Source organism: Neodiprion virginianus, chromosome 4 (assembly GCF_021901495.1).
Source record: "Neodiprion virginianus isolate iyNeoVirg1 chromosome 4, iyNeoVirg1.1, whole genome shotgun sequence".
Classification (NCBI taxonomy): Eukaryota; Metazoa; Arthropoda; class Insecta; order Hymenoptera; family Diprionidae; genus Neodiprion; species Neodiprion virginianus.
The window spans coordinates 396,813-877,766 of NC_060880.1; the positions used below are offsets into that span (position 1 = coordinate 396,813).

General features: G+C 43.6%; 14 protein-coding genes and 1 long non-coding RNA gene across 40 annotated transcripts; 4 read left to right on the forward strand and 11 right to left on the reverse strand.

Moving 5' to 3' along the window:
- Nucleotides 1-12,439: 12,439 nt before the first annotated feature.
- Nucleotides 12,440-14,647, reverse strand: LOC124301975 (glycerate kinase-like). Its single transcript, XM_046757646.1, has 3 exons — nucleotides 14,378-14,647; nucleotides 12,874-14,292; nucleotides 12,440-12,802 (listed from the first exon to the last, which is right to left on the reverse strand). The coding sequence occupies exons 1-3, from the start codon at nucleotides 14,645-14,647 to the stop codon at nucleotides 12,440-12,442; spliced, it is 2,052 nt and encodes a 683-aa protein (XP_046613602.1).
- Nucleotides 14,648-31,400: 16,753 nt separating this feature from the next.
- LOC124303811 (uncharacterized) lies at nucleotides 31,401-208,051 on the reverse strand. 6 transcript variants are annotated; one of them, XM_046761508.1, is made up of 20 exons: nucleotides 207,454-208,050; nucleotides 175,976-176,043; nucleotides 168,405-168,502; nucleotides 121,383-121,445; nucleotides 92,260-92,521; nucleotides 82,627-82,764; nucleotides 69,427-69,536; nucleotides 67,387-67,505; nucleotides 64,844-65,153; nucleotides 55,303-55,635; nucleotides 40,449-40,670; nucleotides 39,131-39,245; nucleotides 37,562-37,845; nucleotides 37,177-37,455; nucleotides 35,554-37,078; nucleotides 35,343-35,446; nucleotides 34,834-35,223; nucleotides 34,645-34,728; nucleotides 33,648-33,805; nucleotides 31,401-32,674 (listed from the first exon to the last, which is right to left on the reverse strand). In XM_046761508.1, the coding sequence occupies exons 3-20, from the start codon at nucleotides 168,414-168,416 to the stop codon at nucleotides 32,416-32,418; spliced, it is 4,767 nt and encodes a 1,588-aa protein (XP_046617464.1). In that variant the 5' UTR covers nucleotides 168,417-168,502; nucleotides 175,976-176,043; nucleotides 207,454-208,050; the 3' UTR covers nucleotides 31,401-32,415. The 6 variants fall into 6 exon arrangements, with proteins under 6 accessions (XP_046617464.1, XP_046617463.1, XP_046617467.1 ...); XM_046761507.1 differs by having other exon boundaries at nucleotides 37,562-37,860; XM_046761511.1 differs by lacking the exon at nucleotides 121,383-121,445 and having other exon boundaries at nucleotides 37,562-37,860.
- Nucleotides 208,052-208,062: 11 nt separating this feature from the next.
- Nucleotides 208,063-216,911, forward strand: LOC124303812 (atlastin). Of its 4 annotated transcripts, none has more exons than XR_006907997.1 (9): nucleotides 208,063-208,218; nucleotides 212,514-212,588; nucleotides 213,084-213,346; nucleotides 214,145-214,924; nucleotides 215,041-215,262; nucleotides 215,341-215,555; nucleotides 215,643-215,709; nucleotides 216,042-216,439; nucleotides 216,582-216,911. XR_006907997.1 is itself a non-coding variant. In XM_046761513.1 (8 exons), exons 1-8 carry the CDS (start codon nucleotides 210,944-210,946, stop codon nucleotides 216,699-216,701), a joined length of 1,914 nt encoding a protein of 637 aa, XP_046617469.1. In that variant the 5' UTR covers nucleotides 210,855-210,943; the 3' UTR covers nucleotides 216,702-216,911. The 4 variants fall into 4 exon arrangements, 1 of the variants encoding a protein (XP_046617469.1); XR_006907996.1 differs by lacking the exon at nucleotides 208,063-208,218 and adding an exon at nucleotides 210,855-211,115; XR_006907998.1 differs by lacking the exon at nucleotides 212,514-212,588 and having other exon boundaries at nucleotides 208,076-208,218.
- A 710-nt stretch (nucleotides 216,912-217,621) lies between these two features.
- LOC124303817 (tetratricopeptide repeat protein 9C-like) lies at nucleotides 217,622-220,169 on the reverse strand. Its single transcript, XM_046761528.1, has one exon. The coding sequence runs from the start codon at nucleotides 219,852-219,854 to the stop codon at nucleotides 218,997-218,999; it is 858 nt and encodes a 285-aa protein (XP_046617484.1). The 5' UTR covers nucleotides 219,855-220,169; the 3' UTR covers nucleotides 217,622-218,996.
- Nucleotides 220,170-220,242: 73 nt separating this feature from the next.
- On the forward strand, nucleotides 220,243-222,451 carry LOC124303814 (retinol dehydrogenase 13-like). Of its 4 annotated transcripts, none has more exons than XM_046761514.1 (6): nucleotides 220,243-220,359; nucleotides 220,472-220,720; nucleotides 220,807-221,087; nucleotides 221,151-221,561; nucleotides 221,647-221,857; nucleotides 221,953-222,451. In XM_046761514.1, exons 2-6 carry the CDS (start codon nucleotides 220,611-220,613, stop codon nucleotides 222,080-222,082), a joined length of 1,143 nt encoding a protein of 380 aa, XP_046617470.1. In that variant the 5' UTR covers nucleotides 220,243-220,359; nucleotides 220,472-220,610; the 3' UTR covers nucleotides 222,083-222,451. The 4 variants fall into 4 exon arrangements, with proteins under 4 accessions (XP_046617470.1, XP_046617471.1, XP_046617473.1 ...); XM_046761517.1 differs by having other exon boundaries at nucleotides 220,283-220,720; nucleotides 221,151-221,255; nucleotides 221,352-221,561; XM_046761515.1 differs by having other exon boundaries at nucleotides 220,274-220,720; nucleotides 220,816-221,087.
- On the reverse strand, nucleotides 222,358-224,095 carry LOC124303816 (retinol dehydrogenase 13-like). 4 transcript variants are annotated; one of them, XM_046761526.1, is made up of 6 exons: nucleotides 223,904-224,095; nucleotides 223,545-223,710; nucleotides 223,320-223,428; nucleotides 222,908-223,222; nucleotides 222,641-222,835; nucleotides 222,358-222,544 (listed from the first exon to the last, which is right to left on the reverse strand). In XM_046761526.1, the coding sequence occupies exons 1-6, from the start codon at nucleotides 223,978-223,980 to the stop codon at nucleotides 222,477-222,479; spliced, it is 930 nt and encodes a 309-aa protein (XP_046617482.1). In that variant the 5' UTR covers nucleotides 223,981-224,095; the 3' UTR covers nucleotides 222,358-222,476. The 4 variants fall into 4 exon arrangements, with proteins under 4 accessions (XP_046617482.1, XP_046617480.1, XP_046617481.1 ...); XM_046761524.1 differs by having other exon boundaries at nucleotides 222,358-222,560; XM_046761525.1 differs by having other exon boundaries at nucleotides 222,628-222,835; nucleotides 223,904-224,093.
- Nucleotides 224,096-225,057: 962 nt separating this feature from the next.
- Nucleotides 225,058-242,845, reverse strand: LOC124303815 (acyl-CoA Delta-9 desaturase-like). Of its 5 annotated transcripts, XM_046761521.1 has the most exons (6): nucleotides 242,509-242,845; nucleotides 241,925-242,055; nucleotides 241,650-241,855; nucleotides 226,276-226,461; nucleotides 225,941-226,178; nucleotides 225,058-225,264 (listed from the first exon to the last, which is right to left on the reverse strand). In XM_046761521.1, exons 1-6 carry the CDS (start codon nucleotides 242,726-242,728, stop codon nucleotides 225,259-225,261), a joined length of 987 nt encoding a protein of 328 aa, XP_046617477.1. In that variant the 5' UTR covers nucleotides 242,729-242,845; the 3' UTR covers nucleotides 225,058-225,258. The 5 variants fall into 5 exon arrangements, with proteins under 5 accessions (XP_046617477.1, XP_046617479.1, XP_046617476.1 ...); XM_046761523.1 differs by lacking the exons at nucleotides 225,058-225,264; nucleotides 241,650-241,855; nucleotides 241,925-242,055; nucleotides 242,509-242,845 and adding exons at nucleotides 226,639-226,844; nucleotides 226,917-227,023; nucleotides 227,489-227,820 and having other exon boundaries at nucleotides 225,766-226,178; XM_046761520.1 differs by lacking the exons at nucleotides 225,058-225,264; nucleotides 241,650-241,855; nucleotides 241,925-242,055; nucleotides 242,509-242,845 and adding exons at nucleotides 226,639-226,844; nucleotides 226,917-227,047; nucleotides 227,489-227,819 and having other exon boundaries at nucleotides 225,769-226,178.
- A 9,014-nt stretch (nucleotides 242,846-251,859) lies between these two features.
- LOC124302376 (uncharacterized) lies at nucleotides 251,860-374,642 on the reverse strand. Of its 3 annotated transcripts, XM_046758501.1 has the most exons (15): nucleotides 374,104-374,642; nucleotides 282,009-282,197; nucleotides 280,844-280,995; nucleotides 279,540-279,586; nucleotides 270,944-271,083; nucleotides 264,052-264,213; nucleotides 262,376-262,432; nucleotides 260,205-260,271; nucleotides 259,384-259,579; nucleotides 258,553-258,784; nucleotides 257,535-257,633; nucleotides 256,337-256,675; nucleotides 255,741-255,953; nucleotides 255,501-255,651; nucleotides 251,860-255,134 (listed from the first exon to the last, which is right to left on the reverse strand). In XM_046758501.1, the coding sequence occupies exons 1-15, from the start codon at nucleotides 374,608-374,610 to the stop codon at nucleotides 254,368-254,370; spliced, it is 3,318 nt and encodes a 1,105-aa protein (XP_046614457.1). In that variant the 5' UTR covers nucleotides 374,611-374,642; the 3' UTR covers nucleotides 251,860-254,367. The 3 variants fall into 3 exon arrangements, with proteins under 3 accessions (XP_046614457.1, XP_046614459.1, XP_046614458.1); XM_046758503.1 differs by lacking the exon at nucleotides 282,009-282,197; XM_046758502.1 differs by lacking the exon at nucleotides 257,535-257,633.
- A 6,830-nt stretch (nucleotides 374,643-381,472) lies between these two features.
- Nucleotides 381,473-382,799, reverse strand: LOC124303434 (uncharacterized). Its single transcript, XM_046760623.1, has 2 exons — nucleotides 382,652-382,799; nucleotides 381,473-382,554 (listed from the first exon to the last, which is right to left on the reverse strand). Exons 1-2 carry the CDS (start codon nucleotides 382,664-382,666, stop codon nucleotides 381,607-381,609), a joined length of 963 nt encoding a protein of 320 aa, XP_046616579.1. The 5' UTR covers nucleotides 382,667-382,799; the 3' UTR covers nucleotides 381,473-381,606.
- Nucleotides 382,800-423,529: 40,730 nt separating this feature from the next.
- LOC124303432 (insulin-like growth factor-binding protein complex acid labile subunit) lies at nucleotides 423,530-425,296 on the forward strand. The gene has a single exon (XM_046760619.1). The coding sequence runs from the start codon at nucleotides 423,531-423,533 to the stop codon at nucleotides 424,776-424,778; it is 1,248 nt and encodes a 415-aa protein (XP_046616575.1). The 5' UTR covers nucleotide 423,530; the 3' UTR covers nucleotides 424,779-425,296.
- Nucleotides 425,297-433,312: 8,016 nt separating this feature from the next.
- On the reverse strand, nucleotides 433,313-436,456 carry LOC124303429 (UDP-glucosyltransferase 2-like). 2 transcript variants are annotated; one of them, XM_046760617.1, is made up of 6 exons: nucleotides 436,024-436,456; nucleotides 435,388-435,878; nucleotides 434,767-435,186; nucleotides 434,458-434,689; nucleotides 434,152-434,377; nucleotides 433,313-434,079 (listed from the first exon to the last, which is right to left on the reverse strand). In XM_046760617.1, the coding sequence occupies exons 2-6, from the start codon at nucleotides 435,838-435,840 to the stop codon at nucleotides 433,797-433,799; spliced, it is 1,614 nt and encodes a 537-aa protein (XP_046616573.1). In that variant the 5' UTR covers nucleotides 435,841-435,878; nucleotides 436,024-436,456; the 3' UTR covers nucleotides 433,313-433,796. The 2 variants fall into 2 exon arrangements, with proteins under 2 accessions (XP_046616573.1, XP_046616572.1); XM_046760616.1 differs by having other exon boundaries at nucleotides 435,388-436,456.
- A 7,473-nt stretch (nucleotides 436,457-443,929) lies between these two features.
- Nucleotides 443,930-446,120, reverse strand: LOC124303436 (lipid storage droplets surface-binding protein 2-like). Of its 3 annotated transcripts, none has more exons than XM_046760628.1 (5): nucleotides 445,993-446,120; nucleotides 445,619-445,819; nucleotides 445,021-445,421; nucleotides 444,607-444,892; nucleotides 443,930-444,511 (listed from the first exon to the last, which is right to left on the reverse strand). In XM_046760628.1, the coding sequence occupies exons 3-5, from the start codon at nucleotides 445,363-445,365 to the stop codon at nucleotides 444,282-444,284; spliced, it is 861 nt and encodes a 286-aa protein (XP_046616584.1). In that variant the 5' UTR covers nucleotides 445,366-445,421; nucleotides 445,619-445,819; nucleotides 445,993-446,120; the 3' UTR covers nucleotides 443,930-444,281. The 3 variants fall into 3 exon arrangements, with proteins under 3 accessions (XP_046616584.1, XP_046616583.1, XP_046616585.1); XM_046760627.1 differs by having other exon boundaries at nucleotides 445,959-446,069; XM_046760629.1 differs by lacking the exons at nucleotides 445,619-445,819; nucleotides 445,993-446,120 and having other exon boundaries at nucleotides 445,021-445,612.
- A 1,398-nt stretch (nucleotides 446,121-447,518) lies between these two features.
- On the reverse strand, nucleotides 447,519-450,644 carry LOC124303435 (lipid storage droplets surface-binding protein 2-like). Of its 3 annotated transcripts, XM_046760624.1 has the most exons (5): nucleotides 450,426-450,644; nucleotides 450,150-450,320; nucleotides 449,251-449,608; nucleotides 448,387-448,642; nucleotides 447,519-448,237 (listed from the first exon to the last, which is right to left on the reverse strand). In XM_046760624.1, the coding sequence occupies exons 2-5, from the start codon at nucleotides 450,194-450,196 to the stop codon at nucleotides 447,975-447,977; spliced, it is 924 nt and encodes a 307-aa protein (XP_046616580.1). In that variant the 5' UTR covers nucleotides 450,197-450,320; nucleotides 450,426-450,644; the 3' UTR covers nucleotides 447,519-447,974. The 3 variants fall into 3 exon arrangements, with proteins under 3 accessions (XP_046616580.1, XP_046616581.1, XP_046616582.1); XM_046760625.1 differs by lacking the exon at nucleotides 450,150-450,320 and having other exon boundaries at nucleotides 450,426-450,640; XM_046760626.1 differs by lacking the exons at nucleotides 450,150-450,320; nucleotides 450,426-450,644 and adding an exon at nucleotides 449,957-450,101.
- Nucleotides 450,645-453,629: 2,985 nt separating this feature from the next.
- Nucleotides 453,630-455,497, forward strand: LOC124303440 (uncharacterized). The gene is made up of 2 exons (XR_006907917.1): nucleotides 453,630-453,891; nucleotides 455,141-455,497. It is a non-coding gene; the product is annotated as an uncharacterized LOC124303440 (long non-coding RNA).
- A 2,153-nt stretch (nucleotides 455,498-457,650) lies between these two features.
- On the reverse strand, nucleotides 457,651-476,394 carry LOC124303439 (uncharacterized). Its single transcript, XM_046760630.1, has 3 exons — nucleotides 475,296-476,394; nucleotides 459,529-459,705; nucleotides 457,651-458,571 (listed from the first exon to the last, which is right to left on the reverse strand). Exons 1-3 carry the CDS (start codon nucleotides 475,443-475,445, stop codon nucleotides 458,485-458,487), a joined length of 414 nt encoding a protein of 137 aa, XP_046616586.1. The 5' UTR covers nucleotides 475,446-476,394; the 3' UTR covers nucleotides 457,651-458,484.
- Between the last annotated feature and the right edge of the window lie 4,560 nt (nucleotides 476,395-480,954).

The window sequence follows — 480,954 nt, forward strand, 5'->3', positions numbered from 1 at the left end:
AAAAAAGGAAGGTTAACCCCTTTGTATTTTCGGCGAAAATTTTCGCGATTTTCAAAAGTGCTGGAATAAATTAATTGTGGCACTATTCCGACGAAATTTTGCGAGGCAAATCGATTGGGCGCAGTCCCAATACGCTGCGATCAACGCATCGAAAGTTACAGTCAAAAAACGAAAACCTGAATTTTCGACATTTTTCAGCAGGTGCTTTTTTCCTCGTATCTTCTCTCCCGTTGATCCCACGCTCCTTTTGCTGCGTTTTCTGAGTTTCTTGGGGTCCAGTCGGTCGGGAAAGAGTCATTTGAATCAATTCTGAGACGAAAAGTTTTTTGGTCATAAAAAAAGGAAGGTTAACCCCTTTGTATTTTTGGCGAAAATTTTCGCGATTTTCAAAAGTGCTGGAATAAATTAATTGTGGCACTATTCCGACGAAATTTTGCAAGAGAAATCGATTGGGCGCAGTCCCAATACGCTGCGATCAGCGCATCGAAAGTTACAGCCAAAAAACGAAAACCTGAATTTTCGACATTTTTCAGCAGGTGCATTTTTCCTCGTATCTTCTCTCCCGTTGATCCCACGATCCTTTTGCTGCGTTTTCTGAGTTTCTGGGGGTCCAATTGGTCGGGAAAGAGTCATACGAATCAATTCTGAGACGAAAAATTTTTTGGTCAAAAAAAAAGGAAGGTTAACCCCTTTGTATTTTTGGCGAAAATTTTCGCGATTTTCAAAAGTGCTGGAATCAATTCTTTCTGGCGCTATTTCGACGTAATTTTGCGAGAGAAATCGATTGGGCGCAGTCCCAATACGCTGCGATCAACGCATCGAAAGTTACAGTCAAAAAACGAAAACCTGAATTTTCGACATTTTTCAGCAGGTGCTTTTTTCCTCGTATCTTCTCTCCCGTTGATCCCACGCTCCTTTTGCTGCGTTTTCTGAGTTCCTGGGGGTCCAATTGGTCGGGAAAGAGTCATACGAATCAATTCTGAGACGAAAAATTTTTTGGTCAAAAAAAAAGGAAGGTTAACCCCTTTGTATTTTTGGCGAAAATTTTCGCGATTTTCAAAAGTGCTGGAATAGATTAATTGTGGCACTATTCCGACGAAATTTTGCGAGAGAAATCGATTGGGCGCAGTCCCAATACGCTGCGATCAACGCATCGAAAGTTGATCCCTTTGTATTTTTGGCGAAAATTTTCGCGATTTTCAAAAGTGCTGGAATCAATTCTTCCAGGTACTATTCCGACGAAATTTAGCGAGAGAAATCGATTGGGCGCAGTCCCAATACGCTGCGATCAGCGCATCGAAAGTTACAGCCAAAAAACGAAAACCTGAATTTTCGACATTTTTCAGCAGGTGCTTTTTTCCTCGTATCTTCTCTCCCGTTGATCCCACGATCCTTTTGCTGCGTTTTCTGAGTTCCTTGGGGTCCAATTGGTCGGGAGAGAGTCATACGAATCAATTCTGAGACGAAAAATTTTTTGGTCAAAAAAAAAGGAAGGTTAACCCCTTTGTATTTTTGGCGAAAATTTTCGCGATTTTCAAAAGTGCCGGAATAAATCAATTGTGGCACCATTCCGACGTAATTTTGCGAGAGAAATCGATTGGGCGCAGTCCCAATACGCTGCGATCAACGCATCGAAAGTTACAGCCAAAAAACGAAAACCTGAATTTTCGACATTTTTCAGCAGGTGCTTTTTTCCTCGTATCTTCTCTCCCGTTGATCCCACGCTCCTTTTGCTGCGTTTTCTGAGTTTCTTGGGGTCCAGTCGGTCGGGAAAGAGTCATTTGAATCAATTCTGAGACGAAAAGTTTTTTGGTCATAAAAAAAGGAAGGTTAACCCCTTTGTATTTTTGGCGAAAATTTTCGCGATTTTCAAAAGTGCTGGAATAAATTAATTGTGGCACTATTCCGACGAAATTTTGCAAGAGAAATCGATTGGGCGCAGTCCCAATACGCTGCGATCAGCGCATCGAAAGTTACAGCCAAAAAACGAAAACCTGAATTTTCGACATTTTTCAGCAGGTGCTTTTTTCCTCGTATCTTCTCTCCCGTTGATCCCACGATCCTTTTGCTGCGTTTTCTGAGTTCCTTGGGGTCCGATTGGTCGGGAGAGAGTCATACGAATCAATTCTGAGACGAAAAATTTTTTGGTCAAAAAAAAAGGAAGGTTAACCCCTTTGTATTTTTGGCGAAAATTTTCGCGATTTTCAAAAGTGCTGGAATCAATTCTTTCAGGTACTATTTCGACGTAATTTTGCGAGAGAAATCGATTGGGCACAGTCCCAATACGCTGCGATCAGCGCATCGAAAGTTACAGCCAACAAACGAAAACCTGAATTTTCGACATTTCCAGCAGGTGCATTTTTCCTCGTATCTTCTCTCCCGTTGATCCCACGATCCTTTTGCTGCGTTTTCTGAGTTTCTGGGGGTCCAATTGGTCGGGAAAGAGTCATACGAATCAATTCTGAGACGAAAAATTTTTTGGTCAAAAAAAAAGGAAGGTTAACCCCTTTGTATTTTTGGCGAAAATTTTCGCGATTTTCAAAAGTGCTGGAATCAATTCTTTCTGGCGCTATTTCGACGTAATTTTGCGAGAGAAATCGATTGGGCGCAGTCCCAATACGCTGTGATCAAAGCATCGAAAGTTACAGCCAAAAAACGAAAACCTGAATTTTCGACATTTTTCAGCAGGTGCTTTTTTCCTCGTATCTTCTCTTCCGTTGATCCCACGCTCCTTTTGCTGCGTTTTCTGAGTTTCAGGGGGTCCAATTGGTCGGGAAAGAGTCATACGAATCAATTCTGAGACGAAAAATTTTTTGGTCAAAAAAAAAGGAAGGTTTACCCCTTTGTATTTTTGGCGAAAATTTTCGCGATTTTCAAAAGTGTTGGAATAAATTAATTGTGGCACTATTCCGACGTAATTTTGCGAGAGAAATCGATTGGGCGCAGTCCCAATACGCTGCGATCAACGCATCGAAAGTTACAGCCAAAAAACGAAAACCTGAATTTTCGACATTTTTCAGCAGGTGCTTTTTTCCTCGTATCTTCTCTTCCGTTGATCCCACGCTCCTTTTGCTGCGTTTTCTGAGTTTCAGGGGGTCCAATTGGTCGGGAAAGAGTCATACGAATCAATTCTGAGACGAAAAATTTTTTGGTCAAAAAAAAAGGAAGGTTTACCCCTTTGTATTTTTGGCGAAAATTTTCGCGATTTTCAAAAGTGTTGGAATAAATTAATTGTGGCACTATTCCGACGTAATTTTGCGAGAGAAATCGATTGGGCGCAGTCCCAATACGCTGCGATCAACGCATCGAAAGTTACAGCCAAAAAACGAAAACCTGAATTTTCGACATTTTTCAGCAGGTGCTTTTTTCCTCGTATCTTCTCTCCCGTTGATCCCACGCTCCTTTTGCTGCGTTTTCTGAGTTCCCGGGGGTCCAATTGGTCGGGAAAGAGTCATACGAATCAATTCTGAGACGAAAAATTTTTTGGTCAAAAAAAGAGGAAGGTTAACCCCTTTGTATTTTTGGCGAAAATTTTCGCGATTTTCAAAAGTGCTGGAATAAATTGATTGTGGCACTATTCCGACGAAATTTTGCGAGAGAAATCGATTGGGCGCAGTCCCAATACGCTGCGATCAGCGCATCGAAAGTTACAGCCAAAAAACGAAAACCTGAATTTTCGACATTTTTCAGCAGGTGCTTTTTTCCTCGTATCTTCTCTCCCGTTGATCCCACGCTCCTTTTGCTGCGTTTTCTGAGTTCCTGGGGGTCCAATTGGTCGGGAAAGAGTCATACGAATCAATTCTGAGACGAAAAATTTTTTGGTCAAAAAAAAAGGAAGGTTAACCCCTTTGTATTTTTGGCGAAAATTTTCGCGATTTTCAAAAGTGCCGGAATAAATCAATTGTGGCACCATTCCGACGTAATTTTGCGAGAGAAATCGATTGGGCGCAGTCCCAATACGCTGCGATCAACGCATCGAAAGTTACAGCCAAAAAACGAAAACCTGAATTTTCGACATTTTTCAGCAGGTGCTTTTTTCCTCGTATCTTCTCTCCCGTTGATCCCACGCTCCTTTTGCTGCGTTTTCTGAGTTTCTTGGGGTCCAGTCGGTCGGGAAAGAGTCATTTGAATCAATTCTGAGACGAAAAGTTTTTTGGTCATAAAAAAAGGAAGGTTAACCCCTTTGTATTTTTGGCGAAAATTTTCGCGATTTTCAAAAGTGCTGGAATAAATTAATTGTGGCACTATTCCGACGAAATTTTGCAAGAGAAATCGATTGGGCGCAGTCCCAATACGCTGCGATCAGCGCATCGAAAGTTACAGCCAAAAAACGAAAACCTGAATTTTCGACATTTTTCAGCAGGTGCTTTTTTCCTCGTATCTTCTCTCCCGTTGATCCCACGATCCTTTTGCTGCGTTTTCTGAGTTCCTTGGGGTCCGATTGGTCGGGAGAGAGTCATACGAATCAATTCTGAGACGAAAAATTTTATGGTCAAAAAAAAAGGAAGGTTAACCCCTTTGTATTTTTGGCGAAAATTTTCGCGATTTTCAAAAGTGCTGGAATCAATTCTTTCAGGTACTATTTCGACGTAATTTTGCGAGAGAAATCGATTGGGCACAGTCCCAATACGCTGCGATCAGCGCATCGAAAGTTACAGCCAACAAACGAAAACCTGAATTTTCGACATTTTCAGCAGGTGCATTTTTCCTCGTATCTTCTCTCCCGTTGATCCCACGATCCTTTTGCTGCGTTTTCTGAGTTTCTGGGGGTCTAATTGGTCGGGAAAGAGTCATACGAATCAATTCTGAGACGAAAAATTTTTTGGTCAAAAAAAAAGGAAGGTTAACCCCTTTGTATTTTTGGCGAAAATTTTCGCGATTTTCAAAAGTGCTGGAATCAATTCTTTCTGGCGCTATTTCGACGTAATTTTGCGAGAGAAATCGATTGGGCGCAGTCCCAATACGCTGTGATCAAAGCATCGAAAGTTACAGCCAAAAAACGAAAACCTGAATTTTCGACATTTTTCAGCAGGTGCTTTTTTCCTCGTATCTTCTCTTCCGTTGATCCCACGCTCCTTTTGCTGCGTTTTCTGAGTTTCAGGGGGTCCAATTGGTCGGGAAAGAGTCATACGAATCAATTCTGAGACGAAAAATTTTTTGGTCAAAAAAAAAGGAAGGTTTACCCCTTTGTATTTTTGGCGAAAATTTTCGCGATTTTCAAAAGTGTTGGAATAAATTAATTGTGGCACTATTCCGACGTAATTTTGCGAGAGAAATCGATTGGGCGCAGTCCCAATACGCTGCGATCAACGCATCGAAAGTTACAGCCAAAAAACGAAAACCTGAATTTTCGACATTTTTCAGCAGGTGCTTTTTTCCTCGTATCTTCTCTTCCGTTGATCCCACGCTCCTTTTGCTGCGTTTTCTGAGTTTCAGGGGGTCCAATTGGTCGGGAAAGAGTCATACGAATCAATTCTGAGACGAAAAATTTTTTGGTCAAAAAAAAAGGAAGGTTTACCCCTTTGTATTTTTGGCGAAAATTTTCGCGATTTTCAAAAGTGTTGGAATAAATTAATTGTGGCACTATTCCGACGTAATTTTGCGAGAGAAATCGATTGGGCGCAGTCCCAATACGCTGCGATCAACGCATCGAAAGTTACAGCCAAAAAACGAAAACCTGAATTTTCGACATTTTTCAGCAGGTGCTTTTTTCCTCGTATCTTCTCTTCCGTTGATCCCACGCTCCTTTTGCTGCGTTTTCTGAGTTTCAGGGGGTCCAATTGGTCGGGAAAGAGTCATACGAATCAATTCTGAGACGAAAAGTTTTTTGGTCAAAAAAAAAGAAAGGTTTACCCCTTTGTATTTTTGGCGAAAATTTTCGCGATTTTGAAAAGTGTTGGAATAAATTAATTGTGGCACTATTCCGACGTAATTTTGCGAGAGAAATCGATTGGGCGCAGTCCCAATACGCTGCGATCAACGCATCGAAAGTTACAGCCAAAAAACGAAAACCTGAATTTTCGACATTTTTCAGCAGGTGCTTTTTTCCTCGTATCTTCTCTCCCGTTGATCCCACGCTCCTTTTGCTGCGTTTTCTGAGTTCCCGGGGGTCCAATTGGTCGGGAAAGAGTCATACGAATCAATTCTGAGACGAAAAATTTTTTGGTCAAAAAAAGAGGAAGGTTAACCCCTTTGTATTTTTGGCGAAAATTTTCGCGATTTTCAAAAGTGCTGGAATAAATTGATTGTGGCACTATTCCGACGAAATTTTGCGAGAGAAATCGATTGGGCGCAGTCCCAATACGCTGCGATCAGCGCATCGAAAGTTACAGCCAAAAAACGAAAACCTGAATTTTCGACATTTTTCAGCAGGTGCTTTTTTCCTCGTATCTTCTCTCCCGTTGATCCCACGCTCCTTTTGCTGCGTTTTCTGAGTTCCCGGGGGTCCAATTGGTCGGGAAAGAGTCATACGAATCAATTCTGAGACGAAAAATTTTTTGGTCAAAAAAAGAGGAAGGTTAACCCCTTTGTATTTTTGGCGAAAATTTTCGCGATTTTCAAAAGTGCTGGAATAAATTGATTGTGGCACTATTCCGACGAAATTATGCGAGAGAAATCGATTGGGCGCAGTCCCAATACGCTGCGATCAGCGCATCGAAAGTTACAGCCAAAAAACGAAAACCTGAATTTTCGACATTTTTCAGCAGGTGCTTTTTTCCTCGTATCTTCTCTCCCGTTGATCCCACGCTCCTTTTGCTGCGTTTTCTGAGTTCCTGGGGGTCCAATTGGTCGGGAAAGAGTCATACGAATCAATTCTGAGACGAAAAATTTTTTGGTCAAAAAAAAAGGAAGGTTAACCCCTTTGTATTTTTGGCGAAAATTTTCGCGATTTTCAAAAGTGCTGGAATAAATTAATTGTGGCACTATTCCGACGAAATTTTGCAAGAGAAATCGATTGGGCGCAGTCCCAATACGCTGCGATCAGCGCATCGAAAGTTACAGCCAAAAAACGAAAACCTGAATTTTCGACATTTTTCAGCAGGTGCTTTTTTCCTCGTATCCTCTCTCCCGTTGATCCCACGATCCTTTTGCTGCGTTTTCTGAGTTCCTTGGGGTCCAATTGGTCGGGAGAGAGTCATACGAATCAATTCTGAGACGAAAAATTTTTTGGTCAAAAAAAAAGGAAGGTTAACCCCTTTGTATTTTTGGCGAAAATTTTCGCGATTTTCAAAAGTGCTGGAATCAATTCTTTCAGGTACTATTTCGACGTAATTTTGCGAGAGAAATCGATTGGGCACAGTCCCAATACGCTGCGATCAGCGCATCGAAAGTTACAGCCAACAAACGAAAACCTGAATTTTCGACATTTTTCAGCAGGTGCATTTTTCCTCGTATCTTCTCTCCCGTTGATCCCACGATCCTTTTGCTGCGTTTTCTGAGTTTCTGGGGGTCCAATTGGTCGGGAAAGAGTCATACGAATCAATTCTGAGACGAAAAATTTTTTGGTCAAAAAAAAAGGAAGGTTAACCCCTTTGTATTTTTGGCGAAAATTTTCGCGATTTTCAAAAGTGCTGGAATCAATTCTTTCTGGCGCTATTCCGACGTAATTTTGCGAGAGAAATCGATTGGGCGCAGTCCCAATACGCTGTGATCAAAGCATCGAAAGTTACAGCCAAAAAACGAAAACCTGAATTTTCGACATTTTTCAGCAGGTGCTTTTTTCCTCGTATCTTCTCTCCCGTTGATCCCACGCTCCTTTTGCTGCGTTTTCTGAGTTTCTGGGGGTCCAATTGGTCGGGAAAGAGTCATACGAATCAATTCTGAGACGAAAAATTTTTTGGTCAAAAAAAAAGGAAGGTTAACCCCTTTGTATTTTTGGCGAAAATTTTCGCGATTTTCAGAAGTGCTGGAATCAATTCTTTCTGGCGCTATTTCGACGTAATTTTGCGAGAGAAATCGATTGGGCGCAGTCCCAATACGCTGCGATCAACGCATCGAAAGTTACAGCCAAAAAACGAAAACCTGAATTTTCGACATTTTTCAGCAGGTGCTTTTTTCCTCGTATCTTCTCTTCCGTTGATCCCACGCTCCTTTTGCTGCGTTTTCTGAGTTTCAGGGGGTCCAATCGGTCGGGAAAGAGTCATACGAATCAATTCTGAGACGAAAAATTTTTTGGTCAGAAAAAAAGGAAGGTTAACCCCTTTGTATTTTTGGCGAAAATTTTCGCGATTTTCAAAAGTGCTGGAATCAATTCTTTCTGGCGCTATTTCGACGTAATTTCGCGAGAGAAATCGATTGGGCGCAGTCCCAATACGCTGCGATCAACGCATCGAAAGTTACAGCCAAAAAACGAAAACCTGAATTTTCGACATTTTTCAGCAGGTGCTTTTTTCCTCGTATCTTCTCTTCCGTTGATCCCACGCTCCTTCTGCTGCGTTTTCTGAGTTTCAGGGGGTCCAATTGGTCGGGAAAGAGTCATACGAATCAATTCTGAGACGAAAAATTTTTTGGTCAAAAAAAAAGGAAGGTTTACCCCTTTGTATTTTTGGCGAAAATTTTCGCGATTTTCAAAAGTGTTGGAATAAATTAATTGTGGCACTATTCCGACGTAATTTTGCGAGAGAAATCGATTGGGCGCAGTCCCAATACGCTGCGATCAACGCATCGAAAGTTACAGCCAAAAAACGAAAACCTGAATTTTCGACATTTTTCAGCAGGTGCTTTTTTCCTCGTATCTTCTCTTCCGTTGATCCCACGCTCCTTCTGCTGCGTTTTCTGAGTTTCAGGGGGTCCAATTGGTCGGGAAAGAGTCATACGAATCAATTCTGAGACGAAAAATTTTTTGGTCAAAAAAAAAGGAAGGTTTACCCCTTTGTATTTTTGGCGAAAATTTTCGCGATTTTCAAAAGTGTTGGAATAAATTAATTGTGGCACTATTCCGACGTAATTTTGCGAGAGAAATCGATTGGGCGCAGTCCCAATACGCTGCGATCAACGCATCGAAAGTTACAGCCAAAAAACGAAAACCTGAATTTTCGACATTTTTCAGCAGGTGCTTTTTTCCTCGTATCTTCTCTCCCGTTGATCCCACGCTCCTTTTGCTGCGTTTTCTGATTTCCCGGGGGTCCAATTGGTCGGGAAAGAGTCATACGAATCAATTCTGAGACGAAAAATTTTTAGGTCAAAAAAAGAGGAAGGTTAACCCCTTTGTATTTTTGGCGAAAATTTTCGCGATTTTCGAAAGTGCCGGAATAAATTCTTTCTGGCGCTATTCCGACGTAATTTTGCCAGAGAAATCGATTGGGCGCAGTCCCGATACGCTGCGAGCAACGTATGAAGAGTTGGAGCCGAAAAACGAGAACCTGAGTTTTCGACATTTTTCAGTTGGTGCTTTTTCCATCGTAACTTCTTAGCTGTTGATCCCAGGCTAATTTCGCTTCGTTTTCTGACTTCCTGGGGCTTCGGTTTGTCTAGAAAGCGTCATACAAATCGAATCTAAGACTAAAAATTTTCGGTCTAAAGTTTGGTAAAAAGCAAGCCAGTCTCCCTTCGCAATATTCCCGAAAATATTTGCGATTTTGAAAGTGCCCGAATAAATTGTTTGTTGCACCATGCTGATGTTATTTTGCGAGAGGATCTGTTCCGGCGTAGTCTCAATGCGTCACGAGCAGCGGATCGCGAGATACAACCAAGAAACGAAATATTTTCTGTTCAAATTTTTCGACATTTCTGTACGGCACTATGTCACAAAAAAAAAGAAAACCACGCACACCGATCGGAACAACGGAACAAAAGTTCTGACCAAAATGCGTGGAATTTGGTGAGGGGACTGCAATAAGGGCATGAAAAAAAATCACAATCACCTAACTACCAAGTTTTATATTTTATCAATCTGCCATACTTCTAATACAACTGTTTATGTGTCAGTGTGCAGTTATCAAATAAGTCGAAGAATAAAATTAAAGCGACCGCCCAAAAGATGTCAAAAAATATTATAAAGTATAACACAAAACATCTCAGTATAATATGAAGAGATAGGTGTTTCTTATGCATTTTCTGTACCATAATTTGAAGAATTCCTATCCAGGTAGTGATTCTTGTAGTTTCCAAACGTAGCTCAAGTTTTTGTCCTCGCACAGCCGCAACGCACTCTTGTAGTAATACGATTTCCCATTCATGGATATCATAATGTCACAATTTCGTGTAAGCTGGATCAAAATGAATAAAATATCAATATAACGCAATTAAAATAATCCGTAAAACTCATTAACATTCAGGAAATTATAAGCCCTTTCATAGTTGATACGGAATCACGTATCGAGATTGTAATAGTCTGACTTCTTTTCCCCAGAAAAGTTTTCCTTTTGTAGGATAGCATGGCCTTAACTTTTGGTGACCATCAAACAAGATACAAAACGTTGAATACTGCTCCTCTGATTTACTGTGAATAGTGTGCAAAAATCTTTCAGAGTGAGCTCGTGGCAAATTAAAATCCTCTCTACCCAAGAATGAGGAACGCAAAGGCTTTATCCATGTGCTTGCAAATACGCATCAACCCGTGCATTTGTAATGTATTCGTAATTATGTATCTACATAATGAAATTGAGCTAGTTTTCATAATTTTTTTCAATTTATTGTAGCTGCTATACTCTTAATTTTACACCGCAAGTGTATCACTTTTATTACCATTCATCTACTGCTGGAGCATTTTATGCTAAATTGTTGTAATCTAATGTGTATGTATACAATTGATTGTTAAACTGTAACACCGAAACAATAATTATATAACTTATTATATTTACCGCATAAAAAGTATTATTAAAAAATAATCCGATTAACATTGTTAACTTCCAGGTACAGGTACATAGATTAAAACTGGTAACAGAAATCAATCGTGTCTCCATCATGAGTAAGTGAAATGTTGGACTTGAAGCTACTTTTGGTTCACTTTTTGTGTAAACGAGGTTAATATGTTTCGAAAGTGCGAAGGTATAACGTTAATAAAAATATCACGTAACTGTGATAGAGGAAATGAACGACCTCCTTCCGTCCCCACTTCTATAAAGAACTCCATACCTGAAAGAATTATAAGCCGCTGGTCCTGGTCCAGGGTGTTCATCATTGCCTTTAGGTTGAGCCAGTTTACTTCACCGATAACCACAAGGTACAGAAGTGTTGCTTGTTTTATGAAAAAACTCCAACGACCAAAGGATCCGACTGGAAGGACCAAAAAATGTTAAAGAATGAAAGAGACAAAATACTGGATATCTGAGACGGCAGATTTTCTTCGCATAAAATTATAAACACTAAAGTATTTATTTTTATGGATAAATGTTAACTTGCGTATATTATCTACGTTTGATTGAGCAGAATAGTTATATTCATTATTAGGAGTGAGTGATATTTCCGAGATTCGTATACATCGAAACAAGTTAGTCAAAGGTACGGTAGCGTATCAGAATCAACTCGCAACTTCCTCTTAGAACGTAACACTGGGTAGGAGGCAGAGGGTGCCGCTTGACGATGAATTTATCTTACCCATTATGATCACCGCGTCGAGTTATTTATTTCTGACTTTCAAATCACACACAATTCCAATTGGATTGAGCCATATTTTGTCACGTGGGATGAGATCTGTGACTGTGTTTCGTAAATTGTCTACGTCTAAGGGAGCACCTAATTAAATTTGGAAGATACAGAACTAGACTTGGCACAAGGCACGTCAAGAAAACTTTTTCCCTTTGCTGAAGTTCGTTAGGTTTCGGAACGCGACGGAATGGATTTATCCAGAACCGGCTTCGACGTGATGCTGCTAGTCAAAGTAATTGCGACGAATCTAAACTTCTTGCGAGCAGCGAATCAATAGTCACAGCTAAAAAATGAAGGAGTTTCTTCGTGTGCTTGAACAAAGAGGGCTTTTTTAACCTTTGTGGAATGTTTCAGCTCATCTTTGTCAGATTTCAACACCGAGAATGAGAGGAGGAGGGCGCCGATCGAAACTACACCCTTTACGTTGGAACTTGTGTTCAAAGAAATGATTGCATTTTCAAAGATTGTTTCATTCTTTAATAATATTTTATACGTCGCACTTATGTAAATATGAGGTCCATTTTGGGACCAATATGTTTGATCGTGTATTGAAACTGCGATATTCGCTGCAACCATTTCTTATGTCTATGGGCGCCGGAAGATCAGTGATTTGAAAGTTTTCAGCCGAAAAGTGGGAAAATAGCAGCAAAAGTATAATTATTATTCAGAAGTATCTAGATCCGTACCTTCGAATTGTGTCGCTCCCTGTTGAAAAGCACAAGTTGAACGACTCGTCCGACGTTGAATCGCTGAACACAGAGCGGTTGGTTGATTTCCTTTTTTTTTTTATTTTATTTTAAATTCAGCATTGATCGACAACATGAGCAGTACATGACACCATCGTAAGTCGTTAGTAAATTTTTAACTTTGGCCCAGTCGATCTCGCGCAGCACTGATTTCTTGGCGGCACTACAATTTTCGGTACCGTTCGGTTCGCGGCGCACTTTTCATCCCGGCAAAGTTCTTTCGGGGAAGGTAGCTCCTCTCTGGGTGCTAGACACTGTCCGTTGCAGCTGCATTGGTACCGAGCGATACGTATTATGTGGAGATCACAAACGTTCGTGTACGTATAACCGAGATTCAGGAGCTCGTCACCGTCGTTGATGTTCGTGAACATGAAGTTCGCATTCCGTTCCCTCAGAACTCTGTCTGGAAGAATTGCGGAAACCCTGGAAAGCTCATCGCGGAGGCTCTCGTACCTCCTGACAGCATTCTGAAACATTCGTGCCCGTCGTCGAAGAATCGTTTTTTATTTGAAAAATTAATTGACGCGTTTATGTTTACCCGCGTTTCCTGGCTCTCTGGATCCGCCCGAAGCATTCCACGTACTTTTATATCCAACGCCGATTCTTCCAGGGTCAGCTCCTTGTAGCGTTTGAATACCGCCGGTCCAAGACTGCCGTATCCGTAGGCGCCAGCCGCTTTGGTGTTTCCGTCGATTCCGTCGGTACTTCCGCCCAGGAACCAGACGACGTAGTCGTTCAGGATCGGATTTTCCTTGACTTTGAGGTACCAGTCAAGGGAAAAGTACAACGCCAGATCCTGGTTGGGCCCAGTCCTGCTCTCCTCACTCAAATCAGCGTTCGGAGCCCCGCCACTTAGGAGGCACAGCCCAAGTCCCCACCTCTCCTTGCTAGGAAATATTTCCCTGATCTTTTCCTCGCTCAGAGGCAGGACCCGGTCGAACTTCATAGCGTCGTACATCTCAAGTTTACTGATTTTCCCCTCGGCAGCGAGGATCATCAAGGCCGTGACCTGGGCGTAGGCCCGGCTCACTTCGCGGACGGGCCCAACGACCGTGGAACTGAGACTGACGGGGACCAAGCCGAGCCTGAACGCGGCGTCCGTCATCCCCCGAATCGCGTCCCCGGTGTCAGCCAGAACGTGATAATCGACGAATTTGAACTTGTAATTCTCGTCGACGAGGGGGTCCTTAACCGGGGGCCTTTCGTGCAAGACCTCCCTGACGGCGGGCGGCAGGCTTTCCTCCAGTTTGTACTTCCTGACTACCGCCAGGGCCGCGTCTTTGCCGGGATCGTTAACGGTCGGCGATCCCGCAACGAGGTGAGGCAGATTCCCCGGAACGTCCGACATCACCAGGGTGACGACTTTAGCTGGATAGGCCAGCCGGGCGAGTTCGCCACCGAAAACGGCGGACAGCTTGCGCCGAACAGCGTCAATCTCCATGGGAGTCGCCTTGGCGGTTTTCAGGATCGAAAGGACCTCCTCGACTTCCTCGAGTCTAATCGCCCCCTTGGGACAGTTGAGGAGGGCTTCGGTTCCACCTGAGAGAACGACGACGAGTATGTCGGCCTTTCTTAGCTTTTTGCAGTAGTCGGCGATCCCGCGCGTCGCCTCGACCGACTTCTCGTTCGGCATACCCATCGAGCCACCTTCGAGGAAGGTGATCCTGCTGTTCAGAGCTGGGAACCAGAGCGGATTGTCCCACATACCGGATACCGACCCCCTCGGCACTACCAGGAAACCTTTCCTGAGGTGTTTGCCGATCAGCTTTTCCAACGACGCGCCCAGCATCAACGTCTCCCGACCCCAGCCCACCATGTGCACGTTGCTCTTCAGCTTGTACTTCGAGCCGTTTATCGTCATCGTCGAGCCCTCCAGTTTCACCTTATCGCCGACCACCTTTAGCGCGTTTACTTTATCCAGGCCCGCAACGAGGATGGACTTCATGTCCTCGCGGATCTAAAATTAATTTTTATCTTACTCCGACGTTAGGATTTGAAACGAAATACAACGACGGAATCACTTTTAGTCAGGTATCACCTGCCTGTATCATTCTCTTTTCCTGAATAGTTTTGCTCCGATTCTTGACTTCATTTTCGTACAATTTTATTTCCGCATCCCTCGACGCGTTTTTTTTCTCAGTTCGTTCCGCTTTACGTTTAGTTAATATTTCGTTAATTTCTTCCACCTTCGTTGTTCGCTTCTTCAAGCTCTCTTGCCTCTTGTGATTTCTTGCCAACGCTTCCGCTGGATCCAATTGGGCTCTCTTTTTTTTTGGTTTCTTACGTTTCGACTGTAACTTTTTGGGTAACATGTTGGCACAGGTTCCGGTTTACTCATTCGAAGATCCGGTTATGAGAAATTTGAAAAATGCACGTACATTTTTATACTTGTGTTTATTTCAAGATGTTCAAAATTACTAGGTTACAATTTGACAGTTATCGGAATGGGGATGAGTTTGTAAAGTATCGTCAGTATCGTTTTCTCGATGCTCAATCTTTTCCACTCGGGTTTCATTACATACTGTTAAACCTGTTTAATTTCAAACCTGCAGATGCTGCGCCTACCGAATTGCCTACAGTTAGGCAAGAAACGGAATATTGCATGCCGTAGTGTTGTGAAACGGGTTGCGTACAAGCAGGCACCCAAAGTCCGAGCAAATTAAAGGACACCGCCAACGATAAGCGAGTCCACGCGTTGTACCTGTGAGGATCGCCAATTGCTGAAAACTACACACAGGCGATCGGTTGTGTCAAATTTATAATCCGGCAGTAATTTCGATATGTTGTCAGGTGAAGTATTCGTAAAATAAATAGCTTTTAAATTCTAAACCTGCAGGCCTAAACGTTTATAGGAAACAAGTTGGCTCATTTTTGCAACAGATTTGTAGCGTTTACTGTCTTGTATTTTTCTTGGCACATGAAATGCTGTGGATCATACCTTTTTCCACGTCAGTACGCGATCAGAATCTGAAGGCACAAATTTGATGGTGAAAAGTGAATCATCATATTTCTCGTCAGCGATTTTACTGTCATCAATTATTAAGTGTTTTTGCCTACCTTTGGCAAAAACATCTTTCAAAAAAATACGACAAGTTCCGTGTTATCATCAAATAGATTACAGAAGTTGTACAATTAAGGTAATTCTGGAAAAGATCATGACACGAAGGGCAATTTGAATATACAATGAATCATGACTTTATTTGTTATGTATATATATATATATATATATATACATACATACATACATACACACACACACATATATGTGTATATACGTATATACGTATGTATATAATAATATCTACAATAAAAATACCACATCGTTTGGAAAAACAATTTTCGTTACAATTATACAGTAATCTTATGTAATAATATTATATCCAAGTTTCGTAGCAAGTAAGATGTAGCGTGAACGTTCACCTTGCGGCGAGAGTGAGAAAATACATTTTTTTTGTTTTGTTTTGTTTTCTTTTTTTTTTTTTTACCTTTTTTTTGCAAATTTCGCATTGTTTTTTTCACTCAAAATTTTCTAGTGGTTTACGTGAATTACTTGAAATGACACTTTCTCATATTCATCATGCCCTCCCTCCCCCCCCCCCCCCCCCCCATGGTAGCACCATGATAATCAAGAGTGCCACTCCAAACAAGCATCGGTTAGCCCGCTCTTCATACAATATTCGATACTTTGATAAAAAAATTGAACGAATTCAATTTCATATCAGCAAACTCTTGAAATTCCATTTTATCTAAAATACTAGGCTTACATTAGTCAATAGGTCTGTAATAATATCATCTCAATATACATATAATATATTAATCATTAGTTATACCATAATATATAGAAAATCCGTGTAACAATTATTTAAATGACTCACAATCATTCTCCACTGCAACATAGGTCCTCGCAGTATTCCCTACGTATTATAGTTACAGGATGTCATTCTCCTCGCACGTCATATTATATAGGAGGCAAATTTTTTATAAACTAACATTGTTCGTTCCACACTACTTACGAGATGAGTTCGACACAAGGCTCGTGAATAATCCATCCACGAACTCTGGGGTGCGTGCGTGTGTTTGTGTGTGTGTGTGTGAGTGTGTGTGTGCGTGTGTGTTTTATAGTAATGCTTCATATTTCTATAATGTTAGTAATGAAAGAATAACGTTATATAGTCCGTATACAAAACATAATTATGGCAATCATATTACAGGGTAACAGAGTCATTGTATACGCAATGACCTTATTATCTTTCTTTTGTTTTTGTCGTTTTTTTTTTTTTTATTTACGCCCTGCAATCGTACAGGTATAACAAGGTATTACTCGTATCGACAATCAAAGTCTTTCATCTCCGTTGTCGGAAGCAAACTCGATCGCTTCGTTTCCATCCGGATTTCATTTATCGGATGTTGTTACCTAATTGCAACGATGGCGCATATATTATGCGTGTATCTTTCACATCTAGCCTAGCTCAAAGATATACTCTTCACAGTCAATGAAGTGCTACACGGTAAAGGCATACAGATTATACATTTAATAATACGGTAAGTAGTAGTCCATTACACTTAACGATAGAAAATCCGAACGAATATTGCGTGAGGGTTATTTTCTATAAAGTATAAGGAGTAATTTTAAGTACTTAGTACAGAGAGTGAGGTGGAAAGAAAACGGGAAGGACCGACATTCGTACGAACTGATGCTTAACAGGATCAGGAATTCACATTGGCAATAATTTCGCAATCCGTATACCAAGTACTCAAAACAGCTCCGGACTTGCGTTTTCAAGTTCCGCGTGTTTTAACTCTACTCTATAGCTTCTACAATATCTAGGGCCCTTCTTCACTTGCGAAAAGGTTCTTTTTTTTGTTTTTATTTCTTTCGTTTTACGTTAATTCTATACTTTTATTATCCATATTGAGCGGAAAGAGTATTGCTGTAGTTTCCTGTCAGAAGCATCATGTGTTTGATATGTCAGACGTTTATTGATTCGTTACTTTATGTTTTTTGTTTTTCATTCTTTACTCGAAAAAACCATCATCTCCATTAAAGATTCCACGTGATTCCGCGTGTATTATAACACTATCGAATACTTTACAGGCATCGAGAGAGTAGATTGTAAAAGTGACAGTATACTCAGAGAATGGTTTTCAACAACTTCGCACTGCAAGGCTGGACAGAAATAAGATTGTTTTTATTTTTTATGCAATTACTGTTAATACTATTATTAATGTTATAATTGTTGTTGTTATTATTATTATCATTATTATTATTATTATTAATATTATAATTTAAAAGTAATTGAAACTTTGAATTTCATTGCATTCGCCCCTTTCACTCAACATTGAACAGTTAACATCGATTTCCTACCGTGTATCGCATGAAGAATTTCAATTCGTAAACCTTAAGGAACGTTACCGACGAATGTTGAAAACTTTAATATTATACTTTTGAGTTATTTTTCCTCACTCGGGCAAGAAAAGTATTCCAACGCAACGTATCTCCTACACCGAATATTCACATTTAATAGAAAGTACGGAGTTACATACGTATGAGAAACCATAGGGGTATGTATTATCAGAAAATAATGTCCAGCCCTTGGTTACAATATGTATGTATGTACGTATATTATGTGAGTGTATAATATTACTCTGAGAATTTATTGTTTATTAAAATGGGATTCTCTTAATTTATCTCCCGTGCATTCGCGTACGTGCTCTTTTACATACCACTTATGCATGTCAATATACACCGGTATATTACTTAATACTGTTTAATTCCTTACATTATACACACGAGACTCGCGTTCTTTTTCTTTTGCCACTACGCTATAGGTATTATTATAAATACTGTTGTTGTTGTTGTCGTTGGTAATATCATCATCATCATCATCATCATTATTATTATTATTACTATTACAATTACCATTATTGTTATTATTGTTATTATTATTATCTTTATTATTATTGTTAATGTTGTTGTTGTTGTTGATGATGTTATTAATACTATTAATATTAATTTTCATTAATTTCTTTTGTCAAATCTTCATCTCTATACCACCATTTTGATTCAAGCTTCGGCCAGTGTATTTATTTTCGTATGTATAGTACAATGAATAGAGTGTGTTTTCCTCTGCTATAACATAGATTATTGACTTCTAACATTACCATAGGTACCTATAATTTGTTAACCACGAAGCGAACCCGAAATCGTTACTACAGCAAAGGGTATGATGTATGTAGTTATATGACACACAATTTAGTAAGTTAATCGTGTTATTTATACATGTATTATTGCATGCTACACGTTCGCCGCGGTTCGGCAGCGAGTCGTCAATTTATACCGTCGTACATCGTTCAAGTAACATTATGTAATCGCGATAACATAGAGCAGCCTTTCCCAACCTGGGGGTAGATACGGGGACTCGTCTCAGTGTCGAAGCCCCGACCCAAATACATTCACTACCTTACGGATGCGGGGATGGATGAAATATCAAACAATCGGCCAAAGTCCTGCGTTTCTGTTGTGTAAAATCTTTCAAGTACGCGGATCTTTACGCGCAGACTCTCGCCCATCCGGGTTGCAACGCCGTTGTATAATAATATATTATTTATGTATACATATATATATATATATACATATATATATATATATATATATATATATATATATATATATATATATATATGTGTGTGTGTGTGTGTGTGTGTGTGTGTGTGTGTGTGTGTGTGTGTGTGTGTGTGTGTGTGTGTGTGTGTGTGTATAGGTATACATAATGTAGGATCGCAAACGGTTTGATTGAAGGATTTGATTAGTCTCAATTTATTGGCACTATACTTATTGTTGAACGGTCTTGTGCATTATAATCATTTGAATAGAGATTTATAATACGATCTCTGCTAACGAGAGTTACGTGTAATATAGGTATAATATTTATCAAGAATACCCGAATATAGGTACAACACACTCCAGGTAGGTATATAATATAATTATTATCGACGACGAAACGTCGAAATTTTTTAGTCTTCGTTTATACGCTCGTATAAGGAAATGATCAATTGCTTTTCCAACCTGAACATGATCAATGATTAATAAGTTTTAAGTAACGAGTATTTTCAAGTCTATAATACGACGTTACACGTTCACCGAGGATTCGTGAAGATCATTTTCCGTTTATCTCATTCGGTTTCTAGCTTCATTCAATTTCTTTTCGCTCACAGTGATTGTGCTCAATTCTTTAAACTGTAATTATTAAGTTTTATGTATTTTATATATATGTATATATGTACGTATATATACAAAATACATATGTATATAATACAACAATGAATGTAATAATACGTATTCCTAAAATCATACTTAGGATACGGTGAAACTAGATTTGTTGTACGCGGATTGATTATTCTGCAATTTTTTTCTCATATTAATCAACTTTGCGCGCCAATACAAGTTGTCAGAATTTCTTATTCGCGTATTTTCACCTTTGCAATATACGACATATCAGCGCGGCCGTTATAAGAATTTTTCTCTCTCGTTTATATTTCCGGTTGATTACGGTTTATAAATACACGGAGTAAAATATAGCTATAGAAATTCACGTCAAGTAGGAAGGATATTACTTTTTTTTACAGTGTATATTACAGTAAATGGTAGGTATACATACGTATATGCATACATACATGCATGTGCCAGATATACCCCCCACCCACACACGCGCACACACACACACACACACACATATATATATATATAATTATACATCAGCATTCGAGTAGAGAAAGATATAAACAAAGATTTAGTAGTCACATAGTATTTGCATATATATTTATAGTTATTCATTTCATACAAATACACAAATTTGATTATGTCCGCTTATAATGATTGTTTATATTTTGCACTACGCACAATTAACAATAACATGTTCAATTATACATACATACATATATGTATATATATATATGTATGTATATAATATTATATTATATTATATTATATTATATTAGAATGACAAGAAAATATCTTATACGAGGAACTACAATATTATTTAATACGCGGATATACCGGGTGTAATTATTCCGTAGGTATAAGTAGCTTACGACTTAATACTTTCGCAGTATGCATTCATACAACTGACACACTGATAGATAGATATTATATTCATCTAATTCCTAACTACAGGATTGTCAATGTAGGGGCCTTTTTCATCCATATTCTTATGCGCAACTGCACGTAATTCATTACACGCAGTTTTTCTCAGGTATAACAGTTTCGTCTTATTATTTTTCTTTGTCTTTATTTCCTCGATTTTATCTACATACATACATGTAATTATGTTACAGTTTTGATGCTTTCAAAATCTTTATTGGCACGAATCAGGCGATCCAATTTTTAGGGATAAAAATAAATAAAAAAAAAAGAAAGAAAACCGACGTGCAAAGATTTTTCAAATCATAAAAATTACGGTACAGAATTAATATTTTCGGTTCTCCAGTTAAATTTCAATTGCCACGTAAGTACCTACGTACCTAGATTCGCGAGAATTGAAGGATATTGTGGTGCTCAAGATTTTAAGCACATTGCCAGTAATGATAGCAATCGGTAGCAGTGTGGACACTGGTGAAAATTATACTAAGGATAACAACAACAGCAACAACAACAACAACAACAACAGCAACAACAACAACAACGTCAATAAAACCGAGAATAATAATAATAATAATAAAATTAACGATAATGATTATGAATTCATTCTGTAATTTAATGCAAGTTTAAAATAAAGTAACGGTAACAAAAATACACGCACGGGTGTATTCCAGGTTCTGTCATCTCGGAAAAGCTCTCAGCATTCTTAGTGACTATAGAATCGTAATTATGTACATCAATTCCTTGTAAAGATAGCTAAGGTTTATATATATATATATGGTAATAGTATAATTTTCATTCATTTATTTTCTTCAATTTTTATATTATCAATTTTTTATTATTATTTTTATTTTTTTATTTACTTATTCTTTTTCAAACATAGAATAAAGATTAGAAAAGACATTAAATATATTTTATCACAACGCGGAAACAATTCCTGCATTGAATGAAAAAGACCCCTTTGTTCAGGGGTACCTATGCTAAATGTTTTTCCTCGTGTTTTCCTTAGAGAAATGAAGGGAAGTGATAGGAAGAAAGTGAAGGTAAGGGAAGTAGGAAAGAAAATAATGAAAATAGCAAGCATTCATTCTTCTAGACGGAACTAAACTAGCACGCTAGCACTCACTTGTCACTCTACCGAGTTGGTACGCGATATATTTATGTAATATGTATATTACAGTAATTCAAGTGTCGATGATTCAGAACTTATCCAACATCTTACGTGTTCTATAGCTTACATATAAGTAGGTGTACCTTTATCATCCGTGAATATGTAATGTGGTAAATTTATCCGATCGCAACGCATAGTTGGGCAGATAATAGAAGTACCCACGATCAATTTTACAAGGGCGGGGATGGATGTAGGTGCAACGATTTTTGTGCCCCCGATGCCAGGTTTTCACTCGTTATGCGGTCACGTGGATTTTGACGTGTCGCGTCCGAAAACGCGTTGGAAGCAAAATCTTACGTATTTAGACGTGTGTTTGCGACAAACGATTTGAACGAAATGTAGGATTCACCGGATTCAATTTTGGGTAGGAGTGAAAAAAGACAACAGAATTCCCGGTTGATAAAAGGAACAGAGTACGGGATTTTCATGGACGCGAAAATCTAATTCGCAAAATTGAAAAATGTGGAAAGTTCACGCACAGAAAATCGAAAATACAGAAAGACAAAATATAGAAAGGTCAGAACATGGAACAGCAGAATCGAGAATCTTTATACGATTCCATATTATCGAGAGATATTCTGACGATTCTACAGTTTGTCGTTCCATGTTCTGACCTTTCCAACGTTTTACTTCTTCATACTTCGACTTTCAACATTTTCAAATACTACAGATTGAATTATCGCTTCTTTAAAAATTTGACATTGTGACCCTCCGATGTTCCAATCTTTCTCTATTTTTACCCTCACCTTGAATTTCTTTTTACATGGGTATATATGAGTTCAGGCATTAGCAAAGAATATTACGTGATCTCCCCACTCAGAACACACATGTATACGTCTTGCACTGATTTCGGCAAGTACTTACATATATTAAAGTGATTTTAATATTTTATTTTTAATTTATCAACTTTTTAATCGTTCAGTATTATTATTAATGTAATTATTGTTGTTGTTGTTGTTGTTGTTGTTGTTGTTTTCGTCGCCGTCGTCGTCTTCGTCGTCATTACCGTTAGTATCATGTCTTTTTTTCAATATCGTAGATAGAAGTCGACGACTAGTTTTACCAGAACACAAGGCACTTGGCTTACACATCATACATTTGTTTCATACGCTTTTTTTTAATTTAAAGTCTTCTTTTTTTCTTTTTTTTTTTGTTTTGTTTCATTTTAAATCATTTCACCGTTATTTTTAGTATTTTAGTTGAGTTTATTTATTTATTTATTTTTTTCTAGCGTAACTCGCCTGTTGAGACAGCTATCGTTAAGGCACACTGCTATCGCGGTACCGTTCTTTACGAATTATTTGTGAAATTAAATTATGCGTTGCCATGCAGCTGATGTAAGATAAAAGCAATCTTTTTTGCAGCTATACACGTGAACAGGAAAACGAACAAAACCGAACGATTCTGTTGTGATTAATTTTCAGCCTATCTTTAATCTTACTACGCGAACACGGTTGTTTCAATTTACCACTTTATTTTCATAATAGTCTTGCTTTCTTCAATTTTTCTTCGCATCGATTGCAATGTGCCTTGAACGTAGACGACGTAACACGCACATCAATCATTCACAATATCCATAGAAGAAAATAGTCATATATTATCATGTACATATATATAATATTTCACGTTTTCAATATCAGTTATGTGTGTTTGTTCCTGTCTGCGTGTGTGTGTGTGTGTGTGTGTGTGTGTGTGTGTATGCATATGCATGTAAACTATTTATATTTACACGCATACATACATCGATTATATATGCACATACAGGTGTATATTTTTCATAAATGACGATTGGATTATTTATATATCGGAGTGTTACAACTGGATTCTTTTTTTTTTCTTTTTTTTTCTTTTTTCGTCTTCTTCTTCTTCTTACCCCTATTACGTTTATCGTAGTAGTTCAATGGCATTTATTTCTTATATCCGAGGTGCAGAGAGTTCTCGTATTTTGTATTCTCTCGACTCCCGTACCATTCGCACAAACTAAATTATCGCACACCCCTGACTATTTTCATCCGCCTAGCACCCAAGTGACGTGTAAAAATCTCACCCGATCTATGTATTTATCAGAAATAATATTCCCGTTGTTTCATAATGCCGAGTAATCACGCAACTTGTCAGTGAGTTTATTGCAGAACAATTAAATCTTCCTTGCCCGCGAGCTCTATAACGGATATACTCGGGCGAAACGGCCGTTTGCATTAATGCAGAAACACGTTGGGAAAAATTTAATAAAATACGAAAACCTCTTATGCCCCGAATAAAAACATTGCTTAACAACAGACAACATCGACGTTATAATTTAGCACGTGTGAGTGAAGTGATCGATTCATTCGCTTTACGTTGCGTTACGTGTATATTATACAATATATAGAATAGCGAGTGTGTCTTATGTATACAATATACATGTAACATGCGATATATGTATAGTATACGTACCAATTCAGTGTATGTATAATGTGTATGTGTATATATATATATATATATATATGTTTAAGTATTGTTTTTAAATATAATACTGATGTACAGATTCTCGTTGCCCTAGCTAAGCCGAATGACTTTAGACCGATCCGTATAGTTTATTATATATTTAGTTAATAATTAATTTATTAATTCTATTTAGATTCTCAATGTAATTGGTTTATTAATTTTTGTTTTAGGCCTCGCTAGACTTTTTATTTTTTTACTTCCTCTTATTCCTCGTAATTATAAATATTTTTTCTAGTTTCTTCCTTCCAAGATAACTCGGACGCAGGGAAGTTGCAACAAATATACCTTAGGCCACCGAGTAGTAGAGTTATCAAAATTTTACTTCCACGCGACGTGTATAATTTGATTAAATCTTAACCCAAGCCCGCATAAATTATGATCTCCGTGCAACTCCCGTCACCACATCCCGTTTCAAATTGACTGAATGGTTTACTCGTTTATAATGCTTTACACTTGTTTGTCACGCTAATCTCATTCATTCGGCCATGAATGCAATGATCTTTGGAATCGTCAAAATTTTCACACGTATTATAAATAACGTTGTCAGCTGCATCGCGTCGCATAAATCACGTTGTATATGTTTATAAAAAGAAAAAACGCGTTTATAATCAATCAAACTAGATGCAGAAGATGACACAGAAAGCACGAACAATGCTGACGTTGTTATCCGCATAGCAAAGTTCGGAGAGGCGAATCGAATGCGGAAGTTGGTGATTGAAGTTGTTTCGAATTGATTTATTTTTTTTTTCTTTCTTTTTTTTTTTTAGAAAAATTACCTAGCAATGAATACAAATATGAATAAGAAACTGTGTAAGAAAATTCAGCCGACAATCGAGTAAAACGCAGGTGGAATAATGATCGTGGTAAGAATGTTGTTTTTTTTTTTTTTTTTTTAATTTTACTCTTATCACCGCGTTCGAACTACGATGCATGGAAGCAAGTTGACCGCAGATGCAAATTGTGATGCAGTTCTTGAGACAAACAACTGTAACGCATAAGGAAAAATTATCGAGATAATAAGATTGTACATTACTAGCCAGCTGTAGGCAACATCGACTGTGGGGAATATCAAAGCAATAATATATTAAACATGGCACCGAGTTTTGAGCGATTTACATAACGTTAGATTTATCATTTTTATTGTATTTTATTAGTATTGTTTGCCAATGGCGATCAGTGGCCGATATCTTGAGCAAGACAATTCAATGAATAAAATTAGACAACACAGTGTCGGATCAACGATTATGCGCGTGTTTAGTTTTACCTTATTTTTTTCGTTCCCTTCCTCGTAGTTTTTATAATATAAATATAAGTAGTATATGCGAAGAGAGAGAGAGAGAGAGAGAGAGAGAGAGAGGGAGATAATATCGTGGTAATATCGTATTAATAATAGAAACTAGTTGAGCAGAAAAGTTACAACTCATAACGGAGCAATCACGAATATTGCTGACGGTTGTGTTAATATCGATCCTACTTATTACGAAACCGAGAATAAATTCAATTCTTTCACCTGCAACCGCTGCAGCGACGTTCAAAGTTGTCCTATAACCGTAAATACGGTATCTCGGGTATTGAGTTATAGCCCCTTGAAAATGCCAATATCTGCGCATACCAATATGCCAATGCAGGTGGAAGACGTCGATTTTTCAACAAATGCGGTTGTAAAGTCACGAGCGTCGCGAATTCCCCGCGAATGTATAACGGCGGGGTTAAAATATAAATTATAAAAACATGATTGCCATAGATTTTTGAGCGACCTTATACTATACAAGTCAGAGTGACAAAAACGAAATCTTGAAATTTGTGCGTACGGTTGGTACGATCGTCGTCGTCCAGGGAATCTGATCATCGCTTGTCTAATTATTTACGAATTTCAACGCGAGTCGATGATATTGTTATTTGTACGTGTGAATTGTGACGAAAAAGTAAAGAAAAAGAAATTTTGCCCAAATTTTCCATCGGGGAGTAGAAATTTATACACGCGGCGATACAACAGCTGGCTAGGTTTTCCTACGGTATTAGAAAATTCTATTAAGAATAGGGGTTTAATGTAGTAAAAGTTAATAGAGAATAGATTAACATCGAATAGAGGATTATAAAGATCCATGTTAGTGTGTAGATAGACATTAAAGTAGATAATAGATAATATAGGACAATATAGTTTACAATATCAATAAGTTATAATAAATCTCCAATCTTTAAGAGTAGAGCATTATTTTTTTCTTTTTTTTGTTTTTTCTTCTTTTTGCATAAACGATGACGAGTTATTTTTTTATTTTTTTTTTTTTTCCTTAGTAGACTTTTTTTTCTCTTTAATACAGTATTTTGAGCACATTCCTCAGGTGTATAACCACGCTACACTTTCTTCATCGAGTTGTACCAATATATATAATACATATATGTATATATATTTCTTGCATCGTTGCAAAAAAATACGCGTACATATGAACAGTTACAGTGGTAATTTAGAATATTTTATCGAAAATTGTTTACAGTTTATGAACAAAAGTGAACGAAGTATCTCTCTCTGTACGTGTGAGCGTGTGCGTGCATGTGTGTGTGTGTGTGTGTGTGTGTTTCGTTTAAAATCCTAATTTGTTCTTAGAGGCATAGGATCGAGGTTTCAATTGAACGATTAAAACGCTACGTAGTTATTAGATAATTTCGAGTACCCGGTATCTATCGGAGGAAAGCAGACTTTTTAACAACAATTTAGAAATATCATTTCGGATCGCATTAGTTTTACTTTTATTCGTAAGAATTTGCGAATGTGTTTTGCGCTATGCCTCACAGATATGTATCGCGATAATTTACTAGACAAATTCTATGCCTGATATATCTTGTGTCGCTGATGTAATTTAATTTTTGAATTATAAGAGACGAGCCGATCAATTAACCATACGATAAATTTGTAGTCACGGTTATTGGATGTAGAGAAAATACATGATGCGGTGTTTCTCGTATTCACTTCTTTCTTTTTTGATTTTTTCCTCACCGATACATCTTACAGACATTGTTCAATATTTGGCACTGGTTTGCCTTTTCTTGTATTACCACCGTATTTAACGACCGTCTTTGTTCGTCGTTCCAATATTATAAAGCTTAAATTAACTTACGGCAAACGGTTTCCGTAAAATTATGCAACGATAATCAAGATCGGCTCGATTTCAAGCCACTGTCTAACGGTAAATCAATGAAACAATATACCCGTATATTTTTAGTTACAGGGAAGGTGGATGAGCGTAGAATATTACGACGAATCGCGAAATAGACGAAGAATAATTTACCGTAACGGAGAATGGGGTAATTGTCAAAATCGAGATTGCAGCGCATGTAAACGGGGCTCTGAATCCATTAACTTTGTAACTACACTGCGAACATACCGCCTGTGTGAATCTGCGAAAGTTTCGATAATATCGGTACAACCCACTAGTTGATGGCACGGGTCCGCCTATATACAAATATATGTATTACCATATATACCACATACCATTTAAATACATCACATATTTATCAGTTTATAATAAGTACAGGATAATATATATAAATATGTATATGTATCAGCCCTATATATTGTGCATATAGGTATACATACATATGATTTTTTTTTTTTCATTTTTTTGTTTCATTTTTCTTTTCTCTTGTGACGTGGATGGACTCAATTGTACAATTCATGCAATACATCTTCGTCACACTGTTTCGTAAGTATGGCTTTCTCGTTAACTACAATTACTCGCTCTTATCTCTTCTGAGTCAACAGCCTCCAGCAATTATATCTTCTATTACTTCGCAGCGTGAGCTTTGCACAATTTTCTAAGTCCAGAGTAAAGGGGTTAAAATAATTTCGTTCAGTTAAAATTTATACCACGCGTAAAGTTTCTTTTCTTTTTACCTGATGTTGTAAAATTCATGGAAAGTACGTCGGCATAGGTAATTGATCCATAACGCTATGGCATGAGTTTATTCTGGAAATAGATAAGTGTTAAACGTATGCCGTAATATTTACGGCTAGTTATTTAAATCTTACCGAACCCTCGAGTCTGATTATAACAGTTACTTTTACGTACAATAGTAATTACAATAGTAAGGTAGAAACTTAGTTTCTGTAACAAGTGTATTGTCTTAAATGATATGTTTGCTAATTTTTTTCTTCTTCATTTTTATTATTCAACCTATTTTCAAACCCATATACTCAGAGTCGATAACAATTTTTTATTTTCTTAAATAAACTAGTTTTAAAGTGTAAGGTTCTACAATCTATCATTTCGTAGCACATTTACAGATCTAAATTTTTACATTATTTACTTGCTGCTGGAAGCTGTTACAAAGATCACATTCCTAATTTTCATTTGAACCGAGAAACGAAAGTAGCAAATAAAAATCGTCCATTTGATATTGTAAAGAAGTATTGAGACTGGGGAGAGTCGAAGTTAAACTTAAAAGCGTAGGGATAAAATAGAGTGTAAAAATAATAGCGTGAAATAAATAAAACAGTAGAACGTAATATATTGTGTAACACATCAACGTTAACCAAGTAATTAATTTGGAAGAAACTGCGGTATGTATTATGTTTTCTAAACTAACGTGAAAGATCTCGATTTAAATAAACATCTTATTCTATTTATAAGCCGCATTTTACGCAAACTTTTATTGACGCATGTTTATCCGAGCTTTCCGTCTATTACGTATCAATATATCTGAAACTGATTCGAAAAATGAACGATTCACAGTGACTGGACCATTTCTCTTTAAACTGTTATAGATTTTCAAATTTCAGGAGAACGGTATTTGCTAATGAATCCTCTTACTCTACGTGCCTGACTAGTTCGATAAATTTAGTCAGAAGTAAATACATTATTGTGAAATTATGTGAATAAATGTACTATGCGATCGACATGGTTTTATAAAAGTAGTCGTAGCAGTGCGATTATAATCTTTGTACTATTCCACGTGTTAATATATTCCAATAACAATTTCTAATAATGAGGATGCGACCAATTAAATTTCCGCATATCTGGCCCGATTATTCCAATTAAAATTCTAATAAGTTTTTTTTTTTTTGTCGACCCCGCGAAATGTAAAAGAATATTCACGGTGTGAAGCTTATTCCAAGTTATACAAGTATGAGATTATCCGCACTGCCACGTGAAATATATGCATCTGCATCAGGAACCATTGGACGATTCGTAATGCATTATACATAAATAGTGGAAATTTCGATCATCGCGTTATTACCTATTAAAAAGTAGATGTAAATAGCCTAAATTAATATTTAGGATCACTCTTTGATTCACAGATTATTTTTAAGCATACTCACAACTCACTCACAGCTAAATTGAGAAGATTTCTTTTTAAACGTACAACGTTATTAATTTAAGTCGTAAAAGTAGATAAGTATATGTATATAACGAAAGTAGTAGAATAGAAGAAGAAGAAGAGAAGAAGATGAAGGAGAAAAGGAAAAAGAAGAAGAAGAAGAAGAAGAAGAAGAGAAGAAGATGAAGGAGGAGAAGAAAAAGAAGAAGAAAAAGAAGAAGAAGAAGAAGAAGAAGAAGAATAAGAAGAAGAAGAATAAGAAGACGAAGAATAAAAGGAAGAAGAAGCAGAAGGAGAAGAAGATGCGGAAGGAGAAGAGCGTTAACAATGAATGAATAACAATGTCCATAAGATAAAAATATATAACGGCACCTACGACGGGTCAACTTCTTAATCAACAATCAAGTTCTTGAAGTACAATTTTTTCAACTAATCTCTCTCATTTGTCTATTAATATGTACATTATCGTTTTACGTAACATCACTTACATTTGAGCTAATTTCTTTTGTATAAGGTTTCAAATGCAAATGTCATTTAGCTAGACAGTGGTTTCTTCCCTTTCTCTCTCTCTTTCTCTCTCTCTCTCTCTTTGCTAACGTGACTATGCAGTTATTGAATATCTATCATCACACGATGTACCTGACAAGAAAAATATGACGCGTTTAGTTAGGTTTCAAATTGTTTCAGGAATACGTGAGCAATGAGTGCAGATTTTGTATGCATATAAACAATGTAGAAAATCTCTCAAGATGAGAATATTACAGGCAGAAAAGTAATTGTCGTTAAGTACTCCGAGAAAACGATGATGAAAATTTGGAATTTAAATTACCAATCTTTTTCTCTCATTGTTCACGAAAGAGTCTCACCACGTAGGCCTCAGTAATGTAGAAAACGAAGTCAACTGTGCGATAATTACAGCAGATCCCTCCTAGAAACGATCCTAAATTATTTTACTTAAATTCAAGTAATGTCATCCACATTGTACATACATACAGAGACATTTATGAATATGTACAGGTGTGTATACATCTTATGTACACATATAGTAATATCATCATCGTCGCAGTCACTCGCCCTAGTCATCATTTAGTCAAGTAACAATATTTCTCAAGAATTTTCCAAATCGTGTGCATAATAACAACAACAACAACAACAATAATCGTTATTATCTATCCATTTATATAATAATAATCACAATAATAATAATAATCATTACAACAATTATTATTATTATGTATAGTGTATTTTATGCCAGCAAATTATTGTTGTTGTTGTTGTTGTTGTTGTTTTTGTTGCTGTTGTTTTTGTTGCTGTTGTTGTTGCTGTTGTTGTTGTTGTTGTTGTTGTTGTTGTTGTTGTTGTTGTTGTTGTTGTTATTGTTGTTGTTGTTATTATTATACACCCAATGTCGTCGGCATTGCCGAAACCCGGAGAGTGAAACTTGAACAATGTTCTCAGAGAACTAATATCATCCTACAAGCTATAGAAATTGTATATATATATATTAAAATTACATCAATTGTTGATTAAATTTTACTTTTTCTTTTTCTTCTATATTATAATCTATTTAATCATAATTTTAGTGTGTTATAATAAGAGATAAAGTTAACAGAATCGAGCGTTTCAACAAATCGATACTTGGTAAATTACCGGATTAATATTATATTATGCAGTTCACCGTTACCGTGAATAAAGTATGAACAGTTTCAACTAATAGTATTACTACGACGCACGTATAACAAATTTTTCCAACCGAATGGCGGCTCCCTTATTTATGTAATACGAAAATGATTGTGATATGCTTGCCGTATTGCTTGAACGAGCGCGTCATACGGCAACCTATGCAAATCAATATCTAACATGTAACTGCCGACGTTGAATCCGATAAGTAGGAGAAGAGAAGTAAAATATTACAAACCATGACTCGATCACGGATACCATAAATGTTACTGAATTCTGTAAAACTTTTTTTTATTTTTTATTCCTTCCACAACAACTATGCACGGCTGATAGGCGATTGATAGTGTACAACAATTAACACGGTCGATTTTACATTATATTACGTAGAAGATGATTGAGCACACGAGTCAGTTATCTCACAAGGAAAAACAAACGCAAAAGTTCTTTACAGTAAAAAATAAGTGTCTCTATCGTGGCACAGCTTTCATAGTACGTTCAGTGTGCACGTTCACTCGGTAGTATTTCATGATCATTGAAGTTTTCTCACCGCGTATAACACGCTTATTTAAATCATCAATAGATGTTTTTTACAACATTTTGACATCCTTCGTTCAAAAATTTGTTATTATTTCCTTTCAACAACAACCTGTATTTACTTATCTCCATTTCTCTACCGCCGGATTTATTCCCGAAGCATGTTTACACTTCCTAGATGTTGTTTCTCCGTTAAATGCCCCGATATTATTTTTCTTGTAGTAATATTATGTACAGGTATTATTCGATTACACTTAACAAGTCCGTAAATTGTCTAATTCATGACTTATAAATCATCGTTTCCATGCAAACATGTCGTATGGCCAATAGATGTATACTTAAACGGTATCTGTGCAATATAAATAATCTTAAATTTTGGTAGAATGGGGGGACGACGGGCAAGTAGAAGAACTAAACTATTGTTTAGGCCTAGAGTGTTCGTATGTGTTGCGAGTTTAAATTTTTTTTTCATTCCTATCCTTTGACAAAAACTGTGTTTCAATAATTTTTTATATCAATAAATAATTAAAGAAAGAAAGAAAAGAGAGTTAAGAAAAGTAAGAATCGCACCCTGCACTAATCAAATTTTATTCCAATGTATTGGAATACAGTTTTGAAATCGTACCGTTAGATTTCTGCTTACTGTAAGCTGTGACATTCATCTCTGCAAACATTACAGCCTTCGTTGGGTAACTTAACTTTATGTTGTCAACTTGTTCGTTTTCTTGTTCACATCTTTCCTCGTTTTACTATTCTTAAGGTGGCCTAAGTCTCGTAGGATTGTGCCATAAATGGGTTGCACTATTCAGCGCATTGGAGTCACTATTTGTCGTCGCTGTCAGCGTAGTCGTGTACTGATAATCCTGCGATTGTTTTGATTGTTGTTGTTGCTGATTATTTTGTTGTTGAACAGCTGCAGCGCTACGTTTAGATTCTTGAGCCATTGAATCTGGGGAGGGTATTGGACGATGAGATTTCATATGTGCACTTCTGCTTTTCACTTTGTTGAAAACTCTGAAAAAAAACAAAAAAACAAGGAACGTGATAGAAATATCATCGACACATTTGCGTAATCTCTGGCACTGGATTACATCACAAACCGCTTGCTCAATGATAAAAATCAAATGACTCCGTTAAACAAGCAGATATATAAAGTATTTGGCATACTCATATAATTTTAATACATGCGGATCAATGTATAATAATATTATACAATCGACAAATAATTTCTTGCTGAGCGTTACATGTGAACGCTGCTCTATGCTTCATGTTTCATTTGATGTAATGTAAAATTAAGAACAGGTAGGTACATATAATATAAATTTTAATGAACATTCAGCTGGATTGTGCAAGAACCTCATGAAACGAAAATTTATATAATATTATGTGAAGGAGACGTGTGAGTATGTATATATATATATTTATATATATATACATGTACGTATAACTGATAATCATAAACAAGGCATATTAATGGAAATAGCATGCTATTTAATAGCATACTCGTTAGGGTAATTGTAAAAAGAATACGAGCCAGTCTTCGACATTAAGCGCACAGTGGAGATAATCGTAGATTTCCACTGTAAAATTGTAGGGTATAATTATCAAGAATTGTCAGATTCAAAGACAGCATTTTTGGCCAAGCTACCAGTTTGACACCGCCAATGGAATTCAATCGGGATGTCTTGGTATGGGCAGCTATATTTCTTTCCTTGGCAAGACTCCAACTCAATGGAATTACAAAAGATTTACAAAAGTTATACACGTTTCGTTCCCAATGCGTTGCTAATTGTGCATATAATAAGATTGAATCGGATGTACGACTCATGACTAATTCTGGGTGCCAAGTCTAACGCCGCAGTGCCTGCAGCAAGGTACATCCAAGTTTTCATATACGTCGAGGAATAGATTAGCCAATAATATTTCTGGATCAGAATGTAATATATGTTACGGAAATGGTTTGATTTAGATTAGATTAGAGACTTACTTCCCGCAAATCTTGCAGGGGTAGTGAAGTAGGGTGGGCACGGGTGGTAGATGCTCAGAACTAGTGTGAGTTTGTGAGTTGGTGTTGGCTGTGACGTGACCGGTTTGGCCAGTTTGGGTGCTTCCAGCCATCGTTACTGTTACACTTCCGCTAAAGCTCTGATAACACAAAGAAAACACAAAGCCAAAATAAACAACACAACCAAACGACAACAACGACAAACAATGACAACGCCAACAATCGATTTCATTACTTTGCCCGCGACTGTCAGGTTTTTATTTTTTTTTTTTTAATTTCTTTCGTCAAATAATAAGCATATTAAGAAAGCATTCACAATAATCGAACTACATGCGACAATTCAACTTTCACATGAAAAAGAAGATATGCATGTGTGTATGTACAGGTTTTCATACCCACCAAGTGTACAAACGTGAGTCTTCTGTCGATACATTTTACAGGTATAAAGATGCAAGGTATTTAGCTGAGGTTCGGGAGCAGATATATGTGTAGCAACTAGTTACAATTCGCAGCGCACTTGGCTTATAACGAATGGAAAACGTTTTACGCAGCTACAAACGTGTAATGCGTAATTCCTTTGTAATGCGTTGGAAATGACGCGATAGTGTCGGAATTCGGAGACTCGACCGACGAAAGCTCAACGTATAAACTAGTTCTTCGAATGTTCGAAACATAATTATGACGGTGTTCCAAATGTCCATGTTACAATAGACAAAACAACTGGTTTGTCGATAACACTATGTTATGTGATGACAGTGCTTGATTTTGCCAATAGAATCGACACGAAAGCCAGCGCGAATGTACACAATGATATACGTTTTCAGAAAGGATGAACAATACAAAAGATGTTAGACAAAGTAGTAAACAGTTGGGCGGATATATAATAAAATATGATAAATAATTAGATTGCGAGTAGCAGCAAGGAATATTAAGAAATGCAGATAAACCGTTAATATTAGTACGTATAACGATAACTCACATCAGGGCATTCGTAGGCGAATAATCTCAGCTCCCCTTCGCTGGTTGTCAGCGTGGCCGAACTTTCCCTTTCGTTAGTCTGCAACTGAGAGAATAATAATTTTGATATGAGAAACGAGCGGCGAATCGATACACTTTCAACTATCACTTAAATTCCCAACAACAACACTGTATATAATCAGCGACTAACCAGGGTGCGATGGAGAATTGATTTTTCTTCACTAAAGTCGAGATCCGTAACAGACGCGATTGCGTCTCTGAGTTCCTTGGTATCCTTACAATCTTTAATATCTTTATTTTCAATTTTGATCTTTGGTTTTCCGTGTCGTGATCTCATTTTTTTGTACTCATCAGGGCAAAGTTTTTTCCAGAGGTAGTAAAATTGCACGCATTGCTTAACAGATTTGCTTCCAACGTCACGAGCTATCCCCCTGAAATCTTTATTCCGTTTCGATAAACTCTGATAGAATAAGTCCATTTCGTGGGCTGTCCACCGATCAGACTCGTGGTACTCGTAGCTGAGCAATGGATGTCCCATTGGCAGAGAAGGAGTCGGTCTCATCAGCTTCAACATTGCTTCCTGAGTAAAGAAAAAAAAGAAAAAAAAAAACAAAAAAACATTCCAAAATTGAGCATTCGAAGAACAATAAATCAATATATCAGTACAGAGTAGGAAAGAATGAAACAATATATGCTTACGTGAATGTTTCCTTTGCACATATGCAGCAGGTGAAGAGCATACTCCTTATTTCTTCCCCCGCCAGGCACAGCTGCGCAACAGGCAAACTGTAGGTACATTTCAACTGAAAAAAAAACGAAAAAAAAAACGATCCCCGGGTAAATTTTACACCCTGTGATAAAAAGCTAGCATGCGAACAAGCCGTACATCGCCGACGCGATTGACACTTACTTTCCGTATCTGTCAAGCTGTTGTTTATGCCAGGATCCCACAGCAAATGGTCAACCTCGGGTCCTCCTCTGCCTCTCTCGCCGTCGCACCTGACCGGAGGTATCGTCGCTTGATATCTGGTGCCGATGTTTATTCTAGGGGGGGGTCCGTCGTTCCCTTGGGAATCGTCCGAACTGAATTCCGAATCCCTTTCGTGCTGGTGTAGCCTTGCGTATAGTCCCGGGCCTGATCTGGACGGGTCTAATATAGGCGGAGGTGTGTAACTACTGTCCCAATGTCTGTCACAGGCCCTTCTCAGTCTTGAAGGATACGAATTAGAGTTTGCGTAGTGGCCATCGATTCTCGGCCTTTTCCTAGACTGCCTTATCGGGCTAGCCGGAATACTTGTAGGACTAAGAAACACGTCCTCGTCGAGAAGCTCTTCCTTGATCTGTTCGATGGGAACCGGCAGATTGTTGGGCGTTTTACTTTTTACCGTCGTATTTTTCGCCGAGTTGTTTGTTTGTATGAGAAACTTGGCTGGATTAAAGGCCGGCTGATGTATCTGATTATGGTGAAACTGCGGCTGAGCATTTAACGCGCCTGACAAAACGTTGTTGGCGCCCGTAATTTCGGCTTTGGGAGTGGCGAGTCTTATTTCTTTTCTGAAAGTGAGCGGGCTCAGTGATCCAGCCTGGACAAGAACATTGGCTTTCTGAAGTCCGGCGGTCTGTATGAGTTTGAACTCGCCGTTGTTATCGACGACAATGCCAGCGAGACTCCCGTTCCCGAGTCCGATATCGACCAGATTCTGGTTGGTTATCAATTTGTACGATTGAAAGCCGGAGAACTCGAATTTCCTCCGACCAGCGGTGAAGTCCTTCGGACTAGACGAGAGCAGCGGATCCTCCGAGTTTGGCATCATCTGATTCTGTAGCCCGTGATGGGGAGATACAGGGAAACTCGTACCGGAAAAGGTCGCCGGACCGGGAGACGAAACCGAGGATGGCGGAAGCGAGGAGAGAGGCGAGGGTGCCGGGGTAGTCGACAGTGGACTCGGCAGCGGCGAATGAGGGTTCGGCGATCCGCCGTACAGGTCCGTGTCGGCCTCGGTCTCGCCGGGAAGAACCTCGCTCAAGGCTTCCTCGACCGCGGCCGCGGAGGACATCGTCGTCGTGTAAAACGCCGCGGAAAGAGGGGACGAGACGGGCCTAACGGAGTCCGGGTCTTCCTGGGGGCTCAGGAGCGGGAGGCTTCCGGTCAAAAGACCTTCCTGGCTAGCGGGTGGAGTCGGATATGTAAAGCTCGGACTGTCGTGGCGGGTGAGCGGCGACGGAAGCGGCGATTGGGTTGGCAAAGTGTGCGGACTCTCCGTGCTGTACTGGGCTCCGTAGGTGCTGAATTCCGCCAGGGAATCGGGCAGGGGTGAATTGACCAGAGCCTGGAGGTCCGGGTTGACCGTGTGCTGCGTCGAGAACCTATCCTCGAGCGATATATCCTGCAGTTGTTCGGAAGACTGTTCGTGCAGGAGGCCCGTCGTCTGAAACTTGAAACGCGGGACACGCGGAGTTAGGGTGTGTCAACAACGCGATCACCCCTCGCAAATAAAGTCGAAAATCCCCTAGTCGCGGGGTCGATATTCACCTGAATCGAGTCGAGCTGGGTCGCGTGCAGCAGGACGCTGTCGGGCACGGCCGTTACTTGCTGAAACACCTCGTCCTGCAAACTCGGACTGAAGTATCCTCCGTCTTCCGAGTATCCCGTCATCGGGAAGCTGTCCGTTACGGAGGCCTGGAGCTGGGTCTGCGATTGCTGTTGTTGATTGGCGTTCGGCTGGGCCGCGGCGGTAGTTGCCTGATAGTTTAGCTGAACCCTCTGGCCTGGATCAGAGGCCGTCCTCTTCACCGCCATTTTCGTGGTTCCCTGTACGAGCAGAGACGAGGCGGGGGAATTAGTGAGGAAAGAGCGCGCGATAAGAACGACAAAAACCATCCCAAGCCCAGAGCGAGGGGCGGTAGGTTTTACGTACCTTCAGTATCATGTCTGCCAAGGCTTGAGCTTGGGCCTGGGTCTGGGCTTCCTGGAGCTGCTTCTGTACCGCGGCATGATTAGCGACGGTGACATTGGGCTGCCTGAAGTGTTCGCTGTCCGAATGCCTCCTCACCTTCTCTCCGATGGTTAGAGGCGGAGGTGCGGGTATCGCGAAGCCGGTCTTCCCCGAGGTCTGATTTGGCCGGTCGGCCGAGGTCTGAGTGGTGAAGGTGGTGGGAGTCGAGCGAGACTGGACAGCCGCAGGGTTGTTGCCATCGTTGGCTGAAAGAGCGAGAGCTGCTTGAATTACTCGCTGGGATCTGACCGAGATTATCGCGTGCGATGTTCCACCATCGACTCTGCAAGCGTACTCAACGGATTGTTCATTTCCTAGGCGTCATTCGCGGCCCGGAACGAACGGGACAATGCGCGAGGTTCATTTTTCAATTAGCACGTCAACGCGCCCCGTCAAATCACCCGCGAAATGTAAACAATCGCGTGGAAGCTTCCCAGTGCCAAGAAAGACGAACCCGATGGCCGATGCTGAACAAAACCTGCCATTTCCACTTCTCGACGCTTATACATATACAGTGCGTGTATATCCATCTCTTTATTACTCGCGAGTTTATTGTCCGCATGAAACCGGGAAGAGCCTCTGATTCAAACGGACCCTCGTCAATCCTCGAAGTCTCACCCCCTTTCGTGCAGGGTCCTTGAACGACAATTCGCTTCACATTTTTGTTTCGCACAGGTTCATTTTTTTTTTTTTTTTTCGCCATTTTTACCCAATCCAGTGATACTCGAATTTCAACTTCCTGTCGTTACTTTCGCATCGTTAGTGCAACGTAGCTACAAAAATTGTACCGGTACAAGTCAAGAGGTCTAAGTGGTGATTCATGTATTTGAATTCTGCCCTACTGGTCTCTAAGGAAAAAAATTCAACTCGTTTCGACTGCCGCTGAAATTTTTTTTCTCCCTGCCCGATATTGGGCTAGAAAAAAAATTTTCTTCCATATACCGGTGCGCTTCATTAATTCGGGGCAATTAAAACGAACGCTGAGCGAGCCGCCTTATAATAGTCTGTATAGATAAAATATCAATTATACTCGTTACGAGCTTTTTGCCTGCTTTTTCGATCCTGCCGCATTGGGCAAAAAGGTTTTGCGGTCGACTAATTGATTGGGTATCCCATTGACTTTATTGAACAAGCAATGCGCATCGATAATAAATACATTTATTCGCAGCGTGTGCGAGTTCCGCGTGCATTCAGAATCAGTAGCAGCATCACCACCACCGTCATCCCATCGATTTGGTTTATTAGGAAGCCAGATTGCCAGGTCAGGGCAAATTATAACATTTCGGCCACCGAGCTGCGGTTGCCGGTTGTCGACTGAGCTCTTCTCATTGTAAAAAGGCAAAACATGCAACGCTGAGGAATGATTACGACGACGACGACGACGATGATGGCCTTGCGCTGCTAAATGGCTCTTGGAGAAATGTGACTAAACGATATTTGCCGAATTATTATTCTTTCATACACGCTATTAATAAATTGAATTAGTATTACCAGTCGTTCTCTTTTGGATGATTTTCTCCTCGATTAAAGCTCTCACACTTGACGATGCAGTCTGCAGAGGAGGACCGACGACCTCCTTCTTTTCGCACTTCTTATTCTCCGCGTCCTGAAAAAGTCGGAGTAAAACGTTACCATTGGCAAATAAGATGGAAGTAAAATCGATCGATTCAAGTATGTAGATACAGATTGCAGCCGGGGCCGGCTCCTAATTACTAAGCGAACCTAATCGAGGGTCTGTATTCGATTATCCGGCGATGAAATCAACGGCGTGTGACATCGCGAAATCGCGCCTTCTCGTCTCGACGACGGCTCGATACGGACAGGTATTCGTAGGCTAGCCGATCCGTCAGTCATCCGACGTTATAGCGGTTGCCGGTCAACGGTGCCGGACGATAATCGCTCGAGATGATTCGGGGCAATTTCCCGCGGCGGAGGATCTCTGACCAGGATCTCCGACGCGAGGAATAGCCAAAACGTAACCGAGGATCACCTTTGACACGCGTGCAACGATACACACGCGTACGTGGCGATGTGTCGTGAATATTGATCCTGTTGCTAATGTTGGAAATTGATTGCGAGCGGCAACCGCGAGGAAACTCATCAATTCGACTATACCGTCGCGTCGATCGGTCGTTGCCGATGTTACATGTACGCAGACTACGACCATTCGCCAGGAACGTAAGTGCAGATACAGACGCGTGTGTTGGAGGTTTGGTAAAAAAACGGTGTTTTTTTTTTTGTCCCTACAACGATTCGCGCGCACGGTTTCACCTCGATATGGAAAGACTATCGGTGAAATTACATGCGGGAGGGCGATGAGTACATTTGCTCCGTCATGGATCGACTCGCGAACCTGGATAGAGAACGCGGTGCAGGGCAAGCGAAGAGCAAAACCAACCACCTTGCAGGCGAATCGAAGTCAATCTGCATAATGGAGACAGCTCGAGACAATGTTTGCTCTAGCGGTGAAGGAGAGGCGGCGAGGGGTCGGAACTCCGGCTTTATTTGGATTTACCGGTAAGTGCTGAGAGCTGGGGAGGAAAGAAGAACCTGTTAATGGGCTCGTTTCAATTCGATCCCCGTTCTCCGCATCCCGGCTCGCGCAGTCATCGATGAGAAGTACGAGACTCGGTACGAGGTTCGCGGGTACCGAGCACGGAATCCTTGAATACTCGATTAAAAGCCCATTTGCCCATATATACTCGTACACGTACGTGCAACGTGTTAATTCCCCCTGGATATTCGACGGGGAATTATAACATCACGAGGGCCGGCTGACGTCAAGGATTGTAAAACGTGTATCTCTCACCTTTTTGAAGTAACCCCCGTGGAGTCTCATGTGCCCGTTGAGGGCCGGGATGTTCTTGAACTTTCGATGACACAAATTGCACTCGACTGGTTTCGGCTCCGCCTGAATTTTCGCTGTCGGACTTTGACCAGGCGACGACGTGTTGCCCGGCGAAGGGCTGTTCTTACCCGCGTTTCCGTTGCCTGGTGAATTTGCTTGCTGCTGGGCCTGCTGCTGCTGTTGCTGCAACGATAACAATGTGGGATTTTCAAATTTTCGTTCGTGCGACCTTGTAAAAATATACATAGAGAAAATACTCGTGCAGTCAGGTTCGCCGAGTACGTTAGAGAAGAAATCCGATCACCTGATTTCACGAAAAAAGTAATCTCAACAAATCGATTTATACAAATTGCTCGAGCGAAAACCCATTCTGGATGACAGGTTTTGCTACCGAAAGAGGAGCAAATATTTTCCTACTTCCTCCAGGTTTTACGACAATTTTTTTGCTCAGTAATTGTTGCTAATTTTTCGAGAGACCTGAAAAAAAAAAAGTTAAAAATTGAACCACCCCAAGGTACACGGTAGGTTCAACGACCTCTTTTTCAACCCGTGCAAGGATTATTGATATAGCCGAGCCGTCGGCAAGGAAGAGCGCAACGACGAAGGGCTGAGAATTAGGCACGGCGTTCGTCTGAATTCCCGTATCTTGGTTAGCTGTAGAGAGAAAAGGACTCGTTCGCTCTCTTATCCCTTTCCGTCCTCCGTCCTCCGTCCTACGTATAACATCCCGTCAAATTACCCTCCTAACGAGGACGAAGGTTCGTCTAATGACACGGCGATGCATAGCCGGGACTTTGTGAAATACCCGACTGAAAGGGGCACGGTGGTGATGGTAGTGGAGGAGGAGGAGGAGGAGGAGGAGCAGCGAAGTACCGTACAGATCCCAACTTCTTCTGAACTTTGTAAATTGCAGATAGGTAGGCATATAAAATTACATCTTCGTCAACACTTTCCTCCCCCCTCCCTTCTGCGCAACAAATTTACAACTCAGCCGGCAGGGTGTGTAGAATTAACGGTTCAATATCGGGAATGTCGCGGGTTGTATCGGGTAGCGAAGCAAAATAGAAAAATAACTGAATTATTTTGCACTACGGTAAATGTAAGGTGTACGAATGAACGAAGGTGCCAGCGGGGGTATGAGTATTGTCCTACGACCGCCGACGACAGATATCTACAGAGACAGGGATAAAGCGTGCGAGAGGAGGAGGAGGAGGATAAGGAGGGGTCGGTATAATGGAACCAGGATGGGATAATTTCGTCGGCCGCGGACGGACGCGGGAATTGCAAATAATTGCATTGCGTTCGAGTGATTCGCGGACGGGTGTTCCTCGCGTACAGAGCAGCCCCCCTACCCTCATCGCCATGGCGAACAAACCGCGGGTGTCGAACGAATTGCATTGTCGCGAGCTGGAGCCTTCGATCGATCCGAATCTCCGTCGGGTTAACGTTGCGGATTTCATCCGCGTGCCGTATCGTTCTACACCTACATCTATCTACGTGCGTGCGTGCATACGTATACAACGGATGCAAACATGCACGTATAGGTATACGGCTCTATACAGCGCTGGAGGGGTTGTGAAAGGGTGTGAAAGGGTGCGAGGGTGGAGGTGTTATTAGGCTGTGTCACGCGTTGTAATCCTGGAGGAGATGGAGTGCCTACGTACGGTGTGTAATAGCGGTTCTTCGCGAACTCGTGTGTCGGGAGTGGTTCTTTTTTTTCCTCAAAGAAATCCGTTCCTCGTTTCGCTCCTATTCCTGCGGTACCTGTGACACAACCTATACCTATACATACCTATATCTGTACCTACGTCGTTTCTTTTTCACCGATATTTTCATTCGAGCGCGAAACAGAGACGCGGAGCAGAGAAACTGGCGATATCGGAACACGCTCCGCGATCAAAAGCCTTCCTCCCGGCCAATTGATTTCGCTGCCCCTCACGCGCTTCGAATATTTACGATTCAGGTTATACCCTCGTGCGTCCCGCCATCTCCCAAAGCCCGTAAAATTCGGATTAGTTTCAATTTATATTCAGTTTCCCGCTTGCGTGTAGGTATACCGTAGATCTCTACGTGTTCCTGATACGACTGACCCGAGACGAATCCATTTTTTTCCGCGAAGATTTGCCAATTTTAACGCGAGAGGGTAACGTTGTCCGGGTTTTCATTTTCCCATTAAACCATCAGGGCCAGACCAGAGTCACAGGCGGGGTGGAGTGACAGGGATTTCTCCCCAGAGCCGAGGTGAACGTTGGCGAGAACGACGAAGAAGGGAACGCGGACCTCGGGGGCTGAGATAAGACGGAGTCTTCTTGCGAGGAGACGAATTGTCTCTAGACACTGATAATTCGGCTAATTGTACGGCTTCGTTCTCGCTTGCGCGTCTTCCGTAGTAGGTAGGTACGTACGTACCTACAAGCTACGTTTGTGAGGTTACACGTACACCTGACTTACAAAGAGATCGCGGAGCGAAGGGGATGATTTTGACAAGGGAGCCTGCCGACAATTAGCCAACGGCACACTGCGCGAAATGGGAATTAGAGAAAACGATTTCCCTACCTTTTATTAAACTAATTAGCTTTACTCGGAGGAATTCGTTTGTAGGCACGACGATTTCTTCTCGTCAATTTCAAGCCAGCATTACACGCTATGTTATACGGATATATTACATACACTCAGGGTATGTCAAAATCGCGGACAGCGTCTAGCCAGGGTTCGTGGAAAATAATATTCCCGTTATTGGTCGTCATGGGAAAAATCTCGTTTCGTTTTATACGAAAGATGTTTGACGTACGAGGAGAGTATCAGGCTTCCGAATTACGGATTTTTTAAAACATCTAGGATCGTTTTTATGGCTTATAACGCCGATCCTATAATATGTAGTTTCATCTAACAGACTTCTCTTCACTCCGGTTACAATCTATCATTTTAATAGCTGCAACCGTAGCAAACGCAATCCTTGCTGTATTTTCGCTTAGGTTATTAATATTCATTTTCCTCTGTTGAACTTTCATCGATAGGATCTCGTAGTTTAAAATATTATCTCTGAGCATTCGTGAGATAACGAATAGATAAAGGCCGATTAGATGGTACTACAATTAGGAGCTAAAAATTTTGTTTCAAAGAAATACTCCTCGAAGCTACAAAATCCACGACGCGGAGGGCTGATACTTTCGTTGTCAGTTTATTTCGGTGATACGAATTTCTTCCTCGGTGTATTCAAGTGTACAGGTATACATTACTCACGTCCTACTCGGGAATAATGCTCGGATCGCATTGGAAGGCGAAAGTTCGCGCACCGAGAAACTTGCGAAAGTCGGTTGAAATTGTTCGTTCCAAGGGTGCTGGTTGTGGTTGAGTAGGGTGGAAGGCGGAGGCCGGAGTTGAAAACAAGGAAAGTCGCGAGCTTCGCCGCAGTTACTCCCAACCCAATTATATGGAACTGGGCTAAGCGTCGAGACGTAACTTGGGAAAATGCTACCCGTTCACATATCAACCCGTAAGGATGTATTGCCTGTACATTCTCAGACAAAAGGGATTCTCGTCGACGATATTGAATACTTTGTGACGAGATAAAAATCGGAAGAAAATCGGCGACAACAAAGGCGGTAAGAAAATTAAATTTCATTAATAATAACAGTGCCCAAAAGTTATCAACAAATCGTTTAACAAATTCACATGGAATGTTTTCTTTGTAACGTACAACGTTTTTACGAAAAGGTATTCAATATTCGGAATTTTTCCTCCATTTTTCAAAATTAAAAACTTTCGAATACGAAAATCACCAAATAATGAGAAAATTCTTTATATATTCAGGCGTATTGGGAAAAATCAACAAATTCATTTTAAATGACATAGAAAGAAAAGCACATTCCCTAAAAATTTCTTAAACAATGCTTTGTTTGAACAATTTATTGATAACTTTTGGGCTTCGTTATTGTATAAATTTATTCTTCTCCACAAAGTATACAATATCGTCGACGTGACTCACTTTTGGTCAACAGAACGTACAGCCGGTACGTCCTTAAACCCTCGGTTCAAACAGCCGTATACCAGCCCGGGAATTATTCGCGACAGATCCGCGCTGCAGCGTCGGGTGTGTTTATGGCTGTACCCGTTTGTATCTCTTCCCGTGAACCAACGTCGATGTTCGTATGAGAAGCGCGGACGAATTGTTCTCGAGAGAATGAGAGATGGAGAGATGGAGAGAGAGAGAGAGAGATGGGGAGAGAGGGACAGGAAGAGTAATCAAACGTATTATAGCAGGCTGGATATGTATATCCGAGACGTAATTTAACCGTAATTACTCTGGTTCGCACACGTGGCAATCGTACTCACTCGTCAAAAGCCGTCGTTGTCGGCGGTTGTATACGTGTATGTATGTACATACGTTAAGTTATACCCGAACACAGGGAGACTGCAGGATACGCTCGCGCGTGTAAGAGAGTCGAAATTTATTAATATCACGGAGGCGACAAGGCACAGGTTCCTTTCTCCCTCCCTCGCCCGCTTCTACACCCATACGTGCAGCACCCTTCGAGTTTCGCCTAGCACATAAATTTCTGGAACACATGGCGCGCTTGCAGGCTTATGAACAATAACACCGTGCCGTAGAAGCTCCGCAGCCCCGCAGCCCCGGGCCCTTCGCCTACCTTTCTGGTAATTACGGCGTACCGTGATCGTGTCTATACACACATCCCGCACCCCCCGGCGCTCGCTTAGAGGGGAGATGATGCCCCCGATTTTACGGAAAGACGCGCCCCGTATGCGGTACATGCACGCCGATTACGCCCGGGAATAACGCGGGGTCTCGAGGATGGGCGCGGTAATAAGGTACACCGGGTGAGGATGAAAGGAAGAAGGTTTTTCGGGTCCGAGCTCACTCCGACGTACCTACCTAGATCGGCGGAGGATAAGGGATGCGCGGAGGCGGAAGTAGGGGCCGCGATTACGGGAAACGAAAAAACAAATAAACGAGACGACATTATAGAGGGGGAGAAAAAGAGAGACCGGACAAATGAGCCTGGAAACGCGGTCGTCGAACAAATACAATGATCAACAAAACTACGTAAACAACACGGAACAACACGGAACAACACGGACGCCTGCGCGTCTCGCTTCGTTTTTCCAAAGGTCCGGCGGCGCTAGCGATGTTGAAAAAGAACGAGAAAAAAAGGTCTTCGTTTGGTTTTATCGCCGCGTAGGATGTTTTCGGCCCTTTTAACGTATCAAACCCTCCTCCCGATCAAGATTCTCTTACTTTTGGATTCGATTATCGAAGAAAAAAGGTCCGAGATTTCCTTTTCCTCTCGAACGATTATCGTATTGATAATTTTTATCTCTTTCGAGCTAATTATCGCGCAAGACAAATTTAAGCTTGGAAGAATATTCTGCAACCATACGTTATCCGAGGAATATTACGCAGGGTACGTAGGTACGATAATGTAAATTTTCACCGAGTTTTCTCTGCTGCATGATACATATCAGCCCTCCTTAGGTAGGTACATTTACTTTGCCCTTCCTTAAAATTCGACTTCTACACAACCGTCGTAAAATATTATACAACGTCTAATTACACCCTGTATCTTCGGACAAAAGCTCCACGTTATACACGACGTTTACGACAACGACCGTTATTCCCACCCTCGGCGAAATCCACGTCGGTGTGATTCGCTTCTTGTTCGAGTGTATTTTTGCAGAAATTTCCCTCTGCTCCTCGCGGCGGGGAAGAGAGGACGAGGGTATTTCGCGATACACCGAGCGTCAACCTCGGCCCTATCACTCATATGTTCTCTCTACGCTTTCTCTCTGTTCCGCGCATCCGCCACGCCAGAACCAATTTTTACCCCGTGTCCTTTTAACCGCCACCAGACGTATGCGAACGTACGCGTTGTGCCGAGCACTGCTCGTGTATCAAGGTGTACGTGACAAGTGGTGCCAGGGAAAACGGGAGGAAACGAAGGGAAAACAAAAGAGAAACGGATGAAAATTGCATTGTATTTTGCAGATTCGTCGGCGATGGGAAGAGGCGAGAGGATCGTAAACATCGTTTGGCGGGCGTACGTTTACTAGGAAGGTTCATTTTTTCAATTTTTTTTTTCTATTTTCAAGGTACCATTCGAAAAATTTGTGACAAAAAAAAAAAAAAAAAAAAAAGAAAGGAAAATTGTCGCAAGACCCGGACGAAGCAGGACAATATTTAGAGCTCGCTACCAATTATTGAAATTTGTCACAAATTTTTCGAGTGGCGCCTTGAAGACGGAAAAAATAAATGAACCACCCTAATATTTACGCGTTTGACTCGTTACGTACTCGAAGATGTAGCGCGAAAGAAAGGAGAAGTTTAAAAAATGTTTCGTTTCCGCACGATATACCCCGATATATTTCAGCACCGCGTACATACAACAGTGGATTTTCTCTCGTTGAGATTTAGGAGAGCGCCTGCAGCTGGGGGGTGAAAATAGTCGCTCGCCCTTCCGCCACCGGTGGTAATCATTCCCAGGAGGTTATAGATGTGCCGGTATACCTGCCGTTAGCTGCGGAGGATAACGGAGCATATATCCGTGCCCCCCGGGAGTATAATTTCAAACTGATCATAACTCGTAGGCGTATATCCATTTTGGCGTGAGATAAGGCACGAGATTCTCGCGCGTTCCCTCAACTGCAGGAGTGCTAGCGGGAGATTGATTGCAGGGTTCCGATTGATCCGCGTCGGGATATCAATTCTTCCCGCGGTAGCGAGAAATGGTACAAAAGCGGCAAGTTTTACTCTCAGGAAGGCGGCTCATACCTGAAGGGAAAGCCGATAGAGATAGTCGGGGGGATGATGCTGATGCTGATGCTGATGCTGTTGCTGTTGCTGTTGGTGGTGTTGATGCCGCAGGTTGGAATTCGGGTGCAGGGGGTGATGTGCGTAGTGGTGATGGTACCAGCCATGGTTGTATCCATCCATGTCACTCTCACGTCACTCTTTTATCACTTTCAATGTATCACCGTGCCTTGGGTTTGCTGCACGACACTGCGAAACAACACTGCACCACGACACCCTCGCACCTGCGGCGGCAGGTATAACCGAGTGTGTTACCGGCGTTATGGCGAACGCATCAATCACCCGTCAGCAACGCACCCTCGCATCCTCCTTCTCCGCGGATCGAACGAACGAACGAAGAGCTGCCGGAATTGGATATTCCAACGTGCATTCCCTCCCTCTGTAGTCTTTTCTGTTCAAGTTTCCGTTGCCCTGGTGTTCGTTGATTCAGCCAGCAACGAACGAATTACCTGCGTACGTCTGCATGGCACTTCCAACTTTGAAACAAAAGCCTCGTATCGTATTGCACAAGGTGAGGATCGTGGTGCGACTGAAGGCGACTAAAGGCGTATTAGATCGTCGAAGATCGGCTTGAGCAGCGTTAGTCGCTCCCCCTCCCCCGGCTAACCCCCCATGCCGAGATCGAAGCACCCTGCATCCCTCGGGAGATTGAGACCGGTTAGTTTCTCCGATCTTGTTCCCGGGGGGTCGCGGGAATGCGACAGGAACCAACTCACTCGGCGACGCTGGGGGGGGGGGGGGAGAGAAACCGAAAAAGTTGGCTTGGTCGCGGCTCCTGACGGTCGAAGAAATTTCGTCGCAACGTGCAGCAGGGTTGGAGCCCGACGACGCGCGGGACGATGGGAACGTATCGATATTCGTAAACTCGTATCGGAAGCGTAATGCGTACTCCATCAATTCTTCCTTAAGGTACATTACGAGCGATGCTCTCATCGATCGAGGCTGGCCCTCACTAACGCTACTTGACAAAATTCTCCCGCCCGTCAAGATTTGTCTTCCTCGTTCGCGCGGAACTAATCGATCACGAGAAACGTATGCGTCTTATCGAATGAATGAAGTTGGCGAGTTGACCTTAATTCGACTTGAGCGAGATCCTTTGACGGACCCCACCGCAAATTTGAAACAGGTCGGGTTTGGCCGGTCGAATAAGAAGACCGTGACAGGCAGTCACTTGGTCCACTGATTCTGAAGGGTATTATCTAGATCCGATAATAATGCCGCTTCATCACGGTTTTCAAATCCTACTTTCAGCAAGTGCTCTGCAGCTCAGGCATCGACGGTTTTAAATCCGTAGGGTCAAGATTCGAGGTGATATGACGAAACGATTGTTTTTCTAAGTGGAGAACACCCTCGAAAGCCTGAGGGTATTATTCTTCATTAGAAATTTCGTCGCTCCGTTCGTTACTACACGTTTAAATTCAGTCATCCAACTCAGGTGAGATACCCGAGGTAAAACAAAATGAATAAACAATTCAATAATAGTGACAGCGGATAGAATTTGAGGAAGAAGAAGAAGAAGAAGAAGAAGAAGAAGAAGAAGAAGAAAAAGAAGAAAACAAAACTAAATGGGTAGAATACAATATCTCTCCGGGGAGGGAATTAATTACGTCTCTGCAGGTATAAAGAAAGCGATGTTTATCATTTAGCGGTTTGGCAGAAGCCTGCCTACCTACCACCTCGCCTCAGGGCTGTCATTACTTATTAACTTCTCGGCTCCGTTGCTTGTTGCACACTGCTCACGGAACAAACAAAACGAGAGAAAGGTGAGTGTGGGAAAAAAGAGGGTAGAAAAACGGTCACGGAGCAAAAGAGCAGTTTCGTTTTATCGAGGTTTCTTCTCTTTATTTTCCCTCTGTGCGCCTCCCCATCGCGCTGCAGATAATTGACGGCAACGTGTCGTGACGCTCAAAGGGCCCGATCTCAGAGGCGATTTTACCTGCTCACACGACAATCTCGTATTCCACGCTTCCGGGTACAGAACCGCGGTTGCCACCCTCAGCGCTGACACTTTGCCGAATACTAAAATAGGCGGAGGATATTTCAAACGGCAAAGGTCCTTCGCGAGTTATTAATTTCCTTCGCCAACGTCGAGGAAAATTCATGCTTATCGCGTCACCGGGTCGCCGAGTGTTCGACGGACAAAAGCGAGCCTCGATCCCTGGGCAGCTTGAACCCTTTGAGTTATAATGGTTGGAGCATTCTTAGCACCTATTTCATATCCATTTTTTGTACATTTAGAGAACTTTCCAACATATTTCTTTACCGTTTTTTGCTACTTCCAACAGTATACTAATAGTTCTTCAATGCTCGAGGGTAAAAACAAATGGATTGAAAAAAAGCGTGAAAATGGAAAGAATAATTCATTTCCCAGAAAGTTAACCCTCTGCGCACGTACGTGTTTTACATAATTTAAAAGTTTTTCGGCTCGCTGATTACGAATCTGAAGTTGGATTTTGAAAATTCAAGATGGCCGACGAAAATTCCAAATTCGAACGAATCCGGAGCAAAACAATGTCCAGGGGTTTTCGGGGTCGTTGATTAACGAATCTGAAATCAGATTTCGAATATTCGGTAGGGCGAATCCAATCAGCGACCCGAAAAACCCCGATCACGGCGTTCTTTGACCGTATTCGATCAAATTTTAAATTTTTGTCCACCATATTGGATCCAGCACTTCGAATTTTCAAAATCTGATTTCAAGATTCGTAATCAGTGACCCCAAAAACCATAGAACCATACCATCTTGTTAGAAAATTTGACAAAGTGAAACAACGCGTGACTCAAAGGGTTGACCCGAACCCTCAACACTTGTCTCCTTTTCATTTTATTATTTCATTCGAAGCTCGCCATCTGGACTTGAAGCCAAACTTTGTTTCCAGCTCCGTCTAAGTGAGAGGATGTGATCCGCGGGGGGAAAGTAAAGAGAATGATCGAACGGAAAAGTGGCGATACCAGACGGCGAGGCTGAGACGCTCGGATGAAAAGATGGCGATAGATCCAAGAAGCGTCGGAGCTCAGGTAGGCGGATGTACCTCGGCGTACGTCGTCCGAATCCCCGAGGGATGCAGGATTCTCAAGTATTTTCCAATTACGTCTTCCGGCACAACAGCGCCAACTCCTCCTGTATTTCTTCGCCCGAACAACGTCCCCAACAGCCTCACACCTGTTTCCGCGAATTCGCCGAATTCCCACCCTGCAACGACGTTCCGCCTTATCCTCTACGAGCTTTACGCGCGAGGGCTCCGGAGTAATTGCCTTCCCGCCTCCCCGCCGCCCTCTTTCTCATTCTCACCAGACGGAGAAGCGACTTCTGCGGCTGGCAAGAGATGATTGAAATCCCCGCGTCAAATAACCTTACGGCCTCTTTTCATCTCTGGATATACGACGTCCTTCTCGGTCTACGCGATATTACGTTATACAGGCAGGTTATTCGAAGGGAGGACAGGATGGATAATCAATCCTTTCTCTTCGTTCGTCGTTTTCGCCTACGGGCGTAAGGTACAAGTGTACCGGTTATCGGATCCTCTCCTGATTACTGACCTTTTGGAAAATAAATCGGTCTAAACGTGTCGATAACCGGTACGCTGACAACCTTACGCGTTTGCGCGACTTGGATGGAATACACCGGGATCGCGAGACATCCCAGTGAGAATGAAAAAAAAAATATATATATACGTATAATCCGGGGGATGGAGAATAGTTTATCGGTCAGCAACGGTTTCCATGACCTAGAGAGCGGACGAATTAGCATTCGGTACACACCGCATCTCGTCTCGGTCCTTTAAATCCCCGGCGAGCAAGGAGGAAGAACGAGGCGAGGGATGCCCTTTAAAAGGTTGAATGAAAGAGAGAAGGAAGAAATAAACGACGGAGGAAGTAAAAAAGCAGCTATCTCTCGGACAACTCGACGCACACCCCGAATAAGAACACGGCGGCAGCTGCGGATCGCGAGAGAAGAAACTCGAGCGCGATTTTTCCTCCTTTCGTCCAACGTATAACGCAACGGTGGAATTTCAAGGACTCTGATTGGCCCAGCAAATTCCCGCCGAGTTTCTTACGGGGGGGTCTTCCCTGTCTACGTGGGGTCCGTCCATTCCCCCCCATCCACGCGACAGTTGCACGGCGAGTTTAACTCCAGTGTGAGAAGATACGTTGTGGTCGCAAGGGCTTCTCTCCGTTCCTCGATTCCTCGTCCCGTGCACCTCCCCGTCAACTCGTTTTCACTCGCCCCCCAGCAAAGGTGCCCCCCAGCAGGCCCCGAGAACCGGAGAACGAGTCCTTGCCCTCCTTTTGTGCGCGCGTTTCGGTTTCCTTCGGTCGTTCCTGCCTGCAGGATTCAATATCCGTACACCCCCCTTGGATTTTGAATTTTTTTTGTATCCAATATCGTAGTCGATTCCGTGATGATTTTTATACACGACGGACGATCGAATGTCCCAATTTTTTATTTATTTTTTATTTTTGGTTTTTACCTCGCTTCGTACAGTCGTTGATATTAATAGAACGAGCTTTGGAGAGGGATGCGTGCGCGACGACGCAGCTGCAGCACCGAGTATCGTTTGGCAATAACAAATTATTATTGACAATTTTCCGTTGATGACTGGGGCGTATCCTGTGTCGTCGTACAATCCGGTATATATGCGTACATCAAATATACGTGCACATGTATACGCAGGTGAAACGGTACGTATGAACGTAGGTACGGAGAGATAGGTGGATATTGCTTTCAATATTACTCGTTGGGGGATACGTATAACAAATATTATAACGGAACTTCGGGGTATCTGAAAACACGGCGCCCCTGAGTGACAATAATAAAATTTCTGAAATTTTCCCGCGACCCGTCCGATTATTATTGCCACACTTTCCCGTAGCGTGTGTAATACAACATCCGTACACGACCCTGCAATTCGCACAGTGTATTAATATACGGAACGGTAGAAGAACGGTTTTTAATTAAGGAAGGTAGAGTTTACACCGGGTGTGTTTCTCGAATTATGCGGGGGAACGAAGGATAAAGAATTCATTCGTCGTTACTCCGAAAGAAAAGAAAACGAGACAAGTCAGTCGCTGGTGGTATCGAGTTGCCATGGGGTTGAAGTTCGAAACGTCAATGCAACGATACATTCTTGGGAAAATTTATCATTTCCAAGTTTATCATTGTCCATCTTTCAATAATAATCGTAAAGAAAAACATACGCGGCATAATTTGGAAACTCAAATCATTCGAAGTCATTTTGAACTAACGACATAGTAATTTTTGTTACGCTATTTCGTTGCCTCATCGTTACTAATTTCAACCCCGTGAGTTGCCGCCGATATTCGAGAGCAAAGGTTCTAGGCCAGAACTGCCCCCGAGCTACCGATTTGAAATTAAATTTATTTCATTTGAAATTTATCGTTAGTCTAATCTCTGTTCAGGTCCGATTGTGTTTCGGTGCATAAACTCACTCTCTCCCGGCCCGCAATGGATATTATGCCATTAACCTAATGAAGTTGGGTATAGATTACCTACGGTGTGTATACGCCTACCGTGTAGGGGGGGGGGGGAAGGTCGAGGACTGATTAAGCTTGGCGAGTATATTACACCCGTTCCTCTATTCGCAAATCCTTAATTAATACAACATCGGATAGCCACCCAGACGCGTGGTACAACGCGTGCAGAGGCCGCCGTTTCTTCGACAGAGTTACAAAATTTCCAAGGAATTTTCCACATTAATACACGAACAAATCCGACGGTATTGTAATGATATAATTACAGTAACGATGACGATGACGACGACGACGACGACGGCATGTCCGGTGTTAACGTGAAAAGGCAACAACTCTGGCATAATAAGACCGGAGGATCACGGCACGGTGTTGCAGAGGAACGAGAACAGTAGACGCAATTAGAAGTGTCGTAAATACAAGTCAAGATAGGAAGGCGCGGATCTAATTGTAGTTCGTATTATAGTTGAGCGTGCCTTGTTACAGTCCCGTCGTCATTATTGTTCCATGAACTACGGCCAGAGGGAGAGCGAAGAAGTAAATAACCCGCACATGTCTCGGTGTGTCTCTGTCTGTGCCAAGAGTAGTAAGACTATTTGTATAATACGTATAATATGTATAGGTATGCATACGTATAAGTTTTGAAAGGAACGATTTTGTGACGAATTCGCATGCAAGTATATCTCTGAAGTATACGTCGTTAAAATACTTTGATAACCTATCGACAATATTCGGGCGGAATAAAAATCGTAAGCCAAAGTTGTAGTTGTAGTTAATCGTTGAGCGTGACGCTTATCGATGGGTGAAAAGGTGCGTTTAGCAAGTCGAGATATTGCAAGGTAGTCTCTTGGCTTCCGATGCTCCCGAGCAGGATGCGATTCGCTCATAGCGGACCTCGATACCTTTGCTTTTATCCGCAGAGACACCGTACGAATATATTTTCGTATTACACACGTGCTTCTATCCACTCTTCAAATTGGTATGCCTTCAATGGTAGCTTCAAATTGACCTGGCTTAAATCCTCCCCCCACCTTATTATTTTGTCGAAAGATTGTTATCAAGAGAGTATCTTTGCGGCACCGGTATCAAACCGGTTATTCAAACTTTACATTCAATTTTTTAATTATCTCTGTCTTTCTTTTTTTTTTGCGCACACTTGGACTTCTAAGATTTCAATGTTGATGTTTTGAGAGTGATTACGACGAGTCCGCGAATATAGGGAGCGCTACGAATAAACAAAGTGTTGAAAATGCCTGTTTTTACAGAACGAATGTAATTGTGGGAAGGTTACGGGGACTAGGAAAGTGGAACTCGGTGATCTTCGGTTTTTGAATCGCGATACGGTGGACTGAAAGTATAAAAGTTGATCCTATTCGCTTGAAATTTGTTAACTAGAAAAGCAAGGCGTGTAAATGCATGCGATAGGTATTCTTCGAAATCGTGATTGACATCGTACGTACCCACATAATTGAAGAGAGAAAGAGAGAGAGAGGGAGAGAGAGAGAGTGACGAGGGAAGGAAATGCGAGTCTAGTGACGGAGAAAAAGTCTAGTAAAAAATTTGCGGGGCTTGTTTTCGTTGGGGGATGGAGGAGAGCGGGGAAAACGAGAGACGCGACCCGATAAAGTCTCGAGGAAATAACCGATCGTACGGAAGGGGGAAATTAATCAAGCTTGATGAAAGCGTGAAAGGAAGGCGCGAGGGGATTCCGAGGGCGGTATACATATATCTCGGTGGCTGCCTTTGGTCTTCCCGAGTTATCGGTGGGGCGAATCTTTTTCTCGGTAGTACGATAAAAGGAGGCGGGGATGTTTTTTTTTTTTTTCTTTCATCACGCATATATATATATATATATATATATATATATATATATATATATATATATATATATATATATATGCCCGCCTCCTTTTATATATATGCGTAATACCAGGAGACAGACAGAGAAAATGAATTGCATAACGTGTCGGATCATTATTACAATCGTGTAAGATTGGTTTTCGTAGAGATAGGGTGGCATACCTTCATCCAAAATGTGTATCTACTCGAGCTAACGCAAAATCGTTGCTTGTGTTATATTATTTATAGTGTATACAGTTATGTACGGTACAACGTAGAAAGTTGGCGAATTCTGGGTAAAACCCTCCGCTCGATTGACGAGGATTATATATTATACACATTTTCGTTTCGCCCCGGTCCTCGTTGCGAAGGGTTTAACCTTGCCCCGACCCCGTCTGGCTTTCCCCAAAGACTCTAAGGACAGGGAGAACCGTCTCCTTCGGCAATTAACAATCCTCGGTACTCGGGTCGTTGTATTATATGTGTGTATATATATATATGTATAGAGAGAGAGAGCTTCGACATTCGAGCGTGATGTAATAAACTTTTGATCCTTTGGGAAAAAAAAGTCTCTCGTCCGCCGTCCGCGATGTCGGGATGAAGCATCGTCCAGCTTCCACTCCCTGGAAATTACATTGGCAATAACGAGTTGAACATTACCTGCGAGTGGGTCCAGGTTCTCGGCTTCGGGCTCGACCTCGCCGACGATCCGTTGCTCGCCGAGCTTGCGACGTTCGAGCTCGGAGTCGTCGGAGCTTTGCTCGACGACTTCGGAGGCTTCGTCTGTCCCGCAGCCGCGGCCGCGGCGGCCGCAGCGGCAGCCGCAGCTGCGACGTTGGCCGCGGTCGTCGGTGGCGTCGAGCTCGTCTGCGACAACTGCTGCTGCGAGGATTGCTGGGACGCCTGTTGCTGGGTCTGCTGCATTATTTGCTGTATCAGTTCGAGCTGCTGCTTCGTAAGACCGTCGTTGTTCCCCCCGGGAGACGTGGCCGACTGAAACGAGACGAGAAATCCCATGTTTTAGACGATCAGTCGGAAGAGGACCGCCTTTCCGGTTGCCAGCCCGACCGACGAGTGGCGACACTTTCGGCCGCCCGTCGTAATTGGATGTATCGTTAGAGCGAGCGCTGATCAGGGTTCGAGTTTCAGGGGAGATGGATCGACCGATAACGAGATCGTCACTATAATAATATTGGTTCAATTGTAATTCGATACGGTGTACGAGGCTCGTCGTCACCTGGCAAACTGATTTAGTACCGCAGCCGAACAAACTTTCGCGTATTCATCCCCGCGGTCGGTGTCGGCGAATGGAAACTGAAACTAGAACAAATTTCTGTACAACCGTGCCGAAACGTCACTTCCGGTTAGCGCAATCGCTGCTCGAAATCCGATTTAATCGTTACATTATTATTGCCGAGGTATGCCTAGTTTTTCTTCTTCAATTGAACGGCGTTCGGCTGCGGGGAATCATGATTTAGCGGAATATAAATCTGGCGAACAAAACAGCAAAAAGGAAGAAAAACAACGCTACCAACGGCAGATAAATTCGAGGTGTATGTATGAGATGTGAAAAATTGGGGAAAATACGTGTAAAGTCGTTGGACTTCGCCTGCAGGGACGGCAATTAAAATCAGATTCGTTAATTATTAGGGGATGCGTGACGGTGGTGGTGGTGGTGGTGCAGCGGCGACGCGAAGCCGGGAAACGAAGAGCGTTGCTCCTGTTTTATTAAATTAATCTTCGTTTAGTCAGCCGAATCCCTGCAGCACCATAGGCCGACCCTCTCATTTGTCACGGTTGTAGGAATTCGGGAATTAAAGGGATTCATCGTCGTTAAACACGGTATACGAAATCTTCATTCCGAATATTTAGAGAGAGAGAAAGAGAGAGAGAGAGAGAGATCATAATTTGCCGTAAAAATTTTCGCAATTAGCTGCTTCATTCGAGATGGATTTTTTAGGAATTCTTTTCACTTGAGAATAGATTAACATAGAAAACATTAGGCTGAACTTCACGGTATAGCATCATCTATACTCTCGCATCTGTTCTTATATTCTTCTTCGGAATCCGCGTCTGTTCCAACTTTTTTCCAACCCCTCCGTATTTTACTCGCAAGCTTTTTATTTCCAACTCTGTTTCCGCCGCCGTGGCAAAGAAGAGGTAGATACCAATTTTTTGTTCCATCTTCTTTTCGTTTTCATTCTTTCGCACCCCCCTCGCACGTCTATGTAATATACACATTCCTAGATGCGTACACCGGCGAGGATGTTTATTGTTTGAATGCATCCGTACTTTCTTTTACGAATTCGCCTCTCTCTCTTTATACCTGCGAGCTACGCTCGATTCTTTCTCCCTCGATGAATAAAAATATCGACGAAGCCGCTACGCGAACTTCGCTAGGCGTTTGGAACGAGGGGGTAAAGGAGAAAAATCTCACGTTAAATGAAAAGAAAATCGAATGAGATTCGATAGGTTTGAAGTTGAAAATAAACATCAATGATTATATAACGAATTGAAAAATGAAATTTACGCTTTACGCGTCAGCTCCGTTTCACCTTGAAGATTGAATTTTATTTGCAAATCCCAAAGAGGGAAGTAAAAAAGAAACCGAGGCCAAAAAGAGAGATGTCGTCCAACGTTTTCATTTCTTCATATTTTATTTCGCCTTATTTTTGTCTCTTCGTATTTCACACAGTCGAAATAAACGCCGGAGGGAATCGGGCGACGAGGGGGACGAGGAAGGGCGAAAGGGAGGGTGAAAAGTTGACGGGAATCAAATGAAGCGAAAAGGTTTCGCCCGTGGAAAAAGATACTGCCAGAACAACGGGGCGGCGGCGTTCGTTTTATTTTACAGGCGGGATAGCTGCGGACTGTAAAAATATCTGCAGTCTTATTTTTTCGCCTAAGACGATTAAAGGTAGAACACACAATCTCAAAGAATTCTCTATTCCCTTCAATCTCTTTTTCCTCCCTCTCTATTTTTTCTTCAACATTTTCCTTCTCCCGCTAAATTTCTCCCATGTGTGAATTTTGGTGCGGTTAAATTAACACGGTAAGAGAATCTCTTCTACTCCTCGATCACGCCCGCCGTGCACATGCGTATTCACCAGAGGTGTCAATTTTCATTTGAAGACTTTCGCGCGAACTTCCCCTTTCGATAAGTTTCGCCACACCGATATACCCAAACCCCCGGCATAAGAAGAGAAGCTTCAGTTCCCGTGGAGCTGATTACGCGGTTCAAACAAAATTTTCTTTGACTCCGTTCTATACTTATATGTATAATATAGTTGTTAAACCTTTGCGGCATATATTTTTCCTTGCAGTTAAATTCCTTGAAACTGGGTTTATAAGGCTTTTCGAGGTCGCTGATTTAAAAAATGAGGGCAGATTTGAGAAATTTTCAAAATTCAAAATGGCGGATCGTTTCGTCGGATTCGTTTTTAGCGACCCCAAAAACCCGGGATCACCGAGTTCCACTTTTCTAGTTCCCATACCTTTCCCGCAAATACATTTATTCTGTAAGAACAGGCATTTTAAGCACTTTGTTTATTTATAGCGCTCACCGTATTCGCGGTATCATCATAATCCTTCTTGAAACATCAACATTGATATCTTCGGAATCAAATTAGGCACGAAAAAAAAAAAATGACAGCGATATCTAAAAAATTGAATATAAATCTTGAATAACCGATTCGAAAAAGGTGTCCTCATGTACGAGACGATGCGTCGCAGAGGATTAAAGCAAATACAAGGGTACACCAGACACCCGCATTCGCACAGAGGAGGCAAAAAAAGGAGCAGAAAACCTTGCCCAGTTGTATATTAAAAATTTTTTCGGGTTACCGTTCGGGCGATTGCAGGTCTAGTCAACTGTAAAAACGTCTTTCACCTTTAAAGTTCATCGCGTTATGGCCGAAAATAAAAGAGAGAAGAACGCAGTAGAACGGAATAAAATTGAGTTGAAAAAAGAATAGAAATACAGAACTTCGTTAAATGAAATTCGACAATTCAGGAGACTTGAAGCTATACGTTGTACATACGAAGTGAAATGATCGTCGGATCGGCGTATCGCAGCGTACTCTCCCTCTGTACTGCATAATAAGGATAAGAAGCGCTATTTGTCGTGGGAAAACTGCGAGGAAAGGGGGGTGCACGCGGTAGTGTAGTAGTGAGGTGTGAATGCAGGCAAGGCTTCGTTTTACGCTTGCTCGGCCCTCGCATTTCTGTGTCTCTGTTTCCCTCCCCCTCCGTCGCACCCTTTTCTCCACCCCGGTTGTAATATCCTTCTTCCCCCCTCCCCTCCTCATCTTCGTCTTCGCTCCAGCGCCGTTAACGCTTCACGACGTCGTCGGGAGTAGAAGACGTGGAAAATGACAACCGTCCTCCAGAGATGCTCCATTCTGCTTTAAACTGGCTAAATTGCCTAAATTAGGCCGCGGGGGTGTATCTCTCTCTCTCTCTCTCTCCCTCTCTCTCTGGATGTTGCACGTTCCTATGTCTGCTCCAAGGGCGTATCCGGAACGCTCAAAAGATGGCCGTTCTCCTCGGGGCTTAATTGAAATATCATTCAGCGTATTTGCGAGTGTGTACGTATGTATAGGTGTGTATATATATATATACGCACGTTCGTGTATTATTTTCTAAATATTTTGCCTTCGTTTCGCCTCGCGTCGATATTTTCCACATTCAATATCACGATGCATGATGAAATATTATCGTATAATTCCTGCCTTCATTTTGTATTTAGGAAAGACATTAAATTCCGAGGGTATTATAAGCTACAAGAATCCGTCTTACTGTGCAAATCGGTAAATTTCGCGATCCTAAACTATCGTTTCGAAAAGATGTAAAAACCTGTGTATATGAAAAATGTGTCCCGCTATTTTCCTCCATAAAAAAATAAACAACAAACGAACCGCGAAATAATCGTCAATTCATTGCGCGGGTTTGGTAGTGAAATTCAACAATTCCCGGTGCAGAGAAACAAAGGGAACTGCGTAGAAATTGAGGAGTACGCAATGCAGGAAGGGATAACGTGAATGTTCATTCGTCGCGAGGATGGAAGGGCGGGGGGAGGGGGGGGGGGGGGGGGGGAGTGGGCTGATCGGTATAGAACTGATTTCGAGCGGGGCGAGGGAACGAGTCACAAATCAAAGTCACCCCGGGTTGCCAGGCTGCAAGCAAGGCTAGATTCAGCGGAACGCGTTCATTTGATATACAGCTAATTAGAGATCGAAATCTCTCGACTCGCGTTCGCTGGACCGGACCACCCTCCTCCCCTATCTCACACCCCCTCGCCGTCCCTCGTCGAGCTTCTCCGACGTTTTTACAACGAGCAGGCGAAAATAACCGTGGCGTTGCGCTATAAACGGGTAGACAACCGAAGGGCAAAAAAATTAAGTAAATAAATGAAAAAAAAATTAAATAAAAAATATACAGTTACGTGAGTCGTAAATTACGTATACGCTGAGAGAAGCGATCGGAAAAGTAAGACATGAAACGTTGACCGGTCCATTTCGTCGTTTTCGTTCCCTTTTCCTTTTTTGCCTGTGAGAAAACGCGTCACATTCAACGACAACAACGACGATGACGACGAAAAAATTGAAATAAAAAGAAAAAATTACACATTTGTAAATTAATTATTTTCAACGTCTGTAAAACTCGCAAAACTCGCAAAATAATTGGCAAAAATTTATCAACGCTTCCGTACTACGTTGCGTATTTGTTTTTTACGTTTAAATGCCCGTGCAGCAGAAATATGGTCGAATCGTATTTTCGGTAGTATATCGAAATTAATAGCCAGGGCATATAATGTATATTTATACTACACGGATGTGGAATCGTGCGAGGTAGCTTAGGGCAGGTATTAATTTTAATTCTCAAGAATGATTGATCGGGAACGGGTCCTGACATGGGTTACGATTAATTACGTACCTCATGCCTACGCCTACAACCACTCGCAGGGTTGCTCGTATCACGTGTGTTCGATGCGGTTCCATTGCGGCCTCGAGAATAAACTACTAAGAATGACCAAAAATAATAAATCGAGTCGCGTTCGATTATAATTTTTGACTCGATTAATCGATGCATCGATTACTTTCAGCTCTGCGGCCACCGTCGCTATAAACTACCTCGCGTAGTTTCGAAATCCCTCTCAACGATATTAAAACGCCCCGCCTACCTATGTTCTATGCAAATTGTAACCGTGCGAAAGCCGTTAATTTATAAAGCACACATCCACGAGTTCGCCAAGATCGCGACATAAAATTCCGCAGGTCGCCACTGTGGAACACGGGGCCAAATTCACTCTCAATTTAGCGAGAATTTGGTTTGAAACATTGCCCAGATACCACGCGTGCCAAATGGTTCTTGTCGTTTGAATACCGCGCCAAATTTTTCTCTGAATAAGAGATTTCCAATAAGACAAAGAGAATGCCAGTCAATTTCATTATTTTACCTTCATATTTCAATCATCTTATCGGTTGCTCGAAGATTACTAGACGTAACAACTACCTGTCAACGTGTATTCCGAATTACTAATAAATAGCCGATTACGCGCAAGGACAGAGTGATATTAATTAATTGTTCGATTAATCATTCAAGCGATTATCGTTATCGAGGCAATTGTAATACGTATACATACATGTACATGCAAAACGGATTGAGGCGATTAATCGTTTTCTGCAGGAACGGACTTCTACCGTCGAATCGACGTGCTCACCTTTATTTTTTTTTTTTTTTTTTATTGGTTTTCCCACATTTATCCGTACAGTCATAAATCGTGATCCGTTCGATACTAGCTACACTATTATCACTTTTATTTTGTTGATTCGAAGATAGAAAAAAAAGAGGGTAAGAATGAGACAGAATAAGAAAAATCAATATCAATATATAGCATAGGGTGTGTAAAACTGGAGCGAGGTGGAAGTCGTCACGATTTCGTCGACATATCGTAGCGAAAACGCGAGTTGGTTACGTGTCCAATATATGATACGAAACTCGGGTAGTTTCGCCGGAATGCAGGGTCGGGAGTCGAACGAGCCGAGGGCTGAGCAAGGGATGGATGGAGGACGCTTCCAATACCGAGAATACTTCCGTTATCTATCAGAGAATACAAGCAGCTTACCGATTCCCTCGGGACGTACAAGCGGGATGGCGGTAAGGCTGGATCCCCGATAGTCAATGTACCTGAACGACGTATAGGTAGACGCGCCTGCGTACATGTGTGGATGCAATGGCTCGTGGGCACGTGTGGTATAATAGTAACACGGGGGTTAGCAGCTGCTGAAGGTAACGTCGTCGGGGATCCGGAATGAAACGTGCGAAAAGCGGTGAGAGGGAGTGGAAAAATTTTATTATACGTATATGTATTGCAACACATGAGCCGGGTTCGTCGAGCGATGAAGAAGCGATCGAGACAGGCGAAATTAAAAGACGAGAAACAACGAGTTTAACAGCGATACGTGTTTTCGGTTTAGGGCTGGTACAACTGGACCGTTGTTACGATAATGTCAGTGGACTCGGCAACCTTATTCATTTTACAACATATGAGAGCTCTTGCGTGTCTTTTATCTGCAATGACCGCTAGATCATTAGAATGAGGAGCGAAACGGGACATTTCAATTTTTGCGTAACAGTATTATAGGAAGGAGAGAAATTTACTATGAAATTAGACGAAGACTTTCTCTCCCCAAGCGGACGATCTGTGGAAAAATTTTTCAACTTTGTCTCGATGCGAAAAGTTTCCACGTAATTTTTCAAATTTCCATTCCGAGTGATCAATTATTACAAAAGGGGTCGTGACGCGGGGTTTTGATTATACCCACGTGTGCAATAGATAAGAACTGGGTGAAACTTTTTTCACACAATCAACAGCCGCGGCATAGTTGTACATTATGCGGTACAAATACGTACCCGTCGACTCGGGGAAGAAACAAGAAGGTATGTATACCCAAGTAAGCAAGCAAGCAAGTGAGTAAGTAAGTAAGTGAGCGAGTAAGCAAACAAGGACGAAAGAAAAGGAAGGAAGGAAAGCGGAGCGGTAGTGGGTAGTCTCATCTTAATGCGAATCTGCGGGATCCTGGGAGTTGTTGATCGTAATTCAAGAAGTTTTACGAGTTTTTGAATTAAAAGTCTCTGCGTCACCCCCCCCCCCCCCCCCCCCCCAGACCATCATTCTTCCATGCCTTTTTCGTATGATTTCACCTTTTCCCCGTGGAATCCACCGCGTGTCAGACGGGGTACAGGTACATCAATCGGTACTAATATATGTATATCCTCAGACTGTTGTTACGAAGAAACGAAAAGAAAAAATTTGACGCATCTGTATCAATAACCTGAGATAATGATAATAATAATTTAGTTAAAGGACGGATGACGATGCTTCTTTGAATATTATCTCAGTTTCAGGGGACGAAGGCGAACGCATCCCTCGAGATGTATTATACCCCCCCCCCCCCCGCATGTCCGTCTGTCTATCTCTATCTGTCTGGCTAACGAGCAAAAGCCGGCAAAGTGGCGAGGGGATGGAGAAAAAGTGCGGAGAACTGACCGTTTTTCTACGAAGACCTTAACTACACGTATACCCGGCGAGAATGCTAGACGCTACACAAACACCACCAAGGACCTAACAGCAGCAGCTGCGAAGATAACCGTTCGAAATTAGAACGAATTGGATCCCGATTACCGGACGAAATCTTAGGAAGCGACCGACCGCGTCGTTTGAAATTAATGACCGAAGGCTCGAAGTCGCCCACAGATTTCAACTACGGTTTTTCCTCGTTCCGCAGATTGAGGTGATTATAACCGCATTCGGAATTAACGCCGTTTTCACGACCAAGAAGGTCAAAGGCGGGGACGGTGGGGGGGGGGGGATCGAAGAACTCGAGATTTATAAGGATTCGAGGATTTTCCGAAATGAGAAACTCTCCGGGGTTCCGGGCCCCTCGTGTTCGTTCAATGTCTGCGGATAAATGCCGCGTTTGATGTTTCGCGACCGCGCCTTTTCCAGAGAGCCAATCACTCAACGCCCGCATACTTTATTCCGTTTTCACGTCGTCTCTCGCGATTTCAGATTCGTTGGCAAATTTTTCTTACATACCTTTCCTTCCAATGTTTCTTTTACCCTTATTTCTTGCAGTAGTCGTTTATCGAGCGACCGCGTTTCAAGAGAATGACGACGACGACGATGCAAGAGATACCGCTTATAACAGGCGTTCACTAATAGCGATGGATGTCTACTTACAAAAAAATTTGCTTTATCGCGGCAAAATCGATTTACACCATACTGGCACGTATATAAAATCATATTCTGATTACGACTCTGAATGTGACGCGATTTTGGGCAAGAACGTTATATGAGAATATTATGAAAGCAAAAAAATAAAAGCCTCAAGTTTTGTGAAAAATAGAGCGAACGAGAATCGAGGTGATATAATAATTCACGGTGAAAGGTTTATGTACTCGAGGTTCGTTTTCCACGTGCGTGTAGGTGATGAATCAAAATTGGACAAGCTGAAGTTATTAAAACTGTGTATGTCATGTGTGACAAAAAGTCAAAATAAAACGTTTTCACGACTGTTTTTTCACCATTTTCTTTTTTATTCATTCTACATATCTGGGTTTTTTTTTCTTCCTCTCCTATTACATTTATATTTTTGTCGAGCTTGCAACAGAGAGCGCCGTGAGAGAGAAGGAAAGAGAAGGGGAGAGAGAGAGAGAGAGAGAGAGAGAGAAAGAGAGAGAAAGAGAGAGAGAGAGAGAGAGAGAGACAGGGAAATCGCGTGTGTTAGCGATACAAACGTTACACCTGTTATATGCACACCAACATGAATAACATCAAAGCAGCAGTCTCGTTTGGAATATATATATATATATATATATATATATATGATCGATGGGACGCGCGCTGCGCTTCAATTCGCGACATCAAAGCTCGATGACTTTATATCTAGGATTATACCTAGACTTGGTATGTGTTTTGCATACCCAGCTCCGCAAAGCGACTCTGGTCGGCACGCGAATGCGTTCTCCATTCGCTATTCCAGAAACATACACGAGTACCTGGAGTGCGGATCGCTAAATGGGAGCAGGTATACCCGCGTCTACGCACCGTTGCGATAATATCGTTCGAAAATCAAAGGGATGAGGGAAATTTCTCCTGCGCAAGGCAATGGAAATTTATCACAAGTAAAAAGCTCACCTTGTGCTGGTGGGCGGGGGGCGCCGGTTCGGTCGAGAGAAGCTGCTTCAGCGCCGTGTTGTTGTGGCCGTTTTGGGTGGCCGGTGGGGCCCCCGGGGTGCTCGGGGTGCTCGGATTGCTGCTCGGTGTGTTGGGGGTGTGAGGGCCGGTAGTCGGGCTGCTGGGGCTGACGCTCTCGTTCACTTTACTTCCGGCGTGATGGTTCTCCGTGTGCCTTCTGAGGCTCCTCGCGTCGCAGTAAGACTTTCCGCATCCGTCGGCCTTGCACTCGTACGGCTTTTTGTTACGATGGGTGAGCATGTGACCGTTCCTGGAGGAAAACACCGGCGACGTGAAAGAAGAAGGGTTGAAAAAGAACAAGTGAAACGAAAGGATAGGAGTATTCGAACCCCCCCGTCCCCCCGCCCGCCTTGATCATTCATTTCGATCGGAAATCCTGCTGCAGGACGAAGTGCAAACGGGTTCTGCCCGTGCACGTTTACGGGGAAACGACGGTATATCTGAACGGGCATCTAAACTACCTACAGCGAGAGGCGGCTTCGGTGTTTGTTCGGCGCTGTCGCCTCGCTTTGTTTGTGTTCGGCACCACCGGGTTTTCAGATATCTCTCCGCAGTGACCCGAACCCGAGCCGTTGTCGTTGTCGTTGTCGTTAGGCTGACATAAATTAGCGGGTTAGTCTCGGCGCGATATATCGTAACGGAAATATGTTCGAGGTTCGGAAAGTTAGGCCCGGAGAAGAGATGGGGGGAACGCGTGGAAGCCGAGCTGTAGCGAGAAGAAAATTTTCTTTTAGCGATATATCCAGAGCTGTTGAACCGAATATAATTGACCGTGTTTCTCCCCCTGTGCGAAAGTTGGCGGTTTCCACCCTGCCTGGATGCCAGCAAAGCGGGTCGGGCCGACCTAATTTCATGTTAAATTGAAATTCGGTTCGAATCGGTATATCCACGATCTGTGGCTGTTGGTATTGCTGCCGTTCTACGAAACGCGGGGGAGAAACTTGTGACTTTGAGCCAAGTGCCGGGCAGAGCGGGATGGCCTTTCTCTCTCTCTCTCTCTCTCTCTCTCTCTCTCTCTCTCTCTTTCTCTCTCTCTCTCTCTCTCTCTGTTGGCCGCAGGGTCGGCGTATTTTCTAGAACTACGCGACGGCGAGGGGAATTAATTTAGCATTTGACTGATTGCTTTGAGAAAACGCTGATCGGACGGGTTCGGAGGGTTTTTAGAATTACGCGAAGTTGGGAGGCTTTGCGGACGAGACGAGACGAGACGAAATATTTCTACAAATCGAGCAGACGGTCGAGTCGGGTGAGATCGAACCGGGGAAAAAGAAGAAGGAGACGAAGAAAAAGTCCGATGGAAAGAATTTTATGTGCAATCAATACCGAAACGTGGGTTTCCCTTTGCTTGAAAGTCCGGCCTCGGAAAGGAGAGACCCGTAAAGTCGGCAGAGTTTTCCTCTTTCTCTTTCTCTCTCGTACGCTTACCGTGTCTCTTCTCCCGCTCGGTCGGAATGGGTTTAATTTGTAAAAGCTAATTTGCTGAACTTTTAACGCAGGTACCCGCCCTGCCTCACTTTGCCTTCCCTGCGAATTATGTTTCCGATTGCCTCCGAGGCAAAGAGCGGAGAAAAGAGAGGAGAGAAGAGCGCAGAGCGAAGAGCCAACAGCCAAGAGCCAAGCGGTACGGTAAAAGTAAATGCGAAGCTCGTCGAAGCTCGGCGAACGCGAAGTAGGTACGAGGGCATGGTTAAGGGAAAAGGATGAGTTATATTCCGCGACTAGAGGGAGAAGAGCAGCAGCTCTTACAATTAGTAATTACCAACTCTTGAATCATCGCGCGGAGTCGCGACTTTGTGCTTCCTGCCGTTCGTTTTTCTAGTTTCGCTTCGTTTCACCGTCATTCGCCGTCATTCCTCGCATATAGCTGTACCGATCCTTCGTTAAAATGTTTTTACAACAAGAATAACACCGGCCGGATTAAAGACCGGCGGACCCCGAGCGTATTCCGGCATCCGTAACCATCAAAGGCGACCTCGCGCGTGATACAATCTGATTCTGGTGTCGGATATCAGAAAGGTTCGAGTTGTTTCTGCCAATCATAGAACCGGCGTGTCCCGGTTGAATCAAACGTGGCCGCGCGCGTTCTCATCAACCGTTCGTTGCGGAAATGGAAACGACAATTGTATTAATCACGAGTGATCCCTCGACGGTACGGGGAGGGATTTTTATTTAAATCACGACCGATCGTGTTTACACGAAAGTGAGAAGAAAGAGAGAGAAAAAAAAAAAAAAAAAAAAAAGGAAAAACACGCAAGAAAATGTAAAGAAGAAACGGAAACACTGTCCCCCGGAAACGGTCCTTGTCCCTCTTTGTCCGTCGTTTGTTTTCCCCTGTAGGTATACGCCTAACGGGGAGAGGATTGAATTCTTGAAACGGCCAGCCAGACTCCGAACGACTCAGGTATAAGGTAAAACGATTATGGGGGGAGGAAAAATAGAGCGAGGTATGAGGTGTACGAGTGATAAATTGATGATTAGCTTACAAGTGGTCCTGCCGCTTGAACGCCTTTCCGCACATCGTGCAGACGTACTTCCTTTCGTCGCTGTGCGTCAGCTTGTGTTTCGTCAAGGCGGACGCGTTGTTGAACACCTTACCGCAGACCTTGAACAGAAAACAGTAAACACGTGAGCATTGACCGCACGCCCGGACGACGTCCGCGTCAGCGTCTACGTCTACTAGCTGATCACGGTGTTAATCCCCGGGGATGATGGGAGAATATATATTATAATATCAGGGAAAGGATGATGCAGGGGGATGCCATTTCAGGCGGATGCGCGATGATGGGCTGCGGGAGAGAATCGTTCTATTCGTACTACATCGGCAGGGAAGATCAGAGAGAGAAAGCGAGAGATGGGGGGTGAAGGTGGAGAGGATCTGAATTCGCAGAATGTGGAAACTCTCGAATCCAAGTGGGAATGGGGGAGTTCACAGGAGACTAGCGAACAGCAGAGAGTAGAATCGTGTGACTTGACTAGCTAATTCAATAGACCTCCCGACCTCCCGTGGCAAACCCAACTCAACTCCACCCAACTCCACCCATCCCAACCCAACCCAACCCGACCCGACCAGTGTCGAATCCTTTCGCCCACCTCGCCCGGCATGCAGTCCGCCGTTGCAGAGAGCGTAGCGCCGTCGTTTCTGCTCCACCTACTTCGCAACGCGCTCAACTATGTCTGCATCGGGCGGCATGGGTATTATGTAATTGCACAATCCTGTCTTTCGCGATCTCGTCTCCATCTCCGGTCCCGGATTCTGAAAATTTTCCTCCCTCTCTATCTCCATCTATCCTTCTCACTCTCTTTTCTTACAGTCACGGAATAATTTTATCGAAATGCTTTGTGGCTGCGTTGTCAAGGATCGTTACAAACGTAAATACACTACGTATATCTATCCGGCTATCGGATCTCTATCCCTCTCCGACTCCGTCGCCAATCGGATTGACGCAAGACGATTTTCAGTCGCCCAAACACGGCATAAAATCTCCAAGGTATCTGATCTCATTTGTAGAGCAGCTTAATTCCAAACCTCGCCTCGGCGGTGCAGAAACGGGATACGGGGCGACGGTAGCGTCGCGTCGTCGTCTCCGTCAGCGGCATTTCAATTTAGGGTGAACGCGCGTCGGGCGCTTTACCAAACCGCCATCCTGCTGAACTCCAAAGATCCGCGCGCCACCCCCGACCCACCCAAGAACTAAGCAAACATCATTACTTCACCACGCGCCGCCAACCCCTCACTTGCCAAACCCCCTCCGAAGGCGCGTTCATCTTCTTGAATACACGGGTAATCCGTTAGCAGTTGCATCAAGTTTTCACGCAGCCAGGAAATACACTTTCGCGAGGTGTATTTCGTTCGGATGAAGAGAAAATTTGTTTGAAATAAAATAAAGAAAATAACAAATAAAGTAAAAACATCCGAAATCTCAAGGATCGAAACGAAAGGGCGGGGTGAGGGTCATGGATCTACCAAAGCCGGGCTACGGTACCGCGGGTACAACATTGACGGTGCTTGTCAATAACGCGGTGCGGCCGTGCCGCGGACCATCGTTATTCAATTACGCAACAAGGCCAGAGGCGGTGGGTTCTTCCTCGCAGTCGGGATTGGGAACGAGTGTGGGAGAGGCGGAGATGACTGCAGGGCAAAGCGCGGAACCGAGGGTAAAGGGTGGTAGGTGAGAGGATAGGTTTAACCACTGTCTCGCTTACGAATTCAGAGCGATCACTGCGGAGCGCTGCTTCTCTGACGGGCAGTTTTGATCGATCGCGATCGATTCCCCTCCCGCCGCCGAATCTGAATACCGAGCACAACGCGGATAGCTCTGACGAAAACTGAATATTCAACGCGACTGTTGTTTCGCTGCTGGTAATTCACGATCAGCGCCGTTTCCGCGCTTTCTTTCGTCGTACGTTGTAGGTGTTTGGCGCGGTCTCCGTTGTACCCGAAGGGCGATGACGATAGTGAGGATTGATCCGACGGTGTCGGACTGCGATGATCTTATTCTACAATATTCTGCAGGTGAGAGTACCTGGCACTGCTGGGGTCCTTGTCTGTTCGGCGAGGAGGCCTTCGGCCGCTGCTTCTTCACTCCTAGTTTACCCGGCTCTCCCGTCCCGGACCTCGACTCCTCGCCACTGCCTGAAATGAATAACCATATGGTAGAGAAGCGATAAACGTTGCACGATGCGCACAGGCCAACAACTAACTCGGGTTTTTCCACTCCGAGTTTACGGTGAGGTGTAAAAAGACGGTTAAAAAGTAGGGGAACGTCTCGATTTGACAAACGGTCTCGGTAGGAGTTTCTTGCCGGGAGAGGGGATTTCGACGTAGCTTCCTTCTTCCCGGGCTTATACAAGATTGATCGCCAAGGACGAGACGGATCCAACCGCCGGACGTACGAACCTACGACTTGCAAAGCTCCAACGGAACACGGAGGCTTGCCTCGACCCTCGATTACCGAGCGAAGCTCCGAATAGTTGTGTCCGATGTCTGCTGAGCAGGTGGGTATTATAGGTACGACGAAACGCAGCTTATTGAACGACAGTGCAACGCCTGACGGGAAGATCGACGGTGACACAGATGATAGTTGGTAAGGACACGGTTGGAGGTTAAGTTTGGACCAAGTGGCTCGTCGACGGTGACACGGAACGGAGAGCGGGAAACTTAATCTCGGGCACGTCGGGCACGTCAAGCACCTGAGCAGACGGAGAGAGAGAGAGAGAGGAATGCAGCGTCTTGGCTCCGGCAGAAGCCATGGCATTAAAACAAAGCGTCCGTCCCCGCCGCTCCGCTCCGCTGCAAAGCTGCTCCCCTGTTACGGGGATAATTAATTAGCCAGTCTGGTTGAGAAGACGGAGTGAGACGGATCCAGCCGCCGTTCGACCTCCCTGCTGCCGTCGCGAATTCGACCAACGAAGACCGATGCACTTTACTATTCTCGGTTAACCGATAACCCCACGGACGAGCACCAGAAACTTGCTGTAACCTCGTTGAGGAGGAGAAATGGGTTTAGGACTACGTGTTTTTTAGTAATTTTAAGGAAAATTTTTATTTATTTTTCTTTCGGCAAGAAAGGAAAAGGAAATTGCACAAGAGCCAGATGCTGTTGCGTTACCGCTGAAATACTTACTATTTATCGAAACAAACTACGCGATCTGGAATTCAATATTATTCTTATATCAGGGACAATTCACAAAGTATCAATGAAACCGGAAATATCAATTTCTGAACCTTGATCGATGATTTGCGAAATGTCTCGTTAACGTGAAATGGCGGCCAAAATTCGGCAAAACAGATATTACGCGAAATCAGATTCTGCATTGACTCTTTTGGAAAACTGTTGTCTTTTGCCCCTCGACAAAAGGTATTCTCTATACGGTGAAGTGGAAAACTGGGAACAAAACAATGAAACTTGCGAGTTTGGTCCTTGGAAGAATAAACTACCGGTACAAAGAGAAAATCCGTATTGTTTTCCAAAGCAAGATAAAGTTGATAGTATACAATCTGTACAAGGCTGTATAGTCATGGACTAGCTTTCGTTCTATCGAATCTTTGTAATTCTCTCGCTTCTTGAAACTTTTCCCAATCGTTAGCAGATAACACAGCCTACCGTTTTCAGCGCCTCGAATGAAAGAAAAAAAGTTAAACGCAGACAAAAGTAAAAGAGAGAAAACTGTTAACTTTTCGCTGCCAGCATTTTTCTTCGAGATTCCTATCGTCAACTGTGTACAACGCGTTTTATCGCCTCGTTGAAATTGGACCAGCGAACAATCTGAGCTAACTAAGCGCGAGCTGTGAAAAAAAAGAAAAAAAAGAAAAAAGAATTGAGGTATAGGCATTAGGTACTCAGAGTATAACACTACCTTCATTACGAAACTCTAGAGCTATTTCTTTTTTATTTCATTTAATTATTAATTTATGCAATTACTCCGAAGCCCTGCGCATACCTACAATAACGTGTACGATTTGATCGGTTATATCATTTTTCTATTTTCTTTTACGACGTTTCCCTCGACCGACCGATGGACGCGTGCTCGTGTCAAAATTCACATACGTTCGCACGAAACACGTCCACAGTCAGTCAATACGACGGAGCTGTTCTGAAGCGGAGAAAGAAAAACATCATTTCCATAATAGCTTTCGACGCTTAGGCCGCGATCGACGCAATTCTGGCTCCACGTACTTTTTCCTACTTTCGCTATAGCGTGCGAGCGAAGGCGAGTATTTGTACTCGCACACATGTGAGGAAAATAATAGCTTTGGTGCCAAAATAATAGTCCGAATATATCAGGATGGCTTCGTTTCTATCTATTTCATCTCACTCTCTTCCACCTTCGTTCGTACACGTAGGTATTTATTTACCTACATGCGTAGTTCTATATGCCTGCAGGTGTATACCGAGGCGAGTAACATCGATTTTTACCTTTGCACCGAAGAATTTTCACCGCGTAGGTAATATTTTCACTCCCTTATACCTTATGTATATGTATAGTATTATCGAACGCAGGTTTTAAAGCCGCGCAGCCACAAAGAAGTTTCTGTCGTACCGAGACCTACTACTGTACGAATAATAATATTACCTCACCTATCAGAAAATTTTCAAAGAAAGTTGCAAACCCTCATTACGTTTGTCTCTTCGAAATGAATTTTTTAGCACATCGTTTACCCCGCGAGCAATCTCAAGCATTTAGCATTTTGCGGTCAACGTTTAGTAGAGAATAAAGGAAAAGAAGATCCGCAGGCCGGAGAAGGGAAAACCGTCGGCGGTCGGTAGTGTATAAAAGTCTGTGCCTTGCGTCCTAGGATCCTAGAACGGTTCGAGGTATTGCCCTAGATTTATCGCGGGCACGTATATAAAAATGATGATATAGAGTGGATATTCGGTGGGAAGACGAGGCTGCCGAAGGGGAAAAGAGGGGGCGGGAGGGGGAGGGCCGAGTCCCAATTTATAATATTTATCGCCCGAAGCCGATAGGTAATGGAATTTGGCCGGTAGCACGTATGGCCGCCGCAGCCCTAAATCCCGAATGGCAGAGCGGAACGAGGCGGGCGGACTGCTTGCCGCTACTGCTGCTGCTGCTGGTGCAAAGACCCTGCTAGACGTAGGTTCTAGTAATATTTCTCGTAAATACGACGAGCAGGTAGGCGGGTATAAATATTCCCGCCCCTCCTAAATTCACACCTACATCTCTTTTATCACAGCTTCTACGATTGTCTAAAAGCTGAACGAGAAATATTATCCTGGGTTCCTGTGTATGCGTACTTATACATGTATATGATTTTTTGCATCTCACTCTCACGCAGCTATGTAAGTGAAATTCTTGGCAAGCAATTAATTTCTCTCTCAATATTTTTTTTAATTTTTTTATTTATTTTTTCTTTTTGCCTCATTTTTGATCCTCATAATATCGAATACGCGCGTGTGAAATTGAATAGAAAATATTGATTTTTTTCTTGAATTTATTTATTTATTTTCAAACGCAAAGCTGAACTAGCCTCACCCTATTTTAATGGCTGCGCGTTTATCAATTACTCCGTGCCTGAAACGAATTAGCGAAGGATGAGAATGTGTACAGCAAAGAGTTACGGCATGCATAACCCCGTACGTGTACACACGAGATGAGTGCGGTTTGATTCGAAAAACGTCAGGGCACAGAAACTCGAGTATGTATATAAATTTACGACTGCAGGTTTGGCTCAACGCGCAACGTGGCGTAAATCACGATCGGGGGCCAGTTTTTACGCGTCGGGGTCGATCCTGGCTGTCTATGCCCCGTGAATTTCAATCGTGGATATGGTGAATATAACGAGCGGTTTCGATGTGAAGTGAAATATCGAAAAATACGAAACAGAAAACAAACACTGCACCGAACATTGGACTGTTATGTAATATCGAGTTGCTTGCAAATGTAGAAGCAGGCTGGCCGTAGATTGATGTCGTTGCGCTGTAAGGACGGCGGCGAAATCCTTAAAAAGATGGGCGGCGGGGAGGTGGTACAAAGGCGGGCGAGTATAGGCGAACGGTAAATTTCCCGATAACCCAAGTTATTAACTTGTAAAGGCGGCGCAAGTTTAAGTTAAGTTGAGGGAGAACCTACGGGAGTTGAAACATCCCTCCTATTATCGCGAATTTACATGCCCGTAGAGTGGGAGGGAGCGAGAGGATAGATCAGCTCCGCTATCTCGCTCAGCTTCGGCAATAAAAGCCCCCCCGGTATAAGCCATAATGGTTTAATCAAGAACTTGTACCCCGTATTATACTCGACGGTGGTGCACGGAGCAAAGGATCACAGAGCAGCCTCGGTTACTCTGGCGATATTTAAAAAATATCGAACCAACATCGGGAGTGGTCTACCGGTTCCATCAAATTTCTTTACAAATGGCTGGCGGTGAGGTTGAATCGACGAAAATTCTCGGGTGTAGGTACTTAAATCTCCGGTCCGAAGTCTTGTTAATTTGCAGTCGAGTTTATTGTTGCGCAGCGTTACCAAAAATTTCATACGCTGTTAGAAAATTCACGGTTTGAACAAAAGTTCACACCGATTGGTGTAAAATTAAACATCATCGGTGTAAATCGTTCCGACTCTTGACACAAAGTGGTCTTGAAATGTTGACTTCTGTCAAATATTTTCAGTGTCACATTCAACACCGCATTTCTAACAGCGTACAGCTGCGGATAGTACTTTGTCGGTTTCAACGTCCTCCCAAGGTTTTATTCGGCGGTCATTTAATTGCGTGGAATCTCGGGATTTGCACAGAGAGGCGGAAACATCGAAAGGAAGAGGAAGAGGGACGTGATACCGCGCTAATTGAAACGACTAGACTAGCAGAAGCTCGGGAAAGCTGGAAGGGCAGAGGGAGTGATTTGTTTGAGTTGTGTGACGGTCTGGCGGCGTTTAACGAGCGTACCAAAGTCAGGGGGTTTACATTTTGTAGTGATTGCAAGACGTACGTCGCGTCGCGATGCTCCGGCCCCGTGATATATAAGGTGGCCCAACTCCGCATCGGTACCTACCAGCAGCGGTGCGTTACTACCCTGTTTGCCGAGTTCCTGGTAACTGGCTGTTTACACTTCATCCTGCCCCGCGCAAGGAGAAGAAGCTACGGCAGAACCAGCACCGGAACCAGAAGCGGAGAAGTAAGGTTGCTCTGCGGCACCCACGTTGAACAAACACGCGATCCAACGCGCAATAAATGCCGAACGTATCAGCCTCTCTCTATCCCCCTCCTCACCCTTCGCCAGTTCTAAAAACCGTCTCACCGGTCACTTCGTCCGAACCCCGATCATCGTTCTTGTCGATTACACACCCCTTTGCCCTTCGGTGTTGTGCACTATTTATCACCCGGATATTATACGTAGACACCGAAATCCTCTTCCACCTCCGATTACAACACAACCGCATAACCGTGTTCTATACATAACACCCTCGGACCTTTGTTTGGCCAAAGAGAATAGCCCACTCGATAGTCGATGGCCCTTTGTCAAGAGATTATCCTACGTTTGTGCCAACAGAGTAACGCACAGAGACACGAGGAGCTTGGAGCTGTGAGGAGGGTCGTGTGGGTGACTGACGCGCCTGCAACTTTGTATTTCTTCGGTACGATCTCCAGTCATTTTCGTACATAGCTAAGTCTATAACGGTAACGGGGGGAGGTGAAAAAAAATACCCCACGCCAACTTACGTTTCCGACTCGAGACACGTGAAATTTTAATATTTTTTTTTCTTTTGGGATTCATGCAAATAGTTTTTAGGCCCACGTGATACTCTGTTAAAAAACGAAGAAAATGAGGACTCTGTAGAACTCTTAACGATATGACGTAGCCGAGAGATGTAATTTACAAGGTTGGGACGTTTTTGCAACCTTCGTTACTGAAGTAGGTGAAAAAAAAAAAAAAAAAAAAAAAAAAAATAAAATTGCGTTACCGTTCTAGGGTTAAAAGAAAGCAACGTTTTCGCGTAATCACGACGTTATATGGATTACAGATGACAACTATAGGTTTGAAACTAGGTTCAGAATCCGTCTCTAGTGTACAATAGATATCGGGTGCGTACTCGGGACTGGTGAGCTTACCAGAGACAGGCTTAGGACGGAGCGGGAGGAAGGATCGGAAGGATGGGAAGGCAGAGCACGCCGAGCACGAAGCGCGCCAACTTGCCACTATAGTTACTAATTAATCATTTCAGAGTCGAGGATTCAAGTGGTTTTCAAGTTTCGAGTGCCGGATTAACAAGTTTCCCAACGGGACCAAAGCGAGCGGGCGGATGGAGGGAAGGGGGGAAGGATGGTAGGCGGGGGCGGTTTGGCACCGGTGTACAGAGATATCGCTGTGCCGAAGACAAAGTGGGCTTTAACGCGAGGAGATTATCAAAAGCGAATGGGAGAAATCCCGCGGCCCAAACCGCTGCCTTCGACGGATAGAGAAATACCTACGGACAGAAGGACGAACGGACGGACGGACGGATCGGCCTCGAATGGAGGGAAGAGAAGGGATGAAAGCTCTTCGCAACCTGCGGGAACTCATTGGTGCCGGCTAGCGGTCGAGGAAACAGAGACTTGGCGATAAATGCGAGTGAGACAACAACGGCATCCAGCCTCCCCCCCCCCCCCCCTCCCTGCCCCATCTCGTTCCGTTCCGTTTTCTTTTCTCGTAACAGAGTTAAAAGAGTACGCACCGCCTACGGTTATTACAAGGGTCAGGGTGGATGTGTTTGCACGCCTCATGGTTACGTGGATGGGCTAAGGGGGGAGGTTTACATATTTGAGTTACGCGACACCGCGAATTCTGCAAGAGGTTACGAGGAGGGGAAAATGACGGGGTGATTTATCGCGAGCCGCGTCGTGCTACGAGCGTGCATACCGAGCCTCTGACACCCCGAAAGATTGTCAACCCGACTGGATGAAATTTCACTCCTAAATGGACGAGGGGACGGCCCGCGAGTGTCCTTTGGGCCTCCTCGAGGACATCCACTGCGATTTTCGAACCTGTATCTTCTCCCGAGTTTGGGCCGATTGTTTTGGGACACATGGGACGAGTCAATTCTATCGTTTCATTTTTAGAAGCCGAAACGCCGTTTCCTTAAATCACGTCTACGTGGACACCCGAATACATGGACTCGACTACGAGACTAGGATACCCGAAAATGGATTCAGTGGTTACAATGAAAAGTTTCAACGGCGGCTGAAACCGCCCTGAGGAAAATAATAGTCCTTCTTCAGAGCGGACAAAGGACGGGGTTTCGAGTGAGGCGATAAGAGCTTTCGGCCGGGTTGACGGGTGTCACGATAAACTGTTGTACAAGAGGCGGGTTAGGCACTCGCTGTTCTCTCCTTGCTCGAAACGCGAGGTGAAAAATAGCGGCAGCAATGGCGGTTTCACGTTTATTTCGGGCGCATTGTAGAATTTTCCGTTAAAAAGTGCGATTCTCGCGGAAGGACATCACCTTACATAGAGTTATATTTACTTGGGAAGAATTTAAATTCGGAGTAGGTAACAAATTTTTCAGATGGAGGTAAAAGAATTTAAAAAAATTAAAACTGTATCGAAATAACGTTATCTCCGAATGGAACACCCTCGTGCGGAATAGAGAGGTCGCCCATCTGGCTGGCCCGGTCATAAATTCCAGGCTTCAGGATATTCAAGAAGAATCAAGCTTAACGAAGGTACAACAGAAGTTGAAATAGGGCAAGGATGGGATGTGAAAGCAGCTTATTATTAGAAAGAAGACGCACAGCAGTTTCAGGAATTCTTATCGTTGGAATGTCGTCTTCGCCGTGGAACGGATAGTCGGATAACTAGTTCCTGAGAGCATAATTAGCTTTCACGCAGCGTATCCAGAATTTATCGTTTATAGATGCAAAACGTCGCGAAGGCAGCTTGCTGCCCGTTTCGCTTCGCATCACATTTCACAAGTTTGGACAAGGAAACAGATTGTCGGATAAGGTATAAAGTGAAATAACAAGAAACGAAAGGAAATAAGGAAACGTAAAAAGATAACAGTGGGGGTCCTAGTCCTCTGTTTATAGGTGAACGCGATAACCGTGAGGGCGAATCGCGATGGCCTCTGTATCTCTTCGCATGTTTCGCGGAAGGCTTTTTCAAATATGAATTCGTTTAAAATTCCGCTCGCGTCTCGCATCGCCGATTGATTTTTGCCTACGGGTACTTGATTCTTCCCCAGCTTATATCTTACTTTCTACTTTTCGAATCTCTCCGCTGCTTCCTGCAGGTATTACTTCACGTTATTGTACTTACAAGTTTTTTGTTAGTCGACTGTAAGATGTAACCGCAATACTCGCGTATAATAATTTCGTATCAAACTACAATCCAACACGAATCACTGATCTACGAATCATCAGTTTATTTGAATTATTACTTTGGTCCGGGACGCGGCGATTACAGTTAGTTCTCAGTTTTTCCCTGGTGACGATTAGTAACGATCGAGCGACGACGAGCTGCAGACTCGGGAAGCCGATCGCGTAGCTAGCGGATCGAATTGTCGGGCGAAACCCGGCGATTTGACGCCTGGAATCGTATAATTTATAGCGGCAGACTCGTCGCGTTCTTCGTACCCTGGAGAACGTAATTTTGCGTCAACAAACTAGTTGCGCCAGCTCTGGCCTAGATTTTTTGCCTGACTGGGCTTTTGGAAAAATCTGCAACCGTTAACGCGAGTTCGATAATGATGTAGGAAATAATTTACTTTCTCGACGGTTGGGCAAATAAAACACTTGCGGCTGAACGCGTATGCATATATTTTGAAAAATAGTTCTCAACGTAGGAAAAAGTTGGAAGTAGGAAAAAATTTGGCTTCATTTCTATAGAATTCTGTCGATCTATGAAACGTGCACCAAGCTTACCTCCATGTTTCTCGCAAAATATCCTCATCTCTGAAACTCATTTTCGCTCGTTTCTTTCGTCGGATGCTCGCGTGCTTCTGGTAACGGTCAATAATTACCCAGAGCCATCTCCTCGGGGTTGCGTAATTCCGCATAAGGGCGCGATTGACGATACTCGGATCTCTTATTTTCAGGTTTTCAATTCACCGAAACGGTTCGCAAAGAAATAAAAACATTACCGAGAATCAAGTGGAACAAATTAAATGTTTTTGATTGAACTGAAACGAAGCGATTTATCCGCTTTCGAGCGCTTTTCAGTGCCATTAACCCCTGCGTGAGATTTCGTAAAGACCCTCGAGCTGTTTTTCATTATTTTTACAGCTGTCGTTATCATTCAGAGCGGATATTTTCTCTGCTCGTTTCATTATGTTGTGAAAGAAATTTTCGTCAAAGCTCGCCCCGCTCGCGATAAAAGCTTTTCATTCGTTGAAAAGTGGATAACGTTGTTTTTCAGCTGGTCGTTGTGTAAACCATGTTGGATTACCAATTACATAGCTTATTCAGAAAACGGGTTAAATCCAAGGTGCGCTTTAGATTATAAACTGTGGAGGGTAAGTGTGTCAACTAAAGCGAGAAAAGAATAGACAAGTTTGAATGAAAGTACCGAAAAAATATTCGTAAAAAATTACATGATATTGTCTGCTTATACGAATACCCGCGAAATAAAATTTTAGTATTTAGAAACGCAGACGTAGTGATCGCCCTGGTTAATTCCTGCGAATGAAAAGTCGACACCGTGAATTCAAGCTTTCTCACACTTAGGTACTTCGTATATAGAAGCCGCACGGCGGGAAAAAAAAAAGAAAGATGATAATTTTTTTTCGTTATTCCCCCCATTTCTTTTCGGCACGTCTGTACTTTTTCTTCTACACCTGCCACCCCCCACCCGTGCTTATTCTTCGTTTCTTCTTCTTCTTCTTCTTCCTCTTCTTCTTTTTCCTCTTCTCTAAAGTAATCCGGCAGAGGGTGTAATATATCACCGGTCTGCGAATCGTGGTGTACGTACATTGCAGGCAGGGTCGCGTCACATCGCGGCGTCGCGGTTCACCCACCGTATCATTTCGGAGAGAATTTCACGCATGGGTAAAGCATTAATACTCGTGGCGAGAAAGAGAGCTGCCGTTGCGGCTGGATAATGCCGATGAAATTCGCGAGTAAATTCATAAAATGAATTAACTTGAACAACACCATTCTTCAAACCCTTCCCCCGCTAATACGGTATAATCTTTATACTTGCTGCACATTCACAGTGTTGGCAAATGAAAACGACAGGTAAATCTAGTAGGTATACTCATGCAGCGTGATTAAGCGAGATGGCTGTCCTTTGATTTTTGCGATTCTTTGTTTATTTTTTTTTCTCTTTTCTCCTTCTCATCCGCGTCTTGTTCTCGTTCTAAACGGCAGCAGCGGCAGAATGGAAGGCAACAGCCTCGAGTTTCATTGAGAGGTGGAAGCTATAGGAACGACACGGGGAGAAAGAGAGAGCTGCTGCGAATAGTTATAGTTACAGAGAATGAGATGGGCCAGACGAAACGGCGCCCGGCGAAGCCTTCTTCGAACTGCGAACCCCATGGGAGCTTTGGGGGTTGGGGAGAGGGATTATAGGTGAAGGGGGTTGGTGTAGGGTCGGTAGGGTAGGTAGACTGCGAAGTGAGGTCAGGTGCGTGTGGTGTGCTCGCGGCAGTGTTTGTCCCGTGCCTTGTCAGTGTGAGGGGTGTGCAGGGAAGAGGGATGAAATCGTATTACTAGTGCATTGTGGGAGCTGAATAGCCCGCATTAGAGCCAACGAGGTTGTACCATCGCCCTCCCTCTCGCCCCTGACCCCCTGCGACTCCCGTCACCAGAGCGCTCCTCTTTCCTCTTTCTCCCTCTCCCTCTCGGTTCTCGACTCTCTCGCCTCCGCCTCCTCAGCCCTCGCCGAACGAGCATTCCGCACTGTTTACGTACAATGAAAACGAAGCTTTATGGATTTCGCGCGAAATTAGGGAAGTTAATAACCTTAACCCCGCACGGAATGAACGGTGAGCTGAAAATACTTGACTCCACATACCAAAACTCCCGTTTCGGTAACGATACAACCCCGCATGCCTGGGACGACGGCAGTTGTACAGAGAACAAAGAATACATATAATATATGTATACAATATATACCAGCTACCGCCGGTAACGTCTGTACAAGGGCGTGAATATACCTAACCCGTGTTACTCCCAACTATTTCAAACACGGTGTAGGCACGCCGAAATTGCGCGGGAGCGGCGAGAAAGTTGGCATAGAAAAATGAATACGATGCAGGAAGTGAAACCAAGGGATAATCAAGATTTGCGGCGAGAGGCGTATAAGAAGCTCGATGAAAGAGGTCGGTCGGTAGCAGTGTGCAATGAAGTGAAAAGTAGCACAAAGTGGCGGAGCGGTAACGCGAGTGAGGAGCGGCCGGCGTATTACGTCTGGCTGGCTCAAGGCTGTTGCAGGGCGGGGGTGTAAGAGTCTCGGGCCATCGGAGGTTCAGAGGTTGAGGAGGTTGAGGTGGAGCTTCGGCTCGACGCGACGGTGTTCTTGAGCATCGGGCTCTTCTCCCTTCTCTCTCCCAGCGCGGCGCTAGTGTACTACAACTAGATCTCCCTTCCCTCTTCCGAGTGTGTAAATGTAACGGTGTTGGCGGCGGTGGGTGCCCTGCCTAGGAAGAAGAGCTTCGTATAAGCGCAGAGGGCGAACGATACCGCCTCTCGCGCTGCCGGTAATTGCTTCGACTCAAGAATGCAATATCCCTTTTCCAAGAGTCTTACCCCTCCTCTACCCCCCCCCCCCCCCCACCCCCACACCCCTCTCTCCCTTAGCGCTCTATTTTTTCCACCCCCGTCCCGGCCGCACCGTTACTTCATTTCTTTTACCAGGTGAACGAAGGTTCAACCGGGCAGCAGCTCCGATATTTCATCCCCGTTCTTTGTACACGCGCGTTGCATCCCCCGTCGCATCTTTTGTTCTCAAAGGGAAACTGCGCAGTCTAGTAGTATCGAGAGTATATTGCACCCCCACCGGCATCTCCGTTTCTTTCTCCTTCTCGTCGTCAAACATCTTCTCAAGCATTACGAACGAGACTGCGAGTCGAAATTAAACCCCGACGTACGGACGGATCGCTGCTGTAGTAGGTATACTACATTCGCGCAACGCTAACCTCCACAACCTCCGAGTCGAGAAGAGACAAGAGCACAACCGTCGTATATCTCCTTCCAAAGACGACGGTTGTACTGTTCGAGCGATGGTACGTATAAAGTAGGTAAGTACCTACGGAGACACGGAGACGGATGTGAGGAGCACTATCTCATACAGCCGTGTGACTCGAGAAGTGTCCATCGAATATTGTTAAATAACGTTTGAAGGAGTGACCGGAACGGCGTTCGTGTAGTGGAGGACGTGATCCTGATTGGTGCTTTGTCCTCTCAATTTCCCTATACTTTACGAAAACTTTCTATACACGGATACAGTCCTCCATCTTGTCACCACCCTCCATAAAACTAGGCAAGGCTGTTCGTTGTTTGATCGTTTGACGGTCACTTCGGACGGGTCGCAGCCTCGCTCACTGAGTGATTGTGAGAGGGGAACGGCGAGAAGTAGATACACGACGACGTCAGAGACAGAGCAGGGGTGCGATGAAGAACTTGAAGTAAAGTTTCACCCGACTTCTGTGAGAGAGATCGTTTCGGGTTTTCGGTGGTCCGTTAAGAGTTTACCAGACCGAATTGGGTATGGTACGGCGGGGGGGGGGGGAGGGGTAGAATATTACCACAATGAAAAATACCTCGGGCTCCGTTGTGGGAATAAATTTTCTCGAGCTAGCCAGCCGGCGTCATGTGTACAGACCGGAAGAAGAGGAAAAAAAATAAAAAATGAAAACATTCGAGAAACTCGAGCTGAAAGACGTTTGCGCGGCAGCGTGTGTGTGTCTATGATACCACAACACAATATACGCGCGACAATTCGCGAATCCTCGGAAGTTACCGAAGGGTGAAAACAGGGTCGGAGGGGGTGGGTTGTGTGTTTTCTGCATATGTACAATCTACCTACGCCAATTCCCCAGGTATTTGCGGTCGCCGGTTGTCGTACAGTGCAGAGTTCGTTAGCGTTAATGAAACGCGAGTTGTTGGCATACCTATTTCTCGGTTTTTTCGTCATTTCATTATCTCTTAGCAAGAATATGCCGCCCTGCCGCCGCTATTTGTTCTCAACCGATGGTGAATTTTCATTAGGAAGAAACAAAAAAAATTACACAAACATAACGGCGGTGGCACGGTTCGTCATTTGGACGATGTTATATGAGAAGGATTAACTTACCAGCATCGTTGTCTCCCGGAACACCTAGGCTGTCGCTGTTGTCGTTGATAAATGCCTCCGTCGTTGAGGTGAAGGTCTGAGGCGACAGGGTAAGATCCGGTCCGCTCTCGCTGTCAAACAGCTCCAAGCTTCCGTTTCCTGAAAGAGAAGAGAAGAAGGCGCGTCGTGAGTACGTTTCTCTCTCGGGCCTTTGCGTCTTTTGACTTATCGTATTAGCCCGAACAGCCGCCGCCGCCACTCTCAGAGCTAACTCTCCGCTCTCTCGACTCGAGACTCGAGTGGATTTTATACATCCACCTGAGCGAACGAGCGCTAGTAGGAGAAGGAGGGTAATTAAGCTGTACTTAGGCCGGAGTAATTACTGCAGAGACTGCTGCTTTGTTGTCACTCACCGTCGTCACGGGGAATTTGGCATCGAAATTGATACGAAGGCTGTCAAAAACTTTCAGGTCAACGACCATCCCTCTCGTGACACTGACGCGGTCAAAGGAGCAGGATCAAGGCAAATCGTGGCTTTTCATCGACGGCTCCTAAGCGCTCGGAATTTGATCATTACCAGGATATCCTGCTCTTCGGGGCAGGGCAACCCAAGACATCCGACCGGTTTTATAACCACGACGAGAGAGGTATCGAAAGCCGCGCAGAATGAACTAAATCTTTTCTTCTTCGCTGCATGATTATTATTGTTGTTATTATTGTTGTTATCATTATCGAGTAAACGAAGAGAGAAGACGCAAAGGATTTTGGAGTACAGCGGAGGACAAAGCCTGTTGAAACGGGGCGGTAACAAGGGTCGGACACGTATAAGAGACATGCCAGAACCGACGTCGCGAACCGGTATATACGGTGAATGGACCGATCGATACGATTTCTAATTCTAAACTGACCGCGTGTTCGAGCTCCGACGACTGGCTTCCCCTCAAGTACCGAAAAGTATCACCACCACCCTCTGCGTAACACGGCAACTCGGCGAGAAACGGTAAGAGCCAAAAATCGCAACATCAAAGAGATCTAGTTTTCCATCAATCGTGTTTCACAGTACAAACGAACCCGCAGGTTGTCCAAAGCGTGGCTGGCGCACCGACACGATGAATCATCAACTGTGCAGTGCCGGGCTAGTGAAATATGTAAATAATACTGCGGGAGCGTCAAAGCCGATGCCTGATTATTATCGGTGGCGGACGGAATGCTGAGGGGCTTCAGGGTCCGCTGGTCCCAGTCCGACGGTTCATGCATTTATGCCGCACGTTTGCACGCTGCATTGTACCGCGATGCGGTAGCAGGTGACTCGAGTCCGCATCAGGTTCGCGCGTATCTCTTCGGCACAGAACAGGGACTCACTTCGTAGTGAAGACCGAAGCGAAGCCCCGAGACCGGTCCGTGGCCTTAATACATCCGTTATACCGGAGGGACGTTTCGGCCCCTTTGGACCTGTTCTTCTTCGGTGAACGCATCGGTGGTGATCAATGGCAAATGGTGAATTGGGAACACTGAGCGGCGGCGGCGGCGGCGGCGACCGGGGCAGATAATCGATAGAGATCGATGGCGGGGGGCGAAGCGGTTGTTGGCAAGTCTAATAAATTGCAGGGTATTGTTGGGGTTGAGCTACACTGGTTCGCTCATCGGTCCGCAGACATTGACGACACGGATGAAATGAGTCCTGCCGGGTAGGTATACGGATAACGGGCAACAATGGGGCCCCAAAGTCACGTAACGGCACGAGTCGTCGTCCTTCCGCATTTATACGGGATGATCCGTACCTGCTCTCGGTAAATAGAGAATGACGGTACTCGATTCATCAACCCGGGATTGCGAAGGAGAGACCGGACCAACCAACCAACCAACCAACCAATCCATCCATCGGTTCTCTTTACTTTTTTTCAGCCTGCCGTGTGCCTACGTTGAAGGCTTTCCCTTTGACGGAAAAAGACTACATTAAAATCCGGAGTAGGTATGTAGCGGGTAGGTGCGCGTGCGGTGTTGCCGTGAATTTCGAATTTACATCCTGGCATTATGATTACAAACAGGTAGCAGCCCGGGGAATTAGAGCACAAGGCATTGAAACCGCAACGCGATCCGCAGAAGCGCAACAAATTGAACCGGGAGCAGATAGGTCGCAACAACCAGCCTGTATAGGTATATCAAAGGCCCAGAGGGGGTGGTTTTGTAATGTCGGCTACAATACCACCTACAAATACGGGGCTGACCAGAGTGGGTGTTAATTTACCTCGGACGAGACCGTGACCGAGCTGAGCCGGAGCAACAAGGAGCCGAAAGGTTCGCGGCTGTACATACCGGTGGTAATTTCGCATCGTTCGAAGAAGTTGTCAAATTCGAAATCATATTCAAGTTAGTAATGTTGCGGTAACGATTTACGCCGAGGGAAAACCGTTGTTTTGCAATTTTCGGAATTGTCTGAAATTCAACGAACCGTAATAAAACAAAACGCATTCATACTTCGAAATCTTAGTTTCTTAAAAATCATTGGAGAGAAAAAAAGACTATCCTTTTAATTTTACGTTACCAACTTCAACCTCGTAATTGGAAAAACGCCGAAAAAGTTACAGAACCAAACTATCGGTGTCAGCTTCTGGTCAGTCCGCCGATACGACTGGCGCGCTGTGGTTCCGGATTGATATGTGTTTTCAGTGAACGTTTCGCCGACTAATTGTCCACCACGCGGAAAGGTACGTCGGTATGGAAAATCAGGGATTGATTATTTTTACGCCGCTCGCTCTGATCAGCGTAAACATTGGCGCGTCGGTTGGATTCGACGGTGAAATATTATGTGAAGGAATCTAGAAACTAAACCACGTTCCGTATTTTCAGGCTTGAATGTATAATTAAAAAACGGCAAAGAATAACGAATTACGAAACGAGCAAGGATTGTGCGCCGGAAACCTAATTAATTGCAATTGTAATTGAAATTGAAATTGAGAAAGGAAGGGAGGGAGAAAAAGCCTATCGAGAATAATAATACCGTAGATGGGTGGGCGCAGCGTCGAAACAAGTTTCGCGAAACTTGAACGGAGAACAGGGGGTGAGAATGATAAGGTAGACCGGTCTCGCACGTATAGCCTGTAGATCCGACGCGGACGAGGGGAAGAAGGAAGAGCAGGATGAAGTATTAAGTTTATTCAGCGCCCGTCCATATCCTTCGGCAAGCGACGAACCCCGGTTATTAATTTTCACGATGTATATGGATGAGTTCTGTTCTGACTAGGCAGTCCGCGACGAGGAAGGTGGGTGGGAAAAGGGCGGAGGGGGATGGGGAAAACGGGGGTCGCAGTTGGCGATGGAATACCAAAGGGTGGCTAAATTGCTATCGATCCTGTCGCAAATATCCTTTGCTTTATTGTCCTGTCCTACCCCGCGTCACGTACTCCCCTCAATCTCCCCCCCCCTCCCGCCCTTCCGGCCGCGAACGATATTGCTCCCCGCTTTCTTTTCGCGCCTTACTTTAGTCGTTGTTGAAAAAATTTCGCGAGGCGATCGCAACACCGGAAGTGCAGTGATTCTTCATTGCCATGTCATACGCGAATTATAAACGTTACGTACTGTGTGTACAGAGAATAAAACGTAACAAAAAAATAGCCGGTTGGGTATTCGAAAGGACGAAACTCAAGCCCGCTGACCATCTCACGAATTAGTCACACGTCGATTCATCGAACATTCTGTATGCGATTCCGTTTAAACGTTCACCTGTTGCACCTGCTTTCCTAGACGGGCGGAGATGGGAAAATTTTGAATCGAAATCATTGATTCGGACTGATGTTGGTCGAATGCGCACGAAAGAGAAATGACGGTGATCGAATTTAAATTTTGGTACTTTCCTTCGGGACAAAGAAGCCGAGCAGCCCACCAGCACAGCTGTCAGCGCGGATAGGGCGCTACGGATTATGCATATTACATTGAGAGTCCTCGTTATCTGGCGGGTCCTCACCCCTCGTGCCGAAATGTTATCGCAAAACTTATCCCATAGCGGAAAAGTAAGTGCGTTGAGCCGGTTTCAGGACGGCCACCGAGGCGAGAAGAGTCTTGAGAGACTCGGCGGGATTCCCCGGTTTACGGGGCCTGTACCTGTAAAAGCCGAAACCCCCGTACGGCATAAGCTCGCGACATTATCCCGGCGTCTTCTTTTCCCCCTCGCCTCGTCGGCCGACTGCTCTGCGTTGCGCCAGAACTGTATCTCTATTCCCAACTCAAAGCCTGCGCGACCGCGCGGACAAAGTTAAGATCTACGATACGTCAAACCCTTCGCCGAAGACTCGGCACTCCTTATACGAGGGAAAAAAAAATAAAAAATATAACTTACTAACGTGTCTTTGATTCTCAGCAATGTCAACCCTACGCCGGCCATATCATGTTTTTATTTTCTGTTTTTATTATCGTTCTTGGCCATTTTTAACCCGCTTAGGAGTACGGTTCGATAGTTTGCGTTACAACATTTCCAGTCGTTTGACGAATAGAAATTTTTACAACATTCGAAAATTCCGTAGATACCGAAAAACCCACAAGTCAGACGTAATGATATCGTAACAGGTCTCTGTCGCAGGGTTAATGTAGTACTATGAAAAACCAAATCAAGGTGGGTAATTATTAACATTTTCACGACGTGGGGTGAGGTATACACACGCCGGATGGGAAGGGCTAGAAGAGGTGAGGGGGGAGGGCTTGGGCGGATCTGCAGCAAGGCGAAATTTGTGTTGAACTTTGCAAATTAATTTGAGACCCATCGAGTTACTCTAGCTACGGCTATTGTGGGTATAAGCTTGGAGGCTGCCGTGTCTATATATACATACGTCTATCTACGTGCTGTATATGTATGTATAACTCTGAGCCGCGTGGAACAAAGATAATCTAATCATTTCGGGACAGACAGTAATTAGTGCCTTGATCAATAATCACGCGATTATAATTAATACGTCGTAATTAAGGATGGTTAGAGCAGCGATGATTGATAATCAGCCAATTGTTTACCGATTGCCGGTGTATAATCATTATACCTGTGTACGGATAATCCACGTCTCATTTCCGGGGAAAAACTCGCGATCTTTCATCGTACACGTACACGTCGGTAATTAAAGGATTACGCTTTTACATTTAAAGATTTAACGCACGGCGAGGAAGAAGAAAAAACACGAACAGACCGTCGCTTTGTGTAACTATAATTCAGGTAACTTTGAGTCAATTTGCAATCAGGCTGCACTCCTCCCGCTATATCGGACCTGCTAGGTAGAGAGAGACGCGGAGGGTGTGTGTGTGAGAGAGAGAGAGAGAGAGAGAGACAGATAACCGTCCCGTATTTACCATAATGCGATAAGAGGCGCGGTGTCTCGTACATTTAAACGAGCACTCACTCCTCCTCTCTCTCGCTCTCTCGGTCTCTCGGTCGCTCATCCGCCATAGGCCAGACTCCATGGTCCGGGGACGCGGACTCCTGCGATTGGTTGCGGTCTGATCTATGTCGAAGTGGGCGGGGGCGAAAATGTTTTGATCCTTCGGGCGTTCCCGGTCCGGCAAGCCCGAGGTATTAGAGTCGGCGGTCGACGGTGGCCTGGACCACGAGCCACCGAAGATATCCATTCGTCCATCCGCTGCGTACGACTTCCGTCGACTGTGAAATGAGCAGATTCCTGAAAGAAAGTGGATAAAGGTTGCGAATTTCGAGCTTTCTCCCATCGGCCCAGCCAGCGGTAGGAAATTAGACGATTATTCGGTACCTAGACGTAGCTACCATAGGCGAAGCTTGCGGCGAGGGACTCCAGAAATTGCTGGGAATTACGTGGGTCGAAGGAGCGACCTTGGTTCACTTGCGAATGTAACGCGGCCGCGGTTACCCGTTACAAAGTAGGCATTTGCCCGCGCCGCGCCGCAGCGACGGTAATTAAATTAGTTGGTTAAACGAACCGGATTCCTCTACAAACTGCATCCATCCGACTATTACATACATACGCAGGCGTACATACTTGCCGGACCGTGGTCGCTTTATCGTGGGCTTAATGTGCTTCTTACCCCTCCGCGTTTACCAACGCGGAAACTTGTCACAGAAATGACTCGGAAACTGTAAAACTACAAAGGAGAGTGAACTGCGGTAGGTATCGCACGAGGAGGGTATATCCGAAGCCACTTCGTAGATCAACGTCGTACGGTACGAATAATTCCCGATGTTCAGCAGCGTGTTCCCAAAGGATTTCGGGGGGCGATAAGCTAGCTCCGGCTCCCTGTTATACTTAAATACATCCATCGAGAATAGGTGCCGAACCTGCACGAGGGAACGAGCGCAGCGACGTGCGGAGGTGTGGGCACTTACCCCGCGGTACATATTTGCCTTGGGCTTACCGCGATATTGGCTTCAGGTTTCCCAGGCTAATGTCCTAACTCCCGGAAGCACGGTTCGCACTCCCGAATGCAGTAAGACCGAGATTGATTCAAGGGATTTGAGGGATCTTCGGGATCCCGGGAATCCGGTCGCGGAGAAAACCACCACCGCATCTCCCTGTCGCGGCGTTGCGTCACTTTCGACAGTCTCCGACTTGATCGGATTTCCGGGTCGAGCAGCGTCGAGATGAAAGGAAAACAAGAATTAAAAAAAAAAAAAAAAATAAAGTATAGAAAAAACTGAAATTTTTCAGTCATCGCGAGGCTGGAAAAATACAGGGACGATAATTCACTGACACTGAGTGACAACGAGCTACCGTCGAGTCGGTTCTTTTCCATGGATGTACACGGAGGGATATTGCCGCTGGAGATATAACGTAAGACGGCAGTTACGTAGCGATACTCCAGGGTGAAGTTGGATAGGGGAAAAGAGGTATGGAAGGGACCTTCTCTCGGAATTAAGAACCCTCGACACTGCTATCCAAGCATTCAGAGTTGATCCCTTCCCACTCTTCTTCCGCCCATCAGTCGCCTCGCATTTCCCGCCCGTTCCTTTCAACTTTTTCTTCCTCATTTTCACAAACAGGATATACAAGAGGCCCCCCGCTTCCTCCGGAGTGCCGGGCTCTGACCGTATTTATCTCCTCTCTCTCTCCCGCCGCTCTCTACAATCTTCTCACCTTCTTCGACGCCTCGGCCTCGCAACAGCCTGGAAAAGAAAAGCCCGTGGCTTTGCAGAGGCACCGTGTTTTTCATTTTCATTCGATATATATAGGTACCTCTGCACACGTAGACTTGGCGCTGGGTGGACGCGGAATTATAGAAGCGAGCACCCACAGCCGGGGGGACGAAATCGGCTTACGACCTCCTCGGTCGAACCGACCGAACTCGGGAAAACAAAGCGGAACAACCACCCGACCGACCAACCCCACAGGGAACTCTGAGGTTTGTTGCTTTAATTGTAATTTAATGTTATTTATCGTCCCCGGACTATAAACTTCCACCTCGTCAACCCATTTATCTTTAAATCACTAGAATTTCCACCCCCGCGTCTTATACATAGGTACATATATACGCATACTCTTGGGCGCGGAATCTTGCCGCAGCAAGAACGCGGCGGGCTTAACTAACCTCAAGAAATTATTACGAAGACCTAACAAACGGGTGTACGAGCTTCCTACGTAGATAACGAACCTCGGATGAAGTTGCAGTTTCCACCCGGGTGCATGCCCGTTTCACGTACGCTGCAGACCTGAATTGCTATATGATTCACACCGAGGGAGAAGATCCCGTTGATTATAGCAATTCAAAAACACGCCCAATTCCCAGGGTACTCGGCGCTCATTCGTACGTCAGCGGCTCTTTCAAAAGAAACAACAACCGAGACATGATAAGTCGGCAAAACGTTTCGTCGGCACCTGCACCGCATGCCCGGGACAGCGAGGGTAAGAAGAGCAGAAGGGAGGAGGAGCGGGTTAGGTAGCTACGAGAGAATTTATGCCCTGCACCCACCGGAGCGCCGGTCAACGGGGGTACAGCTGGCACGAAGTCAAACAGCGTTCATAATTCACGTAGTTTCGTTTTGCGGTGGTTCGTTGCGCTGCTGGTGCTAGCAGCGCCGCGGGTAGTATCGCAATAATTTTACGAGCGTACCCGCTGCAGTGGTTTCATCCCCCGAAACTCGGCTTATTACGAATTGAGGCCCTGTCGGTTTCACCCGTATGATTATTTTATTTTATTGATTTTTTTTTTGTTTTCAACCTGAATCAGGGTGAAAGTGCACGCGGTCTGATCGAGGCTGAATCATCCGAATGGTTCTAACGAATATACGTATGGCAGTCATGCTCCAAGCAATATCCGAAGGTACGATTTTCGCCAAGTTCTTGGCGCGTCGAAACCGCCCTGCCTCGACTGGTACCGGGATCCTCGTACGTGTCCCTTAACCAAGTCTCGAAATACGTGACGGTAGGATAATGGCTCGGGTACGTGGGATAGAAAATCTGCCACCCGCCATCGCCTGCAGGCTGGTGTTCGCCTATGTAACAACTACCGCACTTACATATGTACCTACAACACACCAGCGACTGCATATGTGCGCAAATAATCGGTGTAACGTACCTGCGGTATGCGATCAAGAACTTCCGTCAACGTTTATTATTATCAAACGTTTTCCCCCGACTAGTTGAGACAAATTGAGAATCGTTCGTCTTGTTCGAGACATTCACAAACGACAACTAACCGCAGCATAAACAATAGTGCAAGTGGTGAATTAACGTTTCTTTACGCATGGGCATGCGTAAGCTTGATAAAACACAAGTGCGTGTCAAATTTGCAAAACGCGTGGCATGATACGGGTACGTGAATTTGTAAACGTTGTAGGACGAGGATCAGGCGTGAGGTTGAAAAACATTTCTCACGTGCAACAAACGACCCTCCTAATCAATCGCCAGTCCCCTCCCCCATATACCCGAGAAACTTAAGCTTAAGCCCGTCGTAACAGGCAGCCTCTCCAATAAATCTTTTCCTCTCCCCTTTCCCTTCCCCTCGCCAGCCATCCCTCTCACCATCGCAGCGGTAGCTAGAATCGCTTTGTAGCGGCACGATGGACGGGGCACGATACGAAGATACATAATGTAACCCATCAGTGCTCCGGTTGTGGACTGCTGACGCAAAAGTCTTATTGTGTGCAGGCAACTATCGATTCGTATCCATTGTATACCGTATAAGTCGATATTCGTTAAGGCCGGAGAAAATATTACAGAGGCGGATAAAAAAGACATATATATGCAAACAAATCGACGGATTAATTTGGTTGAAAATATGAACGGGGGAACGAAACTGGGAAAGTCTCGCAGACTTCGAACAGCGACGGCATCGCAACTTCCGGGTGAAATAAATCAGTTCACAATCTGTTATAATCCGTGAGATACAGATACAGAGAAGCTGATTAATTGCTATCCTGCAATAACGTAGAAGGGTCGGTGGATGATGCGATAGGCGTGAAAATTGAAAACGAGGGATATAAAATTCCACGAAGAAAAGTATAATTAATACAAGGCCGGTTCCGGCTACAGATTCCTACTATCGGCACACCTACCGACATCTTACCCAGACTCAAACCCTTCTCCGCGATTACGTCACCGCATTCACAGCGGGTTTTAGTCTGGGAAAGATGTCGGTAGGTGTGTCGGTAGTAGGGATTGTATGAACGCCAAGAAAGGATGTCCGTTTAGGTACGCGGTACCGACTTACCTGTGCCGGCGCCACCCAATCTGAGGACAGTGTCACCCTGAAGCGAGATGGAGAGAGTAGCGGTGTCGTCGAGCCGGGCCAAGACCTCTTCAGGAATGTCCTCAGGTTCGCGAAGCCTCAAGGTGACCTCCCCGGTACTCCCGCCTCCGGCGCCCCCACCGGCTTCCCCGTTGCTCATGGAGGCCGAGTACATGAACACGGAGCCATACCCGTGCAGGGATTGCAACGGCAGTCTCACGCCACCCACCTCCCCGACCGGACCCTGAAATCAGACGAGTCGGGGGTCAAGAAGGCATCCATGGTATCAGATACGTTCGAGATCCAAGAGACACGACGCTCGATTATTCACGAGGGTCCAAGTTCAGGGGACGAATTACGTAAGAGAGAGTGCTCCGGTATTCGCTGATTGAAACTTCCGCAGTCCTTACACCTGCCGATAACGCGTTCTGCACGAGTCGTCGCGTCATACTCGAATTCCTTGCAAAATAACGCAAGGTCCCGCCGCTTCCGGGTCACGAGCATGGTACGGAACGCACGCACCGACTTTGCGTCGTTACGCCATAACCAAATACAGTCAATACCGTTCGCCCTTTTTTGCTGTTGCCAACGCGGCCGTAGGTCCGTGTGTTTACTAGGCCTCTGTCAGATCCGCAGAGTTCGGTAACGTGGGAACAATGTTCAAAAGCCGAATTCATATCCGAGCAATAAAATCCGATATTGGTCGGTGTATGCACGGCGAGTGGATTTTTATCCGAATATTTCCAACTCGCGTATACTCGTTGAATTATGGTACGTATAACGTATTATACGTACGCACGTACGCTAGACAGGCGTATTAAATTTTTTTCCGTTACGTAGGTACGTACCTGTGTGTAGTACGTGCATGGTTGTTATTATTATACCTTTTTGCGAATTACTCGACTCTCATCTCTCCGCCTACTCTCGACTGCAAACCATTTTCCATCTCGCTAATTGGCCTCCTCCGTCGAACGGCCGTATAATATGTAATTTGCTGCATGGTCGAGCACCGTTTCGAGGACCGAGGGACTCGAGGATGGGAAATTAAAAATATTAACGCAAGTGCGTTACGCATTCAGCCGCTTTTCTATCATCGTCCGCCCGACAACACGTGAAATCAATATTATGGGCGAAACCCTGCGCTGGGAAACCCATGCGAGGCTGCGAGATGTAGTCGCGGTATCGCTACGGCACACCGATTGATTTCGATGCGCACTTTCGCGATGTCCGAACGGGCATACAAATATAGTAAAATATGACAAACGGCACATGGAGACAAAGTCGGGGCCCTTGATACGCGACGCGCGTACGTGAGACGATAAAATTGTGTGGCCGGCGCACGTACGTGGAGATGAGGAGAGTTCTTCCTGCACTCCGGTGAAGAGGAAAAGTTTTCTTCTTCCTCCTCCTCGGGAATAAGATAACCACCAAAGACGCAGCGGCGCTCCCGCCAAAGTCAGCAATAAAGATCGATGATGGGGTTACTACCGAGTTCCAACTTAGAACATCCGACTTGTTTACTCGACGTGCTGACGAGGATTCGTATTCGCGTCACTTCCTGCCGGTAATCCGAAATGCCGGAGTAAGGCAAACGCTGACGATCCGTGGTACGGTTCGATCCCTGATTGAGGACAGAGTTTCTTTTTGAGTTATCAAAATATTACGGGAAACCTGTTTTCTGGTGCATTGAATTCCATGGAAAAATATGTATCAGACATTTGTGTACATTGCTTCATTACTGAGCTACAAGATTCACAAAACAACTAAAATTATTCTCGCCTGTTGATTAAATGGAAAATGTAAGATAACGTCCAGGAGCCGCTAAATATGATATTGACATAGACCGGTCAAATTCCTATTCCTACAACTATCAAACGTGTGACTTTGAAATAAAATAACTAGATTTCCTTGGACTACCCTGATATATATATATCGGAGAGAATTAGCAATAACTTTTACCGGCAGGCAGCGGTTGCACCGCCCCTGGAATCCTTTCGCGTCAACTTTCCGCGCTTCTTCCTACGTCGTTTGACTTTACGACCGAGTTGTTGACGAAAATGTTCCGAGGTAATAAAAAGTCGAGGTCGTCCGGAACCATCGACCGAGCGTAGGATAAGAACGAGACGAGGGAGCGAGAAGGAGCGAGAAGGCTGGAGAAAACGATGGGGTTGGAAGACGCTGTAGGTGGAGCGAGAAGCTGCCCGAGAAGCCGATGCTGAGTAAACAACGGCAAATACTCGTCAGCCTCCCAAGAGTTGCGGACCGTAACTCCGCCCTGAAACCGAATCTCAGCCCGCGTCTCTGCTCTCTCAGTGTACCTAAACTCGGCGAGGTGCAAATGGAGAAGCTAGCTGGCACGGAATCGCTCCTTAGAAGCCCGAATTTCGCTATCAAGACGAGAAAAGGAATAAAAAGCGCAAACGAGTCTGCCGAGAAGCGAGGCAATCGACTGCCGCCATATAACGAAGCTCCAATCTACACTGAGAGAAATTTTTAGTTCCGGTTATCGCTCGGTCCTTAATTATTATCATTTTTTACCGGAATCGAAAAATATAGTTCCAGGTAGAAAATGAAAATTAGTTTTCTAGCCGTTACCGGAAAGTCTAGTATCCGTTACTATTCGTTCTCATTACGATCGCTGTTGCTATATTTTCTTGTAACTGTTGCGATAATTTAATGTTCGTGCAACGATAAATCGATGTTAAAGCCTTGTTTAACTAAAAAAGTAGAGTAAATCTCGCAAACTGATTTTGCAAAAACCAAAAAAGGATCGACGATAGCGCAAAATGGTTACGCGTATCTCGTTTTTCATAATTCCAACAATATTAAAACAGTTTTTTTAACGACACCTGTTTTACTGAATTTTTCCAGATAATGTAAAAAAATTTGAAATTTCTCCAGTGTATATTCCAACGAGTCGACCCAGTGACTGCAGATTTTCGCAAACTGAGTATCCGTAAAGATAAATTTCTACAAGGTCTATGGGGCAGATAATCGTAGCGTTATATCCGCCAGGATACGACGGGATCAACGCCAATCAAAAGGCTCCGAAATACGCCTTTAATCCCGGGTTGTTCTCCGGATGAACGCGTCGCCGATTCGCGTAATAATTGGTCAAGCTGGTGCCGATTGCTGGGCGAACCCCTCGGCTCGTTGAAGCTGGATACTCGAATATATTTCGACGAAGGGTTCGCTCGGTGGAAGGAGTGGAGCAGAAAATAGGGAAGAGGGAAGAGGAGAGAGGAAAAATAGAGGTGGATTGTCCATTGTCGTCGGCGTTCGATTCGTTGGGAAATTTACGCTTCGCTTGAACCCTGCAGAGCGCGGTGGTGAAATTTTCTGTACCTACCCAGCAGCACCTATCAGCAGCCGCGAAATATTCAATACCACGGGACGTTACAACGGCGTCGACATACCGTACATACGCGCATACACGCGCATACTCACACACGATATGCGCGCACACACGCGCGCATGGAACATCCGTCCGGTTGTATCGAGATTTTATTTACCACGATGAGACCGCGGCCGCGAGACGCGAGATGTGGGAAAACCCGTCAAAGCCTGAAACGTGACGGAAGCTCAGAGGGCTTAGAAATTCTTGTGAAAAGAAGAAGGAGGAGGAGGAGGAGGAGGAGGAGGAGGAAAAGCTGGGAGTCGGGAATGTCGCGTGCGGCTATAGAAAATCAGCGGCCGGTTCTAATCCGATTCGATTCCGCCTAGCTGTGCTTATTTGACGGGAAGAGAACGGGGATGCGATCGATAATCGTCCCTTTTTATCGGGCATGCGTGTGTGTAAATACGAAAGATGCAATAGCTCCGCGTCCCGAGACGAAACTGTAGGGTAATTCTATAATCGCCGAGTCGAAAGTTGTACCGCCGCGATTGTTCGCCACCGCGAGTCCTGAAACCTGAGCCCCGCATCTTTCTTCGTATACGATTCGAGTCTTGCAGAGCGCAAAACCCATTTATCCATGCGTAGAGGTACGTACGTGACGAGAATATCTCGCGTCACGAGGGACGAAGGAAAAGAAACGAAAACTGCAAAGAAAAAGATAGGCGGGGAGGACGGGGGCGGAAACAAAAATCCCGATGCGATACGATACGATATATTGTACGCAAGAGGTGCAGCAAAGTAATTAATCGTTTCCAAGATTTTTCACACACGTCGTGCGCGCGCTACGCGTGGGTGGAAAAAGCGATCCGTCAAAGCTCGGGGGCCGATCGCGCATCTGCAGATTAGGGCAATATGCAACGTCCGTTACACGCTCGGGTAGATCCGATCGATGCCGGAGCCGGACCGGCCTTTGGATGTGCAAGGTAGCCGAGTACGCGTCTACCTGTGCGAAGCGTCCTGATTGAACACTTGCGAATCGGTTATGTATTCCAGGCCTGAATTTGCGGAAGCAAAGAGGAGGGAGGGTGAGAGCGAGAGGGGATGATAAAGCGAGGCCGAGATCTTTCGGAGAGGAGGAGGAGGGGGAAAGACATTGATCACCGAACAAGGCGATCAATCAAACTGCCCACCGTCCACCGGATACCTACTGCTATACATATACATATACATATATATATATATATATGTACATGTACATGTGTGTGGGTGTGTATATACATACTCGGCAGTTTCATTCCGTGTGACGAAACGCTCGTCGAGTTTCCTCGCTAGGTAACATTTCGTCTACAGGTATCTAGTTTTCCTTCTCTTCGACAACATGATATGAATTTTTCTGACGTATGTTCGCTCGTAACTCCGGTACTATCGAATCGATTTTGATTGTTTTTTTATTCTGCAGATAACTACGACGTCCGGTCAAGTTTTAAATTACATTTCGTTACAACCGGATGAATAGTTTTGGAACTGTATAAATATATTTGTAAATCAGGTTGTAAGGGGATGATCACGCACTTATGGGAATGCTGATTAAACTCTTACAGTAAGAGGAATTAAGTTACGTTCGAGAGGTTTCAACGTCTCGATGATGACGATCTACAAAAATGTTCGCGATTACGTACGGCTATGTCTAATAGTTTTGTAGTATCGTGTAAGTACGAATACTTCAATAGGCACGGCACCAAATTAGCAATCCCGTATTGCAAATAATGTCATTGCAGCGCGATGAAACGAAACGGTTATCTTAAATGGCCAGTGAAGTTCGTTCGACTGCGGTGATAGCAATTTGAAATGATACCGGAGGTTGAACGCCTACAAGCGTTTATGTGAAATAAAATTATCAACTCAAACGCGACAATTTCACCGAAAGAATGAAAGAGAAAAAAAAAAGTAAAACAAATAAATACCGCAATGAAATCAGTTTATCAGGTATAACGTCGATTGTATTACAGAAATTGCAAGGTTCCTGATAATTTCGTGTCCCCGGGATGTCCTTACATCTTTATATCACTGCACTTATTGTTAGCGAGCTGTATTGCCAGGCCTAATTGGCCAGCCCTGCGTGTTTCTAAAAGGGGAAAAGCGAGAGGGGGGATCTATAAGGGCTTGCGTTTCGAGGCACGGCGGAGCGTCAGGTGGCAAGGTGCAATCGGCGATTGAGCCTGAGAGAGTGAGAGTGAGAGAGAGAGGGAGGAAGAGGGATGGAGGGAATGGAGGGGAGCTCGGGGTTCCCCGTTACGTTGATAATTTCGGCCACCGCGACAGCTAATAACAGGGCCGAGGAGGACGATTAGCTTCTCGCCAATGTCCCAGTCACGCGAGAAAGCGAGGGTATGGAGCCCGGGCCTCGTCGTCGCGTACTATGCCGACATCGTTCCCTCGTTGATTCGCCAAATAAACCTATACGACAGTGGAGAACAGTGCGAAGAAGAAAAAAAATCAATAATCGAAACTAAACTCAAAAATCAAAAACACAAGTCTGTCCTCTGGAAGAGAGGCATACAAATGCCGCGTTTTTTTTTCTATTTCGCCCCTGCGACAGAAGTATTAAAATTGCGCTAAGGTCGGTATAATTATTATTACATTATGTTATCCGTATGGTTAAAATTACAACTTTCGATAACGAGGATCAGGCCATATACGACGTATAAACCGTAGTAGCGAAATGCACCTGCGCATGCTCCCGTTTTACGGTTAAAGTTTATACGACTGTGCGAAACCGAATTGCAAAGTTCCGTGTCTGGGTATCCCGCCCTGTTGTAGAGCAAAGCGAAATGGATGGTTTTACGCGATCGATTGTTTATATTATACGTACGGGTAGCCACTTCTTCGATCTTCGTAGATCTCTGACAACAATCTATAGGTAGACATAGGACCGATAATCAATCTTTGCGAGTTTAAATCTTAAAAAATGCGAGCGTTTGCCGATACGGATTTTTCTTGTAAAAATTCTATCGAACAAAATAAGAATGTAATCGTACACGTGGCGTTTTCACTTGTGAAAATAATAAATTACACCGACATTAAATCGAGTGGTGCGTGCGTCAGGTGGAAGCCGGCCGAACCCGGTCCTTAATCGACTAACCTCGCAAAGCCTTTTCAAATATGCAGAGTGTCGGGGGTAAGCTCGACGATACATTCTCTCGGAGAACCGCGGCGAGGGACGAGGGACGAAATTACGTAGGCGTCATTTTAGCCCGCGCGCTTCACGCCTCGTCGATCTTTCACTTTAATAATATACCTACGCGTATTAAAAAATATTATATATATATGTGTGAATCGCATAGCTTGTACACATCTCCGTGGAACGGCGTATAATACAAGCGAGAATATATACTTTAAATACCTATATATATTATTTGAATACCTACACAGTCACGCAGGTAGGCTGTACAATGGAAATAATAATCACAATACGAAGATAAAGTTATACAAAATCCGGAACGAATTCTGGATGTTAAATTTGCCTCTGGGAGAGAGAGATATTACGGTAGGTATGTACCTATATACCTTAAATCATGTTACGCGGATGAGAAAAATCACAAGCTTCGCGAAATTCAATTAAACCGGTAAATATAACGATTATAAAAATGAGGAAACATTTTTTATGATTTGATTTTTATTCTCCGACGAGATATATACATACGTATAGTACATATCTCCAGTTCATGCGACAATTTGGTGGCAAACGTACCGCAACGTCTCAAGTCGAGTCGTTTCGACATGTACGATAGTACCGAAACTTACGGTTATTCAAGCTGACAATGAGGGTTTACATGGGTAAGTAGTAAGTAAGTATACGAGTATTATACACATAAGTAAGGGTTACTTAATCGCGAAGCTTGTAATTAAGAAAACGATCGTTCCGACTCTTGCTTCTCTTTCTCTCATTATTGTGTTTCGTCACCTTTTTACGGATTACCTACAAGTCGTAATTCTCGTCTCGAAAAGAAAGCCAAGCTTTCTCTATCCGCACGGAGTTATGCACCCACCCACGCCATTGAACAACCCCAAAGGTTCTCTCTTTATAGCCCGCCAAACGTCGGTTGGGTCTTTTTATTTACTCACACGGATACGTACGTACGGACCTGTAACCGGCTCTTCCTCACGGGTCTAGATTTCATCAACGGAAGTATAAAAATAATGCGGATATAAAAACCGCATGGAATCGCGTATAGACGCCGCCTAACAAAGAGATATGGAAATAAGAAAAAAGTTGAATAAACAAAGAAACGCGTTCATCCACCCATTGACCGGTAATTGATAACGAGGTAGGCAACTAGGTATACGGTTAAATGCAGACGAGGGGGACGTCATCGTCGTCGTCGTCGTTGCGACATATTTTTGATGCCTCAGGGCTGCGCCTCTGACAATGAGTCCGTATCCTCCCAATACTTGCTGCATACTTAACGAGAAGAGATGCGTGCAGCAACCCCTTCGGCGGTTGAGCTTCGTTTTATACCTGCGTATCATCCCTTTCCGCCCACGTCTTACCCGCAATAAACCTACGCCTGCAAACACGCCCTACTATTCTCAGCTACGCGAATGTGAAAAATTTTCGACCTCGTCGCCTGCTTGATTACAACGCGAGGCAAAAATCTGCGATAATTTTCCTTCTTTCCGAATCGACGGAGAGAGAAACTAGACGAAAGGATGAGCATTTTTCCAATCAGCGAGAAATTCACGGGGTTCCTTGTATATACTCGTATGTACCATGGTAAAATATTCTTCGTGTAATATACGTATACAGTTCTAATTAGTTTTTACTGTCACTTGTATTCTTTTCTCTGCAATATAATGCGAGAACTTGGAGCGTGAAGGGTAATTAAGTTAAATGTAGACGGATGCCGTGCCCTAGTCTTATCACTGCCGGAGCGGTTTCTTTTGTTCCCACCGGTACTCGTATAAATGCACATTATACACACAGAGTTATATGCTATATACGTATAGCCGACGGTGGTTAAGGTCAGAGGCTCGGAAGGCCCGCCCCCCCGGCTAGCGAGGAGAATCTCTCTTTTATACATGGCGCCGTCTTCCTCCTCGTTCAGCGAGGGTGGTGCGCATGTTTATTCAAGAACCTCGCGTAGAAAGATATTCCCCGCAAACCGACGTGACACTCCGCCGCTGCGGAAGCGACGCGGAAATGAAAAAGTTATACTTTTCATGTACGCTCTTGCGGCATACGTACGTACCTACAAGTCATATTCCTCTAGTGGTGTTGTACGTCGTGCGAATGCGTAGGTATACTTGTGGTTCACGTCAACTCCTGTAATACCAATTCAGGGATTACGGGTGTTGGGGTTGGAATAATATCGATAGCGATTAAAAATAGTAACGAATATATTCAACGAGTTGGTATTGTATGGTAGATAGATTGGTGACATGCACGGAGAGAAGAGAAGGGGAAGATTCTACTCAAAACTGTAGGAAAAGAGGGAAACATCGAGGTTTTTTGATAAAACATACCCATGGCAACTATATTTCCTCACTATAAATGTAGTAGATTTTACTCCGCGCACAGTGGTTTTCACCCTTTCTAGAGTAAATTCTGCATTTTCCGAAGTACGTTTTACCAAAAAACGTGATGCGTCCGTCTTTTCCGGCAGTTTTTAGTGAAACCTGCTCTTTTATTCTCTCCGTGTGAAGTTCGAAATGCTATATTGTTACACAAATGAGAATGAGGATAACAAGTCGGGTGGACATTGGACGACTAACTTGTTCGAAATTGTAGGAAAGCTTGAGAGAAGCAAAGTCGTGGGAGTGGTAGAAAATTGTTGAATAACTTTACGAACGGTCTAGTGCTTGCAGGTATGCTTACTAATGCCTGAGATTATATTTACGATTAAAGTAATCTTACGAATCGACCTATCTTAATTAAAACGTGTAGCTAGTGAAAGTTGGCAGGCAACACTTGGGAACCAGATGACGTGTGATTATAAATTATCTTTCAAGAGCTAGCGATCGAGGGTTTTGCGACGCAACAGCTTGTTTTCAGCCAATGCTAGTTGTAGGGAAAATTGATGATCAAAGCCTCGGCAAAGTGATTTAAAGCTCCCTTAGAATCTCTCATCCACTCCGGATTTTCCAGCGCGTGAACGAAACAAATAAATACGTGTCTGGGTAGCTGTGCGTGTGTGTTTGCGTGTGTACGAAGCCGAAAACGGGCGGCCATGATGGCGGTGATACCGCTCGCATCTGCGCTGCCGGTCGAATCGAATGGCAAATATTAGCATTGCTAGGGAAACACAGGCGCCTCTCTTCACCCACGGGGTGAAGTACCGACGTACCTGGACGGCTTATACCTACCGGCCCATCAACCTACCAACCTACCAACCTACCACCTACCGCCCGCCGCCTATCCACCTTCGCCGAGAATCGAGGGAGGAACGAAACCTTCATCCTCTCGCCGCCCTTCGAAAGCCGCTTAAAGCTCGCCCACTCCTTCCGTCCAACCCTACGGGACTCGAGAGAGAAATTGCTTTCCCTCCTCCTCTCTACCCCTCCTTTCTCACGTCGTGTTGGGCCATTTTTGCAACGATTATACGTCTGCGTCAACAATGCCAGAAAATGTTTAGAAAAGAAAAACGCTGGTTAGACGAAGTCAATTGACGAGGCTGAAGTTGGTAACGTTGACGTCACGAAACATGAATAAATTTCACCTTATGGTATGATTTATTGAATTTCAGACATCCCTGCACTGTGAAAAAACTGTTATTCCGAAACGTTGAATCATCACAATATCCTTACCAACTTCACGGACGAAGTCAACGCAAGGTTTTCCGATCAAGAGAAAGCGGGATGATGAATGTTGACCGACCACAGGCTCGGTTGCAAACGGTAACTGGAGGTGACACAATGAGACATCGCGAACTGCTCTTATAGATAACGAACCGCGAACCGGTTACACTTGCAGACAAAGTTGAAAACGTAACTTGTCGGAACTTAGTCCGATGGACACGGTATCGTTACACCGCGATTTCGACGCGGAATGCAACGGTCCTTGTATTACAATAAGGGAGCGAAGTGCTAAATGCTACCGAGGCATTTGAAGTTCGCGTCCGGCGGAATATAGTAGATTTTAAAAGAACAAGGTTATCGCAAGTCTTGCATGCGGCAAGTCGTTCGTTCATACACCTAGGTACTTGAAAAGGTCATTTTCGAATGTTCAGATAATTTAAAGATAATTCTCCAATTATTTCAGATTTTTATCTCAACTCTAGCCCGTGCCCCGAAAAGGGCGGAGTTTCAAATTCAACCCTTTCGGGGGCACATCAAATCTACCGAACGAATTTAGAAGAAATTTGGTACAGGGGGATTTTTTGAGTTGCTGATTTTTGAGGTAATGAAGGTATCGAGTAAGACGACAGGAGGGAGGGAGGGAGGGGCAACCCCGAGATTTAGTGCCACGCTTTTGAGTCAGGGTTTGGAAATGCGGGACGGGATGAGATGGTCGGGAGGCGAACGCCTGCGGGACTGTTGCATAATGCAGGTGCGATTCTCGACCTTTCAACGCCTCCCCTTGTATTATACTATACCTCATACCTCGTACCTCGTACCTCGTACCCACCTACCCATGCACATGCGTAAACCGACTCGCTACACGATATTGTATTCGTAAAAAGAGCTTTTTGCGACTGTCCAAGCCTCGGCGCGAGTGGGAGGGTTACACAAGTGTTATACATATCACGTATGTACGCACCTTTAAACGGGTACCTGATACACAAATAGAAGGATGCATGGATAGTTTTAGCTCGTCGGCCATTTCTTACACGTCGCTCAAATTTACGTTCTTTCTACGTCTCTTCCTTATCTCATCATATAACTAAGACGAACACAAGATTTACATCCGATTCGAGTTGTTTGACAAGCAACGAACGAAAATGATTATCGTTAAATTTCATCAGCTGTAAACCGATAAATATTATCATTATTATTATTGTTGTTGTTATTATTCAAGGTAAAAAAGCTCCGTCCATCGCGCAACTTGTAGGAACTCTCATAATTCACGTACGTTCGAATATTTGAAAGGTAAGAAATGAGGTAATGACGAGCGAATAAATAAATAAAAGAATAATTGAATTTATTTGTAGAAACGAGAATGTATTTAAATATCCGTAACGGTGTACGTTGTATTGCGTGCGTAAAACGACGAGTCATTGATGAAACCTTGGTGTACGAGAAGAAAGAGAATAAAAGAAAAGGGGGCGACGTAGATATGTACATGCTATTGACCGATTGATTCCTGGAAGGTATACTACGGAATTACGACCCCACCGAGCTTCGAGTATCCGCCTCAGCCTTCCTTATTATACCTATACGGACGCCGGCGAAAAAATAAACAATACGTATGCAGAGGTATAACAGGTGGTATTCACCGTGTTCAGCGGAATTGCTCTAAGGCTCACTTATACGAATCACTACCCTGCGTCTAAACCGTTATTCGCTTCAATGGGAAAACTGGCTTGCCGCCATATCGGCAGGTTGCTTTTTTTCCCTCCGTTTATCCATATTTTTCACGCATGCGTTATTAGGGTGGTTCATTTTTCAACTTTTTTTTTTATTTTCTTTTTATTTTAAGGAGCTACCGGAAAAATTTGCGACACGTACCGAACAAACAAATTGTCGTAAAACCCGGAGGAAGTAGGAAAATATTTAGAGGTCGCTAAAAATGATTGTAGCATTTTTTATTTATTTTTACGTGTACACCCGTAGAAATTTATACGCAACATTCAGTTGTACACAGGTCGTATCGATCGTCGGACTAAGTATTTGCAAACAATGTACACGTTTGACAAATCAATCAGCGTTGATGCTGCTATTTTGTTAAAATATACCTATCCAAGTCAAAATTCGAAAAATTTGATAATAAAAACCACCCAAGGTATAACAGCATTGGATATTTTAGTTTTTGCAATTGCAATCAAGCCGGTTCTGTTTGTCAATTTTTCACTGCACTGTGCAACACACGTATTTTTTCGTGTACGTAAAATGAATACGCGTTATATAATATCTACCCCAGTCAGTCAGTTCTGTCTGTACGAATTTCACGATTTTGCCTATGTGTATGGCTATAATAGGGGGGTGATGCTGCTCTGCGCGGTTTGAGTGCGGTGTGAATAGGTATACGTTATATATACCACGAATCGGTATTATTTACGCTAGAGTTGGAAGAAATATTACATTTTCAAACCAGCAGCCCTGCGCCTCGGCTTCGCCGAATGCCGATGGGGGTTGAAAGCGGAGCGAAGAAGAGAGGCGAGGAGAGGAGAGGAGAGGAGAGGAGAGGAGAGGAGAGGAGAGAGGAGAGTAGAGTGCAAGCTCGCAGCTCTCTCCATTACCATTTATAGTGATTCCTGAACCAACTGCTCGCACTTTCTAACGGGTGACTACCCACCCCGATACCGATGATAACGCATCGAGGAACCGGAAAACCTCTGATTTATAACATTCGTCATGCTACGATGCGGACTCGCAAATACATGTAACGATTTCTTCGATAATTCTTCTTCTCCCTGCACATACGCGATAAAGTGTACCGAGATCCAAGGGTGCACAATATATTCGTATCGCGGTATTATCACTGTCCTTGTAATTCTGCAGGATATTTCTTTATAGCCACGAACTTTCGTTCCCTTTTCTTTTCTTTTCTTTTCTTTTTTTTTTATCACACTGGAACCCCTTTGTTCCAAACAATGTACGTAGTAAGTAACAAGAAGCTATGGAGAATAATCAACTCGTTTGAACTGGGAAATTTATTACCCTTCACTCATAATTGTCTACGATTACCCGATTGCTTCAACCTGCGCAGAAAATTGATTATGGCGAAACACAACGTTTCGTACATCGGCTTCGATATCGTTGCAGCTTAAAAATTGCAATTTTTCAACAGAATCGAATAACTATGAATAAAATCTTTACATGTTGTTAAGAAAGTTACCCGTTGTTCTACGAAGTGAACCGTTTGTGGTGAAAGGTTTTCTCACAGCTTCTTAAATCATTTGAAAAGCGTTCGGATTATTAGATTCCAACTTTACAAATCCATGCACGGTCTCGGCTAAAAAAGTACGAATTTCTGAGCTGTGTCGTCATTGACGCCAAGGTGCGATGTTAACGATGCAATTATTCAACTGTCACTTTTTAGAGTCGAGATTGGGATAGGTCGTCTTTCGTCGATATTACACCTGCTCTCGCGTAGCTGCGCAAGCCGAAGTGCCACGTACCTACGACTACGTACGTTCACGTGCGATACGTACCTTCAACCTGACATTGTATACCTATGTACGTACATTGTGAATACGTGCAGCGGCGAAGGGCGAGGCGGTGGGAAAACTTGACGCGTCTTCCGTGCCTATAATTTACGTATCGGAAAATGTGAAAATTGATACGGGTAATTGCAGGATGAGAGCTGCGAACTGGCAGCAGCATAACTATACAATGCACGTTCTCCTTTTCTTCTTCGGTTGCGAAGTTTTTTACCATTCATATTTCCTCGATCATCCCTATCATATATCTATAGATATATTTCATCATACACGTGCATGGAACCGTTATACCCCCCTCCCTCCCTCACCTAGCCGTTCTTTCATTCTTCTTACATGCACAGGTATATGCAATCTATGTGCGTAGGTACATACATCTTTGGGTAGGCAACGTATATAAACGGAGGGGTGGAAAATAAATCGAGCGCGCAAGCTTCTTCTGGAAATGACAGAAAATTCAATAATCCTAAGAAGTAGTGGCTGCTGGCAGAGGTATAAACGCGACAGGTATATATGTGTATATCTATATATATGTATACATATTATATACACATATGTTTGTAATGGACGGCGAGGAAAGGAGCTGATGGGGAGATGCGGGATGCGCTCGAAAAGAGAATGGAATAGAATGGAATAGAACAAATTTTACTATACTAGGGTAGCGGACCCAAATGTATAAATTAACAAAATCAACTGAGCGTGTTCTCCCACACACCGTAGAACGCTCATATTTTTACAGAATTTTGTTTTTTACCTAAACAAACTTTTTAGGAAGTGCCACGGTGGAAAATCGCAAATTATTTTCACCCGAAACACCCTCATACATATGTTAAATTATCTTCCGTAACGATATACGTATAAAATACAAGCACATTTTATCATGCGATAAAAACCTTCCAATTTTATGTGACATTCTTCAATGATATATATTTATGATCTATGCAATTACAATCACCGCGCGTACGTATCGCGCGTTAAGTATGTAATACGTACGTTTTAACCGAAGCGGGAAATACGAACGATATTCTGTCTCGTATGAAGTGCCGTGGGATATATATATATATGTGTGTGTGTATATATATATGTACATACACACATACGTATACAACAAAACGGCTCGAGGGAGGAAATGGAAATCGGAAATATAGGTAGAACTGCAATGGCGGCTACCGCCATGCGGCGACAAGTTGTATAGATATTTGTCGATGCACGCATCTATAACCAGGCGAGGAAGGTTTACTTACTACTATTCGCATGCCGTATAGAATTTGAATTCTAAGGCGACGACGTCGAAGGCGGCCTCGAATCGAAACGTCCCCAACATCCGACAATTTTTACGTAGAGTAAAAATCTCATGAATGGAAAAATATTCAATCGACTCTTGCTCGCTTTGTGCGTACTGTTTCAACGTTTTCACAACTACCCGAGATTGCCTACGCAGGCGTGTATAAGTATATTGTACACACATAATATACGTACAATATTCCTACGTATACGAATGAGATGAAACATAAACAAAACGACCGTAGTCCTGTCTCGAAGGATGGCAGATTGGAAAAAACAAAGTAAATAAAAAAATAGCCCAGCGAAACCTAGGTTCAAGCTTGAAGCGTCTGTGGATTTGCGAGATGTTGGTAACATTTGAGCGAAGTATTAGCACGAATGCGAATGCGGGACGGCCTTGCTTACCACAAGCTATGATACTATAATTGACGTGAGTATAACGTAAGTCTGGTCTGTGCGAGAAAAACAATAACAGGATCCATGGATCAAAGGGAAGCGTCTCGGGCTTTGGGAAAAATGTTCGGCGTGGCTCGCGACAGACAGTGTTGGGTATACCTAGTCTCGAGTTTAACGTTTAGGCCGGATGGCGCATGGCGGCCGTGTGATCCCATCGTCGTCGTCGTCGTCGTCGTCGTCGTCGTCGTTGACGTAACCGCGAGACGAGGCGAGGCGACGTCGTGGCCTTTGGAAATTCTGGTCGTCGCGTCGTGCAAAAGGAGAGCAAGCGACGAGAGAGACAATCGGGTTGCTACATCGAAAAGATCAATAGCCAAGAGGATCTCGAAGGTCTCCTTTGATAAGCGTTCTATTTCGGATTCCTACCTCGATGCTCGATCCGCGTAAATAATTGCTGCAGCCTTTCTATATATATACGTACGGCAACGCATCATGTACCCGTTACATAATATATTGCAACTTTGGGTTACAGGGTAATAAAGCAAGTACAGCGAAGCACGGAAAATGTAGGGCGAAATAGTGTATGTTCAAAGAAAACGCGAGCTTTCGAGTTAACGTCCGGAGAGAGATTGTTTTTACGTTAATGGCAGTTGGCGCAGAAACCAAGTAATTCGTCTATTCGTAACGTGCTTTTGTATTAAGGTGGGGGAGGGGCCTAAAATTATACTTATTTTTACGAGTTTTTTTTTAAAAGAAAATGAAAACTCTTGGAGAAATTTCATTCTTAGGGCATTCGTTTATTATTCATAGTTTGAAGAACATTTTGGAATTTTTTCATTGAAATTAATAAGAAAATAGCGGCATTGCGCGCATAACCTCTTTTCGAGTTTGAGCTCGTAGCCCAAGTGTGGAAAAAAAATAAAAATAAAAAATACATATATTGGGATTTAAATTAAAAAATCTAGCCACGAGCTCGAATCGATAGACACGTTTTAAAGATTGTGTCAACATTTCAAGTGGATCGGATAAAAATTGACCGGTGAATCTGCGCCACCGGATTCAAAACTTGGTCGTTAACTTATATGCCGAATGAAGCCATTTTATTATCAATTACAATGAAGAAATTCGAAAATGTTCTTGAGAGTATACACAATAAATCCCTCAAATTTCAATTGCTCCGATCGTTTTCATTTAAAAAAAAAAGTCATAAAAATAGATATGATTTTAGACCGTCCAAACTATGCCCCTTCCTCTTAAAAGGGGAAAAAACTGATCGTTGGATAATAGTAAGTTTTTATTCTTTATTTTCCCGTTAGTTCAGTAGAGCGTTTGACATCAAAAGCTCTATCGAATATAGGAATAGGATACAAAGATACAAAGTGAAATAATATGAAAGGGAAAACTTGCAAGTCGAGTGAATCATTTTTATTTTCCCTTCTTGTTTTTCTTACTCTATCGACGCTTTGATAAGACGGTAACATAATATTAGGGAAATCCACACATCTATAACAGAGAACGCGGGGTATACTCGAGGTGTATAACTTAACCACAGACGATGCCTGGAGCCGATACGTATGTATTCGGTTCTCGAATCCAATCAATTCATTCTTTCTTTCTTTCTTTCTGTCTTTCTTTCTTTCTTTCTTTCCTCCCTTCTCCAACCTATCTTATATGTATAACCTAGACGTCCTAAGCTTCCCGCGAGTTTCGCCTGCAAAGAGACAAATAACTTTTTCCCTCACCCACGCCGACGACGACGTCGCGAGATCTTCCTCCGACAAATAAAATACACGGACAATATTCGCGAAAAGAAAGAAATTCACTCGAGTCAAGAGTATAACAATAAAAATAATAACAATTTATACACCAACTTATAGTTAAATTAATCCTACATTAAATTTATAGCTCCTTTATTTTTTCATCGCGACAGTTTTAACAAATCGTTGCTTCGGTCAATATCTGCAATGAATCGCGATTATGGAATTAGGAAAAAATACATCTACCTAGAAATAGAAATACGCATGTAGGGGCGAAAAGCGTCGCTCGCTCGAGACTCGTGCCGTTACTATACATGTACATACTATATACGTATATGCACATGTGTGCGTGTGTGTGTATACGTATATATATATATATATATATATATATATATATATACAGAGTAACTTAATAATCCCTGAATAAACATTGCTCCGTCATTAATTGCGTTGGAAATCCGGGCTTAAAGCGAGGGGCGGGGGTGGATATGGAGGTGGAGGAGGCAACCACCACGACTCCCTAGTATGTTATACGAGTGTCGGAGGTGTATGGATGTGTGCGGAGGAGGCGAACGCGAGTTTGCCATGCCCGCCTCTGTACGGCCACCCTTCCACCTTCGCCAGGGGGGCGAGTCGCCACCGATAGAAGGTAGAGCGAGGCGAGTCAATCGATACTTGTACATATATGCCGACGGCAAATATGTACGCCAACCTACCCCGTATTATATCTACGCGTGCGTGCGTGCGTGCGTGTATATATGTATTTATGTAGGTAAATGTAACCAACTCGGAAGAGAGTGCGCGATGCGGAGGATAGAGGTGGAGGCGTATTTATACACACAGATGTATATTAGATGTCATATTAATAAAAAAAAGTTCGCGCATATAATTTACAGCCAGTTCCCCCCATCCGTGTCTGTGAATAAACATATATTAAACATATACTCTACACTGTATAATATATACATACCTATTTATATATTGACTAATTTGAAAAGTTAATGAACCCCGATGTCGCCTTTGCAATTCTCGCCGAGGTATAATACAAGCAATAAATTGCACATCAACATCAAACAAACTTCAAATAAGCTACATAACTATACAGAAAGAGAAACCAGAATAAATATAGATATAACGAAATTAACAAATTTATTTCCAATATTTAAATGTCTATGTTTCGCCCTTACGGAGACGAGAATTTCCGGTATAATCTGACTTGAAGATTTTTTCACAAAAATTTTTACATCCAGAATGACTGTATGCGGGAATAATGAATAGATATTGCATTTTACGGGACCGTTTAATTTTCAACACAACTCGACGAGAAGAATGAATCTATAATATAAATTGTTTTTGTTTTTCACCGCGATTAAACGGACAAGAGGGTTAGAAAGATAAAAGCAATCGTTACTTTCGCGTATAAAATAGACGATAGTACATGTATCGTGTTGTACAGAGAAAATCATGAAGCTTTGTATTTATGAGTTGTTGGGTACCTCAACTTAACTGCGTATGTTAACAACAATAAGAAAGAGTAAGGAATAAAAAAAAAAAGGAAAAAAAGAGAAGAGAAGAAAAAGAATAAAAATAAAAATTCATCTCGTTTCGCGATGATATATTTACGCATGAGGGTCGATCAGCGAGGTTGACGTAAGAAATTTGTTTGTCGCATACATACAACACACGAACACTTATATACGCATACAGAAGGAGTTTGAAAGTTTTTACGTTCGCTCGGAATAGTTTTCTCCCTCGAGTACAAGATTGGATGAAATGTATAAGACATATAATAATATAAAGTATATAACGCGGTTAAACCCCGCGTATACATATATTGTACGTACCAGGTAATACGTGTATATGTGCATCATAATATGCCGAATAACGTTTATCATACAAACGTATCAACCCAACGATAAGCGGGATTCAATGATTGAGGTATTATCTGAAATCCCGTACAGCCAAAGCCGTAGATGATAATATAGGCATATTATACTGTACTTAAGGTCAAAGGTTGACCGTGAGAGATCATTTTTGTAGATCTTTCAATTCCCTAAAAAATTCGTTCCGGTCCTATCAGTACGCTTAACGCGTTGAAGAGTTATAAAATTCCAAATTTAGAAAAAAAAAATTTCCCATGTTAATTAATTGGGAAATAGAAAATCGCGACGAGGCATATCTAAATATTAACATGTATTAAGAGCTGAAACTTGAGCAGCATTTTTTGGTTTTCGTCATTTCCGGCAACATTTTCGACTTGAACTTCGAAGAAAAAATAGTTGGTTTTTTTTTTTAACGCAGTCTGTGGTAAATGTGCTTGTACGCGAGAAATTGGCAAAGATATTACCGCACGTGTGTGTATACCTTATGCTGTACATAAGTGTAATATCAATTTGGTAAAATGGACGAACGGACGAAGGGGAAATGCGGAATAGCTTAGGAGGTGGTGTAAAAGTGAAACGACTGTGCAGGAAGTTGTCAACTTCATCTTGCTCTTCCATTAGAAGTTCGGGTTGAGTCGGGTCGAGTTGTTTCGAGTTGAAGCTAACCGCCAGAAATATTTATTACCACCCCTGAGACACTAAATTTACGGCCTAACCGAACGTAACGGTAGAATCAACTTTTTGCATTTTGTGTTACATAATTCATCAGTATTCAGACACGATAATTCCTAACAAATCGTATACCGAATGAAACCGTATTCATAATTCTTGGACGGGCGGATTAAATAAAGTTTCGACAATAATAATTTGTCTCGAATCGATACAACTCGATTATACCTTATGCATATGCAAATTTCTATACCTGCACGCGCCAATCAGGTTCGCAAACTTGTGTGCTTAGGCTGGTTTTATAACCCGCGAATATTTGCGAAAATCATTTATTCCACGAACTGTTCCTCGTTTCTCTCTAAAATTCGCCAAACTCGTTCGTCGATGCTGTAATCGATGATAACAACAATAACAATGACAACGATAATGGTATTGATTCCCTCAAATTATGCCGGGAAAGTTTGAAATGTACCGAAACCCAACTTCTCTGGATATTCAGTGTTCACTGTTGCAGCCAGCTGTATCGATTGTACAACGTGTACAACAATTAAACGAACAACATTAAAAAATGCTCTTATACCTAATTGCCTGCGGCAAGAATTTTTTATTTTTTTTTCAAGTAGAAAACTGTCTTTTCTTCGTGGCTTGGTTATTCATTGCTTGCTTTCGTCTTTGAAGTAGAAAAAAAGGGTACTTATTACAGCCTTTTTTTTAACTCTCCCTTCGATTGTCGACAATGAAGTCAATTTTATTGGTTCATGCGAATATTCGAAGCTTGTCAACTAGACTTTATTAACCCTTTAACGGCCGAGCCTCTTTCTCAGTGAAAAAAAAAAAAGAATTATTTTTCTCAACCGTTTCAAATTTTTCGTCAAACAAAATGTTTGAAAAATTGCAATTTTAAAAAATAGAGGTTTGTCAATTTTGATGCCCGAGTCAAAATTCTTTCAAATGAAATTATTCCGCGAAAACTTTCTTCAGATTGCCTAACTATTTGTCAAATTATTTCCGAAATTTCAGATTAAAATTGGCGAAGATATTTTAAAAAATCGCCGTTCTGCCCGTGTAGATAATTTGCTAGTACAATGGCAGCTAAAGGGTTAAAAGTGCTCTAATAATGGGATTCGCAAAGCTCGCTGCAGCTTATACTCGTAATTAATGAGAAAGCAATTTCTACATAGATACCCGAATTAAAGTGAAACATATCCATTGCACCCGTCGCGATATTTGCAGGCATGCATAAATACAGTCAGGCCGAATTCGGAACTTACGTAGAGTACGGTTCACAGTTACCAACGAGTACCCGACTTATGCAACAGCCGTCGAGAGTCGAGAGGCCGGTGAGTTTATCTCGGTGATGAGCATTTGGAAAATGTCGAATAAACCAAAACCACAACTGCAAATTATTGCGCGCGCGCGTGTGTGTGTGTTGGATATGTTTGTCGTTCAGTAGCAACGCGGCGTTCTGACGAAGAGGAAAGTAAGGAATGACGGGAACAGCTGCGGCGTGGGCGACATTGTTAAACTCCTACGTGGCGACGGTATCTATAAGTATTGAGAGAGAGAGTCGGGGGAGAGAGAAAAAGATGAGGCGCGCGTGTTCGCCACCTCTTCAAGAGTGAATCAAAAAAAGTATTAAGTTACCCCCCTGCCAGCGCTAAGAAGAAGAAGAAGAAGAAAAAGAAGAAAATGACGACGAGGAAAAAGACGAAGACTCTTAGGACTGATCCGTGTGGCGCGGCACGCAGGGCCTGTACACACGATACAACTTCTGCAAAATTGTTCGTCGATTATCGAACGTAGTTATAACCTTTTGGCAAACTACCAAGCAGCGAGGCAGCGGCAAGAAATCGTCCGTGATCGCCTCGATAGATCAGGAATGACGCTTCTTCCTTAGATCGTAGAATCACGGTAGGTCCTCTCCTCTTTTCGCAGCTTTTTATAATCTTACCACTCATCGCAGCTATTATAAATCCAATGAAAAATTTCCGCGTTAATCCTTTTCGATATTATTAATATGTATATTTTGAGCATACTGCAGAACGAGGGGTTCAACTCTTTTGCTCACACATTATTGTGCCGAGTCAATTTTTATAACAAGAGGGTATTGTGTGATTTTTGGGGTCACTGATTACGAATCTGAACTCGGATTTCAAAAATTCAAAATGACGGACGAAATTTTCGAATTCGACCGAATACGGTGACGAAACTGTACGCAGGGATTTTCGGGGTCGCCGATTGGATCGCTTACTACTGAATTTTCAAAACCCGATTTCAGATTCGTAATCAGCGAGTCCGAAAACTAATAATTCATGTAAAACGTGTCAACGTGTAGAGGGGTAACTTTCTCGTAAATGAATTGCATCTTCAATTTTCACGATTTTTTTCAATCAATTTTTGCTTCCAACAATAATAATTTACACAATATCGCAAAAATTACTCTCGAGGATCAAAAACCTATGAGTATACTATCCAGAAACAGCAAAGAAACGGCAAAGAAATATGTTGAAAAGTTTTCTAAATATACAAAACATGGGCATAAGACAACCAGATGACTCAAAGGGTTAAATCAGGCGAGGCAAAAGATTCCCGAGCAAGCGGTCAGACTTTGTTAGTCCAGCCGGAACTCGAGGCTGCGGCAGATCAATGTCGAAGAACAGCCTCGCGTCTCTACGTGTAGAAGTAATGTTCTAAAATCGAAAATCAATCCGTGCAGCGGCGCGAAATAAAAAAAAAAAAAACAAACATTGTCGAAGCTGATTGATAAATTTCGAAATGACAAACTTTTTCCATTCTCTAATCATCCTTCGTCTTCTCCTTATACTTCCTACTAATTTTCCACTCTCCACCCTCGTCCATGCAGCAGAGATACGTTTTTCCCTCCTCGCTCCGCGAACCCTTCGAGCTCAACGGAGGCTCTTTGAATTCGTTTCTACCCCATTACCGACGACTGCCTAGTCGACTATACACCCTACTCCTACCCTGCTGCGTCGATACGCGGCATCAAGCGTCCTTCACCTTTGACCCAGCCGCGCTTATACACTTCTCGGTCCCTGCCTGCTGTTTTCTATCCTGCAGGACAATCGCAGAATTTCACTTAAAACGCGCCTACGCGCTCGACGTCTCTCCTCGAACCTGATTTTTATTTCACACACATTACCCACACACGGTCGGTCGCACGATCGCGTATAAGAGAAGGATGGATGAGAGGTTTGCGTAAAACGACGATCCATAGAGGGCATAAAACTTGCATGCAGAGTTCCATATCCGTCGCAAATCACACCCAGGGGAACCCCTAGGCTCCGCGTGGTGGAGAATAAGGGTTCGGATACATGCACCGAGCGTAAAATTAAACGCTCAAACGGGGGTAAAAAAAAGTGATTTTTCTCTTTACTTTCGTTCCGCTTTCTTTTTCTTTTTTATACGCGAGACCCCGAGGTACTAGGGAGCTGCCGACGTGCAAAATTTTCTCTTTATTCCATATCGAATGACAAACTTTGTCAGAAAAGAACAACGGTGCGAAGTTTTCCGTAGTTACTTGAACATGTTTTTGATTCTTCTCTTCGTCTTCTTCGCTACTTTTTCATATTCGGTGTACCACGTGTATTTATCGACCTAATACAAAACGTTTTTACCAACTGAAGAGAAAGAAAAAAATTCGTTGTAGTCTTTCTCCATTGAATTCTGCAGAGGATGGGGAAATGGGGAACATATATATATATATATATATATATATGTATATACAGTGTACATTATACTACTACCATATACCCAAGTGATACATGCTACAAAGTACGGTCTAGTAATCTGCTACACCGGAAGAGGAGGAGACGGAGGAGAAGGAGGAGGTTATGGATATAAGAATAATCGGGGGAAGAGCCGGTGCTTCGAGGGGCACGTCTTGGGATTAATGTTCAATAAAAATCCTGCAGCCGGAAAGAAAAAACTCGCAGCGATAGCAGGTGAAGCCTGAAGAGTCGGTTCTATATTATACGAAGTTCTTCGTAATATACAGCTACGTAAGAGCGAAACTGCAGCCGATGGCGCTCTCGTCTACCTACGTTGAATGAAAAATGGAGAAAGAGAGAGAGAAAGAGAAAGAGAAAAACGACGAATTAGCCGGGCGAGTCTGGCGACGATCTGCATATCACGTATTACACACTCTTAGGTAGGTACAGGTACACCTCCTCCCGGAAGTTGCATGATTAAATACGGAATTTCCCTTTGGCAGACGGCGGACGCTGCCGACTGCAACGACGTTACGAACCCCGCTCTTGCGCGTAATTCCTTTTTATAGGTATTATATTCACACCGAGGTACCTGTGTAACCATTGTAATAACAGCAACACGTAGGTATTCAAGGAAAAAACGGAACAACACAACCGGAGGCTTGATATAAAAATCGACAAAATTACTCTATCAGGAATACATTAGGCTGGCAAGTTTGAGTCGTTGACTATTCTCCGCGAACAATCGATCTATCGGCATTACGTTTAGATAGGTATCAGGGTGGTTCGTTTTTTGACTTTCATTTTTTTTTTTTTAAGCTACCACTCGAATAATTTGTGACCAATACTTTCCCAACTCCTCCAAGTTTTACGACGTTTCTTTTTTTCGGTATTTATTACAAATTTTTCTAGTAGCAAAAAAAGAAAGTCAAAAAATGAACCACCATGGTAGATACGTGTGGGCAATGGTAGGTACGCGGTACACCAAATACCTAACGCCGTAGTTCGAGGTGCGTGCAGGAGTGGCAAGTAAAAGTGGATGAATCTAATAACCCTGTCGTATCGAATCGAATTTTAATAAACGTGTCGACCGTTTCGCCCGTGCAGCGATAAAATTTGTCAACGACCGCTGCGCGCAAGGTTATATAATTCAACCGGAACCCTTTCAGGGTGCAAAAAGCCAAGCTTCCGTCGTCCGCGTCCCTCGGCAAGCACACCCCGCGCGATTCGGGAATTGGGCCAACGCGGTCCTTAGGGCGCGAGGGAGGCAAACGGAGTCTGGATGAAAAGAGAAAGCCTGGAAGGAATAAAAAACGGGGTTGTTTTCGCCGGGGTTATTTTCCGGACGGACGAGTTTCGGGGGCCGACCTTCTTCCCTTACCTCGCACTCGACGTTTGTCTACGGTGTGTATGTACATTCGTAACTGTACTCTGTACCCTCCCCCGGATCGTCCAATATCCCCGGGGGACATTTGTTAGACAAATATTAGCGATCCCTGTTCCTTCAATCTCTCTCTGCCTATTTCCGCTATACGCGGCCATTTTCGTTATCTGTTTCTTTAGCCGGAAACTCGGAAAATCTATGCATACAGGGCGTCCCATTCAAATCGATACAACGGAATATCTTGCGAACAAAGCGTTTCAGAGAAAAATGATTGAAACGAAAATTTTATGGTTCGCAGGGGGCGATGCATGCACACACGTGTGCTGTCGTGTTTTTCGTTCGGTGGACGTTTACAAGGTCGTTTGAAGATGAGCATTGCTTTTTTTTCTTTAACGGAAAAGTATACTTTTTTCCACAGATTCGGGTTTTCGAAAAACAAAATTGATGTCGTAGGAACGACAAATTAGAACAAAACTGCTCGATCTGTTGAAACACAGTACGCGTTCTCATATAAAAATGCAATTTTAACCTACCAATGACCTTGTAAACGTCCACCGAACGAAACGTAGGATAGAACAGCGTACAGCCATCTTCGAATCGTGAAACTTACACTTCAAAAAATTTTCTCTGCCAATCAAACGCGTCGTTCGCAAGATATTCCGGCGTGTAAAATTAAATGGAACATCCTGTACACACGTCTATGCATCTTGGACACCGACTCTCCACTCGATTAATCAATAGCGGTAGATTATTTTTTGTCGATTTGATTATCGAATATGCACGTTCAGCTTGAATGTAGGATACGGGTAGAAAGAGGCATGCGGGAACGAAAATCGAAATGGTAGAGAAAATTTTCAATCGAAGGACGTTAAGGGAAAAAGAAGGTGATTTCCCGAAGAGCGAAGGTAATGAAAAGGAATTGAATTCGAGCGACTTGAATATACTCGCGGAGGTCGCAGCGTCGTCGGCGGCTCAGCAGACGTTAAGAAATGCCAAAGCAGCTCTTAGCGTTCGGCACGCACTCGCGATGGTGTAATTTATCAACGGTTAAGAATTGACGCGTCTGTCGTTGGAGAGGAACGTTGTGATAAATCATTAGGGGAGGTTAGGAATGCCGAGTTAATTATAGAAGCAAGTTGCGCCAACGACGCGCCGGCTTTTCTCAGCTTTTCCAACCCCGCGACTACATCGGCAAAATCTAATACCTGTAATCTACGATGCAACGGTGCGATGCAAATAAGAAATTTATATACTCGGGGTAAAAAAATATTTGTTGCAACAGTTGGAGTATTGCTGCGTAATATATTTCCACCGACGGGGTTTGCTTGGAAAATTTTTGCTATTACCGCTAAATTTTGCTGAACCGGTGAATTGTTTTTTTTGTTCCGTGAAAAGTGGACGTTCGAAAAGGATTTGCAACGGTTTGTTCAGCCTTTTTAGTACGGTCTGCACCCACGACCGGATTTATCCGTTATATGGCTGCAGGGTTAACTATTACCATTTCCATCGATTCTGCAAGGGGGGGGGGGGGGAGGGGGAGGAGGAGAAGGAGGAGGAGGAGGATGGAGGGTTGCTCGTTTACGTTCCCGCGCGACCCAATTGAGGCGAAAGCTTTTTATTTTCACGACTAGAGGCGGCTGGAGGAAGATGAAGAAGTTGGAGGAGGTAGAAGTAAAGCAGGGGAGACGTTTCGCTCTCCGCGTATAAATCCCTTAAATCTTTCTCCCGATAATTATTCCATGCGGAATGTTCGAGAGAACCGAGAAATGTATACATAAATAATAATTAGAGAAAAAGAGTCTTTTCCTCTCTTCCCCTATATAATCCTACCCCGACTGCGCTAAGTTACATAAAAATTCACTTCGAAACGAAGCTATGTAGAGAATCTTATTACAGGCATACAATCCATATCGAGGGTGCGGAAATTCACAAAATTTCTTGCGGTTTACACGCGGCACAGTTCTCGTCGTTCTAAAATCGTTACACTCGACGAACGAAGCTGCGGAAGTTGCGACGCAGATGCGAAGATAACCGCGTCAGAGTTCCCGATGCGGATTTTGGATAACGAACGACGTACTCGCAACATCTCGGCAAAAGCTTCCGGTCATTCAAGATTCCCACCAATTGAAAACACGCTGTTCAGTACGGTGATTCATTTTTCAACTTTGTTCCCTTTTTTTAAGATGCCACGCGAAATATTTGTGACAAATACCAAACAAAAAAAATTTAGCAAAACCTGGAGGAGAGGTCGCTACCGATTATAGTAATTTTTGTTATTAATTTTTACGTGCCCACCTTACCGACTGATACACATATTAGTTTATTTTTTTCGAATCGTGGCCCAATTAATTGTTCACCGATCAACAGCAAACTGCGACCAACAATTCCGCAGTTGGCTGTTCTCGTCGTTTAACCGAAAGATTAATCGTCTCGGAGAAATTTGAATAACAGTTTTCGTTACCGAAATAGGAACGTCGCATCGCCTTATCGTCCCCATTTTGTTTTCAGTACTGATTTCGTTGAACGATGATTAATTTGACCACGATTCGAAAAACAAAAGTCCGTAAGATGTAGACATAAAAATAAATAAAAAATATTACAATAATCGATAGCGACCTCTAAATATTTTCCTTCCTCTTCCCGGTTTTGCGACAGTTTTTGTTTTCAGTATTTGTCGCACATTTCTCGAGTGGCACCTGATGAAATTTCTTCTTTTTTTTTATAAGTTAAATCAAGAACCACACTAGTGCGCAGCTTTGTTTAGGTACCGAAAAAAATATCACCCTTTGCACGAACAACTCTTCCCAACGATATCCCGTTATTCCAATTATAAAAATGTTCAAAGTCAATGACGATTATTGAATTTCATCTCGGCGAGCGTGATTTATCAATCATGTTCGGAACGTTACGCGGCAGTCAAGACAAGAGCATAGACGAGACGAGAAGCGAGGTGGGTATAATATAATAGGTAGTATTTAGGTTCCCGTCTTCGCGGGCTTACAATTAGTCAGGCTTCGAGTGACAAAGCCCGATGTGTCCGAAGTACGCCGCCTTACGTAACACACCGCGAATGTCCGACGCTCCTCGTGCTTATTCTACTGCCTTTCGTTCCTCGTTCTCAGTTCTTCTCCTTCTCCGTTTCTCGGTTCTCCGTTCTTGCTGCGACTGACCCACATACCGCTAGGACACCAGATCTTTATTTAAACTCGTTTCTTGACGAGTCTACCGACACACGCACTCTCTCTCTCTCTCTCTCCCTCTCTCTTCCTCCGTCATTCCTTCTCTCTCGTATAACATACATCTCTACGTGTCTCTCCTTGACTGACGATTTTTCCATTTTCTCTCCTCCGCATCTCGTCATCATCTTTTTTCTTTTTTGTCCATTTTCGTTTATTTCTACCCTCGTTTTTCAAATCATTTCTTTCTTTAAATTTATAGGCATAAAAATGACTTCACTATTATTTCCATAACATGTTTATTATTATGCGCATACACGCGGATGATTTTTCATTCTCACGATACATCGGCTGGAGGAAAAAATTCACAACGATAAGAGCGAAAATCCATTTGATATGCGATCAATCTATTTTTGTTTCCCCTCTGTACCCGTTATACACGCCGGTGTTTCACCTCGCTCGAATGTGAAACGAATATCAACGTACAACAAGAGACGCGTGATATTTCTTTTTGTCTTTTCACTTTCCACTTCAACCGTATCTCCTCTCGATCCTCCCTCCATCTCTCGTCGACGGAGGAGTGAGGCATTCGAAGATAATCTATATTGGAAAAAATTTTATCCACATACATACACCTTACGAGAAGGTACGGGATGTACCTATACCCATAAAACGCGATGGCCGGAGAGAGATGAGAAATAGGACCGAGCTTTCGATTTGGACTTTACGCGAGGCGATGATATCGCCCGAGTGATTTCGCACAAGCAGCCGGCTGCACGAGACGGAATAGAAAAGGTCCGGAAGGATATATACGCGACAAGGTGATGCCTGGCTCCGTACCTATGTAGTTAGGTACACACCTAACGCCGTGTGTGCGTTAAGAAAGATTATAAAAAAAAAATCGAGTAGAAATAAATACGAGACTACGGACCATTCGTGATTCTTTTATCTTTCTTCACCTTCAAAAAGGAAACATGGATTAGTCGACGTTGATGATATTGACGACGACGACGACGACGACGATGATGATGATGATGATGATAATGTTGTTCTTCCAGTTTACGTCGAGTGACGTTGGACACGAATAAAGCAACAACAAAGGGAAAGAAAAAGCGAGAGAGAGAGAGAGAGAGAAAGATGGAGAGTGAGAGGGGCGTAGAAAAAGAGGGACTCACCGAGTTGATAGCTGTCATGTTGCCAACTCGACTTGGATCTGTCTCCACTAGCCCGCTGTCGTTCTGTAACAATCGAGAATAAAAAATAAAATTAAAAAAATAAAAGCAAGATTTAGTTATTAGCCACAGCCTTAGTCGGTTCAATCCTAAATATAGAAGGGACGTTAATACACGCATACGTGCAGCGCAGGAAGCAGAGCGCGTGTACCGCGAAAACCAGCGAGCAAACACGATTTCAATTATCGTAATGGTAGGTAGGTAGGTAGGTAGGTAGAGTACCTACTGCTGCTACTGCACTGTATGCGGGTTACGCAACACACGCACACGTGCATTACATATCCAACTATTATAACTGTCTGCCGTAATGTTAATCTATTTTTCCTGGCACTCGCGAAATATCCCACCGCGTACCTCTGCGTTTATACCTACGCGTTATACGTGCATACATGTGTACGTAGACTATGCATTAACCCATCTATAATGATTATAATTATTATACGTAAAACGAGAGATGGGGAGGCTCTTCGCGCTTCGAATCAAGAAAAAAACAACTCAGGTATGTAAGTGTTTTTATATGCGCGCACACACACACACACGTGCATGTGTATACGTATATTATATATATTTTCGTATAACCTATCCGGAGGGAAATAAACGTCGAAGTCGGTCTTTCGGAGTGTAGCGATCAGTGAGAGAGGACCGTAAAACCGGGATTAACCGTCGTCTGATCCAAACTTCCGCCGACCGCATCACGGCGATAAAACTAAGCCGCGTAGACTGTGACGGAAAAAGGAAAATATTTCAATCTGTCAAATTTTACATTCTTCTTCTTCTTCTTCTTCTTCTCTATCTCTATCTCTCTGCATTAGCAAAGTACGACGAAAAATATACCTGCAGTAAAAACGTAAACGAGACACTAACTCTATAGCTTATACACATATGTCATCAACCGACATTCGGTAAGGTCCCCTTCTTTGTTTTTTCTTTTCTTTTTTATTTTTTCTTCTATTTTTATTACAACCCCAATTCGTGCAATCGTAATCTCCGTGGTTGACGTAACCGCAAACATTTAACTCGACATACCCAAACGAGCATGACGGATGCCGGTTAATTGGTATTATTCGGGTAAATGAAAGAGGGCCGAGCTAACCTTCGCTTATAACGCATGTACCGCAAGCGTGTATCAGCTACCGTATCGCTAACGCGTCGGTAGTAACGCACGTTTTTGCCGGTGTCAGCGGCGAGCGTCGCGTTGTATCGTACGAGGGGTGCAAAGGTTTACGGTTACTCGCAAAGCTCGAGTCTTCTCCTCCCTCCGACGTCATCGTTCCGCGTTACACACGTCGATGTTGGCGTCGCGACGCTCGTAAGACGGCTGCTGCTCGCACGCTGGTTAACCTCGAGATGCCAATCTCTTACGTCACTGTTTCGTCGAGACGTGTTACTCGGTACCGTAACGCTGCGCAGCGGCTGAATTTTCTTTAATTAATCAGAGATGTGTGTGATTTTTTTTCCGATTTTTTTTTTACACGTAACACGCGCCATGGATACACGGACTAACGTGTGTGAAGCGAAAAGGACGAGATGGACAAGTGGCGTGAAATAAAAAAGGAACGAACCAAGAACACATGACGTCAGAAAGTAAAGTTCAAAGTTGGGGTAAAGTTGAGAAAAGTGAAGAAAACGTTCGGTGAAAAGAGAGCGGCGGAGGGTAAGGAAGACGGGGAGGATGAGGAGGGTGAAGCGGAAAAAGAGGTAGGTTGCGACCTGCCTTTGACACCGCGTCGTTCTGGGTATAAATTGAACAACTCGCAAGTTTGGTAGACGGAGTTTTGCAAAGGCAATGCCACATCCAGCGTCCTAACGCGGGATTAAAGTTATATTTTGCCGAGTTTTCTACGCACGTTATACGCTGCATATGACAGAAATTTTTTTACCGTATATGTGTATATGTATGTATTGTATATTAGGGTGATCTAAGAAAAAAAAAATCGACCATCTGTTTTGTTTTCAAAGTTACACGTTTGCCAATTGTAGGAATAGAAAGTATAAGACGCCTTTTATAACTTGAGCCTTTAATGTTAATATTTAGTGGTTCCTGAACGCAATATTGCATTTTCCACTATCCATCTTTCATTTAATTAACAGGTGAAAGTAATTTTAGTTATTTCTGAATTTTGTAGTTCAGCAACGAGGCAATGTACATAAATGTCTGATACATGTTGTAGGGAATTGAATGCTCTATAGAAAAGATTTCTTGAAATTTTTTGATGACTAAACTCCTTCACAAGTTACTCAAGGTTAAGGTTGAAGTCATGTAAAAATTGACTTGTCACGAAAGATTGTAATTTTTTTTTTTTGCAAAACATTTCAGCCTCTATAAAATTATGTAATTCAATCAATTTTCAACTCGGGCAAATTTGTTTTGTAGTTATTACAAGTAATAATATGTAATACATGTAATTCCACTTTAAGAGCACCATATTTTTTTTTTTATTATTTATTTAGATTTTCAAAGACTGTTTGTTTTATTTAGGTTTAATATAAATTTGTTGCAAATTCGCTCGCACGAGATCGGAAAAGAAAAAGAAAAATTTGCCACCCTCTCGTCTCCTTGTCCGTCGCATTATCGATGCGAGGCAAGCGTAGCCGCGTTCAAAATTCACAATACACATATGTATCCCGAAGTAGTGTTTTGTTTTTCCGTTTTCTCCTCTCTATTCATCGAGTTTGACAAACGCCAAACGCAAAATACCGTCGCCGGTAAAAATTAAAAATCGTCATATTCGTTGGGGATGCGGGGAGAAATGGCGTCAGGGGATGTCACCTTTTCCCGTACGATGTTCCGCGTCCCATACAGTTCCATTCCATACAATTCCACCTATTATTATTATTCCCGTTAACCGAAATGTTTAAAAAGATTTACGCTTTATTTATGTCAGCCACGCGTACGGGTTATAATTCACGGGGTTTTGCGGAGGCGGTGGGGAGGAAGGGAAGGAAATCCGAGCTTTTCACCCGAGCGGTTGTCCGGGTAGAGATTTTAAAACGAGAAACCGAGCTACGGTAGCGGTCTTTCTCGGGTCTTTCGAATAACTTTGAAAAGAATTCGGCTTCGAAATTACAGTCAAATCTTCAACTGAAACACAGCAGAAGCAACGTTCGAATTTCAATATTCGGTACGGTAAATCATTATCCATTGAATGTGAATAAGCGCAGAGTGTTGCAATAAAGAATCCTCCATTAAGTCGAGCAGCGGTTACGATCTAGGATTATATCTATCGACTGGTCAACTCTCGACGTCGCGGTTGAGAAAATATTATACCCACCATCGTGTAACGTAAACGCTCAAGTTTCTAGTTATAACGTGGTTCAATGTTTGTTTTCGGAGATGAGTCAGGGTCCAGGCACGGTTTTCGGAAGCGGATAGATGGGAAACGTGCAAGTGCCCACGTGTACCTGTGCCTACTACACCCACGTATGTACCCGGACGGTGGCGGTGAGAGTGACGTCGGACAAGACGCGCGACACCGGTTGATAGTTAACACCTCGTTAGCTCGCGCATCCGTCGCGTAACTTCGTTCTGTACAGGTATTGCATACAAGTGTAACGATACGCGCGACGGGTGAGAGACTGCGAAAATTAATCAGAGCCCGTTGCGACGAACAACGATCTTACGACGAGATTTCGTTTTCGAATCACGATCCGATCACAGCGACGACGAAAAATATTGAAAATTAAAAAAACATACGCGTGTCGTTCGTATTGCAAATACGCTTGTCATCTTTTTTCACTTGCTTAAAACCCGGTCAAATCGACAAGTAGGTTGGTATTGTACAACAAAACGTGCGACTTTACCCACATGTAAATATTTTATTTATTTATTTTTTTTTACTCACAGCTGGGTTGAATATTGTTTGAAGGAAAAAACAAGTACGTTGAAAAAATTCAACACAAATGTGCAGACCATCAATTAACGGGTCAATCCAGAAAATCCCCATAAATATAAAACGATCCTAACCGATGTGTGCATCGGTATCATCCTCTGCAGCCTCTCCGAAGCGTTTGTATAGAAACGTGTGTATACGTTTTTGCGGTGTTGTCTCTGCATACGTATGAAATATATGTCCGAGAGTGAGAGCAGAGGATTACATTGCTTGACGGTTCGGCCGTTTGCTCGCGGATTATATTTGTTTGTTTGGCCATACGTGTATGCACACATGCGTATTCGTAATGGTGTATGCACGACGGAATACTGCACGGTCGGAACCGTCGTCGTAAATAATATCTTATAGCGTACAGTTTCAAATGGTCAGAAGCAGCCGGTATTACACGGTTGTAATACCACAGCTGGCATAAAAATCCATACGTGTGCGCGCGTGTGTGAAACACAAACACACCGCACGCGGTGTGGTTGAATATTTGGAAAACACAATATACGGATAGTAAGATGAAGAGAGAGAGAGAGAGAGAAAAAAGTCAAGGTTACGGGGAGTATCTAAAGTGTGGGTAAACGGTAGGTATATAGAAATAACCTGTAATTTGAGAAGTACTTAATTTTCCAAAGATCCCATGGTCTAAAATAAGAGGCAGTATCGGAGAAGAGAGTAGAAGAAGAGAGAAAAAAAGCGCAGAGTTAATGTTATTCCATTCGGTTCAATCATTCAAGTTTGTTCATCCATCTCCATCGCCATCTCCGTACACATCTCCAGGCTTGTTGTTCTTGGCGATATTATATTATATCAGTTATGTACCCACTTGGAAACTGCGGACCGACGCGAAAAGCTACTGTTTTTCTCAGAACTGTTTCATCTTCTCCCGTGACATTTTCCCTCGGTAAGGAAAACAAAACAAAACCCGACAGGGTAAACGGAGAGGAAGTATCTCAAGAATAAAGAGAGAGAGAGAGAGAGAAAGAGAGGGAGAGAGAATGATACCGACGCTTTGCGGATATGGATAAATCTTTTTAACGCGAATGATACATGACGGGCTAGCTTTCGGGAATTGAAGAAGATTGGAAATTCATGGTCACGGTAAAATAGGTGTGCCAATATCACACGTGGGCCGAGATTTGCAAAGGATTGACGAACGCGAAGAGACAACAAAAAGTAACGAAATATAACATCGGTCAACACGAATTTTCAGTCTGGCTTCTAGATGTCAAAATTTTGATTTCTTCCACGTAACTAATAAACGAAAAAATAGTTTCATCGGATAAAGTTTGTTTTTATCGAAACCAGAACGACGTTTCGGATTTTCAGAAAAATTACTCATTTTCTCCAAACATTTATTGCAAATAACAATTGAACGAAGTTCGGTTTTGCATTTAAATCACTTTCATTGGAAAATAATAATTAATAATAAGCTAGAAATATAAAAGAATCGATGAAGAAAGTTTAAAAATGACTATTCTTCGAACTTCTTCTATATACGTACGAACTTTCTCGTATCAAACCCCAAACGTAATTTCCATTATGCTCTCATTATGCTACCCCTGATAACGCTAATAACGATAAAGTTCATCACATTTTGGTGAAAACGTTTTCCTTCGTCTTCCGAATAGGCACCCATATTAGCTATTAATCAAAAACTTCAACGCTTATTTATCAACGTAAAAAGGTATCTCGGTAGAAACGCGAGAGAAATTTTTTTTTCTGTTTTTTTCTTGACCTGCGGTAATTGGAAGATTACGAGAAAGTAGCGAATTTTGGGATTTTATAGGATGTCCAAACCGATGACTGCGTTAGATATTTATACAGGGTTGGAGTGCCGCCAAAATTAGGATATAACTTTGTTATCCTTGGCCTTTCGGTCTGCCCGATTATCGTGAGGGTCGAATAGGAGGAATAGAAGGTGTATGTAGGTACTAAAATCGCGAGAACGAGGATAGTTCACAGTAGGACAAACACGTCGGAGAGTATGAGGACTTTGAGTGACGTTGACGGCCGACTCGCTTGATTTTTCAATGACGAGGAACAGCGTGAATTCATAAACTTTGTTATTAATAATAATATTCCAACAGAGAGAATTCGTTTTAAAATATTACGTATATACATGTAGCGTAGCTATGAATTGGTTCTCTATTCTGTACGCCAAGATCAACGAGCGGTGACGAAAATTTAAAAAGAATTCCCAAGCTTCGATAATAATTTTCATCACCAAGGATCGTCGAGCTTTCCGATTTTGCAGGAGAAGGAGAAGGAGAAGGAAAAACTACGACTTCTTATTCTTATTCTTCACCGAGTGTTGCCTATTGATGCCAAGATGGAGGATGCATGCCGAGTCCGAAAGTCAGAAATATCCAAGATGAAGGGACGTACGGATGAGTAGTGAGCAGCTGCTCGCGCGTGTCCCCAATTTTCCTAACCAACTAACTAACCAACCGTGTACCTTCCTTCCTTTCTTCCTTCCTTCCCGACGCGTCTCGATCCTATCGAGAATCGCACTCGTCGATATTGAAAGCAGACGGAGAATCGGTGTACCATCGTTTCCGACAAGGCAAAGAAAGGTAAGGAGAGCGATAAGCACCCGAGTGGTATTTGGTATTACATACCACTCCGTCAATGATCAACGACAAAAATTTCACGAGGAATTTGATCAAGATACAAGATATCCCGTGCATCGCGTTGACAATTACGCGAAAGTAAATACGCGCGAATTACATCCTCCTCCATCGAAAGCCCGTGTAGTTGTGTTGGAGGGAAAACCAACTCTCCGCCTTCCTCAGCGTCATTTTGTCTCTCTCCTCGTCCATCGTCATGGCAACGTTAACGTGCTTTTGATGGGGTTCGCGAGGAGGCATCCGTTTCTACTCAAGTATTCACGAAAACAGGGGATATTCATGGAAAAGACCGTTTGTTCCAGCCGTTGGGAAGGAAAAGCTCGGGGAAAAGGAAGAGGACGCCGAGGAGTTTTAGTTGAAGGTTGGAGCGTTTCACCCGCGGGAAGATCCGAGTTCGAATCTACCGAACCCCGCCCGACTCCCTCAGCCGTAAGACGCGTCGGTAGGTCCGCGTGTATAGGTATACGTATACCGAGATCAAGTCGATGCGGACGCTTCGATTTAAATCTGTTGCGATGTAGACGAGGAAAACGGCGGTGCCCGCAAACTCTCTGGCAACGAATTAAAATACAAGAATTGCGTTCCGAGGTGCGATGACCTGAGCTAGAGAGAGAGAGAGAGAGAGAGACAGAAGTGGGAAAACTTTGAGGAACAAATAGTTAATTCCGAAAGATATGACAGAGTCCTGCGAGATAAAACCGCGAACAGAAATAATGAGGGACAAAAGTACGAGCGAGGCATTGATACAAAATAAATAATTGTCGCAAAGTTTTAGCATCCCTGGCAATTGATTATTCTACATTATAGTTAATAAGCTTAAAAATAACGAGTGTGTATTTCGTGACAAACCTTGTAAAATTTATAAAATTATCCGTCATTTTTGTCTTGAGGTGAAGATATCGTTTGAAATGAAACGCTAACGACGTGTCAAAGTTCGTTTTTAATTCCATGATCGTCACAACATTCCATACGTAAACGGTACGTATGTCTGTTTGTTTTTTCTTTTCTCGCTTCCTTTTCACTCGAATAACTGCCGCGGTTCACTGTTAACGAAACACACACTACGCGTCCGTCGTCTCGCAGGTTTGAATGAAAACTGAAGGTATAACTAAGAGACGATTACACCTGCGGTAACACCTTGATGAACGTTTCTTTCATTCGAAGAGGTTCGTTCCGTTGCTCCGGTCTCACGAAGGGCAATCCCCCTGTTAATTCAACGTTACCGAATCCTACCGAGCGTCCGGTAACGTTATTATTTATCCTTAACACCGATTCGCACATCTGACGTGAAAAAGCCGCGCGTGACGCGTCTCGCGTCGTCTTACATCGCCACGTGAGCACGACTAGCCGGCCGATTTCCGATCGACGGAATTGAAAGCACGACGAAGACGACACTTGGAAAGGATAGGATTGGATTTGATGGTACGATATAGGATAGGATAGGATAGGATAGGATCGAATGGCGCGACAAGGATGATAACAGGTATTATACGGGTCGCGCGACGCAACGCAACCCAACGCAGCGAGACGCGACGTAACGCAATGCTGCCGAAATGGTGCGACGTTATAGTTGTTTGTCCCGGCGCAGCGGCGCTCGGCGTCGGGACGCCCACCACCTGTGGGGGCTTTCGGGTCTCCCGTCTTCGGACGCGGGGATGGAAAGCTCGTTTCAGATTCCGAAGCTGGCCGGCCGCCGTTGCGTCTTTCAGTATTTCGCCGACGAAGCGCGCAGGCGCTCGTAACTAACTATATATGTATAAACGACGACGACGACGACGACGACGACGACGGGATGTGCAGAGGAGAGAAAAGAAGCGAACGGACTAACGACGACTCGTCGGCGAAACACGTCGGCGAAAATTGTGTTTGTAGAATCTATTTCTGGGCATAATGACGCTCATCCTGACGACGACGACGACGACGACAACTCAGAGGTGGAAAAAATAATAGTGATATAACTAAGAAAAATATACGGTCAACTAATCGGCATCTATGTATATTATAATAGCCGATGTATTTTCGCACCGATGATTATATTATATATCATGTATGTGCGGTTGGGACGACACATTCGTTCGCCGCGGTCCGGAAATCTGGCTATTAGTCTCGGCTAGAATATATATGACACCGAATTTTATTATTACCTTGTGTCACTCCGGGTACACGCCTCCGATCCTGTACGGCTTGACGAAATTATTCGAGACGAGGAAAAATTTCTCGCGGTACGCGACTATTGTTTCATCATCGTAATATCTCATCGCGATTTGTTCGTAAACAGAGTGGAAGAGACGCGTGCATGCCAGCTCATCAGTGCGAGTGAAAAATGACTAAGGTCGAAATAAAAATAAACCAACATTTTACAAGAGATGGAAAGAATTGCAGTGAATTTATCAAAAACACCCTGAAAACTGTTCATGTCAAAGTTGCGTTCTATACTTGAACGTATGCTGTATGTTACATACCTACTTGTAGAAGGTGGAAAATCACATGTTTGTTTTTTCAATCAGCGATTTGACAATGGGTGGGTATAACGGACGAGAAACACCAGTTTCTAAAACCCGAGGGTCCGACCGGCGTCCGAATTCAGGGCAGTGTTCCAAAAGTCAAGGATTTAGGGTCAGCGGAACAGGGACTTTGAAGAGCGGTGCTAAAAAAAAAAAAAAAAAAGAAAACGCGAAAAATCAAATCGATCTTGACTCGAACAGTTCGGCGAACAAATTATGCGTGGTATTGAACAGGAAGAGTCAGTCAGAAGCATGTATAACATTAATCACTGGCGACAATCCTAACTCGAAAACCATCAAGGTGTACACACGTGTCGTTAGCGGAATTATAACATTATCGCTCGCTGTATACAACGTATACAGAAAGAGAGTAGGTAGGTAATAATATTTCGCGACATATTCTTGTCCCAGCAAATGACGCGCATGATTAACGACGTTCCGGCGTAATTGTCATGGAAACGTACCGCCGCAGAGAGACCACCGGATCAGAGCCGACGACGATGAGACCTTGGCTCAGAAGCGGTCACGTGCCAAGAGTAGGCAGGGTTGCGGTGTCCGAAAATTCGGCGTCTCGCGAGTTGATCTCATTGTTGGCAGCCGGATGATTACGCGGCAACGATTAAAGATACGCAGGCTTGGATTCTCTGATTATCCAAGATGGTCTCGGCACGATTCGAGCCGATGTACGGGAGAGGCGCGCGTGCATCCGCGACGTAAGGAAACGAGGTGAAACAATGCGCGTAAGATTCGGTTGAACCGATCGGAAAACATATCCAAGGTAAGCAGCGTCGTACGACAGGCTTGATGTTTTGTCCTTTACAGTTTATACAATGACTTTTCCGACTTTTGACTGTAATAACTGGCATTTTCGGGAAACGGAATGTAGGGAAATAAATAAGTGTAACCTGAAGTGAACCTGTTTACGTGAATACCGTGACGTCATCTCGGACAGCTTGTTTCCTTACATCACGCATGCATCGAGTAGTTTGTTTGCGGGGATAACCGGGCTCCGCGTGATCGCGGATTCGAATCGGTATATAGGTAGGTGATACGGCTTAGAGCGCAAACGTCGGTAGTTACGTGGCGTTTTCCTACTGTGGTGTCACTCTTGGTCGGGCGCCAAAAAACGGTATACATCAGCCGCGAGAGACTCAACTCCTCGTCGAAATATTATTCGTTCGAAAATAAGCAGGAGTCTTCTTTTTCTTCGTCTTATAGTCCCCTCTTTTTATTCGTTTGCTTTTACCACCACCACCAGCAACATCTCCTCCTCCTCGCCATTCATCGACGGCGCAAATTACAAGCGCGCGATGGATCTCGGCCAAGTTCCGTCAAGCCTCCCACCCCTCAACCTATCCGTCGTTTTATAGCATCCACGCGGAAAATCGTATTTTTCGAATATCCGTATAAATCGGGAAAACTACCCCTTGGATCCGACTGCGATGCGTCAGAGTACAGCAAGTGGCAAGTGTTCCCGAAAACCGCACGTCTCTGTATCCATCTCTCTAAGTAGTGTGCGTATGTGGAAATTGCACATACACATACATCCGTGGCACACGCCTCGTTGAGGAGGTTCGAGAGGAGAAGAAAGGTGATTCCGAGAGAGGTTTCCTCCCGAAAGTAGGTATAAGGAGAGAGTTAAGGATTTCGCTAAAAAGAGCGCCCGTGACGTTCGAGCATTGGAAGAAGGAGCGAACGATCAATCTTAATCGGGCGGACGGGCCTCGGGATTTATTACCGGACCGGTATGACCGTACGACCCGGTGGCACGCGTCTCTCCGTCACGGGGCTATAAGGGTACATCGTTTGCCGAATCGCGAGAGTGGATCACCCGGGAATCTCTTACTTCCTCATTTCCAACCTCATTATCCACCCGCGGCACAGAGATTTAGAACAAGGACGATCCAGTTCAAGAGAAGGTTACGCGGGTCTTTCCGACGGAAATTTTCACGCCGCGCCGTACGATTGTTTCGCGTTCTTCTTGACGCGTTCTCCCCCTCCTTCTACAGCGTTTTTGGAAAACGCATCGAGCCGGTAAAAACCTCCAGAGAGGGAAGAAACGGAGCCTCGAATGTCGCAGAGGCGAATATTTTCACCTTTGTTTTTTTCTGTTTCCACGTTTTCGGAGAATGGAACGGAGCGGACAGAGGGTCGAGTATCAAATATTCCAAATACATTTTCCGAGCCAGAAGTTTCTCTTCCTTTTCCTCTCTGGCTCGCTGATCCTTCGCAGTTTCTTTTCTCTCCGTCCCCTCCTCTCCTTCTTCTTCGCGTCCTCGACGGTGGCACAACGACGGCACCCGCGCGCGTTCTTAAAAGGGATCAATGCGTCTGAGGACGGGGACCATCCGTTAACGGGGCAGAATAGCCTCCAGGGAAGAGACCCCGGCCAAATTAATGTTTGTCCCTAGCAGTAACTTATCCGCCATCCAGTATATTACAGCTTACGATCACAGTTCGCTGATAAATGGCCGACGTATGCGGCTCAGCTCACCTTCCCACGGACGGACGAACGAGGACTAAAACTACTCCAAAAGCCAGAGCGATCACGTAGGTATAATAACAACGTTGTTGGTCCTTTACGCAGTCGTCGCAAGGATTGTTCGTTTCTTGCTCTCCGTACGGCGTCTCGACTTGTTTTCACGCCTACTACTACCTATAATATCTATAATGTAAAATTTTTACAATCCATTATGCCGTACGCTTTCAATTTCACTTTTCCGTGTTTCTTTTTTTCTTCTTTCTTTATTTTGCTCACGAATCTGGAACCATTTCGACAACGACCTCACCGAATAGAGTTTATTACGCCCGAGTTAGTTTAGGGTTGTTGTGATAGGTCCTGAGCGCTCTCAACGCCAGAATTCTTTGGCTCGGTGCCCACCGGAGGCCGCATAAGCCCACGAAGAGGAGAGCCTGCTCTTTTTTTTTTTTTTCCCCCTTTCGCCGAATACCTGATCTTCATACATGTGCATCGTCGCACCCGGTCCACGGATATCGGAGAGGCGAACCCAGTGACCTTCTTCCTGTCGTACTCAATCATCGTCAAGATCAACAAAATTCGATGGGTGCAGACGTGAAATCGAAAATCGGAGAAAAAGGCCCCCCCCCCCCCCCGAAAAAAAAAGCAGAAACACTAATTACAGGAGGACCCTAGACGACGGCGGAGGAAAGTTGAATATATGCACAAAAATAAAGAGTACGGTCATATAACGGGAGCCAACTTTCGAGTCCCCTTTCGAGCTTAGCCTCTGTCCTAGTCGTACAATACAGCAATTGCGGAGTGTTCCGCGCTCGTTGGTTGCCTCCTGTAATTAAATGCAATCAGGGAACAGAGTGCTCCGAATTGCCAACATTTAGCTCGCTCCGCCGTCACGACTACCAACGCAACGCAACGTAGGGATGCGTGCGCGCAACCCTGATAATGCGAACGTGTCCGTGTGCGGAGGTTCGATGGTATAACAAGAACAGCGACGTTCGTGCTCTGCTTTCGACGACTGGTTTTGCTCGCCCGATCTCGACGTCTCTCTCTTTCTCTATCGTATACCACGTAGGCATGTGTACGCATATATATACATATATATAAATATATATATACGTATACGTACGTACGTACGCAGAGCCGGCAGTCAGCCATTCGGTGGGATTCCATCTCTCGCCATCTCTCGAATCGCGCGCGCGAATGGGACCCGCTCCGTTGCTTTTCCGACGTTCTCTATCAAACGCTCTTTCAGAAAACTTTGTCGAAGCAATTAACGGAAATTCAGTTCCTCCGCAACAGCCTGCCTTTCCGCGGCGTAGGACGGAGTTCTCTCATAGACGTATACTTCCTACCTACCTCCGCTTCTTTGTTTCGATGCAGGGACGAGAAGAGAAAACGGATAATTATATAATTTGAAAAGTAAAATGGATTGAAATCCTTATAGAGAGAGCAGAGAGAGAGAGAGAAAAAATCCCTCAACTATATTACCAAGTGCTTCGGGCCGAATATAGTATAACATAGACGATAACGAGGTCCAACTTTTATCCAACTATCGTCAATAATCGTATTGTGTATAAGGTACCTTATACCAAAATTTCAATACTCGACGATTCCGAAAAATTATTTTATCCATACGAACGTGAAATGAATAGGTATTCGTACGTAAGATTGACAATATGTGCGCGTGTTATCAACGGGACTCATATAATGTGTGAATTGAAATCGCTGTTAGGTAGACAGCACGTGTTGTACATGTTTATACATACACATATACTGTATAGTACATGCCAATATAGTAGAACCGCGAATTGTATATCGGAGAAAGTTTCGTCGAGCTGCAAGAAACTTTGGAAATTTGTTAAATTGCCAATTTACCGTCAAAACTAAGACTTGCCTCTGATCCTCTCCTCTCTTCTCTTCTCTTTTCGACACGACTTTCGACCCGCCTGCGCAAGTATTTTTTTTACTCCCCGGCAATCCTCGAGTCAGTTGGTAATTTTTTGTCCCGCGGAGCTTCGATTCCCCGATCTTCCGCCCCGAATCAACCCCGAAAATTTTCAATATTCATTTCCGTTGAGTTATACGCGTATAATACGTCGACAACGACGAATACGAATGAACAAATACCGTTCCTATTTGCTTGACGATTCTAAATCCAGTCTCTTCGTATAGCTTGGAAGCTGCGATTCTTATTGCAGAATCGATTTGTCGATAAAAGGATTTAAAAAAAGTATATAAAAACTAAAAAATAAATAACCGCGGCCCTCGGCATTTTTCGCGCTTGCAAAAATCTTCTTGTTATACGATATATAGTTGATATATAATATTGTATAACGTTATTTTAGTTGACCGAAAAATTGAACGTGCTGAAAATAAATGGAAATAAAATTGGTCCAGCAAGGCCCCGGTTTTGAAATGTGTGGAATAGAAAATAAAGTTTCTAACAATTTTTTGAGAATTTCAAAAAAGATCCTATTCAAAATCACTTTATATATTTATAAATAATCGAGCAGTGGGATAAAAAATCTGAAAAAATTCAGGCTACCGTTCCAGGGTCGGAACAATTGCAGATGTTTTTTTTGTATTTTTTTTTTTTTAAAGACAAAATCAGAAATGGTTAGGGTCAGACGTTGGTCGGGTTCGCATGGAATTCTCGGTGTACCCACAGATATTGTACAGCCAGTAGAAGCGTCGCGATGTTAAAGTTGCGAGCAGCAGCATTGTGCTGAAAAGTTTCGTTGCATTGCTCGCCAATTCGACTGAAACGGTGGCGGCGGGCAGCCGGAACCGGAAGCGGGTGCAGGCGCCACCGGAAGTGACCTCGTAATTCTCCCTTTCCCATGCTCTCCGTGTAGCCGGTGAACATGAATTACGGGTGTGCAGTAGCGGTCGCAGCCCCCGAGCCTTTGTCCTTGTACAACCGCCCTCGGAATCCCCTGCAAGCCCGTCCGAAGGCATTAAAGCGCACGGGAGAATTTCGAAGGACGATAACGACGCCGGTTTTTCCTACGTTTTAACGTGTCTTTATTTCCATCCCTCTACCGGAGCATCTTTCACCTTGAACATTTTTACCGCGCGACTTGATCTCGTTTTTCTCGTAGCGTTTAAAATTTATACAAACCCATGTACAATAACACTGTGATACAATGTGATTGTAATATTTGCGCGACAAGACTTGAGCTAAGATTTCACGTATCGAGGTATGAAATACTTAGCGCTAACCGCGACGCAATTCCGTAAATAATTGACCCCGGCATGGCAGAAAAAGTCCATTATTACACAGTCGGGCGAGCGGGTGTGACAAAAGTGAAAGAATAAAGAGATCTCACGACTTCGTTTCCGTCGCGATGAAAAATCGAGACGGCGGAGAAAAATAATATGAGAGAATACCCAAGTTAACGTACGAGGCGAGAAAATACATTTGACATTTTCGCACCGCGACTCGTATAAGGAACCCGCTTGCGTGTATTTAACCCAGCTTTTCTCGTCTGCGTAGTTTCAGCCTGAAATTCGTACGTACCGCAACTCGAGCGTCCATTTAAACTTTAGAAACAACCGTCGGCCAATAAAGTCTTCGCCTAATTTACAGCGTGCAATTTAACCGACGGAATCATTCTCTAATTAGTCAAGTGTTGGCCTACATACGCGGGTGCGGGAACGGAATAGACTCGAATAGTACCAACGTGTATGCCTAACCGAAGGCTTTGGTGTCTACGCCGCAATCGCCCCTGGGGAACCTTTATCCCGCTCCTCTTCTCTACGTGTAGTGTACGTATGCGTTAGGCGGCGGGGAGGGGAGTTTTGAACTTTTTTTCATTTTTCTCCTTGCGTACCCCTCGAAATCTTCGATTTTAGCCTGAAACGAAGCCTCGCGAAAGCGGAACTCGGTAGGAAAATTATAAAAGGTGACTCATTCGGTTATAATTTTTCAATCACTTTAACCGAAATATCTCGAAAACGATACAATCTGGGAAGCGGATCTTGGTTTCATTTTGTAGATGATCGAATTTTCTTAAATAAAATGGTTGTGACTACTGCGTGACATTATTCTTATCAGGTTAGCAGACGGGTGAGATAAAAATTTACAAGGTGATAAGCATCTTCGTTCATTTATTCAGTGCACTGAACTTCAAATGTTCGTATCGAGTACAAGATGAATATCTGGATGGATAGTAGTCTCGGACTTTTTTTTTTTTTTATGGAAAATTTGATCATCCACAAGATGAAAGCAAAAACTCGAGTTTTCGACGTATTTCGGTTAGTGTTTGAAAAATTCCAAACCGGAAGAGTTGTAGAAATTTGCTACCGAGTTCCGGTTTCACGAGGCTTCGTTTCAGGCTAAAAACAAACTTTTCGAAGGGTACATAAGAAGGAAAATAAAAAAGAAGTTTAAAAAGAACCGGCCTAATATGTATATATATATATATACAGCTTTCATACCGTCATTTCTCTTTTACTTATTCGCTTTGTTCTTTTTATAATTTTTTCAACCGATTGTTTGCTGTAAATTCGTATTCTTTATACTTCACAGCCGTCACGAATACCTGATATTAGGATACGAAGTGGGTTTCTATACACACATATATAATTGAATCGTGACAGAATTCGAATACGCATAATTCGCACGGTATACACAAGAATACAACAGAGAACAGCATGAATAATTTGGCACGCGTGTTGAACTCGACCATAGGTAGAATGTCTTATTTAAAATCAAAAATCTCTGTTATACTTCTTCCGCTATATATCGGCGAAATAATAAATTCGGGTAATGGAGAGTGAGAGAACGTAGAATGGGGTGAGGGAGAAGCAATTAAGACATGTATATATATATAGAAAAACGAGGAATTATCGAGATCGAGCGCCGAGGAATTGTTCCTTCGGCCAAGAATCGTGCGGGAAGACGAATAGCAGAGGGGAGATAAAAGGGGATGGAAGCTGAGAGGCAGCGGCAGCAGCAGCAGCCATGCCGTCGAGAAGGTAACCAACGGCTACTGGTTGGCTCGGCATCGTCGGCGGCAGCTGCCTCGCATAATTCTTCTTGGCGGAGAATAACTTTTAGCGAGTTGCGTAATATATAAAGTCTGCGGTCATCGCGGTGATCCTATATAAACGCGTACGTCGCCCATTTAACCCGTCTACTCTACAATAATCCATGGCACAAAAAAAGATGAACATTTTCACATATCTGATATCTTTAATTCAACTTGAACAAATCATTCACTGAACTCGCGAATCGTGCCCAAATGCCGAGCGGGGAGGTTCTTGATTTCAAAAGTTCTCCAAACTTTATTAGTCTACCGAAACTACTAGGATATGATTTTTGAAACAGTCTCAATTCGAGATTACTCAAAATTCTTCGTATTGCAACGGTCGACCAGAATTCGCTTTTTGCGTGTAACGTGAAATCTTTCAATCGATTACGTTAGGAACAACGTTTAACACAATAGAATTGATATTAGAATATTTTAGATACGAATAGTTTTATCGTAATATGATGTTATTTTCAGTTTTACCAAGAATACAGTGTTTGATATATGCCGCGTACCGCGATAAATATACGATTGTTTAAAGTAAATAAACTCTCGAACTGAAACTACAAATGTGATCGTTCATCCATAGTCGTCTCTTCCATTTACTAGATAAAAAAAAAAAAAAAAAACACCCTGTATCAAAACAAGGTAAGTCAAAACGATAAACATTCAATTTTACTGGCAGCAGATGTGACACAAAAATTAGACCCGATTGAATGAAAATAAATATGATATTATAAAAAGGGTTGACAGGTTTTTAAAAACTGGCACCTTCCTCGTTACAAAATTTTATTGACCGGTGTTATCATTCACGAGAAGCACCGTCGTCCACGTGTACTTACACACGTGTGTTTTCGGCGATGATTTTTACCTCAACCTCCATCCCTGTCTACCAAATTTCACACAAGCATTCCGCACTCCGGGGCGATTAATATATAATTACTCTTCCTTGGAAGATTCGTAGGCAGGACTACGAGTATCTAGGACGACGTTGACGATTTCAACTCCATACATATATATACATATATATACATATATATACGTGTATATACGTGTGTATATATATAGGAGCTGGGAATATTGATTCGTGCCTAATTCGGAAGGGTTCGTTCTGACAGGGTTTCCGAATAGGAGGGGGGTTGGGGGGTGGGGGCTCCTGTTATTAATTAATTAATGAATCCCATTAACGGGTCCCGGTTCTAGGGTTGCTGTAACGCCGGTGGCGATACTGAAATCTGGTTCGATCCCTGATTCTTGCATTATGTACGCGTGATCGAATCTCCGCGATATTCTCCAATACACAGATGTACGCTATATGCATGTATGCACGATACGATACAAATACACTGCAGAGCCGTACGAAATACGAAAAGGACAGACTGCGGGGATTTTCGTTCGACGTGAAGAATTCTTCATCGATCCCCGAAGAAAACCGACAGCCGGGCTGTTCGATCCGAGGCTCAAAACTCAATTTCCTTCAGTGTCACCTGTTCTGCTTGAATCTTTATACCCTGATGATCCGTCTGACGCGACGGCGTGTTCACCCGTACGCTGCTGTGTGCAAGTATGTGAATACAACAAGAGACAGAGGAGAACCAAACAACCACCCGTCGTCTCCAAGATCCAGCCGAGGGTGGTGGTGTTGTTGCATAAATTATCAGGAACTCCGGGAGATGCTGCCGCGGGTCTACGAAGTCAGGGTGGTCTCAGCCTCTCGAGCCTTTACACTTAGGCATACATATATGTGTATAATAGACTTCACCGTTGAATAATTAAGAGGATTATCGGCGCCGGTGTTATTCGACCGGTTTCGATAGAAAGTAAGCAGAGAGTTATGAGACACGGGATGCGATGAGGTTGTTGGAAGGTGTCGGTGAACGAGGGACATCAAGGTCTACCAAGGCCTTCCGGCCGCATTGAATATTAATTACGCATGACGGGGAGTGTGCGCGTAGAGTATTAGATAACGCGGAAATAACAACAACAACGAGCACCGCGGCAGCAAGAACAACAAGAACATATAACCGTGACGGTGAAGCTGAAAGAGGCGATAACGATGATCAAAGCAACGCCGACGATGCGATTGGATATCGATCACATGTCTGAGAAACAATTCAGGGATAAACGAAAACTCGAACGATACTGAAGAATTTTTCACGTCGCAGCACAAAAACGAGCTTCAAAATCTGACGTGTATAACCTATGTATATATATATATATATATATATAATATGCGGGGCACACGTGGCAGCTGATAAATTAAAGAAAACGAGGGGGATTAGCGAGTATCGCGACTCAACCAGCTGGAGCCTCAGCGGGTGTTCGAAGGTATCCAAACACTCGAGTTTAATTTCCTCGGGAGCCCCTGGGGTATTTTCCTGGCGCCGAGGGGGTGGCGAAGGGCGAAGGGCGAAGGGCGACTGTCTTTTTGTACCAAGTTTTTAATATAAAGAAGAGAAGGAGGTATATATAATTGGTCGCGCAAAGGGTGAAGAAGGAACCCTTCGAAAAAGCTGTAGCTTATAGCTGCGCCGCCTGCTGCAGGGTGGAGAAAACAACGTCGCGGAGAGAAAGAAAGGGAAACAGAGAGAGGGCGAGAGATATTTAGAGAGACGGACAAGGCTTCGGGTTCCCGGCTGTCGCCTGTCACCCTTTTGCGCGAGGGAAGAAAGAAAAACCCGCGGGATCCAAGATTGAGTCATCATTTTCAGGAGATTGTTCTACAGTTGAAAAGCAATACTTTTTTCCTCATTTATTATACGTATAAAAAGATGGTCGCAAGACGAGTGTCGGTCAAATTGTTTCCTTAGTAACTCACGGTGTTTGCCTTAGAAATGTAACTAAAAAACAAAAGAGAAAGCATAGACATCGATTAGTTATTTCAAGCCGTGTAAACAACGATGATAAATTTAGTAGGAAATTGTCCGATTTCGCAGATATTTTTTTTTTTTTTTTCTCCTAACTGCAGTCCGTATTCCAGTATTTATCGAAATCAATATCAGTGCAACGTTGAAAAATTGAATAATCAATAATACCGATGCGATAAGGAAAAAAAATAAATAAATAAAATTGTCGCGGTGGGATTGCAGTCGAACAATCTTGTCCGAGTAAAATATCGACTAATTGCGGCGTGAAATTGAACGAGTCCGTACCAATTTTTTCTCATAGTTTTAAATCAGTTCAAAATAAATAATCGGTATCGAAACGAATCGAAACTATTGCCCAATGCCATAATGAATTAAGCATTATGCACAGCAAGTATAACTCTGAGACCAGGAACAAGAACTTCAGTATTCCGTACTCCAGATTAAATACTGGATAAAAAATCTTTAAATTTATGGTTATTAGCTGCTTTAATCAGCTCCCCGATGAGTTAAAAAAAAATCACAGATCCCAAACCCGATTTGAAGAAGCTTTTGAAAACCTGGATACAGGACAAAATTATGAAAGAAAAGGAAAAAAAACCGTCAAGAACTTTTGCACACCCCTAACGGTTACAATACTAACTCTTTCTTTTTCACTGCAATTTGATTCGAGGTATTTTGTTCATCGAATATCGTGCTTATATCACAATATTATATATTGTGCAGTCGATGAGTGAATGTTTTCTGCACGATTCTTCGAACCCTCTTGCAGACTCGAATACGCGAAAGAGAATAACTGCTGCAACGACGGAAAGGCGGTCCCTAAGACGAAGGCTCGAGACGATGTCTCTTATTTGCAGCCGCCGTCGATCTCCGACGAAGGATCAAGATCGGCGTTCGCTCTCGAGACGGGGGAGGATCCTGCAGGACGTGCGACGAATCGAGTAAAGTATCGAGTGGAACAGATTTTGAATTTTTCCTGTATACGATACCTATTAATACAGTTCTTTGCAGTAATAGTAATAAAATGATAATCGAGAAAAATCGAATTTCCTTTTTTTTTTTTTTGTTTGAACCGCAATCGGATGAAGTTTGTCGAAATTTATCAATGATCGAGGACGAAGCATGCGTGGATCAGTAGTTTCGTCCTAGGCGTGCGTTCCGCGCCTTTTTTCTCCTCCTCCTTCTATCGCGATAAACGATCCAAAGGGAAGTAATTTTGTGTTGTTCGTTAGAAGGACGTTAATAGAATCATTGCGTCACCTTGATGCTGTAATAAACGCCTCGTTGAGTACCCATGAATTAGCTATTTTATTGAAATAACGAGCAATTAGTCGTAAATTCAGTTTGGTACGGGCCGCCGCCGCCACGAGCTACAGGCTGATTATATCGAAGGAACCAAACGTCGTCGGAGTTTACGACATCGAACACGGTAAACTCGTCAAGATCCTCTCGACGCGACATTTTTTGAAACGAGATTTTTCTAAAAACCGAATAGAGGGAGGGGCGGACGCGCGGTTAAGGTCCAAGATCGATATTACGAATCGTTAGTTTTTTCGTCGAAGGTCGTAAAATCCGTAAAGTGAATTATGGGTTAGAGAGAATCGAGGGGAGCGGAGAGACTCTGCAGGATTTTAACGACATCTCGTAAAGTATTATTGATTAAAACGGTACTAGTAATTCGGCGCCGTTTTTTTTTTTACAGGCACTTCCGGCCAGCATTTCTGCACACTCGACGCGTTTTCAAAAGTTTCATTGAAAGAAAAAAAAAAAAAGGAGAGGAAAGGAAATCTCTTCGACGAAAACGAAAATTGTCGCCGTCGAGTTTCTACTCGTCTTCTTTCTCTCTGATAATAACACAGGTCTGCAAGAACATATTTTATTTCAGTCGCATGGGATGTTTTCGGTAAACGTTATATTTTCGAATCCGGTGAATCCAAAAGTGACTTCTGTATCCCTCCGTCGCGTACGGTATTTTTGCAGAATACAAGGTGTTTGCATTGAAAAAAAAGCATGACAGTAATGAAAAAATCACCATTTCATTACGATGAACTAAACAATATTTCTTATAAAATTAAACGATCAATTTTTTCATCAAATGTTCTTAACATTCCGCGTTCATTCTTTTTCCCTACGAAACCTATTCATCTTCTCTTTGATACGTCTCCGGACACACTTCCGGTTTCCATTTTCCGTTTTCCCGCATGTATTTATTCTCGAGTCTCACTCTGGTACGTATTAAAAAAAAGTAAGAAATCACTTTTGCACTGGATTTTTATAATCAAGAATAGGATATGAGATTTCGAGTTAAACGGGGAGCTTCGCTCTAAATAAAACTACAAGCACGAGTTCAAGAAAAAAATCTGACGCAATGGAATTTTTTGAGTATTTTTCCCGGTTCAACTGAGTAAAAATCTATAAGAAACGGTATTAAAAAAAAAAAAAACAACCAGTGCAATTTTTTGGTAGCAGACCCGTGTAACCGACACGCTGCACTGCAGGCATTAAAACCAGCTCATCGAGGAGCTAAAAATTCCCCAAAGTGAATGTATAATATATACGTATAACGTAGATAATAAATCTGCAGATCTGCCGCCGCCGCTGCCGCTCGTGCACGTAAATTACCCGACGTTTGCTTCCTCATCCCCGGCAACCGATTAGCTTCGTACGCGGACCACGTACCAGGTACCTTCGAGGTTTTATCTCGTCTGAATTTGACGTTTCTCGAGGGGCGGAACCACGAGCACGAGAAACGGCGTGGAATTTGAATCAACGAAACGCGGGACTCTATAACCCTCATACATTATATAACGCGGTCTGCAATTTTACGCATTGCTGGTTAACCCGCAGACTCGCTCTCTGTTCTACGTTTTTTAACCCCCCTCATTCCTCAATTTCAACTTTTTCTTCCTCTCCTTCTTTCCCTTCAAATTTTCCCCTTCCCATTTCTACTTAGCTACTAAAACTCTAGTTTCACAGTTACCTACTTGTCGGGTATTTTTCGCTGGCTGCAAATGATACCTTGTCATCGAATTTGCTTCAGTATGATACAACACCCTCGCAACGTACACGTATGTGTATTAACGTTGGCACGACGGACGAAGAAAAAGTTGTTTTCGAGAAGTAATTTGACTTCCAAAGAGAATAATCGGCGGCTGCGCTCCCCTCTCGTTTATAAAAAAAAATAAAAATTCTCGCAGAGCTGAGTGATATTCTTTCCAGAGTGCTGATACGTAATATGTACATGCACATAGCCTGCCAAGGTATAACTACACCTACAAAGTTGCGCGTAACAGGACTAAGAGAAAAATTAACGAACGGAGATAAGAAGCTGCGCTACAGGACGTTTGAGTAATAACTTACTTACGTATACCTGACTGAAAAAAAAGGGAGAAAGAAAAACGAAGAGCCTTGTATTTAAAGTGTAGGTATGTGTACGTAAGTAATACAGACATACGTGCAGACTGATTTTGTATTACATGTATATATATATATATATATATATATACACGCTGGATCAGGTTATATACATTATATGCATATATACAGCTCCGGGCGAAAAATGGACAATAATAATAGTAATTTCTTTCTCGCGTTGTGCGATTTTCTAACGAGGTTTGTAGTTTCGCTCATTTTTTTTTCTTTTTCTCGTAGCAGCACCGTCAATTTATCTCTCTCACGAACGGGAGATAATAAAGAATAAGAAAAGCTAATAAAGTACGGGGTTTAAGAAGGAGAGGAAAAAAGACCTCCGCGCGTACACAGAACTTGATTCGTATCTTGATACAGTTTTTATTACTCGTTTAATATCGTACAGGTATGTGTTGTACCTACATGCGACTAACGTAAGCGTGGCGGGAAGCAGGAAGAGAATGAAATAACGTGGGATAGAAATTTTAATAAACCCGCGGAGGCGATAGCTTGTAAGAACGCAACGCGTCGTCGTCACGCGACGGTGGAACCGAGACGCAATTCTTCCTTACATTATACGCGATACGTTACACGTGAATATATAGTAAAGGAGCCCGCGGCAGAACCCTTATGGAAATTGCCTGGATTTTTGTTACACTATGGTACATATCCTCCCGATCAAAATTTCTCATCGACACAAATCGCAAAAATCACTAGTTTCCGAGACGAAGGCTTCGGAAGAGGGGTGTCCAGTTTTTTTCATGTCTATCGATTTCGTGATTTTTATGAATTATAAAGCTTCAAGGGGGTTGAAATCAAACCCAATCACTGAAAAGACTGCACGGCTGATTATCAAAGATAGGCAGGAAGCTGCGATTTATTCCATCGATGCATCGATTCTATCCGTCAACTCGCCGGTTTACCGAAAGGAGCTGCAACGGCGAATTTCGCGCGAAGAACGAGACCCTCTGACTCTTTCGATAATCGTATTTTCAAGTTTTTCACGCGTCTGCGGAGTCTCTGCGAATCGGTTGTACGGTTTTTGAGTGATATATTTGATTTCAAGTCTCCCTTGAAGCTTTGTAATCCGTAAAAATCTCGTAATCCACAGGTTTTAAAAAATCCACACACCTCTTTCCGAAGCCTGCGTCTCGGAAGCTAGTGATTTTCGAGACGTGTGTCGTTGAGAACTTTTGATCGGGAAGACATGTACTATAACACTATAACTGAAAATCCAGCCAATTTTAAAAACCATGGCCTCAAAATCATTTTTGTTAAATATCTTTTCTATATCAGGTTGTAAAGATTAATCTCTCTAATGATGCATGTAAATACCTTGATGCGAAGAACGTATGTGACTTCCTCATCTTCCCGTAACTCACTAATGATTCAAGTTCGTCGAATAACACGGCGCACAGCGACGACAAAACAACACTGCGACACGATTCTTTTTTTGATCTGTAATTTATCTTCTTTATCGTAAATGCCATAAATGGCAGACAGTTGACTCTCGGAAGAAGACTTTAAAAACACGCAACACAGAGTAATTAATTGTCCGTCGAACAGTGATATGTCGTATTCGTGAAACGATTCCTGTCCCCCGACCAATTATACCGTCTTTCACCGTCCACTGGGTAGAGATAAAACGGAAGTAAAGATCCGCGTGACCGGGGCGTCGGAAAGTCGACGTTGGACTGGTACGTCAGACGGTGACGGACATCGTCGTCGAAGATATCCGCAAGCATCGGTTAACTACGTTTCGCGGTAGATAAGTGCAGTTTTATTTCACCGTGCGGATAAAAGTCGTTCTTATTCTTTGTTTAGTCGTCGGTGTTGATAATTATTATCTTGTTATCATTCACTGCTCCTGACATTTTCATTAAATCCGCGTTAACGAAGACGCCACAGTTTACGTGCCACTTTATCGTCGCGACCGATGACGACGACGGCAATCGAATGATTTGCACAGTTTTTACCCCCGCAACCGCAAAAGCTGAAATAACAACAACAATAATAATAATAATGATGATAACAACAATAACAACACCAACACCAACAACAACGACAATAACAACACACACCGATCGCTAATTCATTGACCAAAGGACGACGCTGCGAACAGGAATTGCAAAATCCTTGCAGTTCGACTCGCTAAGGGCAAAACTAGCACGACGTCGTCATTTATAGGCACGAAATGACAGAAACTGTACCGAGAATGAAAAACATCGTACATGTCACGAACTTCACCTATGATCCGCACTTTTCTTCGCCGTCGATGTCAACCATAATTTTTTCATCCACCAAATCATTATATTCAAGAGATATATATCTTTCGGGTTTCATTCGTTGTTGTTTTTACGTTTCTTTATTTTTATTTTCATTCCTTTTTTCACACATTCCAACCATCACTGTATAATTATATATTTCAACGATGGAAACCAAACGACGAAATTATACACGCAGGCCACAGGTATTCAATACAAGGAGAGAACAAAAACTTTGAAACGACACCACACTGTTGCAAAAGCTACGCACACGTATCACGATTTATAATCCTGTTTCTCCAGATAACAGGTAGGTACGTACAGACACACACGCAAATTTACGAGTATATTATCCAGTATAGAGATCGGTAGTAACGACAATTTCATACGGAACACACCTTTTGATATTCCCTTCTCATCCCCTTGGGATTGTGACGTGTGCGATAAAGGTAACGTTGTGAATATCGCGCGCGCGAGAGAGAGAGAGAGATGGAGAGAGAGAGAGATAGAGAGATAGAGAGAAAGACACATGAAACGAACAGAGAACAACAAAGGGAATGTTTGATAAATGACGAAACGGCCGACGAACCAAGTAATATCGTCGCGCACAGACCTCCCGAGCGACGGCACAACAAACAACAACCCCGTCACAACAATCACAAACCTCCGCGAAGCAGCTACGTACTTATCGGAAAGCTCACAACTACTGGTACATCCAGCCGGGGGCTATCCTCGATGTTTGAATTGACACTGATGACCGCCGGTGTTGCCGCCTGCGCATCTCGCGCCTACGCCACCCTCCGCCTACTACGAAATCATGGCAGTACTACATCTCGTAGTCGTGGCTCGTGCCGTTCGTTATACACTCGACTCGAAGAATGAGTTACGTATGAATAAGCGCCTTTTGCGAATGACACCCGTTGGTTCCTCTCCTCCGCGAGGATGGTTGGGGTTTCGGGGTTGGGGGGTTGGGGTGGGGGATGAAAAGGGAGGGAGGGAGGGAGAGAGGGAGAGAGGGAGGGAGGGACTTGGGCCTTTCGTTGCAGCGCCAGATAGAGATGGGGTTTGTTGTTGTTGTTGTCGTTGTTGTCTGTGGTGGATATCGGGTGAGACGGCACACTCGATGACGACGACGACAATGGTGCGATGGCGATGGCGATGGTTATGGTGGCGGCGATGGTGTTTTAGTTCGGTGCGGTGGATGCGATGCGGGATGTTTGGATGTCTGGGGGGCTGGGAGGGGGGGGTGGGGGGCGGTTGCGGTTCGTGGTGGTTGGTGCAGGTGGCTGGTGGATGTGCCAGAAGTGCGGGCTTACGGCGGAATGAGAGGAGAGCTTAGCTCGGGGGGGCCGCGGCGTGCCCACGGCCCGACTCTCCTTCCTTCCTTCCTTCCTTCCTTCCTTCCTTCCTTCCTTCCCGCCTGCCTGCCTGCCTGCCTGCCTGCCTGCCTCCGACGTGCGAGAGCTGCGCGTATCGACCCGCACCCCCGCCGTACTGCCGCTACCACCTCGCGCGCTACCCTCACTCGCCTAACCGCCCTCCACCCCTCACCCTTCACCCTGCGTGCGTGCGTGCGCGTCCACGCGGCACCGCCTACGTACCTCATCCTCATCATCCTCCTCCTTTGCTTCTTCTTCTTCTTCTCCTCTTTATACTCATCCCCAACCTGTGCGGGATGCAGAGGGTCACCAATCGCAAGTGGAGAACCGTCAAGGGTAGAGCACGTGCGATGCGCGGTCGAAAACGTCAGGTGCGGCTTAATTCACCTCCCTTTCACGAGTTTCGTGAGTTTCGTGAGTTTCGCGAGAGGGGTGAGAAGAAGGCGACGAAGAAGAAGAAGAAGAAGAAGGACAATGGTTACTAATTATTCTGTCGATCGACGTCCATTCATTCTAGCGTACCACACGCGTATAGTAGGTATGACCTACTTTGTTGAATTTTAGCAAACAGAGAAAGAGTGCACGATCGATTTGATTTACTCGTCCTTGTGCAATGCGTAGCACGAAAAAATTAGTTAGCTTCATCGACTTGTTGAAGATTTGAACGATGAAGGAAAAAAACGTAACACGTAAAAAGTAACGCGCAAAAAGCGTTTGCTTAGCAGAGTATTTATTTTTTTCCCCCCTAATTTCGATTACAGGTTACGTACCGTATGTATTTAACGTCGAAGCCTTTTAACCCAACCTTCCTTTACCTCCCTGCCCTTCCCGCCTACAGCTTTAATTGCAGAGCTCGGAGTTACGCGAAAAATGGAGAAGCGTGGGCGACTGTCGTGAGAAATAGCACACCGTTAGCTGGTACGCCAATGCTGGTACGGAAAGAGAGAAATTGACGGGACGAGAAGAGAAGAGAAGAGAAGAGAAGCTAAGATCAGTAACTGTGTATAAACTGTTCCTTTTTTTCTTTTTCTTTTTTTGTACCGGCTCTCTTTCAATATCATGTCGTTATTCATTAATATTAACAGACCTGTGCAAAGTGAATAAACTTTTTCTCATATCCTATAATTCGTTTCCATTACAATATACTCGAACTTCAGTTTCCTACTCGCTTCTGTATCATTTCAATATAACAGATATTGTATATATATGTATGTATATAAAAGTCAAGAAACCGAGACTGCACAGTGCAAAATTACGTCAAACTGCACTGTTTGAGCGCGCACAGAGTCGGGTTTACGAAGTCTCTCTTTATTCTTTGCAAGTTGGTAGATACGGCCGCTTGTCGCACGGTTTGATGTCACGAACCCGTGCATCGTGTATACACGTATACGCGTGTCGCTTTCAACGGCGGTCTGGTTGCACGGCGAGGTGGGCGAGTGGGAAACGGAAACGGATATTACGAGGCTGTAGGATAGTAATACGCGCAGGAGGTCGTGCATCGCGCGTGATTGTATTGCGCCTTGAATATACATACGTGGGTATACATACACACACGCGCAGAGAGGGTAACTAACAAATACCGGAGGCAAAGACGAGCCTCGTCGTCTCGTTGTAGTTCTAACCTGGAAAATTAGAGATGCGTGCCACCTTATGCGAGACGCGGAGTCCCTCCCTCGTTATAGAACCCGTCGCGCCCTCTCATCCCTCGGCGGGTTTTCTCCAACGCGCGGCGGTCGGAGGGCGGGAAGTGCGAGTAAAACGCGACAAATTGCTACCAGTTTCCAACAACCGCAGGGCTGGGCGTTGCGATAGGAGAGGCGAGGCGAGGGGGTGCGACGCGTACGTGGAGAATATAACGCCTGTGTGCCTATAATACGACACACACCGTAGGTACTGGGGTAGGAACGAAATTAAAATTGGTCAAGCGGATTACCGGGAGGAATTGGGAGGCGCGTTGTTGCCGCTGCCGATGCCACTGCCGCTGGTGGTGCTCCTGCGGTTTTCAAATATTTTCGATATTCAATTATTTCCATACGTATGTACAAATGCATGCGTGTATGCCGGGGTGATTCTTAAAAAAAAGGTTGTTTTTTAATTTTGACCGGTTCGACCCCCAAATTACGGTGTGGATAATTAAATAAAAATTCCCTTGTTATTCCAGATTTTTATCTCAACTCTAACCCCTGCCCTTAGGAGAGTGGAAGTCCTCATTTAACCTTTTCACAATCAGGGGCACGTTGAATCTTATACGTAACAGATTTCGACAGAATTTAGTGCAGGGAGGTTTCTTGGGTCGCTGATTACGAATCTGAACTCGAGATTTCAAAATTCAGAATGGCGGATCCAGCATGGCGGACGAAAGTCCCAAAAATCACTGGATGCTGCCCCCGAGCCCCCGAATGCCAAAGTTTATCGAAAGCGAATTATTTTTTCGGTTTTGGTTCGCCATGTCGGATACGCCATTTTCAATTTTCAAATTTCGAGTCCAGATTTGTAATCAGTAACCCAAGAAACCACTCTGTACAAAATTTTCCCGAATTCCATTTGGCACATTCAATGTGCGCCTGAAAGGGTGAAATGGAGAAATCCACCCTCTTGCGGGCACGGGTTAGAGTTGGGATAAAAAAAGTGATAAAACGATGGAATTATTTTTGAATTGTTTGGAACCCATTTCGGGGGTGACCCGGTAAAAATTCAAAAATTACCTTTTTAAGGAACACCCTAATCTCTACAATGACGTAAAACATACGTAGGTATATTACAAAACTTTACACTCTTCGGCCACGCACCCCGTAAAAAATTTTGCCGTTCCCCATCCCTGTCGGTGCGGTATCGCAGGCATACTGCGATTTCGGTTCGCGGATTTTGATAACAAAATGGAAAAGACGAGTCGAATTATTATATAGGATGGGGAGGGACGTGAAATGGTTGAACGAGCTGGTATGCGTGTGTAATTTGTAGGGTGTAGAGAAAGGTGTGGAATAATCCACGTGAGAAAGAAACGAAACGAAACGAAACAAAACGAAAAGTTAAAAAAATACAAAGGAGAGACTTTTATATTGAAAGTGAAAAACGGCGGGGTGAAAAAATCATTTTTACATTTATACCCGCCTATAGGTATAGTACCGCAGCGGATTTCATTAATTGATTAACGATCAAACTCCGTTTTTTTCATCCTCACTGTGTGCGTGCGTGCATGGATTTAATACGGCGTTTATTATTGAACAATGATTGAAAAAGGACGCAAAAGAAAGGAAAAAAATTTTTTTAAATAATGCGAAGGGACGAAAAATGCGGAAAGTACAAGAGGCCACGGGTAAAAATGAATTGATCATGATTAATCGAGGGAAAACGAGAACTTCAAGTTTTTCCCTGCCTCGTTTTTTACGTAATCCTGACTTCTCTATTTATATAATACCTACACACCCGTATTAAACGAAAGTATATAGCCGTTATGTGCAGACGAATGTACATGGCTGCGTACATAACCATGCACCATACAGGTATACAACAAATGAACGAAAGTCAGGGCAAAGGGGGATGAGAAATGAGTATTAAGAGTACAAAAAAAAAAAAAAAAAAACGAAAGTGCAAACTAAAGCTCGCTGTTGCTTTTCATGCCTGCAGCAGCGATGGAGAGGGAGAGAGAGAGAGAGAGAGAGAGAGAGAGAGAGAGAGAGAGTCGAGCCTGGCGTTACGTAGGTTCCGTATGTTGACACAAGCTACGATTTAATTTCTCCGCAGGCAAACATTCAATTTCCCTGCGTCTATAGATCCTCGACTGTGCGTTTTCCGTACCCTTGTATATATACATACGTACACATATATATATAATATATGCGCGTGTGTATACCGCCCAACTTTATTACACCATAGGTACCTACGCGGCAAAAATTCTGATGATATATATGCAGCCGTAAAGTTTATTTCACAAACAAAAGTTCTACACGGTTTACATACGTATCCTATATCAAATGAACCCGAAATCTGTAGGAAACGTGATTTGTAAACTCTCTTGAAACATTAACTTATATTTGGTTGGATGATGATTTTCAAACCTTTCGAGATAGCTAAGTTGAACCTTGCATCGTTGCCGTTTCGTCGAGGTCGTTCGTCCAACGTGTATAATAATTACTTTACTTGCATCCGTCGGGAGAAGAAGCTAATAAGGTGAGCGGAAAAGGGACCAAGTTTGAAAGAGAGAAAAAAATTAAAGTGGAAAAACTTCGGCGCCTTGCAAAGTCAGTATTTTTCCCAGAGAGAAAACTTGGGTATTATATATATATATAAATATATATATATATATATATGTATATATGCGGTGTAGAAGGAGAGAAAATCGCGAACAAAGGGAGAGAGAAAGGCAGTTGTAAGAAGTGGCACCGCGTCGCGGTTGTTCCGCGGACTGATTCCCTTAAAAACGTATTACTACGACTGCACGCGGATATGAAAAAGCGATTTTATTTCGGCAGGAGGAGCGGCACATCCACTCGTCCCGTCGTTTATAACCAACCCCCCGGCCGATCCGCATATATTATACCTTCTGCGAATTATATATTCAATGATATATATTTATATATAGGGGCCATTCCACGCTAACTCAACCAACGGCCGACCGTCACAATTTTAGATTCTGTTCAAAAAATTTTATGCATTCGTCCGAATTTCAAAATAGTGTCCCGACTTTTATTTAGAGTTTTCCCAAAATTTAAAAGTTTGCAAAAAAAAATCTAAAAATTCTTGAGTAAGATGTCAAAATTTTTTCCCTTCTTATTCGTTTCAAGTTTTTTTTTCCAGAGAAGGATTCAAAAAAAAATTATAAGTAATGGTCATCTTACTATGACCGGTTGGTTAAAAATTTTCATACGTAACATGGGACGGCAGGTTAAAAATTGGAACAATATAACAAAATCACAAACGGTGACGGTCCGACGTTGGTTGCGTTGGCATGGAATGCCCCGTACATAACAAGGGTGCAGCTAGTACTTGCGCCAAGTTCTGTACTACACCTCGTACATCTCGCATAAGACGGCAAAAATTCGGGTGTCGCGAAAGAACGAAAACGACGACTCCGGTTGCCGTTCTAATCAGCGAAATGCGTCCTTTGATTAGCAAAAAGGTCAGAGCAACGACGGGCTAATTCGTATAAGCGACGTAACTTGCACTCAGTTTTACCAATACTCGTACATAAATATCTATTTCTGCGTGTGTGTGTCAGTATGTATCAGGTACACGTGTTATACTGCATACGTGTGCAACATACAAATATACATGCATATATGTACATGCACTAGCAAACAGCGACGGCAGCTTTCGCCGCGCAAAACTTCACTGCAGTCAGGATGAAGTAGTTACACGGACAGGGTGTGTACAAGCTTTCCATGTTACCCCCGCCCTATTTGCGATCTGCAAACAACCCCCGTATATTTTATACTGGACTTTATTTCAGGCTTTTTTTTTTTATATACTCCTTTTTTTTTTTTTTTTATCGCTCGAAATAGGAAACACTTCTTCAGCTCCGCGTAGTACTATAGGTATACATGTATAATATCCGGAGAGTAAATATTTAGTTTTTCGGTGGAAAAAAATGATGTAAAATGTTTAGTAATATCTGCCTACCTCTGTTCGAGTTGTCGCGCTGTGATGTAAAAAGAAAAATATAAAAACAATAGAGAGACAGATTTTCTCGGTTTGCTAATACTCCTCCTCGTCGTCGAAGCTTTTTACCAGCGTTTCCTACTATTTGTCATTTTTTTTTTCTTCTTTCTTAACGTCTTTCCGTCACGTTTTTATCAACCCCGATTTCTGCGTCTCTTTTCCTTTGGCAAATTTTTGCATTGGCTGATTCACGACAACGAGGTTAGCTTAACGAGCGTTGATAAATCGAGAAATCAATAAATGAACGCGGATTTTCACCCTTAATTCCAACCCAAGGGCAGGATTCAAAAGGGAGCAGGACGAAGGGCAGTTTGAAGGAAATGCAAACCAGCCTGTCTTACAATTAGTGTGAAAAAGGGGGGGAGGGGGGGGGGGGGGGTGGAAGAATAAGGGGAAAAATCGGCACGCGCCGAGGGTATCCATCAGCAGGGCGAAATTATTGATGTTACATTAGAGTCCGCCACCAAAGGCGAAGGGCGGCGTCGCCCCGGCAAACCTGGGGGGGCATCTATCTCCACCCTTCGACCCTCCGACCCTTCGGCCGGCGGTTCGCGCCGTTGTGCTTTGGAATTTCATATAATAGGCAATAATAACCCCGTCGATAACCCCGCACAATACAAACAACTCAAGTCCGCTCGCGAAAGCTCGATCTACCGGCTAAAACCATCCAGCGGAGTGACGCGCGGAGGAAAGACCGCCGGGCAAATGAACCCCGACATAACGAAAATACTACCACTGATAAAACAGCGCGACGGGTTTGCAGGTGTACCATGGATGCCTAGAAAAAATTTGCACGTATACACGAGGACGACGATTACGTGCGACTGAAATTCAACTCGACTTCTTTTTCTCCCCCTCATACGTTTTGCATAATTTGTTCTTTTAAAACTTTTGCCACGATGAGTTTGAGATATCATTTCTCGGTTGGAGGTGGCGAAAAAGCAGAATCGTGATATACGATAGAATGGTTCGCGGTATCGAATTTTGTAGGATGCGAAGATCCGATTTGGGGAATTTCAAAATGTTTGAAGTCGAAGTATAGAATCGTCAGAATCCTACGTTGAATCGATTATTTTTTTTCACAATTTGTTTTTGCTTTTCACTTCCACGAAAGACGCAGTAAAATATCAATTTACGCGATTAAGGTATCAATTATCATCGTTGTCTTAATTACTAATTACCTATTTGATTTGATAAGTGAAAGATGAACGAATAGTTTCACCTGAAATTGAAACTATTCTGCGAATTAAATATTCGCGTTTTCTAAAAATTCGATATCGCGACCCTTCCATCCTGTCGCAATTCAACTCAAGTCCACTTCCCCCGTTCCTCGTTATCTGATATTCCATAAGTAACGTATTTATGTGACAAAAGTATACGCCATAGCCGACATAACACGACGCGAAAGAATAGAATTTCTCTGAAAAATCACAGCCTGTCGCCGTCATTGTCGAAGTGAATTTTCCTTCTTCATCGCTGTTTAATTTTCATTGAAACGTACTTTCTCTTCCGGCGAAAAAAATTCAATGCGAACGACGAGAACGCCGAGTAAGTTTCGAAAAAGCAAAATCACACAATAACTTGAGGCCGCCCGATTTCCTCCCCTCCGAAACTTTCCCTCGACGTAGAGGGAGGGCGTGAGGCTGCAAAGACTCGAGGCTTTAGAGCGCCGCGCCCCGATGCTCGAGGCTCACACAACGCGCTACGGTCGTGGAATCCATAATTTGCGGAATGGGAACGTTTCCCGCCACCCCACGTTCCCGGAATTCGGTATCACCGTTTCGTCGATTAATTATGGGGCGCCTTTGCAATTTTGCAAATCACTACACCCGTCAGGTAATACTTGAAATTTTTGCAACAAGCCTAGGTATACTCGCAAAAAATTCTTCATCAACTTCTCTGGCCAACACTGATAATAATTAAAGATCTTTCAGATTTTGTACAGTCCCGGTATACAAAGTGACGAAACGTGCGAAATCAAGAATCAATCACCGAATCGAGTTGATTCAACTTTGATCAGAAAACTGCCACCTGGGTGCGTAGAGAGGGATGAAATCTTGTAAACTATTATTATTATTATTATCGTTATTGCTACTGTTCTTGTTCCTTGATGCATCCGACAGAAAAATCATAAAAAATATATTTAAAAAAAGTTATAAAGTATTGCTTAAAAAAATATTCGAAGCAAAAGTTGAGCTTAAAAGATTTTCACTTCCAGTTTAAGTAATAAAAAAAAACAGAGTGACCTTTCGTTGATACCAAGCTCGTATAGCTCGTCCAATTTCAACGAACAATAAATCATATTGTTTCGTTAATAATTTTCAAGCGAATCACCCGACACGAATTATTCGACGTCACGGTTATAGTATTTTGAAACACACAGCATCACTCCGTTACATACAACCTGTACAATTGATCTCACAAAATTCATTACTCCGATCAATCGACGAGCTCTAAATCAAGTGTTATTTTTGTAAATTTACTTGGTCGTTGGTTTATTTTTTTTTTCTTTTTCCTATTTCAACGACAAACAGTGTTATAGATAACGCAATAAGTTCCCCAGGATTGGGGCTCTTCACCCTTCCTCTCGACGCCGAGAATCCCCCCCCCCCCCCCCCCCCCCTCTCACGGCGATAAACTTACGGGGTTCCGCGATAAAAATGTCCCAGAAAAAGATCGATGACCCGTTCGCGTTCGTTTCTTTCGTAGTGGTAATAGGCGACTACTCGCCGAGGTCCCGCACGACGAACGAAGGAACCTTGCGCCATTATCGTTCCTATTGTTATCGTTATTGTTATTGTTATCACCCCCTCACCGCCGGCCGCGACGCCGATGCCTCCGCAGCGAAGTCAGGGAGGGTACAAGTGCAGGCTGGCCTTTTGTGCATACACACCGTATCACCTACCCTACCTTATTTTACGGATCTGTATACTCGTCGGTGGTTCGTTCGTTCGTAGATATGTATATGTATTATGTATAGACATGTAAGACGCGTTACTTACGTAAGGTATGCATGTATGAGGGAAAATCGAGCTTTTCGTCGAGGGAATGAAAGGGAATGACGGAAGAATAAAGTGAAGTAAAGTGAAAGGCGATGAGAACGCGCTGCTCAGGATTCTATATTGCTCCATCATTTCGCCTCTCTTTCACCCCCGGCAGCAGAAGCTCTTGCGAAAGCTCGCTCGGTACCTACCTACCCGTTGTGTCTACATATTTCCTACCCCGAGTTTAATTGCATCATTTTATTGTCTAGCCCCTGCGGCACGCAGCTTAATTCGCAACAAGAAACATTTTACCCCCCCCCCCCTCTCTCTCTCTCTCTCGCTCTCTCTTTTTTTAATCTGCTTTTTCTTCTGTGTCGGAGAAATCGACTCCGTTGCAACGAACGACTGTATAAAGTCCGCAGAATTTACCGAGCTTTCAAGCACGAGCTGCTATTGGACTTTGTTTCGAATTAATTCGGACTTTTGAAACTCGAATTTACGGTCTTTATTTCACTTCCTCCAGAGTTTCTTCCAGTCTTTGCAGTATCGAGAATCGAGAGAAAGAGAGAGCGAGACAACGAGAAAGAGACAAGTCGAGGGTAACAACTCTCGATATACCTCTGAATTTTTTATCACCGCCAATTCCTTTTTTACATCCCTTTCAAACTCAACTTATTATACAGATACTGAGAGAAATTTGAAATTGGTACAATATCCCAGGACGAGACGATCCTTGGGGATAAAAGAAAAAAAAAATGCGCGATCGGGACTTAAAAAAACTGATTCTCCCATGAACGTTTTATCGAAAATTTAGCCCTCGCGTTATGTTTATTATACCGTCACATTCGACCGTCGATCAACCATAGCGTACCGCAGTTTCAAATTGCAGCTATCGACGGAATTCCGTCGTTTATCGTTATAAGCGTAGACCATGCGACAAACTAGCGATAAAAAAAGAAGACGTATACGGTGCTCAATAGGAAAGAAGAAAAGCATACCCATAAGGATAAAAGTAGCGGATGCTAGCAATTTCGACTAATGCCTAAGAGAGTCGGTATTTTCCCCGAATGGATGGGAAATCCTTTGAGCGCGTATGGTCAGCGAGCGGGGAAATAATTGCTACTACCCCAAAGTAGACGTCTGCTTTTCCATACCTTATACTTCAACACAAAGGTACCTAATCCTTTTACATCATCATCTATACCTGTTGGCATGAAAGAATTCCTTTTATCTTATCGAAAAGTACAAAAACTTGAAAATCCTCAGCAGAGCCGTCGAATCGAATCTCCAATATTATTTTCGTTCAATTTTATTGTCCCCCCTCCATCCGCCCCCGGTTTCCATTGTACGACGAAGAAACGACAATGGCGCGGTGACCAGTCTAATCTAAAACAAAATTTCTCTTCCGTTCTCTGATAAGAGGCGTAGGTACAGCTACTGGGTTGTACCTATACCCATGTATTACAGAGATGTGGTCAAGGGTATACATTGTACATATATATACATATATATATATATATATGAATAAAATATGTATATTCACATATATTCGACGATGCTTTCAATACTTATCCTCCCCACTTTCATCGCATGTAATATTTCTCCGAGGATGTCCATTTTTATTGTTATACCTACCCCTGCACACGTAGTAAGTTATTATTCTCGGTTGTGTGAAGAATCGGTGCTCGATAGAATAATATTCGTTTTTCTCTGTCATTCTTTTTTTTCCCGATCTTTCAATAACAATGATAATAATAATACGCGTGACGCAAACTACGGAACATTTCGAATGACAACGGGACAATCGAAATCGAGTAAAGGAAACGAAAATCGGGAAGAAGAAACACTGCAAGCTAAGTAAGTAGATTCTGCTGCAGTATTACGATATGTAGGTACATACATTATACACATATAGGTGTACCTGCTATGCGTAAGAAGGTGTTGTTTCGACGACGAGAACGGGAACTTTTCTTACCGAGTCAATCTATCAGGACGAGGACGAAGACGAGGAGGAACACAGCGCGAAGTACCATTTAAACAGGATTTTTATTTTTATCTCAACTTTATTTAATTTCAAACATTTTTTTACCTTCAATTTTACTTTGTTTTTCTTTCGTTGCTTCTTTTTTCATACGGTTCTTCTTCCCTCCTCGGTTCACCGTCGTCGTCGTCGTTGTTGCTGGTTATTTATTTATTTATTTATTTTTATTTATTTTGTCTTCTTCCATCCCCTCCTCTCTCTTCCCTCTATCTCGTAAAAGTTTCACCCAGAGTTTGCTAATAAACAGACAATGGGCAGGATGGATGAAGACGACGGAGCGACAGAAGAGGAGGGGGTGTCGGGGTCGGGGTCGGGGGTGGGCGAGGAGAAGCTGTGTCGGTGCGGAGAGGACGGCGAGCCGCGGGTATAAGGGAGGAGCTCCAAGTATTAAAAAGTTTGTTTATTTTATGACAGCCCGTTATTAAACTCGAATCGAAACGGCTTATGTAAATTGCTTATTATACGAGCACCGGCTATTTTAGATATTTTATTATGTACCCAACCAACGAACCAACAAACCCTCTTCTTCTCGCCTCTTCATTCCCGAAACGGCGATAATAATTGTTTGTTAAGATGAAAAAAAAAAAATAACCAAAAAAAAATAAAATAACCCACAAATACTTGTAATTCTTTTATTGTATAAATGTATTTATATATCATCCCCGTACAACTCGTATCCGCGAATTGAGAAATAATAACATTTCGAGGCGGATGAGGAGAGAAGACGTGTAAGCTGCAAGGGATAATATGAAGGAGACCCCGAGAGGAGTTCGTTCCTTTCTTCCTTTCTTCCTTCCTTTCCGTTTTCGTGTCGCGGTTTGGATCCCTGTCGTCGAGTCGATCCGTTGGCAAATCCCCCGCGTTCGCGTTAGCGTTCGGAGAAACTGAAACTTGTTTCGGGGTGGGTGGGCGGAAGGATGGGAGGAAGGGATAATTCTGTGCGCGGATCGGCCGAGCGAATACATCCGGAGATATAATCAAAAGTTGCCATGGTTACCCGCCTCCTCTCTCTCCTCGTCCAACCCCATTTGCCGCCCTTTATAAAGCCAGCTTCCGTCTCTTTCAACACTTTCCCCGTTTCCATCCCTCCTCGTTCTTCCTTTTTCACATTCTTCAGCCCTTCCCCGGTCCGGAGAAGTTGCAAAAACTACACGTATACGTATAATCCAGCACCGCTAGCTGTTGGAGAAACTTTCGAAAGCGTCGCAGGGCGATGTTCACCTCCCGCAGCGTTCGCCACGGCTTTTTAGCCTTTGGATTTTACAATTTTCTAGTATAATAATAACAACGTTGCTACAACGCGGCGAGTAGAAGTTGGGGAAGGAGAGAAAATTTAGGGATAAAAAGTACCGGCTGGAAAACAAGAAAATTCTACTCTATCGTCCCTACTTCGACACTATCCAAACAACACTCGAGTTCAGCACCGACACCCATGATAATAATAATAATAATATGCTGGACACAAACAATCGTCCGCAACTCTGCTTGATACATAGATAAATATTCTATAATTTGTCGTACCGAAAGACTCCAATGAACGATTGGTATGTAGTGTGAAAAACAAGATTCTTGGAACTTGAATTTGGTCGTCGTAGGAACTTGACATGTTGAGATTCTAATTGGCAAGGTATACATGCAAATGCAGAAGGGATCGAAAACTGCGAAGAACGAGCGAGGAACGATTCTCGTCATCCAGTCGTTGCAAAGAATATCCAGGGAGATGGAGTAATGAGAGGGAGAGAGGAGGAGAGAGAGAGGGGAAAGAGAATAGCGAAATGTAGAAAGAAAAGGTAAAAGGAAGAAGAAGAAGATTAAAAAGTGGAAAAGTTGCCGACTGCATAGCTTGCAGCAGTCGCTCGACGACGCAAAGTTTCCTAGTTAGAATTCGAATTGTCCGGTGCAATTCGAACCAAGTTAGAACCCGTATAATATACCCCGTCCATGCAGCCTTGTTGCTGCTGCAGGTACGTCGCGATCCCCGCGAAATTATATCAAGGATATAAATACATGTACATCGGTGAAAGAGTACAAAATATAAGGTGACCCGAGACCATGAATAATTAAAGAGAGTGAAGTTCGTAACGTTAATTTGACGATTTATTTTTAAGAAAAATGATTAGTTCGCAACTGTAGGATCGTCTCAACCTGAACAATATATGTTAAAACGCAAAAAGGATATTCAGATTTTAGAAATTAAGGGCCTTGAAATTCGTTCTAAGATTTTAAAACAACGATTTTATTTTCAATATTTCGTTACGTTAACGTAACTAACTTATATCTGGTAAATGATTTAACGGTTGATAAAAAAACAACTGCTTTCAATCTATAATATCAAACTAAATTTTATAGCGTAAATTTGTAATCGTCGTTCAGACACAACGATTATCTCACACATCTTTGGAAGAAGTGACGACGACCTGAGAGATTGAATCTGTTGATTTTGTCAAATATATCGATCGGAGATAGCGAAAGAAGTGTCATTCATTTGATTCAATAGCATTACAATCACAGAGAAAAAACTTATGTTAACAAATGAAACGACATTCATTTGAACGAACGTTTCTTTTTCCATATTTCATGGCAATATTTAGTGAATTCGTGAAAAAAAAGTTTTTTCGCATTGTATAACGACAATTGTATCAATAAATGGTGAGGATATTTTCCTATGTATAACAAGCAATAAAACGATATTCCAGATACCTATATGCATAGTAGATTACATTCTAAGTGGATGAAAAAAAACAAAACAGCGACAGGTATATATATATATATATATATATATACGATCAAGGTAAAGAAGCAGCGAGGCCGCAATATTTAATAGGGCGCGCGCAGCGCGACACCTCTCGCAATTAGTTCGCAAAATAAAAAAAAAAAAAAAAAGTGTGGGGTAAACGAGGCAGCAGCGGTAGCCTAGCAGAAGTAGCAGCAGCAACGAGGACCGAAAGGACGAGGGCATGGCGTAGAAGAAGAAGAAGAAAAAGAAGGAGGAGGAGGTTGGTTGCTGGGAGTTGTGGTGTCGACGACGGGGCGAAAGCGGGAGAAAAAGGGGGAGGGATGTACGGGGGGGGGGAAGCTCCGAGCTTGAACCCACGACAATACAGGTGGTGGTAGAAGTGGTTGTGCGGCTTGCGTAGTTGAACCTCCTCGAATCTCTCTTTCTCTCTCTCTCTCTCTCTCTTTCCGCCGTCCACGCGTCCCAACACCCTGACGGCCGAAATCGACACCGTCTGCACGTGTGTGCGTACAACACACAGATATCCTGTCCTCCAGCCACGCTCATCCAGAACAGACGGGCGCACAGTTTACCGGCCTTTTATCAAAAGAGACCGTTCCTGACATAACACTCGCTCCCTTTCTTCCCCTTGCCATCCCAGCCTTGCTGTGCGCAACTTTATATCCCGCGAAAACACTCTCTTCACCCACCCACCCACCCACCTCGCTCTCCACTTTCTACACGTTCTTTACTCAAATTTGAATAATTCAGGTTTTTCACTCACGCGGCGGCAGAGGGGGGGGGGGACATCTTTGCGTTTGGAAGAAAGAAGATCGGAAGGAAACAGAATTGCGAATTGACGATTTATCTTCCTCCATTGATCCGTGTAATACTTGAGCAATCAATCATCCTGATCGAATGGTTATAAGTTTAGTTCTTTCACGGTAAACTGTCGTCATTGCTCGAGTTTCGAGGTTCCATCGCTGAAGGGGCAAATCAGTCAAACGGATAGTGAACAAAATGAACGAGCAAAGGATTCCAAGCCTTATCTTATTTTCTCATCGTCAGTCGTTTGATGATTCTTTAATTGTGTTTTTAACGTTTTTGGAGTGGTAATTGGTCGAAAGGGGCTCCTGGAAATCAATTCTAAGGGAAAACAGTTTTTTTTTTTTATCCCCAAATCTGACTTTGACCAAGATCGAAATCAATATCGTTACTACGAAACTATTACTCGCACATTACAAGTATCAGCCTCGCGGAGAATAATCTTGTATATAATATACCGTTAAGAATACACGAGGCTGAAGTTAGTGGCGTTGACGTAACGAAACGGCGGGGGAAAAAACCATTATTGTGCAATTTCTGAATAACTTGATGTTTTGTTTGTCACGGATTATTAAGTTTCAAGCAATCCTAAATGTGCGAATCGACGATTTTTCCTAAACACACATCGTTACTGTAACGTTACTATCTTCATCCTCACGTTAATACGAAGTCAATACGCTGTGTAAATTTACCCTGTAAATTTTCTCTTCCTCAATTATTCGTTCGTTTCTTCCCCCCGTTTTCGCATCATTCCGCCTCTCTCTACTTTCCTACTCTCGTCGTATATGTTTTGCGGAAACGGTAAATGGGGTTGAGAAAACGGATGCATTATACCAACCAGGCGACGTGAAAGCCATAGCTGTAGGTGTATTTCTGTTTTAAGCGGTGGGAGTTTCGCCGTTGCAGTTAGCGAACGAGGAAGAGAACACGGGCAGCAAAAGTAAAAAGACACTTAAAGGATTTACGGTCTAAGAGCTGGAGGACTGGCTGGTGGTGGTGGTGGTGGCGGTGGTAGGGAAAAGCGCAGAGGTAGGCAGGCAAGCAAGCGGTCACGACTAGCGGCCCAAAACGCGGTGGAAATAACAATAAGTCAGATGGAAAGAAGGAAGGCTGCAGGAATAAAGGAGAGAAAGGAATGGGCACAGGAGCGGAAGGAAATAGAAATGGCGAAAACTCGTCGAGGGATGAGAGCCGGAGAGAAGAAGAGGAAGGATGAGGAGGAGAAGAGGAAGAAGAAGCGGGGTGGGAAGAAGGACGTTAACACCGCGAGACCTGAATCTTTGATAGAATCCTTTAAACTAACATCGAAGGGAGCCTCGGGAGAAACCTTTGTGCCGGGACTTTGAATGCGTAACTAAACGACCCGATAGCACACATTTGCCACAAGGCTCTACGCCGCTGCCTGCGTTCCGCTCTCTTTCCTAGCCCGCGTCATCCCCTGGGTCGAGTCCGCCCGTAATGATCGTTCGACCCTTCAACCCCCTGCCGACTCTTCCTTCCCCTCACCTAACCCATAGAAATCGGCTCTTTGTATCATTTCATCGCGTTTGAATATATTTCCAAAATAACGAAAAAAAAATCGCTGAATTTTATACCCAGAGCTGGAATGAAATAAAAATATGATCAAGATTTTCTCCGTTTATATATTTCCATTTCCTGTTTACTAAAACTTTAATTGATTACGGTGTAGGTTATAAACTGGCGCAATAGCCCACAGCCAGAGTCTTTGAAGATGTTCGAAAAAGCGTGAAGACAGAGAGGTAGAGAGAGAGAGAGACAGAGAGAGAGAGAGAGTAGTTGTAGGTACATATAAAGAGAAAAACTTTGATGAAGGGTGGCTGGTTCGCCGGTGGCGCGGAGGGCGGTTTGGAGGGTGGTACTCGGTAGCAGGTAGGTACTAGTTACTTTGGTTGAGCATGCAGGCGAAGGCGAAGGCAAAGGCGGAGGCAGCGTGGCGTTGACTGTGTAATATAGGTCAACGTTTACACAGCTGCTTTAAGCTGGATTTACCGAACAGCTTTCGCCATACGCGATGCCAACCGGAGCAAACTAGGACGGTAAATACATTTTTTACGCCCGTCTATGCCAGGGCAGCCCCTCCGTCTCGACATCCACCCCCGAGGTGAACCCCGTTCGCGCCGAGAGTGGGAGAAAGAGATAGCGAGCGGCGTGGAGAGGAACGGGGGGAACGGAGAGTCGCGCGATGTGAAACCCGTGAAAATCTTATTCCCGCTGCCTCCTCGCGATTCCTGAATCCTTGCACGAACTCAACCCTCGCTTCCTCGCGTTATTTATTCCCTCGCGAGATTCCCACCCCCTTGCACCCGCCGAGGTTCTTCCACAGAATGCCGGGGACGGGGATGGCTAGATTCAGACATTCGCTAGCTTGCCGGTTCACTGATTCGCTTTCGTTTATCCCGCGGCGAGCAAACGACGAGATCCTACGAGTACTCACTCGGCCCGTCTCGAGCTGATCGTGAATCCCAATTAAACTGTACAACGCACACGCGACTCGCGTCGCTCGTCAACTTCTTCGTCATTCGCTAAGCCCCCGTAGACGTACAACCGCCGTATTCTAATGGAAGAAAAAAGAAGCCGACATTTGAAAGATAAACCGGTCGTACAATTTCAATTTCATTGATTATAATCATACCGGTCAACGCGGATTTTCTGTCTGGGTTCTAGACGCCAAATTTTGATTTCTTCTGCGTAACTGATATATAAAAAGATAGTTTTATCAGATAAAGTTTGTTTTTGAAAAAACTAGAACGATATTTCGGATTTTAAGAAAAATTACCCATTTTCTAAAATATTTATTGTGAATAACAGTTAAACAAACTTCAGTTTTGCGTTTGGATCACCATTATTCAAAAATAGTAATTGATAATAAACTAAAAATGCAGAATAATTGATAAGCCCTAAACGTAATCTCCTATCGTGCTTTCATTACACTGCCATGAGTTAAAATGAATCTCGATGCAGAGTACTTTGAATGACACGCTGGCCACCCCGATCGGTATTAGCTCTTTTGCAGGCTAGTCAGGATAATATTTAGATGGACAGCGTGGGTCCAGAGTATCAAGCGAGACTCTCGACTATCGCGCAAGGAGGACCTGCAGGCAGGCCAAGGCCTACGTCGTCCACTTGAGTATTCCGTGTGAGCCCGCGAAGGCGGTATTTAGGGCTTCGCTAATGCATCCCTCGTAGAAGAGCCGGTTTACTTTACCCAAGCCCTAAGTCTATCCGGACCACCACGAGACGGGGATAAGGCAACGCCAGCCCGGCGTGTGTCTATATCTTATACACCATCGAAACACAGCGTAAATATTACACCCGCCACTGTAACAACACCGACTACCGATTTCCTGATTTCCTGATTTCCCATTTGACGGCAAGCGTCATCAGCGCTTGTTTGAGGTCGATGACGATAATCGACCAGTGTTTACCACTTGTTAACCCTGTCCCAATTATTGACCTTTTTTGGTTGTATCTTTTTGATCCTCAGTTCTAAAATTACCGGAAAATAAATTTCCAGTGCCTAATCCTCTGGCAATTGGTTTTAGCCATCGAGAAATTCACAATTTGTGTGGTAAGTTTATAATTTTGGAAAATAAAGGGGTCAATAATTGGATCTAATCGTGTCAATAATAACTATTACACCTGCTTTGCATCGAAACTTTGGTCCTTCCAAGGCTTTTGTTCCAGCTCTCCGTATGCACGCGATGATGCACATATAGGGTTTTGTATAACGTGCGAGGGAAACGGAAAAATCTGAATCAGCTTTCGTAAATTTAGTCGAGGAACTGGCGGAGGCCGCACCACCGAGCGGAATGCCAAGTGCGGTGCAGGCCAGAATGCTGCAAAACGGAGTAACGTTTGGCTTCTTAATGAAAGCCACACTGGACCGCCTCACCACTTTCATCCCCTTTCCTTCCTCCCCCCAACCTTCTCTCACACACAGCACCTGATATGCGTTTGTACAGAGCTGCTCGCTTTTACTTTACCCTGATGCCCTTTTGGCGTCGCAGCTCGACTTCCACTTCTCTCTTTCTCTCTCTCTCTCTCTCTTGCCTTCGCTCTATTTCTTTCATCGGAGTACTAATACATAAGCATGTAGGGGAGATGCGGGAAAAATGGGCCTCCTGTACAATCAAATGGGATTTCAAAAAATGCCGACAACGCTTGAAATGTATTTTTAGTTTAAAGAGAAAGATAATGCGTTGTCGAAATTGGTCCAACGTTATTCCTCCCTTAGCGGGCCCATTTTTCCCGCCTCTCCCCTTTAATCTCTATTCAGTCCTACATAGTCCAGTACAAATTATCTGTATCTAATTAATAGTGATAAAATTTTGCATACCGTTAAACTGACTCGTAGAATTTTCCTATACCACGAGGGGAGGCAATCTCGGGTCAGGTTTCACCCTATGGGTTTATCACGTGTCATAAAGATTGCACATCGATTGTTCTAACGTGAAACATGCCTGGAGATTTAAGGGGGCTAAAAGACACAAGGCCTTGGCCTTACATTTTCGACGAATTCTGAACCTTACAGGAGTTTCTCCGTTTAATGGCGTCCAAGTCGTCGCCGAGCCACGCATGGAGGTACCTGGCGGCACCTCCCACCCTCATGGGTTCAGTCCTAACCGTAACCTAACGCATACATTTTAATTTGACCGTCAAGTTATTCGCAGTCGAGTCGTCGTCGAGTTTTCGTATACCGAGGTGCACTTTCAGCCCCGGTATTAAATACGCGATTCTTTGAGTACACTTTGCGCTGGTGCGACACTTGTAACTAGGTCACGTTGCTTAGTTGAAATTCTTAATTGAAAGTTACGTACATTAACACGTATTCAGATTAATAGATCTAGTTGTATTTACTAATTTCAACTCCAAAAGCACATACTTGGACCAGATATATGTTTTCGGTATTAAATGAATTGCGCGGTTGTTTTTTAATACTGATTACGTTCGCGCGCATCGAGAAAATACAAGCGATTCAAAGTCCTGAATTATTTGGCTGCGGTACGAGCCGACACCGTAGAATAAAACAAACGCACGTGTATTCCATGTACATACACGTATTTGATTCACACGTAAGTTGCACGGCGAGATACGTAGCACGTACGTACGCGCATGCGACGAACGGGGATGTGGGTTTTAGGTACAGGGTGTAGTACACGAAGCTTGTAATTGATACCAGATTCACGCTATCTGTGGCGTATACGTATAACGACGAGCAGGGAGCGAGAGATTCGATACAAATCGTGCAGGGAGAGCGGCGGACAACGAAACCAATAACTATTAATCTAACGCAGCCGCGCGACCGCACATTGAGCAAAGTCCAGCGAACATCCTAAAGCCCCGCGAATTGAGGATCTACGAAATGGTTCATCCCCGTAAAAGACTCTTTTCCCATTTATTATACGTACTCCGTGAGTTCAGAAATGCACGGAAATGAGTGAAATATATCCATTCGAGCAGGTCGCGGTTGTGCCTTGAAGGATATCGCGTATAAGCCGTGGGTCGCGGTTATACAGAGCATCTTTTATCCCGTGGCAGTAACTCTGATCGTTATCAGGTCGCGAGGATCGCTACGCATATCGAGTTCGTCGTTGAGCATAGAGAAGAGAGGACTCGGGATGTTCGGACCCTTTTGTCCCGCCCATTTCGGATACTCCGCGGACCTTCGTTCCCCTCCCCCCCCCCCCCCCTTCATCCTCATCCTCCCTTCATCCCTTAGCGAAAGAAGAGAGTCGTCGGTCGAGTTATCGAGTTACTCAGCGAGGCAGCGGCGAGGCCGGTTAGCACCGGTTAGGGGATGCCTGGCTATACTGTACGAATTTCACCGCGCTCATCGAGCCTCCTCCTCCTCCTCCTGCTCCTGCATCACGCTGCCAGAGAGATAACCCAATTATTCTCTACTCCTCTTCGCCGCCAACTTTCCCCGATCGCTTTTCGAATCAACGCCACACGGAAACTAATTCTGTTATACTACACGTGGCTCTGCGTGTGTATAAGCCCGCCTCCCTCTATCATGCGTGTGTGTGTGTGTGTGCGTGCGTGTATGTCGGCGAATTTACTCGGTATAATAATTTGTGTAAACGTTCTACCTCCCGTGTTATCCTTCCTTTTGCCACGTTCCTCTCTTTTCTCCAAATTTTACAACTACGAAGCTTGTTTTCACGCATAACACACACGTATACGTGCGCATACGTATGTTTCCTTAGTCTCATTGAATTAAACGTTGAACGCAACTATTTGAATATCCGTCAAGGATAGGTGTGAATAAAAATACGACTTACGGTAGCTGCCATGAAGGGGTGAGCGCCGGGGAAGGTGGGGGCGGTTTTTCTACCCGAGCCATCGCCTGCCGCTACTGTCTATTTCGTCTTCGTACATCCTGAAACATGGATAATACATAATAACGATAAGCATTGTCCGATTGCCTTTCATCCCGACGATGGTTTGTTTCTGAGAAGAAAAATTCACTTCTCAAAATTCAATCTATCCGTGCACCGAGGACAGGCGATAATCTCAAAACACAGAATTACATCTCGTTGTAATAAATGCTGAGAGATAAAAAATGGGGCAGGGGAAGTGGGATTTCTTTATACTGTAATATAATTTAGTCAACACGTTGTTGACTGAAGCAATGTTTAAAGGAGAGTAGCACGGGAGGAGGTGATGGGTGATTAATTAAAAATAAATTCAGTCAGTCGTGATTATAAATTTAAATTCGCGACCTCTAGCGCGTATGCATAATCTAGATACATGTTGCATAACGTAGCTACATTATATTGTACATGTATAATTCGTTCCTTTTTTACTCTTCCGCACTGTTAGACAGGAACTGGTTTGAACTCTCATTTTTTCAAATATTTTAGATAAAGAACACGGGCTCAAGATGTTAATATAGTACATATATATACATATACGTGGTCGCTGTTCACGTCCGCGTCGCCTCGTGAAATTAAAAGATTTACCTCTTCGTTGAAGAAGAGAATATATGGGGCATTCCACGTAAAATTTGCGACCCATGTACCTCGCCTCCTTAAATTTTGATATTTTTTTAGTATGATGTTTCAACCGACTCAAAAGGGTCTCGGAATTTTTGTCAGACTTTTTTTAACCACCGGTGAAATTTAAAAATAATCCACAATCCAATTACGAAAACTCTATTTCAAAAAATTTGAATAAATTCACACCGATTCTGCGATTTGAAAAAGTGGTTTTTAAGCATGACACGATAATGGAAAGGTTTTCGGAAGTCGGAATTGGTTTTGCATTTTTATTTTTTATATGCCTCGATCTAAATACTGAACAATTTTCAAAATCGAAGGGGGTCATGTACATGGGTTGCAAATTTGACGTGGAATGCCCCATATACATATAGGTACGTGATGAAGAGAATACACACACAAACACACGCGCACACACACACACACACAACGATGACGGGGACTTACGCCGCGATGCTAAAACGTAATGGTAACATTTTTCTCTCTGGCGAGGCGTATTTGGTAGGTAGTTTAAACGGAAAAGGGTAAGAAAAGCAAATGGGGGAGGAACGGGGGAAGGTGAAGACAATTACAATTTCCCCCGGTCAGAATTTTCTTCAACGAGCACTGAGCTAATAACAGACACTGAGATCGGGCACATTTTCGGTATTAAATTGATTGGATAATAAAAAAAATCGGTACAGGTATATGTATACAATTGATTAAAGACTGATCAAATATCGAGCCAGTAAAATCCTGCGGTAGGTAAACGATCGGATCAAAGACACGAGTGCAAACATATTTGATTAATGCGACGTTCCGGGAGATCGGCGCGTACGTTCAACTTGAATGTATCTAAAATGTCAAACACTGCGATGTTAACATTAAACGAGTTCGGATTCAAGTTATGATTGCTGGAACTTCTCCTCCACGCAACGCGCAGAGAGACGTTATATCCCAGCCAATCAAAGTTTGAGTTTCTCCTAATCATAGCGCTTGATATAATATGTAGTATGGCATGCACCTGGCATAGAGCCCGCCCGAATACCAGAGTGTAAAATTCGCACGCACACCTTGCGCGAAAACAGTGAGCGTTGAAAGTTCTTCGCCACCGCGGTTCGATTAATTAAGTTAACGCGAATACCTCGAGTCGAAGCCTGCGAACTACCGGATGAATCTGCAAACTCGTAAAATACAAACGCGACGTCTTCGCAGTCTCGGCAAGGTTTTGAGATCTTTGAAACGTACGTAAAGCAGGTTGGAAAAATTCAGGGTTAGTGTGATAAAAATGATAAGTCGAAAATAGTGCAGACAGGAGAATTGCGATGGCTAATTGTCGTCCAGATCCAGCATTAGGACCAGAGCTTCATAGCTTACCACCGCAATCTCTATCCCTCGCTATTCCCCCTCGGCTGCCTCGGCATTTGTGTACCCACGTTAAACGTAAATGCTCGCAGTTCGCCCGTGTGCCAGTTATGGGCGGGTGTATATGGGCCATTCCACGTCAAATTAGCAGCCCATGTACCTTGCCCTTTTCGACTTTCATCATTTTTTAGGACGATATTCTTACCAGCCGAAAAGGGTCTCGGGATTTTTTTTCACATTTCTTTAGTCGTCGGTAAAATTTGAAATAAATCGGAGTAAAACAATTCCGAGAACGCCATTTTTAAAAAACTGACAAAATTGAGGCAGATTCTATGATTTGAAATCTGAGTTTCAAACACCACGCGATAATGGGATCTCAATATTTACTATTTTTTTCGCAAGTTTGTAGTTTATATATTGGAGAATAATGTGATTCTGCAATCTATTTAGATCGAGGAATATAAAAAAAAAAAAAAAAAAACACATTCCGCCATGGAAAAACTAAAAATGTGCGAAAAGAATAGTGAATATCGAGATTCGTTATCGTGTGATGGTCGGAAATCACGTCTTAAATCATAGTAACAGTTTGAATTATTTCAGTCTTCTAAAAATGGCGTTTACGTCGAATTCGTTTTGTGATTTTTTATGAATTTGACCAATGGTTAAAGAAAATCTGTCAAAATTTCCAGAGACCTATTCCGACCGGTAAGAAGACCGTATTAAAAAATGATGAAAATCGAGGGGGGTGAGGTATACGAGCTGCTAATTCTACGCGGAACGCCCCATACGTACGTAGGTTGGTACAACTAGCCCGCCAACGTATGTAAATTTATTCGTACCTATACCGAGTTGTACCGTATATACAGGTATAGCGGACGCGTGCGCGATGAGAAGGTCGGCGGGGGTGGCAGGAAGGCGGCGAGTCATAAATTAAATGATGTAAATGCTCTGTCCACCCTCGTCGTTTCTCTCGGCCCGTCCGACTCGTCGTCCCGCTTCGCTCTCCTCGTTTCCCGCAGAGGCACCCTTTCGTCCCGCGTCCATCCGTCATATGGGGAAAATATCATCCTGGACCGTCGGTGACAACCCCCGGTGGGCCTCTTCCGGCAACGCCTTGGTCCCTTCGAATTGATTATATAAGAGGGTGGCGACGGGACGCCGACGGTTCGAGAAGTTCGAATATGCTCTCAGCGTTTATCAGCTGGGCAACGACCACCGCTTCATTTTGAGTCCGCGTCTCGTTGATCGAAATGCGACCTGATCCTCAACCTGAACCCCCGATTCCGTTCGGCGATTTAGCAAGGTGCCGGTTATCGCTCGAGTATAACAACGCACCTGGACACCGTGTGTAACAACAGGCACCAGGTCCTCTGCGGGGCTGCAGGATATGCAGGTTTGCTTTTGGAATGAAGTTTGATGCCGCGAAACTGCGACGTTGAACAACCGAATTACCTACGGGAGAATCGTTCGATATTCCGGCCAATGCTTACGGCGCGATGTTGAGAAGCTCTCAAACTCCGGTTGAAAATCAGGGATCGGATCGGACGCTCAATTCGAAAGCCGGAGCTGACTGCCGCCTCGGATTACCCATTCAATCACGATTCCGGCAAGTACGCACAAGTTTAGGGTGATGAAGGAGATCCAAGGATCGGTTGAGAGAAAACAGGGTCATCTCTGCAACGCTGGGTTAAGAAATGTGGGTGGCGACGGGTCCTTGGGTCAACCGGGGTCAATCCCTTGCTTCAAAATCGATACGCCATTCCTGATTCCGCGGGCCGACCAGGGGTGTAAATTTAACGTTTTTCAGTAACGAGAAGCTCTGGCCCGAGGTAAGGATTCCGCGAAGACGGTCATTCGCACGTTCGAAATGATATCCGTTCGCGTTTTATCTCGCTTCATTGCACCCTCGCTGACCCGATGTGTTACAGAGCAGTTTCCGTACACCGCCAACTGGGAGTGAGGGTTGAAGACGAACTGCGAATACACGCGGAAGTCTGTTCAAGCCTCCGCTGGCCAATAAAACAGGGAATCTAACGCGGGTGCAATTAAATATGCAAACTACTCAAGAGGGAGAGGGGAAGGTGGGTAGTTGGTGCAACACGCGGTACCATACCATCTGCGCGGATCCTTTACCTCCCAGTTATCCCCCTCCGCAGGGTTCTCTCTGCTGTGGAATATGGATGCACTGCAGATATACATGCATAGTTGAATATCCTAGGAAAGCCGTAATACATCAGATAATTTAACGGGCAAGCAGCGCAGTATTTGCGGAACTATGCGGATAACTATGCGAATCCAAGGGTAAGCAATGTTTCTCAAGTTTTTCTTCGAGACTCGGATTGACTCACATGGGTCGCTTTTGTTTTTAGTGTTGGTAACGATAACTGTGAAACGAAGCAAATGAACATTGGCGAATGTTAAAATTGAATTTGTCATCTAGTCGTAACAGCTATCAGTCTATCCGTCCATTCACCTATCTATGTGTCTCGAGGAGGAATGCCAGGATGTCTACAGGTACCTATACAACGGAAATCGCTGAAGCTAGAGATTGAACATCGAATGGGAGGTGCCCTACAATTACTGGCTACACACGCCACTGTGTCCAGTCCGGCAGTTTTGCAGCAGCAGCAGCACGAGGAGTGAATGGACACCGGGAGAGATTGAACCAATCATCAATTTGCGCAACTTCCAGCAAACTCGCTTCTTACGATGGACGTAAGAAATGAAAGGACGGAGTGTAAACCTGCTAAGTCTAAACTCGTATCAGTGGTGTCACGTGGAAGAAGATTAGCGATTTATCTATCAATTTCCTGGTAGTATCGTAAATAAATGTTATAAAAAAGTAAGCGAGTACCTGATGAGTAAGTATTACGTCCAAAATTGATATGTGTACATTTTTAGGTCGAGTTTATATTTGACTCGGAAACGATAATTGCAGCACTACTGCACTGTTTGCAGCTTTCCAAAGGATCTGTTTATAAATCAGAAACTGGCTGATGCTTTACAATTACAAATCGAAAAAATTACAGAGAACAGGTTTATTACAAGTTTTTTTTTTTTCGTTTCAAACTGCATTTGACAAAAGTTTGCCATTGTGAGTTAAACTACGCAGTAATGGGGTTTGATTTGGAAGTGAAATTGTTTATATATTTTTCGCGGACAGCCAAATTAGCTTCACGTTTGAAATAAATAAATATATGAATGAATATATTCGGGAGGGGAGGGAACTAAATCAATTCGAAGAAAAAAGACAGAAAGAAAAAAAGAAAAACGAGGTGATGTATACGTTTAGGCGGAAAATTCGCTTGAGATAATAAAAGCATATATATATATATATATAGGTATGCTTTTATTATTATTATATATATATATACCTATATATATGGTCATATACGTAGAGATGTGTGGGGAAAAAAAGTTAAAAACCAAAAGCTGCGATGTATTATACGTGTGTAACAATAGCAGTCTGGGATTGAACAAAATTTGATATTGTGGCGAAGTCGGCGTTTCAACTTATTAGTCTAATTACCAATTTCCGATATTAGTTTCCCGCGAAGCTGGGGATGGGTTGAAGCGGGACGGAGATTTGTGCGAATGGTGGGAAGAGAGAGGAGGCGAGGGAAGACCAATGATATTTCCCTCGACCAAACATAAGCCAGGCTATACATACATATAATATTGAAAGAGACGATGCCGCGCGCACACACAAAACCCCGGACAATTCCACAATTCCACAATTCCACAATTCTACAATTCTACAATTCCACAATTGTGCGATTCGACAAACGCCACTCTCCTGTCTTTCTATTTCTCCTACCCTCTTTATCTTCCCCCTCGCACACATTCGCGAATGCCTACGTATCCAATGCCGGGAAGTTAGCTGTAGCATGTAAAGCTCTTTGTCGAGTCCGGCAAATTGCAAAATTACGCAGCTATGTGGTGGCAACTATATACACCGCGTGGATCAGACCCTTTCGAAAACTCGGCTACAGGGTGAATCGGATGGAAGGGTCGTTCAAAATACAACGCTTCGTTTCCACCCTTTCCCATTCTCTTTCTCGCAGTTTCATTCGGATACGAATATTTGGGATTCCGTTTCTCTTCTTTTTCTTTTTTTTTTGCCATCATTTTACATTCCAATTCATGCGTTGCGTTCATTTGTCAATTGTACAGATATAGGTATGATAGCCGTTATAATATAATAAATATCTATTACCATCACCTTTCCCGCGTTATTATTTCCTTCGAATTTTCTTTTCCTACCTTTCGTTTTTCTTTCCTTCTTTTTTCACCTTTGCTTCTTTTTTTTTTTTTCTTTTTCCCCTGCTCACCTTGGAAAATTTATTCATAGGCCGCCTAAACGCGTTAAGGCATTCGCGCGAGAAGGGGCAGGAATGAAGAACTGAGGGTGGCGGAGGGAAGGAACGGAAATTCTATTCTTCATCCAAACACTCGGAGAACTTTTGGATAATTTTTTTTTTCGCCTTTTTTCTCTGTCTCTCTTTCTCTCTTTTTTCAAACTCCACTGGCTACTAGCGAGGAAGACTGCGGGTTCGAGGATAAAGAGAGGGAGAGAAGGTGGAAGGGGCGGGAAGAGGGGGACGTTAGCTGGATTCGCGCGCCCCTCGAGAAAATGAGGGAAACGCGATTTAGGGTTGGAGTTTGCAATGGCCACGGCCGCCCCCCGCGTGATTACGAATAAAGGACAACGTTAAAATATCGCCAAGGCGAGGAATCGGGGACAGGGGTGTGGGAGGAAGAAGAAGCGGAAGTTGAAAATGCGATTTTCCAAGTACACGGGGCGAGCATAATTTTCTGATAAAAACGATTAACGACTTCAGCTCTGGTACGTGACTCTTGGGCACGGCGGGTTTAACGGTTAGCCATACGGTACAAGATTACATTATCAAGGTGGCTTGCAGCAGGAATCTTGAGAAGAGAGCGTCGTGATATAGGACAGCGAGTGTCGAGTCGTAAAATTAAATTCCTCCTTGTACACACGTAAGCCGTATACTTGTCCGAGGTATACGGATGTGTACTTTTTGTGGTGAATTCCGCATCGTTAATGGTCGAAATTTCAAGCTATGAAATAAAACCGGACAAGTGCGAGTATTTTTTTTTTTTTTTTTTATGCTATACAACTCAAAATTAACTATTTATGGACCTTGTTCTTTACTTGCGCTGCGAGAACTTGCTTCTCTGCGAGTTTCATGATTCTAGGTCAATGGGAAGTATCCTATGGGTTTTGACAAGTGAGTTTGCGAGTATAAACACATGCGACATAAATGGCCGTATCTCTATTGATTGCGCTGACTTACAATTAGAAGCTTGAATTTTTGTCATTTCCAAGGTATCGTAGACCTTAGTATTCGATATTAATTTCAACTCGATACCGCTACTCGTTCCACGGAAAAAAGGTCTTGTGGACAAATGGACATCGAAGTGATTCTGTAAGGGTTGAGTTTTTTTTTTCATTCTAAGCTACGGAACCCTAAAAACGAGATGCTCACCGTAAAGACAACGCCTCTCCAGCTCAGTGCAGCATTTGAATATACCGACCGCACTTCCGGATCAAGTCCTGAAACACAAACGCGTAAAGAACAAAAATTAGAATTCCGTAAAGCGAGAGAAATAGATAGATAGATAGATAGAGAGGAGATTTCAATAAAGAAGAGGATGACACATTCAATAAATCTTTATCGAGTTTCCGTTGAAGCGCGTCGTCGCGAATGGAGGAAAATGGCCAATAGCTCAAGCGAACGGTGAACGTCGGTGGTCCGAGATATGGGGGGAGAGGGGGAGCTTTCGTATCGGCACGGTGGCTAATGACTGGGAGAGCTGGAATCCCGACGGGACTCGTATAAGCTAGGCGACGCAAGCCCCCGAGTTTCGAGTGGTGCCCATCGAATCGATACGGATCAATCCGCCGACCCGTGAGAGACGAAGTTCGGTCCCTTTGGTCCCTACGGGTGCGTTCCTTTTAACCCCCCTTCTTCGCCCCATTCTCACTCCTCGCCACTTTCTCTCACTCTATCTCACTCCCCTTCTCTCCCTCCTGCTTTACTTTTTCTGAAAATCGAAAGTATTCCGATACGTCCGCTCATGCAGGGAATTGGTGTCTTACCCGCGGTGTAGTATAGAATGCATTGTAGCTGATAATCCGAAGTTTCTTGCACGAGAAAGAGGCAGAGAAAGAGAAAAATTATGGAACAAAGAAGATACAACTGGTTAGTCAAAAATGACTTTTATACAGTTTTGCGGCAGGTAGAATTGTTATACCTGAATGATACACATCGGCAGCTGTTTCGTACGCGAGTGTGTAATAATAATGACAAATTACAGCTTCCGATAATTAATTTCACCACTGCCGTTCGTATTTCAATACAGATACAGGTACGTGTATATATATATAGCCTGTGTATTGTATGCATTTGCGTATAACCGAAGTCTGCAGATACGGGGTCAAGTTATTCGTGACGATGTTTAATTAAAGAAGAAATCGTTTTTACGCTCAGCGGTATTAAATGGAGCGTAACCGAAGCACGTGTCAAGATTATATATTATATAGTCTCGGGCCATACACGATCCGAGCGGGATGCCAAAAAGTAGGGTAGCGGAGAGTGAGAGAGGGGGAGAGAGACAGAGAGAGAAATAAAAAAAAAACAAAAAACACCAAGAGACGAGATGAGATTGAAAATAGAAAGCAAAGGAAAATAAAATCTACACACCTAGTTGCAAGACAGGCATTTGGCAATCGGACAATAAGTCACGCCTCGAGTCTATAGACCTATCCCCTCCCGCCCCTCGCAGTTACCTCAGCTATAATGTGGAGTGTGATGAAGAGGTTTTTCACACCGACGGTTAAAGCGTGCGTAAAGTGACGTGATGACGATGGGTAAAGTAAAAAAAAAAAAGAAAATCCTCGAAATTTTTCTTTCTTTATGTTTTTTTATTTGGAGTAAGCGCAATTTGCCTAGATTGGCTGGTATGATGATGTAAATTTTTTCTCAGATAGTAGCACTAATGCCCGCTAAAACCACGCAGTTACAGAATTTTTTTAACATTATTACTCTTACAATAAAATATATACTGAGAAAAAATGTTTTTCCCATGTCATTTCCATACAAAAGACTTGGATCACAATGCGGACTATCTTACAACATTGAGATAAAAATCGGAAAAAATAGGCACTTGTTTTTAAATTATTTGAAGTTGATTCGGGGGTGGTGGGGCGGAGAAAATTTGTCAACGCCGTAAATAAGGCACCACCCCAGTGTACACAATAGACGGAAAAGAATATAATCCTGATATATTATACACGGTAAGCCATAGGAGAAGAAAGTTAATTTCCCGCGAGGGAGAGGAGAAGAACATGGAAGGCTGCTTCTTGTTTTAGGAGCGAAGGCGTCCCCCAGGGGTTGAGAAGATCGGTGGAAGGTGATGGTGACGGTAATGATTCGAGGGTTTAATTTCAGGCGCTAACGAATCTCCTTTACACAACACGCAATCGTCTTCCGTGTTAACGAGCCGCAGCACCCGTCAGCTGTGCTTTGTTCCGCGGTATATGTACAGTATAACGGGGGTGGCAGTCAATCCTCCTCCCTTACGCATAGCTGCGCGTAGCTACGCCCCGAAGAAGAGAATTGACGAGTTCCGTACGTAACCGCCGCGAAGTTGGATGCGAGGAGTTGTGGGTGGAGGCGGTAGAAAACAGGCATTTACCCTCATCCGCGCTGCTAATTATTTCGCAGCCTGCACCCGCGCGTAAAAACACCGAGACAGGGAGAAACGAAATCGACGCGTAACAAAACCCCGTCACGTATTAGGTATAAACAGAGTCGGGTCTAATACTTTTATCCACGATACTTTTTCCGCTCTGTCGAACAAAGCGATCTTCTTCAAACTCCCCGAAATACGTTACAAATAAATAATGGGGAAAAGATAAAGACGGCTAAAGGTAAAAAAAAAAAAAAAAAAACAAACAAAAAACTACAACAACCAAGACGACGACGTAGGTGTCATCAACTTTTTTCGATATCCCTCATACGTTCCGCGAAATTGTTGTGCCTGGCCTACGGAGATTTGATCTTGATCGTCACGCGATCTTCGATAAAGTGTTCCGTAAGTATATAAAGAAGAGAAGAAATTCCAAGAAGCGTCTACAAACGTAGACAGACTTAAGTTGCGTTTTTATCTCTCTAGGAGGCGGTATACGCGATGAATTTTTTTCAGACCTTCACCCCCGTACAACAACTTCATTTTAACGTCGAGAAAGTGCTAAACACATACCTGTCGCCAACGTTTCGCATATAAAAGTTTGGAAGAAAGGATTTCGTCTCGAAATTAAGAAAAAAAAAAAATTAAAGGTGTCCTCAGAAGGTAAAAGAAAGAGTGAGATAATAGAATCGAATAAAATAGAACGTTTCATTATTATCATACTAGGGTGAAGAACCAAGAGTATAAAGAGAGCAGAGAAGACAAACAGTAGTATCTTAAAACTAATTAAAGCTAGTGTGAAGAGAAGATAGAATAGATAGAGTTAGAGAGAAAGATGATGATAATGATGATGAGGATAATTATTTGGCTCTGGGGTTCAACCCGTGAGTGCACATTACACAAATTGGTTGTACAGAGACAAATATAAAGACCTTAAAACTGACTTACAAGCTAAGACACGGAGAGAAGGAGAGAAAAAATTACAAATGTCCGGTCGACCGAGTGGCGAGTAAAGGTGTGTTTCAGTATAAAACGGGTGAGAGGATCGTGGCAATCTATCGTCAAGGGGGTGGGGAGGGTAGAGGGGGCGGCATTATTATTAATAACAAATAATAACACGTTTCCGTAGGGAGAGGTATGGTACATAAGAGAAATAGAAAGGAAGAGAGGATAAACAATAATTTATCGAGGACGTAGCGGGAGGGGAGAAGGCGAGACAAAGAGGTTGTGAAAGCGTGGCGGCGTGGTCCTATAGCCGAAGGGTTGGCGGGGGGCGGGAGGGTGGAGGGTTGGCCCGGGTCCAAGTTTCTGGCGTTCATCGCAGACGCCGAGGGAGGACGGGCCATGATAAACACCTACAACGTTGAAGGGTCGCGAGGAAGAGTTATACCCAAACGAAAACCACCCCCAAACCCGAGAGCGAGGAGGAACCCGTCTGTCGCCGATGGTCCCGTGAATCGACCGAAAAAAGAAGAAAAGTAAGCGAAAACAAAGGAGAATAAGAATAAGAAGAATAAGAAGAAGAAGAAGAAGGAGGAGGAACGGCTTCAAGACGAACCGTAAAACAAGATGACCGTCATCGGTTAATTCGTGTATCTCCGCTTAAGCGCGACGTGTCTCGCCGATCGGAAGTCGGTATAAACGCGCCTCACTTACCGCGGAGATGAGCCTGATAGAACTAACTTGTTTTCGTGTCTTCATCCCTGATGTATTAATTTCCGTTGCGAAAGTGCGCTTCACGCTGTGACGAGACGCAAGGCTCGAAAAAATCGTCACGTTTAACACGAGTAGGTATGTATGAAGAATTTTCCGAAGGTTGCAGTCTTCACCAATCACATGGCTGAAGATTGTACTAGGTAAGCGGCTTTGTTCTTTTTCTGTTATCATTATCCCAGTGAGATTAGTGAGTAACCAAAACGATTGTTTGTTTTAACGTAGATACTATAAAAATAAACAAATGTCCCGAGAAAGACCCTTACCACGGGTCGAAACGTTGACAAAAGATCTTTTTGATGTGATTTTTTTTTTCTAAGATGACCTACATACATCCAAGAATTTTCTGCAAAAAAAATATGATGTCTAGATCTACTCCGCACTCTTTTGCAAGGTGCGAGGAAACGGTGAGTGAATGATGAAATGGTTTATGGTATATGGATACAATATTTGTCCCATGCAAAAGCGCGATGAACCGGCACGCGAAATTACGGCGACGCGTGTGAATCGAGGAAGTGTCGGAAGATCAGTCCAAGAAAATATCGGAAAAGCGCATGGGCTGGGTCTTGGAAAGCTGGTAGGCGGTAGGGTGGAGGTTACCTCGACTCTTTGCCGTCTCTCGGAGGCAAGCGAGCGAGCAATTGGACCTCAGCCATATCTTTGACCGACGGGACAGATGTGAGAAAATATTCACGATTACTGGTCTTCACCGAAGGCGTTCCGGCGTCCTCCTTCTCTTCCCATTCCCTCCGTCCTCGCCTCTCCGTTCTCTACGCGTCTCGACACGCGAATAATAGATTCGTGTGGCTGCATGGTTGGTCGGTCGGTTGTTCTGGGAAATCTTACGAGGATAGAAATTGGCACAAGGCTCCATTCGCCATCTTGACAAACACCACGTGGTTCCTCTTTTACTTCTTTCGATTACATACTCCAATTTGCATATATCACGGCTGAGTAAAGAAGGGTGAAGTTGGTAACGTTGACCTAACGAGACATCATGGAAAAAACAACAGTTGTCTCGTCGATTCTCTGTAATCGTGTTGTAAGTAAGCTTCGTTTTGACAATCAACTCGTTTTGATCCCTGACCGCGCTTCTTCATCCTCATCATTTTCATCGAATATCAATCACTACCCCTGCACGGTTCCTTTTCCCTCATCAACGCGACTCCAATCATCGCGCGACAAGCAGCGTGGTCTCGGATGTTCAAAGGGCGAAAGGGATAGCACGATGAAACGGATCGGAGAACAGACGGTCGTTCCGCAGACCTGTCTGGTCCGCACTCTTGTCCAAACAACGTGTGTTTCGCAAAGGTGGAAGGAGACGGATGAAAATAAAAAGAGTAAAAAAGAGAAACCAAATATGCGGGAAACTTGAACACGGTTCGGGTTGATCATAGACGATATAACATACCGAGCCGTCGGACCTACATATATGTATAGCCAAGTTACACCTACTAAGCTCGGAGGTTTTCGAATTTTCGGCACGCCAACAGCGAGCCTAGCAAAGTAAATGACATATCAGAAGGAACGAAATTTGAAATATGCAGTTTTGTATTCCCCTCGAATAAACAATACTTGATCCTGGTGCTCCGAGGTACTTACTCTCTCTCCCTCTCCCCCACCCTCTGTTTCTCTCTCTCTCTCCTTGAAAAAAGTCGTAACATTACGTCGTCGTAAAATGTTGCAGAAATGGAAAAATATATGAACCAGAACTGAATAAAGCGTTTTTCCCCGATAAGAAAGTCCCTCGCGGCGTTTTTCGAGTGCAGAAGAATACGGTATACTTGTATACTTATAGGTATCATTTTCCACAGCATTACGTAATCCAAAGAAACAGCATTTCTCAGTCCGTATTATTCTTCTTCACTGTTTTCGAGCATACCTCGCCTAAAGCCAATGAAAAATCTCCCTAAGCCATCGCGATTCGCACCGCATAAAAAAATCCTTCCCCCATTCCTCTCGGGCATATTTTAGATTTTGTATCCAACGATTAAACTCGTTGATATTACATTTTCTTTCTTTTTTTTTTTTGTTTTGGTTACTTTTTACAACCCTGTTATAGCCTAACTACCGTCCGCGCGTTTTTTCATCCCAAAAATAACTTTCGACGCAAGAAGCGAAGGGATGAAAACGGGAAAATGGTTCTTCACGCGAATGGACGTTACGACGTAATTTCCAACTCGGCCGAAACACGTCGGGGTGGTTTTGGAGTGTCGAGATGTCGTCCGTTCGTACATCCGGTTCCGAGCATGGCGGCGCCGGGGATTGTAATGTACGTATTTCTATAGAGAACGCGAAAGCGCCCCCCTGCCCCTCCTTCGCCACCCTTCTTCATCCTTCGTCTATCCGCATCGGCGCCCTCGCTCGCAGCTCGCACACATATCCATACAGCTGTATGGATGTTACAGACTTTCTAGCTGCTGCACCTGTTACCCTCGTTCCGCGGACAAAGCCGACCCCCTCCCCCCTCCTTCTCAACGTTCATCCCCTTTTTCGCAAAAGTCGAAGGGATGCATGGCAGGTGATGCATGCGCCATTCTTCTCCCCCCCCCCCCCCCCCCCCCCCGGCGACTGTGTACCTACACGTGTAGGTATATGCCTGTGTACGTTGCACTCTATCAAAAAAAATTCACATTTTTTTTTTTCAAAATTTAAGACGAAAATATAGTTCCAAATGACGAAGAAGAGACGCTGTTGTTCAAGTTTCAGCTCTTAATGTTAATATTTAGAGGTGCGTCGTCGTGATTTTGTATTTCCCAGTTAAATAACATGGGATATTTTTTTTTTTTTAACACTCAAACTTTATATCTCGTCGAGGCATTAGTTAAGGTCTCTTATAATTTTATGATAAATCCACTCTTTCAAAAGTTATTCAAGGATCTTAAATACCTTTTGACCTCAAATAACTTTTGGATTTATCATAAAATGATATGAGACCTTTTTTGTAGAGCTTTCAACTCCCTACGAAAATACGTTCTGGTCCTATCAGTACACTGACGCGTTGACGCGTTATAAAATTCAAAAGTTAAGTAAAAAAAATTCCCCACGTTATTTACGTGAGAAATAGAAAATCGCGACGATGCACCGCAAAATTTAATAATATTTTCACCGTTAGGAACAATATTTTCGTGTTGAACTTTGAAAAAAGGAAAACAAAATACATTTTTTTATACAGTCTAATGTACACACACACACGCACGCATTCGTTTCTCTCTCTATCTTAGGTTTACTTCATTTATTTACCAGTCTGTTTATTACTATTATCATTGACATTACGATTTTTTGTCGTCCCGCTCTCACGCCTTCCGATATTAAGCGTACACCGCATGATAAACAATGTATTTATTATAATATGCCGCATAGGGGTGTAATTGTTGTAGCTACCGTACAGACCTTAAAAGACCGACGCGTCAGCTGCTGATTGACGGGATTAATTGTTATAGCAGGGTTGTTACCGTCGACGTCGCAATTACGGTAATTGAAAATCCGAATTGCTGCTGCCCGCGGAGCCTGACGAACGAACGTTGGATGAAAATTATATTCAACGAATTAATACTCGGGTGTGCAAACGGGGGCGGTTTAGCCGATTAGCTCTGCTCGATATTTTCCTTTTTTCTCTTTCTCTCCAACTAATTATTGAGTTTTATTACAGGAGTACAGCGTACCCTCGTTATAAAAATGTCGATCAAATCTACATAGCACATATACATATACATATATATATGTATATATATATTAATTATTATACGTGCTAAATGAGAGGGAAATGAAATAACCTCGACTAACATAAACCTTCGGTAAAAAAGTCTATCGAAGTTTCTCTACGCTATGGGAGGTGGAAAATATATTTTAACGAGAGAAGACTTTCATCTGTATAGAAGCATCGCGAAAAATAATGTTACAAAGCGTCTGATCTAAATTCCGCAAATAAATATATATTATAATAATATGCGAACGATAAGCCTGCGGAAAGACGGGAATCCCTGCGGCATATACGTAATACATAATACATAATACATATATACGTATATACATTATATATACATCTATATAATAATAAAGAGGAAAGTGACGCGATAAGAGATAAGATTCGTAAAAGGTACGTTATTACACGCATATATATGTATAATGTGTGTGTGTGTGTGTGTGTGTGTGTGTGTGTGTGTGTACATATATATTTGTATGCATATGTATGTACGAGGTTTGGGGCGTATAATGTATAACCACGTATAACGCAATACATACAACCATGTACGTACGATATAGCTTTCGCTAAAATTTTATCGCGCTACGCGGGTGTTGAAAAAGAATCCCCGTTTAAACCTGGGGCTCTACGTGTTACACCGCAGATACGTGAGTCGAGGTATTCCGCAAGCCGCCGCCACGTGCATGTAGGCACATACGTACCGATACTACACCTACGGTATTATACACATACGTGTAATAAGGCCGTGCAATAATACCGCGACATGTGCCGGTATTTCCGTATCGCCTTATTCCCTTTGCGGCGTACGAGAGGGAACATTAGTGATAAAGGGATCAACTTTTATATCCCCCATTCTACTCTACCCCTCCCCCCGCGCCTAGCCGTAAGACCGGATCAAATTTTACCTATGCCTATTATACGTCTATACATATATAGGAGTTTCTTTATTCCTTTTCCAATTTTTTTCTCTTTCTTATTCCTTTCTTTATTTTTTTAATCATTTCCCCTTCACACGTACACGGTTAGGTCAGGGCAGTTACCAACACGAGATGATTTGGTACTAAATGCGTTATAAAAGTAGACAATTACCTGAAAACTGATTGAATCGTGTTGCACCGTAGCACATTAAATTACACAGGTCAACAAAGCAAAAATTTCTTACTCTTTTTTTTTTTTTGGCTGCCCTAATTTTTTCCTTGAATGTTGATGCCTCGAGAAGGAAGGATTTACGAATAAGTTCACGATTATATCAGATTGGTCCTAGTTTTTAGGTTATTGGAGTATTTAAAGGAGGGGGATTGTTTTTAATATAATCATGATTTTATTCGTAAATTCTTCCTTCCCGAGGCGTCAAAATTCAGGAGAAATATAAGGGCAACCAAAATAGCAAACAAAAATAAGTAAATAAACTACTCCTTTTTTTTTGTCAAGCTGTGTACTATCTTTGTGACAAACTTTCGATATTAAAACAAAAATAGAATTTTTCATACATGTAAGTATTAATTTTTTGAGTAATGTATGAAAATGTCGCTAAAATAAATAACTGGAGCAAATTTCGAAAAACTAACAAATATCAAGGGTAACAAAACACTTGTTAACCAGTGTTACTACAGACTGTTATTTTTTTTTTTTAATCGCAACGCAGCATCACGAGAGCTTTCATACTGCTATACGCTGCGTATTGGAAAAATTAATTGACAATCAACATGCACTACCTGTGTATTCCACATTACATGCACGAATATACAGCAAACAAACGAGCCTCGTAGAATATGCATGCATGTGACATGCACGCATATAATAATCTACATATCTATCTACGGTAGGTATGTACAGGCATTTGCTGTCCGTTTCATACCCAAACACACGGATGATAAACAGATAAATCATGCGTATAAGGTATTAGGCGTGTATAGAATGAGGGGAGGGTGAGCAGGACACCGGGCTCAACCGGCAAGTTGGAATACTATTTTCGTGTTCCGGCCCCTCGCCTCCCCCCCGCAGGAGGAAGGACATTAATGATAAAAGGATCAACTTTTATAGCCCCGTTATCCACGCTCTGCCGAATCGATCCTTGAGTTAACGCAAATGGATTACATATATATATATATGCGAGAGAGAAAGAGAGAGAAAGATTGATATCAGGGTGCAGGATACCCTGCTGGTATAAAAATACATACCGTGGATATATTTTTTTCAACACTTTTCGTGACCTTTCGAGTAGCCAGATTTTCACTGAAAATTATCACGAGGCTAAAGTCGGTAGCGCGAACGTGAACGTGAACGTGTCGAAACGTTGAAACAAAAATTACTGTTTTTCTACCTACGGAGAATAATCGAAGAAGTTGAATTTACAAAATCCGAGTTGTTTGTCGATGCTTTATCAAGGGTTTACTGAATTTCAGGTAATCCTAAAGTAGAAAAATAACCAGTTTCACCAAATCAACACCCACCCGTACATTAGCTGCGATGATTTGATAAAAAGAGAAGAAAAAAAAACCAAAAAAGAAAAAAAAAAACCATCAACACGACAAACAATATTTTGAATATTCATTTTTCATTCGCGCGATGTCAATTTCCCTCTTTCATTTCTTTCGCATTCCCCGGCTTTTGGGGTTCATCCGGTAAAACGGAACGCGATGCGGATACACAACGCGTCGTATCGCATACATCTACCGTATGCAGTATACTATACACAAACAAATACCGTAAAATATCTGCAGGCTTCGGTTGTTCGGTATATCCGCCGTTACGTGATTTTGAGAACAGATACGTATGTACGTGCGATATACGTACGCACGTAAATACATGTATGACATGTATGTATGCATGTGTGATATGTAGAGATACGTGATACGCGGGGTACGTGATACGGACGCGGTATAAAGGGGTGGGGGCAGGGTGTCGGGGGTGGCGGGCGCGAACGAGATACGTGCAGCGTCAAGGGGGAGTATATGTGTGGGGGGTGGGCCGGGGGCGGGGGAGGAAGGGACGCTGGGATTCGGATCACGTTGTGGACTGCCCCCTACTTAACTATCCATTAAATATGACCGGTAGCTCGCTCTCTCCGAATGGCAACCCGGTTGGATCGCCCTCCATCCCTCCACCCCTCCACTCTACTCTCCTCTTCTCTCCTCTCTATCGGCCTGATACGTATAACGCGTGCATCACGTCTCGGTCTAAGTACGAGGGTCTGCCGGCGATTATTCCACGAGGGTAACGGCAGCCTCAATCCTGCAACCACGAGGAGCCAATCCGCGAATCGAAATTTTCATCCAACGACTTAGCCCCGTTTGTGTAACAGAATGTATCGTTACAAAGGGTTGAATCGGCCGTTTTGTCACTTTTTTTGATCTAGTATTCACCGTAGATAAAAAGAAAGACGCGTAAAAGCTTTCATATTATGTCATAAAATGAATAAGCTTGCTGCGAAAACCAACATTATTGTGAATAAAAACAGTCTTGTTTCGGACTTTAAACTGTGTAAAACACGCGTTTATATTAAAGCGATTTGTTCTCATCCTTCAATTTTTGCTCCCTGTTTGTTCGCTTCGTGAGCTTACGAACTTGTTCTACTTACTCTGTAACGCCCGGTTCGTTACAATATAATTATACCCACAATACGAGATAAGAGAATCCGCCGAAGGGAGGAGAGAGTTTAGGTATTATTATTATTATTATTGACATGTAGAAACGACGACGACGATATCGCGTAGGTACGTAATTAACGAATGAGAAAAGTTCTCAACTTTGGGGATCTCGAATGTTGTGGTAGTGATAAAAATTAGCAATCTCCCGTAGACTAATTGTGAGATATCCAGCCTCTGCGCAGTCGTTCTTTCCTATAAACCCCCCCGCCCCTCTCTCCGCCCTCTCATCACGCCTCGTCTCCCTTTCCCTTTGACGTGAATTGCCTCATTAATCTGGCATTAAATCCGGGTAAGTGATTACAGCTTTGCTGGAAAGAGAAATGGATTTTTATTGGAGTCAAAGCTCGAGTACTCCATCCGCCCCATCGCCCCTGCAAGTACTACGTCATCTGTCTCCCTCTCTCTCTCTCTCTCGCTCTCTCTCCCTCTCTAAAACGTATAATACGATACTCCCGATACCTACTACGCAAATATATCTAGTAATGTACCTATTTATAAACATTACATACACGTTGTAGCTGCCGACAGCAGCTTGATTATAGATATGTTTCATCATCTCATCGAGCGCGATGCGTCGGACGTTTCGGATAATCGAACCTTTGATTTTTATTACCCAGGCCAGCAAAGAGAAATTTAGTTGTTTTTGAGTTTCTACGGAGATAAATAAATTTCGATTCTATACATCGAATAATAACCAAAACCTTTATTCGTTACTTATAAAGTTTGTTTTTGTCGTTTTAACGTTAATAAATAGTTCTTCAAATTTTCTGTTCATCGCTGATATGGATGGGTGCCTGTTCGGAAGACAAAGGAAAACGTTTTCAACAAGATGCGATGGACTTTATCGTTAACGTTATCAGGGGCGGTATAACGAGTGCATGATGGGAAATTACGTTCGGAGTTTGATACGAGAAAGTCCGTTCGAAAATAGAAGGAGTAAGAAAAATATTCGTTTTTAAACTTTGTTTACCAATTCTTTTAAATTGAAAGTTTATTGTTAATTATTGTTTTTGAATGATAGTGATTGAAATGCAAAACTGAAGTTTGCTCAATTGTTATCTACAATAAATGTTTGAAAAAATAGGCAATTTGTCTCAAAATCCGAAATATCGTTCTGATTTCTACAAAAACAAACTTTATCAAATAAAACTATATTTCCATTTACTATTTACGCAGAAGAAATTAAAACTAGACATCTAGAACCAAGACTAAAAACTCGCGTTGACCGGTGTTACGGAGTTAGTTTTTTTTTTTTAATCATCTTTTGCATTGGTCGTAATATGAGAGAGAGGAAAAAGTGCCCCCCTTATAACTACTCCTACACGATGTGTTATATTTTTCTATAACACGAAATTCGTCCTGCACGTTATCAAAACCGAAGCTGTACTTCGGAGTGTACGACGACTGTCGAAATTTACGAAGTCATTTCCACTTCTCGGGACCCGGGCGTCAGTTCATCGTTTTACCGTTGCAACACATCCTCTTATGTACCAAACACACACGCATACCGCCTCTAGCCATACAAATATACAACGCCGTATATACCTGTATAAATACACAGAGAAAACTTTCGGCCATTTCTTATTAGGTGTAACATATACTTATTCTTCTCTCATCGCCAGCGTGCCGCTTCGTTCTTCGCTGTACTTTTTAAGCGTTACAGAATCAGGGAGGGAGGAAGAAGTTTTACTGGACCTACGCTCGAAATATTTTAATAACCTCCTGTAATTTAGCGTAATTAGTTCCCCTGCTCCCTGATTTCAAGAGCTTTACATACGGGTCGGGAATTGGAAAAATTGACATGTAGGCCTTTTCGACTGCACGCGGCAGCGTCGAATAAAACGAGCCGTAAACGAATTGGTATGGAGTGAGGCAGGGAGGGAGGGAAGGGTGTGAAAGATTGGAGGGACGACGCAACCTGCGGGATACGGACGTCGCGGGTTGGATATTGGCGGAATCAGCCGAGCAGCACGTACCTAGTCCCAGCCTAGCTCTCGCTCCTCGCAAAAAAGTACATCGTTCCTCCCGATCGTGCAAGCTATAAACTCCATTGCAGTTGCAGCCTGACTCTGAACGCATAAAGCAGACCGCAGGAGCTGCTTTTCGAAACGAATGATCGCGTCGAGTTCGTACGTGAGAGAAAAAAAAAGGAAAAAAAAAGGTAAATTCAGAGACAATGTTATTATGCTTGTTTATACTCATGTTTATTTTAACCGCTTGTAAGACTTGCGGTCTTATATTTTTCACCGAATGAAGCGGGAATTGCGAAAAAGGGACATCTCGAAACGGACGACGGGCGGAGGAAGTAGCCGATGTGTAAGGAATGGTGGTGCAGGGTGTAGAAATCAATAAGAGTCGGTACGCTATAGGATAGCGAAGCACCGTGCGGGATGAAAGAGGAAAAGAGAAAAAGACGGGGGAGGGTAAAAACACGGAAAGAAAGAAAGACGTATGTATATATATGTGTATAGAAGGAGGGAGAGAGAGAGAGGGAGGGAGAGGGAAAGTTCGTTAATCGATATTCTGAATTTGGGTTGAAAACTTTTTCTTTCGCTACGCTCTCGTTAAAAGTTATTCGCGATATCGGGCGAACGAGCCCCAGCGAGCATATACCGTGGGGGTTGAGTCCCAAGTTTCTGCATCGAATATATCGTCAAGTACGATATACTCCGCTCTGCTAAATTGCCTATTAAACCGTGCATCGGATGTAAAGTGTAGTCAAAGGAATGTAAAAATGAAAAAAATGAAGAAAAAATAGAACCAAGAAAAAGAGGCTTTGAACCAGTAATAACTGAATAGAGTTATAACGAGCTTTATCAGAATACTATCCCCATATTGCGGAGAAAAAGAAAATTAAAGAAATCAATTCAATTAAAGAAAAAAAAAAAAACGCAAAGTGGTACTCAAAAAGAAAAAACAGTTGTCAGTAATTAAACTTTGTAGTTTTTTTTTTTCACCCAATTCAACTTCATTTGTCTTTTTTATTATAATAATTTTATGTGCATAGTAATGTTGACCGTATACCGTAGATTCGTGACAAAAACAGTCGGCCGGGGTAAAACATGTTAAACGAATAACGTGTGATGATAAATTAGAACAACAGATAAGGTGCGGAAAGTAATGAAAACTGGCAATGAGAAGAATTCGCCATAACCTTACGTGCGTATGACAATAATGACGTGGCAGGTATTAAATGTAACAACTATGCAGATCATATAAGAAAAATGCAACAGGTAAACGTGGATTCGTTCCCCCGCCACCCTGGGGGAGGGATGAAGAGGAGGGCGACCGCGGGTATCGCGTGTCATCGTTCCAACTCTGAGCACCCCCCGCGGTACGGTTTTCGCGCGATAACCTGACGGCATATAACCACGCTGCATGCACATGCCGGCGGTGGTGTGTATGTAACAGAGGCCATTTAACGGCTCAGAGCCCCCCCCGAGGTTTGCGGAATGCTCAGTTCCACCCCCCCTTGCCCACCTTACGCCCTTCACGCACTCCGCTCGGGCACTAATGCAAGCGGGGAGGGGGGTACGTGCTTGCAGAACCACCCCGCGTTGCACAACGATATGCATAACGACGCGACGACCCTTGATGGAGACAATGGGAAATGAGCAACGGGCCTGCAGACGCCAACAATGCTGCCCCCTTTCTCCCCGACGCGTCACGACGCTCCTGGATTTGCATCCCGGTGCCGATCCTACGCGTGGACGCGAGGTAGACAATGCCCTGGGATACCTCTGCGTACCCGTAACGGTGCAGGGCCCAAAATGGAATGGGATTGATCGATGGACACACGGTGACTGCGCGACGCGACGAGACCGAACTCAAGCGGCAAGAATCGACGAAACTTCTCACAGCAATCGTACAAGCTAGGTTTATTGTTTTTTACCACCAGACGTAGCTAGTCATTGGTTGCGGGGATGCCGAGGATCGACGAAACGATAATCTTACAATGAGAAAGGTGGAGATGCGAACACGCGTCTTGTGTTTGCAGGGATAAAAACAACGAGCCAGGCAATATACCGTACGTAGTACGCGATAAAGGGTAGGTATCTGAAAATGACTTTTCGACAGCTAACGCGGAAAAAGTGCACACACGAGCCGTGTTCTGCGGCGTGTAAAGAAGGGCGAGGATCGCTCTCGAGGGTTGGGAGAGCCACTCGGCTTCACCTGCTAAAAGATATAACGACAAACGGCACGATGTAGATATAGCAACCCCGTGTTTGGTATCTATCATCGTCGCCCGTAGCGGAAGCGGAGCCAGAAGTGGTCGGTGGGGGGATGAATCGCCTCTATTGTCTCTGCCGCACTGCGAGGGGTCGTCCACCCTCGGCTTGCCTCTCGTGATCGTCAAGTGTCAACGACAGGTAAACCAAGAAGCATCCGATGGGAAAGAGAATAGCCCGAGAGTGAGAGAGAATGGGTGGGGGTGGGGGATGGACAAGGAAGAAAAGGGAGTGAAAATTTATTACCGTGGTTATACCCCGAGTGTAAACTTTGCTCCTGTAGTTCGACCACCAACAACTATAGGTACACATACCGAAGCGTCCAGAGATTCTAACGCTAAATCGACAACGATCCTAAGTTTAGCGTGTAACCGTGCAGAATCTACTAATCGCATTGAAATCTCTAATCGGTATGATAAATGCGGTATCTAAGTTAATGGAATATCATTTCTTATAGAGCTAAAAACTGGGTAGTAAATTTGCGAAATATAGCGGAAGCTGTTAGTAGTAAAGGCAGCTGGGCGTCAGACCAGAACGTTTGTGAAACGGAGGAGAGGATAAGGGAGGAAGGAGAAGTCGAGGTTGAGATTCACTTCTTCTTCTTCTACTTCTTCTTGGTAGGTCTAGGCGAAGCTCGACGGCAGTTACTCTCTTCCGACTTTCCGAGTCACTCCTTTACGGATTGCCTCTACGGTAGCATCCGGCCCATCCACCACCCCCAACCCTCGAGATTTCTTCTCCCACTTTATCTTACATCATAGATTTTATACCGCGCTGCATCTCCGTCTCGAATTTCAGAAACTTAAGAAGAAGGCAGAAATTCCAGCCCAAGACTTTATTTTCGCGATTACAGAGATACCCAAGCAAAACGAATAAAGATAGTAAACTGCGTAACAAGGACCGACAAGGATACATTTTAGGACGATATTTTGTGATAAAGAAAAACAAGCGCTGCCCGAACAGATGAGCAGAGCGTACAAGGGATCAGATATGGACCGATGAATACGTGACGTAAAATGGCAAGGAATTGTTCGTCGTATTTATAGGCATGCGTGCGTCCTGTACGGATAAAGAAAAAAAGGGAACAAATAGAGCTCGAATAAAATACCTGGGCAGAGCGAAACGTCGCGCGAAGTTGAGTAGGGAAAGAATATCTGCAGGGAGAGGCGAAGTCCTGAACTTTAAATTAGATTAGGAACTCTCGCACAGACAGACATACGCACAGAAGCACAAACACACGGACGGACAGACAGACAGACAAATATACGTTTACGAGGGTTGAGGGAACGGTGAGCGAGTTTTTGGGTCCAGCCGCAGACTTAAAAGATTCCAGACAGACAGCCTGCCACCACTTAAGATTCAAAACGAAATCTGCAGCCCGTTGAGGAGAAGAAGAAGAAGAAGAAGAAGAAGAAGAAGAAGAAGAAGAAGAAGAAGCAGCAGAGGCGACGGAGTGTTGTCGGAAAAACATGCAACGAATGAAATTTATGGAGAATGATATCCGACCACATGCACTGTCTACCGGCATAAAATTCCGGACATGAACATAGGTAGGTAGGTATGTAGGTAGGTGGGTAGGTGGGTAGGTATAATGATATTGTCGAGCATGTGTATCCGTGAAAGGGTAAGGAAGCGTGAAGAGAACACGATGAAAATAATGACACGAGAAGCTGCAGAGCACAAGGCAGATATCGTCCGTGTAGTTTTGCACAGGTTTTGTAGTAGCCATGTAATTTTCCTCTCTCGTCCTCAAATAAAACTGTCCTTATTCCGGGCGTTCCGTAAACATACCTCAGAATACAGCTGAGATTTGCGAAAGCCGAAGGGATAAATCTGGCAGCAGCAGCAAGAGGGACAAGAAGTCTTTGAAAACCTTCGCAAGAAGATCGACTTCGTTTCCCTTTGAGGTAGTTTGACGTCATGCGTTCCCCGATTGTGAGATCAGGGCGTAGCTGGTGTTGGATAAACATTTTTCCTCGAGCTGGGGTGAAGTTCGCCCATTGTGTTGTGCGCAACTTGTCTCTGATTCCCTACGCAAGAGAACCTCGTCGTGGATCCGAAGCGGATGCTGAAGAATGATCCGACTAGACGAGGATGCGGGGATAGGATTCCCGAAAGGTGGGGGGGGGGAGACGTACACCTTGTTAGGGGATGAATGAGAGTTGTCAAGGCGGTCCAATTAATGTCAACTCTTCAGCGCGAGCTTACCTTGGCTTACGACCAAACCTGCCCCCCTCTCTATACCTTACCTATACGCTAACTCGAGCCTGCGTCTACGACAATCTTTTACCCACCTCCCTGGAGACCGTGGTATGTGTGAACGTACATTATACAACCTCCCGCGCATCATTTCAAGATGCAGCTTAATTTGATAAACACTTCTTCGTCTTATTTTCAACAACCGCGCAGAGCTTATTCGCATCGATATATAGAATCGAGCAGTTTCGTAATATTCGGTTGTTTGTCAAAACGTAACTCCTTGAGAATTCCAAGTTTTCCACATCAAATTTACGATTTTTCCAGGTTGACTTCATGCACACGATAGATGAAAGTGCAATAGAAATATGAACAATAATAGTTCAGTTTCGTAGCCTCGAGGTAGCTATAGGCGCGATAGTCAAAATTTGTTCAGAAATACAGAGTTTCAAAGACAAAAACTTTCGTGATTTCACTAAATTTTTTATGAACCTAGACTCAAGTTTACAAGATTCCAGTCACGACATGAAATTCCATCAGATTTCCGAGTTTTTTCCAGAGGGTATCAAATTCCATAAGTATTCCATGATTCCAAATTATCCATGACGACTGGACACCCTGAGTTTATAAAAATTTGCCAACGATAATAAAAACAAAGAATTTATCACTGCCATATAAAAAATCTTTAAAATACCAAATTATTCCAATGGCGCTTACATCCGATACCTACCGACTGGATAAATCTATTGTACTATAAAAAGGGGGGGAGGGGGGTATGTGCATGGGTTTACGTCAACGCGTATAGAGTAAAACTATTCGATCCAGCTGATACGGTGAATGGAGGTGCGGGGGCGGGGGTGGAATGGTCGTTATAGAGCCGAGAGGAGGGGGAAGAAGAGGAAGAGGAGGAGGAGGAGGAGGAGGGCGCCTCGCTGACTCAGCCGGGGCGCATAAACGAGATGGGCGGTCCGTGGGATCGAAATATACTACCTTCCTTAAATATATATGTATATATATATATATAATATGTATATATATATATATGCGTGTGTGTATATGTGTGTGTATATGTGTATATATAGCGTATATACCAACCACCCGCGGTCGGACTTTCGACGCTGAGAAGAGCGCGGGATTCTAGGATAAAAAGGGAGCACTAAGAGGAAAGAAAGGGGGGGTAGAAATCGGGGGATGGATGCGGGGTGTGGGCCAAGAATCTTCGTGGCTTAGCTAACGCACTCCTCTTCCTCTTCCTATTTCCCATTCCGCCCGACCTCCCGCGAAGAAATCCTTCCCGCATCGGGAAGTAGAGAGGGTGGCGGGGAGGGGGGGGGGGGGGGGAATATATGGAAGTTCGTTCGTTCGTTCGTCGGAACTCATATCTCAGAAATCTCTGCCTCCACTTAGCATTTATCTCCGGAATTAGGTTGCGACTATTTTTTATATTTATTGTCCCTATCCCGCGTATTATACATTGAACAGTATCTATAATACATATATTTGATCGTATTTTTTTTCTCTATCTATCTATCTACCTGTCTGTTCTTGCGTACATACCTACAAATACATATCACCTTGAATGTCTTATATGTTATATACAGTGATGGACAAAAGTATTCGCGCAGCGAATGAATTTAAAATAAAATGAGGAACGATTTTTTTTTCAATAATTTATTTATTCACACGTGTGCTGTTTTGATTCACGCCTGCAGGATAGCAACGTAAAGAAACGTGTAGAATCGGACTTGTGTTACGTAGCTAATATTACATGAAGACGAGTCGCCTTTATGGCAAGGACAAAAGTATTCATACGCTACGTGTACGAATACTTTTGTCCCTCGCCGTACGTTAGCGGTTTACTCTGTCGATTTATATCTCTTTGATCTTTTTGTGCCCGCGCAAAGTTGTTTTTTTTTTTTTTCGTTCATTTATTATATATTTCGACCACCGGATACATGCATTTGTATGTATACATTATGTATATTTATATCTTTGCGGATGATTACCCCGCGATTCAACGCGTTTGCATTCCACCCCCGCATTATACGTATAACGTATAGATACATAAAAGACTAGCAAAATTGAAAATGTCCAGCGTGAAAATAAAGGTGAACGAAGCATCCCCGCGAGCGCGTTCCTGAGAGATTCGGAGTGAAAACGTGGCGCGTCACAGATTTCCCATATAAGAATTTAATCAACCCCGACCGCCGGTGGGTACATGTATAATATGCGTACCCGCCCACCCGTCCACCAGCGCAGAGACGTATACGTACACACATAATACGTTGAGAGGAAAATGGCAATCGCAAGTTCGGTGATGAAAAACTGCCGCCGCAGAGCGGCTCTACCAATCCGCGGGGCGTAAAGTTTTTCAGTTAAGCTCAACGGCGCGGCGGCGACGCGATGCTGCCGCCTGTTAAATCTACGAAACCGCCGCTCCTCCGACCAACCGAGAGAGTCGAGATAAATCGGCTGATACGATGCATACATACCGTATAATATACCGCGGATGACGAACGTGTGTGTGATTGCGATTAAAATGAGCCTATGTTGTACATGCACATGTCTATGTATACATGATAGGTAAACGATACTGAAAGAAAGAAGGAACCAAGGAGAGCGAAGAAAAAAGATAGCCACATTAAGAACCGACGGAGGACAATCGAAGAGGTTGGGAGAAGGGAAAAGCTGATAAAATCCGCAGTATCACACGCACGGGTATTGCAGGGACGTAGGTACGTATCGGTGTACTATAGTGAAACTATCTTCGCAGCACTATACCCTAACTTTACGAGTTCGCGTTACTCTCTTTATCCTCGAAGGCGCGAATTTCTCTTCCACAGAGCCCGGAGCTGCTTCTGCCTACCATCCCAAACCTATTCCCTATTCCCTCCTCCCACCTCCTCTCCCTCTCGCTCGGATATCGCGCGCCTCGGATGAGATGGGAAAGAAAAAAGAATGAGAGTAGGTACTGTACGGTATATACGTACAGACATACCTACCTGTAATATATATGTACAGTACAGGCATCTCGACTATACTTACGTACGTGTGTGTACGTAGGAAGGAGGATAGGGAAAGAAACGAGAGGAGTAGGAGGAGGAAATGATAAGGGCAATCTTTTTTTTTTCTTTTCCACCGTGACGCTTTTGTTCGCTGGGAAAAAAGCAGCTCCAGTTTCGCGAGAGTTGACGGGGGCGAAGGAGGCGGGGAGGGACGACGACGAATCGGCCCCACGCACCGATCGCGTGCTCTTCTCCTTCTTCTCGTCTCCCTACCCACGCCGTTGCTGTTGTCGCTTACGCAACGCGATGATATAAAGTATCCAAACCGGAGAAAGCTTGGAGTATAATGCATACGGGGGAAAGACGAATATCCGGCATGGTTGTTCGTTGTATCCTGCAGTTGGTAGCGTATCTAGGGTTCCTTTATTCCGGCTGCAACACCGACGCGCATCTTATACTACAGGCTACGTATACCCCTGCATCATCCGTACGTATGCAACAACAACAACAACAACGACAACAACGCAAGCGGCAACGTTAATGTGTCGAACCGTTGAAGCAAAAAATTACCTGAATAAGTAGAATTTAAAAAATTTGAGCTTGTTGACACTGCATTAACAGTTTGTTAAATTTCAAACAATCCTAAAGTCGCAAAATGACTTTTCCCAAAGATGCATCACTACAGTAACGTTACAAACGTCAGCCTGACAAAAAAAAAGAAAATACGGACGGCAGCAGCGTGGTGGTTGTGCACGTTTTTACGTTAATCGTCGCTGCGTAAAGAGAAGCCGCTGCCGGTTCTCCGAACGATAGAAGAAAGAACTTGTGCTGTTTCAGGGTGTATAAAAAGTTCCTTTCGCTTCACATTTTTCCCTCCTAGCTCACTCTCACTCTCTCTCCCTTGCAGTATAGCACCAACTGTTTTATCCGAGGGGATTAATTTCCTAGGGCTTAGGTGAGCCGGCCATCCAGAGCCGCTGCGTTATACTTCTGCCTCTGCAGCGAGGGGTGGTGTACAGAGTTCGTTGATGGGCGGATGGGTAGATTGAGCGGGGGTGGAGTAGGATGGCGTAATCCGCGAGCACGAGAAGAGCGAGAACCAGCTCTAAACTCTGAAGAGGGAAATTGAGGAAATTGGAGCGAAGACCGAGAGGCCCAAGGGAAAACCGCGACGCGTTCCTCGAGTTCGGCATCCGCCATCCGGGGTGCGCAGGCCGAACTGTGTGTACGTGTATACGTGTATACGCGATAATACGTCTGTTGCGTACCAACGCGTACCGCACACGTCGTCGTCTTCGTGCAATTTACACACCTAATCGACAAGTCCGCGCGACGCGGTAATACGAAAGAGAGAGGGCGAGAGAAAAATGGAGAGTCGCGCGATTGTCCGGTTGACCAATTACACTTCCTCCACCTATGAGCCGGAGAATTAAACGCGCCCCTGCCGCGTCATTTTCCAACCCCCTTATACGTGTAGGTATACGTAGTCATGGTATTACAGGCAGACCCTGCACCACCCCTTCATGCACCTTTATTATACACCCCTGAGAAAACCCCATCGCGTATTACACCGCCGCAACGAGAATTATATTATTTCTCGCACTTGTGCGTATATACATATATTTACGTATAACCTGTACACCTGTATAACGCCCATTTCCTGCATTCGATATTATTGTACATTCCAGATGTAACATTATCACGGAATGAATTTGAATTTCGTCCAAGAGTTGATATTAATGAATATCTATAATGACAGAACGTATACGTAACTCCGGAGAGATAAACTGGAAATTTGGCAGTCGATTCGAACAGAAGTTATAATAAAGAAGAATTTGTTCGAAAACAACAACAACAACAACAATAATAATAATAACAATAATAATAATGATTTTCTTACATTATTCGCACAGACATTTTCGACATTACGCTCTTGCCACAATGGTTGAAATGTTTCACAGCTACATCGAGCCGGTAATACGGCATTTACATTATACCTACACGAACACCCTAAGGAGTTGCGCATGCAGCGATTAATACTTCTGCATCCGTACCGAGGACTTTACTCAACATCATAACCGGCGAGCTGCCGCAGATCGTCAAAGAGAGAGAAAGTCCTTTTTGCGTAATTTCTACACGCGAATTATTCCAAGATGCACATCACTGTTATTATATCTACTTATTATACAATATACTATATGCACAATGTAGAGGTATGTAATACACTTTCGAACGTTGTGACGTATTATTTTTACTACACGTAGTTCAACCTTTCACCGCTGTAGTTAATATCGATGGTTATATGATTTTAATTACCTTTCTCTCTCTCTCTCTCTCTCTCTCTGTCTTCGCGATTAAATTCTTATCCAAACATTTACCCATTTTCGCGTTCATGATTTTAAGCACGGTACCGTAGCGGAAGCTGCTCACCTGTATGACCGATTATGTATTATTGAACTCTAAATAATACCAGATGTGTACATGGAATTAAAATTCATGTACGAAATGATCTGTTGCGGCGGTGGCATCGATTCGAGGAGGAATTTCTCGGGCGCAAATATTTGCGCGATGTAAATAAAATAGGTTATGTAGACACGGTGACGGTCGCCTGCGGAGTTCCCGCAAGTACGTACGTGAAACCGTGCTCTTCACTTCGCTTCCAAGTTTTCTTGGTTTTTTTTTTTTTTTTTTCTCTCACAGCTGCTGCTTTGTCGTAAAATTACTCGAAACGTAAGAACTCTTTTACGCTGAACCAAATACAGGAATCGTATTGTGTAAATAAATAAGGTGTGTAATGAATGAGCCTGTTGTAAATATGTTGATATTCTTTTTTTCGTACAAACGATTGCGAGAGATTCCATCTTTTAAACGATATGTACGATCATTCTTATTAACATTACACTCGTGCATTAGGTATAATAATAATTATACGCATGCTGCGTTGAAAATATATATATGTATACATCGCCTGGAATTATATTGGCAACGTATATTGATGGCAGTAATGAAATTTCATTAGTGGAACACAGCCGACGCGATATGTTTTTTATTTGATTTTATTTGATTTTTTTTCACATTCCATTCTCCGTACGATATCTGCTATATTTTTCATTCAAATTTTAACAATCACACGATTCCTGCACTGATTGTTATTCTTTCAATTTCATTTATGCAAATTTGATTATAGACGTACCGCGGGTCGTAGGTACAATATCAACGAGATTTCTCCCAATTGTTGAATCATTTACTGATTGATACTGCAGCGCTGAAGGTGAAAATTCGATCATCATCAGAATAGACAGGAAGCAATGCATGTGCAATTATCCATGTAACGTACATACATATAGTCGTGAGAAATATAATTAATACTACAACAATGAGATCAATTATTATTTCACGCGATTATAACTTCCGCGTCGGGCAGGTTCATTATAATGTAGGTATACGATACTTTGATGAATATTTTTCTTTGCGCGTGGATATGTAAAACATTGGGGAAGAGAATGAAAAAAAAGAAAAAAAAAAAGAAAACTCATCACATCGGAATCCGGTGCGTGTCGCTTCGTGCGTATCAAGGTGAAAGAAAGAAATGCCGTACACACGAGTCATTGATGTGTAACTTTGTGTTTTTTCACTTATTTTTTCTTCTTATCATTTCAATCGAAACGAAATACACGAAGTTTCACGATAATGCAGAGAAAGGAGTGAATATTCGTCAGAAATCGAACGTGAAATGAGAAAGTGAAGAGAAAGAGGAAGGAGAAAAAGAAACCGAATACAAAAACGATCGAACAGGAATTCAACAACATGAAAAGGAAACAGAATCTTCCTACAGTGTAGAAAAAATATATAATATCGCTAGCATCAAAGTATTTCATTAAATTATACACGTATGTGTACATTCGTACATGCACGTGTATAAAAAATAATATAAATATAAGAAAAAAAAAACAAAAAAGTACTTGGCGCACACCTGTATCGAGGACACTGATCTAAACAGAAAATTGTATCGTTGAATTATTCAAGAGGCTATTAAGTGTTTCGTAATGCGAGCCAGGGAGCTCGATTCAACCACGCTTGCTTGCCCGGTTGCTTGCTTGCTTCGACGGTAAAGACGACGACGGCCTATTCGATCCTAGAGAAAGAACTTCGCGTTCTGCGATGCGCCTAGCTCCTCTATCTATCTACCTACAATCTGTTCACCTATTTGCACAATATACCTACACCTCGTTATTGAGAATCTGATTTCGCAAAAACAGAAGAGAGGACAGAGAACAGACACGTGTTAGAAAGACTTAATGTCACGGCGTATTATATGAATGTGAAAATTGATTTATAACGAGCTTGAAGTTGGTTACGTTACTGTAACGACGCAGGTTTAGGAAAAATCGTTACTTTGCACCTTTTATTAGGAATGTCTGCAACTTAGCGAACCATGATAAACAATACATACACTCTTATTTTCGAAAGCCAACTATTTCAAACAAAAAGTCATTCTAAAATTCGGTACTTCTTTTTTTTACACTATTACAGTGTACAATCTTGATTTTCGTTTTGTATACGATTTTTTCGAGATATACCGCACGTCATATATTCTCACATTGCCTGAAAAACGCTAATTTTGAAAAGATTAAAAAGTAAACAATTTCTGAAACATGTCGAAAATATCTGAAAATCGTCCGAAAAGTTTTACTTTATTCACATAAAGGCATTTCGAGTCAATATTTTCATTTTAAAGTGAACGAGTTAACGTCACTAACTTCAGCCTCATGATCGATTTACTGAACAGAGAAATGATTGCGATGAAATTGCAGAGAGAAGGTCGAGCGCGATCTATCGTTGAACGAATTCGCGAATATATTGTTGTGATAAAGAAGAAAAGCGAGGCAAGAGGGGAAAAGATAGTGGCCGAATTTCCGCTCCTTTATATATATATATATGTGTGTGTGTGCTTATAACGTCGGCGTCGGCGTCGTCGACGCGACGGGTGGAGGAAATACGACGGCGTCGCTCCTAAATCCAGATTGACCCATTGATCCAGTTTGACAAAGTAAGAAAAATAGATAGCTCTGTATAGTTGCGAGTATTCAGCTGCTGCAGCTGCTCTATTGCGTGAGGAACGAGGAGATGAAAATAATAAAACGTGAAATTACGGACACAAGCAGGGAAGTGCAAAACAAAAACCCGCGTGACGTGATATATATAGTAATAACTAGATAACAATCATTGAATGTGTAGTAAAATCGGTGACCCTGCATTCTTAATCCAAACCACATCCAACCCTTCGATTTCTCGACGACGACTGTAAAATCGGTATTGAAACAAATTAATAATGATATAAAAATATAATTCATCAATTTCGAAGGTTGTCGAGAACGAGAACCGCTTATAAAACAATATGTAATATACTCGATGTACGTTATGCGGAACGCCGATATTGTACAGTTTTTAATGACAGTGACGAGTTGAATCTATTTTTGATGTTACATTTTAAGTGGTGGCTGCTGATTTCCGGTCCGCTTAAACGCCACGTGGCGACTCGGACGGAAACTCACCCCGGTGAGTTTAATATTCCGGTTGTCTCGTGGGCGGATACTTCGAAAGAAAAGATTGCTTTTGAATTTTGAAACTCGATTCAATTGCTTCCGTGCGTCGTGTGATTAAAGTTAGTAACGTGACTTGTAACGGTGAAATTTTTGGAAAAAATCGTCATCACGCGCCATTAGAATTGTTCCGAGATTTAGCAAACCATACCGAATGAAGCATGCCCATATTTTTCAAAAGGCAAATTCGTTAAAAGTCATTCTAAAATTGCAAAATAATCAATTTCTTCCTCATATTTCGTGACGTCAACGCTACTTACTTCAGGGTGGCCACAAATTTTTAGGAAAAAAATTCCATAACATCTCCAGGTTCTCCGGAACTTAACCCTCAAGTCACTAAAACCCGAATCGTTCGGATTATTAACTTTATATTCGTTTCAAGTTGAATTGAAAGAATTGAAGAAAAATATAACGCAGAAGAAAATCATTTTGCGCAATTTTTTTTCTCGACGAAAAAAAGTAAACTTGTTACCTCAAAAAATCATTTCTAATTCACATGATAGAAGAACCGATACTTTCAGTTTTTTTCCATGACCAAATTAAAAATCTTATATTTCGTATAATTCGACATTGCACAAGACGCGAGCAGCAACAGAGTGATAAGTACAAACGACATTGTGTCGCTGCGGAACGCGGCTTAACACGCAGTGCCAACACATACATACACGACAGGTATTTTGCAACGTTTATTACATGCACATAGTCTGACGTATGCCAAAGTACGTAGTACTTTGTATCCCTATCGCAGGATAGAACGGTGTTAAGGAACTCGCGCCCGACCATTTGGCACGCGACGATTTATTGTAAATCTCGTTCGTCGTCGAAATATATACGAGGGGTCCGATTTGCGGGGATAAAAACCGGAAGGGCGGTATATTTTCGGGAGGTCATGTACGATACTACGCCGCCGTTATATATCGAAGTACGAATGTGCGGGGAGAATGAAATTAAACGTCCGCGCGCGGCGCGCGCAGCAGCAGCAGCAGCGGAAAAAGCATTCGCGAGGGAATTTTACTTTTTTTTCCATGTATTTTTTTTTATTTTTCATCGTTTCGTTTTTTACCGCTGCTTCCCAGCGCGCGAGTATTTTATTCGCACGAGATTTTCGCGCTGTACATATTATATATGCAGAGTCGGTGGCTTTGGCAAATGGCCAGACGACACCTCTCTTTCTCTCTTTCTATACGCGCACGCTAGATTAGACGACTAAAAAGGATTATAAATTTATGCCAAACTTTGCGGGCTTATATTTCATCAATATACACATGTATGTATGTAGGTATGCTGTACGCACATCGGGCGTCTCGAAAGAAAACGCCGATACGTACAACGCGCGTGTGCGATTATCTCGGCAATGTTATCACATCTTTCCTTTTGGCGAGGCAATTGTACGTATAGATATATAACACATACGCGTATACTTGAGAGAGAGAGAGAGAGAGAGAGAAAAGAAACCAAGCATAAATGTAAATAAAGTAAGTAAAACTACCCTCGGATGCGCAGTGCATGCTGAAAGCTGCAAGCATTCCGCTGCTGCTGCTGCTGCACGCTGTAATACGTACCGAGTAGTATTTGTGTGCGTACACACATATATATATATATAATTCAGCCAACGGATTTTAATTGCAATTAGGGCACGTATACGCGCAGACAGGCTGCAACTGCCTGTTACTCAGGAGCTTAAGCTGCAGCAGCGGTGGAGGAATAAAAAAAAAAAGTATATAATATAAGGTGCTTATACCTACGTATAACTCTTCGACGCGAATCATTTTAAAAATAACTATAAGTTACAACGTGGCGAAGCTAGAAAATATCATCATTTGCCTCACGGGCGCGAGATCGGGTCAAAATTTTGCATATATAATTTAAAATCTACATAATATTTGCATAAGTGCAACGGTTAAGCTGTACAATTTGTTTAAAACGAGAAAAGAAACAAAATCCGGTTTCTAAATTTTTGCACGAAAACCAACAGCAATGATCGCGATAACAATTTGATTATTTTTATTTTTTACCGTCGCGATGATACAGCGTATACATATATATATATAATATTATATATACAATGCCACGTATGAGGTACATACGAGAGATTTTGACTCGAGATAAAAAACGTACGAGATCTGTTGTTGAGCAGTAAATTGAAACCGCGGGGTACTGCTGCCCGAGTCAAGTCACTCATTGATGCGAGAGAGAATGTGCGATAAATACTATCGTAAATACGTCACGCGTACGTACATATATATTCGTACACACGTATGCGCGTATAATTATACGAGAGGAAACGAGAATACCAGATCAGCGTCGAAGCTTGCGGAAGTCAGGCAGAGAGGGAGAGGGAGAGGGAGAGAGTAGGTAGGTATTATATATGATTCGGAGCAGCTGGTGTGCTGGGATAATTCAAACAGACTTTCAGCGTATTTAATCATCAATGCGGGAGTTGACCGCATCGGAAGGGACGCGTGGACGTCCGGTATTGATTGACGAAATTAGATAATATAATTAATAATTTGGCGAAAGGGGCGTCGCGTCGGAAGAAATTGGATGCGGACTACGCGCCGTGTGACTGAGGGATTTGGAATATAAAACATGGGGGAGTCTGGGGAAGGTAAACAAATACGACAGGACAGGTATGATACAATTCAATGCGTCGCATACCTACATGACGCACTTCGGGCACTACGAGGCGATGTGCGAAATAGAGAAAAAGAAGAGGGAGGAAGAAGACAAATGCCGAGCTTACAGACAATTACGCGGATGACACAGTTTTCGTAAAAATAGCACCGGCTATTTCTGGACCTCCGCATAGAATCTAGATGGAATAGCGCTACCGCCACGGTAGCGTATAGTACGTGTGTCGCGTAGGGAGAGAGTGCTTTGCCTATCTATATATCTATCCATCTATCCGCATAGATAGATCCATGCACGTATCGCAGTTTATAACCGAGCTGCGCGCTGCGGAACAAGACGAAGGCATGCCTGCTTATAACCACCTACCACCAACCCCTCGTCCCGCTGTCTCAAACTCCTCGAGCTACTCTATAACGTAAGTTTCTGTGTATGTATAGGTTGTACGTATTCATAAATATGCTCTCGCGTCTTCATTTAGAACCTCATTTTTCCATCTCCAGTGTTTTTTCTTCCTTACCTTTCTCTTCTCATTTATTATCTTACTTTCTTTCACTTCGCTACTCATAGATAGTTATGTGGTACACTCGTAGCGTGTGTACATTTTCGCAATGTGAGTAGACAAAGATTTTATACAATGTGGACTGTGTGATAAATCACAATTTTTAACGGATAAGTCAAAAGTGATTTATGCCAATGAATCGAAGGATAAATCAAATTACAATCATACGTACCTATATATGTGCGTATGAAAAGATTGCCAAGTAAGCAAAGACATATCGATTTTAAGATGGCGTAACGGTGAACACGAAATCACAGCTTTGAACGTAAAAAACGAAAGAAAAAAAAAAACATTTCATGCTTTTGGAACATCGATTGCGGCGGATAAATGGCTCTTTTTCGGTAACCGTTGATGAAAAAGAAAGAGAACTCTGCTCTACCGCTATGTAACAAGTAATTATCAATTATTATATTAGACCTTGCGCAACGGTGGAATAATAATTAACCAAATCACCTCGAGCAAAATGATGGCTAGGCAGCAAGCAAGCGAGGAGGAGGAAGAGGAGGAGGAAAGCAAGAAGAAGAAGAAGAAGACGGTTGAATTTGACGAGATTGAAGTTAGTAACGTTATCCTAACGAAACATCGTGAAAAAATCACCATCTTCTTATTTTAACAATGATACCGAACGAACCAAGATTGCCAAATATGAGTACGTTTTGTTTCATCACGGTTTACCGAATTTAAAACAGTTTCAAAATGGCGAAATAACCAAGATTTTTCCTCACTACGAACCGTTACGATAACGTTAGCAACTTCAACACGATCGAATTTATTAGCCCTATCCGAATCGTCCGACAACGCGACGAGAGCTCGAGGCTAAAAAGCTGTGCAACCCGAGAGTCGGTCGACAAAACGGTGAAAAAGAAACGGTCAGCGGTAGGTAGTCAATAGGTTGCGTTTCTCCTGCTTCCCCCGTTCTTCTCCTCTCTGTTTTTCAATTCGAGGGAACGGGGCAACGTGGAAGCAAGAAGACACCAACATCCCTGCCCTGCACCTGCCCGTGAGGCAATTCGGTCGGCCCTTTAAATATCCACGACGACGGTTAAATCCCTCTGTCAATGCATCCATCCCCCCCTTCGCTGTGGCGGTGAGACCACGTGAATGAAACAGCAGTAGAGGCCCTTTAAATGCAACAGCTTATACCTGCCCCTGTCTCTCAGGATTTAATCTCATCGGTCGGAGCATCGCGTCAACAAACCGGTGCCGCTGTCAAAACTCGGAAAATTCTCGTTAGATAGATAAATATATAGACACACACACACACGCGCGCGCGCGCGCGCTCATGTTGTTTTTTATTTTTATTTTCTTGAGAAGATATGTTAAAGAGGATGAAAATTAATCGGAATCGTTCGCAGTTTCTAAACGTATGCAGTGTCTCGGGAGAACGGGAAACTCATCACGGGTCAGGTTTCTGTGACCTTTGACGTTTCGTTGCGTACTCGAGCTTGCAGAAATAACAATCGACACGCGTTGTTCCTGTCGAGTTGATGTAATATCCAGTTGAACGTAGAGGCGTAAGGTATTAAAAAAAAAAAAAACAACAGCGACGAGAAAGAAAGATAAAGAAAAGTAGAGATGTAAAGAGAGTGAGAGAGAGAGAGAGAGAGAATGAGAGTCAGAGATAGTAAACGTGAATTCCACTGATTTTGAAAACGTTTTGTCGGGTGAAAAATAGTGCGATTGAAAGGGAAAAAGTTGATATCGTGTTGTTGAAGCAACGACCACAAGGCAGCCGTATTTCGATGATCGTCGCCTGGTCTAAGAGTTTATTTACCGAACGACATCGTCGACGGTAACGCAGCTACCATTTTAGAACAAAACGTTTCTAATATCGCGTTTGCAAAACGCCAAATATCGTCCGGTGGGTGAACGACGGAAAGGTGAGGAGGGTAGCGTAACGACAGGCGAGAGAAAAAGAGAAAGATTGACAGAAAGGTGATACCTAGATAACAAAGCGTTCGTATGTTGTGTACTACTTACGACGGTTGGCCTCCAGGTTTGGTTAGGTCCCCTCCTGCACTTAAACGATCACACCTCGCACACAATAAAAATCAAAATCCCGCACGAAACAAACCACCGCGCACAGCATCCACATTCCACCATGGGAATCTGCGGGCCGCGAAACACATTTGAGATAAAGATAAATCCGCGGATGAAATGTAGTGCGCGTGTCGCGCGCGCTACACTCTCTCCTCCCTTCGGTTCGCTCGTACAATGTAGGTACTAGTTGTACATCTACGGTTTGTAAATATCGAATGGCGAGAGAATGGACGGGGAGGGGGTAGGGTGAAGGAGCCGCGACAACGTAGGGCTGATCGGTGGTCAGAGCTGTAAATAGGCGTAGTACGAACAGCCGGTTTAAATCCGCGCTCGTTGTTATTACCGCGACGTTAATAACGCGGTTCTCGGACGAGAGTGAGAGAGAGAGAGAGAAGAGACGGAGTGGGAGAGAGAGAGAGAGAGGGAGATAGTCGACGATGCGACGCAGCGTTTAATCGACGTAAAATGGGAAAGTAGGTAGGTATCCCCGCTGGTCGCGCGCGACTCGGAGAAGCGAAGCGACGGCGCGCAGTGGCGTAGCATTACATCTGGTACGATACGTACGAGAGCGCGGATAGAAAACCGAACGGCGCCGCACGCAGCCTTCGAGGCGGAGGCAGTTCTGGAAGTGACGTCACACGCAACCCAACATGGCCGACGTTAAACAACGTAAACATAGTCGCGAGTACGAGGGCACGGATGCTGGTGAGTTTGAAACAATTATTAACCTGTGTCGGGAAGGTAACTCGGTCGAGAACATCGTCATTCGACCTCGCGGATACTTGCGTGTCGCCGTAAACGTGTAAAAGCCGAGCGGGACCGCGAGGCGTAAGAAAATACCGAGCATAAAGTGGCTCCAGCTGTATTCTGCAACATCACTCCGCTGTTTTGTTGCCCCTCGTTTTTTTACCTCTCCCCTCCCCGCCCGCCCCCACCGCCTCCCCCCGTCTATCTCCACGCTTCGCGATCTCCGTCCACTTTAAAGATACGATATATTAACCTCGAAATTCGTCGACGAGTCGCTACTGCCGAAGAAGCGCCGAAGGTTATAACGTTCCTCCTGCTGCTCCTGTCAACTCTGCGTTTCCTGGCTTGTGAATACAGGTTAGCAGTCCCGATCTCCCGTCACTGATCGTTCGACGCCTTACTTCGTTGTATCGGCGGGTCTCGCTCGCCTCTCAATCCCGTCATTTCTCCATCCTTTATATCCAGCTAACGAACCTTCTCTGTCATAATGGCATCGCTCCACGCAGATCGGGGTTTTGTAGGCTAAAATTCGCAAAGCACTTACGACGCATGACAGACGGCCCGGCGAGTGCTGCCACCTTCACGAATTAACACGGAACTAGGTTTTCCCGTGCGAGTTGACTGACGTAGGCGGTAATTTAGAATCATCTGTACGATATTATGCATGCAGTGCTTTTTTTCACCCGAGACTTCGACCACCAGCGTCAACCACTTTGCATTTCGTTTAATACACGTTTCGTCGTGACGATTTTGATTAAACGACTAGGCGCGTATCTTGGGTCAACGTCTGCAATGTTTCCCGCTCTGTTGAATGCTAATGTTCAAAAAAAAATCCTACCCCGTTAATATTCTATCTTTTTGTTTCTACACTTGCGAATAGTTCAAAGTCCTTTGCGCAAACGATAGAATTTCATGTATCAGAGTTCGATTAATCACTCAGGCTACTCGGATGTCGATGCAGTATCTCGCGCTTATTAAATTTTATCAACCCTCTTTAAACCAGCACCCCAGGCATTGACATTTTTTCCCTGTCGTTGCACGCTACTATTTCATCCGTTCATTTCTCCGCGGAATTAATTCTTCTCTCACCCTCCTTGCCTCCCTTGTTTCTCTCTCTCTCTCTCTCTCTTTCTTTTCCCCAGAGAAATCGTTCGCCCAATGCGAATTTTCCACTTTCCATTAATTCGTTCCGCAGCAATTAGGATATTTCGTAGCGGGCTTAGGCCGGGTGGAAGTATAAGACTGACTTGAAAGGGACGACGACGAGAAAACGGGTATTCGTTCGGAGGCAGCAGCGGCACCTCGACTCGTTCCAATTCCTCAAATTACTCCGTAAATATTAAAGAGAGAAATTATTATTCCCCCCACTCCGGACCTCAGATATACGTACACACGGTTATACATGTAATCCGCAGCTCATTTTCCCGAAGTATAACAAAAACGAATGTTTCGTCTTTCTCTCGCTACTTTACATTCTTGCCGGTCATTCGTCGAGGCGAGGCTTGACAACCGTACCTGTAAAGATTCTACGATAATTACTCTAATCGGGTGTCAATCGATGAGGGTACACGGCAAAAGGAACCGCGAATGGGTGAAACAGGTCACAGCGACGGAGGAAGGAGAAGCGCAAACTCGTTAGTGACGAAGTGTAACTACCTACACAAATTGTAGGATATATACGCGACGGTTAATTCTATATACGACGTGTGATCGCATACGTGCAAGATGCGGACGATAGATGAATCGCGTGACTAATCACCGGAGCGTCGTCGTAAGATTTCAAGGAAGAATCCTTGGAGAGAGATGAAGGCCATTAGCCGACGAGTTTCGGATAGAGATATTTTTGAACTTTCGTACTATTCAGAGTGTTGACGAATTTTTTCCGCCCCACCCCCCAAGTCAACTTTGAATAATTCGAAAACAATTGACTAATTTTTTAAAATTTTTACCGCATCAACGAATTGCACTTCCTCCGAATAACTGTCTCAGAGTTCAGGTGAAAATCTGAAAAAATTGGGCAATTTTTTTTTAATTATTTGAAGTTGATTTGCGGGGTGGGGCGGAAATGATTCGTCTACATCCAAAACAAGGACCACCCTAGCGTACATGCTCGTAATTGTTAAAAGAAAAAAAATTTGGTTTAAAATTTTAAACCGAATTGTTGTAAACTCTTAGGAAAAGGGAGAAAATAATTTGAGGAAATAGAGGCAGGCACTCTGAATACGACCCGTTACAGTTAACGCTGGATGTATACGCGAATACGAAGGCGTCGGGACGTTTATAAATATAGTTTCGCGGTTGTCAACGTTGATTGACAGATAGATGCGAAATGATGGATTGTAGAGGAGCGAGAAACAGGGGTAAAATCGTTTTGAAATTTTTAGTCAAGTGTAAAAATTTTTGGCCGCCACCAAGATCGTGGCAGCGGGCCGAAATCCCGAACCGTGCCAAACCTATACAGCGAGTATTATTTCCGTCTCATCCGCCGAAATTCTCGAGTGTTCGGAACCTCGTCGGACGATCAGTGCAGAGAGACCGCGGGTTGGCAGTATAAGTTAAGTAGCGATTAATAAAGAGCCAGCAATAATTCTCAGCGTGAATCAAGCGCTCAATTGACACCGTAAAAATCCACTCGGCGAGCGCGAATGGTGGTCGGTCGTGTCGAGGGTTTTTGGTTCGGAAAATGCAGAGTGAAAGACGCGCCAAGCCGCGAGAATATCCGCGGGAGGGTCGGAGGAAGGTGAAGCCAAAGAGGGACGGAAGTTCCGGCCCAAAAACAGGAACGAGGAAAATGGAAGGGGTCGATGAGGGGCGCGGGAGAAAATCCTTTCCCGTTCAGGAACCGGGCATTGCTGGTACATATAATGCATGCGTATATATGTATATTAGGCCGGTTTTTTAAAAAACTATTCTCTTTCCTCTTACGCACCCTTCGAAAAGATAGTTTTTAGCCTGACACGAAGCCTCGCGAAATCGGAACTCGGTAGGCAAATTCTAAAAGGTGACTCGTCCAAAATTTGAATTTTTCAAACACTCTAACCGAAATATCTCGAAAACTCAACAAGTTGGGAAACTGTTTTTGGTTTCATTTTGTAGATAGTCAAATTTTCTATAAAAACAAAAAGGTCGATGTGTATATTACCGCGGTGTATCGCGATTAATGTTTTAATTCATTCAGCTTGTCTCATCGAATGCACGGAAATCGTTTGCGGCGGAAATTGACTAACGCAGCCGCTTGTAAATTTATCTATCAATACCTTCTGTCCGAATGTTAACTCATTGTACAATACGGCTAATCACCGAGTCACTCTCTGCTGCGAATATACATATGCATATCCGCAATATACATATATGTATTATTTGCTGACCATGCCCCCCGTGTTACACATGCAGACACTTGTCACGCTTTTCCCTCGCGACGCTGTTAAATTTCTCTCAGCTACACCGAGGGCGATTCGCATAATGTACAAAGCGAAAGAAACGCACAAATGACGGAGAAGAAAGACGAAAAATTAATACCCGGCAAAAACGAGAGGGAAAGCTAGCTATGCGATATCAATATAAATATAATATTCTCTAGTTACCCCGCAGTTATTTTATACGCTCATTGTCAGCCATAATCTATTACACGTCAGCGCTGCGTAGCGTTTACATTTCTCGCGGCGTTGATTCCAATTTACCCGCGAGGTTGCTTTCGCTTTCCCTGCATTATATAGAGATCGGTTGCCGGGTATTCGATTTAAAATATTCCCGCAATTGAATAACCAAAATTATACTGAAAATCATCCAAAATGTTGAATACCGATAGAGGAATGATCATTTTTTTTTCTTTTAACACAACACTATAAACCGTTATCGCAAGTTGAAGTGCTGTTGTATCCTTCAACGTCCATCCGCTGACTACGTGTCGTTACGTTATACACGAACATCCGACTAACTATTATACGTGCAGGGCACCCACGTACACGTCAGTGTCAAATACACGTGAATTTTTTCGGTATTAAAAAAACGCCGGAAATAACAAACGGAATAGATTTCGTTTCATGTATAACATATCCGTATCCTATGGATATCAAGAAGTATAACAACGGTGATCGAGATGTAAACTCCGGGGCGTGCTGCTGCCGTGATGTGGTATAATAAACGCGAAAACGAGAGACCGCGAGCCAGAATAGATTTTTTCTCGAAGAAAAATAAGAAAAGTCCGAGACGAATGAAATGTACATGTAGTTAGTTATACATACTGCTTTCAGCTGTGAAATCACCGATGACATCGCTCGACGAAAATGTCAACCGTATACTGCGAAGAAGCAGGGAGGCTCAAAAAGGTGGGGATCAATTCTTGTATTCTCGATCTTACTTTCTTCCATTCCATGGTGCTCCGCACCAGGCAGGAGAAATCTGGAAATGTCAGGGAATTGATAAATGGACTGAGAGGACATTCAGGGAAAAGCAAGGGTTTTTTTTTTTTAAATTCTTGGGGACAAATAAGTGCCGGTATAGCGGAACAGTTTTAGGAGAAGGAAAAAGCCATCCGTCGCTTTATTAAATGTGTTGTAAACAAATTTTCCGTTTAACCAGTGCAGTAAATTTAGTCGTGAAAAATTATCATTAACTTATAAAATTCTATTCGAATTTTTTAGTGACTGTCACAGTTCTATTTCAGTCTATTCCATTATACTTCGATTCCTTGGTCACAACTTCTTATAAGAAGGAGAAAAAGAGAGAGAGAGAGAGAAAGAATCTCCCAGCCCTGGAACATGTGTAATAGAAAAGTTTTTCACTTCCGTTCTGGAAAGTCATAATCGGCTCTGTGGGTTTAGGAAATTCGGGAGATCGAGAGAGGATAGAGAGGCTCTCGATGGAGGAACCGGAGGTTCGGGATGGACGGGAAATGGGCAAACCCGTCCAGGTGGTACTTGCCCATCCTGACCATACTTTCGAGCTTGACGAAGACGCCCTGGAGGAGATCCTCGTCCAGGACGATATCAAGGACCGAAGCGTCGTCGTCGTTTCCGTTGCCGGAGCCTTTAGAAAGGGCAAGAGCTTCCTGCTCGACTTCTTCCTTCGCTACATGAACACCAGGGTCAGTAGTTAGGGAGAAACTAAAGAAGCTAAAGTTTGTAACGTTTAACGCGACGGTACACGGGGAAGAAAGTCATCGTTGTGGAATATTAGAACGACTTTCCAGTTAGGATTGGACATGAATACGTTTTGTTTGTCACGGCTGACTAAATTTCAGACATTTTCAACAAATGGTGCGAAGGTAACGACTTTTCCGAAACATGCATTCTCACAGTAACGTTACTAACTTCAACCTCGTAGAAAATCTAGATTTTCCAACACGCCCGTTCCGCATGATTGAACCATCATTTATGCTTTGTATATATGTACCCCCATTTTGTGCAACGAACTGTTGGTACATAAACGCGAGTTACCTGCACCCTGCATTTGATTCGGGTAATTTCGGCCCGCGCAGGGGTAGCAGGTGTTTGTTTAAAGAGTTCGCAATTAACTGCCCCATTATTGCGAGGTGTATTCGAACTCGTTACACACGTCCACGTGTACCTGCACCCTCGCCACCATCGCCAGATGCATACTCTCGTTCAATCTCGCATTTATAACGCGATAGGCGAGGGGACACGGTGAAATATTCCATTACACCGAAGAATCGCCGATCGATCATTCACCAGCATCAGTCGATTTTAGTCAACCGTTCGTCGTTCCAACGTGACTTTCACCTTTTTAGGTACCTTCGGTGCGATACCCAGTAATGCAGTCATCGTTCAATTAATAAGGAAACCCGTTTCCGTTTCATGTTCCATCATTGATGTGGGAAATTTCTACGACGCTGCGATCTGCCTCGCCGCTTGATTACCGACAGTATAATCTAAATATTGAAACGGACTCGTGGCTGGGGGCGGACGAAGATCCCTTGGATGGTTTTTCGTGGAGGGGAGGATCCGAGCGCGATACTACGGGGATTTTAATGTGGTCGAAAGTGTTCAAGGGGACGCTTCCCAGCGGTGAGAAGGTTGCCATTATACTGATGGACACTCAGGGAGCGTTCGACAGTCAATCGACGGTCAGAGATTGCGCAACGGTATTCGCCTTGAGCACCATGCTGTCTTCGGTACAAATATACAATCTATCGCAAAATATCCAGGAGGATGATCTTCAGCATTTACAACTGTTCACCGAGTACGGTAGATTGGCTTTGGAAAAGTCAGGCAGCGTACCATTCCAGAGATTACAGTTCTTGGTGAGGGACTGGAGTTTCCCTTACGAGGCTGACTATGGGGCTGAAGGGGGCAAAAAGATACTCCAGAGAAGACTGGAGATATCGAGCAGGCAACATCCCGAGTTGCAGAGCTTGAGGAGACACATTAAATCCTGTTTCTCAGACATATCATGCTTCCTTATGCCTCATCCCGGACTAAAAGTTGCCACAAATCCAAATTTCGACGGTAGATTGGCGGAAATTGAATCTGAGTTTAAAGTTCAACTGAAGACGTTAGTGCCGATGCTACTTGCTCCGGAAAATTTAGTTACGAAAAAAATTGACGGTCAAGTCGTCAAAGCTAGAGACCTGTTAGAGTACTTCAAGAGTTACATTAAAATTTACAAAGGAGACGAGCTTCCCGAACCGAAGAGTATGCTTGTGGTAAGATTATTTTCCTAGTCTAGTATACCAGTTTAATTGTCTCGACGGTCCGGCGACTAGAAATGGAACTGTACAACGTCCACCGTTTTAGCGATAACTCAATAATTTTCAAACAGGCAACAGCTGAGGCGAACAACTTGTCCGCGGTAGCCGAGGCGAAAGATCTGTACTCGCAGATGATGGAAAATGTCTGCGGGGGTGCCAAACCATTTTTGGCAACAGCTCACCTAGAGTCGGAGCACCAAAGGTGCGTCGACAGAGCGCTCTATCAATTCTCGAATAAACGAAAAATGGGGGGAGACGAGTTCAGCCAAACTTACATGGAAAAATTACAAAAGGTAAACTCGATATCTGCGCATCGACAAAGGAACTCGTCTTTTATGCGGTTCTTCATTTCCCCACTCATTTTTCTGCAGGACATGGATGACTCGTTTCAACAATTCAAGGCGCACAACGAAAGTAAAAATATTTTCAAGGCAGCTCGAACACCGGCAGTGTTTTTCGCCATTGCCGTAACAATGTACATCCTTTCCGGAGTATTCGGCTTGGTTGGTCTCTACACCATTGCGAATATTTGTAATCTTGTTATGGGCATTGGACTCTTGACGCTGGTGCTGTGGGCCTACATCAGGTTCGTAGATCACAATTTGAAAATTTTGTCCTAGCGACTCTTACTGAGAAAGGGTTATCGAACCACGACGTTCGTATCTTGTTACAGATACAGTGGAGAGCTTCGAGAGCTCGGAACACAAATAGATGAATTAGCAAGTGCCATTTGGGAAAATGTAAGTAACAGTCGATCCTCGCTAAGTTTACCGTCTTCTTCAATCAAAACAAATTAATATCAATTGATAAAGTCATCGCTTGTAATCCAATATTAACAAGTGCAGCTGACACGTATGTATATACTTAAAGCACCAGAGGCAACAGTTGACTCGCTTATTCATCGGAACGCTTACAAATCTTTATAACATATTTAACCATGAAATGAAACAATTCGACGGTCAGATCCTTGAATGAGAATTGCTAAAAATACTGCTAGTATCAGTGAAAGCTGATACTTGAATGACACACTCCTGTGTTTCGATTAACATGTGGCATTTTCTTGTTCCAACAGGCCTGGCTATGTCTACATCTTATTCACAGGTTGCGATACATAATCCTTTCCGTATTTTTTGTTTTTATATGCTCCATCCCTTCCGTCGCCCTCATTCGTAGTTATCTTCGCAAGCATCGCAAAGTCTGATCCCACGCTTCCTTTTTCATTCGCTATCTATTCAAAGTTTATGTCGCTCTCGAATGAAACTCTCGCCATTGATTTACAATGCTTTAAACGTAGGTTACGATGCTATTTATAACCCGTTTTTACTTATGTTTCGCAAACTTGTATAAATTATGTTTATCCTAGCCTTTTATGCCTGCATTTTCGTTGATGATTTATTATCGTATTATAATTATTTATCCCCGACACTAACACGCGCGCCATCCTTTGAATGGAATCAACGATTAGGAAAGGTACAGTCTACTTGTTACGATCAAAGTTTAGAACGATGTATCCAAATACATGATGTAAAAAAAATAAGGATTGACGAAAATTAATTTTCAACGAAGAAACGTGAACGGTCATGTACGAATGATGATATTTTTAATATTCTAGTTCATGAAACCGCTTTATCAACAGTTCGTGGAGAAGTCGGTGTCCGTAGCTGTCGCGCAGGCTGCTGAGATGGCTACAAATTCGACGTTAAGTGCCAACGGCAAGCCTAAAATATCGTAACTTTCATTCCCTTAATTATGTTTCGCCCGGTAGGAAATATAAAAAAAGATAAATACACAAGGCATGAGAAGAAAAATATAAAGCTGCTAACGAAGCACACCGCAATAATGCAATCTCGCAAAAGAAGAAGGAAAAAAAAAAACTTATTTTTGGCATGACTAAATTCAGATTCGATACAATTATTATCAAACACGCTGTGAAATTTTTAAAGGCTATATGTCACAGGAATAACATAGTGGCAATGAAGAGGTCAACCTATGATAGTTGTGAATGTATGTACAGTATACTCTGATAGTTAATCAATGTCAGATTGTTAAAATTATGGTTATTATTACAATCTATGATCATTGCTATTATATTGTTATAGAAATAAAATCTTGTACCAATAAGCAGTGCTATTATTGTAGGTTGGTCAAAGATGATTACTTTTCACTACTAAGCTACGTAGGATTAGTTTTCCGTCATAGTACATTGCCGGTAGTAGACATAAAAGCCGAAGCATATTTGACCGTGCTACGAATAATATCGGGTTCATATGTTATTTTTGTTGCCTTTCGTAATACAAGTTTTGTGATATTTTTGCTATATCCGCAACTATAACCCCTTTTAAATTCATCTTTTTTTTTTTTTGCTATTGTCTTTTAACTTTCTTCTAACTCGGTGCGAGAAATTCTTAATCGAATGAGTCGTAATTAATACTTCCACAAATAAAATTGAATTGACCCAAATGTTACAAAGCCTTGTCAAGATTCTGTGACTCTTGTTCAATAACACCCGAGTTCAAAAGTATGTCATAAAAGTTTTTAATTGACAGATAACATCATTAGACTGTCTCTCTATCTCTCTCTCTCTATTTATATATTTATATACACATGTATACTCTGTTCCAAAATAATGTAGCATACTTTTTTGCTGGTGACTGTCTTGCCATGTATTTTACATACAATGCCTTGTGACGCTATTTTAGCATTGATTTTGATTACTTGTTTGTACATTGTTACGGTTTTTTGATTTTTTTTTCAGTTTTAATTATGTACGTACGTACGTACATGCAAATATTTGTATCGATTATTTACTCAACACGTGTAATCAGTATTTTTTAGTTCTCCATTCTTGCATGAGTTTTTAAAGAATTCCTTGGTATTCTTTATTTAAACGAGGAAACACCTTTGTACGACGAATGCTGTTTTTAACAACTTCGGGTACACAACGTTTTTATTAGAAAATAATTCTTAGTCAATAGAACAAAAGCTCAATAACAAGTGCTAACCGAGTAAATTAAACCGTTGGGAGGATGTTTATCAAACAATAGTAAAAATGATAAAGAATAAACTTTTTTAAACGGTGATGGCGCATACATTTTTTTTCTTAAATATACTACTCATGTGATTTTAATAGTTTCTTTGGTACTGCGTTAATTTATTAAAGGGAAGTTATTGTTTTGTAATTCCGTATTTGAAATTTCTAAGCCATTGGCCACAGTAACGATGACTTGCTTGATTACTTAACTGAAGGTGAACTTGTAGCGCGTTACAAAATTTAAGTAGTACCTTAAGGTTTATTTACAAAAATGTAGGGAAGACTCATTTGTCCGAACGTGTAAGTAATCGATAAGCAAGTCCTTAAGCAAGGTGCCATTATTTAAATTGAAAATATATATTGAACATCCACGGCTCGAAGGAAGTATGATTCAATCTTGAGTCATTGCTTTAATTTCCTACAAGAATAAATTAAATAATCTCTACTTAAATCATAGCCATAAAAGTCCGGGCACGAGATATCTCAAGAAAATATTTTCCTCTGTGAAGAGTCGAACTCTTGTCCCTTACTCTTGATTTACATACGACTGCTATAACTTGAATGTCTTATTTTGCGAACGAATGTGTCATGATTTTCCTAACTTTGAAGCACTTGCAATATTTTACTACAGCGATTGAATAAAATTATCTCTCAAAAGGGGGATGATTAGTGATTTTAAAAATATTCGCATGTCAAATCAGGAGTAAAATATTTATGCGAATTAAGTTACGTTCCAATTGTTTGTTATTATAGTAGAAATAAATGCGTATTTTTGTAATTATAACAGATGTGATTTAATAAAGGTGGAGCCTTACGGATTATGTACCGAAGCTTTGTTAACAGAAATCATCAGGGGATAACCGTGGTTGAATAAAATAAATTGTTTATATAAATGAAAAAAGTACTGATTATTATACTATAATTACAAATCAGTTATGTAATAGATTGTTTTTTTCCTTTATACACAAGTAACATACAATCTAGCGACGATGTCGCTCATTCGCGTACGTGAAACATTTTCTTCACCATATTGTCATACTTCTTCTGAGCTTCGTAAACTTTTCTCCTATAAATAATCAGTCTTTCTTTTGCAGCTTGATTTTTTGGCTGTAATCCGATGACTTTTTCCATGTCTGCCAAGGCTCGTTCGTAATCCCCTTGATTTTCCCGGGCTACAGCTAGTCTGTAGAGTGCTTTGACGTTGTTCTCGTCCCTCTGGAGCACCTTGTAGCAGAGGGAAACTGTATGCTCGAAGTTTTTCCGCGTCAAGTGACACTCCGCCATGTTGTTGTACAAGATCCTCCTAAGATGTTCTATGTCATTTCTGAGCGGATCTTCTATATCGCTTTCGGGGATTGGCTCCAAACTGATAAGGATCTTGCAAGCTTTGCTAAATTTCGAAAAAGCATCAACGATTCTCGAGGACTTATAAAGGCGCACCCCTGCTTCTTTGTAATACAACGCCACATCGTACTTCTCTTTTGCCGACCATTCCCAAATCGGTACGTGTACCTCACAGGCTAACAACTTTATCTTAAGCGATAGGCAAATAGTGTCGTCTAATTTCACTCTTACCAAACTCTGCTCCCCAGTGAACATCGTTTGAATCGCCCTCTCGACATATTCGTCTACCCTACAATCGGCATCCCCGACAGTTATTGTCAGTTCTTCTGATGACGATGGCTTAATGTAATTGCTGTGTAGAGTTTCGGGGTTATCGGACAACCCTGATGAGTTTACGTCTTCGATTCTAACACGGCATCTGGAACGTTCCGTAGGCTTCTTTGAAAATTTTCCAGGCACCAAAATATCTTTCTCAACGCTACTGCCCACCGACTCCCAAACTACCGTCATGACTGTATCTCACTTCTTCAACAGACTTTCTCAATATTATTCACGCGATTCTTGAAAAGCGAGAAAATTATCTCACAGTTTTCTTAACCTAAAAGCAACTCTTTGTCGTACAAAAGCTAACGAATTACTCAATTCTTCACTGTTACAATAAGATACTCGTATACAGGGGATTATTATTCACCTACGGATAATGCAAAATTCTTTCAAATCGAGAAGCACGCTCGATAAACGGCCAAAATCCGGCGCCGATGACAGCCGCCTGCGATTATAGATTTCAAATTGTCAACTGATGTGCGTGCATTGTTCATGCGATGCACGTGCAGATCCGGTTTGATGGAATGAATGAACAAGCGATAACTGAGAAATGATCATTTCACGGAATTTTACGGAAAAATTAAAGAATTACGTTTCTCCTTGTTATGCGAATATCTGTCATTGATCGATGTAACAAAACAATGAATAAAATTTGAGAGTTTGGTTGGTCGCAACTGAAAGTGCTTCCTAGGTAACGGCTGCTGCTATGCATTGTTAACTCTCACATCCGGCCCCCTTGAAATTATTATCATCAATCTAGATCAATTCGTTGCATTTCCCCCTGTAAATTTATTTTAATACAGTTCACCAGCTGAGACCGGTCGCTGTTTCTCCCAGACTCAAGCCTGCTACCGATAGTCGATGCCGTTTAGTTTCAAACTTTGAGCTACAGTTTGACAGCTTATCGTGGCATAAATTTTGTCATACCTTTGTAAAATCGCCATGAGTCAGTTTGCGGAATTTCAGCATGTTCTACAAGAGTTTAGTCCTCTACTGGACTCGTACTGGCCGTACGTTGTCGGCATCGTATTGGGAATTTTAACAATGATAAGGTAAATCCTGACGTGTTGCTTGAGGATTATTTGTGACTCGGACCATTGCATGCCTTCGATATAACGCGTGGGATTGGGTACATAAGCGGGTTGAGTTTTAGGGCTTACATGGGAGGACCGGACTGTCCCAGCGAGGAAAGAATTGATGGGAAAACGGTTGTGATAACCGGGGCTTCGAGCGGTATCGGTAGAGAAACAGCTTTGGAACTGGCAAGGAGAGGAGGACACGTAGTTTTGGCTGTCAAAGACGAAGAAGCTGGAAATAACGTAGCCGAAGAAATACGAGCCATGCCTAATGGAAAGGCAGACGTTAGAGTCGTGGACTTGTCTTCGCTGAAGAGTGTTCGTGCCTTTGCCGAAGATCTGGGTATGATGCGAGAAACAAAGACTTAGTAAATCTGGTGTTACATTGATCTACCTCCTGTTTTAGAACTAGACCAACTCGATATATTGATCAATAATGCGGGAATCGCTTTTCATCCGTATGAAAAAACTGAGGAAGGTTTTGAAATGCATTTTGTCACCAACTATCTTGGTAATGTGCCGTATGCTAATAGCTTTTTCCAATCAGTTGACATTGCGACAACACTTGACTCTTGTACTTTACTCGCTTTTAATTCATTCGTCTCAGGACATTTTTTGCTGACGCATTTGCTGCTGCCAAAACTCAAGGCAGCTAAACAAGGCAGAATTATAAATGTCTCAGCTCAAGCCCATATAGCTAGTGAGATTCACTTGGATGATTTAAATTTGGAAAAGAATTTCTCTCCATTGGAAGCCTTCGGACAGAGCAAACTTGCTTTGATACTCATGGCGAGACACATGGGTCATGTTTTGAAAGGTAATTGGATTGGCAAACATTTCTATTGCAATTTACCATAAACAATTTGCCAGTATAGATGTACTCTCCACATTTCATATTCTAGATACAAATGTAACGGTGAATGCGGTAAATCCTGGTCGTGTTAGAGGAACGCGGCACATGAGAAGATCTCCGATCAGTTCTACGTACATAATAAAGTTATCAATGCAGCCGTGGATGTGGTTACTACTTAAAAATCCTGTGCAAGGCGCACAGACGTCGGTTTATGCTGCTGTATCTACTCAGCTTGAGAAAAGCACCGGAAAGTATTTCAGGTAAGTACAGATACACTTCAATCCGATCGAGTTTACACGAATCGATTCGAATGTATTCGATGAACTGCTAGCGGTAATTTGCTTAACTTTACTAGCGATTGCGATGTAAAGACTCCGTCAGCGAATGCCATGGACGATAACCTAGCTGAGATACTGTATTCAAAGTCACTTTTGCTTGTACAACCATTTGTGGAACTTCCTGAGATTGTCACAACGAATGAGTGAACACTTCGCTACCAGGCATACATAGAACAGTTTTGGAAGATTATGGTGTTACACAAAATCCCGCAAGTGAACGACAAGACTCGGCTAATTATTAGATAAGTATCGTCGGGTGATACATTATAAATGTTTTTAATCAGAACCCATCTCCATTGCTATCGGAATTGAGTATAATTTTTCTGTAGAACACGAGTGCAAAGTTCATAAGTTAATTCGGTTAAAAAATCGGCTTACTTCCCCTTCTAACTTTAAACCAAAGTATCGTTATTGTCAGAAAATTGGCAAGGATCGTTACTCGGTTTATTCACTAGATCTCTGACCAGACTTTGTATCTGAATATTTTCTAATAAAATATACCTATATTAAGTGGCATTCAACCTTGTCCATTTCTCGCTAGTTAGCCACAACCATTTCGCCAGTTTCTCATCCTTGGCTTGTGGAGCGGTATCAGCCTCCTCGCAATTGCTGGAAAGAGAAGTACCTACTTATTTTAGTCCATAGGTGAGGATAGTAGCAACATGTAAGCTTGATCGCGAAAAAGGATTTACCTAAAGTATTTACCACTGACGTCTTTGAGACTTGGATCCAGTGCAGCATATATACAAGTTTGGGCCCCCTGTTTTGGAGTCTTTATGAAGGGCCATGCAAAGGGGTAAAGAAAAATTTTACTGAATGTACTATTGTAAAATCCCATATGCCGTATTATATCAGTGTCGACAATCCCAGGATGAACGGCATTCGCAGTTACTCCTGTGCCTGAAAAACCGAATTATTCTCAAGTACGAGCTCAGAAACACGACAATGCGGAGGGATATTGGTGACACCAACCCTGGAGTTTTCTTGCCAGCTCGTTGGTGAAAAGAATATTAGCCAACTTGCTCTGCGCGTAAGCTTTAGCTGGGTCATAATCCTTCTCACTGTTTAAATCCGTAACATCGATGTCACCACGTCTATGCGCTATGCTTGAAACATTGATTATTCGCGACGGAGCTGAGGATTTAAGTCTGTCCAGCAGTAAATTTGTGAGCAAAAAATGCCCCATGTGATTAACCCCCAGTTGAGTTTCTATCCCATCTGCCGTTGTGCTCTTTGGGCAACGCATAACACCTCCATTGTTGACGAGAATGTGAAGCTTCGATTGTTCTAGAACATTGAATTAAATTCTTTAGAATCAATGCAGTTACAAATTATCCAAATACACAGAGCTGTTAAACAAAAGAAAGAGACTTTGCGGATTCACCTTTCTTAAACCTATCAACAAATTGACGAATACTCTCAAACGAGCTCAAGTCACACTTCCTGCAGTAGACGTATTTGTTTTTCGTTTCTAAGACTATATTTTGACGCGACTGAAACAGAAAATACAGGTACATAAATTGGATGCGCGTGCAAGCGAGAGAGAGTAACTAAGCTTTGAAATTTCTAACTATTAGTAACAGGGAATTTTCAACTCGATTTCACCTACCTCTTCGCACTTATACATATCCCGGCATGCCATGATAACCTTGGCGTCCCTCCTGGCCATTTCCAGCGCAGTTTCTTTGCCAATTCCCGTATTAGCACCAGTTATTACAACGACCTTATCTGTCAACTTTTCCTTGCCCTTGTAATAGGTGCCACCGGTGTGTTCCCTTTATAAAATGAATTTTGTAATTGGCTGAAAATATGGTGTCAGGGGCAGAAAATATGAGAGGAGTTTGAAGGAGATTTATGCCAATTCTATATGCCTACAGCACCTTGAAATACATACGTATTCAACCGACTCTGTCACTAATATGTTATATCAAGTCTGCCTAGGTTAGGTTAGCCAAATTGACGAATTACTTTTTCAAGCTTGCCAGAGCGACGACGGTGCATGGAAAGCTGCAGATTAAAATTATTTTCGGCGGCATCCAAACCATCGTTAGTCCGGATAGAGTTATACGGCATTAAAGTATACGACACGCTTTTCCTAATATCTGTCTGCTGTGAAGCCGGCTGTGCGATGCCCGATTCCTGAATCATGGTGCGCAGCGAAGCCGCAAACCAGTCGGTAAATACAAGGCACTGCAATTTCGAAAGTCAGGTAGGCGAGTCTCGCGCTCAATTTGATATTACGTATTTATTTCGTATTGTTAACGTATCATCGCAACAATGTGTTGAAATAAAATGAACAAGAAAATTGGAAGTGCTGGCAATTCAATTTATACATTTCAATTTTGTATTTTCGTTTCTAACCAAATATAAGCTAACGTAGGACAGCATAATTATCTATCCTAACATCGTTTTCGTAATGCTAAAATTCTCATCAGAAAGTTCATAACCTATCGATGATCTGTCAAATATTACAATTGCATTATCAATGCCTGCCAATTCTTTCTTCGTCTGCTTATCGTTCCATCAGTGGTTTGGACGCCTTCTCTAAGGCTTTCAGGCTACTGGACATGATGTTACGTATGTCAGGTTGCCGTTCGATAACGCGTTACGGCTGGAAAAAAAAGAAGCGATTCAAACAAACCTACGGTTCACCAATTCCAAATAGGGCAATAGGGCACAGAAAAAGACAAAAATAAACAAATTTAACTGAGTATTCCAAAGAAAGATTGGAGTATGTATCTATAATATCATGTACCAAAGTTTCGAGATAGCTTCTTTATTTGCTAATATACTATATACATAATACCTAGTCAATAAATGATAATTTTCTGGTAAAAAGTAAGAATTATGTACACTGTTAGAATAAAAAATTACTTACAATTCGGAATAACCATGATTTCACTTATCCGTGGATTCTTCGGCTCCGAGGAGCATGGTTAATCTGGGTTCTACCTTACTATAAAGAGAAAGAATTCACCGTTGCTCGCACGACGCGACGGGATGATCCAAGGATCCAAAATAATGCACATTGCAAGTGGCTAGACCCAAGAGGGGAAGAAGTATACTTTTCGTATACTTGGATGAAATAAAAGGCGACCAATTTTTCTGCTTTGAATTTATTACAGGCTCGGCTTTATTGAAATACCACAACGTTTTCGATGGTTGTATTGTATTCGAGGTAACGGATAAGTTATAACCGTGTTACTGAATCAGGTATGGCACCTATATTCAGATGTCAGTCGGGAGAAACGGCTGAAGATATGCACACTCTACGGGAAGACGCCAAGCCGACACATCATTAATTCCTCGTAGAAATCACCTTCTCATAGCTAAAAACATTTCATCAGATTTTAACACATCGTCATCACCATTAGATCTTCTTATTAAATAATAACGCGTGGTGGAATAATAAAAAACGAAACGAAGTCACGCAGTTGACATAATCACAAGTTTTTAAACATTTCACATCGCTGAGTTAGCATGTAGACAACATCAAAAAACGTAGTTGACCTGGTCTGAAAATTCTCAGTATCACCTGCACGATCATACGACGGAGCTACTGCTAAAGATAAAACGAAGGGATGAGTGATTTTTAATTTATTTATGACTTTTAAACTATTCTCGTTGTTATCAACGACAATTTTATATTCTGACGTGTGTTAATTCCTCGATATACCGAATTTTAATTGTCATTATGTGGTACTCATTAATTAACTTTAACAATACTCCACGTCGTATTTTATTTTATTTATGAATGTGGAATTTTAATTACAACGACAATGGACATGATGTAATGATTTTTTATCGTTATTTATATTTTATTTATATTTCATTTATTTAATTCCATGTCATATTTGTTATGGTTCTTCCTTTTGTAAGCCTGTCCATTTTATTTATTTTTTTGACAATAGACTCAAATTCTCAACCTTCCCCGTGTTTACGTGTGTTTCAATCTCGTTCGCTAATATCTCTATAGATAAAAATAAAAACAAATATTTACAGTACCTTGGAGTTACGACCAATTGCTTGGGTGACTTTTTGCACAAAGGCGGGTGAAGGTTCTCGCAAATCATACGCCCATCCGATTTTTGAAAATCCACGAATGAATAATGTTGTCCAATTGAATCTCAGGTATGGCCATTCAGAAGCCTTGTAGTCCCAGGGGAACGTGTGGTGATAATTGTGAGAGCCTTCACCGCCTGTTACCAAAGAAACCATGGTGTTTTCTGTAGGATTGATCGCCCTGCAACGAATAAATTCCGACATTTCATAAAGATTGTATCGTTGTCTATTCATATCTGTATGATTTACAGATCTTTGATTACTTCAAACCTCCGTACCTGTTGTACAGGCGATCGCCCCACAAATGTGCAACACTGTTGACGCTCCATATAAAATTAAGGACCAGCACGTAGCGTATGAAGCATTGAGTCAAAATCGCATGCAGCAAGGTTTCGCCCCAAAATATAACTGGTACTGCCATCGGAATTACGAAGCAAAACATGACGTACAATTCTTTTTCATATCTGTGAATATTTGGTGATTTATTAGTTTTGTTTTCTTATTTTTATACGCGCTCTTTTGTAGGACCTACGTCTATAGACATACATGGATCGAAATTGTATACGTCAACTTGACTGCACACTTTTTCTTTCCAACTCACGGATAGCAGAAATAATCGTCCAAATTTTGAGACTACTCACTTCTTATTGAACATGACCACTGGATCAGCGATGATATCGCTCAAGTCGATTTCCTTTTGTCGACGAAGGTATTCGGGATGCCTTTTGACGAAAAGCCAACCAACGTGAGAGAAAAAGAAGCCGCGCTTCGCGTTGTGGGGATCGGCATCGGTTTCGGAATACTTGTGGTGGACTCTGTGATCCTTCACCCGGTGAAATATCGAATTCTGTAAAATCGATATTGAACAACTCAGCTTCACTCCATGATCCACGCCAAAAATCTGTGTACCGTAACTTACAAGCCCAGCGATGGAGTACAATATCATCAGTATGATTCGTAAGCCGAGGTTTGCCTTGTAGGCTCGGTGGCTCCAAAAACGGTGTGCTCCCGCGGTTACTCCCAATCCTGATAAGAGAGTGACAATAAAGCCTGTGAAAATTCAAATTTATTAATTTCAATTGACAGTTATACTTCTTAGTTCTCACTTTTGAGACGTTTTCCAGAAGCGAAATGATAACTGAACTGCAATTCCTGCAATTATTTTTTTGGCCCGAAATAATATTACTTGACGATTGTTAGACGTTGTTCATGATTACGTGTGAGTTGCAATGCAGTTGCAGCGCGTTTTAAGGGCAATGCTGTTTATCATTTGACATTATTTCAATCTTCTTCGAGGCTACGATTGGTACTATACAGGGACAAAGACAAGTCGTGTTCAAAAACCTCGCAAATCATTTGCTTGTTATATGCATATACTTTGAGCATGTGCTATATATGTGCAGTATTTGATATTACGCGCCCGAGAAAACATGTTAGAAAATAGCAAGCACCTCAGATCAATGAAAATAATAATCCAATATTTGAACTGACCCCAAAAAACGGTCATCCATTTAATCCGTATATAAGAGATTCCAAAAGCGTAGACGCTAATAGCAAACACTAATCCGACGTGAAGGAACACGATAAAGAGAATATTCTTCCATATTAAATTTTGTCGAACCTCTTCGGATTTAATCGACTTTACGTCGTCCGATTTACTAAATACTTTTTCGCGTGATTGCTCCAAGGTGTAATTCTCGTCGGTAATCATCCTGATATAATTTATCTGAACCACTGTCGAACAGATTAACAAAGTTGGCTAAATGTCAGCTTATTGACCATCCGTCAACACACTGAGTCGGAACATTCGATTAAATAGCTGGTTATGAAAAGTGCATATGAAATACATAGGTCTGAACTTTCCCTATTTTTGATGTTGACAGTCATACATTAACCATTTTCCTTAATTGAGTTCATTTGTAATTCATGAGTGCAGAGTGTTTTCCATCAATTCCTAGTCAGCTAATGGTAATTTATTCGCCAACGTTTGATTACTTTGTCGCCAGGTTACGCTATCCGATTCGGTCACACTAGTCACACGAAGACTCTGCCGCAAATTTCGAAGTCACGCGGACATCAGTTCAAAAGGTTAATTCAGTAGGATGTCTGACCCGTAATAAATTACATCGTACATAGCAACACTTCGGTATTGAAATTCCTGTTTTGACCGAGGTCTACGGAAATTCTCGGTACGATCAACTACAATATGCGCTGATGTTGAATCTATAACTTGGTTACTTCAATATCTGTTATTCCATTTCCGTTCACCCTTGACCACAGCACAGCCGATCGCGAAAATACCTTGAAGAAGTGGCCAGTAATCGCGCACGTATGATATACATACCGACATTACCTACGCACATCGGAGTTTGAAATTAGTGACCAATGTGGTTGTATATTGAGTGACTTCCTCCAGACATGGTGGGACCATGACGCGCCAAGCTCGTGAGATCGTCAATGATTATTGCCTGAAGACGATTGAAGCCGATCAAAACGCCGCAACCTCTTAAACAACCAGTGAGAAGATATTTCACCATGACCAACGTCGACGAATCAATTTTAATATGCATGTATGTGTATATATGTATATATATGTATATATACACGTATAGATTCGAAGCGGATTGACCATATATATATGGTGAATTCATATATATTTATGTATATATGTGTGTCCCGTTGCATTTTTGGAGAAAATTTTTGCGATTTTGAAAAGTGCTGGGATAAATTCTTTGATGCACCATTCCGACGTAATTATGCGAGAGAAAACGATTGGGCGCGATACCAATACGCTGCGAGCAACGTACGAAGAGTTGGAGCCGAAAAACGAGAACCTAAGTCTTCGACATTTTTCAGCGGGAGCATTGTCCATCGTAACTTCTTTGCTGGTGATCCCAGGCCAATTTCGCTGCGTTTTCTGAGTTCCTGGGGGTCCGATTGGTCAGGAAAGGGTGATACAAATCGAATCTGAGACCAAACATTTTTCGCCGAAAAATGAAAAAAAAAAGTAAGGCTGACAGCTTTGCATTTTTGGCGAAATTTTCCGTGATTTTGAAAGGTGCAGGAATGAATTCTTTCTGGCGCTATTCCTACGTGATTTTGCGAGAGAAATCGATTGGGCGCGGTCCCGACACGCTGCGAGGAACGTATGAAGAGTTGGGGCCGAAAAACGAGAACCTGAATCTTCGACATTTTTCTGCAGGTGCTTTTTTCCTCGTATCTTCTCTCCCGTTGATCTCACGCTCCTTTTGCTGCGTTTTCTGAGTTCCCTGGGGTCCGATTGGTCGGATAAGAGTCATACGAATCAATTCTGAAACGAAAAATTTTTTGGTCAAAAAAAAAGGAAGGTTAACCCCTTTGTATTTTTGGCGAAAATTTTCGAGATTTTCAAAAGTGCTAGAATAAATTGATTGTGGCACTATACCGACGTAATTTCGCGAGAGAAATCGAATGGGCGTAGTCCCGATACGCTGCGATCAACGCATCGAAAGTTACAGCCAAAAAACGAAAACCTGAATTTTCGACATTTTTCAGCAGGTGCTTTTTTCCTCGCATCTTCTCTCCCGTTGATCCCACGCTCCTTTTGCTGCGTTTTCTGAGTTCCTTGAGGTCCAGGTAGTCGGGAAAGAGTCATACGAATCAATTCTGAGACGAAAAATTTTTTGGTCCAAAAAAAAGGAAGGTTAACCCCTTTGTATTTTTGGCGAAAATTTTCGCGATTCTCAGAGGTGCTGGAATAAATTAATTGTGGCACTATTCCGACGTAATTTTGCCAGAGAAATCGGTCGGGCGCAGTCCCGATACGCTGCGATCAACGCATCGAAAGTTACAGCTAAAAAACGAAAACCTGAATTTTCGACATTCTCCAGCAGGTGCTTTTTTCCTCGCATCTTCTCTCCCGTTGATCCCACGCTCCTTTTGCTGCGTTTTCTGAGTTCCTTGTAGTCCAATTGGTCGGAAAAGAGTCATACGAATCAATTCTGAGACGAAAAATTTTTTGGTCAAAAAAAAAGGAAGGTTAACCCCTTTGTATTTTTGGCAAAAATTTTCGCGATTCTCAAAAGTGCTGAAATAAATTGATTGTGGCACTATTCCGACGTAATTTTGCCAGAGAAATCGATCGGGCGCAGTCCCGATACGCTGCGATCAACGCATCGAAAGTTACAGCCAAAAAACGAAAACCTGAATTTTCGACATTCTCCAGCAGGTGCTTTTTTCCTCGTATCTTCTCTCCCGTCGATCCCACGCTCCTTTAGCTGCGTTTTCTGAGTTCCTTGGGGTCCAATTGGTCGGGAAAGAGTCATACGAATCAATTCTGAGACGAAAAATTTTTTGGTCAAAAAAAAAGGAAGGTTAACCCCTTTGTATTTTTGGCGAAAATTTTCGCGATTCTCAGAGGTGCTGAAATAAATTAATTGTGGCACTATTCCGACGTAATTTTGCGTGAGAAATCGATTGGGCGCAGTCCCGATACGCTGCGATCAACGCATCAAAAGTAACAGTTAGAAAACGAAAACCTGAAATTTCGACATTTTTCAGCAGGTGCTTTTTTCCTCGTATCTTCTCTCCCGTTGATCCCACGCTCCTTTTGCTGCGTTTTCTGAGTTCCTTGGGGTCCAATTGGTCGGAAAAGAGTCATACGAATCAATTCTGAGACGAAAAATTTTTTGGTCCAAAAAAAAGGAAGGTTAACCCCTTTGTATTTTTGGCGAAAATTTTCGCGATTCTCAGAGGTGCTGGAATAAATTAATTGTGGCACTATTCCGACGTGATTTTGCGGAAGAAATCGATTGGGCGCAGTCCCGATACGCTGCGATCAACGCATCGAAAGTTACAGCCAAAACACGAAAACCTGAATCTTCGACATTTTCCAGCAGGTGCTTTTTTCCTCGCATCTTCTCTCCCGTCGATCCCACGCTCTTTTTGCTGCGTTTTCTGAGTTCCTTGGGGTCCAATTGGTCGGAAAAGAATCATACGAATCAATTCTGAGACGAAAAATTTTTTGGTCAAAAAAAAAGGAAGGTTAACCCCTTTGTATTTTTGGCGAAAATTTTCGCGAATCTCAAAAGTGCTGGAATAAATTATTTGTGGCACTATTCCGACGTAATTTTGCGGGAGAAATCGATTGGGCGCAGTCCTGATACGCTGCGATCAACGCATCGAAAGTTACAGCCAAAAAACGAAAACCTGAATTTTCGACATTTTTCAGCAGGTGCTTTTTTCCTCGCATCTTCTCTCCCGTTGATCCCACGCTCCTTTTGCTGCGTTTTCTGAGTTCCTTGGGGTTCAATTGGTCGGGAAAGAGTCGTACGAATCAATTCTAAGAAGAAAAATTTTTTGGTCAAAAAAAAAGGAAGGTTAACCCCTTTGTATTTTTGGCGACAATTTTCGAGATTTTCAAAAGTGCTGGAATAAATTGATTGTGGAACTATTCCGACGTAATTTTGCGAGAGAAATCGATTGGGCGCGGTCCCGATACGCTGCGATCAACGCATCGAAAGTTACAGCCAAAAAACGAAAACCTGCATTTTCGACATTCTTCAGCAGGTGCTTTTTTCCTCGTATCTTCTCTCCCGTTGATCCCACGCTCCTTTTGCTGCGTTTTCTGAGTTCCTTGGGGTCCAGGTAGTCGGGAAAGAGTCGTACGAATCAATTCTAAGACGAAAAATTTTTTGGTCAAAAAAAAAGGAAGGTTAACCCCTTTGTATTTTAGGCAAAAATTTTCGCGATTCTCAAAAGTGCTGGAATAAATTGATTGTGGCACTATTCCGACGTAATTTTGCCAGAGAAATCGATCGGGCGCAGTCCCGATACGCTGCGATCAACGCATCGAAAGTTACAGCCAAAACACGAAAACCTGAATCTTCGACATTTTCCAGCAGGTGCTTTTTTCCTCGTATCTTCTCTCCCGTTGATCCCACGCTCCTTTTGCTGCGTTTTCTGAGTTCCTTGGGGTCCAATTGGTCGGGAAAGAGTCGTACGAATCAATTCTGAGACGAAAAATTTTTTGGTCAAAAAAAAAGGAAGGTTAACCCCTTTGTATTTTTAGCGAAAATTTTCGCGAATCTCAAAAGTGCTGGGATAAATTATTTGTGGCACTATTCCGACGTAATTTTGCGGGAGAAATCGATTGGGCGCAGTCCCGATACGCTGCGATCAACGCATCGAAAGTTACAGCCAAAAAACGAAAACCTGAATTTTCGACATTCTCCAGCAGGTGCTTTTTTCCTCGTATCTTCTCTCCCGTTGATCCCACGCTCCTTTTGCTGCGTTTTCTGAGTTCCTTGGGGTCCAATTGGTCGGGAAAGAGTCATACGAATCAATTCTGAGACGAAAAATTTTTTGGTCAAAAAAAAAGGAAGGTTAACCCCTTTGTATTTTTGGCGAAAATTTTCGCGATTCTCAGAGGTGCTGGAATAAATTAATTGTGGCACTATTCCGACGTAATTTTGCGAGAGAAATCGATTGGGCGCAGTCCCGATACGCTGCGATCAACGCATCGAAAGTTACAGCCAAAAAACGAAAACCTGAATTTTTGACATTCTCCAGCAGGTGCTTTTTTCCTCGTATCTTCTCTCCCGTTGATCCCACGCTCCTTTTGCTGCGTTTTCTGAGTTCCTTGGGGTCCAATTGGTCGGAAAAGCGTCATACGAATCAATTCTGAGACGAAAAATTTTTTGGTCAAAAAAAAAGGAAGGTTAACCCCTTTGTATTTTTGGCGAAAATTTTCGCGATTCTCAGAGGTGCTGGAATAAATTAATTGTGGCACTATTCCGACGTAATTTTGCCAAAGAAATCGATTGGGCGCAGTCCCGATACGCTGCGATCAACGCATCGAAAGTTACAGCCAAAACACGAAAACCTGAATCTTCGACATTTTCCAGCAGGTGCTTTTTTCCTCGCATCTTCTCTCCCGTCGATCCCACGCTCTTTTTGCGGCGTTTTCTGAGTTCCTTGGGGTCCAATTGGTCGGGAAAGAGTCGTACGAATCAATTCTGAGACGAAAAATTTTTTGGTCAAAAAAAAAGGAAGGTTAACCCCTTTGTATTTTTGGCGACAATTTTCGAGATTTTCAAAAGTGCTGGAATAAATTGATTGTGGCACTATTCCGACGTAATTTTGCGAGAGAAATCGATTGGGCGCGGTCCCGATACGCTGCGATCAACGCATCGAAAGTTACAGCCAAAAAACGAAAACCTGCATTTTCGACATTCTTCAGCAGGTGCTTTTTTCCTCGTATCTTCTCTCCCGTTGATCCCACGCTCCTTTTGCTGCGTTTTCTGAGTTCCTTGGGGTCCAGGTAGTCGGGAAAGAGTCATACGAATCAATTCTGAGACGAAAAATTTTTTGGTCAAAAAAAAAAGAAGGTTAACCCCTTTGTATTTTTGGCGAAAATTTTCGCGAATCTCAAAAGTGCTGGAATAAATTATTTGTGGCACCATTCCGACGTAATTTTGCGGGAGAAATCGATTAGGCGCAGTCCCGATACGCTGCGATCAACGCATCGAAAGTTACAGCCAAAAAACGAAAACCTGAATTTTTGACATTCTCCAGCAGGTGCTTTTTTCCTCGTATCTTCTCTCCCGTTGATCCCACGCTCCTTTTGCTGCGTTTTCTGAGTTCCTTGGGGTCCAATTGGTCGGGAAAGAGTCGTACGAATCAATTCTGAGACGAAAAATTTTTTGGTCAAAAAAAAAAGGAAGGTTAACCCCTTTGTATTTTTAGCGAAAATTTTCGCGAATCTCAAAAGTGATGGAATAAATCATTTGTGGCACTATTCCGACGTAATTTTGCGAGAGAAATCGATTGGGCGCAGTCCCGATACGCTGCGATCAACGCATCGAAAGTTACAGTTAAAAAACGAAAACCTGAAATTTCGACATTTTTTAGCAGGTGCTTTTTTCCTCGTATCTTCTCTCCCGTTGATCCCACGCTCCTTTTGCTGCGTTTTCTGAGTTCCTTGGGGTCCAATTGGTCGGGAAAGAGTCATACGAATCAATTCTGAGACGAAAAATTTTTTGGTCGAAAAAAAAGGAAGGTTAACCCCTTTGTATTTTTGGCAAAAATTTTCGCGATTCTCAAAAGTGCCGGAATAAATTGATTGTGGCACTATTCCGACGTAATTTTGCCAGAGAAATCGATCGGGCGCAGTCCCGATACGCTGCGATCAACGCATCAAAAGTTACAGTTAAAAAACGAAAACCGTAAATTTCGACATTTTTCAGCAGGTGCTTTTTTCCTCGTATCTTCTCTCCCGTTGATCCCACGCTCCTTTTGCTGCGTTTTCTGAGTTCCTTGGGGTCCAATTGGTCGGAAAAGAGTCATACGAATCAATTCTGAGACGAAAAATTTTTTGGTCAAAAAAAAAGGAAGGTTCACCCCTTTGTATTTTTGGCGAAAATTTTCGCGAATCTCAAAAGTGCTAGAATCAATTCTTTCCGGTACTATTCCGACGTAATTTTGCAAGAGACATCGATTGGGCGCAGTCCCAATACGCTGCGATCAACGCATCGAAAGTTACAGCCAAAAAACGAAAACCTGAATCTTCGACATTTTTCAGCAGGTGCTATTTACCTCGCATCTTCTCTCCCGTAGATCCCACGCTCCTCTTGCTGCGTTTTCTGAGTTCCTTGGAGTCCAATTGGTCGGAAAAGAGTCATACGAATCAATTCTGAGACGAAAAATTTTTTGGTCAAAAAAAAAGGAAGGTTAACCCCTTTGTATTTTTGGCGAAAATTTCCGCGATTCCCAAAAGTGCTGGAATCAATTCTTTCAGGTACTATACCGACGTAATTTTGCAAGAGAAATCGATTGGGCGCAGTCCCGATACGCTGCGATCAACGCATCGAAAGTTACAGCCAAAAAACGAAAACCTGAAATTTTGACATTCTCCAGCAGGTGCTTTTTTCCTCGTATCTTCTCTCCCGTTGATCCCACGCTCCTTTTGCTGCGTTTTCTGAGTTCCTTGGGGTCCAATTGGTCGGAAAAGAGTCATACGAATCAATTCTGAGACGAAAAATTTTTTGGTCAAAAAAAAAGGAAGGTTAACCCCTTTGTATTTTTGGCGACAATTTTCGAGATTTTCAAAAGTGCTGGAATAAATTGATTGTGGCACTATTCCGACGTAATTTTGCGAGAGAAATCGATTGGGCGCGGTCCCGATACGCTGCGATCAACGCATCGAAAGTTACAGCCAAAAAACGAAAACCTGCATTTTCGACATTCTTCAGCAGGTGCTTTTTTCCTCGTATCTTCTCTCCCGTTGATCCCACGCTCCTTTTGCTGCGTTTTCTGAGTTCCTTGGGGTCCAGGTAGTCGGGAAAGAGTCATACGAATCAATTCTGAGACGAAAAATTTTTTGGTCAAAAAAAAAAGAAGGTTAACCCCTTTGTATTTTTGGCGAAAATTTTCGCGAATCTCAAAAGTGCTGGAATAAATTATTTGTGGCACCATTCCGACGTAATTTTGCGGGAGAAATCGATTAGGCGCAGTCCCGATACGCTGCGATCAACGCATCGAAAGTTACAGCCAAAAAACGAAAACCTGAATTTTTGACATTCTCCAGCAGGTGCTTTTTTCCTCGTATCTTCTCTCCCGTTGATCCCACGCTCCTTTTGCTGCGTTTTCTGAGTTCCTTGGGGTCCAATTGGTCGGGAAAGAGTCGTACGAATCAATTCTGAGACGAAAAATTTTTTGGTCAAAAAAAAAGGAAGGTTAACCCCTTTGTATTTTTAGCGAAAATTTTCGCGAATCTCAAAAGTGATGGAATAAATCATTTGTGGCACTATTCCGACGTAATTTTGCGAGAGAAATCGATTGGGCGCAGTCCCGATACGCTGCGATCAACGCATCGAAAGTTACAGTTGAAAAACGAAAACCTGAAATTTCGACATTTTTCAGCAGGTGCTTTTTTCCTCGTATCTTCTTTCCCGTTGATCCCACGCTCCTTTTGCTGCGTTTTCTGAGTTCCATGGGGTCCAATTGGTCGGAAAAGAGTCATACGAATCAATTCTGAGACGAAAAATTTTTTGGTCAAAAAAAAAGGAAGGTTAACCCCTTTGTATTTTTGGCGAAAATTTTCGCGAACCTCGAAAGTGCTGGAATAAATTATTCCTGGCACTATTCCGACGTAATTTTGCGGGAGAAATCGATTGGGCGCAGTCCCGATACGCTGCGATCAACGCATCGAAAGTTACAGCGAAAAAACGAAAACCTGAATTTTCGACATTCTCCAGCAGGTGCTTTTTTCCTCGTATCTTCTCTCCCGTTGATCCCACGCTCCTTTTGCTGCGTTTTCTGAGTTCCTTGGGGTCCAATTGGTCGGGAAAGAGTCGTACGAATCAATTCTGAGACGAAAAATTTTTTGGTCAAAAAAAAAAGGAAGGTTAACCCCTTTGTATTTTTAGCGAAAATTTTCGCGAATCTCAAAAGTGATGGAATAAATCATTTGTGGCACTATTCCGACGTAATTTTGCGAGAGAAATCGATTGGGCGCAGTCCCGATACGCTGCGATCAACGCATCGAAAGTTACAGTTAAAAAACGAAAACCTGAAATTTCGACATTTTTTAGCAGGTGCTTTTTTCCTCGTATCTTCTCTCCCGTTGATCCCACGCTCCTTTTGCTGCGTTTTCTGAGTTCCTTGGGGTCCAATTGGTCGGGAAAGAGTCATACGAATCAATTCTGAGACGAAAAATTTTTTGGTCGAAAAAAAAGGAAGGTTAACCCCTTTGTATTTTTGGCAAAAATTTTCGCGATTCTCAAAAGTGCCGGAATAAATTGATTGTGGCACTATTCCGACGTAATTTTGCCAGAGAAATCGATCGGGCGCAGTCCCGATACGCTGCGATCAACGCATCAAAAGTTACAGTTAAAAAACGAAAACCGTAAATTTCGACATTTTTCAGCAGGTGCTTTTTTCCTCGTATCTTCTCTCCCGTTGATCCCACGCTCCTTTTGCTGCGTTTTCTGAGTTCCTTGGGGTCCAATTGGTCGGAAAAGAGTCATACGAATCAATTCTGAGACGAAAAATTTTTTGGTCAAAAAAAAAGGAAGGTTCACCCCTTTGTATTTTTGGCGAAAATTTTCGCGAATCTCAAAAGTGCTAGAATCAATTCTTTCCGGTACTATTCCGACGTAATTTTGCAAGAGACATCGATTGGGCGCAGTCCCAATACGCTGCGATCAACGCATCGAAAGTTACAGCCAAAAAACGAAAACCTGAATCTTCGACATTTTTCAGCAGGTGCTATTTACCTCGCATCTTCTCTCCCGTAGATCCCACGCTCCTCTTGCTGCGTTTTCTGAGTTCCTTGGAGTCCAATTGGTCGGAAAAGAGTCATACGAATCAATTCTGAGACGAAAAATTTTTTGGTCAAAAAAAAAGGAAGGTTAACCCCTTTGTATTTTTGGCGAAAATTTCCGCGATTCCCAAAAGTGCTGGAATCAATTCTTTCAGGTACTATACCGACGTAATTTTGCAAGAGAAATCGATTGGGCGCAGTCCCGATACGCTGCGATCAACGCATCGAAAGTTACAGCCAAAAAACGAAAACCTGAAATTTTGACATTCTCCAGCAGGTGCTTTTTTCCTCGTATCTTCTCTCCCGTTGATCCCACGCTCCTTTTGCTGCGTTTTCTGAGTTCCTTGGGGTCCAATTGGTCGGAAAAGAGTCATACGAATCAATTCTGAGACGAAAAATTTTTTGGTCAAAAAAAAAGGAAGGTTAACCCCTTTGTATTTTTGGCGAAAATTTTCGCGATTCTCAGAGGTGCTGGAATAAATTAATTGTGGCACTATTTCGACGTAATTTTGCGAGAGAAATCGATTGGGCGCAGTCCCGATACGCTGCGATCAACGCATCGAAAGTTACAGCCAAAAAACGAAAACCTGAATTTTTGACATTCTCCAGCAGGTGCTTTTTTCCTCGTATCTTCTCTCCCGTTGATCCCACGCTCCTTTTGCTGCGTTTTCTGAGTTCCTTGGGGTCCAATTGGTCGGAAAAGAGTCATACGAATCAATTCTGAGACGAAAAATTTTTTGGTCAAAAAAAAAGGAAGGTTAACCCCTTTGTATTTTTAGCGAAAATTTTCGCGATTCTCAGAGGTGCTGGAATAAATTAATTGTGGCACTATTCCGACGTAATTTTGCGAGAGAAATCGATTGGGCGCAGTCCCGATACGCTGCGATCAACGCATCGAAAGTTACAGCCAAAACACGAAAACCTGAATCTTCGACATTTCCAGCAGGTGCTTTTTTCCTCGTATCTTCTCTTCCGTCGATCCCACGCTCTTTTTGCTGCGTTTTCTGAGTTCCTTGGGGTCCAATTGGTCGGAAAAGAATCATACGAATCAATTCTGAGACGAAAAATTTTTTGGTAAAAAAAAAAGGAAGGTTAACCCCTTTGTATTTTTGGCGAAAATTTTCGTGATTCTCAGAGGTGCTGGAATAAATTAATTGTGGCACTATTCCGACGTAATTTTGCGAGAGAAATCGATTGGGCGCAGTCCCGATACGCTGCGATCAACGCATCGAAAGTTACAGCCAAAACACGAAAACCTGAATCTTCGACATTTTCCAGCAGGTGCTTTTTTCCTCGTATCTTCTCTCCCGTTGATCCCACGCTCCTTTTGCTGCGTTTTCTGAGTTCCCTGGGGTCCAATTGGTCGGAAAAGAGTCATACGAATCAATTCTGAGACGAAAAATTTTTTGGTCAAAGAAAAAGGAAGGTTAACCCCTTTGTATTTTTGGCGAAAATTTTCGCGAACCTCAAAAGTGCTGGAATAAATTATTTGTGGCACTATTCCGACGTAATTTTGCGGGAGAAATCGATTGGGCGCAGTCCCGATACGCTGCGATCAACGCATCGAAAGTTACAGCGAAAAAACGAAAACCTGAATTTTCGACATTCTCCAGCAGGTGCTTTTTTCCTCGTATCTTCTCTCCCGTTGATCCCACGCTCCTTTTGCTGCGTTTTCTGAGTTCCTTGGGGTTCAATTGGTCGGGAAAGAGTCATACGAATCAATTCTGAGACGAAAAATTTTTTGGTCAAAAAAAAAGGAAGGTTCACCCCTTTGTATTTTTGGCGAAAATTTTCGCGATTCTCAGAGGTGCTGGAATAAATTAATTGTGGCACTATTCCGACGTAATTTTGCGAGAGAAATCGATTGGGCGCAGTCCCGATACGCTGCGATCAACGCATCGAAAGTTACAGCCAAAAAACGAAAACCTGAATTTTTGACATTCTCCAGCAGGTGCTTTTTTCCTCGTATCTTCTCTCCCGTTGATCCCACGCTCCTTTTGCTGCGTTTTCTGAGTTCCTTGGTGTCCAATTGGTCGGGAAAGAGTCATACGAATCAATTCTGAGACGAAAAATTTTTTGGTCAAAAAAAAAGGAAGGTTAACCCCTTTGTATTTTTGGCAAAAATTTTCGCGATTCTCGAAAGTGCCGGAATAAATTGATTGTGGCACTATTCCGACGTAATTTTGCGAGAGAAATCGATAGGGCGCAGTCCCGATACGCTGCGATCAACGCATCAAAAGTTACAGTTAAAAAACGAAAACCTGAATTTTCGACATTCTCCGGCAGGTGCTTTTTTCCTCGTATCTTCTCTCCCGTTGATCCCACGCTCTTTTTGCTGCGTTTTCTGAGTTCCTTGGGGTCCAATTGGTCGGGAAAGAGTCATACGAATCAATTCTGAGACGAAAAATTTTTTGGTCAAAAAAAAAGGAAGGTTAACCCCTTTGTATTTTTGGCGAAAATTTTCGCGATTCTCAGAGGTGCTGAAACAAATTAATTGTGGCACTATTCCGACGGAATTTTGCGAGAGAAATCGATTGGGCGCAGTCCCGATACGCTGCGATCAACGCATCGAAAGTTACAGCCAAAAAACGAAAACCTGAATTTTTGACATTCTCCAGCAGGTGCTTTTTTCCTCGTATCTTCTCTCCCGTTGATCCCACGCTCCTTTTGCTGCGTTTTCTGAGTTCCTTGGGGTACAATTGGTCGGAAAAGAGTCATACGAATCAATTCTGAGACGAAAAATTTTTTGGTCCAAAAAAAAGGAAGGTTAACCCCTTTGTATTTTTGGCGAAAATTTTCGCGATTTTGAAAAGTGCCGGAATAAATTCTTCCTGGCGCTATTCCGACGTAATTTTGCGAGAGAAATTGATTGGGCGCAGTCCCGATACGCTGCGAGCAACGTATGAAGAGTTGGAGCCGAAAAACGAGAACCTGAGTTTTCGACATTTTTTAGCTGGTGCTTTTAACATCGTAACTTCTATGCTGTTGATCTCAGGCCAATTTCTCTGCGTTTCCTGAGTTCCTGGGGGTCCGATTAGTCAGGAAAGGTCGATACAAATCGAATCTGAGACCAAAAATTTTTCGTCGAAAAATGAAAAAAAAGTAAGGCTAACCCCTTTGCATTTTCGGCGAAAATTTTCGCGATTTTGAAAACTGCTGGAATAAATTCTTCGATGGACTATTCCGACGTAATTTTGCGAGAGAAAACGGTGGAGCGCAGTCACAATATCCTGCGAGCAACGTATTAGGAGTTACAGCCGAAAATCGAGGAATTTCATCATTTAAACCAGACTAAACCAATCATCCTCGAAAAAGCATCTCTTCTTGTGCATAATCCAAATTGCTAGGATCCACCTCAGAATTCAACGTCATGTCATGTCGTCAGTTGGTATTTCTTCAATGAACCAATATCTTAGTCTCATTAGTCACACAGAACGGATCCAAGGATTGCTGCAAAATGATGCCAACTACAAGACGCTGACCCAAAAAGGGAGGAAGTTTCTAGAACTCCGTATACTTGGATGAGGTAAAGGCGATTAACTTGACTGATTCAGAATATTAAAGATTTTATTGAAATACTACAACATGTTTGATGCTTGTGATGTATTTCAGGTATCAATTGGATTATAATCGTCCTAATGAATTAGGGACGATTCGTTATATTTATCACCAATTTCTTCGATAACTTTCTGCACGAAGGCAGGTGATGCTTCTCGGAGATCATACGCCCATCCCATTTTTGAAAATGCATCAATGCATAATGTGGTCAAATTGAATCTCATGTATGGCCATTCAGAAGCCTTGTAGTCCCAGGGGAACGTGTGGTGATAATTGTGAGAGCCTTCACCGCCTGACACCAAAGAAACTATGGAGTTTTCTGCAGGATTGATCACTCTGCGAACAAATAAATTTCAACAGGTTGACTCTTTGTCTAGCCATATCTGTTCAATTCACACATGCATAGGAGATCCTTGATTACTTCCGTACCGGTTGTATGGACGATGGCCCCAAAGATGTGCGAAACTGTTGACGGACCAAATACCATTAAGGACCAGCACGTAGCGTATGAAGCATTGAGTCAAAATCGCATGCAGCAACGTTTCACCCCAAAATATAACTGGTACTGCCGTCGGAATTACGAAGCAAAACATGATGTACAATTCTTTCTCATATCTGTGAATATTTGGTGATTTATTAGTTTTGTTTTGTTATTTTTATACGCGCTCTTTCGTAAGACCTACGTCTATAGACATACATGGATCGAAATTGTTTACGTGAACTCGACTACACACTTTTTCTTTCCAACTCACGGATAGCAGAAATAATCGTCCAAATTTTTAGACCACTCACTTCTTATTGAACATGACCACTGGGTCAGCGATGATATCGCTCAAGTCGAGTTCCTTTTGTTGACGAAGGTATTCGGGATGTCTTTCAACCATAAGCCATCCAATGTGGGAGAAGAAGAAGCCTCGCTTTGCGTTGTGGGGGTCGGCATCGGTTTCGGAATACTTGTGGTGGATTCTGTGATCTTTGACCCAGTAAAATATGCAGTACTGCAGAACCAATATTCAACAATTAAAGTTCACTCCATGATTAACTACAAAAAACTATTCGCTACTTACCAGCCCAGCGGCGGCGTACATTAGCATCAACGCGATTCGTAAGCCGAGGTTTGCCTTGTAGGCTCGGTGGCTCCAGAGACGATGAGCTCCCGCGGCTCCTCCCAGTCCTGCTATGAAATAGTACATCGGGACTGCGCAAATTTGAATGGATTAGTTGAAATAATTGTAAGTGATGTTTTTCAGCCCTCAGTTTTGAGAAGTTTGTCCTAAGCAAAATGATAACTGAACTACAATTCCTGCGATTATTTTGTGCGGCTTGAAATAATCTTACTTAATGATTGACGAGTGCTGCTGACGACTATGTGTAAAATGGTATGAAATGGCAGCGCGCTTCTACAGAAGTGTTCTTCACCGTATGAAATTATTATAAACGTTTTCACAACCTTAACCAATTCCACACAGGTGCTACTTTAGCTCAGGTTCAAAATTCTGACTAGATGTTTAAAAAATTACTTCATTATATGTGGGTTTCTTGCTGAATATACGTATCGTGTAGAATTCTACATTTTACGTAAGAGAAAAAATGCAACAAAATTCCATGCACTTCATTCAGTAAAATTAATACTTCAAATTTTTGAACCCACCCCATAAAACCGTCAACCATTTGATCCGCACAGCAGATAGTCCAAAAGCGTATACGCTGCAAGCGAACACAAATCCTACGTGAAATAACAACAGCTGCAAAACGTTTTTCCATATTATATTCTGTCGAATCTGGCCCGACTTAATTGGCTTCAGGTCCTCCGATTTACTGAATACTTTTTTGCGCGATTCCTCCAATACGTAATTCTCGTCGGAAAGCATCCTGATACTGTTTATTAGAATCACTATTGACAGACTAGTGAAGTTGGCTGAATGTTAGCTTGTTATATACCCGTCAGCGCACCCCCGCAAGACTACAAGTCGAGTATCTGTAGAAACGCTTTGACCTGTAGACCGGTGAAACACCGCTTATGTGTGGGGCCTGCGATCAAATCTTTTCTAAAAATTGTAGAAAACTCAAATTGAGTGGAAAAAAAAACAGAGTACCTTTCAAAGCGAGAACAATCACCGAAAAAATCGTGCGCCCAATCTGAGAGATCAAGGGTAAAACCCAGGTCGAATTGGCGTGGAATGCCCAATGTATAATGGTTAGAGTCGTCCCGCGAACTATGCGTAGAATTTAGATGATAATACTTATTATACATACATGCGTGCTTATTGGCAACTCTTTCGAGGAAATATTACGCTCCGCTTAGCTGCCCTCAAAGGTTAACGGAAGCAGAATAATTGTCATTGAAGGATCCCAGTTAAAGAATCCAGCATGCCCGTGCATTGTACAAAATCGCAACGTAAATTTGCATAGGTCATAATCGAAGGAGAAATTTGAATACCAAAGTGTCGCTGTATGCGATGTGTTCTATTACGCGCAAGACTTTTTAATAAATTAATCCTTCAAACCAACGTCAGTATGACCTTTAGATTTTCCGCGGACGCCTTGTGTGACACGTGTAGCAAAACTGCATAGCGAACATTGCTTGGAAGTAATCAAGTGGTGGGGCTCATTGTACCGAAATAAGTTACCGTCAAGTGACTAGAAAGTGATGGCATCACTCTGAGCTTATGAATTATACGTGAACTTGAAAAATGTTGGATGTTGAATGTATGGCTGTCAGTAATACTGTAAAAATTACAAAAAGTTCAATAAAGAAAAAAAGAAATCAAAATATTGCGAGTTCCGACTTAGGGATTTTACGTGGACTGCCCTATTCTAAACACAGTCAGGATTAATAGGTACGCAAATTTCGCGTATGAAAACATGTTCTTCAAATACGTGAAACAATATAGTCTAGCGGCTACTAGGGGTGCGCGGCATTGGAAATTAGGTACCGATTTTTGGTACGGGTTTCGCATAGGGTAGTTTCTCTGTACCGAAATTTCAATAAATCCCGAAGCACTGACATTTCGGTTATACAGTATACAATTATAAATTACGTCTTGTAGAGAATATGCTGAGTATTCTATGACATCGATGAAGTTTATCAAATTACTGAAAACTCTTCTAGTCCAGAATCTAGTTCTCACGAAGATATCAATATCAGTAATCGTAGGTAGGTCTATCTGGTGGACGCAAGGGCTACGCGCATTCAAACATCCCCGCGCATCAAGCAAAAGTCCGATCTTGCAGCCATCCGGCATCTTTGCCAACGATCCGCGTTCTTATCGAGATGCGCACCCGTTTAGGTGACATCTTACCGTGATTTCGTTTCACGTGCATCGAACCTCGACTCTCGATCCGCCTCGAGTCATCCGTTATTCGTTTTTCCCACTAAAAGGCTCCGCTTTGTACCTCGCGTTTTGAATTGACTTTCCGCCCATCTGGGTGTTGGCTGCTCAGGTAGGGCATTCGTCAGCGGCTCAAACGATTTAGAGTTTTCCGTTGAAAGTGGAGAAGGCACGTCAATGGCGGAGTAATGGAGGTTGTCTCGCCTTCAACGCTTCGCTGACGAGCCTTCATTTTTTCCGATTCTTCAATTCCTTCTTCCCTCTGCCCATTACTCGCCCAAACCGAAGTTCCTCATGCTCATGAAACTTGGATTCAACTAATGCATGTCACATTGAAATCGCTCTGTCACCGCGTTAGCGTTCGTCAAAATACACGCCCAAGAGCCTTGACGAGTAGCCGGTTATCTTCCTGGCATTACCGCTGTAGAGTCACTCAAATATCGCGTGCGTTGATTAGAAAACAAAAATCTTTCCTCCTCGCAAGGTACCGTGTAAGTTTCAAGCAGAAATTACGCCACTGAATTCAAGGATCGCCACGCTCAAGGCCTTCAAATATATGTATTAACGCGCACAAAGCCTCAGGAACAATCTTTATCTGTGCGGTCAATTGAGTTGCAGCTATGCCAATTCGCTTGCTTAGTTGAAGTTGATCCTGCAGTAGGTACTCCTCTTCGGTGAGTCGAGAGGTTATCGCGGTCTGAAGTGCGAGGCGCAATCCGTTCTACACCTTCTGAAGCACCTATTAACTCATGTAGAAATTATGGCGAATCTCTCGGTGCTGTTCGGACAACCGGGTCACCGGGTCACATTAATTTTGCATCGTTCGCCAAGGAGTCGCAGGACGACTCTGGGTCGGCATCGATCTTCTTCGCCGGGTTTTAGATCGCATTCTATATCGAAATTTTGAGCCGGCAATTTTTTTCAATATTTCCATATTCGTCGCGACATTTCCTTTTCACTAATTTCATCGCTTTAATTACCTTCGTCCGCATATTGCCGTTTCTCTGGATGCAACAACATCCGGTTGGTTCTTTTTACACTTAGCGTCAAGTCCCCGGGAAGAGGAGAACGGACTAACGATTTGAGAGTTTCAGACGCGTAATAACGACCGCACCGAGCCTCCAGCTCCCAACTTGTCTCCAGACAGCCACTCGACGTTACCGAGACGAAAGGATCTCCACGACGCAGGTACTCAACGGTAATAACCTCCTCCGACCACTTCGACGTACAATTAAAAATGTTGCGAATAAAACAGTGGGGTGACGACTCCTTGCTTTCCACAATGGCTTCGAGAGTTCATGTTGTCAACCGTTGCATTAGAGACCCTAGGGCTAAGACACGACGCATACCTGTAAAATAACAATACATGAATAAATATATTTGAAAATGAATGCGTTCATTTTGTACCTTGAAACAGCAATCCGTTTACAACACGTCTTTTACGAACTCTGACATTGTTACCAGTTTGCCAACTTACATGGTTAAGCATGCATTGCTCCAACGTATCACGGAGAAGACACGAAGCTGCGATCATCAATTGCCAGCCGGTTTCATATGAAACTTATCATTCCTGGCGAAGCGGGTAATTCCAAACGGAACACTGAGCTACGTGATCCAGCTTTGCAGCCTCGCCAACTCGGGGATCGATTAGTTTGACAAATCCTCGGGCACTTTTATATATCTCGGCGGAAAGTTGGCCGTTCAGAATCCAGTTACAAATAGGTTCGTTTTATCAAGAGAATTCAATTGGCGGATATTAAAGGCGTGCTTTATCACACGTAAGCCCTGCGATTCCTGCCGAGTCTCTCAGTTTTACCCATTCAGTACTTCCTCTTCGTCCTTCGCCGTGGGTCGTTTTCAGCTGCGGTAGTCCAGCGGGCTTCATGAAATACTATAATCCTTTCAGATGTCGCCTATTTGTCAGGTCTGAGAATGAAGTTCGCGATAAAAATGACACCCCGCGCCTCATTATTCACGGAGCTCGAGTTCAACTCTCGAGTCGATGCGAAATTCAAACTTTCAACAAAGCTTGCCTGCAGAATAAGAAAAAATCTATGGGTTCGCGTTGCGTTGAGTGGAATAAAGAATTAAGGAGGGGGGTAAACCGTGGACGGTCTAAGATCATACCTATTTTTAGGAGTGTTTTTTAAAGAAAATGAAAATACTTGGATCAATTTGAATTTGAGGACTTTATTATTTATAGTTTCAATAATATTTTAGAATTTTCGCATTCAAATTAATAACAAAATGACGGCATGGCGCTTACAAGCAGGGAATTCCTCGGTCAATTTTTATCCGTTCAACTTGAAGTTTTGACACAATCTTTAAAACTTGTTTATCGATTCGAGTTCGTGGCTAGATTTTTGAATTTTAATCCCAACATTTTTTTATACACATTTCTTTAACAATTTGTCGATCGACAAATGAAACTTTTTGTTGATTAAAACTTTTATATAATTGGAAGAACTCTAATTCGAAAAGGTGTTTTTGACTCCAAAAAGTTTTTCCATTTGTTACAAGTTGGAACTATAAGAAATAAACCCCTCAAACTGAAATTGCTCCAAGTATTTTCAGTTTCTTTAAAAAATAAATCCTAAAAATAGCTATGATTTTAGACCGTCCAAGCTGTCCTCTCTCCCCCACCACCCTTTAAAAAGTAGCTCTAACACGCTGTTGGAGTACCGACCAGCTTCTCGTGCTAATTGCACTATTTTAATTCCCAGAACAACGAGGTTGTTTGGGTAAGCCAGTGCTTGGTGAACTATCGAAAAAGGATTAGCGCAGGGGAACACCAGCCACGGCTGCCAAGTGTCTGCCCTGTACGAAGGCGAATGCCCGTCGTTGAACTACTTAGGTTATTAGGAGAATTAGACGGTAAGCCGTCTCGAGTTCCCGGTTAATTGATCCACCGCAGGTGTCCCGAGCACACTGCGATCTGTAGGAGGCAATTATCAAGAATCCTCAGGCCGTTCGAAGTTCTCGAATTAATTTCGTCGTCCAAAAGGAGTCGATTGCACTCTACGAATTTTCGTCCAACCTAGCCGTGATGACAGTGGAGCATCTTTTATACACATGTCTTGCTTACTCGCGTAACTTTCACTCTTGGGAAATGCAGCGGGACGTAGAGGTAGTCACAGTTTATTTGCCACGCGACAGGTTCCCTAGGCAAGAGGAATAGAGAGTGGGAGAGAAGCAGTCCCAGCTGTGTTAGTCAATTACATCAGCTCACCTCTCTGCATCTCTCGAATGCAAACCCGACGGAGCGACCCCCGGCACAACCAATTACCACTGCACAAACATGCTTCCGTCCGTCACTACGGATATTCGCGCATCCCGCCTTCTTCGGCAAACGACAAGTTGGGCTCACCTAACACGCACATCTGTTGGGGTGGTTCATTTTTAACTTTTCTTTTTTACTTAAAGTGCCGCTCGAGAAATTTGTGATGGACACTGAAAAAAAAAATTGACGCAAAACATGGACGAGGTAGGAAAATATTTAGAGGTAGCTACCAATTATTGTAATATTTTTTATTTAGTTTCATGCGGCACCTTACTGCCTTATATTGTATGTATTAGGTTGTTTTTTCGTATCGTGATCCAATTAATCATTGTTCATAAAAATCAGTACTGACAACGAAACGAGGGCATCAAGGTGATGCGATACTCCTATTACGGTAGTAAAGACTGTTATTCAGATTTCTTCGAGATGATTAACCGTTCGGATAAAAGACGAGAACTGCCAAATGCAGGATTGTTGGGCGCAGTTTGCTGTTGATTGGTGTAAACTAATACATACGAGTCCGTAAGGTGTGCACATAAAAATAAATAAAAAATATAACTATAATTGGTAGCGACCTATAAATATTTCCCTACCTCTTCCAGGTTTTACAGCAACGTTTTTTTTTAGTATTTGACACAAATTTTACGAGTGACCCCTAAAAAGAAGTAAAAAAATTAACTACCCCAATATCTATAGACATGAGATACCCACTGTGCGTTGGCCGGAGAGAGAAATTTCCGCGCGATACTCTGCACCAAGGCTTTGAAAAGTTTTCGACCACTCGGTCACCTCGTGTTTTGCGAATGTTTGCTCTCAGTTGTTTGCCAAATTATCGAACCGGTATGCTGCGGTTCGTGCCACTCTTGACACTGCAAACATAATTCGTTATTAACATAGAGTACACACATTTGTCAATAATTGATTAACCTTTGCGGCATAGTTTGCTGCACCGTACGGTTTGATCGTAATAAATCAGAAGCCGACGCGGAAGTGACCGGAAAATTCTTTTTGCAAATTTTTAATACATAGCTTTACTAACCAGCCATATTTTTTCCTGCATAACTAATTTACGATCAGCAGCGAGTGCAGTCATAATAATTTTGTACCATTTCAAGTGCAGGGGGATTAATTACGGCTGTTATTTCATCTCTAATTAAAATTCGTCGACGCGGCGCGGAGGTGAATTATATACGTGCAATCCCTGGGAAATAAAACGACTTTAAAGCATCAGTACGAATTAAACTTCATGCGGTACTAATTAGCCTGCTTTGTGATTCACGCGTGCAACGTTCGCCTGCATGAAGCAAACAGACCGACACCTTTAGTTTCATTGCAAGACTCACGGATTGACACAAAACCTTACCTACCTTGTACCTCCTTTTCTTGTATGCCGATACATTTCACTGTCGTTCCGTGTGACTAGAAAGCGACACAATTTCCGCCACCTTCTTGGTTTTCGTTTCAAAAAACGGTACGAAAAATCGTCGGAAATTGACAAGGAGAAGATCCGTCTTCCGGGCTGATCGTCTTCGGCAGCCGAAATCTCTGCAAGTGCGAAAACCGGATTTGAAAAACGCGCAAGCGTGGCCTCGTAAGTAGTCCAGTCACGTTTCGCTGAACAACGAGTCGCCGTGCGTTGGTGGGATTTTGGGATTCCGGATAATCAGATTTGGAATTTAGGGTCACGCGACTTTGCGGCCTGCCGCGAATCCCTCCACGCGGTAAATGGCGAACGGATGACCCGCCACCGATTCCTTTTTGACGCAGTGTCCGTCCATCCAGGGTCCATGGGCGGCATTCATCCACGCGATAATTCAGGCGAATCGATCCGTCTGTTCCTATCTAACTTCTGCGAATGGATTCCTGTGTGCAAAAGACCGCAACGGCGGAAAAATCGTTCGGGTTCCGGGTGTACACGAGTCGTGAAGTAAGCGGAAGCTTCTGCTGTACATGAAAAAAAAGGAAAGGGAGGCGAGCCTTCTTCCGTCTCTTTTCTCTCCACCGCGTTTAGGCGTAGAGTGTTTGCTCGGTGGGGGAGCTTAGCGAAACGTGACACTGGTTTCGCGGGGATTCGAGGACCCGTTCGGGATGAAGGATAAAGGCTGGATGCTCGTCCCTCGCCCCGTCGCGTCGGAAGGAAGACCACGGTTAACCACAGTTGGAAACTTGCTAGGATTAAGCACACCGAAATGTCATTTGTTGTAACGAAGTTTCCGGCTAATGACTGGGCTCCGCTCGGGCGAACGAGCAGCGCTGCTTCCGCCTTCGTTGTAACTTTCTCGGCTCCGAAACTCGTTTCCCAATCTGGTGAAAAAATTGATCGAGAATGGGGGAACGAGGGATCTTGCGCGTGGGTACCAAGCGACGGGGAATCATCGTCTCATTTTCCCGATTCACACTCTTTCTCGTCATTTATTTGTATACTATTCACAGTCAATAATAAATTATTAAACAATTATATCGTCGAAATAATAAACAAAATAACCAATCGGCGAAGAGTCGGTGGTAAATGTATATACATACAAATTATCATATTTCTGTATATCATAATATATGTACACATGTGTATCATATCCCCTGGACCGCCCCTTCCTATAATAAAGATAACAATAATAATAATCATTGATGAATGAACGAAAGGTTACTTTCAATATATAAAATTTTTTGTTAATAATAGTGGGATATTTGTTGGGATTGAGGGTCGCTAGTTTCTATTTTATTAGATTTTTCTTTTTCTTCGTCACCTCTTATTTACAATTATTATTATTACTATTATTACTATTATTATTATTATTATTGTTATTAATATCATTATTATTAATATCATTATTAATATTTTTATTAATATTATTATTAATATTAGTATTACTATTACTATTATTATTATTACGCATATTATTATTATTATTATTATTGTTGTTGTTGTTGTTGTTGTTGTTGTTGTTGTTGTTGTTGTTATCTCTCATTAATCGACTAGATGACTAATCGTATCGTGTATAATGAAATTTTTGTGTCAGGCAATTATATCGATTTTATCATATTACGAATAATTATTATTTATCTGCAATATAATATCATATATGTGATAATTCAGAACAGACTTGCAGCCTCTTTTTAGGAATAGATTCTCATTATTCTCTCGTTTCACTTTAATTCTATTAGAATTTCGTCACTAATCATAATTGAATTATATTTTGTTACCTTAAAGTTTAATTTTGTGAAAAGTATATATAATTTGAAAAACTGGTAAATTCGAAAAATTAACGACGGAGCCAGGAATCGAACCTGGTATCTAGCGATGCTTTACCGGAGCCTTACTCCACTAGACCACCTAGCCGCCCTACTCTTAGGGCGGCTAGGTGGTCTAGTGGAGTAAGGCTCCGGTAAAGCATCGCTAGATACCAGGTTCGATTCCTGGCTCCGTCGTTAATTTTTCGAATTTACCAGTTTTTCAAATTATATATACTTTTCACAAAATGAAAAATTACCTCGAGATTAATATTAATATTGATGATGCATATCCGCATTTCAATAATATACGATCCGCAATTTAATATCAGACGGTCATTGACTGTCTTACGAGCTTCGCACCAAGAAGAGTAAGTTACCAAAATGTAAACACACTTACAGACACTCTTACAATTGTGCTCGAAGAGGAAGAACACTTTCTATATTCACTTAAAGTTTAATTGTTGTTGTTTTCTTTTTTTTTCTTTTTTCAGCTGACGTTCAGCTGGGTAATTTATTTGGTGAGTAAAGGATGTCGGAAAACAAAGAGACAAACATTAGTTGAAGAAAAATTAAACGTAAAGGTAACAAAATGTAATCAAATCTTATACATGTATGTCATATCAATTGATTTAACCCACACAAATGAAATTTACACTTAACGCCGAGAGCTGATAAAAATCACTGTTGTGTCTATTATTAGTAATATAATTTTTCTAAACTTGTTATGTTCGTTACCATTTCATCCATTCTAACTTCATTCCGATTCCACTCTTTCTCTCGCACGTTTAATTCTACATAAGCTATATATGTCTGTATATGTAATAACTTGACGGAACGGATAATAATCTACAGTGACTGTGTTGCGAGTCCTTATACCTCTATATCATATATACGTATATGTATACGAGTAGATATGTATGTACATATGTACATGCAGATCCGCGTTGCAGGCATGAATAAAAGTTTTCCATTACACACGGTATGCGTACGCGTGTATATGTATATTTTCGTAATTCAACGGGTGAATATGATTTACTCGCTTCACCGATCGCTTTCCTGTTCGCACCCCTCGTAGGTGGTGCAACGGTTTCGTAACTTTGTTTTAATTTCCACTCGTTTTTGTTTATCATTTGAAATCGTTGACACATTATTTATTCACTTTTTCACTTATTATAATCTGTATTGAATATGTTTGCTTGTTTTATTTTCTGTTGTTTGTTAATTTTTTTGTTTGTTTGTTTTTTTCTGCGAAAAAGTGTTTTTCACCGATTTCGCGTACCACCGAGATCCGACGTGGAATTATTGCTAAACCTGCGTGCGTATAATATTATGTAAAATGTAATTGCGATGCTGAAAAAAGATTAATGTCACGGTAACGCGTGTTCTGTACATTTATAATACGTTTAGCAAAACGTTCGGGACGTAAAGTTGGACTTTAATCAATTGTGAAAACAATTGCCGTACAGCAGGTGTAATTTCACCAATAACGCTCTGTTCTACCTATCGGACTTCCTACATATGTGAAAGGTTCCTTTGAAAAACTTCTGGCAGTGTTAAAATAGGCAATGGTTTTGAAAATGATGATTCGCTAATCATACCAGTTCCCGTTATTTCAACCTAGAAAAAAATTTTAAAAAAATAAAAATATATATATATGTGTGTGTAATTTATCGACGGAAGAAATCGACAAATTGTACACGGAAATGAGGTTTAAAATAGGTAAAAAAAAAAGAAGAAGAAGAAAAAGTAATTCATTTACAATTTAAATTCAATGTTGCCACAGTTAAAAAGCATAATGATGATAATTTCTACGAAAGATTGCGAATAGAATTGGGATGAGCATGCAGCTTACTTTATTTCTTATATTTATTTCTACGTAAAGTGTGTTCATTGATTTTCAGTTTAATAGCACGGGATTTTCAGATCCACGCGCTCGTCTATGAAGAATGATAAACGCAAAATACTAATAACGATGATAAGGAAACGGAAGATAAGTTTTTAACAATAATTTACACATGCGCGCACAAGCACAGAGGGAGAGAGTTAGGACAGTGTCGTATACCTTTGTATGATTCAAGTACATATTGTAGGTATACATCATATATCTGTGATTAACACACCATTCCGAGTCCTCTCTTCAACTTTCTAACTCTCATTCTCTCTCTACAAATGTGATATTTATCTATCATTTACACTATACAAAGATATACAGGGGATCCAACGTGATTACGGTTATTATCGTTATTCATATTATCATTCGTCGCTTGGTAAGTATGTAATTATCTCGTATTAAGTTTTGGCAAGGGTATTATGTATGTAATGTATGCATGTATGTACATACGTACGTGCATACATGTTTTTTTTTTTTTTTCTTAATACAAAACATTTTCCAAATTGATATTAAAAATTATACAATATTTACAGCGAAATATCGCAGTTCTTAGGTCATTTGAATTCAACCTTGTTAATCTTTTGAAGCTCCAAAATACCCTTCTTCGATCATCATCAGCGTGCAATCATCGTCATCATCAGTATTAATAATACATTAAAGTATATATATATATACATTTACTAAAATCGCGAATTCGCGATAGATCGTCAATATACCTACGTAGTCGTAGTTTTAACGAACAGAGTATCTAAGGTACATCACTTATTATATGTAATTTCATATTTTGATGGGGGATTGTCGGTCGTTGATTATACCACGTACAACTACTATTAAAGACTGAGACCTCGCTCAAAATTGTTCCGATTTTTTATCAGAAATTTTTTTTACGTTGTTTCTCTCTTCCGCCCGAGTTTCCGTTTACTTTTTTTCTTCGTTCTCTCTCCCTCTCTCACGCTCCGTTCGCAACGAAGCAGTGGAAATACCGATACCGAAAGCCGAACCAATCTCGATTGAACCAGTGAAACCGGCAACAGTGATAGAGGAGCCATCCAATTTACGCACGCACAGCTGCAGTTATTACCGGTTAGAGATAATGGTCAGATTTAATTGGAATTAACTCGCGGCCAGATTCTTGACGAGGCGGATGATGAAACGCGTCGATGTGGGTCTTCGAATAAAAATACTCGAACTGGCCGTGCTTGTAATAAGCTGAAAGGAGTGATTGGCCAACAACAAAGATCGGCAGGTAAATACTAATTGGGAGCTCTCCTTCAAAATCATTCTCTGTCCTCCGGTTCGTCGTTTAAATTCTTTCAAATATTTACCGCTTTAATTTTCTACCCGGTATTTGGTTGACGTATGCATCAGAAGATACGAATTAGCTCGCTTGGAATCAAAAATCCAATTCAATTGAAAAAGATTGCTTCTACCTCTATAAACAGATCGAGTCGACGCTACCTCGAACGAATTTTCAGGCCTGCCTGGCGGCAGTGAAAACGTAAGTAAGACAAGTGTACCAGTTATTGACACAATTTAGCCCCAATAATTGACTCTTTTATTTTCCAAAATTATAAATCCACGGGACCAATTTCTAGAGGGTTAGACGGTGTAATGTTATTTTTTTGTAATTTTACAACTAAGGATGAAACAGATATGGCAAATAAAAAAAGAAAACGGTCAATAATTGGGACAGGATGAATAACCGGTAGACTTACCTTGAGCGAGAATTAGGAAAATATAAGAGGCATGTAAGTAACTGGCGAGTGAACGAGGAGTTCACCGGTACCCGGGTGTCTCGCCGTGCTGACTCTTGCCGGCGGATCCTTGGGAGGTCGGCGAGCCGCGGTTGAAGTTGCTGAAGGTCTTCGTCGGGGATTCGGTGACCGCCGTGGCGGCTAGGGCCTTGTCCCTGGGGGGCGGCGCCGAGCTCAAGCTGGACGAACTGACCCCCGAGTCGCTCGACTTTTCGCTCAAGCAGCCACGCTGCCCGAGGCTTGCCGATGCGTTTCCGCTCTCGCATCCGAGTCCGAGGTCCGAGCTTCCCCCCACCACGTACTTGACCATGCTCAGCTTGTGGCTGCCCTCGCACGAGTCCTCGATCACGACGCTGGGATCGGCGAAGTTCGGGGGGCAGTTGGCACGCTTCGCGACGAACCTGACGTTGCCGCCCCTCAGAACCGGCCGCTCGAACTGACCGTGAGCGCCCCCCACTCCGGCCCCCCCGGGGTTGCTCCCCGAGACGGGGATGTTGGGCAGGAAGTTGTCGCTCTTCGCTTCGATTATGCCCCCCGCGATATCGCCGCCCTTGACCTGCGGCCCGGCGTTCAGGTCGAGATTGTTCTCACGGGAGAGCTTCTTGCTCTCGGGACTCTCCGACGTCCCTCGACGATTCGAGTTCTTGTGGGCGTCGTAGCAGCCGGAATCCCGCGGGAACTGTCGACGGCTGAACGGCGAACAGTGTCCGGAAGTCTGACCCGAGCTTAACGCCAGTCGGGTCATGTCGTCCCCTTCGGAACTGGACGCCAGGTCCCCTTCGCTTCCGGCTTGAAAATGAAGCGCAAAAGCGACATCGCGTTATTACGACTGTACGGTGCACCCTGGTGGAAATTTCTAACACTACGAATTTCAACTGAAATTCGAACATTTCGTATTATTTCTTCCAAAATTGTAAATATGCGTAGTTTTTCGTAGAGAATTGTTAATTACCGTTGGAAATTTTAGTATATTGGAGATTTTTTTTAACGAAAAAAGACAAATTTTTATGAAAATCTACAAGTTTGTACCTGAAACTATGGATATTTACAAAATTGTACGAAATGTCCCAATTTTCAATTTCAACAGGGTAGAGACGATTTTGCCTCGAAAAATTCTTCGGACAGTCTCTTTTACCTCCGAAATTCAATACTCACAGTGAAGATCGTGGAGCAGTTGGACCGCCGTCAGAATCTTCGCCCGGTGCTCCGGCTGCTGGATACCGAGGTAATCGAGGTCCGCCGGTTCGAGTTCCCTGAAGAGCTCCAAGTCCTCGTAGCCGTTGAGGACAAATACGGAAATGTGTTCCTGGAGGTTAGAGGACGAAACGGAGATTGTGAGAAACTGACGGATGAAGGCTCGTCGAGCGTCGGAAACTTGGTGGAATTATCTATTACCTGAAGATTCATTCTCTGGAGCAGCTCCTCGACGGATCCGGGCTTCTGCCTGTACCTGTGACCCCATTTTCCCCGTTCAGGTTCACCGCGCCGCTGTACCCTCTCGTTCAGGATTTCGACGTTTATGAACTTGAAGTGTCCAAGGCGATTGTGAGCGACGCCCCGCCACAAACCGCTGGTGTTCATCTGAACGACGTCGATAACGTCCCCCTTCTTCACGGGGCGGCATGAAAAGAGAGATCGCGAGGGTTGAGGGGTTACACCCAATCAGGGAGGCCAAAAACAAGAAATTTTTAAAGGATTTTTCGCGAAGAGACGTTTCAATTTGTTGATTTACATTTTTTTTACATGTTGGCGGAGCATTGAACTTTATTCGAATATTTTTTATTTGTAGAAATAATGATTTTCAACACTGCCATAGCCGATATATGGGAGCACCTTTAAAAAAAGGCGTCTTTTGGTGAGCAAGATATATTTGGATCGGATAATTCCAAATAAAAACAAAAAAGATTTGGTTAATATAAGGTATTATCCGGTCGTTGATCAAAGGAATAAGAAAAATATTAGTTTGTACGCGCGCTTCGCGAGCTACCGACCTTGAACTTGAGGGCATCCTTGTCGTAGGGACTCGGCGTGTAGTCGACGAGGGCTCGGGCCCTGCAAAGAACGGGCCCGATCGAGGAAGGGCTGACCGTCTCCCTTTCCTCGCAGGAAATCGAGCTGTGATTGCTGCCAGCTCTTACCAACGCCTGAGTGCTGGAACCGCTGCCACTCGGAAGGCTTTCCACGCTGCTCGCGCTGCAGGGAAAAGCTTCGGACGAAGCTCTGTCTTGGCGGAGCCGGGATATCTTGCGTTGAACGTCGTGCCTCAGGTTCCTGGCTCGACCAGCGATTCCGGCCCGAGCGTCGCTTTCCAGAAGAGCACTCGCCTCCGACTGGAATTCCAATAGTTATTTCGTCAAGAAACCGAGGAACCCTTTACAACCTTTGCCGTGGGGTGACTATGAGACTGGATGGGTGAATTTTCGGAAAGCCACGGTTTCGGGTCAGGGCCATCGAACGTTGTTCCTGGCCAGCGAGCGAGACGAAATTACCTGACAAGTTTACCGACTAATTCAAGAGGAAATTCAAAGCTCTCGTATTTTTCGACTCGATTATCCAATGCCCGAGGTATTGCTTTTTGCAGGATTTTGATCCTGATGCAGAGGCCCGTAGTGAACGTTTATGGTCAACGTCGATGAGATAAGCGAAGGTATTCGAACGGCGGGGCTCTCGACAATAAACCGATATTCCGATAGTTCAATACCTACTTTCCAGACGAATAATCGTCGTGCCAAAGAAAAGAACGCATAAAAACAGCGGAAAGAGGAAAGAAAGAACGCTAAGCGATCGTCCATACTTGGCCGCGAGTCGTTAGACCCCGCCGCATCAAGTTATCGATAAAGAAAATATGCAGAGAAGTAAGCGCCTACTTTGCCATGCGTACAAAGTACGAGAAAGTGTAAGAAATACGTGCGTCAGCTTACACGGAGAATAACAGAAAATTATACAACGGCGATAATAAAAAACGGGAAGCAAACAAGCGGTGTAAAACACTGTGTGAATATGTATGATGCAGGTTGTAGGAGGGTTAGGTTTGGTACCTACATATCGCATGCGTGCATTGATACGGTACATTTATTTATTTATTTACGGTATGCGGGTAGGTATGAAGGTGTAGGTACTGCGCGTACACGCCAATCAACAATCAAGTTTTAACAACTGTTGGAGAAGAATTGTAATGAAATCACGTACTGTGTGAACAGCGGCCAAATGTTGACTTTCGATCTCTTCTTGATCCTCGTAGTCGCTGCTTTGGCTCGGGGAAATTCCCTCCTCCCCGCTACTGCGGCTCTACAATTAACACCCGAAATATTTTTTCTAATATTGAACATATAATGTAGACGGACAGTTGGAAAGCTGCGTTGCATTAAAGGGTATTATAAATCGTCGTGTGTGAGTGAGTGACGGCGATGCCAATGTACATATTCAGAGTATAAAAGTTAGGCAGGGGGTTAATTATAGGTACGTATAGAAGTACGAGACAACGATTCAAGATTGCATTGTAGGCAAGTATATGAGGATAGACGCAATGTATGATCCGCACGTGCGCCACTGTATGTATGTATGTATAATGTAGGTCTGTCCATGTGTGTAATGTGTGTATAAAAGCTATGTTTGTAATATTATGTTAATATTAATGTGTTACGTGAAAATGTTTAAGCATCAGATAAGACATTTACCAAGAAAAGGCGTAAAGGGCAAAAATCAAACGAACCTTTTTTCCAGTCTTCAACAAATTCAATATCCGTTGCAAGCAACCGACGAGGTTTACGTTACTTGATCATATTTCGTTACAAATATCGAGCGTCCGTCGGCTAGTCGATTTCATTTCGCCGGAGCAGGAAAGAAACTGATCGACAAATTGTTTGCACAAGAGTTTTCGTTATTTATAACAGGACTTTCTGCCAGGATAAGGAAAGGAGTACAGAGACCTAGACCGACTCTTTTACCGAAACCAATGACACATGGTGTCCTGGTGATCCGCCTCTTTCCGACGTCTCGACAACGATCACTCGGACCAGCGATCGTCACGACTGTATTGGAACAGTGTTCGAAAGTCGTTGGAACGAGAACCGTTTCTCTCTTGGAATAATTCGCGTTCGATGTGCGAATAGGTGCAGCACTAAACCGACGCGATGATGGGGTCGACGGAGGTTATACGAGGCTACGGGAGATGGACCGAGGGAAGTTTGATTGGATATCGACTGACCTGTACGTCACTGCTGGCGTAGTCGCCGCTTTCTCTCGAGGCTCGCGAATGCGTCAGGGGTATGATTGTCGGAGGGTTGTTGTGCCCCTGAGGAAGTATGAGTCCCCGCATGGTCGACATCGCGTGAGGTTTCCGAGATCGGTCCCGAGGGAGACTGATGTCCCCGGCGGTACGTAGCGAGATAACCCCCTCACCCCTGTTCTCAGGGCGAAGATTCAGCGTGAAGCAGACTCTGAGGAAAATCATTGGTTCCGCGTTTAACACAGCGACGCAGCCAAGCGACCCCCTTACGGTGGTTAATTTGTTTACTTTTTTTTTACGTTTCTTTTTAAGGTACCGTTCGAGAAAATTTATGACTAATACTGCAAAAAATTTTTCGTAAAACCTGAAGGAGGTAGCAGAATATTTAGAGCTCGCTATCAATTATTGTAATATTTTTTACGTAATTTAATGTGTACACCTTACGGACTTGTATGTATATATATATATATATATATATATATATATATATACATGTATATATATATATATATTAGTTTACTTTTATCGTATCGTGGTCCAATTAATAATTTTTCACAAAAATCAGTACTGAAAACGAAATGGGAACATTAAGGTGATGCGATACCCGACTTTCTATAGTACAGACTGTTATCTAAATTTCTCCGAGCAATAATTGATGGCGAACACTAAATATTTTTCTACCTCCTCCAGGTTTTACGATAATTTTTTTTTTTCAGCAATTGTTACAAATTTGTCGATTACCAGCTTGAAAAAAAAAAGTTCAAAAGTGAATGACCCTACGTCCCCCTCATCTTTCCATTCTCCACTCACCTTCCGTTCTGGATCGTCGCCGTCGGCACTGGACCCCCGGTTGCCCCCATCAGGAAATCCTCCGGATCGGACTCGTAGGGCGGTTCGTCGTACCAGTGATGCCCCGGGGGCCCGGCCGGCCCCCCCGGGACTGGCCCTGGACCCCCGGCCCCCGCCGCCCCACATCTGGCGTCCTCGTCGTACATGTACGTGTCGTCTGGAAGCGGTAAATACCCGCGGTTAATCCCGGAGGGATGAGAGGGAAATAGTTTTTCATACTTCAAGAGCAGCTGGTACCGGGTGGAAATGTATTACGGATTCTTCTCCATTTTCCACACCCTAAGTTCTCTCTGCCTCCAAAGATGTTTTCAGAGTGTTTGACCAAGACGTTAGGGGATACGCTTTTTATACCCGTAAGCCTGGGCAAAATTGTTGACGTTTCAGCTGAGGTACCGCGAGGCGGATTCTCGATTGGTGAATTTAAATCCAAGGATGGAAAGTGGAGAGAGGGGGGAGGAGGGATTAAGAAACAAGGGAATCGATTCGTTAACAATACAGAGCCAGACGTTTTTCCGCGCGAGCGAAACAGAAAAGGGATGAAATAGTAAATAGGGGGTGGAAAAATCGGAGTTCTATTTCCGAGTTAACAAACCTCTGCTTCCATCGGTACATTTTATTCGACGTTGTACACTTACATTTATACCGCATACCCATATACTACATGGGTTTGTACAGTTTCACCGATGAGAACTGAAGGGCAGACTCAACGCGGATACATACGTGGTATATATTGTATATATGTATACATACGCCTGTAAGACTGTGTACATGACTATACCAACCTCCTGGGAGCTGACCTCGTCCATCCCGTCCTAGCTGCATTAAACCTTGCCGGATGTCCCTCAGTATCTGAAATAAACCAGCCCAGCCGTTATTTGACGCTTGGGTCGTTCCAGCGTTGTTACTCAACTTTGAAATGTCGTGTTTTTAAGACAAGAAGTTCAAACATTTGTCAGAGTAATTACAGATCATTTGAATCGGGGAGCAACGCCCGTTGTTTCGACGGTCGAGTCGATTGAAACGATAGAAGCTATCGGGAATAAGTGAGATATCAGCTGTATTAGATAAGTCGTCCGATCTGGATATTCCGATATTTCGAAATGGAATAAAAGAAAAAGGAAGGGGAGTAAATAAGTGAGCGGCGGAAGAATGCAGGAAAATCGCCGCCTCAGGCTTCCGTTACTCCAGGGTCGTTGCACGAACGAGGGTTGCGAGGTCATCACGCGAAGGTGGGTGAAGAGGTAAAGGAAGGAAGGAAGAGCGGCTCTTCCTCGCTCCGTCACCCGAGGGAATCGTAAACCTGTGGCGGAGGTGACACTAAAACTTTTACAGGGAATAGCAGCCTTTATTTCCATATTGCCTGTCTGTGGCCTTAGCTCAAAGGGCAGCTGAGCTCGTGACTCTCCCGCCGACTAGAGAGGAAAGTTGTTTAATACAGTTACGTTTTTTTTCTTCCAAGGCCCGAACAGGATATTTATTTATGAATATGAACTCGCACGCGGGTGACTTCCGGGCGAAGAAGAGAAGTAAAAAAAAAGAAAGAAAAATATTGGGTATCAAGAGACGAGAGACGAAAGCACGACATTCGTTCTCTTTTTCTCATCATCGACGAACGGAGCTGCAATCTCTTGCGAAATTCTCGACGTTAAGATCAAGACGGTCGGAGTACCGGTCAAGACTTAACACCGTCGGAGCATGAAGGGCAAGAGATGATCCTGGATTATCCGTTAGGGCCATCAGCTTCCCGGATGAAGGGTGTCAAACTTTCTAATCCGAGTCGCAAGCGTCGCGCGAAGTAAAATAACAGAAAACAACGAATAAATAGTGATGAAAATCTTTCATCCCTGAAACATTTGGGGCACAGATTAAATTTCCTCCGTATGGATTATAGCCGGATGATATTTTTCCTTTCGCTTTTTGGAACGCGTAACGCTCTACTAGACACGATTTCCGGCAATTTTAGACAGAATATTTCTGGTACAGATATTGTACCAAAAAAAATGACTAAATCGTGATGAACGTATTTCCGTGTATCTACATGCACAGATTGTAAAACCGATAAAAGGATTTGTAACTTGAAAAAAAATAAAAATAATAATAACAATAATAGGTCTAAAGTATCGAAAAAGTTGTAGTGGATAAAAGCGACTGAAATCTATACCACTGTGCGTTATATTCTATTGAAAATTCTGGGTATATGGGTATGCTCGCAACGTACGTGGATGCGGTGTTCGAAAGCTCAATACGGAAAGCTGTGCCGCTAGCAATTGTAACCGAGAAATGAGAACCGAGATTATAAACAACAAAAATAAAGCGGTCGGTTAATTGTTTTTTCTACATGCAATAGCGACCGATACATCCCTAAAAAAAAAACTCGATCAGACAATTTATCGGAAAGAATGTAATACAGTAAAAACAATCAATCAACTGTGCGCTAATCTGAGGATTGGATTTGTCCAATATTATTAAATCCTCTGGTATATTATACAGGTTCGTATGCGCCAGTATTGTATAATTCCACGACAAAAATGTGTATATAAATTCCTGATGAATTCTGTCTATTTGATGGTATCAAGCTCTTGAATTTACAGGCTGAGTAATTTTCTTGACCGTTTCCTATTTCTACTGTCGCAGAAAGAATATCCCGAGTATATTACGCGAGGCAGACAGCTGCCAGTGTGATCGGCTTGATGAGATATTTTTCTTTTGAAACAAAATTAACATACGCGAAGCAAATTTTGGAGCTTCGCTTCGCCTTGCTTCGTATTATGCAGAACGAGCTGATCGGCGATAAGGGATTGGAAAAGAAGCTGGGACGGCGTCACACGAGGATCACGTCCTCTAGACTTATTGCATAAATTATCATTCAGCATGAAGAAAGAAGTACGATTTGTATTAACTAAATAGTAAATGAATTGAGAGATGCATAGAAGAGCAAAGATATTGAACTCACTTCTTCATGCTCCTTGTGAAATTTCTCCTTTTTCCTCAGCGCCTCCTGGACCTTGAGCTGAAGTATGAAAAATCAAAAGATTAATTTTATCAGAGCTGTATAGTATATTTATATCGATAAATTCGATTTTCACAATAATAAGATTTCATTTCTTAACAATTAACATTTAAACCGTAGTGATCCAGCAATGCAACGTGTCTAAGATCAATAATGATTACTCATTGCCGTAGGAGGCGTAGGACATAATTGGAAAGAGGAGAGGAAGGGATGAAAGGGGTACAAAAAGGTGCACGGGTAAGAAGTTAATTCAATTTGTAACTTGGCTTATCTGCGTGCAAGCTGCAGGAGCGAGAAACGTGTTTACAGAGTAGGAAGAATGGACGAGAGAATGACGGTGTGGGAATATAATATCGGTGCAGAAAGCGGAGGGGCGTGAGAGCTGAATGGAAAGCGAGAGGTGCCTAGAAGTATAGCGGTGCGAAAAGTAAAAGGAAAATTTATGGTAATCGTAAAAAGTGGGTTGACGCAGGGCGGTGAAAGGAGGGGGTGGGGGGGAGGCATTATGTAACGTGATGAAGGGTCAAGCGACGAAAAACTCGAAAAGCTCCGGTCGCGAAAAAGAAGGAGAGGCCGCGTTGAAATGGGGTCAGTGGTAACGCGAGAGGCCAGGAGAGGAGGGGTGAACACATAAAATTAAATTGGATAAAGGTATAAAATTCAATGAACAGGTTGTGTATATTTACCGCGATTGTATGCCGTGCCTGCTATATAGATATATGGCGTATTTGTTTAAGATTCGAAATGCTATTTATAAGAATGGGAATAAAGGTGGGGAGTACAAAAAAAAAGTATAATAAGCACCGAGTACGATTCAGCAGGTGGTGTGGATCCGAATGGGTTACACATGAAACATCGAGCAGATGTATCTTTGCACTTTTATGAAAAATAAGTTGAGGAATTATTATTTCATCGGAGCTTCGATCGCAAAACTGTTTTCGTCATTTGGAGTTTTTGTTAGAATTATGTGATAAAAGCACAAACAAAATAATTAACAAGAGGAATACTGAGAATGCAAGCGCAACGATAATTTCTCTCGTGAAACATTGCAAGTGGGAAGAAAATTGAAACGACGAGATCTAGAGAGAGAGAGAGAGAGAGAGAGAGAGAGAGAGGGAAAGAAAAAAATAGGGAAAGTAAAAAACGGAAGTAAAAAAAATTAAGTGTGGTACGAAATGGAGTAAATCCGCTGAACATCCAACTTCTATAAAAGTAGGTACAGTGATTGATGCTTTCACTGCCGAGTTGGACTCAGTGAATTACTCTTTTTCCCTTGGGGTTAGATTAGGCTCAAAGTTTAGAGACGGAGGGGTGAACGAAAGGAAAGAGTAGAGGGAAAAAAAAAGAAAAAAACACGAACGAAGAAAAAGAAAACGACTGTGAAGTCTGTGACTTATGGTATATACCTGTATGTTATAGGTACATATTTATGTATATATACACCTGTACGCGTGCGTCAAAGTTATAGGGTTGAAATTCACCGTCTAAAATTCGTCTCCGCAAATACATATGTATGATATATTTTTACGTAGAATGTAGATGCCGTGATGGAAGTATAAAACTGCACATAGATGTATTCAATGCGGATAGCGTTTAATGACCATAAGCACGAAACTCACCCTGTGAATTGTTTCTTCGAAACTGTTCGGCTGACCGCCGTTCATCTGGAGATACCTCAGCCGGTCGTAGTCTCTGGGGTCGACCATCGACCGGAGAATCGTATGTCCCATTTCCGGTCCTAGTCCAAGTCCACTTTGCAAAACACTGTCCGGTGTATCGACCTTGAACCAATAAGCAAAGAGTAAGAATTGCCTTTCGGAACTAACCGAGCACAGACACGATTATCAAATATTCACCCTGCGGACACGACAGGGTAGGAGAGATTCAATTAAACGTCAGACTATTTCTGCGCTTTGGATCAAACCGCTTGCTCGCCAATCTCGCTATCAGTCAGGATTCAGGCAGACGAGAGAATCCCGGCGAGGATGATCGACGTGTATGAATTTGTCAAATTTCCTCGTTGAATTTGCACAATTACACGTAGCTAAATTTGAATCCCTTGCAAAGTCGTTGGCCAAATCCATTCCGGTGACTCGACACGAGCGATCAATTCTTCGGCGCTGGGTGTAAATCACAATAAACTTGGCCGGGAGATAAGACCGGGGAGGTACAGATAGATAAATTGCCAAGTGCGGTGGTATAGATTCAGAGATGGGTCGAGAAGGGGCGAGGGAGGGGCGGGCGCAGTGGTAGTAACATATATTTTTAAGGGCTAAGCAGCTAACTGGCCACCTGGGACAGCTTCTCCTTACTGCCGGATCACTTTATCCCCGTTCTTCTTCGCCTCGCTTCTCCGCCTACAACTCGATTTATCCAACCATTGTTACAGAGGGAAAGACAAAGGGCGGGGGAGGGCAAGGAACGATAGTGGGTCCGAGCTACCACACCTGACAAATGCAATTAAGCGCGGCCATTTGTTCCCGCCTCGACTGACACACGAACCGCAGTCCTGAGACTCGGTAGCTCGATGCATTCCATTTACACCATGTTCCCCGACATCTTCGTTTCTTCGCCTAGTTTCACTCTCTCTTTCTCTTTCTCTTTTCATCCGGCCATCAGCCGAGGAATTACACTTTTACGGTTTGAGAGGGTTTGGGAGGGTTTGGGAGGGGGTGGAAGAAGAGACCCTCAGCATTACGAGGCTGTTTCCGAATACCCCGGGGATCGCAAGACCGTAAAAATATTTATTCTCGGGTGAAATTGGGTTCGAGTTTGGTTACACCGCAGACCGTTGCCCATTGATAGGTATGCAGGTGCGTGTTCGTAGGCATCCGCTTTCCTACCTTGGAGAAAAATCTTCAATCGCCTCACATAATCCACGAATCGAGTATTCCTTGGCGCATTCTAAACCGAGAATGATAAAATTTCCTACCAGGTGTCATCAGTATTCGTCTGGTATGAGTTGACTTCTCAGCAATAGCCCGTTTCCAATAAAATATCAATTTTTAGAAGCAGATCCGTGAAGTGGAACGGTGGCGTAACGGTTTTCCACGGCGATGCCGTGGTGGCGTTCATTCCGGGGTGGGTTAATTGATAATTAATTCCAATTACGGCCTTGAAACGTTGAGCCTGTTGGCCGGAGAATGACACTAGCGACACTTCTGACTGATAGGTAGGTTATGGTAGATACCCACTCCTCAAGTTCTCGAGAATTTTGGAAAGAGATAATTGGCAGCACGAGTAAGAACTGGCGATCCGCAAATATTCACTTAATCGGTTGATCACTTTACGTGTACCATTCCGGCATGGGTAAAAAACTCCCAGCTGGTCTCTGACCTTTCGCCTTTCGAGCTCAAGCGAGCATCTCAAAGTGTGCGGCAGGACCTTTTTCGCTGCGTAGATCGGGCGGCACAAAGCGACGAAAACTCTGGGCCGTGCCGGTGATCCACGCAAACCACTTAGTCAGAGGGAAACCGAGGGTCAAGCAAGTAGCAGCAGGTGCTGGACGCGAGCCCTCATTAGGCAATTACTCGGAAGGTTATTCGCGGCACTGTGTCTAGAAGTCAACCCTCGGCCCTCAACCCGGGCCCAATGAGGGGCTGGATGGGAGCCAGACCCGGAGTAAACCGGTGAATTTTCGTACGGTGCAACAAGTCAGCAGTAATTGTGTAACACCGTGGGTCGATAGCCAGGGCGAGAATTTTCCCTCCCTTTCCAAGACCTCCGGATTTCGGTCCGTTTGGTTCGTAGTCGGAATTTAGGAGGGCGGTCCGGCGCCGGGTGTTTGCCTAATTTTTGACTGCCCTGTGCGGACTCGAGGGGTCAGCCAAGTTGGTCGACTTATTTGCAGGCTGCCAGAACGGCTTCTGTCAAATTCGACCCCCTGGGTCTGGGAAAGTGAATGCAGGTTTGATCCAGCCGGCAGCAGGACTCTCTGTCATACCCTTGGTCCAATTTCTCATGTATTTCCGAACGCCCGGTATCGCCCGACCGTGCACACTCCTCTCCGACGACACACTAACTCATCCGCGATAAACGAGACTTCGGATTTACGAGGCAAACATGCGTGTAGAGTCGCTGCTGCGTCGCGAAGACCGAGAGTCCCGGATAGCATCGGTGGTAGGTTTTCAGCCTCGAAGGAATAGATACTGGCTTGGTATAATATACCATAGATAAGCGACGGTTTTCGTTAGATTGAAAGATGAGGATCGCTCGCGGGATGATTAGAGCCTCACCAAATCTGTGCTTCCTCCATTTGTCAAGTTCAATGGGCACTGATCCGCCCTCAATCCCCTTTCTGAAAAAAACTTTCAAGCCTGCTAGCTGCCCCGCCGAATCGTCGGTTAACAAATTCGATCGTCAGATAGCAAAACAGCGGCCGCGAGAGATCTTCGACTAATTCAAACAGTCGCCTGATAAGCCAGCGGAAAGCGGTGCACCAGTTGATCCTGGCACGATAAGGCCTTGGAGGGATGGGATAGTGGGGGCAGAGCTTAGGCTCGACACGCGATCATTTATCCATCCCTGAAAACCTTCTTTTCAGGGGCTTGATCCGACCTGAGGAGATTCCCCGCAGACGAACGCCGAGTATATATATGCGGTATAAGGTATCTGCAGGCATACCCAAGGTGAGGTGAGGTGATCGATAAGTCACCGATCCTCGACGTAGCCTCACCTCGGCCGCGTGTGGGATGAGCATAGCCGAAGCTCGACTCTCCTTGCTTTATCATTCGGCTTTGACAAGCCAAGCCATTGAAAATCCGGGTATACACCGGGCGGTGCTTTGGTAGCTTGCTGCGATCAGAGGTATCGTTTTGCCACACCAATCGTTAGATTTACGATAAAGAAAAACGAGAGATAGATAGAAGAATAACAGGAACAAAGGAAAGCAGCGACCAGCTGAAACGGCCAAAGATCAGGGGCCAAAGGAAGAATGAAATTGGAGAGGACCCAAAAACGAGGCGAAGTAGAATGCGATATTGTATATGGTTGTAATTTTCATCGCCATCGTCGTATGTGGTTTCATAAGACAAACATATCGCCATGGTGCAACGCATTTTGGTTCTCCGATTATACACGAGAGTGTGGCCGGCGATCACGTACCGACAGCGGTCGGATTGACCGGGACATCAGCATGAGCAATGAATATGGAATGCGGCTGTTAGCGCGTACGGAGCATCGCCCGTGCTACTTTACGATAATCACTTACAATTAGAGGAATGCTCGCGTTCCGTCGCCGCATCCGAAAGCGTAGTCAATATCACGAACCGAAGCTATGTATGTACCCAGAAGCTTTTTTCTCACATCTAGTTATCGCATGTTGACGAATTTTTTTCCCTATTCTAACAACGGTTTTGGTACTCTAAGCACATGTTTTTTTTCAGGGAGTCAGGAATCGGATCTGAAACAAGTGCAAAGGGAAAACCATATCGGTATAAGATCGATAACAAAGCTGAGATTTGCGCTGCATAAGGAAAAAGCAAAGGCAAATGAGGGATATCTGTATTCAGCGGTAGAGATGTACTCTGCTATATTCGTGAATAAACAGCAGCGTCAAATTCAAATGCGAAGCGTGGTGGTGGTGGTGGGAGGTGAAGGTGGGAGGGTTGAGGTACTGGGAGACGCTAGAATTTCATGATTTGCTTATGCAAAAATTTGAGGGTGCGAATCTGGTTGGTGGTTTCGGAGTGGGGGGAGTAAAACGGAGGGTGCACTGAAAGCTGTAGTACAGGATATAGTAGCAGCGCGGTATTTAACCTTGGACACTGGCGTAGATATCTGGACCGGACCAGGCATCGCAGTTGTATTCTTGAATAATAATTCTTCTATTCGCCTGAATCCCGACGCGGCGACGTCCCTCTTCTCCTCAGCCTTCATACGGTTTGGATTTCAGAATGAAGGTAGGTAGGGTGGGCGGGAGGGAGGGAGGGAGAAATAAAGGAAGGAAGGAAGGAACTACAGGGTTTCACTCCCCGAAAAACGAGGGTCAGGAGGCTAACAGCTGAGTGTATTTCACGCCCCCTGCACGTCCCTTCGAGTATTAGCATATAAAGCGAGCGGTACGTCTTGTTTATGTTTGGCGGTGGTGTAGCTTCGGCGGTGTTTACTCGATATTTTTTCTTCCTATTCCTACTATTTTTCCCTCAGCTCTTCTTTCTCCGTTTATAATTTTCTATTCCTTCACCATTTCACTTTGTACATTATATTTCTCTTAAAGTAACAAACGTCTTCTTCGATCCTCCCCCCCCCCCCCCCCTCCCCCCTTCCTTCCCTATAATCAACACTTTTATCTCTCCCAACTTTGATATTAACCCATTACGATTCCGCAACGACTTGTATTACTGTTGAATTCAGTCTCTCTAGAAGATCTTCATTCAATACGCTTATTTGGCATACGACAGTGACTGCTGGGCACGTCAACCATGCGGTTTTTTGTATTAATGTATTTTTTTTTAATTTTTCTTCCTCTTTATCTAGGCGGATTCACCGGTTAAAATCCGAGGGCCTTTAGCGGCTCATCATAGGATGAAATGATCGCCATAGGGCCATGGGTATACCTATAAACTTTACAGCCTCCCGAGGCATCAAGAGGCATGGGGTCGCCGAGTTCCGACTACAGTATAGGATATACCAGAGAAGATCAAAGCGTCTGCGTATCAAATTGAGGCCCCTGGCTAGTGCTACGTCAGCAACGCTCGTTCAACCGTTCGTTCGTTCCTCTACGTTATACGTATCGCTAAATTAACAAATGATTCTGCCACTGCTGTGGCAGCAGCAAACGAATATTTCAAGTGGTCACAGTTCAGATTTTGGGAGAGAAATAACTAAGTGTCGTTCGAACACCGTTATTCGAAATTGCTGCATAACGATTTTTTACTATCTGGCAGAGTGGGTAATACCTACGTACTTTCGACCATTGCAGCGTTTCGGAATTCAACTCCGTAAATTGGAAGGGAAATAGGAGGAAAATTTTATTGCTCTTTTCGTTTTCGTTATTCCCTTGGTTCTTTTTAAATTTTCCCTATTTTTCTCTCGTCAAACGTTTATTCGGCGTTAAAATGCGCCCGCAAATATCTCTGGTGCTTTTATACCTACGCGTAACTCGCTGCACAGCGTCGGATTAAATTCACCCGATGTTATTTGTCCGAACACGGTTTTATAATCGTTGCAATTAATTCACGCTAGCCCCGCGGGCCAGTGAATCCGTTGTCGTGGTATATGAAATGGAAAACAAACAAGCAAAAGGATAAAATAAAAACAACGAGAGACCAGCATCCGATAAAACTGATCACTTGACACATTATTGATACTATTATATTATGCATTATACACGTGCAAAATTGCATCAAATGGAACATGTTGCAGGAGTCTCTCAAGACCGGACGTTGAAAACGTATTGAAAAAGGAAAAGTATGAAATACCATGCAATTTTATTCCCATACGTCTAATAACAATGAATTTTTTGAGTAAATCTTTGGCAGATTTTGAAGATATATTGAAATCAATCCGACGGTCATATTGCGGGCAAGACTGTGGTATTTGTTTGTTAATTGTAACGAAATAAGCGGGGATGTAGGAATACTGTAAATCCACAGAACCTGCGTAATGGTTTCTGAATAATTCCGGTACGTAAACCGCGAAAGGTTATTATCGGTGCTCGCGATTGCTATAACAAAGTTCTGGCAATAATGAACACTATATGACGGTGCAGGGCTGCAAGCTGGGGCGTCGGTCACAGGGGACGGAAGAGAGGAATTGACGGATACATGGATCCATAGATACATAGGCATACCAACGCGAGCATGTATTTCATGCGATACCGAAAGCTGAACGGGGGTGGAAAATAGTATTGGATGCACATATATATGTATTTACGAACGCGTCATTGATTTTCATGAATACTCGGTAATTACAAATTGTTCCCTCGGCCTGCACCGGGAATAATACAGTTTCACGTTCCAACGAATGATGCGCGTATTAAGGTATAATGTGCTATTCCATCGCGGGTGCACCGATCTTTGCCGTCGTATTCCTTCATTCTCAATCCCTCTTCGCTGTTCGTCGACGAGGCGGTGTAATATTTTTTTCCCCGCACACCCTCATCGACGTTTCGTCAACGGTAAACGGCAGCTATTGGTTATAAATCAAAGGGGGAAGAGGAAGGGGACTGAGTAATAATTTCACAAGCGGCTATGATCCCCGAATTTCAACCGTTTCGGGTATAATCCCCGTCGGCTGTGTTTATACCCAACTCACGATCAGTTTGGATTTAATACTTGACAAACGGGCTCGATACCTGAATCGGTAATTAATTCTAATTTCAAGCCATTACCGTCCTAGCCCACGATCCCCGACACCATCGCCCATATCGTCCCACCGCTGGCACCAAAACGCGAACGGTCACGTCCAACGATTCGTTAGGGGGCGCAAAATTTTTGCGTCGCCAACGCGACGGCCGACATTGAGAATGACGCGCTCGTCGGATAAATGTGTAAGGTGGCAGGTACTCACTCTTTGAGGAACGCCCATCCGCGTCCGTCCGTGTCTCGGCGATCCCTGTGGCTGACCGTGTTTCTCCTTCCTATGGGTTTTCAGCCCCCGAAGCAGCCTTGAGAACGTTGTTTTCTTCTTGCTCGTGTTCTGGCCCTGATCTGTAATCAGAATAATGGACCGTTAGGCGGAAGACGCTGCTGCAGCGACGGCACGGCACGGCTATCAGACACACCGCGGCATACAGGCATGCATAAAACATGAAATATGCGCCGCGTGTTCCTATCATCTGCTCCGCGGGTTTACCGGGAACTGCCGCTTCGCCGTTCCGACGTTCCTCCTCTCTTCGGCTCGAGTGGAAAATAATTTCCATAGCCTAGCGGCGGAGTTCATTTTGTCAAACCCGTCAGTTTCACCGACTTCCGAATCCCACTCATGTCACATCCTCGAACTATCTTTCACCTTTCCTTTCTCTCAACGTCGTATGCTGCTTCGTCTCCGCTCTCCGCGCTTCGTGAAAAAATATCGAGAGAGTAGTCACAGATGGTTTAAAAGCAGCAGATGTTTGAAGGGCGGTTTTGTAAGACGGAAGCTAGTTCGTGTTTATCTCCGGGTATCCAGAACCCTCAGATCACGGCTGGGTTATTGGGCACCAGCAGGCTCCTCGAGCATGAAAGATTCATAATGTGAACGCAAGAGCCGCGCCAGAAGAGCTGATCTCGAGCCGGAGTCGAGTCTAGGAAGAAGATGAAGGGATCCGAGGAGGTTCAGTGGACGGTGGAAGAGAGATGCTCATGGAAAACCGCCAAACCGCGAGCCCAACGGAACCGGGAGGGTTGGAGTTCGTTCCTTCCTTCCTTCCTTCCTTCCTTTCGTCCTTCCTTGTCTACCTACTCGTATTATCCCGTGTCTACTTCACCCCGACCATTAAGTTGCCCGACAAGATACATCCAGTGGTTTGATTCGCCGATGGTTCCCGCCTCTGGCATTATAATTCCTCTTGGAAACTTTCACTGAAATATCGCCATTTCTAAACACAGCCCCGAGCCGCGAGCGGCGGACAATCAATTTCCATCAATTTGTGGAGGTAGAGGAAGAGGAGCAGACGGGGATAGAGTATTTCACGATAACTGGATCAGTGTTTAACATTAGCTGGGCAAACATCGAGCTGACTGGGCGAGGATGATAAATTGCGGAAACGAGATTGTACACGCGATGGTCGATCTTGACGCCGAGCAAACGGAGGAGCTCGGAGAATAGAATTTTAACGTGTCGTTATTACGCAAGATTTGGAATTTTTCCCTTCAATTTGTATCCTCCGGCATAAATGAGCAGAGACCGTCGTGGCGGCGTTGCCGTGAAACACGGTCCGTGATTCGATTTGCATCTCAGCTCGGCGCCGACGCCGGTTCGAGCTTCGACTTGCTCTCATAAATAATAAACGAACATTGCAAGGGTGGTTTTGTCTCGGGTGAAAACGCGGCTATTCGTCTGGGGATTTCGGAACGTGGAATGTCTCAAAAATTCCGTACCGTCAGTCAGTGACGACGTTAAATCATAGGTATGCAAAATATTTTACAGGATGGGGAATGGACGGTCAGCGTTGGAGGTCAGCTACAAATCAACACCGAATTTCATTGCGTCAACGCGTATAAATATTCCAGTCAAACGTTGTCGGCCCCCGGCCCTATTTATTCTCGAGGTTTTGATAGATAATGCAATAAAGGATCATCCCTCGGCGCAGGATCACCGGATGAACGCATTCTCGGTCGACTGATCCAAGCGGGGCTAATCCGCACTTTCACATGCTAATTGAGGGATGGTAACAAGCATTATAACTATGCTCCTCGTAAACGGAATTATAACGATATCTACGCGTGTCTAGTCAATCTCAATGGAATCCGGGATCAGGAAGCAAGGACTAATAACCAGCAACCGCTACGGTGTGAAATTGCGAACGCCACATCACCGGCGGATATACGATATACAGCCGAGGTTTGAGAAGCTCGAGCTTGCGTAGAAAAAAAAAAAAGAAAAAAAAAGAAGAGCGAGCAAAGCGCGGCGTCGCGGTGCATCGTTTCGATTCTAAATCGCGTCTGTCTGGTTATAATCTTAGGAAAGTTGCGGTAAGTCACGATGAGCCTGTCTGGGGTTGCAGGGGTTGCAGGGGTTTCAGGGGGTTGGGGTTGGTGCTCTCCGGCAGGCAATCGGGTGTGGACCGGTAATATCGGAGATATATTGCCCCTGGCGACCACAAGTCACGTTCAATCGAATGAATCGTACATGGAATAAAAATAAACCTCATCTCTTTTCATCCGGCGCGCTCTGTCGATACCGAAACGGGCTGGATATGGGCTAACGGCTGCCATGCCTGGGCATAGAACCGACAAACAAATGGGTTCGCGGACCATGCATCAAATCCTTAACTTTGCAGCGTCGCGACGCCGAGACTTCGCCGTCTGCGATCCTTTCGTCCTCCTTTCTCTCTACCGCTCGAATCGCGTATCTCTTTTCAACTTGCCAATTGAACCCCTCTCACCTTGATTGCCGATCGATATACGTAGAGTTACCGAGCTTTGGAAAAAAGATTTCTAAAGCTCTTTGTTCCACTTCAGAATGGTGTACAATATCAAAGATGTAACGATATCTCGGATACACTTGGCACGGACGATTTTCTCACCGCATCGGTCGCTGTGGCTTGCTGCAATTTCGAAAGCTCTTTCGGCGGGCAGTAAATCGAGCAAAACGATGTAGATATACGCCTCGATATTGGCAGATATTGGGTTTTTTTTTTCTTTTTTCTTGGTCTCCCATTTCGATGTTCATTGTATTTTGTTTCTTTGCCAGAACGCGTCGCGGTATATTAGATTCTACGATACCTTGCGGATACTTAAGATGAATATTTCGGTATAAGGCTGCTTGTTTTTCTCAGATTGAGCATTTGCGCGCAAACGGATCGTGCGTCTTTTTTCGTCTACCGTTGAACGGTTCGTTTCTTTCCGACAAAATATCACCAGTCTTCAGCCACGGTTGAACTTGACGATAAACCTAAGAGAAGATTCAGCGAAAATCTGCAAGCTAGGATTTCTCACTCGACCGACGGTTTTGCCGGTGTGAAAATCACAAGTTTTCAACACGGTGCAGCGAAGTAAACGTGCCGGGCGAAGGTTCCGAAGCCAAAAGAGAAAATAGATGTGACCAGCATACGGATATGAATTTTATTACCGCCGCAGTTGCACATTCTTCAAATTTCCATACTCAAATCCTGTTACAAACTGCCACCCTCTGTTGATTTTCGGAATTCCGAGTACTGAAGTTTCGTCGAATAAGAAGGAGAGACGACGCGAGAAAAAGCAAAGAAGAAAGGGAAGGAAGGTGTCGCAGCGCCGATATCGCCGCCCCTACCTTGCGCTCGGCTGACAATTAAGGCGGAGTGCAGCTTTGCTGAGGGTGCATCGCGGTGCATCACGGTCGGGGCGGAATCCGAGGGTGCAGTTGAAACGATCCGGTAGCCGAGAGAGAGAAAAAGCAGCCTGCAGTCTGGTCCGGCGCTGCTCCGCCGAGGTGTCGAGTCTGCGAGCCTCTTCTCGAGGAGAGGAGGCGTGCTTGTCTATTCTCCCCGTTTGTCACGCCTCAGAATTCGTAAAGGAGAAAAGAAAGGAAAATTGAAGAGGTTGCACAGAGGAAAAGAACGCGGAGCGCATCTAGTCGAGGAGAAAAATGCGGCAGACGGTCTGTTCTCTTTTATCTTTATTTCAGTTATTTTTATTCCTGAAACAGCATTTCGAGAATCGCCCTCGCAGATCGACTCGCTTCAACTCGGCGGATCGCCGATCCGGAAGCTGAGCGGCTCATCGGTAACTCCGTGGTTAAACAGTCTGAACCGCCGTGCAAATATCCGCTGTCAGTTAATTGCGAGAGCGTTTTGCATACTCGATCAGAGCTGGGTGGTGATGTTTCCGAAAGTCTGGCACAGTGGCCATGCCTATAATCGGACGTTTGGGCCCGCAAAAACGGGCCAAAAAGTAGCAGGTTCTCCGATCCGACGCTGTTAAATCGCTGAAATCTGCGTTCAACGGTTTGCACGTAAAGTCGTAGCTGCAGGGGATTTGGAGAGAATGAAAAACCCCCGCTATAAGTTGTACGGAAGAAAGGACGTTATTTATCCGCGCGAGAAATGGCATGGGGCCCGTTTTTTTTTTTCATCCTCCCCTTTCTTCCCCCTTGCCGGATAGCAGTTATTTATTTAGGTACCTACCTATCGAACTTTGACTCGCTGCTCCGAACTATTCGTCTCTTACCAAAGGCTGCAGGCAAGCGTTATACCGCGCGCGGATTCAGAATTACCTAACCCCCGGGAATTATTCACCTGGACGATGTTCGAGCTGAGATTTCATGTCGGAATGAAACGGCTTTAGAGGCGGGCTGCCTTCTACGATATCATATCTCCCAGGCACGTATTCCAGACACAAATCCGAACTCTAGAAACGCACCGAATTACACGACATTTCGCTTCAGCCGTATTAACCGCACGTAAAGCGATATCGAATGATGAATAAATTTACGACATTCCGCAGCAGTCGCATAGCGTCGAATTATCTGCAATGAAAATAGAAACGAATTCCGTCCTAGCAATAATTACCGCTATGCGGGTGTGTGGGTGTAGTAATAATTAACGGAACGTTGAACATCGACTTTTAATGAGTGAAAAATCGAGCCTTTGAACGAATTGGTTTTTGAAAAAATCTCCATTGATAGTATCGGGAAAGTATCAGAAGTTGAGGAAATGGAGAGCGGAGCGGAAGAGGTTGCAGCGGGTAGAATTCCTTCGCCGTTGTCATAAAACTAGACTGCATGTAAAATAAACCTATAAGGCGGATTCCGCTGCGCACCTGGACTGCGAAACACGAGGACATATCGTACCTACGACGCTTACAATTCCCCGTGTAAAAGGAGCGAGGAAAGCAGCTCTTTGCCCCGCATTCCCCCCTCGAGCTTTCGCGAGGACGCTGCAAGCTGCGACGCGATAAAACCTAAATAAAACTCTCTCTCTCTTCTCTTTCGTTGCACGTTTGTCCCACGGGAACATCGAACGGCGCGAGTTGCGCTTCCACGTATCTCATCGCCGCTCGCAATATTCAATAATTGCAAAACCGTTGCCGATTATATTAAATTTACGCGTCTGCTGTAATCGAATATTATATATACATGCGTATAATAAATGAAATCTATAACGAGTCTATCGCACCTTCTGTTCCCAATATGTGTACGGACACATGTTATGTACTCGTAATTGTCTATCGGCGGACAATGAGAGATAAAAAAAAATAGTTTTCTCGTTCTCTCCCAAGTATTGAAAAACAGAGAAGGTTGAAAAAGGTGTGATTAGAAATACTGTGTGAATAATTATTAAAGAAAAACGCCTGACGCGAAATTTGCAAAATATGTGTCAAATCAGAATATAAATAAACAGGCAAAATTTATACACCTCCTCTATAAGCGCCACACTTTTCTTCACGCAAAAGTTAATCAGCAAATGGGCGAAAGCTCCGCCCACCCCGTCACTTCGACGCATTGCCGTCAGTTTCCATTCGAACCGCTTTCGATTTTATAAATTATTTTCAATCAACGCAAGAATGCAAATAATTGACCAAATTTGATGAAGATACTCGGCGCTTAGGCGGTATTGACCAGGGTATACATTGCCAAAGAATGAGAAAGAGAAGAAAGCAAAGAAAGTAAAAATAAAAGAAAAAAAAAAAAAAAAAAACAGCAACTGCGGGAATAATGCACCTCTAAAATTCCCCATCTCGAGACTCGCGCTTTTGAAAAAATGTCCGAATAGGTATATTAGGGTGGTCCTTACGCAGGGTCAAGAATAAAAAAAACTCACGAAGGAGCCTGTCAAATCGGTCCCAAGTAGTGAAAAAAAAATTCTTTAATGTTTTCAGATTCTTATCTCATTCTCCATCCATGTTTCCCTATTTAAAGATAAGTGGGAAGTTTCGAATTGTTCAAAAATATGCTAATTCGCTATATTTTCTATTCAATTTTATTTCAAACTTATTCGTATCCAAAAAAAAAAAAATCCGTATTCTCGAATATTCAGTGAAATTCATCTTTTTTCGGTGAAAAATAAAAAATCCTAAACGGGGTATATATTCCATGAATTATTCTTTTTCAACCCCATACAAGGACCACCCTAACTGGTATGTACACAGTTAGGATTATACACATGCACCGATGCATCAGCTGTTCGGGATCCTTGTCTCGGTTCCGTTCGCTCTCGGTCGGATAGACTGGATGCACAAACACAATCAGAGCGCGGGTGACGCGAGCCGAGAAGCGTAGGTCTGGAGGAAGGTGAAGCAGGGTGTCGCGTGTGCGCGAAGCGCAACCCTCGCGAATCACCACCGGGGGGTTGGATAAGCACATCCGAGTCTGGCTGCTCCGCAAGCTCTCCTCTCCTCGAGCCCAGACAGACAGGCTGCCTGCACCCCCGAGTATCCCACGGTGTAACATCCGTCGTGTTCCTCCCCCGCGACGCCAACCCCACCCATCCCCCCCCCCCCCCCTTTTCAGCCCTCGATTCAACCCGGACTCAAGTACACGTAACAACTGCCAAGTACTACAATAGCATCAACGCCTCTAATACTCGGCATTAAACCTCGACGCCCGGCGTCGCGAGTTCCGTCTGAGCGCGAACATCGGCAGACCTTCGTCGCTTCTACCCTTCCGCGAATTGATTAGCCGAATGTTGCAGCCTCGCATCGTCGAATCTCGGTGATCCTGTACACGGTGGAGAGGAAAATAAATCGAAAGCTTCGACTACGGGAAATTGCAGAGATTAATTTGTCGCGTAATTACAATGGCGTCCCGCGTGACGCGGAATGTCTTCTCTGTTACAGCGACGACGATCGCGCGCGTGGTTGACTACGCAAAAATGAACGGAAAATATAAATACTACGATGTATCAAGTCCTCGAATTGTGCGGAACCCGATCGCGGCGAGAGCGAGAAGCGATCAGTTGCATCGATAAATCGAGTAGCTGCAGTAACAAATGTTTTGGACCAAGAACGAGCGCGCGCCGTTTGACTGTGCAGTGACAAATTGGCCGGTTGAAGGAGGAAGGAAAGAGAATGGTAACGATATCTGCTGCAGTGAGAAAAATCTATGCAGTCGAAGAGAGTCTTTTCGTTTCGCTCTTTTCGCTCGAGTCTTAGCGATTTCGCCCTGGCAAGAACGATGATTTTTTTTTCTTATACTCAAGTATACCATTTCTCACGCCATTTTGTTTGCAGCTGCTGCCGGGGCGGGGTTGAAATTCTGAATTTGAAAAATTCCGAAAGGGCAAGGTTCCCGAAATTGCAAGAATAAGAAAGTTTAAAAAACTGAAAGATAGAAATTTCGAATGCTCCAAGATTTTTAGTTCCGTGGATTTTGGATCCTAACGGAACTTTACTTTTCGCAATTTTCCTGTATCGCAACTTGAATTTTCGGAATCTTGTATTTCGGCACTTCGAGCCGTCGGCTTTCCGACCATTCGAAACTTTGCTTCTTCGTAAGAGTTTGCTTTCTCTACTTCAAGTTTCGCCAGCAAATAATTCGTAATTAGGCACTTTTGGAACTTTTTAAATTCGTAACTTCAATCCCGCCCCCTACCACCGGTACCTCGACCACTTACGTTGTACGACCGTGACAGTCGCGGCGAACGACCGAGCCTGTCTCAATTACATATTCATACGCGATCCGAGCTGGAGATGAGTGGGTCTGGTGGGTCTGGTGGGTTTGGTGGGTTGTGCTAGGTCATGTCTATGCACCGGTGCAGCGATTTATGCAAAAGTGGTCGCCGGAGGCGTAAAAGAGGAAAATAGAGGCAGGAAGGGAGACGAGATGAGCCGAGGCGTGTGTACGAGTCAATAGAAATGAAATATCAACGTTGACCCGACTCCGTTTCTCCCTCCCCTTGAAGACCCGGTCTTCCAATATGCGATCTAAAGTGCTTTTCGATATCGTGAAAAATTCCCGCAACTCCTTCTCGACGCCGGTTTCCGTTTTCCATCGACGCGGGGGCGATTTTCAACTTGATTTTATTTTTCATGCATAGGCATAGCTACGCCATGAGGGAACCGACGCGCGATGCATCCCTTGGAAATAATAAACGTCTCACGCATCGGTTTCCGGTCGCTCAGGGAGTGGCTGCTGCAGTTTCGTATGCCGCGTCATTTATTTCTCACACCCGCAAGTGTGTTCGGCTGTACGTGTGGCCGACCCGTCGATGGTCGTTTCAACTTTTCGCACAACCGTCGCATGCGAATATGTATACCTAAATGAACATATAACGCGCGATACCCTGGAGAGTAGCAATTCTGCAGGATGAATACACCAGCAGGTATGGATTCGCGCCGATATAGTTAGATATAACACGTGACAGTGCGCAAAGCTCAAAAAGCTCCGCACTGTGCGAACGAGTCATCGAAATTGATCAGATCCAACCGTTCGTTCTTTGTCGTAATTGTAACTGTCCGTATTTATACCCTGCAGAAAAATATTACCTACACGTCCTGTTCCTACATTTTATTAAATTTATTTCTGTTTCGATTGTTTCAACACTTACCGTTTGGTGGAAATTCGTAGAAGAAGGCCGATCTCGGACTGAGGCAGCTGAAACAGATGAAACAAAAAGAAAAATCAATTAGCTGTTTGAATGTTAGATGTTGGCAGGATTCATGCCACGTTCTATTTTTTCGAAAAGGCTAGAAACTCGAACATTTGCTTACAAGTTTTATTTTTCACTTGTTTTTCAACGGATTTAACCTAATTATAATTTCCACAAGTTACGTTGTAATTGGCAGATCAGATGTACCAAAAGATTCGCCGAATATTCGATTCTTACCGAAATGGTAGTTAATCGAGATGCGCGGGGGCAGAAAATGGATTATATCAATTTATTCAGACAATTTAACGCTGGAGGTCAGAATCCTTCCTGCCTCTCCTTCTCGTTCCCACTCGAAAGATCCTCATATCTTTGAAATATACATCGCGGGTAGCCGTCGAAACAGGAGGTCAAAGAAGAAGCCCGCATCGTCGGATGATACGCGAGGGTTAATTGAGCGGTAATTACGCGCACGTGAAGGTACGCAATTTCTCTCTTCAAACGTAATTTGTATTCGCGGAAAGAGTCGAAGGTGTAACGACAAAATGGGAGAATCGATAAGCTGCTGCTTAATCGAAATTTTACTCATAAATGTGTATTCGTCGTTACCTCGGATCAAAATCTGTTTGCACAACAGTAGATATTTCACTGGCTTTCTTGTTGGTCAAAGACTTAGCAGGCGCGTTAAGAGGGAAAAAGAGAGAAAGAGAGAGAGATGATGATGATTTATTTATTATGCCTTGGCATGCTTGTGGCAAAAATGACAACAAAGGATTACACAGATAGAGGAAAATAAAACTGACAAAAGAAAGAAACGACGAATGAAGAAACGCAAGTCCAGCAGGATAGTGCACAAGTGAATTATATGACTGTGCTAGGAAATCATAGGCAGAGAGAGAGAGAGAGAGAGAGGAAGGAAAGGAGGAGGGAGAGTCGACTGAGCAAACGCCACGGTGAGATCTGGTCCGTTAGGATTCAGCGCCGAGTTCTGATCAAACCAAATACTAATTGGACATCCGAGGAGAGTCGCAGGATGAACGAACGAACCCCTTTTGACTCTCTCTCGGCGTCTCAATAGCCGAGATCCGACACCGGAATTCTCTATTATGGAGTTACTATAACCGATGTCTTCGTCTTGTCAAAACTTTATTGACCGTCGAATGAGAATAATTTACTCTGTAGAAGAAAATTATCGGGTCTTTCGAATCGTGGAGTGAAATTTGTTGATTTCTGTTTTAGTACGTACTATATTTTTAGTTACTTACCTTTGGTAGGTTTGTTGATTGCCAGTTGGCGTTGTGTTTTGCGTTGCAAGCGCAAGTTTTTGCTGCCTCTGCTGCAGCATTTGACGTCCAAAGACTCCGTAACCGAAGCCGTATATCTCATCCTCTTCCTTGTCACTGAGGCAGCTCGAGGGCTGCAAGAATAGCAAAAACAGAAAAAAAACGTTACCTATATACGTACATCCAAGCATCTTACCTTTTTTTCCTTCCAGTTTGCAAACATAATTTAAAACAAGTTAATTTTTTGCCTGTATTTTTTGTCCAGAAAATAACAAACTAATCCAACTCACTGGTGTGCACAAGTAAATAATTTGTAAATTAAAAATAAAATTTTGCAAACGGGTATAACAGAATTGGTTAATTTTTTTCAGTCTGGTCGTTACTCAAGGGGTACGAAAAAAGGGAGAAAAAAGTTCAAGAGGAGCAAACTCGACTAGTCAGAGAAACTTTCTGTGGGCGATAAAAAAAAAAAAAAAAAAAACGAAATAAATTGCAAGAAAAAAAAGGGGAAGTGAAGTTAATCCTTGTTAAAGCGTAACTTTGAATTTACAGTTGCGGTTACGCAGCTCTAGTTCTGGCCGGTCACGTTTCATTTAAATACAGTACGTAGGTACTTTAAAACGTCGCACATACTTTTCAGGGTCTGGACAGGATTCCCTAGGGATTCCGACCGCTGGCGGCAGACTAACAATAAAACGAGTGCAGATTAAGAGCTGCGCCTACAGAGCTCGAAAGAGAAGAAAAAAAATCTGTGTTGTGTTCTTTTCTCTTTTTTTTTTTGTCAGACAAACCGCGAGATAAAACCTTTCACTTCTTTTTAGATGTTTTTCTTTTCTTTGAAAACGGAGTCGCATCGTAAGAATGACACGTGAAATGCATATCATATGTAGAGAGAAAAGCGAGGAAAAAAGAGGATGCTTAGACACGGTCTTGAGGCATAATAAAAACCAATTAATTTTTGCACGTGCTGTGAACAAAATTTCCAACAATTGTCAGTGTTTCAAATAACGATTTTCAAAAACGCATCGCAATTTCGGATATCCTATGAATTCGTTTGTGCGAGACGTTTGGATTTTAACGTCGAGTGTCGGGGCCGCAGGTATAATAGACGGTACGTAATGCAGGCCGACTCTTCGCACGTACTTACCGAGTATTTTCCGGGCACGTAAATGGGTTGTGAATGACTTGTGGTGAGCTGAGTGTTGGCCATTCTGGGGGATACGTTCGTTTCTCGGCGTCGCAGCTCCTCGAGTGGTTCCAGAACGTCACCGTAATGCGTTCTGAAGAGGTCTGCGTACCTCGAAGCGAGGCCCTCTAAATACCCTCGCTCGCCCTCCTGGAACAGATTCAACCGGCGACGTCAGATTCGTGAAAAGATTTTTTTTTTCAAACATAGCGCAGGAGGTTAAAGGGTCAGGCAGCGTCGCGCAGCTTTTCACCCCTCGCGTGTCTCCTCCAATTTCTTTCTTTCTTTTTTTATTAATTTTTTTTTTGTTTTCTTTTTCTTCTCTCCATAGTCACGGCGTAACCGCGGAGAGAGACGCGAGTGGCTGCGGTGCAGAAAATTACAGAGCACAAACCCAGAGAGCATTAATATTTCAACATTCTTCAGGTTCGCTGGCTCTCGATTTATCGTCAGCTCGACAACTCGAATCACGGAAGACGTTTTTCAACCCGCAGCTCGCTCTGCCAGCCAGCTCGCTTTATGGCTTTTGGCTTTGTCTGTCCCGAGCTTGAGCTACCACCTTCTATTCGAGCTTTAAGCACCTCGTTCCTCTTTTGTTCCCCCATAAAAGTAATACTTTCCGTGAAGTAGCGCCGGCGACCGTTTTGTTACTTTGCGCATGGTTCAAAACACCATTTGTAAATATTCTCGATATTCATTGTAACTGAATGTGGTAGATAACGCGGTTCAAAACAGGAATTAATTACTTTTCAATTATCGCGTGAGTAAAAAACGGAAAAAAGAAAGATAAAAAATTGCTCCAGAGAACGTGCGGAAATTCTACACCCCTGTAAACGAGCGGTAATAATGATTTTTTATTCTCGAGGGTTAAAAAACTTCAAATCATCAAATTTCTGTCACTGCGGATTGTAGGAATTTTAATTTTTTTTCACCCGGAACAACGGGTCGTTTTTTATCACCACGGCTTTCCGTACACTGTAATCATTTACGGCTTTAGAAACGAGGTGAAATTAAGACGTCGGTTATGAGGCAATGAAAATAAAGATGCCTGGAAGTAAAAGGAACGAGGGGATACGAAACTTGATCATAAAAGAGGGTACCGATAGATGCCAAGATTTTCCATTACGATAATCAATCCAGATCTTTCAGGATGAAAGGGGGCGCTCTGGAATTGTAGGATGACATTAAAAAAGCATCAGCGATTCAAATATACGACGGAGAAGAAAATAAATGAAGGGCGAGAGAGAGGGAGAGGGAAAGGGAAAGCAATTTTCCACTTCTCAATAATCCACGGCGGCTATTAATTAGAATTCCAATCTATTTCCTTGATAACGCGATGCGATATCTTCAGCGGCGTCTGGCAAGGCCTCGCGACGTTTGCCGATCCTTCTCGAACATCTTCTTCGTCCTTTGCGCCCGGTAAATTTAACGGTCAAATCGAAAGTTCGAAATTAAGAAGCCGCCGGCGGGAATGAAATATCGACGTCTGTTCCCGGGGTTGAGGGGCAACGGAGGCGGCGGCGGCTTTTCTAAGACTTGCCAAACAGTCTTGAATAAATATTAAATAATTTAAATGAACGGTAATGAACGAGCGAAAGCTAAAACTCGATTCGTCAATTCAAACGTACCTTATGGTACCTACTTACAATATTACAGAGGAGCGCAAGAAAATCAGAAACTTTGAGAAAAACCGAAAAACAAAAAAAGAAAAACACACTTATGTTCGCTAAAAAACATGTCGAGAACGGTTATGCCGCATTATGTAGGTACACAACTTTCGCAGGGTCTTGTTTTCCCAGAGTTGAAAGAAAACTTTCTCCACGTTGTTGGTACCGCAACCGAGCGACGTCGACGTAGACTGAGAAAACGAAGAAGGAGAAAGCGGGTAGAATAACTTTCCCAATTCCATATTTCCTTTGATCTATATGCTATTGGGATATATATTTTTTTCACCCTCGTTTAACCGATATCCCGCAGCTACGGCTGAAACCACTCCCATGCTAAGCGATACCCTCGTGCGAAGCGCAAGCTCCGCGATTCAATCCAACGATCACTTTGACCGACCAAGTTAAGGTTGGAACGAAAGGAGAATAAAATAAAAATAAGAAAAGAGAGAAAGAAAATACAGAGAGACACATACGGAATGAAATACCGTTCGTACCTATTGCCGCCTATTATATTTCACATTTTGCATTTTTAATTCTTTTTTGCCTCCTTTTTCTTGGTCGTCAAAAAAAGCATTTTACCCATATAGGCAGTCGCAGACGAGACGACGAAATTACGAAAAAAGCCTCGTATGAATTTCGAGCGTGAATAATGCAGGAAGCGTAGTAAATGAAAATGCGGAATAAGGGTTGGCGAAGGCGCGAAACAAAAGCGGAATAAAATAAATTAAAAAAAAAATTAAAAATAAAACTTAAAAAACATGGAAGAAAATACCGAAAACTAGAGAGAAGAACGAGAAAGAGAAAAAAAGAAAACGCGAGACGCAGTTAGTAATAATTGGGCAGTCGACGCCAGGGTTGTTAAGAACTGTGCAGGTATTATTTTCGGGTGGTCCTCAACCGGGCGTTGCACCACCAGCCATTAGCGGTCTACCACTCAACTACCACCACCACAACTACCACGACGACAACTGCTAACGCCTGCAACGCCACTATTCATGGGCAAGTCTCATTATTCACATGGTACACCACCTCATCAGCTGGTTTGGCTCTCCGACGTCACGTCTCGCTTTCCGTTCCTGCAGCTCTTTACCCCCCGACCCCCCCACCCCCCCTCTCCAGGGGATGAAAAAGGTGGGAAAATTCGAGGCACCGCGACCAGGGAGTAAAATTAAATCAGTCGAGTCTGAGGTGTTGGTTTTATGACGGCGGAGCGACGGCGGAAGCTTTTGCGAAGCTTTTGCGAAGCTCGAATTCCGAAGTTGGATGGTGCAGAGCGACTACGACGATAGTCGACAAGTCCCGCGCTTGCTCCGCAACTCCGGGGGCGTTGTACACCGGTATTTCCGTCTACCGAATAAAGGAGACTTGAATTTTACAACGAATTTCACCCCCTCTCTTCTCGCTACGGAGCCGTGAGACGATTCGAAAGAGCTCCTCGTAAATTCTCACCCTAAATTACTTCGAACTTAATTAAGGCGATAAATTACCTAATTTCCAAACATCGATTCGGGCTCACTTTCACCGTGGTTCACGACTGGACCAACCGCAACTCGACGATGCCTGCTGCGGCATATTTTAGAGGAACCCTAAAATCACTAACGCGTTTCATTCTATTTCCCTGCACGCTGCGAGACGACGACGTTGCGACAGTTCGACGCTCACTGTCAGACATTTTGCCACTGGCGGTCCTTCGTCGACAACCGGTATTCCGAATCTCGTGTAAAATTACATGCTTCCGAAGCACTGTCGCAACCCCGTGAAAAGAGCTCGTCGCTGTTGAGATATAAAAGGAAAGTTGGATGAAAAACTTGTCCTCTTTGGGTTGATAACGTCGTGTCTCGAAGTACTCGGAGATATTAACATGAGGTAAAACGACGATCGCACATCCCTGCAGGTACGGTACACGGCGCAGACGTGCTGATGGATTTCCCGGTGCTTTTTTTCATAAAGAGGGGAAGAAAGAAAAGAGGAAGGTAAGCGGGTACACAGGTACATGGAATAATCTAGCTTCGTTGGCAATTTTCTGAAGTGGTGCGGCTGAAATGTCGCAGCAGCAGCAGCAGCAGCAGCAGCAGCAGCAGCAGTTACGCGGCTTGAAGAGGGTGAAATGAAGAAAATAAGAAGAAGAAACGCTGGCGCGTGCGAAGAGAGACAGAGAGACGAGTAACGACGAGCAGAGTAGCGGAGTGTAACGCACAAAGGCTTCTCCGCGTCAAAGGAACGCCCGCGACTTCGAGATCCGACGATCGCGATTCGAAATCCATTCGCGAACTTTGGTGCTCGCCGATTTTTCAGGTCGCGCGCACTTACCGCGTGGAGTCGAGTCGCGTACGAAGTGGCTTTTACAACAGGCACGAAGGGTCGAGCTCGTCGGCGTAAGGTTCAAGGGCCGCTCGTACCTTTGAGGATAATGCGCTCGAATCGAAAAATCATTTCCGTCGAACGAGCAGAGTAGCCGGGGTGCCCGCAGCCCGGCCCAGCCGCAGAGAATTATGGCGTCGAGAGCCGCGAGCTCGTTTAAATTTCCCCGGCCCGGAAGCAATTAAGCGAGCAGTAGCTTCCGCTGGTTGGGACGAAACAGGCGGCCATTGGGTGATGGTCCAGGTTTCCCTCCGCGATTCGAGTCCTTGGTTAAGGCAATCCGGGCTCTCCGAGCTTCCATTCTACTCTCCGAGACTCTGGAAATACCCAGGGAAACACGCCGAGAGCTCGACTCCAACCTCAGCTTCGAGGATTTCGTCAGCCCTCGTCCCTCGCTACTCAAGTTTCGAGCTTTTTAATGCTCGAGTACCTGCAGGTCTCGACGACGAACGAGGGACGCGATACGCGTTTAATTCAATTTGTATACACACTGACGAGTTTGTAAGAAGAAGACTAGCGCTGCTGTGATTAAGCTCTTGTTTTTCCGACACGTCTCTCCCCCCTTTTTTTCCCGGGTGGAACCAGGGAGAGGAACGGAAAAGAACTGCCTGCACTTCGGCACAGGGTCACCGTTCAGTAAAGTCTTGAATTTTTCATGGGCCCTGGTAGCAATGGCGTATAACACGATGATTGAAACACACCGGCTGATTTCGGTGTTGTTTTTCTTTTTTTTTATACATATATATGTATATTTATTTTATTATTCAATACATCCAGTTGACTAAATGAAAAGAGGACCTTTCAGCGGACCCGGGTTGTGGCCCTTTCAAAACTTACGTTATTGGTACGTACGTACATTACACACACACACACATATATATGTATATACAAAAAGAGACTTGCTGACGCGCGGACGCGCCCACGAGTATAATATTTTAATCGCAAAAGTGCATCTCGTTCCGCGTCACGTGAATACGGGTACATATAACGTATAAAAACGTGTAGGTGTAGAGCGCGAGAGGAAGCAAGGGGGGAAAATGCTTCACAGCATTTTTTCTACCCATTCACCCCTTTTCCGTACAGCGAAAACAAAACAGGAAACGTGCCATTGTCAGCTCGGCGTTCTCGACTCTCGATCCCTCTTTCCCCTTGCCCTGTGATCATCTGACAGGGAGAGGGAGAGTCAAAAATTTTTACGTCACTAAAAAATTCAGCCTTCGACGTGACGGGCATATCTAGATACTCAACTCTGTCGTATCCAATTGTCGTTGTCATTCTTTGTGAATCGATCACGGCAAGGCACCGTGGAAATTTTGATGCTTGGCAGGTCTGGCTGGCAGGGTTTTATCCAAAGATTTCCGGTCCATTCGATCGAAGCGAATGATTGAAAATATGTCATTGTAAGATATCGAGTGGATACGATGATCGGAAGATCGCGATTTCCAGCATTTTACTCTTCTCACGCTACTACCGCAGCAGCGACAGATGTAATCCTGCGTGCGGAGATCGTCGCGAAGAAGAGAGAAGTAATTAATCATCCGAGGTCGACGAAGCTGCCAGGGGTAGGTACGGGAGACAATTAATTAAGCAGGAGAAGAGGTTTGGCATAACCCTGCGTCGGTGCGAGCAAATCCAAAGGTTGGTCGGATTATTTTTTAATCAACACTTCTTCTCTGATTGATTAATTGTAGTGGCGCGTGCTTTGCTCTTTTTCTTCTCAATTTTTTCGTTTTTAATTTTTTTTTTCACCTAATTGATACGGCCATGAGTGAGTTATTGAATTCTTTTCACACAAATAAACAATCCCTCGCTGCGGATTACGCTCGCCTGATTCGCCGAGGTGTTCACAACCGCGGGTTATTATCCTTGTCTGTAATCTGCACGCATCAGGCAGGTGCGGAACGTCACAGTTCGTACTCCGCCACCTATCACGAGTGATTTTCGCGAGAGAATGCTGCTGCTTGCCGCTGCTGTTGCTGCATGCCTCTGACAGGTTGACGGATCGGCGTTGACGGTATCTAATTTAAGCGAAACACCCTCTGACTGGCAGACGTGAATTAAAAACGGACTACGGCCCCGGGTGTGAAAAAAATTTTACACAATGGAAATGTTGCTCACCTGACTTTCCATGCTAACGATAAATGGGTATACCCAATTTTGTACTCAATGTTCGACGCCTCTTGTTAATCATGTGTTACTTTTTCTCGTTTTTTTAAATTTTTGTACAAATTTTTTTATTTCAATAAAATAATCGTTCCTTGTTCTGGCACCAGAGAGCACTCGATCATATAACAGGTGCCAGCGTCGTTGTTTAACAAGCAAACATAACCTCAGCAGAAAATGGCGATTAATTGCAATCCAAAATTTCTGTAGGGGTGTTTTACGTCGTCCGGTTAATTTATACGGTCGAAGTTCGCAGAGCAGCCCCTCGTCTGCACCCTTGTCAAAACGACCCTGACTATGTTCGTCGCAAATATTTTCACGCGACTCGTGGTTGACGTGACTCCGAATATAGGCCGTTCCATAAAATTCCAAAAGTACATCAATCACGTAATAGGGTGTTTCGACATTCGGAGGTTACAGGCGAAGAAAGATAAGTCCCGAATCAATCGCCGAGAAGAAAATTCCGCTTTCAAACGTCACTTCGGCAAAGTCGTCCCCCAGGATTTGACGTGACGAACCACCGTTAGCCGATGAACAAAAGGTCATACGAAACAACAACGAGCGCCTGTGTGATGAAAGAGGGTTGTTTAAAAGTGATATTAACCAGGAGGTATAAATGCCTGCGCATACATGCCGGCGACGAAGCGACGTCGGCATCGTCAAAGCGGAATACCGTACAATAACGTCGACGGCGAATGCGAGCACTCGTGCTCTTCTGAAGTATATAGCCGGCTCTTTTTATACGGGTACCAACATGTTGTACTCTCGTGCAGTTTTATCGTCGATAATTGTTATGAATAATAATCTTTGGCTTAAACCGAGTTCAGCGCAGCTGCACCGCCAAACAAAGGGCGTCGCGTGTCGCATTGCGCCGATTGCTAATTTCACGGCGCTACGATATATGCGAATAAAAGATCCTCCCGGAGTGAGTTACTCACCACGCGATACCCGTTAGATCTTTATATCGGGGCAACTGGTGGCAGCGGTGGGACACCGGGAGGAGAAAAAAAAGTCGCCGGACTTGTCAGGGGTGCAAGAGGGGAAACGCTGACGCCAAAGCATAAAAAACAAAAAGAACAAAAAAAAAAGAGAAAAAAAAAAAACAAAAACCAAAAACAAAACAAAACAAAAAAACGAGGCCAAAATGGGTAATGGTAAGCGCGTTACGTGCAGTTATTAGTTTTCGGGATGTGCATCGCGTGTCCGACGGCAGCTTGTTTCCCCGACTACGGAGGTAGTCAGGCAGGCAGACAGGCAGGCAAGCAATGAAATAGAAAGGAGGGTGACTGTGAGCGAGATTCTGGAGAAGGTTCAGCTAGAAAGGGAAATGCGGGTATAGTTTCCGGAGTATGAGGGGCATAACCGCGCAGGTTGTTTTGTGACTGAGAATGAGCCGGCTCATGTGCCGCAAACCTAGGTGGTATTTGAGGGAATTCAAGAGTGCGGTTCACCCTGAAGGATGGCAAAGTTTCAAGTTGGCCAACTTCCACACGGTACAAGGTGTGTAACGTAACGTCGCGCAACAACGAGGGGCCTCCTCGTCGAGTCCGCTCGCACACTCTCCTCTTCCGGGTTAGAAAGGGAGGCATTTGTAAACACATGCTTGAACACCGCCGAGTAATGAGTATTTCTGTTGCTCGTACCGCGGAGTTAAATGCTCGTAGCGTCAAAATTTCCCCGGAACTCGAGGGGCGAGGTTCGCCTGTCCGAGATACATAAATATACTCGGAGATCGAGAGACGCGACTCGCTACCATCTTGCAGAAGTATGGAAATATTCCCTTAATGAGAGGAAGAAACTTAACGTTGAGTACCGAGTGCGTAATTAGCCGGAAACATCACTAATGCAAACATTAATTAACTTACGCCATCGAGGGAGTCGCCTGGAATGTCATCCCTTAAAATACATATGTATACACTTTGTTCGCATCGTCTTGATATTGTTGTGCGGTATGTATCGCGATAAGAATACTTCAGTGATGATAAAATAACGTACGGATCCTGCTGCGCAAGATTACAAGTAACAGATCTGTACAATATATATATATATGCGTAAAGAGGAGTGTAGGTAAATTGGTTGAAAATGAGAGATGGATATCCGATAAGTCCGGGAGATTGGGTTTTATCAGGATGAAAGAAGGATAGTTAGTTTTCTCGCGGACTGCTAACTAATAGAAGAGAATCCAACAACGTGTAGGTATTTGGCGAGCCGATATATTTCGTCGAGTCTCACGTACCTAGGTCCAGCGGCGCCTCGAGTTGCGCACCGCGAAATCAGTTTCGTTGTCACGTAGACGTTCTCCCGGCCACGTAGAGGACAACTTGCCCGCCTGCACTCGAGATAGGAGATACATATCGACCACCTCTCGGCAAGCTCCCGTTATTCAATTTGTAGTCGGGTGTTGTTGATTGTACACCTAATCCCATTATTGCGAACGTCGACAAGCCGAAGGAAGAGAGACACCGGCCGATCGAGCATCTCCTCCTCTTCCCAGCCAAGTCCAGACACAAAGAGCGTCCAAATTTATTTGTTACGTCACCTTGTCCCTTGGCCGTCCCTCACCTCGCCACCCGGTCGTTATATCGACCCTCGGACACCCTCGGACACCTTTGCCTTTCGTCGGTGAAGAAGGGCGAGGGTGTGGTTTACGGAGGGCGCCACGATTACGCGTAAAACGATCCGCCTCCTTTAATCTCTGGAATTAAAGCACCGTGCACGTCATGTTTTTCAAGCGTTTACCTCTGATTCTACATATTGCAGAGAAAACACGTGTGCCGTTGGTTGGAAACTGTCGGACCCTCCGTGTTGTATCGGATCTGCGATACAACGCGGGTGTGAACAAGAGTCGTATGTCTTTGGGGCTTTGAAAAGGCTGATCCTCGCAACCGAATGCGGAGAAGAAAAAAAGGGGGGGGGGGGGGAGGGCGCGAAAAAAATCTAGAAAAAGAGAGATTTCTTTTCGGAAGAACGTGTGCCTCGCTCGCGCTATCGCCCCAACGACGCGGCGATGCTCGTCGCATCCCCATTAATACCCATGGAGTGAAAATACGGGCTAGAGGGGAGACTTTTTGTTCAGCGTCGAGGATTACAGGGACACAAAGACGTATATTCATTGAAAACCACCGGGACAACATTGTCAGATACCGGTTGACGCGTTGGAATCTTCGATCCGGGGCACGTGGAACAAAAACGGTGTTGAAAGTCGGTGATGGTAGGGGAAAAAAATACAGCGTAAATGTAAATTTACATCCGCTCATCTCTCTCAATTTCAGAAAGAAATTTTTCTCCGTTACGTGACGAGGGAGAGATGAAAGGATGTCGAAATTCGTCTCGCGGAACGGAAAGATGTTCGAGAAATGCCTGGGAACTAATTCCCTATCCAACTCAGGGGCGCGACCCTCGGCGACCTGCTCGTGACCCTGACCCTGGGGGTAGGATACGTGAGGAGCCGGGGTCCTGCCGTTTGTTTGACTAACTTGTCGTGAAACAGAGGCAGAGAGACGGCACGAGAGAGTTGCGTCTGCAAATAAGAGGACAAAATCGCTGGGCCGTCGCAAAACGTCGCAAAGAACAGTTGTCCGGGCGCAAATAAACGTTCCATTATCATTGCACAAGGTGCGGATCTGCACTGCGGAGCGGTGAAGCTGAATCCTTGGATTATGAAGGTTCCGAGCTTTCCTAAAGTTGATTGGATTCAATCGGATAAAACGGCTTCGACGTTGGTGCAAAGTTGATATTTTCCAAGAGCTGGAGCTTCGGGTAAATGATATCGAATCTGTGGGACCGCCGACAGACAGTCGGTGTAGAAACTTGAACTTGTCAAGCACGACTCAAAAAGTGAAAAGAAAAACACCAACTTGAGAAGGAAGAGTTATTCGGAGTGAGAAAGAGGGGAAAAGTTCGACTGACACTTAATCGTTAACACGATGGTGATGGCGGTGGTGGTGCTGCGGCGTATATAAAGTGAAATAAGAGGAGGAAACCGGTTATAAATTTGTCCGCAAGTAGCTTGAATAATAGGAGGAAATCTCGTTTCGGTAATATTCTCCAGTTTAAAATTCGTAATTTTCTCCTTTAAATTCCATTCTCGGACCGAGGGCGTACAGCGGGGAGAACGAATAGCAACGAACCGGAGTCCACTTTCCACTATTTCCTTCGTGGAAGGCGAGACGAGTGCGCCTGAAGGTTCATTCGTTACCCGGGGAGACGTTTAAATGGTTAATTTTTACACCCGCGATTTTTGCGCGGTTTTTTTCGCCCCTTTCTCCTCTTTTGCGTCTTTTTTTCATTCTCTTCCTACCACCCGCGCTAGCTTTAATGCGAATTTATGCTTCCAAGTTAATTACGCGACACTAATTTTTGCCCAACTTCGTTCGTTCGCTTGCTTCCTTGGCTCTCTCCCTCTCTCTGTCTCTCTGCTGCCATTTCTACGCGGTGGTTGTAGACTTAACGTAATTTAAAGATTTTCAAAGGATTTTCAGGCGGTGTTTAATTGCCAGCCTCCTCCTCCTCCTCCTCCTCCTCCTCCTCCTCCTCCTCCTCCTCCTGCTGCTTCTACTGCTGCTGATTGCTATTTCATTTATCATCGTCTCCCCATGTGTCCTTACTCCCATTTCTCTTCATTCCTTATACTTCCTCACCAATTCCTTCATTTCCAGAAGAAAAATAAATCAAATCGATCCCTTTTCCCGTCAAAATATCAACTTATTCACCGTTTGATGCGTCTCGCGCGGTCCGCGGGCGCATTAAAAACTCCATTAGAATTTATAAGAATCGTAATTTTTGCAAGTCACGTTCTCAAATATGTACTTGAATTCATTGTAGAATTTAACGACGTCGTAGCTTTTCGACAGAAAGTGAAAAAGCAAAATATAAACCACTTTAAAATAGTACAATATAAGCAGGGTCTCCAACATATTCCCTCAGGGGTAATGATAAAAATAATAACAATCAGCTCTCAGGGCGCAGAGCGAAATCTATGTATACTGCAAAGGTGGATCGGTTTAAATCAACCAGCTCAAGTGTCTCTAAGTGTCGGATAAAATTGGGAGTATTTCTTAAGGGTTGCCTTCTTCGTTTTCCAGTATCGAGGACGGGGGGGTTAAGAGCGAACGGTGAGGGTAGATACGCGGTGTCCCGGGTTTAAGGGGAAAGGAGAGTGGTGCCATGATACGTGCGTGGAATATCCTTCAGGGCGGCCTCAACTCCTCGGAGATTTCTTTCGCGAACGAACCGGCGAGGTTGTAGGTATTTTCGAGTGGGGAGGGACGAGTCGGGGGTTGGCTAGGGTTTCGACACCGGGGTAGGGGGTCTCCTAGACCCACCGACGACTGCTTGGGGGCCCGGGTAAAGAATGGAAGAAAAAAAATAAGATCAAAAAAGAAAAGGAGAAGAAGAAGAAGAAGAAGAAGAAGAAGAAAAGCGGTGGGAAGAAAGCTGCGGGGAATGGTAGAGACGCGACAGAGGGGGCGGTAAAGGTACGTCGGGGGTTGAGAGGGGCGGTAGGCGGTGAAGGGGGGAGGGGGAGATCTACCCTCGAGGCAACAATCTTAAAATATCACCGAGTGCTGCCCGGGCGCATGAGTTATCGCGGTATTTAATCATCCCCAATAAGCTCCTTCGTTCCTGAATCCCCCCCTCCGCCATCGCCGTTCTTGGTACCTGTCTTCTCCTTTTTTACCCACCTATCACCGTTGCTTGATACCACCCTCCTTCACCCTCCAGTTCTCCGAAATCAGCTCGTCGTCGATCTTCACGTTTCCAATTAATTTGCATAGTCTGAGTAGGTTGGTAAGTTGAGGATCGATATTTTTTTCGTTCATTTTATTACGGGATGTATGGTAAAAAATGTAGTTTGCGTGCTCGTGAATTTGATAAATACTCGATTTGCGACTCCTTTGTAATCAAGTTGACGAAAATATTGTTTTCCGACTCAGAAAGCTCATTGAGACGCCTTGTTATATTACACAGAAGTGTTGAATTATTTGTATCACATTATATTGCAGGTGTTTGAACTCTGGATGTAATAACTTGCTCGTGGTAAGCGTGGAGAAAATTATTATCATTAGCCTAGCGTCTATAAATTTCCGAGTTAAAGTTCAGTTCGTATTAACTTTACCTGCGCTGTTGCTTATGCTTTCGCTTCTGCTGCCATTTATATGCTTTCGCAAACAAATTTCTACTTGATCGTAAATTTTCTTAATTATTTATTACCTACTGAACATTTTACGCGCGTCAAGATATTTATACAACTTTTGTATATACACCGCCAGCAGTGCCAGGAACATCTCGAACTTCGTCACTTTGGAAGACATAAATATTTATAATATCCTACCTATATGTACATACCTACTGGAGGATATCAAACTCGAGTTCAGTCGAGAAAAATAAATAAATAAATAAATAAAATGAAATGAAATATAGAAAGAGAAAGACGATGAAATTTCGGTCTCGTACCAAAGATTTTTGTTCCACGCTGTGTTATTTGTTCGAGAGAATCAAGAGGTAAGACAACTTTAAGAAACAAAAGTGCTTTAAAAAAAAAAAAAATGTCGGATAGCACCAAAGATAATAAGATAATCGTATTTGATGTTGAATTCTGCGGTACGCAGTGTAACTGGTGCAAACTACTTAATATACATGTTTATAGCTAGAGACATACTAGGGCATTTTAAAGTATTGATTTTTGTGTAATTGGCGAGTACTTGAATGAAAATGTCTAATTTTCGACGAAAGAACGGGCACTTATTTGTTAGCAAATAATATTTGAATTAACTGTTTTTCTGTAGATATTAATATGTAGAGTGAGTAATTTTTTTTCTAGATTCATATTTGCACCAGTTACACTGCGTGTCGCATGTCTCGCGAGAATGGCTCCAGTGTCACCATTTTTTTTAATATTCAGTGATGGTAACTTTTTGTATTATACTTAAATATATGCTTAGTAACTTTCTTAAATATTATTATGTCATTTCCCTTTCCTTTCATGAAAAAATTTGCTTTTTACAGGTTTTTACAGTGGTTTTACTCTGTAATTAGAGAAGCTTGTTTAATTGAGTCGAGGGTTTTATGGTGCAAACTCGGGATATCCCTCGCCTCATGGGACAGCGTAACACGCTCGTCCATCTACCCATTCGTCCATCGCGACTTGGAGTATCTACAGTGGCTGGTAATCCAGAACCGTTTCGAAAACTTTGGTTACCTTGCAATATCTACCGGTGAAACTTCGCCCGGTTATATCCTATAAATTTTCGCGTAATATGGTGCGCGATAATTTAGCACCATGGGTGCGTACGCCAGAGACCGCAAAGCCCATTTTTCAAACGAAACGAAGAATAAAATGAAAATTTTGCGGCCCGCCTCTAAACCAGGTAAATATGAAAACTACAAACAAGAAATCAGTTTTCCAGGTCTGATTTTCCGTCTCGTTCAAAGACTGTGACGCATTTTTTCTTGATCCTCGTTTCATTGTCGGACAGATTTTTCCTCTTTAATTACAAACTCCAAAATTGCCTGCCGTATACGTGTGAACGTCTCAATCCGTGATACGTACTCGTGCCAGAGAAAACCGGGTACAGTAAAGTCGCTAAAAAGTTGAAAACTTAAATTGGATCTAGACGAAAAGTTTCGAACGTGATCCACGGAGTTTGGAAGACTACGGTTAAGGTGATGCTGCACTCAATGATCAATTGCGAATTGCCGGTAAGCTCGGAAACAATTTCATTTCTATCTCGATTTTGCGCAGAGGAATCAGGCCAGAATAATAAAACGTCCTCTGTATTCGTTATACCTGCTCTTGACGTAAATTTTTCTCCGCTTGTATATTACATTATACCTACAGTTGGACTCGGAAGAAAAATTTATCACCCGCAGTTTCAGACCGGTTATAGCGCCATCTTATTTTTTACTCCCCCTGCCTAGCTATTTATACTCATAATACCTTATATACTACCTTATTGCAGCCACCTTGCATCCCAGCGCGTATCGCAGGTTATGCAAATTTTCATACTGCATATTTCCTTTCTTCGAAGAGGAGAGAAAAAGAGAAGGTAAAGGGTGGGGTGAGGGGGGAAAAAGGATACTCCAATAACCCACCGCGCGGCAAGTTTTTTTTATGCTTATGATATACATATAAATAGCATTCTTCTATCTATTCGCTTGAAGACTTGGGCGTTTAAAATAAAAACTAGGGAAGATGGGTGGATTTTTTATTTTATTTTAGGCGGAGTGTGTATTAAATAATTCTTACGATAAATATGCGTCTCGCGCTTCCAAGGCAGTGCCGTATATAAAGAATTGCTCTCTCTCTCTCTCTCTCTCGCAGTTCTAGCCTATCAAGTTTTATAAACATCCGGCGTACGATGAAAGATAAAATAAGGGCTCTACAAACGAAGTTGTTAAGAGTTATGCTTTCCGAACGAAGAGATGTTGTACAATTTGAATTCAAATGCGCCTTCTTCGTGTTCTCGGAGAGGGTAGGAACCCTCGGTAACTATGGAAAACAGTAGGAAAATAGAAAAAATAAAAAAAATCCCCAAAATGGGTTTTCGGTGTAGTCGACAGCGACGTTTCCGTTATCGAAGCCAGATAACCAACGAGCGCGAATAAGCACGGAACGCAGTTGTCGGAAGCGAAAATTTTTCTCTTTTATTTTTGCGTTATCGTAATTTCCACGAAAATCGTTCGCTTTACCTTGTATTATAAGCACGAACGATTTCTCTAAATTTGATTGTGTTCCAGCTTATTCCGATCGTCAGAGTTCTTAGAGTTGTGGATCAATATTGCTTTCCTTTTACTCTCTCGCTATATATATATATATAGAGAGAGAGTAAAAGGAAAGCAATATTGATCCACAAATGTAAGAACTATATATATATATATATAGATATTATGTATAAATCATTCCATGTACAATATACATATATACATGTATATATGTACGAAGCGAAAGAGGGTGACTGAGGGATGGAGGCAAATCGCGGTCTGATCGGAGCTCGAAATCATTGATTTTTCCTGGGCTGGGGTAGCATTACTTGAACCGTTAAATACCAGCCCCAAGATTTTCCAGTGCGTTTAACGCCCCAACCTAATCGGGGAGATAAGAAGTTCTCTGGCCGCCGCTGCAGCAACTGCCACGGGTATATCTCAGAGCCGGGAATACTCCGGCTAAGATTACGCCCGTCGAGTCCATTCTTTATGGTAATTTTTAATTTACTTTTCATCGTGATCCACGAGGAGGCCACCATCCCCCGAGTAAGGACCAGTTTTTACACGCCTGCCACCGTCGACCCCTCGGCGTCAGCGATTTGTAAACACTAGGTACGATACTAGAGGCGTGAATTGAATTGTTTCGAAGATGCCTCGAGGAGAAACCGGCGACGATCTTCAAAAGCCAGACTTATTGCCTTAGTCAGTATCTTACTGCATAAGTTGTGCCGAAGTAAACGCACATCCATCTCAAGCATGCGAATCGAGGTGTAATGGCTGTTCGGAATTTGTAAAAAGGCACGTTTCTCTCGTGCCTCAAACGGTTTTCTCGCAAAACGGATTAGGTTAGGTTATTCCGTGCCTTCACATCAAACGGATTCTCCAAGGTTCCAAGAAGAACACCGAAGGGGACGGACGTGCATAAGATGTAACTTTGAAGATTGGTGGAAATCCGAGAACCGCGGAGAGAAGCTCAAGGCCCGCGGTCGAAGGAGAGCGAGATGGTCCATGTTCGACGGTGGCGATATACGACATTAATATGTCACTATTCGGTCCTAATACGAGCGGCAATAAACTTCGCGACAATGTTAACGGAGCGTTCTTGAGGAAGGTGGAAACGGCGAGGACCGAAGTCAGTTTATGGGAAGAAGAGTGGCTCGCCCATGAACCCAGCGTTCGCTCGCTCGCTCGCTCCAGCAACTGGTCGTCCGGCAGGCAGGCAGGCGGGCGCGAGCTTTAATAACTTTATTAATATCCGACCCGGCTGTTCTCTCGAGCCCCCGAAGAAGCGACACCGTCGCGAATATTACGGTAAATACACTCCGCCACGTTATAATGCCCACCCGGGCGGCATCCCACGGGCGAGTAATTCGCTGTTGGATGTACCCACATTACGCGCGTGCTCGTACAGATACGCACACAGGCGGGCGCGTGAGCTTGCGAAAGCTCGATCAAACGCCCACGTGGCCACGGCCCGCCCCATCTCCCATCCCGTCCTATCTCATCCTCTTGGCTCTTCGTGATCGCAGTTTGTTTGTGCTTTAAGTAAGTAGCATCGCAGCTATCGAGCCAACTTCGCCACCCTCTCGGTCCCACCTGCAACGCTCATAGACTAACCCCGGCACTCAGGAATATTACCTCTCCTTGCATACTCGAGGCGACTGTCAAACTGCGAGAATAATCCAGACGCTGACGGCGTAACTTACCTGCAACAGAAAAAGAGAGAAGGACGTTTAACGTTCATCGACAGGCTGAGGACACGCTGCGTTTTCTGATATCTGTTCAAATCGGGATGCTGTTTATGCGACGAGCAGTTTGTTCAACTTTCGCGAGTGGCGAATTATTTGTTCGGGTCTTAGGGGAGGGGGAACAGCTTGGACGATCTAAAATCATGCCTGCTTTTAGTTTCGGACATTGAATTCAAAAATCTAGCCACGAGCTCGAATCGATTAACAAGTTTTAAATATTGTGTCAAAGTTTCAAGTCGATCGGATAAAAATTGACCGAGGAACTGCGTGACTGGATTGATAACGTGGCCGCTCGCTACTTATACGCGCTATGCCGCCATTTCGTTATTAATTTCGATGAGAAAATTCTAAAATGTTCTTGAAACTCTAAATAACAAAGCTCTCTAGCTCAAATTGCTTCGAGTGTATTCATTTTCTGTAAAAAAAAGCTTCCAAAATTAGGTAAGATTTTAGACCATCCCTTAAAACTGCGAGCCATTGCAGCCTGATGGATACGGTTACAAGATCCGGCGATAAAACCTGATGTGTTCGGTTTACTTTGTCTCAGGCTCTGAAAACTCGTTTATAAATTCTCTTTGAAGCGGAGTCGTCATGCCGTTATAAGAAAGAGACAAGGGCGGAGGATCGTACGATGGAAAATATTTCGCATCCTCCGGGTTCCCTCGGGTTCAAAGAAGGAAGGGCCCGACGTGCAAATAGCATCGGGGCGCCCGGGACCCGGCGGCGTCGCAATTCGGGGTGGCGCTATGAGGGGTGGTTTTCAGGGTTTTATGGGCTGCCGAAACGTGTTCGAACCTCACTTACCCCTCGCAATTAATACTCAATGGGCCGCGAGCTAATCCGAACTCCCAGCGGCAGGAATCCGTCTCGATTTCCTATAACTTTCCATTCCGGTAGATTTATCCCTGCTTTCGTTGGCCCGGTGACAACGAGTTGACGGCTCTCATTTTCAACGATGTTGATCGAATCATTCGAGGCTATTTAATAGCCCCAAGCAGGAGACCGGATATATCGACGCGGACGTGAATCCCTTTCGTTCGGCCGACTTGCAATTTTCAATTTCCAATTTCAATGCCGGGCGAAATCAGTTCCTCGAGTCCCTTTGAGGAGCTGAATTTAAAATTCCCATCCTCCTACGCCGTTCACGATCTATGAAATGTTACGAGGTTCACAAAGCCGAGTGTATATCATATAATATATAAACAGCTTACATCGTGTATCCTCGGCATATTTTTTATTTTTCCTGTATTTTCCCACCCCTATAACCTTTGCTGCCATTTTAATTTTACGATTACTTTTCTCAAACCCTCGAGTTGAGGATAAATTGAAAAATACGCCTGGGGCGTGTTACAAAAAAAAAAAAAAACAAACAAACAAAAAAAAAAAGAAAGAAAGATTAAAACAGGATGACAAACGAAAAATTAATCTTAGTTTTTTTTTTGTAACGCAATTATTATATATAATATATATTTCAAATGAACACAGTCATGAAAAATTCCACATCTCGGATACAATATTCGGGCGAAAAGAAAAAGTTTCATTACTTTTCTTTCCTGGATATAATCGGGATCCAATCGTGATGATCTTACCGTGAATGATCGGTTACATAGAACGGTGAGAATAAATCATGCGTTTAGCTGACTATTGGTTTCAGACGATAATTCACCTGTCAGGTTATCGCGTGGTTATAAATTTTCAGATACCGTATGTGATCCATCTTTCTTTCTCGTAGGCAATATATCTTGAAAATAAAGCAAGACAAAAAAAAATAAAAAATTATTCGCTACGTTTAGGTATCCAATGACGTTGTGTAAGCTGAAAGAAGAAACGATGTACCTTGTTACGTAAGCAGGAAAGGAGCAAAAATCGACAGTCGAGGTATGAACCGATTCTGAAAAAAGTCGAAATGATTGATACCCCTCGCAAAGTCGCGGGTGAAATTACGTATGCAGGAAGAAAGGGCGGGGGCGTGAAAAAAATTGTTCACGACGCTCAAAGGTCGAATTCAATAAACGATAACTACCCTCAGCCTCGGCCATGGCCACCGCAACGAACAATAAGGGGTGTATGTTTTGTACGTGTCCGGGACCGATGCAAAAAGCAAGTTGCGGCGTGGCGCGGCGGCCCCGCGACGAGGAGAGGAGAGTCCCCTGATGGTACAGGAAGTACATAACAAAAGAACAAGGGAAGGCAGGCTACCCACAATGAATAATGGATAGGAGAAATATGCTGAATCTCAAACTGTATAACCCTCTCCTCCTCTTTTCGCCTCTCTTCTCTTCGCCTCGCCACACTCCGACTAGCCCATCCACTCGCCCACCAGAAAAAAACAAAAGAAAAAAAAAATCCAACAACCTCCAAAAAACACGACAAGAAACCACTTATCGATCCGGAATGCGGACTAGCGAAAGAATGATAAAAACGGAGAGAAATCCGCGAGAGCAAATGACATGCGAGAGGAAAATATTTTAAGCGAATTCGTCGATTTGCAAACCCTCGATTGAATGTGAATAAATAGTAAAAATGGCAGGAATAAGTTAAGAAAAGGATTTGCCATGTATGGATTTGTCGAAATCATCCTTTCCCTTTCTTCGTTCCTTGAACAGAGGGCTAAATGAGACAACTGTCTCGGTATAAAATGAGCATCTTTACTGATACAGGCCTCAACGAACGAGGGAACTGTGCAGGATTTCAAGATGTTTTTTAAAATATAGTATAAAATCGGTGCAACTGGCAATGTGCGAATGATAAATGGAGTTTCAGTGTCATTTCTTTGAATTTTGTTTTCATTCCGCTAAACTGGCCAATTTCCATAAACGGACTGGGATTTAAACGTTCACTCCCGGCGAAGTTTCATGCTCTGGTAAGTAGACTGCGGGTTTGGGTCGAGCGGACAGGGTGTGTATGGGTATATCTATATTAACAATGCAGAGATAGGCGAGTAGGCGGGCACCTAACTTGTGAGCGTCCATTTATCTTCCACGCCACTCGAGCTAAGCAGATAAAACCCACTCGTACCTCTTCTCATCTCATCTCTCTCCTCTTTCTTTTCTTCGCTCTGCGCGGAGGTAGGAGCCACTCCGGCTGTTTATACATCAAATGCGAATCTCGAGCGTATCAAAAGGCAATTTCAATCTCGTTAACACGCTTCTTGTCATTCGGAAGCAGAAGTGGAAATAAAAAAAATAAATAAAACCAACGAACGAAGATTCAAAACGGCATGTTTCACAAAGTTGACAGACTTGGGTAGGTTTTTTCTCCGCGATCTCAATGTTCCCAGACTTTCCATTTATTCAAAAATAATATTGAGCTACAAACAAGCCCCACCTACGTGACACGTGTCGATATTTATTTTCGAAATAGCGGTCATGAAATATTCGGAGGTAGGTATCTAAGTAATCGAATGTGTAACTGTTCCCGCGAATGGTCCAATAAGTATCGAGACGTGAAGATTGATTTGCGCTTCTTATCGGAAAGCGAAGAATGGCAGATGGAAGAGGAAGAGGGAACCAAGAGAGAGGATAAAGCAAGGTGCGATGCGTCAACGGTTGTTTGCCGTTGAACGTTGAGCGTTGAACGTTGGGCAAGTTTCTTGTTTGCCAACACCAAGGCAATTATAGCCTTCTCGACGGGCGAGCGCCTCTTGCTCGGTTCCTACCGCCGACAACTTCCACCTTGTGGTACGTAGGTACATAGATCACACGTGCGCGGCAGTTGCACGTGCTCTTGGCTTTGTGTACATCCAGCAATACTCGCCAACCCCCGTACCTACGTAAGCGAGGGCTTGTCGGGGGGCTGCGACGTGTTTGCGCACACACGAGCTTTCGCCCTATCTCTCCCTCTCCCTCTCCCTCTCTTCCTCACCGCCTGCCCGTCGTCGCCATCGTCAGGACAACCTTTGCCTCTCCAAGTTGGGTTTCTTGCGGGGAGGTATGCGGACGTCGCGAAGCAAAGGGCATACCGGATGAGTTGCTTCAGCGGGGAGAAGGCGGAGCAGAAAGGCTCTTCAAGAAGCCCTCGCTACTTGAACTGGCCATCTTGTACGATATCAATTTGGTATTAGATAGTTTACGGGGGGTTAGGAGCGATCCGAGCGAGACTCTCACCCCTCGAAACCGGCGAGGACGGAGGAAATGGGGGAAAGGGTCGCGAAAGCTTCTCCAGCTAATCAACACTCTCGCTGTCGCAAAGACGAGGGAACAATACGAGCAATAACCGTGATTGGTAACGAAAGTGGAACCGAATGAATTGGTGACGCATCCGGGGACGGACGGAGAAACCGGTTCCCTCGAAATAATCAGAGAGGCTGCATCGGGGGCTAATTCTCGGCTCTCGGTGTCTGTTCAGTTCTTCCCTCACTTCGCACCGCCCCCCGCGTAAGGCGACGTGCGCACTAAATAAACATCGACCAACTGACAGCGCGAAGGGAAGTGGAGAACAAGGGAGAGCAAACGCCAATCACTGCCACTGCTGGTGGAAATCAGTTTCGACCAGAGGTGAGAGGAAATTGCACGGTGAGCTGTTCGAAGACCTTGGTTCTAGGTCGACGAGTATTCGGCGTTAGCCGCCTTCTCAATGTACGAGGTACCCTAATTCCGCGGCGGTATAGGAAAGTTGGGAAAGTTTAGCGAGTAACGCTTTCGATGGAAACAACGTTTATTCAGCTAGCTCAAGGAGATCCCGAAGGCACTCATTATGTCCGGGGGCTAAGAGGATTCCGTGAGCGAATCAAGGAACCTGCACCCTTTAAGAAGATAGAGAGGAGAGAGAGAGAGAGAGAGAGAGAGAGAGAGAGAGAGAGAGAGAGAGAGAGAGAGAGAGAGAGAGAGAGAGAGAGAGATAGCTTTTCATCCGACTGCGAATTCAACCGACCGCGAGACCATCGAGATTCCTCTTATGTAAATGGTTATCACAATAGATGCAAATGCACCAGGGCATGCCAGATAAGAAAACCGAGGAGCTTTTCCACCGGGCTTCTATGTACATTGTACAGTGCCAACTCTCAACTCTGGTGTGGGTGGTCGGTACCTACTGTTATCGCAAACTTTTAGGAGGGCGTTAAAGTTTATTAGCTATACCACTTAGTGATAGGGCATTGCCACAATTTGCCCAACAATCTCCCCGCGAGCTATACGTATACTTTCACTCTCAAAGTGTTTTGTTTTTCCCACCATCTCGCCATGCCCCGCCACCTTCATCCTCTCCATTCGAGGAATCACTTACTCGCCAACTGCACTATCAAGGATCTCATCTAGCTCGATGAGTCGAAAACTTCACGCTGGGTTGGTTCGATTGATGCTAGTCAGAGGGTAAAAGTTGAGTGAAATTTTCTAGACGGACTGCGGCCTTAATTTACATGGAACAAAAGCTGTGTACCAAGTATTAGCGATTGAAATGTTACCGGGCGATTGAACTCGATTCCCGCAATATAATCCGGCGACGATCCGATGACTAACGACGAGTAAACTGCAGGAAGTGAAGAGGCGAAGGATAAAATGCAGGCAGGTGCAGGCGGGCGCATAGTTCGGGTTTCTAGTAACCCGATACGATTGGCGAGCGGCATGCGGCTGGGTGGTCGAGGACGGAGGTGGATGTTGCCGCGTTGCTGTCTGGTTCGAATTTTGAAACGGAGTTACCAGTCTGCACGTGGATCAGGCCTGATCCTTGATTCGTCGGGATGCAGCATAAAAATTCATAAAGAGGCTGGGTGTCTTTGCATTATTCAGAGTAACGCGGCACCTACCGACACACGAGCAAGCCAGCTACGGCGGGTGCTGAGGAAAGCCGAGAGAATCATTATAATTTTGGATGCCTCCTCACCACCGACTGGTATTCCCATGCAGTACTCAGACCAACTCGGGATGGATGAAGGGAGTACGAGAGGAAAAGGGACGGAATGGGATGGGATGGCATGGGACGGGATGGTCTGACTCCGCTCGCCTTGCCTCGTCTCCCATTGCCTACTACGTGACTTTACTCACTCAGCGCGTCGCAATAATTTCACCATCAGCACGCGGTGACGTACCACCAGCGGCCGGAAAGGGCATTGCAGCGAAGTGCAGAAGCACGCAGGTACCACGTGACGGGTAGGAAGGCGGAAAAAATAGCCCACTATTTTGACTTTCGATAACCCCGTCTCATCCATTTCTACGAGAAATTGCTCGCTTCAGGATGAGGAAGACGCCAGCGTGTTGGATCGACGGGTTTGAAATTGAAGAAATGAGGGACTGGAGAACTGATCGTTGAGGTGGGATAAGAGTGACGTCTGGGTGTCGAAAGGAGGAATAAGATCGTCGACAGACTATGGAGCGAGGTCCTGGGGTGTAAAACGACAGAGTAACATTTTGACAACGTCATTTGTCAGCTTGTTATTAGGTTCACGTTTCGCAGGACGCGTGGAGCGAAATACAGACGTCGTGGCGGGATTCCCCGAGCCTTTCCAAGATTCCTGCCGCTACATCGACGTTGTTTCTCTCGGGTTCTCCGATTTCCTGTTTATGCATATTCACTATATTCTCTTTTCCATAGCCCGAGACGAGCTCCTGTCAGACCCCGAAGGTGCTCTCTCTCTCTCTCGCTCTCTCTCCTAGATTAACGTCTGCCACCTGTCGACGTACGTGGCATCGAGCATTTCTACGATGAAATAATGCTCCGGGGATTCGGCCTGTAATACGGCCGAGGTGACGCCCTTATGTAAATTCTTCGTTCTAAATGGCCGTCGAATTCCGCCACCCTTCTATCCAAGCGATAATTAATCGTTCGAAACTGCAACGATGCAGTGGGTTGAGCCCACGTTTCTTATTCGAGCTGCTAGCAGCGAAAATGGTTTGACAATGAGAAACAGTGGGGCGTTGAGTGTTGATTCACCCTCTCAGGGAAGCAGAAGAAGAGGGAGAAGAAGAAGAAGAAGAAGGCGGGATTTCAGCAATCTTGTAGATAGTTTAATTTACTCAGTGAAATGTGAAATTACTTCGCGGCAACTTTTATTGCACCATTAAATTAAACTTGTATCTTTCTTCTCTTTCTCTGGGATGTTTTTTTTCCGTGTCCCCCCGTTCTTCCTTTCATCCACCAGTAGGCGATAGCTGACGCCCCACTTTCGATGAAACTATCCTAATTCTTTCCTCCCCAGAGAGCCACGTTCTCCGACCGCACGCACCGCCGTCATTGCAGGCCCCCCATCGATGTTTTTCCTAGCTCGAATCCACAAAGAGTTTCCCTTTATAACCCCAAGACGTTACACGTTCCGCGACGGCTTTTCGCCCGGCTAACCCAATGTCGCAGCCTTCGGACCTTCGTTTATATTGTTGCGGAAAGAAGAGAAGAGGGACTAAAGGAGGGTGGAAAAAGTACCGGACTCGGTCGAGCGAACGATTTTCGGCTCTCGAATTAACGCCTCGGCAAATCCTTTTTAGACTGCAAATGACAGGAATTACGGGGGATCGGTGTCACCGAGCGAGAATAAAACGTGGCTATGTTTCCAGTAATGCGAGATTGTTCTTGCGCGACTACGATTGGTTCGAATGTAATTCGAAATTCGCTGTAATGCAACTGTGAACAGTCGGGGGCGTAAATATTAGGCAGCGTAAGTATATCTCATACCTCTCGGTTATACGTCGGCGGTGGTCTGGGCTCCGGAATTCATTGGCATTAATTATCATTCAACAGCTCTAACAAAGAGAGAAAACGCCCGCGTGCACGAGAGGAGTGCAATCAGTTTAATTGCCATCTACTGCACACCACCGGAGTAAGTGTAACGAAAGAAAGCGAAAGAGACTGTTCGCAGCCTACTGCACCCCTACACCGTGCTGATCAGTCATCGAGTGAAACAAAAGAGTGATTAACCTATGCAACGATTTATTGCAGGAATTAAGTGACGTATAATGGAATAGACGAAGAGTGAATGCGAACAATGTCCATTTTCAGTGTCGCTTCATCGAGCTACCCGCCAAAAAAATTACTTGGCATGGTAAGTTGATTTACTCTCACAATCGAGTAAATTGACCAAAAAAATGTTCGCAACATAAGCTTTTGACGGTGGAATTAAGGTTTCAAAGGGAAGTATTTAGGACGTTGTACGCGGAGAATATGGAGTGCCAGGAGCAGAGTTGGTACAAAAGAGCAGCCTGTAATTCTCGCTTGGAGAGAACGACTGACAACTCTCGAAATTCGTACACGTGTAGAGGCGTATTTTATACGTCAGATTCTTTTTCTCTGCCTACACGATACAGTTCCCCGGGTCTTTACATTGCAAATATAAATTATAATGGGCGTTCTCACCGCCGTATCTTTGCCTGCACTGCACGGCTAGCTTGTTTGTTATATGTATGGGGCATTCCATGACATCTCGATCAAGATTCCACCTTGATGTCTGAGATTGATCTTAAAATTTTTTGTATGGCAGAACACAGCAAACAACGCAGTCAACATTTTTTTCAGAACTTTTCGATCCAGCGTGTCTAAAGTGTAATTCAAAAACTTGTAATAAAACCCCAACATAACAAAATTTTTGAGACCTATTAGAAGATGGGGAGTTTGTAACTTCGTGAGATAAATGAGAAAAAAAAATGATTATTATTTGATTGGATTTTTGACATCACAGTGAACATAAAACCTCATTATAATATGGGAAAATGTTGATTTCGAGACTTACAGGGAATCAAATATATTGTGATAATATTTACATTTATATTTTATAAAATTTTTCTACATTTTTTGCAGATTTTACAAAGTTGGGGTTTTCGTCAAGTTTATAAATCATACTTCAGATACGCTGGGTGGAAAATTTCTGAAAAAATTGTAATTGCATTTTTCCTCATGTACTTTAATACAAAAAATTATGAAGCTAATCCGAGATGTCGACGTAGAATTTTGATCGAGATGTCATGGAATGCCCCGTGTACTAACATTACAAGCAACTCAAACTCCTGGGACTCCCGAACTCCCGGACAGCGGGGTAATTGTGAAATATTACCATCGCAGACGAAAGACGGGGCGAAGGGTGGTGGATAATAAAAGACGATGAAAATGCGAAAAACACGCTCCATCCGATCTGCGGAAGGCGTAAATAAGGGTCGGATGGCGGTGTTTCGATCGCTCGCATCGCGTTCCGGAACTGAAAAACGCCGGAACGTAGTCAGTCGGTCTCTACTCGCGATCCGATAAGCCGCAAATTGCCAACCCCTGCAGGGCTCGTGACACAAGTTCTGCCGTTCGTGCGACTTGTCCCTACAAATGGAGAATTCTTTTTCACACAGGCAAACCAACTGGCTGCGGTATTATTTGAAGCCGCGTGTCAGTGAACGTTGGTTGGTTGGATATAGAAACACTCGCGTAGACTTGATAGACAGATAAAATCCACCTCTCGCTGTTAAACGCTTAGGAAATTATTTTTAAACACCATCCCGAGAGGCACGCCGTTACTTTGAACTCAAAATAAAGCGATCGCGGCCTCTCTTTTCAGACCACCGTTAAAAGCCGTCTGCTTCGTAGATGACGCAACGCGGTGATCAATCTCTGGTGCATCATCGCGTGGTCTGATTTCTCAGGATAGCTCCTTGAAGTAAAATTGCAGGTTGAAACGTACGCCTCTTTCGGACTCATTTGCCTCGGCAAGTCAGTTTCACCTTTCCTCACTTTAATCGTCACTTTGTTCGTAGTCAAAGCCAGGTTTTTCCTGTTCATTTCCCCTTTTTCCGTGCCTTTTTTCCTTCCTTCGTACGAAAAGCCGGCGAGGTGTATTCCCGACTTTTCGCTTCTCTCCTCAACGCGCGACTCCAACGATCCTTTTTCCCCGTAGCCGACTGAATTTTACCAAAAATTAAATGCCAAGCCGCGGTCGGCGACGGAAGATGAGAAAATCCTCGAGGTCTTTCGAGCCGTGAAGCGTGTAATTATTTTGACGTATTCCTTTGAAATCCACTTTGGTCGATAAATGAAACCGAACGCGGGTTAGTAAATAATCCTGTCTAATCTACCCTCTTCTAGTCCTTCATCCTTCCTCCTTCGTCCTATTAACCAGGACAAACATCTGGTCCGATGATTGACGCGCTAGGCGTATGAGAAATCTGGAATATCTGAATTGAAATCACGCACGAAAGTATAGAACCCGTTTGCTCCACGGGGGCGTAATGAGAGGTTTAGAGCTTTCACGTCCTTTCGTGTCCGTAATACGCGCGGCCTCCGCAGCCGTGGTCATATCTTGTTTTATCTAAGCAATTTCAGATCTCGAAGCACTCGACATGCAACAACTCGCCCCCCCCCCCCCCCCCCCATACGAATCCAGGTATGGCTACAAATTACAATATCCGAGGCTCGCGTGTCGCGACGGGCTTTGGTGCCATTTCGATTCGAGGGAACTCCGATCCTCGAGGTCGCAAAACTCATGCCTCTATACCTCTGTACCTAATCGTCGCTTGCCTTTCTACCTGAATTCTGCATAAAGGAAATTGCTCTCCTCGTCTCTGGGCAACAATTTCCCTCAACCTTTACGCGGGTGGTTCACCCGCCCCTTCCCACCTCACACCACCCCTTTGATTATGATATTAATTAAAGGCTAAGTTGGAATGTCGAGACTGCAGAAGTTCAATTCCATCAGTTGGTACGCGTTCGTTGCTTATTGTTATACTTCCTGCAGTCTAGATTCTACCTTCACCTTTATCTTCCCATCTTACTTATTACGATACACACGATTCATGTACATGCATTTCTAACCGTACGCGTGCATTCATTGATACATTTAGATTCGATTCGACGTAAATTCCTGCTCATTCAACGTTATACGTATCCGTGTATACGACTATCCAAAGGATATGTACCAGAAGCTCTCAGCTACCGTGCATAGCCGGAATTTCGTAAGGGGTCGGTAAACGGTTTTCGGGGTCGGTAAACGGTTTGAATGAAGTTGAGAGAGAAATTAATTACACAGCGAAATTAAACTTTTTCTTTTAATATGGTGATTGAATTGTTATCGTTGATGAGTAAAAAAATTTTTTGTCGATGCGTTAGATCTAGTGACAGATGTAATAGTAGTTTTTATTTTTTCCGTTTTTGCCGGTCGATATATGGAGTCTGGGATCGGTAACAACTACCAATAAACTCCACGATACCGGAACAATATTATTGGGATGCATCGTCGGAAATATAGCCCCTCAAATCGTTTAAAAAAAATAAATAAATAAATAAAATAAAACTACGATATGATGAAAAAGAACGAGTGAAAGAATAGAAGTATCCGACCGTCGAACCGCAAATAGTATCGAAAATAGGATATCGAGGGAATGGCGCGATTAAGCCTGGACGTGTACGTGATATTGCGCTTTGGAAATAGAAAGATATTGAGAAATAGTGAAATTTCCGGAAGCCTCGGTGCCGGCTGGGCTTGATAAAGAAACAATAAGGTGATGTTGAAGACTCTGCACCAGCAGCCGGTGTGCCTCGTTTTTCCCTACCGCGTGGCTGGTTACGTCCGAAAACGTCGAGACTGAAGAGACGGGGACCAGAAAGAGAAAGAAAACGAGGATGGGGTGAAGCGGTAGTGAAGAAGGCGGAGTGGCTGCTTGAGACAGATAGCCGTCCCAGACTTTGTGCCTTAGTACCAACGAACGAATTGCGCTGAGTGATCACTGCAGGGTATTACGATATAACACGTAAATGAGAAAGAGAGAGAGAGAGAGAGAGAGAGAGAGAGAGAGAGAGAGAGAGAGAGAGAGAGAGAGAGAGAGAGAGTGAGGAAAAAAATGTTGTATAGGTACACGTATACAAGGGGTTGCAGGGGGGATGGTGGAAGTTTAGAATTTGTTTTACATAGAATTCGGTGGGAGATACGCACCGGTGTATAATAACGAAACAATAATAATTATTCCCTGGTAACAATTTGGCGAGGGTGCGGGGATGCCGGAGGAGCTGAATGCGGGTTGGGATCCTTGTTTAAACGATATATACGTATACCTAACGCATACGCCGAACTTGGGAAGAGCAAGTCAGCCCCTCCCTCCACCCCCCGACGGTGGGAAGGAAAGAGGACCCCGAGCTCTCACAATAAGGAGCTTACACGTTTCTCTGCTTGAATTAAATTTTCCCTTATACCCTCACACCGGCAGCGCTTATACGGAGAAATGGCCCAATTCTTGCCGGCAGGGCTCGCTGGATATTTTACGTATAAATATGTGTAGTTGTGTCAGTATCTACAGCGTGTATGTGTATATATGTATACAGAACCAGCGTTTCTCCGCACTGCTTTTTAAAATCAAAAAATTGCTCTACATTTGAAATAACGCGAAATATTTTTGTCGCGACGTTTCGAGCAGGCGAAAAAAAATAAAAAAAAAATGATGTAAACGGTGTCTACAAGCCCGTGTAATCCGCGTAGTTAAATCTGTTGAACACAATTACATCGCGACTTTCATTTGATAATTAGAAATTTGTAATTAAGATCGTAATTACAATTGCGAATCAAGAAATTGATCCTCGGTTCGCTGGTTTAGTCGTACAAATCTTTCGGCTTACTCAAGTGATTACCGTGGGAGAATTGGCTTTGCACGGTCCTTGATCAATTTTACCCTAATTCCCTATATATTGGTACTCGGATTGAAATTTCCTCATCCTAGTCCCGCCGTCGGGGTGAGTAATACTAATTTCGATTTAACTGGTTAAGCCGACGGCGATCAATCGCGCCATCCGATATAATATTACAGGCTGTACGCGCTACATGACTGCGGGAAATTAACCATAAATAACACCTCAAGACGCAAACACTGTACTCCTAATATTTACTCCTTCGTTTTCGATCTTGAATAAGTAAAATTAGCCTGATATGGCGGTCAAAGTACCGGGCTACGCTAAATTCCCCACCGGATTAAGTAGGTTGAATGACATAAAAAAAAATCGAGTCTCCACACGTCAATCGATTCCTTTCATCTCTTCTCCCTCCGGCATCTCAAAGATATACGAGAGAGATAGCAACGACCGTTTCCGGACAGCATCGAAGCGAAACCGATACACTGCGTCGGCTAGCTGTTGCGATGGGTCTACATTGTTGCAGAGGGTTGGAAGGGAATGGAAGGGGAGGTCTGTTTGCGGTATCCGCAGATTGGCGCCGTGGCAGAGAACCGTCGGGTGGAGACGGACAGGCCTAGATCGATTGCCTCGTCTGGTACGGTCCGGTCATTACATCCAACTTGGGAAAGGATGCCGTTGCTACCGCCCCGTGCCTTGCCCGATCAGGTTTACGAGTGTATAAACGCAGGCACGGAAGATGGACGGACTCGAGCGAGTGTCCTGCAAAACTCATCCGTGTTACAATCTTCTAACGAGCCTCGATTCGTCGACAGTCTCGAAATCGCAAACAGGTACCTGATAGGAATTAGCGAAATTTGAATGTAAAAGATCCCGACGTCGAAGCGATGAATATTCGATCGAACCTCGCCGCGGGGCTTTGGATTATTATAATAATTCCCGGGCGTAATAATCATTCGGATTTCGGTACGTCCTCGGTCCGCGGACGGTGGGACGAGAGAGGGATTGAGACGGAGTTGGGAGTATTTAGCAGACAGAGCCGCGAATTTGCGGGGAAACTGATTGAGACCGGGTACAGCGGGGGTGTATCTACGCGGAACGTACGGCGCGATCTGAAGGTGACGGGGGTGTTGGAAACCCTCGTTAGGCAGTTTAATTCTCCGATTCTCCATCGGGCTCTGCCCGCTCTCCCCGCGTTCTACACGTTGCGTGCCGGCCACGCTGAGTAATTTGTCTGAAATTCAACACGCGCGGCACACTGCCAAAGGGTATGGGGGGGGGGGGGGGCTCGGAGGGAAGATAAATCTACCGGCCGATCCGTGTATCGCGCCCACACACGCGGGGACCAATAAACGCGACGTGTCCGTACCATGCATGCGGGGTGAGTCCCGGATCCGTCCGCTGCTCCTCCCCGGCAGTCCCAAACTCGCCTGATAACGAGAGAAGACTCTACTGTTTCTGAGCAGATTATTTATACGTATACACATATGGTGGTCTGATTTTGTCAGAGATGGAAAAGAAAAGTTCGTCTATTATTTCGGTTATTGCGCGCCGTCCTACGCCAATCGAGCAACACCGAGTTTGAGGTGTTAATTTCTGATCCGAGATAGGAAAAAATGTTGAAACGTTATCACGCGAGCGTGCAGGCGGCGGTTGTGCCTCCGAGTAGCTGATTAAGGGGTTATACCTGGTCAGGAGGCCGATATGAGCGATTCTTCGAGAATTTTTAACGAAGAGACATTTCAATTCATTTGCAGAAATAATGATTTTTAAAGCCGCTATAGCCGATCTCTGGGAGCACCACGCACGAAAAAAAGGCGTCTTGGGAAAAAACAAAAAAGATTTAGTTGGTATAAGGTATTATCTGGTCTTTTAATTAAAAATCAGAATTTTCCATAAAATTTTTTGCGTCAATTTGTTTATGAAATGGAAAATATTTGTCAGCGAGAAAAAACCTTAGGTCAAGGACTGAAAAATATATTCATAAAGTTTGGGTAAAAATTTGAGACTGATCGGTTCAGCCGTTTCCGAGAAATCGTGCTCGTCGTCTTTGAAATAGTTTTGAGAAAAGCGCGTTCAAAGTTTCAAAAGCACTTTAATACGTTCCGGGGCGTCTTTGCAAATGTACGCGTAACTTCGAGCATATTTGTCGGGTCGACGTGAAACTTTCTGTGCATATACTTGGATGCATGTACTTTACGAAAATGAAATAAATGTGAAAAAGACAAAGTCGATTTTCGGTATAAAATCCTGACTAGATATAACCCCTTATCAAACGAATGTTGATTTGTCGGGTGGTTAATCCCCGGCGATAATAACACTGAATTCATTCGCCATTTCAATTAATTATTCATCCCATGAAGACAGCTGCAGCATGGGTAGCTTTGTACATTCATTCAAATCACGTCGAAATTTCCGTTTCGATCACCCCTTCCGTTAATTCTGCCGAAACCAAAACTTCCTACTGTTTTTGCCGTTGAACTGCGTTGTTCATTAAACTTCCACAGCGACGGGCTAAATTAGCAAGGATTTACCGAAAAGAGCATCAAGTGGCCCTGAGCCAACAGCCGATCAGCTTCGAGCTTCCATCGGCCGGGTATCGTTAGCGAAATAATTCTGATCGATACATCGCGACGTCGAACACGCCGTGCTTTTTCTCCGTGCTCAAACTATGCACGCAATTACTGTCGTAAAAGTTTGCTCGCGACCTCTGCATGCGATCCGCGATGACGGACTCTGCGTGGTTGAGAGGAGTGTGGAAGTGTGGCATGTTTTTCCTTGCGGCGTGATATTGGAGGACGCGGGTTGAGAAAAAGGAAGAAGAGAGAGGAGGGGGGGGGGGGGGGGCGTATGGACGACGGCTGTCACGTTAGCTCAGTCAGACATGAAATGGACTCGGTATTTCCCACACTCCCCTGACGCTAGGCCTCATCTCATGTTGCGCGAGACTTCTTCGAAGCGCGTTGAGATATCAGAAAAATGTCACCGCGGCTCACGACGAACGTTCGTCAACCTGTAGATACGCGATAATACCGCCTATCGTGCTTGGGTGAAACGTTTTTACAATTCCAGGATATTCGAGGATAACTGAAGGTATCGTCATTCGTGAAAACGGACTAATTAGCCGGGCTGTATCTTGTACTTCATGGACCCCAAGGGCCGATCGTTCGGCGTCGGGTTTTTCTTCTTTTTACCGTCTATCGAAGGGTGTGCGGAAAAACAATTTAGGTACTACGGGCACCATATGACGGGAAATGTGTGAACACGCATACATACTTTACTGAAACGTGCCACCAAGCGGGATGATGAGATCGAAGATAAGAGGCATTCACCCTCGAATTTTGTGATATTGCATGGCCAAGACTCCCTGAACGATTTCCACTCCTTCGCAATTCGATAAACCGATACTTTCGAACCATTCTATGTCTTTCATCTGGTGAACACCGTGGCAGGAAATTGAAGTCTCTGTATGTGCTGAGGAACGAGGGTTATTCAGCGTCCAAAATGCGTGGAGAAATTTATGATTTCGGAAGAGATCGGTGGATCACCACATCCCTCCCCCTTCGACGATCCCTGATCCGATCTCAGAATCAGTTGGATCTCAGATGCCAGTGCTCAGGAGGTGGTACGAGGAACAACGAGATCATCGCTTCCGCGAATGCTCGAAGGCATTGGTGCGGAACTGGTGAATAACCAGAATATACTTAAATCCGATTTTAATACCTCTTAATTTCGAACAAGGAGAAATGAAAACTCCGTAAATGAAAAGACGGGGCATTTGGTGCCCCTTTGGCCATCAAGGGACGTTCCCTCCCTAAGAACGGTTTTTGCCTGAAGTTAGAAACTTGCGCTCCGCAGGTAGAAGGAGAGGGAGAGAGAGAGAGAGAGAGAGAGAGGGAGAAAGTGAAAGAGTGGGGACAATTATTTGGTTAGCGAATTCGAGATGCATTAAAAGCCCCGAGGTAGAGAGGGTACAAAGCAGCTGGAAAGTTGGATTGAAACTTTGCTCCGGTACCCCCTTCACCCCCCTTACAACGTGAACCTGGCTAACCTTTTTAGACCGTCGTCGTCGAAGCGTCGTCTCGATGCGATGGCACGCCGCCACGCCGAGTCTGACAAATAAGAAACGTCGTCGAGATAGTTGTTGGTCTGCTGGAAGACGAGGCCAATTTCAAATTCTCCGTGTAAAACTTGAGAGAGAGAGAGAGTGAGAGAGAGAGAGAAAGAGAGAGAAAGAGCAACGTTCTCTGGAGGAAGAAAAACACCCCTCGCTAAGTATTTCCACCCCTTTCTCACTGCTTATCCATCTCTCTCTCTCTCTCTCTCTTACTCGCCCGGGAAACAAGAAGAGTCAAACAATCTCTTACCCTGTTTCATCAAGTTTTCCTTAAGATAGTATAATAACCGGTATTTGGTGTGGATTTTTTTACCCACTGTCGGATTGCTAAACATTTCATTAGCTACCCTTGCTTTCTTCTTTGATAAATATTTCGTAATTTTAAGTATATCTTGACGTCATTTCAAATTTTTATAATGCAAATTAAAGGCCTCGCAGACCGCCCGTGGTGGCGGAAAAATTTGCACGTAAACACCGCAGAGCGAGTTTGTGTACACATATTGTAATATGAACATACATAATACGTGTAACGTCAGGCATGAAATCGATAGTTTAAATTAGTTTAGTTTCGGGCAGAAATTTCCGGGCAGCACCCCGTGGTCAGAGTAAATACCCCATTTAGAACATGAATTTGCAAGTGTGGTACAACATATGCAGGTATGCAGTAATGAAGGTATGTGGGTAACCAGAGCCAACTTGATCACATGAAACCGAAAACCGAAAATCCGTATTGTCTAAAGCAATAGCTGCAATTTATAGAACACTGTGTTGCAGTAACAGGTCGATTTCCGACCGCAACCGATCGTTTTATGCCCGAATATTATACGAGATTTCAAAGCGCACTACAAAGGCGCGGGATTGGCGTTCCGAATTTTAAAAGTTCCGAAAACGCCTAATTCCGCCTAATTCCAAAGTGGTGAAATTTCACAAAAACAGAAATTCACAAGACTGAAAATCTTCGATCATTCGGAATTTCGATTTTTCAGATTTTTAAAGTTTCTCCTTTTCGCACGCTGAAAACTTTAACTCGTCGGAGTTTCGCCTTTTCAGCGTTTTGTCCTTTCGGAACTTTAGAACCTCGGGTTTCGGCCCATGCGAAACTTTGACGTTTCATCCAAGTTCGATATATTTACTTTAAGTTTCGTCGCTAAATAATTTCGAATACTGCGCTTTCGGAACTTCTCAAATTCGGAATTTCAACCTCGCCCGACGACAAAACGCGGCAACATTTTGTATCGTCTTCGATTCTGATATTTCAATTTGCAGCAGCGATCCTGTCCGAATATCTCAACACCGCTCGCATCATGTGAAACTAGAAACGAAGCCGAGATAAAGTTAGAACAGCCGATGGCCGTCGTTGACCGAGGTTGACGGCCCATCGTCACCCGCAGGAAGAGCTCGGGCTGTCGCCAATTAGCCGACGAGGTAGGTTTATTGCTTAATTAGCTAATACCGGCTTAATGAGGCGCGATTATCCACCGCCTAGCTCGGAGGGTCGATCGAGCTGCAGAAACGCGGCCTGGTGCAAGCTGTTTATGGATCAACAATTCATGCCATTCGCAGAATTGCTCCTGAAAACGGATCCTTGATTGGATGGAGGTAATCTCCGCCATTTTAGGGAGGGGGGAGGTTGCACATTGATTGTGTTCCCCGGGTAAATTCCATAGTCCACTTACAGTTTACATCTCATCGTCAGCCACGTGGGAATAGAAGCCGAAGAAGATAGAAGCGAACCTTCTCCCCTTTGCCAAAGACGCTAGGAAATCAAGCCTTCTTAGCGCTCTTCATCCGGCGCCCGCGGCTTAAACTTAGCCAAAAATTAAACGCTAAGCTGTTTGAAATACGCGGAATGTGAAAATACGCGAGGAACTTTCCTCGAGCGTGAATCCTGACGCGCGCTTTAATAACGTGAGCTTTCACTTCGCATCCACATAATTACATCCATAAATAACGTTTTCTCAAAGGTGCGAAGTTTAGGGTAGACAGGGCTGCTCCACGCACCGTCAGGTGTTGACTAAATAAGAACCGCAAAAGTGGTTCCTTTCCCTGAGCTAGACGAGCCCGGGATATTTCCGAATCTAGGACAGTTCCCCCGCGGTGGGTGCGGGGTTGTAAATTGAGAACGACAGTCGCACACCGGCTTCACTGATTACTCGAACGTCATTCGGTTTCCTTGACGGAACGTCGCATCGTCGGAGTACAACGACCGCTGTAGGAAGGGTCATTAGTTTGGATGTACAGGTTTAACACCCCGTATCACGCACCGACATAAATCACACGCGTATTTACCAAGTCCAGGGGTTCTAAGGTCAGACGGCGACGAGGCCTCTGAACTCTTCTCCACCGTCGACGGTCTCGTCTCGACGCGGCACCCGCACCCGGATGCCGCCTTCTCATTATTTCTTCTTTTCATCCTCAAGTGGAGAAGGGACGAGGAGGCGGAGGAGGTCGAGGAATAAGGGAAAACGGGAGAAGAGCCGGGCATCCGCGGCGCGGAAAAGGGGTGAAACAATTTTCCGCTCCCTGGCGGGGCAGCGAGTGAAGTGAGAGCGAGGAGAAGAGGAAAAAAAAAGGAAGCCGTCCGTCGAATGGGGGGAAAAAACCGGCGATCGTTCGGGGCGAACAAGTTTCGCGGTAAATGATCGGGGTGTGCGATGAGAACTGCGAATCGAGGTTTCATGCGGTACGATAATTCAGCGCACCCCAGTTGACAATGGGGTTCGTAAATCTGTATTTCTGTGTCAAAGGTCAGCTCGGTACTCGAGTGGCGGATGGAAGTGATATCGCGGCATCCTCCTGCGGTTGGGATCACGAGGCGCGTAGTGAAGGTTCAAAGGAAACGAGGAGGGTCGGCGACAGACTGAAAAAAAATACCGATCTCCCTTGGACAGTTGCGACATTGGTATTCGAGATCAAAACTCGACGATACGAGAATACGGGAGAGGTGAAATGGTCCAGAGCCATTCCTCACCTTATCGCAGATGAATTTGAATCCCTTGAAACAAGAACGACGAGAGAGAGGGAGAGAGAGAGAGAGAGAGAAACTGTATTGAAATATGAAATGATAGAGCTGTAGAGATTTGTACGAAGTGCAGGGCGATCGTCCGGAATGTGCAGTCAATTACTATGTAAAAACGTGCGCGTGCTGGTCTCATGTGAATAGAGCGCGAACGCGGCTGCAGCGAAGCGCACGAGACGCCTATTATAATCGCATTTATAACCGCAGCGATCACGATCAATCTTAATTATAGCCTGTCTGTCCGCGTTTATTTCCGTGGCAACAGAAAAAAAAAATAAAAATCAAGTCTTGACTGCATACGTGTGCAGTCGCATGTACATGTTATACGCGAAGCGGGTGTATCTCTGAGCTGTATTTAAGTGTGTAGTAATAACGATAATGATAGTAATAATGATAATAATAATAACGTGTACGGTATATAGGCTCGACGAAGCCAGGATCGAGGCAAGGACATCTTCTCGCTTCGCCGGCTTGAAAAAGATATCGATCCTTATCTACTAATTAAGGAATTTTCTTTTAATTAAAATTTCATGCCTCGAGGCTGCCGCTGCTGCAGCCGTAAAATTTGTCGTTGGAACAAACGAGGTGGTTTGCAGTTGTTGCCGCGACGCGATCCAGCGCTCGGGGATAAATTGGGCAAATCGTTGCCAAGTGTGGGAGAAGCACCTGTTTACCGGAATCGGAGATCGATCTATTCGCGCTCGATGAGAAGATGAAAAAGAAAAAATTGTAAATCCAGTACCTGATTTTTCTCCTCACTTAAACGATTCGTATTCCGCGGTCAGAATGTTCCCCGCTCTGATTAGTCGTTGATTGAACGTGGATGGTGACTAATCGCTGCTTCGTACCACCGGATGTATATCCTTGAGGTGAATTAGAGGCGGAATTAATCAAGAGGATATTTCGGTCGTAGAAGGGATGGGAGGAGGTTCGTTTCGTTCGGTCTATCGCGTCGTTGCCTCTGCAGCAATGCCCGACTGTTACCGCAGCTGTGGAGCAACAACTCGAGCTTTTCCAGCATCACCGAGAAAAGCGGTTTATCCTGTTCACTCCGGCGACGCCAGGCGGTCGGCGGCCTGCGGATCCGACAGCTTGCTCTACCTCCTCTCCTCTCCTTCTCCTCCTCCTCTTCCTCCTCATCCTCGCAACTGCTATTCGAGCCAGGTGCTTTGCTTTATTTTATTTGAATTTTTTTCCACCATCCCTGCCACCTCCCCCGCTTTTTTCCCTCCTTCCGGATACACGCGCCGCCTAGCAGGTAGCGAGCGTGATAATAGGGAGGCAGGAAGCCGGCTCTCGGTCTCTTTCCTCCTGCCTCGTTTCTCCTCCGGTGGCGCCCGCGTTTCTGAGATAAATGAACCAATTTTCCCTGGCTTTAGTCAGTGGCAATATCGCCGCTACCGCCACCGCCAGGCGCCACCTTCTGGTTCTCTGCACGAGAATCCGAGAATCTGGAAAAAAAAGGCCGGGAGACACGCAAGTGGGCAGGTGGGTCGGATCATTTTAAACTGGATTCGGTGGAATGAAACTATTTACGACGAACAGAGTGGAGATGGATGGCTCCTTCGGAGATTAAACGAGAAAAGCGAGCCGTTCTTTCTCGCGTGCGATCTAACATTACTACATCAATTTTTCCTACATATCTATCTCTGTAACGCTAAGCCGGAGTCTGCTTTATATTTATTATGCATACAACGTCGCGGCGTCGAATCCGTCTCGTGACAACCGATGGACCCCTTTCGATGCCTGCCTTCGGCATGGCTGGCTTACCTTAAATCTGATCAAACGGAATGATTCATCTTGCAGCCAACGTTGCACGTGTGCTGCAGCCTGGATCCCGCGACCGTTTGATATTCAAATTATAATTCAACGTATCTTTTTTTCATATCATCATTCGACTGGCGTTTCGTTTCACTTTCTTTTTCACCCCTCCCATGTTTTCATTCATTTTAAACTAGATTTCCCACATATTATGTAGCAGCGATACTCACGCTTCGTTGGATCTCTAGTCTGTCTTATAATTTTGCAAACTCACCTGCAACAGAGATAAAGAGAAACACAAATTAACATGACGTCAAATTTTTATCATATTCAAGTTAGTAAGATTATCGTAACGATTCAGCCTGAAATCGGTTGAAATTCAGTAAACCGTAATAAAAGCAAACACACTCACACACTTCGAAATCCTAGTTTCTTAAAAATCATTTTAAAATTGAGAAAATAGTCATTTTTTCCCAATGTTTTGTTACGATAACGTTACCAACTTCAACATCCTAATTTTTTCAGCACGGTAAAATATATTCAGAGTAATTTTATTCAAAATTCATTTTCACAGTGTTAGACAAAATGCAAAAAAATAATAATTAAGAAACAGAATTCATTGTTTTCGTTTGGAGGGTTCATTCGTCGGCTTTAATGTAGAAAATAAAATAAAAAAAAAAAAAAAAAAAAACGCCAAGTAGTGCAGCAGTCGTCATTTCCCGGACTTCTTCTGCATCTTTCTTGTCCAGCCTGAGAAACGTCCACGTGACTCGAAAGAAACAAAAAGCTTATTCATCGAGTCCCAAGGACGTCTATCTGTTTTTCGCCGGAAGAGTTTACCAAAGTTATTGTACCTCTTGAGAGGACATCAATGACCGAGAGACCGGTTCGTTATCTTCATTAATTTGATTTTATTTATTCATTTGCCGTCTTTATTGTATTACTCAAGGGTCTTGATTTGAGTTTCAAATTTCTCCCGTCGTCCATCAATTACGCACTGTATTATATACACGCAGAGGTATACATACTCATCGATTTCACATTTGAATATACACGCAAATATGCATATACACGCACACACACACACACACTACGTATGCATGTAAAAGCTCATGGTTTATCACCGTAATGCTGTAAAGCGGTACGCGGATGTTACTTTACCCAGGAGAGTTGTTTTCACTTTACGACCGAACTGTTACAAGGGGAATCGTTCCTCTTGATTAGAAAATCGTAATGGAAAGTATCGCTGAACGCCGGCACGCGACTCTCGACTTTATACCCATGATTCGTCCGTCTCGTCTGTCCGTATTCTGAATTATACCTACAGCGATAAAACGGGATGTTTTTCATACGTACACGGTAGTTTCAAGCGCAGCATGCGTGCAGGTAAATAAGCCTGTACATTAATATGATACATGTATAAATACCTATTATACATAGGTTTATTTACCAACTATTTCTGGGAATCGATTAATAATCGATCAAAGACCGTGCATCAAAGACGGAGGAAAATTTTCCTATTCCGTTCTCCTTATCTTACAGTTGTTTACGACGTATAATTTTTGTCATGAATTTTTGTCAAAGGACGAAGGAAGAATAGGAAAGAAACTCAAGTGCTAAGCTTGGAAAATATTTTACGATCGTCAAGGTTATATAATACGTATATACACGTATAAACGTGTATCACGTACGGTGTATCCGTATACCTAGATGGTATAAAAGCAACTATAATGCGGCAAGCAGTGTAATAACGAGACTAATAAAGGTTCGTGCGACACATCTTATATACGTATAACAGTTAATACCCGTTATTATAATCCATTGCCGCGTGAGGTTTTATTTGAGTAATATAAAGTTTAATGCCGTCTAATCCTATTGGCCTCGTAAATACATTCTTATACGGATATAACACCGAGAGTCGATATAATCCCGAAAATCTATATAAAACCCATTACGTTATTCAGGGCTATCTGGGAGTATTTTCTGCGTTGCAGATTTTCTCCGCAGCAGACGTCTTACAGCGGATCCCGCGAGTGCATAGAAAATAGCGATGCGGGAAATTTAACGACCACTCGTCTCTCTGAAAGGTATCGTGCGGTGTACTTTATTCGAAGCGCGATAAGGTGTCAACGAAAAATGCAATACAAACGTGGATAAAGTAATACGGACTTATTAGTACCGAGCAAAAGTGGGTGGGTATAAAAGAAACGAATAGAGAAAATGGAATAGCGAGAATGAGCTGAAACGCAAACAATGAGGCGGGACAAAGCTGACTAGACTCTGGCGTGACAGATGCGTGATAAAGTGGATAACTTCCTTGCTGCAGCGGACACTTCATGCATGGTACAACTAATACTTCCGCAAACCGATGCGCCGAGGCGCGTAGAGCGATGAAATGCGAAAGAGGATTTCCGATGGTGGTAAAATAAAAGCCGCCGACCTAATGAAGTTGTCTGCATTCTCCCGCATACGGGGCATAAAGTTTGCGGCAATGCACTGCACCTGGGAGCAAACTCTCTTCTTCCTTTTACTCTGTCTTTCCTTCTCTTTACCCAAGTGGGGTTGCACCGGCCGGCATCACTTTCCCTTATTTTATTATCTCTAACCAGAGCACGTGTCCCAGAAGCTGAAAAGTGTACGTGAGGAGAGGTACCAAAATCTGCAAGACCACGTATACATACGGGAATCAATCGAAACAAGTTGACAGAAGTAAAAAAAAGAAACTGGAGAATGAGAGAGTAAAAGAGAGAGAGAGACAGAGAGAGAGAGAGAGAGAGAGAGAGAGCAGCGGGAGTTCTTTGAGAAACTTTATTCCAAGTCAAAACGTCGTGAAAATACTTTCCAGTTCGAGTCGCGGAGTGTAGAGAAGATTGGTTTTCAGTTACTGAAAAGAAGTTGGAGTGGAAAAATGAAGAAGAAGGAGTTGTAAACTGGCTATGGAAAGATTCTACGGGTCCGAGTGTGGTGTGCGTGAAACGCGCGAGGCGTGTAAGAGCTTTATTGCACGACGGTGCACCATAGGCCCTGGCATGAAAGAAATGAGAAAATAGTAGCGTCTTGCGGCAAGTAAGGATCCGCCTTTCCCCGTGTCCTTCAATCCGACTCCCACGCGCCGGTATTGCGCCTCGATTTTCGGGTTACGCTGGGAGGTATTCACCTGGGACCGAGTTTAGAGATGAAAGTTGAGAGAGAAACATGAAAACGGGGAAACCGAGCCAACGACAGCGTGAAGAGGAAACCACAGCTGACTTAAAGCATGAGGAAAAAAACCGTGACTCGCGTCCTCGGCTTTTCTTCTTCCGCTCTTCTTCTTTCATCTAACTCTCATCGGGGACTGGGAAGAACAAGAGGTCAGACGTCGCCGGGTGAAGAGGGTGATTTCAATCGGACGTTACGACGAATGGGCCAATCGAGGCGACTTAAGAACCGTTCGGCTTTCCAATCACAGGGGCGGGGTCGAGCCTCGGAAGGAAGATCATCCTGGGAGGTCCGGGTCCTGCACCTTCGAATCCGGTGTTTCAGCCTTCGCCCTCACCGGGTACATGCACAGTCCACTTCCGGTCCCGCCTCGTCGATGCCGCTCCATACCCGAAGCATCGATCGACGGTGCAGGCGATTTCCTCGATTCCGGTAAGTGCGGAGGAGGAGGAGGAGGAGGAGGAGCAGGAGGAGAAGGAGGAGGAGTGGATGGTGCCAACGAAGAAGCTAATTTGTATTGACAAATAGCCGGGGAATAAATCAGGGGGTAAACAGTTGAATAATGGCCTTCGATTTCCCCCGGATGAGGGTGCTTCTTTTTTACTACGGGGGTAGTGTGATAGCTTTTGCTGCCGTTGCACCACCTGATTCGCGGGCTGGAGTATCAGTCGAGCAAATTGGGCGATTAGTTATATTCCGAGCTACCGCGTGTCGCACGGAGGAATGGAGGATGGAGGAAGATCGTTTGCTGCACGAGTGTTTCAAGATCGACTGCAGAGGCTAGCTACGGGCAGAAGCTTTTCCGACAAATTGGCGGGGCTTATGTCAAGCGGGAGATCGATTCCCCGGATCGGATAATAAGACGCGTTTCTCCTTCCTTCCAAGTACCACCGAATGAACTCGACTTCTGACTCGGAACAGATACTTTTTGTCGCTTATTGATGCGACAGGTTCGTTTTATCCGAGGAAAAATGTCGTGCGTGAAAATTTCATTGAAATTGCGAGAATTTTCCGCATAGTGTAAAAGACAAGAAATTGATTAATTGTCTCATGTACTATCTGCGAAATACCAGAGAAATGGGAAAGGGAATAGAAGTGCGGTGGATAGGTCTACTTTACTTTACACGGTGGGTAAAGTTATTGCCGTCGATAACTTCAATTTGGTCTGGGAATAAGGTCGAAAAGGGATGCTGGAGTTTCTCACTTCTCGTTCGTACATAAAATTTCTTTAAAGTAACCCATCTGCCTCTAAATACCAAAATTCTGCAGACCGGTTTTCAGTCGGAATAATTTTCAACAAATATTGAAGCACCTTTAATTCCCCTGCAGCATTGTTACTTAGTTATGAATATTCTGGTTTTGAGACCAAGATCACTTGAAGAGGAGCAATTTCGTGAGTACGATCTATCGGTAGGCCAACGTGATACGATCCTTGAACGGGCGGATTTCCCTCCCTTTGTTGGTCACTCGATATCCCCTTAATTTCTATGTCTTTTCATTGGCTTCCAGCGAAACCGCGTCGAGGGTTCGAGGTCACGCAATAATTGCGCGAACGTTCGTAGGTGAAAGTTTATTCAGAGCTGGCCTGGCGTGCAAAAGTGATAATAACATACCAGAGAAATTGTGTATTCGAATATTTTAGGTGAGTTGAAAAAATTAACGACGGAGCCAGGAATCGAACCTGGTATCTAGAGATGCTTTGCCGGAAATTTACTCCACTAGACCACCTAGCCGTCCTGAGTACAGTGTCATTAATTTCTCTCATCAGTGGTATTCGAATTTGTTTTGGTTTAGTGTACCGTGTATTCGTAGATACAATAATATAACGGTACAAACAAAGTCGAATTCTCCTTGACGAAATTTGGAAAAATTTCCCTTCGGGACGAGGAAAGAAGCGAATATCCAAGCAAGATTGGCGAGCGCTTCCAAGCTCCTGCTCTTCACCTACATCACGTATGCGAGAGGGTATTAGCAATGAGCGTGGGTAGTGTAGGCTGATTTAGAAGAGTTTCCCGGGTAAAGTTTGATGACGAGGTTAGCGAGGATGGGCGGATAGGTACATCCGAGGAGAGCTTTTCAAGATGAATTTATCTCACGTGTAGGAAATAAAGTTAACCATGTTCGAACCGAACCCGCAACCAACCCACCCAACCAACCAACCAACCAACGAACCAGCCATCCAGCCGCCTCTTGGTCTAAGCAAGTTACTTGCGCCACAATTTTCACCTCTACCTCGCACTTCCTCAACCGCTGCCAAATTTAATACGTACGTGTACAACGTGCATCGTACGTAAGTTTCAAGTTTCTTATTAAATCAAGATCTTGACCATTATTCTCGAAACACGCTTCCCTCGCGAGCGAATGAATCGGATATACGTATACAGCTACGGCAAGCTCCACTTGGCAGACATTTTATATCTTTTAGAATTAAACGAGGTCCCAGTAGTATCTGTCCAAACATTTATACTGTGAGACACTCGAAAGTTCCAACCGCGTTGAGTGGTCTTCGGTTCTGGGGAATGAGGAGAGAGAAAAAGGCTGAGAAAGGGAAGTGTATAAGAGAGAACTCCTCGAAACGGATTTATTTCCTCGGGTTGGTATTGGGGGCGAGAGAGGGACGCTCTCCCATTTTCCCTCTCCGTCTCCCTTTCTCTCTCATACCTTCGGCTCGAGGTGCCTTCGGGGGTCGGATCTCTCCTCGGCCGCAAAGTGGAGAACCCTTACAGGGTCAGCGTATTTCTTTCATTCTTTTGGAGAGAAAATTGGCTCCGCCGTAAGGATTTTTCCAACCTACACGTACACGTGTATGCGCAGGTATACACGCGTCGGAAATTCGGGCTGAATGGTATCTCGTCGTTGTTGGACAGGCATCGAATATGTTTTGTTGCGTGTCAACGAACCAGAACATAGTAAAAGGGGAAAAATTCCAAAGAAGATGGAACAAAAAACGATGGGGGGAAAAAGGGTAGGAGTACGATAGCCAGGGAAAAATTTACTCACCCCGAGATCGGGGTGATCCTCCCTGCCCGAGCGGATGGTAATTTGAATTCCTGAATTTTATGTGGCAATCGAGCACCGCGCCCACGTTCGTCCTGCAAGGGCGTCTAAGTGCGAACGAAGCAATCCAGCGATCACTCGAGTTGAAAACGAATTCCTTGTACGTGGAAGACTGAAAGCGCGCATATACGAGTATATGTGTGTTTGTTTGTAAGGATCGAACGACCGAGAAATATATGTATTCTATAAGTAGTTAGTGAGCTAATCGCGTGAAAGGGTCGAAATATACTCACCATATGCATGGAAGCATAAAGGCAAATTATATACAGATATTTTTACGCAAAATTTCGGGTCCAAGGTTTCGTCTGACCTATTTTTCTCTCGCGAGTAAAAATCGACGCGGCATCTGAAGCAAGAAAATTTCTTCTCTCAGTGTCGCAGCAACAGCATCAGCAGCAGTATCGTTTCATGTTTCAACCTTTGAGCGATTATAAGAGCATCCAAGCGCTCACAACATTAAGTCAACGCTGAGCACTGCACTTGTCCATTACTTTCGCACTTGATACAGTAATTTAATAGGTTTTCATGCGGCAGACGCGTTTCCACACGGTACGAGTTATTGCAGTCTACACGTTTCCTTGAATTGAAACTATAATAAACTGTTTCAGTGCCTAGTTTATATTCGGATTTGATGGTTTATAGACTTACAACTATACGTAGTAATCTGATAGGATAGGTATATCGCTGAAAAAAGTTTGTAATGAAAATACGCCATGTTTCCTTGAATATAGAGTTTAGTTTTGTCCGGGTGTCTACGAACTATCCCTGTCACCGAAAGAACGAATAACTTCGTCGGAAGTTTTCTCGCAACAGCGTGATACGAGGGTTGGATAAGGGACCGAGGTAAAGCCAGCAAAAGCAGGTGCATTACGCCTCATCTCGAGGCCGGGCAGACACTCGAGGGATTCATTATAATAAAATTTGCGAAAGAATCCGGGGAGAGAGAGAGAGGGGGAGAGAGCGAGACGGAGAAAAATTAGACGGTACGGGAAGGGAACGGAAACAAAGAGGAAAGTAGGGGGTGGTGGGGGTGGACACGGCGAACGACGGATCTTTTAAGAGTTACGTGATAAACCGCGGTTTTCGAGACACGGCCAACCAGGGAAAAGAGGGAGGCGACCTTTCCCGGGAAGTCTACGCTGACGAGGAGATGCTAGGGCTCCCAGAGGACCCGGGAAAGAAGAAGAATAAGAATAAGAGGAAGATGGAAACTTCTTTCCATAAATGGTAGCACACCACCGCGAAACTGGAAAATATTTTTACGACTGAGTGGTTTAGTTTTTGTTTTTGTTTTTTTTTTATACCCCTCCCGTCAGTTTAACGACGAATTTGTTTATTTCAAGTACGCATACGTAAGTACGTTACGCGTGATACGTGGGCACCTAGGTATAGCTAAAAGAGAAACTGGATAGGAGACGAAGCCCCGAAGGTACGCGACTGACGAGGGAAGAATAGGGCGGAACAGAATTACGGGGGGGAATAAATCGTCGTACTGCAGCTAATTCCGGCGGCGGTAAAGGGGCTTAAACTTAGCCGCTTCCATGCCGGTAGGTAGGTGAGTGGGTGGTGGTACATTGTTCGAGGTATAAACCGACGATAAGTTGTGGCCGCGACAAAGTCAAACATACCGAGATGTGTAGATGGATGGATGGATGGATGGATATATAGATAGATGCATAGATAAACGGAGTGTGTAGGATGGATTGTCGAGCAACGGTGTGAGAACTTTTCGGTGGTAGGATAGCTGCGGGAGATTAGCGCGGCTTGTTTCGAGCGACGGAGCCTGGAGCTGAGATTCACCAGCTGTCGCTAAGCGGAGGAGAAAACTACGCGTGAAAAGCGAAAACGGGACCAGCGACCAACCATCGAACGCTTCCATCCATCAGGGGTTTCAGGCTGGCCTTTTAAAGTTACGGGGGATACGAGGGGTCGGAATGGAGGGAAGGAAGGAAGCCCCCGAGTAACGGCGCGAGGGATCGTCGAGCTGCGGAGCAGTAATCACCAATTTGGTTATTATGGTAATTTCACGGTGAATTATATGGAGATACCGCATGATTTCGCGATCTTTGGTTATAACGTCGGCTGGGCTAACGGGACGCGACGCGACGCTCGTTCTTCCTTTCTTCTTCTCGTCTTGCAAGAAACTCGGCGATGAACTTGGCTGTTAAACGGTGCGGGTAATTTAAATGAGAACTGAAATAAAACAACCGTCGGTAGCAACAAATTTCGCACGGCAGCGTGCAGACATTAAAAAGGATTCCTCCTCGCGCGATGCTGCAGAACTTTTGAATATTTGAACGACTGGTGAGTTTATTGCGTGAACCTGATAAAATGAATTGTGGAATTGCCTGATGCTGCTACTACTACTACTACTACTACTACTATTGATGCTGCTGCTGCTGTAATGGTGCGGGGGGATATTTTCGGTACCGGAGTAAGCAAGCTGTCAGATTAATACGCCAGGCATTGTTTAAGCGTGAATATACAAGCGGCCTGTAAAGCACTCGCATTATTATTTCCCTCGAGGGTGGAAAATTTAATGCCCGAACCCAGGCTCCGCCGCTTCGCCCTTCTTCGCAACGTCCAAAAACTCGAGAGCTCAACTCGTACGTACCAAAAATTATATACCCCGTCTCCCACTCCTCCCCAAGGACTTCGAGACTTGGGAGCAGGTCGAGTCTGAGGAGGTGTTTTGCACACCGCGTGACCTACAGCGGGGTCGAAAATGCGTTGGAACAAAAAACATCTCAAGACAATCATTTCAAAAGCAGAGCTGAGCTGATCGATTAAAATCTAATTAACAGACTCCCAGTCGTCCAGAAAATCACTCTTGAGTTAGTGTCTCAAAGGTTTGTTATTCCACGACGAAGTTTTTTTTATTCGACATATGTTTTCGTTCAGACCGTAAGCCCCATAGATCCCCAATTTCAATCTTCCAATTTACAGCCCGTTTTCATCCTCTCTCTCCATTCTATCCGATTCTCCGCTCCGTTCACACTCGTTGTCAACGAGACGATGAAAATAGGAGGAACTCTCGTCCCTGGCGGGGATTCGCCCCGTTAGGAAAGAGCATTGTCTGGAGGTGGGGGAGGGGGTCTGAGAGAGCATGTCACGGGTCTTGACTCCAAGACTTCCCGGTCCCGCTTTTCTTCCAAGGATCTCACCTCGAGCTTTGGTGGCACGGCAGCGGGATGGGGAGAGAGAGAGTTAAGTCCGCTACGTCGAAAGCCTAACGTCTTTTGAGGCCATCTGACTCGGCGTTAATGCTAATTACGAGGATTTCCTTTTGTCACTGCCCTTGCTTCCCCCCTCCCGCCGATATTCCGTACCTGCCGTCGCAGCATCCTCCTTCTCATTCCTTGGTTCCAGTACCGCAGATGTCAATTACCAATGGGCATGAATTAAGCACCTCCCGGTATAATTAGATCCGCGGCATAAACATTGTCAGTGTGAAAAAATCCTCCAAGCGGGTAATTTTTAATCGGCGGATTCTTTGACGGTCTATTTCACTGAACGCGTCAAACACGCTCCACTAAAGGAAATATTGAATCAGACGATATCCGACAACCCTGTCCCTGGTTCTGATCGATCGCATTCGATTTTCACTTTGCTCCGATGCCGAGAAGGGAGGCAGGGATCGAGTGGTCAAAATCGTACCCGATGCAGCTCGGAAGTAACACGAGTTGACAATCTTTTATCAGTCGACGTGGCGTCGTCGCGTCGTGCCGACTGCATCTAAACGCCGTGGTGAGGAGAAAGTCTGTCAACCGCCAGAAGCGTCGTTTTTCGGTCACCGCGTGGGGTTTTCAAGGTGCTTGAAAGGCGTTTGAGAAGGGGGCAGATTGCGTATCTGAATGGGAATCTAGATCCGAGTTCGAATCACCCCAGGCCGCTTTGCCGCGTTTCCTGGATCTTCGAATCACCCGGATTTCGAATTTAAACCCGAACGCCTACGCGTCGTCTGGATTAAAACCATCGGAGCGGAAGCGGGAGAGAGAAAGAGAGAGAGAGAGAATCGAGTTTAGCCGATTCCCTCACGAACAATGACGCCACGGTTGGTAAACACAGCCGGGGTCTCACAGCTGGTCATTCTCCGAGTAATCAGGATTTGATCAACGAGCATTTCGTTGGCCGTGGAGGAAAGAAGCGGGAGAGGTGGAAATGAAGCGAGCTTGCTGTGCTTGCTTGCTTCACCTCGAGTAATTGGAGTAATCCGGCAAATTAAACGTTCGACTACTACGACTCTCCTTCTTCTTTCTACTGCAAGAGTAAATAATCAAACGTTCGTTTCGTCGGTTTAACCCCGTCTTCCGCTTTGCTTTAAACTTGTAGGTACTTGTAATTGATTATATCGGGCGGAGCACAAAAGCAGAGAGTCATCCTCGTCGCCAGTCAGTAGTTTTTCTCTTGTTTCTGTTAACTCGAAAAGAAATAAAAATAAAAAATCACCTCACGGAATGAATCGCGTATAAATACGCGGAAATTCTTTCGCGTTTTTCAGAGCCGCCTCTCCGCTTTGCAACGACATTAATTATAATGCCCCAGCTCTTCTGGGAATCGCAAGTCCCTCTGAGGAAACCCGGAAAAGAGGAGAAGAACGTGGGAGTCTTATCGCTCAGACCAGACGACAATAAGCTTCGGTGATAGACGAGCCATCCTTTCTTAAGATTGAAATATTGCAATTATTTCCATAAAGCTCGAGGCTTATTCGAGAGCGACGCGTCGGTTGTTATGCATATACATTACACGCATTGAAATAACCGAGAGTCGGAGGGTAATTCGACAAGTACCCGCAGAGAAACGGAAGTAAACATTCATAAAGGGACGGAAATTTTGCCGATGCTGATTCACGAGCTCAAGTGATTTTCGAGACAGCAGAAACTGTCGACGAGCCAAGAATCTCAAAAAGGCAAGAACGGAGTGCTGCGTCACGTTGCGCAATATTGCGGATGGTAATTAGCAATTCTCTTTCGTCACGGTGTTGGCCCCTCGGATATTCGCGCTGAACAAAGCGTTTGTTTCATAATTTATACGTCGAGTCGAGGGACTGACAGAAGAGCGGAGAGAGGAGAGATCGAGAGAAAAAGGGAGACCGCCCTAACTCAAACCCGAAATGCTTGATCTTTTTTCATCTCATTCTTGTAAAATTCACCGGCAGTTCGGTCACGTGGCGTTTGGCGCTTGGCGGCGGATACGTTTGAGCCGCGTATAGAGAGAGGATAACACCGTTCGCTGTTTTCGCATTAGTGATAAACACGTTAGCAAGTGGCGCACGCGTATACGTGTATCAAGTTAAATTTACCACAGGATGACGTTAATCAATTTTATCGGGGAAAGATAACCCGTCGCGTTTCCTTCCGTTCGATGCCATCAGGAAGGCACGCCACCGAATCCCAACGGTTATTCGCAATGTATCAAAGCTCTGTTGTTACGGCATCAGATTATTTGTATATATTTACATCCTACGGCGCAGGGCTTGCATGGGATCCAAATTTATAAAACTTGTACACGTCACGACATCATGTACGATACGATGACCACTAATAAAAAAAAAAAAACTTCGGATTCACCGTTTTGACGGTATCGTTATTATGATACATTTAGGATAAAGATGCCTGTGTTATTATCAACTTTATTCCTTATTTGCCTCTCCAAAGTTCTGGCAGGTAGAAATTGAAAACTGCGGAGAATTCGGTGTCCGTGCTCATGGATAGCCGTTATTACGGCTATTACGTGTTTCGGTTATTTGATCGGGCTGTTTGCCCAAATATCGTCTGTATACTGCAGTGAATAACCGTACGCACATGGCGCGTAGTGCATAGAGCTGTATATGTATGTATAAATAGTAGTTAAATATCACGCGGGGACAAACTGCAGCATTGTGCGTATGTAGAACGAGTGAATATATAACACATGTAATAAATATTCGTAGGTGCACGCGACAAAGCGAAAACCCGCTCGTATGGAATCGATCATAAAATATAAAATCAAATGGGATCTGCCATATCGTCGACGAGCGAAACATGACCACTCCGTGATAAAATACAACGCGCCAATTTCCCACCTATGTATACGGTATAAGTATAGGCGTGTAGTGTATATGACCTATAATGTGCCGATATTCGCACACAGGTCATACGACGTTAATACCCCTCAATGGATGTGAATTTTAATATATTTTTCTATTCTCTGTCGTCGAATTGGATCGAAATATTAATAATGATAATGCGAACGGAATTAAATTCGAATCGGTGAGACACAGGTATCACAATCACCTGCAAATCACACCGCATATAACATTAATCGTCGCTTCGTATATAACACCGATCAAGGCATCAAGGCTCGATGACGTTAACGCTGCTTCGTTGCACGGTTATCCCAAGATTACTGGAATTAAAAAGCCTCCGAACCCTCGGCTCTACCGCTGGCTGGGTGGGATATACCTTAAGACTCGAAGGTATAACGCTACGAACCTCCCCTCACTTTCCATTTTGCACCCCTGCAGAGACCTCGCTCACTTCTTCCTTTCTTCCCAGCTATCAGTTAGACTGTAATACTACCGGTTTATTAAGTAATCAAATCACCGAAGCTTCCACCCGATGCAAATTAACCTTCTTCCTGCAAAGAAAACCTTGTTCTTAGACGAGGAAAACAGAGGGAATACTTTACGCCGTTTTCATTGTTTTCTTTCATTGATATTCGTGTATGCGTACGTGCATTAGCCGGAGCCAGAAGGAGAAATGATTTTGTTATAAATTCGGTTTCCCCTCATATTTATGTAAAGAATAATAGAAAAGAAAAATAGACATCTCGATAGCAGCAGCGGTGAATCTCAAGTCTGAACAGAGCTGCAGCGGCGTCAGCTAACCAAACGTCAAATAGCAAGCGTATACGTATAGACATCCCGCCCGAAGGAGGGAGGATCGTCATGTTAATTTGATGAAACGTCGGAGATGGTCCCAAGTAAACAAAGTCTAACAAACCACCGCGAAGAGCGTCGTCAGCCGTGATTTGAGCGTAGGAAACTCGGTGTGGCCGCCGAGTAAGGAGTCGAAAACGGGAGAAACTCTTCTCGCTTGATTCGAAATCCGACATCGAGAGCCAAGGAGCGAGTAGGTATATCATTGAGGGTAGTAGTTACCGTACACGTGTAACGGTAGACCACGACTACCGAGAAGTGTGACGGCGAACTCTCTGCACGACGAGTTGTGTAGTATCTCGGTCTGCGTATGCCGCCACTTCGCAAAGAGACGTTCTCTCCTCCTCCCCGACTCCTCGTACAAGCGTGTGTCGAGACCTGGAGGGCAAGCCCGAAACTCAACTCTGAGCTTTCAACCACTAAAATGTTAGAGAAGTCCGCAACTTGCGGCGTAGGTCGGTGGATAGGTGAAATCGTAGCGAGTAGTTCCGACCGCTAGACTGGATCCAAGCCCTCTCCGGCTCCACAATTTTAGAAACTATCTGAAAACCCGTCCCCGTTCCTCGACTATGAACTCGAATAGGCAGTCGCGTTCAGGTCCGCAGGTTTCCAAACACCGTCCGAAAATTATGAGAAATACCGTACTCGGCAAGCTCCTCGCTTTCGAATCGAGATACGTTCCGCGTATCGCGGATGTTGTATAAAATGGTCATCTAGGGGTGACCGGAAGTGCGCCGACACTCGGGCAGAGCTTCCGAGGATGTGCTTTGAGGATTGGGCAATTAGTTTTGGGCGCGAGGTGGGTTTTGAATGTTGGTTGGCGGTCGGGCGGCGATCGCGTTGCGACCCGAGGCACGTACCCGTTTCCTTTGGTTCTACTGACAATTGAGATTGTCAGGAAAGTCCGAGTGACGCCGACGCGGGCGAAACGACGAGCCGCGGGGCTGCGACGCCGAAGTCACATGGGAAATACGTATTCCATGCATACAGCCCGCCCTCGACTGGCTGCAGACGCCCCCGAGGACGAGGATGGACACGTTGCTTCTCGTTTTCACATACCTCAATCACTCCCTTGTCGAGGGGTCGGGATCCAGCCCAGCTCCCGCATGATTCCCCCTTGCTCGATGTACGTATTGCAATTTTGATCCTACCGCATCGTGCGCCGTCCGCGATCCCTGATTCGATAACACTGGTCAGCAAAATTTTGCAACAAGGAAGGTGCTGACTGGTTTTTAAATATCTATATAGCCTCATTATAATACCATATTTATTTTGATGTGTTGGGTACAGCTACTAACGTCATCTAATCAAAACAAGTATGGTTTTATAATGAGGATAGATAGGTATTTCAAAATTAGTAAGTACCTACCTTCCTTGTTGCAAACTTTTGCTGACCAGTGTACCGTAACGCTATACATAACCTCATTTTTGTTCACAAGAACTGTATTTTTGAAAAAACTAAAAAAATCATGAACCAATAAAACTACTCGTATCCAAAGTCTTCTAATATCAATTCTATTACATTGAACCTTGTTACTAACATAATCAGTTAAAATTTTTCACGTTACACGGAAAAAGTGAATTTTTATCGACCAGTGTAATAAACGCGTTCAGCACTCGACTGATCAATGCGAACGGAAATGGTTGCGGTTTTCTCGATCACGCATGGACGAGCATCTGGAACGAATGTAACACGTAAGTTCATTCGTTCAGAAACCGAAAAATAATTTTCAGTTAGTATACGTAAGCACGGTGAAGCCTTATTACGAATACGGCGCACGAAACAAGTATTAAAGTATTACATGTATCGTACACAGACATCCGAGTAAAAATGTCATCGCGTGAAAGTTGTGCGGTTCAGGGGGAGCGAGAGTAGTGAGGAGAGGAGAGGAGAGGCGAGGAGAGGAGGGAGAACCAATATAAGAATCGCGTGCGTTAATAATTTATAGAGGGCGATAAAGTATCTCGCGATATGTCAGCCCAGCCGAGCGCACCGACCGACCCCGTTGTGTAAAATATAATAGCGTCGAAACGTTCGTCTCACCCCCCTCCTGATTTACCATGAAGAGAGAGCGAGATGTGAGAATGGGGAAAATGGGAAATTCGGAGGCCTTTAAATCTATAGGAATTCAAGTTTCCGAGATATGAGTAGGTATAGCTAATTGCTGTCACACTACGGTTAGTCTCGGTGATTTTATGAATTTTGAAACCAAAAACTTTTTATCCTTGAATAGTTTGGCAGGAGCCTCTACTTAATCGTTGCTAATTGAGACAACATAAACTCAAAACACGCGACCGAAACATCATACAGGATCAGCAGCTGAGAAATTACAAGATTCCTTCGTTTTACGACCGTAGATGTTAAATGATCGATCACAATGATTTGGGATCACGCGCAATCGTTTTCTCCTGCAAAACTGCGTCGATCTAGTGTAAAGATCGATTGATACTAGAGTTTTTCGAAGCCGCTCGCAATTACCAGGATTACTATGTGCCAGGCTCGGTGACTGTTTTGGTATGCGGTATGTCGGGTTTTGAAGAGGAGAAAGGGAAAGATAGCATAGGAGAATCGAGCCGGGATCCGGGACGGTGTCTTCCTGTGACGTCGAGGGATGAATTATTGAGTGGGAAGAGAGGACGAGCGACGTGTCTGCAGGATAAATCGCCTCACCATCCGCCTCGTCAGGGCGTCAAGCTCTATAAAGCTTGCGGTGCCTGCCTGCGTTCTATTTAAATAAGACCCGGGTCTTTTCTGCCATGCGGCATATGTACAGTTTATTGTACTCGTCGAGACACCGATTTTAATTAAAACCGTCTTCCCTCCCGAAGCGAGCGATGATGAATATAATGACTTTCAAATACCGGTAGGTAATTTTTGACAACCTTTATTTTTTTCTTTTTCGATCCGCAGATTAATTGCAAAGGCTGTAATGAGGAAAAGTTTCATTTCTGCGATAATCAATGTACAGGCGGGGTGCGAGGAAATATCCAATCAAAGCCTTATCGCGTAATTAATATATTATAAGTTTCATGAATTTGACAGGTTGTTTGAAGGTGAAAATACCAGGCACATTTTCTATTGCCTTCGTAAAGAATCGCTTTTTATTATCCGGAGAATAGTTTCATTAAAAATACTTGAACACCTTCTATAAAACGTTCTACCGGTCGCACGTATAGAGTAAAAAACGAGTCGATAAAAGAAAGTCGTGACTTGCGATGAAATCAGCGTCTGCCTCAACCCTCGGCAAACATTGAACTCCTAGCGAGGCTTGAAAAAAACAGAAAGAAAAAGGGACGAAGCAGAAGAAGAAGAACCCGATTTGTTTGACTTCGGCACGAGGTGATCAGATCCTTGGTAGAACTACCAACTATTCGGTAGCTTACGTGCGAAGTTCCATGGTCAGTGTTCGGCAGCGTAGAACAAATCGTTCGCTTTAAAGCCAAGTTTGGGATTTTCGGAAATTGAATATTGAAACGACGACAGAGCTTCCGACCTAGAAAAATAATCAAAGATACTAGCAGTTGCAGCTCAAGCCCCCCGGTATCGGATGCCTAACGCAAGGAATAAATTCCAATGCGGCTGCGGCTGCTCCGTACCGAGTAACGTAAGCACTTTGTACACACGAGCTGTATGCCGTGAACTTTCCCAAGTAGACTTAGTAAACCGCGAAGCGTGCCATTGAAAGATGGATCCACGTTCGGGAGTTGGTGCAGGATAAGTAATTAAGTTCCACCCCTTCGAAGAGGACTCTTATTTCCGTACACCTATTTCAGTACGTAACCTGCCCGAACCAAAAAAGACGGTGGAAACAGCGAAAGCTTCAAAACTGGCGAGTCGTAATTAGAATCTCATCCCGTGTCGCGAAGCGTTGTAAAACCACGAATAGAAAAAGATTTGAAATCGATCCGAGGAATGAAAGGGAGGAGAAGATTTGCATCGAACAACTTAGTCCGATCTGAACTCGGATCCGTTTTCTCGGCACCATAAAGCACCGAGAACACACGTAGCAGGCTGGGAATAACCCGTTTAAAGGTTGTATAGGAATAGGCTACGGGTATCGGCCATTAACTTGTCCGACACCCCAGTAACATTAATTCCGAACAACAGTGCCTTAAGCCAGCGATTCCCACCAGAATGTACCTGGAATGCCTCCCCCTTGTCACGATCAACTCGACCCTCGATACGTCCGGGGAAATTTATCGAACGGTTATCTAGGTACCAACTCTCCTCTCGTCCGTGTTCCGCAGTGCTAAGAACGGTAAGACCATCTAACTAATCCCCGCAATTCCTGCGGCCCTCTGGAGCAAGCGTCGCGACTCGGGAGGAGTGAATATAATTTTGTGAAGAAATCATCCGAGGTAAAGAAGGAGCAGAAACAGCCGGGAAAGGGTTGGGGAGGCATGCAGCTCATTAGAGGGATAATAAAGGCATAAATATCCGAGCGTGCAACATCTGGTGGCTTACGGGGCGAGTGCTTAACGAGGTGTTGAAATTGCCTAGCTGCACCGCACCGGGCGGTGTACCTATTTATAAATTCTGGTCGGCACGGCGCCCGATTTGGAGGGAGGGGGTTCAAGAGTCCAGAGGAACCGTGACTATAATCCAAAGTCTGAGTAAAGTCGGAGCTTTTGCGGAAGCGGGAAGCTTAAAGGGGAGAGAAAAAAGAACTTCTCTCCCCCGTATCGCGGAGTGTATTAATTTGGAGGTAATATGAATAGGCGGTAAGCTTGGAGAAGATCATATTGTCGAGTGATGGCAGTCATCGGATCCTCATCCGACGTTCAACTCCGTGGAGATGTCGGTTAAACTTTGCTTAGCGTTCTCGCGGAGCGGTGGGGAAAACGGGTAACGCTGTTACACCCTGAATCCCCCCCCCCCCACCCCCCCCCCCCTTCCCTGCTCCACCCTCTCGACTAAATTGACACAACGCTTAACGGCGGGATCGCAAAACGCGGTAAGCCGGTAATTCGAACCGACGTACGTTTCACGATCGCAAATGGATTATCGGGCAGGGTGTGTTTGTTGTTAACGTTTTCAACACCACGCGAGACTCTGCATTACTGGGTGATAATAGAAATTGCACCAACAGACAATCGTTTTTTTTTTTTTCTATCTTTCTTCTTCTTTTTTTTTACGAAAATTACGGACGCCCATCGATGTAGGTAGGATATATTGTTAATGACGATTTAGCCGCCAAGAAGGGTGCGTGCCTGAACCGGGAATCGGGAGCCGCGTTAATTCGAGGGTGTAGTCGAGTACAGTAGTGGCAATTAACCATCGCGTCATTAAGGGGTTAACGAATAGGTTGGAATAGTAGCGCGGGTACGTGCAAAGGTGGCGTACAGCCAGCCGTTAGACGCTTGCGTGATAAAGTTTGCTTTTATTTAGGGGTGATTGCCACTAAACTTGTCCGAGGTTCGAATGATTGACCGAGGAATAAGTAAAAGAAGAGGAAAAGAACCGCTGCACTTAAGGCTACAGACCGATAACTTATATTTTTACGATGCAAAATGCATCACTATAAAAGGTATTGGCTATAGGTAAAGTTTTATGTACTTATCCTGCATATCAAGGGTATGCATGTATATGTACGCATCTACAATATACTATATAAATTTGTGTCAAAATGTAAGAAGAAAGTAATATCCTGAAGCCCCGTAGGTCCCATATGGCGATGGATGGAACATTAAAATTTCTTCATACATATGTATATCAAGTACGACGAGCTTACACCGGGGAACGTGGGTGGGTGTAGCCGGATGGTGGGTAATATCAAACACGGTGCAAAGTGAAAGAAGAAAAAGAGAACGACAACAACGACGACGACGACGATGAGAAGAAGAAGAAGAAGAAGAAGAAGAAGAAGAAGCTGAAGTAGAAGGAGAATAATAATACAATAACAAAAATTTCGAACGTCAGTCCAGGTGGTACCGGCTGGATTGAATTCATTCCGTTGAGATAAAACTGCTTAGGCCTTCTTCCCCCCCAGCAAAGAGGCGTAGATCCCGATATTAATATTGATGAAGCTGAGAGGGATTGGAGAGCAGAAAATGAAAAACAGAGAATGGAGAGAACTGAGACTTCGGCGGTAAGAGAAAACACCTTGAAAATACCTGATTCTCGATACCATTCGCAGTCCAATTATCACCAACATATTACCGTCGTTTCTTCTTCTTCGTCTTCATCGTCTTAAAATGAGTGAATATTAAAAAAAGAAAAAAAAACAACAACGAAGAAACAGTCAAACGCAAAGTACCGTTGCAAACGGCGACGGCGACGGCGACGACGACGATGACGACGACGATGAAGAGATATCAAAGAAACAACAGGGATGCTTGTGAAATTTCGTCAAATTTAAACGCAACTTCTCGTTCCTTTGATCTACGCGATCAAGTTATGTGGAACACGAGGAGGATGCGTAGTTCAAGTGGAGAGCAGGGGAGTGCATCGGATGCCGGAAGCTGCTGATAAAAATGGCACCCTTCTCCCCGTCTCTTTTGATAGTCGATGACAGACAATGGCCACTCGACTCGAGAGGCATAGCTCGTAAATTTGGCCCCGTGCCTCGTTTCCTCTCGTCTCTTTCAGCGCTGACGTCCGTCAAATTCCCAGGTGAAAGAAGGCGGAAGGTGGAAGGTAACGCTTGTTCCGACTCGTAACGGCTGCAAATTAATTCACGTAGCGGCTAATTTCGGGAAAAGGGTTCCAGCCTAGGAGACGCGAAAAATCAGGGGTAAAATCAAGCCACGAGTTCATCCCTGCAGAGGGATTCAGTTTGCTCCTGACGCTATCCTGCAGGATTCGCACTAATTCTCCGGCAAACATGCAACGACTCCGCTCAAGCCCCGGACCACAATTCCTTGGCTTTAACGGGCCGCCCCCGGACGACCCGGAGCTTCAGCCCTGCTCCGCCTCCAGGCCAAGCAAGCACGTCCCGCAGGATAACGTAGTACATAGTCGTAACTTACGCGTTGGACCGCGTATATACAGCACCGTTACATTATGGGCTTTGTAAAATAGGGCAGCGTCTACTAAATATGTTGAATCCGCCGCCACCGCTACGCGAAATACGAAATGTGACCCCCGCGCTGCTTAGTTTTTGCTTTTTCTGCTACTTCTTCTTCTATTCCACCTCTGTTTTATTATTTGAGGAGGGAGGCAGAGATGTTGCGTTTTTATTTATCCACCCACCCTTCTTGTCCCTACATTTATTTGTTTCCTCCCCCTTATACATATACGTATGTTGTCTTCTCGGCAGTTTCTCTGGGCTGTCGCACACCGAACACCCCAGTCAAGCAGAATGCGGTGTCTCAAAAGAAGAAGGGATTCATAAATTTCTATTTGGGCTCACCTTCCTTTTATACATGTATACATAAATGCATTTGCAGTAGAAGAGGAGAGAAAAAGAAATCAAACTTGCTACATTCAATTTACGATTAGATCGGTTTTTACGTTTTATACACACGATTGAACAAAAAATCTTCATCCCAGAGGATTTGAGAGATGAAAGTAAATATTACGTATAATATTCGCAATAAACGAAACTCAACCTTCTGGCAAAGAGAAGAAAAAAATGAAAATTAAAAAACGTTTTAAACGATAACATCCAAGGACCACTTTCAAATATCGCTTGGAGACATTACCACAAAATTAGATTTTCGAGTCAGTTACCCGGGCAGAAAAAAGTTACTCCAATCGTAAGTAATACAGTCTATAACATTACCAAAGATAAAGAGTACCTCTAACAAGGTGCAGGTTAAAGAGTAACCGAGGGTGAAAATATAGTCGGTTCGTCTTTTCCTTAGAGGTGAGTATACTCTAAAATATCCAATCGAGACTTTACCGCCGAGCGCTGCAAGATAAACGGAAAGGAATTGAAGAAATAAGGATACGAGGTGGAAAAAAAAAATAAGAAGAAATTAGTAAAAAGAGGTAGAAGAAAAACGTCGACTTCTGGCCGCCAGGTAATTTTTTTCCCTCTCCTCTGTCCTTCGTCCCATCCTTTTCGCATGTACGCGTAAATGTACCCTCGGGTTGCAGGGGTTACTTTCCCGAGACGAAGTTATTACGAGCGGAGCGACTCGGGACGATTCCGGACGACCCTTTAGGAATGAAAACGCAGGCGAAACAAGTACGCCGGATGGTGAAGAAGAGGGCAATTGCATCGTGTGAGTATGGGTATGCGGTAATAACCATTCGTTCCGCTTATAAAGGCATACGTCAAGGAGGCAATAACGCTGGATGGTGGTGCGTTTTATACGCACACACTTATCCGCCGATATATGCACGTACACGCGGTATCGGTATATGCGAATACGGGAAAAGTATTTGTTTTCATTTGCATGGGCCTGCGGCCAAAATGGAATCTCCAAATCCCGCACAGTATTTATGAAACGGTTATTGAAACGTTACGTCAAGGCGCGTGTACTCCCCTTCCACCTCCCTCTCTCTCTCTTTTTCCCTTGCTACGGAAGGGACGAAATATTTTTTCAGAATAAGAAATTGCAAGGCTTTAGCCCCGGGTCAATTGAAGAGGGCAGATTGAAGTTAATTCTTTTTTTTTTTATTTTCCTCTCTACGCACATCGTCATATTTTCGTTTCATACCTACAGATTGTGGAGAAAATCGTTCGATACATATCGTAGACAGGCGGATCATTTTTCTCTCCGATCTCTCGTTTTATTTATCCATTTACAAGCTTTGGTTGTGCGAGCCGCGCTTCCATCCCGCTACAGAAATTCCACCGGCATCAATGGCATCCGGGACGGAGGATACGTGCGGATTGTTTCGTAATCTCTCGGAAATTTTATGAAAATTTAATTAGCGCGACAACGGTTAAATATTTACGAAAGTACCCGCGTACGCGTACACGTACGACAGGAGGATCGAGGGACGCGTGTGTACAAGTGAATAAAAAAGAAAGAAAAAAAAAAAGGAAAAACGGAAAAAAAGAATGAGAAGAGTGGGGAATAAAGCACGGGGAATGGGGCAACATGCCATTGTAAAAGTGTCATTTGCCATTGCGCTAGGAGCCCGCAGCACGAGTATAAGGGGATCGAGATTCCCTGCAGGAAGTCGTAGCTTTTACGGCAGGGCTCAGAGGATGGAATTCTGGAGAGAAGAATCACTGGGGCGGCTTGGCATGGATCGGGATCGATCAGGGATTTTCAGAGGGACCGGGCGATCTGATCCGCGGGGAGGAAAAGGACCGGATCAAGCCCCGGGGGTGGAGGGGAAATCACGGCAGCGAGGAGGGTGAGGGTGCCCGCCACGTGACCCCGACATTCTACGACTGGTCCTTTTCATTTTACATCTCGTACCTTCTTTTCCGCCTTTCTATCTTTTTTTCCTTACCTCCTCGTATGCACGACGCACTCTCTTTTCGTTCCTCTCTCTTTATCTCTCTATCCATCTATTTCTATTTCAGTTTATATTCCATGGCGTATACCCGCTAACCAATGGGTAAACCGTTAGCAGGGGCCTGTCAACAATTGATCCGGGTCCGGCTGCCTCGAGGTATTTTATTCTTCACACCCTGCACAGGTGTCAATACGCTCGGTAAAATATTTTCATTCTACAAACAGGCAGGAATATTCCAGCCACCGATTCTTGTCTCGGTAAGAGGAAATGGAAAATACCTTGTAACGTTGTATAAAATTCGCGACACGTTGGGAGATGAATAAACCTTTGCTGATAATTTGGTGGCTCGATTTTCTCCCTTTCAGATCTCTTATGTTGTAAATAATTGGTGTAAGCTGGGGTACAAAGAATGTCGAATTTTTTTATACCATCTGGAGACATATTGCGGGTAAGAGGCTTGAGGCACGTGAACTCGTGGATCGTTGAACGATTGCACAAAGTTTTGGATAATTAGTTGGGGAATTCTTGGTGAGTCATCCTCGTCGTCGTCGTCGTCGTTGTCGCTGTTCTCGTTTGGTTGCCGGTGAGAGACGAAAACGGGGAACCTGACGGGGAGAGAATTACTGCTGTTAATTAGTTACCCACGGATCGTTGGTCTCCTCGTCGTACGTCGTGTAGGTTTACGGGTTCGAAGAGTGCAAAAAATCTCTCTCAGACACACGCGTCGTACGGTGAAAGGAAGCCTCTCGTATGGAATCATCTCTTACGATCAGTTTCGCGCAAATTGCTCTTTCGTAAGTCTCTTCACTCATCTTTTCTTCTCGAGGCTTCTCTCTTTTCTTCATTTTTCAGTCCTTCGTGTGTTCGAGGCACGAAAACAATAAAAAAAAAAAAAGAAAGAAATAATGAATATCGTCTAAAGAGAGGTTCTTGAAAACGCGACGAAATGCAAACTTGAGTCTTAACCTCACTTCAGATTCAAGCAATCCGACCTCGATTCTTTCTCAATTCTGAGGAATCTCCTCCGTTCACGATCAGTTAGAGGTTGGCAGATAAGCTGTGCATCGCTCTGGGCTTTGCCTCGGAGTTTTACCAATAACTCGACTTTGGGATTGTTTTGCCGATCGAATCGACCCACATCCGAAGGGAAAGAAGAATCTTAGAAATACAAAATTAAAAATACAGAACTCAGTCCCGCGAAGAACAGGCGGAATCTTCGTAACTTCGGCATCATTTCAGTCCCCCAGCACGCGTACAGAGGGTGCTTGGAAGGCTTGGAGGTGACGAGAGCTCCGTGCAACCCTCTTTCACCACCGGGGTGAAGTTGGGGATATCAAGTAGATGTTTCCGGAGATCCGCAAGGTGCACGTTCATCATAAAACTGAGCACAGCTGTGGGATCGAAATTCTCGGTCAAGTTTCGAGTCGTTCGGTCCTTAAGAGGGGGGGGGGGGGGGGGGGGGGGGGCAGCTTGGAACGTCTAAGATCTGACCTGTTTTTATGAATTTTTATTTTTTTTTAATGAAAATGAAAACACTTGGAGCAATTTGAGTGTGGGGGCTTTATCATTTATAGTTTCAAAAACGTTTTACAATTTTTTCACTGTAATTAATAACGAAATGGCGGCATGACGCGTATACGTAGCGAATGGCCACGTTTTCAATCCGATGGCGCAGATTACTTGGTCAATTTTTATGCGATCGGTTTGAAATTTTGACACAATCTTTGACAAAACTTGTTTATCGATTCGAACTCGTGGCTGGATTTTTCAATTTTAATCAAAACATTTTTTTACACAATTTTTATGTTCATAATAATATATATTTCAATAAAAATTATTTTTAACGCTTGGGCTACCAGCTCGAATCCGAAAAGTTGTTTTTAACTCGAAAATTTTCTTCCATCTGCTACAATCTGGACAGTGACGTCAGGAGATGCGTCACCGCAAAATCTCTCGAGTTCGGGGTCGTTGCCGCCATTTTGTTATTAGTTTGGATAAAAAAAAAAACTGTAAAATGTTCTGGAAACTATAAATAATAAAGCCCTCAATCGAAAATTGCTCAGAGTGTTTTCATTTTGTTTAAAAAATAAATCCTAAAAATAGGTATGATTTCAGACCGTCCTAGCTCCACCCCCCCTTAATTTGCGAATAGTACGTCGGACAAATTCGAGGAGTGTGCGAAAGCGTGAATCACCAGAAGGTGTTCGAATCTCGAATAACTGCAGAGGGTGTCGGAGTCGCTGGAGTGTCGGATAGGCGGAGGTAGGTACGAAATAAGAAGCGGGGATGATTCGCGGAGGCGATCCCCTCGTGTCGTTTCGCCGGTGCATATACCGCGAGGGGACTTACCCTCGCCTCTCAGCCGAGCTATTGATTTCCGAGGAGTCGACCCGGTCGGATGCCGGTCGTCGCTGGTGGAGCTCGCCTCCCGCCTGGTGCGAAACGCGGCCCGAGGGTGCCGAAGAGCGACGTCGAGTTACCAGTGGGCGAAAACCATGCAAGTGCTACGTCGCGAGTCGCGTTGCGCCCCCCTTTCGGCCAATTCTTTGCCGGGATTTCGAGATATTTGGAAATGTGGATTCGCGCCATACGATACAACGTATACCTAATCACGAGCACGAGCGGACGGAGAAGGAAAGGAGTATTTCTTAACTGGTAAGACGACGGTTTAGTTGGGAAAAGATATCTACCCCAGGATTTTTGAATTTCAAACAAATCATTTTTCCATCATTTTCTATACAGTCGGAACTCAAATCGGCCAAAGGAGCTCTTTCGGTCGGATGAAACTTGGAGGATAAATCAATTCCGTGGCAAATGTGTGACACGAATTTTTTCAAACCGGAGACTAATTGTTAATTTTTCCAAAAGAAAATCACAACCATTTTTACAAAAATTGATCATTGCTTAGGACATTTCTGAATCCTGGGACCGTCGCACGCGTCACTTGTTGTCGCGTAACGTAAGCCTCAGAATTGTTGTTTCGCACCACCGAGGGGGGGTAGAGAGGAAGGAACTCGGCTATTTCTCGCACGAACAATAGCAGCTGCCAACTGCCTCCTAATAAGCTTGACGCCCGTATCGCATCGATTTGTTCCATCCCTTCCCCTCCCTCTCTCAGCAACCCGTCGACGGTGAATTCGACTAACGACAAATCGGTCTCGTTTCGTATCATCCTCCTTTAAATTGACAAATTCTTACAGGTGAATTTGTATATCACGTTACAGACATTGCGGATACCTAGTCCGTTGAAACCGATTCAAGTTACCCGACACACGTCGAAGTACGCAACTTAATCATCTTCTGATTTCTCTTCGACATTCTTTCTTTTCGAATACGACAACGTCGAAGTATAACAAGAGTTTGAAAAGATTTTATACCAAAGAGAAGAGTAGAGAGAAAAGGAAGTCACGAACAAGTTCATCTCCATTCGTTGAATAGAACTTGCAGGCTGGTAGATTCATAGTTCGAGCTCTTTAGCAGAGCGTCGCTAATAACGGGTGAATAAGTTTGACGACGTCGAATCACCCCTATACAGGACGTAATCTACAGCGTCGTTACACGTACAACCTTCTATAGCGTTATATACGCGTCGGATAGCCGATAAACCTATAATATCATTCCAGGCCTCGCGATCCGGCGATATTTATTGCTCCATAATACACCTTCGCCGCCGCAGCGCCGTTACAGAGAGATATAGAGAATCTAGCCAGCGCTGATCGAGAAGAGGGTCGTCGTACGTCGTGTGATATCGTATCGAAATATCATCGGGGGTAAGAAGAGAAGTCCGGCCGGATTGCGGTAGGAGGAGGGGAGAAAGAAGTAAAGAAGAGAGACTTTTTTACGCGGAGTAGCGTATTGTCATTTTATTTCCCCGTTATTCGAACGAGCTAGTTGACGGAGGGAAGGAAGGAAAAAGAGAAAATGGAGAAATAGAAAATGAGAGAGAGAGATAGAGAGAGAGAGAGAGAGAGATAGGGAGGGAAAAAAACGCTAAGGCGAGCCAAGATTATCGTTCCGCGCTCAGCGACCGGCTGCCGGAAAATCGGTATAAAAATATGGCGGTTGTGTGGGGTTGGGGGGGGGGGGGGGGGTCGGATTATGATACGCTTGGACGACTTTTGAGCCTTGGCCAGAAGTCCGTATGACGACTCGATTGTCCGCTCGAGAAAAGCCCCGGAATTGCTGATGATGCTTGCCCGCTATACTCGGCGAGGATATAGATACGGGATGAGAGGATGAGTGGACGAGAGGACGGGGGAAGGAGGAGGCAGGGGATGAAGGAGGGAAAAGAAAGGAGGAAGAGGAGGAGGGGGCAAAGGGGTGTATAAGCCCCCGGTCATCAATTATTTAAGAGAGGGCTGTCTGGAAAAATGAAAATCTCTATACAGCCTCTCAGCCGGATTTTTTGTCTTACGAACCAACCCCGATCCTACCCCAGTTATACAATATTTAACGACGTGGTTAGTACAAGAATTTTTCAATTTGCTTCCTCACACCTCGTTGCGTTTTAATTAGCAGGCCCTATTCTCACGGATAATGAATTTCCAAGTTTGTCCAATTTCGTCTTCATATATAAATTAAACGCGCGATGAGACGAGTCTATCGTAGACCAGATTAGTTAATTGATTAAACCATTATTTGGTGTTATTTCTTATACTTACGATGTGTATGAAACCCAAGTTTCGTAAATTTCAGTACGCAGTCTGAAGAGCGGAAAAGCTTTTTTGATCATTTGTACTTTCATTGGAAATATTTTTCAATTTCAAGTGAAAATATCACTTTATCTTTCGCTTGTTATGTCAATTAGATACTTAGTAAGTAAGACAATGATAATAATTGATACTCTAATCACATAAATTGATATTGCATTGCGTCGTTTATGAGAGTAAAAAACAAAAAGCGATTGTGAGGTAAAATAATGAATTCGGTCGATTAATCGAATTTGAAAAATAATCGATTACACTCGATTAATCGAGGAAAAATAACTGGAATACTGAATTTTTCCCGGAAAACAGTAATTCTGCAACAAGCTGTACGAACAATCGACTGGGATTTGAAATTCGGCTCGACTCGTGGCTCGGGAATTCTACAAGAACTTGTAACCAGCGGCACGAAGAATCGGCCGAGATTTTCTTCTCGTTCGAAGATTTATATCCGAACTGAAGGGAGGAGAAAATCAGAGGACGATAAGCGACTCGACGCGTCTCTTTGCTTCCCGGGATAAATTCCGGTGAATGGAAAGTGTTTGCGAGTGATGCGGAAATTCTTTCCCAGCCGTATAATACGCAGAGGTTTGGCAAAGAAACGCGATACGGATCCCACACACCGATCTCGGAACTAGTTTCCGCCACTGCACAGGAAAATTCTCGTCCTCGTTTCCATGAATCGGTTTCCGGAACCCGGATCTCCGCCCCTTTTCGGCTCCACGGCTTTCGGCTCGGCGAGGGTAGTTTGAATTAATTTCCCACACACATACGCGCACCTTACACCAATTTCGAGGACCCCTGCTGCAACCCACCTTCCCACCTTCCCACCTTCCTACCTACACTCCCTGATTTATCCGCTTTGAATTGATTCATTCGCAACTGCAATTAGTTATTCACCCTGTGTATACCATCGTCGCGTATAATAGAGGTAGAGGTAAGGTTAATTCACCAATTAACAAGGTAACGCCCGTCCTTGTCCGTCGCGGGACAGTTAATTAAACGTCAAACTGACAGTGTCCCTTGTATATCCGTAACAATGTTATATCAATCAGAGGACGAAATTTAAAGATATCTGCGGGCAATGCGTTTGAGCCAAAAGTCTGTCGGGACTAAGACTTGATACCATGGAAAAGTTTGTAAACCTTAACCGAATCTGATCAAGTTCAACGAAATTATATAACATATAATGAAAAAGGTTCCCGCGATTCGGAAGAATATTTATCAACACTTATACTTCCAACTGAACATATTGTTACTGATACTGGTTAGAGAAATTGGAACGTTACTCCAATATCGTTTAAAGTTCATCCGATTTGAGTGAAAAATTCAGTGTCCGATGTTTTTTCTATACAACAAGGACTTTTTTAATTAGTCGGATGCTTTGAAAAACTTGGGTTACTTTTTTTTGGGTCAGGTTGAAGTTTCGAAATTGAAAAGTTCCGAAAGCGCCTAATTCCGATTTGTTTTTAGCGGTGGAACTCGAAGTAGGGAAATCAAACTTTGATCGAATAATTCGGAATCAAGCACCTTAGAAACTTGAACCCCGCCCCTTGTTTCCCCCATTCGACTCGACTGTACGTCTCACATACCGCACCGCCAACATAACACGCTGTTCATTTAGAATATTCTGATTTGCCGATTGAACTTTGAGCAAGGCGACACGCGAGATATCCGGGCGTTCGTCATTCGGATGAAGAGTAGCAGCGAGTGCGGGTCGGCTTTGTCTTGGGTTGATTGATTTTAAACCGGTGTAATTGTGACGGAACGGGGCGAGCGTCAGCTTTTCAAATTCGACGGGCTTTCGGCGTCGACGCCGTCATCCTCGTCGAGTGGTTTGGCTTCTGGCTGTTTGTAACGGGAAGAGGAACAAACGGCGAGCAGCTACAGTTTGCCGACTAATTCTTACCCGGATTGCAAATTCCGTCCTGTGTATACATGTATATATGTATATTTTATATACATACATACCGTGGAAATCGTGCTAAAGAGCAGAAGCAAACCCAACGACGCCGCCTATTTATTTCGCAACGCAATTACATTACCCAATCCCCCTCAGGGTACGCCGGTGGTTACTCATTGTCGGTTTACTTCTCCGCTGCTCCGTAAATTGTTTACAAAATTGGAACAACTCACCGTTGCAAGCGTTGGCTCGTTCGAATAGCGCTGCGTCGAAAAGTTTTGCTTGTAGCGATGACGCGTAAGGTAGGTATATAGGTAGGTGTAATACTCACCTGAAACAGTTAAGAAAAAGAAACGGTTCTCGGATTACAATTTTCTCCAACACATCTTTCATTCACCCTGTGAGATAATTTCTCCTGGGAAAGTCGGAGAAGACCGGGTGAATGTGTAAAAGTAATACGCGTAATTGTATATAAATGATGTATCGCGTTCGAGGAGGTGGAGGAAGAAGAAGAAGGAGAAGGAGAAGAGGGAGAAGGAGGAGGTGGAGGGGAGGAAAAAATTGATAAGAGGCAGAGGCGAGTTGAGGGAAAAAAATATATATCAAGGGGAGTACCTTCGACAGGTATTTTAATTTACTCGGCAGTATTCTCGTATATAGATTATAAAACCGTCGTTGGAGGGTCGATCAATTACCGAGATAAACGATTAACATACCGATAGGTATACGATATACGTATAAGAAATACGCCGAGGGGTTCCAATTCTCGTTCGTCATTTCGCATACCAGGAATTTCTTCCGACAATATGCGCGTATATCCAGGGAAACACATATACGTATTATATATATGTAAGGATGTCCCTTGTTTAGGGTGTCGACGAATTTTTATGCGACTCGCCCACCCAAATCAACTTCAAATAATTCAAAAACAATTGCTCAATTTTTTCAGATGTTTACTCCAACTACTACAACTCTAACCCGTGTCTCCAACAGGATTGATTTTTCCATTCAAAATACACGCATTTCAGACACATTTTCAGTATATATTTTATTGTAAGAATAATGATATTCAAAAAAATCCCTAACCGCGAGGTTTTAGTGGGCATTAGTGCGTATATCTGAAAAAAATTCACATCGTCGTATCAGGCAAAATATTTTATAGGAATTCGAAAAAAAAATAAATAAATAAATAAAAAGTTGCCAGCCTCTCGAAATCGCAAAGTGTGAGCTTTAAATGAAAAAATCATACCGCAATTGACAATAATCACGTTGTTTGTATTTTTTTTTTATTAAAGTATAATTGAAAGAAAAAATTGGCTGAACAAATAAATAAAAATTCTCAGTTGGTAAATTTTTCAACAGGTTTTAAGTTTTGAAAAATTAAATACGAAAATTCACATCTGAAGACCACGCGAACGATAAAAATCGCGAAAGCTCCTCTCGTTAGGTGTAATCATCCATAAAAATTTTAATGGAGTCAAAAATTCGAATTTTCTATTGCCGTAAGTTCTGGCGGAGAAAGTCCCATATAGAATATACAAACGTTCCAGATATTGCAAAAGCCGAGGGAGAAACTTTTGTGTAATGGACAAGCACAGAACATACGAAAGTTGAAAAAAAGGCATCAATTGCTGAAATGTAAAAATCTATTTCTCTGCTGCATTGGCAAATTCTATATTTAGCGTTGACCCTTTCGCGGATTACCGTTTTCACTGTTTTTTTTTTTTTTTTTTTTATTTTTTCCCCTCACCGTGGAATTTGATCAACGGAACTTGATGACCGTGTAAAGAAAAAAAGAAGAAGAGGGAATGAAATTTTCTTTTGTACGGTTTGAAAGCTCGGTCCAAATTTCAATTGAACTTCTCGTTATCCTTCTCCCACTTCTTCCCTTTCGTCTCTCTTTCGCTATTTCAATTAAACGAATTCCGTTGAAATTGAGAGCACCAATTTAACGAAATACAAAAGAAACTTTTCCACCCAGGGCGTCGTTGATAATCTTTCGTATATATGTGCAAATTGTAGGTATGGTGTACAGTCATCCGCTGCAGGGCGACGAGAAATAGAATCGAGAACTTAGAAAGATGTATAATGCATACGGGGCGTTCCACGCCGACTCCGTAATTTTTTCGGAACCTTTTCAGAGGTCGTAATAACGTTGAAAAAACGTCGTGGTCAACCGTATGCCGAGTTGGCGTAAAAAGCTTCGCATATTATATACACAGAGATATCCATCACGCAATTAACGTAAGAATCGGGATAATTTTCCGAAAGTGCGGTAAATTGCCTAGGCGTATATTTCGTACCTAACATACACACACGAGGTAAGACGTCAATCTTTCGAGTACCTACCTAGGTATACGAAACGCAATAACAAAACCAACGGAGGCTTCACCGCTGCACGTCGACGGAGCCGATTAACGATCGAGTCAAACTTCGGCCGTAGATCAGCCAGCCAATAAGCCGATATGGGGGTTAATAAAAAGTCCGGCACGGCGATAAATCGAGGTGCATTTATAGGTGGAGTCGCGGGGGTATTTGATCCTTGGATTAACCTCGGTAATAGGTAGCCGTAATTCAACAGATTTAACCAACAGCTGTTTGTATAGCGCATGGGTACGATATAAATATCTACACTCTACATCTAAATTTATATGCCTTATCTTCTTTTTCTGTTTTCCCTCCTCGCTATTTTTTAATAAAATTACAATTTCACCCACGAGTTATAAAACGCAGCCGAGTATTTTACATTGTTCTCGAATAATTTCAAGGCTTAAATCGTTATTATACGATCTCTAGTTACACCGGCCGTAACAATACTCGGATAACAAGCTTCGTCAGCTTCGGCTTGGAAAAACAGCAGGTTCTCCTTGCACCTGCAGGCACGATGCGGTAATAATTATAATAACGAATATTACACCTGCGCCGCTGCTGCAAAGCCGCGTGGAGAAGAAAGTCTTTAAATATTTTAAATCTCCAGGAGATCGTTGGGTTGAAATTAAATAACTTTTGTCAACATTGTCGGGAGAAATTCGGTCCGACGTTAACGATCAATTATCAAACCGATATATATGTATATATGATGTGTGTAGTATACAATGTGATATTACACTAGCAAGGTATATTTTCGATTCAAGGAAAAAACGATTCTCGCCTAAACTTGGCCGAAGAAGATGTGCGGCACGTTTGTATATTTCGGCGAATCGAGGGTGGACGGGGCGAGTAGTCGGTGAGCTTTAGGGATGAAACGCCGGGGGATGAACGGCTCCGCACAATGGAGATCGGATTGTCCCGTGGCGTTGCGTGCGGAATGACTCACGGCTGGAAATCCCCGATCAATTTATCCGATTATTTATTATTGTCAAAAAGGCTTGGGGGTTTCGAATCGGCCGGATTTCACCCTCCGGCGCCCTCCCATTCTTAGGCAATCCCGAATTGCCTGCCTGCCCACCCTTCGCGATACAACGAGAGTGTGAAACGTGAGTTAATCTCATTACGCTCGTCATCGCCAGTGCGGAGGATTCCGATTCCGCGTACGCGTACATCGCGTTACGCAAATGCGTGTGTGACTTTCTCGACCTGCTTCGCTAATCCTAAATCGGCAATAATGCCCGAGTTGAATTATACATATGAGGTTGAAGTTAGTAAAAATCTTAACACGTGATACGCAAGTATTAATGTTTTCGTGAGTAAAAAATTTCCCCAAACCCTTCTACCAAGGGTTCGATTGAATATCCGCTATTCATTCTTTATTATTGTCGGTCAGTATAAACTTGAAAAATAGTAATTTTTCATTACGATAACGTTGCCAACTTCAGCCTGATGTTTTATCAGCGTAACGTCGGTCTTTTGGAAACCCCAATCCGTTATCACGGTGATGTGGTTGACCGACTGACCGGAGAAATGAAAAACTTGAAGAGAGAAAAGAAATCTCGTCTTTGATTATAACCATCAGACGCATAACTGGTGGATTCAACGGTTTAAGGCCGGTTACACGGTCGGCTTAATCCAGGATTGATTGCCGGGCATGAGAGCGTAATAAGCCGTTAAAATAAATTGTAGACACGCGTCGCGGCGACGTCTAACTAGACGGTAGACGGACGGGGATTTTCGGGGTCCGGATCAAGGGATGCAGACGGCAGGGGTGCTTTCTATTTCGACGAGTAGAAAACGCGGCTAGCCAGCAGCTTCGCTTTACACCCCTGCAGAAATTTGGGGGGGGGTTCGTCCCTTACAATAACGACCGAAGGAACGCGGCGGCGGATGAATCATGCGAGGTATGAAAGTTACCGAGTTTTTTCATTTTATTTTTATATCGTCGTGTAGTGAAAATTTGAGAAAGAATTTTCATCCTCACGCGTGTTTGAATATGCGTACACGCTGCAGTCGCGGCGAATAAACCGCAGCAAAATTTCTTCAACTTTGCAGGGGAAGGCTGTTCAAAAGAGAAAGAGGGAGACTCTGAAATTATTTGAATCGAGAAAGAGTTCCCACGAGGATCGTGCAGCTACGGAGAGACGGAGAAACAGCTGGACTGCTGATAAATTTCGCCTGCAGCATATCGCGAGTGAGTCACAGCCTGCTATCACTTTTCACCCGGGGAGATCGCACAGCGTTTTCAAGATTACGTCGCTACGCGAAGAAGGAAGGAAGGAAGGAAGGAAAAACAGAAGACGTCGATGAAATAAAGTAACGAAGGGTAGATTGAACCAGTATAATATTATTGTACGGATGGTATAACGTATCCAATTATAAGAAGAATAGGGAGTAAATTTTTTTTCAAATTTGTTGAAAATGGAAGGGAAGGGGGTGTATAATACAGTTCAGCGAACGAATAAGTAGAAGAATGGGTTGTTTCGCGACGATCCTACGTAAGCTATTCAAACTTGCCCAACTTCTGCGGTTCGTTTCACATATCGTTACGGTCATGCATAACCTATACGCGTATATCCACATATACAGAATGTAGGTATAGAAAAGTAGAAGAACCACGGCAAACGTGAGGCGAAGAGGGTCGGCGGCAGCCGTCCGCCGAAAGAATAGAGATCGGTAAGGGTGGTCAGGTTGGGGGGCTGCGGGATAAAAAGCAAGCAGCGAGACAGAAGCTGCTTCGCCGGCGGGTTGGATCGAGTTTGGCTTGCAGGGGTTGGTTGGTTGGCTCGGTTCGGCTCGTCTGCGGGCACTTGCCTCGGGCCGCAAGCCGAGGTGCGGAGGATGGATCAAGGGGAGAAAAAAGTGAGGGGTAGGCGATCTTGCCGCGTCCGCATGCAAGCCCGTCTCTTATATTTTCGCTGCAAACGCGCGTTTCGAAGGGTGAGAAGGACGTGTACCGCCGGTGGTTTATCAAAAGAGAAGTGATTAACTGTAAGTATGCGTTGTAACGTTTAAATAACAATTGATTATAATGTAAATAGACCGGCAAGAAATAGTTAGCGAAATAATCTGTTCAAGAGAATATGGTTCATTTACTTATGCTCGGCGAGTCATGCAAGAAAGTTTAAAATGGAATGTAGAAAAGATTCTCCTAACGCGGTTAAAGATTAAATTCTATGGATAAAAACATAATGTATAAAATAAAAGTACGAGAATGAGGTAACGAAGTATCGAGAATTAAAATATGCGCGAAAGCGTCGTGATCAGGGTTCATTATAGACTTCGCGTAACTTTATTGGCAGACATTGACGCGGGTTGTAGACCTACTGAAGAGAGAGAGAGAGGGATCGACCGATTGATTGATTTAATCGTTATGCCTTGGCGAGCCGTTGGCAAAATGTAATAACAAAGTAGTACAATAAAAGGATATAAAAGTAGAAATAATGCTAGTTCCAGACTAGATCGTGCTGGATCTAAGAAATTACAAGCAAGAGGAATACGGTAAATTGTGTCTGTGTGAAAGAGAGAGAGAGAGAGAAAGAAAGAGAGATTGACAGCTCTTTTCTATCCCCATCTATCTATCTATCTATCCATCTTCCTTCTCCTCTTTCCATCGGCACCCTCTAACTTCCCTTTTGTACATGGATTCCCGGGCCTTAGGGGTGATCGGAGAAAATAACCTTCTGCCCCCACATATCTCTCTGTAATGTACATAGATAGATATTCCCAAGCGCGTTGAAATAACATTCGTTCGAGCGTGAGGAAAATTGATTGGCTGCAGACTCGATTACCTTATAATTATATATAGATATTAAGTGGCGTTCCCTTAACCTGCGCCCTCTTTCCCCCTACAATTAACAGAGACAGCGACGTGCGGAAGATGTACAAGGTGCATAAACCAGTTTTAATTCAAATACTCCCGTTACACGGTTGCACCTCGATTCGCATCAGTCGATACATTATTTTTTCTTCTCAACTGTTCTCGAGGTATTTTTTATTATTTTTTCTTTTTTTTTTTTACTTTTATTTTTTCAACATTTCCTATTATTGCATTCGATCGATATGTTCCTATACTTTTCTCCCCCAATTGCGAAGCGATACGGCACACAATAACAGCAACAATAATGTGTATGTATACATAAAGCGACCGGGACAAGGACGAAAGTCAGAAACTCAGCAGCAGTCTCACAGAGAGCTGAGCGCTGGGTGAATTATAACCAGAAATCACGAACCGCGAACGAGTAAAGCTAGTCGAGGATATAAATCGTATCCACATCGCGCAAGATATTCACATTTATCACCTGCATGGCTGGAGAGCCGCTTTAATACGCCGAGTCGGGCAAGTTTGAAATTAATTAAAGAGGTCACTCGTTTGTGCTCGAATATTACAACATATTACAGACGCACATACGCAAGTATGATATTGTAAGCGTACATTGTACGCCGTTGAACGTGGGTAATAATTTCTTTAAATCCTCAAACATCGCTACGTGCATCTCTCTCTGGATCAACGTCTTTTTTTCACTCACGATCGTAGTTTGGGAAAAATGTTCTTTTTACACGTGATACATTGTGCCTAAATTCGACGATGGCAGAGCGGTTAATAATAATATACTTTAACGGGGATTTAAAAACGTTGTTAATTCCGGGAGAAAGGATTAAGTAGCGCGAAAAATCGAGCAATAAGATGAAAAGTAGATAAAACGAGAATGGATGGGGGGGAGGTGGGCTGGGTATGATAAAAAGAAAGAAGAAACAAGACTTGCCGAGAAAAAGGATGCAATTTGATGGAAACATTTTTGCAGTTGTACCGCGGTTGGTGAAATGGTTTTTATCTTTTTTTACTCTTGCTGGTAAAGTGCCAATTCCCTCTCGCTTGTATGCGGTAATATTATAGGAAAACCTCGAGAATAGCTGCAGGTACACAGATACAGACCTGGAAGGCATGCGCACCTCTGACGGGACTTGGTGATAAAACGGAAATAAAAAAGATGATAAAGGAAGGAGGCGCGGGATACGGCAGTTTGTACGGGCATGCGTACGTGCAAAAATGACAACAGCAGTTGCATGCACGGGTGTATAACATAGCGTATGCGGTATACCTACGGTAGTTATAGACGCGGAGATGCGTGAAATTCGCGCCTCTCGTTGATTCCATTATTATATCGTCCTACCTACACGCGAATTATAAATCTACATAGTGAAAGACGAACGAAATGAAAATGACGAAAATAAATTGGCAATAAAATAAAAATTATACAGGCAAAAGAGAATGCTTCGTTTCCATCAGATTCACAGCCACTTTCGGCTATTGTGATTCTTCCTCTATGTAGGTACGTATACTGCACAGGGATCGCGGAAAGTTCGATCTGTTGCAAACATTCGATTCACCGTAGATCCAAACCCATATCGCATATGCGTGTATTATAAACATATAATATACGCGAATGTATATCCCCACGTAATAAAATGATAGTGAGACAATAAATAATCATGTTTGACGGTTGGATCGTAGCCTGGTTATTTTTCCGGCGTATAGGTCCCAGGTACATACGTATATCTATGTGCATATACGTATGTATATGTATGTGTACGTACATAAGGTATGTATTCAGAGGCCGAGGTTCGGCGGCGTGTCGTGCTTCGCTTGAGAGTCGTAAATTTTCGTCGGCGTCGACTTTTTTACCATACAAACTCGAACTGAGAGAAAGAGAATGAGAGAGAGAAAGCAAATAACGGAAGAGCGAATCGGAGTGAACCTGCAGGAGAGCAAAGAGGATCCCATGAATGCTGCTTCAAGGAAGATCCTTCCGAGATATCCGCCGCTCGCGCAAATAAAAACGACGGCGAACCGCCTCTGCAGATTTCTTCTCCTCTTTTCCCGGTCTTCGCGAGCGTCCGTCGCCAAACGTTTCGTCGGTTCTCCTCCTCCGCAGATTAACCTTATTCGACAATATCGCGAACAGCTTTCGCTGGAGAGATTTTTCTCGTAATAAAATAAAATTATCGCTGCTGGAACGCGGACTGGTGCAAAAGTGACTTTTTGTAAACACCGCGCTGCGGTAGTTGTAGGAAAATGGTGCAGACGCAGCGAATCAATTTGAAAGGAAAAAATCTTTGCGAAAATTGCAATTAGGGGAACGCGCACGGGCGATCGAAAATCGTGATAAGTATCGATCGAATGAATGAGGAACAAGGGTGGGAGGATCAACTTGGAGCCCCGAGATACGAGGTGTTGCAGCTTGTTCAAGCGGTGCACTGACTCGGTCAATAATTTCTAGCGTGAAAGGTACGCCGTTAGGTCAGAGCTCAAAGCTCAAATCCCCTCGTCGTGAAAATACTCGAGATCGCTTACAGCAGGGAAAGCGTTAGAGACACGGAGGTAAGAAACAAAAAAGAAAAGTAAATAAATTCAAGGAAAACCAGACCGACGACACAACACCCTGCACCGAGAGGGAGTATTAATATCCGTTAGCTACCGCTACACTCGCTTCTCGACTTCACCATATATACAATAATGACCGGGGTGTAGTTGAAGTTTATAATTTAAAAAGTTCCGAAAACGCCTAATTCCGAATTATTTCGTCGCGAAATTTGAAGTAAGGAAATCAAACTTTTACGAAACAACGAAGTTGCGAATGGTCCGAAATCCGACGGATCAAAGTTCCGAAATGCAAGATTCCGAACATTCAAGTTACGATAGAGCAAAGTTACGAAAAATAATGTTTCGACAGAGTGACATTCCGAAAGTTAAAATATACCCAAGTAGTGTAGTTTACTCAACGAGCGGGTGTAAAAAGATTAGAAAGACCAGGATTACGGACGTAAAAATATCGAAAATCCAAAAGAAAGATCAAAGTGGTGAAATTTCATCAAGCTAGAAATTCACAGAACTGAAAATGTTGGATCATTCGGAATTTCGATGATTGTAGGTTTTTAAATTTTTGCATTTTCGCACTTACGAAAAATTTCAAATTTGATATTTCAGCCCCGCCCCAAATGACCTGTCGCAGAGAAGCGTAAAAATTTTTCGGCGTTGTCTATAAGAGAATGTCTTTTTCGTTGCGATTTTTGATTTTTCTCTCTTCCCTCCACGAAAGCAACTTCCCTCGATATGCATAACACTCATGGTGTATGCGGTGTACGGCTCAAGTGTATGCAGCGTATCTGCTGCAAAAGAGAGAGAGAGAGAGAGAGAGGGGGGGGCGCGTAGTCAGGCTGCAGGCAGCCAGTCCTTCCGGTAACCATCACTTTGAAAAGGGGTGGCGAATGGTGGCCATAGGATAGCTGGCCGGGTCGCAGGGTATCATATTTCACAGCATGCTGCATGCATAGTACGGCTTATTAATTCGATTTAATGGGCTCAAGTCTGCAGCCGCCGCAGGGCTGTCGGCTAAGTGGAATACATTCAGGTATCCTGCATACGTATCCACGTCTACACGCCTTTGGCTTCAAGGTACCAGAATCTGTAACACCACCACCGTCGACCTGCTGCAGGATCACGTGAAACAGGACTTACGAACTGGATGTCAGAATTTTGCACGTTTTAAAATTGAATTTCCTCATATCGTACATACGTGTATATATATATATATATATATATAATCAGCTTTTGTGCAATTTTTCGTGCCTCGTTAGGGTATAGCTTGGAGAAAAATTTTCGGAAATCTTTCGTAACAGAACAGTGTCATAATCGAGTTGGCTGAAATTTTTACACAGCGCGTCGTTTATAATACCAAAGATTGTCTGTAAGTTTCGTAGTGGGCGGAAAAGCAGTTCAAAAGTTGCAAGTAATAGCTTAAAACGGTCGAACTGTGAAATGTCTCATCCATACGTACCGCGATGTGGCGATACGAACGGTGAAAGTTATAAGTCGGTATTACGATAGGCAACGCGTCGTTGAGTTCTTACCTTGGACGAATATGCTTCGAAAATATTGTCCGGCGGTAGGGAAGTCACGTATCACGGCAGGAATCGTAAGAAACGATAGACCGAATTATACTCCGCGAGAAAAAGTCGCCAGCCGAGGTTATAACCGTTGTAACTTATAAACAAAACGCGCAACAATTGAACATCGCTCTCGCATGCGCAGCGTCGCCACGCGCAGGGCGAGCAAATTAGTTGTCGCGGCGCGAACTTTGAACCGAATTCTCGCCGCTCTGTGAATATTTGTCGATGTATCTTCCGAACGAATGCACCGCCCACTGCGAAGTTTTCGGACAACCTTTCGCATTGAAGACGGCACGCTGTCTTTGAATTGTAGCCCGTTCGATTGGGATACTTTTCGTTACAAATAATTTGTGCGCATTTTGTATCAAAACTACACTGAAACGGGGTTATGAAAAATCTGAAAAAAATGTTTTCGTGAAGTTCGCAAGAGAACCTAAAATTTTTGTCAAAGAAATTTTTTCACACGCCGTCCAAGTTTTACGCTACGTAGGCGGAAAAAATCAAACTATTGTTGAAATCAATTTGTTGGATGAGTTGTGAAGTAATCATGCGTCGCAAAAATTTGAATAAATTCAAAGTTCGTCCTTTGAATATGTACTTTGATTGTGTGAAATTGTGGGCAATCAGATTAAAATGGGTCAGAGAAGCGGACCGTTCAGTTTGACGTGGAATACCCCATGCATCCGTTGTAACTGAACCCTGCACGGGATACAAGTCGGATTACAGGGAATTGAGACGACCCCCATCTACCTGTGCGAGTATCTTAACTTGAAGAGGTAATTCACATCCACACATCTGGTTCCCAAATTTTTTCTGTTTACTTTCACCCGAACCGCTAGTTTTCTGTCCGTATTTTTAATTACCAACCTTTCAAGTACCCAACTGCATTTTCCCACCACACCCGCGTCCTACAAATTTATAATCTCTGTCCTGTCTTTCCTCCACCCTCTCCTAAAACCCTGCCATTTTTACAATTGCCAATATACGTTAATTGTACACGCACCCTTAAGGGGGTCGTCAGGATACCATTGATTATTTCTGACGTCATGAATAACGATAGCCACTTGATTTTTTTTCAAACTTGAATCGTCCATTTATCAACCTTGTTCTCATTTGAGAAAAAGTGATTCAGCTTCAGTAATCAAAAAGTTATTAGCAATAACGCGAGTTTTGCCCGCGTCGCAACGTTGAACGGTGTATATGGAATCTCGAAAACCGCTCCAACAATTTAGATGAAAATTTAAACCGAGATAGTGACATCGACTACGGCATATTGGGTGCGGAATTTCGGAAAAAATCTCTAAAATCTGCTCCCAACAATCTGTAGTAAATATCTTCCAGATTGTAGAAACACAATTGTTTTTAAATGTGAATCAAGTTGATAACTGGACGATTCAAATTGACAATAATAAAAAATCAAACGTCTATCTTTATTTACGACGTCAGAAATAACGTTTGGAAATAGGCATGTTTTGTGGCTCTCAAGGGTACCTTACCCCTTTAACCATACCCGACATCTTCACGTCGCGAGTTATTATCAACGAATTTCAATCTATACTCGTGTAACAATCTATCAATGATAACTCCCCAGGTTATCGATCAATCGCAACGTTCTACCTCTTGTCAAACATATTTATCGTATTGTTATTTTAATCACGATGAAATTTCATTCACGTCCAAACAGTTGTAATCCCTCAATTATAAGTGTTACAAGGAGTTGACGTGACTCCCGAAGCCAACGCAACACGAGGGACAAAGATGAACAGATAACAATAAACGAGGAAGAAAGTACCCACGATATGAAAAGCAATCGATCCGATCTCTTGGATTCCACGTCATACGTATCCTACTATTGTAAGATTCCGCGATTCGGCGGAAAAATTCTCTACAGTCCGGGACATCCGCAGCTAGTATCTCCTCCACTCGAGTCTGGATATACCCTCGAGTCTTGGCCGTGGATGCAACGCAAACTGCATTTCCCGAAGCCTGCAGACGGCGGAAGATCCTGCAAGTTCAGCCGCGGTTTCCCAGACGGAACGAAGCCCTGCAACCGCTTTGTTTTGTCACACGTTCCTGTCGAGGTTTCACCGACGGTGTAGAAATTTCCTCGCTCTCAGGAGGTGCATTGTCTTCCTAGTTACGTACACGTTGTTGTCACTTTGCTTCAACTTTGCGTGAAACCCCCCATTTTTGCGCAGGTCATCACTCGTTTGTCTTTCTTACTTTTCGTCACGTTTCGTGATGTAAGAAAAAAGTATTCGTGGTTTCGATCGAATATCACTTTTTAGAAAATTTCACCCAACTTCTAGAAAAACGCGATGATCTCGGAAACGGTTTGATGAAAAAATCTAAAGCATGCAGAATTTTACAACGAAATGATGGACGTGAAAAACATGGCACGTGCCATGTCCCGATCGATTCGAACTTCCGATTTTACCGGAAACAAATCAATTTTTAACATTTTTCCAACAAACATATACTTTTTCCTTCTTACTAATTTTTCTAAATAAACGATTATATTTTTCCCAGTTTACATATTTATTTTATAAAAAAATTTATAAATTTTTTGTTCTCGAGACATTTTCTTCTCCCGAGCTTTCTTTCAAAAATATTCCATTCGGCTGCCAAGTCCTGTCATTTTCGGATTTTTACCGGGCCGTTTTCAAGATCATCGCAAAAATTTTCTCGGACAGACCGACAAACTCTTTCCTTTTCACGGCGATGAAAAACTGTTTCTCCGGCTTGTTTATTATTCACTAAACACTCCGCAGAGGTTCGTACGACGTCTAAGGGTGATTGAAACTCGCTAAACAACATTGGAAAAGATTGATCCTCTTATAGTATTTCGTTCGTATTTGACCCACTTCACAGCACGTGAACACACATACACACGTACAGTACAGCTTGACAAAGTAGCGCTCTAGAATTCGTGCATTACGGATACAATAAAAACGACAAAGAATCACCACGGCCTGACACCGATGTTAATAATAATTAATCGCTTAACCAACCTCTTTCACAGTCGCCCGTCTATCCTCCTCTTCACGCAACCGTACCTCTTTCCATCGGCATGAGGTATAAGGTACCCACGTGGAGTTTCACGTATTACTCCATTCCTCCTCCGATGAGTATGAGATTACACCTTGGATAAGTTTGTGTAGAAACGGTGCAGCGGTGATCGATTGGTTACCTCGAGAAGCGTCAGATTTTATTACCGCGCTTTGTTAAAAATAGTTCTCAATGTACGTATATAGGTGGTGTGTATAGCTGTAATAATTTCCGTATCCTCGTGCCCTAACAACGTATTTACAGCTTAGGGGTAGGGATTGTAAATTCGGCTGAGAATGACAATTTGTATTCCGGCTCATTCCATGCCTTGTAGGTATATATATATATTTGTAGAAACGCGACTGCCGTGCGGAAGCATGTACGTTATAGGTACACGCATACCTTGCGCAGAGATACTACCGCTTATACTTGGGTACATATGCGCGTATACACATATACACATATACAACTGTATACCACGTATACATAACAAGGTATGTTGTACAGGCGAGAAGATAACGCAGGGTAGTAAAATCTTCCTTCTTGATATTTTATCAATTTCGTTTTTTTTTTTATTTTCTCTCCACGTTTAGACGAAATGAAAAGGCCACGACATGTGGCGTGACAGGGAAGTATGCACGACTCTCCGATCGTATTCTTCCCCGACGTCAGCCTGTATAACATCGAATGTCCCGTAGGACGTACTAATACGAAAATATATATGGCGCCTGTATAGGTATACCGGAGGGGTGTGCGGCAAGGAGGGGCTCGTTAACCTTAATTAGTCGAGGATCCGCGTTTCGATGATCGGATATCCTCCCGCGGTCTGTAGCGCCGGCATAATTCCCTGACTATAGCTGCACGGGGATGGATCCTGCAGCGTCTCTCGTCGAACGAGATTGATATCTCTGGACCAATTTATTAGCAGGTGCGGAGAATCGAGGGGGGGAAGATAAGAGGAAGCGAGAGGGAGAAGGAGAAGGAGAAAGTGAGAGATAGCGACGTTCGTTTTCATGGCTGCACGCCGCGGCGCGGCGACGCTTGGACGGAAATACGAAGGGACAACGAGCCGAGAAGGCGATCGCTCCGGAGTATGATTTAATTTGAGTTACCTGGACCGCGTCGAAACAAAAATAAGAAGACGAGAACGAGGAAGAAAAAGAATCGGGTGGGAAACGACCGACGAAGAGGACGAGGTCTCACGCTATCGTGCCTCTCTTATTATTGTGCGATAACTACAAGGTATTTGGTCTTGGACGCACGTCGGAGGAGGGAATATTAAAATCATTCGTACGAGTAGAGACCGAGGATACAATTTTATCAAAATCTTGACGGAAACTCGTCTCAACTTGGGAGCGATGAAAGTATTCACACTCTTATTGCATTTGGTACCTCTGCAGAGTTACTTTGAAGTAGGATTGACAATGAGCGACCAAATTACTGACTACTTTTTGCTTTGTTGCGGTATATAGGAGGCAACGAATTTCGGTCAGTTGCAAAATTGCCAGATCTACTGTGATTATATAGTTTCTCGTTGAAGCATACATTTTTCCTTGCAGTCAAATTCCTTAAAACTGGGTATTTAAGAGTTCTCGCAGTGACTGATTTCAAAAATCGGGTCCAATCTGAGAAATTTCCAATACTCAAAATGACTGATATTATATGAGGGAATGGGAGTAATTTTTATATTTTCAATCCGCCATGTTGGATCCTCTGTTTTGAATTTGGAAATTTTTACGACGGATTCAACAACAATACCGAGTTCCACTTTTCTATTCTCCATAACCTTCCCACAATTACATTTATTTTGTAAAAACAGGCATTCTCAACACTTTTTTTATTTACAGCGCTCACTGTATTCGCGAAATCGCCATAATTCCTCTCAAAACATCGACATTGACGTCGCAGAAGTCTAAGTGTCGAAAAAAAAAAAAAAAAAATGCCTACGATATCTAAAAAATTGAATATAAATCTTGAATAACCGATTCAAAAAAGGGTCAAACTAAAGGGCCGAGTTCGATGAAAGGCGGGTACCACGACACCTGGCGATAACCCCGAGGCAGGTCATAGCAAGCATAAATAAATTGAGGATGTGATATAAAAAAAACACGTCCAATTTCTCTCTTCCCTGCAGGTTTTATTTACCTACTTATTTATTTTAGTCTATTTTACCTCGTCGCTGTGGGACGAGACTAGCTTGGTGAGCATTGTGCGACGAGAGGAGCGGAAAGGCTCGTCTCGAACAAAGGTTTCGAGCGTAGTTAAAGGCGGCAGCATAGCTTAGGTAGCAGAGCGGCATCGTGTACATATTATAAGGCGCGCGTGTGTGGGTGGCATTATAATCCCAACACGAGGCCCGCACCGACGTTGGTACAGGAGGTTATTTCCTCTTAGCGCGTATTACGATTGTAGCCTCAAGCGGAGAACAATTCCGCCCAGGTCCCCGAAACTTATTCTCCTTCTTCTACTTCTACTATTTCTTCTTCTTCTTCTTCTTCTTCTTCTTCTTCTTCTTCTTCTTCTTCTTCTTCTTCTTCTTCGTCTTCTTCCTCTTCTTTTTCACTCTCCGCGAATGCGACGCGTCCAATGAAACTTGAGACGGTCACAGGGATCAGGCTTGTTCTTCCACTTGTCGCGGAACACTGCATGTGGTTGAGGTTTGGAACGTTCTTCGAATCATTTTATTTTAGAATTTCATTGCTTGTTTATTTATTAAAAATGAAAAATCGAACCGTTTACGAATTGATTTCGGATTTTGTTCAAACCATTGAATTTTTACAGAATTATTATCAGCCGGAAGAAAAAATAGAAACCTTCGAAACTTGAACGAAATCAATCCAGTATGTCAAACACCAATTTATCCCACCCACCTCGCAGTTCAATTCCCACGACCAGGAATACGCGATGCAACTTTTTTCAAACAATTTCAACATTCCCTTTCGTCGATGTAGCAATTTTACTGTACACACCTGTACGTCGGACATTCGTATGCAGATTCGGTGTCGATTTTTAGTTTCTTTTGGCAAACCGGCACGGCGGTAGCTCTACGAGACGATAAATCTTTCGTCGATATGCTAATAGTCTTTGCCTAGCCTCTGCACGGGGAACAAGTAAGTCGTAACGAACTTGAACGCTTGTATACCAGGTAGAGATAGAGAGCAATTTTCTCTCCTGAGGAACGATTCCTCGTACAACGACCGATCTCGGTTCCTTTCTCTTTTTCACCGTTCCACCCGGCTCCGACGCAATCGCCAGGCTTCCTGGACTGTTACATATATTAACCGTGCAAAGATGAATCAACCCCCCTCCCTTTCTTACCGAACATTCAAACCTAGTCTTTGATTTCTTGTGGCGATATTTCTGCAATAATGCAATATCTGCAGAAATGGGAATATGCGATAAGCCTGCACACACGTTTAGCCGTATGATAATAACAATGCGAAAGGAGAAAATCTCTGGGGACAGGAAATAAGCGCAAGATAGAGGAAAAAGAAAAAATAAGAGGGATAAGAGACGAAAAGAAAGAAGAAACGCTAATAAGGAATTGTACCACTACCTCTCTCTGTCTCTCTTTCTCTCTCTCTTGATTAAACTCCTCAATTTCTGCTCGCCACACTATATATACGTAGCTTTAATTAGCATGCCTTCTGCAGCAGCAGCAAAAGAGAGCTACAGCCATGTGCAAGTGAAGAAATAAATTGCAATTTACTATTTACAGAATGTAAATACTATAAACTTCATTCGAAGAGTGTACAATATTCCAATATCTTAATATTTAGTACTTGGAGTTGGACAAAGATAAAATCAGCTTTGGCAATTACTGGTAACAAAATAATAAAGTAAAGTGAATTCAAGCAGTGCCTCAATTATTATTACAAGTTATTAATTTTCTTTACCTTGCCTGTGCGTATATTGCATGTATTATGTACATAACGATGTCAGAGTTATACGACTTGCGCGGGCAATTCGGAGTCAGGAAAGCCTCTTCCTTATTTATTTCACGGCATGGCCATCAGGTCACGTGGCCGTAATCATTAGGGAGGAAGACAGATGGGCTAATGGCGTTCACACCACCAACGGTGTACCACACGCACCTACGCGTACGCACATTATACGCTCGACGTCGCCCCTTCGCTTTCATTCCGTTCTATCGCTTCAATGAAGACGACTGTAATATGCATACGTATACACACACACACGCGGAAAGACGCAGGCGTAGCCATACGTCCCGACAATAAGCCTATTTCCCTTATTATGCCTTACACCCACACTCGAGAATTCCAGAGAAAAGAGACGATATACCTAGTACGTGTGTATATGTGTGTAGGAGAGAGAATAAGCCGCAAGATTTACAGACTGGTAGTAAATTCGTCGAGAGGCAGGTATTTTTATCCCACCGATCAATTACACGTGTCTACCTACCCGTGATGTTACCATCAGGATCGTTCGCGGAAAATCGTGAGACGTTACTTTTTCCTTCTCAAAATCCTCCAAGTAGTCCGGGAAAGTTTAAGGAACTTGTGCGTAATATCTCTTGTTTCTCGGACAGCGGCTGCGTCATTCGTCATTCGGATCTAAGGACCCTGCGATTTTGTGCCTCAAAAGTCCGGGCGAGTCCAAACCCGAAACCTGAACTGACCACGATCGCGCAATCGTACCAATAACGACGAAAAACTGGTTCGCGATGTTTCCGATCTAACAACGAAATTGAAAATATCGTCGAGTTTTCACCGAGGCACCTAATTCGACCGTTTCCATTTCTATTCGCAGTCCGTTCGCAGCCTTCCGGGCTTTGTTGTACGTACCCACCTATTCTGCCGGTCAGAGGAGAACCGGGGTTCCAATACGGCCTTGTTAAACCCTGCAGCTAAGGTTGAAAGGACGACGGGAAGGCAGTCAGGCGGGCTAGTTGGCTGGCCAACTGCGCACAGGCCGAGCGAGCAAAAGTCTTTTTCCACTCTGCAGGTCCACGTGGGAACCTCAAGGATCCTCGCGATCCTCCCTCCCCGCGGCGAGGGTCCGCAAACTGCAGCCTCCGATCGCTAAGAGCTGCCGGCGGAGGGAGAACGCGGAGTATCGAAAAATTCTCTTCTCCCTCTTCTTCTCTTTCTTTTTATTCTCTCGGAATAACATCTCGAGCGCTACGTACATGCATGTATTTCACGTAGGGACCTTGTAATTTCTGCGCAAGAAATGTCGTCGGCGAAGAAGCGACTCGACTTTTTCCAGAAAATTATTATGTCACCTCAACGTATCGGCGTGATACGGCAAAAGGATAAGGAGGTTGAACGATGCAACATATTCAAGAGAAATCGTTACTTCGCGATTATCATCAAGAATCTCCTTTTACGAAATTCCTCCGGACAAAATCCTTCGTGGTCAAAATCATCCCTCCGCGAAATTCTATGCAGGGGAATTTTTTTTCAAGCATCATTTTGTCCCGGAGATTTTATCCCGAGGCACTTTACTTCACTTCGCAACTTTGAGATTGTCTGAAATTTAGTAAACTGTAATAAAAACGAAACATAGTAATATTTTGCAAAGTCAACTCCTCGAAAATCATTCTAAAATTGCACAATATTCAATTTCTTTTTTTTCTTCTTTTAACGTCGTGTTTCGTCACATCAACATTGCTAAATTCAGCCTCGTAAACGATTCACAGAAATGAATCACTGCATCGCGTTGTTGCAATGTGAGATCCTTCGCAGTCTTTGCCATGCAATATACGTTGCATGCGGGTAAGAGAATACGAGGAAAGCTTATCAAGTTTCCACGTTGGATACGAGATAGGCGGCGATCAAGGCAAGAGCGAAAAGCTAAGGAGCAAGGAGTCGAAATGAAACGACTAAGACGCAGCGTAATCCATACGAGTCTTGTTATTCTCGCCGGTTTATTATCCTCTGCGTTTAATCTCGTTTCGTCCTATCGGTGAAGAAGGCAAAACCTGCAAAGATTCACAAGGGACAACGTCCCGGCCACCTAGCCTCCAGCACCGCGACGAAGAGGAGCTCGAGGATATAAAGTGAGGGTCTCACGCGGCGCAGGAATGTCAAGGAAGCGAGAGGATCACCTTCGGTAATCGTCGGTCTTCCTCGGTCACCCTCCTCCTTCTCTTCTTCTTCTTCCTCCTCGTCCCATGGTAGAAGAAGAGGAAGAACCGAAGGAAGAAAAAGAACGGCGATGCGAGTGGAGGGAGATCGAGAGCCATACTCGGAGCAGAGGTCCTTCGTACTTCTCTCCTCTCCTCTCCTCTCCTCTCCTCTCCTCGACCCGCAGCGATGCAGCGGCGGAAACTGCATTTCGCCGAGAGTCGCCGAACCACGGCTCGCCATATAGTTATTGTAATTCCGCGGTTGGCGCGACTCCCAAGCTTTACTCGACGTTTGAATAGCGATCGAATAGCGGAACGGAGAAATATACGCCGAGAGAACTGCATCGGCAGTGTTTTCAATTTTCACAATAAATTTCCCAACTTTTTCTCTCATCCGATGAAAATCTTCGTCGGCGCCGGAAAGGGGTCGAACACTCGTACAACTGCCGTCGTTTCTAGAAATAATCCATCCGCACCTTCGACTCGAGTGTGCCGTGGTCGCGTGATCAGAGCACAGGTATAACAATGACGGATATCGGTCGGCTAGGGATCTAGAAATACCGCCGACGATCTATAAGACGCATATAAAAGGAACGATCAGACTCTGCAAACGCTCTTGCCACATCACAGCGAATAGTTGAGGGTGCGCAATTTTACATCCGCAAGGCTGTTATTAATTCTTATATTTGTTCATTTTCCGCGTCTCTTGCGCGAGTGGGGATGAAAATGAAAAGTATAATAAAGAAATGTGTTTGTATTGAAAAATCATACTCGTTCATTTACTCATCCATGTATTCATACCTCATTTATCTCTGCACGGAGAAAAACGTATCCCCGAGAAGAGGAAAAACTCTGATTCGACAGAGGGAGAAAGGAAAAAGTATTTCATTTTCCGGTTTTGATATTTCATGAAGCGTTTCCTCCTCTTCCCTCCCCTTATTCCCTGCCACCCTGATATAGCCGTGCAGACCAGGGGATATCGATTGGACATTCACTCAAATATTTAAACGCTATTACCGTAGAAGTACGTATGTAACCTCTGCAGGTATGCGTTTAATACACACGCGGATGTAGGATCGAGTCTGTATACATACACACATATCTGTGATACAAACCCACGCTGCCGATTCGCTTAGATATATATATATATATATATATAAATATATATAGTAAAACGCGGGGGATCTGCAGTAGATATAAAGTATAGGCAATTGGCGAGAGCGAAGTTGCACAACTCGAAACTCGAGGGTAGGATATTATATCGATGTATGTACGTATGGGAATGAAAAATCGTACAAGAATAGAATTGAAAAAAAAAAAAAAAAAATTTTTCCTTGGGCTTCTATTTAAATAAATAAATTTCTATTCTATACATCGAATAATAACTAAAACCTTTCGTTATTACTTGTAAAGTTTGTTTTTGTCTTTTTTACCTTGGTAAATAATTGTTGAAGTTTTTTTGTCGATAGCTAATATGGGTGGATATTCAGAAGAAAAAGGAAACCGTTTTTACCAAGATGCGATGGATCTTGTCGTTATTAACGTTACCAGGGGTAGTATAGTGAAAGCACGATGGGAGACTACGTTTGGGGTTTTATACGAAAAACTCCATAGAAAAACAAAAGAAGTACGAAAAATATTCATTTTTAAACTTTGTCTGTCAATTCTTTTACATTTGTAGTTTATCATCAATTTCTATTCTTGAATAAAAGTGATTTCAATGCAAAACTGTAGTTTGTTTAACTGTTATTTACAACAAATGTTTGAGAAAGTAGGTCATTTTTCTCAAAATCCGATATATCGTTCTGATTTCTACAAAAATAAACTTTATCCAATAAAACTATTTTCTCATTTATTATTTAGGTACCCAGAGTCCCAGAGTCAAAATTCGTGTTGACCGGTGCAATCGTATCGCTTTCCTCTTACAATTTTCCACGTAAGGTCGCTATTTTATTTACTTTCGCAATGATAATCCGAAGGGCGTAGGATTCCAAAACACGAGTATGTTTCGTTTCGTTACGGTTTACTGAATTTCAAACGGTTCCAAAATTGCTAAATAACGTTTTTTCCTCAACGCGATAATTCTCAAGTACCGTCCGATAAAACGTTTGTTTTCAATATACGAAAATTCTCGTTCGTTATAACTATACGTATCCGTGTTTTCGGGTTTCCCGAATAGCCACGCACATACATGTTACACGCCTTGCGTCCCCCCGAGGGCATCGAGGGTCGGTCGGCTGGAGTCTGGAAGCACCGCGAGAGCGGAGAGATTAGTTCGACCGGCAATATAAGTGACCGGGTCCATTCGGCGGCGCGTCTATATCAACCCTTAACACCCTGCGGCCGGAGCTCCTTATCCACAGAATTGGGGACAGTTTCTTACATCCATACTCGTACACCCGAGTGTGCGCGGTGGATGCCCGCGATACGCTTATACCCGTACAGCCTAAGAAACACGCGCAATTTAGCGATGGGGGAACGAACGATGGGATTACCTCGAAATTCCCCGAAGAAAATTTGTCATCGAACCTTGAGGATTATTACGGAGCGCGCCTTGTATTTCACCCAGCGTTTACGCCTTGGGCCTGAATGAACCTGCGACGAGATGAAGAGAATTAAGAGAGGAGGAAGACGAAGGCGAAAACGAACGACGATAACGTAACGACGACGGCTTGTTCGTTGAAACCGCGGTGCGAAATTCAGTAGATACGTACGTGCGTGTAAGACGCATCGATTGGCGGGCGAAACCGCGTGTAAGACGATGATGATACACGTACGGTGCAAGCAACAGAGTATACGGAGGGGGAGATGAAACGTGGCATCAGACTTGGTAGAAACGCCTGACACGCGTGTGCACGCAGGCACGCACGCACGCACGGCAGTCCCTGCAGCAGCACGAGAGAAGAATGATTGACTGGACCACCACGGCCGCTGTTTAACTCGACTGAAGGAAAAAGAGGGGAGGGACAAGATTTTGTACGTGCATCGAAGTTGCGTGCGGTTGTTAAGGCGGAGGTTCGGTTAGGTTGTCGTAAGTCATGTCTGGGATTCTGAATAGCTGTAGGTACGCTCGGTGCGGGTTACGTTGTGTATTTTATACCTCGTCGTTCGGTTGGAAACGATTAATTCAATTCGTTATCGATATCGATGTCGGCGGTCCTCGTCGTCGTTGCGTGAAAAAAAAAAATAAATAAATAAATAAAAATAAAAATAAACAAATAAGCGCTCGGAAATGTATAAACTTGAACAGGTAAACGAGGAATGGTGGTGAAATATTATTCGTCGCGATACCTACGTATATACGTACACCTATACGTACACACACGCGCAGGACAAATATACGTCCTGCAGGGGTTGAATTCGTGCATTCGCGGAGTACGTGGCGGAGGAGAAGTAATTTCGAGAATCAGGGTGAAACGTGGGTGCGTGCCAACGTACAACGTGTATACGTACACGGAGGAATTGGTATGTGTCGCACAGGGTGAGGAAAGGGGTGTTGTATATCGCGTAGGCGTAAAGATCGTCACCCCGTGGGGCGTTATCGGATGGTTCGATTTGGAACAGGTTGAAAAATGCGCACCGTATAGTCGTCACGTAACTATATACGCTTGAACACACGACGATGTATTAGTAACGATCGTGTTCGTTCTCAGGCTGCCCGAGTTGACGAATTGAAATCATTGAACGCGACGTGCACGATAACGCATCGATAAAATACAGTTCCGTACGGATGTTCCATCAGAGGTAAAATGAGAAGATGAAAATTCGATCCGAACAATCAGTTAATACAATACGAAGAAGCGGAGGAAAAAATTTTACAGTCGAATAATTCGCGGATCTAGGCACGTGCGTACATACCTTGTATTCGTACAGGTATGCGTAACGTACACGTGGGATCGATCGGATACTTAATCCCAGATATACCGCTGGGGTTGTGGCGTGGCATCGGCAGCGTAAAGTGTTGTGGGTTTTTTTACACCCTGCACGAGAAACGATCGACCAACGATTATACGCCTACCGTGCATACGACGCCGCGACGTACCGTATGTATGCGCGTATAATCCTTATCGAAAGGCGTTGAGCACACACGTGAATTATACACGCTCGAACTACGTGTAATGTGTTTAATGTACGCGTGTGCATACATGTATGAATACGTATATGTATACGTATGCATACGCGCATGGCGTATGTCGCATGTTTGAAAGGCGTAGTTCGCCTCTTTGCCCCCGAGCATAGAGGAGCAGAGGTAGCTGGATACACGTTACACGGATACGCGCATGTAGGTATGGGTTATTATACCCATGTATAATATACGACAAGTACATATATACATGTATACGACCAGCCATGCGAGTTCCGAGATAAGCTAACGATCTTTTCGTCCGTTTCTATATCTCTTATAACCGCAGCCGTTGCCTATTATCGTCATCAACATCGTCGCTGTGCGGGAGAACGTCGAGGATATCGATTCTATTGCCTTATACGCAGGATTATATTTATCTCAGATTTATCGGAACAAGATTACGGGAGTACCTAACTAACGATCGCAACGATGAAACAATCGCTATTGCTTATCACATTTTTTTTTCTTTTTTTTTTCTCAAACAACGCATTCTCCACGTCCAAAAGAAGCCCACCCCAAAAGACGAGAAAGTTTAACTTTAGAATCTTTTGACTGAAAATTCATTTCAGACTTTCGTCGCGTGCAGGGGGATAAAAGCTTGCGAGAAGCTTTGTTTTTTTTTCATGTACAAGGTTCAGTACGAACAACGATTAGCAGAGAGAAATATATACGTGCGTGATAGATGGGGATGAAGTTGGCAACGTTACTGTAAATCAGCTGTAAACGACGCATGTTTGGAAAAAATCGTTACCTACTTCGCACCATTAGAAATTGATGTCTGAAATTTAGTAAGTCACGACGAACGAAATGTAGCGATATTTTGTACAAAGCCAAATCCTCGAAAGTCATTATTATCCAATTATATTCGATAACGACTTTTCCATATTTTTCCTCCTGATGTGTAACGTTACCAGTTTCATCCTCATCGTGACAGAACAGGCAGGGTGGCGACAATTTTGCTCTCAAACAAAATCCCCTGACTTTTTCCCACGAAACTTGGGTAACATTGCTCCATAAGTTGCGCACTTTGAATATACAAATTTGGATCTAAAATAGATATAGCGTCGCTTCGCGTCAGACAAGTAATTAGAAATTTCACAATACCATTTCCGAAAGTTAGCTCGGCTGAATTTACGAAGCGTAGCTGAGGTTTGAAAACGTTTTTCCCCAAATGTAATTCCCCGACTACTCCCGGTTTTCCCGGTTTTCCCGGTCTGTCGCCACCCCGAATAAATTTCCCGGTAAAATCCTATCGTTCGTGTATCGTCTCACCGGTGTGGTGTAGGGCTGGGAGGCGAGTCGAATGCCGTCGTGCCTGAGTTTTTCCTGAATGAGCAGCCTCAGCTGTATTCTGGGTATCCTGACGAGCTCGGCCTTGCCCTCCTCGTACTCGTCGTTGAACTTGGCGAGTTCCTGCCCCCCGCTGGAGGAGCTTGCGGTGGGAGAGGCGCGCTGCAGCTGCCCGTCCTTCTCGCTGGGGGGGCGTTCGGAGGAGGTCCTCGACGACTTCGAGCTGAGGTTGTCGCTGCAGAGGCAGTCGCTCGTCTCCTCGAGGGTGAAGTAGACGCTCGCCGCTCCCTCCTCCCTCAGGGTCTTCACCGACTGCAGCAGCCGGGTCCTGTGGGCCTGGGTGAAGACGCCGATGGCGTCGAGGTCCGGGTCCCCGATCTGCTTGCATATCTCGAGATCGTCGTAGCCGTTGTCGATGAAGGACTCCGAGTACTGACCGAGGTGGAGCGACCTCAGCCACTCGACGACAATGTTGCTCGCTATCGTCATATCTCAACTTCGATGCGAGTTCAGACCGTCGCCCCCGCCGACCTCCGCCCCTGCGCTGCCCCCATATCACCCACCCCCACCCCCACCCCCACCGACACCGACACCTGTCGCCTGGACACCACACAGAGATTACTTTATACTCTCATACCGGCGGTTTTCTACCACCCGCTGCTTGTCGCAACCTCTCGTAGTTAACCCCCCCGCCCTCCCCCCCCCCCCCCCACACCACCCCGCCGATTCGAAGATCGTTGTACGATACGTACACCTGTACCCGTGACGATCGAGTCTCACTGTTTCGGATCGGCAGACGCGGCGGATGACACGCAAAACTTTGCCCTTCACTCGTCGACGAGCAACAACAAGTTTACGTTCTCGCGTTGGAACATCATAGATATATGTATGTTTAATCTGCCGAGGTATCACAGGATCACACAATCACTTCGTTACGTAAAATATATACACACACGCACACACTGTTGTTAGTTCGAAAGAAAGAAGGAAAGAATTAGCCGGCGAAGTGTCGGACGAAGCGTGGCGGGTGGAGGGAGGGAGGGAGGGTAAGGGGGGAGGAGGAGGAAGAACACGAGGTCGTCGTCCTGGGAGAATAAGAAGATGAGGATGAAGAAGGACGCCTGCCTCTTACTAGTCTCGACTACTCGCAATCAGTGTTCCCTTCTTTCGTTCTTTCTTTCTTTCTCACCGAAAGAAACTTCGGCCGACAGCTGATAAATAATCGGCGTACAACGGTGCGACGAACGAAAGAAAACCAACAAAATCAATCCGCGAAGTATATATTATCGCGTAGTCCGGTCATCGTTCAATACCCATCGACAAATTCCACGAGGTCGTATGAAAAAACCGCGCGGCAGCTTTCGAACACCCGAAATTAATTGTCGCTCCGGCAGCTGCTCTGCCGCGATGGAGGCGCACGGCTCGACTGACGCGAGCCGGTTGCCAGACTCGATTCCATCCCCCCTCTGGCACGCCGGGAACGATCGACGGCGACGCTTTCATCCCCCTCTCCGACGCCCCCCCCCCTCCCCTCCACACACCCCGCCATCTCCGCCGACGCCGCTCCGCTCACTTCAACGCCGCTCACCGCCGTCGAATCATCGTCAGGTGTGTGTTAAAGGTGCGCAAACGACACGCGCAGTTCTCCTCTCCTCTCCTCACCCCACCTCACCTCGACGCTCGTCATCGCTCTTCGCGATCGCGATTTGTGTGTATACATATCTATGTATAATATCCGCCGTAAGGTATAAGGTGACTGGATGACCTTCCCGGCACGACAGGTATTGTACAGGTGATTGCGGTGAGTGACGCCGCTTTGGCTTTGAATACCTTGTATCTCTTTCACCGGAAGCTGAAATTTCTGATCTATGTTATTGTTTCAAGGGGTGGAGGTGAGATTATAGAAATATCAAAGAACAGAAGGGGATCAATATCGAGATTTTAATAAAGTCAAAATTTAATTTATTAGAATTTAAAACAGTACAGAAATTCGCGGTATGCGAAAGTTAAAAAATAGAAAGGCCAGAATGTAGAAGAGTCAGAATTCATCTCGATAACATAGAACCGTGTACAGATTCTAAATTCTGTCGTTCCCCTTTTTTTCTTTTGACCTTTCTGTATTTTCGATTGTCTGTACTTGGATTTTATACATACATGATAAATCTACGAATTAGATTTTCACGTCCTTGCAAATTCGATATTTTGGTGCTTCTGTGAATCACCTATTCTAGTTTTTTAACCCCACTCTTCTTTCGTTTCATTTTCCTTGTGGTATACCGGATTAATTAATTAATGATCGATATTCGGAGGGCATGGAAATCTCTGGAGCCACCGAAGACGGTGAATTTTTCGGCTAGGCTGTCGTACGAAATATTCGCTTGTTTCAACTGATTCAAGGACAATAACTGAAAATTTGTGAAACAATTTCAACCGTGCATATAAAAATTATAAAACAACGATTCCGTTTGGAGTAAAATATGGTCAATGCGAATCCTTTTCATTATTATAAGTTATTCAGATTGAGGAAAAATAATATAATGTAAATCCCTCTCTTTTGCTATATATATATATATATATATATACACACACATCTAAGTCTATATATATATATGTATATTCGATATTAAATCCGGGGGATGAAATTAATTCGGATTTATGTATCATATACCTTCTGCAATATCGAGAGAGGAGGGTGATTTGTCCTCGGTGTTTTTCTTCGTGTTTTTGTTTCTCTTTTACGTGATATCCTCAAGGGTATGGGTACCGCAATTCAATGAAAGTAAATTGTTATTCAAAGGAAAGATAATTACTTGACGAAATATTTCACTTTTTCCGAACGTCGCAATCTATCGTGCAACTAGTGTAATGTCAGTGCAGGATGAAACAAAAAAAAAGGGAAATGAATATTTGTTGGGTTTAAAATAATTAAAAACGAGTCGTACGCCTCCACGTAAAAGTCTCGATTGAATAACATGGCATTGACTCTCGCATGTTAACCAAATTCATTTCAACGAATACTGTGACGAACCTTCCGCGGATATGCGAAACGAGTTTTGATCCTCCCAATTTTCTAATTGTACTCGGTATGAAAATCCGGCGCAGCGACAGCGGCAGCGGAACGGTATTTAATATTACCCCGAGAGAGAAAATAAAACGTCGGTTAAATAAAATCGGGCTTACACGAGAAAAATAATTCGAGCGAGGAGGGAGGGAAATTGGTTGGGTGTTTGGATTGGAGAGGATGTCGTGAAGGGGTCCTCGGTGTCCAGGACACGCGACGTCACACGCCGTTGTTGAGAGGAACTCTCGTCTCGCCGGCTGTCAAGCTGCTGCAGTGCCGACAGGGTGAATCCGTTTAATCAATTCCAGATGATCCGGAGCCGAGTGTAATGGCTGAAAATTGCCGTTTCGAAAAGTATACTCGGCGTTAAAGAATCGCCCATCAAACGCTGCGGATTCGTTCGGATGGTTATAAAATTATACGAAATTCGCAACCTGTCGCGAATATTATTCCTGCCTTCTCAGGTGAGCATTCGCCGTGTAAGTAGACGGAATGAAATAGCCACACGCTGCAGGCTGCGGCCCGAACAAAGCGCGAGTCGAGCCTCTAATGACGGAATCGAACTACCCTTAACGAACCGCAATAATTACCACCGTGCGACAAAAGGCGCCGGAGTGACAAAAGGAGAGAGTCGCTTTTGTAACGCGAGGATGAAAAAGTCGAGAATTAATTATAATCACGAACGTATAACGTGTCAGACTTCGTCTTCGGTTCGCACGATTTTATAAATAAATACATCCTCAAACGCGTCGAATATTCTCGACCGGTTTTCTCCGAAGGAATTGGAGAGAAAATAGGATTTCGGTGATGCACGATACACCCTAGAGCGGTCCTTATTTGAGGGTTGGAAAAATTTTCACTGGTACGCCTACAGGATCTGTTTCGAATTATTAAAAAAAAAATCTGTGTAAAGTTTAAAGCCTCTACGTCAACTCGAACACCTGCCTCTAAGCTCCGAAAGTTTTAAATGTAAGATACATGTAGTTTTTATAACAAGGTATTTCGTTTTGTATGACTTTGGTATAAATTAAAAGACCGATTTGAAACTTGGCAGAGTAGTTGCATATAGTGATCAGAACAAAACCTGAGAATTTCAAAATTTTGCAATCATCATTCCCTTATATATTATATATATAAGCCTAATAAAAATGATGTTATTAAGTTTGCGTTGAAAAAGAAATATGCTATAAAATTATGATAAAATTTTGAAATTTTCAGGTCTTACGTCTATCATTATGACCAACAGCTCTGCCAAATTTCAAAGTCGGTCCCTTAATTTATACCAAAGTCATACAAAACGAAATAACTGGTTATAAAAGCTACACGTATTTTACATTTAAAACGTTCAGAGCTTAGAAGCCCGTGTTCCAGTTGACGTAGAAGCTTGAAGCTATACACAGATTTTTTTTCAATGTTTCGGATCGGGTCCAGATGACGTTCCAATGAAAATTTGTCCAAGACCCGAATAAGGACCACCCTAAATTACACACCTGCTCGTTTTAGGCATATTTATTCTGCGGCACCGCTTAGCGGAAAGCAATCTTCTTACTACTATTCGCTGGCACAAACGGTAAACGGAAGCTCGGCCGATTAAGGGATTAGCTAGGGGAACAAAATACGCGCTGAAACCTCCCGCCGAGATGACAATGCGGGTGGCGAATGCCTCCGGTCCTTTCTATTACGTCGCATTCCGCGTCGATTTCACGATTTTCCCCTGCGAGAAATCGCGTATTTATTCTGTCGACGAGAATAATTTATTTAAATCTCGGATGCGGCGATTAAAAAAATAGATAAAACTTTCGACCGACTATCCGGTAATCGTCTCGAGGTTTCGGGCACTCGGGCTAATGCTCGACTAACGAGTACTACCGTAAAGCTGACAACGCACTTCCAGGACAGTAGGTACAAGCAACGCCGAGGATAAGACGACGACGCGCCTCCTGCAGCCTGGCAAGACAAAGGGATATTTACGCCGGTCGTTCACGTGCCCGTTGAACTCTGGAAACTTGGTTAGACTTTATGACCACCGTAAAACTGTAATACCTAGATAGGTAGAGAAAATCTATTCGTACCAATGAGTCATGGAAACGGAAATGGAAATTAGAATACCGGGCTCATGCGGAGCTTCCATGCTTCCATGGTACCATCAAAATTCTTATCGATCATCGCTTTGCGTCTTAAGGTTGGGCCGCTGGTACCCGCGCCGACCGGAAGTTCGTGCAGCCTTATTCAATTCAGCTCTGTGTAGGTATCGCTGTACGTACAGGTAAAGCACAGGTATGCCCGATAGCTGAGACCCGAATTAACGAGACACGCGTGTTTATCGTCAATTTGCATATCACGTGTATTTTATACTTTCGCATCGCGTTCAGAATCGGCGATAAAAAAAATTTACACATTCGTTATCCTTATTACCCAGTTGTATCAAGAGCGGCCGATATCCCTTCGCGATAACGCCGAACAACCGACGGAAAAATCAATCCGCCCGTAAATGACGCGCCACTTTTTTTCCCGAACGGCTAATGAAGAGGACAAGTTCGTCCGCTGCGGGCAGCGGAACGCGCGTGTCGAGTTAAATGATGGATGACGACGTGAATCGATTCGACATCCGGTCCGCTTGACAGGTGTATTAGGATGCCTCTGTGACGTGCAAGGATCGACGTATACCGGGAGCCGATTATGACACCCGACGATCAACGCTGCTCCTTCTATTCGTTGTCTCCCTTTCTCCTTCTCACCGCTACAGTCAATCTTTCCCCTTTTCACTTTTTAATCTCGCCAAACGGGAACTCTCCAACGATCCCCCATAGCTGATTGTGAGTCGTTTACAGGCCGTTCCGACTATTTTTAAAGAACTAATGAAAGCCAGCTCGCATCCTGTCCGACAACTCCGACCAGACGCGAACGCTCTTCCGCTCGCTGTACGATGGAGAAAAGTCAGTCGAAAAATTATCCCGTATTGAACTAAGTGTGTTGAAACTGTAAGCGAAAAAATGGTTCCAAATCTCTTGTTATCGGTGCATTTTTACACAGAATTCAACGGCCGCTGACACCGAGATATAAACTAGGTTTAATCTCGCCGCCCAACGGGAATGAAACACGCAAGACTGTCGTGCGGTGAAGCTCGAACTCCATTCTCGGATGCGTGGGTTCAAGGGAACAATTATTCCCGATACTGCGGATGATTCCTCGTACTTGAAGAGACGAGTAACGGAAATATGTATTTCTGTCTCAGTCAGTTGGAGTGAGGAATAATTACCGACTTCCTTGTTACCTTTGACAAGAATTTTGGGTTTTTGAAACGGCTCGCCAGAGAGAAGATTAACGTTCGCTTCCGAGGTAAATGAGCGGCGATGATGTTCCTGTATTTGTAACCATCTGATGCCGGGTGAAATATATCCGTGTGTAATTAGAAATTCGATAAAATAAATCTTCTCGTAAGTTTCCGTCTCGTTCGGTGACGTTACGTACGGAGATGAGGCGCAGGGCATAAAGCGTCGGCGCATGAGCTCCGTAGAAACACGTACGGCGGAATGTACGTAATTAAGCGGGATATACATCTTATGGGAATAAATTTACACCTGCAACTTATAAATCCTTCCAATTAGATTAACGAGGCCAATTACTTACCTCGCCTAATATAATGTACAGTCGGAGGGACGAGAGGGTTGAACAGCGCGAGAATTTAATTCTCGCCCAGAGACTATCGGTTCATTTCTCCCTCGAATAAGAATAAGAAGAAGATGGAGAAGCGCAAGAGAGAAAGTGAATCAACGAATCCGGAAAGGGGAACGAGAGCCGAGAAGTCCGGATCAAGGGGAGGTTTTCGCGCTAATTCGACGCCTGCCGAAAGTCGTAAAATAGTGCGTGACTCATGGTGATGGAGATGCGGATCAGGGATGTTTCGCAGGGTTAAGCCGGCGTCTCGAGAACCCGTGGTCGAACCCACATGAAACGGGCACGTACATCTTCTACGGCTGGGGGCGCGATTACGATGATGACGGTCGGAAGCTGGAGTGTCACACGCCGCAACGCGGAAGCCCATTTCCGGTTCGAGTGGGCCGACCGGCGAGTTGACCGAGTTCGCTCCGCCGAAACCGAATTAAAACTTCCAACTTCCAACATTGAACTTTTCGACTCCTCGGTCGGGTTGATCAAATGAGCGCTGACAAATTGTGGAACGGCTGAGGTTTTTTTTTTTTACGTCATCCGCGACGTCGTGGTTGTAACGAATACGGGACCGAAGATGGCTCGGTAAGTCTGAGTGAAGAGAGGGTAGGTACCACGATGTTGAGAAAATAAATTTCATAATTATTTCACGTGAACATATTATGACACTACTACATATGATCTAGAAATGTATGATCTACGGTTAGAATGATTCGTCGTATTTGTATTTGGCTCGTTCGAAGGTGGTCCTTTCTCTACCACTTCTTGCTCGGTACGTTGTACGTGTATCCATCGCTGCCGGAATTACCAGCAACGTACGAACTCTGGACTCCGGGGTATACCGAGCTCCTGTAGCTGTCGCTGGATATTCCGGAAATCGAGCCCGCGGAACCGAATCCGAACGAGTTCTGGCCCACGTAAGATCCGATTCCAGAGTTGAAGTTGGCGACGGGTGCGGCGTAGCTGACGACACCGGAGTTAATCGCGGAATTTGCCTCGACGGAAACCGGGACTCCGTAGGTCTGGCGAACTGCGACTGGGACCGGGACCGGGTACGGGACGCGGACCGCTTGCGGGACCAGGACGGGAACAGGCCTGTCGACGGGCACGGGGTAGGGCCTGGTAACCTGAACGGGAACCGGCTGGGCGACGGGGACTGGAACGGGACGTCTGTACTCCACTGGTACCAAATGCGGGACGCGGACTGGAACCGTCCGGGTGACTTCGACCGGGTGTGGAACTCGCACTCCGACCTCGACCACTCGGTTTATCACCGTTCCGGTTATCGGTTCAGAGCTGCTCGACACTTGACGGGCTCCGACGATGGTGTTGGCCGATCCACCGTTGTAGGCACCGTAGCCGCTGTTGACGAATCCGCCGCTGTAGCCGTTGCCGATGATTCCGTTGCTGTAACCGTTGCTGATGATTCCACTGCCGTAGCCGTTGTTGATGACTCCGTTGCCGATGACTCCGTTGCCGTAGACTCCGTTGCCGTAGACTCCGTTGCCGTAGACTCCGTTGCTGTAGACTCCGTTGCCGTATCCGTTGCCGATGACTCCGCTGCTGTAACCGTTGTTGATGGGGTAAGCGTTGCTGGAGATGATGTCCGCGGCTGAGCTGCTGGAGGCGTCGAGGTAGGCGCCACGTCTGGAATGGTTTTTATCGGCTTCCTTGGCGATGGCGCCGACGGCCAAGAGGCAGAGCTGAAAAGTGAAGCGTCGCTTGTTAAAGATATTCGTCTATCAACTGCGGGGTGGGATCGTCGAGCGCCGAATGCGGCTCACGTTGTACCATACTCACGAGAAAAACGCGCATTTTGTGCTTGATGCGGGAGACGCCGAGAGATGAGTGTGCCTTCGATGATCGGTTTGCCGGTTTTTATACCGTTTTTGCCGCTCGGTGGTCGGGATGAACGACGGAAACTTTCACTCTTGACGATAGGCACACGCCCTGCCGATGTCGGACGCTTGAGAGATGATCCCATCGGATTGTGTATTGACATAACAGCCAACGACAAGAGGATCGAGTGGGGACACGCGACCGGTTGTCACCTGCCGACTGTTGGCCCCTGCACCGAAAGGTTTCTAATTCCAATTCATGATTCGCGTTCTCTTATTTCGGCCCGAAAGACCGCACCGTCTCTCGAACGCGGTCCTGAATTGTTTGATCAATGAACGAAGGATTAATAACGGCTCTGCACTTGATTGTTCTTCGTCGTCGTAAAGCTCAACCGGCATGTTTGCCGAGCCGTAAAACGACGCCGATTTACTCCGGGTACTTGTTAATTTGATTTACTTATTCAGAATCGGGACGCAGCAGCGGCTTCGGCTCGGACTGAATAGTTTATTGCCGGATACCAACGCGTCGACGGAGATGCAGTGGCCGTGTTCAACAATCCACGGTATCACCGTTTTATAACTCTATCGCAAATTCTCCGTTACGTTCGGCTATCGCATCTCTTGCAAGCTAAACTCGATGCGAGTCCTCCGGCTAATGGCTCGACCCCGAGACGAACCTAATCGCAAGCAATATGCTCGTGATATCGACTCATGTCCCAACCGGTGTTGCATCATAAAAATATGTCTATGGAATATGGAAAAGGAAAACTAAAATTGTTGGCTCATTCTCGACGGTGCTTGGTACGTAAGGTATAGACGTAAAAATAAATAGAAAATATAAATATTTTCCTATCTCCTTCAGGTTTTACGACAGTTGTACTTTTACAGTATTTCTCACAAATTTTTCGAGTAGCAACTTGAAGAGCAAAAAGGTAAAAAACGAAGCAGCCTGATGACCAGACACGAGAATCGTGGTTCATGAATTCGTGAATAGATAATGTCTCTCAGTTTGGCGAACCGACCCTTGTTCTCTAGTATACGAAGTTGGAGCGGAACTAGCTGGCAACAAAAAAACAACTGTATAAACCGGGTTTTGATGTGGCCGAGGATATAAAATAATTCGCCCCTCGGAAGACTCGGCCCTTATACGCGTCGTGGCTAACGCAGCCAGGTCGTAAATGTAAGTTTACGAGTTATCTCCAGTGCGGCTGGAGAACCTACTGCAGAACTACACCTACAGTTAGAGGTAATTTATTAAAAGTTTCGCAATAAATTGTCAGGCTAAGCCGCGCGTGCAGCACTCGGAGGCCTGACGAAACCCATGCGCACCCCATGACCATGCCCCGAGTGGAAAAATCCAGCACTCGCATGGGTCGGACTCCTTATTCCCTGATCGGTGACTAGTGAAAGTGACGAATTTCCACCCCGCCGACGAGAGTCGATCTGGGTCCCTTAACCCGAGAGATCGATACGAGTCCGAGCAGCCCGGTACGAGGCGACCACCCTCAAGTTCGAAAAGAACCGGAAGCTCGGTGGGAAATATTCTCGATTCGGTTCCCGCCATTATTCGGTCTCCGCTGTTTCCCGTCTCGAGCCGAAGGTATTGGGTCTCTTACCGCATACGGTTGCGTAATTTCGTTCAGAAGCATCTCTCGAAATTCCATCGATCTGGTTCCAGTCTTGGATCATCGTTACCTCAGTTCTCTCCCAATTCCCCGACTATCGATGGTGCAATTATTCGGCCATGTACGGGACGCAGGGGGAACCGTTGAACCGAACTCACTCAAAGCGATTTCGGACTCTCTAATTGCGTTAGATTGATACCACATCATCTGTATATTCAATAGACAGCCCTCCTCTAGCCCTTTAGGTACGCCTAGTTTGATTTTCATCGAGCGAATTGAACGCCCGGACGAATAGTGGAAAACGAATATCGAGCCGGTGGACAAAATTGAAATAATCGCGAAGTGTTCCGATTACTAAATTGTCCTATCATTTGAAACTGTTTAACCGAGGAATCTGTCTACCTATTCCCGGAGCCGCATCAAATTATTGCGGATAATTAACGAACGTTATACGCCAACGATAACCTCGATCCTTCCGTTTCAAAGCCTCGGGCAAAGCGTTTCGTTTCTCGCTGAAATATCAGTTAAAGTTTTCTTATCAGGAATGTCGTAAAGTGTTAAAAAAAAGTGCACCAATCCTTACAGACATCTAGCTTTTACCGTTATTCTCAATAGCATTTTTTTTTCTTCTGCAACTGACAATTTTCGAAAAATCTTCTTTTTTGTCGACTAATACAATATTTTAGGGTGGTAAAAACAATAACCATTTGGTTCGGTGATGAAATTTTTTTCACAAGGTTCAATTCTCGATTTTGTCACAGTGTGTTGAAGCGCGCGTTGAGTGCTCGTAAAATTTTAAACGCATTTTTCTCGACCCCACTTTTTTCAAACTAGGAGGGCATATTACTGGAACACCGTTGCACGGATCGTTTTGAAATTTTGACAGTAGCTTCACAATTACACTATCTGCGGAAGTGCACAGCCGATTTTTTATTTAGTATAAACTTTTCTTTACATCAACAATTTGCCGTTTATTTTTTGGCCAATAATCGATTCGTTTCAACGAAAGTGCACCATTTCTACAAGCTTTGATCAAAACAAACCCCTGCGCGCCTTTATAGGCAATAATATATACATTATAAATTTTTTTGATTTTTTGTTCCAAGTCTTATACTTTAACAGAAATTCGTCCTCTCGCGAAGGAGTTTAAAAGAAGGCTATTTCAAAGATTGGCTCTGGGCCGCAATTTTGCATAAAAATAATTTTTTCAATACTTCAATACGTGTCGAATAAACCCTCCGAAAAGAAATCCGATCCTATTTTCCGTACTCACCCCTTGAGCATTAACGTGATTTGCAATAATAAACGACAAACCGATATTTACGACTACGAATGGGTTAATGATACAACGAGCTTCTCTTCCCCATATCACAAACAGGTCGCGACGCTCTGCTTCAGCCCCTGAGTGAGTACGTCTTCAGATTCTAATTGATACATAGCTGTATAGGTGTAATTGCCGCGGGCCAATAACCATAACGGGGCTTAGAGTGCAGGAGTTTGTGAAGTTTAGAATTTAGAGCTGACGCTCACTTAACGAGGGGGTTTCAGCCCGGCTCTACAAGCCCGATATAACAATAGCACAGATATATAATAATTATCACAGCACGGTTACTAGCCACGGGTACGTGTACGTATAAATTCCCGCGCATCGAGGGCAGGTGTGTAAACAAATTTCGGGAAACTGTTTGTTAAGATTTTCCACCGTCGTGTTCTGTGTGCCGGAATCACCGATTTTTTTCGCTCCCTTGCATCTCCGTTCCGCAATCGTTCTCATTGTTGTTTAATAAAAAATTGCTGTCAATATTTCTACAATTTTACGGAGAAAAATTCCTCGTTTGGCGAGGTTAAAATACTCGTTGAGGAAAATTATTTAAAATTAATAAAAATATCTCCAGAACGATGCGAAAAATGAATACATGCTTATGTCGCGTGTAACACACGATGTTCGCTAACGTATCTGATATTTTTCATTACGTACAGAATCCGGCATTCGGGGGATTTAGGAGACCCTGCGTGGCGGTAATTAGTGGGAAATGCAATTAGTAGTACTTGATTAAAACTACTTGTCGGTCGCAGCCAGCTCGAGCGGTGTGCCGTGTCTGCGTGGAGGGTAAAAATTTCAATGCTTCGTGCACGGTTTTGTTTTTTTCCCCTTTTCATTCAACCTCGAGTCTGCAAATTTGTCCAATTCTCCGACCTTATCTCGCGCGGATCGTTAAGCTTGGGGAACGTCATCGGGTGTAAATGTCAAGCGCATTTTGACACAATCGAAGCGGTTGGCTCAGAGTGGCAATTCGGTACGAATCTACAGCGATAATCGCTACGTAAAATTCGAAACGATCACCGGCAATAATCCAACAGAGCGCAGGTGTCAATTTCGACAGCGCGGACCTTGTGGGAAAAGAAAGTTTTCAAACGGCTTGTTTTCTGCCTTGATTTAATGACCGTTGCTGTCACGAGCTTCGTTTCTGGTAAGCATATATCTCGGCCGGAAATTAAGTGAAATTCATCTAACCGTTCTTCATTCCGCGATTTCAGGTTTAAGAACACGAATCGAGGGCACCTTTACCGATTTTTCGACATTCGTTCATTACCAATCCGTCGTTGAATTTCAGCGATGGTTTTTTTTTTAAGGAGAAGCTCTCTGATTTCCTAATTTTTTAATATTCCATCTAACGTTGCGCAATCTTCAAGGGAATATATTATCATTGATCGGGTAGTTAGGATCGTTTTTTCATGTATTTGAGAACGATAGGCATGATTGCGAAAAAGATTTTATCCACGTTTCGTAAACGCTTCGATGATTCGCATTCGATGCTCGGACACTTCGAAGACGGGTGAATAAAAAGAGATTATAAAAAAAATTAAACGAACGAAAAGGAAGAGGAAAAATCCGAAGAAATACGGAGACTTTTCTTCTATTTGAAGAACGACCTGCTCGCGCTAGGCGTAATCTGGGCAGCGTCTTGAACTGGTTTGGGAATTAGTTTTTGGCAACGTTCCGAGAGAATTAAACGTCTCCGGTATACATATACACGCACCTATATATACATAAGGCAGGCAGGTATATAAAGAGGGCGGGGATCCAACCGTCGTATATATTTTCGCGGGGGAATAGACGTATAAAATGTGCGGCAGTCTTAAAATATCCGCAGTAATTTGTTCAATTCAACAGTTCAAATATTTATCTCGCAGCTCTGCAGATTCCTTGATTCTCTTTTAATCTTTTGGCCCATGTTTAGCTCAGAAATTTATCGCGCTCGTACTCATGTTTCAAATCTTGATATTTCAAAGAAATATCCGGAAACATTAATATAACAATGAAAATGGGCCCGTCGATCGCGTCGATCGCGTCCAATGAAGGGCCGCTTCGTAATTGGATATCGTGATTGATCGGTACAAGCGGAAAGATGAAAAAGCTAACGAAGGGTTAAACGCTTTTGTGAAACGAGGCTTAGCTTCATATCAAGGGGGGAGGGGGTAAAGCTTGGATGGTCTAGAATCATACCTATTTTTAGAAGTTTGTTTCTAACGAAAATGACACCACTTGGAGCAATTTGAGTTTGAGGGCTCCATTATTTATAGTTTCAAGAACATTTTAGAAATTCCTCTTTGAAATTAATAATAAAATGGCGGCATGGCGTGTATGAGTAGCGAACGACGCCGAACTCGAGAGCTTTTGCGATGGCGCATTTCCTAACTTTTTCCTAATTTTCTTTAAAAAAAAAAACTCCAAAAAATAGTTGTGATATTGGACCGTCCAAGCTGTACACCCTAAGAAAATTGCCAATCTCATCGATTTCACCTGTTATGCCGTATTCGTATAACGCACACCTGACGCAATACGACCTGCAGTATCGCGGCCGGAATTCCCCCCCAGCAGAGAGAGGGTGGGCTCGAATTACCCGATAAACCGAACACCACCAAACCCCCGGTTCGTCGACTTCTCGTACCTCCCTGCACCCATGCCTCTGCGCAATTCCGAACAAGGATCACAACGAGGCGCTCGTATTTCCTTGAAAAATTAAAATCATCGATCGAGCCGTCCCATTGTAGTCGATATGCGACAACAATCGCCGGTAACTGTGCCTAGAACCGAACTCGGGTTTCAACAATCAGCTCGAAACGTTTACGTCTCACGTTTCTCGCGATGTTATCAAATACCGCGAAATGATACACAGGAATTAACTCTAGGTGACAACGTTTCATGCGCACATGGAGACATTTATTTTAGCTTCTGACCGAACGGTAACGCAAAGAATTATAAAAAAAAACTGCGGTAAGCACATTTTTTATGAATGGTATTTACAAAAGTCGACAGAGTGTGAAATTTTGTATGTGACGACAAAAATATTAAAACTGAATCGAGAGAAAAAAAAAAAAAAAAACATTTACGCATGTACATCGGTCACGTAATGAAAATTAAATTCCACCGCGATAAAACGAATTCTTTGAAAAAAAAAAAATCTTTTTTCGTGGCGGCGGGCGGGAACTTCACCATGATTCCCGTTGCTGAAACCCCTTCAGCGAGTAGTAGCTGGTAGGTAATTTAATTGCGTAATAAAGAGGCAAAAATTTACGGCCGAATTTACACGGGTACGGTTGGTGGACCTGCGGAAGACTGAAAAAAAAGGTAAAGAGAGAGAGGGAGAAGTTAAACAAAAAGAAGGGAAGGGAGGGGAAATGAAGTACAAGTATTTTAATTTCAAACCCGTACACGCATATGTATGATAATTAATGCACACAGAAGGTCGGGGGTGAAAAGTTGAGGGAGTGGAATTTCAGTCTGCGGGTTTGGATGATCTGAGCGGCGAACTGGCAACCCTTATTCTCGATATTTGTCGATTTACCCGGTTTGTAAGTAGAGACGACCACGTTTTCAATCCGGTGGCGTAGATTCTTCGGTAATTTATATCCCATCGAGTTGAAATTTTAAAGTGTTTTGTTCATAGTCTTATGTATTTGGAAAAAAAAAATTTGTTTCAACATTCGGGCTAGGAGTTCGAAACCGAAAATGTGGTTTTAACTCAACAAAATTCCTTCCATCTGTTACAAGTTGGACACTGACGTCAAGAGATGCGCCACCGCAAAAGCTCTCGATTTCGGAGTCGTTCGCTGCTTATACGCGCCATGCCGCCATTTTGTTATTAATTTCAATGGGAAAATTCTAAAATGTTGAAACAATAAATAATAAATCCTTCGCACTGAAATTGCTCCCCAAGTGTTGACATTTTCTTTAAAAAATAAATCCTAAGAATAGGTGTGATTTTAGACCATCCAAGCTGTACCTCCCCTTAAATTCAATCGCTTTCAGTTTTCTTTCTCGACCCGGCTAAGTGTTCGATCAAGTTCGAAGTAACATCTGAAACACAAATGCGACGGTGTGTGTAACTCGTCCACGAGGCACACCCACGCGCAGACGGTATTCGAAGAAATGATAAATGGCCAATGAAAAGAAAGACCAAGAAGGAAAGGCGAACGACAACGAGATGATAACGCCGCTTCTATCGTCCTGGCTTCGTTACCCGCCACGCAGCCACTCGCAGCCTCTTCGAATGATAATGATAATTAAAAGAAGAAGAGAGAGAGAGAGATCATTAGCTGCCGCTGCAGATATTAGCCGATCGATTTCTTCGCCATCTCGCAATATCGCGGCAGTATATCGTTATTCGTTTTCGCGGTACCCGGTTTATCGCTGATTCCGCAAACCGAAGCACGATTCCAATTTTTCCCAACCCTTGCTGTATATATAATGTCCCTATGGATACGTATTATATTTACACACGCGCGAAAAGTTCCGCACTTGTTGAAATTACACGCACACGTTCGAGGGTCTGTTCGCAACGCTTGTCAGGACCGACCGTACAACTTATTACAAGACACCGATTATCACAACTTCCGAAGGGAAACGATCAAATATTGACTCGGGTTATCGATAAGCTGACAAAGAGTTCTTTCGAATGACGCGTGAAAAAGTGATCGCTTCCACTTTTTATCGTCTGTATGTACAGACCTATCGCGAAACTCAATTTTCGCCTATGTTATTTGGATAATATTTGTCTTGGCAAAAGTTTCCACTTCATCTATCGACACATTTATCTCCAGTGCCGAGTAACGGATAATAATTTATACTGTAACCGCAGATGTTTTGTACAAAGACTGAAAGTATTCTTCTGGTTAAGTTGTCTTTCCGTAAAATTTTACCGAATCGGGCTGAAAACTGAATTCAGAGGATAACGAAAGAATGTTTTGGAGAAAAAAATAAAAATAGTAACATCGTAGAATTTAAAACGTACAAGTGCATAAGTTTAATACTTAATCGATCTCCGTTGGAAATAAGTACTTGGTTGACGGATAAGGCGGATCAGAAAACGCCAAGTTTTATTCTCGCAGATAGAGGGAATCCTAAAGAAATATTACAGGAAAAAATGTCGAACCCCTTAAGAAGAAGCATAAAGCTGAGCTAACCTTTGCCGTTTTTGAATAATATATAATACGTAGTAGCCGAGCAAAGTGCCGGGGAGACGGTATGAATGTGTATGAAGTCTAGAACAGGTTGGCGCAGAATGGGATTCCCCATTTCTTAGGAGTTCCCTCATCCCACCGAAACGATTCACAAATCTCTTTCCTTGCCCGAACGGAGTAGGAACGGGAATAGGTACGTATACGTATATAAGGCGCGGCAAGAGATTCCGCAGCTCTTATATTCCCAGCGGGGAATTAATTGCAGGGTATAAAACGTGGATTCAAATTCGCGACTCAAAGAAGAACCGCGAGCGGCGAACTTCCTTTTCCCCGTTCCAACCTCGGTCACCCTTTTGCTCCTCTGAAGGGAAAACCGTTTTCCTAAGATGCTCCTCTCGTTCCAGACGACGACGTCGCAGATTATTTTCAATCAGATTCCGTAATTGATTTCGGCGCATCTCTTCGCCCCGACTTTCACGCTCCGACGATTCTGCCCTATACCTACGTATTATACATGTAAAACTGTATTCCGAGTATCAGCACTATCGATAGACTCGCTAATACCCGGCAATCGCAATCGTCTTTCGTCCAAAGTCCTTCCTCCTCCGTTAAAATTTTGTCGGTGAAAAATTTTACAAGACGCCGCGGACTTGCTCGAGGAATTTAGATCGATTTTTTTTTTTTTTTCTCTGCTTCTCCGGTTGATAACTTTGAGTTTTTTTCCCGGAATTCACGGGAAAACGCATCGGACTTCCGGTATGTGTTTTTTACAGGTATACCTTTATACCATGCGAGGGCAGGCGGAAGAGTCGTTGAAACTTTTGCATCAGGAAATTCTTTTCCACGGTTACAGAAAACTTCTTGTATAACGTAGGTACACGGAGAGGAGAGAGTTTCGGGGCAGCGTTCTTCGCGAAAAGTAACTTCCTCGCCTCGCGGTTCTTCTCCTTTTTTTTTTCAAACGCTTCGCGCATTCCGCCGAATCCAAGAGTATTTCATCCGCTTCCTTGCACTCGAATTTCACCTGTCGTTCGAAGAAACTCGCGTACAATTAGTATAAGGTGAAAATGAAATCGAGGGAAAGAGAGACGCTAGAAAATGAAAGTCACCGACTAATTGACAGAACGCGACTTGTAATTAATCCGTCGAAAGTCGGCCTTTGAATGAAAAACAAATTTGCCGCGAACATTTCGTCGTGGGTACTAAGAACGTGACTAATAAAACTAGATAAAATTAACATAAACAGGAATGAAAAACAGTTTGATTTATGAAATATCTCGAGGTGGAGCGGCACCGGCGCGCCTTCTGCTCCCGGTAAGCCGTGAAATTTATCGTCCATAAAATGAGCCAGCAAAGTCGGATGCCGGGAATCCGAAGCGCTTCTTCTTCTACGGTCGCGTCGTCAGGATCGTGATGCCGCGAAGGTATTTCGCGATATTTAACGCGAAGTTCGTGTTCCACTCCTCGAATCCCCCTCTCTTCTCCGGATAATGCTCTCGCCCTGTTTCCTTTTCTAAATCAGAGAAGAATTCAGGCCGAGACTCGATAAATCCCGATCGGATAGACCGGAGCAATGTTGCTTTTCTCGGGGCACGTGGACCGCCACCGGCGACCTTTACGACGTCAATATCTGCGACGAGCCGGAGGTGCAGGCTCTCTTACCATCCGTCGTAAATCACGTTTCAGTGGGTTTCGTCCGTAGGCATCACTCGACCTCGCTTCGCGACCTCCGACTTCGGATCCATACCGGGATCCGAGAGCTTCCCGCTTCCTTGCTGCTCCTCGACCACGCGATATCACCGGACAAGAAAAATTCACTTTTTCCGAGTAAGGTGAGAATTTTTATCTGAATATGTTAGGAACAAGGTTTACCGCGATATAAATGAGAATGGAATATTTTAGATACGAATAGATTTATTGTAGTATGAGTTTTTTTTAACAACAATGAGGTTACGCGTAGCCTTACAGTACACTGGTCAACAAACATTTTGTAACAAGGAAGGTGCTTGCTAATTTTCAAATACCTGTCTTCCCTCGTTATAATACCATATTTATTTTGATTTAACCAGTTCCAGTTTTTCTGTCACAGCTACTAACGGTAAAATTTAATGTTGTTGTTATTTATTGTAACTAATTAACTGGTATTTATTGTAAATTACAAAACACTTTGAATCAAGAAGGGTGAGTCAAAACCATAGACAATAAATTTAAATGGTAGTAGATGTAACAGCAAAATTAGACCTGTTCGAATGAAAATAAATGTTAGTATTATAATGAATGTTGATTACAGGTATTTGAAAATTAGTAACCACCTCCCTTATTAAAAAATTTCGTTGACCAGTGTATTCGACCGACATCCGGGTACAGGGAAAAATTGAAGTCGCAAAGGCTAAGCGGATTCCAGCATGATTATAATTTATGCCCGACCACCTGGCCCGGAATAGGTAGAAAGTGTTGCGATTTATTGTTCTGAATAATTACGAAAACCTGTAGGTATTCGTCCCTGTCGTCCACCTGGATTGAATTATTTAGCATAATTTTCACCTCCGCTGCATGGCGCAAGCTGTCCCTGTTTGTTTTAGGATCGGTAAACTTGCGGCTTCTTTCGCAATGTGCCGCTGTTTTTTAAATAATTATTATTATTGTTGTTATTATTATTGCTGACCGCAGTCTTGGCTCCGATTGGCCAACGCCCATCGACCGCCGCAGATGTTATCTCGGGGTAATTTCCTCCATTCGACGAATTTGTTCGTTGCGGTGTACGCCAGGCACATCGCGTTGCACAATGGAGCGTGGAGAAACGAAATCGCTATTCAAATCTAACGCGTAGCTGCGCAGGTAGAAATTCGGAGTTAGCAGAGGAGAGCGACTCGTCGTCGTCTAGCCTGTTAACTCGCACTCGAGTGGCCGATGCACGACCCCCCTCGAGCATGTCGACAAGTGTTTGTCCATTAGACATCCCGGAGACGTTTTAGTCACCGATATTCCTAGGCGATGTTTCTTAGTCGTGCCGCCGCGCAAGAAACCTGTTTTCCAACGCGGAATTCGTAATGAGACACTTGCGCTCGCTCGGCCGATTATTTCAAGCGGTAAGCAACCTCCGATGTAAAAAGTAAGTGCATGTTTCAACGATGCGGATCGAGGGCGTGGGCCGCTGATTGTTATTAAAATTCACGCGATACGCGGTGTCCTTGCGAAAGGCTACGAGAGATCCGGATACACGTGTGCCGGCAGACCGTTGCGTATACGTATAATAGGCGGGCGGGTTTTACGATTATTATAATTAAAAGGGATGAAGCACTAATTACTTTGTAATGGAAGCGAGGCAATGGCGGCAAGGAACGCGCCGTTTCGGCACGGCGATAATAAAAACTCCGGCGAGGGGGTTAGAGCTCGAGGGTGTAAAGGGAAGGGCATCCCGGCCGCGTGACCACCGCCTAGGAATAACGTCGACCAAAACGAGCCGCGGCGCCGCCGTTTCCCTTTTTCATTTCTTCTTCCCGCCGCAGGAAGACGCCCCAACGGCAATGGGTCAATGCTCGAAGCCGAGTCCCGAGTTACCGGGCTCGGTTCAAGACCCCCGGGCAATTGAGTCATTTTCAGCTAACCACTGCCGAGAGAGTTCGCGTGATCAGATAGCGATCGTCTCTCGGACGCGAATTAGCCATCGTACCATTAATTATTCAATTTAACCCGGCGGGCCGGCCGGCTTTTCGTCAATTGCGGTTATGCACGTTATCTCGGTGAAATTAAACGGACGATTTTTACGCGGCGAGGTGAAACGCGAAGCTTCCGCCGAAGCCGACACCCGGGCACGCGGTAAGAATACACCCTGCAAAGCCGCGCCGACTTTGCCCCGGTTTTCACGAGCACCACCGACTGGAACGGTAATTTGAACGGTTGTCGTTTCCCGACATTTCCCTCCGGAGCACTTCCGTCGACGAGGCGAAGAGCACCGGGTCACGTGAATCCGCCTGACCGAACAGCGGCTTTACATTTCCAATTTCCACTGTATTTTGATATCAGTCTCGAGGCTGCGGTATTTACTCCTTTGCTTCGACTCCCTCTGTTTCTACTCCTCTTTTAAAACACACTCCCATGCCCAGTCAGTGAAATATATCGCACAACTTTTTCGTGCGAGTAGAAGCGAGACGATCTCGTGATTCTCAATGTTGAAGAACTCGAGCTGCGCTGTTTTTTATTTATTCATTTATCGAACCAAAAATATTTACATATAACAATTGAAGAATCGTCGAGTAAACTCCAGATAGATAATCGATGTCACCTGTTCGTGGCTTGGTACGGAAGCTTTAAAAAAAAAAAAAAAAAAAACAACAACCATTACCTTACGATAAGTGAACATCCTTGTAATTATATTTATCACATTGTAGTTTGGTAAGATTTAACAATTCAGTGACACCAAATTATTTACTTTAATTTTCATTGAACTTTCGTTATTTAAGGTTTCGAGTTCAATTCGAAGTCCGTTTACTCGCGTGTCGTTTCATACGCGACGGTACAAAAACAGCGAAAATAGAAGAGCCTGGAATCGTGGAAGTTTGGCCGGCTTTCGCCGCAGCTGGTCCTTTGACCGTGAGACGAGTTTTCCCGGTGTATGACTAACAGTTTGCGGAAAGTAAGGTTTTCTCGAGTTAATCAGGGAGCGCGGCGGATCGCGGGCACGACGCCGGCCGCCTTTCATGTGGGCGGATGGGCAGATTTTGGGGGAAGGGGAGGGGAGGGGGATTGCGTTGAAGGGTAGTAAATATGCCCGGGGGTCGGTGGAGCACGTGTGTTCGGAGCTTGACCGGCCTTCTTCTCACTCCTTTACCCTCGTCACACGACACGCGGCCCTCGTCGAGCTGCGTGAATTGCAAATACAATTTTGCGCGCCGGGAATTCTCGTAAAATTCACCTCTCGACGGAAAATTATTATTTCGGTTACCATGGCCGCGAGCTTCTCTCGCAAATCTAAAAATTAAAAACAAGACCGAAGCATCGAAAATTTTCACCCTTTTTTCAACCCCCGCAGCTCACCGACGCTAACGCAACCTCCGCCGGACGACGGGTGACAACTGCAGCTGCCCTCGGATATGCTTTGCCCTTTGACCCGGATGATCGCTGTGGCCGTGAGGGACGGGCTGAAAGGAACCTCGATGCCGACGATGAATCCTGCACGACTGCACGAGAAAGTCTAACGCATGTGGGTATAGCTCGTGATATGGAAGCTTAGAATGCCGTGAGCAATAAATAGTTTACGCGACATTGCTTAATTCTCAACCAAAAGGGAGTCTCGTAAACAATATTGAATACTTTATGATAAGATGAAAATTTGAAAAAAATTGGCCACAATAAAGGCGGTAAGAAAATTAAATTTGAATAATAACGATGCCTAAAATTTCTCATAAAATTCTTTAGACAAAACATTGTTTAACAAATTTTCAGAGAATGTTTTTTATTTTTCTGGTGAAATGGATTCATTTATTTTTCTGAATACACATGAATTTTTGAAGGTATTTTTCTTATTATTACGAAATTTCCGTTTTCAAAATTTTCTTAATTATGACAAATCGAGGAAGAGTCGTAAATTTTACATACATTTTCGTAAAAACGTTGTATATTACAAATACAATTCAAAAGTTTCCGGGGCATTGACGATTTGATTCGTAAATACAGCCTCTACGAATTTTCGACAACGAAAGTTTCAAAATAATGAGAAAATTCTTTAAAAATTCATGTGTATTCAGAAAAATCAACGAATTCATTTCACATTATAAAAAAAAAAAAAACATTGCCTAAAATTTGCCAAACAATGTTTTGTTTACACAATTCATTGATAATCAAATTTAATTCTCTCATCGTCTTTATCGCGGTCGACTTTTTTCCGATTTTCATCTCATCGCAAAGTATTCAATACTGTCGACGAGACTGACTTTTCGCTGAGAATGTACAGCCAGTACATCCTAAATGCGATTAAATATTCAGCCTCAAGTTCCATTGCGTCCTTTCAGTTGAACAAAAATGCAGACAGAAGCCCGGATGGTCCAACAATCAGAATTACTCGTCGACGGCGTTCTCCGGCATTCCATTTCCCGCTCGGAGTCATAATCAGGGCGTGAAAATCTGTCGGTGTAAAAATTAGACCTCATCGTTGCGTAAGGAGCTCCCCAAGGCTTGGGGGAAGTTTATACGAGCTCCGGGCTGAGCCGAGCTCTTATCTCCGAGGGATGCCGAATTTTCGGATGGAAATCCCGCTGACGATACATTAACGCCGCGGTGCAAGGAAAACCCTCGCGAGCAGTTGGGTGTCAAAAGACGTAAAGAACTGACCCGCGCGTGCTAATATACCGTATAAACTCCCCACTTTGGCTGTAACTGTTGCCCATGTCGTCACGTTTTTACAGCCTCGTATCCTGCCGGACCCTTTATGAATCCACAGGACTTTCCCCTGCGCTCGAGATCGCGATGATTGCGGCTTGCGTGACCCTGTTCGACCGTCTCTTTCGCCACCTTGGAGAGCGGATGTCGAGGAAGCGTTCTCGTACCAACTTATCTTCATTTTATTTACCGGCGGTGTTTCTTTTTCAACTTGTTGGGCGGAAAACGGAGAAGGGGGGGGGGGGGGAGGGGGAGGAACGGAGGCAAATTCCCGAAGGAGCTGTGGAAGGGCTGAACGTCGAGGCCTCGTAATGCAGGACGCACCAGACCGCAGGAGCATCTAGGACCACTTTCACTTCATCGAGGGTCCCCGACTCCGGCACTCACCCTGACTACCCTTTGCTAATAATATATTTGTCCCGGGGGCGTCGCTAAGCGTCGCCATACCGGCGTCTAGCCTCCGTTGATGGAGGTGATACCATTATCTTGGCCCCGCAGCTTTCCTCCAACTTCCATCCAACTTTCCTGCCCACCCTGCTGCCAAACTTTAACTTCAATTGAAGTATGGGTCAGCCGCCAGGGCCATCCCTCAAATTTAACGGCTTTCTCGCGACTCACGGATCTCCGACGTCGGAAGCGCGAAAGGAACAGAGAGCTCGGTCCAACGATTGAATTCCAACAACGGTAACCGTGTGGTTGCGTGCCGTGTTTGCAGGTGAGCGTTAAGGAGAAATGAAAGTGATTCGAGTGACTCGTCTCAAGGTGATCTCGCTGCGGAAAATTTGGCGAATTTGAAAAGGAGCCGGAGTCTGCGGATTAACGAGAGAGTTGGGAGGATTCGCAAAAGCGTACGTGAGCCGGTTCTGACTTTATTCGAAGGAAGAGCAACGAGCCGAGGAATGCTGGAAACTAGTGGGTAGCCGACGACTGGAAGGAGCGAAATCCGGCGCCGCTCGCCCGCTTGGGAAATTCGAAGACTATCCGCGCCAGCGTTGCTGGATTCGCGATGTAGCCTCTGTGCAGGATCAAAAGTGTAAAGCGAGCGCTCCTCCTAACCGTCTCATCTTCTCCTCTTTTTCTAAGCGGCGAAGCCTTGAACTTTGGCAGATTCTCATCCTCGCGGAGCTTATGGATCTATATTGATAGCGGGATAAACTCTCCGTGACATCGGTGTCGCGCTTGGGTTCTCCGTTTCGGATTGAAATCGATGGAATAAAATGCGAATCGACGGGCCCACTTCTGACACCAAATTTAAAGTCACCTTACGAATACTCGGGCGAGGTGATTCGCGCGATGTCTTCTTATTCCCCTGCCCAAGACGGAGGATCATGGGCACCCTCGGTGTTCCCGCATCCTTAAGAAGAAAAACATTCCCATTCGGATGACAAATTTGGCAACATTTAAGAAGGTACATAGATCTCCGGACGTTATCTGCTTAATTAGTGTCGTTTCTGCGCACTGCTTTGCCAGGCCCACCCGTTTTGTCCAAGTTTGCAATGAATCTGCGAATTGTGTTGCTGGGATGACAAATGACAGGAGCGGGGTCTAATCGCGGAGCCATCTTACATCCCGCGCGGCAGCCATTACGATCCCGTCGGATAAAATTTTTTAACTAAGGGGGCTACCGACTGTGTTTTTTTCTCGCCGTGTCACTCTTTTCATTTCTCTCTATCTTTTACGAAATACTTATAGTGGCACATCTTCGAGGGGTATTTATTTATGCCCCCCCTCCGGATGCAGCGGTTATAGTGGCTCGGGCAGAGAGACTTGGCCTCATGAACTGTTAATTGCTTTCCCTAACTACTGTTTTCGGAGAGCGTTGAGGAATGCTCAAGCAATGGAACGAGGCTGTTCTGTATTCGGGGCGCAGAGCCGGGGTTTCAGGAGCCGTGCCACGGCTTGCTCGCGAATTTCCTTTTCTCTCCTCTCCTCTCCTCTCGTCTCCTCCCCTCTCCCGCGTTTCTGCTCCTCGCCCCGTCGCGTCGCCCACTCACTAGCGTAAAGTAATTTTACACCTGGGTGCCTCGTGGCTCATAGCTTATTATTATCGCGTCTAGAAGTTCATACTTCGTCTCGCAAGGGAGGAAGACGCCCGTCTGCGGATCCCTCCAACGCAACGTCTCGCCGCGTTGCCCTTGATAAAATAAATAATCACTAAAGGACCCGCAGAATCCTTGTGGAAATTGGATCGCGGTCGAATTGGCTGGATTTTCGGTATTTTATAGTGCATATCCCTTCGGTCAAAAGTCCTTATGGACACAAGTCCCAAAAATCAGTAGTTTCCAAGGTATAGGCTTCGGAAGGGGGGTGTACGGATTTTTTCATATCTATGGATTACAAGATTTTTACGAATTACAAAGCTTCAAGGGGGATTTGAAATCAAATATATCACTCGAAAACTGCACAGCCTATTCGGAGAGACTTCGCACAGGCGTGAAAAACAGGAAAAGTCGATTATCGAAAGAGTCGGAGGGTCTCGATCTTCATGCGAAATCCGACGTTGCAGCTCTTTCCGGTAAACCGGCGAGTTCACGGATGGAATCGATGCGTCGATGGAATCAATCGCAGCTTTCTGCCTATCCGTGATAATCAACCGTGAAGTTTTTTGACTGATCTGTTTTATTTCAAGTTCGTGAAAATCGCAACGTCCACGGATATCAAAAAATCTGGACACCTTTCTTTGGAAGCCTGTATCTCGGAAATGACTGATTTCCCGGACTTGTGTCCGTGAGAACTTTTGATCGTGAGGATGTGTAATATAACATACTGAAAATCCAGCCAATTCAACGAGGAACCATTTTCCATGAGGATTCTTCGGGGTCCTTTCGTACGCTGCTCAAAGAACCAAGTTTCTCGTAATCCTTGGATCAAAACACCCGGAACATCGATCACGAATCATATCGCCTACTCGACTCAGAACCAGTAAAGCGTTTTAAGCTCAAGATTAGGGGGTGGAGGCTCAACAGTCGCGTGATAGTAGAAGAGGCGGAATCTCGAAGTTCGGGCGACGGAATTCAGGCATTCGCTCGCAGCTAGGCGGGCAAGTTAACTTGACCATAGCTCCGGACCTCATAATTTCGAGTCGGTCAAGACGAGCGCCGGTTTCCGGTTGGAGTGGGCGCGAAGACCGAGTTCGGAGAAACTAGTTACCCCGGAGTATAATGGGAAACTTGGGTCTCGGCGCGTGCAGGGAACTCGTCCCGTAGCCGGCGAATCCTGTAGGACGAGAGGCCGTCGTGCGGTTATGCGGCTCGGTAATTTAGCCACCTCTCGCGAATTCGAGGGTGGCTGCTGCTCCTCCCGAGGAGTTTGGCCACCTCCGCGAATCCGTTCCCGAGGGAGGCGTCGCTCCGTATTACAGGTGAAGTTCCCTCCTTTCTCCCTCAGGATGTAGCGTCTGCCCTGCAAGGGATGACGACGAATACGACGTTGATGTCGACGTTGCCGCTCGAATCGCCTGACCGTATTTGCAATCGGAATATTGGCCAACTTCCATGCTGATTACGGGGAGGGGGGAGGTGAAGGAGGTAAAAAAATTCTAAAATGTTGTCGAAACCATAAATATCAAAGCCCTCAAACTCAAATTGCTTCGAGTGTTTTCATTTTACAAAAAAAATCCTAAAAATAGGTACGATTTTAGCATCGGTAGCACCTCGTCGCATCGGTTCTCGAATTGAATCCGCATGCTTTGGTTCTTCGGCCGCGTTTCCGGGGGGTAGAAATCCGTTATTTTCAACAGCTAATAACTCAGCCCATGCAGCTAGGAGAAGCGCATAGACGGAGAGAGTCAGGCGCAGCTGTAATGGATAGTTTCACGGCGTAGGCAAACAAGTTAATTGGGATAACGCTATCGGGGTGGAAATTTATCACGAGCTATGGCGAAAGCGGCCTCCCTGTTCGTGCGTGCACTTTCAATGAAAATTCACTCCGTTGTTTGGAAAATCGGAAAATTCAAACAGGCCAGGCGACGCGCGCGACGCACGTTCGTCGGCTTAATCGCCGTCCAAAGCCGAGCGACCGCTGCCTAGTGGATCCCAATTTACTGTCACCACCGCTGTTTTGACTTTGGCTTTGACGAGGAGATTTGCGACCAAGAGCTCGAGCGATTCGCCCCCTCCCCCCTCGCCGCGATCCTGACGGCGACCGCAAGCTGCCCATAATTCAGAATCGATTAACGCGGCAAATACAAGGAACGTGACTTCGTGTTCCAAACACGCCTTCTAATCGTCCGACCGTTATCGCCAACGTCTTGACTTTCAAACATTTTCGCGTTGGTATAACGGCTGTTCGTGACCACGCTGGGGTCAAAACGCGGACCCTGATTACGTCGGCGGGTTTGGGTCTTCCGAGGGAAAAAGGAACGGCCGGGATCGAGGCTGACTTTGTACTCTTCGAAAATTCCCAACGCGCGTATACGGGATTTCGGAGAGTGCGAATAGCGAAACGGCACGAGGAAGCGGCGGAGTGGAGGCTCAATGGGATTGGAATATATTAGATCGAATGGATCCGATGAGCATTTGGTTGTGCTTCGGGGGGCGAGGTGTCCCTTTGATATGCAAAACAATGTCACCCCACTTTCCCCGTCGATAATGTTGCATTTCAAACTTCCATTAAGCACTTAAAAGTAACCTCGTTATCGGCTCGCCCGATATGCAAATACACTCTTGTATACATTCGCAAGAATAAACTTGGCGGATTTGTAAATTGATCAAATTCTTTCCCATTTACATACCGGATCCTCCCCCCCACCCAGACCGCAAAATTTCCCCTGTAAAATCTGTTCGGCAAAGTATCAATACCCGCTACGGTTCGTTCGTACGCGGCTGAAAAGCGCATCGAAACGAAAAGAGATCGAGCTTGCGGAATTTCGTCGGAATCAAAAGTTCGGGGTGTAAAACTTCGCCTTTCACCCCTGGTCGTAAACCCGCTCGAAATTGCAACGGTCACTTCTACGTGGGGTCGAAAATTGTGCGTTTTCCGCTTCGGCGCAGCGCGACAACGATGACGGGGTTTTACGACCGGAGGAATCCCTCCCCGCGATTCCGCAAGGATAAACTGAAACCGGGAAGCGTGTCCGGCGCTGACGACGCCGGGGACGCGGTCTTTGAACAATTATTTATGACAATCACTCGTGGCGAATTAATCCGGGCCCCGTTGTAAGTAAATAAGCTCCTTCGAAATCAACGCTCGGAGTCGGTGGCGGCCACGCCGTCCTGACGAGGGTACAGGATTACCTACGCACAGGGGCACCAGACGATATAAATTAACTAACTGCCTAGCCGAGCTCTGCCCGGCCATAGACGTGCAATTTGCCGGGGCTCGAATGCCGGCCACTGATAAACAGTAATTTGCATTGCAACTGAGGTCTGAACTAGGTAACTACCAACATAAATATCAGAGAAATCTTCCCCGGGTTTGCGCAAACATTTCGAGAGCCCCTCACCGGCGTCGATTTACCGAGCTCGGAATAATCATTACTGCTGCCGGAAACGTATGTACACCTCCTTTAAATCACTTTATCCAAAATTTATGGAAACACCGCCGGGGGCGACTCGATCTGACGTACCGATTAATTTCCTCGCGATTTTTCAACTCTCGGGTTTGACGGAGGAATCGTGACTGCGGAAACCTACCGTCTCGCGAAAACAGAGACTGATTAATTTCATTTGTTCGTTACTTTTCAATTTCTTATTCTCAATGTTGTATCGAAAGTTTAAATTAACCCCGTGCAACGGCGTCGGTCGCGGGAAAGGTGGAAGACAGAGAGAGAAAAGGAAAATTGCAACCCTTCGAGATTTATTAGTGGTTTCTTTTTTTCTTTTTAATCACCGTTGAAAAATGCCTCTCTTTTATAGCTGTCGACCGTATGCAGCCCCGTTGAGTGAAAAAGGAAGCAAGGGGCAAAACGAACGAGCGAGGCGAGGCGAGGCGAGGTGAGGGACGGGGGGTAATTTCATTAAAATTGTATAATCAAGGCTCTTTGTCATTAATGCAAATTAAATGTAAGGATTCCAGTTGGTACATCTGCATTCTTACGACCCATAAACTCGCGAAAGATATAACATTTTAACAGACGGAGTTGAATAAAATAATGAATTTTATTTATAACCCTAATATAAAGTGCCGAATAATTACTCGATCGAGATACGACAAAGATTCTCCGAATCGCAATATTACGCGCATCTCAGGCTGAGCTTTCTCCACTTTAAGGGGAGGATTCACAGCTTGGACGGTTTAAAATCGTACTTATTTTCAGGTTTTTTTCATTAATGAAAGTTGTAACACTTGGAGTAATTTCAGATTGAAAGCTTTGTTATTTATAATTTCAAGAAAATTTTACAATTTTTTCGTTGTACTCGATAGCAAAATAGCGGAATTGCGCGGATAAGTAGCTAACGACCACGTTTTCAATCTGGTGGTGCAGTGTGAACGGTCAATTTTTATCCGATCAACTTGAAATTTTGACACAATGTCTAAAACTCGTTTATCGATTCGATATCGTAGCTAAATTTTTGAGTTTCCATCCCAAAATATTTTTATACAAATTTTTTAAACAATCTTTTGTTCATAATCGTATATATTTGGAGAAAATAATTTTTCGACATTTGTGCTACGCGTTCGAACCCAAAAAGGTGTTTTCAAGTCAAAAAGATTTTCTCCATTTATTACAAGTTGGACAGTGATGTCAGGAGATGCGCCACCGCAAAAGCCCTCGAGTTCGAAGCCGTTCGCTACTTATACGCGCCATGTCGTCATTTTGTTAATAATTTCAATGAAAAAATTCTAAAACCTTCTTGAAACTATAAATAATGAAGCCCTCGCACTGAAATTGCTCCAAGCGTTTTCATTTTCTTTAAAAAAAAACTCCAAGAAATAGGAGGTACTCGTAGGCCGTCCAAACTGTACACCCCTCAATCGCCGAGCGTCTACTACTTACATTAGCCGATGAATTTGACACCTCGCCAGGCGCTTATCGCCTCTGTGCACATGCCTGCACCGTGTCGTAACGATAACGATACAATTTGACCTAGGGTATATCTATACGGGAGGATGCAGCCACGTAGGTGAATCCCACGTCCCGCCTGCAGTTTACGCCCACAACGCTCCCACAGCTACGGCATAGATTAATTCGTCCGGTTTCTAGATCCCGGATCGTAGATGCGGCGTGTAATTGGGTGACCCAGATCCGTTATGGCAGCCCGAACACACCGGGATGCCAAGTGGACCGTGATCGCCTCCTGATGGGGTGCTGCATAATTACCTGGACGCCTCTCTGCAAGGCTAATGGTTCCCTTCCACTTGCCGAGATATAGGTAGGGTACGTACGTACAACAAACCCGAGGGGCTTCCGTTATTATCTGACGAAGGAATTACCGGGGTACACACTCGAAGAGCGGAAAATCTCCTCTGACTCGCCGTTTGATTTCAGCTTTTCTTTATTTTTTCTCTTCATCCCTATACGTCATCGGGATTCGGCACGTGTGGAAACAAGGGTCTCGGGGATTCCGAGGATAAGCCGTGGTTGCGACCTGACTAAACACCGATTACATCTTGGACTTCGATCCTCCCTCTGGTATGTCTCCGCATGTAAGTACTACGTATGCCCTCGTATGGGTGTTCGAAAGCGCAATTTTGACTCGGTATTCAGGTATATGAAAAAAAGGTATCGCGTCTAGATCCGATTTTGATAATCGAGTGAGTTTGAATAAATGGGGCGGGTTAAAGAATTCCGAATTCGAAAAGTTCCGAAAGCGCATAATTCCTAATTATTTGGTGGCGTAACTTGAAGTGAAGAGATCAAACTTTTACGAAACGACAAAGTTGCGAATGGCCGAAAACCCGACGGCTCAAAGTTCCGAAATGCAAGGTTCAGACTAACATTTCACTAACAATAAGCCAGAAACTCGCTCAACCGAAAAACTTGGATGATTCGGAATTTCGGTGTTTCGGCTTTCAAAATTTTCTCATTTCCGCACTTTCGGAACTTTGTCTCCTCGGTATTCGGAGAATTCGAAACTTTGATATTTTGTCAAAGTTCGACTTCTTTACTTTAAGTTTCCCTACGAAATAATTCGGAATTTGACGCTTTCGGAACTTTCCAAATTCGACATTTCAACCCCGCCCCGAATAAATTGAAAAAGTTCTCGATTGAAGAGTAAGTATCAATCAGTCCGGTTCAATCCGCGTTCGTCAGAGTTGGCCGGATGCCGCGGAAGCGGGCGGGAAATAAGAACGTTTTTCGTGCAATGTAAAGAAGGATACAGGGGCATCTCGTTTCATGCGATTATGCATATTTATCGCAGTCTTGCCGCGACGGAGCCGCAGCGTAACGCAAGAGAGCCAGTAAATAACGGTTTTGAACTACTATATGTGCTCGCTCCAGTTATGCCCCGCACCCGGAACAACAAATAAATACGTCGGGCAAAAGTGGTTGTTCTTAACTTATGGTGCACCGTAAATAACAAAAGTTGTGGCATTTATGGGCGCATACTTGCCCGGGCAAGGCGAACTTGCGCCTCAGCTGCGTGTCTGCCAAAGCCCCCTTCGAATCCCGTAAACTGGAAAGCGTCGGGTCCTTACGACGATTCCGGAATTGACCGAGTTGCCGCAGGACGGGGAATATGGTCGTTTGACAAGTTTTCAATCCCGAAGAAATTCCCGCATTTCCGCGAATCGCTTCCGGCCTGATTGCCTCTTCGGGGATTCATTCGACTTAAATTGCGTCAATCTGGCCTCGCGCTCGGAACGCGTTTACCGATCGTCCCACTAAAAGTAGACCAAACAGGGTGGGGAAATTCGATTTCATTAAAAACAATCCCTCTTCACCCCGAGTGCGACATTTGCTCAAATTGCGGGGTAAACAACAAGTCCGCTACAACCGGGGCTCGATATGCCGGGTCGGAAACTCGCCGGAACCACTTGGCTATCGGATATGCCTACCGCACCACTCTGGAAGTGGACTAGATGAACCCGGCTGAGTGAAAAGTTTGTCCCTCTAGGCGGTTTCTTGCGTGCAGTTAGGAAATTTCGGTCGCCACTCGGAGAATTTGCGGATGAGAAAGTCTAAATTCGTCTCGTTATCCGCGGCATGCAATCGCGGATGTGAATCGTCGCATTACAAGTTTGCATCGAGCTTACGGATGGCGGGGGAAGGGAGGGAGGGGGCGGTAATCTTCGGTTAACTCGACTATGCTGTTCGTTAAGCGAGCTGAAGGCTTCGGCGTTCTCTTGAACTCGTTGCTGCAAAGCCACGGCGAACCGACTCTCTTCAATGCATCGTCACGAGGCATTCAAGCGTTAAGCGTACAGTAGGTTATCTTATCCACGTAGGATCGCGTCTTCGCTTCGCAACCCGGCGTTCGTTCCCATCTCATCCCGCAGGATCCGCCGCCGGGAGGTGAACTATTCGAAAGACGTGAAATCAACTTATCTCACGATAGTTTACACCACACTGGCTATTTCATCGCGCTCAATCTCCGGCGATACCCAACCCCGTGTTCCATGGACCGAACGGACTTCGATAAGGCTTTGCCAAGCCGACGGAGGAAGAATCTGTTGCGGGATTTTCGGGCGCAATGATGAGGTGCGATTCGGGGAGGCTGATAACCCCTCAGGTATTGTTCCTACTCGGACTCTTGGCAATATGATAAATCAACCCCCTTCGGGAGCGCAAACTTTATTTGAAAGTTCTACGCCGGCGGGAGATTTAAGGCCGCAGACAAAAATAATCTCACAAGAGTTTCGCTGTACATGTGTATACGTGGAAGGTTGGTCGGAGCGAAGAGACTACGCTGAAATCAATATTACACGTTCGAGTCATCGCTCGCACTTCTGCTTGTTCACCGCGAACGCGAAACCTCTCGATCGGATCTCGTTACCGATCTCGCGGTGCTTTTCGGCTAATTGCCTGCAGCGTCAGAAGACGCGCGATGAGCGATGACCACGTGCGCGATGCTCCGAACGTTTGATCGAATTATTTCAATGGGCCGCAGCTGCATGGTTACGATAGATCAAAGCTTTTGAGCTGACATTCTTGCACAGCCCTGGCATCGCGGCATAACTCTTCATCAGTCACCCTAACTCGATCCATAAACGTCCCAGGCCCATCAAACCTCCCTCTTCACCTGAGCTCGTCCTCCTCGACTCCAGCATCCGACGAATTCCAAATATTCTTCACCCTTTCCCGCGACATTTCCGAGTCGAGATTTTAGACTCGACGAGCTTTGGACGTGCGGATGTGTACAGTGCGGAGTACCTAATGTCTGGCCTAACCACCACCGGTTTCGGACTCTGGTAAACCAGCCTCCATCAACAAAGTCAAGGACGTACGGAGGAAACAAGCCCCCGAGTTTGTCGCGGCTAATGGCTGTCCCGCAGGATGAACCGCAACTCCCAGACCCATCAACGAATCAGAAGTACTATCTCAACGGAACTCGCCGCAAATTCAAACTCTCTTCGCGAATTCCTACTGAATATTTAATACCCACGTGCGGTCGTGTAAACTTTGCCTCCGAGTCGCGACCTGCGCCAAAGTCAGCATCTATACCAAGGTTTACAAAACTCAAATTCGTTTACAAAGTTTTTCGCAATTCTTCCCAAAGTTGAATATTTGAAAGAGTTTGCAAATCGACGAGAAAATTAGTGTCCCGAGAATGTAACTCATCGGATGACGAACGAAACGGAGGGTTGATTGGCCGAAGGCCTTGACTCCATTCCCCTTTCGTTTTTCGCCAAGAAATATCCTATCATTTACCTTTTCGTTCGAGTTTTCTCACGTACTTTGGACAGTCCTATTACCCCTGCTCCTCTGCCCAGCGATACGTCATCAAAGTGGCTTTCGCACCTTCTTCACTTTCGCATCATGCGCGATATCTCCAGCTCCCAACCAGCGACTGTTCAGGCCTGAGGCCATGTCAGTGCAAATCCCACCACAAGCCTTTCCTCCTTCTGTTTTTTTTTCTTTCGTTTCGTTTCCTTGAATCACCTCGGCTTTTCCGCAAACAGGATTGGACTCCTGATTCGCGGCGCCTGCTCGACTGTTCCCTTTGCTTTCTGGACACACGGGCCATAACGGATTCAATTATGTTAAGGCGGCATCACCAAGCCAAGTGACAACTGAGACTTTAGTCGAGGAGATCAACTCCACTTTCCGACGATGAAAAGGGTTCGTTGTAATCTGGGACATCGCATCCGTCTCTTTCAACTGTCACCGAGCTTCTCGTAGCTTTCCAACGTACTTGCTTGCCGATTCACGATTATTATTATTATATATATCGCGACAACGGTGGATGAAAATTGTCTAGCTTTGAAGCGAACGCCGGAACCTGGGAAGCGAATTTACGATTGACGCAGTTCTCGCACCGATGCGAACTTGTCAAAGGCCAGTGCACAGCCTGCAGGGATTTCTCGGTGTATAGATACGGAAGGGCTTTTCTGATTACGGGAAGCTCTGTTTGCTCAAACTACAGACGGATCGTCAAAAGCATAACACGAAGGGAAAGGGCTTTCTTACGATTCTCTAGTTTCGGATGCCGGGTTTTACAGCGCGTCGCAGTTCGCCTTGCAAAGCTGAAATAAGGCGGAGGCTATTGGTCCGGTACCAAGGATCTTCACCGTTCGGAATATCCCGAGGGGTATAGGTAGAGTGCTATCAGAGACTACGTAATCCTGGATCAGAAACGCATTAACTAAAGTCCTTCCTTGATGTGATCCCAATTCCACCGGCAATCCCCCAATCCACCGGCAGTCCCACAAATCAATCCACTCGTCCGCCCAACCAACCGTCGCAGACGTCGGCTTGTTGCTCGAAAAAAAAAACAAAATGAAAGAAAAAAATCCTTCACTCGAGGGTGAGTCACTTTTTTATTTCTCCTTTTCTCTTTGGGCTATTAAGACGTTTTAGTGTGGATACCGCCTTCTTCGCGAACGTTGGAAGCCCTGAAATCGTCGCAATTTCCCTGTACGAGCAACGTTCGCCGGTGTTTACAACGTCTGTAAACGTTTTACGCGCTCAATATCATCCACTCGAAAATTTCACTCTCTCTCTCTCTCTCGCTCTGAGATTTTATTTTCATCTGCTCATTTTTATTCTCCGTATCGTTACAGAGCTGGTTTCCGTATTCAAAGCGTATAAGGAAAATTGAGCGAGATAATTGATAAGCCTTACCGGATATGGGAGAGAGGAAAACGGAAGAGCATCGCGAGGTTCGACCCCAGTGTAGCTTCAACAGGGTTACTCAAGCTTCCACTTCCATCTCTTCTTCGTTCTATCCTTCTTCGTCGCTTTTTCGCCACGTACCCGAACCTCCCTTATTCCAAGGGGGTCAAATAAAGTTTTCCCAGGCGTTGCTCCCTCCCCTACACCCGGCGCCTCGCAAAGTTATCCTCATTACTCAACGGCTCTTTCTCGTTAACACCGATAACTAGTAACCGGTAAATGGACTAGCAGTAAACGTGATAATGGCATATCGGGGGAAAATTAACTACGTGACAGCTCGTTGTTGAAAGTAAGCTGGTGTCAGTGGCGGTGATACGGTTCTCGACTCTCGACTTCGGACCATTGTCGATCAACACAGACCTATGACGGTGGAAAATTGTTGGCAGCTGTATAGGACGGACTCTTAGATTTGAGGCCGCCGACTCAACTTGTGAGTCGAGGGCTTGGAACAGAGCTTTGACTTTTGCCGACTGATAATTTCCACCGGGGGCTTCAACTTCAGGGATGCTAATGCAACGGGGGATGGGCTCCTAATTTACGCGAAACTCGACACAGGCGGAGAGACGCTGCTTGCTCCGCAGCTTTGGGATGTTGTTCTCTGTCTTTAGGAGTTAGGGTATATGTCACAGCTGCCATCTTGAGTCGGTCTAACTTTGATTACGCAACGTAAAGTTAGTTTTGATTAGCATTATGGGTTTTGGTTACAGAACCATGTGACGTGCGTCTCCCTGATCTAGCTGGTACATATTTCATCTCCAGCACCATCCACCGCTCATCCTCAACATCCTCTTCCTCGTCGTCGTCGCTGAAACGATCGTGTCACCCGAGCACCACGGATTCAAAGATGTCAAAAATTAAAGGGATCGTTTGAAGCATCCGGCACCCATATATCCACCCTTAACTGAACGCGCTTAGAGCAATTTTAACATCGTTACCCGGCTCTGCGTTACAGCATTGGAACGTTCACTGTATTGTTAATATTAATTGTTCCTCTCAGTATTCGTATTAGGGGTTAATGAACGCTTGTTTCCTTATTGCTATTTCGATTTTATCGAAACAGATACATCCCAATTAAGATCCGAAAGTGAGGAGCTTTTCCTTCTGTTTATTTAATTTCACCCTGCATGCAATAAAATATTCAACCAACTTTTTTTTGTTTCCACGTTTTGGAAGGGTCTGTGAGAGAAGCGGGATGTATTCGGTGTCTGTATTTAAGGTGAACAAGTAAAGTGGAACGTATAATATCCCGACACCGCAGCTGAGCCACGAGTTTCAACGGTATCATGTAACCGTTCGACCATGACATTGCGGATAGGTATAACAGTCGGACGTAAATCCACGCTAATAATCCTGCTTAATGGCACTGGCAAACGGCCCGGGATGGCCTGCACGGCACAAACTACAGGGATAGCCAGGTATATCTATTCACGTAACGAATGTAACGTCGTTATCGAAAAGTACAGCTGCTAAATGAATCTCACTTATACCTAACAACGCCGGACTGAAATTTCTCTGACGTTTATTATATCACCGTGGAATCTTGATTAATTGTCTCAAGTTACGGAGGCGAACATTTCGATTAGAACTAAAACGGACGTCGCGTCGGTGAGAATGCCGTGTCTCGTCAACCGCTTCATTGCTTTGATTATAATTGTAAATTAGATTTTTTTGATTTTTTTCCCGCAAGTTGAAGCTCAAAATTTTCATTAGCATGATATACCTTTCCGACTCGAGTAAATTACAACCCAGACCGACTGTATTTTTAACACCTTACTCAACCATTTGCTAATGATTGCTGAAATAGAAATACATTTCAGGGTATTCGGTGCAAACTTTTTCCATTCGGGTTCGCTAAACCGTTGGAGCGGAGTACCGTGCTATATAAATAAGAGTATAGGTACAGCGCGGTAAAAGTGGATGAAAAGTTCCGTGGATGGAAAAGGCCGTCGAGTTTACTCGTGACGTTGGTGTCGGGAGAGAATTGCTTGCTCCGATAGTAGGTATCAAAGGAAAGGATACGTCGTTTTTGTCGTTTTTTCGCTCGTTTTCTAATGGACGTCGTTCCGCTCTTCATATAAGGGAGGCTCGATCCCCTCCACCCCGATAAATATAAACGCGAATGTAGATATTTTCATAACTTTTCTGGCTCGCATTAAAAGCGATGCCGGCGTGCATTTCGGCCGGGGTATAAAATCCACAGTTTGGCGTTGGGGTTATATAAAGTTTCGGGGGCAATTTCAACTTGACCGAGAAAGCCTGTACGGGGAGCCACATCAAACGATGTTCTCTCCCGCCCTTCCCCCCACACCCCTGACGCACGCATCCCCACAGCCTAACGCACGTGGCGCCGTTACAAGCGCCCTTGGATCACCCCGCATTACACATCAGGCACTATCACACCCCGCAACCTTGTTCGCGGCGTGGCAAGGCTTTTAAACAGAAACCAACGTCGTTACGTTACCGGGCAATATCATTCCATCGTCCCGCGGTGTGGCAAAAGCAGCGAAACCCCGGTTGGGCAACAAAGCTCGCGTAAAACGATTAAAAACTGGGTATCGTCGTCGTTGAGCTTACCGTTTGTGCGCGATGTCTGTTTCCCCCGCATGCCGAGCAGCTCGGCTTGAACGATGTTAAGAACTCACGGTAGCACTAACCGTTAAGAACACGCTCGACGACTATGTTCCCGTAGTTTACCGCGTCTCTCGAGCTCCACCTGCGAAGGTTTCACCCCGTCGAGCCAGGGGTTGAGGTCACCGATTCGGCAGTCGCTACCCTCTTAAGCTACGTGAGCCGCGGGTATCGCCGAGGAGGTTTCCGACCTGCACCACCCAGACGCTACTCAACTCCCGGGGCTGGCGTTGCACTCGTCGACCGACCCGACGACGACGTCCCGACGGAGGTGCCACTGAAGAGATCTCGACGTTAGACCTCTCGAGACTCGAGCTTTCCTACCGCCCGGGATTATTAACAAGAGGCTGAGGCTCGTCGAGCGGTGATCGATACTTCTGGAAAAACAATTTCACACCATTTTTTTTCACCGAATTTTCTTTTCCACCGTCGGAGTTTCAAGGCGCGGATTGAACTAGGAATGAGAAATTAAATCGAGCGGTCTGTTCTTTCGGTAATTCATGGACATTTACGATGATGGTGTATTGCCAAGTCTGGTCTCGGCACGAGGGCAATTCTCGACCGCAGTTACTGCGGGCAATTGTAAACGTTGAACTGCTGCGGGAGGACGTTAAACCGGAAGGAATTTCACACGAGCGTATTGTGAACGGCAGTGCGGGGAGATGCGTGCCAAAAATGGATATATCAATTACTTTGGGTCCAGGGAATAGCACGGTGAAGGAACTTGCGGTGGAACGGAGTAAAAAGAATTCCAACTGACGATGCGAGTAGAAATTTATACCCTACCAAGGTTCGTATAAACCTATTTTGAAGAAAAGTGAACCTAGAAATCCTACGTTGAACCTCCAACTCCTGAAAAAACAAGTACCAAACCCTACTTCGACGCTCTCTCGGTAGAGGATCGAACCTATTTTGACGCTTTTCAATCTACAGCTTCTCCATTGGACATGTAGCTCCTCCGCTATAGATACATCATTATTACAGCGACATTCAAGTGTTAACAATGGATAACCCGAGGGCTATTTCGACATAATTTTGACAAGTTTTAATGACTTTTGAAAATGAAGTATTGCATATAAACTGTATTTATTCAACGTTCTTACGAATACAAAACCCCTTTCAACGAGAGATAAGCTTCAAATTAATATCGATACAAAATTTCAAAATTTATTGATATATTGAACTGTACTACCTCTGGAGGGTTGAAGGAGGTTCTAAACTTGGTAAGTCAGGCAATTTCGGACATTCTTAGCGCAAAATAGGGTTCAATGTTGCAATGAAACAGAAACTAGTTCACTATCTTTAAACCCTACACGTAGGGTTTGAAGTAGGCGCTAAATATCGATTAGGGGATTGGTGTAATTGAACTTTGCACCGCGACGCACTCAGGACAATTTAATTACCGGATCAATGAAGTAATCTACGTGGCGGTTGGATCGCGAACGCCAGCGATTTCCACGATTCCACAACGCGACGGTGGAAACTCTTCTCCTGGCTGGAGGAGGAGGAGGAGGAGGAGGAGGAGGAGGGCCTTTATTTCCAGGTATCCCGGACTCTCCGCTGCCTCCGCGAAACGAGCTTAGTCGAGTAGGTAATGAAACTATCAGGTAGCCTGAGTTATACGCAGCTTCGGCAGGGCGTTGCAGGCCAATACGTACCGACCTCCGGCTCCAGAGAGCCGGGTGGAACTATTTGTCTGCCTGCCGACTCTGCGATTAAGACACTTACGCGATTAAATCCCTCCGCCGGACGCCGGACGTGCGTTCGTGTTCGTGCTTTCGCCCCGTTTCCAACCCCGCCTCTTCGTGTGCAAACTGCAGGCGTGGCCGGAGGACGGGGGGGAAAAAATTTACCGAGACACGCCACGAGGATCGAATTCTCTGATTCCGAAGGGATTAAATAACGCTTAAATCACACACCTCGGCTTCTAGCCGAGAAACGGGGCTTCACCGACCAATTAGGATTCGGGCCGCCCCGGCCCTCTTATCTCTAGTTCTAAACGGCTGATATGAATAATCATCGCGGCTCTTATCTACCCACATTAGCTGTGCCAATCGAGTATCGCGAGATCGCGAATTACACAGGTCTGAAACCAAAATACTGAACATACATGTTGTTTCAAACTGTTTCTTATAGATTTTGACCTACTGAAACTGGGGAAAATACTAAAAAAGTTCCGTCACGCCAGATTTTTTTTCTTAAACTCGTGCTTGTAGTTTCATTTAGAGTGAAACTTGTATGCAAAAGTGATTTCTTACTTTCATGTGATGTATATTAGAGTGAGACTCGAGAATGAATGGGGGATTCTACGTAAAATCGAAACTTACCAATTTTGATGTTTTCACCCTTTTACTCACTTGAAGTTCGTATTGAAAGCATTAAATCTGAATTTTTACAGAATTTCCTGACCAAGCATTTTCTTATCACAGTTAGTCGAAAAATCAGCTATCGACGATTTCTCATTTTTTCAACTCAACACAGTTTAAAATTCACATGATATATGGAAAAAGTTCCTGTGCCAAAGTTTCGTATTTCTGTATGAAATGTCTAAAAATAATTTTGTATGATTTTTCGTGCACCGTTAAAGTAAAGCATTGACAAAAAATCTTGGGAAATCTTTTTTAACAAAATAGTACCCTGATCGAATTGGCCGATAATGAAAGTTTGACACAGCGCATCGTTTATAATACCAAAGATTGTCTGTAAGTTTCGTAGTGGGCGGAAAAGCAGTTCAAAAGTTACAAGTAATAGCTTAGAACGGTCGAACTGTGAAATGTCTCATCCATACGTACCGCGATGTGGCGATACGAACGGTGAAAGTTATAAGTCGGTATTACGATAGGCAACGCGTCGTTGAGTTCTTACCTTGGATGAATATGCTTCGAAAATATTGTCCGGCGGTACGGAAGTCACGTATCACGGCAGGAATCGTAATAAACGATAGACCGAATTATACTCCGCGAGAAAAAGTCGCCAGCCGAGGTTATAACCGTTGTAACTTATAAACAAAACGCGCAACAATTGAACATCGCTCTCGCATGCGCAGCGTCGCCACGCGCAGGGCGAGCAAATTAGTTGCCGCGGCGCGAACCTTGAACCGAATTCTCGCCGCTCTGTGAATATTTGTTGATGTATCTTCCGAACGAATGCACCGCCCACTGCGAAGTTTTCGGACAACCTTTCGCATTGAAGAAGGCACGCTGTCTTTAAATTGTAGCCCGTTCGATTGAGATACTTTTCGTTACAAATAATTTGTGCGCATTTTGTATCAAAACTACACTGAAATGGGGTTATGAAAAATCTGAAAAAAATGTTTTCGTGAAGTTCGCAAGAGAACCTAAAATTTTTGTCAAAGAACTTTTTTCACACGCCGTCCAAGTTTTACGCTACGTAGGCGGAAAAAATCAAACTATTGTTGAAATCAATTTGTTGGATGAGTTGTGAAGTAATCATGCGTCGCAAAAATTTGAATAAATTCAAAGTTCGTCCTTTGAATATGTACTTTGATTGTGTGAAAGGGCAATCAGATTGAAATGTGTCGGAGAAGCCGACCGTTTGATTTGACGTGAAATACCCCAAATACATACAGGAAAACAGAAAATGGAAAGCGGAAGCGTCTTCGAAGAAATATCAAAGCAAAGAAGAAAAGGTTTCATAGGCGAAAAGATTGAACACGGAGTGTTATGTACATTTCACGGAGAAATTATTTATTTAACTTTATCAGAAATATTGTTCAGTTCAATGTAACAAAGTCGTGTTTTTTTCATGATTGTTACGCTTTTTTTATGCAACCACCTTGTATTTCGCAAGTGTACTGAACATGAACGAGGGAAATGGAAGTAATTTTTGACAAAAAAATCCCCTGCAGCTGTACAAAAAAACGTTTCTTTCCGAGCTGTGTTACCTCAACGCCTTTGCGGTAGATCCGAATATGCGCGCAGCAATCTAGCTGACACTATGAATTTTCACCCACCTTACGCTCTGCGATGACGATGCTTTTGCGGGCATGTAGCTTATACCGTCTACTTATAAGGCAGTATCACCGTAAGACGACGACGCTTTAATACACTTACCTACCTCACCGCCGGATGCGAAGTGCCATAGAAGCTCAAGCGAAATCGTTGCTTGGCACATAAACTGCCTCGGCGATAAGGCGGCTACGTAGGTATAAGGTACCTCTGTTATGAACGCCGGCGTTGCACCGACCGCCTTCTTGCGGTATTTTAGATATCTTTGAAAACCGTATGCTCGACTTGGCGCCGTGCTACCGAGCACAAAGGTATTAAATTTCATTTCGGAAGCGTACAGGCAGCCTCGCAAATACCGTTATAACGTTTTCAAGATAACCACCAAGACCGGACCGCTTCCGGTCTCGCCCGAGAGAATGCCGAAACGGTTACCAGAAACTTGGTACTCGGAGTCTCGCCAATCCAGGATTTCGTTCGCTTTTAGTTTCACGGCTGTAGCTCTGGATCCGGCCGTTTGTTCGAGGTTCGAAAGTTCCAGTGACTCGCAGTCGATGCCACGAGGAACTTCCTCGTCGTCTTTCCTCGGCTACATCAACCGCTATATTGTCCTCCCCTCCGGCACATTCTGCAAGCTTTGTGGACAAGTATTTGCCCGGGAAGTATGCGGGGCCGGAGGTTCGCATCTAGGTTAATGTCCCGTAAGACTCACTAACTGCATTCCTAAACCAGGACAACCTTATCGCTACAGCGCAGCTGTAACCTGCCGTTGTAACGTCACCTACAAGGTTCACCTCCCCGCCAACAGACTCGGTTTCTTAATTGACTTTACTACATCGATGGGAGAATTTCGGACAGGTGGATGAAAATGGGCAAAGGGAGAAACTGAGAAAAGTGCAAGGCTGCATGCTCTGCACTCTCTGTCGACGACGTTGCTCGGTGGGATCCAATAAATCCTACGGCAAGTCCTAATGGCGCACAATCAGAGCTTTTAGATGTCGCTTACTTCTCATACGGTCGAGTGGGTCCTTTTATCCCGAGTGACCCCCGACGACCAGAGATAGCGTAGGCCGGCGCTGCGGGAAGAAGACCGGGTGAAGAACCAGCCGCTGTCCGCAATTTATATTCAGAAAATAACCCGCGTCGAAAAGCTCCGCCTTATTTTCCACCGGAGAGAACTTGAATGGAAAACATTTACCCTGCATAAACTTTTTGCCCGCATCGTGGGTCAGTCTTGTGTACAAGGCGTACGTGTGTGGATGCACGTGTAGAGAGGAGCTTCCGTTGCTCGTGGATTAATGTATTACTTTGCTGCTTTCACTCTCACTATCTCTCCGCTCGCAGGAGAGGGTGTGTCAAGTAGAATCCGTCGGTTCAAAACTTTTCGTATCTACATTACGATCCAGCCTTGGATCGGAATGAATAATCGTGCGATAGGATTGGTCAGGTGGGATACCGTGGATTATTCATGAGCGGTAAAAAAAAAAATGCGCGGCTGATCGTGTCAGAGGACGTGACGCTGAACGGTCAGGTGCACAGTCGCAAATGTGAACCATTCCCCGGGAGGAGGATTCATCCCGGTGGGTTTTGTCACGAGTCGTTAGACGGAACTGGGAGTGTTGAAAGGTTTATTCACCGCCTCCGCCGGAGCTTGCGAACAAGACTTCTTATTACACTTCTGCCGGATGATGAAAGATCGGTACCCCCGACGCGTCGGCAAGCGTAACAAGTAAATTAAGTATTTCATTACTGCAGGGAGGTTGCGCGAGTAATCCAGTCGTGCCGAGTTTCATTTCGCGATTAAGGTGGATGAGGAGTATTTTCATTTCGAGAAAACCGTTCCAGCCTTTACGTGTGAAGGGAAACGAGACTCCGGAGAATCCACGCGATTTATAATTTGCGAACATGGGGCATATAGGCGGCGTTTCACGGTTACTTGAATTACCGTAAACGGATCGATTCACCCGATTTAGTAGCAAGGCGCATAATGGAATTCGCGATCGTTGTTGACGGAGAAAAGCGTTACCGATATCCCGGATCTATGGAAAGGCGATTCTTACCCGAGTCCCGCTTCCCTCATCTTCGACCCGAGAATTCTTCCTGAAAGTAAATTGCCAGCGACCACTGGCGAAACTTTTCTTCCCGACACATTACGGGGTTGTTACTGGTAAACGTCGAGTTTGCTGCCTTCGGTTATCCTCTCAGTGAGACGAAGCCAGGAATTCCTCGTGTATATTCTCAAGCTGTGTACATGTGTAAACCTACATAACGAAGTTCTAGATGGTGCGGTTCAACTTTGCTCCTAGAGGCAATCCGATTAAAGTGTTCCCGGCTGCTACCACGGCTGCTACTCGCGATTCCTATCAACGGCAAAAACTTTACAACCTGACTATACAAATGTACATATAAGTATATATTTATATATATAATGTATATATGCACACGTCGTACCTGTTTGATAGCTGACGCTGTCTCGTCAGTTTCGAAAAGTCGGAAAATTTTCCTCGCTGTCTATATTCCGCGGCCGCGGTGACGCGGACGCCTCAAATAGAATAGAATATTTTCCGAGAAAATTCCCAGAGCAACTTATTATATCCGGGTACGTACGGCTGCACGCTATCGTACCTGGGCACATGGCCATAACTCACGATACACGTAGTTTTAGTATGAAAACAGAACCCGGTGGGTAGACAGACATTCCCCAGTGGGTCTTGAGCGGGCGTGCAAATACTTTCAGAAGCTGTTTGCGAATAAACAAAACCGTCGTAATCCCAGCAGAGCGTTCACGCGTGTTCGTACACCTAGTCGCTTTGTCGCAGACGTAAGGGAAGAGAGGAAGGCTGACTCGCGTCCTCGCTGTTTCAATACGAAAATCTGCAAACGAGATCCCGGAGGGAAGAACTAGTCACCGTTCGAGAAACCTGATCCTGCTGCTTGACTTGACTTTTTTGATTGAATCATTGCCGGAAAGGATGTCGCGACTAGGTATCCAGGGTGCTTCGGTTTTTGAAAATTTGTTTTTTCAGCTCTGGTCAGAAATTTTTCCAGTGGCACCTTAAAAAAAAAGTTAACAAACAAACCACCTCACTATGACAAGTTCTGGGCGGGATTTATTCCAAGAACAAGATACGAGGATTTTCTCGACAACAGCCGATATCCGGTCAGCTATTCATTCTTGGTAATCGTCTTCATAATACGATACGCATCCGTTTACTTCGATATCTATTTACCTCTCAATTACAAAGCTGGCATGAAATTCGACGAACACGACTCGACGTGTCTCCGGTAGGTCATCAGAATGGAAAGCTGTTAGTGAATTCTTATCGACATTCAGGTATTTGCTCAAATGCTGGTAACGGGCCACGTACGATATTCGACCTTCGAACCGCAACGCCGTCGAGTGGTATGAAAGTCTGCTGACGATCCGTGCTTCAGTGTACCTTCAAGAGTCGGTGAAGAAGCGGCCACTTTTCTTAACCCGCGAAGCGAAATTTTAGTGACCATGAAGTTTACCGCATTTCTTGCCATACTCGTCATTTTCGTCGGTCTGTCCGAGCAGATACCGAAATTGAGTAAGCCGCGCTGAACCGGATTAAAAATCGAACACTGTACCCACTGATTAATTGTAGTTATAATATTACATTATAATTTCATTCTCCAGAAAACTGCCCCTCCGATTTCACCCCTACGAGTGTGATGCAAAACAGCTGTGGGATTCTTACGTGTATCGAGTCTGCCAGTATCAGCATAGTTGGGTCGGTATAAAATCTTGGCGCGTCAACCGAAGGTCTTCGTGCTCGTGACATTCCCTGACCGAGATTTTAATTTTTAGATGTCCCGTTTACCAATGTACGGAAGGTAAAGAGATCGGTTACAAACAAGAGGACGACTCGAAGGTGTATCCGGAATGCTGCGGTGGACCGATTTGCGCGAATTAAACGTTGCGTTTGGCAATTTGAAAGTCGTTTTGCGACGGAACAGGAGCTTCATTTCAAACAGCATATCATATTACAATCACAGTTACAGACACGGTGTTGGGACGAGATAGTCACGAGGTTCCTGTTCTTCAATTTTTTCGATCTGATACAAGTCGAGCTAACCAGTATGTTGACGAACAAAAAATAATATTGCGCATAGTATGATTAATTTAAAGTAATTTGAGATTAAGGGCTTTATTGTTTACAGTTTCAACGACATATTAGAATTTCTTCGTTGAAATTAACAACAAAATGGCGAAAATAAAGCCCTGAGTCTCGAATTGCTCCCAGTGTTTTCATTTTCTTAAAAAAAAAAAGCAGACTCCCTATAACAGGTATGATTTTATACCGTCAAAGCTGTACCAGCTCCCCCTTAAGGGACCCGACACCGGCCAAGCACTCGGAGTTGAACCCTACAGGCTCCACAGCTCCTTGGTCGAACTACAATTCGCCATTCGTTATACGGCGAAGCTATATTTCGAGAGATTAGAACCCCATAGTTGGGAGTCGGCGGTACGGCCGACGGTCCGTGACCCTTGCAGTCGCGGATGATGGTGCACAAGGGAATATAGGGGCGGCCGGATATGCGAGGTGGCAACTGCCAGCCTGCAAAGAGTCGCCGGCCATCTCCGCGTCCCCGTTGATAAGCTCCCGCCGGACGTGACGCAATATGTTCTCCGATCGCAACGAAACGAGCCATTGTTTGGTGCCGGCTAGGATGTGATAAAGCTACGCAATTCGCGGTGTAACGGCGTAACGATGATTGCTTTAGTTGACGATATCTCTCCGCTCGACGCTTTCCTCCGCATCGAAATGGCAACCCTGCGGCCACTTTGGCACCTCTGCCGAAATACCTTCGAACGAATTCGTTTCGTTTCGGCAGCTGGTTATATTCACTCCCGAATTAAATTTCTGTAATTCCTTAATACGGTCTGTCGAGTCGAGAAAAGCGAATAATTATTGTTGTTGTTTTTTTTTTTTTTTTTTATTTTTCACTTAGAGTTACCTTTTCATCATTCGTACAATCTTGGAACCTGAAACTGATTTGTTAGTCAAGAAATTTTACCGTTTAATCTTGTATTCATCTACTGGGCGATATGGGTATAAATGCAGCAGGTCAGAAATGGAATTGCAAGGGTAATAAACTACGTTTTGTATATTATACACACACACATATTACGCACGTATACGAAGCTCTGTAATTTCTGGGCATTCAAGAAAGTGCTTAATGAAATTTCACCAACGCGATTAGCTTCTCGCGCAATCTTTCGCTAATCTTTCCCTCGTAATTAGTCAGTTCACAAGTACATGCGCGTGTACAGGTTGCAATTAGGCGTGGTAAAGCCAGAGTTTGAAAATCCACGGTAGGGAAAAGGTGTTGAGGCGAGGAAGGGGGGGGGGGGATAGAAGGATAAGGAACAAAGTATCGCGAGAGAGTGGAAATACCCAGCTGATTAAGTAACATTGATAAAGTCACGAAGAAGAGAGATGAGAACCGAGGCTTCGACGTCATCTTCACGTGCAGTCACCCTGCCTCTGGTAGAGGTGGTGTACCTGGGTCGAAAAGGGCGGAGAGTGGAGAGAGAGAGAGAGAGAGAGAGAGAGAGAGAGAGAGAGAAGAGGAGGGAACGACGATCGATATCTGCGGACAGAAATTGCAGAGCTTGCACCGCGGCGTTCGCAGTAATTGTAGCATCTCGCTTTGACACACGAGGGTCTTTGTTAATTCCTCGACACTCGGGGTGCGAGCTTGTTGTTGGGCTTCCAGTTGCTTTCCGAAATCCACTGCAGCCGGTGCGGCATCGCTAACGAGAGCAAACAGTTCTCTCCGAGCTCCGTATAATAAACACATATACCCAGTTACCCAGGTTTTAATAAATTTCATTCAAACTTGCAGGACAGGTGAAAAGTTCTTCTCGTCCCCTCACCCTCCCCCTCGCCCCCTTAAAGACGAGTAAAGCTAAGCGCCCTGGGCGTGTCGTTAAAAACTTGATTCCGAGCAGCCAAAAGTTACGTTGTTAAAAGTGCGCGCCCTTCGCGCAGGTGGGCAGCCCCCGGTGCTGTAAGTATAAGGGGTACCCTCGGCAATCTGGAATACGGCAGAGGGTGGGGGAGGGGGATTCATATCGACGTCACTGGTTCGTGATAAAGTGGCCGAGGAGGACTTTAATTCTCGGAAGGCGGTGTTCGATCTCCTCAATTTAGTGCGGCACTGTCTCACAGGCAGCCCCTCCCATTCCAGCTATTTGCCGTCGAAATTGTTTTCGGATCTGGAAAGCGAAGGCAGGTGTGGGTGTTCCCCCGCATTTCACCCCGTGACACTTTTACAGCCGCGTAAGGGTGCCTCTGCGTTTACGATTTCTCGGAGCATTGCGCCCAGCGTCGCAGCGTCGCGGCGTCGCTTCGCTTCGGGTCTGAGCTGCAGGTCGTCGGTGGCGGGTTCGGTTGTGGGGCGCGAGAAGTCTCCCTTGCACCGAATGAAAATTTATATTCCACGCATTTCCGGTTACCGGAAGGGGCCTCGTCTACTCCGATACGCGATGAGCATAATACATGCCCGTACGGGAAGTGAAACTGCTGCGCTTTTACCGTCAAAACGATTCCCCCCGATCCCCCGATGCCCGGCCCTTGCCCAATGGAACTCGTCTTAGGCGAATGGAGAAAGGGCGGGAATGGGTGGAGGAGGGAAATAGGGACAGGTAGACGCTCGATGCAAAATTGACGAAAAGGAAAGGCGGACGGAATTTCGCGGTGGAAGAGTAGAAAACGCGAGTGAATTCGTTATTGGTCCACGCCTGGGGACAGCTACCTGGAAACGCGCGGAACAATGTATGTATCCGGAATAGGGAAGAGGGCTGGAACTCTGGAGGGAGCGAAGGGAGCGAAGGGGGGAGACGAGAACGGATGAAGAGGAAAAGACACACTTTCGGGTGTTATGGCGAAGAAGCCTCGCGGAGACCCCGGCCTTCCCTATACGTATGTATACGCGTCTATATTGTATATATATACATATATATATGTATACACACGTTCCGCGTGTTCCATCCTGCGAGACATGAATTTAACATCGTCGTGAATTGAATTACGCGCCGAACGCGGCGGTGGATGGGCTCTCCTTCTTCTCCTTCTTCTAGCTTTTGAAATACTGTAGGGGATCCTTTTCCTCCCAATGTCTCCGCGAGCCTCTCCTGATTTCCTTTGGGTCGAGGTATTTAAGCATCGGATATGAGAGGTGGCGCTCTTATTCCCGGGAATGAAACTTTTCCTTTCCAATAACACACAATAACCGAGTTCAACGCATCGTCCGTGAAGGCTATTTTCGTCCGGTAATTTGTGCGTCGGAAGCCGCGGCCGACACCAGATCATCGTCGTTTCTCTTTCTCTCTCCCGTTATTTCTCTCTCTTTCTCTCTCTCTCTCTCTCTCTATCTCTCTCTCTCTCTGTCCAGCGTAACAGTAATTACGCGCCTCCGAGATACAGTGCCGAGCTCGTCGAGGTCAGGCGGGTCAACGAGATAACCGTGAGTCGTAGAACCGTAACAAGAGGCACAGCATTCCGGCTATCTCATCCATTTTAGTTTCTCGGAATGATCTACTTAACGCGGAGGTGTCGCTCGACCACATCCGTACCGTTCGCACTTCTGCCGTTGTTGCTGACGCTCTTGCCGATCAGCGAGCTACGGGCGAAGGGCGAAACGGCAAGCACGACGGTCCGTGGCTACCGGGTGAACGTTACCGAAGAAGGTGTTTTGAAGAAGGTGACGGACGCGAGGGCGAGCATCTTGGACCTACGCAGAAATGGCCTTACCGGGGTCGAGGACGGGGCCTTTTCCGAATGTCGGAACGTCGCGGAGCTGCTGATGGCCGACAACGACATAGCCGATCTGCTGCGAGCCGGCCTGTTTCGAGGGCTGAGGAACCTCCGGAAATTGGCGATGAACGGGAACTTGGTCAAGGGCATCGAGCCCGGCGCCTTCGCCGTGGCCGCCGACCTCGAAGAGCTTCACCTGGCTCGGAACCGGGTGGCCAGCCTGGCACCCCACACCTTCGGAGGAGCGAGGGGCCTGCTGCACCTCGACTTATCGAGGAACCTGATCGCGCGGATAGAGGACGGGGCCTTCGACGGACTCGGGGAGCTGAGGGAGCTCTACCTCAGGGGGAACCGCATCGTTCGAGTCGGAGAGGCGACCTTCCGAGGCCTCGTGAGCCTCCAGTGGCTTCATTTGGGCGAGAACGAGGTGACCCAGGTCGGTGAACGCGCCTTTACCGGGCTTCCGAGACTCGGGGGCCTCTATCTGGCCTTCAACGGATTGTCGAGGGTGCCGGTGAACGCCCTGGAACATCTGCCTCGCCTAAAGGACCTCTTCCTGGGACACAACAAGCTGGTGCGACTGCCTCGGAGTGGCTTCGCCGGCGCCGCTCGGCTCCGTAGCCTCGACATCGGGAACAACCTGATCGAGGCCATCGACGACGGCGCTTTTCTCGGCCTCGCGTCCCTCCGGACTTTGCGCCTGTCGGGGAACAGGATTTCCAAGATCCGCGTCAACGTCTCCTTCACGGATATCGTCGCCCTCCAGGACAGCCTCGACGAACCCGTAGTTTCCCAGGGTTCGTTCCGGGGGTTGAACAACCTGCGGAGTCTGCTCCTCGCCCGCAACCAAATCACCGTCCTCCCCTACGAGGCCTTCATTCAGCTGCCCAATCTCCGGTTTCTCGACCTATCCGACAATCGGATACACTCGATAAACAATTGCGCCTTCAACGGCATCGAGAAATACGTTCAGGTCAACCTCAGCGGGAATAACGTCACAAAAATTGAACCCCTCAGGTGCTGACCCGCTGTTTCCCGTATCGTTATAGTTTTCCCAGGACGGCGCGTTGTCTTTAAAAACATATAATACCGTCTGCCGGGTCTCGTGACACTTGTGGACGATATTCGTAAGGTCGGCGAAATTACCGCAACGGACACACGTTACGGGCTGAATTCCCGGTCTCAACTGAAATCGAGGAATAATGAGAAGGGGGAACGGAGGAGAAGGTTGTACGCGACCGAAACTGGCTGGTACGTGATCTGGTTGAGTGTGTCCAGCAACGTGACGTGTTTTATTACACGTCTCTTCGGTGGAATAAAAATGAAAAGAACGGTAGGTGAACGGAATAACAGGAAAAATTTATCGCACAAGCACAGCGCGTGACGCTTCTGGAATTATCCGCAATACCCGATGTAAGAACGTCGCAAATTATAGTTTCAAGTATACGTTACACAACGTATTTACGAACACTAATAAAGCCACATCGACGATAAAATGTAGCACATATTTTTTACTGTGGAAATAAAGTGTATCTCTCGTTATATCTTTCATCTCCTCCTCCCCCACCCCCGGCCTTCCTCTCTACACTCGACAAACAAAAAAAAAAAAACCACCATTAACGACGTGAAATGAAGCTGTAGAGAAATTGTCAGATGGATTTTCGGTCAGTTGTACTCGTAAGGGGCCATACTTAAATTACGTAACAAACGTAAGGGAGGGGGGGGGTCAGACTCGATTGTTACACTTTGTTACGATACGGGGGAGGGGGTCTTTTGATGCTTGTACGTAATTTTTTGAATTGAATGTAAAATTTTTTGATGATTAATAAAAAAATTCAAACTGAATTCCCGCGCCAGATTCTGTTATAGCCAAACCTTTAACATTTTGAAACTAGCGCGCTGCGGTAGCTCTTGGCATTAGATCACTCAACTTACAGTAATTAAAACACTTAATAATTAATTAATAATTAATAAATAAAAGAATAATGAAAAATACAAATGATTTTAATAAAATTTTATGCTATTTCGTTATTTGATTCCGAAAAATTACGTACAATTTGGGACGGGGGGGGGGGGGGGGGGTTGACATTTTGTTATGATCTGATACGCAGGGGGGGTAGGGGTTGAAAAGTTCTTCAAATTCCGTTACGTAATTTAAGTACGGCCCCTAACCTACCAGCCGGATGGAAACAAAGTTCCATCAATACGAACTAGCGAGTACTTTACCCGTTTTATTCAACGTGGCGTTCAGACTTTCATGCTGCGTGCATATCTCGTTCAATTCAACGTCTCAACCTTCGCGTATTTATATTTAGGTAATCGAAGCGGCGATTCGAAGGAGAGAATTAACTGACCTTTAACTCTGTTGATCTACTACTTCAGCCGAAACTCGACGATTGGCTGGCGCTTTCGAACTCGTATTGACATAGCCAGCAACCACCACCAAGAGTGCAACGCGATTGCTGAAACCTTGCTCAGCGAATTCGGATATCAGGCACCTCGTGATATCCAGAAACCGCGATAGAAGTAACGTCTGTTCGATAATCACTCGAACACCTCTGGCGCAGCTTTTTTGATAGACAAAACGCAGCTTCAACGCTTTGAATCTAACATTATTGAGCGGAGGCAATTTTTATAACAAGATTGAGTTCCGTAGTTTTTGAGACCGCTGATTACGAATCTGAAATTAGATTTTGAAAATTCAAGTTGCCCGATCCAACATGGTGGACAAAAGTTTCAAATTTGATCGAATACGGTCAAAAAACTCTATGCAAGGGATTTCGGGGTAGCCGATTGGATTCGATTATAATTTATGTAAAACAAGTTTACGTGTAGAGGGTTCACTTTCTCGGACATGAATTATTCATTCAATTTTCACGATTTTTTCAATCAAATTGCTTCTAACGATAATAATTTACATTATAAAAGGTTATTGGTATACTATCAGTAACAGCAAAAAACTGCCAAGAAATATGTTTTCAAAGTCCTCTAAATGTACGAAAAAATGATATAAAATAGGAGGTAATAACACTTGCAACTGTGACTCAAAAGGTCAAAAGGAACAAAATTGAAAGTCCATTTGAAATCGTTGTTTAGAAAGAAAAAATCAAACCTTCTCCAGAGTCTTGCAGAAAGGAAACTGGATCGTTAAATCTCCTCGACATTATTTGATCGCGTATGTATTTTCGGTACTCTATCGTATTTTTATCGATGACATTTGACTCTCATTTGCAAAGCTATCGGAGAATTTTACGAATGTAATTTGGCACATCGAATTTATATCTGCGCTAAAGGAGTATAATTAACTGTCGCTATACACACACGGACATTAAACTCATCAACCAGACCACTTCCAAGCGGTATAAAATTCTGCTGTTGCTCGGTGCGTCAGGATACCGAAAGCCGGTGAAGTAGCAACTACATACTTTTCCCAACCTGCAGCGCGACATTTTTAGTAGCCATGAAGTTTACCGCAGTCCTTGTCGTACTTTTCGTCTTCGTCAATCTCTCCGAGCAGATACCAAAACTGAGTGAGTCGATTTACTGAACCAAATTCAGTACCTGCAGCTCTTGACGATTTAATCTAACGAACAAACTTTGTCTTAAAGTAAATTGCCCGCCCAATTCCATTGCGCATAAGGCGGAGAACGATTCGACATGCGAGCGTCTTGATTGTAACGGGCAGCCTAACACCGTAACGGCTATCGGGTAAGTGTATCCACTTTGCACTTCAGCTCGAGATTTTCGCATCACCGTTTGCTTGTTGTAATTAAAATTTTTAGGTGCGGTCTTTACATGTGCCCCCCGGGTAAAGACATCGGTTACAAACAAGAGGACCATTCGAAGGTGTATCCGGAATGCTGTGGCGGACCGATTTGCGCTGACTAAACTTCGCGCGTGTAAATCTGGAGAAAAATATTAATCGAGTGGCGAAATAACCGCGAATATTATTCTATTCCTATGACATGTTCTTTGTGCTTATAAAATAAAGTAGTACCCAGCAAGTTAATTTTAAAACAAGTCTCCTTTACCAATACAGAGTCAAATTCTTATCTGTAGAAAGTGATGTGAGTTCGCGAACTTGTAGCAATCCAATTTTTCGAATTATCTAAAATGAGGACAGTCGATCGGACGTTAATCAAAGTTTGTTTAAATATGCCAAGTAGGAATAAACACCGAATGGTTTTCGAGAGTTTCGCGATAAGTACACTGGATAACTGACTCTTCTCGGAATTATTTTATTTTTTTCTTCAGTACTCATTCAGGCTCGCATCGATATATACGTTAGACTGGGCCAAAAAAATTGACTATTTTTTTTTTTGAAAAATATATTGAGAATATCATTCAGTATGGCAAAAAAAAAATTTCATGAAATTTTAAGCCCTTAATATTAGCTTTAAGAGGTCTATCATCGTTATTTTTGATTTTTAGTAATAATTTGATGTTTTACGTCAGAACTGTTGAAATATTGAAGTGAAAAAATTTATGTTCACTTATCCCTTTATAAAATTAAATTCCCTACAAAAAAGGTCTGATTATAGATTTTTGTCAGACAAGCCGTTTCCGAGTAATTAAGCTTAATAAATTGATATAATTTCTCGAGAATTAATCGAGAATTAATCGAGAATTAATCGAGAAATTAATCGAGAAATTATATCAATTTATTAAGCTTAATTACTCGGAAACGGCTTGTCTGACAAAAATCTCTAATCAGACCTTTTTTGTAGGGAATTTAATTTTATAAAGGGATAAGTGAACATAAATTTTTTCACTTCAATATTTCAACAGTTCTGACGTAAAACATCAAATTATTATTAAAAATCAAAAATAACGATGATAGACCTCTTAAAGTTAATATTAAGGGCTTAAAATTTCATGAAATTTTTTTTTTGCCATACTGAATGATATTCTCAATATATTTTTCAAAAAAAAAAATAGTCAATTTTTTTGGCCCAGTCTAATATACATCACACTTATTCCTCAATAGCGAAGCTAAGGAGCGATTACGTAAATGGAATCTGTATTTTCTCCGCCGATGCTCGCTGTTTACGACTCACACTCATCAGTGGTCGCTTATCGAAATCGTTGTTATCTGCATATAATTATGTACAATGACTGTGTACATTGGTCCATTCGACTCATTAATCATACCACCGCCGATTGGTATAAAATAAGTCCGCCGATGCTCCGTGCTTCATTATTCACGTTTGATTCCCGGTGGAGAAGCGAGTACTTTTTTCAACCTGCTACGCGAAGTTTTCGTAACCATGAAGCTTGCTGCATTTCTTGCCGTATTTTTCGTCTTCGTCAGTCTGTCTGAACAGATACCGCAACTGAGTAAGTGACTTAACCGAATAAAAATTCATCCCTGTACCTGCTAATTTATTATTTCAAACGAATTGATAAAACAGAAAATCAAGAATAAGATATCTCAACTTGAAATAGAATCGATCGATTAAAGTCAGTAGTATTGGGTTTGCGTATAATCAGTATCGGTTACAGACTAGATTCATACAAACGTCAGATCTTGTTCCGTGCTTTAATTTTAATTTTTGTTTTATTGCAAGTCAACTGACGATTTGAAGTGAATTTTGGCAGTAAATTATTATCATTATTATTTCCACCGTGCAGAAAATTGTCCGCCCAATTACACCATGCCCGAATCGATGAAAAACGGATGTGGGATTATGGAGTGTGTGGGGCCTAGTGAAATGCGTGGTGTCGGGTAAGTATATCGAATTTGCGCCCCAGCTTGAGATTTTCGCATCGGCATTTGCTTATCGAATTTTGAATATTTAGATGCGGTAGTTACCAGTGTGCCGAGGGTAAACAAATCGGTTTCAAACAACAGGACAATTCGAAGGTGTACCCGGAATGCTGCGGCGGACCGATTTGCGCTGACTAAACTTCGCGCGTGTAAATCAACAGAAACACACTGATTGCGTGTTAAAATACCCCTGCATATTTTTTTGTTACTGTGACATTTTCTGTGTATTTACGAAATAAAGTAATAAGCAAACGATTAATTTTACGAATCTCAGCTTGGCTAATACCGGGCCGCATTCTTATTGTGCAAAGTAACGTGAGTTTTCCAACTTGTAGGATCTAAAATATCGTTCGGCATGTTGCTGATTTTTATTTCAATGTAACGGATTCGTCGATGCAGTCGTCGAGTTGCCTAAATTGCATGCAGGAAACTGCCGGAGGGTGTATGACGTCGGTATTACGCTAATTCTAATTGTTTGCACGTCGAGTGAAGTGACTTGGTCCAACGCATGAAACGCGAAGCAACGGTGGTATACAGAAGAGAGCTTTTCTGACCGACAAAATGCGGCTTCAGAAGTGGATATCAAAGCTTGTTTGATAATGCTGAACAAAGATAACCACTCGATGTTTGTCGAGAAGTTTGTGATAAGTACACTGTATCATTAATTCTTCTTAACATTAATTTGATTGAGTATAATATTACGGGGGTTTCTGATGCAAGAGCAGTAGAAAATGATTGCTTTATCGTGACCAGACTATTTGACGAAATAGAATGAAACGGTATACATCTGAAAGTTCCAAATTTCTGATTTGAAACTAAAAAAAAAAAATTCAATCTGCTTCAAAGTTATGCTAAGCAGAAAACGATTGGTAAAACGGTAACCACGTTTGTAGGCGAACGGAATATCCGAAATACAAGAACAACGACTTGTTGGAATCGTAAATATATCCTCTGAGAGGATGTTATCTTTGATAAGAAAAAAATAAAAATACTTCCGAAAGTCTAAAAAAAAAAAGTACAAAATCTGATGAAACAATCGCAGCTAGGTCAAATTTCAATTCATCAAAAATCCAAAATAAAATAATAAACGGAACAACACGTTAACAAGTCTCTGCTTGGCTAATGATGCGAGTTTGCAGATTTGTCGAATCTGAAATAACGTTCGGCGTATTGCTGATTTTTGTCCATCTGACCTTTGCGTTGAACAAGTTATACGCGGAAAATCGCTGGAGAATAACATCGGTATTGCGTAAATCTTGTTTCGATGTAAAGTGAGGATAGCAGGAGAATGGGATAAAGATAGATGAGAGTAGGAGAATTTGCATGTCTCTCCGAAGAGAGACGCCGCCGCTAAATATGCACAGCTCGTTACCCACGCAGACTCCTGACCCAACACAGTAGCCACGCCAAGTGGTTTACTTTGCTAGAGGATTTAATATTCAAGTCCCCGCTATAATTCACTCCGATCTCGGTCCAATTGTCGGGAACGTGTGTGCAGTGCTTTTGTATACTCGTTCGTATCTCGTAAATGCAATTTTATTTAATTCAGCCCCGATGCAGCGACGTAGTAAATGATTTTACGACCGTACCCTTATACCTGTATTTCATAATTTCGAAACTCTTCTCCATGGGGTTGATGGGAAAAAATACGTAGCGGTTCTTTTACATTCGTAAGTAATTCGCATCGTAGATTTAACCGCGGGTCAAAGAACATTCGGATAGTTAACTCGACAAAGAGTCTGGGAATTAAGGGGGTAGCGTCTCGCGTCTCAATGACTTTTTTAAAGAAATTTATTTTTTCATAGTAAAATTTATTCAGCAATTTTCATACTTTTCGCACATAAAACAGGAAGTTATAAAGTAATACGGAAGAATTTTTTCTCCGTACCTATTTGATCGTAAATCTCGCCCGGTGTGGCGGTGCGTGCCGCAAGTTTTTATCCCTATTTAAATCTGACTGACACGATATCTCAACTTTAAAGCATTCGAAAAGAAACAAACAAATTGTTAGTCATTTCATTGTTTTTTTTTTTTTTTTTTTTTTTTCTACATGGAAGAAGCTTGAAATTATTGAATAAACTTGACTATGAAAAAAAAATAATTATCAAACATAGTCATTGAGACGTGAGACCACGTATCCCCTTAAATCTACAGATCAGTCGTACAATTACCACGCAGCTATAGTTGCGGGAACCGCGAGGCAGACGGAACTCGGTTTGCATCGTTATACCCGTTAACTAAGTTATTTCATTCTGTTCGCGACGTGTACCGAGGTATCCAAAGTTGCAAGGATACGTCGGAGTTCGCGCACTATGAGCGATGAACGAGTAATTGGGATGGCGGCTAACGGATATACCGGATGTTACAGCCCTCCAGAGGTTCTGTGGATGTGCCGGGAACAAGGCGACGAGCTCTATCCCTGAATAGTTGATATCCCGGTGAGGTAATATTTCCATCGCCCTTGGATCTTATGACGTATCCACCTCGACAGGTATTTTTGCCAAATTGACGTGCCTTTATATATCGAACGATTGAGGGCACGTGGTGAAATCTGGTATTATGTCCGTGGTTGAAATTTTATCATCCCGTGGACTTAATGTTTCATTTTTCCTGTCAGCGATTTGATTCGCGTGATCAAATTGGGTAGTTATAATTACTTAATTAGTATTAATTAACGGATATCGCCTGACGCGATTTAGTGACTAAAGATGGCTCCCGCAGTTTGGAATTGATTAAAAAATTTATAAGAAGGTAAAAGAAGATGATTTTTGAAAGTTAAGAATTACAGACAAACTGTAATACGTAACTCGAGATGGAGGGCGGTGTGCGATTAATTTATCGTGCAGCGTCGCGAAGCTTCAGCGTCGCCAGGATGTTACCGCATGCGGAAGAATACAAAGCCGAGCTTTATTTGAGCTGACCGTTAAATTGCCCTGCATGTATTATGACCTTGCATAGTCCAGGAAATTATAACTTAAGCCGCTTTCCCACGTAACTTTAGCTGACCAGGAAATACGGCCTCCGCAAACCGGCTCGGCTTCGCTTCTTGCTGGTTCCCTGAAGCTGTTTCTGTCGCTTTTCGAACTTGTCGGGGTAGTATTTGTTCGAAGCAGGGAAGGGTGCGGAAAATGAGAGAGAGAGAGAGAGAGAGAGAGGAGCAAAGGCCAAGTTGTACCTTGAGGTTGTGCCGAGTTCGGCGAATAACCAACGGAATTTATTTGATTTGCCGAGAGAAAGGATCATAAGGAGTAGGTAATCAATAATTCGGAGGCATCTCGCATCTCTCGTATACCTCGGCCAAATAAAATCGTTGTAATAACGCAATCAATGTGCGCCTGTGGCTGCTTGCTGGATAGCTGCGGTCCGCGGAAAGGATGATGGGAGTTCCTGCAGAAGGTTGGAATACTAGGAGCGCCCCGGGCTGCGTAGTTCATTGCCTGCCGTTCAATCCTTGATTAAATATCCTGCGGATGGTCGGTGCTGCGGATCGTACCGCTGCTTAAAATTCCGCGTTCAAACCGGCGACGAACTCGACTCGCCTTCGAACGATCGGGAAATTCCGTCGCTCGCTCGAGCTGTTGTTACAGTCCAATTTTATCCCTATAATGGTAATTAACTCCGATGGGGAGAAATGCTCGCGAATAGGCTGAGGCAGAGACGGACGGATATAGAGGAGGAGAAAAATGAAGGGAACGAGAAAGTGTGAGAGAGGGGGAGAGAGAGAGAGAGAGAGAGCAGCCAAACACTTTCTGCCATCGTTATGTTACTGGATTAATCGAGGACACCGCGCATCTTGACGAGCTGCTTATTCAACTCACATAAATCACAATTTATTCGACAAAATTACTGTGCTCTAAAAGTAACGAACTCAATCTCGCTCAACAATTCCGAGACGAACTTTATTCGGTTATTCAGATCTTTGGGCGGTGAACCAAAAGAAGAAAAATAATACGGTTGAATCTAAGACCGAAAGCTTTGCAAAAGCGAATTTGCGAAACTTTCCCTGTCTGTGAAGTGCCGGTGTGAGCTGATACGTGAATTCCATTTATTAAGGACCCTGCATTTGATGCGGGTATCAAATATTTAGTTCCCGCTTGAGTCAGTGCTGCTGCACGAATGCGAGATACGAGGGCGAATTAATTAGAGGTAAGCGCGTTAATTATCACGGTCATCAGAGATCCGTGAGCGGTGTTGCAGAAATCATCGTAATTTTGGGGTGAGCTGTAACCTGACGAGATATTTCACCTTCCTCGCAAAGAAATTCTCCGGCCAATTTCAATTGATCTTCTTGTATCGAGTCGGTGCTTCGGTGCCTCTCACCAACAGGGCGAAAAGCTTCTTGAGGATAAGTTTGATCAAGTAAGCGGCAACAGCGAGGCCGAGAATCAGAGCGCCAAATACATCGATCAGCGCTATTTGGAACCGGGACAAATCCATCGCCGGTGACCTGATAATAGATCCTCCGTGTCTGGCGACGTACTCGACCCAGAAGATCCCGGTGTCCAATGGGCTCATCGGACGGTCGCGAAATTCGGCGGACATCTTCTTAGCAGCTGCCCTGAAAATCGGTCGTAGATTAGATTTGCGTAAAAGATCGACGAAGCCGCGCTCGCGCCAAGGATAATATTACATGTACGAGGGGTCGCCGAGGACCTTCTCGAAGGCAGCGTCAATTTTTTCCTCGGTCAATTCGTCGTGGACCAGCGACACAGCGACGTTCTTCCTGATGTAACGAGCCACGTTCAGAGGCTGATCGGAGAAGAGGGGCACCCCTATCATCGGGACGCCGCAGTGGATGGCCTCCTGGGTCGACATCAGACCGCCGTGGGTGAAGAAGACGCGAGCGTTCTTGTGACCTGTGGTTGCGGCAGAAACAGAAAACAGGGAAAATCAGAGAGGTGACAAGCCAGCCAATGGGCAGGCCTAGTCGTCTTACAGAGAACCGCCAGTTGCGGAATCCAAGGACGGATCATCACGTTGCTCGGCAAACCGACCGGCAGTTCGTCCGGCTTCGCTACTTTCATCAGCACTCTGACAGGCGCCAATTTTCCCAAGGATTTGTAAAGCGCGCGCAAAGTTTCCCCCGAAAATGACTCGATCTTCAGCATCGAGCCAAAGGATACGTACACGAAGCCGTCTTTGCTCCGGTCCAACCACTCTTCCAGATCCTGTAAGGACGCGTCAAACGTTCCGGATGAGAGAGTGAAACGTTGGGTACGTGAAACCGTTGAGAATGAAAACTCACGCGTGGCAGCGGCTCGATTTCTTTGGGAATATGAATTCCTCCGACTTCGACAACCGCCGCGGTGAAGGGCCTGACGCCGTTTAGACTGTAGTGAGAGTTGACGAGGATCAGAGAGACGTTTCTCTCGGCTTCTCGGACTCCGAGAGCATGCGGCCCGAGATGCTTCCTTATGATCTCGTCCTGGTCACTGGTGTAGTAGTAAAACTGCATCTTTTTACCGATCAAGTCCAAGGTGTTGGTCATCCGGTCCCAAAAGCTCATGGGCGCAATGAGACTTGAGAAAACTCCGGGGACGTACGCCGGGTTATCGGGGTTCGCCACGAAGTCGCTCGACCACGGCCACATCGGGGATGTAACGATTGCCACCACCGGGACCTTGAGGTGCTGACCCAAGGCCAGGAAACAGTGGGCGGCCAAGACCTCGGAAATTCGAGCTGAGTTAGTTATCGGTATCTTATTTATATAGTCTAATCAATCAGTAATAAGCGTATCTGTAAGCCAATGATCGTTATCTAAAAGCGTTCGAATTCTCAAGACGAATATTTTACTACCGTCCGTGTATACTTGAAGTCTCCGAGTAAAAATCGGAGACCGTTTGCGGAGATCAGGATTCAAACCTACTTCGCCGATGAGTAGATCGTAGGGAGGATCGTTCGGAGGGTTTTTAATCAGGTTCTTCAACTTGGGGTGATCCATCAATTTGCAGAGTTCGGTTCCGAACGTGGACGTGAGAAACGGCACCACGGGGTTATCCAGCACACTTGACGTCACGAATTTGTACGTCAAATTATTCTGCAACTTCGGAAGCGAGTCGTCGGCCAGGTTTATTATGTCGTTGTAATTCTCGACCGGCTTCTTCAGAGGAAAATGCCCCACGACGTCGACCCGGTGGCCGCGATTAGCCAGCCCCTTGTTAAGTTCCTCGAACATGATCGCATGGCTCTTTGCGTTGTAGGGTAATATACTCAATATCCGGTACCCTCTGACCTCGGATGAGATCGATAAAATGAGGAGAAAAATCGTGAAACACAGCCGCTCTTTAATCCCAGCACTTTTACAGAACAGTAACATCATCTTTGACCATTCGATGTGGATTCAAGCGCGTAACTAAACTAAATTAATTAGCCAGATTAGAATTACTAACTAAATTAGCCAGATAAGAATGCCCCTGATAAGTCAGCCTTGAGTGTTGATTGCAGGTTTTAATCGTGCTTTTCTAATCTATAAGTAAGCGACGTAATTGTATCGGACGATTACCTAATCCGCTATTGCTAAACCACACTTCTTCACCTCGCAATCGGCCAGGGTTCTTGCACCGCTAATGAGACTGATGAGTGCGTGTATGTTTACACTTGTATTTTGTGACAGGACTCGCAAGACGGCACACGATGTGTCGTTGTACATGATTTGTTTTTCTTTTTCTCCTCTCCGAGATGCGGGGAAGGCAGTTGTCTTTTGCCAACGACGGGACACGTTTGATGTACACAAAGAGTACGGTGTGTTGCAATCGCAGTTACGTAGAAGCCGGTATATGATATTGACAAAAATGCTTTCTCATTATTAACTAGTATATCAGATCCAGTAAGTGATTTATCCGCCTCACAATCCAACAGAGACCCCACCCACGTGCCCGTATTTATGCCGTATACCAATCACTGGTGGCTGCGGGCGTTTCGCGTCCTCGACTGAATCGTCATTGTCTCACTTCCGAAGACGTTACCACGAAAAATCTTCCATACCCTCTCAGTGTCTCGAAGCGACATTAATCTTCGGTGTTTACTCTCGTATCTCTGACTGCGCGGAGTACAAGTTTAACCCTTTCACATAAATCCCTCGATAGCGTAGTTCCGAACGCTACAGCCGAGCCGCTTTTCATCTCTTCGAGAAGATTCTTGCAGCGGCTTTCGTCTTACGATCAGCTGCGCCCAAACGAAACGCCGAGATGCACCCGATATTTTCATCACTAAATGTACGAACAGCGGGAGTAAGAAGAACTGAGAGCAAAAAGTCTGTGGAAGGAAATAAAAATAAATAAAAATATCCTCTATTCACTATCCGGCTCTTTCGCTCGAGAGAATATATTCTTACCTACCGACTCCCACTTTATCCTCCCCTGCGTATCAAAGCTCGAAAGTTGCAACTAAGACTCTTTATACCTACCGCGGAAGGCGTCCCTGATTACTCTCTGCCGTAATTCCTACAACGTGCGTCGTTGTTTCGCAGGCAAAGCGGCCGGGTCTCGCGGTTATCATTTGTGAGGTCTTGACCCCACCGTCCTCGTCGACAAGAAGGCCGGGCTCATAAATAGGAGAGATTACAGGACGAGCTTAGCGATGCCGCGAGTCTTCGCCGCGTCCCGGGGATGTTGCGTAAGCTCATTATTTTCACAATCCAACAAGAAAGGAGTTTCCCCATTCCGGCCCGTCCGAGGGAACCCCTCAGCCCTGGTCGGGGCCCCGATTGTGGTTACGAATTCACGTCGCGTTTCCATCCGTCTCAGCCGACCGAGTCGCGGTCCGATTTCTTCTTTGACCCACGTACTTGATTTACACTTCCTCTTATTAGATCACGTCTGTTGGTACATATTCCGCACCGTCTCGACTCTCTTATCCTACGGGTCTCGTAGCGGAAAATTATTGGGCTTCTTTCTTTCGATTTTAAAACATCCGTACGCATAAGAAAAAAAAAGAAGGTACCAAACGCGCCACGTTGGAAGAAACCATCTACAACAAAATTCCGACTTTCCAAGAATCTGACAAAATCTGGAATCTGGTATGTGAAACTTCCATTTTGCGAGAAAATAAGACTTTTTTTTTATCTTGCTGGAACGGCAAATGTTTGGAACCTTACGGATTCCGGGACAATTCCGAAGCCTGAAACTCCCTGTTGCGTTCGTTCGTAAGCCGCGGGCGTCCCGAACGAGTATTTCATCCCTCTTGTCATCCCCGAGGAAAAGCTCGTATCGGAGTTGACGGGCGTCATTCCTTCCAAGAGTCCGAATGGACAAGTTGTAATTACAGCTATTGCTTTCCTGAAAATTGTAACGCGTGCCCGCATACAATAAACAGGATTTAATGCCTTGTTCCGGGCTTAGCTTGCAGGCGTCGCTGGAGGTTGAATTCTCCCGCAGGAACCGGGCGCGTTCCCTACCCGAATAATCTCGCTATTAACAACATCCCAAGAGAACTGTTTGCAACGTTAATGATCAGCCCGACAAATCCAAAGGTGAAACTCCGGCACTTCCCTTTTTGGAGACCGCGAAGAAACTCTGGCTGGTCAGCGAATTACAAGTTGCGTATATATACGTATGGGGCATTCCACGCCAACTCAGTAAACGGTTGACAATGACATTTTTTTATTTCACCATGAATTTTTTCTACGTTAAAAAATCATAGGGTAAAGACGTGCGAGTAAAAATAACGTGAAATTTTTTTTGGAAGCCTTTCGAGAATCGTACCAACGTATAAAAAATTTTGGATGAAATTAAAAAATGTTACGGTCCACCGTTCACTGAATTGGCGTGGAATGCTCCAATACGTATCAGCATCCATCCTCCGGTAAAATATATTATACCTTCTGCCCGGATCTTATCGAATCGGCAGCACTTCACTCTCTCGGCACATCTTTGTGGTGATATTTTCGTTTCTCATACGTTACGTCATTTCTTTTACCCACGCCGTAGATCGAAAAAGAGGATCGGGTTCATCGGCCTAAACGATTCATCCACTACCGTAACGATAATCGAGTCCCCGTACACACATGTTCAGTAACGTTGTAATTGCAGTCCAGAAAATACCTAGTTCGCAAAGTTTTAAAAAACGTAAAAGAGGTTTCAGAGAATCGACCGCAACGACCACGAGTCCCTAATGAGGAATAAATTTTTCTTTTCCGACACTCGTCTTTTACTAAATCTCGTGGCTCGGTTCCTGCAGCTGAAACGAATTAAGGTTTGAATTGCAGCTCGCAACTTGAGGTATAAATAATCACTCAAATTACCTGCAAACAAATTGGGATTAATTTTGTGGAATGTAAACTCGTTGTAATCGCATGTTGATGAGGATAATGTCAAGGCAATAAATACCTTCCTCGCGAATTAAGGGTTTATTAACAATTACCCGCAGCTGCGAGAGAGTCGAAATTCAAGTCGAACGTCAGTCAGCATCGAGGATCGATTTTCGGAAAAATAGAGTGTGCCTCGTAAAACCTGCGAGACGTTCGTACTCCGATTTCGCAGGATAAAGCCACGTCGTTTGTGACTCTGAGGGATTACTTGTCCCCTGGCCATCGGCCTGCCCGGAGACGCACCTAATGCTCCTCTGAGCTGGGCTAAAGGCGAAGGGACGAGTCGGCGAAGTCTCGGAGTGCACCCTGGGAATTCGGTCCTGTATATCGACGGCGGGATAATAAGAAGAAAGGAAAGAGAAAAAAAAAAGAAGAAGAGGACGAATCGTGGACCGAGGCGTTCTAATTACCGCGTAAAAAAGTGCGCTTCGCGGAGAAATTCAACATGGCGTAAAAACAAGAAAAAAAAAAAAAAAAATGGAACGGAAACTAAAACCCTGCTCATTTTCTATCCCCTCGACAAATTTCAAACTCGCGCAGGCGGGGGCTTAACAAATTGTAGGGTAATTTTTTGTCCCTCCCCGCGCGCTGATTCGCTCTACCGTGATGGAGTGAAATGCGTTTGACACCGATTTACACAGGCGCGGATATTCCGGGGCACTCGATTGTGGAACAGGACTCGTACAGTCGTCCGGATTGTCCTGTCAAGGGGTTCGCGATCGCGTGGGAGCGGTGAGATATGTCGGGCGTTGACTGGCAGGAGTGGCAGGTTCCGATCAATTTTTCACCATCTCGTTTTTCCCCGTCACGATATTTTAACGCAGGCCCGAAGGAAAATCCCATCTCAATGCACCCGGGATGCAGAGGCGAGTTCGTCGGACGCCTATCGCGGGAGTTTAATGGTGCGATGAATAATAAGCTGGGCAGATCTTATCCGTCCCACTGTCAACACCCGTCTAATATCAGCGTGAAACGTGGCGGGTTAATTGCAGGTGCAGGAACGAGCTCCGGGCCCTGCACGGGCTTAACTTTAAACGGAATTTTTCAGGGGGCTTAAACGCGTTCTTAGCCGCTGATGGATTTTTCTCACAGGCATTACGGACAACAATAACGAGGAAATTGCAACCGATCGCAATCTCTCTTCTCACGCCGCTGGTTGTCCAGGATTTCGTCTCGGACACCGGCCAAGGGCCCGATGTCCTTTCGCCAGGCGGGGCGCGGCCGGCGCGGAATGAAGACGAAATAACGCGGCGTAGTGCGGAACGGTGTTGCCCAGGGTGGTTGCGAACCCTGGGCGTGAAACAGGGGGAAGCACTTTTCATTACGCGTTGTTATACCTGTGTACAAAGTCGTACGTATACCTATAACCATGCGACCGAGACACAGCCGGGATAATGGTTTGAATTTCCCAGCTTTGCGAACCTCGAGACTCGAGTTGCAGGTACGGGGGTGTAAGTTAGGTACAAGGTATCTACATCCTACCTACCGACCTGCTCGTTAAAATTTTCCCGATGATGAAACGCCGATTTGAATCCTTGTTTCGAGGGAAACGCTCGCCTTTTAAAACGCGATTGCGTCGATTTCACCTTCCGCCCAACGCGACACGCGTTCTAAATCTACAACTTTGGGGTGGGATAAAGAAACGAGCCGAGCGAGCGAGAGAAATGGGCCAAGTAACGCCGAAAGTTGTACCTGCGTCGCAACATTTTCTAATTAAAAGTAAATATAAAAATCTCTGCCGTGAAGTTCGTGTCCGGGGGTCAAAGAGGGTCGTTTGCTGCACCCTCTTGGCGGCGGCCAACTTTTTCGACGCATTTATTTTTCACATCGACGTAGCGCGGCAAAGAGGTTGCCTGAAGCAAGACTCAGGTGAGAACGCCAGGTGTAGAAGAAAATAAAAAAAAAAAACAAAAAAAAAAGAAAACGAGGGTGAAAAAAGGAGCGGAAGTTATTTTTCATTTTCGTTTTTTTTTTCTTTTTTTTTCGTCCCCCAAAATAAAACTAAACTTGAGAAAATTACCGGAATAAAGATATTGATGTATTCACCGAAACGCTCTGCGGAGTTCTTCTGCTCACTTTGTTATTACTAGAATGATGCTGAAATTTTCTTTCGCCAATTTTTATGAGGGCAGCTTTTTCAACAAACTTCAGAGAGACAAATTTCGATAATCGTATTTCGATCTGCAGTGCTGTGGAGTTATTTTTTTCTGCCGACGCAGCTGGTTAATCGTAAGAAGAAAAAGAACAAGAAGAAGAAGAAGAAGAAGAACTTGTTTCCTACGTCAAAGAAGAGGAAATAGATTCGACGAATTGCGATTTTCGAAGAGAGAAAATTGATCCCGTTTGTAGAATAAGTATCTCAAAGATGCATGTGTCCGCCTGCGTCTGCTTCGGCAAAGTGGAAAGTACGAGGCAAATGTGAGCCGGTAAACAGGAATATATAGGATACAAGGTAAAAGGACGACGGCGGCGGACTTTCTTGAGAATTTCGAAAATCTCATTTGGCCAGTTCCAGAGTAAAAGAGGGATCGAGGCAGACAGCGGAGCGGAACGAAGGAACGAATTTACCTCGCCTCGTGGGCGACTCGCGATTTATTGAACAAAACTTGCATCGCGTTATAATTTGCATTGCAAATAAGAAACGCGAAAAGACGGATGAGCTTTTTCTCAAAATACTTTCCATTAGGAAGAAATTGCCTGCCTGGCAGCTTAAGGGCGCATCGGGGGGTTAATCACTCGTCGCTTTTACGTACACCTGATTTCGAGATTACAACGATTTCAAAAGTATTGAAAATATTTCAGAGATTTCGAAAGATAAGAAAATGTTTCAAAATATTTCAGAAGACTTCAAATGATTACAAAAGGTTTCATATGATTTTAGAGGATTTCCAAAGATTTCAAAGGATTGCTAATAATTTGAAGAGATTTATAATAATTTCAGGACATTTTAGAAGATTTCAAGGATTACAAGAGATTTCAAAGGATTTCGCTAAAATTTCCAAGGTTACGAAAACTTGCGAAGATTTCCAAGATTTCAGGAGACTTCGCAAGATTTACGGAAAGGTGTACACCAGATTTCACGAGTGATTAACTCCTCGGGGCGCGTAGATTTTTTGTTAGGACTGATATAATTTCTGAAAAGAATTCGAAACTATGGAACCGTAGTGCCAGCAAGGCTTGCTGCTGCTGCTGCTGCTGCTGCACTACCGCACACATTGCACTGCAAATTCAAATGCGACAGCTGCTATTTCACTTCCAGTGCATTAAATCTGCTACCGCTCACCGCCGCTTTCTGCCGTTCAACATTTTGCATGATTTCACGTGTCGGTGGGCTTCACCGCATAATAAGCAGCGGCTCCGCGACGGTTTTAATTATTATACAGGGTCGTACGCTGACGAGATGAAAAAACAACGCAACAAGTAGAAAAAAAGGAAAGACCGAGCGATCGCGAAAAACAAGGGAAAAGTTTTTCTCTTTTTTTCAAATAAATTGAAAGAAGAAAAAAAAAAGGGTAATAAAGAAGAAACACGTGATCAATCAATTTTTCGCAAGCATCACCGACGCACGTATTTTGTCTCTGGTACATTCGGTGCTTTCCGTTCCAATTTAGCCTGCGTCCACATTTCTATTCCATTACTCAGTTAATCCACTATACGTGTACCTGCTTCGCATTTCTTCCTATAAGACCGGTGTACAATCTCATCGACGGTAACGGTTACGTAGGGGATGAATTTGTCATCCCTTCCAAAGTTCACTGCCGTCCAATATTATACCTCTGTATCAGCTGCACACACTGTGGGTAACAGCGGTGCATTAGAGGGTTGAAAATTATCGGTTAACTACCGTGCGTTATACGTAAGTACATACGCAGGTATTGTACGGTGATACCTGTACAATACGTTAGTTGCGTGTACGTGGTGCGCGAGCGTAGATATCGGCGTGTCTGTGCATTTGTACGTACGTACAGAGATTTGCAGAGTGCGGAGGAAATTCGAAACGCCGCATTAGCGACGAACATGCGGATGCTGCGAGGCGCGTTATGAGAATCGAACGACTGCGACTTCGCGTTTAATGCAATGTTTCGTTTAATAAGAGTGGTAGGATTATTGCGGGGGGCGGGGTTGAAGTTCCGAAGTTGAAAAGTTCCGAAAGCGCTTAATTCCGAATTACTTGCCGGAGTAACTTGAAGTTGAGAAATCAAACTCTTGCGAAACAACGAAGTTTCGAATGGCCGGAAATCCGACGGCTCAAAGTTCCGGAATACAAGATTCCGAGAATTCAAATTACGATAGAGCAACGTTACGAAAAGTAATGTTCCGATGGAGAAAATTTCTGAAAGTTAAAATATACTCTCGCAACGTAGTTTAATCAACGAGTGGGTGTGAAAAATCAGAAAAACCGAAAATCAGATTGATCGGAATTACGAACGTAAAAATATCGAAAATCCGAAACAAAGAATGATGAAAGTGGCGAAATTTCACACAAGTGAAAATCTTGGATCATTCGGAATTTCGATGCTGCAGATTTTTAAATTTTCTTATTTTCGCACTTTCGGAACTTTCAGCGTCGGGTTTCGGCCCATTCGAAACCTTGACGTTTTGTAAAAGACTGATATCTTTGCTTTAATTTTCGCCGTAAAAAAATTTGGCGCTTTCGGAACTCTTCAAATTCGGAATCTCAACCCCACCCCATTACGGGTCGACGACAAGACTGTATTCTTTTTACGCATTTGTCGGTTTACCAACGGATCGAAATTCTCCCAGAACGAGCGACGTTTGCAATCCTCCTTGAACACGTATTTTAGTTTTTATATTTCAACGATTCTACACGCGACATCCTCTCCCGTCATTCTTCGTGACGTCTGGCGCATCATGTATTCTAGTCGAATATTGCCTTGTGGTTACATGTGCCCCGAATCGTTGGATTCTGATTGTGATTGACGCTTGAAGAACGGAGCAGGCGCGCTCTTGATTCTATTAGCAAATCCCCTAACGCGTACGTTCAAATCTCCGTAAACTTCACATCGGCGTTACGCGTCGTTTCGAAACTTTACAGTTCTTGACGTTTTCGAACTCATAGTCGTTTTCCATAATGCGATAAAATATTTGAACTTTTATTAGAAGAATTATATTAAAATCATGTTGCACAAGCTCAGTATTTTGAATCACACACACGCATACGTGCTACGTGTAAGTAAAAAAATAAAATAAAAACCGACGAGTATTTTTCAAAACATTAAATAAATAAATGAATCAATAAATAATACGACTGTAAGGGTCGTGGGATTTCAAAATGACTTATGGCCCACCAGTAATCCGCGGATTTGCGAATTTCCGAGAAGGCACGTAGATGGGGATGGAAACTTATTTCTCGTCACAAAATCGCCCAGTTCTTTTATCCCCGAGCAGACGAGTTAAGAATTAGAATGATCAAAACGGGACGGTAATAACTGTTAAACAGAATAGTTGAGAATCTTCAAGAAAACTGTCAACAATATTTGTAATACTTTAACGACTTGTATGACGACTAGAGCGTATAAAATAAGTACGATTATTTCGATCTTGTACATATGCTGTAATTTGTCCATAAGGGCAAAGTAGATTCTGCGCGAGGCTCTGCTGCTGAACTCGCTCAACCTCAGCATCGTGTGATGCAGATTGTCGTGCTCCGTGCACCCATCGTCTGCAAATAAAAATAATTCATAACAGTTTCCGAAGGAAGTTACAGCTCGTTGAGGTTCAAGTGAGGCTCGGATTGATTCAACCGCCGGCTTTTACCCGCGTTATAGAAATCTTCTTCCTCTGGTGCCGGCAAGTACTTGTCTAAAAGCAGCTTGGCCATCTCGGTAGTATTGTCTACCGTTTTGAGTATCGTCACGCCGGTCTCGGTAGACATAAATCGGTCCGCTTGTTCCCAACTATACATTCTCAGATAATGCACTTTGTAATGTGTGCGAATCTTCATAACGCTTACATAATCCTCAGTTTCCTCCTTCAGCTCCTTCAGAGTTCGAACCGCCGGCCTGATACTCTCCAACACAATCAGCTTAGTGCGATCGATGATCTGGAATCGGAAGAAAGAAAATTGTTGAAAATTGGTACAACTAACGCTATCGACGATTAAGAAACTTGGATAAGGTGGAACTGTTACAAATGAAGACAGGCATAATAATTATACCGAATGAACCTCACTTGCTTCGGGTCTTCTTTTATGATGGGTAGTTTCACTTGGACAAAATTAATGCCTTGACACAGGGTCTGGTCCAAATTGAATATGGGTTTCTCCATGAGTCGAACGACAGGAGTACAAGTTTTTTCAACGACGAGACAGACGACATGTTCGACAGTATCCAAGGCGCGGTGAACTACGGTGTTTGCACCTTTGACACGGCTATAAATTTGTGCCGACTTATCCCAGAGATAATGCACGCTCGGTATTTCCAGCGCTCTATCCAATGCCTGAATTTTGTAGGACCCAGTCTTTGTCGTCGCCGTAGACTCCTGACATCCTGCACTTTTTTCCCAACCACGATCCATGCTTCTGTATGGAAGCGTACCTTGATAATTTTCACTGTCGTTAGATTTCTCGGCGCCTTGAACGGAGAACAGACGAATGTCAACTATGAGTAATACGCAAAACTACAAAAGGAGGAATATTTCGTAACGTGTATCGCTGGTGACGAAGCTTAGATCGATCGAAAGTAACTTAAAATTGAAAATACTCCTAGTCACCGATGATAAAATTACAAAATACCGGCCTCGTTTATTGGGCTGGTTTCTCGTCACTCACCAACTGAACTCTGCCTATGGTTCGACAGATCTAATGTTCCTCAAGTTTGTTTTATCTAGCGACGTAGTCCGACGCTTCTGTACCTTGATCTCTGACGCAGCTCCTTGCCGACAAATACGAATTTTTATTCATTGGGGTTACGGGGTTTCCGCGTCGCGTCGGTTCATCGATCGCCCGCCCACGCAACGTCAAATCTGTAACCTACAAATTTATGGTTAGCCTCAATTCGACGACGAATAAGTGACGAGGACGGCTTTGCGATATCTGCAAAATCACTTTTCGAACTCCTTATTTCACTCGAGATACTTTTAAACGTTATCAGAAAATCTCACGTACTTACATTTGCGTAAAAAATTTAAACAGTCAAAACTTACGCCAATCCTGCATTGTTGTTTTGACAGTTCGGAAATGTAGCGATGCCAAGTTACCTCCCAGTCATGGGAGACGAATGTCTAATCTAATTTGCTCTGCCTACCGACAGTGAGTGCATGACACGTCGGTGGCATAAATACGTTACCGACAACTTTCGTCGTCGCAGATTAGTTCCAAAGACTTTGTCAGAGGACGCTGCCTTCCCGGTTTAAATTTGGCCGCGCGACAGTTGCAGCGCTACGTTCAGACCATTCAGGGTATTCAATCCAAAAGTGCTTATGTCGAAACTTGCGTCCCGAATTATGTATTGCAATTTTGTACGCAATTTAATAGCTTTTCGTAATTAAACTCGATTGCGAAGTCAGCCTTGGTAAATGATCGTTGAATAAATAGTTTAATCTCACAAAGGTTTAACATCACGTGGTATGCCTGCCTGTTTTTTTTTTTTCAACATTCAACAAATGACAATCGCGATTTGACCGTTACGTATCGTGAACCGACTGCTTACAGAGAGACTAAATTCGTGAATATTTTTGGTATATTTGTAGCAAAATCATGTTCTAAATGTGCTATTCACTCTAGAATATATCGTTTTCAATTCGTAGCTATTATTTAGGGCGTGAGAAGTGATTTGTGCGTGCGCTACAACGGCTTGACCGGTATTCTTCACAGGCCGCGTGTAAAGTTGTTCCGGGTACAAATAAATGGTAAGCGAAACTGAAAGTGTGCTGTAGAAACAACAATTACAAACCCTGCGACACTGTGTAACTGTTATTTATAATTTTCAACAGGCATCTGCGAGTTCGAGCGACTTTATACACATCGGCGAAGATCATCACCGACGAAGCCTATAACGCAAGCATTGGAGTCGACAATGAGACCTGATCCGCAGTCAGACGATTCTGAATTTCGGAAACATCGAGTGGTCGGTGAGTTTTGCATGGGATATGTTCAAGTATCAAAACGTTGTGCGTTTTTTGCTCGTAATTTCACGAGTGAACGGTTGGTGAAAATTTTTCACCTCACGACATCGCGACCTTACGATTTTCCGAATGAAAGATAAGAATTTTGCCAATTATTATTTTCACGATGGGAGCAGATTGTCTGGTACGGCGATAGCAATTTTTTTCAGATAGTAGCACTAATGCCCACTAAAACCTCGCGGTTACAGATTAATTGGAACATTATTACTTTTACAATAATTATATATTGGGAAAAAAATATTTCCATTTTAATAAGAACCTTTAATTACAATGCGTGATCTTAGAGTTGAGGTGAAAGTAAGAAAAAATTAGAATTGTTTTTAAATTATTTGAAGTTGATTTGGGGGGTGGGCCGGAAAAAACTCGTCAACACTCTAAATAAGGATAACCCTAATGACTTACACCGACAAGCTACGAATAGCTCGTGGATCCTCGTGTAAAGGAAATTTAATGCAGAGTAAAATTAACAGAAATATTCAAATGAGACGTTAAATTGGTTCAAAAGGTTAGTTTCTTTTGGTGATTCGGAATGAAATGCCTTATTGTCGTAACTATAAGGTATGCTTGATTTATTGTTTTTTTCTTAGTTATTCATTACCTCACAATATCATGCTTAATATATAACAGGATCGTAAAGATTCAATACAAATTACGGTTTGGAACATCCATTTCTCCATTTTTTTTTTTTTTTTTTCTTGTATAAAATATGTATGCATGCGATGACAACGGTCATCTGTATAGGATATGTACATAGGCATGTACCACGTACACATGATACTCGATATTCATAATAATCATAAATGCAGATTTTTCGTTATCAGTACATAACTGCGGTATAAAAATAGATACAATATCTGATCAGTACTTGGGAGCAGCTATCGTTCCTCTTCTAAGTTTTACTTGTACACTTTCACGTTTTGTACAATACAAAGTAACAGCTGAACTGAGCGATATCCACCGAGCTCTATTTTCCATCGCAAAGCTCGTCATCCCCGCGTAGCCTACTGTTTCTCCTTGATCTCCTGTTCGTCGTCCTTTTTTTCACTCTCCAAAGCTCCGTTCCCCGAATTCTTATCGCTGCCAAGTAATTGCGTTAAGTGCAGGATCGACATGGCGCTGTTCATGTAGGCGGTGACGTCCTCCTTCTTTATGGTCCTTAGCTGGGCAGATATCGAGTGATAGACGCGCCTCGCGGTCTTCGTCGAGAGTTGACCTACGGTTTGAACAGTGTGCAAGACCTTGTTTTCTTCGGCCGAAATCGGGGCTGAAACCAAGAAAAAAAAAATAAAAATTAAATACACTTCGGGTCGTCTCCTCGAAGAATTTTCTCCGCGATTCACTCCGAGTATAGGATTTTGGTCTGCCCTCTTCCATTTTTTCTGGCGGATCGAAATATTCCGCGGATTGAATTACCTGGCTCAACTTCCTGATCCCCGGTTGTGACCGCCGGGAAATATTGATCCAGCAAACGATTCACCGCTGCGCTCGCATTGTCGACACCCTGAACGGCCATCGCTCCGAACTGGTTGTTCAGTACTTCGTTCGCCTTGGCGAGGGCCGTTTCCTTCAACGACGAGGCTTGGTGAGTCGCCGTGTCCTTAGCTGCGGTCAATTTCTCAAGAGCCGGTGCTATCGAGCTGTTCATGACCGCCCTCGCTGCCTCGACAACCTGTCAAAAAATGAACGATCAGTACGGAATCGTCTGTAAGCCTCTTGAGAATGTACTCGCCACGAAGTAATCACATTCTCAATCAAACGTTAGTCTCGTTGTCAATATTGAATATTTTATGATAGGGTGAAAATCCGAAAAACAACAACGACAATGAAAACGCTAAGAAATTTAAATTTGAACAGTAATAACAATGCGCAAAACTTATCAATAAATTGTTTAAACGAAACACTGTTTAACAAATTTTTAGGGAATATTTGTTATTTTTTGTCACGTGAAATCCAAGTAGACGTGAATTTTTTAAGAATTTTTTCATGATTTTTAAATTTCTGTTGTCGAATAATAACACCAGAAGCCCCCGCGTACCAAGTTTCAAGAAAGAACTCTCTGGTAACAAAATTCATGCCAAAATATTGCGTTGAAAGGTGTGCGACTGAAAGGGTTAACCGAGGTGTTAACCACTCATCGATTTGACGTAAACCTGATTTCAAGATTACAAGGGTTTAAAAAGATTTAAAAAGATTTCAAAGATTTCAACAACTTTCATGGGATTTCCGAAAAAGTTTACACCAGATTTCACGTGTGATTAACCCCATAATTCTACTGACATGCTGGGGTTGTTCCCTCGCCGTCGACACCTGCTGCTCGACGATATCAAGGCCCTTGCACAATGTCTGGTCGACCTTGTTGATCGGCCCCTCGAACTTCTTGACGATCGGCGTTGCGATCGGCGCCGCCGTCGCCGAGGCGTAATGCAGCCCGGATTCGGCGTAATTCAGAGCCCAGCTGAGGAGATCGCTCGACTCCTTGACGTAGTTGTAGGTCGATCCCGTCATCCCGATCGCCGACTGAACCACGGGCATGTTGCGCACCCTGTCGAAGACCTCCAGGTGAGGCCCGCTCTCCGGGCTCTCCGCGATTCCCTCTGTCGTTTGCTTCACGGCTTCTGCCATTTTTGTATCGAGTCTGCGGCGGGAATGTAAATTTAGAAAAGTGCGTGAATTTTCGAAAATTGGATCAGGCTGAAGTTTGTAACGTTACCGTAACGATCGTTTTGCAACTTTAGGATTCTCTGAAATTTAGGAAACCGTTGAAATAAAGCATGAAAAAACTCGGATTTTGTTAATTCTACTCTTCCACTTATATCTAAAGGTGGAAAAAGTAATTTGTGTTTGAACGTTTCGACACGATAACGTTACTAACTTCAGCCTCGTAAAATTGGGGCCTTCGTTCGGACGGATTCATTTTATATAGTTTCCTACAATTTATTGTATTTCGAATTTATAATGTATCGTGTAACAATGAGAACCCTACCGATTCCAATTCTACCGCTGCGCTCAATGCCACTTTACTCTTATAACCAACGTTGCATATCTGCAGCCGATTGTATAAGGTACATATTATACGTTACGTGGTCAATTACTTCGCAGTAATTCTCTAATCTGAGAATGAGACTGGACTTTGCCCGTACAACGTGCGTAAGCCGTTGAGAAATATATATGTATACGAGACGTGAGATAATTGGTGGCACTCGTCACGGCGGCACATCGCCATCGTTCACATATATCTATATGTATAGGTGTACAAACGAAGCAACGACTTCGAAGCGTTGGATTGCGTTAGTCGAGACTTGAGGAAATTTACGGTTTCTAATGCGAGAATAAACGACCGGCTTTTCCTTTGAAAAAGAGAAATGCGATAGCGGATAATTTGTAGTTTCGATTAAACTCTATAGAACAGCGAGAGAAGGGATATATAGGTTATGACAATAAGAGATACTCACGGTTAAACTACGCTGTTTCTTTTCAACGTAACTCAAGTTGGAACAGGTCCGTAGCACAAAATGGACGAGGTTTGACGGTTCGTTGATACGTTTCAAGATGCCGGGTGACTGACAACGAGCTCAAGTGCCAAACTGCCGGGTGAGTTCGTCCGGGTAGTTTGTATCGTGTTTCTCTACGCAGCGACTAACGTCGAGCGTGATCCAGCACTTCTGGATACCTCGCGTAGCGACGCCGTCTTTGTGGCGGGGGAAGAACGAGGCAGAGCCGTGCCTACCGAGTCATGGAGGAGCGACGAAGTTCAACCCGGTTAACGGGTCGCCGATTGCCGATTCGGATTTCATCGGCAGTTCGTTGCGGCGAATGTAATTTTTTGTCCGATATCGAACGCATATGAAAATGGCAAAGAAAGTGAAGAAGGGGGAATAGCGGAAACGGTCAATTACTCCGGAAACGAAAGTGAGGACATATCCCGGGGCGCAAATCATTCGAGGCACGTCGTTGTCACGGCGAGTATCAGACGCACCGCAGATGTGGCCGTTATCTGTCTCGTTACTTCCACGCACATACGTGGGGGTCATTTCGATGGACCCAACGGACGACGCACGATAACTGAGGAAACTCTTGCATCATGTCGTCTGAATCACTTCTGCGTTGTGAATTTTATGAATTTTATACCTACATGATTGTTCGTTACGTGCACGTGGGAATAATTTTTTATATACCTGGAAACATTTTTTCGAATCAGAGTAAAACCCAGCTTGACGTTTCGGAAGTATGAATCGTTCCGTGACGGGAGGAGAGCGAAGTTAATCATAGACACGTATATCCCGGGGAGGGGGGGTAGTTTGGACGGTCTAAAACCATATTCCTATTTTTAGGAGTTTTTCCTCAAAGAAAATGAAAGTACTTGGATCAATTTCAGGTTTGAGGGCCTTATTGTTTACAGTTTCAAGAACATTTTAGCATTTTTTTCTTTCATTGAAATTAATAACAAAATGGTTACATGGCACGTATACGTAGCGAACGAATCCGAACTCGAGGGCTTTTGCGGTGGCGCATCTCTTGACGTCAATGTCCAACTTGTAACGGATAGAAACATTTTTTTCAGTTAGATACACCCTTTAGGATTCGAGCTCGTGGCCCAAAAGTGAAAACAACATTTTTTTTTCTAATACACACGTTTACGAACAAAAAATTTCAATTATCGATCAAGAAATTGTTCGAAAATTTTTATAAAAAAATTTTGAGACTGAAATTTAGAAATCCAGTCACGAGTTCGAACCGATAAACAAGTTTTCAAGATTGTGTCAAAATTTTGAAGTCGATCCGACAAAAATTGACCGTGAAACCTGCGCCACTGGATCGAAAACGTCGTCGTTCGCTGCTTGTACGCGCCGTGCCGCCGTTTCGTTATTAATTTCAACGAAAAAATTCTGAAATGTTCCTAAAACTGTAAATAATACACCTTTCAAACTGAAATAGCTCCAAGTGTTTTCCTATTCTTTAGAAAATTAAAACTCCCAAAAACAGATATGATTTTAGGCCGTCCAAGCTCTACAACCTCTCCCTTAATGCACCGCGGTGTTGCAGAATCGAGAGCTGATGTTTTTTCGCGATGCAAATTATCTGGATTATAATTACGACGATCGACGTGCGTCAGATACGGGCTTAGCGAACCACTTATCCACTATTCCATTTATGCCGGACGAAATCCGCGATCCGAATCCGAGGGACGCAGCCTTTACCTCACGCTTCGAACCCCTTTTTCAGGATCGGCAAGCCGAAACGAGCATTCTCCGAACATCATCGCGCAAAGCGTGAGGAATAAAGCTTTCGTCGTATTTCTGATTCAGGAGTCGGCGATATCTCCATCAATTCAATTTCCTCTCCGTAATACCGCGCGCCGCGCTAGATGGTCATTAAATCGTTACCATGTATCGATTATGCGTTATCTTTGTCGGCATAGACTCGCAAGCTTACAACGCTCTCAACGCCGTGTTTTCGGATAAGAGGTCAAACTCCGGGCGCGTGTTCCAATCGCCCTCCAAGCGCCTGTGTGGGGTCAAAATTCCGATAGACCGAAAACTCGATGGATCGAAAACCCATAATTTTCAAGATACGAATTTTAAAATAACGAACGATCAGTCTACCGGAATTAGGATATTCGATAGATCACCCATAGAATAACTACTTTCTCGAAAGTTGGTTTAACCGAAAGCTCTTTTAACCGAAGAAATATTTTCAGAACAGTTGGCATTCCGAATGAAGAGAGCACAGAGCGCCATATATTTTTAATAACATTTAAAGAGTGCATCTTTTTCCGTACGTTCGATTTCTTCAATACGTTATTACATTAAATCGTCTTCCACAATTACGTCGGCGCCCTCGTGTCACTTCGCAAGCTTAACGCCATCTTTAGCTGCAACTGGTGCAAGCTTTCGGTATTTTGTTCATTCAGTCTGAGTGGGTTTCGGGTCTTTGACCTTTCGAGTCTTTGGTCAGTCGCCGTTGATAAAAATCGGATTCGTAGGTTTTCGCAAAAAGCACGAGTCTGACATTTGAAAAGTCGACTTTTTGACTGTTCGGTATTTTCACAATTCAATATTCGCCTTTCGTAATCTCGCTCGTTCTCATAAAAAAAAAAAAAATTCGGGACAAATTTATTTATACATTTTTGCGAGCTCGTTTTAAATTTTTCTACAAGACAATTTTACGCATTTATGGTCTCTCTACGTTTCTAACTGTCGTTCGAAATTTGACTTTGAGGATTTCATCTCGTCGACTTTTTGGACCTTCGCATTTTTGTACCCCATCCCGAGCGCCTCTTATCGTCCAAATACCAACCTGACTCGGTATAATCGCCGCCAAAGAGCCGTAAACCATTCTCCACATTTTGGCAACTTTTAATCCAACCGTCAACGTTGGGTTCAGAAAGTAGCTTTTCCTGGGAAATTAAGCCGAGTCTGGAAATCCCGCGGGTCGATCATTCCGGCATTCACTTTTCTGGTCTCAGCAGCTGCTTTTCGGAAGCGGGTGATCATCCGAAGCTTCGAAAGCGGGCACGCGATGCGGGAGCTTATCGCATTGTTGACGATGGTAATCCGTGGAATTGTGTTGCGAAAAAAGGCCCGAGAGCTTATACCCTTTGGCGCGTGTGTGCGAGCAGAGGGCGATGATCGTGCCCCTCCTCTCTATCAATCGCTATAGAAAAGGCGATCGGCCGCGTTTCCGAATTTACGGATCGATTTTCGAGGGGGAGAAGGGAAACAGATCCGAGAGTATATATGGCGACGTATTTTCTGAGGTAACCGCCAGTCGGCTTTGTAACCTTTCGACGACACAATGAGCCCGATTTACAGTTCAATACCGCTACTGCTCTTCGGCTGCTCACTTCTGTTCGCCATTTCATCCGCAGCGACACGTCCGGCTCCTGATTTCACGCGCCGTGGATTCGATCGCAATAAGGTATTACCACCAGCGTATATACTAGTAGAAATTACAATTACGTACGGAAAAAAGATGCGCTCTTTAAATGTTATAATCGGGGCGGGGTTGACATTTCGAATTTCGAATGTTCCGAAAGCGCCTAATTCCGGATTTTTTTTACGGTGAAACTTAAAGTACAGAAATCAGAATTTGACGAAACATCAAAGTTTCGAATCGGCCGAAACTCACCGCTCAAAGTTACAAAAGCGCGAAAATTAGAGAATTTAAAGATCCGAAACATTGAGATTCCGAATGATTCAAGATTTTCATTTCTGTGAATTTTTGGCTTGGTGAAATTTGACCACTTTGATTTTTCTTTGTTTTGAATTTTCGGTATCTTTACGTTCATAATCCTGGTCATTCTGATTTTCGACATGTACTCGTTGAGTAAATTACGCTGTGCGAGTACAATTCAATTTTCGGAATTTCGCCCTACCGAAACTTTACTTTTCCAGATTTTTCTCGATCGACACTTTACTTTTCGTAACTTTGCTCCGTCGTAACTTGAATTTTCAGAATCTTGCATTTCGGAACTCTGACCAGTCGGTTTTCCGACCCTTCGAAACTTTGTCGTTTTATAAAAGTTTCATTTCTTTACACCTCAAGTTTCGCCAGAAAATAGTTCTGAATTAGGCGCAATCGAAATTTATTAAATTCGAAACTTCAACCCTGCCCCGGTGAATCCTATGTAATTCGTTTCCTTGTCACGTTCAATCAACGAAAGCGTAATTGATGCATCGGCCTTATTTCGAGTGAAACAGCTGGCTGCGTTGTTCCTCGAGTTTTCTTCCAAATTCCTTCGTTTTCACGCGCGAAAGTTATTAACGATTTTCACGCCTGTCTGCGGCGGCCTATGCAATGCCGCTGTTACGTTACATACCGTTCATAGACGCGAAATTTTCCCTCCAAATTCCGCCTGCCTCGGATGCTGTAACAGTTCGCCTCGAGAGCTTCGCGGTTTGGTGCTTTATCACTCCGCGAAGACACGTCTTGACGGGGGTAGCAGGGCGACATTGCATTCCCAAGTCAATGAGGCTGCTCTCGCGATATACGTGTAAGCATGATCGTACATCACGTGCTGCTCACCGAGCGTCGCGTTGCAGCGAAGAAAACGAATAAAAAAATATAAAAATAAAAAATACGAGCGAAAACCTGAAACCGAAACACGAAAACGAGATAGGGAATTTCTTTTTTTTTTTTTCTCTCTCTCTCTATTACCGCGTTTAAGTTTCAGGAAACGATCATCTACCCGCAAAACTATGCCAGGTCAGAAAGTGGCCGTAACGAAATGGAAAATAATCGACTGGATAACTTCGACGAGGATCGTCTGCAAGAGCTGGGGGAATATTTCGAAAATGATGGCGGAACGCGAGAAGATTCAGGCCCGGTTTATCCGGTTTTAGAAAAACGTCCGGCAGCGAGCGGGAAATACAACTACTACAGGTGCTACTTCAACCCGGTCACGTGTTACCGGAAGTAGCGCGCATTAATCACGCGACATATTTTCCCATAAATATACCGATCACGTACTTTATAAAATGCACCGCATGAAAGACAGCAGAGAAAATAAAACAAATTGATACAATATCGTTGGTTTACGTTATTCAAGATACATATGTATGTGGGTGAACACATATTCAACCCCGATTAATGCGACGAAGTTCGCAAAAAAAAAAAAAAAAAAAAATTCGGGAGAGGATTCCGTTCTGTGTTACCAAAGTTACGCATCCAAGTTATTTTCTTCTACATTCAAAGGATCGCTTGATATCGACTGATTTCAACCGCTTCGGATGCGGGCGATATCAATTCCTTATTTGGGTTAACATCAGCAGTTAGCTGCGATCAATCGATACGATTGCAAGAGTGGATAACGTTAGACTGGCCCTGAGCCAACCATCGAACGTCTCGTTCTCACATCGCAGGTTCCAAGTTCATACGGGAACCAAAAGAATGATATCCAATTCGAATTCGAATCATAATTAACGATTTCAGAGCCCTCGGATACCGTGTTACATGAAAATATGACGATTTTTTTAATTTTGAACCACTACAACGGATTCACCATCGCGAATTTCGGACAATTGATCTTGGGTTCGTTATCGGTGATCCGAAAAACTTCCGCCTACCAATTACTACCATAATCGGAATATTTTTAGATTTTTTTCAACCTTGTTGAATCGCCATTGCGGATTTCGCAATCTGACTTTAGATTCGTGATTAGCAACCCAAAAAACCTCACGATACCAATTTTCATTCAAATCCATTCATCGTCGTTTTTGTTTGATTTTTTGTGATTTAGTTAGTGAAATAATTGAAAAAGTCCCGAACCGATCAAAGTAAAAATCCAATCGGTTCTAAGTTTGCGAAAGCCGCGTCAATTGAGACCAAAATCGTTGAAACCCGTCGACTCGTTCTCGGGATATCGTCTCGAACTCAGCTTTTCATTTTCCGCTTGATTACAATAACTTTCTTTTTCCCCCAGAGAACAGAGAAACGAAAAGTTAAAAATTGCAACAAATTCGGCTAATGCGGCTCCGCAGGAGTCGCGGGACTTCGTTACAGGCGCAGTTGAGCCGAGTGTGTGTCTCCAACGGCAACAGGTGGATAATCTCATAAAGTCGGCCAGCTATTCGCGGGGTTATATCTGTATATACCTACCTATACGTATACAGGGTGGGAGGATGATTATGTGTACCGACCGTGAGCGAAACGAGGGTATATAATGTGGGACGAACGTACCCGCCACGATAAATAACCCAGAGTTTGTTTTGTGCCTGCTGTTTCTCTTCTAAATTTCCTTTCCACGCTTATTTCTTTCTCTCTTTCCTCCCTTCCTTCCTTCCACACACTTTATCATTTCTCCAGAGACTTGTCGTACGTTAAAAGTTTGATGAGAATTTTACGTTGGTAACAATCTACGGGATTTTTGCGGGTAGCAAAAGCGAACAAAAAAAGAAACCGCTGACATTTTTACTCGCGTTACAGGTTCGTCACAAGTTAATTAATTACCGATGCTCGTATAACTTGTGATTGAATTTTTGCTTCACCGCATGCGCTTGCACGTATTTTCTTGTACTGTACTCTATTCTTACAAAGTACGAAATATTATTACAGGCCTGAACGTAGGTGTATGATATTTGCTAACGTAATTGGCGCAGCCCCATTCCGCGCCTCTTCACCCTCAGAAATAACAACCGTTGGTCCCAAGTTATTCAGCGACGCCGGTTTACAATTAGCCTGTGCAATAACGCGCAACGGACTCTCTGTCCCATTGTTCCCCCCTTGAAAATAATTATTCAACGTTCGCCGCAATTTTCAGAAAAACTCGACGCGTTTATACGTCGGTAGACCTGTGTAGGCTTCGCCCGCATATATTTTCGTGCTCTGTTGTACGGGTTAGCTGTTTTTCTTATTGTTATTCTTGTTATACTCGGTCGAGGAAATCCTCCTCGAGTCCTTATCGTGTCGATAAATTAAAATCTAGAATGTACCCAACTTTTTATCGGAATAAAACCGCATTTAAATCGCAGCTCGATTTATTATTAATCTTAGACAATAATATCAGAAGTGATGATTGTTTAAAATTTTCGAGGTACAAGAATACGTAGGAGCTGAATGGGAAAAGAGAAAATTATTATTGCTCGTTTTTGCGTAACGAAAAAAGCTTTTGATAAACATGAAATTGAATAAAAAATTCACACATACAAGATCCTAATTCCTAATAATGAATATTACTCATTTCGCACGCTATTCAAATATAGTATTTAATAATTATCAGGGTGTATAATGAAAAACGTTCGTGTCGACGATGTGTATACAAACGATTGTGGTACAGGTCAATTAACAATTATAGATAATACAAACTGCTTGTTAATTATACAAGAGAAAAAAAGGTCGGTGTTCTTTTTCATGCCACGATATTATATTACGTGAGCGTTTATACGTAATGCAAAATGGTATAATCCTCGTTTTTTTTCACGCTTCACATATGCGTCGCGATAAATAACGGAATTTGTATACTGTATGCAATAGATAATATACACGTAATAAAGTTATAATGATACCCTACGTCAGTCTCGATAACACAGTTTCGGGTTCACGGATAGGTACGTCATGGGATTCAATATTGTGCGCTTGAAACTATATAAAGGTTGCGTAGAAACAGCATTAATGGTAGTCGATCAATCTAATCAACAATATAACAAGATTCTGAGAAAAAGATACTTCAGATTGGTACGTACATGTAATTGAAATCAGCGATTACACATCAATTCTATGAAACGAAAGTACGGATTAGAGACCGGACAATTTTTTTTTTTTTTTAATGGTACACAGTTTTCAAATTTCATCCAAGTCGGTGAGAATTACTCGAATCGTTATGCAGCGTCAGTTGCAGCAGGATTGCACCTAGTAATTGGAGATTCTTGGATTTTTTCAATTTACTTTTACTGTTTTTTTGTTTTTTTTTTCTGGTTTTCTTTGATTTTTCGCTTCATAACTCGATATAGTTAGTAGAGGAAGTGATACAGAGTGGATAATTTATTGTTGCATGCTCGCGTTCGTCCGTCTTCATCACTTTCTCTTGAAACATGTCACAGCGTTGAAGTAACACCGCCAATAGACCCGACCCTTCGCCTGTCCACGACGCTGGAGATCCATCTGCAACTCGGTTACAGAAAAACAAACGCCGTTTATTGATTGCGGAAAATTTTGCGAACACGTTAGGATAATGAGAAATCGAGATGTCGACGCTGACACGCGTACAGGGGAAAAAAGTACCTCTTCGACAAAATGAGGGAGTTGCGCAGTTTTTTGTTAAGGCGACTGCAGAAATGCTCTGATTTGTGATTGTGATTGAAAAATTTACGAAACGATTCATCCGGAATTTCGATGTTTCAGATTTAAAAAATTTCTCATTTTCGCACTTTTGGAACTTTGACTTGTCGCAGATATGCCCTTTCGGAATTTTGTCTTATCAAAAATTTGGGCCTCGAATTTCGGACAATGCTAAACTCTAATGTTTCGTCAAAGTTTGATTTCTCTAGTCAAGTTTCGCCACCAAAAAATTCGTAATCTTTCTAATTCGAAAGTTTCAACCCCGCCTCTTCGTAGGAATAAATCTGGATAATTTCTATTGCAACCGAGGGTTGGCAGAAAAGCTTGCGTAAGCAAGGCGGCGTACAACTGGCCGCGAGTCCGAGAGCTTTCGAATCATGTTCCGGCGATGGATAGAAACAATCCGCATTGCAGGTACGCACATTTGCCGCGACGTAAGACGCCTGTTGTTGATTTGCGCGTGATCCGATACACCGGGAGAGAAAATAACATCGCAACTGTATCGATTGGAAATACCTGTCAGAGACAGACGAACACGGTTCCGCTAATTACAATACGAGAGGGCATTTCTCCTTAGCCGTGACGATGACGTCACGCCGGCTGTCAGTACCAGACCGAATTTTTCTACACCCAAATACGCTTGTAATACACTCGAAAAATCTAGCCGACCGACGATAGTCGCGTTAACGAGGCGGGAAGTTTAGCGTTAAAGTCTATCGCGATGTACGTTAATTCGATTTAAACAGAGGATATTAGAATTCGGTGAAAATTTATACCCACCGTCTGTTCGTCCGCCGATACTGCAGGGACGATCTGCGAGCTAACCAGCTGCTGCTGGGGCGCCGATCTCGAGATCGATCTGCCGCTCGATCCTCCCGAGCCTTGCTCCTCCACCGCCTTCTGCAGCGCGACCATCAACCTGTCCAGCAGCAAAGCCGCCCTCTTCGGCACGACCACCTGCAACGAGACGAGACGTCGATAATTTTTACACCGCCCTTTCACTCGAGGTGTCCAAAGGAATCACGAACGAGAAGCTTTTCGAACCTCCGAAAGGACCCAAGAATTTTTTCGACAAGAGAATCGATCCGCGATCGGAAATGAGAATTGAAAAGGGCTGTTGATGCCATTTTTTATATTTTATTTCTTTTAAAATATTGTTCACGCTTCCGACAAAATTCGCCTTGGCATCACGGATAAAGAAAGATATCGTCGATCTTACATTTCTTATGGTGAACGTATACAGGCGGTACTTTTTTGGAGTTGATTGTACAACAATTGCCGCTAGATTTACAAATCCGATAACAAACGAGTTGCAAAATCATTAGTAAGATATAACCGGAATTCATGCACATTTGACTCGAAAAAAGTGCGGTCCGTACGTTCACCACAACAGATGTAAAATCTACGCTGCGTTTTTTTCCGTGCAAATCGCACGCGTGCTTTTTGAAGAGAGTTTTTTGAGGGAAAGTAAAAATGACACTTACGGCCTTTTTCAACTCTAATTTAGAATCGTTTCGTTGTTGTTGGAACGGTGTCTGATGTTCCAGCTTTTAGACTCGCTGATTGAGCAGCTTAAACTTCGTTTAATGAAATCAAACCTACGTCGCGATTACACGGATATAAATTCTTCGTAATACACCTAGTTTGCGGAGGTGCAGGAATTATTCGGAGGGGTGTAAAACAAGCTACTTTAACAAGTAGCCTGCACGCGCCGCCGTAAATCAGAAACTTAGGTTTGCTGTAATGTACAATAAATTTGCACCAAGCTTCTCCTCTGCAACTTCTGCCCGTAAGTCGACGGACGTAATTAATTCAGCAAATTATAAGAAAACTCGCTCGCGCCCACGGATTTATAATACGATGATTAAAACAGGAATCGAACCGAGCGATATTCTTCTGGGTGAAAATATAGGAACTTTGAGGGGAAAACGATCACTTTTATTTAGTTCTTTTCGTTTCATCATTTAACCTTCTCTAGTCGGTCGGGGACAGTAAGTGGATTCGATGAACTCGAGATCTTCAAGTTACGCAGTCTGTGATCCTCGCGTATGTCAAGCGGGAATCTCTGCAGTTGCCTCGAAATTATTTTTTGTGGGTAAATTGGAGAAGTTGAATGAATCACTTAAATCTGGGACGAGTGGATCTGATTTGCGGCGTATAAAGCAAGCTCTCCGAGTATAGGTACATGATCGTCGGATTTACCGAAATTGAATTTACCCAATTCGTTCCTCGCCGATGAGGTGGGAGGGGGTTAAGAGGAAGGGGGGTGTCACGAGTCGAACGACGATAGCAAAATAGATGTATACCTATTTGGGAGAAAAAAGAGAGAGGGGAGAGAAAATTGGCGGAACCGTCAAATTTTTATTACGTACTTGAGAATCTCGCGGTATAGATATAATTGCTAATATATTTATTTGTAAAGGGCCCCGTAGAATCCTTATGGAAAATGGCTCCCCGTCAAATTGGCTGGATTTTCATTATGTTATACTACACATCCTCACGATCAAAAATTCTCACGGACACAAGTCCGGGAAATCAGTCATTTCCGAGATACAGGCTTCCAAAGAAAGGTGTCCAGATTTTTTGATATCCGTGGACGTCGTGATTTTCACGAACTTGAAATCAAACAGATCAGTCAAAAAACTTCACGGTTGATTATCACGGATAGGCAGAATGCTGCGATTGATTCCATCGACGCATCGATTCCATCCGTGAACTCGCCGGTTTACCGGAAGGAGCTGCAACGTCGGATTTCGCATGAAGAACGAGACCCTCCGACTCTTTCGATAATCGACTTTTCCTGTTTTTCACGCCTGTGCGAAGTCTCTCCGAATAGGCTGTGCAGTTTTCGAGTGATATATTTGATTTCAAGTCCCCCTTGAAGCTTTGTAATCCGTAAAAAGCTCGTAATTCATAGATATGAAAAAATCCACGCACCCTGGTCCGGAGGCCGCATCTTGGAAACTAGTGATTTTTCTTACTTGCGTCGACGAGAACGTTTGATCGGTAGGATATGTGCCGTAATTAATATACTAAAAATGCAGCCAACTCGACCGGGAGCCAATTTCCATAAAGATTCTGCGGGGTTCTTTGAAGGAAAACACAATTTTTAACGACTCGCGAAGCTCCGCGGGATAAGGCTCCTTTCTTCGCTTAAGAATAATTACAGCGATAACTTTCGGGGTCTTTAATAGCTCGGTGAATGAGAGAAAGAGCGAAGAAACGAAAAAGACGACCGCTATGTTTGTGCAAGAAAACGAAATGGCCGACCAGTTTTGCGTTTAATTCGGTGAACCGGCGGAACTGTTCGGGTTACCGAGGAGAGCTTTGATGAAAAGAATGTTAAATAATCAGTTTGCTCAGCATATCGTTCCCAGTTATAACAAACCCAGGCGCCATCTGCAGCGCTCGGTGGATGATGAGAAAAATTTAAATCTCAAAAAGTTTCCCATCCCCGAGTTGCCGCCGCGACGGCTAAATTATGCATCGCTCGCAATGAATGAATTTCAATAATTAGCCCGCCTCCACAAAGCTGAGAAACTCTTTCTGACCGCCCCGAAATCCTTACCGCGAAACAAATTTCTACCCAACTGATTCGCGGCCGGGATCCGAAGCCTCGAATCAACCTGATGGAAGCTTCGCGACGCGATTTAGGTCGGCGATAAAAATAACGAGGAACGCGAATCGCTCCTTTTGCCATCTGCGTCGGTTGAAGAGCGAGATCCCGGATACGGCAACGGGCAGCGGGGGTATTAACGCCTATTTCCATTCTGATAATGAACACCTTTTTACCACCGCAAAACGTTTGCCTTGAATCAAGCATCCGGTCGTCGGGGAGATTGATTTTTAACATCATTGCGAAACGCGTATATTTTCATCGATTCCTCGTTGCGAAACTTCATAGTCGCTAATCGCTGATGAGATAAAATTCCGTGTCTGATGTTCTTCCTATGCAACGAGGACTTCTTTTAATTATTCGGAAACTTTAAAAACATTTGATTGTTTTTGTTTTTCGAGGAGAGGGGTTGGAACTCCGAATTTGAACAGTTCCGAAAGCGCCTAGTCCCAATTTTTTGGTGATGAAACTTGTTTTGGATTTAGAATATTTTTACGTTCGTAATCCTGGTCATTCTGATGTTCGGTTTTTCTGATTATTCACACCCACTCTATGTGGGTATATTTTAACTTTTGGAATTTTACTCTATCGAAACTTGATTTGTCAGAATTTCTAGCTATCGGAACTTTACTCTACCGTAACTTGAATTTTCGGAATCTTGCGTTTCGGAACTTTGAGCCGGGTTTCGGACCATTCGAAACTTTGTCGTTTCGTAAAAGTTTGACTTCTTCGCTTCAAGTGTTGCCGGCAAAAAGTTCAGGATTATTCGCTTTCGGAACTTTTCAAATTCGGAACTTCAACCCCTCCCCGATTTCTTGACGCAGTCAGGAACGTAATTAAAATAAAAAAATATCCCGTTAAACAAATCGTTTTCATTTATTTAACGGGATATTTTATCATTATCCAGTCGTCGATTGTCCCGCTTTTTGCAAATCGGTTTCTATGAGCGCTGCGGTTGCCTGGGGGACAATGCTAATTAAAACAGAACCGAAATGTCCACAGCTATCGTTGAAATATATGCGAATAATAATCAGTCTGCGATCCACTATTCCGATACATTAATGACAAGTCGACGCGGTGTGCTAAACAGCTCTAAAAATTATATGGTAATTATTCGTCAAAAACACATCGGGTGGCGAATTCTTAACCGGAAATCGTTAACTGCGGTGGATAATCCTTCAAAAATCACAGTTTCGCGGCTAAAAATTTCGGCCGTAGAAAATTCTGAAGAAATATGCAAAGGTTGAAAATATATTCGAGATTTTAAATTCTCGAACGGTGAATCACGTTTTTCGATCGACTCTGCAAACACGGGAATAAATTAAATTATACCAGTGAAACTCGGTATAACAGCTGAATGATTTCATTAGCAAGCGCCTGCCAATTTTGATTGATGAATAAAAAACGAGAAGAAACAGATAAAATGCTCGAAACTTCTAAAGATCGGATATTTAACTAAATAGAACGAAATTTCAAAGCCGATTTTGCTGAAAAAAAATGTACAGTGTAGGCCGGCTGAAAACAGCGAAAAGTAAACTCTGGAGAAAAAGAAAAACAGTAACGGGGAAAAAAGCTTTTGAAACAGGCGTACAAAAGCGCTCTGAATATTCAATTTTCTCCTCGAGCGATCGACGCGACTACCGCGATTCAATTAACGCCTCAAACTACTCGAAAAGAGGGAGCCTTGCAGCTTCTAGAAGTCGAGAACGACGAAGATCTAGATAAGCTCTGGAACACAATGGAATCTGGGTAGATAACGTAGCCCGTAGTCAGCGCTGGTGATGCATGCTACAATTCTATCTGAAAGTGCCCCTCGCGATCAGCTGTTTCAAGCTTGCTGGGCTATATTTTACGTGAATTGATTAAACGCCGCGCATCCAGAGGGTGGTCGTGCATTAGACCATGCAGGGTGTATAATTTCAACAAAAACGTGTCCGAATCAAAAGAAATGCCCAAACAGAATATTCGCACGCTCCGCAGACTGAAAGCGATCAAGTCTAATTCAATTTAGGGTCTTATGGGACGTATATTCTCAACCAAAAGTGAGTCTGGGTGAGAACATTGAATACTTTGCGATGAAATTGAAATCTCAGAAAATCAATCATAACCAAGATGACGATAAAATTCGTTTTAAGTAATAATAATAATACATACAAAAAATTGTTAATAAACTGTTAAAACAAAAATTCGTACGACAAATCTCCAGTGACATTTTTTTTATTACATATAAAATGAGTTCATTGATTTTTCTGAATTCCTACGGTTGTTTCTTTTTTTTTTTGAATTTACGACTACTTTTTGAAATACTCCGTTTTCCATAATTTTCTGACGCTCTATGTAGACATTTGACGAAAAGCGATCTACAAGTTCAGGACTTTTGATCAATTTTTTATATCCGAAGAAATTCTCAAAAACGGATTTTTAAATATCGCCTAAAATTTATTAAACATTTTTTTTTCAAAGTATTCAGAGAAATCGATGAATTCATTCGATATGAAAGAAAGAAATTTCACTAGAGATTTGTGGCACAAATTTTTGTTTCAATATTTTATGAACAACTTTGCGGCATTGTTATTATTTGAAACGAATTTCATTATCATGTTGGTCATAATTGAGTTTTTTTCAGATTTTCATCTCGTCGCAAAGTATTCAATATTCTCACCGAAACTCACTTGGTTGAGAATATACGTCCCAGAAGACGTCCCTTAAAGGGTGAAAGACAGTTCGAAACCATTATTTAAAGAAATTTAACTGAAGTAATGAAATGATTAAAAAAATTTTATCAGTTTAATTTTGTTTTTTTTTTTTTTTTTCCTCCATCAGGGTGAATTTCTTTCGTTGAAATTAAACGGATGGTCGATTTCATTGCAGTTTTACTGAAATTTCTTGCATATTCTCAGGAACGTTGATCGGGTGAGGATAGTTGAAATAATCGAATGCCTTACATTTTGTATCTCAGTTGCTTAACGCGCAAGGAAATTTGAGCCTTTCTCTTTTCCACCGTTGGGGGCAAAACTCGTCTAACAACGAAAAAGCCGAGGATCCCGAGAAGCAAAAAGAGGTGTCGAAAAGTCCGAGGCTCCGTGAGGCGGTGGGCGAATTAGACTTGTCCAATCTCCCGGAGGAAGCTTTCGAAGCGGAAACGTCACATTCGCATTCACGCCCGGGCGTGTAAGACAGACCCTCGCACGTCTTTCGGACGATTACGGAAACGCCTAATGACGCACTCGCCGGCCAAAGGGACGCGTCATAAATTAGAAAGAGAACCCTTCACCCGAGACACTCTCATCAGCGGATGATTGTCCCGCCGCTCCGCAGGAAGACCCGAGGAATCGCCAATTCGGCCGACTTGCTGTCGTTTTGCACCTGCGGGCGGTTTCAGAGAAGGAGAGAAAAAAAAAAAAAAGGAATTCACTCCGAGCCCCTCGGGAGGGGGGGTAAATCGGTCCAATTTTGGCCCTCTGTGCAACTTTGGATACGAATTGCACCGCGCTTCGTGTATTCTGTACCTGCTCTGCTGATCCTTGGGCAGAAATGTGCGAAATAAAACTTGAACACGGCTGTCCGGCTTATCGTCGTCGTCACCGCAAAAAGCTCGCTAAAAGCGCGGCTTTCCGCTAAGTGACCATTCCGTAACCTTTAAGCCACTGTCGGTTCAATGACAAGTCAATTTGCGATCGGTCTTTCCTAGCTGTCGCAGCTGATCGTAAGCTGTTCTATCGCCGCGTTTGCAGCTGCAAATTGGAGTTATTACAATTCAAGAATTATGGTAGTTTCAAATTTTTTATTATTGTTCTAAATTACTTGTTGTAATTTCTAGTTCTCGTCTGGCGACCTCGATATTGCATCAAAACAGTCTCGCGATGGCTCATTTTATTCCTCATTCTTTCTGAATTCACTTTTTAACCCCTAAAATGCGGGAAATGTCTGAATGTCGTAACACGTGTCAAAAAACTGCATATTTTTTAACGATTTGCTAGGTATGAGTAGCTTTCTTGAATTCTGCTAGAAAAGTGCGATGTAGCGTCGAAATTTGAACCCTTTGCGTTCGTTTGTTTATGTAACCTTAGCCGGTCACACCTCTGTAGAATTGCATAACGGTCAGACTCACCCCAAAAGTGATATTTTGCTTCAAAAATGAGATCTAAAAATCTATCAAAGAAAGGATCTAGGTATTATTTAAGGACCACATAAAAAACTCGCTCAGTTCTTCCGACCAAAATTGATTGTTTGAATATTGTGAAGCGTGACCGATTGGAATTAAATATGGGATGAAAAATGGTAATCGATTTTGCCCGGTCGGTAAGGGTGGGAGTACTACACGACCTTAACCGGCCGGGTTCGAAACTTGGCTGCCAATGAAATCGTCTGAAGACAAACGCTTCGGTTTGCCAAAATTTAGCAAACTCCGCGAACTTTTCACCGATCGTGACGCCGCGTTTATCCGGCTTATAACGTAGCCCGGGATTTTCCGCGGGATGTGCTTTCTTCGACAGCCGATGATTCTCCTTGTCGATTCCATCGAATGAAAAGTACCGTTTCGCGTTTTCCTGCAATTTTTATTATTGGATAAATCTGCAGCCACCTGCGTCCCCGATTCTATGCATCGCTCCGTATAAAATCACGGAGTGTATTTCAGCGCGCGGTGATTCAACGGCGTAACTAACGCAATAAACCCCGCACAGCATTAATGGCTTATACCGTCGGTAATACGTCGAGCTATATCTACTACCTCATAATATTGTTCCCCGGTATTATCAACCTGTAGGCAAGGGTGTATAATTGAGTCCCGGTAAAACGCCGTGTCTATCATATGCGAATTAACGGACCTGAATAACTGCGCCCCGCGTAATTCACTTACATCCGACAACGTCGACTCGCTAATTTTCATGATTCTTCAACTCCCTGCGCGGTAAGCGTGCCTCAAATCCCGAAGTGTAATCCTCGGCATGGTCTCGCTGTTCTTTTACAACTTTCTCTGGAAATCTATCCTTCTCTGTCTCAGATCGTTGATTCGTTTGATAAAATTTTGGAAGCAGAGAATATTTTTTTTTCCCAATAAAGTAATTCCCCTCAAAGCGATCCGTTCGACATACGGTAACGAGACAATTTCTTCAAAATAGAAGTTGAAAATTTTCAGCGAAAATTGTACGGTATTTTACCAGGAACACGCGATTGATGAAATTGATAAAGTCTCATCTTCGTCGTTGCAATTTCCGATTCAATCGGGACAACGAGGGGTGTGAAATAATGCAGAGAGTCTAGAAATTCGAGATATTGTTATACCCGAGGCGAAGAAGACGACGGGTAAAGGATACAAATGAAGTCGAGTAATATCGCGGAGTGGAAACACGTACTTCATTGACGGTGAAGAGCCGGCGAGTCCTGCTGCAGGAAGCGGAGCATCCTTGACGCGAGACGGAGTCCGGGAGCCGGTGTGATGAATTTTCGTATTTCCGTTTCTCGATGCGCGAAACCCCGGCGATTTCGCAGAATCGCGCCTGCGGTATAAATCATTTGAATGCGGGCTGGAACGAGCCGCTAAACGTTAGCGGCGCCCCGAATAAGAGCGGCGCGACTGACGGGCCGTGTAACAGGTGATAAACGACCCCAACACCGCCCTGCTGTATGCAGGCCAGCGGAAGATGCTTGGGGGTGAAATCGCTTCGAGCTGACGGTGGGAAAGAAATTCTTGAATCAGCAAAATACATTTTGTCGGAGTCCGTTCGCTTGAATCGCTTGAAAATTTTAAAATTCACAATATTGCAAGGAACTCGCGCCGTGTTATCTTGAATAAATTGATAGCTAGCATGATCGTTCAAAGGCTTGATTCAATTCTGACTTAAGTCGTCGCAAGTATCTCGTTCGGCAAAAGTATTTTGTTGAATTTAGTAATTATCGTCTTCGCCGCGTTTAACTGTAACATTTAATTAAATCTTAACATCACTTGACTCAAATAATCGTTTCCATTCGTGAGGACTTCGAAATTCGAGAGGGGTTGGATCATTAGTAAATAAAAAGAAAAAAAAAATTCTCATTCTCGTCATTTGGAGAATTTGCCCCGTTGGATAAATACAAGGTTGTGAATTTTCTCTCGCAAATGTAGCTTTTCTCACTGACAATGAGACACGCGAGCTTGCGAGAAGTAACGAAGCGTTGAATTTCAGCGCGCAAGTAGTAATTTCAAGCAATGCAGCAGAAATCTGCAGGTGCTGATTTAGAGCCCGATTGAATCGATCAACGCGCATATACCTGCGAATACACTATACATGTAGATACTTTATACGTCTTGGGGCGTCAGAATAGAATTCTCCCGGCTGTTTTATATGCAATCTGCGAGATGAGAGGTGGAGCAGTTCCTTTTGCAGAAATGAGAGAACGCGAGGAGAGAAAGAGAAAGGAAACGACGCCGCGAGATAAGGGTCGTTATGTCACGAAGACTTCGTTTTTCCTCATTTTACCCCGAGGAGAAATTGTTTTTTCGAGATAAATTAATACCCATACATATATGCGTGTGTGTGTGTGTGTGTGTGTGTGTGTGTACATATATATGCAGTTGGAATATCCGATAACGCGAAATTACTTTGCAGAGAGTGAAGCTATCGGTTTCAACATGATTTAACGCCTCTGATACTATACTTCTCTCCGTCATTGGGGAATTGAAATTAAAGAATCTCCATTTCTATCCTTTGCATAAGTTTCCTCAACTCGTCGCTGACTTATTTTTTCTACTTCTCACGTTCATGCAACTGCCGGACAATCTATTGGCGGAGAAAACTCGAGCGACGTATTATTAATTGAAATTACGCGATTCTGCAGCTTTGAAATGAGTTCCGTATTAAGAGAACACGGTTTCCGTTCAATCGATATTCGCCTAGATTGATAAGGGGTGGTATTACTTTGCGTACGCGAAATCAAGGCTCAGTTTTTCCAATTTATCAAGAAATATAAATTGATATTTTTCAATTCTGTTTTTCATACATGTTGATATAAGTCTTGAAGTACAAGAAAATTTCCCTTCTTAATTATTGTAAAACAAAATGCCGATGGAGTGGTCGATAAAATGAAACGATGTTTTTCAATTTTCAACCCATCAACCTTAAATTTCGACTCTAGCTTTGCAATGATATTTTCTAGTACAGTATTTAGGATTTGTTCGATTGATTGTGAAATTTACCGATTTCATGCCCCTTTCTTTCCTTAAGACAATAAAAAAAAAAACATTTTGTAAAATTTAATATCTTTATAAAATCCTACGCACTTTACTGGAAAATGTCATTCCAAAGCTAGAGTTAAAATTAACTCAACTCCCCAACTCAATTGAAACCTTATTCTCGCTTTTGATTCGACGACGTTCCTCCTTACAATTTTGCTCATTTATGCAGAATCCTTACCGAATATATTATCACAACCTTGACAAACGACGAGATATCCATCCGACAGTCCGGCTCGCTGCGCGATTCGTTTAACTGTAATTATTAATTATACAGCAAAGTCAATTCAGCCTCTTAATTGCTATAAGGATACCCTTTGATGTTTGACTTTCGGGAGAACGATTCAAGAGATTCCATGCAGAACGCGCGAATCGAACAGCTTTCAAATGCTATAAAGCTGCAGATTGAACCTGAGTGAGAATTTATTTCTCAAACGAATCCTTATCTGCAATTTTTTATCCTCGGAGCGTGGGAATCGGCCGCGTTTACTCCTCGACTCCACGCGATCAGCTCGCTCCGGCATCGCGCGTATAATTGAGTCCCGTCCAATTGAGATTCGCCCCGGGTCGAAGTCAAGGGTTGCTTTCTAATTAGCAGCCAACCCGCGCCTCGCATTCGGCCGAGCTGTTCTGCGCTCATTACCATGGAAAGTGATTAACCATAGCTCGCCATCTGCACTGCAGACTGCGAAAAGATCCAGACCTGCCAAAAACCCTTCTCGACGCACCCGCGAATTTGCCAAGTGACGAATTTCTTCGCATTTCAGTGAAATGTTTTCTCTCGCGTTGCGGTGCATTCGAATTTCAAGGAGCCCGAGATCAAGAAGTGCGGATATCGCATCGTCTGTCATTCTGTATTTACGAACACATTTACCGTACAAAAGAGTTGTCAGTTTACAAATTCGGTGTAGCGACTTGAATTACCATGTATTTGTTTCAAATTTGTAATAAAAATTCTTGCTTTTATTAAAATTTATAAGGATTGCACAAAAAAAAAGTAATTTGAATTTCAAGAATTTTTTAGTAAATTTATTGTATTTGTAAATCGATATGGTGAATCCCGAATAAAACTTCCAATACTCTGGAGGAAGTTTTATGAACTTTATTTACGCAAGCGAGTCGACTTTCATCAATTTCCACAAGCCTTAAGTATACGAATTTGACAAAGCGCTAGAGTTGGTAGAAAATTTTCATCTTAAAGAAAGTTTGAAAAGTCGTACTTATACATTAATCGAATTAAATGTAGTTTAAAAACGTCCTTGTTATTTGAGAAAAAAATTCAAAACCAGTGAATTTCAATCCATAAATACCTTCTTGTATAATCAAGGTCAAAGAATCAATCGCATCGTTAAAATATTTTTCATACAAAAAAATTATCAAGTTTGTCCGATTATGGTGAAAAATATCTCGTTTCATCGGAGAATTAATATTGTACAAATCATCCAAATAAAATGTTCTTTTAATATAAATTCAGCGAACAAAAATTCATTTCACAATGTTTACGACTACTTTCTTTCATACAGATGTAAATAAATTCAATAGCTTGACTACGGCTGCTGTTCAAACCTAATTTGTTTCGCGAAATTTTTGTTTCAACACTTTTTTCACCTAACGCGCCGGGCCTGAAATTCTATTACAACCGCGGGAAAGTGAGTCTAAAAGTTTTACACGCGAGTATAAAAATAAATATGCTTAAAAAAAATCAGTGGAAATGCGGTGAATGTAACAGAGAAATCGGATCTCGAGATGAAGAAGCTTACCCGCGTCTTTGTTATTCAAAGCCTCGGCAAGCCGGCGCTAAAAGAGTGGTTTTGACGAGGACGCGAATGTCAAATTTTGCGTGGATGAACACGGGCGTGTCTCGCGTTTTGCGGTTCGGAATTTCGCTTCGGAAAAGCCTGTCCTCGACATTCCCCAACACAAAGCACTTTCACGTAGGAGATTCGAGGCGAGATACGTACGCGTAAAATCCCGCTGCACGGTTAGATATTCCGCGGATTTTCTTATTTTCGAATAATTTAACTCTATTCTTTGCCGTATCTTTCGAAAACAGTAACAAAAACGAGCGAAACTCACTGAGAAATAAGGATGAAGGAAGGTAAACAGCCCCTAAAAAGAGGAAAAAAAATCAAAAAAATCTGGTATGAATTCGCACAAAGTTGGAGTATGTATCTACCACCATTTTCGATTTCGCTACAATAGAGTGAAACGAAACGCTGCTAAATCATACCGCTCGCACAGCAAGGAATGTTGTTACAATCACACCGCGCGTGTTTTCCTTTTCCTTTTCACATTCTTATTTTTATTTTTATTTTTATTCCCCTCGACGGACGAGCAACGGAAGAAGAAACGCGCCTAGCCCACTCGAGTATAAAGTTCAGCTACAAAATTTCCTTCTCGGTTCTTTCCCGTTTTCCTCCTCCTCCTCCGCCTCCTTTTCCTAACAACAATAAGTTTACGATTCTCCTGTATGCGATCTGCAGCCTCGCGTTCTTCCCTCTGACGGATGGACGATCCCCTGTTTCCTTCTTCTTTTTCTTCTTCTTCTTCTTCTTCTTTTTTGCTTCTATGCCTTTTATCGATTTATATTATTCGCTTTATGCCTGCGAGATGTGGGAGGGACTTTTTTTGTCAAACTTCGAGAGGAAGACAACCGAAAAAGGAAAAAGCGAAATCAACGAGCAATTCTTCTCATATTTCGCTCGCGTTGTGAAACGGAATTCAAGCTGCTCTTTCGATTGACAAGTGGGCGAAAAACGATTTTGAAATCGACGCACAATTTTCCGCGATACCTGTTCATTTTTACACAATCGTAATAATTTATATTCTTCTCTGTGCGTAATTAGTTATTAAACTAATTCCACAACGGATCAGAAGAAATTTAATTTTCGGTCGATTTAAGACATGTTTAATCAGTTGTACGATATAAATTACGTCGTTTCTTTTTTTTTTCATTGCTTTTTTTTCATCAAGGGAACGCGGCGTAACGAGCCTTTTGTCAATTATATCATAAAGACAATTAATTCGGACCTTCGTACATCCACTAATTAGCCAATTTCTCAAATCAACTCCTTTTCTCTCTTCCAAAGCCGCAAATAATATCGATCAGAGACACTGAAATTCGAGAAAGAAAAACCCTACCTGCAAAGAGTAAAAGATACATAAGTTTTCGTATTTATCTTTGCAAAATTATTTCAATACGCAACGAGAGCTCGTTTTCCAGCTTATTAATTTCCAATAAAGAGTTGTCTTGTTATCGTGAAATAAATACGCGGGTGAGTAAAAGTTGAAATTAATTATCAGCCGATCGAAGCGCAAAAAGGGAAGAAGAAATTTCGAAGGGCGCAAATATACACACCTACGTAATATTGTATAATCGAAAAAAATTTCCGGCATCTTCGAAACACGAGCGGCAATCAGCGGCCTATATTGCTAAAAAAAAGTATGTGTATATAGATACATATATATGCGTATATATATGTAAAACATTGAGAGCGAGCTGATGTCTTTTTCCGCAGCGAGATATTGGCAAAAAAAAATTTCAATTTTATTCGGCTTAATGCACGAGCGACGGAATGTCTTTCGTTTCCCTCCCACCCCAAAATAATTCGCTCGCCTTTTACTTCTTTCCATTATTTTTTCGTCTTATCTCACGAATTGCCAGAGCGATTTTCCGCACGGTGGCGATTAAGGCGATCACCGACGAATTCGACAAGATCCCCAAAAATTCGTGACTGTTTGTGTAATTAGATAATATTTTAGAACCACGCGTCTATCGTCGATTAATTTGTTATATGCGTAGAATGATGGATCGATCGGTAAAAGATAATCGATTCGATTGAAAACATTTTATTTTTGGTCGTTCGTACGGCGTTTCTCGGCGCAGATCGGATATAGACTCGCGAGAACGAAACTTACGGACGCGCTTTGCGAAAATTCACCACGCTCAACTCGGCCACCTGTTACCGGGTCACGAAAACTGGAAGCAGCTTTTGTCCGTGCCGAAACGAGAACATCGAAGGCATAAACAACGTCTCTGCGAATACAATTACTTCGCATGTATAATCGCGGTTCGTTCCGCGACAGCTGGATTGATTAATTAGGAGAGTTTTCGGAAGAGGCGGCCATTATTCACAACGAATCGCTCTCGTGAACACATGATTATTGTTCGGAGTGTAAGGATCTGCCGAATCACACGTCCCGTTTTTCGCCCCCGTCATATATCGACCGAATTTCATCTCGGATGCGAACTCGAGGATCGCTTCGGCAGAAAAATGATTTGTCATTCGATTTTTGACTCGTCAGAATTTTTCAGTACCATATACGCGAACTTGACGTTAAATCCGATCGTATTACGAACAACGCGAAACCTGATCAAATGTCGGTTGTGTGTTGTCCGGATTCTGTTACGTGGGAGAAATTGCCGGCAGGTTCCTAATTTTACTCCTTAATTACCACGAAATTAGTTCAACCTGCCAGGCTTAAGTATGTCTATCAGGGCTTTCTGTTATTTTGGTTATTTTGGAATTTTTCGATTGCTCCCGAAAAATCTGTGCATAGTATATGAGAAAAAAAAAATCGTTTGCATGTACAAAAATTTTCAGTCAATATTAACATGTGCTGGAAAGCGATTGAAATTTTAAATATAAAATACCTACGTTGAAATTTTCCATGTTTTTGATTTTTTTCTTTTTTCATTATAAACTTAAATGACCCGAAAAAATCATTTCGATGCTTGGAAACAATGTTTATACTTCCAACTCGACGCGATAACAGAAATCATTTTTATAGTTTAATTGTTTAATAAATAAACAATTAAAAAACATTGAAAATTTCAAAATATTATCCGAAAATTCTTATATTTCCAGGGGATTTCTTTTTCTTCTATAATATGAACATATTCTTGCAGTACAGTTGAAAATATTTCAAACTGATTGAAAAAAAAATAATTTACAATTTTCTACCGTCGGATCCTCTCAAAAGTTTGTATAGGTTAAAAGAAAGATTCTGTCAAATGATGAAGGTTTTACGTTATGTGGAAGATCGCGGTGATTTGATTTTTCATTTTTTTTTTTCACACTTATTTCAATTCGTGAAGAAACACGTTGTAGCACTTCAATTATCATCTCTTTCCTGACATTTACATTCAACCGAAAGATTAAGATCCATAACACAACGATATATCAACCGGGAATCTTATTTTCCTAAATCAAAAGTTCATATTAAATTACAACTATTCTATGAGATTGAATTAATAATGAAAAATCGTTAGATAAACTTCTTAAGATCAACTGGAGACTTGACATTGCAAGTCTGGGTCTTCTTTGTGACGTAAATTGATATTGTGATTGATGTAATCGATAAAAAAAAACGTTTATTCACCACACATCTTGAATTGAAAGAAATGTAAAAAAGCGAAAATTCAACGGACCGCGATTTTCCACTAAACGTAAAACGCTCATCTTTTCACAGAATCTTCCTTTCAAGCTAAAGAAATTTTTTATGAGATACCACGATGAAAAATAGCCAATAATATTTTTCCGACGAACTCTAACACACTGTACACGTAATTAGGTATCATCAAGACCACCGACAAGAATAAAAAATAAATAAAAAATTGAAAACGCTCAGAAAAATTTACAGTCAAGTTTCGCAATTTAAAAATGATAGTAAAATTTTGTTTCGCAACAAATTTAACGGAAAAACCGTCCGACTTACCGGATACTCGTCGTACTTCGCCGCCGGATAATCGGGATAGTCGAAGGCCGCAGGTCCACTTCCGGCGGCGCTTCTTTTGGCCATCGCGTGTCCGCTGGCAGTCGCCACGGCCAGACTCACCAGCAACACGGGGATCAACGACACCCCCATTATCTTATATCCCCTCGTTTCTCACTGTTTATTCACGAACTTGTTCTCTACGGCCACGGTTGTACGATTGGTTTAAGCGGCGAGTTAGCCTTTTTGCGTGCGCGAGTGTGTATTTTTTATTTATTCCAACAACTTTTTCTTTTTACTGACGGAGTCTGGATTCGGGAAAATCTTATCAAAGCTGGGCTCGGAAGAGAACGGTAAAAGACAGAGAGTAAACAATTATTGGGAACGAAATTCGGGATCTCCAATTGTGCGGAAAAGGTAAACGCAAAAAAAAAAAAAAAAATATGGGACTCTAGTTTGTTCGAATAAATTTTTCGTAATTTTCTTGATCGAAACGAGAGTCTCAAATCTCTTCGCTTATTTCCGATTATATCGATGACGAATTTAGACGGTGTTTAATTTTATCATGTATATGTAAAGCAAAATCTTCCAGTAACAGTAATTTTGAATAGCTTCTTCTTGATCGTTTATCTTTAATGTTTTTATTATTCCGATTAGACTCTTGATTCTTTGCCGGGTCAAATATTACGATCTCAACTCTCCTCCTCCGCTGTATTCTAGGTCCGAGCTTTTATTCTGCACATTTATTTAATTCGCAAACGTTGATACGCTGCGTTCCGTCCTTTCTTCCCTTTCTCTCTCTCTCTCTCTCTCCCTTTCTCTCTCTCTCTCTCCTTCCGACGATGATGTGCAACGTGTATATTATTGTTATCAGTACTATTATCTACAAGGTGCGAAAACCGGTTTCGTCGAAATTGTAGCCTTCTTCTTATTTCCAACTCCTTCTCTTTCTCGTCTCTCGTCTCTCGTTTGATCGATTGCAAATGAAACTTTTCTAATATCGCAGTTAATTATCGATCCTTCCGATCCTTGAATAAACCCCCGGCGTCGATATTAACTCAGAGCTTTATTCCGATTGTTGACGTCCTTTGGGAGAAGAGCTTGAGGGTGCAATGCGAAACGTGGGGGCTGCTGCACGCTCCTATATACCGACAAACCACCACCACGCGGCTCGGCCCGACGCAGGCGCGAATTTCGACTATTCGCGCTTTAACCGCCCGCCCCGCTCGCACCGCAGAAACGGAACGAGCTGGCAAAACAAGCGGCAGAACATTGGGTGCAGGAAATCGCGATGAGACGAGGGGGACGGTTCGGCAATTATATACATATATACGTTTTTTTCCTTTCTTTCAAAATCGCGAGAAAAATGCGGGTCTGTAAACTTGAGAATGAGGGAAAATAAAAGGAACCGTGTTCAAAGAGCGAAGAAACGAGAAAATATTAGCATCACTTTTTCCGACATTTCTTCTTTTACTTTATTTTGCCGGGAATCCTTGCCGTCTTCCCGGCAACGATGATTCGAACCCTGTGCCACGTTATGACTTTTGCAGGCACACTTGGGACGCAGCCTGCATAACAGTCGAGTTATCCGGCTCTTTCAGAGCGTTAATGTCCCGGCATTAACTGGTACCGCTGAGTGAAATTTCCAACGTCGAGAAGCGAGAAAAGCGGGGTCGAAAATACGTTTACAAGTTAACGTGCTAGTCTAACGGCAGTCGGAGTAAAGGATTATACGCCCCTGCTCTTTGTACCGTTATACTCGTATATACATATCGTCACGCGGCGTTGTTCGAATCTCATCAGACTTGACGCGCATGATCTCCGTATTTCTCTTCTTATCCTTTCGTTGTTTGAAAACTGGTTTTCAAAAACCAGAAACGTGTCCAAGCATGAAAATTCCCATTTACGCTTAAGGCGAAGCTCGAGGACCTTTCGTTACTTCTCTTATAGTTCATCTCTTCCGATCATTTGATGATTATTCTGTTCGCGAAGATGTGTGTTGACCCCTTTACTTTAAAATGGAAATATATACTCGAAATGCTTTTATTTTAGCGAAGAAATACTCTTTCGACGATATTCAGATGTTTTGGAAATGTTTTGGAAATTGAGTTTTCTTTTTTCACTTTATAATTTGTGTTTCTCTCGTAGTGTGAGAACAATTCTAAAAAAATTTATAACGGCAATCGATTTGTCACGAAATTTTAACCCTATATTATACACTTGACAATTATTTAATGTGCAGCATATCTCGAGATAATTGTAAAAAACAAAAATCGAGATTGCGGACTATAGTGTACAAAAAAAAAAAAAAAACGAACGGGTTAATTCAATTCCATTAATAATGCAGATGACTGATAAAATAGTGGTTTGAACCGATATTGGCAAATTGTATTGTGCAATGTTTGTTTCACCGCACACTCAAATTTCATTAATCTTTAAAAAAAAAAATTTTAATTCGTTTGGATCAAATGGAATACCGCATGTATATCATATTTATCAGGGTGTGGCCTGCAGGATGCATTTGCCAGATGAGAACCGAGCTGCTTATTATTCGATACCTGTAATTGCGACGTGGCGTGTGTTTATCACGGCGTTGGGCGAAGTGATTAGCGAGTTGGGAAATGGGTGAGAGCAACAGCGGCAAAGTTGAGAGACCGCTAATGAGACTTTGGCGAGAATTGGCCAAGCCAAGGCGGTCTGTTTATCACGGGGAGAATCGAGTTGGAGAGCGACGCGGAGATCTCGCGAATTGCTGTTGCAGGCTCGAAACACGGAGACTCTGACTACATAGTAAATTAAGCAGTTCATTAATCTCTATCGAGGAGTATGCGAATAATTCGCCAACGAAAATTTGTCGTTTAGTAGTTTTAGATTACATCCAAAGCAGCGACGTCGTCTTAAATTTCCGAAGTGAAGTTCGTCGGAGAAATTAGATTGCTCCTAAAACAAAGGTCTCAATTACCGTTATCGTATCAAGTTAGGTTAATCAAATTCATCGCATATCACTTACAATTAGCAAAGATGGAAAAAAAATATGATGCTCTCTAATTGTGTATCTTTATTGAAAAAAATAAAATAACGAGGTTGAGTTACTAACTTCATCTTCGTGTTATTGTACGGATTTATGATGCCGGAACAAAGTTACGAAGATTGGACTCCCTTACTCCAGTCTCCATGGGTCGAAAACTCGCGGTTTCATTGCGCAAAAAAAAAAGAAAATAAAAAGATAAACAGAGAAAAAAAATTAACAAAGTAACGGAAAACTCAGCTCGAGCAGAATGAAACCACGGAACGACAAATACTCAATCTTGGGACCTGGAAAGAAAAAACAGCGCGTCGTTTCGCGGCATACGTCGAATATTGCAATAGGAATAAAATTGCACCGTTGAATCGTCGCCCGAATCGATTCAATCATCCACCGATCGAACAACTGCGCTCCGACAGCTGCCGTCCCTCGGGAGCGATTCGATTACGTCCGTCAAAATCAGCTCGGCTCCTCGCTCTCGCTGTCGGAATCGTCTTATTCGCGTTCTCCCGCGGATCCTGCGGCGAGTCCTGAAGGACCCTTCTGACCTCGGGTCGTAGAGCCGACCAACGAGGGCGTCGAGTGATCCGGTACCGCGTTGCAATTGTTTTGCGAAAGGTAATTTGGCGAGGTGACGGAGAAGCGTATTCGTCGAGGGAACAACGGCGCACGTCACGTAGAAACGTCGTCGCGTCGCTGGAGGAATGCATTCGACGTTAATTACAGTCAGTTCGGAAGCACGTCTCGTTGCGAAATGAAACTTTTAATTTAGCTTGCCTGAAATTTTCTGACGCATGGGCCGCTGCCCGGGACCGGGTTTCCGAAATTTACGAAGGTATTGCGGAGGTGCCGCATAAATCAGTTGTCCGTCCCTTCCCTTTTCTCACGTTGACACGCGCTAATTTCAGCGCGAAGGATATGCTCCAGGATTGATTTCTCTCGCGTGAAAAACGGGGAAAGCAATTAGCCGCAAGTTTAATTGCTCTGTATAACAATCGGTGATGAATAATTATCCCCCGTCTACGCGTCTGTCAAACCGGAGAACGTCGCTCTGCATTCTTCGGCTTCTAGAATTTGGTTCCGGGTAGTTATTAGTTTGGAGTTTATTAGCAATAAATGGTAATGGAATAATGGAATAGTAGGGGAATAAAATGGGTGAATTATGAGGTATAATAAACGGTTCCCTTACTGAGAAAGAAAAGCTTCTTACAACTATACGATCTCGCCACGACGCGTCGTAATTATCGCATAAATTTCTCACCACATTTGTGCGTAATTTTTTTTTTCTCTTTCTTTTTATTCCCGATACCAATTCATTCGGTTTCGTTGTTTTAATTTTCGGCTGCATTCTTTTTTTATAGCCTCCACGTCATTACACCCTGCGTATACAATTGAATAACCAACTCAGCGGTTGGTGCATTGCTCCCACATATCCGCAATAATTGTGCTCAATTCCCGTCTCCTGCGGTGATCAGGTGATAAAAAAAAAGTTATCTGCTATCATCGATTAGATGTGGTTTTATTACCCTCCACGTATAACGCGGGCAATTATAATTATTAACGAAGCATTGTCAGGACCACCGACGAAATGGGAAATGAAAATTTTTCCCAATGCTAATTACCGCATTGAGAAAAGACTTTATTTACCGTTAACAAACGTATATTTTTATACGACGAAATAAATGTTTCGTTATTGTTATCGAGTTTTGCTTGAGCCAAATACGATTTGTAAACTATTGAAAAATTTCTGTTGATCATTACTTGGCTCAACTAAAATCTGATAATAGTTAGAAAACATTTACTTCGTCTTATCCAAATACACGATTGTTAGCAGCGAGTAAATTCTTTTCTCGGTGACGCGATCCAGGCAAAAAGTCACGAATCCCCGATGCAGCGGCTTCCTCGTACCTGTAACTGCACTCTCGTTACCGCGTGCGAATTCAAGTCCTGCGGATTCCCCGCAGAATCGAACTCAGCAGGTGGTTGAGTGCGAACATTGGAAGCCTTTAACGCCCGGGCGTCAGGAGGGTGAACCAGTTCGGTAAGGTGGGCAGGTCGACGCAGACGGAGCCGCTTATCGCGGGTGACGCGGCGGTATCCTGGTAACGGAAACCGAGAACAAACCAATCTCACTTACTCATAAGCGTTCTTACAACACACAGCCACGCGCGGTACGCGCTTATTTTTCCTCTTCACTTCTGATTGATTTCCAGTGTAACCAGCTGCGGGCCACAGCGATATTCTTTATCCACCTCCACCCGTCCCATTCTTTACTCAATCTCCGACGATATATCGCCCGACTTTCCTTTCGTTTCGATTATATTCGTTTTCTTACCGTATTCGTCAAATATTCGCTGCGGGGCAAGGTTGTGTTGGAAGCTGTCCAAAAGAGAAAAAAAAAAAAAAAAAAATGTAAAAAAAGGGGGGAAGGAAAGGAAATGAAACGAGATACTGAATTTGGTAAAGATAACAAATTCTATTACTATCCGTACGTACAGGTGGACGTGCTACATTTGGTATTCTTCAGCGTCCTATTTTTATTTTTTTTTCTCCCCAAGGTTGATTTAAAATTTTTTCGCATACTAATTCTCCCTGCGATTTTTCAAGTAACAGAAATCGAAATCCGATCATGCAATA

Coding starts and splice junctions, on each gene's coding strand:
- LOC124301975 (XM_046757646.1), bottom strand. CDS start 14,647: ATGTTACCCAAAAAGTTACAGTCGAAACGTAAGAAACCAAAAAAAAAG. Junction 14,293..14,377: donor AGGAAAAGAGAATGATACAG/GCAGGTGATACC, acceptor AATTAATTTTAG/ATCCGCGAGGACATGAAGTC. Junction 12,803..12,873: donor CAGAGAGCCAGGAAACGCGG/GTAAACATAAAC, acceptor CGAATGTTTCAG/AATGCTGTCAGGAGGTACGA.
- LOC124303811 (XM_046761507.1), bottom strand. Junction 37,861..39,130: donor CATCCAAAAGAGAACGACTG/GTAATACTAATT, acceptor TAATTCAAGCAG/CTCTCGCTCTTTCAGCCAAC. Junction 35,224..35,342: donor TGTGCAAAGGAAACATTCAC/GTAAGCATATAT, acceptor TTCTTTACTCAG/GAAGCAATGTTGAAGCTGAT.
- LOC124303812 (XM_046761513.1), top strand. CDS start 210,944: ATGCAGAGTGAAAGACGCGCCAAGCCGCGAGAATATCCGCGGGAGGGT. Junction 213,347..214,144: donor TTCGCTACATGAACACCAGG/GTCAGTAGTTAG, acceptor GATTACCGACAG/TATAATCTAAATATTGAAAC. Junction 215,710..216,581: donor CAAGTGCCATTTGGGAAAAT/GTAAGTAACAGT, acceptor TTAATATTCTAG/TTCATGAAACCGCTTTATCA.
- LOC124303817 (XM_046761528.1), bottom strand. CDS start 219,854: ATGACGGTAGTTTGGGAGTCGGTGGGCAGTAGCGTTGAGAAAGATATT.
- LOC124303814 (XM_046761514.1), top strand. CDS start 220,611: ATGAGTCAGTTTGCGGAATTTCAGCATGTTCTACAAGAGTTTAGTCCT. Junction 221,088..221,150: donor TGCCTTTGCCGAAGATCTGG/GTATGATGCGAG, acceptor CTCCTGTTTTAG/AACTAGACCAACTCGATATA. Junction 221,858..221,952: donor AGCACCGGAAAGTATTTCAG/GTAAGTACAGAT, acceptor TAACTTTACTAG/CGATTGCGATGTAAAGACTC.
- LOC124303816 (XM_046761524.1), bottom strand. CDS start 223,980: ATGGTTTGGATGCCGCCGAAAATAATTTTAATCTGCAGCTTTCCATGC. Junction 223,429..223,544: donor ATATGTATAAGTGCGAAGAG/GTAGGTGAAATC, acceptor TTTCTGTTTCAG/TCGCGTCAAAATATAGTCTT. Junction 223,223..223,319: donor TGTTGATAGGTTTAAGAAAG/GTGAATCCGCAA, acceptor TCAATGTTCTAG/AACAATCGAAGCTTCACATT.
- LOC124303815 (XM_046761519.1), bottom strand. CDS start 242,728: ATGCTTTCCGACGAGAATTACGTATTGGAGGAATCGCGCAAAAAAGTA. Junction 241,473..241,649: donor GTGGTCATGTTCAATAAGAA/GTGAGTGGTCTA, acceptor AAATATTCACAG/ATATGAGAAAGAATTGTACA. Junction 241,194..241,286: donor GGCCATCGTCCATACAACCG/GTACGGAAGTAA, acceptor ATTTGTTCGCAG/AGTGATCAATCCTGCAGAAA.
- LOC124302376 (XM_046758501.1), bottom strand. CDS start 374,610: ATGACGATAGCGAGCAACATTGTCGTCGAGTGGCTGAGGTCGCTCCAC. Junction 262,433..264,051: donor TCGAAGAAACAATTCACAGG/GTGAGTTTCGTG, acceptor TTCATACTTCAG/CTCAAGGTCCAGGAGGCGCT. Junction 257,634..258,552: donor ACGCCAGCAGTGACGTACAG/GTCAGTCGATAT, acceptor TGTTAATTGTAG/AGCCGCAGTAGCGGGGAGGA.
- LOC124303432 (XM_046760619.1), top strand. CDS start 423,531: ATGATCTACTTAACGCGGAGGTGTCGCTCGACCACATCCGTACCGTTC.
- LOC124303429 (XM_046760617.1), bottom strand. CDS start 435,840: ATGATGTTACTGTTCTGTAAAAGTGCTGGGATTAAAGAGCGGCTGTGT. Junction 434,690..434,766: donor AAATCGAGCCGCTGCCACGC/GTGAGTTTTCAT, acceptor GCGTCCTTACAG/GATCTGGAAGAGTGGTTGGA. Junction 434,378..434,457: donor TCCGCAACTGGCGGTTCTCT/GTAAGACGACTA, acceptor CCGCAACCACAG/GTCACAAGAACGCTCGCGTC.
- LOC124303436 (XM_046760628.1), bottom strand. CDS start 445,365: ATGGATCGTGGTTGGGAAAAAAGTGCAGGATGTCAGGAGTCTACGGCG. Junction 444,893..445,020: donor TAAAAGAAGACCCGAAGCAA/GTGAGGTTCATT, acceptor TTCCGATTCCAG/ATCATCGATCGCACTAAGCT. Junction 444,512..444,606: donor AGAAGATTTCTATAACGCGG/GTAAAAGCCGGC, acceptor TTTTATTTGCAG/ACGATGGGTGCACGGAGCAC.
- LOC124303435 (XM_046760624.1), bottom strand. CDS start 450,196: ATGGCGATGTGCCGCCGTGACGAGTGCCACCAATTATCTCACGTCTC. Junction 449,609..450,149: donor CACCAATTATCTCACGTCTC/GTATACATATAT, acceptor TTCCCGCCGCAG/ACTCGATACAAAAATGGCAG. Junction 448,643..449,250: donor CGAGGGAACAACCCCAGCAT/GTCAGTAGAATT, acceptor ATTTTTTGACAG/GTTGTCGAGGCAGCGAGGGC.
- LOC124303439 (XM_046760630.1), bottom strand. CDS start 475,445: ATGGGGGTGTCGTTGATCCCCGTGTTGCTGGTGAGTCTGGCCGTGGCG. Junction 459,706..475,295: donor CGAAGTACGACGAGTATCCG/GTAAGTCGGACG, acceptor GTCTCGTTGCAG/GTGGTCGTGCCGAAGAGGGC. Junction 458,572..459,528: donor TATCGGCGGACGAACAGACG/GTGGGTATAAAT, acceptor ACCGAGTTGCAG/ATGGATCTCCAGCGTCGTGG.